This window comes from Cryptomeria japonica, chromosome 9 (genome assembly GCF_030272615.1).
Source record: "Cryptomeria japonica chromosome 9, Sugi_1.0, whole genome shotgun sequence".
Classification (NCBI taxonomy): domain Eukaryota; kingdom Viridiplantae; phylum Streptophyta; class Pinopsida; order Cupressales; family Cupressaceae; genus Cryptomeria; species Cryptomeria japonica.
In genome coordinates this window covers 363,223,919-363,800,634 of record NC_081413.1, presented here as the reverse complement: position 1 = coordinate 363,800,634, position 576,716 = coordinate 363,223,919, and the positions used below count along the sequence as shown (strand labels likewise).

The following is a 576,716-nucleotide window of genomic DNA, read 5'->3' as shown; positions in this document are numbered from 1 at the left end:
GAATAAAGTTTCTCTTTTGGTTCTTTGACAAGTCAAGAGGGAGGGTTTGGGAATCAGGACAATTATGTGCAGGGTAAAACAACTCTTCCACCAAGAATTCGTAATGCTCTTGATTTTCCTGTGTCTGCAATAGAAAAGCAAGTGTTGCCATGGCGTTTGTTGCTTTGTTGTCATTCCTTAGAATCTGCTGAAAATTTATTTCGACAAAGTATTTCTTGACATCATCAACCATCTTCTTATAAGGCATTAGTTTTTCATCCTTTGTTTGATAATCATCATTGATTTGATTGATGATGAGCCAAGAGTCTCCAAAGACCTATAGCTGTGTAATGTTCCACTCTATGGCCATTTTGATTCCTGTGACTAGAGCTTCATATTCTGCTATATTGTTGGTGCATGGGAAGCTTAATTTGTACACTTTTGGAATTGTATGACCGTGTGGTGTGATGAATAGTATACTTGCCCCTGATCCATGTTGTGTTCTATTATTGATGTCTGTTCCTGGACTGATATTCGGGTGATGTATTATAAGATCTGGATCCAAACCTGGAATGTCTACATATGACCATCTTTTGATTTGCCTCCTTTTGGATAGTTCCAAATATTTTTGTCTTGCTAGTTATGATAGAGAAGTTGTTGGATATGGATCAGTTGTGTCAATGTTAACTGCCTCTGTCAGTTCTATTAGGATAGATGGCCTCTCTTGATAAAATTCAGGTAAGGTGTCAAATCTCCCATCTTCCGGTGCCTTGAGGAGGTTTTCACTGTTAGATGTGTCCTTTCTTTTTACTTTTTCCAGGTCTAGTGTTGCCAATAAATGTTTTTTAGCAGTAGACCTAATATTGATTTTTTTATTTTCATTTTTGCGACTAGGAGATTTGGCACCCACGTGACTTGAAGATACGTTAGCGAAATCCTTGGTGGAATTTGTTGTGGGTTCGATTGCATTAAGATATAAGGATATGGCATGGTCATTAGGAAAGGTATCAATGGTGGTATGTATTTCATTTTCCCAGTCCATAAGTTTAGGACGGATTAAGGGAAAAGGATCCTCAAGATGAATTGTTTCAAAGATATTAGGGGTCATGATAGAGATGTCAGAGCTTTCAATATGCATTTCAATGTCTAGAACGATACTCTCGTCAGAATGACCTCACACAAGTAGCTCCTGATTGTCCTCGATTAAGTCCAAGTCAACCGAATGTGATCATGATTCAAGTGGGCTAGTTCCTAACATTTGTCCTGCATACGCATGAACTAGATCGACATCTACATCTACTTCTTCCCTTTCAATTTCAAGTTGCTCTTGTTTGTTTTTCCATGATAGTGAATATTCTCCATTCCCTCGATCTCTTAGTTGCATTTGTTTTTCCATGCTTGATAGAATTGAGGCAAATGATTGTTCCTTAGATTGTGTGCTTGAAGATGATGTCTCTCTGTTATGTGGAACAATAACCTCTTGAGCCGGTTTCAGATTACTACAACACTGTAATGGATTTGAGTCTGTTGAGATTGTGATTTCCTGCCCATTGTATGGAAACTTCAGGCATTGATGATATGCTGATGGAATAGTCTGTATGTCATGTATCCATGGTCTTCCCAAGAGTATGTTGTATGATAAATCCAAGTCTAGGACTTGGCATGCTATGTCTTTCTACAAAGATCCCACTCTGATGGGTAATATCACAATTCTTTTGTAGGAATGCTCTTCTTCATCATATGCTTTGAATGTGATCTCTTTCTAGGGATCAACTGCATCTTCTGAATAACCTAAAGCACAGCCAAGACTCAATGAGCAAATGTTTAAGCCATCTCCCCCATCTATTAGGACACGTTTAACGAGCGTTCTATGAATGAGGACTTCAATTTGCAAGGGAGCGTTATGGGGATGTTGTAAGGAATCAATGCTTAGATATGAAGGAGATGGGCTTTGAATAGGATCCTCTGAAATAGGTTTGATGGCCATTATGGATATCCCTTGGGGAACTTCATCCTTGAGTGTATTGTTTGGTGAGGATGCTATGGAAGGTTCTTGCAAGTTTTTAAGAGGTGTAGGAATAGATGCCTTTGGAGAGTCAATTTGCTTATGGGGGGATGAGCCATTGCTAGACATAGGTGCACGATTTTGATCTTCCTCAACAAAATCCTTTAGGGATCTCTTTAAGAGCTACATAAAAGAGCCACCTTTCTTTGGAGATGCATTTGAATCCTTGTGAGGTTTTGACATAGTTGGATATTTATTTTGGACTTGTTTGATTTCTTTGATATGCTGACCTGTAATGTCTTCTTCTTGTATTTTGCTTTGGTATTGCATGTTTCTATGCTCTTCAGCTATTTTGAATGTTTCTATTTATGTTTCTTCGATCTTACGCGTCTACGCTCTAGTTAAAACGGGCATACACATGTGTTGAATGTTGTGCAGGAATTCGATTGTCTAAAAGGTATTTCAATAAGTCACCAACTGTCAACATAGATATGATAGAGTGATATGACACGAAAAGATAATTCAAATATTTGTAGATTTGTAAGTTTTTCGATCTTAGTTTGTAGTGCAATGATGATGATTTTGATAAAACAAAGTCCAATAGGAACGATATATCCTACGATGTGGGACAAGATTATCCTGATCAAATGTTGCAGTTTCGTGATAGAGGATGATAGATCTTGATGAAAAACTATGTTTTGAGTGATCATTTTATCAAAGGTGTGATGTTGCACTTTGAGATGTTAGATCTTAAACTTGTTGGAGATGAATACTTGAGAACCTTAGTGTGTCTATCTTTGAATCTGTTTTAACAAAAGATAACCTGACCGAGTGATCCGAGAAAATGACCTAGTCTCTATGTTTGACTGTCTGAGAAATGGGTTGTTTTTTGTTTTTTGATTTTGGTGCAGTTTACCGGAAATGCTAACAAAATGACCAAAAATGCTGCTAAACTTACTGAGAATGCTACTATACTCACCATAAATGCTGCTATATGGACCAGAAACGCTGACAAACTAACAAAGAGCGCTTCTATACTGACTAGAAATGTTGTTATACTGACCAAAAACGTTGGCAAACTAACTAGAAACACTGCTATACTAACCGAAAACGCTGCTATATGGACCAAAAACGCTGACAATTTGACTAGAAATGCTGACAAACTGACTAAGAACGTTTCTATACTGACCAAAAACACTGACAAAACGACCAAGAACACTTAGGAACATACCAAAAATATTATTCTATAGTGCAGTGACTAAAGTTAAAAATAGTATTGTTTAGACTCAGCAAATTGGGTGTTTGAACTTAGGAGATTGTTGTTTTGACCTAAATTTTTTATTTTCAGACTCAGATAACTGAAATTTAAACCTAGCAAGTGCATACTAGGAGATCTAGTGTTGAAACATGAGCAATTTGGCATGCAACCCAAAAGAGCTGTTGTTTAGACCAAGAGAGATGACATTTAGACCAGAAGAGTTGACGTTTAGACCAAGAGAGCTGATGTTTAGACCAAGAGTGCCGACGTTTAGACCAAGAACTCTAAAGCTTAAACTATTGATGTTAGAACTTAGACAATGGTTATTTTGACTCCAAGAGTTGATGTGTAGATTGAGAAAATTGATGCTTATACCTAGCAAGCTCAACCTTGGAGAGTTAATGTTGAAATATGAGAAAGTTAACATTCATACCAAGAGAGATAACATTTGGACTGAAAGTGCGACTGTTTGGACCGAAAGAGCTAATGTTTGGATTGAAAGTGCGACTGTTTGGACCAAAAGAGCTACTGTTTGAACCGTGAGAGCTACTGTTTAGACTAAAAGTGCGACAATTTGGACTGTAAGTGTGACTGTTTGGATGGAAAGAGCTAATGTTTGGACTGAAAATGCAACTGTTTGGACTGTAAGTGCGACTGTTTGGACTGTAAGTGCGACTGTTTGGACCGAAAGAGCTACTGTTTGGACTGAAAGTGCGACTGTTTGGACCAAAAGAGCTACTGTTTGAACCGTGAGAGCTACTGTTTAGACTGAAAGTGTGAAAATTTGGACTGTAAGTGTGACTGTTTGGATGGAAAGAGCTAATGTTTGGACTGAAAATGCAACTATTTGGACTTTAAGTGCGACTGTTTGGACTGTAAGTGCAACTGTTTGGATCGAAAGAGCTACTATTTAGACTGAAAGAGCTAATCTATTGTGAAACTTGTAAATTTGACAATTTGAAGTTTGAGTTTGCAATTTTTGTTGTATTTGAATGGATGATATCTTGACTTGACTTACAAACACAAAATTCAGATTGTATTTTTGTCCCAAAGGACACATAAAGTGTATGTTTAAGAAGCTTTAAAGAAAGCCCAAGTTTTCATGGGTTTCGAACAATTGAAAACACATCATTCAATCTATCCTAAGGAGATTGGCTTCATTATTAGTTCTTAGCCCACACTTGGTACCCTATCAGCTCACACAGCCTTGTCACCCCCTAAGGGGCGCCTGTGTTTTTACCTTTGCGAGAGCTAGTGGAGTCCCATTGTGAGCCTAGCAATAAGGTCTCAAAAGGGGAGTTCGCACATACACTCAAGAGGGACATATGGTGAGTGTCTTAAGGAGAGATTCTTCCCCCTCCATGCACTAAGAGTTTAATATTGTTCGGAGATAAACCGGGTAGCTTCTAATTTTAATTGGAACTAGTAAGGGATTCGTTCGGTGCATCGAGGTAAAAACTCAATTAAGAGGTCTCCCAGCCTTGAAAACCAAGGTTTGATATACCAGAAGGTACAAAGGAGAGCTATTCCTGAGCACTGTTGTTGACTTGATTTTCATCAAATCACATTTATTTTATAGTGGGTTGGATTACTTGGCGTTAGCCGTTCCCACTTGAGTCGTTCCCCTCTCACCGATCTTAATGGCTTTGGCCTTATAGGCTCCTCGGGAGGGCAGAGCCGCTAAAGATATGTACTATTGAAAAAAAAAGACGAGTCTAGCTTTCTGATCACCTAAGAAAGGTGAGAATATATTCACCTATCATCAAAACACATAAAACATGTTTGTTCATTTCCATTGTAATTAGTCTATATGCCTAATTTAAGAAAAATAAGTGCAAAATCCTACGGTTGCAAACAAAGTTAGTAGTTTATATTGCATTCTTTGATGACGAAATGGTTTATGCCTTTGGTCTCTCATAGTGAAATGAGTACCTACAAAACCAACAATCTACAAATTAGGTTTAGGAAGATGACAGTCCAAAAGCAGAAATGAGAAATGCAAAATTCAACATTAGAAAAATCAATGAAAAAATGAAAACGCCATCAAAATGACCAAGAATGCCATCATATGTGCCAAGAACACTGCCAAATTGACCCAAAATGCTATTCCGAACACCAGAAATGTTGCATAATTGACTAGAAGCACTGCAAAATTGACTAGAAGCGCTGTAAAATTGAGCAGAAGTGCTGCAAAACAAACCAAAAGTGTTGCAAGATAGACCAGAAGCGCTGTAAGACAAACCAAAAATGCTAAAGTACAAAAAAACATAAAAACAGAGTTGAGAAATCTCCCAAAAATGCCATTTGAGGTGTTGTAACACTACAAAAGAGGCCAAGAACGTGAATCTGGAATCCGAGAGAGCTAATATGTGCACCGAAAGAGCTAATCAACTGTTAATGAGATTTCCTGCAAGAAAACTTGTTAAAGATCAAAGGGCCTAGGCCCCACAGTGGGTGCCAATTAATGTGATACTAAAAATGTGGTAAATAGAAAGGCATGCACACATAATGAGACAATAAAACATAATGGAAAGCTTAATTGAAAACTAAATTAAAGATGCAAACCATAAACCTTCCTTGAAATGTCCCATTTTCCTCTATTCTTGAAGACCTTAAAGGTGTTGGATGCCTAAATTGATATGAGATGGGATCCTTATTGCTCCAAAATGGGGGATATTTATAGGAATTCCAAGGCCAAAGCTGAGGTGGCAAGAATCGACGATCCAAATCTAATATGAAGATATCAAGGGCCAAGATTGAGAAAGTTGGAGAAGAGGTTGGAGGAAGGGACACTTGTCATCTCTATGGTGACAAGTGTCAAGGAGCCTTTCTCATGAGAGGGAAAGTGTCCAAGGGAGGAGACATGTGGCAAAAGTGCCATGTGTCTCAAGGGAAGAATATCCACACCATAGGAGGTTAGGATAATGAGGTTTGGATGTGCAAGATAGGATAGGGTTAGTTAGACCCAAGGATTAGATGGAATGGGTTAGGTTAGAGGGTGGTTAGGTTAGGTGGTTAGAAGTTAGGAGCCATGTGCTCATTTGAATTTAGAAATTCAAATAATTGGGAAAATGATTATTAATTTCAACAAATTTGAGTTTGTTAATTTTAATTAGGGATTAGAAGAATTGATTTATATGGGGGAATTAATTAATTTAGAATTAATTAATCAAATGGGGATATGAAATGAACTATGTAAATAAATCATGTAGATTTATTTACTATTACATGAATAGAGAAATTAATCAAATTGCTTGTGAATTCAATTAATTGAGAAGAGAGATTAATCAAATAATTGTGTATTTAATTAACTATCTTCGGACCATTTTTAAGTGTATACACATCTAATGTGTATGAAAATTGTATTTTAAACCATGTAATAATTTTTCAAAGATCAATATCTTGAATTGGTGGAAGATAATAGTTGTGAAAGAGGGTAAGTGCACCACGATAGTGAACAAAAATGGAGGCATAAGTGGCCACTTTTTTTTTTCTTTTTTCTTTTTTTTCTAAAAATAGGTGAAACCGAACTTCAAAGAGATATTTAAAGGTCATGCACTAAAAACTAGGAGTTGAGAAAAGAATAAGAATTGTAGTGCTTTGAATCTAGTTTCTAAACTACTAAAGTTTTTAAAAATTGGATAAGATTAAGAGGGTCAAACCTCTCACGCACGAAAAATTGTTCCTGATTTTTTTAGAAAAACATAACATAGTTGTTTTCGTGTGTTGCACAAATATATAGTTAGATTTAGTATTTTGCAAAACCCTTTGGTAGGATGATAAGTAAGAGTGAGATCTATAAGTTGTGTATTTTTTTGTAATTTTTCGTTGAGTATTTTTTTTAATGATTTTTTGAAGTGATCGCATCTTGAAAATTTGGTACATGTTCGTGTGTTGGGCATAACTTGCATCAAAATAATCGAAAATGCAAACTTCTTTTTTTTAAAGTGTATAGAATATAATATAGAACAATAATATGTAATTTATTTTGAATTTGGTCAAGTATATTAAAAGTTATTAAAAATGTGGTAGACGTATGTTTGTGAGGACTGTCAAGGCACTGGTAAAGAAAATTAAAGAATACTATGCTAATGTTGTCCAAAAATAGAAAAATTTAAATGGTCAAAAAACTGAGAAGACATGTGAGATTATGATGGTAATTTTAGAGATACCCACTTGATCATTTGTAAACCTGATGACGACAAAGTCAAGAAATCATCTTGGAAGATGAAAAAACGTGTAAAGGGACAAAAATGGGGGGAAAATGGGCTTCCAAGCCTCAGGGTCATTTTCCAACCCTCTTACCAAGCCAAAACCTGCACGAGTTTTGAAAAACAAAAAGTATTGTTCACAGTTCTCCATAACCGACATGGGTTTTGAAAAATAAAAAGTACTATTCATAGTTCTACATAACCTGTATGGGTTATGTAGAACTAAAACCATTATTTTGTGTTTCAAAAAACTCGTACGGTTTATGAAGATATAATAATGTATGATTGTAAACTTAGAATTTACTACACATGTGTATAGACATACATATATATATATATATATATATATTAGATACTTGGTTAATCCCAAAGACACTGAGAAGGGGGGGGGGTGAATCAGTGTCTGACCTGTAGATGAAAGATTTGAACTTATTTGAAATTCTGTAACTAAAATTAATATACCAGTAAACAAATAATAATGCAGTAAAGAGAAACAAAAGAATCAGTATCAATAAACACCATAACATAGATATTTTGGCGAGGAAACCCGGTAAGGGAAAAACCTCAGTGGGATTTGTGACCCACAACATGTACTCACTGGCCAATATGAATAAATATTACTTTGTACAAAAGGGGCCTGCACATGCAGGAAGGCCAACTGCCTAGAGCTCACTACTCAACAAAAAAGTGGAGTCTCACTTACTATAACATCACACTAACATAAACACAAGAATGAACTCTTACAACTTGCATCAAATGTTGGATGAGTTCTCTGTTATGCTCTATTTGATACCAGTTCTTCCTCTACCAAAAACCCTAGCTGGTATGATGTCAAATGATTCTTCTTACACATAATAGTATTCGCTCTTCTCCGCTTCTTATTCGCTCCAAAATAAACACATCAAAATGCATATACAACTATTCGCTATCATATCCTATCTTATCTCATATTTTCGCTTTCATACTCTTTTTTTATTACATACCAAATGACCTACAATAAATCATAAATATATGAGTCTTTACAATACAATATGTCGGCCATACAATTATAATTTATATTACAATTTATTTTGCATAAACAATACTATTGTCAAGTCGGCTTGGAATGTCGGTATAATCTGTTGCCACTGAATGTCGGTGTGAATAAGCCTTGTTGTAACTGCCAGTGCCGGTAGGTGAAGTCTATTATTGGTTGAACCTGTAAAACCTTGTTTAACCTTGTTTCCATCAATGATAGCATCTAACTTTCTCATTTGAGTGTATAATGTTAACAATCTCCCCCTTTGGCATTGATGACAACACTCATGATAAAAATCAAAAACCAAAAACTGAGAGTGCTCCCCCTGAGCAAATGATCTCCTTTTGTTCACTTTTCACCATGCCTTACTCTATACATTTTTCTCACTATACCACTCCCCCTTTGACATCAATGACAAAGGATGTCAAAAGTATAAAAAATTCAAAAATTACCTAGATACTTGAAGCCGGTTATGTACAATCTGAAAAATATCTGCAAGAACTAAGTTAAGACCCCGTAGGAACTTTGTACTGTCAGCAATTATTGCTTCAGTCTGCCTGATCATCTTGGTAAGATAGTGCATTTGTTGTTCTGGTGATCTGTCTCCTTGAATTGTTGCCTTGGATAGTTCATTCCGGTGAGTTAGTAGATTGTCCAATCTTGGACCAAACTTATTCTTCAACTCTCGGGTTTTCATTTTCAGTCTTGCCTTTTCTTTTTCAAGATTTTCAATCTTTTCCTCATAAATAGCCATCTCCTGATCTAAGACTGATGATAGTTCTGAAGAACCAATTATGTTATCTGCAATATCATCAATCTCCTTCTTAGTTTTCCTGATTTTATCATCAATATCTTTAGTTAAATGATGAGGTTTGCAATCTTCTCGGCATAATTCCTTATATTCCAAAATAGTGGAATTCAATGTCGTAGCAATGAATCAATCTGCTGAGTACAATACTTTATGTTTTTACCAAAGAATTCTTCCTTTTCTTTATTAACTCTTTCTTGAATAGTCTCTTCATTTATTTTGTCTAATGTCTGAATGTTAGTAGAAATGAATTTAGACAATGTGTCCAATTTACCTATTGAGCCAACAATGTGATTTACCTTGCACTCCGGTGCAATCATTTGCAAAATCGGTTGAGAGTCATCTATAGCCTTAAATGCTAAGGTATTACACTCTGTTATTTTCTTTATAGAATCCAAAAGTAATTCAGTAACAATTGGTTTGAAATCCACAGTGGAAGTACTGGGAGAAGTGCTAGGTTTTGCATTAAGTTTCTTCTCTTCTCCTGTTATTTGTTCAGCTACCTTAACCACTTCCTTATCCTCATTCTCACTCTTATTCTCTGTCGGTTCAGATGCTATCTATTCTTGTTCTTTTTCTGCCGGTATCTCAACATTCTGCTGAGTGTCAACTACCTTGACTAGTGAGTCGGAGATCTCAGCATTTACAGATTCAAATTTCTTCTCCTCAAAACTTTCTGAAATAGAGGTATTATCCATTATAATATTGATGTCCTGAGTTTCAACATTCATTGTAAATAGAATGTTTGACTCGGGATCAACATAATTTGTTTTTACTTCCTTTGATATCTTTTCTTTGGGCTGATTTTATACATCTGCCGGTGTCTCTGCTACTGCTGGTGGGGTGTCCTGAGCTGGTGGCGGTAAGTTATCTTTTATTGTGAAGTCACGAATACAGCCAACCTTATTCTTCCCTTTATCTCCCTTTTGATATACCTTAGTAAAATATTTATCAGCTTTTTATATTTCTTTTTCTTCTCTTTTCTCTTTCTCCACAAAGAAAATATCCCATTTATCTATTGTCTCGTCTGCTATTTCCTTTATTCCGTCGACCATTAGGCTTACTTGTCGGTGACCACTTACAAAAATAGTTTTGTTAGCTTCAGATATCGATTCATCAATTTCTTGTTTTGATTTAACTAGATGAACAACCAACATTGCTTCAACCTTCAATTTCTTATCCAATTCCATAATAGACATTCTTTTAGCTTCAAGTCTCAGATATAAGTCATTAGTGATAACATCAATGACTTCAATAAGAACTTTCTTATATATATATAAGTACAAAATTATGCTCTCTTCAATAGTGTCTTTATCTTAATCTTTAAAAGAATGACAAAACTTACTAACATTACTAAGATTTCCATCCTAAGTTATTTCATTAAAAAGCTCTTCCGGGGAAAGAGTAGCATATACCTTTTGTTTCGGTTCCTTCTGTGTAACCTTCTTCTTCGGACCACTAGGCTCTCTCAGCCTATTCTTTCTTTCTAAGTGTCCTTGTCTTCTTAGGTGATGGAGAAGGCGCAGGTGAGGATTTTCTCTTCTTCCTATCCACCATTTTAAATTTTGCAGCCTTGTCACTATCAGAGTCAGATGAGGTAAAAACAGGGGAAACATGTGTTATCGGTTGCTGTTCAGATTTTCTTTCTTTTGCAGCAACACCACTCATCAGATCAAGTTTCAAAAATCCCTTTTTAACATCTTCAACAAACTTCGAAGCATCTTTCAATATTTTCTCTTTTCTTCCTTTTCTTTTGAATAGCAACATCATTTTCTATGGTCTCAGCGGTGCCAAAGATCTTTTCACTAGGTTCCGGTGGTGCATCTAGAAGTATCTTGGCATAAGATTCCAAAATGTTTGAGTCCACTTCATATCCCATCCCAGTTACCCAAACAGTTCTAGGTTTAACTGCTTCCATCCATATTTCATCTCTCTTAATAACAAAGCATATATGTTTCTCATACTTATCAAGTATACTCTGAGGGATTATTTCCCTTTGCTTCATTTTAGCTTGAATTTTTTTGAAATATTCTTTTACTTGCTTGGTACCTTCTGAACCCATGCCGGTAATTGGCTCCTTAATCTGTTTTCCAGCAAAAATATCATAGGCAAAGTCTTTGTGGACTATACCAGGAATCTCCTTTGAGAAGTATAACATTAAACACAATCAAATTTCCAAATTTGAAGGTTCCCTTTTTATCACCTTTGAATTTGTCCAAATTTTCTATCAGTTCATCTATCAACCACTCACAAATGTCAATTTTAGCATTGATCTTATCATCTCATAAGCATTGTGAATGCGTAGAGTGGAAACAGAACTCAACCTATTTGTATGTGCAACCTTATATCCAATAACCATACTGGCATATTTAACATTGTTATCAGTTATGTCGTTAACCTTGAGTGATCTATTATCAGATGTAGCACCGGTTAAGTTCATAACCTCTTTGTTTGGAATTTTCTTCTTCTTCTTAGGCCTTGTGTCGGTAGAGGGTAAACCTGTAACAACCCTAATTGCTTCCTTAGTGATTTTGTAAACTGAGTCTAGCCATAAGAATTCACCGTGAACTCTACTAAGAACATATCAGACAGTTTCATCTTCAAATTTGGGCATATGAAAGATGTCTATGAACCCTAAATCTTCCACAATCTTATGTTCAAGTTTGATTATACCTTGTTTGTTTGTGATGACATTCATGAACATGTTCTTTATATCCTCAGACCCTAAATATTCAATATTACAGTGAATATATGCCCTAGGGTCTTCTGCAAATGCAACTCCCTTCGAAATTTTTGAAAATGCACCAATAGAGTCATCCATGTTAGCTATTTTAAGGATTATCTTAAAGATTGGTCTAGGAAGTTTGATATTCTCCACAACAGTAGGGTTTGCAATGAATTTAGGAACTGAAGATGAAGAATCCATGTCGTAAAATAAATACCTTTTTCTGTCGAATGCAAGTGAAAACCTTGGATGCCTTGAAAATCTTTGTTGCTTTGCTTTTGAATGTCAGTGCTCTACTTATGTGCTCTTCAAATACTTGAATTCTTTGTGAATCAAAATGAGAAATTTCAATGCTTTATAACCAAAAAGTTAATTGACAATCGCATTAAATGCTTCGCCGGTTATGTAACTCAACACATGTGCTAGTAAAGAAGAATTATGACTTCTTACCACCATCTAAGGGTAAAATGCATGATCTTCAATTAGTTTTCTTACCCCTAAGGATTATTCCTTAGTTAGATGAAGAATCTCCTGCCGGTGCAGGATTTCTCTGTCCTGTCAGTGCAGAGCCAGATTCATCATTTCTTTGATCTCTCTTCTTGACCCATTGTTTAGAGAATTCTTGCTTGATTTCATTCACCTTTTCCTTGCCTTTTTCATTAGATCTTCTATTGTTTGTCGGTACATTCTTGCTTCTACAAAATCTTGCAATATGCCCAATCTTGTTGCATGCATAACAAGTTACATTATTTCTTTGAATAGATTTTCCATAACCTTGCCCGGTTTGTGTTCTGCATTGATTAGATAGATGTCCAAATCTACCAAAAGCATAGAATTTCACATTCATTCTACAATTGTTTGAGTTATGACCATATTTATTGCATTTGGAACATTGACTGGTGGATGAGTTTGTATTCTGATTATTCCTATATCTACACTGATTTTCTCTATGACCAAATTTGTTGCAATTAAAACATTTGAAATTGAATTTATAAGCATTGGATTGCCTTACTGGTTTGTTGTGATCATGATTGTTTGTAGTTCTAGAACTTTCTCCATGTTCAAATCCAAGTCCAATTGTTTCTCCATCAGGTTTTTGACTTTTCAGCATATCATCAAGCTTGTCTAAACTCTTTTTGAATTTGTCCTTTTATTCATTTTCAGCGACCAACTCACCTTCCAGAGTGCTAACTTGTCTCATAAGTTCCTCTTTGTCATGTTGCATCTGAATCAACTCTGTCTTAAGCATATCATTTTCATAACTAAGCCTTGTAGATTCATCTGATCTTTCATTAAGTCGTCTGGTTAAATCTTCTTGATTCTTCTTTTTGTCTTCAATATCCTTACACAATCTCATGGTTAAATCTTGCATCTCATTCTTCATGTTACTGTTCTCTTGTCTCGGTTTCTCTGCAATATCTCTGAGAGTTTATTTCTCTTCATCATATTGTTTTTGCAGTTGTACATGTAATTCTTTCTCTTTATTTTGTGCCATGACTAGGTTATCTTGAAGTGCTTTGATGAATTCTCGAGCAGATCTGAGTTCTTCTTCTAGTTTGATATTCTTTAATTTTTCTGCATCAAAATCTTCAAGAGCCGCTTCCAACTGTTGTCTCAAACTTTCCATCGGTACCGGTTTCAGAATCTTCCTCAAGTTGTTAGGCTTCTATAAATAGAGGACCAAGCTCTAATACCAATTGTTAGATACTTGGTTAATCCCAAAGACACTGAGAGGGGGGGTGAATCAGTGTTTGACCGGTAGATGAAAGGTTTAAACTTATTCGCAACTCCGTAACTGAAATTAATGTACTGGTAAACAAATAATAATGCAGTAAAGAGAAACAAAAGAATCAGCATCAATGCACACTATAACACAAATATTTTAGCGAAGAAACTCGGTAAGGGAAAAACCTCGGTGGGATTTGTGACCCACAATATTTACTCACTGGCCAATATGAATAAATATTACTTAGTACAAAAGGGGCCTGCATATGCAGGAAGGCCAACTTCCTAGAGCTCACTGCTCAACAAAAAAGTGGATTCTCACTAACTACAACATCACATTGATGTAAACACAAGAATGAACTCTTACAACTTGCAACAAAATGTTGGATGAGTTCTCTATTATGCTCTGTTTGATACCAGTTTTGCCTCTGCCAAAAACCCTAGCCGATATGCTGTCAAATTATTCTACTTACACAAAATAGTATGCGCTCTTCTCTGCTTCTTATTTGCTCCAAAGTAAACACATCAAAATGCATATACAATTATTCGCTATCATATCCTATCTTATCTCATATTTTTGCTTTCATACTCTTTTTTTTTATTACATACCAAATGACCTAAAAGAACTCATAAATATCTTAGTCTTTACAATACAATATGTCGGCCATACAATTATAATTTACATTACAATTTATTTCGTATAAACAATACTATTATCAAGTCAGCTTGGAATGCCGATATAATTAGCTGCAGGTGTAAACTGGATGCCGGTGTGAATAAGCCTTGTTGTAACTATCGGTGCCGGTAGGTGAAGTCTATTGCCAGTTGAACCTATAGAACCTTGTTGCCATCAATGATAACATCCACCTTTCTCATCTGAGTGTATAATGCCAACAATATTTATATAGATATATGTATATATGTTTGTATACATGCATGTCTCTCTTATTTTCCTCTCTCTCTCATCTTCCTTCCCCCATCATTGTCTATGTCTATTATGAGCCCTAATTATCCTCGTTGAGTTCTATCTCATATTTCTGCCCCTCACACTTCTCTCTCTATCGTCTCTCACCCTTTTCTCCTTCTCGTTCTCTCTCTACCTCATCTCTCTCTCTCTCTCTCTCTCTCTCTCTCTCTCTCTTCCTTCTCTTTCTTTCCCTATCTCTCTTCATATCCCCTTCTCTCCCTGTCTCTAAATCTCTCTCCCTCCCCTTCTCCTTATCCTATTCTATCCCTCTTCCTACCCCCTACTCTCTCTCTCTCTCTATTCCTCTCCCTCTCTTAATCCTATTCTCACCCCCCTCTCTCTCTCTTCCCACTTACTATTTGGTTCCTATTTCTACATAATGGTGCGGGATCACCTACCTATGAAGGCATGAGCCAGGAACAAGATGATTTTCTATTAGTTAGAAGAAATGTAATAAGACCCTATGGGTCCTTTTTGTAATTCAATGTCCTAGGAGTGTGACAAGTTTGCCCATGTTTGGGTCAAATTGTCATCTAGGGTCTAGTAGAGAAAATTGAGTTAATAAGGGTCACAATGGTATAAATTGAGGGATCAAGTGCCCATGAGTCTATTTAATTTTGGGGGACTATGAAAGTATAGAGTCTAAGTTGGTTGAATTATGCAAAAGTTGTCATATTGTCAATTTATTGTCTTGACAAATTTACACTTTTTGTAAGTTGTGGTTTTCCAATGGTCAGTTCGGTTTGAAAAACACTTGGAGGAGTTTGTGGTCATTTGGGAAACACTTTTAAAGGACCCAAACACCTAAGAATGTATGTTGGCTGAGTTGGTTGATTTGGAAAGAAATTGAAGCATCAAGAACTGTTGAAAACTTGAAGAAACCATCTATTTTTTGTTGATTGCATACTGAAGGTGGATTGGTAAGAATTCCCATGGCATAGATCCTATAACTAGATTGGTTTAACTTTTTTTTTCTTTCATTGTGAAGTCTTGAAGTGATTGTTGTCCCATTCTACAAGCAAATCTCTACTGGGTAGCCTAAACCCTTAAACCCCTAGGGTTTGACTGTGATAATGGGTTTTGGCCTATCAATCCTTAACTGAACACTTTGTCATTACATGAGATGATAGGCCACTATATCTTATGTCAGTACCAAAATCCATTAAGCAGATACAATAGGGTGAAGAGGATTGAGAAATAACCCTAGGTCTGGCATCTCTATCTGACAGACCGGTTTGATGAGTACTGAAAGGCGTTCAGTCAAATAGGTCTAAAATCCCTATTAGGTTTGTTAGTACAACACTGGTTGGAATATCTACAAGTTGATCCTGTATCAGAAACTGATGTATTATTTAGAAATCCCAAAAGGGTATTTGAAAACAATTTTTTTTCTTAGAACCTCGGGGTGTCAAAATTTATCACCCGATTCCTTCAAACTGAGCCCTAATAGAAACCAGTTCAGGTTTGTGGGCGAATGAGTTAAAATTGAAGTTCTGGTGGAACAAAACTAGGAAATCCTATTTCATTTGTGTTAAGGTGTTGTGAGAACACCCCTCCAAGGACCATTGTGTTTAATTGGTCAAGTGAGCCATTCGAACCCTTAAGCCTAGTAGTAGCCCACTCATGTATGCAAGAGTGTGTGTAGTCATACAAGAACTTGAGAAGTGCTAGCTATTTGTAAGTGGACATAGTGGATCCTTTGGGTCTTCCAAGGTGTAATTTGGCATTGTTGAACCATTGTTTAATTTGGTGTTGTGTAAAGACCTTTGGAATCAGATATTACCGGTTGAGTCTGTGAACCTTAGAGATTGGCTGGTTCAAGGTTAACCTCCTTCCGATCTATTGCCTCCTCATCATATTAGTATCAGAGTAGGATTTTGAAGATCACTTGGGTGGTGTGGTCTTAGTGTATGTCAGAGGAAGCAATTGAAATAGGGGCTGACAAAATGCCTCCTAAGAGTATGTCACAAGATGTGGTGAAGAAGTTGATTGAAGAAATGCTCAAGCTTGAAGAATTGAAAAAGACTAAGGATAAGGAAGATGAAAGTGACACTGATGAAGAAGGGGATAAATAAGATGGGTAGAGGAGATACCTGCAGATCAAAGGGCATTTGTAGATGCCTTGAGGTCATTCAATAGGGACACCATTGATGGGTTTCCTATATATAGTGGAAGTATGGAAGCATAAGAGGTGATAGACTGTATTAAGGCATTGACTTGTCATTTTGAGTACAAAGAAATCCCTGAAGATAAGAGTGTTAAGTTGGAAAAATCAAGGTTGAATGGGTCTACTCTTACATGGTGCAACTATGTACAAGGGGAGAGAGTTAAGGAGAGAAAAAGTATGATAACCTCCTAGGAAACGATGAAGCACTAGTACATTCGGAGCTGATTTCCGATGGCCGTTTGTCGGATTTTCGACGAATTTTTGTCGGAGTGTCGACAAAATCTACCGTTAAAAACTCGACATCGGATTGGTTGATGATGCCATGCCCATCGGAAATTAAACAATCCAATGGACTCTGCCAATGGTCAAAGAAGTCGTTGGTCGAAAGCTTGGTATTCGTCGTAATTCCGACGATGATCATTTTTATAAAAAAAAATAAATATAAAAGAGCCATCGAAGGAAGGAAGTTCTTTCAATTTGTTTTAAATCCTAAGGGGTTCAGGGTTTAGGTTTTAAGTCGCTTCAATACCTGAGAAAATCCCTTTTGGTTTCTAATTTGGCGTTACTTTATTCACTTAAGCGATAGGTCCATTTATCATAAAAGTGTTCTCCCCTTGTCATTTACCTAGGCGGTCCCTTTAAATATTTTATTCTTGTTCGCTTTTAATCTGCCTTTTCTAATGTCCGTCGGGCCTTATAAGTATCATGCAATTTTCTGTTGATCTGACGGCCCACGTTGATTCTCAACCAAAAAGTGCTCAAAACTTAGTTTCCACGAAGTAGCGAAAGGCGAAGGTGGACCCGACATATAGGTTTGGACCAAAGCTAAACACCGATCAAGTTTTATCTGATCAGATGAACAACGTGGTTTTGTGAGATCAAGCTGAACGTGTTTTAACCTTCACAAAGTGGCGAAAGGGTTTGGCAGGTCCCAGAGATAAGTGGTCTTCTTTGGTTAAAGAGTGATCGGGTTGGAAAAAGATCAATGGCTTCTCATTGTTTCATGGCCGGGAGATGCACAAGCTATACCTTCAATGAAATAGAGAAAAGGTGGAGGGTCTCGCTAAGAGTGGTAGTAAATGTGGTAACCCCAGTTGGCGATGACATGGCAGTGACAAGGCACTCAGTTGGTGGTATGCAGTGGGTCCGGGAAAGGTTGTCATAAAAAGAGTAAACAACAAGCAAGTTCTTGAGATCTAACGGCTCGCGTGAATTCGCAAAGATAAGATGCTAGCAAGTTAGTCATTGCGAAGTAGCGAAAAGGCCGATGGGCCCAAGGGACAGGCATGGCATGAAGTTAAATGCAGATCGGGTCTGTTTTGATCTAACGGTTCTCGTGGTTTTGTGGCTACAAGCCAAACGAAGAATAATGTTTGTGAAGTCACGAAAGACAGGTGGAAATCACATAGAGGAGTGACGTAGCATAACAACTGCCACTTTTTATAGAGCTTGATAGTAATGTGTCAAGTGACACGTGGTTTAAAAAAGTGGTTGAGGGCCCGCCTAGGTGTAACCAGAAGTTATGTGGGAATAGTAAAAGGGAACACGTGGCGGATTAAGGGTGGAACCAAAAGGCGTTTCTAGGGCTAATGGCCGATTGCCATGTGGCATTTATTAACCGAATAACAAGTAGGGTAAGTAATTCCCGGATAAAGGGCCTACTTAAAAGGCATTCATCTCAAGATTGATCCAACGCTTCTCCTTGTTTCATGACCCAAAGATGCCCGCAACTTAACCTCAGCAAAATGGCGAAAACCGTTAGCTGTCAAGATGAGGCACGGTTAGTTAAAAGGATTGACGGTCCCTGTTGGAGTTAAAGGCCAGGCGATTTGAGTTTAATCTAATGCTTGCCACGGCCTCACGAAGGAAAAGTGCACGACTGTTAAACTTTGCGAAGTGACAAAAAGGAGGTAGGGCCCGACAGTAAAGAAAAGAGATTAAATGGAGATAAAGGCGATGTAAGTTCTTGAGATCCAACGACCAATGTTGTTTCGCGAAAGAAAAGAGCACGGGTTTTATGTTCTGTGAAGTAGCGAAAGAGCGAAACAGAGGAAAGACTTAGAGAAATTATGACCCGTTGGAGCCAGTTTTGAATTCGATTTGGCGAATTTAATTCTGAAAAGAAAGCCGAAGCATGCAGAGTTAATTTCTAAAAACTTAAATGCCAACTTGCCCTTTTCAGTCTGTTGGAACCCTAAAATTTGCAATTTTTAGAATTCCAAATTCCAAGACAAGGAGCAAGAAAAATTCTATATATATATATATATTGAATAGGTACAAGTAATATATTTTATATTTGTTGCACAATATGAAACCATAACATAAACACAATAATGGGCACAAAAAATGGAGTGTGAAGCACCAAAGGGGGTATTTACATCATTTAAAGACCATTTATCCATTATATACCCATAAAATAGCCTTAAAATACCTCTAATATGCCCAAACAACTTGTAAAGTGACAATTAATTACATAAACTAAGGCAATTTCGGGATTTGGAATTATTTTTATTTAAAAGAGGGGTGTCTTTTCACCCAAAGGGGTATGAAAACCATTCAAACACATATATATGTGTGATGTAAAATGTAAAGAGAAAAAAAAAGGAGAGAATAAAGATAGAAGAGGTGGAGGCAATTTTGTACTTTTAAACTTTTTATCAAAAATAACCAGTTGCATTTTCTTTGTCATATGTGTTGAGAGTTAACATATTTTTAGAAGGCAGTTGCTTATGATATTATCTAAAAGTGGATAAGGTTATTCGTGTTCTTCCAGTAAAATTTTGTGTTTTATATTGTAGATTTGGATAAAAATGATTTACTCGCGAATTGTAATTGTTCCTTGTATTTCTTTCTTGGACGGTCTCTTAAAAGTTAGGGTTAAATTCATTCAAGCAGTTTACAATATAGACATTGAAGTAGAGCTCATAAGAAACAATAACTGACAGACTCATCGAGAGGTGGTGGGATTAAAAACTGTCTCATAAGTTTACACAATAAGTCCTGAATAAATATAAGACTCTGTAGCACAAATAGGAGGAAAGGCACTGATCATTTGTAAACAAAACCTTTAACCATACCAGATACCCTTTACCTTTAAGCATTAGGATTAGTAGAGTAGGTATAGTAGGTAATTTAGCCAAAGTGTAACATATATACTTTTGTAAGATACATAGATCAATACACACATCTGAAATCAGTCTGTTTAAGAAACTTATGCCATTCTGAGACTAGGAGATATCAGATTAAGACACTAAATCTGGTATAAAAAACATTAGTTGAAGGAACAACTAGTGAGTAGGTATACTCGCCTAGGTCCTGCAGAACCTAAAGTGAGAGAGTTAGTAACCAATAGGTTCACTCTATAAGTTGGCCAAGTCAATTGGAGGGTTTGGTCATAGGAGTTGGCATTTCCTTATAACCTATCCAATCTGTTGATTTGAGACCCAACAGATTGGCGACTCTGCTGGGGAAGAATTATTAAGACTCTGCTATGGGAGAGAACTCAGAAGAAATAAATAACTTATGTCCTCTATGAAAGAGGTGGCGGCTCTATAAAAAGGAAAATTAAATGAAAAAGATCAGTAGCATTCAGTATGTTTCAATATCCATATTTTTATGGAGAAGCATCTTCAGAAAAATATGCACAGTGGCAACCACAGCCACAAAGAGACAGGAATATTCCAGGAAGATTTAAGCCATTGGATTTCAGTAACATCCTGGAGTATCCATATGCATTTCCTTGTGAGATGAAAGGGAATCACCAATTGGGCATCTAAAATCATTTTATTGGTTTATTGAGACCTTCAGAATCTACTTAGAAGAAATGATCATGAAATGGTTTGTGCTAACATTGGAGGATGTTGCAGAGCAGTCATTTAGCTTGTTACCCCCACAAAGTATCTCATCATGGGAAGAACTTGAGTGGTGGTTCATGGAAGAATTCTACGGTGTAATCAAGGACAACACTTTAGTCGCTAGCTCTTTAATTGGTTATCCATACCAAAATCAGATTCAATCGGACTATGATTGCGGCAATGCAATCTACAACATAAGAAGAAAGGAAGGTGAATCTATAGAAAAATTGATTGGCAGAATAATGGTGACTTATTTCCAAATGCTTGATAATACACAACTTAATTCAGCTATACTGGAGGAATTGATCGTGAGAGAATGTGGGTCTGACAGTTTGGAATCAGCATGTTCAATTCTTGAAGAATTGAATAAAAAAATACATGATTTGCGTGAGACGAGTAACATCAACATAAGAGATGCAAATGAAGATGATTATATAGAAGAATCAGTTATCCCTTTGGAAGTCCCATCTGATGAAGAAGCAATTGATGATGTTTGTGAGTACAAGTCAGAACCTGAAGAAATTGTTACTAACATTGATGAAGAATATTGTACTAGTCATGAGGAGAGTGAATCCATACCTAAGTACCTTGATGATACAATTGATAAAGAGGAGGTATGCAAATTTGAAAATGGCTTTCAAATATTTTCAAACCCATTATGTGATGAAGTGATAGAGGAAAATCATATTCCCTACTGCCATGGTATGTGTGAAAAGGATTTTCATGTATTCTCAAATCCTTTATATGATGAAGAAGAAAAAATTTCAAACAGTATGGACAATACAAACATGTGTGAAGACAACATGGGTAATGATATGACTAAGTCACTTGATAAAAGGACCACAAAAATAAGAGAGTTACAAAAGGAAGGTACATCACATAGAGATAAAATAAAAGGTGAAAAGAAGTACCAGTTAGATAATATGCAACATTCCAATAAAATAGAGATGAAGAATATGCGGATGCCACAAGAAGAAAACTTTTGTAAAAGTATAAATATCATTTCCTATGGAATAGGGGATAATGGTAATCCAGGTGAAATAAAGAATACTTATAAAATAAGGATGGATAATGCATCTTATGACAGGAATTGCCAATTAGGTGATATCACTAATTTCAAAGTTTTTATACTACTTCATGATGAGAATCAGATGTTTGATAGAGGAAAGAATTGGTTTTCCGTTTTTGGGCTTGAGGCCACCAAAATAGGTCAATGAATTAGGCACATGGTCTGCTCTACCAGAGATCTAAATTCTTTCTATGCCCACAAGGGGCATCCATCCCCAGATAGAGCCACTGTTGGAACCCTAAAATTTGCAATTTTTAGAATTCCAAATTCCAAGACAAGGAGCAAGAAAAATTCTAAATATATATATACATATATATATATATATATACATACATATATATATATATATATATATATATATGTTGAATAGGTACAAGTAATATATTTTATATTTGTTGCATAATATGATAACATAAACACAATAATGGGCATAAAAAATGGAGTGTGAAGCACCAAAGGGGGTATTTACATCATTTAAAGACCATTTATCCATTATATACCCATAAAATAGCCTTAAAATACCTCTAATATGCCTAAACAACTTGTAAAGTGACAATTAATTACATAAACTAAGGCAATTTCGGGATTTGGAATTATTTTTATTTAAAAGGGGGGTGTCTTTTCACCCAAAGGGGTATGAAAACCATTCAAACACATATATGTGTGATGTAAAATGTAAAGAGAGAAGAAAAACAGAGAATAGAGGTAGAAGAGGTGGAGGCAATTTTGTACTTTTAAACTTTTTATCAAAAATAACCAGTTGCATTTTCTTTCTCATATGTGTTGAGAGTTAACATATTTTTAGAAGGCAGTTGCTTATGATATTATCTAAAAGTGGATAAGGTTATTCGTGTTCTTCTAGTAAAATTTTGTGTTTTATATTGTAGATTTGGATCAAAAAGATTTACTCGCGAATTGTAATTGTTCCTTGTATTTCTTCCTTGGATGGTCTCTTAAAAGTTAGGGTTAATTTTAGTCAAGCAGTTTACAATATAGACATTGAAGTAGAGCTCATAAGAAACAGTAACTGATAGACTCATCGAGAGGTGGTGGGATTAAAAACTGTCTCATAAGTTTACACAATAAGTCCTGAAGAAATATAAGACTCTGTAGCCCAAATAAGAGGAAAGGCACTAGTCATTTGTAAACAAACCCTTTAACCATACCAATTACCCTTTACTTTTAAGCATTAGGATTAGTAGAGTAGGTATAGTAGGTAATTTAGCCAAAGTGTAACATATATACTTTTACAAGATACATAGATCAATACACACATCTGAAATCAGTCTGTTTAAGAAACTTATGCCATTCTGAGACTAGGAGATATCAGATTAAGACACTAAATCTGCTATAAAAAGCATTAGCTGAAGGAACAACTAGTGAGTAGGTATACCCGCCTAGGTCCTACAGAGCCTAAAGTGAGAAAGTTAGTAACCAAATAGGTTCACTCTATAAGCTGGCCAAGTCAATTGGAGTGTTTGATCATAGGAGTTGGCATTTCCTTAGAACCTATCCAATCTGTTGATTTGAGACCCAACAGATTGGCGACTCTGTTAGGGAAGAATTATTAAGACTCTGCTATGGGAGAGAACTCAGAAGAAATAAATAACTTATGTCCTCTAGGAAAGAGGTGGCGACTCTGTAAAAAGGAAAATTAAATGAAAAAGATCAATAGCATTCAGTATGCTTCAATATCCATATTTTTATGGAGAAGCATCTTCAAAAAAATATGCACAGTGGCAACCACAACCACAAAGAGACAGGAATATTCCAGGAAGATTTAAGCCATTGGATTTCGGTAACATCCTTGAGTATCCATATGCATTTCCCTGTGAGTTGAAGATCTGTATGCCGATGTTCCATGGAGATGAAAGGGAATCACCAATTGGGCATCTAAAATCATTTTATTGTTTTATTGAGACCTTCAGAGTCTACTCAGAAGAAACGATCATGAAATGGTTTGTGCTAACATTGGAGGATGTTGCAGAGCAGTCATTTAGCTTGTTACCCCCACAAAGTATCTCAGCATGGGAAGAACTTGAGTGGTGGTTCATGGAAGAATTCTATGGTGTAATAGAGGACAACACTTTAGCCGCTAGCCCTTCAATTGGTTCTCCATACCAACATCAGATTCAATCAGATTATGATTGTGGCAATGCAATCTAAAACATAAGAAGAAAGGAAGGTGAATCTATAGAAAAATTGATTGGCAGAATAATGGTGACTTATTTCCAAACGCTTGATAATATACAACTTAATTCAGCTATACTGGAGGAATTGATCGTGAGAGAATGTGGGTCTAACAGTTTGGAATCAGCATGTTCAATTCTTGAAGAATTGAATAAAAAAATACATGATTTGCATGAGATGAGTAGCATCAACATAAGAGATGCAAATGAAGATGATTATATAGAAGAATCAGTTATCCCTTTGGAAGTCCCATCTGATGAAGAAGCAATTGATGATGTTTGTGAGTACAAGTCAGAACCTGAAGAAATTGTTGCTAACATTGATGAAGAATATTGTACCAGTCATAAGGAGAGTGAATCCATACCTGAGTACCTTGATGATACAATTGATAAAGAGGAGGTATGCAAATTTGAAAATAGCTTTCAAATATTTTCAAACCCCTTATGCGATGAAGTGATAGAGGAAAATCATATTCCCTACTACTATGGTATGTGTGAAAAGGATTTTCATGTATTCTCAAATCCTTTATATGATGAAGAAGAAAAAATTTCAGATAGTATGGACAATACAAACATTTGTGAAGACAACATGGGTAATAATATGACTAAGTCACGTGATAAAAGGACCACAAAAATAAGAGAGTTACAAAAGGAAGGTACATCACATAGAGATAAAATAAAAGGTGAAAAGAAGTACCAATTAGATAATATGCAGCATTCCAATAAAATAGAGATGGAGAATATGCGGATGCCACAACAAGTAAACTTTTGTAAAAGTATAAATATCATTTCCTATGGAATAGGAGATAATGGTAATCCAGGTGAAATAAAGAATCCTTATAAAATAAGGATGGATAATGCATCTTATGACAGGAATTGCCAATCAGGTGATATCACTGATTTCAAAGCTTTTATACTACTTCATGATGAGAATCAGATGTTTGATAGAGGAAAGAATTGGTGTTCAGTTTTTGGGCTTGAGGCCACCAAAACAGGTCAATGAATTAGGCACATGGTCTGCTCTACCAGAGATCTGAATTCTTGCTATGCCCACAAGGGGCATCCATCCCTAGACAAAGCCACTGTTGGAACCCTAAAATTTGCAATTTTTAGAATTCCAAATTCCAAGACAAGGAGCAAGAAAAATTCTAAATATATATATATATATACATATATATATATATATATTGAATAGGTACAAGTAATATATTTTATATTTGTTGCACAATATGAAACCATAACATAAACACAATAATGGGCATAAAAATTGGAGTGTGAAGCACCAAAGGGGGTATTTACATCATTTAAAGACCATTTATCCATTATATACCCATAAAATAGCCTTAAAATGCCTCTAATATGCCTAAACAACTTGTAAAGTGACAATTAATTACATAAACTAAGGCAATTTCGGGATTTGGAATTATTTTTATTTAAAAGGGGGGTGTCTTTTCACCCAAAGGGGTATGAAAACCATTCAAACACATATATATGTGTGATGTAAAATGTAAAGAGAGAAAAAAGGAGAAAATAGAGATACAAGAGGTGGAGGCAATTTTGTACTTTTAAACTTTTTATCAAAAATAACCAGTTGCATTTTCTTTCTCATATGTGTTGAGAGTTAACATATTTTTAGAAGGCAGTTGCTTGTGATATTATCTAAAGGAGATAAGGTTATTTGTGTTCTTCTAGTGAAATTTTGTGTTTCATATTGTAGATTTGGATAAAAAAAGATTTACTTGTGAATTGTAATTGTTCCATGTATTTCTTCCTTGGATGGTCTCTTAAAGTTAGGGTTAAATTCATTCAAGCGGTTTACAATATAGACATTGAAGTAGAGCTCATAAGAAACAGTAACTGACAGACTCGCCAAGAATGGGTGAGTTTAAAAACTGTCTCATAAATTTACACAATAAGTCCTGACGAAATATAAGACTCTGTAGCCCAAATAAGAGGAAAGGCACTGATCATTTGTAAACAAACCCTTTAACCATACCAGTTACCCTTTAATTTTAAGCATTAGGATTAGTAGAGTAGGTACAATAGGTAATTTAGCCAAAGTGTAATATATATACTTTTGTAAGATACATAGATCAATACACACATCTAAAATCGGTCTGTTTAAGAAACTTATGCCATTCCGAGACTAGGAGATATCAGATTAAGACACTAAATCTGCTATAAAAAGCATTGGTTGAAGGAACAACGAGTGAGTAGGTATACCCGCCTAGGTCCTACAGAGTCTAAAGTGAGAGAGTTAGTAACCAAATAGGTTCACTCTATAAGTTGGCCAATTCAATTGGAGGGTTTGATCATAGGAGTTGGCATTTCCTTAGAACCTATTCAATTTGTTGATTTGAGACCCAACAGATTGGCGACTCTGCTGGGGAAGAATTATAAAAACTCTGTTGTCGGAGAGAACTCAAAAGAAAGAAATAACTTATGTCCTCTATGAAAGAGGTGGCGACTCTGTAAAAATAAAAATTAAATGAAAAAGATCAGTAGCATTCAGTATGTTTCAATATCCATATTTTTATGACGAAGCATCTTCAGAAAAGAAATATGCACAGTGGAAACCACAACCACAAAGAGATAGGAATATTCCAAGAAGATTTAAGCCATTGGATTTCGGTAACATCCCTGAGTATCCAAATGCATTTCCCTATGAGTTGAAGATCTATATGCCGAGGTTCCATGGAGATGAAAGAGAATCACCAATTGGGCATCTAAAATCATTTTATTGGTTTATTGAGACCTTCAGAATCTACTCAGAAGAAATGATCATGAAATGGTTTGTGCTAACATTGGAGGATGTTGCAGAGCAGTCATTTAGCTTGTTACCCCCACAAAGTATCTCATCATGGGAAGAACTTGAGTGGTGGTTCATGGAAGAATTCTTTGGTGTAATCGAGGACAACACTTCAGTCGCTAGCCCTTCAATTGGTTATCCATACCAAAATCAGATTTAATCAGATTATGATTGCGGCAATGCAATCTACAACATAAGAAGAAAGGAAGGTGAATCTATAGAAAAATTGATTCGCAGAATAATGGTGACTTATTTCCAAATGCTTGATAATACACAACTTAATTCAGCTATACTGGAGGAATTGATCGTGAGAGAATGTGGGTCTGACAGTTTGGAATCAGCATGTTCTATTCTTGAAGAATTGAATGAAAAAATACATGATTTGCGTGAGACGAGTAACATCAACATAAGAGATGCAAATGAAGATGATTATATAGAAGAATCAGTTATCCCTTTGGAAGTCCCATCTGATGAAGAAGCAATTGATGATGTTTGTGAGTACAAGTCAGAACTTGAAGAAATTGTTGCTAATATTGATGAAGAATATTGTACCAGTCATGAGGAAAGTGAATCCATACCTGAGTACCTTGATGATACAATTGATAAAGAGGAGGTATGCGAATTTGAAAATGGCTTTCAAATGTTTTCAAACCCCTTATGTGATGAAGTGATAGAGGAAAATCATATTCCCTACTACCATGGTATGTGTGAAAAGGATTTTCATGTATTCTCAAATCCTTTATATGATGAAGAAAAAATTTCAGACAGTATGGACAATACAAACATGTGTGAAGACAACATGGGTAATAATATGACTAAGTCACGTGATAAAAGGACCACAAAAGTAAGAGAGTTACAAAAGGAAGGTACATCACATAGAGATAAAATAAAAGGTGAAAAGAAGTACTAGTTAGATAATATGCAATATTCCAATAAAATAGAGATGAAGAATATGCGGATGCCACAAGAAGCAAACTTTTGTAAAAGTATAAATATCATTTCCTATGGAATAGGGGATAATGGTAATCCAGGTGAAATAAAGAATTCTTATAAAATAAGGATGGATAATGCATCTTATGACAGGAATTGCCAATCAGGTGATATCACTAATTTCAAAAATTTTATACTACTTCATGATGAGAATCAGATGTTTGATAGAGGAAAGAATTGGTGTTCAGTTTTTGGGCTTGAGGCCACCAAAACAGGTCAATGAATTAGGCACATGGTTTGCTCTACCAGAGATCTGAATTCTTGCTATGCCCACAAGGGGCATCCATCCCCAGACAGAGCCACTGTTGGAACCCTAAAATTTGCAATTTTTAGAATTCCAAATTCCAAGACAAGGAGCAAGAAAAATTCTAAATATATATATATGTATATATATATATATGTATACATATATATGTATGTATATATATATATATGTATACATATATATATATATATATATATATATGTATGTATACATATATATATATATATATATATACATATATATATATATATATATATATATATATATATATATATTGAATAGGTACAAGTAATATATTTTATATTTGTTGCACAATATGAAACCATAACATAAACACAATAATGGGCATAAAAAATGGAGTGTGAAGCACCAAAGGGGGTATTTACATCATTTAAAGACCATTTATCCATTATATACCCATAAAATAGCCTTAAAATACCTCTAATATGCCCAAACAACTTGTAAAGTGACAATTAATTACATAAACTAAGGCAATTTCGGGATTTGGAATTATTTTTATTTAAAAGGGGGGTGTCTTTTCACCCAAAGGGGTATGAAAACCATTCAAACACATATATATGTGTGATGTAAAATGTAAAGAGAAAAAAAAAGGAGAGAATAGAGATAGAAGAGGTGGAGGCAATTTTGTACTTTTAAACTTTTTATCAAAAATAACCAGTTGCATTTTCTTTCTCATATGTGTTGAGAGTTAACATATTTTTAGAAGGTAGTTGCTTATGATATTATCTAAAAGTGGATAAGGTTATTCGTGTTCTTCTAGTAAAATTTTGTGTTTTATATTGTAGATTTGGATCAAAAAGATTTACTCGCGAATTGTAATTGTTCCTTGTATTTCTTCCTTGGATGGTCTCTTAAAAGTTAGGGTTAAATTCATTCAAGCAGTTTACAATATAGACATTGAAGTAGAGCTCATAAGAAATAGTAACTGACAGACTCATCGAGAGGTGGTGGGATTAAAAACTGTCTCATAAGTTTACACAATAATTCCTGATGAAATATAAGACTCTGTAGCCCAAATAGGAGGAAATGCACTAATCATTTGTAAACAAACCCTTTAACCATACCAGATACCCTTTACCTTTAAGCATTAGGATTATTAGAGTAGGTATAGTAGGTAATTTAGCCAAAGTGTAACATATATACTTTTGTAAGATACATAGATCAATACACACATCTGAAATCAGTCTATTTAAGAAACTTATGCCATTCTGAGACTAGGATATATCAGATTAAGACACTAAATCTGCTATAAAAAGCATTAGTTGAAGGAACAACTAGTGAGTAGGTATACCCGCCTAGGTCCTGCAGAACCTAAAGTGAGAGAGTTAGTAACCAAATAGGTTCACTCTATAAGTTGGCCAAGTCAATTGGAGGGTTTAATCATAGGAGTTGGCATTTCCCTAGAACCTATCCAATCTGTTGATTTGAGACCCAACACAGTCCACATCAACTTGATTGCTAAGTATTGTTTCATCGAAGTTTGTTGCAGAGCGATTTTCTTCAAGTGAATAATCAGGTTTCTTGTGCTTTTCTTGGTAACTCTTGGTTTGTTCTCAAATACTGTTGTGTGAATTACTTCATTAGAGGTCTGTGCTAGCTTCTAGTGGTATAATTGTTTGACCAGAATGGCACCCAAAAGAGAATTTATAGGGAAAGTGAATTACCAGGACCGAAATATCTGTGATGATTTTTTAGAGCAATTAACCATGTCCACCAATGCTGGGGCTAAGGCCAAAGAGCTAGTACCTAAGAACCCTCATCTAAAAATTGGAGATGGCCTTTATGATAAGGGTAATTGGTTGAGGGACCCTGAAATAGAATTTCCAGGCTTAGGACTCTTCAAAGTCAATTTTGGGTAGAGGAATTCCCTAGCTCCTTTGAATGGCATATGGGAGCAGGATGTAGGAAAGCTTGTGGTCCCAGGTGTTTTTATGGATGTAGATCTATTAGCCTTGATTGCACAGAATTATGACTCTATGGCAAGATGCATCAGGAACATAAAGGGATCAGTCTTGATTGAGATAAATGAAGATGAATTCAGGAAAGTGTTTAAACTCAGTGAGTCCTCCAATTTGTTAGAACCTATTGACTTTGAGTCGTTAGCCCAGGTTTACAACACACAAAGGGATCATCTTAGAAGTGGCCCATTGAAAGAATTCTTTGTAAAGATAGGGGGGTTAAGAGTTGTAGGCCCCAACACAATGGAACCATTCTCTCTCAACCTATTCACTCTGAGAGCTAAGGGTATGTATTGGGCATTATGCCAAATTTTTGGAGAGGATGTTGAAAAGAATATGCCAACCCATTATATGTTAATGATTGCACAAATTCTAAACCCCTCCTTAGCAATAACATTTGATTATGCCTCATACCTTGCTGATGCAATTCATAAAGGGCTAGTAGGAATAAAAAATGGTAAGGTGGATAGGCCATTTGGATGGTACTCCATGTTAATGCATATGTTTCTATTCAAAGGGGCTGATTATTTTGGAAAGGAGATGGACCTGATTAAGGTCAAGGATAAAGAGGAGATGCCAGTGCAATTGTGGAGTACTGTTCTATCTTGGGATAGAGAAGATGCAAGTTATTTAAAGTTTGATATATGCTTTGCATCTAAAATTAGGATTCTTCTATGCAGAGAAAACCCTAGAATTCCTAAGGCTCTTTTGGAGTTTCTCAAACCAAAGGAGTTTGCAGAGGATATCAAGATTGTTCACAATTGGGGAGACATATATTTGTACCCTATGTCTACTATTTTTAGAGTGTTTGGATTTAGAGGCACCCCCTTTTTACTACCCTATCAGGTCCCATTGAAGATAGGGATTGCAAAAGTCCTGAGACAAATTGGGGGAGTACAAGAAGCAGAGCTAACCAATAGAGGTAAAGGGACTATTTTCCCAACTATTACCATGGCTCATCATTTTTTGATCACTAAGGGTGGATGGAGTTTTTTGAAGAATTATTTAAGCCATATAGGTTGTCTACTGCAGTGCCAAGATGTGCAGACCCCGAGGATTTTTTTAATGGCATGTTCAGAAAAAGAGCAGTGTGCAGAGGTAGGCCACATCAATTTCAGTTCCCAGAAGATCTGATTAGAAATGAATTCAACTTAGATGAGCAAGAACTGAGGAAGGAGAAGTGGGTGGCATATAAGAAAGCCCTTATTTTATCCATCAATTTGACACTGGCTATGACCCCCTTTCTAGCTTCAATCCATTTGAGGAGAAAATAAAATTCTTGATTCTTTATTTTGAAGATCTCATGTAGACCTTAAAAGAAAAGAGGGAGGCCATAATGCAAAATGAGCCTGATAGGCTAAGATGGTATTGGCTAAGCCTGCCTTGCTAGAGATATCCCACGTGGTGACTATGTAAAGCACAAAAGGTCAAAGTACACTATGATAATGCCAGTGACAGGTGAGCCTTCCACTTCAAAAGGGAAGAGGAATTGAAGATGTCATTGACATCCAGGATTCCCCTAAGAAGCAGAGAGTGGGAAAAGAAATTGAAACTGATGAGCCTCAATATTCTCCATCTCAGTCTCCTATCCACATTGGAGATGAACAAGTTGTGGCTGAACAATTATTGCAGTTAGGGAGTCTCGGTGAGATTGCCTATACCTATGAGGAGACCCAAGAGGGGATGCCCAAAGAGCCACCTAATGTTGAAATGGATTTGACTGATGGTGAGTTAAAGGGCCAAGAAATGGACCTTACTGTTAAGCAAGTTAGTGAAGAATTCCTAGCTGACAGTAATTTTGTCACATCAGGAGCTTTTATACAGTTTCTATGGAAGCAAAATATTGATCAATTCAAGACTAGATGTGAACAGAGGAAAAGTGAATAGCCTCTTAAAAACACAACTTAGGTAGAAGAAGAGGTTAAGCAAGAAATGATGGAGGAGTTCAAAGCAATCACCCCTGAGAAAGGAAGAGAAATGGTAGCAAAGGCTGGTGTGTTGATTCTCCCTGAATGGGATATAGCTGATGCCTTAGTGCTTGATGCAGTGAGGAAAGAAACAAAGCCTATGGAAGGAGTGACATTCAGCAAAGATAATGTTGCTCTTGTCATATGGTCTTTAAAGAAGGATGAAAACAAAAGAAGGAAGGATGCATCAGATTCTAGCCTCTTAGGAGGCATGATAGTTAAAAGAGTCCAAGACACAGGGGTAGTGGAAGATGCAAGCACAGTCCTAGAGACTGCAAAATTCAGTGTTGCGGTGGTAGAGAAAGAGGCACAAGAAAAGGATAATCTCCAATTGAATTTGGAGACTATTTTAAATGCTTACAATGATGCTAAAGAAGGAATAGCCAATAGAGACAGCATAATTGCTAGACTCCAGAGTCAACTGGCAGGTCAATATCATCCCAGTGAATCTTCTACACTCATGATAGCCTCCTCTCCAGCAAGACCCCCTCCTACTAGTCCCATCATTGAATATCCCCCCTTCTCCTATGCCTTCTAGTTCCCAATTACCTGAAAATGTCCAACATGAGTTGGAAAAATTGAAACAAGCTCAGACATTGTATGCAAACAAATATGAGGAGAAGGTGAAAGCCACCATCTTGAAGTTTGCTGACTCAGTCAAAACCTCCAATGTATACATAAATATGAAGAGGATTCTTGAGATTTTGATCAAATTGAGAGAAGAAGAAGCCACTTTGGAACCAATCTTGAATAAACGGGTGCCTAGAGGTAAAGAGTTAGAGCTCATGTGTTCTTCCCATGCAGATGCAGAAGAGAATGACAATCTAAGGTCTACATGTGAGTTTATAAAAGAGATGAATATTCTTTCAGTGGAAGGAGCAGGTATAAAAAGAAAAGCCCAACTTTATAGGAAAGAATATTCAAATCATAAATTTGAAATGTTTCTAGGAGGTTTCATTGGTCCTGTCCAGCTAAAGGAAGAGAAGACTTGGTTAAAGGAGGTGGACCAAAATTTGTCCCTAAGGATCAATCAGATTATTAGTACTGATGACACATCCTTATTTGTCCAAACAATTGAGGAAATTGAAAAAGTGAAATCTCATTATGGTTTCATAGAAGCAGAGATTGGGCATGTACGGGTCACTCGGAAGTGGCTAGAAGATATGAAACATAAGATTGCTAGTTTTACTTGGCTTAGTGATGATGTGTATTAGGAGTGGAAAGATAAGTATATGGGATAGAAAGAAGATGCTTAGGAGCAGTTACAGGAGGTTGAAATAGAACAACAAGCAGAGGAAGCCGCAGATGCTGAAAAGGACTTATAACCGCTTCTTGAAAATGACCAGTTGTTTGTAACAAACTTTCTTTTGAAGGGTCCAAAGCTTGTATGCATCCATACTATTATAAATGGATACCAGGACTCCTAAAAAAATGGTCGCAAGTAATTGTAAGAAAATGCTGTAGAAATTTATCTAAACTTTTTTCTAGTCTTATGGAGAATACTCTGAGTTTTGTAATATTTTCTCAAAATTAATATCAATATACAGACTAGAAATAGTGTATATACATAAATGTGCATAGCAGTCATAGGGCAACTCATGTCAAATGTGCAACTCAATACAATAAATAATCTTAGTTTGTAGCCCTATAGCATCATAATGTAGTCCTTGACCAAGTATGCATACAAGAAACATCTAGTTCTATTAAGGCACAAGCATCATAGTTAGAGGTTATGACAACTAGTGAAAAACATCAAGAACAAAAAGTTTAGTCTCAAGAATTAGGAGTTGTAATAAAAAAAACTTACAAGGATGAGGCATATTCATAACTTTTGCAGCCCCACCTTGGATATCAACACTAGAAGCAACTCATATTGTTCGTGTACAAACAAGATAATATGGGAGTTCATTATACCCAGCAACTTGTGGTGTTGTTGTTCGTGTTGGCTCTGTTGGACCCTGCAATTAAGATTCAATATACATTATTCAATAAGATTAACTGTGCAACATAATGAAATATTGAAAAGTGTGTTACCTTGTTGAGCTTCACTTGGTTTCGAGAATAGTTTAATATTCTCTACTTAATAGGTCCAACCACATGAAGGTGGAAGCTCATTTGGCCCCTCCCCCCCCCTAACATCACTCTAAATTCCCCGTTAAAATCTTATAACATTCATTCATTAATTCTTTCTACTCTTAATAAAATATAACATTCATTCATTAATATCACATAACGTTCATTAACACATAACATTGATTAACATTAATTAACACGTAACATTCGTCAATATTAATTAGCACATATCATCCATAACCATTAATTAGCACATAATTACATTCACTAACACATAAAAATCAGTCATTATCAAATAAGTTAGATTACAATCATTTCTTTCTTTGTTTTTTCTTTGAAGCTATGAAAAGACTAAGTGGAACATCAGTGTCTTCATCATTTCCCCCCTCTGCAGATGTTCCGCCAACTGCTCGTGATCTCAATGTATGCCTAGTCCTATACTAAGGATGAGGACATTGAAGCGAAGGGGGGTCCTCTGCAATAACAAAGAAATGGGTTAAATTCAAAAAAAATAAAAAATTATTGTTACAAGTATTTCATTAATTTAGAGAACATAATTGTTGTGCTCTTTACCTGATGGGGCCACATCATTTTGTGTAGCCTCAACCTCAACATGCTGAACACCATAGTCCTCTTCACCTGAGTGGGGAACATCACGTTCTTGAGGTTGTGTACCTAGATCATGCTCCACTTGCTCACCACCGACTACATGCTCTAAAATATTAACAAGAAAGGTTACATTAATTACTACTTTAATTACAAATTAAGATGTTTAATTGTATTAATAGCTAAATAAATAAATTTGAATAGCAAATGAATACCTCCACTACTGGGATGCACATCCGGACCTTCATGTGCAGGTGGTGTTTCACAATTAGCAGGTTGCATTCAAATGACATGCACATTGTTATCATTGCTTGCTTATTTAAAACAAATATAGTCACTTTATGTTGGAACTCAACATCAATTAGATTATTGGTAAAGTATTCAATTTGAAACAACTTCCATTTAGCATATTCACCTGTGTGACGGATGCACTCGAATGTTGTGTATGCCCACTCAATTCTCGTAGCTGATCAGCCACGACTGAATAGCCTTGCTGGTAGGCAATTCTCTTGTCATCTTCTGTGGGCACTCTATTGAATTCAGAGCCCTGCATTTTTGCTTGGTACCATGAATTTTGCTTGCATTGTTTGATAAAAAAAATGTTTGCAATTTATTAATATTTTGAGGCAATATGGGAGTTTACATGAGATACTTACAATTCGTGCAACAAGTTTCATGTAACCACCAGAGCCGAGTTTGTGTTGCCCATGCTTTTCTTGCCTTGTCTTGGTTGCCTTTGACGTGTCACTCAGTCTATACAAGTTTGAAATATGTTAGATTATATAAATTTAAAGAGTAATTAATTAGTACATAATTACATTCTTAATAGTATCCCGTACCTTCTTTTGGTGTCTACTAGTGTATTTCCTTTTTTCATTTCAATTCTCTCCTCGGCATCCAAAATCAAGTCCTTCCACTCTCTCTCTGGAATCATGGGGGGATGCTCGTACTTTAGGTTCCTCTCCAAATGGGTCCTATATTGGTCCCTCACATACTTTAGATATGTGCCAGCTTTTTCAAGGAGCTTGGTTTTGTCAAAGGTGTCATTTCCAAACCACTCAACCATTTGGTTTTTCAATTCATCTTTTAACCTTTTTTCTTGGTCATTCCACCTTTTAAAGCAAAAACAATCCTGTTAGATTCAGAAATGAACTGAAGCTACATTTATTACACTTCAAGAAATGGATCAAAGGAAAAGTATTCTAGCAATGATATGAAATCAAAAGTGGATAAGGGTTAGTTCACATATGATGTACCACCTTTTATGTATGGTGGGCCCAAATATCTACAATGCAATGTCACTAAGATGTTTATAGAAAATATCATTGCCTGCAAAAAAATCATGGGATCAATATTAGTCCAAAATGAGTGATCATAAAGTAAATTACAATTAGAGTATATATAATAATAATTTTAAAGTACCTGGAACCTTTTGTATCTTTAAGGGAAGAATTTCTTCGTCACTCACCATGAATGTGGCCTTCAATGTTCCTGTACTAGCAATACGAGAAGATCCAGGAAACGATGCTATGTTATCAGTAGTAGTCACCTGTGGCACATCCTCATGTGCATCTCCTCCTGCAAAAAATGAATCCACTATGAAATGGCATTAGAATTCAAGAAAGAACACTTGAAGGGAAATAAACACATGACAGAAGATAGAGAAAAAGAGGGATCTACCAACAGTGGGCGGGCCAATATGACGTGCACTAGAGGATGTCTGCATGCTATGTGTTGCCGATATTGCAGTCGGCAATACAGGTGAGGGTGACCTCTGATGAGGTGGCGTCAACATTTGCACAGTAACATTGACAACACCTAAATAATAATACATTAAATATATCAAACATTAAATATATGAAAAGTGCAAGAATTGTAAACAAGGATGAACCTTTATTTTGAAAATTGATAGTATCAAGTATGATGTGTTTTGGGTACTCAGAGTGATAAGCCAAGCAAGTGATAATACAAGAAAATTGTCATCACCTGATCCTGCAACACCCTGATCGTAGGAACGACTTTCATGAGGGCGGATAAATTGCTGTAAAAACAATACGTACATATTTTAGTTAATGACATAAAAAGAGAATAAAATATAAACCATTATTGAACTTTTGTTATAATTAAATCTTTCATTACTGCTTACTTGCAATTTTTCTATTGTCTTATACAATAATTCCACCCTCTGTCGTATCTCATCAGTGGTAGGATGCACGGCTACCAAAGCAACAATCTCTTTTCTAATTTTTATAAGAGGTATTTTAAAGAATTTCACAAGGTCTATGGGATCTTCAGGGTCATCATTGCTTAACCCTAATGATTCCACATCCATAGAAAGGTGCTCAAGTACTGCAACTCCCTTTCCCTTTCCCCAAACATCCGTCTGTGTCAAGAATATCATTAACAATTACAAAATTAGTATAAATCACTAAAAAATAGAACATAATAATGTAACAGTTTGCTTCTACCTAATTTGTACAATTACAATGAGGTTTACCTGCTCGGTAGAAGTGTCGCAAGGTACATCTCTATCTGCGATATGTGATGGATCCATGTCGGCCTGTGACAAAGAAAAAATATACAAAATGTTAGCGAAATTACATCATACACAACATGAACAACATGAACTTTGTAGACAAAAAGAGTATTAAATAATAAAAAGATGTTGTCATCAAAATAATTGTAAATTTTGCAACTCCTTACCTTTACTTTATGTAGACTATGCAGGATCCTCAACTAAATGGTCACATAAATAGTCACATAGCTAACAAACAATCCAATTTCCATAAATAAACACAGTTTAAAAATTGTCACATAAATAGTCACACCCCCTATCTCCATATCCATATTAAAAGGTGCATCATGAATTAATTATGTAATGGCATTAGAGTTCAAAACAGAATGAATTAATTATGTAAAAAATTCTATTAAGAAGTCAATATTCAATAGATAATATACTAATCACATTCCTCATACATTTCATTCCTCATCATCATGAACATCATCATCATCATCATCATCATCATCATCATCATCATCATCATCATCATCATCATCGTCGTCATCATCATCATCAACGTCTTCACCATCATCATCACCATCATCACCATCACCATCACCATCATCATCACCATCATCATCATCATCATCATCATCATCATCATCATCATCTTCTTCTTCTTCTTCTTCTTCTTCTTCTTCTTCTTCTTCTTCTTCTTCTTCTTCTTCTTCTTTGTGAAACTGTCGATCGTGATCATCATCCACTTCATCTTCTACTTCTTCGGTATCTTCTTCTTCCATCACATTATACTTTATCGGCCTTCCTCTTGGATCATGTCTAACAACAAATGACCAACCCGGTTTATGTGGAACCTCTGAGTAAAATACTTGCTCACATTGGCTTGGAAGAACATAGGGCTCATCCCCAACTGGTTCAAATGACCTTGTATTTATCATTCTAAAACCATTATCATGTTCAATAATAGTTCTATCAGGATCATTTTTATTCAATCGTAGCCTATACCATTTGACGACAAACAAAACTAATTTGAAGGAATTAAAGTCACACTCAAGTATATCATCCAAAATGCAATAGTATCGATTTTGAGACTATTGAGGATGAATGTCATTTCTCGATGAAATATTTGTCACCTCAAAGACTGCAGTGATGCCAAAATCATAATTTTTCTTTGCGTCATCCAGCTTTTTTATGCGAAATTTATGACCATTGCAGCACATAGCGTTGTGGTGTTTGACCTACGATATGTCAAACATGTAAAATTTATTGCATTGTGATTTGATAAACATATGGGTGATTAATAAATTTATATGTACCTGTTTATCTCTTAAACCATATGCTAAATCAATTTCCCTTTGCGTAACATTGGAATCTCCATTACAATGTGCTTCTTTAACCAATCAAGCCACACCTTCCCATGTTAACGTGTGTCCAAAATGTTGACAAAGTTCAATCCATACCGTCATCCAATCAAGACTGTTTGCAATATACAAATGTAGTGCATCCCACTCTCGACCAACTGTACAAAAAATAAATAGACGTCTTACAATCGATTTATTTTGAAGATTAAGAATTAATTAACTACAATAACATCTTATAATTACCTCTCACTTTCCTCAATCTACCTTTCCCCGTCATGTACTCCCCTTCGAATTTGTTAATGGTGTTGGGATCCCAAATGCGATCCACATGGATCTTTGCTACAAACTTAGGAAGATATTTAGAAATGTACACCATAGTCTGGTATACCATATATCCCTCCACCATAGAACCCTCAGGATGTGCTCTTTGTTGAACCAAAGCCTTCAAAAATTTCAAGTGCCTCTCAACCATCCACATTGACCTAGTGTGTATAGGTCCACACAATTCAATCTCCTCAACTTGGTGTATGAGGTAGTGTTCTTGTGCATTGAAAAAAGCTGGAGGCAGACACTTTTGCATTTCACACATTAAATGAGGAATTTTTCTCTTCCAATATTTTATATCGTCTTTATGGATTTCTTTACATGACAACCACCTACAAGGTATTCAAGATGCAAAAAAATATATTACATAAGAAGTAAAACAAATCACAAATATAATATCTATACAACGAACTAAACAAATATCACTACTTACCTCATGTATTTTCCAAGATCATATATGACTTGCTTGACATTATTGTCGAAGTCGTCTGGGAGAGATAGAGGTAGAGCATACTGCAACAATTATAAAATTATCTTTTCATTTTTTTGTAACATAATGAAAAGTACATGTACGCTCAGTACTTAAATACATACTAAAAACACAAGAACATGAATTACCTTAAATGAAGGTATGCCAATCATGCGTTTTCATCCCTGACTCAAATTCACTTTTCTTTGATATGAGATTGTTTATGTTCGCAGCAAATCCTGTGGGAAATTGAATTTTTCGTATTTCTTTTATAGCATTGCTTTGCTGGTCCACTAATAACCAAGGAAGCTCACTTATATTAATTTGGTCTTCATGTCTATTTGATTGAATGACATTTATCATTGCATGATTGGAATCCTGAATGTCACTACATATTTTGACAATTTTTTCTTTGTCACGCCTTCCATCCAATATTTTCCATAATGTCTTTGTTATATTCTTTCAAATATGCATACTATCAAACAAATGAACAATTTGTAACTGCTTGTAGTAGGGCAACCTACTAAATTGTCGGAGATAACTTTTTATTCCCTTAGGAAGGTGGTCATTTATGCCTTCACAACCTTCATGATCATCAATGACATCATCAGTAAACAAAACAAAATAGAAAAGTTGTTTTATGACAAACTAATAGATGGAATGGCATTACCTTGACGATTAATTCTATTATATTCCAACTTCCATAGGTGAGGTGTCATTCTTCGTGGCTTTGATGTATTCTCTTCTTTCCCATTGAAAAGATGTTTTTCAGTATTTCAATACTTATGATTTTTGTGGAGAAAGTGCCTATACTCATCAAACACCTGCTTTCCTAAACTTTTTGAATGACAAGATTTCATCTTTGGACCACAAACAGGACATGCAAATTTTCCCTTTGTTTGAAGACCTACAAGATAATGTATAATTGGATTAAATATGATAATTTTTTGAATTATAATGTTCATGCACAACTTAAACACTATAACATAACACAAAAATGTGTTAGCCCCGGGGCATCGTGTATTGTCTATAGAAGCATCACATGGAATTGCAATTGTCTTTGTCCTATTGGTCTAGAGACGTCATACATAATGACACCATTCCATAACTCCAACAACTCATCGATAAGAGGCTCGATATATACATTCATATCTTTAACTTGGTACTTACCTAATCGAATGAACAAAAACATTACATAATTATTATGACCATTTTATTGCAATATTTATAATTAAATTTAGACGACTATATTTAAATGATAAAATACCTGGAACAATCATTGCCAACATTATGTGCTCCCTCTTTATTGACATCCATGGAGGAATGTTATTGTTGATAACAAAAACAGGCCACACTGAGTAAACAGATCTCATCTCTCCAAATGGATTGACACCATCCGCTGCCAATGAAAGCCTGAGATTACGAGGTTCTTCTTTAAAGTGTGGCCACTTTTCCTCTACGTCCATAAATACTGAACCATCCATAGGCATTCGAATAATGTCATCTCGACTTCTATTGCATGCATGGTAATCCATAAATTGTGCCAAGCTAGTGCACTTGAATAATCGTTGCATACGTGGAATAATGGGAATATAGCGAAGAACCTTGCGAGGAATGCTTTTTGTTATTTGATCTGTTTGATATCTACTAATATGACATTCAGAGAATTCAGTTCAAAATTCATGTTGTTTGTGATATATAATATGATCATTGGGACAAGCATCTATTGCTTGATACTCCATTCTAATATCTTTCATAACGGCAGATAATTCTCGATATGAGCGAGGTAGAATATTTGATGGTGGTAACAAAAACTCACCTATCAATCTACAACAACAAAATATAATTTGTTATAATAAAGAATATTAATGGTACAACATGATTTACAGTTTATTATGACATATATGACATGCCTTAACATACGTGACATTGTTATGCTGGATAAACCATTCATAACCTTCAAGTTCACCAACAACAATACAACGGAGAGAAGAGTTGCCTGCGAGCCTTCACAAAGGGCCTCAGATGCCTTCTCAAGTAGAGGGACATCATGAACAACATCGAGGTCATCTTCATCATCATGATCAGCTACGTGAGTACTAAATGAGTCATGGATCAATGTATTTGTACCATCATCTTCAATTGTGTTTTCTGGCTCATGATCGTCATCTTCCATGGGATCATTATCTTCAGCTTCGATATTCACACCTCCATGTTCATCCACTTCGAAAACCATATTCTCAGGGTTGTGTTGATCCATACCATGTGCTCCGGGGTGCTCGACCTATATAAAATTGATATACATAAATAAACCGTGATCATGATCTCATCATCACGTGATTTATTATGTATATAAATTGTCAAAATGATATAATGAAAAACTTACCAATGGATGATTATCATGTCCACCTTCAATGTGACCATGCAGCCTACAATGTTTCTTTGTTGTTTTGATTAGAAGTCTTCTAGTCTTTAACCCCTTACAAATTTTGCACGGACAATAACATTTTCCATCACCTTTTCTTTTCAAGTTAGACCACAATCTAGCAATTGTCTCCTTATTTTGTTGTTCGTTGATATTGTCTGACATGGTCTTTCTTCACAGGCAAGAAAATAGAAATTATTGTCTGACATGGTCTTTCCCTCAGGAGCTAGCAGATCCTGCTTCCATACTTTAATTCTATTTTCTCAAAGGACAATCCTAAAAATCCATGCATTGCAAACAACTTTTTACACCTTTGTTGGTTGTGGTGGCCTCACAGAGAGTTTACATCAATAAATGAAGAACATGCCAATGCTTTTAATGTAGCAGTAGAAGTCTATCTCTTATTCAATATTTCTAGTGAAACCCCCATGATCTTTTGTTGGAGTAGAATTTGTTATATTCTAGAAAGGGTCTTGTCCTTTGTTGATGGGATATTCATCTACCTCAAGAAATAATTGTTCTTTTCTCCAGCAAGAAGTGGAACTAAATGAAGATCTAGCACCATGAAATTAATCCTCAAAAGGATTACTATAGTTAGTTTTGGTAGATAATGATCTGGGTAAAATACTAATGTGGCTTTACGAAACATTATGTACTAGCTTAGCATACTCTAACAACTTTGGTGCGACATGCTACATCCAATTAAGTCTCCATCGGTATCTTTATTGTGTTTATGGATTGAGATTCAATGTATTCTTTTTATACACAGATTTTACTTTCAACTGAGGAGGTTTGTATGTACTTACTTGTCTTTTGATTGTATCCCTATTTCAAGAATTTCTTCTAATAACAAATCATTTGTTGTAAGTTGTACAAGTGGAAGCTTGAACATGCCTTCCATGCTAGCCTTGTTGATACGTTCAACACCATCTTGTGCAACAAATCTTTAGAACTCCATTTTTCCGAATTGAAGAGTGAGTAGTAGGGACAATCTAGGACACTTATAGAGGTTTTGAAAAAGAGATAAATAGACCTAAATATTATGGCTTAATAATGACCAATAGGTAAATAGATAAGAAACTCTCAATATCAAAATGACTTTCTCAATTGTCTTTATTAGAAATGGATAGATCTACTAATAATGGCTTTATGACTGTATGTCAACTGTAGACTCAATCCAAGAAGAGCTATAACTAATATGCGATATCTAGATTTATGATCTCTATAATATAACAATCCCATAATTATGTTTCCACGCATCTATACCACAACACAAACATCATGCTAGTGTTCAGCCATAGCAATTGATATCCTAATTATAGAATGTGAAATATGAACATAACTATGAATAAAGATTAAGAAAAACAAAGAAAGATGCTTATTGCAAACATAAATGACTAATGGACAAGAATTGAATTCATTGTAGATAGTTTTGAATATCAAATTCATTTATTTGTGTGCATTTAGTAACTCATGTACTTGTGGCCAACCATTTATCTCCTTCATAAATTAAAAACTTATTAATAACATTAAATGGTTGAGTAATTATGTTTTAGTTGAAATTGAAAATAAAATATTTTATTTTAGGACAACTCACACTATTCCCTATCATATTTTAGACTCTCGGTTTTGTTAGTAGTGGTTTGATGTCTTTGGATCTGATCATTGCATTTCTTTAGTTATGTTTGCCAGCCTACTCCCAGCCTGTGCCAAAATGGGAGCTTTGGAACAGGTATGGACATCCATCAAAGCATAAAAGATAGAGGAATTTTGTCAGATGTAGTTGCAACTGCACAAAATGGATTTGTTGAGAAGGATTTAGAAACTTTCAAGCAAATGCAATCGGCAGGTGTAAAGCCAAATTCCATGACCATTGCTACTATCCTCCCTGCCTGTGCCAAAATGGGAGATTTGGAACAAGGTATGGACATTCATCGAAGCATAAAGGATAGAGAAATTTTGTTAGATGTTGTAGTTGTAACTGCCTTGATAGACATGTATGCAAAATATGGAAGCATAGACAAGGCACATGAACTATTTGATAGAATACCTGAAAGAAATGTTGTCTCGTGGACTGCAACGATTGCTGGATATGCACAAAATGGATTTGTCGAAAAGGCTTTAGACACTTTCAAGCAATTGAAATTGGAAGGCATAAAGCCAAATTCCACAACCTTTGCCAGCATCCTCCCTGCTTGTGCAAAAATGGGAGCTTTGGAATAGGGTATGGACATCCATCAAAGCATAATGGATAGAGGAATTTTGTTAGGTATTGTACTTGCAAATGCCCTACTTGACATGAATGCAAAATGTGGAAACATGGACAAGGCTCATGAATTGTTTGATACGATTCCGCAAAGAGATGTGATCTAATGTGAACAATCAACATGCGCGTATACGGGAGGAAGGGATTGTTGATACAAAATTGAATACTCACTCCTCAATCACAGTTCTATGGTTTTATAAGATTAAACTAGGACAATTAACCACCACATGTATATTTTTTGCAACATGAAATTAAAAACTAGGGCAATTTGAATCTACCTCCTGTGTGGGATTGCCTTCGATGCGGGTTTGATGTTCTTGGGGGTTGAAGTTGCCACGGACGCCTACGCGGGATTGCAATTCACAAATGAATTCCCCACCTCTTTTTTAAATTTTTTAATAGCCGCTATCGTCAGAATTATGATGAACTCAAGCACTTTTTTGAAAAAAAGAAAATTCTCATTGCTAATGCCTTCTTTGTCGAAACCAAATGGGTAATTTCCATCGGAATTACAATGAATGCGGGCATTTTTTCAAAAAAAAAACAAATTTGGCCACAATATACCTTCTCTGTTGGAAACCTTAGTCGAAAATCTAGTCCAAATGTATTAGTGAAGGCTAAAGTCAAGGCACAATTCATGCCCATTGACTATGAAGTGTAGATATATAGAAAATTGTAGAACCTCAGACAAAGAGACCTTGATGTGAATGCATATATGGAGGAGTTTCATAAACTCAGTCTCAGATCAAAGAGACAAGAAGAAGAGTCAGAGAAAGTGGCCAGATACTTGAATGACCTAAGGATGAATATCCAAGATAAGATCAACATCTTGGCACCAGAGACGGTGAACAAGTGATTTTAATTGGCCCTAAGGGTAGAAGAGAATATAAAGAGAAGAAGTGAGTAGAGTAATAGAGGTAAAGGAGGGATGGGTTTAAGAGGCAGAGGTAGTTTTGGAGGAAGAATTCCTAACCAAAGGTCTAGTGGTGATTCTAGCCAAGGAGAGAAAGTTGGGGACTCAAGTAGCAGACACAGCTACCATGGGAGAAGACCTAATGGAAGAGGTGGGACAAATGGATCAGGGAGAGGATCCAAGTTCTCCAATATGAGATGCTATAACTGCAATCAGATGGGGCACCCGACCTACAAGTGTCCAGAGAAGGCCTCAACTTCTCATGGTGGTGAGAGGAGAACCACCTTGACTAAAGAAGATGCAAGGAGTGTGACATCTCCTAAAGTGAATTTGACATCTGATATGGGAGAAAACCTAATGATCAAGTGGACATTGCTCAAGGAACCAGTGAAGACTGAACCACCCCAAAGAAAGGCTTTGTTTAGAATCAACTACAAGATTCAAGGTAAGGTTTGTAAAGTTGTCATAGATTCAGGATCTACTGATAACATTATATCTTTGGAAGCAGGAAACAAGTTGAACTTGGAGAGAATACCCCATAGTTGTCCATATAGAGTTAGTTGATTGAACAAAGGGAAACACATACTCATCAATGAACAAGCATGAGTAGAGTTCAGTATTGGGGGATAAAAGGATAAAATTTTGTGTGACATCCTTCCAATGGATGCTTGCCATCTTTTGCATGGTAGACCATGGCAGTTTGACAGAAAGGATCATCATGATGGAGAAAAATGTTGTAAATTGACACTCAATTTTTTGTTCCACTATGTTTTCATTGATGGCAACATGGTATCTTTTTCCAGCTTCATGTTTTGGTTCAGTTGTGTACCAACAGGCACTTCACAGACACTACATTGGCACCGGCAAGATAGAAAGATTTCTTTGGTTACAGACAATGCAGGCCAACATGGTTTAGAATAAGGTTATCGGTATTGGAGGCCGACATCTATTTGATCTGGCATCAACAATTGTTTTTGATATTCATATATTTATGTTATCTGGCTAGCCTATATATTGATATTGTAATTATCTTCGTAAGCCGACATAAGGCATTATAAGTTGTATAGGGTATATAGGTCAGTTGGATTAGATCATTTTGATATAGATATGGTAATGAAAATGTAATAGAAATGTGGATGTGATATGATGAGAAATATATCAGAGAGACTATGTATGTGAGGATATTTTTGTAAGGATTATTCCGGTAAAGGGTTTAGGGTTTCAGATTAGAACAGACAGAGCTTAACCAGAACTGTATCCTGACATAGAAGATGCTATCTTTTGGAGTGCAACACTTCTCTGGATTGTAGTTTGGATTTATATGTAGTTAGTGAGGCTCCTTTTATGATTGAGTAGTGTGCTCTAGGTTGTAAGCCTTCTTGCAAGTGCATGCCCCTTATATTTTGTAATATCTCTTCATATGGCCAGTGGATTGATATTGTGGGTCACAAATCCCACCGTGGTTTTTCCTCTTTGAGGTTTTCCACATATAATTTTATGTGTTATTATCATTAGCATATGATGAACTGGTATGTTGATATGATGATAATGTATGTTGTCATTGATGCCAATATGTGTAAGTGAACCGGTATGTAGATTGAAAGAAGTTGGTGAACCGATATGAAGTGGCATGAAGAGATGCAGTGAACCGATGTCAAGGTTTCACCTAGTGTGATTATCGGTTGGTAGTCTCAGCTCTATGGTTATCGGTTTGGTGATCCAACTTGTGCAATGCAATCGATAATACTCTGTGATGAGTTAGCTTAGAGATGTGAATGAGATTGAGGTGCCACGTCAGCCTTGTGCACATGAAGGATCTTGCATGAGAAGATTGATCATGTTTGAATTTTACCTCGAGAATGATCATTCCTTTTTAGTGGTATGAGAAGAAAGCATGATGGGTTATTGATTCTCATGTGCGGTGAAGAATGAATGATGCAGATTGTCTTGTGATTTGTTTGAAATTGTAATAGTCTATGCAATGTGTTTGGACGGTCAGGGTTGGACCGCATGTGTTGTAAACCTAAGATGTGTAGGGTTTAGGGTTTATGCTACCAACCTATCTATTGTCTATAAGGTCGATGATGTTTGTTATTGTAAAGTTGTTGGCAAATATTGCATGTATCTGAGTGATGAGATACTTGCCAGACCAGTAAGAGGAAAACTACAGAGTGTGATTACAGAGTAGAGGAAATGAAAAGGATTTGCCTTGGCATGTAGTGCTGTTATCAGATCAAATTTTTACCTGTTGTCTTCTAATCATTTCAATAGATGGAAAATCCTTTTACCGGGTAGCTTTAACAGGCTTATTGTAAAACTTGTAACCAGGTGACTCAAGATCATTGAGTTCTTTAAATCCTCTAGCGAGGTAACCTCTAACAGGGTTTCAACCTTTAACAGGGTATATAGCCATCCCAGAACTGGGTGATCTCTAATAGGATTGGTTCCTAGCAGAACCTTATTGTAAAGTCTTTAACCGGACTAGGCTCTTAATAGGGAGAGCTTCAAAAGAGTTCAAAAACAAGCTTGTGGGTATTCATCCCCACTGTGGTTTTTCCCATTTGGCTTTCCACGTGAAAAATCTGTGTGTTATGGGTTATGCATTTTTCATGTGATGATTATGTATTATTTGGTTGAAAGATTATGCATGCAGAGTTAATAGGATATGGTATTTCTAGTATACCACATGCATATGTTTATGGGTGAAGTTGATGTCAAGTATTGATTGTATTTGAAGTGTTCAGACTTATCAGTTTATGGTGTCTGGTGTCTTACTGTGTTTAACCGGTATTGCCATGGTTAAGTTCAGTAATGGTGATAACCAGTTGGTATTGCTTTAGCTAGATAAATTGTTGGTAGAGTTTTTATCTGTACTGATTCACCCCCCCTCTTAGTACCGATTGGGGTATCTGTTGTTCATCATTATTCATCAATTGGTATCAGAGCGCCTCCAAGTCCCTAGTGATATAAGCTTAACCACTTGAGGTAAAAGATCCTGTTGTAATGATGAAGAGGGAAGGTCCTAAGTTCAATAGAGATAACTTTAAGATATGGAAGGACAAGATGAAGATTTACATCAAGAGTATGGGTTCTCAACACTAGAGCTATGTTGAGAATGCCTATGTGACTCCCACTGGCACTCTGACTGATGATTAGAAGAGAGAGATCCAAGAAAATGGGCAGGTCATGGAAGCCCTTCTTAGCAGCTGTGTTAGATATTGAGTTTATTGATGTACAAGACAAGGACACACCTAAGGATGTATGGGATACACTGGAAAACATCTATGGTGGTGATGAGAATGTAAAGAAAGCTAAGGAAGAAAGCCTTTGAGGTAAATTTGAGGATATGAGGATGGTTGAAGGTGAGACCATTCAATAGTATGGCATTAGGATTAAGACTGTGGTTGGTGATATCAAAAGGGCTGGTGGAACTATTGATGATACCACTGTTGTTAGTAAAGTCCTTAGATCATTGTTACCAATCTATGCAATCAGAGTTGCTGCTATCCAGGAACTAAGGTCTATTGATAAAACCAAGGTATCCTTAGATTCTATTATTGTAAAGTTAACTGCATATGAGTTGAATAGCTATGATGGCAGTGTTTAGAAGACTAAGTCAGCCTTTAAAGCATCTACTATACCATCCAGAAAAGGAAAAGAAACTAGTACCAGTTATGAATCCAGACAATGCAAAGATATGGATGATGAAGAGATTCTAATGGAGTTTGAAGCTCTTCTTGCTAAAAGACTTCCGAAGGGAACTGGAAAATATAGAGGTAAAATTCCTTTGAAATATTTTTTCTGGAATAAGATAGGACATATAGTTGTTAATTGTCCTAACAATTATAATAAGGATAAACCAGAGAGGTTTAGAAAATATAAAGGAGGAAATAGAAGAAATTGTCTAGTTGTTGTGGATGAAGGTGTCATTGATGAAGAATCAGAAGATGAAGAAAATGAAGACATAGTGTTTGTAGCAGTAAAGGAAGAAGTGTCTAAAAAGAAAGCTCTTGTCTCTCGCATTGACAACTCTAATGAGTGGATAATTGATAGTGGTTGTTCTCACCACATGACTGGTGACTGGAGAAAGTTTCTATCTCTAGAGGAATATGATGGAGGTGTTGTCAGATTTGGCAACAATGCACCATGCTTGATGAAAGGTAAAGGATCCATCTCACTGAATGGAAAGAGCAGTGTAGATGATGTCTACTGGGTAGGAAGGTCTTAAGCATAACCTGTTGTGTTTCTCAGCTAAATGACAAAGGATTAGCTCTGGAATTCAAAGGTGGAATCTGCAGTATAATTGGGAAGAGTGGTGAACTTATTGCGACTGGTAAGCCAACCAAAGGTAACCTATTTCAGTTGAATGCCAAGATAAGTTGGTGTCTAATGGATAAGTTTGATGATAGTTGGATATGGCATAGGAGATTCTGTCATATGAACTTTGACAACATTGTTAAAGCCGGTAAGATCAAGGCGGTAAGAGGATTACCTTTACTAAACAAACCTGAGAATTCTTTGTGCAGAGAATGTCAACTTGGGAAGATGTTTTCCTCAACTTTTAAAGGTAAGTCTTTCTCAACAGAAAATTTACCTTCTATAGCCTTCTAGGAACTAGTTAAGAAAGAAACTTGTAAAGATCTCAATGTTCCTGTACTGATAGAAGTTGCAATGAGAGAAGAAGAAGAAGTTAGTGAAGAAGAAGAAAAGATAGCAGATCAGGCTAGAATCATTCCTAGATATGTGAAGCTGCATCATGATCCCAAGCAAATCATAGGAGATAAAGATACAGGGATACTCACTAGATGAAAAGTGAAGGAGAATTCTTGCATGATTTTTGAATTTGAACCCAAGATTTCCAGAGAAGCTCTTACAGATGAAGACTAGATTAAAGCAATGGAAGAGGAGCTAGACCAGATAGAAAAGAATGCGACATGGTCTTTGGTGCTTAGATCGGAACATAAAAATGTCATAGGTACCAAATGGGTCTTCAAGAATAAGTTGAATGAAGAAGGCACAATTATAAGGAACAAGGCTAGGCTTGTATGTAAGGGATATGCTCAGGAGGAGGGATAAGACTATGGAGAAACCTTTACTCTTGTGGCCAGATTAGAAGGTGTTTGAATGCTACTTGCATTTGAAGAATTTAAGGGATTTAAGGTTTATTAGATGGATGTGAAGTCTGCTTTTCTGAATGGAATCCTAGAAGAGAAAGTGTATATAGAGAAACCAAAAGGGTTTGCCTTATCAGAAGATAGTGACATGGTGTGCAGGTTACACAAAGCCCTATATGGACTGAAATAGGCAACTAGGGCGTGGTATGAAAGACTACACTCTCATCTTGTGAAAATTGGATTTCAGAGAACAAGTGAAGATAACAACATCTACTTGAAATCAAAAGGTGATCAGATTCTGATCTGTGAAGTGTTTATGGATGACATAATCTTTGGAGTAGATGATAAAATGAGTCATGCATTTGCAGATGAAATGAAGAAAGAGTTTGAGATGTCTTTGATAGGAGAAATAAAGTTCTTCATTGGTTTACAAATTCAGAAAATGAAAGAGGGTATTTTTATTACCCAGTCCAAGTATGTCAAAGAGGTATTGAAGACTTTTGGCATGGAGGAAAGCAAACCGGTTGGTACACCGATGGTGACTGGCTGTAAACTGACCAAGGAAGATGATTCAGCACTGGTTAATGAAAAAGAGTACCAATCAATGATCGGTAAGAAGCACTATGTGGTGCATAGCAGACTAGATATTGCTCATGCAGTGGGCATAGTAGCTCATTTTCAGAAATGTCCAAGAGAACCCCACTTGGTAGCTGTCAAAAGGATTCTTAGATATCTGAAAGGAACAGTTGATTATGTATTGTGGTATCCATATAATGGTGACTATAATCTCAAGGTATATACTGATGCCGATTAGGGAGGTAATGTGGATGACCGGAAGAGCACAACCGGTGGAGCGTTCTTTCTCGGAGGAAGATTAGTATCATGGATGAGTAAGAAGTAGAGATGTATTTCCCAATCTACAGCTGAAGAAAAATATGTGGCAGAATTTATGAATTGCACTCAAGCAATTTGGATGAAGCATATATTGGAAGGTTTCAAAGTTCCTGTATCTGAACCGGTGAATATATTATGTGATAACACAAGTGCAATAAATATTTCCAAGAATCCAGTATTGCATGCTAGAAGTAAGCACATTGAACTTAAATATCACTTCTTGAGAAAGAAAGTTTAAAATAAGGAGGGTGTACTACAACATGTTTCCAGTAAGGAGCAGCTAGCAGACATATTCACTAAGCCCTTATCGAAGACTACATTTACCTATTTGAGAGATGAATTAGGGGTTTTGTCCCTTCATGAAATCAATTAAAGATGTGTGCTTTGCATCTGTCAAGTGCTACAGTGACAAATTTTTTAGGATTGATGTGTTGAAGGATGCTACTCCTTAGGGGGAGCAGCATAGTAGATTTTGGAAGCTTGTGCCTCCACTTTGGAATTTTCGTCAAAGGGGGAGAAGATATCTGATGTATGGGGAGAAGATATTTGATAATGCAGATACACTAATCTATGAGGTTTTCAGTTGCAATGCTACACTGAGTATTGCCATCAATTCCAAAGGGGGAGATTCTTGGATATCATTCGCATATGATGAACTGATATGTTGATATGATGATAATGTATGTTGTCATTGATGTCAATAAGTGTAAGTGAACCAGCATGCAGATTGAAAGAAGTTGGTGAACCGGTATGAAGCGGCATGAAGAGATGCAATGAACCGATGTCAAGATTTCACCTAGTGTGACTATCGGTTGGTAGTCTCAGCTCTATGGTTATCGGTTTGGCGATCCAACTTGTGCGATGCAACCGATGATACTCTATGATGAGTTAGCTAAGAGATGTGAATGAGATTGAGGTGCCATGTCAGCCTTGTGCGCGTGAAGGATCTTGCATGAGAATATCGATCGCGTTTGAAGTCTACCTTGGGAATGATCATTCCTTTTTAGTGGTATGAGAAGAAAGCGTGATGGGTTACTGATTCCCATGTGTGGTGAAGAATGAATGATGTAGATTGTCTTGTGATCTGTTTGAAATTGTAATACTCTATGCAATGTGTTTGGACGGTCAGGGTTGGACCGCCTGTGTTATAAACCTAAGATGCTTAGGGTTTAGGGTTTATGCTGCCGACCTATCTATTGTCTATAAGGTCGATGATGTTTGTTATTGAAAAGTTGTTGGCAAATGTTGTGTGTATCCGAGTGATGAGATACTTGCCAGACCAGCAAGAGGAAAAATGCAGATTATGATTGCAGAGTAGAGGAAATGAAAAGGATCTGCCTTGGCATGTAGTGTTGTTATTAGATCAAAGTTTTGCCTATTATCTTCTAATCATTTCAACAGATGGAAAATCCCTTTACCGGGTAGCTTTAACAAGCTTATTGTAAAACCTATAACCAGGTGACTCAAGATCATTGAGTTCTTTAAATCCTCTAGTGAGGCAACCTTTGACAGGGTTTCAACCTTTAACAAGGTATTTAGCCATCCCTTAACCGGGTGATCTCTAACAGGATCGGTTCCTAGCAGAACCTTATTGTAAAGTCTTTAACCGGACTAGGCTCTTAATAGGGAGAGCTTCAAAAGAGTTCAAAAACAAGCTTGTGGGTATTCATCCCCACCGTGGTTTTTCCCATTTGGGTTTCCACGTGAAAAATTTGTGTGTTATGTGTTATGCATTTTTCATGTGATGATTATGTATTATTTGGTTGAAAGATTATGCATGCAGAGTTAATAGGTTATGGTATTTCTAGTATACCACATGCATATGTTTATGGGTGAAGTTGATGTCAAGTATTGATCGTATTTGAAGTGTTCAAACTTATCAGTTTATGGTCTGGTGTCTTACTGTGTTTAACCGGTATTGCCATGGTTAAGTTCAGTAATGGTGATAACCAGTTGGTATTACTTTAGTTTGATAAGTTGTTGGGAGAGTTTTTATCTGTACTGTTTCACCCCCCCTCTCAGTACTGGTTGGGGTATCTGTTGTTCATCATTATTCATCACTCTTCATATGGCCAGTGGATTGATATTGTGGGTCACAAATCTTATCGTGGTTTTTCCTCTTTGAGGTTTTCCATGTATAATTATGTGTTATGGTTCTCATTTTTGTGATTGGCTTATTGGTTGTTTTACCTCTTTCAATTATGTATGTATTAGTATACTGGTTGGTGTATGCTTGTTTTATTAAGGTTAAAATTGGACTTCCCGATATAACACTGATTCACCCCCCCTCTCAGTGTTATTGTATTCCAATAGTTGGTATCAGATTCTTGTGTCTCGAAGGAAGTTTAACAACTTGAGGAAGATTCTGAATCTGGAATCCATGGACATGGGCTTGGAGAAGAAACTTGACATGGCACTTGCAGATTATGATGTTGAAAGGATAAAGAAATTAAAGCTACAAGATGAATTGAATTCTACTAAGGAATTCATTCTTGTCCTATAGGAGAGGCTATCATCTGTTCAAGCTAGGAGGAAGGAACTTTTGCATAATCAAGATGATGAAGAGAAAGATGCACTCTAGGAACAATGTCAAAAATTGAGTCAGTTGAACATGGTTATGAGAAATGAAATGCAAGATATAACAATGAGAATGTCTAAGGAGATTGAAGACCAAAAGAAAAAGGAAGAAAATCTTGTTGTATCTCTGAAGAACAAATTTGAAGAATGTGGTAGGTTGGTTCATGAGAATGATATGTTGAGAACTGATTTAGTACAATCCCAAAGTAATGAACAAGATCTTGAGAGACAAATATTAATTTTGAGAGATGATCTAACTACTACAAGTGAGTACAAAGAGAAATTCAAGATTAGTTCAGCATAGCTAGATGATTTATTGAAGAGACAAAGGGAGATTGGAGATTCTAGTGGACTTGGATTTGAGCAAGGACAGAGTTTTGGTACTGCTAATGAAGATCAAAACCATAAGGCACCGGTAAGGCAATTTAATGCTTATAAATTTAATGGTAGATGTTTTGTTTGCAAAAGATTTGGTCAGATGGCTAGGCAATGTAAAAATAGAGCAAATCAGAATCATGATTCTTCTCTTGGTCAATTTTCTAAATTTAATAAGTATGATCATAACACAGAAGATTGCAGAATGAATGTTAAATGCTATGCATGTGGAAAATTTGGACATATGGCTAATCAGTGCAGGTCAAGAAATTATACCAGTTTTAGAAAAGCAATTCAAAAGAACAATGTTACATGTTATGTATGTAATAAGGTTGGACATATTGCTAAATTCTATAGAAGTAGAAATCTACTGATTGGTAATGGAGGATCAAATGAGAAGGGGAAAGAAAAGGTTAGTGAAATCTGGCAAGATCATACTCAGAGATGAGTCAGGAAGACTGAAGAACAATCAACAGATGGGAATGTACTGGTTACTTATCTGGCAGAGGAGGTTGCTCCTGCATCGATAGGTCGCTCATCTGGTAACTAAGGCAGATGCCCTACGGATAGGAAAAATTCATGAAGATATTGCATATGCCCCAGGAAGAGGTTCTAGAAGATGTTCCAGACATCTGAGATGCCTATTTGACATGGATATTTTTTTTTTGAGATCCGGTATCTTTTACTAGAAGTCATTGATGTCAATGAAAGATTAGGGGTTTTCTGGGAGGATAAATGGTTGAATTCACTTCATTTTGATCACCTTGCATCCAGAGTGATTCAGAGTGATTAAGAGTGAGTCAGAGTGATCAAAGGCTATTCTGTGCGATCAGATATCTTCTTGAGCGATTTCACTGGCAACTAGAAGAGTTTGTTAAGGGTTTCACCAGAAGTGATCATCGGGTAATTATCCTTAATCATGGAAGCGAGATCATCATCTATTCCTATCTTTGTTTCCAATCTGACTTTTGTAGAGGTCAAGGACCATCCTGGACCAATTTTCAAGTGGTATCCACATGTGGCTACCCTAGAAGATTTGGTTGGAGCATTTTCCCGTGTTTCAGAGGGAATTGTTTATGCTGAAGATGTTAGGACATACATACATTGTCACATTGAGGATTTGGGGACATCTAATATAAAGAACATGTACATGAGCGAGATTATGGGAGATTCTAGAAAGATCAAACCGGAATACAAGCACATTGAAGACTTAGGTTTATCGACATTTTGGACATTCCAAAATTCAAAGATGAAATCATTAGGTATGTTCTGAGTAGAGTACATGGAGAGTTTATCTAGTTGGATAGACCTTACAAGATCACCAAGGAAGCCATCAGGGCAATCACTGGTTTACCACAGGTTGGGCAACGACTAGACAAGAAGGTCTCTAATGATTATGTCAATAAAATCACTGGCGCAACATCTGACAGTAGATCTATGATAATAAGCACTATTACCGAAACAAACATCAAATTTGATAGCATGATCATCGGTTATAAGGTAACTCAGTCAAACCGACTGAATTCCATTTCTAGCTCCTGCATTTTCACAACTTACAAAATCATGAGAGAAAATGAGAAATTAGATCTATGTGGTTGGATGTTAGATGAATTACTGATAAACCTAGGAAAGATTAAAGGTGAAAAGAAAGGGACTTTCCAATATGGAAACTTAATCATCTACTTAATGTTATTTTTCATGAATGACAATCTCGATTTTGGGCATTTGATATCCCGATAGGGAGACAATTGAAACAGTCAATTGCTACTTTAGGCAGTCAAAAAGATGATAAAGTATGGGGATATTTTAAGGGATTCCAGAAGTCTATGAAATATAGGGAAAGGGTTCCTAAGCATATTGTTGAGAAATATTCAACTGACATATGTTTCATGGTAAAGAAGGATGAAACACTTATGGAAGCGGTCAAGCCTCAAAAGATTTGGATTGAGGAAATGGGCTATGAAGTTGAAGCATATATTTTAGAGGCTTATGCAAAAATATTGATTGATGCACCTATTGATGAGGCTGAGAAGCCTTGTGGTACTGCAAAATAGAAAACACAAGAGGTTGAAACAGAGTTCAACTGAAAGAAGAGAGAGAAGCAAGAAGGAAAGGCAAGCAAGTTTGTAGAGAAGGTTTCACAAGACATCAAAGCATTAATTGATGTTGTCCTGGAGAAAGGTAGGAAGAGGAAATAACCAGAAGTGTTCATTGAGTCTATCACAGCTGAGTCTGAATTTGAGGATGACACACCCCTTGCATTCAAAGAGTTGTAAGGAAGAAAACAAAGGAAACCAAGGTAGAGGCTAAAAAGCAACTGGTTAGGAAAGTTACATTCAAGTTACCGACACATAAGCAAACACCAAAAGCAACACCTTCAGCTCCATCCGGTACTGCAAAAAGGAAGAAGAAGAATGACATTGATATGGCTATTTAATTTGGTAATATAACTATCATTCCACCAAAAACTTGTGCAAAATTAGTTGATGAAATAACTAAGGATGGCATGTTAAAGAATGTAAAGTTTTATTATGAACATTTAGAGGATGATGAACAAAGAGAGGTAAAGGAAGCGGTATTGTTATGTTTGGATATTTATAAGAAAGCCTTGATAGAAATTGAAGATCAAATACCAGCAAAATTGTATGATATGTTAGATGCTAGGAGACTATCAGCAATGCAAGAAGACAAACACATTAATATTCAAGAATTGTTATCTATTTGTGTTTCTATTACTCCAGAGGAGATGTATAGGACACTTGAGGTGGTAGATAGAAAAATCTTTAACAAAAAACATAGAATAACTAGTCTAATGCTAGGAAGGGTAAATAAGATAATAAAGGAGACCCACAAGGCATGGGTTAAGTTCTTTGGAGAGAACCGAGGTTTCTTTACTTCACCGAAATCAAAGAAAAACACTACAGACACCCCGGTTGAAGGAAAAGGAAAGGGTATTATGGGTACTTCACCCCCAATTTTGAAAAAAAATTAAGATAGTGGAAATTAAGCCCCCGGTAGATACAAGTGTACAAACAAATGTTGAGATACCGGCCAATATAGAGAGTGAAAAGATTGATAATGTACATGATACTAATGTTGAGGATAACAATCCTCCAGATACAGATGTACAAGTTGAGGTTACAATTCCTACAGAGGAACCGACAGTTACAAAGACTGCACCAAGTAGAAAAGCCACCGATGCAAGTGAGGAAACTATAAAAGAAAAATCATTAGAGGAGAAGAATGGGGAATCCGGCAGGGAACCGGTAGTAGGTCCATCATTGTTGTCAATTGACACCTCACAGGTTGTAAAGAAAAACATAACCGAGATGAGTCCTACTGAACTCATGATGATGGATGCACAAAAATTAATGAAGGAGGGATCTATGGATAAAGAGATTATTGACCAGTCTATCATTGTTTTACACAGACTAGTCTTGGATTGCAAGATTGACAGGGAAGCGAGCCCATCTGGAAATCTTAAGATAATTACTGAGCACATTTCAAAGGATTTTCAATCCTTGCAGCAGATTTCAAACACACAAGCAGTGGAGAAGTTCACACAAGCTAAAAGAGATTCATTTGATCAGGTGATTGAGTCCGAGAAGAAGAAGATTGATGAAAAGTTGAAACTGATAGACAATTCTTTAAGCAATGTACAAATATATACAGAGTATGTTGTAACACAAATATCTTATAGTTAATGTGGATAAGAAGATAAAGGAATTTTAGGAGAAAATTGCAAGTATAGCTAATTCTTTTGATGGATTGACTTCATTGCCTACATCCATTGATGGTCAAATTTTGGTTTTGGAAGCACAATTCTTTGTTCTTGAGAAGGAAAAAGACAAAATCATAAGAAGAGCCAGAAGTCTAAGAGGCTTGGTGAGTCCCCGGTTGGATTGTGTACATAAGAAGGAGTATATGGATATGGTTGGAAAGCCCACACCGACAGAGATAAGTGAGAAAGAGTCATTTGCTCATATACTAAATGGACTTGTATCTATTTCTGACACTTTCAATTCTGGTTGGGATACTCATCTTGAGCTATTGGAGAAGGCATATCCAAAAAATTTCAAATTTTTTAAGCTCCGGTAAGATATTTTTGGGATATTCATTGTACAGTTTTTTGGATCTTTGACATTCTTTATGAAATTTTGATGGCATTGATGTCAAAGGGGGAGTGATATAAATGTGAAAAAGATAAAGGGAGTTGTATAGATTAGGGGGAGACATGGAGATATGGGAGTATGGAGAATATTCAGCTCAGGGGGAGCAGGTAGGATGAAACCGACAGATGAAACCATGACCATTTTTCACATGAGTGTTGCCATCAATGCCAAAGGGAGAGATTGTTGGCAATTGACACCCAATTGGTTGGTTTCACTATGTTGTCATTGATGGCAACATGGTATCTTGTTTTGGCTTCATGTTTTGGTTCAATTGTGTACTGATAGGTACTTCACAGACACTACACCGGCTCCGACAGGATAGAAGGATTTCTTTGGTTACCAACAATACAGGCCGACATGGTTTAGAATAAGGTTATTGGTATTGGAGGCCGACATCTCTTTGATCTGGCATCGACAATTTTCTTTGATATTCATGTATTTATGTTATCTAGCCGACGTGTATATTGATATTGTAATTATCTTTGTAAGCCGACATAAGGCATTATAAGTTGTATATGTTATATAGGTCGGTTGGATTAGATCACTTTGATATAGATATGGTAACGAAAATGTAATAGAAATGTGGATGTGATATGATATGAAATATATCAGAGAGACTATGTATGTGAGGATATTTTTGTAAGGGTTATTTTGGTAAAGGGTTTAGGGTTTCAGACCGGAACACCCAGAGCTTAACCGGAACTGTATCTTGGCATAGAAGATGCTATCTTTTGCAGCTCAACACTTCTTCGGATTATAGTCTGGATTTATATGTAGAAAGTGAGGCTCCTTTTGTGATTGAGCAGTGTGCTCTAGGCTGTAAGTCTTCTTACAAGTGAAGGCCCCTTATATTTTGTAATATCTCTTCATATGGCCAGTGGATTGATATTGCGGGTCACAAATCCCACCATGGTTTTTCCTCTTTGAGGTTTTCCATGTATAATTTTATGTGTTATGGTTCTCATTTTTGTGATTGGCTTATTAGTTTCTTTACTTCTTTCAATTTCGTATGTACCAGTATACCGATTGGTGTATGCATGTTTTATTAAGGTTAAAATTGGACTTCCCAGTATAACACTGATTCACCTCCCCCCCCTCTTAGTGTTATTGGATTCCAACAAAAATAATTATTACTCCTTCCAAAAGGATGGCATGATCTTTAGGATACAGTCAGTGGTAGAAGGAGATCCACAATATGTAGGATCTCATGTGATGATGATAGGGGAGAAAGAATTCCTTGATACACTAAAAGAGGAAGGTGGGGTAGGTTTTGCTCTGATTATGAATCCCAAGGAAGAAAGGAAGAAGGATGTAAGAGAGGTAGGACCTAAGGAGGTCAGGGAACTGCTAGACCAGTACAAAGGAGTGGTTTCAAAAGACATACCAGATTCCCTACCACCTATCAGAGATATTAGTCATCAGATTGACCTCATACCGAGAGAAAGAATTCCTAACAAGGAAACATATAAAATGACCCCACAATAGAATGAAGAGATAGCTAGGTAAATTGAAGAGCTCCTAGATAAAGGGTTGGTAAGAAAGAACCTTAGCCCATGTGCAGTACCTACTATTTTAGCCCCAAAGAAGGATGAGAGATGAGGCATTGTATTGATTCTAGGGAAATCAATAGGATAACCATCAGATATAGGTTTTCTATTCCAAGGATAGAGGACCTAATGTATTATTTAGGGGTACCTACCTATTTCTCCAAAATTGATCTCAAGAGTCGGTACCATCAAATTAGGATAAGAGAGGGGGATGAATGGAAGACTGCATTTAAAACCAATGAAGGGTTGTATGAATGGCTTGTGATTCCTTTTGATCTTTCAAATGCCCCTAGCACCTTTACAAGACTAATGAATGAAGTGTTACAGGAGTTTAAAGGGAAGTTTGTGGTAGTCTACCTTGATGATATATTGGTGTTCAACAAGAGTAAGGAGGAGCACTTGAAACACTTGGAGATAGTCTTGAAGCGGCTACAGGAGCAAAAGTTGATGATAAATTTAGAAAAGTGTGACTTCATAAAGTAGGAGTTTGTGTACTCAGGCTTTGTCATCTCTAAGGGTGACTTGAAGATGCATTCTTCTAAGGTAGAGGCTATTCTGAACTAGCCTACACCTAAGACAACTGGAGAGGTAAGAATTTTTCATGGTTTGGCAACATTTTATCGGAAATTCATGAGAAATTACAATGATATTTGTGCACCTATGTTAGAAACCATCAAGGGTGGTGGTAAGGTGAAGTTTGTGTGGACCACAGAAGTAGATAAGAGTTTTAAGTGTTTAAAATAGAAAGTTGCCAAGTACCCAATCCTATTATTACCTGATTTCAGTAAGGTCTTCACCATTGAATGTGATGCAAGTGGTTTGGCTATAGGAGAAGTATTGAGCCAAGAGGGGAGATTGGTGGCCTTTTTCAATGAAAAAATAAATGAAGCAAAGAGGAAGTATTTCGCATATGATTTAGAGTTGTACACCATGGTACAAGCTCTGAAAAAGTGGAGCCATTACTTGCTTCCTAAGGAATTTTATGTGTATACTGACAATCATGCTCCTAGTTTTTTGAATGGACAAGAGAAACTTAGTCATAGACATATGAAATGGGTTGAAATTCTTCAAGCATAAACCTTCATCATCAAGGACAAGAAAGGGGTAACCAATAAGGTTGTAGATGCTCTAAGTAGGAGGGTGTTGACAATGCAAGGAGTGCAGTTGCAGAGTATGGTGTTGAAGCACTCAAAGTATTGTATGAAAATGACTAATATTTCAAGGAAATATATAAGGTATGTTGTGAGTTTGCATATGCTTTTCATGGAGAGTTTTTTTACTATACCTTGTAGGATGGTATTTTGTTCAAAGGGTGTCAGTTATGTATCCGTAGATGTTAAATGAGGGATAATGTAGTAAAGGAGAAATATAGTGGTGGTTTAGGAGGTCACTTTGGGCTAAATAAGACTTTGGACCTAGTTAGGAGATTTTAATTTTGGCCTAAGATGGAGATAATATCAGAAAGTTTGTGGAGAGTTGTACTATGTGTCAGAGAGCAAAGGGACTCTCAACCAATGCAGGATTGTACCAACCTTTTCTTATACCGAGTAGACCATGAGAAAGTTTGAGTATGGATTTTGTGATGGGATTACCCAAGACAAAGATAGGTCGGGACAATGTGTTTGTTGTGGTAGACAGGTTTAGTAAGTTGGCTCACGTTATTCCTTGTAAAACCACAAATGATGCTAGCTATATTGTAGGATTTTTTTTCAAAGAAATTTTTAGAATCCATGGTTTTACTTTGAGTATTGTTTATGACCGTGACAAGAAGTTTGTAGGACATTTTTGGAGAACCTTGTGGAAAAGGTTGGGTACAAATTTGTCTTTTAGCTCAGTCTATCACCCTGAGACCGATGGCCAAACTGAAGTTGTGAATAGGTCATTGGGAAATCTTCTTAGGTGTTTGACAAAGGAGCATGGAAGTAGTTGGGATGTGGTGATACCTCAGGAAGAGTATGCATATAATGATTCAACAAATAGGAGTACATGTCTAAGTCCTTTTGTGATTGTGTATGGTAGTCATCAGAGAGGAGTCTTTGAATTGAGAAATGTCCATGGGTTGGAAAAGAGGAGTGGACATTCTGATGAATTTGTAGAGGCTATGAAAGAGGTGCATCAACAAGTCAGAGATACCCTACAAAAGAACAATCAAAAGGTTAAATCTAGAGTGGATCAGAGAAGGAGAGATGTGTAGTATCAAGTGGGTGACATGGTCATGATTCATCTCAGTAAGGATAGGTTGCCCAAGGGAAGCCATAGAAAGTTGATGATGAGAAGGATTGGACCTTGTAAAGTTTTGGCTAAATATGGTCCTAATGCTTACAAAATTGAACTCCCTATTGATATTTCTATTTCACCTATATTTAATGTTTCTGATCTAACATTGTGTAGGAGTCCTACTGTTGGATAATGTGCAAGTGAATCTGTTTAGGAAAGTGAGGAATGGATAAAACACTTACCACCTAAGGAACCGCCTAAAATTGAGTGCATTTTGGATAGCATGGAAGCCAAGAAAATAAGGAACAAGAACTATTTCAAACCGTTAGTTACATGGTAGGGCCTCCCTGACTCAAAAGCTACATGGATGCGGGAGGAAGATATAAAAAATTAGGGTGGTGATTTGTAGTAGTTAGTCTTTAAGAGGACTTGAGACAAATTTCACTCAGGGAGTATGGTGCAGGAGCACCTACCTATGAAGGCATGAGCCAGGAACAAGATGATTTTCTATTAGTTATAAGAAATTTAATAAGACCCTATGGGTCCTTTTTGTAATTCAATGTCCTAGGAGTGTGACAAGTTTGTCCATGTTTGGGTGAAACTGTCATCTAGGGTTTGGTAGAGAAAATTGAGTCAATAAGGGTCAAAATGGTCTAAATTGAGGGATCAAGTGACCACAAGTCTATTTAAGTCATTTTTGATGTTTCAAAATCAAAGGTAATCATTTTGGTAGACTATGACAATCTAGAGTGTAAGTTGGTCGAATTATGCAAAAGTTGTCATATTGTCAATTTGTTGTCTTAACAATTTTGTAGTTTTTGTAATTTGTGATTCTCCAACGGCCAGTTCAGTTTAAAAAATAGTTGGAGGAGGTTGTGATCATTTGGGAAACACCATTAAAGGCCCCAAACACCGAAGAATGTATGTTTGTTGATTTGGTTGATTTGGAAAGAAATTGAAACATCAAGAACTATTGGAAACTCGAAGAATCCATCTAATTTATGTTGATTGCATACTGAAGGTGGATTGGTAATAATTACCATGGCATAGATCATGTAACTAGATTTTTTTACCTTTATTTTTCTTTCAATGTGAATTCTTGAAGTAATCATTGCCCCATTCTACAAGCAAATCTCTATCGGGTAGCCTAAACCCTTAAACCCCTAGGGTTTGACTATAATAATGGGTTTTGGCCTATCAATCCTTAACTGAAAACTCTATCGTTATAGGAGATGATAGGCCACTATATCACATGTCAATACCAAAATCCATTAAGAGGATACAACAGGGTGAAGAGGATGTGGAACTAACCCTAGGTATGGCATCTCTATGTGACAGACCGGTTTGATGAGTATAGTGCGTGTGATTTGAGTGGTAGAGCACTAGAAAAGGGTTTGAATGTGGTTGAAGAGTACTTTGGAGGTTTACATGAAATTTTATGGTTAGTGATGGTCACCCATTAGGAGAACCAAACCAGTTTGTGAAAGGCGTTCAGTCAAATAGGTTTAAAATCCCTATTAGGTCTATTAGTGCAACACTGGTTGGAATATCTACAAGTTGATCTAGTACCAAAAACTAAGGTATTGTTTAGAACTCCCAAAAGGGTATCTGAAAACATAATTTTTTTCCCTAGAACCTTGGGGTGTCAAAATTTATCACTCGATGCCTTCAAACAGAGGCCTAATAGCAACCAGTTCAGGTTTGTGGGCGAATGAGTCAAAATTAAAGTTCTGGTGGAACTAAACTAGGAAATCTTATTTCATTTGTCTTAAGGTGTTGTGAGAATTGTTATGGTAACCAGTGAACAACTGAGAGGGGGGGTGAATCAGTTGTTAACAAATTATAACTTTTAATCCACAATACAACCTTAAACAAATCAAGTACCGGTAAAACACATACAGATACCAGTAAACAATACAAACTTAACAATTAACCAGATAATCAATGCAAAGCAACCATTACACATAATACCATGATTTGTATGTGGAAAACCCAGAAAGAGAAAAACCACTGTGTGAAGCCTACCCACAGTTAGATAATACTTCTGTAGAAAGTATGTGTTACAATGAGGGGCATGCACTTGCAGAAAGGCACACTTCCTAGAGCATACTACTCATTAAAAAAGAGTCTTACTGACTACAAAGAGGCTACAACCATCTCAAGATAAATGGACAACAATCCAATAGAGTGAACTACTTGAAATAACATCTACCATGCTTGATTATAGTCCTAGTTAAGCTCAGTGTCGGAGGACTAAATCCTCTTCCAAATCCAATTCGATCACCAGTGATCGACCAACTCCTCTGCCTGAATGATATTACAATATTCGCACATTACATTCCTTGACCATGACCTTTCCAATAACCATGATACTTTACAAAGAGTTTCTACCTCTTATTTATACAAACCCTAAGGCCTAAACCAATTAGGTTAGCCACCTTAAGATATTACAATAAGATCATTACATAATTCCATTTACAATGATATGCCATGTCGGCTTAAGACCAAAATAATAATAAAAAATCCATAAATAATCTTGAAACATCCCGGTAACGTGTAGAGTACATGTTAGCATGATATCGGTCCATAACCTAGATAGGTACTGGACCTATTCTGGGTCCACCACACCAAAGCAATGAATTTCCCTTGGAAAAATTTTCATAATTGAACTAAACATGATTCTAAAATTACATATAAATGTCTTGTGTCAAAGATGTATACCAATGATTGCAAAAATTTATATTTAACATATCTTTTTTGAAAATATGAATTAGTATGATTGGAAGATGATGAGTCTCATCTGGATTACACCCTCGAGTCTTGGTATGACAAGCATCCCATGGACTGTAAAAACTAGAGTGGTGGATTTCATGGGGAATGAGTGGTGTGGAGGGAGCACGAGTGCAACTCTGTATGGAAAAATGTAGATCATCAAGATTTTGGAGAGTTCCATGAAGATGGATTCCAAACTAAATGTTTGTGTTATCATAAATGTGATGAATACCACTTAGTTTATGTATTTCTTCTATGCTAAAAATTACAAAGCCAATAAAAGTATTAATCTTGTAAGCATGGTGACCAAATAATAATACAAGTTTATGTAAAACAAATAGCTTGTTCTTTATTTGTACTTATTGTGTGGATGTTGATTTTATTATGTGAATATTTATAATCAATGTACATGAAGAAACAACATGTTAATATTTAAATAATAATTAGAAATTTTTATTTAAATAATAATTAGAAATTTTAATTTAAATAATAATTAGAAATTTTAATTTAAATAATAATTAGAAATTTTAATTTAAATAATATATATAGTAAATTGATGGGACCCACTATAGCTATTGTTTTAATATATCTCAAAATACCATGTTGTAATCCAATATTTTCTTCTATAACAAGTGTTAAGATATTTCTCTCTTTTTTGTTATAGTTTATATGTGGTAAATAAATCATATTTTCACTATTGGAGTTGTAGTTCATTGGTTAATTTCTATCTTAAAATAAACCATTGTACTAAATATGTAATAATATAGATCTATGTTAACAAGGTAAAGTGAATAAGTTTCATATCATTACTTATATAAAAAGTATATTTCATTTCATTTTGTGCTTATAGCTTCTTATATTTTTTTAATTGAGTTCCCTATTATCTAGATTAAGAAATCAATAGTATTGTCATGCCCAAACTTCACACCTCAAGGCCAAACACAACTAATTTCTTTTTTAAAATAGCTCTATTAAACCTTATCACTCATACCTAGTTGTATTCACATATTAATCTTATCAAAGATAAGAGAAAATTTTAGAAGCACTTACTTGAGGTTTAATCAACTACCATCTCAAAAAGAGGGTTAAGATGATAAAGTCATTAAAATGAATGCCCTCTTAGTAGATGGTTTCTAATGGCTTGCACTAAGAAAAACACTACTTCCGCACAAGAAAAACAATCTCTCTCTCTCTCTCTCTCTCTCTCTCTCTCTCTCTCTCTCTCTCTCTCTCTCTCTCTCTCTCTCTCTCTCTCTCTCTCTCTCTCTCTCTCTCTCTCTCTCTCTCTCTCTCTCTCTCTCTCTCTCTCTCTCTCTCTCTCCCTCAAAATAGTTACAGAGCCTATAAAAAATGACAGTAACTACCAATGCGATAGTAATTTCAAGAAATCAACAGAACAATACAGTCCCTCAAACTTTCCTACCAAGCAAGATATAAATCTGTAATCTAAATAAATCGAATGAGAAACAACTGATCTCTGCATCTTATAAGCTTTACAACCCATATCTTGACTACATAAGCCAACTATTCTAATCATGCTTCCTTCTTAATGATTGTTGATATTCTCCTACTTTTTTATCTCCATCTCCATTGAATCAATGTTTCCTTTCCCACACAAAAAAATATTGAAATCTACTCTATGCACTTTGTTATGTCTGGCACCCCTTTGCCTAAATCCACTTCCCTCTATTTCTACCTAATTACACACACTAAAATTAATACACTTCTCCCCATCACTTGTTTGTTGAGCCTCTTTCCAAAAATAGATTTTATCTAAGTCCTCAAACCCCAAACAAAACCAATGATACATCTTTTTGTCCATTCCCACTTAACCAATAGTCCACCATTCTATTTCCAATGATCCTAACTGCTCATTGTAGACAATCACATTTCACTAATTAGTTTAATCAAATTTAAATCCCTTTGGTCACTTTACTAGTACATTCAGGGCTAATTTCCAATGGCCGATCGTCAAAATTGTGACTACTTTTCGTCAGACTGCTGACAAAAAAGTCATCGAAAACTCGTCATCAAAATTTCTGACAATGCCTTTGAATGTCGACATTACAATGACACCATGGACTCTACCGATGACGGGCATGATCGCTCTTCCAGACAAAAAATTAGTTGGACATACAACATCCTTGTTGGATGTTTGTTTAGATTGCGTCGGAATTTCGATGGACGTCTGAGACTTTGCACCAACGAGAATGTTGTTGGTCTGATGGTTTTGTTGTCAGTGCAGTAATATGCATCGACAACCATCCGACAAGGAAGTGCCATCGAATATACAACATCCTCATCGAATGTTTGTTTAGTTGGGGTCGGAATATCGACGGAAGCCTAAAACTTTGCATCGACGAGAATGTTGTTGGTACGACGATTCTATCATCGATGGAAAGTTTAGTCACCATCGTAATTCTGATGGAAATTTATTTAAATTTTTTTTTTATTATTATTATCTAGGCATAAAGCACACCTCATTGATATGTATAGTGAATGATATTCTATCCCCATCAGCTACCAATAGGGGGCATAGGTTTCAAGCTAATATGTTCAAGCGCACCATGGTTGAGATCGTCCAACTCCTAAGAGGACTGTGTGAACCACTGAGTACTGGTAAACCTAATAAAAATGGTGTTGATAGGGGATTAGCTAACCCAAATAGAAGAGCCTTTAAAGCCAATCAGGGAGATGAAATGACTTTATCTTCCTTATCTAAGCTATTTTTTGTTGGGAGCTACCAAAACATATTTACTATATATATACATGAAATGAATTTATCTACTATATATACACATATTTCTTATAAGTATATCCCAAACTGATAATCTCATATAAAGTGTCATCCTATGTCAATACATGGCATATACCTATTGAATGGCATGTATATATCTCATACTAAGTAGTCACTCGTTATTATATATTCAAAGACGATAATCATGCATTCCAGACTACATGAATATCCTCTTTAATAAAATAAATCACATGTACAAGGTTATTGGGTTGATCGAGTCCAATAGAAAAGTACAATAGGTAAAGATAGTACTAAAAATAATGTTACTAGCATCTTAAAAGAAAACAGAAATGCATTATGACCACCCACAAAACACTTGATATAAAATAGTTCCAACCTTTCTTTTGTTTAAGTAACTAGGGTATTTGAATTTAAATTTTGGTATAAAAAAAAATTTTGTAAGGTCATCTCTCCCCCTATATAGTTCAACATGCCCACATGTTTACTCCTAAAAAAATTCAACTCATTTATATATCTTATTTTCTAGTTATGAAATTGATCTTGGGACCTATGGGTTATGGGCCCATAATATACTTAAGTGAAGTTAGCATAAACCATATCAATTATTTTCAATTACATCAATCTCCACTTGGAGTGTTTAATATACATATCATCAATGATTACAATGCTTATTTCAATATACATTTGAATAACAACTTGCAAGAATAGATGAAAGAGAAAGAACATGTGTTGAGGGAGGTGGAAGTGCTCTCTGAGGTGATCAAGAATTGAGTCCATCAGTCCCCAATGGTGGTTTGCAATGCCACCTGACCATGTGGAACCCTTAGGTCCACCCCATCGTGCTTGTGGAGATAGTTCCAAATAGTCAATCAAAGTATACAAGGGGGATGATAGGCTCACACATGCCATACATGATGCATACATGACACAAGTAATGGAACAATACAGTGCAACATCAATAGAGAAGGATGATACCAAGTCATGAATCCACATAGGGTCACTACTTTAAAACTACACAAGGCATTAGATTATAGAGTGCAGTGGAGGAAGTGTCATTGTATGTGCTCATGGGGACGCACCATATGGAACCAGGCATTCTCTCATATGGATGAGAAGGACGATCATGCAATCCTTGTGCTACATGAGAAGGCATGTCTCTTCCGACAAGTCCCAACGCTCCATGTGCGGGCATGCCTTTCATCGTATGTGCTCATGGGGATGCACCATATGGAACCAAGCATTCTCTCATATAGACGAGAACAATGATCACATAATCCCTATGCTACATGAGTGGGCATGTCTCTTCGCACAAGTCCCAACATTGCATGTGCGAGCTTGCCTTTCATTGTATGTGCTCATGGGGACACACCATATGGAACCAAGCATTCTCTCATATGGATGATAATGATGATCACACAATCCCTATGCTACATGAGCGGGTATGTCTCTTTGCACAAGTCCCAACGCTCCATGTGCATGCATGCCTTTCATCGTATGTGCTCTTGGGGACAGACCATATGGAACCAACAATTCTGTCATGTGAATGAGAACAATGATCACATAATCCTTGTGTGAGTGGGCATGCCTCTTCGCACAAGTCCCAATGCTCCATTTGTGAGCATGCCTTCCCAAAACACCCTTGGTGTTGTGATAGCACTCAAGGCATGCTCAAGGAACCAATTATCTTGTTATTTGTTTTAACCCAATTCTATTGTTATGTTATCACTTGATTACAAAACTCCCCAAACACAAATGCCAAGTGTACCACTTTCAGACGAGGGACACGAGTGGGAGCCACTCCCTAGACTCACTCTAGGACTAATCTCATGCCATATCTAAATGCAAGACATCTCAAATACATCAAATTGTCTCAATTGAAAAATGCCATTTTCATACATAAGCAAGACATACTCAATTGGGCACAACACCAAGAGAACAGATCCCAATTTATCCCTTATCAAAATTCACATATATGTTATCATGATTCCATAATAGAATATCATCTCAAAATCATCAAATACCACTTTTCAATAATTCCCAAGTTTGGACCAAAAACTAGTCATGAGGCCAATTACCATTGATGAATGAATGAATGAAGGATTTTAATGACGTCCACGAGACTAAATAGTCTATGGGACCAAGACAAACACCCTTAACTGATGGACCTCAAAAACCTTGAAATTTCAAAGTGCATAAAATGAAAATGCAAGAATAGCCTTTTGATTCTAATCAACTCAACAATAAAATACTCCCTCGATTTGTCATTTCAACATCCCAAATAGAATTGAACAACATAACCTCATATATACTCGTAATTTCCAAATTTGGTTCATACAAATCATATAATCATCCAAATGGAGAGATTTAAATTGTAAGAATACTTTAATTCACTCAACAATTCATTTTCAACAAACTAAAATCAATTCAATTGAAAAGCAAAGGAGGAATTTGAGTTCCTACCTCAAACTTGACCAAATCTTCAAATTGACAATGTAATTGAACATAATTGAGATGAGACTTGAGTTTCTTAAGTGAGTTTCTTTTAGCATAAACCACAATGAATCTACACCTATAGTCCAAAGTAATCTAGTGAGGCATGCTATCTAAAATCCAAAATCATGAGTATTGGATCCAAGAGTACAGCACAAAAAATTGGTTATAGCAATCTGTTATACATAATATATCAAAGCAATTTGCAAAACTATCTATTTAAGAATGGTCATATAAACTCTTATCTTTATTTTTCTAGGTAAGCATTATCAGCTATAATGAATATATAATACTGTAAAGAAGTCTTTATTGTTCATTATATAAATGGGGAAATGTATAATATGGTATCGTTATATATATTTAATTGTAATAGATAAGATTTGAAAAATATGTTTTATGTTTATATGTATTTATTCAAATAACTGATCTTTTGTCATTGAAATATAAGGATATGTACCACTTTATTACTATTGAAAATTACTCACTGAGAATTAAAACAAAATAAATCTAGGATATGGAACAAAATTTTCTTAAGGTTTGACAATGGATGTATCCCTCAAATCAATCACAAAATTAACTATATAGATCAATATCTTAGTTGAAATCACATAGAGAAAACTTATTGATTGACTATGAACATGTTACCTTAGGATGAGCTTAGATATGAATTTGGAGTTATCAAATCAATGTTAACAACATGTATCGGACATCTGGGATAGCAAAATAGAGATAGTGGAATATAAGATAGGTGAGAGTGAAGTGACTTGGATGGAATGTTGGAAGAGATGTGTGAGACCCCTGCACACCCCATAGAAGCATTTAGAAGCCATAAAAAAGTGTCATAGACCAAATATTAATGACTATCCTAAGGGTACCAATTGTGACAATCACAAGTTTACAAGTGATACTGCCTACTCAAACAAGTTGTGTTTGGAACCCCACTAGGTGTGTATATGTAATGGTAATGAAATGTCCTAAGAGTAGCCCTTACACTAGTATGCACAAACCTTGGTGTCACAATGGTGTTGGTGTGGCCTTGGGCCAATGGTGGTTGACTATTACAATTAGGACAATGATCTCAAACATAATTTAGGGTGTTTATAACTCTAATGTCCCAATCTACTTGTATATATTTTCACAAAACAATTAACAACCCAACCATAGATATTAATAAGATTTCCCCATAAAATGCATGCAAAACATATCATCATTGATAGGATAACTGCCTTGCATTTAATAAGAGACCTCAATGAGTGGAGTTTCATGCTGAAAAGAGTACTTCCAATTAAGATATTGAAATCAACGAGACATTATGCATTCAAAAATTCACAAGGAAGATATAATATTTATGAATGAAATTGCAATTCAATCTAAGTTACATGTTTGATATCTTACTTATATCATGGCAACATAAAATGTATATATGCACTCAACATACCTCTTTGCTTGTTTATTTGAGAATGTTTCTAGGAATCAATAGGTGAATGATACATTTATCTACACATGAATCACTTGTACTTTCCCGATACTTTCATCCCTTGGTCAAGGCCGCGTACCCCCTAACACTTGAAGATTGTTTCCACCCTCATGACTACTTGAATTCCATGCTCAAATCACACTAAATGACAATAGTTCGTAGAAAATAGTGACCATAGCCAAGGAAGCCCAAATTTACTCATACTCAACATAATAAGAAATAACTAAATCATCTGGACCATTATTCATAACATAACCTCTTTTTCACATCATGGAAGGCCAAAATTACAAGGATCACGCTTCTTCAAAGGAGCCATTGTTCAGAGCCACCAAACTATCAACAAGAGTAGAAGCTATTAGGCTCATACAATTTTAGGACATATAAAGAGTTGAATCAGAAGCGAGAAAAAAAAAAAGAAAAATTGTTGAAATATAATCTTCACAATTCTGTCATCACGAGTGCAAACAATCCAGTGAGGAGGACAAAGCTGAATAATGTGATGAGGATCAGAGCCATCCAATCTAGAGGCATAATATGAGACTCTTTCTGAACCAATGCTAAGGGCTATTATGATTTTAAGCTTCTCTTAAATCCTCACATTTTGTTGTCACATAATGAGGTAGAAGAGGCAGATTCAAAGTCTTAGAATGAGGTCGATATATATATGGATGGTAATATATGAAAGGATATATGAAAGATATATGAAGGCCATGATAGAGGAGAATAATTACTTCACACTAAGTGAAGTTATGGAGGTAGTTGTCATGGATGTAAAGTGGGGAGTGTAAAGGAGTCTTTGGATTCATGAAGAACATTAAGGAGAAAAGGTTAGTTATATCAAGGAAAAATAAAGAAAAAGGGAAGTGACAAAGAAGGGAGGAAGAAAATAGGGAGGAAAGTGAAGAAATAAAGAGGGAGATCTAATTTATTTTGGTATGTAGCCTCTACTACTCTTTTTCTTGTTGAATGATTTTGCAATATTTTGAGAAGACTGCAAGGCATGAAGTAATGCTCATAAGGCATGAAGGAGCTATGTAAATCACAAACCATACATATGAATAGATGCAAGGCATGAATCATAAATGTAAACCATCAAGTAATACATAAATACACATAAGGTACATGCATATATGAGAAAGGTTCTCATGGAGTGGACATGCTGAAGACACATCAATCATGAAGCATACAATAGAGAGGTATTCATGGAATAGACATCTGAAAACATCTCATTCATGAAGTAACAAAATGCTAAAGAAAATTACAAGTAATAAAAAAACTTACAAGGATGAGGCATATTCATAACTTTTGCAGTCCCGCCATGGATATCAACACTAGAAGCAACTCATACTATTAGTGTACATACAAGACAATATGGGAGTTCTGTTCATGTTGGCTCTATTGGACCCTGTAACTAAGAATCAATATACATTATTCAATAAGATTAACTGTGCAACATAATGAAATATTGAAAAGTGTGTTATCTTGTTGATCTTCGTTTGGTTTGAGAATAGTTTAATATTATCTACTTAACAGGGCCAACCACGTGAAGGTGGAAGCTCATTTGGCCCCTCCCCCCCCAACATCACTCTAAATTCCCCATTAACATAACATTCATTCATTCATTCTTTCTACCATTAATAAAATATAACATTCATTCATTAATATCACATAATGTTCATTAACACATAACATTGATTAACATTAATTAACACGCAACATTCATCAATATTAATTAACACATATCATTCATAACCATTAATTAGCACATAATTACATTCATTAACACATAAAAATCAGTCATTATCAAATAAGGTAGATTACAATCATTTGTTTTTTTTGTTTTTTCTTTGAAGCTATGAAAAGACTAAGTGGAACATTGGTTTCTTCATCATTTCCCCCCTCTGCAGTTGTTCCACCCTCTGCTCATGATCTCGATGTATGCCTAGTCCTATACTGAGGACGAGGACACTGAAGCGAAGGGGGTTCCTCTGCAATAACAAAAAAATGGGTTAAATTCAAAACATTTTTTATTATTGTTACAAGAATTTTATTAATTTAGAGAACATAACTGTTGCGCTCTTTACTTAATGGGGCCACATCATTTTGTCTAGCCTCAACCTCAACATGTTGAACACCCTCTAGATCATCTGGAGTTGAAATACTAAAGGTTACATTAATGCTGAACACCAATTGCAATTATATTTGTTTAAAGGAATAATAGTGGTCCTCTTTACCTGATTGGAGAACATCACGTTCCTGATGTTGTGTACCCAGATCATGCTCCACTTGGTCACCACTGACTACATGCTCTAAAATATTTACAAAAAGGTTACATTAATTACTACTCTAATTACAAATTAAGATATTTAATTTTAGTCATATATACATAAATAAATTTGAATATCAAATGAATACCTCCACTACTGGGATGCACATCCGGACCTTCATGTGCAGGTGGTGTTTCATGATTAGTAGGCCGCATTCCAACATCATGCACATTGTTATCACTGCTTTCTTATTTAAAACAAATATAGTCACTTTATGTTGGAACTCAATCTCAATTAGATTATTGGTAAAGTATTCAATTTGAAATAATTTCCATTTAGCATATTTACCTGTCTGATGGATGCACTCGAATATTGTGTATGCCCACTCAATTCTCATATCCGATCAGCCACGGTTGTATAGCCTTGCTGGTAGGAAATTCTCTTCTCATCTTATGTGGACACTCTATTGAATTCAGAGCCCTGCATTTTTGCTTGGTATCGTGAATTTTGCTTGCATTGTTTGATAAAAAAAATCGTTTGCAATTTATTAATATTTTGATGCAATATTTCATTTACATGAGATACTTACAATTCGTGCAGCAAGTTTCATATAATCACTAGAGCCAAGTTTGTGTTGCTCGTGCTTTCCTTGTCTTGCCTTGGTTGCCTTTGACGTGTCACTTAATCTATAAAAAGTTTGAAATATGTTAGATTATATAAATATAAAGAGTAATTAACTAGTACATAATTACATTCTTAATAGTATCTCATACCTTCTTTTGGCATCTGGTGGTGTATTTCCTTTTTTCCTTTCAATTCTCTCATTGGCATCCAAAATCAAGTCCTTCCACTCCCTCTCTAGAATCATGAGGGGGATGCTCATACTTTAGGTTCCTCTCTAAATGGGTCATGTATTGGTCCCTCACATACTTTAGATATGTGCCATCTTTTTCAAGGATCTTGGTTTTGTCAAAGGTGTCATTTCCAAACCACTCAACCATTTGGTTTGTCAATTCATCTTTTAACCTTTTTTCTTGGTCATTCCACCTTTTAAAGAAAAAACAAACTTGTTAGATTCAGAAATGAACTGAAGCTACATTTATTATAGTTCAAGAAATGGATCAAAGGAAAACTATTCTAGCAATGATATGAAATCAAAATAGTGGGTTAGGGTTAGTTCACATATGATGTACCACCTTTTATGTATGGTGGGCCCAAATATCTGCAATGCAATGTCACTAAGATGTTTATATAAAATATCATTTCCTGCAAAAAATAATGGGATCATTAGTCCAAAATGAGTGATAATAAAGTAAATTACAATTAGATTATATATAATGATAATTTTAAAGTACCTGGAACCTTTTGTATCTTTAAGGGAATCATTTCTTCGTCGCTCACCATCAATGTTGCCTGCAACATTCCCGTACTAGCAATACAAGAAGATCCAGGAAATGATGGTATGTTATCAGCAGCAGTCACCTCTGGTGCATCCTCATGTGTATCTCCTCTTGCAAAAAATGAATCCACTATGAAATGCCCCCAAGAAATATCGCTTGAAGGGAAATAAACCCATAACAGAAGATAGAGCAAAAGAGGGATCTACCAACAGCGGGCGGGCCAATATGACGTGCAGTAGAGGATGTCTGCATGCTAAGTGTTGTCAACATTACAGTCGGCAATACAGGTGGGGCTAACCTCTGATGAGGCGGCGTTGGCATTTGCACAGGAACATTGACAGCACCTGAAGAATAATACATTAAATATATCAAACGTTAAATATATGAAAAGTGCAAGAATTGTAAACAAGGATGAGCCTTTATTATGAACATTGATAGTATCAGGCATGATGTGTTTTGGGTACTCAAAGTGATAAGCCAAGCAAGCGATAATCCAAGAAAATCGTCATCACCTGAAGTACCCGCAACACCCTGATCATGGCCACCACTTTCATGAGGGCACATAAATTGCTATAAAAACAACACGTACATATTTTAGTTAATGACATAAAAGAGAATAAAATATAAACCATTATTGAACTTTTTTTATAATTAAATCTTTCATTACTACTTACTTGCAAGTTTTCTTCTATCCGAATCAATACTTGCACCTCTCTCATATCTCATCAGTCATAGGATACAGGAATGCCAAACCAACAATCTCTTTACTAATTTTTCTAAGAGGATTTTTTATGAATTCCATAGGGTGTGTGGAATTTTCAGGGTCATCGTCACTTATTCTTGTTGATTCCACATCCCTAGAGAGGTTCTCAGGTATTGCAGCTCCCTTTCCCTTTCCCCAAACATCCATCTATGTCAAGAATATCATTAACAATTATAAAATTAGTCTAAATCACTCAAACAAAGAACATAATAATGTAACAATTTGCTTCTATCTAATTTGTACAATTACAATGAGGTTTACCTGCTCAGTAGTAGTGTCGTGACCTACATCCCTGTTTGCGCTATGTGATGGATCCATGTCGCCCTGTGACAAAGAAAAATATAAAAAACATTAGTGAAATTAAACCAATAGACTTAGAAAAAAAACTTCATAATAAAATGGTATATTGGATTCATTAATTGGAGGATGGTTAATTTAAATGGTATATAGTACGTACCACCCCCATGATATTAACTTTGTTTGTATCTATACAATTCAAACTATAATCGATTAGAAGCTCTTCGCCTGCACTTATTGATTTTATCGCACATACAAATACATGATTTCCCTTGCATGCCTCAAATATGCAATTGGGTTTTTTATTAGTTGACCCAGGTCACGTACTATTTATAAAACCTGCAATATTCCCTGTTGCTTTTGGCCAACCATCAATGTATATAGCCACTCATTTACTTTGATCATTATCTTTCTGTTGTATATAATTTGATGACAGTGCATACCTACGCATACTTTTTTTATATCAAACAATCTGCATCCATTATTATAATTGTAACAAGGTCCAACAAACTCCATGAATTCAACAACTTTGTTGTAACAAACCTTTATGTCGTCCATGGAAAATAGGCCGAAACCATGTAACAACGAAGGTGCTATGCGATATATCCTATCGTTAACACAAAAATCAGTGTTTATTGGAGGAAGTTCCTTGGGTACCCATTGTTTCTGTAGATGTTTTTACCTCAATGGCACCTCAATGTTGCCTTTGGCCTCATCATCATAAGAACATGACCCCCCTTGAGCAAGGAAAAATTTCATGCGTTTATTGAATTTTATTCTAGTCTTTTGACCTCTTGTTGATCTCCCTATTGTAGACCTACCACATGTCTCGCTTTCATTTTCTATTCCTGCATTTCCCTCACTTGAGGAAGACACATCTGACAAATACCTATTTGGGGGTACCTACACTCCATCAAATGAAAGAGTTAATTGGTAATGAGAGAGAAATTTTGCAAATGAGGGTAATGTTGATGAAGAAGTCAACCTAAAGTTGATGTTGGAATTAAAATTTGAATAAGTCCAACTAGGGCCTCAAGTGTTCATAACTGTATTAGATTTTCTGCTAATGTTGAGGTTTGAAAAACTGAGGAAGTTTGTTTTCCAAGTAATTCTTTTAAAAATAAACTGTTTCTATAGGGTGTATTGACTAGTTATACATGTCCATCCATGAGACTGTGTAGGATCCCCGTCAAAGGGGTTTAGGTTCCTGCACATGTAATTCAATTATCTTATGTTAGCTAAAAACTACATAGTACACAACATGAACAACATGAACTTTGTAGACAAAAAGAGTATTAAATAATAAAAATATATTGTCATCAAAATCATTGTAATTTTTTTAATTCCTTACCTTTACTTTATGTAGATTATGCAAGATCCTCAACTAAATGGTTGATGATGTCTGTAGTTAACGACCTGTTCCCACCAAGGGTGACAACATCAAATAGGGACTATACATGAAATCAACACCATCAATTGAGCATCCTAAGCATTACATTTGTAAGTTGATAAACAATAAATACATATGTATCATAAGCATCATAAGCATCACATGATGTATCATCATATATGTAATTGAGTATCATAATTAGCATCACATATGTGTCATCATAAACATGTAATCCATCACATATGTATCATAAATCATCATCCATCACATAGGTAATAAACAATCCACATTCTATAAATAAACACAAAGTTCAAAAAATGTCACATGTATCATCATAAACATGTAATCCATCACATATGTATTTTAAATCAACATCCATCACATAGCTAATAAACAATCCAAATTCCATAAATAAACACAAAGTTTAAAAAATGTCACATAAATAGTCACTCTCCCTATCTCCATCTCCATATTAAAAGGTGCATCATGAATTAATTATGTAATGGCATTAGAATTCAAAACATAATGAATTAATTATGTAACCATATAAGTCAAAAAATTTTCTATCAAGAAATCAATATTAAATAGATAATATACTAATAACATACCTCATACATTTCATTCATCATCATCATCATCATCATCATCATCATCATCATTACCACCACCACCACCATCATTGTCTTCATCATCACCATCACCATCACCATCACCATCACCATCACCATCACACTCAAGTATATCATCCAAAATGTCATAGTATCAATTTTGAGACTGTTTAGGATGTATGTCATTTATCAATGAAATATTTGTCACCTCAAAGACTACAGTGATGCCAGAATCACAAGTTTTCTTCGTGTCATCCAACTTTTTGATGTGAAATTTATGACCATTGTAGTACATAGCGTTGCAGTGTTTGACCTGTGATATGTCAAACATGTAAAATTTATTGTGAGTTGATAAACATATGGGTGATTAATAAATTTATACGTACCTATTTATCTCTTAAACCATATGCTAAATCAATTTCCCTTTGCGTAACATTGGAATCTCCATTACGATGTGATTCTTTAACCAATGAAGCCACACCTTCCCATGTTAATGTGTGACCAGAATTTTGACAACGTTCAATCCATACCTTCATCCAATCAATATTGTTTGCAATATACAAATGTAGTGCATCCCACTCTCGACCAAATGTACAAAAAAAAAAAAGATGTCTTACAACCGATTTATTTTAAAGATTAAGAATTAATTAACAACAATAACATCTTATAATTACCTCTCACTTTCCTCAATCTACCTTTCCCTGTCAAGTACTCCCCTTCGAATTTTTTAATGGGGTTGGGATCCCAAATGTGATTCACATGGATCTTTGTTGTAAACTTCAGAAGATATTCAGAAATGTACACCATAGTCTGGTATACCACATATCCCTCCACCATAGAACCCTTAGGATGTGCTCTTTGTCGAACCAAATCCTTCAAAAATTTCAAGTGCCTCTCAACCATCCACATTGACCTAGTGTGTACAGGTCCACACAATTCAATCCCCTCAACTTGGTGTATGAGGTAGTGTTCTTGTGCATTGAAAAAAACTGAAGGTAGACACTTTTGCATTTCACACATTAGATGAGGAATTTTTCTTTCCAAATATTTTATATCTTCTTTATGGATTTCTTTACACGACAACCACCTACAAGATATTCAAGATGCAAAAAAATATATTACATAACAAGTAAAACAAATCGCAAATATAATATCTATACAACGAACTGAACAAATATCACTACTTACCTCATGTATTTTCCAAGATCATAGATGACTTGCTTGACATTATTTTCGAAGTCGTCTGGGAGAGATAGAGGTAGAACGTACTGCAAAAATTATAAAATTATCTTTTCATTTTTTCTAACATAATACAATGAAAAGTACATGTACATTACTTAAATACATAGTAAAAACACAAGAACATGAATTACCTTAATGAAGGTATGCCAATCATGCATTTTCATCCTTGGCCCAAAGTCACCTTTCTTTGATATGAGATTGTTTATGTTCGCACCAAATCCTGTGGGAAATTGAATTTTTCGTATGACTTATTTTATAGCATTGCTGTGTTGGTCCGTTAATAACCAAGGAAGCTCACTTATATCAATCTGGTCTCCATGGCTATTTGATTGAATGACATTTATCATTGCATGATTGAAATCCCGAATGTCACTACATATTTTGACATTTTTTTCTTTGTCACACCTTCCATCCAATATTTTTCATAATGTCTCTGTTATATTCTTTCCAATATGCATAGTATCAAACAAATGCACAATTTGTAACTTCTCATAGTAGGGCAACCTACTAAATTGTCAGGGATAAATTTTTAGTTCCTTAGGAAGGTGGTCATTTATACCTTCACGATCATCAATCACATCATCAGTAAACAAAACACATTAGAAAAGATTTTTTATGACCTAAACCATTAGATGGAATGGCATTAACTTGATGATTAATTCTATTATATTCTAACTTCCACAAGTGAGGTGTCATTCTTCGTGGCTTTGATGTATTCTCTTCTTTCCCATTGCAAAGATGTTTTTCAGTATTTTGATACTTATGATTTTTGTGGAGAAAGTTCCTATACCCATCAAACACCTTCTTTCCTAAACTTTTTGAATGACGAGATTTCATCTTTGGACCACAAACTGGACATGAAAATTTTCCCTTTGTTTGAAGACCTACAAGATAATGTATAATTGGATTAAATATGTTAATTTTTTGAATTATAATGTTCATGCACAACTTAAACACTATAACATACCACAAAAATGTGTTAGCCCTGGGGCATCGTGTATTGTCCATAGAAGCATCACATGGAATTGAAATTGTCTTTTTCCTATTGGTCTAGAGACATCATACATAGTGACACCATTCCATAACTCGAGCAATTCGTTGATAAGAGGCTCGATATATACATTCATATCTTTAACTTGGTACTTACCTAATCGAATGAACAAAAACATTACATAATTATTATGACCATTTTACTGCAATATTTATAATTAAATGTAGACGACTATATTTAAATGATAAAATATCTGGAACAATCATTGCCAACATTATGTGCTCCCTCTTTATTGACATCCATGGAGGAATGTTATTGTTGATAACAAAAACAAGCCACACTAAGTAAACAGATCTCATCTCTCCAAATGGATTGACACCGTCTGCTGCCAATGAAAGCCTGAGATTATGAGGTTCTTCTTTAAAGTGTGGCCACTTTTCCTCTAAGTCCATAAATGTTGAACCATCCACAAGCATTCGAATAATGTCATCTTGAATTCTATTGTGTGCATGGTAATCCATAAATTGTGCCAAGCTAGTGCACTTGAATAATCGTTGCATACATGGAATAATGGGAATATAGTGAAGAAACTTGCGAGGAACCCTTTTTGTTATTTGATCTGTTCGATATCTACTTATATGACATTCAGGGAATTCAGTTTGAAATTTATATTGTTTGTGATATATAATGCGATCATTGGGACAAACATCTATTGCTTGATACTCCATTCCAATATCTTTCATAATGGCAGATAATTCTCGGTATGAGCGAGGTAGAATATTTGATGGTGGTAACAAAAAATCACCTATCAATCTACAACAAAAATTAATAATTTGTTAATATAAAGAATATTAATGGTACATCATGATTCACCATTTATTATGACATATATGATATACCTTAACATACGTGAGATTATTATGTTGGATAAACCATTCATAACCTTCAAGTTCACCAACAACAATACAATGAAGAGAAGAGTTGTCTGCGAGCCTTCGTAAAGGGCCTCAGATGCCTTCTCAAGTAGAGGGACATCGTGAACAACATCAAGGTCATATTCATCATCATGATCAGCTGCGTGGTACTAAATGTGTCATGGATCAATGTATTTGTACCATCATCTTCAATTGTGTTTTGTGGCTCACGATCGTCATCTTCTATGGGATCATTATCTTCAGCTTTGATATTCACACCTTCATGTTCATCCACTTCAAAAACCATATTCTCAGGGTTGTGTTGATCCATACCATGTGCTCTGGGGTGCTCGACCTATATAAAATTGAAAAACAAAAATAAATCATGATCATGATCTCATCATCATGTGATTTATTATGTATATAAATTGTTAAAACGATATAATGAAAAACTTACCAATGGATGATAATCATGTCCACCTTCAATGTGACCATGCAGCCTACAATGTTTATTCGTTGTTTTGATTAGAAGTCTTCTAGTCTTTAACCCCTTACAAATTTTTCACGGACAATAACATTTTCCATCACCTTTTCTTTTCAAGTTAGACCACAATCTATTGATTATCTCCTTATTTTGTTGTTCGTTGATATTGTCTGACATGGTCTTTCTTCACAGGCAAGAAAATTGGGCTATAGAACTAGTTATATAGAAGTTGAAATGTTAGTTATGAAATCACGTTTCAGTATAATATACCGAATCAAATTACTTGAAAATAGAAATTATCATCATTGAACCAAAACCATCTAACTCTTCTTTTTCATCTCAAAACATATCTAATGGCTTTGTGGTATGCAATCCTTGTATCATATCTTAAGTTGAATAATGTCTAATTGGGGTAATCCATGAGTGTCTAATGTGAATTCATTATCAATGTTGTGAAGTCATCGAGAGTATGGTGATAGTCATTCCTTATAGGATCCTCTCAATACTGTCCAAATTAGTCTAAAAGGAAAGCAACTATCCATTCCCATGCTCATGCATACTTACATGACTAATGTTTCCCTTGTGTATCCTAAACATTGCAGAGACCTTATCTGACTTGCCTAATCAATGTGGTTGCTATCCTAATATGAAATACTAAGTTCTACTCTTGCCTCTGCATCAAACTTCTCACATCATGTTTCTTCAACAAAACACACTAATATGAATTGCGCCAACACCATGAGGATAGGGTCAAGTATCATGGAAACTAATCATAATAGCAAAGACGGGGTTCACACATAAGTGTTGGCTCTCAACAATGCCACACTTCCAAAATTGTCAGTCTCAAGACTTCTCCTATTGCAGGGTCAACACTCATTGATGTCCACAAGGCCAAATCAATGTATCTAGGCTTCGAACTCCTTACTCTAGGCTTGGAGGACCCTACACAAGGTCTATGAACACTCACTTGGTATTACAATAGAAAGAGCCTTCCTCTAGAACTTTGTTTGCAACACACACATCATTGGTAATCATTGTTATGATGGATGGTCTATTAGGACGGTAAATAAAATGCTTATTCTTTTTCCACCCTTTGAAACTACAACAAGGTATTTGACTTGGCAGGGTCCCCACACATCACTTCAACAACAAAGATTAGGCAATTCAACCTTTTGCCTTCTCAATGCATTTTTTTTTCTTTCACTGGTTTTCTCAGTCTGATACATAGGGATATCGGACCTTTCATGGCATCATCATACGTGCCTTCCAATATGTAGTCCTTTCATCTTTTAGGTGCCTACACACTATGTTGTTGTTAAGTATTGTTGTAGTCTTAAGATATCTCATGACTCCATTACATGTCCACACTTGGGTTTACAAAAATGATATCACTTGTAAAACTATGATTGTGACAATCAATACCCTTAGGACAGTCATAGAAATTTAATCTATTTCATTTGGTTTTGATCCACAAACCCTTCTGAAGGTTGCATAGGGTCCCCTCACCCCTCTCTCTTCCATCAACCACTTAAAAATACCAATCTCTTGGTCTTCCCACCAAATTCTTCGCTCTTACTTCCTTTTAATGTCTGATACATAGAGATATCAGACTGTCCTCATGCCCAAACAGGTACCAAATCTAATTTGGAGCCCTGCACACAACATAATATGATACATAGCATGAAAAAATGTCTTCCCACACATTTGGGTGAATTTATATGCATGTGAGACCAAACTATACATTATTTACTCCTCTCAGCAAATACTAGGCAGGGTTTTGACATTTTTTGGAAAAACTATGACATCTTCTTTAAAACACTATGAAATTCAATGCCACAAAAAGACAAAATGAAGTTAACTCTATAAACTGCAATCTTGTATTTATTTTTAATTGATGCTTTCCTACATTGTTTGATATTCCATCTTGTTAGAAATCTCATCTCTATTATGCTTTGATGGATGTCGCATCCTATTACAAACCTCACATTTTGGCACTGGCAGAAAGGATTTTAGAAAAGGTTGTGGAATATGGCTTTTACATCTACCAATTGTCATTCCATCTTGTGCATATGGATTTTACATGTAGAAGAAATAAATTTTATAAATAGGCCATATGGTGGATGATAAGTGAAGGATGTAAGTACTAAAGGTGTGGCACTAGTGGCTTTGGTACCTGAAGGTGACTAGAGGTTGTGGAAGGAGAAATGGTGGAAGTTGGATCTATGGTAGAGGTGGGAGTAGATGTTATTTATGCATGAAAATGTTAAGCTAATACTCATAAAATAGCTAGGAATCCAACTTAAGGCATTCTATTTGTTAATAAATTTCTCTACCATTGAGCTACTGCCCCCTTTCTTACCATTCCATTGTTGGCTTGAGTGTAGATTATTTTCAACACCCATTATAAGACACATTATAGATTCTTGGGGCTCCTAACCTAACCTAGCTTTGATAACATTTTGAGCTACTACTCATGGACTAGTTAGGTTACCAAGATATGACCTTCTATTTGTTGTTAAAATGCGATCTAAGCATTAGAGGATCTTACTAACTTGGGTATCATGCTTTTATGTGTCTCTGACATGACTTCTAGTAACTATATAAGGATCTTACTAGTCCTAGATATATGCCTTGTGTTTTTGATATGGTTCCTAGTGAGAATATATGAATCTTACTAGTTCTAAATGTCATAACTTTGTGTTTTGCATGCTCCATGTGTGTTAACAATGTTACTCATATTACTCACTTTGTACTTCCCTTTTATCTCAATATTGTAGAATGACAATATCATAAGTCTTGGGAGCTACCACCTTTCCAAACTTGTAGTCATCTTGACTCTTCAATATCTTGGTGAAAGAATATTTGGTTTCTCCATATTTTCCCAAGAGTACATGAGCATAATTTCATACTCTTGCTAAGAGGGGGCTAAATACGGCATCATAAGTTGTATCTCTTTATAAATATACACTAGGTTTGGACTCACTTTAGTGGTTGTACCTTATTTATGCCTAATTGTACTTAGGTTTCAGAATGTTTCCATAAATTTGGTTCATTCCCTTATTCATGATGTTCCTCATGGCTCAATTTTATAGGACTAGGGTCTTGAAACCCTTATTCATAGAAATTGGGCATAAAATTTGAAAGATGAATGTTGGATTTGCAAATAGTAGGAATTTCCTCTCCAAATTTGGACTTTTCCAAAAGTTCAATTTGAAAAGGTGCAAACTGCATATAGATACAAGTCTATTTCTCATTTCAAACCCCTATAAACTCCAACCCACATCTACCAATTTTTTAATCAAGCAATTCAAATTAATTGAGCATAGATCTATCATCAAGGAACAAGGCATTCAAAGATACAACTTTGTTACATCAGTTATGATCAACTACATTATGTTTTTCCATGATGAAAGCATACACTAACATGTTCTAGAAACATTAAAGCATTTCAAAATTGAGGTATATTTGTCAATTTTTTATTTACATATATGTTTGGAACATATTAACACAAACTGTAATGTTATGAAGCTTCCTCTACTAGATACCTCCCTAGAACTAGTTCAAGATGACTCTCACGCACATTTGTAAATGTACAAGGAAACATAGATATGCCTAAGTTTGATAGCATAGTATAATTGTGGTATGTAGATGATAATGACAAGCCTTATGTATAGGTCTAAGGAAAAGAATTGTGAGAAAAACATCACGATGAAGCACACACTAAAAGAAGATATAGAAAGGAATAGCTACACCAACAAAATAGTGAATAAGAAGTAAAAAAAGCCAAGTTTCATTGAAAATATAGTAAAGATCTTCTAGGATAGTGTTAAGAGCAGACACAAAGCCTCCTAAAGAAGTCATGAGAAGATGATACACAATAAGAACCAAATACACATGGCAAAGTACAAGTGATAACAATCCTAGCCAAATTAATAATAGTGAGATCATGGGCAAAGATTTGAAATGTAAATCTCAATGACAACCCAACCAAAGAGAAAAAGTTAGGACAAAGCCTATAAAAAAGAGATAGCCACAAAATAGTAACAAGTAGTCTATACACAATAAGATAGATCAATTCATGGTATAAATTGTAGAACAACTAAAATCATGATCCTTAATACCATGAAGAGAAAACTCAAAAGTTGATTTTGATAGTGAGATAAGTCACGAAGAATCCTCAAGTAGAGAGACTATATATTTGGCTGGTAAGAGGGCAACATATAGGCAAACATAGTTAAAAAGGGCCATCACTAGCTACTGTGTTTGATAATATTTATTGTAGATTCAATGTTTCAAAAGAAATAAAAATGGCCCATCATTTTCATTGGAAACATAGTCAAAATGATAAAATCATTGTCAAATTATATACATAAAAGACTCAGACCAAATCTAAGAATAGAGATAAAGTAGTAAAACAGATGTTCACTATCAAACAGGAAAGAGAGTAGTCTCAAAACACCAAAACACTTTAGGATAATTGAACAGAAGACTTGGTCTCCAACTCTATCTTGTATTTTCAATGATGATGAAGGCTCTTGTAGAATTAATTGTGCACTATATTTCCATCTTTGTTCTAATCCTTAGCTTGCAAGATCACCATATTTTGGGTATGGGGTGATCATTGTTTTTTCTCTCACTACTGCTAAGGTGGTATCCTTACAATCAAAGTATGATAATTACCAATATTATGAAGAGAACTCACATGAATAGATCTAGTCACCTATGAAAACATTTTAGTCATCTTGTGACAGTCAAAGAGGGAAATAGTAATAAGTCTTCATGATGGAAGTCCATTAAATGTCGTAGTCAACATAGTGAAAAAGCCTAATCATGTTTAGAGCAATAGGCAACCCTAAGAACAAGAAAAAATAGTCATGTGATAATGCATAGGACAACCTTAATTCCCAAGTTTAGAGAGAATACAAGATGAATAATGATAGTCTACCATAAGGGATAAAGACAGGGGTAAGTTCAGTTTTAGGTACATATAAGCATGAATTTCCTAAGTTAGCATTAGAGTATATATCAGCCAGTATGATATACATATTTAAATTCAGATTTGTGCATCATTGAATATAAATTAAGATGTTCTTAATCAAGTCAATGACAGTTAATATCATATTAAGTTAAGAAGGTAAATTTTATCTATTTATTCAAACATCATTAAAATAACATAACGTTACGGCTAGACATAACATATAAATATATATATCTGCACATAATCTCAAGAATACATAATACAATCAGATTAAAGTTATGCAAATTATGGTAATACTGCAAATTCTTATAAGGAATAACAAACTGATTATAATGAAATGACAATAAGTGGTTAATGCTGATACAAAGTAACACTAACAGGAAACTTTGATGACAATCTAATACACATCACTGTTGAACTTACCCCTATCTCATATAACCCTATGTTGGCTAGGCCCCACCATAATTAGAAGATCCTAATTACTACTATCCTAAACCTTGCATTGACTGTCACAATTTAATAGTGAGTTGAGTTAGTCCATTAGCGAGATTGGGAAAGAGTTTGGTATTGAGTTTGGTGTTGGTGGAAGGTTTAAGGAGGTACACTACAACATGAAATGGCTCTTCTTGTCCCTCATGTGAATGTGCTCCTCTTGAAGCACTACGACATGGATGACACTTCCTTCCATTTCCTACACCCTATTTTCTAACCCACACCTCATAACCTTTACCTCACTTCCTATCATTATTACCTTCCATCTACCTTTCACATCCCCTCTCTTAACCTCCTTCACTTTCCTACATCCTATCCCAAACCTTAACCTCATAAAAATTTACTTTTACTTCACCTACCTAACCCCATTCCATCCTTCACATCCTTTTATCTCCCCCCATTCACTTTCCTACCCTCCAAACCCCTAACATATCCTAACTTACTCTTTCACCATTACATCCTTCATCACTTGCCTCCCTATCTTATCCTAACCCACACCTCATAACCTTATACCTCTCACTTTCCATTTTATACCACCTTCCTATCATGGTACGCTTATCCTCCCTTCCAAAACACCGACAAAAAATGGCACTCAATCACTACATAGAGATCTCACGGTCCTACAGCAGGGAGTTTCTATCAGACAACTTCCAACGGATGTCGGATACAAGAGTGGCACAATCTGTGGTTCTTCCCTATTTGATCACGTAGGTTTAGGTCATCATGCTCCTTAATTAGGGTTTTCCCTAAGAGGTTATGCCTATAAAGAGGATAATTAATCATTTCATTTGATCAACCATCCAAATCAATCTTATTTATCTCTTTTTCTACCAGACAATGAATATGAGCTAGGGAAAAAAAATTATGAGCAGGAAAATTCATTATAAGAAGGATAAAAATTGATCATCAACCAACACAAATGCAACCTCCTATGTAAAATTCAAACAATTTCAGCACTACATAAAGAAAATTCGACACATTGTCACAAACATAACGATTTTTTCTTCAAGAAAATATCCTGTGAATGAATTGGTTGATTACCCTACCTTTTTTCTTCAACTGGATCTTCGCGACACCGCAATCCAGAACTGTTTCCCTCCTTGTAATGCCTAATTTTTTTGTGAATATGGCAGAGGTTGACGAGACGAAGAGGCGGGATTAATGTTTATTAAATGAATTGGTCTTTTTTTTTTAAGTAATGCCCGCAGTCGTCGGAATTTCAATGAACACGGGCACTTTTTCAAAAAAAACACAAATTTCATTGCCAATTCCTTCTCTGTCAAAACCAATGTTGAATTATCGTCGGAATTCCGACGAATGCGAGCATTTTTTCAAAAAAAATCAAATTTGGTCACAATATACCTTATCCGTCGGAAACCTTCGTCAGAATTTTAGGCCAAATATATTAGTACTTGTATTAATTAAATAATTTATATTATTTAATTAAATATGGCACCCCCTTTCCCTTTGGCTAAATTAATTTAATTAATAACGCCATGTCCCTATCCTATTAATTGATTAACCTTGTTAATTAATTAATCCCCTTTTAAGACATTCTTCTATTAAATAAAATAATTTATTTTAAATTATTTAATTCATGTAGTACCCCTACCCTAATCAATCCCTTTTTGACCTCGTTGACCATGGTTGAATTTTCAATGGCTTATGTGGAAGGTTGATTCATTATAATTGTGATATGTTATTTCGGTATGATGCTTTGGAGTGTGATTTGGTAAATATGATTATGCATTATTTCTTATTGAGGAGTAGATGTTGATTAGGCACTATTTCTTTGAATGAGTAGACGTAAATTATACTTATGCATTGTATTTTATAAATGATGAAATGTTAAGTTTATTTATGTGTTACTAACAATGGACTAACACATTTAATTCATGTGTGAGTGCACTATGTATATGTTGCCATATATGTGTGGGTAGTGTATGGGGTGCGAGGAGATGATTTCCCATCACTCATTTCGGTAAGACACGGAAAGTCATGATTCTCCTTCACCGATGTGTTTTTACCATGTTTGTATATATATGTATGCGTGGTTTGGTGATGTAGGAATTGCAAGTACAAGGCACCGACTCCACCTGGCTCCACAGGTTTGAGCATACCTAATTAACCTGATGGAAGTGGAGGAGATAGTTCTAAGGCCCTAATATCACCCCTAGCCTTGCTTGATTGTGAGTGTCATCAGTATTTTGTCAACCCTGTCGGATCGCCAAGTAGGTCGCTATTCCGACATTGGTATGTGGGTCATGTCTCTGTTTTGTTTAAGTTGATTTTGCATGTAATGTGTTGTATGACTTTATTTATTCTTCGGGTGTTGTTTTATGTGAATCACGTTTATAAATTAAATAGGATTAAATTAATAAAGCAAGCATGCTAGGTTGATTGATTTAAATTATTGCTTTAAATTTATCATATGGTGGGCTTATTTTTGTGCCTTGTGTATTTATAAATAGTCAATTCTTACTTTTAGAAATTAAAATATTTTATGACTTTTGTGTTGAAAGAATAAAAGAATAAGAGAATGTTTTTTTAATATGTCATGTAAATGTTTTAAATAAAATTAGATTTTCAATTTTTATTAAAAAGTGAATTTGTGCCCTAAAATAGATTTTGGGGTGAAATGGCTTTATAATTTGGGGAAATTTTTCAAAAGGGGGATTTGGTTTTTCATTCTGGGAAATTTTTCCTCTTTGATGGTGATTGGGGTTCTGGGTGAAAGCTCTGGCATTTTGGGAGGATGGGGAGCTCTGCTCAATTTCTTTCTAGGAAAGCTATGGAAGGTTGGAGTTTTAAAACCTCTCCTTGTTTATTTGTGTTTGTTTGTCAGTTGTTTATTTTTCTGGTATTTGGGAAGAAAGAAGAGATGGAAAATCTGGTTTTCATGTTATATGATGTTCTTTCCTGTCTGCTTTTGTGTTGTGTTTTGGGAATTTGGAAATGGGGTTTTAGTTTTCCCAATTTTAGGGGCAGAAGAAATGGGGGTTTGTTGTTTTTCCAGCTTGTGTTGTGAGTTCATTTAAAAAAAAATAGAAATTGTGGTTCGAAAAGCTAGATAGAAAAACAATGAGTTTTTTTTTAAAACGATTAATAATAAAAAATTCTCAACCAAGGAATTTAAAAAATATATATAATTTTTTTTTTTTTTAATTATAAAAAAAAAGTGAAATTGTGGGGGGGGGGGGGGGGAGAGTGGAGCCCAAACCCCACAATGTGCGGAGAGGGCACCGCACCCATGGTTTCTCTCAACTCATAGTGGTGGGAAGAAGGCACCACTGTTGTGGTGTCCCCTCACCATAGCCGTGGGGGGTAGACTCTCCACGACATGTGGAGGCTCCTCACCCCACATAATGGGGGGAGCTCTCCACTATCATGGAGGCCCCTTCCTCCACGCTATGGAGAGAATGTGCAATGCATTTCATTTTGTTTTTTAATTCACCGATTAAAAATTATTCCAGCCATGTGCTTTTTGATATGTATTAAAATTTGATGTGTGTGTGTGTGTGTGTGTGTGTGTGTGAGAGAGAGAGAGAGAGAGATAATAAATAAACATATATATATATATATATATATATATCGATATGCCTGTGTGTGTGTAATATGTATTTTGAAATTAGCAATATGAAGTAAATGTTAAGATTGATTCGATACAATCACAATTTATTTAGTGAAAATAAAGGTTATATGAATAGTCATCAATTAAGTTTAGTTGATATGATTTTTAACTGAAAAGGTTTATTTTGATTTAAATAATGATTTTAGTTTCCAAAGGTATTTAATTGTTATTTTTATTAATTAGAAATTTCAAGGAAAATGTAAATTGTTTATAGCCAAATTGGCTTTAATTGAAATGATTTATATTTTCTTTAAATGATGGCTTATTTAGTCTACAATTTGCTTTTTATTCTTTTATAGGGTGTATGGTTTTTAAATCAAGTATTGTGCAAGTATGTTTGGGTATGTGTTTACTTAGAACCTTTTTATGCGTTATTCCCTATTGTGATTTTTCTTATCATGAAGGAGTTAGTTATTGAAAGAGATGCAATTAGAAAACATTAGTTTTTTATTATATTTTGAGTGATCATTATGATTCCTTAACGTGGGTGTGTTTAGAGTGCAAGTGTATCCTTCTGAGTATTTACTCGGATTGGGGGATTTTGATGTTGATTTGAAAGATTTATTCTCATGTTATGATGGTATGTTATTGAATGTGAGTCTATCATGCAAGTTAATTTGGTTAATTTTTGATTGTGATTGTACTTGCTTTATTTTGGTTGTGGTCTTGTCTTGTGAATAGACCAGTTGTTTGTTTCACACCTCCAGATGGTTTAACCTTGGTAGAAGGTTTGTATAATTAATTTGTTCTTCGGTTTTGTTTTTGAACTCCTTGTGTTAGTTGGATTTTGTGATTGTCTTGGGGTTCTTTGGAGGTTGTGTAGTATCATAAGAAAGAGTGGCTTCTAAGTGGGGGTTGGCACCCAAAGTGGCTGCTAGGATAACCCCTTGGAAGTTGAGTAATAAGTGATGACTTAATTAATAAGCTGGGGTTAGGTTTCAAACATTAATCGAGATTAATTGTGCCCCACTCATGGTTGAGTTCTAGTATAGACTCAGGATGTAGTGGGAAGGCCTTGAATGACAAACCAACTACCTTATCTTCATGAAAGGTTTGTTGGGTCCGCATGAGTTTGGATGGGGGTCGGGGGTTCGGGAGAGGCTACCAGGATAACCCAAGATGGGGGTCGAGGCCTATGGAGGCCTGCCAGGATAAGCCATACCAGCTATGCGATGACACTCTTCCCTTATGTTCACTAGTGTGTAGTCATGTGTTGGCGTTACTTGGAACACTCTTGTGGGAGTCTTATTTGTGTGCTTATACCTTGTGTGAGTACCTGTTGTACATGTTAGACCATGTGATGCTTTGTTGTGGCTTGCTTGAGGGCCTTATTACTATCTCCTAGCGTAGAGGGGTGGTTCCTTTTTGAACCACATGGTCGAGTGGTAGTGCCACTTTCCATTGGGTATTTTTTTCGTTCCTTCTTGTGAGGGATTAGCTTCATAGGTGCTCCAGATGTATCACTTGGTTTCATTTCATTCCATTGTACCAATTGGACCTTTCTTATTCTTCTGGGATCATATTTGTATCTCTCAGACCTTATGTGGTCAATTGTAACATATGCTATATGTATTCCTTCATGGTAGTTGTAATTTGGTGTAATCATTATGTATTATTATGAGAATTGATGTATTCAGTGAAAATATAATATTACACTATCCTTGGAATATAAAAATAATGTATAATGTTGAGATTTAGATGTTAGGATTTCTATCTTTAATTGAGTTCATTAATGCAATGTAATTGAATGTTTAATCATAAATGAAGTATGGAAATGTTATTATCATCTCATGTAAAGTATGAAACAATCATTGATTAGTGTAACTAAGTTCCTAATGGTTAAATATAATTCTTAAGTGGATTAATTGATATTAAGTTAAGATTAGTTTAATTGAGTAATTCGCATTGGGAAACCCTTTAGGAGTTTGAGTTAAGTCTTCCGGTTGTGCAACTTCTATTGCAATGTTATATTGTTTAAAAAAAATTATTTTGCACTCCTTTTGAGTGTTTGTAGTTGTATCCTTTAGGGTTTCTTGGCGGGGTATTACAAATCATATTCCCCTTTTCCTCTAGTTAATTAGTTAATTCTACAAATTAATTTGGTCACCTATCTCTTAACCTAAACCACCTTCTAACCCAACCCCTATCATATCCCATGGGTTCTAAAAAACCCTATCCATCTAACTGACCTTATCTTATCCATCCTAACCTCCCCCCTCACATGTGTGCACATTCCCTATTTTCCAAATATTGGAAAATATCTAATTTCAGGTGGCTATTGCCCAAAATGGACATGTGTCCTTAGGAACACATCATTCCCTTCCTAGACATGTGTTCCTCTTAGGGACACTTGTTGATTTTGGTTGAGCTACTTGTCCCCTTTGAGGATAAGTGTGGAATCTTATTCCACATGGCACTTTGAGGCTTGCCACTTGTCCTCTTTGAGGACAAGTGTCTCATTTTCAACCTCCCATCATCTCTCATCCATTTCTATTTAAACCCTCCATTTTCCAAGAAAATCATCCACTTTTTCACACTCCACCATCATAATGGAATAACCACTCACATTGCACGTCATTTCCATCAATCTCATCTTGCATTGAACATCATGGAGCAAAATTGAGCATCTGCAATGTAATGAGCACACATCAAATCATGGTATAATCAAATCAAGGAATTCAAATGTGGTTTGCATTTTATTTGTCATTTTGATAATTTAGCTATGTTTATTTTTCATATGATAGATATGGGTTCATTGAATGTTACACCAATATGCTTCAAATTTTTATTCATTCATAAAATCTAAGTGCATCATGAAGGTGATGCAATATATTTTGCTTCAGTTGTAGATAAAGAGATAGAACCCTAGTTCACATCTGCAACAATCTCCCCCTTTGTCTTTGATGGCGACATCCATCAACAAAAAAAACAAAAAAATCTCTACACTACTCAACTCAGCAACAATCTGAATCTCTCAAGATATCTCCCCCTTTTGACATCAAGGACAAAGGCAAGCACAACTCCCCCTGAGAAACTTACTCCTACTCCCCCTGAGAAACTTACTCCTACTCCCCCTATGAGGAAGAACCCAAGCATTAGTCTAGATATAAATATGCAAGTTGTTCACTGGACTAATTCACATCCATATGTAAATCAGTTCACATGATAAAGGGGTAATACCCCTAACTTCTGTCGGAGATACTCAAAAGTATCTTTACATAATGCCTTTGTGAATATATCTGCAATCTGCTCTTTTGTAGGTACATACACAAGCTTTACTTCATTATCATAACCTTTTCCCTCAAGAATTTCAATACCAAATGGATATGTTCTTTTTTCTAGAATGTTGTAGCCAATTCTTAGAAATGTATATTAAATTGGTGTTATCACACATGATAGAGATGGGTTCATTGAATGTTACATCAATATTATTCAAAGTCAACTTCATCCATAGAATTTGTGTGCAACATGAAGATATTGCAATATATTTTGCTTCAACTGTAGATAAAGAGACAAAATATTGCTTCTTACTTGACCAAGCCACTAACCGGGAGCTAGGAACGAATGCTCCACCACTTGTACTTTTCCTATCATCAATACTTCTGGCCCAATCTGCATTGAGTAGAAGTTGTTAGAGTGAAATCTGAACTTCTAGGGTAGCACAAACCAAGCTCCTCTTTTCCAGCTTTTAGATATCTAAAAATTCTTTTCTGGTTTTTGTTGAAATCTAGCTGACAAACTAACTGCATACATGATATCCAGTCTGGTAGTAGTCAAATATAATAGTCCTTCAATCATTGATTTGTACTAACTTGCATCTGTTTTAGGGAGCTCATCATATTTTGTCAGTTTGCATCTAGTGGTCATTGGTGTACACACCGGTTTGGAGTTTTGTAACCCAATCTTCTTCACCAATTCCTTAATGTGTTTATACTGAGAAATGAAAATTCCTTTATCATTTTGATTTACTTGTAGGCCAAGAAATAAATTCAACTCACCAATCATAGACATCTCAAATTCCTTCTGCATTTCATTAGTAAATTTTCTGCACATACCTTTATTTCCTCCAAAAATTATATCATCAACATACACTAAAATAATTAAAGATTATACTTGAATCAATTTTGAAATATCAATTGTTGTTAGTCAAACCCTTTTTGAAATCCTTGATCAATTAAATACTTATCTATCATTTCATACCAAGCTCTAGGTGCTTGTTTCAATCCATATAGGGCCTTCAATTTGAAAACAATGTTCGGATCATCTTCCAACTTGAATCCTTCTAGTTGTTCAATGTAAACCTCTTCTTTCAATTCTCCATTCAAAAATGTTGATTTCACGTCCATTTGATAGACTTCAAAATCTTTAAAAGTTGCAAAAGCCAAAAACATTCGGATTGCCTCCATTTCAGCAACCAAGGCATATGTCTCCACAAAATCAATACCTTCAATCTGAGTATAGTCCTTGCAAACCAACCTTGCTTTGTTTCTCACAACCTTTACATCTTCATCCAGCTTGTTCCAGAATACCCACTTAGTTCCAATCACATTCTTATCTACCAGTTCGTTAACTAATTCCCATGTCTGATTCTTCTCAATTTGATCCAACTCTTCTTTCATTACCTTCATCCAATTTTGATCTTTGCAATATTCTTTTACTGATTTTGGTTCAATATTTGAAAGCAAACATAACACGACTTGTTCTTGAGTTTCTTTGCTTCTTGTAATGATACCTTTGTTCTTATCTCCAAAAATTTGATCCACTTAATGATTCTTTTAAACATGTCTTGGTGTCTTAGATGTAGATGTGGAAGCTTCCCGAGCTTCCTTTTCTTCTTCTCCTTCTCTGATCTTTTCCTCCCTTTTTTCTGTCATCTAGTTCATTAGACTGATATCCTGCCAATCTGTCAAATTCTTTAGAATTATCTTCATCAACCTTAACATTTGCACTTTCAACAATTTTGTTCAGCCTTTTGTCGTAACATCAATATACCTTTCTTCTTGTAGAGTATGCTAAGAAAATTCCTTCATCAGCTCTGCTATTAAATTTTCTAAGATTATCCTCATCTCTTCAGATCTAGCACTTGCTTCCAAATACATTGAAATACTTCACTGTCAGAGTTCTACCATGTCATAGCTCATAAGATGTCTTTCCATGTCTTTTCTAGTATAGAATTTTGTTAAGAGTGTAGATTGCAGTATGTATTGCTTCTCTCTAATAGACTTCTAGGAGTTCTACTCCTTTGATCATTGTCTTAGCTTCCTCTTGAATTGTTCAGTTCATCCTATCCACTACACCTTTCAGTTGAGGTGTTCTCGAGGCACACAACTATCTTCTGATACCATGTTTCTCACAAAATTTGTTAAACTCATCAGAAGGAAATTCTCCTCCTCTGTTAGACCTCAAGAACTTGATCTTTCTATCAACTTCATTTTCAAATTTAGCCTTGAATATTTTTTAATTTCCCTAATGCTTTTGACTTCTCTCTAAAAAATTCAATCCATGATATTCTAGAATAATCATCAATTAACAAGCATAAAATGCTTCTCACCTTGTATGCTCCTTGTTCTCATCGGACCACATAGGTCAGTATGCACTAAATCCAACATTTCAATGGATGAATGCTCATTTCCTTTGTAAGTTCATTTCATCTACTTTCCAACTTGACATTCTCTACAAAATTTTTTATCTGGTTTGGTCAGTCTTGATAAATCTCTCACTACACTTGATGAACTAATCTTCACTAAGTTGTCAAAATTGATATGACATGTCCTCTGGTGTCAGAGTTAGCTATCATTGATCTGAGATAACAAACAGTACTTCGTAGCTCCTTATAAGAGATGCATGTTTCCACCAGTCCTTTTCCCTGTTGCAATTGTAGACACCTAAAATTAATATTTAATTAATTTAAGCTTGTCAACAAAAATAAATTGATTTAATTGTGTTATCCTTATTCTTCTTAGTGTTAATTAAATCTAATTTAATTAATCCTGTCACTATTGTCCAATAATTAATCTATCAAATAAATTAATTATTCCCCTATTCTTCTAAAGTCCCTCCAATAGTTATTTCCTCTAAACCCACTCAGTTAATTAATTTTCATTAATTAACCTAGTCATGTGATTCCTACAAATCAATTTTCCTAATCCCCACTTAGCCTAATTAATTCTTCTATAATCTCTCTTAATCCCACTTATTTTCATAATTTTATATTCCCCACTCATGTCACATCAACATTGAGCCTCTCAAAGAAATTCAAATTTCCTTGAATCCCTCCATGCATCCTTTAATTTGGAATTTTTAATTCCTCTCCACTTTCCTCAAGGAATTTTATATTCCTTTTTATTCTCCCAAGGTATCCTTGATCCATGCATGCCATTTAAAATCAATATCAACGCTCCATAACCAAATCAATCTTGGCCCTTCATTTTGGCCTCCTCCAATCTATAAATTGGAGCATCTTCTCCTTACAAATCATCCACTTCCTCTATAGCATTCTCATGCTGCTAATTTTCTCTTCTTTTATCATGTCCTCATAATCCTTCAATCTTCTAATCCAAATCTATCCAAATTCATCGTAATCCCAAACTCAAATCCATATCCAATCAATAACCTAATCTTGTTAAGAAAAGGAGAGCAATCCACATCCACATCAAGCAAGGAGAAAATCAAGTACAGCATCAAAAGGGCGCATCTTCCACTTCATCAAGCTCAATCTGAGGGAGAGGTGAAAGACAAGGTATAAATTTGGTTGTTTGCATTCGTATTGTGTCTTGTATGATTCATTTGCATCCTTCTAACCTCCTTTGTCCCTTCTCCATCTTTCCCCCCTCTTCATTCTGGCATGCTCGGTGGGACTCATGTCCCTTATTTAACATTTTGTTAAGTTTTTTGTGAGTTTTTAGTCACAGGTGTCAAAACAACACGAGGGACTACAAACTAGCATGACCACCACAGGATTAGCACAAGCGCTACCTACTTCAACGTGTGCGCATGCACTTTAGCGCAGGCAATTCAAATTTAAAAATTCCATCCTGCTTTTTTTGCAAGACTCCAGAACAACGCGAGCACTTCTGTAACAACACATCCGAATTTGATATTCTTTTGTTTTCTTTCTTATTGTTGTTTTTATATACATCGTGTTTTATTCCATAATTAGTAATTAAAAACACATAAAAAGGAAATAATCTAAAGAAATCACAAAAAAATAGTTAAATTCCTTATCTAGCCTTTTTATTTTCTAGACACACCACTTTAGTGTGAGCGCTCTGTGATTACCGCGAGCACTTTGAATGCATCCCGCTCGTTTTCAAAATTTGAATTTTTAGAATTCTATCTAATTGCTAACCTGCTTGTTTGTTTTGGCGTGAGTGCATGCGCTTCAGCGGGACTGTCGTTCGAGCAACACATCCAACCATATGTATAATCCGTCCTTTTTCAGAAATTTTTTCATTCTCTATATTTTCCTATTTTTGGGCTTTTGATCCCCTACAGCGCATACGCAGGCGTTTTAGCACCTACGCAGGTGCTTCAATGCGGATGTCTGCAGAATATCACAAGCACTGTTTCTGCAGAATTTTGTCTATTAATCAGATGTTTGAGTTTTACTGGTCCTATTCGAGCGGTCCAAGACATAATAAAAACTACTAATCTAATATTTTGCAGGTTACCTAAGGAAATCCAACCAAACATTGTGTCTTTTCAATAATTTTGTAGGCACTTAGATTTGATTAGGGGGTAAAAGAACAAAGTGCTTGTTTGTGTTTGGGGAAAATGTAGAGGTAGGAGAGTATGCTTTTGTCTATATAGACAATCATAAATCTAGACCCTCAAATATTTTCTAGTTTTTTGTGTGCATACCTTTAGCGGGTCTACCCTCCCAATTTGTCTGGCACATTCACACATGCATTGGTGAGAGGGGAATGCCCCAAGTGAGTACAACTAAAACCCAATAATTCCAACTCACTATAATAAATAGGCCTCTTGGGATGAAAATTATAGAGGACGGAGCTATTTGAGAGTTTACTCTCATATTGTGCATTTTGTAGGGCATTTAGGTCTCAATCATGCTTGTGTGACTACATCTTGCTTGGTACTTTGTATGGATATAGGCCTCAATCGTGCTTGCGCGACTATAAGGAGTAGTCTTCAAATGGAAATCCTAACTAAGAATAGGATTATATACCACATGGTTCACCACCGAAAGGTGGATAATATTTGTGTAAGGTAGATAGTAACTCCCCCAAGAGACTTGCCATTTCATGCCCCATTAGTGTTTCGAGTCGGATAATATGACGTTGACAATCCATTGAGTGAGACTCAGCGGTCCTATTCTAATTAGCTATTGGGTGTGTACCTGAGTCAGGAAGAAAAGGTTTTCCTCCTCATCCAACTTCCTAGGATAGCACATTGTGTTTGGATTCTCTATTACGTCAGTGGCCAACGTGTATTCATTCCTTGATATCTCTTACCAAGTCCATCCTTCCTCCGACCAATCAATCATCCCTCTTTCTAAATTCCATCTTTTCATCATCAAATCCCTAATCCATTTCTATCTATCCAAGTAATTCTCCAGTCCCCAATCCAATTTCATCCATTCAAACAATCATCCTTCCTCAACCAATTTTGCAGTTCAAATCATTCATCCGACTTTGGGTAGCCTTCCCCTTTCTCATTCCTATTATCTATCCATTCTTCCATAATCATTCTTCTTCTAATCCAATCAAACCTCCAAAATTCCAATCAATTCATCTTTTTAATCCAGTTATCTAATCCCTCATTAATCAATCATCCAATCCTTAAATCCAATCAAATCCAATCCATCATCAATTCCCTTCTAAGTCCTAATATAAAGGCTAAGGTGTCATCCTAATCCAAATCAATCTTGTCCTCAATCAAATCCAATCCAATTCAAATCCAATCCAGTTCAATCCTATTCAATCCAATCCTATTCAATCCAATCCAATTCAAATCCCATCCAATTCAAATCCAATCCAATCCAATCCAATCCAATTCATATCCAATCCAATTCAAATCAATCCAATTCAATCCAATTCAATTCAAATCCAATCCAATCCAATCCAATCCAATTCAAATCCAATCCTATTCAATCCAATCCAATTTAAATCCAATCCAATCCAATCCAATCAAGTCTTATTCCAAGGACCAATCCAATCCAATCAAGTCCTAATCCAAGTACCAATCCAATCCAATCAAGTCCTAATCCAAGTACCAATCCAATCAAATCAAGTCCAATCAAAATCAAATCCAATCCATCATCATTTGAAGCCAAGTCCTAATCCTCATCTTTATTTAACATCATCTTCATCATCTTTCTCCTCTAAAACATATTCATCCAGTTCCAATCTAATCCCTCATTCTCAACATGGCTACCCATAATTTCAAAGCTTGGTATGAGCATATGCTCATGGAAGTTCACGAACCACCTCAACCTGCCTACCATGTCAATCCCATAACATCCCATCCATCTATCATATCCCCATCCATTTCATATCAACACACTATATCCAATCCCAATCTATATCATATCTCTTACCCCTCCTCTACCTTTGACAAGGGAAATCCATCTTATTTCCCATCTATATCTCCATATTATCCCTCATCCACATATATACCTCCATCTCCCCTCCCATCCATCCCACAATCCGCATCCTTTTATAGCACATTCATCACCTCTACTCCTCATCCAAATCCTTTAGTCCATAATCCTCTAAGCATTAATCCTAATTCCCCAATCCATTATCCTAATCCTCCATCTAATCCCAATCCTCCATCTAATCCTAATCCTCCAAAATCTGTATTATCCACATCCTCCAAGTCCATCGTCCATTATCTTATCCAAGACATGCTAGCAAAGGAGACAAAATCCTCACCTCAAAATAAAGTTTCCAAATCTCCTCAAGTCCTCCATCCACCTCCATCACCTCTACCTCAAAATAAATCCCAATCCCCCGCACTTCATGATACCCCCATTCCTCTATCTACTCACATCAAAGCTTCTATATCCTCCTCCATCACACAATCCCCACAACTCTAAACATGCCAAAAGCTTGTTCCAAAGCATGCTAGCATAAAATTCTCTTCATCTAATGATATCATTCCATCCACCTCCTCTCATGATCATATGATCCCCACATCCAATCCTTGCCCACCATCGCATGATCATCTTCCATCTCATGATCAAATCACCCCTCTCACTCCATCTCATGATACCCTCCCTAGTCAAGATCAAAGCATCCCTTCATCTCCATTCCATGATCCCAATCCATCTAAAGATCCTAATCCTCCTTCCACATCCCATCCCCCACAAAATGGACTTTCATCTTGTTTCTGAAATAATAAAGGTCCTCAAGCTAATGCTCAAAATGTTGGTACATCCTCTATTCCACCTAAATCCAAAAATCCTTCATGCAAATCAAAATCCCATCATCCCTCATCTTCCACATCGATTTTGGGACCCTATATGCCAAAGCTAAATTCTCCATTCCTTCCATCCATTTTGGGTCCACACACCCCTCCATCCTCCACCCCATCGCCTCAAATAATCCTTAAGCAAGATCTACAAAGGCACACATCATTTAATGCCTCCCAACACTCTCCTTCCATCATCCCACCATCCATAAAATCCCTAAATCATCCATCCTCATGCACCCATACCATTTATATTGGAAGCAACTTAGATACAATCTAAAAAGCATAAAGCTCAAAATCCACAAAAATGAAAGGATCAACATGTCCCCTCAAAAAAACATGCTCAAAAGAAAAATATGATCTGAAATAAAGAAAAATAAAAAAGGCCACAAAGGCCTCAAAAGAAAATAAAAAACTATGAGGATTCCCAAACTACTTAAAGAAGCAGTGCATCTCGAAGTAAAATTAAAATTGGCATCCAAACTTGATAATCCAAAAGATACATCCATTCATAAGTCCTCCAATCCTCTGTCTAACACTCCTCCATCTTCAAAATCCATTTTGGGTCCTTATGTCCCAAAATCCACCATCCCAACTCCATCATCCCCTTCTTCTATTTTGGGTCTTCATGTCCCAAAATCCACACTTTATTCTCTATTTAATTCAAAACACTCTCCTCCACTACTCCACCACCCTTCAAGGTGTGTGCCAATGTTGATCTTCCACAAATTTTTCAAAACCCCATCCATTATCCACCATTCATTTTTCACAATCCCATTCCATTAGTCCAATCCTTTGCAAATTCTCATCTTCCATCCCCTATCCATTTCATCTCCCCAATTATTGTTACCAACATCTATGAGCATACCTCATGTTCAAAGAAATATTAAGGAATATCATCCATGGAGCTAGATGCTTGAGTCCTCCCTTCCTCCTGTTGGGTCTCAAATCAACAGATTGGATAGGTTCTAAGGAAATGCCAACTCCTATGATCAAACCCTCCAATTGACTTGGCCAACTTATAGAGTGAACCTATTTGGTTACTAACTCTCTCACTTTAGGCTCTGCAGGACCTAGGCGGGTATACCTACTCACTAGTTGTTCCTTTAGCTAATGCTTTTTATAGCAGATTTAGTGTCTTAATCTGATATCTCCTAGTCTTAGAATGGCATAAGTTTCTTAAACAGGTTGATTTCAGATGTGTGTATTGATCTATGTATCTTGTAAAAGTATATATGTTACACTTTGGCTAAATTACCTACTATACCTACTCTACTAATCCTAATGCTTAAAAGTAAAGGGTAATTGGTATGGTTAAAGGGTTTGTTTACAAATGACCAGTGCCTTTCCTCTTATTTGGGCTACAGAGTCTTATATTTCTTCAAGACTTATTGTGTAAACTTATGAGAAAATTTTTAAACCCACCCCTTTTGGTAAGTCTGTCAGTTACTGTTTCTTATGAGCTCTATTTTGATGTTTATATTGTAAACCGCTTGAATGAGTTTAACCCTAACTTTAAGAGACCATCCAAGGAAGAAATACATAGAACAATTACAATTCACAAGTAAATCTTTTTTTATCCAAATCTACAATATGAAACACAAAATTTCACTGGAAGAACACAAATAACCTTATCTCCTTTAGATAATATCACAAGCAACTGCCTTCTAAAAATATGTTAACTCTCAACACATATGAGAAAGAAAATGCAACTGGTTATTTCTGATAAAAAGTTTAAAAGTACAAAATTGCCTCCACCTCTTGTATCTCTATTCTCTGTTTTTCTTCTCTCTTTACATTTTACATCACACATATATATGTGTTTGAATGGTTTTCATACCCCTTTGAGTGAAAAGACACCCCCCTTTTAAATAAAAATAATTCCAAATCCCGAAATTGCCTTAGTTTATGTAATTAATTGTCACTTTACAAGTTGTTTAGGCATATTAGAGGTATTTTAAGGCTATTTTATGGGTATATAATGGATAAATGGTCTTTAAATGATGTAAATACCCCCTTTGGTGCTTCACACTCCATTTTTTATGCCCATTATTGTGTTTATGTTATGGTTTCATATTGTGCAACAAATATAAAATATATTACTTGTACCTATTCAATATATATATATTTAGAATTTTTCTTGCTCCTTGTCTTGGAATTTGGAATTCTAAAAATTGCAAATTTTAGGGTTCCAATACCTCCTTCATGCATCCACTATCTTCCATATCCACTCATCCTCATCCTTATACATCCAAACTATTCCAAAAAAAAATCCAAAAAATCCAAAAAAAGAAAAAGAAAAAGAAAGCTTTTTTTTAAAAAGTAAAGAAAAATCACTTCATCCAATGGTGAAAACAACTTCTTGTGGTGCCTTGGGTAAGTAACACAATGAAAACTTGTCAAACAAATGTCATCTATAATCCCCTCATCCTCTTGCACTCTACACTTGGGGGAAAGATTCATCTATGTGATTCTACCATCCACATTCCTTATCTTCTATCTATCTAAGTCCATCCTCCTTTCCTATTGTTGGTTAAAATATTTGTCCTTCTTAAATACCTTTTAAAAAACACTCCCAAATGCCCAAGTTGAAAGACAAAAACAAGAACCAACAGTTGAGTCACTTGCAATGGTGAGTGCAAGTGCTCTCTGAATTTTTATATGAAGGTACATCTCCCTTTGTTGGATAAAAAAGTATATTTTATGAATATGCTTTTAACCGGAAAGCAATAAAGGCAACTAACATCTTCTCATAGCCATGACACAGATGCGAATATCGGATTTATAATGAAGTGAATGAAGATAAGTAAAATACAGTTTAATTACCCACACCCAAGAAAATACCCTTTCCAATATAATCAAAATGCCTTGGACTCTGATCGAGTCTCTCTCATGCCTCAAAGGACAAGGGGAGTTAGAAAATCCAGGCAAAGAGCTAACAACATTTTTTTTTCCAAATACAAATTATTTCTTAAATCAAAGTTTCAAAATCAAATGCATATACATAGTTTGATGTAATAGAAAAGGAAATGAAAGGTAATTAAAATATAAACAAATCTCATTGTAATAAAAAAGGAAATATTGAAAAATGCATAGATCAACAAAATCTTCTTCACTCCATCAATGTGAAAATGTGAGCTCACAAACTCAACACTTCTGAAAAATAAAACTGTGTAGTCCAGAAAGCAATGTTGCCCCCTCTTTTTTTACAGCCAAAAGATTAAAAAAAAAAAAAAAGCCTTTCTCTTTTCTTTCATTACATATATATAGCCTCTCTATTTTTTTAAAGAGAATTTCAGTTATCAATAACTGATTCTTGAAAAGATTATTAATTAATCTTTTTTTTAATCTTTTATCTTCTTCCCAACAACTCTTCTTTTTTAGCTTCAAATCTTTTATCATCCATTCCTTTCTAAGAAATATTTGTAAAAAATTTAAATTAAACACATCTAATTATGTGTTGACAGGTGGACATATTTTTATATCTCCAGGATAAATTATTATCTGGATCTCTATTTCAAAAGAGTCCCCACCGTGAGCTTCTCATAATAATATTTTTCTCAAAAAAATTTATAGACCTGTACTCAGAGATCAATAAATTTTGAATGCAATAATATGTTTCCAATCTCTCTGGTGAGGATTTATAAAACTAGGTTTTCTAAAACATATAAAAAATTCAGCACGATCCAACGGTTCAATTGATAGTTATGCCCCCCACATAGAGACTGATTTTTCTATCTGAGAATAAAGAGTCAAAAAATTTGTGGTTATGGGCTGCATTGGAAAACTATCAACAATATACATGCCAATGTTATTGGATTATTAAACTTGTTGAATTTTGAACCCACACACTCTGAAGCTTCATCTGTTCAATCTGTTGAATCTCTGAATTCTAAATTCGAACCTCTGAAATTGAACCTGCGGACCTGAACCTTGAACCTTGAACCTTGAACCCAAACATTGAACCCGAACATTGAACCTTGAACCCGAACATTGAACCTTGAACCTTAAACCTGTGAGGTTCAATCAGAAGGTTCAAAAACACAAACTGCACTTATAATATGCTTCATTGATTGATTTGCCTTTCCATTGTCCCGCGCGTTGAACCTGCGAACCTTGAACCTTGAACCTTGAACTTTGAACCTGCAGGGTTCAATCAGAAGGTTAAAAATTATAGACTTTGCCCACAATATGCTTCATTTATCACTTTGTCTTTATATTTAGCTACGCATTGAACCTTTGAACCTTGAACCTTGAACCAAAGAAGGTTCAAATTTCAATGGCAAAAAAAATACAAAGACCTTACACTCATAAAACTAAAGCTATGATACAACCTGCTCCAGTTGAAATCGAACTTTGAACATGAACCTGAACTTTGAAATTGAACCCAAACTTTTAACTTGAACCCAAACTTTGAACTTTGTGAAAAGGTTCAATAGTTCAAGTTCAATGACAATTGTTCCTTTGGGATTCCATAGAAAAAATTGTATAACTTTTTACTAAGGGCTTTGTTTCTTGTGAAATTTTAACTGTAGAATAAACAAACCAAGTAGAGAATAACCCAAAAATCATTTTTTGCATGGGACACATAATAACTGAGATTTAATTGTTTGGGTATATGGGTAACCCAAAAATAAAACCATTAAAATCTCCCAGCCGACATGGAGTTTGGCCATAAAAATTGGTCATTTTAGAGAAAAGGAGGTTAAAATTATCTCTACAAAAGGATTTTGTGTCATCTTTCACATAATTTGAAAAAGAATGATTTTTTTTTGTGATTGGCAAGTAGGGAATGTTCGTGAGAGTCTTTGAAAGTTTGAACAAAGGTGACCTACACTTTCAACATTAAAACAATAGCAATAGTTGGTTTTTAGTTGATTATGAGGCTTTAGGCACGAACAAAAATATAGGGGTAACATTGGCTCTGATTGTGGACCAGGACTGTAAAGGATTAGGAGAATCTAGAATGTCTCTGTAAGAGAAGAAGAATAGTTCCTAGCCATTAGGTAATAGAGTCAAGACAAACAGAGCACAAGGAGATACTTGTAGATGAGTGGAGGGGAGAAAGGAAACAACTAAAAACTAACAAGACAAACCACTAAAGAATACGACAAACTAAAAAATTATTTGCAAGTATGTACATGGATGGGAAATCCCTTTACCTCAAAAAACTCTAGGCTGCTCATGCAAAATCGTTAACTGGCTGGGAAAAATATGAGCCCTTCCTCAACAATGGATTGTGGCCATGAAATGTAGCAAAGGATAATGACTCTCTGGTAACTGCTTCACTGTTAACTCTTAGATTAATTATGTGCAAGAAAAACCTGTATATATGCTCATCTTCAAAAAATCACCTTTCATCATAAATTTATGAATCTTCTTGAACTACGTGCATGGTACTATTCAACCATTTTTCTATTTTTGATTGCAAATAATAACATTCAGAGATTTCTGAAGGTGATTGCATCATCTTTAAAAAAATTATTATTAAAACCATCGCTCGTAAAAGGACTTTCAACATTTATATCGAGCTTGGAATAAAGAAAGACTTCATCAAGCATAGGATCTACACTAGCTGAAAAAACTTCATCTTTCTTTACCTCAATCAAATCTGAAAACTCCTTATCCATTGCCAAATCATGAAATGCATCAATACCTGAGCTTACTGTAGAAGAGTCTTCTCCTTCAATGGATGACAAAACTGACATATGATTTCCTCTTCATAGAAAGAAATGTCTTCAAAAACCTTCAGCAATCCTGGAAACTGCAATTCTTTTACAGCTTGACTGCTTTCTTGCTCTATAATCATTTTAAAATCTTCTTTTCCTTTCACATTTTCAGAATTCGAAAAATATTTGATAGAGCATGATCTTGATTTATTTCTAACACAAGCCTCACTAGATAAACCTTCAAATAACATCATTGTATCTTCAAAGTGAAATGACTCCAGAATAGATTCATTAAAATATTGCAAAGAATCACTCTTACCATCTTCTTCTATAAAATTGAAGGCTGCATATTTTGACTATGTGTTAATCTAAAAACTTTCATCTTTAAAACTTGCTAGGACAAACTGATTTTCAATAATTTCAAAACTGAAACTTTCTACTTCTAGAGAGGAAAAAAATGAATCTTTATCATTCAAGCTCACAAGTCCTCCAATGTTGTCTTGATCATATGTTAAATCTTCATGAGGCTGAATCATTACTCCTTGGATTTCTTGCTCACTCAAGATTGGAAAGTTGCAAGAATGAAAAGAAAATAGAATAGTTGGAGCATCCTCATCATCAAGTCTTAATTCCTCTTTAAGTTGTGATATTCTCTCTTCATGTGCATGCAAAAAATTTGTTCAAGGAAATCAACATTAGAGATGTTGGGAATCAGAGCTGCAGACATGGCAGAGCGAAAAGGTGCGGAGCGAAAAGGAGCGGGAATCCCAGATATAAAAACTAGGAATGGCGGACTTCCTAGGGAAGGCAGATTTCCTAAGGAAGGCAATTTTTCTGGGGTCGCATCTGGCAACCAGGCAAGAGGACAGGCATCTCAAGGGTCAGAAGAGGACAAGGAAATAGTCAAACCGAGGGAGGACAAAGATTCTACAATTGGGGTCCCACATGACAGAGGTAAAGGTAAAAAATGGTCTTCGCTCTTTGGAGTGAAGCCGCTGGCTAAATCAGGGCTCTTGGAAGTTACAAATATCTCAGATCCAGTTTCAGGGCTGGTTGTTATTTCTATTCCGGATAAACTCATAGATCTGACTGTTGCAGGTTTAACCATGACCTTAGTGGGATGATTTTCTGGCTTTAGGCCTAACATTGATATTGTTAGGAATTTCATAAGGAGGAAATGGATTTTACAAGGTCAAGTGGATGTGGCAGCGCTACCGAGGGGGTTTTTTTCCTTTGCTTTTAACTATGAAGAAGATATGAATAAGGCTCTATGTGAAGGCCCATGGATGTTCGGCAAGTCAACTTTGGCTCTTTAGAAATGGGTCCCAAACCTCACCCTTGATGATTCCTTCTTTGTTTCTGTGTCAGTCTGGACACGCCTCCCGGGTCTCCCACTGGAATTCTAGAATGAGGAAGTCTTCAAGGGTATTGCAAACTCTTTTGGAGAACTTCTTTCGATTGATCTGATGACGGTGGCTAAATCAAGGTTGGTCTTTGCTCACATTTGTATAAACGTAAATCAAATGACTGAAATGCCCCAATCTATAGATATCATTTCTAAACTAGGAAAATGGACCCAAGCTATTGAATATGAATCACTTCCATTTGCCTATTTCCATTGCAAGAAATAGAGTCATTGGGCAAAATCATGTCCTCTTAAGAAGACTAAGTAAAGCAAGACTGACATCAATGTCAGGTATAAAAAGACCTGGAAAATGATTGATAAAAAAGGAGACTCATCTGCTGAGTCTGATCAAAATAAGGATGTAACAGAACTAGTAAATGAAGTCAAGAAGGCTGAGAACAATAATAATGAAAAACAAGATTGTGTCTGCTCTAATAACCAAACAAATAGTTCTAAAGAAGGGGAGCAAGGTATAGAGTTTAACAACAAATATAACCCAGAGGACCAGGAGGTTGGATCCGTCAGTCAGGAGAAGGAAGAGGCAAGTCCCAATGAAGTTGTACCTGTTTCCACTTTCTCAAAATCAGTAAATGAAAACTTTAATGAAGCTCAAGAGTTTAACCCTTCTGATATTGAGTCCTTATTGCTTTTAACTAATGGAAGCCCAAAGCCTCCTCTTTGTAAAACTCCATCTCATAGTATGGTTGTGGATATCCTGGAAGGGAATCTCTATATTCTCGATTCGAAAGAAGGAAAAATGAATAAGGAGGATCTCAATGGAGGGATTTCAACTAGAAGTAGGAATAAGAAAAAGGCAGATGTTGGAAGCTAGAACAAAAAACAGGGAAAGCCATCTCTAAAACATCAAAGGGAACAGGAAAGCTGAAAGAACCGTGCTGATGGAACATAGTATTCCATCGAGTCAACCCTATCTCCAGTTAAAGTATGAAGATAATATCCTGGAATATCAGAGGGATGAATGCCCCTCATAACTAGGATGTGTTATGAAACATCATAAGATATCATAAACTAGATGTGGTTCTCATTCAGGAAACCAAGATGTCCAAGGAAAAAGTGGAAAAGATTAGAATTTTTAAGAATAATGGTGTCATAGGATCAAGCTCGGAGGCAGCTTCTGGAGGAACTACGATTTTTTTGGAACCAAAAAACCATCAAAGGTAAGGAATTTATCTCTGCTCTTAATAGGAACTCAGTGCAGCTTGAGCATATTAAGGATAACTTTGTGTGGGTGTTAACTAATGTCTATGCACCTAACACCAAAACCGAGAGAGTTAAATATTGGAGAAGCCTTGCCAATGATAGACTTAAGTTTGCTGATCAAAGTTGGATTATAATGGGAGATTTCAACACTCTGCTAAAAGAGGAAGAGAATATGGGAGGTCTCCCCTTGCAGCTTGATGGGAAACAAGACCTTATGGAGTTCATCAATGATCAAGCTCTTATGGATGTGGATCTTCAGAGCATTAACTACACATGGACTAAAAGAAGAATCGGAGCTGACCTAATCCAAGTTAAGTTAGATAGAACCTTAATTTCTCCTGAGTGGTTAACCAAGTATAGCTGCTCCCTTGATTCTATTATCAAAATTGGGTTAGACCATTATCCTATCTCTTTTACTGCAAACTCTTTTTCGGCTAAGAGAAACTTCCCTTTCAGATTTGAAAAAGTGTGGCTATCCCACCCCTCTTTGGAAGCTTGTATCGCTGAGTGGTGGAATTCTGAGGTTGAGGGTATGACTCTCTTTAGAATAGCTAAAAAGCTCAATATTTTAAAGGCTAAAATCAAAATCTAGAACAAAGAGATTTTTGGGGACATTTTCAAGACTAAAATTCAAATCAAAACTGAAATTAAAGATGTTCAGGATATAATCCAAGAGTTTGGGCTGTCTGAAGAACTCAGGGTGGTGGAAAATGTTCTTTTGTCTAAATACCACACCATTATTTTTAATGAAGAGACATTCTAGTGACAAGGATCAAGAGCCTTGTTCTTGAAGGAAGGTGATAAAAATACCCGATTCTTTCACTTAACTGCTCTTAAGCATAAGGCAGCTAACATGATTTCCAGATTATCCTATAATAAAGGGATCTTAATGGAGGATAATGATATTAGAAAGGAAGCTATGGAGTATTTCGGCACCCTGTTGGGAGAAGTGGATAACCTAGATATCAGTAATCAAAACATCCTCTTGCAAGCTATTCCTTCTACTCTAACTGTTGTTGATAATAACTTTTTATCCCGTATTCCCTCTAATCAGGAAATCAAAAAGGCGATGTTTTCTTTTCAGGAAGATAAATCCCTTGGACTGGATGGTTTTCCTATGTTTTTTTTCCAAAATTTTTGGCACATTGTGGAGGCAGACATCTGCAATGGTGTTAAAGAATTCTTTGGCTCTAGAAGGCTCCTAAAGGAACTGAATGCTACCTTCATTGTCCTTATTCTGAAGATTCTAGGTGCTAACTCTCTCAATAAGTTTAGACCCATTAGTTTGTGCAACTTTGTGTACAAGATTTTATCCAAGGTTCTGACTTCCAGGTTGCTAGAAACCCATCCAAGAATTATCTCCGTACAACAAAATGGCTTTGTCCCCAGTAGATAGATTCTGGATTCCATCATATTTGTTCATGAAAATATCCACTCCCTGAAAGTGGCGAATAAATAGGGTTTCTTCCTGAAGTTAGGCATGGCTAAAGCTTTTAATAGAGTGAACTAGTAGTTTCTCCTAAGGATCATGAAAGCGTTTGGTTTTGGTGAAAAAGTTATTCAGCTTTGCTTCTAACTTATGGAAACTTCCTCTTCTGCTATTATTGTCAATGGTTCCCCGTCTAGTTTCTTCAAAATCTCTAGAGGACTTAGACAGGGGGACTCCATATCACCTATCTTGTTTACTATTTTAGTTGAATGCCTGGGTAGATTTATTCTTAAAAATGTGGAAGATGGCAATCTTAAGTGTCTGAAACCATCTTCATCCAATGTCACTTGCTCCCATGAACAGTTTGTTGATGATTCTATTATAATGGGGGAAGCTTCCATCTTGGAGGCTAAAAACATGAAGAAGGTGTTGAATACTTATGAATTTGCCTCTGGTCAAAAAATTAATTGGGATAAAAGTTCTTTGTTCTTCATCAACACCCCTGTTCAAAGGCAACTAAGGATTGAAAGAATTCTTGGTTGCAAAATTTCTGAGCTTCCCTCTTCTTATTTGGGGCTTCCTCTATGTATTAAGCCTGAGGATTCTTTCTGGAATAAGCTGGTGGATAGATTTAACTCAAAACTTGCTGGTTGGAAAGGGGTTGTCCTTAGTCAAGCGGGAAAAGTTACTCTTCTTAAAGCCACTCTCCAAAACCTACCTGTTTATGCTCTCAGTTTGTTCAAAATCCCCAAAAAATTTACGGAAGCTATTGAAAGAATCCAAAAAAAGTTTCTTTGGTCGGGGGTGGAATTCAAAAAAAGAATTCCCCTTATTGCCTGGAATAAAATTTGTTCTCCTAAGGCCTTAGGTGGGTTGGGTTTAAGGAATATTAGTTCCATGAATAAGGCTTTATTAGCCAAATAGATTTGGAGAATGAAAGGGGAGGAAAGAGAATGAAACTCTATCTGGAAAAACAAATATCTTTATATGCAACTTTCTGAGGAAGAATTCTTAGATGATTCTTTTATTGTTGAAGGTTCGGCTATATGGAATGTTGTTCAATCTGTTAAAAGTTGGGCTGCTACTGGATGAATTTTGAACCTTGGGGATGGTAGGAGAATAAGATTTTCGGAAGATAGGTGGATATTGGACAAACCTCTGGAGGATGTTCCAATCATTAATTAATGGAAAGATTGGTTCAAAAGTAGGTTTGGGGAGTTGGTCAGAGACTACTGGAGAAATGGGAATTGGATTGATTTCAGCTAGCAAAGTCTGGGGCTTAAGTTCCTTCAGATTGCTCTCTACTAAAGTTCCTAGAGACAACAAAGATGACAGACTAATATGGAGGGAAACCCTAGATGAGAAATACTTTGTCTCCTCAGCTGTGGCTATCCATAATGAATATGTGGAAGAAATTCCTATTTGGGCTAAAGTCTGGAACAAGAAGTTAGTTCCTAACGTTAATATCTTTTTTTGGATTTTCATCCAAAACAAGATTTTAACCCTGGACAACCTTCAAAATAGAGGTTTTGTTTTTCCTAACAAGTGTTCTCTTTGTTGCAGGGAAGAAGAGACTACCTGCCATATTCTTAATCAGTCTACTTTTAGTCAGGAAATCTGGAAAATCATCTTAGTAGGTGGAACTTGAGCTGGGTTTTTCCAAACTCCCTAGGGGAAACCTGGCAGCAATGGCACTGCCCCAATTCTAATCCTAAGATTGTGGAGACTTGGAGACTTACTCTTCCGAATGTTATTTTGAATATTTGGAAAGAGTGCAACAATAGGATATTCAGGGATAAAAGTTCTACTCCTAAAGTGGTGGTAGATAAAATTTACAAGAGTATATTTGAATGTATCTATGGCACTGATTATGGACCAGTTGCTAAAGATGACTTCAACGATAGGTGGAACTTCTCTACTACTACCACTAGCAAGGAGAAGGGAAGAGAAGGTCTCTTTTGGTGTTTTCCTCCTCAGGGGTGGATTAAGGATAACTTTGATGGGGCCTCTAAGGGGAATCTGGGTAAAGCTGGATATGGGGGCGTTGTCAGGAATTTTGCTGGAAGTTGCTTAGTGGCGGTGGCTGGTCCTTTGGAGAGTCAAACAAGTCATTTTGTCAAAGCCTCTGCTGCCTTGAACACATTAATTATAGCCAAGAATCTTAATCATGATAAATTATGTCTCGAAGGAGACTCACTTAATATTATTGTCTAAAGGGGGAGTCAGAGCCATCATGGTCAATTGAAAATATTATCTTGCAAGCTAGGGAAATTATTGCTAGCTTTAAAGATATTATAATTCAACATGCCTTTAGAGAAAAAAATATGGTGGCAGATTGTCTGTCAAACCTAGGGGTTAATTTTGATTCCCAAATGATTTGGCATGGGGAAGATGTCAACATAAACATTAAAGAGCTCCTTAGAAAGGACAGATATATGGGAAGGGAAGGACCGCATAATTATGACAAAGCATATGAATAATTTATGCCTTCATGGAAAGGTAATTATTACCTAGCAAAGCATCCCCAACCATTTCTTATAATACGTTGCATGCTTTGTGGGTCACCCAGTTCAAAATCTTGAGTAACTACAAGAAAGAAGTGCTGAGTTTGCAGAGGAACAGAGCTGATAATCCGAATTCAAAGATGGGAGGAGATTTAAGGAGGGAGGAACCAGATAATATGTCAACATGGAAAGCGATGCCAAAGGTGTGGGCAAAGCTAGAAAAAGGATCCCTCACAAGCTTTATGGAGAAGCTAGTGGATTATGATAAAGGTAGGGTAAATCTCACCGTTACCAAAATTTTTGAAAATTGGTGTAATAGTTCCTTTAAAATCTATGGAGTTAAGTTCAAGTTGGATGCGTTCCTCATAGCTACTATGACTGGCATGCCCCATACTGGGCTTAATTTTTTTAGAGACCTTAAAGTCTCCAACAACGTGTTTAATCTGTTCCCACGGAAGGAAAAAGAGGGATAGAATTGGCAAAGCCACAGTGGGTTACTATGAAGCTGCTAATATCAAGAAAATCTGGGGCTGGGTTTTGAATGCTATAATGGAATATATCATGGTTGAGGGCCGATTCTCTAGGGCCCACACCTACCACTTTGTTCTTTTAAACCATTTCAAACATGACAAAAAGGTATCCCTACCCTACTACCTTTTCAAGTCCCTTTCCAGGTCCCTCAATAAACACAGTAAGAATCCCTCAAGTCCGGTTCTCCATTGTGGGCTCTTATTGTTTATCTATGATCATTGCAAAACCCTCACCCTACTGGAAAACAAGAGGTTATCCGCCTCTCCAGGGGAGAGAAAGATGGAGGGAGGCGATTCTGGCAAGGAGAAGGCATCTTCTAGCAAAAAAAGAAAGAGTGCCCTTGGGATGGAAATAGAGGAAATTGAAAAAGAAGCCAGTGAAATGGAGACGGATGATTCTGATGGTGAAGACAGCTAGAAAGATGAGGAGGTGGGTATTGAGGAAGAAAGCGATGATAATGAGTCTAAAAATGAAAGCCTTATCCATAGCGAATACCCTAGAAAGGACAATAGCCATCCTATGGAGGATGTGGATTACAAGGATAATGAGGAAATAGATACGAATTCCAAGAGGGAAAGGAACAAGGAACTGAGAAGAATATGACTAGGGATAGTTTAAGCAAGGACAAGGAAAGTGCGGATAATGGGTTATTCCTGGATAACCTCAAAAAACTTACTGAGGTGAGACTGGATTATGATAGATGGACCTATGAACTCTTGAAGAACCTCGAAAAAAGGGGAAAAATACGGATGAGAAGAAGGAGAATGACGACAGGGAGCAGATAAAATGGAAGCAGGATATGGAGGAGAAGGTTAAATCACTGGAAGAAGGGAGAGAGGCTATGAAAAATTTGCTGGGCATTATCCCGAATATCTTGTCAACTATCACTAAAAACTTGGAGGATATTGCTAAGGCCTTTGATCATACCATCTCTCCTAAACCAGTGGTGGAACTTGACATGGATGATGAGACTATCTAGATTGGCAGTGGTGAAGCTACTCCGATTGGTGGTGCTACTAAGAGGACTAGGGCGAGTGTCAAGAAAGTTGTGGCTGCTTCTGCTAAGGATCTCCCAAATCTTAGGGATAACATCAAAGATCTGCATGGGATTAGCAACACCCTGGCTAATGCCCTGAAAAATATCAATTAGTTTATCTTCTTGGGTCTGGCTGTTTTTGCTGGCTTTGTGGGGCTTTAGTTAGTTTTCTATGGTTTTTTGTTGGCTTTTCGTTGGCCTATTCCTTTTTGTCTCTTGTTTCTTTTTCTGTTAAGCTCGATTTGTAAAGGGTTTCAGGGCCCCTTCAAAACCTATTTTTTCCTTAATCAAAAACAAATTTGTTCTTTCTTCCAACTCTTTCAACTTGTGAAATCGAGTGCACAGGCTCATCCATAAGAGTGTAAATACATAGTCATCTTCAATACTTTTCTTTGTTTTTACAAATTCATTAATACTTTCTTTACAACGATCTCAAAAGTCGTGCAACACTTTATCATCCATCTCAATAATTTCCAAGATGGTGGGATTTGGTCTTTTCCCCATTCTTGCAACCTTTTGATTTTGCATGATGATTTAATAGAGTCACCAATCTTGCACACACAAAGATATTTAATAAAGCTGAGGAAAGATAGCACTGATATTTCATTTCCGAGTTTTCCTAGCAGAGTCGCCAAAAATCTATTGGTTAACAGATTTGTTCTTCTTAAATACCTTTTAAAAATGACTCCCAAATGCCCAAATTGAAAGACAAAAACAAGAACCAACAGTTGAGTCACTTGCAATGGTTAGTGCAAGTGCTCTCTGAATTTTTATATGAATGTATAGCTCCCTTCGTTGGATAAAAATGTATATTTTATGAATATGCTTTTAACCGGAAGGAAATAAAGACAACTAACATCTGCTCATAGCCATGACACATGTGAATAGCAGATTTATAATGAAGTGAATGAAGATAAGTAAAACATAGTTTAATTACCCACACCCAAGAAAATATCCTTTCCAATATAATCAAAATGCCTTTGACTTTGATTGAGTCTCTCTCATGCCTCAAAGGACAAGGGGGATCAGAAAACCCAGGCAAAGAGCTAACAACAAATTTCTTTCCAAATACAAATTATTTCTGAAATCAAAGTTTTAGAATCAAATGCATATACATAGTTTGATGTAACAGAAAAGGAAATGAAAGGTAATTAAAAGAGAAACAAAACTCATTGTAATCAAAATAAAATATTGACAAATGCATAGATCAACAAAATCTTTTTCATTCCATCAATGTCAAAATGTGAGCTCATAGACTCAACACTTCTGAAAAATAAAATTGTGGAGTCCAGAAATCAATGTTGCCCCCTCTATTTTTACAGCCAAACGATAAAAAAAAATAAGCCTTGCTATTTTCTTTCATTACATATATATAGGTTCTCTCTTTTTTTAAAGAGACTTTCAGTTATCAATAATTGATTTTTGAAAAGATTATTAATTAATCTTTTCTTTTATCTTTTATCTTCTTCCCGACAACTATTCTTTTTTAGCTTCAAATCTTTTATCCTCCACTCTTTTCTAAGAAATATTTGTAGAAAATTTGAATTAAACACATCTAATTATGTGTTGATAGGTGGACATATTTTTATATCTCTAGGATAAATTATTATCTGGATCTCTATTTCAAAAGAGTCCCCACCGTGAGCTTCTCATAATAATCTTTTTCTTAGAATTTTTTATACTTGTATTCAGAGATCAATAACTTTTGAACATGATAATATTTTTCCAATCTCTCTAGTGAGGATTTATAAAACTAGGTTTTCTAAAATATATCAAATATTTAGCGCAATCCAATGGTTCAATTGATAGTTATGACCCCCTTACAGAGACTAATTTTTTGTCTCAAAATAAAGACTCAGAAAATTTGTGGTTACAGGCTGGATTGAAAAACTATAAACAATATACATGCCAATGTTATTGGATTATTAAACTTGTTGAATTTTGAACCCACACACTCGGAACCTTCATATATTCAATCTGATGAATCTCTGAACTCTAAATTCGAACCTCTAAAATTGAACCTGCAAATCTGAACCTTGAACCTTGAACCCGAACCTTGAACTTTGAACCTTGAACATGCGAGGTTAAATCAGAAAGTTCAAAAACACAAACTACACTCACAATATGCTTCATTGATTGCTTTGCCTTTCAATTTTCCTGCGCGTTGAACCTATGAACTTTGAACCTTGAACTTGCGGGGTTCAATCAGAAGGTTCAAAATTACAGACTTTGTCCACAATATCCTTCATTTATCACTTTGTCTTCATATTTAGTTGCACGTTGAACCTTTGAACCTTGAACCTTGAACCAAAGAAGGTTCAAAGTTCAAGTTCAATGACAAAAAAAATACAAAGACCTTACACTCATAAAACTAAAACTATGATACAACCCGCTCCAGTTGAACTTGAACCCAAACTTTGAACTTTTTGAAAAGGTTCAATAGTTCAAGTTCAATGAAAATTGTTCGTTTGGGCTACCATAGAAAAACCTACATAACTTTTTACTGAGGGCTCCGTTTCTTTTGAAATTTTAACTATAGAATAAATAAGCCAAGTGGAGAATAACCCAGAAATAATTTGTTGCATAGGACACATAAGACTTGAGATTTATTGTTTGGGCATATGGGTAACCTAAAAATAAAAAGCATTAATATCTCTCAGTCGACATGGATTTTGGCCATAAAACTGGTCATTTTGGATAAAAAGAGGTTAAAATTATCTCTACAAAAGGATTTTGTGTCATATTTCTCATAATTTGAAAAATAATAATTTTTTTTTGTGACTGGCAAGTAGGGGATGTCCATGAGGGTCCTTGAAAGTTTGAACAAAGGTGACTTAAACTTTAAACATTAAAACATTAGCAATAACTGGTTTTTAGCTGATTATGAGGCTTTAGGAACGAACAAAAATATAGGGGTAACATTAGCTCTAATTGGGGACCAGGACTGTAAAGGATTAGGAGAATCTAGAATGTCTCTGGGAGAGAAGAAGAATAGTGCCTAGCCATTGGATAACAGACTCAAGACAAAAGAGCACAAGGAGCTGCTTGCAAACGAGTGGAGGGGAGCAAGGAAATAACTAAATACTAACAAGCCAAAACCACTATAGCCTATGGAAAACCAAAAGTTTATTTGCAAGTATGTACATGGGTGGGAAATCCCTTTACCTCAAGGAAACTCTGGGCTACTCATGCAAAACCATTAACTGGTTGGGAAAAACATGAGCCCTTCCTCAGCAATGGATTGTGGCCATGAAATGTAGCAAAGGATAATCACTCTCTGACAACTTCTTCACTGTTAATTCTCATATTAATGATGTGTTAGAAAAACCTGTATATATGCTCATCTTTTAAAAAACCTATATATATGCTCTTCTTGAACTGCCTACATGGTACTATTCAAGCATTTTTTTTCTGATTGAAAATAATAACAGTCAGAGATTTCTGAAGGAATGGTTGGATCATCTTTAAAAAAATTATTATTAAAACCATCTCTCTTAAAAGGACTTTCAGAATTTACATTGAGCTTGGAATAAAGAAAAACTTCATCAAGCATAAGATCTACACTAGTTGAAAAAACTTCATCTTTCTTTACTGCAATAAAATCTGAAAACTCCCTATCCATAGCCAAAGCATGAAATGCATCTGTAGACACCTAAATTGTCATGTCTAATTAAATAAATATCTTTATTTATGTAATTATTTAAGCCTAATTCTCCTATTAATTAAATAAATCTTTATTTATTTAATTAATTAATTTATCCTCTTCTAGCCTTATTTCTCATTTAAATAAATACTTTTATTTATTTAAATTATCCTTTTCCTAAATTAAATAAATATCTTATTTATTTAATTGATCCCACTTCTTCTATTAATTAAATAAATCTTTATTTTTTTAATTAATTCATTAACCTTTTCCTCCAATGACACATGTCATTCATCTCTTAATTCATACACTACTTACCCTTTCATTATTTTATTATTTCTTCTACCTACCCTTTAATCATAGCCGACCATTTATCTTTTACACCTCTCAATCTTATCCCTCCATTTTTTATGGTGTCTTCTATATAAGGAGATTCTTCCTTCATTATCAAACCCCAACTAACCAACTCAATTGCACACTCGACTACACTACGCTTTCGAACTTGCATATGTGATCCTACTTGCAACCACATTTCCATTCTTTGTTGAGCTCTTGTGCACATAAAATCTGAGAGCAACTATATCAAGCAAGATCAATGGAGACAGGAAGAATGGAGATCCAAACCCTATTGGACATGTTATGATATAATCTTTGTGATTTCATTTGATTGGCATTGTCTTAGGTAATCTTCCTATGTAATGGTGGATCTTTGTTGTTGTTAGGCTAGGGTTTTGTGGTTGAGTTCATTTAGTCTTTCAATATTGTTGTTATCCATTTTCACCGTACACATTTTGGCATGCCCGGTGGGACTCTTGTCCCTTTTGCATTTAACATCTTTTGTTGTAGATTTTGTGTTTTGAAATTGCAGATCTGACATTTCCGACAACATTTTGATATTTTTGTGTCTGCGTACTTTCGGATCGCGTTTCTGATTTTATGTCGCGTCTGCGACATCTAGAATCGCGTCTGCGTCCTCGATAGTATTTTATTTTTCTACAGATTTTGAAAGTTGCGTCTGTGGAATTTTCAGGCGCGTCTATGTCCAGGAGCCACGTCTGTGTTCTGGAACCGCATCTGTGTCGGCTTTAGGCGTGTCTGCAAAATTTTATAGCATTTGTGTTTCTGATAACCGCATCTGTGTGAATTTGTTACATTTTGGGTTTTCTTTGATTCGGTTTTTCATCATTCAGATTTTAGATTTGGTTTATTTTGAGCTAACATCTTCAGATCTAGCTAACAAAATTGGTTCAGCTTGTTTTGAAAGCAAAATCGTTTTGTTGAAGGCCCCTATTTTCACAAAGTTTTTTGGATCTAAAATTTACCTAACTTGTGTGCTTGCAGGAAGGGGTGATTATTTCAAACAATTCAAACTACTAATAGATCTTTGTTGCAGGACCTTGGCAAGGGTTTTTGATCTTTCATTGTGTGCCTTGTTTTCATATATTATCAAACACTTCAATTGTTGCACTAAAATTGAACCAGTGTCTTTTGTGTCTTGGGCAATAGGCTCTTTTTGTTTAATCTTTAGAGGGCTTGTCTCCCCGTGTGGTCATTAGAACTACTAGTGAGGAGAGAATGACCCAAGTGGTAGCAAAAGAAAAGCCATCTTCTTCCAAACCATTATAAATAACTATATCCATGGTGAAAACTATGGATAACGTGTGCTGATTAGTTCATACCGACACTATGTCTCCCCATAAACCTGTTTGATCAAATTTATTTGATCATTTGTAGGGCATAACCCCTACCGGCTGGGAGCCTTCTGTATTTACAGAGCTGAAAGTGCCGCATGTATGGCCACACGAGCGAATGCCCTTACTGGCACCTTTTTGTTTTAGAAGCCAAAATCCTTCTAGTTGTTGGGGTAGGAGGTCGGACCTCTGGTAGCGGCTCACACACATACGGTTCTTAGTAGAGATACAAAGTTCATCATGAGGAGTTTTCATGGGGACTGATGCTTGGCTGCCTAAGAAGTGAGTGCCAAGGGTGGAGCTAGTGGGGTCAAGCATCTAAGTATCCACTCTAAATAGCGTAGCCTCGGAGGAAACTCCATGTGGGATCAACAACTATTGTCTTGGCCAGCCATAAGAATTGTGCTTGACTTATTTTGAACAATCAAACATTCAAGACCAAACATCAAAACATAGTGTCTTTTGTGTCTTCAAGTGTATGCAAAACATTTTTACATCAAACAACACACTTTTCTTTGAGTCATTTTTGGGTCTAAATACTTGCAAACATTGAGTCTTCATCAACACTATTTCCTCTTGTCATGAAAAAAATTCAAACATTCAGATTTGGTTACAGCAAGCAATTTCATAGATTGGAGAAATTGCACAAAATTGACAAACCCGTGTTTGTGTCATATAACCGCGTCTCTGAAGGGCAAAAACACGTCTGTGTTCTCCTGAGCAACATTGCACTTACAACATCTCATAAATGCGTTTGTGTTAGACAGAAGAGTGTCTGTGTCATTTAAGCGTGTCTGTGTCTGACAGAATAGCGTTTGTGTCCTTTAAGTGCATCTATGAAGTATACAGGCACGTCTATGTTCACGATTGAAAACTTTCATAATTCAGCAAACAAGGAACAATCAATTTCAGACTTATTGATCTTCCTAGGTATCTCTCTGGGTTTTCATCTAGAATTCAACCTGTCTTTGGGTCTCACAAAGTCCATCATTGCTTTACATCTTACACTACATTCACATTTGTCTAAACTTGAGTCAAAAGGTCACTTGCTTGTCCTCATCATACTTTGTCAACACACTACATACAACAACATTTTGCTAAGTGGTCCCTCATCAAGGTCTATCACCTTTGGGTCTCATTTGGTCTTACTTAGAGTCAAGGTCAACTTACCTCATCAAGAGAAACTATCATCTCTTTGGAAGTCACACCTACTCTACTACATACATACTTGGTCTTACACTTTGGACATTGCAAGTACACCTCAAATTCATTTACATTCCATCCAACTCTTGGTCTTCCATACTCTTTCCATTTTCATCTAGTCTCACACATCTTGGTCAATACCTAGTTCATGGTTGAAACCCGTTCCCAAAAATCTAAGAGAGAAACTAAAGAGGCTCAAGAGTCCGCAAACATGAGCTCCTATGAATATGACAATGATATCTTTTTCAATACTGATCATACTACATTACCTGACATGGATGCCTATAGAAACATTCCAAATGTTGAGAACATGGACACTACAAACAACAATGATACACACAATGACAATATGGACAACTTTTCCGTACATTCAATAGAAGTGGAAGATACCATTATGAATTCCCATTTCAATCGATTGGTTGAGGAAATAATGAGGAGAGATAGACAATACTTTCTACAAGTGATGGCACAAAGTGGAGCCAAGATACCTCATGATTTTGACATGTCTCAAATAATGGAAAATCGACCTTTGCAACAACCTCACCTCAACATGGATCAAAGGAGGCCTAATAGTGGAGGCAATAGAGGACCACATATGGTACTTAAATCACCATCATCTTTGTTTCAAAAACCAGAGGTCCCATACACACATGGTCAAGCATATGATACTCACCTTCGCAGACCATTATAGAAGTCTTATGTAGAAAAATATGCTCAATCACATAACAATGCTAAGGATCAACCACCAAAGAAATTGGATATTCAAAGGCATGCTCAAAATTTGGACACAAGGAAACCTCGTGTCAAATTTGGGAGCAACACACTAGAACAAACTCATGACATTCCTATAGAGTATGGTATACATGGACAAAATAGATATGTCATTCCTCAACATGACTCTATACCAAGTGGTCCATATATGCAACAACATTATAGACCTCCTCCATATGAACATGTGTATGATCAATATCATCCATATATGCAACATGATCCTTCTCCAATTGGTGCCTCAAGCATGGGGTATGGTCCAAGAAGTCGGTCTCCACCTAAGAACAATTTGGAACAACAAATCAAGGATTTACATAAGAAAATTGTAATGCCCCGCCAGGAAACCCCGATTAATCTAGCCCATTAATCTTCACTGCACAAACACATATATAATCAAAATAATTACTAAGGAATAAATAATCGATTAACCAAACACACCAGGCATGCAAATCGAGAAAGCCAACCAACAGACGACTCGCAAACCCAAACAAGAAGGGGATTATCGACGACGACTGGCGATGCTCACTTGAGCACGACTAAGGCCGACTAGGGTCTTACGACCACCTAATCCAACTCTAAGGATTAAAAAGGTACACTCAAACCTGCACATCCAGGTGAAGACGAACCTCGCACTCATGCGGCATAATACCTGAAATTTCCTGCAACCAAGAGTCATACATGCATACATATATACAATTTAATGAAAGCGTTAGCTCAATATTAATACCACGAGATAGGTACACTAACAACTTGCATACGACTAGCGAGAAAACCACATCAATAGCTATGTGTAAAATCAACATCTGGCTATAACATAATATTACGATAAACTAATCAAGATTAAGCCAAGGTTAGAAATAGACTAGGGTAGGGGTACTACATTCTCCCCCCCTAGGTTCCGACTTACTCCTGGAAGTCGTAAGGCTAGATGAAGAACATGTCGTACGCATCAGCCCTGAAACTCATTCAACAAAGATCAAATTGCACATAGAAATCTTTCCATAATCAAATGAAATATTATTGCAAAATCTTTTACAAACGCCATTATCCATTGGCAAGATACATCTAAAACCATACATTCCTTAAAATATTCTAGGAATTATCCACAATCATAGCAAAGAAAACAGGAATTTTCTTCCATTCATTACACCAAATTAAAACATTACAAAGAGGTAAACAACAATTACCATAATCATCGACCAAAAATGACAATAAAACATGCCATCAAGGTCAATTTCCTTTACCAATCCATCTTTATCATAAGGTTTAATAACATAGAACTAGCTCAAAATATCAATTTCTACAGCCAAATTAGCTTTCATGAAATAAGAGCAACATAAATAACTCAATTGATTACACTTGCCAGGCATAAGAAAACCTTTCCAAAGACTATGTCCCATAACATAGTGACCAGCTAACACAATTTACTCCATGATACAAGCAATAACCATCCACAAAACTGGAATGCATAACAGAAAAGGCCACATGTGAGCATGTCTAATGCTCGGTCACAGATAACATGCACGATCAGCATCTCTATGCCTGATCTCAGAACAACAAAATGATCATAAGAATTCAATATCTCACTCAAAGGCTCGATGGTGCTAGGCACACCATAGCGGTGATACCTTCCATACAAGACCTCTGTGAATACAAGAGGTTACACTAATTACAATCCGGCCATCAAGGCGAAATACAAACAATATACAAGCGACCACATCGGTCAATCAATACATAAACGATCTCTGAAGAGAACAGGATCTAGCTGAACATAATCAAAGCTAAAACAAGAGGTCCATGAGAGCATCCATAAAACTGAGCCATCATCACCCAAGGTCTAACATGAAACCGACACTCACAAGGGCAGAGACAAAAGGATGACTCACAAGGCACTCCTAATAGGACAAAATGACAACACACTAGCGAACGTAGGGACAAGTGTCATCACACAACCTAGTATGGTTACCATGGCAAGTCTTCATAGGTCCCGGCCCCATACACTGGGTCACCCTGGCAACCTAATCCAAGCTTCCGGCCCATCCAAGCCTCATGTGGACCCACACATCCTCTCGTGAAGACAAGGAAGATGGTTTGCCATTTCAGGCCTTCTCACAGCATGTCGAATCTATGATAGCACTCGTCCCATGTGTGAGGCACATTATCTTATTTAGAGATTACATTCTAATCTACTTAAAGGTTATCACTTATTAGACTCACTTTCGATGGGTTACCCAGCAGCCACTTTGGGCGCGGCCCCCAATCGAAAGCCACTTTCCCATACGACACTAGACTATACTCAGACGAACTCAAAACCAAGGAATACACATGGTCAGACGAACGGAGTTCAAGAAGAGAGAAACAATCATCTGGTCAAACACGACTCAAAGATGAACACTTACTGACGGTACTCTAACTAGAGACCCGACCAACAACGGTCAACCACAATCATCATTCGACTCACACATAGAGGATATGACCAACTATGACAATATCACAATACAACAGTCAACTCCGAATCGAGGACTAAAACAGGCACCCCAAGTCAATCCATACGACAGGGTCCTACTAAACAAAGCAAAACATGCCATCTCATAATTAAAGGCGAATACAGAAATTAAACTCGCAAAGGCAATAATCAGAAAGGCAATATCTTCTCAAATTACAACATTAAAATCGATCAAGTTTCCAACATGATCTACATCAGATTACAGTTATCTACCTCCTCTAGGGATAAGTTGATCTTGGTTTTCTAACTCCTAAGGTTCAAGCATTGAACAGGCAAATAAGCCATAATGAGTTTTTTAAACCAAATTTATAATAATAAAACTCAGACAACCATTAATCTATTAAATAAGATATTTAATCTCCAACGAACATCATATACTGGTTCGAAATCAATCTCTACAGATTCATAATTTTCAATCCCAGATGTATAATACGGATCACGGAATATAAAAATATAGAAAGAGAATCTAAAAGGAGATAATCATTTCCAAACATATCGTTTCAATTTCTAACGATAAATATTTCGCTTACTTTTCAATTGCAAAAATTCACAGTTGTAGAACTTAATTTAGAAAGGGTACAAAAGTCGTGAAATGAAATTGGATAATCACTAACTTATAAACTCCATTATAGAATTAATTAATATCCAAATTTACATTTAGCAAGATATTGCCTCTTAATCATAATTAAGAGCAATCTAAACTTAGCATTAAAATTACATTTCATTAACATGATATAAAAATCATATGCATTTTTTTTTTTTAAATACTAAAAAAAAATACATTAAAAAAAAACTATATTAAAAACTTTGCTTTAAACAAAAAAACACATTCTAAAAACCCTAGGCGAGGGCGGGCTACCCTAGCCGCAGCGCCATGGAGAGCCTTCATGGGCGGCGCCACGGTGGTGCCCGCAGGTGCCGCGGCGCCCTGCGGCCACCGCGGCCCCTGCGACCACCGCCGTGGGCCGCAGCCACAGCCGCTGCGGGTACGAAGGAGGGAACGGGGAGAGCAAGCGGGGGACGCGCGGTGGAAGGGGGGAGGAGCGGGTGGAGCTCTGCTCCCCGCCTCCAAACCCCACCACTGGTTTTAAAAACCCAAACGCACGGCACTAAAAACAAATAAATATCCCCTTTGTTATTTTTTTAAAACACACAGGTATAAATTCAAACACAACGCACAGTTCTATAAAAAAAATAATGTTTTCAGTTCCTTTAAAACATAGTCCGAAATTAACACAAACGCCCAGCTTGGTTAAGATAAATTACACAGCGTTATTATACAATGCACAGTTCGGAACTGGTCACAAACGCCCAGTTCGATATAATCCATATTATTTTAAACACACAATTCGTTTTATTTTGCAAAAACCAGAATAACAATAAATGGGTTCGAATTCCATATTTCAATTCACATACCAGAAATCCATTTTCCTAAACTTGGAGATATGGGTTTTACAACATTTCCTCTTAGAACAGCAAACCCCATAAAAATTAAGAAAAACCAAATGGATAAACAAACCCTACCTGATCTCGCATTCCTGGCAAGATCTGACGAAGAATCCAAATCTCCAGCTCCCAAATCCTCCTTCTTCCTCCAAAATCCTCAAATTCTTTTCCAAAATCTCTCCCAAAATGTCCATTTTTTCAATTTTCCCCAAATTTGGGTTATATGGAAGAGTTGACCCAAAAATTCCATTTTTGGAATTAAAATTCTTATTTACCAATAATTCACAAAATTTAATTCTTATCTAGCTAGCAACAAATTAACTTGCTATTCAAATCAAAAAAATCGATTTCCTCATTAATTAAATTTAACCTTTCTAATTTTCAGAGGGGTCTTGCAGTTGAGCAGACCCGGAGATGTAGCCCTTTAGGGGTGAACTCCGAGATCATTATGGTGTTATGTGATGTATTCTCTTATGTTTCCTTTATTTAGCTTTATCATGTATGTTTAGCTTATGTTAAAATGGTTAAGTGGATAAATGGAATCATCTTTAAATGCTTATATTCAATTCCTTCGTGAATGCCATGTTGATCGAATGCATAAGTGGTTTAGATGAGATTTATCGTAGATGCTAGCATGCAATCATCTTTTAAAATGCAATAAGTTGGAATATGAATGAATGTAACTTAGAGTAATGAATTACACTCAGTTGTAGTTAAGGAATTTAAATATGCTTGGAGAGATCTCTTATGTTATGATGAAATCCTAGTGTATTAGAATGTTAGATGTATGGTTGTAATTTTAAATGAAAAGCTTGAATGAGGATTATGAATATATCTTAATGGGTGAATCTTTGTTGTGATTTATAATTCCCTCTTTGAAAGAAATTATCCTGAATAAGAATTATCTCATGATTAAGATAATCAGTCTATTGGCTTAATTGTGTGAGTTAAGTGAATTTTGATATTTAAGTAATCTCGTTGGGAAACTCTTTAGGAGTTAGTTGATGTCTTCCGCTATGTAATCTGAATCTTTGATATCTTGTTGCATCTTATGTGTTGTAACTTTTAAAAATAAAAAATAAAAAAATTTGCACTCTATTCTTGTTATTTTGGCTTATCCCTTCGGGGTTTCCTGGCGGGGCATTACAAAAATGGAGGACATAAATACACCAAAGCCAACTTACACAATGAGAGACATATGTCCTTATCCATTTGACAAGAGCATTTCAATGCCTGAATTTCCTACACACTTTGTGACACCTAAGTTTGATAAGTATAGAGGAAAAGGGGATCCTAAGGCACACATAAGATAGTTTTTCACAGCTTGCATTGAGGTAGCAGCAGAAGAGACATATTTGATGAGATTATTCCCATAGAGCTTAGGTGATCAAGCTATGGAATGGTTCTCCCAACTCCCACCTAGAATTAAGTCATGGGGTGATATAGCAGAGGCATTTATCCAACATTTCTCATACAACATAGAGACAGACATATCAGTCACCACTTTGTGCAACACCAAGCAAAAGGATGGAGAGTCTTTTTCATCGTTTTTACAAAGATGGAGAAATCTAGCCAGCAGATGCTCTTGTGAAATTCCACAAAAACAAATGGTAGAGATGTTCACCCAAAATGTTAACAAAGACATTGGTTATGACCTAAGAAAAGCTTATTTGTCCACTTTCAAGGACGTCATTGAAAAAGGCTTAGCAACAAAGAAGGTCCTAATTGAACAAGGAGTCATTAAGATATTCAAGGAAAACAAAGATGACTTTAAAGGAAAAGATAAGCCAAGATTTTGGAATAAAAACAAAAACACAGTCAATGATGGTGTTGTTGATGCTAATACAATACGACCCAAAATCATTTTTTCTGGATCAAGCTCTACAAACAATCAAGTGAATACTCAAACAACTTCAAAGTCATGAAGGAAGTACACTCCATTGGGAGAACCACTAGAGTCAGTTTTCAAAAAGCTAGTGGCAAACAAAATAATAACAATTTCAGATTTTCCTCCATATGAGCCAAAGGTTAAACCAAATTGGTGGAATGATGATGAGTATTGTGAATTTCATAAGACAAAGGGTCATAAGATAGGAAATTGCCATCAACTGAAGAACATCATACAAGATCTTATTGATAGAGGTGACATTGAGATAGAAGGACACTCATCCAATCAAGAACATGAGATGTTTAAGGAACCATTCCCAAAACATGACAAGGGAAAGTCTAAAGCCATAGATGACCAAACCAACTATACCAGAGCATATTGTAACTATGATTCAACTATCAATCATATCTCGATGGACAATTATGTCTCTACCATTATCATCAAGGACAAAACGCTTGAGAATTATACCCAAAGACCCAAGATTGTCCTAAAAGGCATTGGATCTTCTTCCGAACCTACCTCTGAATGTAATGTTACAACTCATCGAGGTAAATTCACTTTGCAAGGTGCTCCAACCAAAAACATAGCTTCCTCATCGACCAGGCCTGAGTATGACCTTGTAGAACAATTAGGGAAGACACTCGCACTCATCTCCATCCTTGAGCTCTTATGCATATCCCCCGCACATAAATCCATTCTTGATAAAATCTTGAGAGACACTACTATTCCTACTGATTTGAACGTGGACCAGTTTCAAGCCATGGTGGGATAACTTTCCATTCTACACTCCCTTGCATTCATAGAAGCTGACGATGCCTCCGTAAGTCAGCCACATAATGCACCTTTACACATTGAAGCCTTCATACACAAACATCGAATAAAACGAGTCCTGATAGATGGAGGAGCAGATCTCAACATTTGTACATTGAGCACTATTAAACAATTGGGATATTCTGATAAAGCTGTGAATTCTACAAAAAAAATTACCATCAAGGCATATGATGATGAGGAATGTTCATCCAAGGGCACAGTCACCTTACCTCTCAGAGTTGGGCCAGTTACGAAGGATGTGGTTTGTCAAGTCTTAGGCCTAGATCTCACATACATTATATTACTAGGACATCCTTGGATTCATGAAATGAGGGCAGTCCCATCTATATACCACCAATGCATTAAGTTTCCTCACAAAGGAATTGAGATAACAGTTAATGGTGAACCTAATCCATTCATATACTGCAATAACTTGAGACTGAAAACTGAAACGATCATCCCAAGTAATAGGGAAGTTGTTCCTTCTTCTGCATACATTGATCCTGAATCATTAAAACCTTCGACCTCAAAACAATGTGAGCTTAAAGGCAAATTCTAGGACAAGGGCATGGGTGAATACACTTTGAATCAAACCATGTACTTACAATGAGTCATGAGTTCACCAAAAGAATATGGAAGACCACATCCTAATAAGCAGGTATCTATCATTATACTCAAATGGGACCCTACTATCTTTCAAAGATGGGGTGAACTAGAAGAGGAAGACTTATACAAAATGCTTTACAAAGACCCTGAAAATGATACACAAGATCACATCAGCATACCATGTGAAAAGTATGGCAAAGGGTTCAAGATCCTACAAAAATTTGGGTATGATGGCAAAAGCCCTCTTGGCTTAAGAAAGGAAGGCATCATTAAACCTTTACAACCTGAATTGACATTAAAAAAGGAATGCTCGAAGGGACTTGGTTTCATGACTTCCAAGGTCCACACTCAAAGGATAGAAGAACCATTACAAATCAAAGCTGCCAAAATTCAACAAGAGAATTGCTATTCCATAGACTCCAATGAATGGGAATGGGGTTCAGACAAATCCGCCAGTGACTACGAGCTCATCGAGACATTCAGAGAGCCAGATGAACCCACAGAAGAAGAGGAATTTTATGAAAAATTCAAAGTTGGTCAAGAAACAACCCCAGAGGATCCCATACAGTCCTTGCCTCTAGGTCCTAGATTGAAATCACATAGAATGAGAACACCTGTCCCAAAATGCGCTACTAGTGATGATAATTTGGATTCGTTCACAATCGAGACTGATGAGGAGAGTGCCAACGATGACCTTGATAACTACCTCGACATACCTGAATATAACTACATCTTCACTCTTAGCCCTGCTAACTTTGAAGACATCAAAGGCCTTCCCCTTGTTCACCACCAACTTATTGACTGGGACGATGAAGGACCTACAGAGTTTGACACATTCCAAAATGATGAAGCTTTTATTGACTATCTTGGCATATGAGATGATCTTCCCCCTGGGGACCATAAAGTGAGATACACTATAGAAATCAATAGCGTGGCATATTTTGGTGAGGGTGTCGGGCCTTCTAGTCGCAAAAATATAAAATAAAAACAAACCAAGGGTCTTATGGCAAAAACCACATTGTGGTTCTCTCTGACCCCAAAAAAGTAAAAAGAAAGGACGTATCTGAGGGTGAAAACCTCTCTGAGGCACCCAAAGATGGAAAGCTCGACATTCTCCCAGCATCATATAAGGAAAAGTCATCCATGTTGGTAGAGGAGACTATCAAAACAAACATTGGCACAGACGAAGTTCCACACAACATATTCCTGGCTCAATCTTTGACAGAGTCAGAAAGGTTAAAATGCATAAGTTTCTTCACAGAATGACAAATCAACTTTGCATGGTCATACGCTGATATGCCTGGATTGGATCCGGATTTGGTAATGCATCCTTTGACAGTTAAACTGGGGGCAAAACCAGTGAAGCAAAAATTAAGAAAGATGCATCCACAAGTTGCATTATTAGTCAAAGCAGAGCTTGAGAAATTAATGGATGTCGGATTCATATGCCCAATTGATTATCCCGAATGGATCTCTAACTTAGTGCCTATCAGTAAACTAGATTGTAGTATCAGAATATGTATAGATTTCAAAGACATCAACAAAGCTTGTCCTAAGGATGATTTTCCATTACCAAATATTGATTTGATTGTCGATCTCACAGCAGGTCATGCGATGTTATCTTTGATGGATGGATTCTCTGGTTACAATCAAATAAAAATCACATCCGAGGACCAGCACAAAACAACATTCACTTGTCCTTGGGGAACTTTCTGTTGGAATGTCATACCCTTTGGGCTAAAAAATGCAGGCGTTACATATCAAAGAGCCATGACTACTATCTTTCATGATCTCATGCACGTGACTGTGGAAGATTATGTTGACGACCTCTTGGGTAAATCAATAGACAAAGATACACATTTGGACATACTTTCAGTCATCTTTGATTGGTTGGAAAAGTATAAAGTAAGATTAAACCCCAAGAAATGTGTCTTTGGAGTAACCTCTGGGAAGCTCCTAGGATTCATTGTATCAAAAAGAGGAATCGAAGCCGATCCAGCAAAAGTCAAGGCCATCCTAGAAATGCAACCACCAAGAAATATCAGTCAACTTCGATCTTTGCAAGGGAGACTCCAGTCCATACAAAGATTCATAGCACAACTTGCAGATAAGTGTAATCCTTTTCAGCACTTGCTACATAAAAACATCAAATTCAAATGGGATGATAATTGTCAACGAGGTTTCTAGACACTCAAAGATTATCTTCTGAATCCACTAGTTTTGATGCCACCAATTTCAGACCAACCTCTATTACTATACATATCAGCTACTTCAACAGCACTGGGGGCACTCTTAGCACAACAAGTTGCTGAGGGCAAAGAAAAGGCAGTATACTATATCAGTCGCACATTGGTGGGATATGAGCTAAACTACACACCAATTGAGCATGCATGTCTCGCTTTGGTCTTTGCTTCACAGAAATTATGACATTACATGCTAACTCATAAGACTAAGTTGGTTGCAAGGATCAATCCATTGAAATACCTTCTCAATAAAGCAACACTTACTGGGCAACTAGCCAAATGGGTGATGCTCCTGAGTGAATTTGACATCGAGTATGTGGACAGAAAAGAAATAAAAGGACAAGCTATTGCAAATCAGTTAGCAGATGCTCCCATGTTAGATGATATTCCTCTAATTTCAGAATTTCCAGATGAATCCATTTTAACAATGTCACATGCAAAGCCTTGGCAACTATACTTTGACGGCTCATACACACAGCATGGGGCAGGAGCTGGCATCCTCTTCATAACTCCTCAAGGGGATTTTGTACCAAAATCATATCAATTATCATTTCTCTACACTAATAACATAGTGGAATATGAGGCATTAACAACTGGATTACAGATTATAGTTCAGTGGAAGATCCAGGAACTTCGTGTTTTTGGGGACTCTCAACTTGTAATTCGTCAGGCAACTAATGACTACCAAACAAAGGATGATAAATTAATGCCTTACAAAAGAATGGTGGATGACCTGAAACAACATTTCACGAAGATAGACTTTGAGCAGATACTCAAAGAGAAGAATCAAGTTGCGGATGCCATGGCTACAATTGCTTCACTAATTGATCTACCACCGAATGAGACCCGCTATGAGTTCTTGGTGGATAACCTTTTGGTTCCCTCATATGAAATCACTCCTACTGAGATGATATGTGTTGTTGGTCCTGAGTCCCAATTATACGGTTCCATTTTCTCATACCTTCATGACAATACCCTACCTCCTGACCTATCCAATAACCAACAACGCACTTTCATTTGCCAATCTTCTCGATATATCATTTTAGCTGATATCCTATACCGTCAAGGTCTAGATGGCACTCTTCTTAGATGTTTAGAAAGCGACGAAGCTCAAATTGCGTTATGTGAAGTACATGAAGGAATATGTGGTCCACATTCTAGTGGTCCTACCTTAGCCAAGAAACTCATCAGGACTGGATATTAATGGCCCAATATGGAAAAAATTTCAAATCAATTTGTCAAGAAATGTAAGCAATGTCAACTTCATGGAGACCTCATCCATGCACCAGCACAAGAACTTCAACCAATTGCGACTCCTTGGCCCTTTTGTCAGTGGGGACTCGATCTCATAGGTAAGATTCACCCTCCATCTTCCAACGGTCATAAATTCATCATCACTGCCACAAAGTATTTCACAAAATGGATCGAAGTCGTGCCTCTCACACAAGTCACTGGAAAAAAAGTTGCTACATTCATTCTCAACTATATCATTTGTCGATACGGTATTCCTGTTTCCATCATCACTGATAACGGGCGTCCCTTCAAAAATCAGGATGTTCATGAACTCTGTGACCGCTTCCATATTACCCATCCTTTTTCTACACCTTATTATCCCCAAGGTAATGGTCAAGCTGAGGCGTCTAATAAAACAATCCTTAAAATCTTGAAAAAGACAGTCGACGATGTTGGTCGTAATTGGCATATCCAACTTAATCCTGCACTTTGGGCTTATTGCACAAGCATCCGCACACCTATAGGAGGTACACCCTAGTCACTTGTCTATGACACTTAAGATATCTTGCCTATTGAGGTTGAGTTACCCTCTTTACGAGTCTCTTTGCAAAACATTATCAAAGATGAAGACTACAGGGTCTCTCGCTTACAAGAACTTGAACTATTGGATGAACGAAGACAAACTGCTTTTAATCATCTCAAGGCTTATCAACAATGAATGAGTCACAGCTACAATCATAAAGTGAAGCCTCGCACATTTGAGGTAGGTGACTTGGTTCTCAGAGAAAATCCTAAAAATCAGCAAGACAGAGAGAAGAAGGGCAAGTTTGAACCGAACTGGCTTGGTCCCTACATTATCACAGCAGCCTATGGATCCGGTGCATATCAACTCTCAACTATAGAGGGTGAACCTTTGGAGGTTCCTATCAACAACATGCATCTTCGCTAGTTTTACACATAGTTCTGCAGAGTATCCTAATTCAAAAATACAAAAAAATCATAAAAAAGAAAAAAAGAAAAAAAAAATTAAAAAAGTAAAGAAAAACATTTTCGTCCAATGGTGAAAACCACTTCAATGGTGCCCTGGGCAAGTACCATGGTGAAAACTGGGTTACCAATGCCATGTGTAGAGACATTGCTCCTCCCTCCTTCAGGATTCACTTGCATCCTTTCACTTTGCACACACTCACAACCTATCCATCCATAATAAACTTACCCATTCCCATCATGGCTTGTTATTGATCTACCCAAGATTGGTTCACCATTCATAATAATCCCTCATTTTCACCTTTTTCCATCCATAATAAATCAGGTCCTATCTATGGCTAAGGCTAATCCTAAGTCTAGTAATGGGTGTGGAACTAAGCGCATCACACATTTTGAGGAGCACAGTTTCTTCCACTTTTCTTCAGTCTATCCGCGCACAATCCATAATAAAGCAGCACTTGCATCGCCAGTCCGTAATAAAGTTCCATCTTCTCCGCAATAAAGTATCAATTGCATGGATTTAGTTAGTTCCAAATGAGACACAACAACAACAATGGGCTTCAACAAATCAAATCTTTCAATAGACTCAACAACATTATGGTTCAGTGCTATCTATCTTTTTTGTGAAAGTAAACATTGTGACCACAATCAAATAAGACTTATACAAGTGACAAGAGACACTAAACTTGAGGACTACAGTGGATGTTGGTGTCGAGTCTTGATTTTCTTTTGATTTTAATTTTCTGGTGACATATCTTTTAGCTTTTCCAGGATGTCTCTAACTAGAGATTCTATCTCCAAGATGTCTTTGACTAGAAAAGCGAGGATGGGGTATCGTCACCTATTTTTCTTTACTGTCTATGGATTGTCTCTTAGTAATGCTATGACTTGTCCAAGGATATGAGGACACTGTGAGTCTAGTGTGAACTGGGGCATTCCTTGTTTGCGACTATCTTATCTCCATGCAAACAGGTACAATGACTTTCTGGGTCAAACATATGCCTGGATTATCATAACCTATTTTTTCATAATAAAGCTCAATGATGATAGTGCACAAGAAGCTCTTTCACTTTCATATCTTCTATCTTCCATCCCTCGTTCTTGATTAACTTCTATCATCCTTCTTGAGTCCATGTAGCCTGCTATCACATGACTGAGTATAATGACACACCAAAAATATTTGTATTTCATGTAGTTTGCACCTGCATTACCACATATTAAACATTTCATACATACATATAGATATCACAATTGCATCACATCCTGCACACAACACATGTTAGTACATTTTAAATTTTCATCATATAAATAGTCATTTGCATTATCATATTCATTGGCATTTTATACATTTGCATTCACATATGCATAACATATTAAAAACATAAAAGAACAAAAATATTGTATTTCATTATGTACATATTTGCATCCATATCATAACCATCACATAGAAACATACATCACATAGGTACACATGCATATAGCTGGCACAAGGATGAATCTCATATATATATATATATATATATATATATATATATATATATATATATATATATATATATATATATATATATATATATATATATATATATATATATATATATATATATATATATAAGTGTCATGATACAATGATGTTAAAATCATATGGCTACAATCACCCGAAGGTGTCTACATCATAATACAAAATGGTACAAAACTGATACATAGGGAGCCCTCTATGGCTATGATGAACTCCCTCCCTCAGAGCCACCTAGCCTCAATGGAGTCTAAGCCCTGGAAGGACCCGCCCCAGGATCATCTCTCCTGCCCCCTCTATCTGGTGGTGGTGGCGGACCCATAACCCCACCGCTGGATGCCTGTCTCCTCTGACTCCCTCTAGTAGTCGTCGTTGTCCGCGATGGTCTGCGGAAGCTCCTCGCTCGCTGCTCTAGTGGCACTGCTCCGTAGTATAGGTCTCGCCAATAACCTATCTCCTCCCCTGCCCGTAGAACATAGGCGTATCTAGCCCCTATGTCCTCTGCTGCCTACCTCCCAGCCCTCAGTGTTGTCTCAGCCTTAGTATAGTGCTGGATAACCTGATCCCACTCCCGCTCAGTATCCCTCAGCTATCTCCTGAGCCTAGTTGTCTCCTTCTCCAAATCCTAGATCTCATTTTCCTATCCCTAGCAAATATCCCTCAGCTCAAATATCTCATCCTCCTCCTCCTCGACCCCCTATGCCTGTGGCTTCCCCTGTACTGGTGGCTGTGCATGTGCCTCTGCCTCTGCCTGTACCTATACCTGCCTCTATCCCTATCCCTGTACCTATCTAGGACCCTGTGCTGCTGGCACCTGTAGTGGCAATCCACCGTGACCCTTCATCACCCGAGCTTGCCTCTCCTCTCCACCCTCTCTCCGTGGAGCCACCCTCCTCTCTCCAACTGCACCCCGCCTCCTCCGTCGCCCTCTCCCCCCACCATCTCTATCATCATCCTCATCTCCCCCACCATCTCCATCTATCTGCTCCCCTGGGTCTATCAGTCGTGGAAATGGATGCTCAGCCCAATATGCAGTGTACTTTGCATCCATACCTGCATCCTCAATCTCAAGCCACATATCCCATGGCATGGGCACCATCTCTACCAGCTGCATCATGGCCTAATCATATGATAACAGTGGTCCAAAGTGTGCCTGGTCTTGCACTGTCAGCGTATACATACCAGAACCCCATGGCATCCGCTGGATCCTGCCAAACTGCCTGCATACACTATCCACTAACTGCCTCTCCAGTACATAGGGCATCCACCCAATCAGATATTTGCTCCTAAAGGTATAGGTTAGATCCACTGTATCATCCTCCCACTGCTCGCACTCGCGATACGGCCTCCATATCACAGTGTCAATCTCATAGATCAATCGACGCCAGTGATCCAACCTACCAATCCGTGGCTATGAGGTAATCATATCATATAGATGAACAAAACTACGTCCATGACCCCGACCTCTAAAATGTATCGACCGTGTGACTGGCAGATGCTCATATGCCCAAACCTATAACAATGTAACTCCCCAGCCTAATCCTACGGATCCATGATGAACAAACTGATGAAGCTCATAGTACAAGTGTGCCAACACGCACGGTCCCCAAGCATATCTGGTATACTGTGTAACCAGTGTCTCCAAGGTGCTCCCCCAGCCCACAGCCAACCCCCGTGTCACCCTGTCTAGACACAGGAACCCACTGATCACTCCTCCTAGCACTGCTGGTAGTGTCAGTCCTGTCACTGTCATCGTGTCCCATGCCATGTGTCCAGCCCTCATCTCTAGTCCCAGTTCCCGAAACACTCATCTTAATGCCTCCCTGTCTCCATCTCGATCATAGGGTATCAACTCCCCATTGATCGGTATCTGCAGTATCCTGTACACATCCTCTAAGGTGACTGTCATCTCATCCATCGGCAAATGAAATGTGCATGTCTCAGAGTGCCATCTCTCAGCCAGCGCAGTCAGCAAACCCATGTTCGCCCAAAACTCAGGCACATACAAAATGTATCTCAGACCCATAACCTCAATGGCAGCCTTGTCCTCGAATGTCAGCTCTGGTCGTAACCTCTGAGTCGATGGGAATCTCTCCCATGACTCCAACATAGGCAAGTACTCATGCAGTCAAGCAAAGCAATCATGTCAGTCAAAGTGACACTCACTATTCATCACAAAGTGTTGCTATCTATCCTAGTGACACTCACTGTTCATCACAAAGTGTTGCTATTTATCCTAGTGGTACTCCCTGTTCATCACAATGTACTATGTGTTTTGCACTCCCTGTTCATCACAAAGTGCTGCTCATATTTGCACTCCCTGTTCATCACAAAGTGTTGCTCCTAGTGGTACTCCCTATTCATCACAAAGTACTACTTGTTTTGCACTCCCTGTTCATCACAAAGTGCTGCTCATATTTGCACTCTTGTTCATCACAAAGTGTTGCTCCTATTGGTACTCCATGTTCATCACAAAGTACTATGTCTTGGTACTCACTATTCATCACAAAGTGCCTCGATCTATCCTATCCTAGGGCCTCTACTTGAGTGTATCTTCTTGAGTAGTTTCATAATTGGCAACGTATGTTCTATCACAAAATTGTCAATCCTAGCCCTATCTGCTATCCTAGTCTTCCCTAGAGGACCTTCTTGAGTGTATCCTCTCAGCAACTTATCCAATCGATAGTGTATGTTCATCATAGAACTGTCGATTTGACCTTGAAGACATAAACACGCCTTCATGACATAAACGCGCTTACAGACTGCACAAACGCACCTACTCTGCATAGACGCACCTGAAATACATAGACATGCCTATGCTCTACACAGACGCGCCTGTCCTACATAGACGTGCCCACATTTCACAAACACGTCTGCACAACGCAAACACGCTCGCATCTGGCACAGACGCTTTTCCCAGCATAGACGCACCTAGCCAACATAGACGTGCCTGGCACCAACGCAGACGCGCCTACACATTTTTGACATTTTTTGACATTATCCTAAAGCACATTTATTGCACTACCTAGCATGCATTAATGACAACAATTAATGTGACAAAGTACAAGTAGGTTTTGTGGTACTTACTGGCTCTCCTGCATCTGCTGGCCTCTGATATCGGCGAACGCGATCGAATCTATGCACCAATGCCATCGCTGCTAACTACTGCTGCTCAATTCTCTCTCTGCACTCTGATTTCTTGGATGTGTAGATGACAATGAGGATGTGTTCCCCTCATGGTCTATTTTGTAGACTGCCCTAGCCCTAGCCCTAGCCCTCGCCCGAGTCATTCTTCATTATCTCGTGACTCTGTCACTCTATCCTATTCGGTCAGTCCATTCTAGCCTTCCTTTCTTATTGAGAGATTGTCTGTGATCTTTTCAGACATTTTCATCCAATCTCTCAAAGGGGCATATCATTCCCATCTTGGGGCAACTTTGTATCAATTCATCTTATCTTCTTTGAAACAACGCTACAAGCTGCATTGTCTCAAAGAGGGGCAAAATGTAGACACCTAAAATTGTCATGTCTAATTAAATAAATATCTTTATTTATTTAATTATTTAAGCCTAATTCTTCTATTAATTAAATAAATCTTTATTTATTTAATTAATTCATTTATCCTCTTCTAGCCTTATTTCTCATTTAAATAAATACTTTTATTTATTTAAATTATCCTTTTCCTAAATTAAATAAATATCTTATTTATTTAATTGATCTCACTTCTTCTATTAATTAAATAAATCTTTATTTTTTTAATTAATTCATTAACCTTTTCCTCCAATGACACATGTCATTCATCTCTTAATTCATACACTACCTACCCTTTCATTATTTTATTATTTCTTCTACCTACCCTTTAATCATAGCCGACCATTTATCTTTTACACCTCTCAATCTTATCCCTCCATTTTTTATGGTGTCTTCTATATAAGGAGATTATTCCTTCATTATCAAACCCCAACTAACCAACTCAATTGCGCACTCGACTACACTACGCTTTTGAACTTGCATATGCAATCCTACTTGCAACCACATTTCCCTTCTTTGTTGAGCTCTTGTGCACATAAAATCTGAGAGCAACTATATCAAGCAAGATCAATGGAGATAGGAAGAATGGAGATCCAAACCCTATTGGACATATGATGGTATAATCTTTGTGATTTCATTTGATTGGCATTGTCTTAGGTAATCTTCATATGTTATGGTGGATCTTTGTTGTTGTTAGGCTAGGGTTTTGTGGTTGAATTCATTTAGTCTTTCAATATTGTTGTTATCCATTTTCACCGTACACAACATCAATACCTGAGCTTACTATAGAAGAGCCTTCTCCTTCAATGGATGACAAAAAATGACATATGATTTCCTCTTCACAAAAAGAAATGTCTTCCAAAACCTTCAACAATTCTGGAAACTGCAATTCTTTTACAGCTTGACTGCTTTCTTGCTCTATATTTATTTTAAAATCTTCTTTTCCTTTCACATTTTTAAAATTCAAAAAATCTTTGATAGAGCGTGATCTTGATTTATTTCTAACACAAGCCTCACTAGATAAACCTTCAAATAACGTCATTGTATCTTCAAAGTTAAATGACTCCAAAATAGATTCATTAAAATATTGCAAAGAATCATTCTTACCATCTTCTTTTATAAAATTGAAGGCTACATATTTTGACTGTGTGTTAATCTGAACACTTTCATCTTTAAAACTTGTGGGGACAAGTTGATTTTCAATAATTTCAAAACTAAAACTTTCTACTTTTGGAGAGGAAAAAGATTTCAACGAATCTTCACCATTCAAGCTCACAAGTTCCCCAATGTTGTCTTGATCATATGTTAAATATTCATGAGGCTGAATCGTTACTCCTTAGATTTCTTGCTCACTCAAGATTGGAAAGTTGCAAGAATGAAAAGAAAATGGAATAGCTAGAGCATCCTCATCAGCAAATTTTAATTCCTCTTTAAGTTGTGATATTCTCTCTTCATGTGCATGCAATAAATTCTTTCTTTCTTCCAGATCTTTCAACTTGTGAAATCGAGCGCACAGGCTCATCCATAAGAGTGCAGATACATGGTAATCTTCCATAATTTTCTTTGTTTTTACAGCTTCAGTAATACTTTCTTTGCAGCGATCCCAAAATTCGTGCAGCACTTTATCATCCATCTCAATAATTTCCAAGATGGTAGGATTTGGTCTTTTCTCCATTCTCGCAACCTTTTGATTTTGCATGATGATTTGACAGAGTCACCAATCCTGCACACACAAAGATATTTAATAAAGTTGAGAAAAGAAAGCACTGATCTTTCATTTCTGAGTTTCCCCAGCAGAGTCACCAAAAATCTGTTGGTTAATAGATTTGTCCTTCTTAAGTACCTTTTAAAAATGACTCCCAAATGCCCAAATTGAAACACAAAAACAAGAACCAACAATTGAGTCACTTGCAATGGTGAATGCAAGTGCTCTATGAATTTTGATATGAAGGTACAACTCCCTTCATGTGATAAAAATATATATATTTTATAAATATGCTTTTAACCAGAAGGCAATTGAGGCAACTAACATCTTCTCATAGCCATGACACAGATGCGAATAGAAGATTTATAATGAAGTGAATGAAGATAAGTAAAATACAGTTTAATTACCCATGCCCAAGAAAATACTCTTTCCAATATAATGAAAATGCCTTGGACTCTGATCGAGTCTCTCTCATGCCTCAAATGATAAGGGGGATCAGAAAACCCAGGCAAAGAGCTAACAACATATTTCTTTCCAAATACTATTTATGAAATGAAAGTTTCGGAATCAAATGCATATACATAGTTTGATGTAACAGAAAAGGCAATGAAAGGTTACACAAGAAACAAAGCTCATTGTAATCAAAAGAAAATATTGACAAATGCATAGATCAACAAAATCTTCTTCATTCCATCAATGCCAAAATGTGAGCTCATAGACTCAACACTTCTGAAAAATAAAACTGTGTCGTCCAGAAAGCAATGTTGCCCCCTCTTTTTTTATAGCCAAAAGATAATAAAAAAAGAAGCCTTGCTCTTTTATTTCATTACATATATAGCCTCTCTCTTTTTTTAAAGAGACTTTCAGTTATGAATAACTGATTTTTGAAAAGATTATTAATTAATCTTTTCTTTTATCTTTTATCTTCTTCCCGACAAGTCTTTTTTTTTAGCTTCAAATCTTTTATCCTCCATTCCTTTAATAAATATTTGTAGAAAATTTAAATTAAACACATCTAATTGTGTGTTGATAGGTGGACATATTTTTATATTTCTAGGATAAATTATTATCTAGATCTCTATTTCAAAAGAGTCCCCACCATGAGCTTCTCATAATAATCTTTTTCTCAAAACTTTTTATACCCATACTCAGAGATCAATAACTTTTGAACGTGATAATATTTTTCCAATCTCTTCGGTGAGGATTTATAAAACTAGGTTTTATAAAATATATCAACAATACAACATGATCCAATGGTTGAATTGATAGTTATGCCCCCCGAACAGAGACTAATTTTTCTATCTTAGTATAAAGACTCAAAAAATTTATGGTTACAAGCTGCATTGAAAAACTATAAACAATATACATGCCAATGTTATTGGATTATTAAACTTGTTGAATTTTGAACCCACACACTCTGAACCTTCATCTGTTCAATCTGATGAATCTCTAAACTCTAAATTCGAACCTCTGAAACTGAACCTGCGAACCTAAACCTTGAACCTTGAACCTTGAACACGAACCTTGAACCTTGAACCTGCGAGGTTCAATCAGAAGGTTCAAAAACACACACTGTGCCCACAATATGCTTCATTGATTGCTTTTCCTTTCCATTTTCCTGTGTGATGAACCTGCGAACCTTGAACCTTGAACCTATGGGGTTCAATCAGAAGGTTCAAAATTATAGACTTTGCCCACAATATGCTTCATTTATCACTCTGTCTTCATATTTAGCTGCGCGTTGAAGCTTTGAACCCTGAACCAAAGAATGTGTGTGTGTGTGAAATACTGAAATAAGTCTGTAAGCTGCAAGATACAACACTTCAATTAAGTCATTACATGTATGGTTAGATAGATATAAGCATGAATATGAAAACCATAACAAATCGCCTAATTGCCTTCTAAAAGATGCAAGTCTAAGATTGCTCTCATACTTGTATAAGCAATACAAGTGACTAGACTACACCAAGATGAAGGATTTAATCTATATGATTATGAGATTAAGCTAAATGGATGCAAGATTATGCTAGATGGATGAATAGTAAGCTATATGAATTCAAGAAATCATGAAATATGCAAAAAAAATTAAACTAAGATGCAATAATCTCAAAAAACAAGCACAAAAATCTTCAATGACTCCTGAGCAAAAACTGTATAATAACAATAAATCTCTAGGGTGTTTTGAATGAGAGATGAAGGTTGAATTTATAGAGAATCACAAGAGAGATCAAGAAAAAGCACAAGTTAGGATAATTGAAATAATTGAGAAATCAGATTCGGTTAACTTTGAGATAAATTCCAATTATAGTTTAATTGAAATGCATTCAGAAAAGAAGTTTGAGTTTGCATTAGAGATATAATTCAATTAATTCCATGCACATGAGATAAAAAATAGGTAATTCTTTGATTTATTCAAGAAAAGAGTCTTATCAATACAATTGAACTTCTTTTCTCAAAAGCTTTGAGTTCCAATTTTAGAGAATGATTAAATTCATTCAATTGCTTTTCTGATTTCAAGTTCTCAATTTAGAAGAAAGAAATAATATCTCAAGTTTGATTTCTCTTTCAATTCAATTCTTTTATTTTATTTTCAATTTAACTCTTGCTTTGCATATTAATTCCTCTTTTGTGAAAAATTAATTCCTTTTTTTATTATTAAATGGCAAATTTATTAATTAATTAAATATGCAGGGATATTTAATAAATTAAATAGGATAATTGATCAAAATGATTTTGTGGAAAAGATTTAATTAATTAAATAAATATTTAATTAATATAGAATAATTCACTTGCCATGTGATATTTGATGATTGAAGAATTAATTAATTGTGTGCTCAAAGTTGATTTAATTTCCTTTGGTCAGGACCTTGGTGATGTTGTCGAAATTAGGGGCCCATGGTTTAGGTGACCAATTTTAGGGTATTACATTTGCCCCACTTTGAATTATTGTGCAAGGAGCGTGTTGGTTCAAAGAATATGTTGATGTCTAGGAGATACCAGTTTTGAACTTGATTGATCACAAACCAGATGAAGAGCGAGGTGTTTAGCTTGATTTGAAGCGATGAAGCTGAATAGAGTTGATTAAAGTGAAACCGATCCTGAACTTGATTGAACTAGGACCGATAGAGAGCAAAGATACCAAACTTGAACTTGATTGATCAAGAAGCGGATCTTACTGATCTAGAACTTGATTGAATTAGACACAGTGAGCGAAGATAAAATCGATCTTGAACTTGATGGATCAAGATACGATGAGCAAAGATAAATTGTCCAGCTTGATTTGATGCGATGAAACTGAACACCTACTTCGATTGAGCGTGTGATCAAAGATATTCTTTAAAATTTTGATTGAGTTTAAATGAATAATCATCTTGATGAAAAGTGATGATACTGATTAACGTTAAGAGACAGATTCAGATGAAGACAAATATTAGCTTGATTTGAAATGATGAAACTGATATGCCCCTAGCGATTGATTTGATTCAGATGATCGAGAGATCTCAACTTGATATGAAGTGATGAAGCTGAGATGCCCCCTAGCGATAAGAATTTGTTTGATTTTCTTTAGTTCAAAAGATTTTTTTGCTCGACTTTTATGAAGATTTGAAAAAAATTCTCGACTTTGAAGATGTGAGGTCATAAGGTCACGAGTATGCCCCCTTGGGAGTGAAATTGAAAGATAGTGAGGGTTCATTATTTTAGGCAATTGTTGGGGATGATAATTATTTGAGAACGAAGATTGAGTCAGAGGAATATGTGAAGATTTAGTGATGATTGATGAGAAATTGAGCACAAATTGGAGAAATAATGAAAATGTGATGAAAGCGCTAAGTGTTCACAATTGTATTGAAATTGACTAGAAGGATGATCTCAGATTTTAATTTCGATCCCGAAAATGGAATCAGGTGGGGCAAATTAGCTAAGGGTACAATTTTCATGTCCATCTGAGCAAGTTGAAAAATTAGGGTTTTGCTATATAAGGGGTCAAAGTGTCAATTTTCAATTCATTGTAACCTCTCCAAGTTTGAAATTTGAAAAGCCTTCTATGAATAAAAATGGTCATTCTGATCTGAGAGCACCAATTTGAGCGCCAGAGACATCATAATCGATTGCGGAATTATGAGCCAGCAGTGAGTGACTAATCTTAGACCTGTTTATGTCATCAATTTTGAATTTTTTTGTTGATTTTTTGAATTTTTAGTTTTGTTCAAGTCGATTGTTATCATTTTGTCATTTAAGTCCATTAGATTTGTCATTCATGCCTCCCCTTGTATCGTATGAATGCTTTATTAAGAGACCATTTTGTCATGCGAATGCTTGTTTTGTATTGTATTAGTCTTTTGTCGTCCTATACCTATTCCTGACTCGTACGAGTTTCTGCGTACTCTATGAAATGTCGTATGAAAAATAGTGAGCATTTTTAAGGGTGTGAACATGAAAATTTGATTTTGCAATTAATGTAGTTGGATTTACGTGATGTTAAGTTGTCTTATAGTGAATTTGAATGAGTTTCTGATGCTCTATTGTTTGATTCTTGCAGGTTCGATTACCACATGTTCTTTTCCGATGCGTCTATCCTCCGACTATGAGACTAGTGCGTGAGTTATTCGATATAGATGTGGCACATATTGACTTGTATGAGTTGACTCACCTTCTACAGATGCTAGATATCCATGTGAATCATAGGATGCTCACAATACTTGTGGAGAGATTCCACTCTGAGCATAACATGTTTCATTTACCAGTTGGGGAGATGACCATCACTCCTGAGGATGTTTACAAGATTCTTAGGATTTCATTCGTTGGAGATAAGGTTGATTACGATTCTACACAGCGACCTGGCTTACTAGCTTTGAGACAGGTATTTCACAATGAGGACATCCTTACGCGGGCTATCAGCTAGGATAAGATGATGACTAGGGACAGTAAGAAGTTTCCACTGGCTTGTGTCTTGGAAGGATTTATTGGTTGCTTCATTATGCCAGCCAGGGGACAACAAGGTTTCTTATGCAGCTGGGATAGGATGTTGCAGAGGCTTGTGGATCACCCTGAGAGATTAGGATGGGGTTCGTGTGTTTTAGCCCACGTGTATCATGAGATGCATGAGATTGTATACAGAGAGGGGAAGAGCATGGCTGCAGGGGTATTGATTTTACAGATATGGGCTTGGGAGCATATCGCAGTGTGCAGACCTATAGTGGATGACGCCAAAGATCCATAGCAGCCTATTGTTTATAGATATTCTGGATACATTACTCAGCCCCATTTGGGCAAGATAGAGTACTAGAGATGGTAGCTGGACGATTTGATAGTTGTCGTATGGAGACCATACAGGGGTTTGGAGCCTTGGGATGACTAGAGAGCTGTGCATAAAGATCTATTCGTGACTCATCCTCTTATGGGTAGATCAATGATAGTCATCGAGTGCTTTGTTGTTACTCAGGTGATGAGACAGTATGGTAGACCTTAGGGGATCTCATAGGAGTTTACTGCATATTCTTGTTATGCAGACGAGGAAAGATGAGGATGGGCCCCTAAGTTTTCCTATGCTTTGAGCATGTAGGCACTGATAGGGTTACAATGTCTTAGGTGGGATTACCTAGAGGACATTGCAGATGCGGGGGTATTTCCCCAGTATAGGGACTGGTTCTAGCAGCATCCATTCCCTGGAATTATGGATCCAGCGGAGTAGGTTCCTCTCATAGAGGAGATTGAGGATGATGCTCATGCACAGGCATAGGGACAGGGAAAGAGAGTAGAGGCTCCTAGGTGGGAAGGTGATGATCCTAGTGTGAGCAGCAACATGGTACCAGCTAAGGGGAGACAATAGTAGAGAGGAGAGGGCGGGTCTCTAGGAGCTATTGGTGTGAGGATGAGTGGTGTTAAGACAATAGAGGGTGGAGGAGAGGAGGAGCGAGTAGCTCCTAGACAAGTACGACATAGGAGGGATGAGCAGGGTGGAGCTGGAGGTGGAGATGTAGGCGGAGAGCCTATGAGGGATCAGGAAGCAACTGATGTAGCCCGAACAATAAGAGCACGATTAGCAGGTTTGCAGTCACAGTTGACAGTGGCTCAAACACAGCTTGCAAAGCGAGACCAATAGTTGGAGAACCTTAGAGCATAGAGAGATCATCAGTTAGATGAGGTCAAAGATGAGCGTGATCATCAAATGCTGGAGCTCAGGGCAGAGTGCGATCATCAAGTCACAGAGATGAGGGCAGAGCGAGACGCTCTTCAATGGGTGGTCTTACATTAGACTATTCGGGCAACATATTATGTTGTGGCTTATAGCGTAGCACTTCCTATAGCATAGTAGGTTGTCCCATATTCTTAGAATATGGCTCGATCTGAGGGAGCTCGAGCACCGAGATAGGATGTCGGTCAGCAGGCTCCACCACCTGGCGACGAGGGAGAGGCTGAGAGTTATATGTTTTGTAGCTCTTAGATTTTGTTAGATACCCCATTTTTTGTAGCCCATACAATTCTTGCTCCGATGGGAGATTGTATATGACAGTTATATCACTTGTACCCTGAGATATTGATGATTATATATATGAGATCATGATTGAATTCATTGTACTTGTGTCAATTTATTTATGAGATGCTTTCTTCGATATGCTTTGTTCTATATGTATGCATATCTATTCAGTATGGATGTATGTAATGCAAATGAATATGAATGTTTGTTTGTTTTTCTTTTCATATGCAAATAAATGATGAAAATGAATAATGAGTAATGCAATTTTTATTTTTTTCTATGCAATAATGTGAATGCAAATGAATGTGTAAATCTATATAAGATGCGTATGTATGCAGCTAATATCTCAATACACAAGTAATCGATCAGAGAAATGATGAAAAAGAGACCACTTAGCTTAGAAATGATGAAACTTCAAACTCTCATTCAAAAGATAAAGAGATTAATGTTATCATGCATAAATCACTCAAAATGCACAAAATGCTAAATGAATGAAACTTAAACTAGTCACTGGATTTGGAATGCTTAATATTCATCACTGAGCATTTACAAACATAGCAGGTAGATTAGAGTTCCTTCCTTTTCATGTGAAATATTAATTATCTTATCTGCAATGACCCTTTTTTCATTCATATCCTTGGACAGATTACGCATGGACCTAGATTGCACATTTAAAGAAATTCCCTCAAAACAGACAAAGAAATGATGCCAACCTCCCTGTAGCATACAAATAAGCGGAGTCAAGGTATGTGTGGTGATTTCACCTTGATGTGAAGGCTCTTATCACAGACACCCAGTTGATTAGATGTTTTCAGATCATCAAAATCATTCCTACAAGCAGAAAACAAAGAAAATATTATGCCCCCAATCCTTGCTTCTCTTAGTCAAGATAGACTTCCTCGAGTTACTCAGAGGGAATAATAATTGAAAACCAATATAAAGACAACACACAAAGAAAATTTCATGCATATCTCAAACTGTTTAGTGTTTCTTTTCAGTAATGTTGTTTTGCTTGTGTACTCGGTGATAAAACTCTTCAGTAGTTAGGAGACAGGTGACTGACTCAGATTGGATGACCGGGTATCATTGATAGAATGATGACTTGGTTGATACTGCTTAAGACACGTAAAGTGCTTAGTCGATTACCCTAAGACTAGGACATTGATTAGTTTCAAGCCATGAGGGTTCTCAAAGAACCAGGATGTCACAAAAGTGACTAAAATATATGTACAAGTGAAAGAAAAGATGCAGGAAAGCAGGAAATGCCAACATTGAGTTGATAGATGGAGTGTTTGAGTACAAGAGGTGCCTGTTTTCCAATTTTTCACCTACTTGGCAAACATTCTTTTTTTTTTTCAGGACTTTTTATGATTTTTAGATTTTTTTCAGGATATTTTTCAGCTGTACAGGTTGCTGGAGCAGAGAATACTAAGTGAAGAACTTTTTCAACTGGATGGTGTTAATCGATTCACAGAGTTATTCTACTTCTGATGTTGAGAGCTGATAGGAACCAGAGCCAAAGACTACAGTAACGATGTAGGGACCCATCTAGTTGGGTTCAAACTTCCCTTTATTGTCTCAAAACTATTGATTTTTAAGATTTTCTCTCAGAATAAGGTCACCAGCCTAAAATTATCATTGTCGAACCTTCTTGTTATATCCTTTAGACATTCTCTTTTGATACACTCTTAGATGATCAAACGCCACTTGCCAACGTTCCTCCAACAACTCGAGCTCTTGCAATCTAGATATTTTGTAATCTTCATCAGTAACAAGACCTTGCAAAGGAACTCTCGAAGATGGTATTTCCACTTCAATAGGTAATACTGCTTCAAACCCATACATCAAAGAAAAAGGTTTAGCCCCAGTAGGTGTTCTAATACTTGTTCTATAAGCCCATAGTGTAGGATTGAGCTATAGATGTCAATCCCTCCCAGATTTGTTCACTGCCTTGTGTAATATAGTCAACAAGTTTTTATTAGATGCTTTAGCTTGTCCATTTCCTTGAGGGTAATATACGAATGACCAGTGTTGTTTGATTTTGAATTTCTCACAGAGCTCGTCTAGATCTTTATTCTTGAATTGTCCTCCATTGTTAGTCACAATGGATGAAGGTATCCCATACCTATAGATGATATAGTTAAGGATGAAAAGAGCTACTTGTTTACAGGTTGCTTTGATGAGCGAAACAGCTTCTACCCACTTAGTGAAGTATCCAGTGGCAGTTATGATAAACTTGTGTCCGTTGGATGATGTCGGATATATTTGACCAATGAGATCAAAGGCCCATTGTTGAAAAGGACAATGTGTAATGAAGGGTATGAGATCCCTTGCTGGAGCATGTATGAGATTCCCATATAGTTGACACTTCTCACAAGTTTTAGAAAACTTTATAGCATCTTTCTCCATGTCTGGCTAGTAGTAGATAGCCTTTAGTAGTTTTCGAGCTAAAGTGAGACCATTCGAATGAGATCCACAAATACCTTCATGGACTTCCGATAATGCACGTTGGGACTCCTCAGTTTCTAGACACCTAAGAAAATTACTATCCAAACCTCTCCTAAATAGGTCATTAGAGATGATGACGTACCGTGAAGCATTTTGGATTAGGTTCATTTTCTCATTACAGGTAAGATTTTCTAGGACAATTTGGTCTTGTAGATAACAGTAAATATGGTTGTAATGAGATGAGTCATGTCTGATAATAGAACAGACCATCTGGGACTCAAGAGAATCATAGGAAGGGTAATGTAACTCTTCCACCAATAATTTAAAGAGAAAATCATATTCTTGTAACTCTGGTATAGATGCCAAGGTGGCCATAGCATCTGCTGCTCTGTTTGCAGATCTGGGAATCTGCTGGAATGACACAAAAGTAAAATATTTCTTGAGATCATCCACCATTCTCTTATAAGGCATCAGTTTCTCATCTCGAGTCTAATATGTATCATTGATTTGATTGATGATTAGCTGAGAATCTCCATAGATGTGTAATTCCAGAACCTTCCATTCGATAGTCAGCTTGATCCCGTTTACCAGAGCTTCATACTCTGCAATGTTGTTTGTGCAAGGGAAAAGAATCTTATAAGCCTTTAGGATCAAATACTTTTGAGGATTAATAAAAATTATTCCTGCATCGGAACCATGTTGCGTGGAAAAGACCCATCAAAAAACATGGTCTAATTGACTAAAGATGTCCTTATAGCTTGGACCTTCTCAGGATCAACCTCTTTATTAAGCGGTTGAGTGTCTTTAAGTGGAGCATCAACAAGTTGATCTGTAATTACCTACCCTTTGATAGCTTTGCATTCCACATATTCAATATCAAACTCTATAAGAACCATGACCCATTTAGCCAATCTTCCTATAAGTGTTGCTTTTTTGAGAAGATATTTGAGCGGATCAATCTTAGCTACTAGCTTGATGGAATGTTCTAACATGTTGTGTCTCAATTTTTGTGATGGAAATACTAATGTCAAGCATGCTTTTTATATTATAGTATAGTTCATTTCATAAGACACCAATGTTCTGCTGATGTAATATATAGCTCTCTCTTTTTTATTTTCATCTTGTTGTGCCAAAAGTGCCCCCAATGATGAATCAGTATTTGATATGTATAAGATTAATGGTTTACCCTGAATTGGTGGCATCAATATTGGTGGACTGGACAGGTACTCTTTGATTTGCTAAAGGTGTTGTTCACATTGTTGATCCTAGTTGTAGATTACCCCTTTCCTTAATACTTTTGTGAAAGGTTGAGCCTTATCTACTAGCTGAGAAATAAAGCGTCTAATTGACTAAAGATGTCATTATAGACTTCTCATTTGACTGATATTCTTTGGAGGTGGCATTTCCATTATAGCTTGGACCTTCTCAGGATCAACCTCAATTCCTTTCTTCGAAATAATATAAGCAAGTAGTTTACCAGATGTCACTCTGAATTCACTTTTTAGGATTTAGCCGAAGCTTGAATGTTTCCATTCTATCTAGTATAAGGCCTAGCTCTTGAATATGTGTGTATCTCTTCATAGTCTTCACTAAAGTGTCATCAACATAATCTTCCATATTCTTATGCATCATATCATGAAAGATAGTAGTTACTACTCTTTGGTAAGTTTCTCCTACGTTCTTTAGCTCAAATGGCATGACGTTCCACCAGAAGGTTTCCCATGCATAGGTGAAAGTTGTCTTTTCTTGATCTCTAGGATCTATTTTGATCTGATTATAACCAAAGAATCCATCCATTAGTGAGTACATCTCATATCCAGCAGTCATATCCACTATCATATCAATGTTAGGCAATGGAAAATCATCTTTTAGACATGCTTTATTGAGATCCCTGAAATCTGTGCAAACCCTAATAAACTTGTCTGCCTTTGACATAAGTACTATGTTTGATATCCATTTAGAATAGTCTATTGCTCTAATAAATCCAGCTTTTAGCAATTTTTCTTGCTCGACTTTGACTAAGAGTGCCACAGGAGGGTGCATCTTGCAGAGTTTTTGCTTGACTAGTTTAACTCCTAATATAATAGAAAGATGGTGCATGATGAGATCGGGATCTAGACCCGACATATCAGAGTATGTCCATGCAAAGTTGATCTTCTTTTCTAGGAAGAGATTAATGAAAATATTTCAACTCTTCTGCTGATAATGATTGAGCTAAGTGGATGATATGTGGTGTCTCTTGACTCCCAATATTTACTGGATAAGTTGGTTCAATCAATATAGAAGACCTTTCCTGAAAAATGACTTGGTAGTATATTAAGTATCTCACCTTCAAGTGCCTCAGAGAGTTTTTCACCCTTAGGTATGTCCTTTATTTTTTCTCTTTTTGATTCTAACACCGCCACAATGTGGTTTTCACCATCACATCTTTTATTTTTCTTTTTTTGATTTTTGCGACTAAGATACTTGATATATGTTTCAGTCATGTTCTCACTATGTTCGCTGGTGGAAGAGTCCATTGGTTCAACTGCATTAAGGTAGTAGGCTAACGTATAGTCATTAGCAAAGATAGGTACATTCATAGGTTGGTTTTGGAGAGTACAGTCAATTAGTTCAAGATGTACCAAAGATAAAGTTTGGATAGGTTTGAGAGAGTTCACGGTATTATCATCATAATTGTGGACCGACAAGTTGAGTTTTAGAAGACTATCTTGCGTAAAAGTCTCACGACCAAGAATAGTTACAACATGATTATCGAAGTACACGTTAATATTTAGTTGACCAAATCCAATAGACCTACTCGTAGCACCATTTTCTATGCCAAACTGGACTACATGTTGTGGTTCGACAGTAACAAGATTAGTAGACAGATTCCCGACATCCGTGACAGAGGAGTCAAATTTTGATGTTGAATAGGTATTATCATCCATAGGACTATTGTTGGAGTCATTAGAATCATAAGAGGAAGTTTCTGACTCTTCTTCAAGTGATTGAGTGAATTTATGTATAGTATCAATACCTAAATCTTTGATGCTACAAGTTCCTCCGTGATTTGGTTCATTTATCACTTATATCTGACATACCTATTGACATAACCTTGATGGCTCTATGAATTTGTCTTCTACTCCATTCAGCTTCTTCTAGACTAATGACTAGTTCTATTTATGTAGCTTCCAATTCTTCTTGTGTAGTGCCATACTTGATTTGTTATGTCCTATTAGAGGGAGACATAGTAGGTAAAGAATTTTCTTGTGTCTTTCCTCCTTTCAGCTTTCATTCATAGTTTGCGTGTCTTTTTAATTTGTTTTCTTCTATCTCTATTTGTAGCTTTAAGAGTATCAATTCTTGAGTTTCATCTGTAATATCATTGGAGTCTTCTGGAGTTTTTGTACTAGATTTTTCTGAGAGATTATCTGGACCCCATTCATACTCGTTCAAGTCTGCTTCTGAATCATGTACTTGTTGTCTACCAGTGTATGTGACAGGAATTTTCCATGGTGAAAACAATTCCCTGATTCTTTCTACCTCTTCTCTCATATCCTCTGGGACTTCTACTCCTTGTAATGTTGTAGTTGATACCATTGGAACTTGATCATTGGCTCTTTCCTCTCTCTTGATTTCTATTTCTTCTTGTTCTTTTTTATACTCTTCTTGAGTCCGTTGAGTGTTTACTCTGTGTGTTAGTGAAGGCAGTGTATTTTTCTTCCACTTAGACTTAGAAGCATATTTTTGGTCTAATGCTTTTCCTGGATTGTATCCCAGTTGAGCTTTGTCATTCATAAACTTTGTTTTTAGATGAATGGGTTCAATAATACCTTCTTGATTTTTTCCCAGAGGACTAGTACCTGAATATCCCATACGTTGAGTCACTTTATATTTTGGACCATACTGTGTCGGAGAAATCTCGCAATGTCTTACTTCTTTGTTTTCACTATCTTCTTTGAAAAGCCATTTGAGAATAGCATCCTCTTCTATTTCATCTACAAGGGAAGTAGAGGATTGTACAAAGAGAGCGTCATATATGACATTTGGAGTGGAAGTTTGTGGCTTCATAAGCTCTGATGGTTTTCTTGATTGTCTGGGTGATGGAGGAAGAGAAATGAGTGAAAGTACTAGTTCTACCTTGTATCCATCCATGCCAGTATCTGTGATTTTTAATTTCTTTTCTAAGTCCTTCGTCAAGGTTTCTGAACTTTCAGTTGTAGAAGTTGCTCTATTATGAGGCACAGAGATATTAGCACTCTTTGTTAATGTATTACAGGGGGAGTTTGTATCAGAAAGAATAGTGACTTCAACCCCATTATAAGGAAATTTTAAGTACTGGTGATATGTAGATGGAACTACCTTGATTTCATGAATCCATGGCCTACCCAGTAAGATGTTGTATGACAAAGGAAGATCGAGTACCTGGAAAATAACATCCCTTTCTACAGGTCCTACTTTGATTGGTAATAGTACCAGACCTTTAGAGGTTCTTTCTTCTTCATCATAAGCTTTGATTGTTATTTTCTTGGCCGAATCAATGACATTTTTAGAAAAGCCTAGTTGTGTAAGCAGATTATAGGTACAAATATTCAACCCAGCACCTCCATCTATCAAAACATGTTTAACTCAATGTTTATGGATCATAGCTTCAATGTGCAATGGCTGGTTATGTAGGTGGTTCAACGAGTTGTCATCTTCTTCAGAGAAAGTAAGATAATAAGGCAAAGTCAGCTGACCCACCATAGATTGAAACCGGTCAATATCTAAATCTTTTGGGACACTAGTTGTGAGCAACGCTTTGTCCATGATCTCTTTATGAGCAAAAGAGATTTTGAGCAATTCAAAGATGGAGATTTGAGCATTCGTTCTTTTCAGTTGTTCAATAATGCTATATCCAGAGGATGATGATGAAGTTAGCTGTTTAAATTTATCAAATGTTGTATCTTTTTGTTTGTTTGCCGAGGTTGGTAGGTTTAACATTGTTTGAGAAGGAGTTGAATAACTAGCTCCTTGGAGAGTGACTTTCTATTGAGCGCGGGTCACAACATTTGCATTTCATGATTCATTTTGTTTATCTTTGATTATAAAAACATTACAATATTCAGGTTGGGAAGACTCAATCATGTTGATCACATTGTCATTATTGGTATAAGTGTAATAAACTTTGGCACCTCCTTTTGACATTGAGGAATCACCTTGTTCATAAATAGATAAGGGATTTTTGAAAGCTTTGTGATCAGCATTAGCTGTGTGATTTCTGTAATACCCTAAAATTGGTCATCAAAACCATGGGCCCCTAATCTCAACAACATCACCAACTTCCTAACCAAAGGCAATTAAATCAATCCTGAGCACATTAATTAATTCTTTAATCATCAAATGTTACATGGCAAATCAAATACTCAATATTAATTAAATATTTATTTAATTAATTGAATCATTCCAAGAAAATCATTTTGATCAATTATCCTATTTAATTTATTAAATATCCTAGCATATTTAATTAATTAATAAATTTGCCATTTAATCATAAAAAAGGAATTAATTTATCACAAAAGAGGAATTAATCATAAAGCAAGAGTTAAATTGAAAATAAAATAAAAGAATCCAATTGAGAGAGAAATCAAACTTGAGATATTAATTCTTTCTTCTAAATTGAGATTAACTTGAAATCAGAAAAACAATTAAAAGGAATTTAATCATTCTCTAAAATTGAAACTCAAAGCTTTTGAGAAAAAGAAGTTCAGTTGCATTGAAAAAGACTCTTTTCTTGAATAAATCAAAGAATTGCCTATTTTTATCACAAATACATGGAATTAATTAATTCTTATTTCTAATGCAAACTCAAACTTCTAATTTGAATGCATTTCAAATAAATGATAATTAGAATCTATCTCAAGGTTAACTAAATCTGATTTCTCAATTATTTCAGTTAATCCTAAATTGTGCTTTTTCTTTATCTCTCTTGTAATTCTCTATAAATTCAGCCTTCAGCTCTCATTCAAAACACCCTGGAGATTTGTTATTATACACTTTTCGCTCTGGAGTCATTGAAGATTTTTGTGCTTGCTTTTTGAGATTATTTTCATCTTAGTTTAGCTTTTTGCATATTTAGTTTATTCATGATTGCTTGAATCCATATTGCTTGAATTCATTATTGCTTGAATCTTTCATCCATCTTGCATCCATTTAGCTTAATCTCATGCTCATATAGATTAAATCCTTCATCTTGGTGTAGTCTAGTTACTAGTATTGCTTATACTAATCTGAGAGCAATCTTATACTCGCATCTTTTAGAAGGCAATTAGTCGATTTGTTATGGTTTTATTATTCATGCTTATATCTGTCTAACCATACATGTAATGACTTAATTAAAGTGTTGTGTCTTGCAGTTTATAGACTTATTTCACTTTTTCACACACACATCTTTGGCGCCCACTATGGGGCAAAAGACTACTTTTTTTCGGTCTCCAAGACTAACTATTTTTTTTTGTTTTTTATTCACATTTTTCACTTTTCGGATTTTTTTCGTACAGTTTCTGCATAATATCGTATGACATTTCCTATATGCCAGAACAGTAAATTGTAGGTGTCGTATGATCTGGTACGGTTTATTGTACAACTAGGTGAGAATTGTTGTACGATTCTGTATTTTTTCATTAAAAAGCAAGTTTTATTCTTCAGGTTTTCTGTTCAATTTTGATTACATTGATGTTGACCCTGGCTAATTATCTGTTTATCTAAAGAATTTTCACAACCTAATCATTTTTTGTAGAATGCTTATCGCACAAAGACAATATAACTATTGATTCGTTGTCTTTGCAGGTTGCCTGAGGAGATTCGAGCAAACATTATGTATTCATTAAATTCATTTTTTTTAGGCACCTAACTTTCTATCTAGTTAAACAACAAATCTTTTTTTTGTGTTTTAAGAAAATTTTGAGAGGTAGGAGAGTATGCTCTTGTCTGTATAGACAATCAGAAATCCAAACCCTTGAGGCATTTTCTTTAAGTTTGAGATTTGTATATCTTTAGTGGGCCTGCCCTCCCGAGGAGCTAATAACTCTATAGCCATTACGGTTGGTGAGAGGGGAATGACCCAAGTAGGAAAGACTAAATGCCAAGTACTCCAACCCACTATAAAAAAAATGTGATTTGATGAAAATCAAGTCAACGACAGTGCTTGGGAATAGCTCTCCTATGTACCCTCGGGTATATTAAACCTTGGTTTTCAAGGCTGGGAGACCTTTTAATTGAGTTTATACCTCGACGTGCCAAATGGATCCCTTACTAGTTCCAATTAAAATTAGAAGCTAATTGGTTCACCTCCGAAAGGGGGGAATCTTTGTGCAAGAGAGATAGTAACTCTCCCAAGATACTTGTCATTTCGTGCCCCCATTAGTGTTTGGAGTCAGCTAATATAGTGTTGAGAATCCATTGTGTGAGACTCAACAACCGTATTCTGATTAGCTATTGGGTGTGTACTTGAGTCTACAAGCAAAGGTTTTCTTCTCTCACCAATTTCCATAGGGTTTGCATGTTGTGATTGGAGTTATTATTCATATTACGTGTTTTCTGTGTTTTCATCCCTAAAACTGAAACTGGAATACCAAAACTAGAGAAAATAAGAAACAACTCAGTGATCAAAAAATCGTTGTCCGTGTCAAAACTAAGTCTATCCTAGTCAAAAATTTGTCCAAAAAACAAGTCTGTCCTCGTCGAAACTCTCTCCAAAAAACAAGTCTATCCTAGTCAAAACTGTCCAAAACTAAGTCTATCCTAGTCAAAACTTTGTCCAAAAAATAATTCTATCCTAGTCGAAACTCTGTCCAAAACTATGTCTATCCTAGTCGAAACTATGTCCGTGTCAAAAACTAATCTAGCTTAGCTATCAAAAACTCAGTCCACCTCTAAACTGCTCATCGTCAGTCAGCGATCAAAACTCGGTCCATCTCAAATCTAGTCATACTCAGTCATTGAAAACTCAGAATTTTGCCCCTATCCAATAAACAGTCATACGAGTCTTTTGATTTATCATCCTAGTTCATATTCTATGTCGTATGAAATTCCATCAGTCCTAATAGTCTAACGTTTGAGCCTTTATCCTGTGTCATACGAGTCATGATTGTCTATCGTCTGTTTTTGAGAATTGTCATTTTATCCTGAATCATGTATAATATGATAAACTTTTGCATTGATCAGTTTGTCATTCTAGACATACCCATTTGTCATATGGTACTAGGCAGCAACTCGTACAAAACACTATTGTCATTGTCCTGAAGCTATCATACTGTCGTCTGGTCTTGTAAAACCTATCGTACGGATCTCTAATTTTGTTAGTCCCAAACAGTCAAACTTGCCTAAAATAGTCTACAGTGAGCATTAAACTAGTTATCATCATCCTGAGCATAAAATAGATCAAGACAGTGTACCTCTGCCACTTTTGTTGCATGATTTTTCAATCATCTTTCAGCTAGTTCAATCAACTACTTATCAAACTTAAGTCACTTAGATAACGTCTTATACAGGATATATCATTCCTGAAACAAGACTGAGTCTTAGTCACTTCTCTTGAATCAACTTAGATAAACATCTTACCATATCAGAGAACTTTGTGCTTTATGTATGGATTTAATGCATGACCAAACGTATCTCATGCACCTTTTTCCGAGGAGTTTGGGAGGACAAGCTATGGAATGGTTCTCAAATCTACCTAAGGGAATAAAAACTTTTGAAGAACTAATCCAACTATTTTTACAACAATAATCCTATAACATTCGACATCCTGTTACTATGATCAAACTTTGCAATACCAAATAGAAAACAGGGGAGCCTTTTCTCAGTTTCCTCCAAAGTTGGAGAAAGATGTTATCTAGCTATTCACGACCTATTCTAGATTTTGAGAAAATGGATATATTCATCAACAATCTGATCCATGAATTGAAATATAGTTTCCAAATGCAAGTGTACCCATCATTTAACAAAATGGTAGATAATGTTATCTGAATGGAAGATGTGCTTATAAAGAAAGGAGATATCTCACCTTGGAAAGAAACACAACTAGGATCTAGCTCTAAAGAGAAGAACAAGTATTGGAAGTATGACAAAGACAACAACAAGAATGTTGTTAATGATGGAGTGGTAGACACTATTAAAACCAACTCAAAGCCCACAATATTGAACTTGGCTAGTGGCACTCAAAGCAGCTGAAACCGCGGTAGAAAATCCTCCGAAGAAAGTAAAAGAGTGGTTCAAAGAGAAACCATGGCTTTCAAAACCTAGATGTGAATTCACTCCTTTGGAAGAATCATACGAATCTACTTTCAAAAATTTATTAGCAAACAACCTGATAAAGTTACCAGATAATTCTAGGCCATATGATCCGAAAGTCAAACCAAAATGGTGGAGAGAAAATGAATATTGCGACTACCATCGAAATAAAGATCATAACACAAATAACTGCATGAAGCTCAAGCATGAGATTCAAGATCTCATAGACGCTGGTAAAATTGTTGTCGGGAATCACCTGACAAATGCTGATCACAAAGCATTTAAAGATCCCTTACCTATCTACGAACAAGGTGATTCCTCAAAAACAAAAGGAGGTGCCAAAGTAAATTATGCTTATACCGGCAATGACAATGTGATCAACATGATTGAGTCTTCCCAATCAGAATATTGCAATGTGATTATAATCAAAGACAAACAACATGAATCACGACATGCAAATGTTATGACCCATTCTAAAAAAAAGTAACTCTCCAAGGAGCTAGTTCTTAAACTTCGGCTCAAACACCATCAAACCTATAAATTTCATCAAACAAACAAAAAGAATCAATATTTGATAAATTTAAACAACTAACTTCATCATCATCCTCCAGATATAGCATTGTTGACCAACTAAAGAGGACAAATGCTCAAATATCCATCTTTGAATTGATTAAAATCTCTTCTTCTCACAAAGAGATCCTGGACAAAGCATTGCTCACCACTAATGTTCCAAAAGATTTAGATATTGATTGGTTTCAATCTATGGTGGGTCATTTAACTTCACCTTACTATTTGACCTTCTCTGAAGAAGATGACAACTCGCTAAATCATCCACATAACCAGCCATTGCATATTGAAGCCATGATCCATAAACACAGAGTTAAACATGTTTTGATAGATGGAGGCGTGGGGTTGAATATCTGTACTTACAGTCTGCTTACACAACTAGGATTTTCTGCAAATGTCATTGATCCGGCCAAGAAAATAATAATTAAAGCCTATGTTGAAGAAGAAAGGACCTCTAAAGGTCTGGTATCATTACCAATCAGGGTGGGACCTGTAGAAACAAATGTCATTTTCTAGGTACTTGATCTTCCTCTGTCATACAATATCTTACTGGGCAGGTTGTGGATTCATGAAATGAAGGCAGTTCCATCTACATATATACCATCAATGCTTAAAATTTCCTTATAGTGAAGTGGAAGTCAGTATTTTTGCTGATACAAATATCACCTATAATGCATTGACAAAAGCTACTGATACCTTTGTGCCTCATAATAGGGCAGCCTCTACAAATGAAAGTCCAAAAGCTCTAATGAAGGACTTAGAAAAGAAATTGAAGATTACAAATACTGGCATGGATGGATACAAGATAGAACCAGTACTTTCATTAGTCTCTCTTCCTCCATCACCGAAACAGTTGGGCAAACTATTAGAATCTATGATAATGCATAATTTAACTCTGAATATCATATATGATGGTCTTTTTGTACAGTCTTCTACTTCACTAGCAAATGAAATAGAAGATGTTCTTAAGTGGCTATTCAAGAAAGATAGTCAAAACGAGGAAGTACGACATTGTGAGCTTTCCCCAACCCAATATGGTCTCGGCTAAAAAATGATCCAACACATGGGATATTCAGGCACTGGTCCCCTGGGCAAATATCAAGAGGGTATATTGAACCAATTTAACTACAAACAAAATCTACAAATGATAAGGTTGGACTGGGGTACAATCCAAAAAAGACATCAGACCAAAAACATGCTTCTAAGTCTAAGTGGAAGAAAAGGATACCGCCTTCAACATCACAAGAGGTCAACGCTCAACAAACTCAAGCAGAGTGTGGAAAAGAACAAGAGTAACTACCAATCAAGAGAGAAGAAACACTCAGTACTCAAGTTCTGATGGTGTCAGCTACAACAATACAAGGAGTTGAAGTTCCAAAAGATATGAGAGACGAAGTAGAAAGAATCAAAGAATTGTTTGCATCCCTGAAAGTTCTAGTCACATACACTAGTAGGCAATAAGTAGATGATTCAAAAACTGACTCAAACGAGTATGAATGGGGTTCAAACCACATCTCTGATACATCCATTATAGAAACTCCAGAAGAGTCCGGCGATATCACATATGAAACTCGAGAGATGATGCGCTTAAAGCTAGAAAAGGAGATACAGGAAATCAAACTAAAAAGACAACAAGACTATGAACAAGGGCTGAAAGAAGGAAGAATACTAGAAAAAAAATCATCTATTATATACCCCTCTAAAAAGACAGAACAAATCAGGTATGGGACTACACAAGAAGAATTGGAAGCTATAGAAGAAAAACCAGTCATTAGTCCAAAGGAAGCTGAATGGAGTAGACGACAGGGAGTCACAGAACCATCAAGGTTGTGTCAACAAGTATGTCAGATACAATAAGCCAAATCTTGAAGGAACTTGCAGCATTAAAGATGTAGGTGTTGATACCATACATACATTCACTCAACCACTTGAAGAAGACTCATAAACTTCATCCGATGACTCTGATGACTCTGACAATAGTCCTGCTTACGACAATATCTACTCAGCATCAAACTCTGAATCCTTTGATGTGAATGATGAGAATCTGTCTACTGATCTTGTTACTGTCAAACCATGATATGAATTCCAGTCTGTGAGAATGGTGCTACAAATAGGTCTATTGGATTAGGTCAACTAAATATTAATGTGCACTTAAATAATCATATTCTGATTCTTCCTGGTCTCGAGACATTTATGCAAGGTAGTCTTCTAGAACTCGACTTTTCAATTCATAGTTATGATGACAATATCGTGAACTCCCTTGAACCTATCCACACTCTATCCTTGGTACATTCTGAATTAATTGACTGTAGTCTACAAGACCAACCCATGAATGTACCTATTTTTGCCAATGACTTTACGCTAGCCTATTACCTCAAAAAAATGAACCCATGTACTCTTCCACCAGCGAACAGAGTGAAAACATGACTGAAACAGATATCAAGTATCTTAGTCACAAAAATAAAAAAAATAAAAATAAAAAATCTAATGGCTTAAACCACATTGTGGTGGTGTGAGAATCTAAAAAAGACAAAATAAAGGACATACCTAAGGGTGAAAACCTCTCTGAGGCTGAGATACTTGATATACTGCCAAGTCATTTCCAGGAGAGGTCTTCTATATTGATCAAGCCAACTCAGCCAGTGAACATTGGGAGTCAAGAGACACCACACATCATTCATGTAGCTCAATCACTATCAAAAGAAGAATTGAAAGATTTCACTCATCTCTTTTCAGAAAAGAAGATCAATTTTGCATGGAAATACTCTGATATGCTAGGCCTGGATCCTGATCTTATCATGCACCATCTTTAGATCACACCAGGAGTTAAACCAGTTAAGAAAAAACTCCGTAAGATGCACCCTCATGTGGCACTGCTAGTCAAGGTTGAGCTAGAAAAACTGCTAAAATTTGGATTTATCAGAGCTATAGACTATGCGGAATGGATTTAAAACATAGTACCTGTGTCAAAGGAAGACAAATCTATTAGGGTTTGCACAGACTTCAGAGATCTCAACAAAGCTTGTCTGAAAGATGACTTTCCATTGCCAAACATTGATATGATAGTCAATATGACTATTGGATATGAGATTTACTCACTAATGGATGGATTCTCCGACTATAATCAGATCAAAATAGCTTCTGGGGATCAAGAAAAGACATCTTTCACCTGAGCATGGGGAACCTTTTGCTAGAATGTCATGCCATTTGGGCTGAAGAACGTAGGAGCAACTTACCAAAGAGCGGTAACTACTATCTTTCATGATATGATGCATAAGAATATGGAAGATTAGGTTGATGACACTTTAGTAAAGACTATGAAGAGATCCACGCATATTCAAGAGCTAGGCCCTATACTAGATAGAATGGAAAAATTCAAACTCCGGATAAATCCAAAAAAGTGTGCATTCGAAGTGACATCTGGTAAACTACTTGGCTACATCAATTCAAAGAAGGGAATCGAGGTTGATCCTAAGAAGGTCCAAGCTATAATGGAAATGTCACCTCCAAAGAACATCAGTCAAATGAGAAGTTTGTAGGGACATCTCCAATCAATCAGACACTTTATTTCTTAGCTAGCAGACAAAGCTCAACCTTTCACAAAAGTATTGAGGGAAGGAGTAATATACAACTGGGATTGAGAATGCGAACAACACCTTTAGAAAATCAAAGAGTACCTTTCCAATCCACCAATATTGATGCCGCCAATTCAGGGTAAACCATTGATCTTATACATATCATCTACTGATTCATCATTGGGGGTACTTCTAGTGCAACAAGATGAAATTTTTAAAAAAAGAGCTATATATTACATCAGCAGAACATTGGTGTCTTATGAAATGAACTACACTATAATAGAAAAAGCACGCTTGGCATTAGTCTTTGTATCACAAAAATTGAGACATTATATGTTGGCACATTCCATCAAGCTAGTAGCTAAGATTGATCTGCTCAAGTATCTTCTCAACAAAGAAACACTCACCGAAAGATTGGCTAAATGGGTCATGGTTCTTAAAGAGTTTGATATTGAATATGTGGAATGCAAAGCCATCAAAGGACAGGTGATTGCAAATCAACTTGTTGAGGCTCCACTTAAAGACACTCAACCACTGCATATAGAATTTCTAGATGAATCAATAATGCACCTTACTCAACAATCTTGGAAGATGTTCTTTTGATGGGTCTTTCACTCAAAATGGTTTCGGTGTTGGAACAATTTTTATTACTCCTCAAAAGTATTCAATCCTGAAGGCTTACAAGATTTTTTTCCCTTGTACAAACAACATTTCAAAGTATGAAGCTTTGGTAAATGGGATCAAGCTGGCTATTGAATGGAAGGTTGTTGAATTACACATGTATGGAGACTCTCAGCTAATCATCAATCAAATAAATGATACATATCAAACTCGAGATGAGAAACTGATGCCTTATAAGTGAATGGTTGATGATCTCAAGAAGTATTTTACTTTTGTATCATTCTAGCAGGTTCCCAGATCAGCAAATAGAGTAGCAGATGCTATGGCCACCTTGGCATCGATATCAGAGTTACAAGAGTCTAATTTTTGCTTTGAATTCCTGGTGGAAGAGTTACATTACCCTTCCTATGATTCTCCTGAGTCCCAGATGGTTTCTTCTATTATTGGACATGACTCATCCTGCTATAGCGACATCTACTCTTATCTGCGTGACCAAATTATCTCAGAAAATCTTACCCATAATGAGAAAAGGAACCTAACCTGAAATGCTTCACAGTACATCATCATTTCTAACGATTTGTTTAGGTGAGGTTTGGATGGTACTTTTCTTAGGTGTCTAGAAACCAAATAGTCTAAACATGCATTATCGGAAGTCCGTGAAGGTATTTATGGGTCTCATTCAAATGATCTTAATTTATCTCGGAAACTACTAAGGGTTGGCTACTACTAGCCAGACATGGAGAAGAACACTATAAAGTTTTCTAAAAATTGTGAGAAGTGTTAGCTACATGGAAATCTCATACATGCTCCAGCAAGGGATCTCATACCCTTCATTACACATTGGCCTTTTCAGCAATGGGCCTTTGATCTCATTGGTCATATATATCCTACATCATCCAATGGACACAAGTTTATCATAACTGCCACTGAGTACTTCACTAAGTGGGTAGAAGCGGTTCCACTCATCAAAGCAACCGGTAAACAAGTAGCTCTATTCATCCTAAACCATATCATCTATAGGTATAGGATACCTTCGTCCATCGTGACTGACAATGGAGGACAATTCAAGAATAAAGATCTAGACAAGCTGTGTGAGAAATTCAAAATTAAACAACACTGGTCATCTGTATATTACCCTCAAGGTAATGGACAAGCTGAGGCATCTAACAAAAACCTGTTGACTATCTAACATAGAACAATGAAAAAATCCTACACTATAGGCTTATAGAACAAGTATCAGAACACCTATTGGGGCTACACCTTTTTCTTTGGTGTATGGGTCCGAAGCAGTATTACCTATTGAAGTGGAAATACCATCTCTAAGAATTTCTTTGCAAGGTCTTGTTACTGATGAAGACTACAGAATAGCTAGATTGCAAGAGCTCAAATTACTGGATGAATGTTGGCAAGTGGCGTTTGATCATCTAAGAGTTTATCAAAAGAGAATGTCCAAAGGATATAACAAGAAGGTTCAACAACAAGATTTTCAGGTTGGTGACCTAGTCTTGGAGAAAATCCTAAAAATCAATAGTTTCGAGATAACAAAGGGAAGTTTGAACCCAACTGTTTGTGTCCCTACATCGTTACTGCAGTCTTTGGCTCTGGCACCTACCAGCTTTCAACATCGGAAGGAGAATAGCTTGGTGAACCGATTAACACCATCCATTTGAAGAAATTATTTACTTAGGATTCTTTGCTCCAGCAAACTATACAACTGAAAAAATATCCTAAACAAAAAATCTAAAAATTATAAAATGTCCTGAAAAAAAGAAAAAAAAAGAGAAAAAGAAAGAAAAAAAAAAAGAAAAAGAAAATAAAAACAAGAGAAAATGCCATGGTGAAAACCTGGTAAACAAGCACCTTGGTAAAAATAAAATGAATCTCTGCCAAGCAGGTGAAAACCTGGCAAACACGTGCCTCTTGTACTGAAGCACTCCATCTATCAATGCAACGTTGGTATTTCTCACTTTCATGCATATTTGCTTTCGCTTGTACATATATTTCAGTCACTTTTGTGACATCCTGGTTCGTTAGAACCCTCATGGCTTGAAACTGAGTAATGTCCTAGTCTTAGGTTAATCGATAGAGCACATTACATGTCGTAAGTAGTATCAACCAAGTCAACTTTACGTCAATGAAACCTGGTCATCCAATCCGAGTCAATCACCTATCTCCTGACTACAGAAGAGTTTTATCACTAAGTACACAAGCAAAACAACATAACTAAAAACAATAACTAAACAGTTTGAGCTATGAATGGAAATTTTCTTTGTGTGTTGTCTTTTATATTGGTTTTCAATTATTATCCCTCTAAGTAACTCAAGGAAGTCTATCTTGACTGAGAGGAGCAAGGATTGGGGCATAATATTTTCTTTATTTTTGCTTGTAGGAATGATTTCGATGATCTAGAAACATCTAATAAGTTGGGTGTCTATGATAAGAGCCTTCACATTAAGGTGAAATCGCCACACATACCTTGACTCTTCTTATTTGTATGCTACAGGGAGGTTCACATCATTTCTTTGTCTATTTTAAGGTAATTTCTTTATCATGCAATCCAAGTCCCTGGGAAATCTGTCCAAGGATATGAACAAAAAAGGGTCATTGCGAACAAGATGATTAATATTGCACATGAAAAGAAAGGAACTCTAATCTGCCTGCTATGTTTGTTAATGCTCAGTGATGAAATTAAGCATTTCAAATCCAGTAACTAGGTTTAGGTTGCATCTCATTTTGCATTTCATTTTGCATTTTGTGAATTTAGAGTGATTTCAGTATGATAACAATGATCTCTTTATCTTCTGAATGAGAGTTGGAAGCATCTTCATTTCTTAGCTAAGTGGTCTCTTTTTCATCATTTCTCTAATCGAGTACTTGTGTATTGAGATGTTAGTTGCATACATAAGCATTTTATATAGATTCATACATTCATTATCACTCATTTTCATTTATCTAATTGCATAGAAAAAAAATAAAAAATTCATTTACTACTCATTACTCATTTTCATTCATTTTATTTACATATGAAAAGAAACAAAAATAAACATCCATATTCATTTGCATTACATCCATACTAAAAAGATATGCATACATATAGAATAAAGCATATAGAAAGACATCTCATAAATCAATCGACACAAGTACAATGAAGTCAAATCAAGATCTTGTATATATAATGATAAAGTCTCAGGGTACAAAATAATGTCAACTGACATATACAAACTCCCATCAGAGCAAGAATCATAAGGGGTACAAAAAATGGGTGTGTCTACAAAAAAATCTAAGGGCTACACAAAAAAATCTAGCTCTCTGCCTCTCCCTCATAGTCGGGTGGTGGAGGAGGTGGAGCCTACTGAATCGGATCCTGCCTAGGTGCCCGAGTTCCCTCTGATTGAACCATATACTAAGAATAAGATACAACCTACTACGCTAATGGAACTACTATGCTATAAGCTGCAACATAATAGCCTGCCTGACTAGTCTGATGGAGAACCTCTTGCTACATAGCGTCTCACTCTGCCCTCATATCTACGACCTAATGATCGCGCTATGCTCTAAGCTCAGTTAACTGATGATCTCTCTCTAATCTAAGCTCTGATAGTTGTCATTCTCACTCCACCATCTAAGTCTGTGCCACTGTCAGTTGTGATTGTAAACCTGCTAGGCATGCTCTCATCGACCACACTATGTCGGCCCACTGATCCCTTGCAAGCTCTCTGCCTCCATCGTCGCCTCCATCTCCACCTCCAGCTCCACCTTGCTCATCTCTCCTATGTATCACCTATCTGGGAGCTACTCTCTCCTCCTCTCCTCCACCCTCTATCACCCTAGCTCTGCTAAGTCTCACCCCAACAGTCCCTAGGGATCCACCCTCTCCTCTTTACTGTTGCCTACCACCAACTGGCACCCTGGTGCTGCTAGTTCCAAGATCACCACCTGTCCGCCTTGGAGCCTCGGCTCTTGGTACTTGCCTTTGTCCCTATCCCTATGCCTGTGTGGGGGAATCATCCTCAACCTCCTCTATAAGAGGTTCCTGCTCTGCTGGATTAGTAAATCTTGGGAAAGGATGTTGAAACCAATCCCTATACTTGGGCAATACCCCCACATCTGCAATATCATCTAGGTAATCCCATCTTAGCCATTGTAACCCAATCAGCTCTATCATGCCTAAGGCATATGATAGACTAGGTGCCCATCCCTGCCTCTCCTCATCTGCATAACACACATATGCAGTAAACTCCTGCGAGATCCCCTGAGGTCTACCTTACTACCTCATCACTCGAGTAACAACAAACTGCTCGACCACTATCTATGATCTTTCTATGAGAGGTCATGTCATAAATAGGTCTCTACGAATAGCTCTCCAATCATCCCAAGGCTCCAGACCCCTATACGGTCTCCATATCATGACTATCAAGTCGTCTAGCTGTCTTCTTCAATAATCTGTCTTGCCCAGATGGGGCTGCGTAATATATCTAGAATATCAGGAAATAATAGGCTATTATGGATTTATAGTGTCATCCATGATCAGTCTGCATACTAGGAGGTTCTCCCAAGCCTATATCTATAGAATCAAAACCCCTGCAGCCACACTCTTCCCATCCCTATATAAAATCTCATGCATCTCATGATACATGTGTGCCAATATACATGAACCCCGGCCTAACCTCTGGGGCTGCTCCACAAGTCTCTCCAACTTCCTACCCCATCCACATAAAAACCCCTACTATCCCTTGTTTGGAATAAGAAAGCAACCAATGAAACCTGCCAAGATGCAAACCAATGGAAAGTCCTCACTGTACCTAGTCATCATCATGTCCCAAATAATAGAATGTGTCAGAATGTCTGCATCCCTAAATACCTATCTCACAACTAGTAGCCCAGGACATTGTGTTGCATCATAATCTACCTTATCCCCAGCAAAAGGGATACCGAGAATCTTGTATAGGTCCTCAGGAGTGATCATCATCTCCCCAACTAGTAAATGAAATGTATTATGCTCTGAATGAAACCTCTCAACTAATGCAGTGAGCATACCGTGATTCACACGGATATCAGGCAACTCAAGAAGATGAGTCAATCTGCACAAATCTATATGAGCCAGGTCTACATCAGATAACTGACGAACTAATGTCATGGTCGATGGATATACACATCTGAACAACACATGGGGCAATCGAACTTGCAAAAATCAAACAACGGTGCATCAGAAAATATTTCAAATTAGCCTATAAGAAAAGAAAAACATCATGCAAATCCAACTACATCAATTGCAAAATTTAAATTTCAAGTTTACACCTTCAAAAAGGCTTACTGTTTTTCAAACGACAAAACATCACAGATACAATAACTCGTACGAGTCAGGAATTGGTCTCGTACAACAAAATAGTCTGATATGACACAGGACTACCCCTAGAATGACAAAATGGGCTCTTGTGAAGGTATTTGTACGACAGAAGGGTAGTTGCAGTACGACAAAACTAATGACCTTAAATGATAAAACAAACTTAATTAGTTTGTCATACGAGACAGGATCCTGTCTCGCACGAAAAAACAATAATGCCTGACTTCTACATACCAAAAAATTGAAAAATTCAACAACAAAAAATTCAAAATTGAAATGCTTAACAGACTTAAGATCGATCACTTACCGCTGGCTCATAGTTCTGAGGTCGATTATGTCATCGTTGGCACTCAAATCGATGCTCCTGTGTGGGAACCACCATTTTTCTTCATAGAAGGATTTTTCAATTTTCAAACTTGGAGGGTTAAATGAATTGAAAATAACACTTTTACCCCATATATAGCCAAAAACCTAATTTTTCAACTTGCTCCGATGGACATGAAAATTGTACCCTTAACTAATTTGCCCATCCTGATTCCATTTTTGGGATCGAAATCAAAATTCGAGATCATTTGCTAGTCAATTTCCAAAATTTGGACCACTTAGCGCTTTTTAGCAAAAGCTCAATCTTTCTTCAAATTGCGCTCAATTTCTTAGTAATCAATGCTAAATCTCAATTTTATTCTACAAATCAATTTTCCACTCAATTTCTCTTATCAATCATCACCAAATTTTCAAATATTCCTTCGAATCATTTGTGCTCAAATAACTTATCATCGCCAACAATTGCCTATAATCTTTTGATTTCTCTCTCGAGGGGGCATACTGATGACCTCATGACCTCACATCTTCAAAGTCGAGAAAAATTTCAAATCTTCATCAAAAGATGAGAAAAAAAACTTTTTCAACTAAAGAAAATCAAATTATTATTGCTAAGGGGCATCTCAACTTCATTGCTTCATATCAAGTTGAGCTCTCTCAATCATCTGAATCGAATCAATCGCCAGGGGCATATCAGTTTCAACGCTTCAAATCAAACTGATATTTGTCTTCATCTGAATCGGTCTCTTAACGTTAATCAGTTTAATCGCTTTTCATCAAGTTGATTATTCATTTAAACTCAATCAAAAGTTTAAAGAGTATCTTTGATCACACGCTCAATCTAAGCAGGTGTTCAGTTTCATCACTTCAAATCAAGCTGGACAGTTTATCTTTGCTCATCGTGTCTTGATCCATCAAGTTCAAGACCGATTTTATCTTCGCTCACTGTGTCTAGTTCAATCAAGTTCTAGATCAGTAAGATCCGCTTCTTGATCAATCAAGTTCAAGTTTGGTATCTTTGCTCTTTATCATTCCTAGTTCAATCAAGTTCGGGATCGGTATCGCTTTAATCAACTTTGTTCAGCTTCATCGCTTCAAACCAAGCTAAACACCTCGTTCTTCATCTCGTTCGTGATCAATCAAGTTCAGAACCGGTATCTCCTAGACATCAACTATTATTTGAACCAACGCATTGCTCGCACATTAATCCAAAGAGTAATACCCTAAAATTTATCATCTAAACCATGGGCCCCTAATCTCGACAACATCACCAGGGTCCTAACCAAAGGCAATTAAATCAATCTTGAGCACATTAATTAATTCTTTAATCATCAAATGTTACATGGCAAATCAAATACTCAATATTAATTAAATATTTATTTAATTAATTGAATCATTCCAAGAAATCATTTTTATCAATTATCCTATTGAGTTTATTAAATATCCTAGCATATTTAATTAATTAATAAATTTACCATTTAATCATAAAAAATGAATTAATTTATCACAAAAGAGGAATTAATCATAAAGCAAGAGTTAAATTGAAAATAAAATAAAAGAATTGAATTGAGAGAGAAATCAAACTTGAGATATTATTTATTTCTTCTAAATTGAGATTAACTTGAAATCAGAAAAGCAATTAAAAGGAATTTAATCATTCTCTAAAATTGGAACTCAAAGCTTTTGAGAAAAAGAAGTTCAGTTGCATTGAAAAGACTCTTTTATTGAATAAATCAAAGAATCATTCTCTAAAATTGGAACTCAAAGCTTTTGAGAAAAAGAAGTTCAATTGCATTGAAAAGACTCTTTTATTGAATAAATCAAAGAATTACCTATTTTTATCACAAATGCATGGAATTAATTAATTCTTATTTCTAATGCAAACTCAAACTTCTAATTTGAATGCATTTCAATTAAACTATAATTGGAATCTATCTCAAGGTTAACTAAATCTGATTTCTCAATTATTTCAATTAATCCTAAATTGTGCTTTTTCTTGATCTCTCTTGTAATTCTCTATAAATTCAGCCTTCAGCTCTCATTCAAAACACCCTGGAGATTTGTTATTATACACTTTTCGCTCTGAAGTCATTGAAGATTTTTGTGCTTGTTTTTTGAGATTATTTGCATCTTAGTTTAGCTTTTTGCATATTTAGTCTATTCATGATTGCTTGAATCCATATTTCTTGAATTCATTATTGCTTGAATCTTTCATTCATCTTGCATCCATTTAGCTTAATCTCATGCTCATATAGATTAAATCCTTCATCTTGGTGTAGTCTAGTCACTGGTATTGCTTATACTAATCTGAGAGCAATCTTATAATCGCATCGTTTAGAAGGCAATTAATCAATTTGTTATGGTTTTATCATTCATGCTTATATCTATCTAACCATACATGTAATGACTTAATTCAAGTGTTGTGTCTTGCAGCAACCTGACTTATTTCACTTTTTCACACACACAATTTCCAACAACAATTTTGCCAGCATCAATGAGATCTTGAATCTCATGTGTAAGCTTCATGTAATTGTTTGTGTTATGACCTTTGTTTTGATGGTAGTCATAGTATTCATTTTCTCTCCACCATTTTGGTTTAACTTCCAGATCATATGGCCTAGAATTGTCTGGTAAGGATATCATATCATTTGAAAATAAAGTTTTGAAAGTGGATTCGTATGATTCCTCTAGAGGAATGAAGTGGCATTTAGGTTTCAAAAGCCAAGGTTTCTCTTTAAACCATTCTTTTACTTTCTTCAGAGGATTTTCTGTTGCGGTTTCAGCTGCTTTGAGTGCTTGCGTGCCACTAGCCAAGTTAAATATCATGGATTTTGATTTTGCTTTAACAGTGTCTACCACTCCATCATTAACAACGTTTTTGTTGTTGTCTTTGTCATATTTCCAATATTTGTTCTTTTCTTTGGAGCTAGAATCTTGTTGTGTTTCTTTCCAAAGTGAGATATCTCCTTTCTTTATAAGCACATCTTCCATCCTGAGGGCATTATCTACCATTTTGTTGAATGAAGGATGCACTTGCATTTGGATACTATATTTTAATTCAGGGATTAAGTTGTTGATGAAGATATCCATCTTCTCAGAATCTGGAATAGGCAGTGAATATCTAGAGAACAACTTTCTCCATCGTTGGAGAAAAGTGAGAAAGGGCTCTCCTATTTTATGTTTGGTATTGCAAAACTCTATCATAGTGACTAGGTGACGAATGTTATAGGAGTATTATTGTAGAAATAGTTGGATTAATTCTTCAAAAAAAATTATTCCCATAGGTAGGCTTGAGAACCATTCCATAGCTTGTCCTCCTAAACTTCTCAGGAAAAGGCGCATGAGATACGTTGGGTCGTGCATGAACTACATACATAAAGCACAAAATTCTCTGATATGGTCTTGGGGATCTGAGTTACCATCATATTGATGAATACTAAGAGGGGGGGGGTGAATTAGTATGCCAAAAATCTATGTACTTAAACACTTAAACAGTCTGAAGATAAATTGGTAAAATAGTTTAACAGACAGACCGGTTATCACACATGCAAACCAAAATGCAAATAAAGCATTCACCCACAAAAGCAATACAACCATAACATAAGATATTTGACATGGAAACCCAAATGGGAAAAAACCATGGTGAGATGGAACTCACAAGTCACTATCTGCAGAATAGAAACCAGACCGGTTAAGGTCTTACAATGTTCTTCACTAGAATAAATCCTGTTAGGAATCTCAATCTCTGTTAGGAGATAAGTCCGATTAAAGACTACCTTGCTAGAGGATTTTAGATTCACAAAAGTGAACCACCTTGTTAGAGGATTTTACAAAAGGCTTTTGGGCCTACCTAGTTAAGGGCTACAGACTTGTCAAAGATGTGAGTAATCAACAAGTGTTTGATCTATCTAATAACACAAACTACTTGGTTAGATCCAGTATAGCTCACTGCTAATGCATTCCAGCATTACTTCAGTCTTCTCTATCTCTCTCTTAGTTACAACTTGATCTTCTTAGATAAGATCGCTCTTACAACAACTCAATAACCACCTTAAACCCTAGTCACAATATAAACCCTTTCAGCAACAACCTAAAACCCTAGACATGATGTCCTTTTAAAGGAATCTAATTTCATGTCAGTCCAATAGGATTACATTACAATTTCCTAGGTTCAATGAATCTACACATACTCAGTAACATGACACAAAAAGCACCGTTAGTGTGTTGGCACCGTCAAACAATCGGTGGATTGGTAACTCATCACAGAGTATTACCGGTTCATACAAAATACCGATTGCCAGTTTGACAAAAATGAAGACTGGTAAAAATGTGTTATGTCGCTTTGTTCCCTCATACCGCTTGAGATCTATGAACCGCTTGGGGTCAACATGCTGCTTTAGACTGGGAAACACATTCTACAAAATCACTAATAGGCTAAAGACTAGGATACAACATACCAATTGGAACAAATACCGGTTGAGCTCTAGCTCATACATATAAAGGGGATCTCAATACAAGTGTGTGTCCATCAATGACAATCACAACATAAACATCAAAAATGCCAACAATCTCCCCCTTTGGCATTAATGGCAACACTTAGGAAAATAAAATTTTGACATCTAAGTGTTTTACAACAAAAATATGCCATTAACAAAATTGCTCCCCCTAAGCATATACACTATCCCTTAATCAATACAATGTATAGCAATTTTGCATACAGAGCATAAACATTGAGATATCAGAGCATATAGCATATATCAAAACATTGAGATACTTCTCCCTATTCTTCTCCAAAATAGATAGAGTACTTCTCCCCCTTTGCCAACAATGACAAAGTACCACTAAACAACCCTCTTGCCATTTGATATTCAAATAATAAAATTTTATGACAACAATGAATAATACTTGTCAAAAACCGATTTATAGTCTAGGACTCAAGTAGGGAGGTGGCCACTTCTTTCTTTGTTTGCATCTGGGATACCTGTTCCTCCATGGCATCCACTGTGCTTAGCTCCTACGTAACTATCAAGGCATACAGGTTCAGATAACACTTCTGAAGAATTTGCAGACGTGGAAGTAAAACCAGTTGTAGCTTCTGCAAATCTCTAGACCGTGTATTGATCTCTTGCTCCATTTTGGCTGACTGGATTTGGAACCGGTGAACGGTTTGCCAATAAGTTGCAAAGGAATCATAGGTGGCTTAAATGTGCTCAAGTAGGATTGTAAGTCCGTTTGAAGCTTTTGCTTCTGAGCTAGCACATCATCACAGAATAGATGGGGTTGATAGATTTTGCTTAGTAGCAAGTTTCCCTCATCCAAAGCGTCCCTTATATCCTTTTGGTCTTTCAGAAGTTCAGACCAGAGTTCATTCAACTTTTTCACCAGAGCAATGTTAAGAGCCTTTTGATGCTCTTTCTTGACATTTGCCTCAGCTGCTTCTTCCAAGCTCTGCACCTGATCATCCACTATAGTACATAGTAGTTTAAGTTGTGCTAGTGATGATTCAGTGTTAGGAAGATTGGTACTGGGGATCAAACCGGTAAGGGTGTCTACAATCGCTTGAATTATGTCTTTCTCCTTTTTCCTTCGAATGATTTCAAGGTGCTCTTGAGCAACCTTGATGCTCTGCATTAGCTCTGACTCACTTGCAGACTGGAGATCAATAGGACTAGAGATATCAGCCGGTTTGGCTTGACTCTCGGTTGCCTTCGGAGTCTCCATTTGTGTGCTCTTCATCACTTCTGCTGCCTTGTCTGCTTCTTCCTTCTTCTTTTTCTCTACTTCCTTCTTCTTTTCTTGTTCCTTGTCTTCTGCTTCTTTATTTTTCCTCTCTGCTTCCTTCCTCTCCTCTTCTTTCTTTTCTTCCTCTTCCTTTCCCTTCTTCTCTTCTTCCTTCCTCTTCCTTCTTCTTCTTTTCTTCCTCTTCCTTCTTCTTCTTTTCTTCCTTATCCTCTTCTTCTTTCTTCTTCCTATCATCTTCTTGCTTCTTCTTCTCTTCATCTTTTTGTTTTTTCTCTTCCTCTTTTCTCTTCTCTTCCTCTTTTCTCTTTTTCTCATCTTCATCCCTCTTCTTTTTCTCTTCCTATTCCTTAGTCACTTTCTATCTATCCTCGCCTTTCTCACTACCCTGTTCAGCTTGTTGCACCTGTTCTGTTCCCTCAGAAGGTATGTCCTGAGTGACATCTTCTATGTCCAGTGCATCGACATCAATAGTGTCAATTGGTTCTTCAACCGGGTTTCCTTCTTCATCAAAAACTTCATCTGGTTTGGATACAATTGATTCTTTTTCCGCTTGCAGGTTGGCCATACGTGCTTTGTGAGAATTGATAGCATAATCCATATGCTAATGAGTGTCTTTTTCAACATCATCAATTCTCCCCTCTAACAGCCAGAGTCATCTTCTCCTTGTGAAGAAGAGTCCTTTATTCTGATCCAAAACATCAAATAATTCTGAATTTGAGAGGTCGGAAAAGTATTGTGCAAAGACTTTCTCCCTAATCTCTTGTTCTTTTTCAATGGCAATGCACCATTTGTTATCTAATGCTTTATATAAATAATCCAGTGTCTAAGATTTAATCTCTGATGGCAACCGATCATTTTTACACAAATAAATAATAATCTCCTGCAGTACTTCATCTTTCTCCTCACCATTAAAATCATCATAATAATCTACTAAAAATCATGCAATAATTTTCTCCTAATATTTTTTATTGTCCTTTGATAATGTGTTAAAGGTTTGATGAGGAGATATCAATATTTACCGATGTGGATGTTGTCGGTTCATTCTTCTTCATTTTCTTTGTCTGTCTGGCCTTCTTTGGCTTTTCATCAGACTCGGTCTCTTTAGAGTCCGGTTCATTTGACTTAGTCTTTCTTTTTCTTTCAAAGACTTTTGTCAGTGCCACTTCTGGTTTCTTCTTTGCAGGTGACCGCTTGGTCACTCTTGGAGTTGCAGTAGTAGCCGGTGACGATGCTGCAGGCCCTGCCTTTGCTTTCTTTGCAGCCGATTCTTTTCCTTTCTTAACAGAGGGTTCCTTGGCTGGTGTAATCCTCTCTAGATAGGTTTCGATCCTCTTAGCCTTTGGATCAAGAGGCGAGGAAATAAGGGTTGAGGCATACCCTTCCAACAAATCATACACCACCTCATAGCCCATCGACTCCACTTCTTCCATTCTAGGCTCAACAGCCTCCATTAAGCATTTGTCCACCTGAATAGTGAAACAGATGTCATCTTCATATTTCTTAACGATATCACCTGAGATCCTCATTCTTTGACTCATCTTCCTTCTGAACTCATCAAAATACTTGTTCAGCACATCAGGGTAACCAGTTCCAATGGCTTGTATGCTTTCCTTGATCTGCTTGGTTACCGGTTGGTTAGGAGACCACTGGACATCTCCTACTCCAGGAAAGTAGCCTTGTAAATAGAAGAACAACCCAACCAATAGTTGTCTAAACTTGAATCTCAGTGCATTATCCTATTTAATCGACTTCAGATTAGACAGGAGTTGCCTCTGCATACGGGTGCATAGGTCAAATGATGCATCCTCTTTAATCATCCAGTATGCAGCATTTACTGCTGCAGCAGATACAAAATTAATCCTGCTGGCTGAGAATGTTCTGTAGCCTATCACCATGCAGGCGTACTTCACCAGATCATCCTTGATAGGATTAACTGTCATACCTCGTGAGTCGCTTGTTGAACCAGTGAGCTTGGCCATTTCTGTTTTGCTTACCGTTCTTAGGGCTGGCACTTCCCCTGTGTTGTAGAAACCGGTGACTGCATGAATTGCTTGTGGCATGATATCATGCGTCCTTTCTAGGTACATCTTGTCACCATGGACTCTACTCAAAATGATCCTAATATGATCCTCTATAACATCTTCCAAAAAGTATACTACATTATGGAGTTTCTTCTTCTCTAAGATACTAAATTACAGTTTGATTTTCTTGTCCTTGCCACAAAATAAACCTAACTGGGTGTGAATAGCTAAAGACCCTAGGTCTTCTATTTTGCAATCAATATAGTCTGAAATTCCCTCTTCACCTATGACTCTAGTAAGAACTAGTGATAAGGTATTATATTTGGACTTCCTTTCAATGAAACTTTCCGACTCAATGGATGTACTAGAACTGGTATGAGATGTGGAAGCCATTGTAAAGTATTTCAAGAACACGAAAAATACCTTTAAAACACAAATTTAGGGCTTCCTAATTCTACTTCACTCCAATCTTCGTCGGTTGCCAAATCACCACTTTGTGTTTTCCACGACTATTTGCAAACTAAATTTGAATCTCCTTCAAGACTTGTCAATTTCTTAAAATCTTAGCTCAAATCGCCTTTTCTTCGCTCTGCACTTTGAAAAACTTTTCTTTGCTCGAAAACAGATAGTGAGAAATGATTTGAAATATATTTTTATACATGTCTCTCTCCTACCGCCATTAATGCTCCTCTATTAGGGCGTAAACCCTAATTTGCCTCTTTTGCCATTTCCGATCTTCTGCCAAGCGACAGGTATCACATACCGGTTAAGGTCTTTTACCGGTGTAACTGGGGGTTCACAAACATTTTGTCGTTTGCCCCCCCTAAGCCTCTTTGGAGCTTAGTTTGCCAATTCCGATATTTCCACACTCGGTGCAGAAACCGGTTCCTCTTCCAACATTGTTGGTTTCTTCCTCCAGGTTTTGTTCATGTCTGCTTGAACTATTTCAACATCAATTTCTCCTTCCTGAGTGATCGGTATATCATCAGATATACTCTTTCTATTTCTACAGAATCTTGCAATGTGACCCAGTTTGTTGCACTGATAGCAAACCAATCCAGGTGCTCTCCAAGGTCCATTGTTCATGTTTCCATTCTTCCTTCTGCATGTAGCAGTAGTGTGACCATGTCCATGACAAATCCAATAGTTTTCTCTCCATCCAGTTGCCGATTGATAACCATTGTTGCCTGACTGATAATTGTAAGCATTAAACCGGTTAGGGTTCCAGTTCACAAAAGATTCCGGACCAACTCCTTGGGTCCTCTGAGGATATCTTCTGGTATTGTTCATGACAGACCTGCATTCATATGCTCTATGCCCAAACTTGTTGCATGCATAACAATGACCATTGAACTTATTGGATCTAGGTACATTGTTAATAAAGTAAGGAAAATTATTGTAGGCTTTGCTCCTACATACATTGGTAGTGTGTCCTTCTTTAAGACAATTAAAGCAAACAGGTTTGAATTTTTGCTTACCTTTTCCTTTGAGTGTCGGTTGCTTCTTTGATGCTTCAGCATTTGTTCCTAAGGATTCTCCTTCCTCATGTCCAGAGAAACCAAGTCCATTGGTATTCTTCACCGGTCTAGATGACTCAAGCTTTTGCTCTAGCTTGACAGTACTTTTGCCAAACTTAGCAAGTATTTCCTTTGACTCAGAGAGTTCTTTGGAAATAGCAGTATTTATCTCCATTAGGCTTGCATTTTTAGATATGGCTATGTTCAGTTCATCTTGTACTCCTTCTTTTTCCATTCTTCTCTCATGTAGGTGAGCAGTCAGTGCACTAATCTCTTGTTTCAACTTGGAGATCTCATGATCTCTGTCCTTTACCAGATCTTCAACTTTCCTTTGGTTCTCAAGCTCTTGACTAAATCGGATAGTCAGTCCTTCCAACTCCTTTCTCAGATTGGAGTTTGAATCATTCAGCTTATTTACTTCTCCAATCATGGCTTCCATATTTGCTTCATCTTCAGAACTATTTTTAGATAGCTCCATCAGCTTCTCTGCATGTTCTCTCCTTTTTGCTTGAGATGCCTTGTATTTGACCATAAGATCATCATAGGCTTTCTCAGACTGAGTGAGCCATTGAGTAAGTTCCCTCAAGGTGTATTCTCCCATATCTCTTTCCAAGTGGTTAAACTTATAGAAAGGTAGGCTCTAATATCAATTGATGAATACTAAGAGGGGGAGGTGAATTAGTATGCCAAAAATATCTGTACTTAAACACTTAAACAGTCTGAAGATAAACTGAAAAAATAGTTTAACAGACAGACCGGTTATCACACATGCAAACCAAAATGAAAATAAAGCATTCACCCACAAAAGCAATACAACCATAACACAGGATATTTGACGTGGAAACCCAAATGGGAAAAAACCACGATGAGATGGAACTCACAAGTCACTATCTGCAGAATAGAAACCAGACTAGTTAAGGTCAAACCGGTTAAGGTCTTACAATGTTCTTCACCAGAATAGATCCTGTTAGGAATCTCAATCTCTGTTAGGAGATAAGTCCAATTAAAGACTACCTTGCTAGAGGATTTTAGATTCACAGAAGTGAACCACCTTTTTAGAGGATTTTACAAAAGGCTTTTGGGCCTACCCAGTTAAGGGCTATAGACTTGTCAAAGATGTGAGTAATCAACAAGTGTTTGATCTATCTAATAGCACAAACTGCTTGGTTAGATCCAATATAGCTCACTGCTAATGCATTCTAGCATTACTTCAGTCTTCTCTATCTCTCTCTTAGTTACAACTCGATCTTCTCAGATAAGATCACTCTTACAACAACTCAACAACCACCTTAAACCCTTGTCACAACATAAATCCTTTCAGCAACAACCTAAAACCCTAGACATGATGTCCTTTTAAAGGAATCTGATTTCATGTCGGTCCAATAGGATTACATTACAATTTCCTAGGTTCAATGAATCTAGACATACTCAATAACACGACACAAAAAGCACCATCAGTGTGTTGGCACCATCAAACAATCGGTGGATTGTTAGCTCATCACAAAATGTCAGTTGGTAACTCATCACAGAGTATTACCGGTTCATACAAAATACCAGTTGTCAATTTGACAAAAATGAAGACTGGTAAGAATGTGTTATGCCGCTTTGTTCCCTCGTACCGCTTGAGATCTATGAACCGCTTGGGGTCGACATGCCGCTTCAGACCGGGAAACACATTCTGCAAAATCACCAATAGTCTAAAGACTAGAATACAACATACCGGTTGGAACAAATACTGGTTGAGCTCTAGCTCATACATATAAAGGGGATCTCAATACAAGTGTGTGTCCATCAATGACAATCACAACATAAACATGAAAAATGCCAACACATATTTGTCAAATTTTGGGATCTCCACTCATGAAGGAAATGGAGGCATGTCCTTTGCCCTCGGCAGCCTTCTTACGATAACTTCTGGTTTGAATAGGCATTTTTATTGACTGATGTAACCTAAATTTGTTTGTGATGCAAAAGTCAACATCAAATTTAAAGCTAGTTGTTTGTTTAACGTATCGATTGAGAGAAGCAACTAAGATTTAGTCTGGTTTCAGGAAAGATCTATCCTGTGTAAGATGTTTATCTAAGTTACCTAGTTTGATTTAAGAGAAGTGACTAAGACTCGGTCTGGTTTCAGGAATGATCTATCCGGTGTAAGACGTTATCTAAGTGACTCAAGTTTGATAAATGGTTGATTGAACTAGCTGAAAGATGATCTAGAAAATCATCCAACACTACGACAGAAGTGCACTATTCAGATTTGTTTATGCTCAGAATGATGATAACCAGTTTTATGCTCGTTGTAGACTATTTTAAGCAAGTTTGACTATTCTAGATTGACAAAATCAGAGATTCGTACGATGGGTTTTACAAGACCAGAAGATAGTTTAATAGCTCTAAGACGATATTAGTAGTATTTCATATGAGTTGTTGTCTAGGCTCGTACGACAGATGGGTATGCCTCAGACGACAAACTAATGAATGCAATGGTATTTTGTATGACACAGAATCAGAGACTAGATGATAATTCCCTAAGCAGGATGAAAATTTATCAGGTTTCGTACGACACAGAACTGAGGCTCAGACGACAAACTGTTAGGCCTGATGAAATTTTGTATGACAAAAGGTATGTAACGAGATGATAAATCAGAAGACTCGTATGACAGTTTACTGGACAGAGACAAAAATTTTGACAGATCGAGTTTTTAATGGCTAACGATGACTAGTTTTGAGATGGACTGAGTTTTTGGACAACTGAGATAGACTAGTTTGTGACACTAACAAAGTTTTGACTAGGATAGACTAGTTTTGATACGGACAGAGTTTTAAATACTAAGTTGTTTATTGTTTTTTCCAATTTTGGTATTTCAAATTCAGTTTCAAGGATGAAAACATAGTAAACACACAATATGTATAACGACTCCAATCACAACATGCTAACCCTATGGAAATTGGTGAGAGAAGAAAACCTTTGCTTGCAAACTCAAGTACACACCCAATAGCTAATCAGAATACGATCGTTGAGTCTCACGCAATGGAATCTCAACATCGTATTAGCCAACTCCAAACACTAATGGGGGCATGAAATGGCAAGTATCTTGGGAGAGTTACTATCTCTCTTGCACAAAGATTATCCCCCCTTTCGGAGGTGAACCGGGTAGCTTCTAATCTTAATTGAAACTAGTAAGGGATCCATTCAGCACGTCGAGGTATAAATTCAATTAAGAGGTCTCCCGGCCTTGAAAACCAAGGTTTGATATACCCGAAGGTGCAAAGGAGAGTTATTCTCAAGCATTGTCGTTGACTTGATTTTCATCAAATCACGTTTATTTTATAGTGGGTTGGAGTACTTGGCATTTACTCGTTCCTACTTGGGTCGTTCCCCTCTCACTGACCCTAATGGGTTTGGCCTTATAGGCTCCTCGGGAGGGCAGGCCCGCTAAAGTTATACAAATCTCAAACCTAGAAAAAGCCTCAAGGGTCTAGATTTCTGATTGTCTATAAAGACAAGAGCATACTCTCCTACGTCTCAGAATTTTATTAAAACATGAAAGACAGATTTGTTCATTAACCAGATAGCAAGTTAGGTGCCTAAAAAAAATTAATTTAATGAATACACAATGTTTGCTCGAATCTCCTCAGGCAACCTATGAAGACAACGAATCAGTAGTCATATTGTCTTTGTTTGACAAGCATATTCTTCGAAAAACATTCTACAAAAACTGATTAGGCTGTGAAAATTTCTCAGACAGATGAACAACAAGCCAAGGTTAGTGTTAGTATGATAAAAATTGAATAAGAAAACCTGAAGAATGAAATTTTCTTTTAACCCAGAAATGATTCTCACCGAGTCGTATGATAATTCATATGAGATCGCACGATATTTGCAGTTTGTCATTCGGTAGAGAGGGAAAACTCATACGATATTTCACAACAACTGTATAGACGAAAAATCCAAAAAAAATCAAAATCTGAAAAATAAGAAAAAGTTATTCTTGGAGGCCGAAAGATGTAGTCTTCTGCCCCACTGTGAGCACCAGAAATGTGTGTGTGAAAAAGTGAAATAAGTCTATAAGCTGCAAGACACAACACTTCAATTAATTCATTGCATGTATGGTTAGATAGATATAAGCATGAATATGAAAACCATAACAAATCGACTAATTGCCTTCTAAAACATGCAAGTATAAGATTGCTCTCAGATCTGTATAAGCAATACCAGTGACTAGACTACACCAAGACGAAGGATTTAATCTATATGAATATGAGATTAAGCTAAATGGATGCAAGATTATGCTAGATGGATGAATAGTAAGCTATATGAATTCAAGCAATCATGAAATATGCAAAAAGAAATTAAACTAAGATGCAATAATCTCAAAAAGCAAGCACACAAATCTTCAATGACTCCAGAGCAAAAACTGTATAATAATAATAAATCTCCAAGGTGTTTTGAATGAGAGATGAAGGTTGAATTTATAGAGAATTACAAGAGAGATCAAGAAAAAGCACAGTTTAGGATAATTGAAATAATTGAGAAATCAGATTCAGTTAACTTTGAGATAAATTCCAATTATAGTTTAATTGAAATGCATTCATAAAAGAAGTTTGAGTTTGCATTAGAGATATAATTCAATTAATTCCATGCACTTGAGATAAAAATAGGTAATTCTTTGATTTATTCAAGAAAAGAGTCTTTTCAATGCAACTGAACTTCTTTTCTCAAAAGCTTTGAGTTCCAATTTTAGAGAATGATTAAATTCATTTAATTGCTTTTCTAATTTCAAGTTCTCAATTTAGAAGAAAGAAATAATATCTCAAGTTTGATTTCTCTTTCAATTCAATACTTTTATTTTATTTTCAATTTAACTCTTGCTTTGCATATTAATTCCTCTTTTGTGATAAATTAATTCCTTTTGTTATGATTAAATGGAAAATTTATTAACTAATTAAATATGCAAGGATATTTAATAAATTAAATAGGATAATTGATCAAAATGATTTTCTAGAAATAATTTAATTAATATAGAATAATTCACTTCCCATGTGATATTTGATGATTGAATAATTAATTAATTGTGTGCTCAAAGTTGATTTAATTGCCTTTGGTTAGGACCTTGGTGATGTTGTTGAAATTAGGGGCCCATGGTTTAGGGACCAATTTTAGAGTCTTACAAAAGGTACAAAGTTCAAGTTCAATAACCAAAATAATACAAAGACCTTACCCTCATAAAACTAAAGCTATGATACAACCCGCTCCAGTTGAACTCAAACTTTGAACTTGAACCTAAACTTTGAACTTTTTGAAAAGGTTCAATAGTTCAAGTTCAATGACAATTGTTCCTTTGGACTGCCATAGAAAAACCTGCATAACCTTTTACTGAGGGCTCTGTTTCTTGTGAAATTTTAACTTAAGAATAAATAAGCCAAGTAGAGAATAACCCAAAAATCATTTTTTTCATAGGACACATAAGACTTGGGATTTAATTGTTTGGGCATATGGGTAACCCAAAAATAAAAGCATTAAAATCTCTTAGCCAACATGGAGTTTGGCCATAAAAACTGGTCATTTTGGAGAAAAGGAGGTTAAAATTATCTCTACAAAAGGATTTTGTGACATCTTTCACATAATTTTAAAAATAATGATTTTATTTTCTGACTGGCAAGTAGGGGATGTCCATGAGGGTCATTAAAATTTTGAACAAAGGTGACCTACACTTTCAACATTAAAACATTAGTAATAGCTAGTTTTTGGTTGATTATGAGGCTTTAGGCACGAGCAAAATATAGGGGTAACACCTATCTTTGATCTTGACTATCCTATTCATATACTCCATCTTATATCCCTCATCCTATCCAAATTAAATCATCCATTTTCATGTTTGGCCTTAATTATGTTAAGAGGCAAAATAATGTATATGTATGCATGCTTTTGAAACACACAAGCCTTAAATCCTCTATCATCCATGTCCATTACACATTATATTTCCATCTCATACATATTTATCCACCATCATTGCATCCTTAATTCCACTACCTCTAGTGTGGGGCATTGCACTCCTTTGCAGCATAGTCCTTGGGTCTCCACCACCCTACCCTCCATTCCTCCATATCCATCTACTCAATCCATCTGTCTCCTATCCAAACAATATCTCCCTCCTTCCAATCATCCATTCTCTTACCAATCCTTTGTTCTTCCTCGTCATTGGTTCCAGTCAATCAAATCCTATCCACCAATCCACCCAATCCTATCCAATTTATAATCCAATCCTATCTCATCCAATCATATTCTCCATCTCTTACAATTTAATCATTAATCACATCCCCAATCCAATCCTACTCAGTCATCCATCCCCCTTTTTCTCATCCTATATAATCATTTATCCTTCTTCCAATCCTGTCTAATCCATCAAATTGAGATTTTCCCATCTACCTGAGATTATACTCACTTGTGCCTAATCCAAGCACCTATACTAATCAAATCCAAGTGGCAATCCTCTCATCCGTAGACCTTGCACATCCAACTTGCCTTTTGCCAATCATCAACCTTATCCAAATCCATCACTTGCCCATCGGGATGCATCCTTCCTTAGTCCAACAATTTATTCAAATCCTTGCCCTAATCTTGGCAACAGATGTCATTCGATCATGTGCATGTTGTTTGCATTCTTGAGCTTTTCTCTTTTATTTTCATCTTGTGTCCTGAGACGATACTTGTTTAGGACTGCCTTGATCATCTTATATCTTGGTATGTCTTAGATGGTGTATAATGGGGCATAGTTTTCATGGTATGGTGTGTTTGAAGGTTTTCCTTGTACAAATTGGCAACCCTAAGTTATTGTTTATCAACACTTTCATGGTTGTGTACAAGAGATTCTTATTTATCTGAGAGTCAGACCACGCCTCAAATCTTCATATCATCCTGGTTCTTATAATCAGTGGTGTAGACTATCCATGGAAATATCAAACCTAGGTTTTCTCTTTATATTTGTTCAATAATAAATCCCATCCATTTATCATTTCTTAATCTCATTTCATTCACAAGACTCCAATTCATTTTTTCCCTCTTTCATCATCTTCATCCTTTCATCACCTAGTATTCTAATCCATTTCAAGAGCACACCCATGTTCTTCAAACCCACATGTCCTCTCGAGGGGTCATACAACTACTTCCTCGTCATCCTTCCTCCTCATCTTATGACTGGGGCATCATGCTACTAGTCCTTATCCTTTTCTTCCACTATGTTTTATTCTTCTTTGATATAACATCATTTCACGATGCTATATCAAAAAGGGGCAAAATGTAGACACCTAAAATTAATATTTAATTAATTTAAGCATGTCAACATAATTAATTGATTTAATTGTGTTATCCTTATTCTTCTCATTGTTAATTAAATATAATTTAATTAATCCTGACACTATTGTTCAATAATTAATTTATCAAATAAATTAATTATTCCCCTACTCTTCTAAAGTCCCTCCAGTAGTTATTTCCTCTAAACCCACTCCGTTAATTAATTTTAATTAATTAACCTAGTCATGTGATTCCTACAAATCACTTTTCCTAATCCCCACCTAGCCAAATTAATTCTTCTATAATCTCTCTTAATCCCACTTATCATTATTTCACAATTTTATATTCCCCACTCATGTCACATCAACATTGAGCCTCTCAAAGAAATTAAAATTTCTTTGAATCCCTCCATGCATCCTTTATTTTGAATTTTTTAATTCCTCTCCCCTTTCCCCAAGGAATTTTATATTCCTTTTTATTCTCCCAAGGCATCCTTGATCCATGCACACCATTTCAAATCAATCTCAACCCTCCATAATAAGATCAATCTTGGCCCTTCATTTTGGCCTCCTCCAATCTATAAATTTGAGCCTCTTCTCCTCACAAATCATCCACTTCCTCTATAGAATTCTCATGTTGCTGATTTTCTCTTCTTCTATCATATCCTTATCATGTCCTTATAATCCTTCAATATTCTAATCCAAATCTATCCAAATCTATCCAGATCCATCATAATTCCAAACTCAAATCCATATCCAATCAATAGCCCAATCTTGTTGAGAGAAGGAGAGAAATCCACATCCACATCAAGCAAAGGAGCAAATCAAGTGGAGCATCAAAGGGGCGCATCTTCCACTTCATCAAGCTCAATCTGAGGGAGAGGTGAAATACAAGGTATAAATTTGGTTGTTTGCATTCATATTGTGTCTTGTTTGATTTATTTGCATCCTTCTAACCTCCTTTGTCCCTTCTCCATCTTTTTCCCCTTTTCAACAATTAGAATTTTGGATCCTTTCTGGATCTCACAAACATCATCCTAAAAGACAAAATTGTAACCATTTCTGCACATCTATCCAACACTCAAAAGTTTATGATGCAAACCCTTCACATAGTAAACATTATTAGTATTATGCTTTGCATCAAAATAAATAAAACCAATTCACACAATTTGTGTTGTCTGGTCATTTCTAGACCTAACAGAACCACCATCATACTTATCGAGTTTCACAAACTTACTTTTATCACTAGTCATATGATTTGAAAATCCATTATCAATCAGCCATTAATTTCTATCTCTTCTAGCATGTAAAGCAGTAGAAACAATCTTGGCAATATCAATCTTAGGTATATCTTTTTCTAGCAAGAACAAACAATCACCATCTTCATAATTTGATTCATCATCTGAAATTCCAACATCATCTTTGACATAATAGGCTATCTTATTAAATTTTCCTTTACCTTCTTTATATTTTTGTATTGAACCCTTTTCCAGACATCTAGTAGCAATATGACCAATTTTTCCACATATAAGACATTTAAGAGGTAACATACCTTTTTATTTGTTGGTACCTTTCTTTAATCTCCTTACAAAGTTTGCTTCCATCTCATCTAAAATTTTATCTTCTAGATCTTCCTTAAAGTCTTTAAATGCAAACTCAATCTTAACTTTGTCTTTTCCAAACTTCCTTATCACAAATGTTGATAGAGTACCATAAAGTTGTTCTTTGTTGAACTTCAAATCATAGGTCTCTTCAATAGCTGAGATCTTGTCACTGTAAATTTTCAGTAGGACATCAATATTTTCTCAAATATATCTTCATCTATCAAGGTTCCGCCAAGCTCTCTGATTTCATTTACCACACTATCAACCTTTTGAAAGTAGCTAGTCATGTCCTCTTCTTCTTCTATTTTCAAGTTCTCATATATGCATTTAGTTGTTAGCTATTTAGTCTTAGGTAAAAGCAATAAAGATAGGATACCTTGCCTTTTCATTCTCTTCAGCTTGAATCTCATCAAGAGCAGTAAGACCATTTTCCGGTTGAACATACTTATTTTCCACTATTTTCCAAGTTTTGTACTCCTAAGATATCATGTAGCCAGTCATCTTCACTTTATAGAAACTACAATTAGATCCTTGAAAGATAGGAATAGTCATCTTATGCGTCATTGGATCAGGATCTACCTCAAGTGGTAAAGCTCTTCTCCAAGAACAAAAGATCTGATACCAATTGTTGAATACCTGAGCAACTAAGAGGGGGGTGAATCAATCGATAGCTTAAAACAATCTCTTTAATTCTTTTCACATCCGGATCCAAACCAACATAATTAATTAATGTAGATATAACATGAAAAGCATAAACATACAATAGATCACACAATGAACACCAAATATGATGTGGAAAACCCAAAAAGGGAAAAACCACGGAGAATATTAGTTCTCAATATAAAACACCAATTAAGGTAATTTTTACAAAGGGTGGGTCACTGCCCAGAAAAAGGCTCATTATTGAAGAGAGAAAGAAAGAAAGAAAGAATCTACCATTGAAATACAATTTGCAAAAACCGAACTGTTTTCGATGCCTCAACACCAACTCACTCTCACATATCACTAACAGTCAGTTTTTCCATTCCAATCTCGCATATCTTCAAAACAATTTTACACTTTTTCATGCCAAACACAATCAAATCATTCTTTTATATATATATACACACACACACACACACACACACATATGTGCACATGTGTGTGTGTGTATATATATATATGTATGTATACATATGTGTGTGTGTGTATGTATATGTATATGTATATGTATATGTATATGCTTCAATTCCCAATTGTCCTTCTCATCCTTCCAGGTTCAAGATAGCATTCTTTTGGTGAAGGATTACAAATGTTTGGCATCTGCAGCTCTAGAAGCAACTCCTAGATCAATTTTCTTAACAACAAAATCTTTTTCAATGGAATTCTCTGGGTCTTTATCTGAGATAGGCTTTGCCACTTCTACTACCCAATGCCCTGTGTCATCATCAACCTCCATCATAGCCTCTATTTTAAGCTTTTTGGGTTTGGATATTTTTCCAAGACACTTACTAACCATATCTTTCATGGAAATGGTAATAGGAACCACACTGCATTTCTTGCCAATAGAAGCTTCAATCCATCGAAAAACACTGGAAGATTCTTTGGGTGGAGGTGTCTAATAATCTAGTAGATCAACAACAATCATGGTGCTCATTGAGTCTGGGTTTCCTTCAGATTATTTCTCTCTATCCGCATCTTGAACTCAAGGTTTATTTGACACTTTCTCATCCATGGGCACCTGGGTTTCCTCACTTGAATCTAGGTCCACAACAATATGGTCCATTGTTTGTTCCTTGTTTCTCCTTCTGCTTCTACAACGGGTGACTCAAACCACTGAAGAGCTCAATGGGGATTTCTTTGACCTCTTGGTTTGACTTTCTCCAACTTTCGGCCTTCTGGCACCTGCAATATCAACAATTACCTTAGAGGAGGAACTAGGAATTTGTGTTGTAGCATGAAGTGGACCAACTGTTGTCTCCATAGGAGTAATGATTGGCTCCTTTCTAAATTTGCGGTCCCTTAACCACTTCTTCGTTCTCTTTATAACATTGAAGGACTTGGCCTTGATACTTTCTTCTTCTCTCCTATCCCAATCAATTCCAGGGATGGGTTTCCCTTGAACCTTTATATTAAATTCAGGGTATAACACGTCTTCCCCCTCTTCTTCTTGTATTAATGCCACATTTATTGACAATCTTATTGTAACAATCTACTACAAAGTGAACTGTGACCACAATCTCCTTCTAACTTCAAATTCATCACAACAATTTTTCAAATAGTATTCTAATTGGGGTTCATGAAATAAATTTGCATCAACATTTAAGTGTTCCACAACATAGCCTCTACTATCAAACTTATATCAGGCAATGTAGGGCTGTAAATTCAATTTCTTGAACTCTAATTCTAGGTTCAAAGCATCAGAAATAGATTTGTAACTATAATAACCAAGTTCAATTGGGAAGGCTACTCCAGATTTACTCTTCTCCCCTAGCTTTTTATCAATATGGGCAAGTTGTTTGCAAAATTCAATAAGCATATAGCTATCAGGGGCATACTTGGGCAATTTGAACGGTTCACCTTCAAATCCCCCTACTCTAATGTAGGTAAATCTGGGAAATTAAATAAAATAGCTTCCATATATACTGAATAGCTCCATAGATTCAGATGACATTCTTTTGCTTGTCTCCCTACAGTTCAAAGACAAGTCTACCTACGAAAACATCAATTCCATCTTGTAACATTTTCGGCATATCTCTATTGTTGCAGGTGTGGATAATAATTGTAAACCTTCATGCCATCCACCCAAGGCTCATGATGTAACCCTTTCCACTCTCTGGTACAAGCTAGAATATAAAATAGATATGAAGACATGTAAAAACTAGACATTCCAACAAAATTACTCAAACCCTGATGAAGCCTTTCAACAATAACCTATGCCCAGTCAAGATATTTTTCACCAACCAACAATATGTGAATGTAAAAATACATCGAGTCCTCCCAGTAGAAAGAATGTGAATTCCCTTTGATTCTGTTTAACAAAATCACAATATCCCGCACCTCAGTTATGAAATGCTCTCTTGTAAGAGGTTTGGGTAATGGGGAACCCCCTTTTTGGACTTTCAGGAGCCAATTCCTAGCAATGACGCTCTTGTAGGTGCTTTTCTTCTTAGATAAGAATGCATATGAAGTACCAATAGACCAATCTTCATATGGATCCTTATGAGGAATACCAATTGTGGCTATCACTATTTCCCTATTGATTTCTACTAACAATTCACCACTGTTGGTCCTAATGCACCTGTTACCAGCATCGTACCTATTCATACATGCTATCACCAATTCTGGGCAAGGGGTGGTAGTTGGGAATGCAAAAGCTTCAATCAAGCCACTTTTAACAATTCTTTCCATCATTGCGTTAGCCTCAGGGTTTCTAGCTCTTTCCAAAAAATCTCCTAAGTCAGCTTCAGATAAAGAAGTGTCACCCAGTTCTGGAAGTGCATTGACTAAGCATGATGTGTGGCCAAGCTTTGGAAGAGTCAGCCTCATGATGGCCGGTTTTGCATTCATCAAACAATTTATAGAAAGGATAGAATTCTATTCCAAAATAAAGAATTTTACTATGCTGACTTTCTAAGCTAGTAACACAATAGAGAAGAAATTATCAAAACTCGCCTATTGCTACCTTCAAATCTGTGTAGCACTCGGAAGTATGGAGCTAAAATTACCTTTGGTGCCCTTCGCTTCTCCAATCATAATAGCTACTAATTTCACAATTTAAAAACTTACATACTAAGAGGCAGAAAAAATGAATAATACCTACACACACCTCATAACAATTCATTCAAGCATGTGAGATAACCCATGATTCAATGGGATTTGACAACTTTATTTATTATATATCAACTCCACACAAATGGCTTGAGTTTTCATGATTTCTTTCCATGACTATAATTTTAAAACACGATATGCTCAGAATATTCCATTTGCCGCACCACCTTTGCTTTATTAATTTATTTGGAGCCAACTTGAAATGAACTTTTGAACCGTGAACCATTTAACAAGAAGTTCAATGGTTCAAGTTCAACATGAGAGAACAAAAAGACTACCACCTTGTGGCTCAACACAACTAAACTAGGAACAAGCAAAGACTTTAGACAAACATAAAGGAGGACCTTGAACTTTGAACCTTGAACCACATTAAGAATGGTTCAAAGGTTCAAGTTAAAAGTCGACTTAACACATTGACGCTCGCACTCTTAACAACAAAACAAAGTCGGGACACACAAAGGTATTGGTTGAACCTTGCACCTTGAACTGAGACACAAGTTCAACATACGGGTTCATTGGGATAGAAAAATGAATCACAAAGAAAAAGGTACGTAGCCAAGGACGGATCAAGCCAAATGGGGAAGGCAACATTAGTGACACTATTTTTTTCAACACAAAGACTTTAACCATCAACAAAATAAGGGGCAACATCGGCTTTGATTGGGGATCGAGACTAAGAAGGACTAGGAATGGAACCTAGAATCTCTGGTTACACACACAAGCAGGGAAGGACAAAGATCCAACCACAACAAACCATGCAACAAGAAAACAAACAGCACACCAAAAACCTATGTACAAAGTAGGAAGAGACCTGCTTATAGCTGATACAACTTTAAATCTGCCCATTGTAGGACAAGGGCAGTGAAATTCCATTAGGGTATTCAAGTTTAAATGAGTTAGGGCCTAATACATGTTTAATCGTGAATGCTCATTTCCATAGAGAATCAAATTTCCCATGAACTCCTTTTGGTTCCCTGTGTTTGTCCCAGAGCAAGACTTGATCTCCCAACATAAACTATCATGGTCTAGGTCTGTGATCAAAAAATTTCTTTACCCTGGCCTGATGTGCAGTGATGTGATCCACCAACTCTTGCCTCTCTTCCTCAATTTTTGAAAGGTACATAATTCTCTTTTCCAGATCACTTTAGAAGAATTCATCTTCTATCACTTTCTGCAACCTAGCAGCTGATAACTCCAGGGGTAAGGACAATTGAGCTTCTACTCCATATACCAATTCAAATGGTGTCATACCTATGGCCCTTTTAGGTGAGGTCATGTCTACCCGCGGTGCTTCATATAGTCTTTTATGCCAATCCTTTGCATTCTCAACCACCAAATTTTGCATTATAGATCAGATTCTTATTGCTAGATTCAACCTAACCATTTCCTTGCAGATAATAATCTGAAGAATGAGATAAGAGGATGTTGTGATCATAAAAAAATATGTTGAGTTCTTCAAAAGAGAAATTTGGGGTATTATCGGTCACGATCTTTCGGGGTACACCAAACCTAGTCAAGATGTTCTCTTTCAAGAAGTTACATTTTTGAAGTAGTCTTCTTGATGAGGATTGCTTCTACCCACTTCGTAAAATAATTTGTAGCTATGAGGATATGAGTATGATTAGCACTTGATGGGGGATTCAATGGACCAACAAAATCCAAACCCCATTGTTTAAAGGGTTCATCTATGATCACCGACCTTAATGGTAATGCAACTAATTCGGGTCTTCCTAAGAACATCTTACATTTTTGGCAACCTGCAACCCACTTATATGCATCTTTAAACATACCAGGCCAATAGTAACAACCCTTGAGGATTTTGAAAGCTATTATGATAGATGAATAGTGTCCTTCACACACCTCATTATGAAAAGCTTGTAAAAGATTCTCCTATTGCTCCTTGTCAACACACGTTAAAAATGACCCATCCAAGCCTTATTTATATAATATATCATCCACAATCACATATTTAACTACTTTCAATCTGATATTTCTCTTTTCTTTTGCACTTAAGTTCTCATAACATTCTCCATATGTCAGGTAATGAGCCACATCAGTGAACCATTCATCTTGCAAGCTGACAAATAAAGCTAGTGGCAGTTTGTTTTCTTCCTCCTTGTTTTCAGCTATTAAACAACATAATCCTTGCCCTTGGACTAAATTGGTTGGTCTTATATCCAGTTCAAATTCCTAAACCTTTGAAACCTAGGTCACTCTATTATTCATTCCCACCTCCTGTTGAGTTAAGATAATTTTCACAGTGGGGTTAGGCACAAAGACAATTGAATGGGAATGTAGTATATAATACCTGAAATCGTTGACAACTTTAACATCCACAAAGGTTTGATTCTTGACTAATGATTAATTCAATTCATGCTTTTTGAGCGGAATGCTCATGAATGCAATAGGGACTTCTTCATTCAATTCATTATTTTGTAGAAGAATACCAGAAATTGTGTGTTCTGAAGCATAGCAATACATGATAAAATCTCTCTTAAAATTGGGATTTATTAGTGTTGGAGCATGAGAAATTGCTTCCTTTACCTCTTCAGAGGCTCTTTTTGCTTCTTCCTTCCATTTGAAAATCTACTTTTCACTCATCATCCCTACAATGTGTTTGGTAATTTCAGCAAAGTCTGGCACAAACCTCCTGAGAAAACTTACTTGCCCAAAGAATGATTTGACACCACTTATGTGTGATGAAAAACTTAACTATTGAATAGCTTTTACTGAATCAGTGTCAATTTTGATACCATCTTGTGAAACTATATGCTCTAATAGCTTTCCCTCTGTGACACAAAAAACAAACTTCTTTGGGTTGAGGGAAATACCATGATCTCTGCATCTTTGTAGCACAGTCTCCAAATCTCTTAGGTGATTTCTCCTTCTTTTAGAGAAAACTATCAAATAATCTAGATAGATAACTACGATCTTACCAATGAGATGACCGAATGAGAGATTCATCGCCCTTTGGAAAGTTGCTCCCGCATTTATTAGGCCAAATGGCATACGATTGTAGGTGAAAGTTCCCCAAGGTGTTGTAAAGGTCATTTTGTGTTGGTCCTCTTCTACTTCACTTATCTAGTTATAACCAGAGAAACCATCAAGCATCGACATCATTTCTGATCCAGTAATAGTTTGGAGAATATGATCCATCACTGGCAATAGGTAGTTATCTTTCAAACTGGCCTGATTCAAGTTTTGAAAATCCACACAGATCCTTCTTTCTCCATTTTTCTTATGAACCAGAACAATATTGGCCACCCATGTAGAATGGTGAATAGGATAGATAATCCTTGCCTGAAGCATCTTGTCTATTTCATTGAAAATAGCATCTACAACCTTATGATTGTAATTTCTCAATTTCTATCTAAAAGGAACCACTCTGGGCTTGAGAGGAATATGATGTTGAAACTGACCATTTCTAAAGTCTTTCAAATCTTCATAAGACCAGGTAAAACATCCAAAAACTTTTGTAATAGTTTAATAAACAAATGTCTTTCTTTAGGGGTAAAACACTTTCCTAGATTGACCATCTTTGGGTTATTTTTGTCACCAGTATTAACCTTTTCATATTCTCCTGATATATTAGCATTTTGAGTAGTATTCTCTTTGACATACTTGTCATTACGATCAAAGAGGTATTCTAAGGATACCAGGGCTTTTGGAATTCGATTTCCCTTCAACTAAAAAACTTCCTTTTTAGAACCTCCCCCTATATCTGGACAAAACTCATTACATTCATTCTCAGACCCTTCCAATAAAGGAGAGGCAAACATTTCATTATTTTGCAAGAAACTATTGATGTGTTTATCATTTCCAAACACTTGCCAAAAATTTGAATTATCAGGTACATTAGGGCGATATAATACTTAAATCCTGTAAACATCTGCACCAAAATCTAGATGTGGGAGTAATAAAGACATGGACACTGCCAAAGAATCTGCACATAAATTTTGATCTCTAGGAATGGCTTCAATTGAGAAAGCATCAAAATATTCAATCTCATCCTAGAATTTGTTTCTATAATGTCTAAGCCTTTCATTCTTTATCGAGAAGAGCTTTCATACCTGATTAACAATCAATTTTGCATCGCCTTTGGTGCTCAACAATTTGATTCCTCTTTTCCTAGCCTGCTCAATTCCTAACAACAATGCCTCATATTCTACAGTGTTATTAGTGTTTTTAAATTCTAATTTGAATGAATAAGGAATTTTTTTAGCTTGTGGAGAAATGAGCACCACTCCAGCACCAGATCCAACTGATGCACAGCTCCCATCAAACTCCATTACCCAAAAACCTGCAGTAGGATCTACTACATCTTCTAGTGTCCCTTTCTTATCATCAGAGAAGAGCAAATAATTGCCAAAATCACATTCTTGATACAATATTTGATATTTTGGGTCATCGGAGGGAAAAACTATATATTTGGACTTTGGTTCAGGTTGAAGAGCAATTTTTTGCTTACCAATGGGAATAATTGCCTCAAACCAATCCATTTTGATCTCTCCTCCCAAATCCTTACAAAAAGTCTTGCTTAGCAACATTCCATAACTTGTGAGAATATCAACAACCAAAATAGTCAACTTCACTCTTTTGTTAGGATGTACTGCCAGAGCAACTTGTGCATCTTTGATTTGACCTAGCAAAGGAATTTTCTTTGATTCCATTGAATAACATTTACCAAATTCTTTAGTGAGTGAAAGACCTAATGCTTTAGCAACTGCAATAGGTATAATATTATCGGAGGCTCCCGAATCAATGATGTAATTATTAAGTTTATATTCATATATAAATAAAGCCACAAAAAATGGCTCAGGCCTTTGATCAAGTACTAATGGTGGTTCAATTGGTTCATTAACGAATGCCTTTAGAGTAGTACTAGACAACTCCACAGATTTGGTATCCTTTTCATCCTATGAGGACTCAAGATTAACGAATGGTATCTTGGTGAACTGCAACTGGGAAATTTCCCCCTGTACATATTTAATTAACCTTTCTAACTCTTTCGGATTCAACCTAAGGTATTCAGCAGGAGAAATTTGAATTTTAGATGCCTTACAAAATTCAACAATATCAAAAGAAGTATCAAGGTCAGAAGGCTTCAACATCTGAACTTCTTGAACCATTCTCTGAATTTTGGTTCACAAGTTCTTTACCTTTAGCTACAGTTTTGAGAAAAGTGGTGGTACCTTTATTTTTGGATTGATGATGATTTCTAGTGAGGATGGCACAAGAAGGGTCTCCAAGGGTCACCAATATATCATCTCCTCTATTTGAATCCAATTCGTACTCTAGGAAGTTTATTCCAGAGTCGCTAGGTTGCCCATGGACTTCTTCTTCTAGACCAAGTTCACTTACGACTAATCTTGTATTTATCATTTGTGCATGTCACACCATCTCTAGACAAGAACTACCATCATGATCATCAGTCAAATGGAAAACACACATATTTCCCTTAGGCGGTCGAGCTTCAATTGCTAGTCTTTGTTGAGCCAGAGGCAATTGTAAAGCTTTATTCTTAGTTCCCATAGGCTGATTAGTAATCCTCCTTTATATGTCTTGATAAGGTTGTGGGTAAGATGTACTAGCCTTAGGTAACTATCTTCTGAGTGTTATGACATCATTCATCAACCTTTGATTTATAGGGCCTGAAGAGGTAGAGGGTAGCACATTAGCCACTTGCACTTTCCTTTTCCATTTTCCAATAATAGTTAATTCATCTTCTAACTCAATAGTAAGTGTTTTGACATCATTCAGAGTTGCAACTCTTTGCCTGTGAATCAAGAAAATTATCTCTGAGGGCATAGTTTATGAAGAAACCTTTCAAGTTATCATCTGAAAGTTTCTGATTCGCAAGAATTTTATGGACAATTTTATCAAATCTGGCCACAAAATCTCTCATAGATTCAGGGATCTCTTTTTTTAATTGAGCTAACTAGGCCAAAAGGGAATGTTCATCTTCTGTAACCTTAAACCTAGCCTCAAACCTAGTTTTCAAATCTTGTCATTAAATGCAACATGCAACATTAAATGCATTTAAATGTTCATTGGTTGTGACCTTCCCATCGCCACTAAACTTAGGAGAATGATCCCTCACTCCTTTGGGTAAAGTATTCAAATGTAGACCAAGATTTAATGGGCCTACTGCAGGTCCCCAAGGATTGTTGGCTACCATTGAAAGAGTGATATTAAGGGGTGTTTGATTGATTACAGTGGGTAAGGTAACATCATACAAGGTTAGGGCTTGACAAACTAAAGATATAAGAAATGAAAGGGAAGGGGACGAAGGTCTACTTGTTGCTCATCTCTTGGGTGTAAAAGAAGGTTGAAAGTTTAGATTTTGCAATTCCTAAAAGACTAAGTCAAATATCCCCTCACGCCTCTGCTACCTAGTGTATCTACTTGCCTCCAGTCTGTTCACAATTCACAGTTTCAATAAAACTGGACAAACTTTAAATAGCTCACAAGACAGTCCTATATATCATGTGAATAGGCGACCTATCTTGTTGTTCGACTCCTCAGTCGAGTCACCAAAAATCTGTTCGTTAACAGATTTGCCTTTCTCTAATTTTTTTATAATGACTCATGCATACCCCTACTGAAAAGAAAAAGAAACCAACAGTTGGGTGAACTAGTTATTGGTTTACCCTCTGCATAAGGGTGCAACTCCCTGTATGATATTCAATGAATTTTTATGCAAAGTAATCACAAAAAATGCACTTTTAACCAGAAAGAGAGAAAGTCTTTTCACATCCATTTGTCAACACAATATGAATGCTACAAAACAATTATTCATAATATAAAGCCCACAGACTTGAACTTCAAATATTTCACTCTTATAAAACTAACTTTACAAAGTGTGGTCAATGTATTATGGACTCTGATCGAGACTCACTCATGCCTCAAAGGACAAGGGGGATCAGAACATCCAAACAAACAAAAAACAACTAATTTTATTTATCGAATGAATTCACAAACATATAATAAGCGGATAATCAAAGAAGTAAAATATTCTGCACACAAACATATATCCCAATAGAGATTTGTTCTTTCATTCAAACACACAAATTTGAAGGTTGTGCAAAATATATCATTTCATTCACTGATAAAATGTCTTCACTAAAAATTCTAAAAGAAAACTAAATCTTCTAATCCAATTCAAAAAAATTTGGGCCTTCACAAAGTTTGCTTAATTACATAAATAGCCTCCAGGCTCATAGTTTTTTGAAATAACCAAAGTTATTTTTTGAACTCTATCCTAGAGTTAAAGAAATTGTCTTGTTTAAAACTGAATAAAACTGAAATGGCCAAGAGCCATGGATAGAATGACAACTCATTGATAACCCGATCAATATTCCAACGTGGTAGAGGAAACGACTGGTTTATCTTGTTTTGTCGCAGTGCCATGTACATTATGCCACTCCAAGTATGTTGTTGACAAGTTGAGGATGACTTGATAATGCGGGAGCCCAATATGTAGAATGAGTTGTTTCCAAACTTCTTTCTCCATGTTTCCTTGCATGACTTTTATTTTATATGCTTCCAGATGATCAAAGCAAACTGCTAGCATTGACTCAATCCTAGCCATCTTGGAGAAGTCATCCGTAGTTAGAGATTTTTCTTCTTTAACGAGCTTCACTCTCTCTTTAAAATTTTTGACCATGTCTATTGCATACTCGATTGTCTATCCATCATCTTTCAGGAGTTGTATATTGATGCATTTCAAATCTTTCTGCATCATATTGATGGTCTCTTTCAATCCTTTTAATAATTTGATGGATTCTTTGTGACCCTATTTGATGATTGGATTTCTCCATTCAACTTTTTTCCTTGATACATACAATACATTATCATCCAAGTTATCCACAGGCTTCTTGGCAAGAAATTTCATGATTCCAATATTTGTACATCCTTAATTTGTTATAGCTTCTAACTCCAGTTGTTTACTCATGGCTATAGCATTATCATACACCTTGTTTAAGATAGCAATTTAATATTTGCCTTGCTGCGCTATGGAGTCAAGCCATTCATCAAAAATCTCAGCTATTATACGACTTCTTTGAACATGATCCAATAGCTTCTGGTTTACTAGTGATTTAGGATCAAAAGACAATGACATCTACAACAGAGGCTGAGGACTCACGTGATGTATGGTATTGATATATTCTGTCATTTGTGTAACAACTTGTTTCAATTCTTGCTTGTCCTTCTCATCCTTCCAGATTCTGGATAGAATTCTTTTGGTGGAGGATTCCAAATGTTTGGCATCCGCAGCTCTAGAAGCAACTCCTAGATCAATTTTATCAACAACAAAATCTTTTTCAATAGCATTCTCTAGGTCTTTATGTGAGATAGGCTTTGCCACTTCTACTACCCAGTGCCATGTGTCATCATCAACCTCCATCTTAGCCTTTGTTTTAAGCTTTTTGGGTTTGGATGTTTTTCCAAGACACTTACTAACCATATCTTCCATGGGAATGGTAATAGGAACCACACTACATTTCTTGCCAATAGAAGCTCCAAGCCATCGAAAAACACTGGAAGATTCTTTGCGTGGAGGTGTCTGATAATTTGGTAGTTCAACAACAGTCATGGTGCTCATTGGGGTTGGGTTTCTTTAGATTCTTTCTCTCTATCTACATCCTGAAATGAAGGATTATTTGACACTTGTTCATCCATGGCCACCTGGCTTTCCTCACTCGAATCTAGGTCCACAACAATCTGGTCTAATGTTGGTTCCTTGTTTCTCCTTCTGCTTCTAGAATGGGTGACTTGAACTGTTGAAGAGATCAATGGGGATTTCTTTGACCTCTTGGTTTTAACTTCTCCAACTTTCGGCCTTGTGCAACGTGTAATATCAACAATTACATTGAAGGAGGAAGTGGGGATTTTTGCTGCAACATGAAGTGGACCAACTGTTATCTCCTTAGGAGTAACGATTGGCTCCTTTCTAAATCTGTGGTCCCTTAACCACTTCTTCGTTCTCCTTATAACATTGAATGTCTTGGCCTAGATACTTTCTTCGTCTCCCATGTCCCAATCAATTTCAGGGATGGGTTTCCCTTGAACCTTTACATTAAATTTAGGGTCTAACATATCTTCCCCCTCTTTTCTTGTATTCCTACCATATTTATTGAAAATCGCATTGTAACAATCTATTGCAAAGTGAATCATGACCACAATCTCCTTCTAACTTCAAATTCATCACAAAATTTTTACCAACAGTCTTCTAATTGGGGTTCATGAAAGTTGCATCAACATTTAAATGTTCCACAACATATTCTCTACTATCAAACTTACGTTGGGCAATGTAGGGTCGTAAATTCAATTTATTGAACTCTAATTCTAGGTTCAAAGCATCATAAATAGATTTACAACTATAATATCCAAGTTCAATTGGGAAGGCTACTCCAGATTTACTCTTCGCCCCTAAATTTTTATCAATGTGGGCAATCTATCTGCAAAGTTCAATAAGCATATAGCTATCGAGGGCATACATGGGAATTTGAATGGTTCACCTTTAAAGTGATGATATGATAAAAGAATAAGTATCTGGTAGAATACTAAGAGTGGGGTTGAATCAGTATACTCAAAAATTGATACAAACTCCCAAACTCAAAATAAATTTATCAACAAAATAGTTCTTTCAAAATAATATCTCAAAGATTACCAACATCAACCGATTTGACAATTATACCAACTTAACAGTAAACAACTTCAATCTTGTAAACATCAACAATTCTTAATAAAATATCAACAAATAAGATCATAACCACAAAATCATTCACCACTTGACACAAATATTTATACATGGAAAACCCAAATAGGTAAAAACCACGATGTGATGAGACTCACAAGGATAGCTATCTTAACTCTTCTGAAGTTATCCCTGTTAGGAGCCAAACCTATTAAAACTTTTACAATAAGTTCTATTAAGAACTGATTTTGTTAGGAATCACCTGGTTAGGGGATTTTACAAATATGCCTCGATAAAAAGCACAATAGCTTGTTAGGAGTAACCTCGGTAGAGGGTTTGAGAATCCAAACTCATGGACCACCTTGTTAGAGGATATAATAAGTAACCAAGCTTGTTAGAGCTTACCCTGTTAGGGGATTTTAATTTCTGTTGTGATTGTTAAAAAGTAACTGATTTTCTTGATCTGTCTGAATAGCACTACATCTACTTGATCAGATCCTTCTTAAGCTTCAATTTGCTTCTACACAAACTGCAGATCCATCCTCCTGGTTAGGCAACCTCACACTCAACTAATTGATGCCAACTTTGCCAGCACTTTTACAAACAACTTCATCGACCTTAAATACAAATCAAATAGGTCGGTAACACAGCAAAAACCTAATTGTCATCATCGAGATTACAAACAAGTCAATACAATCTTGACCATAAGAAATCATAACAATCTCTTCATATTTAACAAGAAAATTCCAACCGCTCCATGATCACCGCTTCATCAGACTTTGTAACTCATAACGCGCTATGCATTTGATGCAAGCCACTTTTATCCTTTTCCAGACAATCAAACGAACAAACAAACAAATGTGCCAAAACAATCTGAACTTATCTTCATACAATGACCACATGTGTCACTATCATTACTGCTCAACAACAAATCTTAAACCAACAAACTTGATCAGTTAGGGTTTCACAAAAACAACCGGTAGGGTTTACCGGTTTACAAAACAAAGAAAGGTTTAACCTTATACACTGATTCAACTTACAAAATACCATATACCGGTTTACATCTTCCACAAAGTTTATCATACCAGTTACAATACAAAAGCAATAACAACAATAACATCAACAAAATCATGAATACCATTCACCGGTTCAATTGACATCAATGACAACATATCATTAATGCAATCTAAAATGCCAACAATCTAAAAATACCAACAATCTCCCCCTTTGACATTGATGGTGTGTCGACTTGAATTTCATCCTCAGAATGCTACCTGCATCAAGTTAGTTTCACAAAATACAAATGGAAATGCTACAGGAAATCCAAACTCAACCAATGAAACTACATGAAATACATATGAAATAAAAATACTAATATTAACTTCATGGTTTATGTCTCATTGTGTCCTAACTCCACTGTTCTTGGTTGTAGATGGTGTGCTCTCAGATAATGCATCGATAGCTTCCAAGATGGCATATGAAGAATGGACTAATAATTGGTAGTTAACTGATGCTATGATATGCAATAATACATGATTATGCTATATGATAATTGCTATTTGCTTTAAGATTAAAACTCATGGATGCATAAGTTTTATAAATGATTTGCTTGAAAATACACTGGAAGTTTATTGAGGTCTCTTGAAGTTTCTTGAAGTCTAATTCTCTCTCAATTGAAGCTATTGATTTTATAGACCTTGAGAGGATGAGATGATGTGGCTTAGATCAACAGTCATGATCAGATCTGCATATTTGGATGGTTGTGAGCAAAGGTGAAGGTTGAGAAAAAGGGGGAAAGAGAAGACAAGTGTCACTCATCTCACCATGACTAGGTTGCTAATTGAGGGAATCTAGGGATGGTTGGAGAAGATTTAGGCATGATAGGACAAGTGAACTCAAGTCCTTCCTAAGATGTAGGGGGTGTTGGAGAGAATATAGAAGATGGTTATGAAATATGTGTACGTACACCATATTCATTAAATTTGGTGGTTGAAGATAAATGATGAATTAATATTTAAGAAATATTAATTTCCTTAGCCACATGATGGATGAGCTGGCAAAGGGAAGATGAAGTGGAGATGGAAGGTGAGTTGGAAGAGGAGGATTAAATAATTTAAGAAATTATTTAATATTTGAGACTATAGGATAGGAGAATAACTATTAAATATTAGATATTTAATTGATTGAAGGAGATAATTAAATATTAGATATTTAATTAACTTGGCTAGAGGAATAATTAAATATTAGATATTTAATTATTTTAGAGGAATAGAATAGATGAATTAATTAATAAAATATTAATTAATAGAAAGACACGAAATGAATTAAATAAATTAATCTTTTCAAATTAACTATTTAATAGAAGAATAAACATTAAATAAATATATAATATTTATTTAATCACTCATAGCCAATTTTATGTGTATACATTTTGCCCCTCTTTGAAATGATGTCGAGACAACATTGTTTCAAAGATTAAATCAAGTCTTGATAGTGCGCCTGGCGAAAATTAAAAATCCTAATTGTGTGCCCCCTCAGGAGATTGATCGTGAAATTGTTGAAAACTTTGGTTTGAACGATTGATCTCATGATCCCATCAATTAAATTCATTTGTAAAAAACAAAATAAATTGCCCCATTGAATAGCATTAATCACTCTTCAAATAATAAATATAAAATTAACCAAGGCTAATTTTAATTTCATTGTTATCCTTGTCAGCTTGTGAAGAAAATTTTCTTGGTGAGGTGGTGAAATGGTGATTCCTATGGAGAACCATCGATTTGAGCGTGTTTGACGTTATCAACGACCTCCCGAGTATGGGTATCCAACATGTATCTTATCCCGAGCTTTGTTTTCAACTTATCGTGCAACTTTTCATGTTTTAAGCGCGTTTTGTTTTTTTTTGAATTTTTTTGCGATTTTCGGTATTAAATTAGTGCTTTTGCATTCTGATTTAACACATATGCAATTAGGTTTAGTGCATATGCATAGATTAGTGCTTATGCTCTTTTTGGTAATGCATATGCCAAGGATGTTAGCGCATTTTCATAGTATAACGCTTTTGAATTGTTTGTTTGCACTATTGCAGCTGAAGTTAGCGTTTTTGCATAGGATAGCGCATATGCTCAAAATTGATGTTTTGCATAAATGCAAAAGCTAAAAAAAACATTTTGATGATCAGATTTAACGTGTTTGATGCACATGTATGATGAATAGGGACTTGATTGATTGATTGCTTGATTGATTGATTGATTGATTGATTGATTGATTGATTTGATTGATTAGCTCTAAGAAACCGATTTAGTTTCTAATGCAAGAGCTTAGCAGAGTTTTGAATAAACTCGGTGATTGATAGAAAACCATGTTGATAGATTTTTAAAATGATTTTGATAGCTTAATTTGCTTCAATTTGATTTGATAGATAGATAGCGTAGGTTGCTTCAGTTTGATTTGATAGATAGATAGTGTAGGTTGCTTCAATTTGATTTGATAGATAGATAGGGTAGGTTGCTTCAGTTTGATTTGATAGATAGATAGCGTAGTTTTCTTCAGTTTGATTTGATAGATAGATAGTGTAGGTTTCTTCAGTTTGATTTGATAGATAGATAGTTAATGATTGATTGAATTCTCTTGATAAATAGGAGAAACTTGATGTTCTCCAGTGCCGGGAGAAATTACCGCCAGTACGCCATTTAGTGCCAGAGTTGACGTAGGCTGAGGTTAGACATATAGATGCCTGTGGTTTATGCCATCTATTGTATATGCCTGAGATTACGCATAATAGAGGATTGTTGACGATGTTAGCCGAGAGATGGCATAGTGACATAACACTTTTCACTTGCCCATGGGTGAGATTAGTGTGACGCTCAAGGATGTGTATAGGATTCTGCACATCCCAGTGACTGGTGAGTTAGTGCAGTATGATTTTCAGGATCATGTTGGGATAGAGGCTTGCAGAGCTGTGTTTGTTGATGATAGCATCTCTAGAGGAGAGATCCGATGGGAGGATATGGTGATGTATTATGAGACTCTCCCTGTGATTCTTGCTAGTTTGATTGGAGGATTTATTTATCCTGATAGGTGATCATGAGGTTTTGTTGTTGGATGGGGTGAGATTCTCTTGAGTATGATGCAGCATCATACTCGATATGCTTGGGGTGTTTGTATGCTTGCACATTTATATCATGATCTTCATTAGGTGGTGTATGATGAGAGTGCTAGTTTGTCTACATGATGCACTTTATTGCAGATCTAGTGTTGGCAGCACATTGTTGTGACTCGGCCTATCCTTCACAAAGTTTGTGGAGAGAGGTAGCCATATGTGTATTTTTATGTAGGTATCCTTACTCAGCATAAGCTAGGTAAGATGGAGTATTAGCGTTGGGTTCTTGATTCATTGGATAGCATTACTTGGAGACCATATGTTGATTGTGAGCCATGGATGGATGATGCATGGACATTACCATTTATCATGCAGAGTAGATATCTCATTGGTCAAACTCCTTACATTGTTGAGCAATAGTTGATTAGTCACATTCTTAGATAGTTTGGTATGATCCAGCCTATGCCTACTGGTGTGGCGATATATGCTTGGCAGTACAGAGATAGATGAGATTGGGGACCTTCCTTGTCATTTGAGATTGCTCACGTAGAGTTTCTTGCTACTTTGAGAGTGGCTTATGATATGAGATTACACATTCTTGATCCTGGTGTTACTGCAGATTATGCTCAGTACATAATAGCACATCCATTTCCTTGTATTACTGATCTAGCAGATCCTCCTCCCAACTCATGAGATGAGTATGATGATCCAGCTTTTAGGAGACAGAGACGGAGATGAGAGCTCAGAGCTGCTCAGGAGGTCGGGGGAGGTGGAGATGATGGTGGGGATGGAGGTGGTGGTAGTAGGAGACCTGGACGGAGGGGAGGTTGATTGAGAGTCCATGGAGGACCGTTTGGACCAGTTGGTAGGATTGGGAGACCACATCCTATGGGTGGGAGGGATGTTGGATGGATTCGGAGGGAGCATGGTAGGGCAGGTATGAGATCATTGAGAGGGTTGCCATTGATAGGAGGAGGCAAGGTGACTGGACTAGATAGGGGTTGCAGGAGAGGCATTGATTTTGGATAGATTCAGCTAGACCCTAGGGTTATTGCAGCTCATGGTGGAGATGATGAGGATCCTGAGGATCATGTTCCCCTTATTAGATGATGGGTTGCGAGAGCTACTCAGACAAAGATTTTAGCAGTTAGAAAGACTGGTGGTGAGGAGGGGATTGGGGTGCATGCACCACAGCAAGATTTGCCAAAGAAGGATACACCAGTGCATGATATGGTAGAGCAAGATGCACCAGAGTAGGAGACCATTGATAGTCTTAGAGCACATATTGATCAGCTTTGATCACAGGTGCAGACTCTCATGGCTGAGAGGGATAGAGTTGTTAGGAGATAGCAGGATACTTAGGGCCTTCTTGATTATATTCAGTAGGTTGGATCAGGTACTCTCTCAACTGACACTATTAGAGAATTAGTTTGGGCCAGGAAGGAGACTTTCCACTGGCGATGACGATATGAGGAGGAGTTGCAGAGAGCCAGAGAGAAGGTAGTTATCATACCACCATGTTGATAGATACTAGTAGTGGTGGGGTCATGGGACCTCCTTCGAGGAGTGGTGATCATGGGAGACAGGTATCTAGAGGATATTCTCACCCACAACCATAGAGATGGACAGAGTCAGGTGGTAGTGGTACAAGACAACCGTGACTTGATTTGGAGGCACTTGTATTGTTTATCTGATATCATTGTATACTTAAACTTTTTATTGTTTTATGATGATTCTATATGAAAATATGGACTTTATATGATGATGATCTTTATTATGCATGTTACTCTATTTTATGATGATGATCTATATGCATTGATTATATGGATGCAGTGATTAGATGGATGATGATATGATGATGATGCTTTATATGATGATGCAATGATAAATGCTTTTGTTGATTTTCAATTTTGATGATCTTGGATGCAAATGAAAATGATTACTAACTTTAATGATATGTAAATGATGCAAATGCAATGATCTATATGGAAATGCAAATGAATGATTGCTTTAATGCTTATGATGATGTAAATACAAATGATCTACATGAAATGTTTTTGATTTTATATGTAATGTTCATGAATCTAAGTGTAAAGATGCAACTAAATGTTCGTTAATGGAATGATAATGCAAATAATAATGATGATACATTACATGATGAATGAAATGCACTTAATTGAATGCAAATTAATGCAATGATGTATATACAACTAAATGAAATAGATGATGATTAAAATGATTCTAAAAATGAATGCACCTACAATGATTAAATGCAAATTGTTTTTGTTTGTCCAAGTATACTCAATCTTTATTTATGACCGTTGATCTGTTAATGAAATGATATTCTTATAATGCAACTGACCATGAATGCTTATAATGCAGATGAATAATGAGCTAATCCAAAATCATCTAACGAAAAATTGCACTGCCATTCTTCATATGCTATCTTGTAATAGTGCTTGATTTCATCATTGAGCTTGAAAAATGTTGTAAGAAAATACAAGAAACTTGACATAATGATTCAAGATGACTTGAGTATTCCTTACATGGATTTTGATATAGCAAGTTAATACAAGCAACTTGATATAATGGATCAAGTTGACCTGAGTATTGCTTGCAGAACAAACAAGGATTATCCCCTTTCATGCATGACTTGGAATGTCCTCCTTGATCTTTTACCAATCATATCCTGAGACAAGTACATACCATAGTAAGAGATAAACCACAGATAGCAATCAAAGAAAATAAACATGCCCCATCATAGCTTCTCTAGTCATGGACATCCTTGAGTTGCATAGAGTACATGACTAACAATAAAATAAAGATATAAGCACTAAATCTTGCATGTCATTCACATGTTCTTATGGTCATTAACTGATATAATCATCTGTGATGAATGATCTTTAATAATCTCGTATTACTTGCTGGTTGACTCTTCATTTTCTGAGTTTCACGATTCAGTTGTTGATGAAATGCCTTGATTTTTGTTGCTTTGTTGCTCGTTATCTGAGTCAAAACCCTAGGTGTTTTTGGTTTTTCTAAATTTTTTGAATGTTTTGGGTTTTCAAAGATTCAAAAGATCACCTTAGCAAAAAGGAATTAGGATTTTACCCCCAGTGGAAACAAAAATTATTATGAATGTATGAATTGATCAAGATCCAAATCATGGCAGGATACAAATGCAGATTGATTGATTCTGATAAGATCCAAGACAGTGACTACAACAAGTATGTCAAAGATTGATAATTGTTGGTAAGCTGCATATTTCTTGCTAAATGGTTTAGAGAAATGGATGCGAAAGATATAATGGATAAGCTAGGATATGATGGAAGTGATAGATGTGATAGGATGGAGTGGATAGGTGTGCAAAGCGATCTCATAGATGGAGGAACTTACTTTTTAGATAGCGCCTGTTTACCAGGTTTTCACCATCTAAATTTATTGCACTTTTCTCTCTCTTTTTCTCTTTTTTTTAATGCTTTTTAGGGATTTTCTACTTTTCAGATGTTTACTGATTTTTTTTTAGGACTTTATATGCTTTTTATTGATTTTTATTTTTTTAATTTTTTTTTCTTTCAGGACTTTATATCTCAAGCATAGAATTTCTTGAGATGGATAGAATCGATAGGTTCATCAAACCAATCACCTTCAGGGGTAGATAACTTGTATGCTCCTGATCCATATGCTGCTACTATGACAAAAGGTCCTAGCCAATTTGGTTCAAATTTTCCCTTCTTTTCTCGATCTTGTTGATTTCTTGGATTCTCCCTTAGAACTATATCTCCAATCTAAAAAATGCGTGGCTTGACTCTGTGGTTATAGCTTCTTGCCATTATTTATTGATATACTTTCAAATGATCTATTACATTTTGCCAACGTTCCTGAATTAGTTCTAGTTCCTGGAGTCGAGAGACTCGTTGTTCTTCTTCTGGTATAAGACCTTGCAAGGATACTCATAGAGAAGGTATCTCTACTTCTATAGGTAATATGGCTTCTGATCCATAGACCAAACAATATGGAGTTGCCCTTGTTGGAGTGTGGATACTAGTTTGGTATGCCCAAAGAGTAGGATTTAGCTGAATGTGCCAGTCTTTTCCAGCTTCATTGACTATTTTCTTCAAGATTTTTAAGATAGTTTTGTTTGATGCCTCAGCTTGACCATTTCCATGTGCATAATATGGAGTAGAAAACCTATCTTGGATATGAAATTGTTCACATAGCTCCTTCACATCTTGATTTTTGAATGGTCTTCCATTATCAGTGATAATGGTCATAGGAACTCCATAGCAACAGATTATATAATTCAAAATAAATGATGATATTTTTTTTCCTGTCACTATTGTTAAAGGCACTGCTTCAATCCATTTAGTAAAATATTCAATAGCTATCAAAATAAACTTATGTCCATTAGAAGATGAGGGATTTATCATTCCTACCAAATCAAGGCCCCATTGTGAAAATGGCCATGATCCTGTCATAGGATATAACTCTTGTGCTGGTGCATGAATGATATTCCCATGGATCTGACATTGTTTGCATTTTCTAGCATATGTGAATGAATCTCTCTCCATAGTAGGCCAAAAGTAACCCATACGAAGAAGTTTCTTAGCCAATGTTAAACCACTTGAGTGTGTGCCACAAATACCTGCATCAATGTTGTTAAGAACTTTCTCAGATTCTTCTTGTTCAAGACATCTCAACAAAGTACCATCTAGACCACGCCTACATAGGATTCAGCAATAATAGTATAGCGAGAAGACTAACGGATAAAATTCCTTCTCTGATTGTGAGATAAGTCAAGAGGAAGGATATGTTCTTTTAAATACTGATAAGTTTGACCATATGAGGATTGATTGGTTCCTGATATATGGCAAATTCGGTAGGTATGTTGGGATTGAATGGTAGGGGTTAAGATATCTTCTACAAGAAATTTGTAATGTTGTTGATTCTCCTTATTTTGCAAGAGAGATGCTATTGCAGCCATTGCATCTGTTGCTTTATTCTCATTTCTTGGAATCTGGGTGAATGATATTTATTTAAAGTGTTCTTTAAACTCCTCCACCAGTTGTTTGTATGGCATAACCTTATCATCCTTAGTTTGATATTCATCATTTACTTGGTTGATGATAAGTTGTGAATCACCATAGACATGTAGTTATTTGACATTCCATTCAATGGCCATTTTAAGCCCAATAGCTAATGCTTCATACTCTGCAGTATTATTAGTGCATGGAAACTGCAGTCTATATGATTTGGGAATTGTGTGTCCTTGAGGTGTGATGAAAAAATTCTTGTGCATGATCCATATTATGTATAAGAACCATCAAAGTACAATTCCCAAAAGTTTGTACTTACTGTCAAGATATCTGCATCAGGAAATTCGATGTGCAAAGGCATGTCATTTTGTAAAGGTGCATCAGCCAATTGATCAGCGGTAACTTGTCCCTTGATATCTTTCCCATCCACATACTCTATATCAAATTCACTCAGTATCATAACCCATTTGGCTAGTCTCCCTGTCAATGTTGACTTGCTCAACAAATATTTGAGAGGATCTATCTTTGCTATTAGTTTCACATAATGAATCAACATATAATGTTGTAGCTTCTGAGTTGCAAATACAACTACTAGACATGTCTTTTCTATTGAGGAATAATTTAATTCATAGCCAACAAGCGTTCTACTGATATAATAAACTGCTCTTTTTTTTCCTTCATCAGCATGTTGAGCTAGGAGGGCTCCTAATGATACATTTGTTGTTGAGATATAGAGAAACAATGGTTTCCCTTTGGTTGGTGATATCAACACTGGAGGACTCATAAGATATTATTTTATTTTCAAAAAAGCTTCTTCACATTTTAGATCCCATTTGAATGGAATATTTTTATGTAGAAGATGGGTGAATGGAAGACATCTATCTGCTAACTGAGAAACAAATCTTCTGATTGATTGCAATCTTCCTTGTAAAGATCGCAATTGACTTTTGTTCCTAGGTGATTCCATCTCCATGATAGCTTTGACTTTTTCAAGATCTACTTAAATTCCACGAGCTGATATAATGTACCCAAGGAGCTTTCCAGAGGTTACCCCAAATGCAAATTTCTTTGGATTTAATCTCAATTGATATCTTTCCAACCTGTCAAAAATCTTGCTTACAATGTTCAAATGTTCTTTTCTTGTATGAGATTTTGCAAGTATGTCATCGACATAATCTTCCATAAATGTATGCATCATATCATGGAAAATTATTGTCATAGCCCTTTGATAAGTTGCTCCTGCATTCTTAAGCCCAAATGGCATAACATTCCAGCAATATGTTCCCAGTGCACAGGTGAAAGTTGTATTTTCTTGATCTTTAGGTGTGATTCTTATTTGATTATATCCTGAGAAGCCATCCATTAATGAAAACATCTCATGCCCTATTGACAAGTCCACTATGATATCAATGTTTAGTAGCGGGAAATAATCTTTTGGACATGCTTTATTCAAATCTCTGAAATCTGTACAGACCCTTATGCTTTTATCTAGTTTTGACATTGCTACAATACTTGAAACCCATTCTGGATAAGAAACAGGTCTTATAAAACCCACTTCTAATAGTTTCTTTAGCTCAGTTTTTACAAGAAGAGCAATGTGCGGATGCATCTTTCTTAGCTTCTGCTTAACTGGTTTTGCTTTTAAATCCACATTAAGATGATGTATGATAAGATCTAGATTAAGTCCTAGCATATCTGCATAAGACCAAGAAAAATTTATTTGTCTTTGTTTAAAGAATTCCATGTATTTTTTCCTCTCTTTTTCTGATAATAAGGCAGCATAATGAAGTATTTTAGGATCCTTTGATGTACCAATGTTTATTGCTTCTATTGGTTCTATCGGGATAGCAGATCTCTCTTGAAAATATGCAAAAAGAATGTCAAACTTTCCATCATCTGGCTCCTCAAAGAGGTTTTCACCATTAGATTCGTCCTTTATTTTCCCTTTTGATTGATCTAGTGTTGCCATGAAATGGTTTTCAACAATAGGTCTCTTTCCTTGTTTTATTTCACTTTTGTGACTGGAAAGTTTGGCATTCTCCTGACTACAAGAAACATTACTTGATTCTACAATGGAATATATCTTCGGTGGGATGGGTTCAACAGCGTTAAGGTACATGGCTAAGTCATGATCATTGGAAAAGACATTCAGTTCGGGGTTGTCTAAATTATCCCAATCAATTAGTTCAGGATGAAGAAGGGTTAAATCATAATCACTGTCATCATTATATGTTTCAACATTCATGATATAATGATCAAAACTTTGCATAGAATAGGTACTGTCATAGATTAAATGTTTTTGAGAATTGTCTCTCTCAAGCGTCTCCAAATTAGTTCTAACAAAATCAATATTAGCATTTTGTAGTTCACACTCAAGTGGTTCTTCAATTGGCATTTGTCCCTTAAATGAATGGATTATATCGACACACACATCTTTAATACTGCAAATTCCTTCTTGATTGACCTCATTTGCATTTTGGAGTTGACATACTTGTGTACATGATAAAGAGGATTCTTTTGCTAGATTTTGTCTCCTTTCAAACTCAACTTAATCTAGAATAATAGTCAATCCAACTTGACTATCTCTTAATTCTTCTATGGTTCTGCCACATCTGGATACATCTTGTTCCTCTTTTGATGAAAATCTTGTATTTCCATTTGCTTGATATATCCTTGTTTTCACTTCTTGTGGCATTACTTCTTTGTCTTTATCATTCCCTTTCCTTTTGCATCTGCCTCTTTTCTCTAAATTCTAATTTTTTCTTGCCTTCTTTCTAACTCCATCTTTTGTTTTGTAATAGACAAGTCTTCTTTTGTGATCTCTTCTTGGTCTTCATTGTGTTCTTTACTTGATGTAGTAGGTAAGACATCTAGACCCCATTCATACTCATTTGAATCTGTCTCTGAATCCTGATCTAGGATTACCCCACTATACCATACTGGAATGTTGCATGGTGCAAAAAGTTCTCAGATTTCTGCCATCTCTATTTTTACTGCTTCTGGAATATCTTGTTCAGATTTTGCATTTTTTTGTATTTTCAGAACTTGTTGATAAGATTTTCCTTTACCTTTGATGGTAATCTCATCTTCTTTCTTTTCATGTTCCTCTTGCTTCTTTTGTTTATTGGTTACTGTTTCGGCTGCTTGATGTAGCTTTTCTTGCCAATTTTCTTCTTTAGAAACTGATTTCTTTCTCCACTTTTGTTGTTGATGATTATGTTGCCTTTGATTGGATATTAGATATCCAAGCCCAGATTTATCTTCTTTGGATTACGAGTGTGGACAAATAGGTTCTGAAATACCTTGATGCCGCTTACCAATTGGTCCTTTTCCTTCATATCCCATTTTTTGCATGATTTCATAACCTTTTCCATATTGTTTTATGGGAATATTGACTTTTGCTGCTATTTCTATAGTTTTATCTTCATCCTTGTACAACCAACCAAGAATGTCTTTGTCTTCATTTTCTTCTTCAAGAGTTCCAGCACTAACAAATGTCCCTTTAAACACATGTTTTGATCTTTCTGATGTCTTTGATTGAATATCTGTAGGCTTTCCATATGACTTAGGGAAAAGTGGAAAATTATGCAAAGAATATTTTCCCATTCCTTCATCATTTAATTTGAGCTTTTCCTCAAAAGTTTCCCATAACTTTGCTTGAATTTCTTTGGTAGGATATACTAATTTTCTGTTATGTGGAACTCTTGTATCTTGTGTTGGCTTCAAATTATTGCAATATTGACTAGAATATGCAATTATAGTGATCTCTTATCCTTCATGAGGAAATTTCACACATTGATGATATGTAGAAGGAACTGCTTGCATCTTGTGAATCCATGATAGTCCTAGAATAATGTTGTAAGATAGGTTCAAATCTAAAACCTGACACAATGTATCCCTTTCCACAGGTCCTATTTTTATTGGTAGCACAACAGTTCCTTTAGAAGAACGTTCTACTTCATCATAAGCCTTGATGGTTATTTTCTTTTTCGGGTCTACTACATTTTTTGAATATCCCAAAGCTTTTAACAAACTTAATGCATAAATGTTTAAGCCAGTTCCTCCATCTATGAGTACACATTTTACACGAGTTTTATTAAAGGAGACTTCAACATGTAAGGGAGCATTGTGAGGATGTTGTAAGGATGCGTGATCATTTTCAGAAAATGATTAAGCAATGAGGAGCTATAAGGTGCCCTACCATGTTTTGGAACTGATCTACATCCAAATATTTTGAAGCTGTTGTTTCCACTAAAGATTTCTCCAAAATTTCCTTATGCATAGGTGAAACCTTGAGAAGTTCCAGAATTAATATTTGAGCGGGTATTCTTTGTAATTGCTCTACTAAATTGTATTGTTGTGATGTGGATGTTGGGTCTTTTTCTATACCTGGAAAGGTAACCTTTACTTTGCTTCTCGTAATAACATTGATTGGCTCTGAAGATGGATTATCTTTAACAATGATTACATTTACCACATCATCATATGTATAAGTGTAATTCACTTTGTCTTTTCCTTTGTCATCTTTTAATTGGGATGGTTCACCTTTGTCATAATTCAGAAGTGGAGTTTCTAGGTGTGATTCATTTGTCTTATGGCTATCCACTGTGATGGTTCCATTATTGATTAGATCTTGGATAAGGTGTTTCAATCTCTGACAATCATTTGTCAAGTGTCCTTTATTCCAATGGTAATTGCAAAAATGATTGTCATTCCACTAATTTGGCTTGACTGGTGGTTCATAACTTCTTGCTTTTGGTAAAACAATCAATTTGCTGGCAAGAAGAGTTTTTAGAGCTGATTCCAAAGGTTCTCCAATGTTTGTGAATTTCCTCTGAGGATTGGAGAAAAAGGACTTGTCTTTATTGTTTTCCAGATTGTTATTGCTTGGGATTTGACTTGATAGATTAAAAATTGGTTGTTGTTGTTTTGTAGTACTAGTATCATCATTTCCTTCATTGCTGACATTCCTATTCTTTGACCAGAACTTGGGTTTGTTGTTGTTTTTGTTGTTGTTGTTGTTGTTGTTGTTGTTGTTGTTGTTGTTGTTGTATGAATTATTGTAAAGTTTTAGCTCTCCTTTCTTTACCATTGCGTTCTCTATTTTCAGACCATTCTCGATCATTTTGGCAAAAGACGGAGGACATTGCATTCTTAGTCGATAACTCATTTCACTAATAAGATTATCAATGAATATGTCCATTTTTTCTTGATCGGTACATCTCGGGGATACCTATTAAACATGTGTTCCCATTGTTGTAAGAAGATCATAAAAGATTCACCATTCTTTTGTTTAACATTGCAGAGATCTAGCATCGTTATCTCATTCCTTATATTGTAGGAGTATTGTGAAATAAATCTATTCATAAGTTCTTCAAAAGATTTGATTCCAGATGGTAATATTAAAAACCACTCCATTGATTGTCCATTTAAACTCATAGGAAAAAGACGCATAAGGTAAGTTTCATCATGAGAAAATTCCATGCTCATAGTACAAAACTCCCTAATGTGATCCTAAGGATCGGATTTTCCATCATATTTATCATATTTAGGAATCTCGCAATGTTGCAGAAATGGTATCATGTTCAAATTTTTATCGAAAGGATATGGGCATATATCTTCTAATGAATACTTCTTGGAGCTTGTTCCATTTTGCATGTCTTGTATCTATTGTTGTAGAGTTTGCATTTGTTGAGTAAGGTTTGATAATGGATTATCCACATAGTTTCTTCTTGTTTCTTCGTGAGTTCTTTTATCACTATGCTCTTTTCTTGTGTCATCCCTTTCTTTTCTTGTTTCTTCACGACTTTCTTTGTTCACATCTTCATTATTTGGATCATCTGTGTTTCGGGTGTTACTTTCCTCCACATCTTGTTTCAAGATTTCTATGTTAAAGTCTTGTGGTAGTTTAGCTCCAGATTTTGCCAACATCAAAAGATATTTCTCTTTTTGCTTTGTCAACAATTTTTCCATTAGCCTATCAAATTTTAAATCTTGCTCAAGGTCTCTAATGGTGCTATTGATTGCTTCTTCGTCAACAGCGGTAAATCCAAAAGTTTGAAATACAGGATTATCTTCTTCCTCCATTTGTTGTTGTTTTCTAAGTTGTTCGTATTGAGCTCTAGTCCAAACTGGCATGTGATTATTTCAAAATTGTTGAAATTTCCAAAGGACAAAGTCAATAGGTGATTATTGGTTTAGGAAGATAAGCTTTGTTGATTTTACCACTATTGTTTGTTCATTGTGATAAAGCGTCTCTTTGTTGAAAAGCACGTCTTTGCAAAATTTTACCATCAAACTTTGTACCACAGCCACGTAAGTAGTGATGAAAACGGTGTAGGAATATCCTATGTTTTAATAAGATCTTGCGATTGATATACAAGAAGCTTATTCTTTTCTAAGTAGCTTTATAATTGGGTTTTCTTTTCTTAAGGTGATACTTAAAAGTCATATAAGCATTTGAAAATTTACAAGTTTGTTTGATTCCAATTTTGGTGCAATTCAGATTTTGATATAACCTAGGTTCAAAATAGAAAAGATATATCCAAGATTATGAACCTAGTATAGATTGACCAAGCTTCGAGATAGAGGATTTGATTATCCTGATGAGAGACTTGACAATGATGTTGATTTTTTTTTTGCACTTAAGATGTTTGAATCAATAGCTTGTTGAATGTTGATGTTTATAGAACTTCTTGGGAATAACCTGTGGGATTAGTGACCTAGTTGTTTGAGCTAGTTTGACAATATGTGATGGTTTAGAGACAAACCTACTTCAAGAATTATTTTGATACTGACGTTTTGACACTTTGGTTTTGATCTGGTGTTTCATGTGTTGGAAAGCTTTTGTATTACCCTTTTGATAAAAAAAATTCAGCAATTTGTTGGATTTTTGCTCACACGTAGATGATAACTTTCTTCAATTTTTGACCATTTGTAACATATAATAGACATAGAAGACACAATGTCTAATAAACAAAATGCACAAAAAAGTACAAATCTTATGTCAGGCTGAGACAATAGTTGTTGAATCTCACATGGGGTTTCTCTCGAGGCTATGCTATTCAAAGCGGATATTTAGATGCTTGACCCCACTAGCTCCACCCTCGGCAGTCACTTCTTCGGGGCAGCCAAGCACCCATTTCCATGAAAACTCCCCATGGAAAACTTTATATCTCTACTAGGAACCGTATTTGTGTGAGTCGCTTCAGAGGTCTGACCTCCTACGCCAACAACTAGAAGGATTTTGGCAACTAGTACAAGTGGTTTATAGTAAAGGCTTCCAGTCATGTGGCCATACATGCGACACTTTTAGCTCTATAAATACAAAAGGTTCCCAGCCTATAGAGGTTACGCTCCATAGGGTTTATGGGGAAACATAGTGTCGGTATGAACTTATCAGCACATGTTGTTTGGGACTTTCGTCACAAACATGATTTATTTATAGTGGATTGGAAGGACTCGGTATTAGCCCATTTCCACTTTAGGTCGCTCCCCTCTCACTAGCCCCCTCAAGGTAGCTCGGGAAGGCAGGCCCTCTAAAGGATTTAATTGCTTGAAAGTAAAGAAAGTATAAAAAAGTGGGTTTGGCTTTTTGGTCATCCAATTAAGGGGAGAGCATATACCTACCACTTTCGAGACATGGAATATAAGTGTTCTTTTTAACCTTTTCAAAGAAATTGTTGGCTAAGTCCTATTTGGAGATGTTGCTCCAACAAGCATGGTGTTTATTTTAGCCTTTTTAAAAGTCTACGTGCAACTATTTTAGAGAAGTTACTAAAAATGCAAGTTGCATGTTGTCAATTTATCCTCTTAGTTAGACTAAATGAACAAGACATGATATATTACTTCCCAAAATAAGGCCTTTAATTATCTAGATGAGGAAATGCATAAAATTTGCCTTAAACACCATCCTGCACATGCATGTTAGTAGTTTGAAAAATCTAATTTCTTGGACATTCGGACCTACAAGAAAAATTTGTTAATTGGAAACAAAAGCGCTATTGTAACATATGCGCTATCTTTCTCCTCAAATGCACTAATCTTTAGAGAAAAAGCGCTAACCTAGACTACAAAAGCACTGCTCTGTGGATACAAAAGCATGATTTCTTTAATAAATGAGCTAATCTAGAGGAAAAAAGCATTAACCTAGAAGACAAAAGTGCTAATCGACAATACTAATGCGCATACTTTCAGACAAAAGCGCTAACCTGCATGGCATATGCACTAACCTGTGATGAAAATGCGCTAAACTATCGAACAAAAGGGCTGACAGAATTCACACATGCGTGAATTTGCATTACAAATGCATTAATTTTACTTTTTGCGATATTTTTAAATTTATATGCGAGGTCCATGAGCCCCACGGTGGGCGCCAAAATGTGTCAACTTGAATTTCATCCTCAGAATGCTACCTGCAACAAGTTAGTTTCACAAAATACCAATGGAAATGCTATAGGAAATCCAAACTCAACCAATGAAACTACATGAAATACATATGAAATAAAAATACTAATATTACCTTCATGGTTTATGTCTCATTGTGTCCTAACTCCACTGTTCCTGGTTGCAGATGGTGTGCTCTCAAACAATGCACTGATAGCTTCCAAGATGGCATATGAAGAATGGACTGATAACTGGTAGTTAACTGATGCTATGATATGCAATAATACATGATTATGCTAAAATTATTATGCTATATGATAATTGCTATTTTCTTCAAGATTAAAACTCACGGATGCATAAGTTTTACAAATGATTTGCTTGAAAATAGACTTGAAGTCTATCGAGGTCTATTGAAGTCTCTTGAAGTCTAACTCTCTCTCAACTAAAGCTCTTGATTTTATAGACCTTGAGAGGATGAGATGATGTGGCTTAGATCAACGGTCATGAATAGATCTATAGATTTGGATGGTTGTGAGCAAAGGTGAAGGTTGAGAAAAAGGGGGACGGAGAAGACAAGTGTCACTCATCTCACCTTGACTGGGTTGCTGACTGAGGGAATCTAGGGATGGTTGGAGAATATTTAGGCATGATAGGACAAGTGGACTCAAGTCCTTCCTAAGATGTAGGGGGTGTTGGAGAGAATATAGAAGATGGTTATGAAATATGTGTACCTACACCATATTCATTAAATTTGGTGGTTGAAGATAAATGATGAATTAATATTTAAGAAATATTTATATCCTTAGCCACTTGATGGATGAGTTGGCAAAGGGAAGATGAAGTGGAGATGGAAGGTGAGTTGAAAGAGGGGGATTAAATAATTTAAGAAATTATTTAATATTTGAGACTATAGGATAGGAGAATAACTATTAAATATTAGATATTTAATTGATTGAAGGAGATAATTAAATATTAGATATTTAATTAACTTGGTTAGAGGAATAATTAAATATTAGATATTTAATTATTTTAGAGGAATAGAATAGATGAATTAATTAATAAAATATTAATTAATAGAAAGACACGAAATGAATTAAATAAATTAATCTTTTCAAATTAACTATTTAAAAGAAGAATAAACATTAAATAAATATATATAATATTTATTTAATCACTCATAGCCAATTTTATGTGTATACAGATGGCAATACAAATATCAACGCCTCTGATTTGTTGTTGTGATTGGTGAATAGGAATCCTAATTTACATTACCAAGTATTCACCATGCTCTGTCTGTCATCAGCCTGTCACTGGTTTCCCTTTTCTAGTCACATAATTCTTCTCCTCCTTTGACATCAATGCCAAATGGTAAGTAAAATATGTAATATCAAAATCTCACTGTGTATCAACAAACTATAACTTGATGCTCCCCCTGTGGAATACATCCACTTCTTCATCAATCCATGTAAAATTTTGCAAGTAGTTCAGGGACTAATGCAATTAGCATCATATTCAACTGACTTCATGAAGAGGGACAACCCCCAATTGACTTCTAAGATACTCAAAAGTGGTCTTAGGCAGAGGTTTGGTAAAGATATCTACAAGCTGCTCCTGGGCAGAAACATGCTCTAAGAGAACATCTTTACTTTGAACTTCTCCCTCAAAAAGTGATACTTCAATTCAATGTGCTTAGTCCTTGCGTGCAAAACAAGATTCTTAGATATATTAATTGTACTCGTATTATAACATAAAATCTTGATAGGTTCTAAGATCTTCATCGTAAAACCTTCCAAAATGTGTCTCATCCAAATAGCTTGTGTGCAATTCATATAAGTTGCAACATACTCAGCTTCAGTAGTAGATTGTGAAGTACAACTTTTCTTTATACTACTCCATGAAACCAACCTTCCTCCTAGAAAGAATGCTCCATCGGTAGTACTTTTTCATTCATCAACATTTCCTGCCCAATCCGTATTTGTGTACACCTTCAAATCAAAATTTCCTCCATATGGATAGCATAACCCATAATAAACTGTACCTTTCATATATCTAAAAATTATCTTGGTTTCTATCAGATGTGCTTCCTTTGGATTCTTCTAGAATATAGCAACTATACCAATGCATGGGTGATATCTGATCTGTTGTGAACAACATAATGCAATTTTCCAATCATTGACCTGTATTCTTTCTCATCTACAGACTTAGATGCATCTTACTTGGACAATTTACAACCTGTAACCATTGGAGTTCCAACTGGTTTACAGTCACTCATGCCAAAAGTCTTCAAAACTTCTTTCACATACTTGGATTGAGTAATGAAAATACCATTCTTCATCTGATGTATCTGCAAGCCTATGAAAAAAATTATTTCCCTTACTAATGACATCTCAAACTCATTCGTCATTTCATCTTCAAAACTATTGCTCATGACATCATTACCTCCAAATATAATATCATCAACAAATACTTCACTAACCAATATTTTATCTCCTTCGAACTTGAGATAAATGTTGATGTCATCACTGGTTCTTTCAAAGCCTATCTTCATCAGATGTGTATGAAGCCTTTCATACCATGCTTTGGGTGCCTGCTTTAATCCATACAAAGCTTTATGCAATTTGCATACCATGTCTTCTTTGTCTTTCAATGCATAACCATCAAGCTACTCTATGTATACGTCTTCTTCCAATATCTCATTCAAAAATGTAGACTTAACATCCATCTAGTATACCTTGAACTTCTTATGAGTTGCGAATGCAAGTAATGTTCTTACTCCTTCCAGCCTTGCTACTGGTGCAAAATTTTATCCATAATCCTCTCCTTCTTCTTGCGCATAACCTTTGCAAACTAATCTTTCCTTATTGTGAACAACAACACCATCCTCATTTAACTTGTTTCTGAACACCCATTTAGTACCTATGACATTCTTGTTTACCAGTCGAGGTACCAGGGTCCAAGCGTTGTTTTTCTCAATCTGATCCAATTCTTATTTCATTGCCTTAACCCAATGATCATCACCAAATGCCTCCTTAGCACTTCTTGGTTCAAAGGTGGGGATCATGCAAGAGTTCTCTCTAACTCTTCTTCTAGTAAGTACTCCAACATTCTTATCCCCAATAATCTACTCAGGACTGTGATTCAGTCTCACATATCTAGGAATAACATGATCATTCTCCTTAGGTTCAGCTTCTTCTTCATCTTCTTCTTCTAAAATTATTTGTTCTGGTTGAACAAGTACACCAGGATTTGCCTTACCAATTTCAGATTTAATTGTTTCAGGTTCTAAAAGCAAAATGCAAGGATCTTCATCCTTTTTCTCTGAACTAGTTCCTTCTAAAATTTTAGGAAATTCATCTACGTGAACATCAACACTCTCAACAATTATCTGAGTCTGATTATTGAAACATTTATAGGCCTTACTCTTGGTGGAATAGCCAAGAAATATGCCTTCATCACTCTTCGCTTCAAACTTGCTAATGTAATCACCTCTTTTAATATAACATTTACTACCAAAGATCTTAAAATAACTAACATCAGGTGACCTTCCATACCAATACTCATAAGGTGTCTTGTCCTTACCTTTTTTCACCAGAACCCGGTTCATTGTATAGATCATTGTACTTGCAGCTTCTCTCCAAAAAAAATTTGCCACACCTCCTTATATCAACATAGTTCTAGCAGCTTCAACCACTAACTGGTTGTTTCTCTCTACTATACCATTATGTTGTGGTGCCCTTGGTGCAGAAAGTTGTGGCTTGATACCATTCTCATCACAATACTTTGTGAACTCCTCAGAAGTGAATTCACTTCCTTGATCTGTTCTCAAACATTTAATCTTTTTGCCACTCTCTTTCTCTATTAAGGCCTTGAATGCCTTGAATTTACCAAAAGCTTCATTCTTATCTTTCAAGAATGTGACCCACATCATCCTTGGACAGTCATCAGTGGAGATCATGAAATATCTATCACCTAAAATGATTCTAGTTCTTATTGGTCCACATAGATCTGTATGAACCGAATCTAACAAGTACTCTGTTGAGAATGACTTTATCTTGAAAGTTCAAGAAGTCATCTTCCCTAACTGACATTCTTTACAAAGAGCATTAACTGGTTTGTCTATCTGAGGTAGAACTCTTACTGTCTTAGACTTACTCACTTTAACAATATTGTCAAAATTTATATGACAAAATTTTTTATGCCAAATCTAGCTATCATCTATCTTTGCAATCAAACAATTGCTAACTTTAGGATTGAGATGGAATATATTACCTCTGGTCTGTTTATCACTTATAATCAATTCACCTTTGTTGTCAAATATTTTGCACATGTCATTTCTAAATTCTAGTAGGTATCCTTTGTCATTCAATGATGCCACACTCAGAAGATTATGCTTAAGACCTTCAACCCAATAAACATTGTCAGGACTTATCTTCCCATTAAGAGAAATAACTCCCTTACCTTTAACCATACAAGGTGATTCATTTCCAAATCTTACAACACCAGCATCAAACTCTTTCAAGGAAATAAATTTGCTCCGATCACCAGTCATGTGATGTGAATGACCACTATTAATGATCCAATCATCAAAGTTATCTATCTTGGACACTAGAGCCTTCTGGTCAGATGTCTCTTCCTTAATAGCCACAAACACAATATGTTCAGTAGCATCATCGTCGGATTCATCATTAGTAATACCACTGTCAATAGCTACAAGACAATCTCTCTTGCCTTTACCCTTATACTTCTTAAATTTGTCTCTCTTGTGTTCATTTTCACTATTAGGGCAATTAGCTGCTATATGACCAATCTTATTGCAAGCAAAACATTTCAACAGTAGCTTACCTCTGTATTTACTAGTGCCTCTAGGCATTTGTTTTGCTAACAATGCTTCAAGCTCCACTAAATTATCTTCATCATCAGCATCTCTGCTGGATCTGGATTCATAGCTATGGCTGATATCTCTACTTCTTCTCACATATGGGTTAGAGATAGAAGCTCTGAATGCAAATTCTGATTTTTGTACACTACCATCATAGCCATTTAACTCAAATTGTAAGTTTGCCAATAATAGAGTCAAGAGTTACCTTTGTCTTGTCAAATGGATTTCAGCTCCTAAATAGCTGCAACTCGAATAGCATAGACCAGTAGCAGGGTTCTTAGTACCTTACTGATCACTGTGGCATCTTCCACTTTTCCTCCTGAACTCTATATTTCACCAACTATTTCTTTAATCCTTTGACCATACTGCTAGATATTTTCGCCTTCAAAAATTCTCATGTCATCAAACTTTCCTCTTAAACTCTTCTCTTTAGCAATCTTAACATGTTCATCACCACTATAAATCTCTTCAAGTTTTTTCCAAACTTCATATGTAGTTTCAAGACCATGAACATCTACATATATAGCATCAGACAGGGAACTGATAATAGCCTCTAATGCTTGATGATTCTCTTGTTGTTCTTTCTTCTGATCATCAATCAGAATACCAGTAGGTGCAACATATTGAGTTTCTATATGCTCCCAATATTGACTACCAAGACTTTTGATATAAATCTTCATTCTGTCACTCCAGATTCTATAGTTATCTTTGTTGAACTTAGGACCTTCTTTCTTCATCACAATCTACAAGATCTTTTCCTCAAGTTGTTAGGCTTAGAGAACTAAGAGTACTTGAGTAGCTCTAATATGAATTGATGATATGATGAAAGAATAAGTATCTGGTAGAATACTGAGAGGGGGGTGAATCAGTATACTCAAAAACTGATACAAACTCCCAAACTCAAACTAAACTTATCAACAAAATAGTTCTATCAAAATAATATCTCAAAGATTACCAACATCAATCGGTTTGACTATTATACCAACTTAACAATAAACAACTTCAATCGTGTAAACATCAACAATGCTTAATCAAATATCAACAAATAAGATCATAACCACAAAAGCATTCACCACTTGACACAAATATTTATACGTGGAAAACCCAAATAGGTAAAAACCACAGTGAGATGAGACTCACAAGGATAGACATCTTAACTCTTCTCAAGTTCGCCCTGTTAGGAGCCAAGCCTGTTAAAGATTTTACAATAAGTTTTGTTAAGAACTAATTCTGTTAGGAATCACCTGGTTAGGGGATTTTAAAAATATGCCTTGATAAAAATCACAATACCCTGTTAGGAGTAACCTCGGTAGAGGGTTTGAGAATACAAACTAATGGACCACCTTGTTAGAGGATTTAATAAGTAACCAAGCTTGTTAGAGCTTACCCTGTTAGGGGATTTTAATTTTTGCTCTAATTGTTAGAAAACAACAGGTTTTCTTGATTTGTCTGAATAGCACTACATCTACTTGATCCGATCCTTCTTAAGCTTCAATTTTCTTCTACACAACCTGCAGATCCATCCTCCTGGTTAGGCAACCTCACACTCAACTAATTTCTACCAACTTTGCCAACACTTTTACAAACAACTTCATCGACCTTAAATACAAATCAAATAGGTCGGTAACACAACAAAAACCTAATTCTCATCATCAAGATTACAAACAAGTCGATACAATCTTGACCGTTAGAAATCATAACAATCTCTTCACATTTAACAAGAAAATTCCAACCACTCCATGATCACCGCTTCATCGGACTTTGTAACTCATCACGCATTATGCATTTGATGCAATCCACTTTGCTCCTTTTCAACACAATCAAACAAACAAAAAAACAAACACGCCAAAACAATTTGAACGTATCTTCATACAATGACCACACGTGTCACTATCATTACCGCTCAACATCAAATCTTAAACCAACAAACTTGATCGGTTAGGGTTTAACAAAAACAACTGGTAGGGTTTATCGATTTACAAAACAAAGAAAGGTTTAACCTTATACACCGGTTCAACTTACAAACTACCATATACCGGTTTACAACATCTTCCACAAAGTTTATCATATTGGTTATAGTACAAAAGCAATAACAACAATAACATCAACAAAATCATGAATACCATTCACCAGTTCAATTGACATCAATGACAACATATCATTAATGCAATCTAAAATACCAACAATCTAAAAATACCAACACAAAGCCCCCTACTCTGATGTAGGTAAATCTAGGAAATTGAATAAAATAGATTCCATATATGCTGAATAGCTCCATAGCTTCGAATGACATTCTTTTGTTTGTGTCTCCCCGTAGTTCAAAGACAATTTTGCTTGCAAAAACGTCATTACATCTTGTAATATTTTTGGCATATCTTTGTTGTTGCAAGTGTGGATAATAATCGTAAACCTTCATGACATCCACCCAAGGCTCATGATGTAACCCTTGCCAATCCCTAGTACAAGCCAGAATATAAAATAGATATGAAGACATTTAAAAACTAGACATTCCAACGAAATTACTCAAACCCTCATGAAGCCTTTCAGCAATAACCTGTGCCCAGTCAAGACATTTTTCACCAGCCAACAATAACTGAATGTAAAAATACATCTAGTCCTCCCAGTAGAAAGCATGTGAATTTCCTTTGAGTCTATTTAACAAAATCACAATATCCTGAACCTTCGTTATGAAATGCTCTCTTGTAAGAGGTTTGGGTAATCAAGAACCCCCTTTCTAAACTTTTAGGAGTCAATTCTTGGCAATGACACTCTTGTAGGTACTTTTCTTCTCAAATAAGAATGTGTATGAATTACCAATGGACCAATCTTCATATGGCTCTTTATGAGGAATTCCAATTGCGGCTATCATTGTTTCCCTGTTGATTTCTACTAACAATTCACCAATACTGGTCCTAATGGACCTGTTACTGACATCGTACATGTTCATACATGCTATCACCAATTCTGGGCAAAGGGCGGAAGTTGGGAATGCAGTAGCTTCAATAAAGCCATTTTTAACAATTCTTTCCATCATTGAGTTAGCCTCAAGGTTTCTAGCTCTTTCCAAAAAATCTCCTAAGTCAGGTTGGGCTAAAGAAGTGTTACCCAGTTTTGGAAGTGCACTAACTAAGCATGATGTGCAGCCAAGCTTTGGAAGAGTCGGCCTCATGATGGCTTCTTTTTCATTCATCAAACATTTTCTATAAAGGATATAATTCTATTCCAAAACAAAAAAATTTACTATACTGACTTTCTGAACTAGTAACACAGCGGAGAAGAAATTATCAAAACTCACCTGTTGCCATCTTCAAATCTATGTAACCCTTTGAAGTATGGAGCTAAAATTACCTTCAGCGCCCTTCGCTTCTCCAACAATAAAAACTACTAATTTCCTAATATGAAAACATACATATTAAGAGGCAGAAAAACTGAATAATACCTATGCATGCCTCATAACAATTCATTCAAGCATGTGAGATAACCCATGATTTGATGGGACTCTGACAACTTTCTATATTACATATCAACTCCACACAAATAGCTTGAGTTTTCATGATTTCTTTTCATGATTAGAATTTTAAAACATGATATGCTCAGAATATTCTTTTTACCGCGCCACCTTTGCTTTATTAATATCTTTGAAGCCAACTTTAAATGAACTTTTGAACCGTAAACCATTTAACAAGAAGTTCAATGGTTCAAGTTCAACATGAGAGAACAAAAGGACTACCACCTTGCAGCTCAACACAACTAAAGTGGGAATGAGCGAAGACTTTATACAAACATAAAGGAGGACCTTGAACTTTGAACCTTGAACCACATTAAGAATGGTTCAAGTTCAAAGTCAACTTAACACATTGACACTCACCTGCTTAACAACAAAACAAAGCCACAACACACAAAGGCACCGACTGAACCTTGAACCTTGAACTAAGATGCAGGTTCAACATATCGGTTCATTAGGACAGAAAAAGTGAATCGCAAAGAAAAAGGTACATAGCCAAGGACGGATCAAGCCGAATAGGAAGGCAATATTAATAACACTTTATTTTGCTCAAGACAAAGACTTTAACTATTGACAAAATAATGGGGTAACAATATATATATATATATATATATATATATATATATATATATATATATATATATATATATATATATATATATATATATATATATATATATATATATATATATATATATATATATATATATTATCTTTCGAGATGCATAATCTTCCAATTTAGCCAAGACAAAGATCTAAAATAGGTTAAAACTTATCATTCTGATTATGGGAAGGATTGAGAAGTACACATACCACAACACACATCAATGGTCAGTTCAATACATTACAAAAATTACAAATTCCAGACCCAAAACATGAATCACACACTACACCAAAAGCTACTACAAATCCTCAAATTTTGGAGATAATTTGGACCCGAAAACTCATTGCCTAATACACCAAAGATAAGAATGAAACCTCAATATGCATGAATGCCATTGATCAACACCATATCCAATAACCAAAGATATTTGAATCACTATCAACACATGATCTACAAACACATCTTACGGAGCACCAAAGATTTTGAGAACACGTATTCCAGATCACCAATACAAAGAACAACAATGACAACCATTACATTGACATCAATGATAGCCACTCAACATCATCACCATCACATCTGCAACATAGTGATTCAACAGGTAAATGATGATTATCAAACTAAGGAAGACAAGCTCCTACCATACAAAAGAATGGTTGATGACCTTAAGCAAAAAAAATAAGTATCATATTTGATCAGATCCATAGATCTCAAAACAAGGCAACGAATGCAATGGCTAATATCAACTCTCTCCTGCATATTAAATCAAATAGTTCAAGGTATGAGTTTTTAGTGGAACAACTTCTATAGCCAGTTTTTGAAACATCCCACATGGAAATGGTGTGCAACATTATTCGACCCCAATCACCCTGGTACCTACACATCCATTCATACCTCAAAGACAATACCCTTCTACCCCACATATCCTATAATGAACATTGTAACCTTATTTGTTATTGTGCACAATTTACTCTTATAGGAGACAATCTATATCATTGCGGCTATCATGACATCCTCACTAGATGTTTAGATTTGGATGAAGCTAATCTTGAAATGAAAGAAGTTGACGGCTAACACTTGTGGTGCTCACATGAGTGGATATGTTCTTTCCAAACAACTCTTAAGAGTGGGATACTACTGGCCCACCATGGAACATGACTATTGGGAATTTGTTAAGAAATGTGTGCCTTGTCAGTAGCACAGAGACTTGATTCATGTTTCAGCTCAGGATTTGCATCCAATAACAACACCATGGCCTTTTTATACATGGGGCCTCGACCTTGTTGGTAAGATCAACCCTCCATTAAATGGACACAAGTTTATCATTGTAGCTACTGAATATTTCACCAAGTGGGTTGAAGCAATTCCCCTCACCCTCACTACTGGTGTCCAAGTGTCCAAGTTTATCCTATACCATATCATTTGCCACTATGGGATTCCTTTCACCATCATTACTGACAATGGAACCTCATTCAAATACAAGCATATGTGTGATGTTTTCTCCACATTCCATATTCAACATCTTTTGTCTACCCCATATAACCCCCAAGGGAATGACCAAGCTGAGGCAACCAATAAAACCCTTCTCCATATCCTCAAAAAGGTTGTCAATTAAATTGGTTGTGTCTGGCATCTCCAACTGAATCCCACTTGGTGGGCCTATCACACTAGAATCCAAACTCCCACTGGAGCCACCCCATATTCCCTAGTTTATGGTCCAAAAGTGGTCTTACCAATTGAGGTCGAATTGCCATCTTTGCGCATATCCTTAAAAGAATTTTTTTCTGATCAAGATTATAGAGTAGCAAGGCTGGCTTAGTTAGATCTTTTGGATGAACAATTTCAAAAGGCATATGATCATCTACGAATATATCATATCAGATTAAAAAGGCAATATCAGAAGAGGGTTCACTCCCATGAGTTTGAAGTAGGTGATCTATTCCTCTAAGAAAATCCACAAAATTAGTAGGATTGAGAGAAGAAAGGAAAATTTGAAGCTAACTGGTTAGGTCCCTATGTGATAACAACAAAGTATGGTTTCGGGGCATATCAGCTATCAACTCCAGAAGGGGAGCCTCTCAATGACCCCCTCAATATCCAACACCTTAAAAGATTCTATGCCTAGTCTGTGGTATTGTACCACATGTTCAAAATTGGAAAATACAAGAAAATCAAAAAAACCATAAAATAAAATAAAGAGAAAAAATAGTAAAGAGAAATAATTTCGTCCTTTACTGAAAAACACTTCTCGTGGTGCCTTGGGCATGTACACATGGTGAAAACCTAGCAACATGCACTATGTGTAAAGAGTAGTCCCATTATCCTTTGTTCCTCACATCCTTCTTTTCGTGGTGTGGTATCCTTTGATACCCACCCCCATCTACATCTCCATCACATTCACCCCATTCAGTGCGGTATTCCATGTTATCTGCATCCCCTCATCTATTGATCACATCCATTTTCTCTACCTCACACCTTTTTTGTGCCTATCTACCTATAAATAGCTGCAATGCTTAGTCTTTTGTGTATAGTATCTCACTTGTCCTCCATCTTATCATCTCCTTTTACTTGGTCAGGATGTCAGTTGTACATAGTGGGCTTTATATAGGTGTTTTTGTTCATCTGCATACGTCAATCCTATCCTTTGAGATTATATCATGTTCTTCTAATTCTTCAAAAATTATTGTTTAGCATCTTTGTCATCATGATCCTATTAGGTCCATTTTTGTCAGTCAGTCCCATCGATTCTTCATCCCATCACCAGTCTGCATAGGATGTATCCTTCCTCTAGTCAGACAACATCATCGATCCCCATTTGTTACTCATCATTGACAAAAGATACATGAGACGCTTGTATTGGCTTTTTATTCTTTTTTATCTTTGTTCATCTTTTTCAGCACTCCTTGGGTTTGTTTCCTCTTGGTTTCCATGATCTTTTATATCATGGTGCACTCAAAATAACAAGGCTTGGGATGTGATCTTGTTATTTTCTTGGTTTTTCTTTGTGGGCCTTTTTGATATTCTCCTTTTTTTACCCTATTGAGGTCTCGACTATCTCATGTTAAACTGGGGCATGTCTTCTGCTTGTGGTTCTTCTGGCCTCGTTGCCTGCAACATTCCCTATAACTCTATGTGGTGTTGGATCAACCTTGTGTGTCTGTTTATATGTGTGTTAGTTCATGCATTGATTATGAACTTCCACCTTGGTTCTTTATACCTTGGTGACTCACAATAAATTATAAATCAAAATAAGTTCTCATTACATGTCATCCCATTTTTTGTGGTTGCTCATGCTCCATGGTATCTTCATTTTCATTGCACTGCATTCACTGGGTTCTTTCCCTCTTCTAATCCTTTTGGGAATGTGTGCACATCACTTAGTTCTTCTATCCATTTTACCATTCTTTCTTTGTGTCCCTGGAGCATGACACATCGCATTCTACATCACATATGGGTTAGAACTTAATCCATCTAATGCATACATATTCCATGTGCATCACATCCATTGCATACATTCTTGTAGTCACATCCCATGCATGTCATATGGTCATAATCTCATAAATCACATCACAAATCACATCGCGTGTCACATATCAATTAGTACATAATCCATCCACTGCATATCATATAACATCATGTCATAAATCATCTCATAAACCACATCATATAGAGAAATTATACATCCATACATCACATCGTGCATCACAATTATGTTAGTATCGCATAATCATGTGCATCCATACATGATACATCATACATACATCATAAACACATCAAAATACCATATATATGGATCAAAATGAGGTATTTGTCATATATATCATTGTATAAATGTATGTCATGAGTATATATACATATGTACATCATCTAGTACATCTAATCTCAAAGAATAAAGTACATACAATGAATCAATGAATGTTGATCATCTCGCATGATCATAAAAAAATGCATGGGGTGTCAAGAATCAATACAATGATTCCCATCTCTAAATCCTATATGTGGTACACTAAAATAATCATCTACATGGAACTCTGCATCAAGCTGTCACAAAATTCTCTTAGGTGGCTAGGTAGGTCCCTATCCTTGATCTGGTCCTCGGGATCCTTGTGTGGATCTTGATGCCAAGCCTGTTCTCCCCTCTATGCGGTTCATCTTACTACTAGATCCATTGGTGGTCCGACTAGATCTCCATATCACCCCACTAGATCCTCCACTACATGAGGAGCTAGCTACCTTGGCCCTGGGTGGTGGTATGTATGCCTCTCATTGATCTTCTAGCACAACTCTCTCATATTGAGCCTCTATCTCTACCATTTATCTCTCAACCATCCCCACCAATATCTCCCCTCCTCCCCCTCCCCCTTCCTATTGTCAGGCCTCATCCCTCTCTCACTGGTATTTGGCCACGATCTCCTTTGTTTGCCATTGAGAATTCTCTACTACATCCCTCTCCTAGAGGATCCTATCCTTGTCCATCTGCAACTGTGTCCTAGCCTACTTTTCTAAGTCTCACTCCTATCACAGGCTATCCCTCTTTGTAGTCACTATTTGTAATCTTTGGTCTGCTTTCCTGGCTGCCTCCTCAAGGGCGTGGATCCATGTTGTTGGATATGGTGGTTTTGTTGATCTCTCTTCCCTCTTGTGTTGTCAAGGTTATATTAGTTGTAGGGATTTCCAACCCTAGCTCTATCCCTCCCCTATCCCTGTGTAGGTGGATCCACCTCCATAGCCTCTACTCCATCCTCCTCATCTCCTCCATTTCTCTTGGCCCCTCTGGCTCCTCCCTCTCCTCCATCTCCCCCTCCCTGTCCCTACCTCTTGGTAGCTGATTTGGTCCTAGTCCAGAATATTGCCTCTGCATCCCTCTCTTTTTGTCACCTAACTAGCTCATACTAATCAACCCTACCTAAGTCTATACCCACCTGGCACTAAGGGGCACTAGTCCTGCCCTGCCTACAAACCTTGACTTCTACTCCTCCCACCAAGTCTTGTATGTTGATGTGGTCCCTGTGTTTTCTAGTCCACCTCGTGGGTCTCATGATCTACTCATCTATTACCTTTCATTCCTGATGATACTTTCCCTCACTTCTTGAATGGTGTCGAATTCTATGCATCCACTAGGTCAAAAATATGTAGTTAGTTTGGAATATCATAATAACTCTAACATATTCAAACATGATAAAAAATCATACAAACATAATGCTTTAAACAAAATCATTTATATGTACATTGTGAATCACTATTCAACAATATGAAGCAACATGTATCAGTGCATCTAAATATTATCAAAATATTAGGGCACAAGAGGGATGTAATACTAATCTTCCCTTTCAACCCCTTTCTTCATCCTTCTCTCTTCTTCCTATTTCTCCTCTACCACTTCAACTCCTTTCTCTCCATCCTTCATCTTCATTTCCATTTGGACACCCTGCTACCTCTGTCATCATCTCTACACTTTTATCATCGACATCTTCCATGTCACTATGTCCTCTTGCACCATTGCTATTTCTGGCCTCACTTGACTCTGACTTCATTTTCTTCCATGCCATCATCTTCAAAATCCACTACCAGTCACCTTGGTAACTCCAACACTATCTCCAATCATCGCTTCTACCGTTGATCAATGTAGCCACCCCATTTGCACTTCCTCCATCTATCGTCTATACTTTGTTGCATCTGTATCCACTACTACTGCCACTAGCCAAGGCATGCCCTTCATCCTTACTCTGATTATGTCATCATCCAACCTACAACTACCAAACAAGGGTCTTGGCGATATTTGAACTAGTGAAGCAATATTTATACTACCTTGCAACAATGTATTACGGGGACAACCCATTTGAAGATATATTTGTTATTTACATTTAATATATTTATTTATTATTATATACAAAATTTAAACTTAACATAATATAAGTTATTAAATATATATATTTTAATATAATTATATATGTATATGGTGAAAAGTGATGATGAAAATAATAATATTGAAAGACTAACAAAAGATCCAACCATAAAAACCCTAGCCTAACAATGAAAAGCATCCACCATACACAAATGAAGATACCTAAGATCATGCAAATAAACAATAACAAAACAAGATATACCATTAACATGTCAAGTAGGGTTTCAATATCCATTGTCTCCTATCTCCATTGATCTTGTTTGATATTATTTCTCTCATATTTTATGTGTGCACAAGAGCTCAACAAAGAACGGATTGTGGTTAATAGCTTGATCGCAAGAAGGCTTGATTGCAGATTGATTAGGTCATTAGGGTTGATAATGAAGGAACATATCCTCTTATATAGAACACACTGTAGGAAATGGAGGGATTAGATTGAGAGATGTAAAGGTAAATGGTTGGCTAGGATTAAAGGGTAGGTAGAGAAAATTGGAAAATAATGAGAGGGTAGGTGGTGTAGGAATTAAAAGATAAATGAGAAGTGTCCTGAATTAGAAAAGGCTAATGAATTAATTAAATAAATAAAGATTTTTTTAATTAATAGAAGAAAGGAGATGATTAAATAAATAAAAATATTTATTTAATTAGGAAGGGATAATTTAAATAAATAACAACATTTATTTAAATGAGAAAAGGCTAGAAAGGGCTAAAGTGACTTAATTAAATAAATAAAGATTTATTTAATTAATAGAAGAATTAGGATCAAATAATTAAATAAATAAAAATATTTGTTTAATTAAACAGGACAATTTTAGGTGTTTACATTTTGCCCCTCTTTGAGACAATGCAGCTTGTCACGTTGGCTCAAAGAAGATAAGATAACCGATTCATGTCCCAAGATGGGAATGATACGCCCCCTCGAGAGATTGGATGGAAAACTAAAAGGGTTACAGACAATCTCTTGAAAAGAGAAAAAATGATAGAAAGGACCGACGGGATAGGGTGACAAGGTCATGCAGGAAAAAGAGACTGACATGGAAGACTAGGGTTAAGTAACCTATATGATAGGGCAGAAGGCATCCACAAACCTAAGACATCAGGGTGCAAAGAAAAATATTAGAGTAGTCAGAGCAACCAACAACAACGGATAGAGTTCACGAGTTCGATAGAGTCCAGCTATATCATAGACTATATGACATGGGCGAGCCATTAAATACCTCGAAGCTTCTTTGTATGTTTATGCATTTATTGTTGTCATTAATGTACTTTAGGCTAGATAAACAAAAATGAGAAATCGGTACAAGGTCATTTGAACACGTCTAGGTCAATGTCGAATGCATTTGTGTAGGATAGGTGCATCTATGTTTGGTATGGTCACATATACATATGTAATCGTGTCTAGGTATATGTTGTGATACGTCTAAGTTAGAAAGGCACATATGTGTCAAGGGGGCATGTTTGTGAAAGACAAGTACATCTGCATAGAACAACACCATGTTTGTGATGTACAGTTGTGTCTAGGACAAGAAACCACGTATAGGTTGGTTAAAACCACATCTATGTTGCAAAAACGCATCTATATCTAAGTAGGTTAGAATTGGCAGTTCTATGATGAACATGCATTGTCGATTAGATAAACTGCTTAGAGGATACACTCAAGTAGGGCCTCTAGGAAGACAAACTGAGAGATAGGATAAAATTGATAATTTTATGATAAACATGCGTTGTCAATTGGATAAGTTGTTGAGAGGATACACTCAAGCAGGGCCTCTAAATAGGATCAAGTGAATATGATGAACATATACACTAGGATAGAAATAGCACTATGTGATAAACATGAGTACCACTAGGATTGAAGTAGAACTATGTGATGAACATGAGTATCACAAGGATTGACATGATAAGTTTAATTGGTTGTAGGAGTACTTGCCCCAGATTGAGTCTGTGTGTGTTAGCACACTTGTTTCATGAGCTTCACCAGTTCCTGTATCTCAGTGGTTGCGGGCTAGGTTGTTGGGTTACTTTGCTACGAGTATGGTCATATGAGCACATACCGGTGACTAGGATAGTGCACTTTAAAGGGAGAGTGCATGGATATTCTTATGCATATTTGTATAGTATGATAACTTCCCTACCATGGATTGGGAAGGTGGACTATTGGACACGGGTGATCGATAACATAGATAGTGTCATATGGAGACCCTATCTTGACTGTGAGGAGTGGGAGGAGGTTGTTATAGAGCTACCTTATGTCTTCAGTATTACTACTTATCAAGTTTCCATTAGTTTTATATTCAAATTCATACTATATACTCTAGCCGGTTAACACTACCGAATCATGCAGTCGGTATACACAGAGAAGTCGGTATGCACAGTCTAGTCGGTTACAGAGGAAAGAAGTCACATAACGCAGTATACACCGAGCTGTCTACCAAGTATCTTTTTATGTCTACTCAGCAGCAAAGATGACAGACCGAGTTGATATACACTGAGTGAAATGTGTTACCAGATTCATTGAACCTGGACATGCATATGAAAACATGTTACAAGATCGAGGCACATTTAACCGTTATCACATTGAAAATTGCACTAGAAGATTGTGTATGATTTCGAGATCAATCTAACGAATGAAATATTTTGTATAGTTATTCATTCAAGGAATCATGTTTGTAAGATCGAAGAAATGAATTGGATCACCGTCTTAAGAGATCTATTTATATAGCATGAGTTAAGGGTGTGTGCATGAGGGTAAGAAGACTGTTACAAAGACACAGAGGTTGCCAAGAAGGTTTTCAGAGAACAATCAAAGAACAGAGTAAACAGAAGGGTTTACCGAGTTACTATATGGGTTACCGAGGTATGATATAAGCAAGGTAATCTATTCTGAGCACATAGAATCTGCTATAACATTTTAGATGTAAAATTGTAGATATTTGTAATGATTTTATTGTAATATTGTGAAGTTGTAAGAGAAACCTTTAACAAGGTAAAAGACTCTAATCAAGTCTATAAATTGTAAAGCCTCTAACCAGGTGCAGCATTTAGATTAAGTGTTGTAAAATCCTTTAGAAAGGTAGATCTAACAGATCTTGTTACTCCTAACAGGGTAAGCTATTAGAAATAGCTAATATGTAGCTCTAACCGAGAACTCTTTATTATTGCAGTAGTGAAGTTGTGGGTGCCATCCCCACCGCAGTTTTTCTCTCTAACCAAGAGTTTCTGCATAACCAAAATATATGTGTTATGGAGTGAATCATGTATGATTGTTATATATTTATTTTAGCTTTATTTTATGATACTGCACTATTCTGTTTATGCATAACAGTAAAGTTATTATTCAAGAAAAGTTTTGGAGTACTGATTCACCCCTCCCCTCTCAGTACATTAGCTTTCCATATTGGGCCTAACAGTTGGTATCAGAGCTTTAATCTTGGAAAAGGGTTTAACTGTCTAAAGAGAAATATCTTATCAATGGAAGGCAACAAACAGTCTCAGAGGATTGTGTATCTACAAGAAGAGATGGATCATGCTAATCAAGTGATTGCAGACATGCAAAGGCAAATGCAAAAATCTTTGAAAGTAAGAAGAAGATTATCTAACGATTTGCAAGACTCTCAAGAATTAGTCGAACAAATTAAGACATCATCTGAGAATAGTGTATCTAAAGAGACTGAAGAAATGATTGAATTATTGAAAGAAAAGAACAAAGCACTGGTTGATCAACTAAAAGCAATGAAAAGAGAACATGAACATTTCAGCACACAAATGACTGAAAAGTTGGATGCATTAAGGACAGCTAAGGATAAAGCAAGAGATCTAGAAAGAGAGAAACAACAACTTGAATTCTTAGTATCTAATAAAAATGATGAAATCATAAGGTTGACTGGGATTCAACAAAATATGACAGATCAACTAGGTTATGCACATCATGAAGCAATTCTGAAGAATGATGAAAATCAAGCATTGAAACTTGAAGTATCAAGGTTGACCAATGAACTTGAAACAGAGAAGAAATCCAAAGAAACACTGAAGAAGAGTTATGAAGCATCAAAGATGTTTGATGAGCAACTAAATACAAGAAGACCCAACAAAGATGCAGGACTCGGTTACAAAGGAAAAGACTCTACCGAGAAAGGAATTCATACTACCGAGAGAGGAGAATCATCAAAGCAAGCTGGAAACAGGAATAACATCAAAAGAAAGAAGCCTATTTGCAACTACTATGGAAATCAAGGTCACACTGCCAACATGTGACAAATCAGAAAAGGTAAGCAACCGAATATCACTAAGTCGAATGGTTATTGTTGCAATTGCAATAAATATGGTCATACATCTAATCAATGTAGGACAAAGTTTGTTAACAACTATCAGAAGGCAAAATTCAAAGGGTTTTGTAGAAACTGCAATAGATATGGACATAGTACTAAGAAGTGCTAGCTTAAGCAAAAGAACTACATGTGGTCTGCACACCGAGCAAACACTAGAGGTTACCGAACTTACACAGATCCTTACCGACAATATGCAGCAGTACCATGGGATTACAATACAAGGATATGGTGTGAATGTTGTGGAAGACATGGACATATTAGTGCTAACTGTCTTATAAGATTTGGAATGAACAACCGAAGATCATGGAGAAATCCTAGTATGGCATGTTTTCATTGTCACAAAGTTGGACACTTGACTGGAGATTGCAGAGATCAACCTAGAAAAGACACTGAAGAAATAAAACGCAAATTACAGATGATTTGGAAAAAGAAGGAAATTGTGTCAAATGAAGAATGCACCTTACCTACCGAGTTAGATGCACCTATTCCAAATTAATCAGTAAAGGTATTAAGGGACTGCATTCTCTGAAGGTTAAAATCATAACAGTTCCTATTCTATTATGTACTAAATTCAAAATCTGCATAGTTAAGATTCATTATTAAGTGTGAAATTCTATCAAAGTCTTTTGAAGCACTTTACAGGAAACCTGTCAAGTCAGTGAATACAGGAAGCCTGTCAAGCCGGTAAATGAAGGAAGTTTGGTTACTCAATTAAAATAAAAAGGAGAGTAAATCGGTTAAAGAGGAATCGAGTGCATTTAATGTTTTTGACCTAACCCGCACGGAGCCCGATAAGGTATTTTGTGTACTTAAAAGCATTTTCACGGTCATTTTCATTCACCAAGTTTTCGAAAGAGCAAAGTAGAGTGATTCCAAGGCGATCAAAACCTCATTCAAACCAAACTCAAGGTATTTACATCAAATCTCATTGCAGTGTTAAACTAGCTTACCGATCTTATCAAATTGTTATTATCTGCTGAGTGTGAAGCGTCTGTCGTTTGAAATTCTGAAACCCTAAGGACTCTTTACTAGTTTTATACCTGAAATCTTAAATGGCGCCCAAGATCCAAGATCCCATTGTTGTTAAGAATGTAGAGAAGCCCTCACTGAAATACTCTTTGACTCCTAAAGTCGCCTTCAAACCGGATTACAAAACTGCCTTTTCACTCATCCCGGATCGAGTCTTGTTAGTCGAAGATGTGAGATTCTTCACCAAATGTCGTGTTGAAGAACTCGGCCATGTTGAAATAAGAGACACCTATGATGAACTATTTATCGATGGTGTATTAAACAGCAAGTATGAACACATCAAAATCAAAGGATTGACTGAAGCCCTAACCTATCCTCGTGTGTTCAAGCCCCAGTGGGTCAAGTTTGTTTTGAGCAGAGTTCATGATGATTTCATGTGGCTAGAAGAGCAACCATTTAAAATCACCAAGGAAATCATTCATGTGATCACCGGTTACCCTATCTATGATCATGCATGAGCTCAAAAGATGATATCACAAAAGGAATTGATCAGTTTAATCGAAGTAGAATCTGATTACAGAGGACTGAAACTGAACAATGTCACTGATGCAGAACTTAAGTTTTCCATTAGAGTAATCGGTTACTGTTTCTTCCAATCAGCAAAGGAAAACAGTGTACCCTGTGCAGCAGTTGACATAGCTTATAAAATTGTGAAAAAGGGAATGAAAGTTGACTTATGTGAAGTGTTACTGAAGAACTTGTTTGAGAATCTGAACACAATAAGGAAGCTGAAGAAGAACAACTCGGCAAATACTCTAAAGTTTGGGTCACTTCTTGTATGCATGTTTTTCTACTTTGAAAAATTCTTTCCATCAGTCGGTAAAGTAGTTTGGGAGCTACACCAACCAATCACCCATCAGATTAATGACTTCATCAAGAAGTTAGGAGATAATTTCAATGACATAATGGATGATTATTTCAGTAAATTTTAGGAGGAGATGCACAACAGGTACCGAATTCCACCCCAGCTAGTGGAGAAATATAAAGATGATATATGCTTTGAGGTAGGCACTGACTACTGTTATGTGAATACTATGGAACCAAGAACTCAATCTTTGCCACCTATGGGTTATGAGATTGACTTTGACATCACACAATAGCAAATTGATGCATTTCTTACATTACCAAGGCATGCTACCGAGATGAGGTATGGAGCCTATGAAGAAGTGAAGGGAAAAGTAAAAATGAGCATTGTAGTACCCAAAGCTACAAGAAAAGCAACAAAGATGATAAAGGTTTTAATGGAGAAATTCAGAGAATATTCTTCCTCCACACCTATCAAAGGCACTCTTGTCATCATCGAAAAGGAATCAGAAGCTCAAGAGGCAGCTATAACACTGAGCACCGAATTGCCTAAGGGTAAAGTGTTAAAAAGAAAGAAATAGGACACTTCAAAGGCCCTACCGACTCCTCCAACAAAGAGACCTAACACTAGAGCATCAGCTGCATCACCAAGTAAGAAACAAAAGAGTGTTACTACTACCAAGGTAACCAAGACCTACAAGAAATCTACTCGGAGACTCATTTTGGCAAAAGAGTGTAGTGATATAGAATCTGAAGATGCAAACAAATTCTAGATTATCAAGAGCAAGAAGGTAAATATACATAGTGTTGACAACTTTTGTGCTAATCTGAAAGAATATGGCAGATTTGGTTCATTTAGATATGTCAAGTATGAAACTAGAAATAATGATGAGAAGAGACAAATTGAAGAAGCTGTCATTTGCACACTTCTAAAGTTCTGGTTAACTCCATTGGAACTAGTAAAGTCACTTCCAAATGAACTTTACTTGCATATTGATAATAGGTGGAAGTATGCAATGGACTCAGAGAAACAAATCAGAGAAAGAAATCTAGTCCATCTATTTCCTGATATGTCAGTAGAAAAAATAAAGAAACATTTGACAACCTACAATTCAAAATTTCTTGTCAAACAAAGAGCCTTAAAACTGATGAATGGGCTATATATTGACGTAGAGAATGAGACAAAAGCAAAATGGCAGGAAATCTTCAAAATCAAGGATGTCGGTGAACAATCTATAGTTGAAATCGTTGATGTCACCGAGCATGATCCTAATGTCACTGAGCAAGGTCCTGATGTTACCAAACAAGACCCGGCTGACACTATTCAAATAGATGAAGATGTCATGGATACAGAGGAACCAGAGCAGGAAATGATAGAAGGCACTACATATGCAAAACTTATATCTAGTGAATCCGTATTAGAACAAGTTCAGGCTTATCCACCGATCACTCAACCTGTCTCTACCGAAGCTCCTCAGGATACAACACAAGTCACCGAAGGTCACAAGTCTACAACAGGAGAAGATACTACTCTAGAACAGACCTCTCAAGTACCTTCGAGCACCGAAAATGTAGCAGTTGAGACACCCAGTACCGAGACACCAAAAGACACCATAGCGACTACAAGAACCGGCCAAAGTGTTGCCTCTACCGAGCAACCTACCGAGGGTCAGCAAGCCTCTCAAGCTATTGTCTTGGTCCAACCGACCAAAGGTAAAGAGAAGAAGGTGAAAAAGCATAGTTTCAAAGTTGATTTATCTAAACCAATAGTGTTGCCCAATGTGGATATATCAAAATTAAAGGGGCAAGCACTCATTGATTTTAGTGAACTATGCAAAGAAAAGGCTGAACAAGAAAAATAGATGGCCATACAAAAGAAGAATAAAGTACTTCAGAAGGTGAAGACACTGCTATCAGATATGCTACCTACAACTACAGTGTCAATCGATGCAGCCATCCATATTCAACTGGATGAACTCCTTAATCAAATAGAAACATCTGGAGTTGATGCATCTGAGTATTTGAGCAAGCTAAAAGACAAGGATCTTACTGCAAAAATGATAGAAGAGGTGCAAAAAGCTTTAGCTATTGGCAAAGTCAAACTTGTCAAATTCATTGCTAAGTTGTCCCCTCAACTCAAGCACATTCTTTATTTATTTTAGAAACTCTGTACATTTTCTATATTCATTAAAGACATTAAAAATAAAACTGACGCAATTAAGAAAGAGATCACCGATCTCTCAAATAAATTGACCCCAGAGCCCAATTTAGTTCAGAATTTTTATACCAAGCTTCAACAGCTCATGGCTCAACAATTGGAACTAAGAATGAAGAACATAAGATCAGGACGGATATAATGACACTCCAGACATTATTCCTTCCTCATCTTTCATCAGTTCAAGAATAGATTAACCAAGCCACGCGCCTATCTACTACACAAGAGGGAAGCACTCTTCATGGCTTAATATCACTATTGGCTGATATTCAAGCACAAAATTCTTTAATGGAAAGTGTAAAAGATGCACTCTCTGTCGCTCTCACCGATGCTCAGAAAAAGTACAAATCCATTTTTGACCAGTTACCACCCCCGGATGGAAATTAAAGTTTTTTTGATGTTTGTCAAAAAGGGGGAGTGATACTATATATTTGGGGTGTGATACAGTTTTGATCGGTATTGAGAATGATAGAGTATTTGGAGTATTGTATACAGGGGGAGTATACCGAGCAGAGTATGCAGAGTATCCAAGGACAGTAAGTAGAGCACACAAGCACAGAACTGAGCATGCAAAATCAGAGTTATGTACAATATAATGATAAGGGGAGTATATCTGAATATACTATTTCATTGACTATTGTATATACTGTCAAGTATAGTCATTTTGCAAAGTATATAGATTTTTGAGTTATGACTTTGAAAGTAGTTTTTGTCAAACATCTCAACTAATGTCAAAAGGGGAGATTGTTACTACTTATCAAGTTGCCATTAGTTTTATATTCAAAGTCATACTATATACTCTAGTTGGTTAACACTACCAAATCATGTAGTCGGTATACACAGAGAAGTCGGTATGCACAGTCTAGTCGGTTACAGAGGAAAGTAGTCACAGAATGCAGTATACATGGAGCTGTCTACCGAGTATCTTTTTATGTCTACCGAGTAGCAAAGATGACACACCGAGTTGATATACACCGAGTGAAACGTGTTACCAAATTCATTGAACCTGGACATGCATATGAAAATGTGTTACAAGATCGAGGCACATTTAACCGTTATCACATTGGAAATTGCACTAGAAGATTGTGTATGATTTTGAGATCAATCTAACCAATGAAATATTTTGTATAGTTATTCATTCGAGGAATCATGTTTGTAAGATCGAAGCAATGAATTGCATCACCGTCTTAAGAGATCTATTTATACAACATGAGTTAAGGGTGTGTGCATGAGTGTAAGAAGACTGTTACAGAGACACAGAGGTCACCGAGAAGGTTTTTAGAGAACAGTCGAAGAACAGAGTAAACAGAAGGGTTTACTGAGTTACTATATGGGTTACTGAGGTATGATATAAGCAAGGTAATCTATTCTGAGCACATAGAATCTTCTATAACATTTTAGATGTAAAGTTTCAAATATTTGTAATGATTTTATTGTAATATTGTGAAGTTGTAAGAGAAACCTTTAACAGGGTAAAAGACTCTAATCAAGTCTATAAATTGTAAAGCCTCTAACCATGTGCAACATTTAGATTAAGTGTTGTAAAATCCTTTAGCAAGGTAGATCTAACAGATCTTGTTACTCCTAACAGGGTAAGCTATCAGAAATAGCTAATATGTAGCTCTAACCGAGCACTCTTTATTATTGTAGTAGTGAAGTTGTGGGTGTCATTCCCACCGCAGTTTTTCTCTCTAACCAAGAGTTTCTGTGTAACCAAAATATATGTGTTATGGAGTGAATCATGTATGATTGTTATCTATTTGTTTTAGCTTTATTTTATGTTACTGTACTATTTTTTTTATGCATAACAGTAAAGTTATTATTCAAGAAAAGTTTTGGAGTACTGATTCACCCCTCCCCTCTCAGTACATTAGCTTTCCATATTGGGCCTAACATTCAAGAGAAGGTATCTGATTGGGCAGACACCATATATACTAGATAGACATCTGATTGACAAGGTATGCAGGCAGTTTGGGCGACATCAGAGGATGCCTCAAGGATCTAGAGAATTTGAACAGACAGTACAGGAGCAGGCTTTTTGGGGGTTGATTTTATCTTATGATGTTGTTGTTACATAACTTGAGAAGTTAGTTCCTATGCCTTGGGACCTACAGATAGATGTGATTGATGCAGGCACAAATGCAGGGTATGCAACCTACTTTGCGACACATCCAGTACCTAGACTGACAGACCCAGATGAGCTTCTGGTAGTCAAGGATGATGATGATGACAATGATGAGGACAAGGGTGGGGGGAGATGGAGGAGGCGAAGGAGAGGATAGTGAGGAGGGTGGTGAGGTGTAGGGGTGGACAGAGAGATTCTAGAGAGAGAGTTGAGGGAGGACAGGATCCATAGGGAGGTAGACCACTTAGGGGGAGAGAAGGACAACTCGTATAGGTTGGGGGATAGGTACAGGTGTAGGTACAAGGGAGAGGGGCATATGTATAGGGACAGGAGGCACCTAAGCAAGATAGATAGGAGGAGGGTGCCCAAGATAGAGACAAGGAGAAGGATGAGCTTCTATCATTGTGGGAGATTGCAGTGAGATAGGCCGATGCGATCGAGGATCTCGAGAGAGACGTGACTCGGTTGAGGCGACAGTGGTAGAGATGCAGAGGGAGATAGATCAAGCCATTCAGTGATATTCAGTTGCAAAGGAGGCACTTAGGATGGAGAGAGCAGTAGGTGAGGGGGATCATGCTACATGTTATACATACATCCTTCAACTAGGGGAGGAGATTGGGTACTGGAGAGACCTATACTATGCAGAAATTCATCCAAAGCTTAGGATAGAGAGCTATAGGAGAGCCTCTCGGACTACAACCACTAGGAGAGATAGGAGGCGAGCATCCAGTGGCAAGGTCATGGGTCTACCCGCACCACCAAGAGGAGGGGACAAACAGGTGATCCTGGAGCAAGGAATTCGAGAGTTAAAATTCCTTTGAGGTCAGCCAGCTCTGAGGGAGGGAGTTCATCATATCTCTCTTGGATCCCATTTTGTATTAGTTTGTGTATGATGATGTAGACACCTTCAGGTGATTTTGTAGCCATATGATATTTTGACATCATTTTATCATGAGACTTATATATTATATATATATATATGAAATGATCTATCCTTGCAGAAGCTATATGCATGTGTACTATGCTTTTGTGATTCTATATGATGATGTGGTTTATGTATGCATGTTCTTATAATAATTCTATGATGCTTATGATGATGATTATGATATGGATGCAAAATATGTATATGATGAGATGCATTATTTTTTTGTTCTTTTATGTTTTATATGCCATGCATGATGCAAATGTGAATGTACTATATTTAGATGGATGTATGACATGCTATGATTATTTTCATGATGAGAATGCAAATGTATATATGATATGCTAATCAGTGGTGTGTGCATGATGTGATACAATTATGATTTCTATATGTATGCATATAATGAAAATTACTAACATGTGGTGATGCAAGTGAATAAAAAGCAAATATTTTTGGCATGTCATTATACTCAGTCATGTGATAGTGGGCTAGACGGACTCAGGAAGGGATGATGGAAGACAATAACAAAAGAGGGGTGGAAGATAGAAGATATGAGGGTGAAAAGAACTTCTTGCTCTATTATCATCATTGAGCTTTATTATGGAAAATAGGTTATGACAATCTAGATATGTGTTCAACCTAGAAAGTCATTGTACTCATTTGCATGGAGATCAAATAGTCACAAACAAGGATTGCCCTAGTTCATACTTGACTCACAACGTCCTCATATCCTTGGACAAGCCATAGCAATACTAAGAGACAATCCACAAACAACAAAACAATAGGTGAACATATCCCATCCTTTCCTTTCTAGTTAAAAACATCTTAGAGATATAATATCTGGTCAGAGACATCCCAGAAAAGCTAAAAGACATGTCACCTTAAAAGATGAAATCAAGAGAAAACCAAGACTTGACACGAAAATACAATGAAATCCTCAAGTTATTTGTGTTTCTTGCCACATATGCTAACATGTTTGAATTGGTCACAATGTTATCATTCTGATAAAGGATAGATAATGATGAAACCCATGTTGTTGCCAATGTTTGCTAAAAGATTTGATTTGTTGAAAGCCCATTGTTGCTTGTGTCTCATCTAAAACTGACTGAATCCATGAAACTGATACATTTATTGCAAAGAAGAATGGATTTTTATTGTGGATTGGTGATGCAAATGACTTCTTATTGCAGATTGTGCGCGAACATAAAAAGGAAGATGAAAAGACAAAGCCCCTCAAAATATGTGATTTTCAAGGGTCCATGCTCGTCATTAGACTTAGGATTTGCCCCACTTACAGATAGGACCTTATTTGAGAAATGGAAAGGAAGGGGAAGGTGTATGAAAGGGAAACAATCTTAGGTAGATCAATAAACAACCATGATGGGATTGGATAAGTTTATTATGGAGTAGTAGGTTGTGAGTGTGTGTAAGGTGAAAGGATAAGATTGAATCTTGAAGGGGGGAGGAGCAATATCTCTACACATGGCGCCGGTAACCCGGTTTTCTCCATGGTACTTGCCTAGGGCACCACTGAAGTGGTTTTCATCATTGGATGAAGTTTTTATTGCAATTTTATTATTTCTTTGTTTTTTGTGTCACAAGGCACCTATTTGCCAGGTTTTCACCATTAGTGACAATTTTTATGTTTTTCATTTTTTTTGTATTTTTGATATTTTTTTATTTTTTTGTATTTTTAATATATTTTGATTTTTTTTGTATTTTTGATATATTTTGATTTTTTTGTATTTTTAAATATTGGGATATTCTAAAGAACTGTGTAAAACATGCGAAGATGCATGCTAGTTATAGGATTTTCCAAACGTTCTCCATCTTGTGTTGAGAGTTAATATGCACCTGATCCATAGACTAATGTGATGAAGTAAGGACCAAGCCAATTTGCTTCGAACTTTCCCTTCTTCTCTCTGTCTTGCTGATTCTTAGGATTTTCTCTGAGAACTAAGTCACCCACCTCAAATGTGTGAGGATTTACCTTATGATTGTAGCTTTGATGTTCCTTGATTGAATGATGTGTTTCTCCCTTGATTGTCTTCCTTGATGAAGGAACTAAGGTAGAATTACTAGTGTGTGGAGAACGTAGGCCCATATGCATGTCACCTAAAGAGGTTTGGGCATCCCTGATAACAAAGTCCTTCGAGGAACTTCCATTAAAGGTTCGCATATGTGATGTATCACCAAAAGGGAATGGATGCGTGGAACAAGTGGATGAGTTATTAAGGCTTATGATTACGAAAAAGAAATGAGAGTATCATGGCATGATGGAGACTTGGGATCAACACATATATCTTTTGACTTGAAGTATTAGAACTTTTGCCCCCAGTTATTTTGATATTAGCGAAGATCTACTCTTGTTCTTTTTTCTTCACAGGATTTTTATCCTTGACTTTGATTTTTGTGTAGTCCAATAGATTTTGATTTTGATTTGGACTAAAGGACTTTTCTTTATTTTTGAATTTTAGATTTTTCTTTTCAAGGCTTGATTTTTGATCCCCAATAAGTAAGGGCTTTTGTAATTCTTGTTGATCCAAGTATAGAAGTGGAATGGAAATGGAATGAGTAGATAATATGGTAAGGCTATATGATTTCTCAAGAGGGTTGGTGATATATTCAATATATTCTTTGTTGGAACCACTCTGAGGACTATTGATATCAAGAGCTACTTGCACCACTAGAGGAGATTTGCATTCAGACTTAGTAGCCACAACACTAGGTGGTTCATACCCAATTCCTTGGCATTGCAAATTGTTTGTAGGTTGTTCTTGTTGACTAAATGTCTTAGGAGATAGTGGGAGTTGATCAACATGAAAGATATACTCACCACATCCCATGTCTTTAACCTTGAATTTTTCTTATAGGTCTACTTGTTTTGATGCAAAAGCTTTCAGTGATTTCAAATTCACATATGTTGATGAAGGAATAGCCTCTCGATTGCCTGGAACTATTATTTCTGGTCTCGATTGTAGGTTATTACAATATATAAATGGATTTGGATCACCTTTAATTGTTACTTCAACTCCATTGTGAGGGAACTTGATACATCTATGATACATTAATGGTACTTCTCTCATCTCATGAATCCACGAATGTCCCAAAAGTATGTTGTATGTGAGATCTAAATCAAGGACTTGACAAACCACATCACTCATGACTAGACCAATTCTTAAAGGTAAGGTGACTTTTCCCTTGGATGAGTGTTCTTCATCATCATATGTATTAATGGTGATCTTGTTCTTTGAATTCATAGTTTGTTCAAAATATCCCAATTGTTTAATAGTGTTCAATGTACAAATATTCAACATGCTCCTCCATCTATCAAGATTCATTTGATATGTTTTTTTTGGAGAAAGGCCTCAATGTAGAGGGGTGCATTATGTGCTTAGCATATGGAGACATCATCAACTTATGTGAATGTAAGGCAATGTGGAGTGCAAAGGTATCCCACAAGGCTTGAAACTGGTCCATGTTCAGATCAGTGGGTATGAAGGTTTCTCTCAATGTTTTGTCAAGAATGGCCTTATGTGAAGGGGATATGCATAAGAGCTCAAGAATGGAAATGAGGGTGGGTGTCTTCCCTAACTGATCTACAAGGTCATACTCATTTTTGGTAGATAATGAGGTTGTGGTCTTGGGTAGAATGCCTTGCAAAGTGACTTTACCTCGATGAGTTGTGACATTGCATTCACGGGTTGACAAAGAGGATGAAGGTCCAACGCCTTTTAAAACAACTTTACACTTTCAGGTAGAACCCTCAGGATCTTTGTCCTTTAAGATGATGGTTGAAACATGAATATCCATTGAAATGTGATTAATAGTAGAATCATAGTTATAGGACATCTTAGTATAATTAGCTTGATTATCTGTAGTTTTGGTTTTTCCCTTGTCATGTTTAGGAAATGGCTCCTTGAACATCGCATGCTCTTCATTGGAGGTGTGACCATCAACTGCTCTATGTCACCTTTGTCAATGAGATCATGTATGATATTATTCAATCTGTGACAATTGCTAGTTAAATGCCCTTTACTTTTATGATATTCACAATATTCATCTTAATTCCACCAATTTGGTTTTACCTTAGGCTCATATGGTGGATTATCTAGAATTGTTATAAGCTTGTTTGACACTAATTTCTTGAATGTCGTTTCAATCGGTTCTCCCAACGGAGTGTATTTTCTTTGAGGCTTTGATGGCCTTTGAGTGTTCACTTGATTGTTCGTATTGGCTGAGCTTGTGTCGAGGAAAGTCATTTTTGGTTTTACAAAATTTGCATCTACTACCCCGTCATTGACTGTGTTCTTATTCTTGTTCCAGAAGTGGGGTTTGTCTTTCCCATTTGATTTCTCTTTATTCTCTTTGAATAGCTTTATGACACCTTGTTACATAAGGAATTTTTTTGTTGCCATTCCTTTCTCAATGATGTCTTTAAAGGTAGACAAACAAGATTTTCTTAGCTCATATCCAATATCCTTGTTGACGTTTTGAGTGAACATTTCTACCATTTGTTTTTGTGGGATATCACAAGAGAATCAACTAGAAATATCTCTCCATCATTGTAAGAATGAAGCAAAAGATTCCCCATTTTTCTGCTTAGTATTTCACAAGGTAGCTACCGACACATCTTTTTCAATGTTGTATGAGAAGTGTTGTATGAAATCTTATGCTAGATCACTCCATGACTGAATTCCAGGTGGGACTTGGGAGAACCATTCCATAGCTTGTCCACCTAGACTTTGTGGGAACAATCTCATCAAGTATGTTTCTTCTCCTACTAGCTCAATGCAATCTATGAAAAATTCTCTTATATGTGTCGTAGGATTGCCTTTCGCTCTATACTTATCAAATTTTGGTGTCACAAAATGTGGAGGAAATGGAGGCATTCGAATGCTTCTATCAAATGGGTAAGGACATATATATTTCATTGTGTATTGTTTCTTTGGTGTATTCATGTCCACCATTTTCTTTTGTAAATCCTTGATTTGTTGTTGCAAGTCATTCTTGGGTGGTATCTTTTCTCTTTGAGCTAGTCTCGTTTCTGAGCCAACAAGCAGAGGAGGAGGGATATAATGCATCTATGAATGGTATTGATCATAGATGTGTTAATATGGAGGAGGGGCATAGTTGTAGTTTACATATGGACCACTTGGTATGGTATTGTAGTGATGAGCACTAGGTCTAGGGCGATACATGTTATGACTATAAGAATAGGAGGTATCATAAGAGTGATCTTGAGTATTGCCCCCAAATCTGACGCGGGGTCTCCTCGTGTCATGATTTTGAATGTTTGCTTGGGTGTAATTGTATGTATTGGTATGATCTTGGGTATCATCATGAGCATGTGTAGTGGTAGTTCTTCTTCATGGGAAAGGATGACTACGGGGTTGTTCATGAGAGTTCCTAGTAAAATTGGCATGAGAATAGGTATTGGGAAGTTCTGGTATTTGAAAGAAGGATGAAGGTGACTCCGACACAAAATGTGCTCTCCTATTACCACCATTATGTCCTCTAGGATTTGCATTTGTTGGATTCCCTTGATTTGGGTCCTCTTCTATAATTTGTGATACATAAAAATCATGAGGTAGCTTCATTCCAATTTGTGCCATGACTTGAAAGAATTATTGTCTATCTCTTCTCATGATTTCCTCAACCAATCTATTGAAACTTGGATCTATGATATTCTCTTCAATGTTTGCGGAAGTGATAGATTCATTTTCATTATCATTGTTGTTCTCATTGTCATTATCTGGTATATTATTGTGATTGTCAAGTGGGTTGTAAAAGTTGTCTCCATCTAACTCATAAGTACTCATGTTAAGAGATATTAGAGCTTCTTCGACTTCTCTTCTAGACATTTGAGAATGGGTTTCAACCATGAACTTACCTCAAATGAGGAATGGAAGAAAATGTGAAGACTATGCAATAATAAGAAAGGATATAAGATGATAAGAATCTAGGGTTGTCTTGCAATGTCCAAAAGTGTAGGTTCAAGATATGTGTGATTTAAAGCAAGGTGTGACTTCCAAAGAGATGATAAATCTCTAGATGAGGTAAGTTGACCTTGAATAAACATGACCAAATGAGACCCTAAGATGATATATATGAGGCAGGAACCACTTAGTGATATGTTGTAGTAAGTTTGCAAGATATGATGAGGACAACAAAGAAACCTTTTGACCCTAGTTTAGAAAATGTGTATGAGGGATTGCAAATGAAGGAAAATGATTTATGTGACCAAGACTGGTTGATTGAAAATGATGAATCCCTATAGGAAATGCCCTAGAATCTCTTTACATCTCAAAACTTAAGCACGTTTTCTCTTGACAAATCTTTTGCAATTTCTTAGTTCTGAACATAGACGCAGTTTAAGTAAACCCAGACATGATTTTGAAAATGTTTTGCAATTCTGTCTAATTTTGAAGCTGTTAAATGTGACCAAATATTAATATTGAGTGTTTTTGTGGAAAGAAGACACAACAAACAATGAAGACACAATGTCTGAAAGTGTGTTTGTCTGATTTGAAATAAAAACATGCAAGCACAAATCCTAATGCTAGCCAGGACAATAGTTGTTGGATCTCACAGTTTGGTTTCCCAACTACGCTTATTCAAAGTGGATAGTTAGATGCTTAACCCCACTGGATCCACTCCATGACACTCACTTCTTTGGGGTATCCAAGCACCAGTCCCCATGAAAAATCCCCATGGTGAACTTTGTATATCTACTAAAAATCGTAAGAATGTGAGATGGTATCAAAGGTCCGACCTCGTGTACCAACAACTAGAAGGTTTTTGGCTTCTAAAAAAGGGGGTTTTTAGTAAGGGCATCCATTCGAGTGGCCATAATTAGCAGTGTGCTATGCCGTTAAGGAAGGCCTCCCATTCTTGTAGAGGTTACGCTCCACAATTTTTTATGTGTCACACAGACACTGAGAGAGTCATAACACCATTGTGGCAGCATGTAACACTTGTTGCTTGCAACTTTCATCACAAACACTTTTATTTATAGTGATTTAGAAGAGCTTGGGTTTAGCCTGTTACCAATTGGGTAGTACCATCTCACTTAGCCTTATGGGCTACTCAGGATGCAAGCCCTCTAAAAGATAAAACAAAAAGTGCCTATTGGTCAAGACACAAAAGACACTTGTTAATTTTAGAGTACCAATTGAAGTGTATGTTAGACTAAAGAAGACAAAAAAAGCAATTTCAAAATAAAATATTTGCCAAAGGTCTTGCACCAAACTTGTTAGTAGTTGTGAAATGATACCCCTCCTGCAAGCAGACAAGTTAGGTAAATTTTTAGAAATCCCAAATGACTTTGTGAAATAGGGGCCTTCAACAAAACATTTTTTTCTCCTTTTTAAATAGTTGCACCACTTCGTTAGTCCGTACAAAAGAGGTTAGGGTAAAATAAAAATATGAAAACCTTAAAATGAAGTGAAATGAGAACTGAAAACACAAACACGACTATACTAGACCCAAACACAGAAAGATGACGCAGACGTAGAAACAGAGCACCAAGATGCACTTTTAGGAACCCAAACCTGCAAAACAAACAGAAAACTGCAAACACCAAAAAAGCTTACGTAGATGCAATTTCTAAAAAAGGACGCGAAAAAAAACTCCACAGACGTGATTTCTAAAAAACCTAGCCTGCAAAACATAAAAAACAACCCTGCAAAACAAAAGTGCAAAAATATGAAACCTAGATGCGGAAATACATCAAAAACGTGACAATAAAAAACCCAGACACAATTTCTAGATCTGAGATTTGCAAAGCAAAAAGACAAATCAGAAATGCAACCAAAATCGTCATAGAGGTGAAGATCGAGCAAAAACGTTGTAAGATCAGTCATAGATGCAAAATAAAAGAGAATCGTCATAAAATCCAACCTACAACTTTTCAAAAACACAAATCTACAAACAAGATGTCAAAATAAAAGGGACAAGAGTCCCATTGGGCGTGCCAAAATGTATACAGTGAAAAGTGATGATGAAAATAATAATATTGAAAGGCTAACAAAGATCCAACCACAAAAACCCTAGCCTAACAATGAAAAGCATCCACCATACACAAATGAAGATACCTAAGATCATGCAAATAAACAATAACAAAACAAGATATATCATTCACATGTCAAGTAGGCTTTCAATCTCCATTCTCTCCTATCTCCATTGATCTTGTTTGATATTATTGCTCTCAAAGTTTATGTGTGCACAAGTGCTCAACAAAGAACGGATTGTGGTTGATAGCTTGATCACAAGAAGGCTTGATTGCATAAGATTGATTAGGTCATCAGGGTTTATAATGAAGGAGAGTATCCTCTTATATAGAAGACGTTGTAGAAAATTGAGGGATAAGATTGAGAGGTGTAAAGGTAAATGGTCGGCTAGAATTAAAGGGTAGGTAGAGGAAATTGGAAAATAATGAGAGGGTAGGTGGTGTAGGAATTAAGAGATAAATGAGAAGTGTCGTGGATTAGAAAAGGCTAATGAATTAATTAAATAAATAAAGATTTATTTAATTAATAGAAGAAAGGAGATGATTAAATAAATAAAAATATTTATTTAATTAGGAAGGGATAATTTAAATAAATAATAATATTTATTTAAATGAGAAAAGGCTAGAAAGGGTTAAAGTGAATTAATCAAATAAATAAAAAATTATTTAATTAATAGAAGGATTGGGATCAAATAATTAAATAAATAAAAATATTTGTTTAATTAAACAAGACAATTTTAGGTGTCCACAAGTTATAAAATTATTTCTTTATAAATTACATTAACTATGCTTTCTTCAACATTTTATTTATTAATAGTGACACTGAGTTTACCTTTCTATTAATATTAATATTTCTTTATATTAATTATACTTTTTATACATATTTTTTATATATTTAAATTCTAATAAACTAAAAAATGTTATTTTTATTTAATTATTTTTTAAATTAATAAATGCTAAGGTTATTGTTATTTATTATTAATTTTCTTTATTTTCAATAATTTTTTATTAACATAATTTAAATTATATATTTTTTGACCTTGCATTTTACGATTCTATTTAAGTTTTAAATTTATATTGAAATTTGAAATTAGTTCAACAATTTATGTTATTTTATGAAATTGAAATAAAAATAAAATCTATTAGAAGTTGTTCGATTTGTAATTATTTTTGTTCTATTAAAATTTGAACGTTGTAGAATAATCATATTTTTATTTTTTATCTTTATTTATACAATATTTATTTTATTTTTGACATTTTATCATTTTAACTATATTGAGTATTTATGTTCTTATGTTTCTTACAAGATTTTTACTATGTTTTTATTGATCATTTTATATAGAAATATTATTTATTTTAGTTAATAATTTAAGTTGTAAATAATGTAGAGATGGAGAGTCAAACCTAATTTTGAGTCTATCTTTATCTCTACATCTCTCTCATTGGGACACACACACACTCTCTTTTTTCTCTCCCCATCTCTATCTCTCTATGTCCCTCTCACACACACACAAACACTCCTTGTTTCTCCTTCCTATCTCTATTTATATCTCTCTATCTCTCCTTATAATACTTATCTATCACCTCCTCTCCTCTAGATACTTCCTATAAAATTCTCTCTCTCTCTCTCTCTCTCTCTCTCTCTCTCTCCTCTCTCCTCTCTCTCTCTCTCTCCCTCGTCTCTCTCTCTCTCTCTCCCTCTCTCTCTCTCTCTCTCTCTCCTCCTCTCTCTCTCTCTCTCTCTCCTCTTTCCACCTATCTATCTCTCACCTATCTATTAATCCCCATCTTTGTCCTATTGTTCAATCCCTATTTCCCTATCTATCTCTTTATCTCTACCTTTCTCTCCCTTTATCTTCCCATACATCTTTATATTTCTCTTTCTGATCACATATATCGCTATCTCTTTATCTCTATTTGTTTATCTCTTCTATTTATTTTCCTCTCTTTATCTCTTTGTCTCTATCTCACTCTCCCTCTCTCTACATCTCCTTATATATCTATCTTTATATCACTATGTCCTACTATCTATATCTCTCTCTATCTCTCCCTATCCTTCATCTATATCTCTCTCTTCCTCTCTATCTCCTCATTTTTCTCTACCCCTCTTTTTTTCTTTATAGACATTTCTCTCTCTTTCCATCTCTCTTCATATTCATCTCTACTTCTATCTTTATACATGTGTGTATATCTCTTCAAATGCATGTCTATATCTATCTCTCTATGTTTTTTTCTTTCATCTCTCACTCTCTCTCTACTCCCATATTTCTCCTTCTCTCTACCTCTCTATACATCACTTCCTATCTCTATATTTATCTTTCTATATCTCCCAATATCTCTCTCTCTCTCTCCTCTCTCTCTCTCTCATCTCTCATCTCTTCTCTCTCCTCTCTCCTCTCTCTCTCTCATCTCTCTCCTCTCTCTCTCTCTCTCTCTCTCTCTCTCTCTCTCCTCTCCTCTCTCTCTATATATATATATATATATATATATATATATATATATATATATATATATATTGAAAACTTAACAAGATCATATTGGTAATGTAGCTTGATTATCTTCCTAATTAAAAGGTTTTCCTTTAAGCATGTTTGGATATATGCAAGTGGATGCATTGTTGAATGTAAGATATCACTTCTCCATGGAGACCTTTTTTGCACAAACAATATCATTTTCTAAATGGCCTACTTATTGAATTCATGTACTACATAAATGCATGCAAAAAAAAAGGACTATATATCTCTAGACATGTCTTCATCTATCCATCTCTCTCTCTCTCTCTCTCTCTCTCTCTCTCTCTCTCTCCATACCCCTCTCTTCTCTCTCTCTCTCTCTCTCTCTCTCTCTCTCTCTCTCCTCTCTCTCTCTCTCTCATCTCTCTCTCTCTCCTCTCTCTCTCTCTCTCTCTCTCTCTCCTCTCTCTCTCTCTCTCTCTCTCTCTCTCTCTCTCTCTCTCTCTCTCTCTCTCTCTCTCTCTCTCTCTCTCTCTCTCTCTCTCCATACCCCTCTCTTCTCCATATCCATCTCTATCTCTATTTCCTTACACCTCCCTATCTCTCTCTTTCACTCTTGCCCCTCTATTTCACCCTCTCTATGCACCTATACCTTTTTTTCCCTCTCTCTCCCTTTCTCCCTATTACAAACATAACACAAGCATATTGGTAATGGAGCTTGATTATCTTAATAATTCAAAGGTTTTTCTTCAATCATGTTTGGATCCATGCAAATGGATGCATATTAGGTTACACAAACAACATCATTTTCTAAATGACCTACCTATTGAAATCATGCACTACACAAATTCATGCAAAAAATAGACAATTATTTTCTTAATTGACCTTTCACACCTCTTTGACATACCCATTGCACACCAAGATGCAATTGCTAGTTATCTTACTAATTCAAAGGTTTTTCTTCAATCATGTTTGGATCCATGTAAATGGATGCATATTAGGTTACACAAACAACATCATTTTCTAAATGACCTACCTATTGAAATCATGCACTACACAAATTCATGCAAAAAATAGACAATTATTTTCTTAATTGACCTTTCACACCTCTTTGACATGCCCATTGCACACCAAGGTGCAATTGCTAGTAACTATTCTTATTCACCATCATCTCAACCAACTATCCTTATTTGTTAATTAATGCTAGCTTATCATCATGTACTCGAAGATAGCGATGTAAACCACCAAATTACATTTATAAATATAACTATAATGTAATGCAATTGCTACTCACTCTTTTGTGACATCTATAAGATGCCCTAAAGCTCATATGATTAATTTTGATTAACATAAATTTATGTCTCCCTTTTCTTGCTCCCTTGTTTCCTTGAATATGATAAAATGCCTTAATGTGGTCGCATAGATTACCATGATTGCAGCATAAGAAAGGTTGAATGGGACGAGGATGCAAAATGTGAAAGCAAGAGAAGGGACTAATTTTTTTTTGAAAAAACATCCCCCCAAAGAAATATGATCTCATGAATTCCTTGATTGCACATTAATATTTTGTAGAACAAGCTAGATCTTACCCATCGTTGTAGTTGGCAAGTGTAACGCCTATTTCCTCTGTCTTGAAAAATAATTCCAAACTCTTCAAACTATTCATTGAAAATGCCTTGATTCGCAATTTTTTAGGTGTGTTAAAAAATTAGACTATTATGTTATGTTATGTTCTATTAATTGGAAATGCCTCGATTCACAAGTTTCCAAAATATGGGCACAACAGTCTCTTTGCACGAATGGGAAAATAGGAACTAAGGTAGGGGTCCCATGGAGGGGGATTAAGCTCTATTTTTAAGGAAGACGTATTTCCATGAAGAAATTATTTTTCTGCTAGGAGATTATTTAGAATTTTTCCAAAAAAATAGGAGCCCCTACCTTTTAGGCATGGAATTTTAAGCATGTGAAAATGGGGTGGGGCTAGAAATTGCCCCACCAACTTAGGAATGTATTATGCCACTTGTCAATCATTTGAATTTTAGAGAGAAAACTAAATTTATTTACAACCAACTTGCTTAATTTTTTAAGAGTTTAAACTTAAGATGACACTGTCAACATCCTTAAATTTAGGAGCTTAATTTTTAAGTTGAAGTGCAATATAAAATTCATGGGACTGCCAACATTAAAATATTCCTAAAAAATCTCAGCAGCTCCAACTCTATTTTTTAGGAAGCCCCCCTCCATGGGACCTCAGCCTAAGGGGTAATGTGATACACATGGCTGCACAATTCCATATTTAATTTATAATATAAAAAATTAAAGATAAAATGTATGGAGATTGATATTCAAGGATACACAAGCCCTCTTACTATTTTTTTATCGATCTTCACAACTTTTGAATTCAATAAAGTATAAATTTGTATACATTAATACATGTTTGTTGGGATTGATAGTAAAATTGGAAAGTAATTGTTGTAGTGTGTAAATACGTAGTTCTATGATTTATTAATAGATTATTTTTTTAGGAGATTATGAAGTATAATAGTAGGTGGTATTTAATTACATAATAAAGAAATAGTTGTATTTAGAGAAGATATTGGAATATTTCATTTTTTTTGTATTAAAAATAAATGCTTTCAACAAATGCAAATCTTGGATATTATGTGACTAGTTTGTTTTGGTCGAATTTGACAATTTGGGTCAAGATGTATTTTGGTTCCAAACTAGGCTCTTTACAAGTGTGTAGTTTGTTTCTTTGTTTGGCTAATAGATATATTTCCACTCTACTCCTATTGTTGATCTAAGAGCTAATGGTTTTTAAAATATCCACCTAGGTTGGTCTAAAAATATGTACTAGAGTTTGAAGATAATACGAAGGTTCTCTAGAACAAAATATGAATATTTTTACTCATTTCTGCACTAGATCAAAATGTATTTCTATATATTTCTTATTTAATTATCTAGATTGAGAGGATTTAAATTATTTATTTATGATTCCTTAGTATCTCTAAATACTAGCACATAATGATAAATTATGCAAAGCACTAACTTGGTCAACTCAAGAGAGTACAATGAATGTTGTGAATCAACCAAATTTAATTGTAAACTTTAAAAAGGGTGATTCAAATCCTTGAGTATAAGGTTAACTCCATGACTATAAAAGTGAAATGGTTGATGGAATGGTCAAATCAAGATGGATATTAAATATAATGTAGTGGGTGTATGGATGAGTATGATAAATGCCTAAGTAGGATGAATACATATGAATGCATGTGTAGGGATAAAGTAGAGGCTAAGCATATGAGGATAAGGATGTACTATGGAAATGTGCCCATTTTACACATGATTATGTTGTTTATTGATATGAAAATATATCAAGACATCATAAAAAATGAATATAAAGCAAAATGAAAATGACTTAACTATATAAACTCACCATTATATTTTTTCCCTCACTTTGAGGTCCATATAAACTCTAAAGCTATTGGACACATCAAAGTATATCTATCACTAAAAATCACACATGCAAAGTAAATATATAGACATCAAAAGGTACAAAGGTTGTCCATATAAAGTCATAAACGATATCAAGAGTCATCATGCAAGTGTTCTCTTTGGAATGCATTCTTTCCATAATAACCTTCACTTTTGACAATGCCACTATTCACAACTAGGGAGTAAGATACACGTAGCTATATCCATTTGTATTGTGAAAATTATAAGTCTATGTTCACTATGTACATTACCACCACATACTAGAAAATTCTTGGATACATAATAGAGAGTTGACTAAGTGTCGTTACTGCTAGATGGCCTTACATATTCTCCCCTTAAATAGGCTTCTTCTTGGAAGTCATTGAGGGAAGAGAGTAGACACCAGTTTCTTCATAACCATAAGTCTAAAAAATAAGGGATACATATTTCAACACGTCATGCAATGATGAAAAAAATAGTATAAGGATATAAATTTATTTATCAAGCTACTAATTATATATTAGAGATGTAATATGATTCCATATTGATTTCTACTATGCTACCCAAAAAACTTGTGGCTACATCTTTTGTACTTGGAGTGAAACAATATTAATTTAAAAATATTTAACTATTTGATAAGGAGAAGAATCAAATTATATATGTGTATATGCATACACATGCACATGTGTTTAAATACATATGTGGTATTGTAAATTGCATACCTTTGTAATTTATATTTCATGATGTCCACCCTTTAGCCCATGATATAAAATTTTCCAATTTAAAATGTTAAAATAAGAATTTCATTTTTCTATCGACTTTGGTTTTATAGTTCTAAATTTTGTAGATGGGATTGGTTTGCATGATGCATTAACATTTCCCAAAAAATCATAATTTAAGTGGCTCATGAAGCATTACTTTCCTATGAATATTTCAAAGGGAACACCTCTGCATGCAATCACATTGAACAAAACTAATTCAATTCCATTTTGAGGAACTTGATTTTTGGAAGCAATCTCTATCTCATGCTTAAACATCAAACTCTACAACTTTTTGAAGATTTTTTTATCATTTTTTAATACATGTAACAAGTTTTTGGTCCATTGCATGTTATTTTTTTGAAGTGGGATTGAGAGGGATAGCAACAAAAAAGTTACATAATTCCCTTTGGAGGTTTTTCACAACTTCTAGGTGATTTTAGTTCTTTTTTTTTTTTTTTTGATCGATAAAAGGTCGAGGCCAAAGAATTTTATTAATTTAAAAAATAGATAGATTTACATTTACACCTCCATTCGGTGTGGGCACTGGTAGGAAAGAATGGAGGGAAGAAAACCTCCGGTCTAGCCCAAATCCCTCAAGGATCAGAAAAATTAAGAATGCAATACAAAATGGAGGTACAAGATCACAAAGGGAACTTGTCCAAAATAATGAAGATTGTATGTAGAAATCCTCTGTGTAAAGTTGAGCAGCAGATTGCCCATCTCTTGGGGTGATGCTACCATTTGTGGGTGATAGTTCTTGCTATTCCTGAAACACAGGGTTAAGCATGCTCTGCTCCTTATGCTGCACAAAATCTTGAGAAAATCTTTCACTAGAATGTTAGGAAAAAGAAAAATGAACAAGTCAACTTATACAATATATCATACCTGCCTGGATGGTCACCCTGTTAGGATACACAACTCAAAATATTAGTCTCAAAAAATCTCCAAAAACAAAATGCGAGAGAGATTACCCATCGAAGAGCATAAACTCAATAAATATTAACGAGGTAAATTCCATAAATATTTCTGCAGAGAGATCGATGGGAGCTACCATCCTAAAGAAAATGGTTCGAGAGCCTTCAAGGCCCTAATAGAGTGTCATGGGAAAGCTTTAAGTAAATCAAGCATGCCCTTAAGAGTTTTGGTAGAACCCTTGAAACTTCCACCGACATTAGAATCCTAAAAGTTATCACCCAAACCAAAGCCATCGGATGTACACACTAACCTCTCACCGAAATGTCTAGTTTTACCGAAATGGTACACCTATTGAGTCGAAGAAACCTATTGATGTTTCATCGATAAGATGATTTATTGATTAGACTTTGGCCTCGATGAAAATCATAAGGGAATTATCAAAAGCGTTATTTTTCATCGATAGAAGGTATATCGAAGAAACCAAAGGACGTTCCGTCGATGAAGCAAGGCTATCGAAGAAACTACGGTATCGATAGGACATGTAATGAATTCACTGAAGAAGATAGTTCTACCGAAATGATGAGATCAAAGAAACTAGGGAAGGTTTCATCGATAGGACTATTCGGGAGAAGAAGGGTGTCGAAGAGATACTAAATTTATTGGCCGACGGTGACAGTTTCATCGAAAGATAAAAGGTCGATAAAACATAAGAGAGTTTCATCGATATAAAAAGGGTATCGAAGGAAAGGGAAAACCGATGAACCTAAGAGGGACTCATCGAAAGCATTGATTCCACCAAAAGAGGATATCGAAGAAAACAAAGATGGTTTTCATCGACGGGAAAAGGCTACCGAGGAAATAATACCATTGGTGCAACATGAAGGAAACTTACTGAAAGAAGCGTTCTTATCGAAAGAATGATCTCGATCAAACAGAAGGAAGCTACATCGATAAAATATATCGATAAGAATATGAGTTTCGAGGAGGCTAAAAGGCATGTTACTGATGTGTGTGGTTTTACCGATGCAACTTTATCGAGGAATATTACTAATGAGCTCATCGATGAAAGATGAAAGTGGAAGCAAATCATCAAAAGAAAGATGGCCTCGATAAAACAATAGACCCATTCATTGAAGGAGTGTAGTGATGTCGATAGAAAAAGTGTATCGATGGAAGGATAAAGGAAGTTACCAAAGCCCAAGGTTTCTTCGACATGAGACCCAACGATGTCTCATCGAAAAAAGGGTATTGAAAGAAAGGAAATGCTGATGAACTACATAAAGGACACATCAAAGATAATAATTCCATCGATAAAATATATCGAGGAAAGTGGAGATGGTTTTCATCGACGAGAAAAGGTCTTCGAGGAGATAATACCATCGGTGCAAAGGGACTCACCGAAAGAAATGTTCTCATCAAAAGAATAAAGTCGATCAGTCAAAAGGCAGATACATCGATGAGGAGATAGGTTTTGAGGAGGCTAAAAGGCATGTCTCTGATATGCGTTGTTTCGTCGATACAACTTTATTGGTGGAAGACGACAAGAGAGGATAAAGAAAGGCTTCGGTGAGACAATAGATCATTCATCGATAGGCCATAGTGATATCGATGGAAGAAGTATTTCGGTGGAAAAATAAAGGAGGTCACCGATTTCATTGACATAAAAACCTGATGGATATCAGATAGGAAGCGGTGAGGAGACAGCCCTAGCGACCGAAAATAGTATATCGATGAATGAAGGAAATACTTGGTCGAAGTGATATTCAAAACAAAAGGGTTAGTAAACGGTTATATGTTGAGAAGCCAATATTTAAACTGAATGTTTGTCTGAGTATCTATATGAAAATACAGGGGAAAGGAAGAGGAATAAATAAGGAGGTTAAAACAGAGTCTGGGCAAGAGAAACATAAGGGGAAGAAAGGAGGAACATGCTAACGACCACTTAGGAAACGGAATCAAAAGAGGGGGTTGCCTTAAGGTGGCACAGACAGGAGATTGATGCCATCGGCTCCCAAGTTGGCCAACACATCCGCTCTTTTATTGCCTTCCCTGTAAATATGATTGATTGTGAACTTATCAAGATCTCTGCATAAGTCAAGAGCTTTTGACAGCAAAGTATTTAGTCTCCAATTAGGCATACTGCCTTTCCTCAGAGAATTGACAATTATAGCCGAATCTCCTTCAATTTCCAAGTTCTTAACTCCTAGTTCCTGCATAAATGCAGACCCTCCACCAGGGCCATAAGTTTCGCCCAATTGTTGGTGTTGATGCCAACCGGAGAGGCAAGGGTTGCTAGTTCCTTTCCTTCCCAATTATGAACAACACATCCTACCCCTGCTTGCCCTAGGTTGCCATAGGATGTCCCATCAAAGTTTAGCTTCATCCAACCTTTGCCTGGGGGCTGCCATCTGCATGCCTCCCTTGATCGAAGGCTAGCAATAGGACCATCTCCTACAAAGGGGGGAAAGGATAAGCCTTCCCAACATTTTATCATCTTTTCATCCCAATAAGTGATAGAGGCATTCTTCAATGTGCCTGATGAAAGTCGATTGTTCATGAGCTCAATGATAGTTGACTCTATCCTGTTAATGATTCTGGGAACCTCTAGTTTTTCATTCTTAAAGAGACGTCTATTTCTCTCCTTCCATGTTCCCACATAATGGAAGAAGGAAGAGTTGTCCATAAACCTTCAAAGAGACAGCCACACCTGAGGAGAGGCCATGCCTTGAGCATTCCAAAGATGGTGTGGGGAAAGGCCGCAGACCATTCAAGTTTGTTGGTGAACCAGATCCAACATTTGTGAGAAAAGGGGCAGTTAAGGAGGATATGATTGGTGTCTTCCTCGTCAGCCTCGCAAAGAGGACATCTACTATGGTCCTTATACCCCATTCTTCTAAATTTGTTTGCAATTGGAGCTTGTTCTGAACCACAAGCCAGGAGAAGATACTTGCCTTAGGCAGACAGTATTTATCCCAGCAAAGTTTCAAGGGAAGCTCAGTCATAGGTCTTATAAATGATTTGGAGATGAGAGAGAACCCATCCTTGGAATTGTATTCTCCTCTTAGGGAGCCATCCCAGATGAGCTTGTCCTCAACCTGACCTAAGGCAATGTTCCTTGATTTAAGAATTGCCATAAGTTTTTGTTTATCCCTTACCGGGATAGCCTCATCTTCCTTCTCGATCCACTGCCAACCAGCCCCATCCTCTGAAGGGGAGATATAGTTGTTTAACAGAGGTCCTCTATGAGATTCAAGAAGGATCCGAGTAGCACCAAAGTCATGGATATTATCAATAGCCTTATATCCACCCCATGAATCCGACCAGAAAAGAGCTTTATCCCTAGACACTAGGTTCCAAGTAAGTCTGTCAGAGATAATCCTCCTACAGTCTAACATAAAATTCCATAGGCAGGACCCTTTGGGAGGGTTGGTTTCTCTGAAGATTTGGATAGGATTCCCTCCATTAAGGTATTTGTGGTGCAGCAAGCGAGCCCATTTGAGGTGGGGGGTTCTGAACATCCTCTAGACCAACTTGGCACCCAAGGCTTTGCCCTGATCACGAAGGTTTTTAATGCCAACACCTCCTTCTTCTTTAGGTTTGCATATCTTGTCCCAAGATATGAGTGATATTTTGCGATTGTCATTAGCACCTTACCAAAAGAAAGTCCTGAGATGCTTGTTGAGTTCTGCAAGTTTAGAAGAAGATAAATGTTGACAGGAGAGCTGGTAAATGGGCATAGCTGACAAGGCCGATCTAACCAAGGTTACTCTACCTGCAGATGAGAGTCATTTTCCTTTCCAAGTGTTAATCTTGGACTTGATTTTATCCACCAAGTTGTCCCATAATTTTGAGGGTCTTCTACCCTTGTCAAGGGGAATGCCTAGGTATTTGCAAGGAAGAGTTCCTTCACTAATCTCCAGGACATTCCTGATCACTTTTCCTAAGGAGGGGTCTATGTTGAACATAAAAACTGCAGACTTGGCCAGATTCACCTCTTGACCCGAGGCTAGCATATAGGAATTAAGGATGCCTTTGAAGGCGCTCGCTTCCCTTACACTTCCCTGCCCAAAAAGCATCGTGTCATCGACAAATTGCTGGTGCGTAAAGGGAGGGAGGCCGCTAGTAATGAGGATTCCTTGGATCCCACCTTCCTCTTTGGCCTTAGAGATAGATCTACCTAGGGCTTCAGCCATGATGATGAAGAGGAAGGGGGACATAGGATCTCCATGCCTGAGCCCTCTTGAGCTGCTGAAGAAACCTTCCGGGGAACCATTAACCAAGACCAAGAATTTGAGGGTGGATATACATTCAAAGATAAGGTTGATCCAGGATTTGGAAAATCCAAAGGCCTCCAAGCATTTGCATAGGAAGCACTAATCAACTTTGTCGTAAGCTTTGCTTATGTCTAATTTGACTAGCTTACTTGGGGTCCTATTGAGCTAGACTGAATGAATGGCCTCTTGGGCTATAATAACCCCATCATAGATTGATCTATCTGCTACGAAGCTAGTTTGTTCTTCACTAATGATAATGGGGAGAAGATTTTGGAGTCTAGCTGCTAGGGTTTTGGTTAAGAGTTTGTACAGAGTGTTGCAGAGGGCTATTGGTCTGAAGTCATTAAAGCTTTCAAGACTCTCTTTTTTGGGGATGAGAGATAAGAAGGTATTGTTGATTTCTTTGAGAATCTTACCAGAGTTCCTAATACCTTCTAAGACATCTGTGATCTCTGTCCCCATAAAACCCCAACATTTTTGGAAAAAGCTAGTGGGGAAGTCGTATGGGCCCGAGGCCTTGTCGGGATTCATCTTCATAAGGACAGATTTAACCTCCTCCTTAGAGAATTTCTTTGACAGGATTTTGTTGTGGTCATCATTAATGAGTTTTGGAAGATTCTTGACAATATTGAGTTGGCCGCTGAGGTTGGAGCCTTCAAAATTGTTTAAGATTTTATCAAAAAACCTTGCTACCTCGGAGGCAACATCATTCAGTTCAGACATGATGGAATCCTGGCAATTGTTAATTTTAGAAATTTGATTGACCCATCTCCTTTGCTTAGGACTATTGTGAAAAAACTTAGTATTACGGTCCCCATCACTCAACCAAGTCTCCCTCAATTTTTGTTTCCAAAAGATCTCTTCATTTGAGAGTATCTTTTCATATTCAGAGAGTAAAGCCTTTTCTTTGAGGAAGAGATGCTCATCCATCCCCTTCTCAAGAACCTCAATGTTAACATTCTTAAGATTATTTTCTATTAGGATTTTTTTATCGAAAATATTTCCAAAATTAGTCTTGTTCCATTCTAAGAGCTTCCTTTTGATAAGCTTTAACTTGCTTGTGATAATAAACATCTTCAAACCAGAGAAAATAGAGCTTCTCCACCAGTTCTCAATTAAGTTTAAAAAGTTATCATCTCTGAACCACATGCTCTCAAATTTGAAGGGACATTTTTTAGGGGAGTGGTCAGATAATAAGATTAGTTAGAGTGGGAAATAGTCAGATCCTGCAAAAGTGAGGGGTTCTGCATTCAGGGTAAAGTTAAGCTCTGAGAGCCCTCCATGGATAAAGAACCTATCTAGTTTATCAACAATGTTATAGAAACCAAGCCTTCTATTGTTCCAGGTGAAGGCATTATCTGCCGTCTGGATTTCCAACAGGGAGTTCCTATTGATCCAATGATTGAAATCTACAACCACTGGAGGAAGTTTTTTTGCTACCTCCTCTTTTGTCTGCTACCATAGTGATAGCATTGAAATCTCCCCCAATGATGTATACATCATTTGGGAAACTTCTGAGGGAAGACTCCAGTTCCACCCACGCCCTAGCCTTATCCCTATTTTGGATAGGACCGTAAACGTTAATCAATTTGAATCTTACGCTATTTTTATAACTTACTACTTCTCCTCCCATCCAATTTTTCTTAATCTCTAAAGGTGTAAACAAGATGAATCTAGAGTCCCAAATGATGGCTAAGCCCCAAGAGGCCCCTGTAGCAGGGGAGTGCTTTAGCTGTCTAACACCTAGTTTTTTCTCGAAAAGGGCTATCTCAGAGGAGTTCATTTTGGTTTCTTGGATTAACATTATATCTGGTTTAGAATTAGAGATGCAATGCTTTAAGATGCATTGTTTGTTAGGGGCATTCAGACCCCTAACATTCAATGTTATGATTTTCATGGCTCTGTGGGGAGGAACTACCCCTCCCCTGCATTAAAATGAGTAGTTATTTTAGACTGACCCTTGGCATCTCCATCCTTTGATCTTAGTTCAGCAAGGGATCTCCTACCTCTTCTCTTACTGTGTTTAGCACAGTCAGGAGAGTCCTTACTTCTATCAGAGCTAAGAATGCCTAGAGAATTTGGGTTATCATTTTCTAAGTTATCTAATGCTATAAATAATTCATCTATTTCTAGGTCGACTTTGGTAAAATCCACTAGATTTTTTATTAAGAGATCCCTTTATCTTTCCAACTCCTCATCATCACAAATTTTAGCAACCAATTGATCCATGAGGTCCTTAACTACTTCTTCCCCTACAAAATTGGCAATGATGTTAACTTCCCTAGCCACTCGATCACTCTCAGATTCTACAATTGAATCATAAATAGCCTTCAAAGGAGGAGGGCGAGTCTGTGCCTCCTCAAAGCCCTCCAATCTTGAGGCTAGAGAGATTGGATGATCCTGCAAGGATACCATTCCTGGGTCCGAGGAAAGCCTATCCATTACTTCTGATTGCTCAGGGGTAATTAGTTTCATTAAAGGGGGAAACCCCAAGGGACTCAGCTTCTTTGGAGGGATGAGAGAGCTAGATGATGACATATTTGTCAGACCGAGCTGCTCTTTCTAAGGGATAACCTCATTGATTTGACCTTCTTCTAGATCTTGATCCTTGAGAAGAGAGTCAGCTGTAGGTGAATTTATAGTAAGCAGTGAAGGAAGAGGGGAACGAGAGGGCTTAACAGGGGAGATATGAGGATATCGGTTTGTGGTAAGATGATTAGGGTTAATATCAATCTTATAGCCCTCTAGGGTGAAACCCCCTCCTTCCACGAATTTGAATGGTGCACCATTAAACTTAAGCAACGATTTAGGGAAGGGTTTCTCGAAGGGGATCTTCCTTGGCTTAGAATCTTCAAAGGGACCATTATAAAAGTGTAATTCTAGGGTTAAACAAGATTTATCAAATTTTAGAGTTATAGGCTCTAAAGATTTAATGTTAATATTCATATTAACGATTAAGAGTTGGTTAAAGAAGCTTAGAGCTGATTTTTTGACTTCTACAAATTTACCTATTTTGTTGCCTATTATTCTTAAAAAGTCATTATTTCGCAATTCTACAGGAAATTTATCAAGTGAAATTGCTCTATTGACCATGCAAGAATTGAATCGAGATGGGAGAAAGAGAGGTTGTCAATCCCAGCAATCAAACCCTAGACCCTTAAATGATAATATATCCCCATTTAGCAATGAATTTATCAGACTCTTATTACCACATTCAATAGCTAAGAAATTATCAGGAAGGATGTCAATTTTTACCAGGCTATTGAAGGAGGATGACACCTAGTTGGCAATTTGTTCAGATGGGATCCCCCAACCTTTCCACCGAGCAAAGACCATTCTATCACTACAATGCATTTAATACCTGGCCTGGGTATGATTATCAATTTCAATGACCAATTCGTTAGGGGTAGCTGGGGAATTTGAAGGTAGATCTGACATTGGGTGCTCGACTTCCTTAGAATTGTGACAGCCAGGGGTTTCCATATCCTCTGATAATTTACCCAGAGATTTTCATGGAGGGATAGTATGGTAAGTAGAGGATCTCTCTGACTGGTTAGGTTTTACAAAACCCTCCTCCCTACAATTATTGGAAATCTGTTTGTGGCTGTTTGGTTGCCTTAAAGCCCTTTTATTTCTATGGCTCACCAAATGCCAGTCCCGATCCCAACCCTTGTAAAGAGGAGGGGGAGCCCTAACCTCATTAACCAAAGAGTATTTTGTTTTTGCAAAGAAGGCCTCCTGATCGCAGGTCCGCAAAATGACCCTACCAAGATCCTCAATCCCAGAGTTATTAGCCAAAACAAGAAATCGATTTGTAGAGCCTTTGTAATTTCCCCGCGGTGGATAAGAATGCTCTAAAAAGGATGGCGATGCATTGCATCGCTTTTTTGCACACAGAGGCATTTTTGCACGAAGAGGCATTTTTGCATGCAGACATTCAATGTTGTTTGGTTTTATAGTTGATTTTAGTTCATTTTGTTGTCTTCTTCTTGCTTTATGTAATTTTTTATGCTAGCATTTTGATATAAAAGTGTTAGCATAGTGCAATCAAATAGTTTTATATAATTGAAACCACATCTCCAATTTGAAACAATCATCTTTCTATCTCTTTTATATATTATAATAAATCTTGGCTATCTATGGAGCTGAGGCAAGCCCCTAAATGACCAAACCAAAATATTTCCTCATCTTTGTTGGAATCAATGAACACTGAGAGGGGGGGTTGTGAATTAGTGTTTTGCAATTCATAAATTTATTAAACTAATTCTTAAACCACTAGATGCATAAGAATGAAAGTAAAGTGTAGAAACATAAACCAATCAACCACAATACCATAACACCAAAAATTTTACATGAAAACCCGGAAAGGGAAAAACCACAATGGGATTTGAACCCACAATATTATTATACTTTGATTAGGAGTATGATAACATTACAAAACTGGAATGCACTTGCATTCAGGAACACTGCCTAGAGCTCACTGTTCAAATACAAAAGAGAGCTACAACCCTGAGGAAGAATCACTGCCTTACAGAGATTACAAATGATTGCAAGTATGACTGAACTGAATAATAGCATCGACTAATGCCAAAAACCAGTTCCAGTTAAGCACAATCTGACTGTCTTCCTATATTTTGCTTATCTACTCTATTATGCTGCATAGTCATATACCAGAGCACCAAATCTACTAACTGATGTTCATTCTCTCATCACATATAAACATTCACACATTTACCATACATCTACCATGCCAAAATGATCATACAAGTCAATCTTATATATCCGCACCACCAAAATAGATCTCCAATATGTCGGCTTCCAAAAAAACCACATAACACACAACATGAAATGTGTACCAAAAAGTAGGCTTAACTCATCCACAAATCCATATGTGAACCTAAACAAGATGATAACAAGCTTCTCACATGTTGGCACAATTACCTAAAACTCGAAACCAATCACCAAAATCATCCCAAAGATTCTGCATAACACATTACATCAAAATAGCTTTGTTCTTCCTGAAATACCAGTTACCGGACCTTCAATCATTCATGAATCAACACCAAATACTTTGAATTATCTACTTCTATTGCCGCAACCAAAATCAAGATCTACACACTATACTCATACTTTCTCGGATACTGTATTCCACCTTCCAAACTTATGCCTAATGAATAATATAACTTCCGATAAATCAAATCTAAGTATGTCAGATATGATTTCTGAATTGAGTTGGCATCAATGACAACTCCTAAACATCTCTCATGCATCAATCTTCACCGAAACAATGTCTATTGCCAACAATCTCCCCCTTTGGCATTGGTGGCAGCACAATGAAAAATGACACTATACACTCAAAACTGCAAAATTCCAAAACTCAAAAATCTCCAAGATTCAACAAGCTCCCCTTGAGAATATACATCATTTTTCACTTTTCTCTCTCCCCCTTTGACATCAATTCCAAAGATAGAAATCCACCAAAATTTATATAAAGGGATATTTACAGTGGCTTAGAAAAATTTGAAAATATCTAGAAAAATTGTCTTCAAGTATTTCAGGTGCCTATCCCAACCTTCCTTCAAATTCTCCAAAATGATGATTAGAGCATTGAAAAGATAGGTGTGCATCTTTTCTCCTCTATGATTTGTCAAAACACTATTATTCAGAGCATTCATTGCATGTTGCTTAGTACTGATCAATGTATCTATCCGGGGAGTGATAAGGCTTCTTAATTCTCCCACTCTGCCTAAAATTATATTCTCTTGATTTACTCTCTTAATCTTATCAAGTATACCCTTAACTTGAGCTTCAAAATTTCTAGCAAAAACTGATTGAGGTGCATAGGATTGAGATATGCTAGCTAATTGCTCTTCACACTCTTTTATTTTCTTGTCAATGCCAATAGTAAACTTTGGAAAAATTAGACACAACTTATATAGTTGATCGCCTCCATCTAATGCAACTTGTATGCTCTTCATAGTAGTTATCAAACTAAACCTATCTCCTTCAATCATCTTCAAAATTATCCTCAATCTCATAGCATTAAATTGAGTCAAAAGTTTATCATCTACCACTCTCTCCAAAGACACAAAATGAGAATCTACTGCATTAAGCATGCTTCTAATCTTATCGGAGGGAGTATCACTTGAATCATGCTTAAAGGATGGCAACATTTTCTCCAATACATTTGTGGCCAACATTATCAACTCTTTGTCTTCAATGTGAGACTTGAGTAACTCTTCACTTGCTTTTGCTTGAGAAAGAGTTGCTAGCTTCAGTGCTTGGATGGGTGATCTATAGGTCCTTGACTAAAATCATCTGAGTCAATGGCAATCTGTTTACCCTTGACTGCTATAGTGTCTCTTGCCACTATCATCGGATCATGTTCATCCTTCTCTTCTCCTATCCCCTTCTCTGCCACCTCTGCACTTACATTTTTCATAGCATCTTTACGCTTCTTAGAATCAACCTCTCCCTCCCTTTTCAGAGTCAACATTTATCATTGAAGGATTCTTATCAGCTTACTGAAGTCATCAAACTTAGTAGTATCAATAGTATCATTTGCAACTGCATCATGATCAATTGTCTGCACATCAGGATTGGAGGGATCATCTTGTACATGAACTTCCAGAGGGGTGTCAACTTTTGCTAGATTTACCTCATATCCGTTCTCTTCAAAAAATTATTTTATAATTGTTTCGATCTCTTTAGCTACTTCATATATCTTTTCGAACATGATCTTATTTACTCTCTTTTTGCTTCTGAATCTGTCATTTGCAATCTTTAGCAATCTATCAACTTCAGCCTTAGAAATGATAGAACACAAATTAACTAATACATATTATTTTATTCTTTCATCTTCTAAAGTAGTCGTATGCCTCCTGGCATCCAAAATATCATACAAACCCTAAAGGCTTCCTGGATACTCTACTTCCCAGAATTCATCATTGGATTCTTAGATAGGCATGTAATCTTCTAGATATCAACTACACAGCTAATCTCAATCATCTGCAACCTTTTGCAACATGTTATAGATCTTAAGAGGGGGTTTTAAGGATTTGCATTAAAATCTTCCCCTTAAGGCCCAAATGCTTTAGTTACTGGATGAGGTTCCAACACCAGAATCAGGTATGGAGCCATTCTATGCATTTGAATCTTCCTTCTTAACCCACATCTTCTTATGTTGCTCTCTAACCTCTTCAACCTTCTCTTTTCTCTTTGTCTTGTCGCATTCTTGTTCACATTCTTGCTTCTGCAATATTTCACAATGTGGCCGAATTTGTTATATGCATGCAAACAACATTTCCTTGCATAGGCCTGAAATTCATCTGATTTGGTCTCATCTTGCATTGGTTAGAAATGTATCTAAACATTCCACAAGCATGGCATCTCTTATTTTTAAAATTATTTCATCACTGCTTTGCACATGTTTGACTTATGACCAAAGTTGTTGTATTTGAAACATTGACCGGTAAAGGTACGACCATTGTTCATCATCCCAATCCTACATTAACTTGCCATATGACTGAATTTATTGCAAACAAAATGTTTGCCATTGAATTTATAAGCATTAGGTTATCTTACTGAATATCTCTTATTCTTCTGATGATTTCTTTGTCCAGAACCAGAGGATTCTCCTTTCTCATATCCAAGTCCTCGCATGTCTTTTCCACTTCTCTGACTTTCTAGCATCTCATCTAGCCTAGGTGAGGTAGCTTTGAATTTGTCTTTGTACTCATTAGTAGTAGGAAGTTCATCTCTTAGAATTATGATCTGCCTTTCACGTTCTTTCCCATCATTCTTGGATTCCACCAATTCAAGTTTCAACTGATCATTCTCATAGTTTAATCTGCAACATTCATCATACCTATCCTTTAGTGACTGAGTTAGACTTTCCTCATTCTTCTTCCTGTCTTCAATCTCCTTTGTCAACTTCATCACAATGGATTGCATCTCTTTCTTCAGGGTTGCATTATCTCTAGCAAGATTCTCACATTCATTTGTCTTGTCTTATAAGACTTAATTATCAATTATTTGTTCTTCTTTCTCCTTTAGTTTATCCATCTGTTCCTTTCTCTTCTCTCTGGATGTGTTCACTTGTTCTTTCAAAGATTCAATGAAATTTTCAGCAGCATCCAGACTTCTCAAATTACTTTTTTCTTTCATCGTTGCATCAAGATCTTCAAGTGCCATAGTAAGTTGCTTTTGAAAATTGAAGTCCATTGATTAAATCTTTCGGATCTTCCTCAAGTTGTTAGGCTTCTTCGGAGGAACTAGGCTCTGATAGGAATTTTTGGAATCAATGAACACTGAGAGGGGGGGTGAATCGATGTTCTACAATTCACAAATTTATTAAACTGATTCTTAAACCATTGGATGCATAAAAATGAAAGTAAAGTGTAGAAATATAAACCAATCAACCACAATACCATAACACTAGAATTTTTACGTGGAAACCCAGAAAGGGAAAAACCACGGTGGGATTTGAACCCACAATATTATTATACTTTGATCAGGAGTATGATAATATTATAAAAGGGGAATGCACTTGCATTCAGGAACACTGCTTATAGCTTACTACTCAAATACAAAAAAGGGCTACAACCCTGAGGAAGACTCCCTGCCTTATAAAGATTACAAAGGATTACAAGTATGACTGAACCAAATAATTGAATCTACTAATGCCAAAAAGTAGTTCCAATTAAGCACCATCTGAATGTCTGCCTCTGTTTTTCTTATCTGCTTTGTTATGCTGCACAGTCATATACCAGAGCACCAAATCTGCTAACTGATGCTCATTTTCTCATCACACATTAACACTCACACATTTAGCATACATATACCATACCAAAATGATCATACAATTTGATCTTATATATCTGCACCGCCAAAATAGATCTCCAATATGTCAGCTTCCAAAAAAAATCGCATAACACGCAACATGAAATGTGTACCAACAAGTCAGCTCAAATCGTACACAAATCCATATGCAGACCTAAAAAAGATGATAACAAGATTCTCACGTGTCGACACAATTACCTCAAACTCGAAACCAATCACCAAAATCATCCCAAAGATTCCATATAACATGTTACACCAAAATAGCTCTGTTCTTTCTGAAATACCTGTTACCAGACCTTCAATATCGCTCATGAATCAACACTAGATAATAGGATTACAAAGTACATTGCCTCAAACTTCAAATCATCTGCCTCTATTACCGCAACCAAATTTATGCAACCAAAATCAAGATCTTCACACTGCACTTATACTCTGTTGGATATTGTATTCCACCTTCCAAACTTATGCCTAATGAATAATATAACTTCTGGTAAATCAAATCTACGTATGCCAGATATGATTTTGTAACTGAGTTTCCATCAATGACAACTCCTAAACATCTCCCATGCATCAATCTTCACCAGAACAATGTCTCTTGCCAACACTCTCTTCTTGTATGCATGTTTCAAGCTAGAAGAAAACAACCGCATTGGTGATATCTTCTGAATCGAGTGTTTTGTTTATTTTTTGTCTATAGATTTTCTAGTAAATCTTTGCATTCTTTTGTCAATTTAAATATCCTTTTTATATAGTGAACTCGTGATACTTTTTTCTATATGTGCAAGAATCTAACACACACACATAATCTACTTTAATGTAAGTGGACATAAAAATAATATATGATAGATTGATTCTTGATGTTCAACTCATATGATATATAATGATAATTTGTTAATAAATTTAGATGAGAAATATATCAACACAATTGTTTTGGGAGACAATCAATCTCATAAAATCAAATGAAGGGATATTATAATAGTTAGAACTAAAAATGTTTATGTAAAACATATCCATGAAACAATATTAGTTCCAACACTAAAATAAATATTATTTGTTGTAGAAATGTTAGAACAAAATTATGAAGTGACTTTTGATGAAGATAAATGCATAATTGTAGATAATAAAAGAGTAATGTACAATTGTTTTAAAAATAGATATGACATGTAATAGAATGGTTTCTCTCTATTTCACTCAAGGAAACCAAGCATTAAATACTAGTGAAATAAATGAGAGTAGAATCTATCACCAAAGCTATTGGCATCTTAGTTTTAGTAGTTTAATTTTACTCAGTAGAATGAGAGTGGTTAAACGAGTGCCTTTCATTGAAGATAAAAAGGTGTATGAAGTGAGTGCAGTTCACAACCAACATAAATCTATCTTTTCAATTGTTAAATATTGAAGAGCTAAATAATCTATTGAGATAATTCATTTTATTTTATGTTGTCCCATGAAAACACCTTCTTTGAACAAGTTAATTGTTTTTAAACTTTATTGATAATCACTCAAGAAAAAATTGGGTATATTATTTGGTTGCAATATCACAAATATTTAAAAGGTTTGTAAATTTTAAGAGGTTCATGTTGAAAAGCATAGTGGAAAATCTACATCAAATCAATAGAGTATATAATGGAGGTGAGTACAAATCAAATCAGTGTAAAATCGTGAAATGAAGAGAGATTTCTACTTCCTACACTATACAATAAAATAGAATTGTTGAAAGAAAGAATGAGATCATTGTCATGGTGAGAAGTGTGATTAAAGAAAATAATTTGCATACAAGTCTTTGGGTAAATGCAATTGCATAGCAATATATGCTTTAAAATGGGGCTCATGCTCTAAAATAGGAACCCTACAAAAAAATGTTAAGGAATGGCTTTAAAACTAATATGGTCTAGATATAAGCCAAAATTTGATCATTTAGTTATGCGTGCATATGTTTCTTGCATATATATACCAAAATGCAAAATGGTCTAAGTTGGATGATAAAACTCTAAATATAATTTCTTTGGATATAGTTCTTGCAAATATATAACAAAATAAAAAAATAAAAAATGGTCTGGAAGTTGGATGATAGAACTCTAAATATACTTTGTTTGGATATAAATAAAAAAATAAAGCATATAGGTTGCATGACCTTATAATAAAGAGGATTGTGATAAGTAAAACTATGATATTTAAAGAAGAAGCAGTTAATGCAAATGAAAATAAAATGGTAATCGATGTAGTTGCATACTAATAAGAACGTAAATCCTTGTGGGAATATAAAAAGTATCAACAATATGAAAGGAGAATAGAAAAAAAAATCATCCATTAGATTTTATGTTAAATTCAAATTCTGAGAAAATAATAAGGCCATAAGCAAAATAGTGAACAATATTTGATGACTCAAATGATAGAAAATAGAAAGCCACAAACCTTTGGATAAGATCAAGAAGAAGAAGAATGAGTTGAAACAATAAATCTAGTCTAGTTACCCCTTGGTAAGGAAGCTGTTTGTAGAAGGCAGGTGTACAAATCTAGTTGAAAATTTAATTGACGCATTGATAATCATAAAGAATAATTGGTAGCCAAAGGATATAGTTAATAGGAATGGATTGATTACATTGAAATATTTTTACTTATATATCACAAATATACACCATCAAATTGGTATTGGCTTTGATTGATTTGTCAAGGTTGAATAATTTATTTAGATGGACGTTAAGAGTGCATGATTATTATTGATGAAGAGGTTTATGTGACACAGTCTAAATAATTTTAAATATTTTATAAATAAAGCCTTGTATGGTCTTAAGTGTGCACTAAGAGCATGCTATTCTAGAAATTACTCAAACCTACAATAGAATGGTTTTTGTAATAAGTCTCTCAAATCTCAATCTTTATATTATAAACTTATATAGTGATATCCTTTTATTAATTGTCTATATGGATGATCTTATTTAAATTAAAACAATACAATTTTATTTATAGTTTTGAGAGAAACTATGATTATAGAATTTGAGATAACACATTTAGGGCATCCACACTATTTTCTTGGTATAGAAGTATGGTAGAATGAAGATGGAATATCCATATCTAAAAAATGCTTTAGATGTCCTATAGATATTTTAAAGGATCGATTACAAATTAGCTGTGATACCTATTAAATTTGTACTTAATTTGTTAAATTTAGGCGAGTCAAATATAATAAATCCCTTTTTATAGATAACTGATTATCAACTTGATTTACTTGACTACTACTTGGCTATATATTACATATGCAACAAAATTACAATTGAAGTATATTTCAAAATTTAAGAAGAAACATGAGAATGTAACCAAGAGGATTATTAGTCATGCCAACAAGGCATTGCATTGTGGTCTCCAATTTCAACATTCAAAAGACTTAAACCTAGTTGGCTATTCATATTTAGATTGGACAAGTTATATAGATGACTGTAAGTATTCTTTTTGTTATAATTTTAGTTTTATTTTTGTAGCATTTTCTTGGAACTCTACAAAATAACCTATTGTATCATTTTCTATAATTGTAGTATATTATAATGTTGCACATTTGTAACTTGCCAATTGGTATGGTTGAGAAGATTGTTAGAGAATATGTATCAACGAAAAAGGACCTAACTTGTTCTATTGTGATTTAACCAAAGTACTATATCTGTTGGAACCCAATAACACTGAGAGGGGGGCTGAATCAATGTTCTGTCGGTAAGATAAATTTTAACCTTATTAACAAAGTGTTTCAGTAACCGGTAACCATAAAAGAATATAATAGGAAGTACAAATAATGCCACCACAAGAATATACACCATAACACATAGATTTATACATGGAAAACCTCAAAGAGGAAAAACCACGACGGGATTGGTGACCCACAATATCTACCCACTGGCCAAATGAATAAATATTACAATAGGGGCTTGCACATGTAGGAAGGCGAACAACCTAGAGCACACTACTCATCACAAAAGAAGCCTCACTAACTACAAACACCAAATACTGGTTTACAAACAAAATTTTGAGCTCAGAGAATGCATCTGCTATGCTGGATGAGTTCTAGTTCAAGTACTAACTATACACGTATCCACTGTGTCCTCCTTTACCGGTAACTTGCTCAGCATCCCAAACCTTAAAACCAAAAACCAAGATTGACTATAGAATATTATATTCACATACAGTCGATCAATATTGTTCGCACTATATCACTATATCTCACATCATATGTATATCTCTCAATATCATCATATCCAAAATATCCTAATCAGACTAACTTAAATACCCTTCCCAAACATAAACATAAATGCCTTATGTCTGCTTACAAATGATATTATAATTTATTTACATGTTGGCCTAAACAAAAATAAATACATTAAAATTCATGACCGATGTCGCTGATTGCTACTATGTAGACCTGCCAGATCAATCTCTTATGTCGACCTCATGTACCAGTTCCTAGTTTGCCGATTTTCCTGAATGTCAGGTGTCGAATCATGAATACCGGTGAGTACCAATTAAGTGTCCAACCCAAAATGATATGTGTTGCCATCAATGACAACACAACTAAACCGGATGAGTGTCAATTGCCAAGAATCTCTCCCTTTGGCATTGATGGCAACACTCATGTGAAAAATGAATCGTTGAAGTGTTGTCCCAGTTCTTCCCAAAAACTGATGACCAAAACTGACCCTGCTCCCCCTGAGTTGTACATTACTTCTTATTTCCCTTCACATTTTTCACAACAACCACTCCCCCTTTGGCATCAATGACAAAGGCGAGACAAAATAATGAAAGAATTAAATCAAAATGTGTTTATTGGATCTAGATGTACTTGAATATATCTGGGTAAGCACCCTTCAAAAATCCTATGTAGTATCCCAACTAGTTTTCAAAGTTCCCAAAATAGTTACAAACCCATTAAGAATGTATGCATGTAGTTCTTCTTCTATTAGATCCGTCGATGTGGGTTTATTCATCAATTCTAGACTTTCCCTCTTATGGAGTAATAAAGTGTTCAATCAGGGACTTACCAATCTTCTCAATTCCCTAGCTCGCTAGATTAATCTATCCATATCTTTCTCCAAGGCTGATATCTCATATTTTGTAACCAAAATTTGACCATCAATGGTGCTGGTCAATGACTGAGTACCATCAAAACTGTTAGCCAAATGTTCCAACCGGGCCTTTTCCACTTTTGTTTTCACCTCCAAGTTAGTTGTAAGTTCATCGGTGTTAGTACAAGACATATATATACAACTACACTGATTAAGAGCCTCATCAATCTTTGTAAGTTGCTCTGTCATCTTGACCTTGTCTGATATGAGCATATTGTCACAGGTGACGTTCCTATCTCCATTGTATCTCTCTATCAATTGTCGGTTTGATATATGTTGAAGAGTTTGAAACTCTTTTGCAATATGTTCAGTCAAACTCTTAAGCTTATCAGAGGGGCTAGCTACCAAACTAGAGTATCTTGGAACTAGCTGCTGCAAAATCAGAATGGCCTACTCAATGAACTGCTTGTCTTTTGATCCTTCCTTCCTCAACTTCTGAGCTGCAACACACATTAATTCAAAACTGCTCAACTACTCAATGTTCTTCTGCCCAAAACCAACTTGACCAGATGAACCATGTTCCAACAATGAATGACTGGACTATACAACCTGTTGACTAGCACCGGTGGCTTCGCCACTTGGTGCAGTAACCATCTCAACCTTAGCATCTTTAGTATGTACATTTTTTGTTGGAGGTTCAACATCCTCAACCTATTTATTATTTGTATCCACATCAATAACCTCTACATTCAAAATGTTTTGTTCCGGTGTATCCTACTTATCATGCACAACTTCAAAGTTATCTACCAATTTCTCTACATTATGTACAGGTGATACTGCCAAAGGAATATCCTCTGTTAGTTTCTATCCCAAAATCGGCGAATCCATACCCAATATACCTCCCTTACCATCAACAAACATGTCTTCAATACTAGATAGGTGAAAATACCGGTGTAGTAAAAAAATCTGGTTTGTCTACAAAGAATTTTACCCATGCCTCGTGGGTCTCCTTAACTATTTCATTTACTCTACCTACCATGAGACTCACATGTCGATGTCTGGTCCGAAAAATTGTTCTATTAGCATATTCAAGACACTGCTGCAACTCCTCACCAGTTATTGCACCACAAATAGTTAATAACTCCTAAAACTTTATATTTTTATCCTCTTCAACTACAGATAATATCCCAGCATCTAGCTTATTGTACAAGTCTCCTGGTATTTGATTTTCAATCTCAAGTAATACATTCTTATATATATCTAAATACAACAAAACTGCTTCCTCAATCTCCATTTGATCCTTATCACCCATATGTTCATAATAATGTTGGATATTACTCAAAATTCCATCTTTAGTTATTTGATCTATTAATTTAGCAACCAAGAGAGGAGGAGTGACCTCAATACTCTTACCGGATTCGAGAGCTATATCTAATTCTGATTTCTTCTTCTTGTCGGGAGTAGATGTAGATTCTTTAATCAGTTTCCTCTTCTCTGTTGGTTTCCTCTCCTTCAAAATTTTCTTAGGGGTTGTCGAAGTAGTGACCTTCACTTTCTGTACCTTTCCTTCCACAAGCTTCTTCCTCTATACCCTGATGTATGTCTGAGGAATCTTTGGGGGCACAACATCAGTATCAGAACTAGATTCAACAGGGGCATTATAAGTTTCCGGTTCCTTCCTCTTCAGTATACCCTTGCCAGTTGTTGCTACCGAAGATGACCCTTCTACCAATCCAATGATCTACTTGATTTCAGAGGCCATCTTCTCCATAGATTCCCCAACCTTCTTGATTTTTCCTTCCCTTTTCTTCTAACTGAAACCTATCTGAACTTCAAATTCCTTTTGCTTTGTTGTCCCAAAGGTTTTCTTAGTTTCATCAACCGAGGCATCAATCAGAGTCTTGGCATATAAGTCCAAGATCTCAGCTTCAACCTCATAACCCATCTTAGTGATCCAGATCTTCTGTGGTTGCACTGCTTCCATTAATGTTTCATCCTTCTTAACCATAAAGCATATTTCAGTAGATTACTTATCAACAATATGTTTCGAAACTCTCTCTCTTTTCTTCATAGCCTTCTGAAATGATTTGAAATAACCCTATAGAATGGAGTCTCTCTCCTTGTCCTGTCCTAAACCTCTTATAGAATTCTTTATTTTCTTTCCTACCAGCATATCAAATGCCCATTGAGTTTTAATGGATGTTGGTAATTCATTAAAAAATAGAAGCATCAAGTAAACAACAAGATTGCCATATCAGAAAACACCTTTCTTTTTACCCTTAATCTTCCCTAGGTTTAAAACAAGCTCTTCACGCATCCATTGATAGAGATCATACCTATCATTTCCTTTGACCATCTGGTGAGCACATTAAATGCATGAACTAGAAATAAAGTTCAATTGGTTTGATTGGGTTACCTTGTAACCGATGATCATGCTTGCAAATTGAACACCTTTTTCTCTAATAGTGCTTATCCTCATTGACTGGTGGTCAAAAGTTGCACCAGTTAACTTCTCAACCTCATTGTTAGGTATTTTCTTCCTTCCGGGAGTCTAACCAGTTTGGGGCAAACCGATGATTGCACAAATAGCCTCCTTGGTGATTTTGTAGGGTTGGTCCAACAATATTAATTCCCCGTGGACACGACTCAGTATATACCAGATCATTTCATTTTTAAATATTGGCATCTCCAAAATGTTTGTGAAACCCTAATCCTTCAGAATTTGAAATTCCAGTTTCATTAATTCCCTCCTATCCAATAGATTTGTCATGTACATTGTTTTGATCTCAGTTGAGCCTAAATCCTCTAGAGTGCAGTGGATATATGCAATAACATCTTCAACATACATAACTCCATCTAGAACACTAGAAAATGCGTCGACTGAATCATCAACCTTCGCAATCTGAGGGCATTGTGTGAAAATCAGGCGTGGACGATCCTTGATGTCAACAAAAATAGGGGTAGCCACACCTACCAGAGCGGGAGTAGATCCAGAAACCATTGTAAACAAAATATAGTTCGGAAACTGATAAAATACCTCACAACCTTCGCCAGTGAAAGTTCTTGAAAATCTGCACCAAATGCACTAGAATTTACTTGAAAATGCTTTTGATCACCTTGAATCACCTTAAACTCGCTCTACTTTGCTTTGAATGCTGTGTGATCATAAATGAGCCAACATTTCTCTTTTATTCTGCGAAAACCCTAATTTCTCATTGACGTAAATGCGTGACCTTTAGACTAACTTCTCCAAGATCTAAAACAAGATTTCAAACCACTACTAGGGGTAATGCAAGATCTATCATTAATTTGCCTCCCCCTAAGGCTAATGCCTTAGTTACCAGATGAGTCTTCTCCTAGTGCAGGAACATTTTGCTCTGCCGATTGAGTAACCGAGTTGATTGTCTTTGTCAGTTCATCTTCAGATTTCCTAATCCATTTCCTCTCATACTCCTTCCAGATATCATCAACTTTCTGTTTTCTTTTTTTATCATTTCCTACCGAATTGTTCTTGCTTCTGCAGAATTTAGCAACCTATTTTGTTGCATGCATAGCAAGTGACATTATTTTTCTGAATTGCCTTACTGTATCCTTGATCATTCCTTGACCTGCATTGATTAGCCATATGTCCAAAATTTCCACATGCATGACATCTCACATTCGCTCTACAATCTTCTTTCCTATGACCATACTTCTTACAATTTGAACATTGACAGAGAACTGCATTATTATCCTGATTTGCTCTATTTCTACAATGTCTTGCCATATGACCAATTTTATTGCAAACAAAACATCTAACATTGAATTTATGTGCATTGGGTTGCCTTACCGATGATTTTTGGTTGACAGGTGGATTCTCCTTCTGACCGGTTGTTTCAACTTCATTTGCAGTACCGAAGCTTTCTCCTTGCTCAAATCCAAGACCTATAGTGTCTCCCTTGCATCTTTGATTCTTCAGTAGTTCATCAAGCTTTGCAGAACTGTCCTTGAACTTGTCTCTGTATTCATTTGCAGTATCCAGATCTTCTCTTAGGATTGTTATCAATCTTTCCAACTCCAACACATTATTCTGGGATTAAACCAGTTCAGTTCTCAACATATCATTCTCATGTGCCAGCCTAATGCATTCCTCAGATCTGTCTTTCAGAGATCTACCAAGATTTTCTTCATTCTTTTTCTGGTCTTCAATATCCTTGGACATCCTCATAGTTAGGTCTTGCATTTCATTCTTCATGACAGTATTCTCATGACTCACCTTCTGACATTGCTCTTTAAGGGCATTCTTCTCTTCATCATCCCAATTTTGTAAAAGTTCCTTCTTCTAGCTTGAGCAGATGACAGCCTCTCCCGTAGGATAAGAATGAATTCCTTTGCAGAGTTCAACTCATCTTGTAATTTTAAAATTTTCTTCCTCTCAGCATCATAGTCTTCAAGAGCTACTTGAAGTTGTTTCTCCATACTCATCTCCATGGATTTCGGATCTTCCTTAAGTTGTTAGATTTACTCCAAGGCACTAGGCTCTGATACCGATTGTTGGAACCCAAGAACACTGAGAGGGGGGGGGGGTGACTCAGTGTTCTGTCGGTAAGATAAATTTTAACCTTATTAAGAAAGTGTTTCAGTAATCGGTAACCATAAAAGAATATAACAGGAAGTACAAATAATGCCACCACAAGAATATACACCATAACACAAAGATTTATATGTGGAAAACCTCAAAGAGGAAAAACCACAGTGGGATTGGTGACTTACAATATCTATCCACTGTCCAAATGAATAAATATTACAATAGGGGCATGCACATGCAGGAAGGCCAACAACCTAGAGCACACTGCTCATCACAAAAGGAGCCTCATTGACTACAAACACCAAATACTGGTTTAAAGACAAAACTCTGAACTCAGAGAATGCATCTGCTATGCTAGATGAGTTCCGGTTCAAGTACTGATTGTACTGGTTTCCATTGTGTCCTCCTTTATCGGTAACTTGCTCTACATCCCAAACCTTAAAACCAATAACCAAGACCAACCACAAAATATTATATTCGCATACAGTCGATCAATATTGTTCACACTATATCACTATATCTCGCATCATATGTATATCTCTCGATATCATCATATCCAAAATATCCTAACCAGATTGACTTAAATACCCTTCCCAAACATAAACATAAATGCCTTATGTCGGCTTACAAATGATATTACAATTTATTTACATGTCGGCCTAGACAAAATTATATACATTAAACTTCATGACTGATGTCATTGATTGCTACAGTGTAGACCTACCAGATCAATCTCCTATGTCAGCCTCATGTACCGGTTCCTAGTTTGCCAGTTTCCCTGAATGTCGGTTGTCGAATCATGAATACCGGTTAAGTGTCCAACCCAAAATGATATGTGTTGTCATCAATGACAACACAACTAAATCGCATGAGTGTCAATTGCCAACAATATCAATAATGAAGAATCTAGTGTTTTATGGTAGGACTAAGCATATTGAGATTCAACATCACTACATTAGAGAGTTGGTTGAACAAGAGCTAGTTGAGATTTTACCACACTTTACTCACAAAGCCCTTAGCTCATTACACATTTTAATTTTTTTAAGATATTCTAAGTTCTTACCAATGGTCATTATGGGGAAGAATGAAATAATGATGTCTATTGAGTGTGCATGTTGCTCTTTTGTTAAGTTTAGTTAGTAGATTACATTTTCTAGTTCATGGAGTTTTCATTCTAATTTGTCAAAAAATGACATGATTATGATTTAGACTAAATTTCCTTTTAAGCTTCAAGTTAAAATGTTCCTAAATGAATGTTCCTTGTTTTAGACATTCTCTCTTTTTTTTGTGTATATTGATTACACATATTCTCTTATTCTGTGTATATTGTGTTGAAGTTGATGATACAACCACGAGAGCCAAGATTTATCTGCAAGAAAAACACCTATCACACAAAAGAGATCAAGTAACCAAAGAATTTTGTATTATTGCACACACAATTGATGGGGATACAATTACAATGAATGAATGGATCCTTATAAAGGATGATTGAAACTCTAGGTGCAAAAAGATAATGCTAAAATTAGGAGTACTAAATAAATGAAAAGTAGGAGCTAAATTAAGCTCAATTATAGATACAAAAGCAAACTCTAGAACCAAAAAGGCACCTAAGTTTAGCTTAAGTGAAAAAGTAATAAAGGACCTAATTAAAGATAAAGTTTCCTAATTAATCCAACACCCCTCTTTAAGATTAACTTAGGGAGTAAGCTAAAGAGTTATTATGAATGCATGCATGAATGAGTGGTGCAGGAGCACCTAGTTGAGTAAAAACTCTCCTTTTTGAGGCTTTCATGCTTTCATGTTTGTAATGTCTTGTGTTGGGTTTATGATGTTGTTTTAGGTTTTTGTGTGTCTTTTCAAATGGTTTTGATCTCATTTTGTGCTCAAGAGGTCAAGTTTTGTCTTTCAGGATGTGAGTTGACAATTTTGGGTTTCTAAGCCAAAAAAGGGCAAAAATGTGAAAAATTGCCTGAAAGGTCTAGAAATTATTTTCAAAGAATTGAAACATGTTTGATAAGTGTTTTTAATCATGTCTAAGGTGTTTAGATAATTTGATGAGGTTAGGTTGTCAAAAATGTCTTTTGGAGCAAGAAATGTTGTCATTTGGGCTTGTAAAAGTTGTAAAAGTTGTCATTTTTTTTACTTTCCTAGCAAAATGAAGTTGTGGAAGCCTCATGTCCGTACTAGGGCTTGATAACCAATTGGAAAAACTATAAAATGCCTCCCTTTTCCTTGGAAAGGGTTGGTGATTGTATTAGCAAAAGATTCCTAATAGAAAAGCATGAAATTCTGGTTTTTTTACTGTTTTTTCCTTCCTTGGAGTAATAGTCTGTACTGTAGCATATTGGTCCATACTGTACCTTCTCATAAGTGTTAATTTTTATTATCCAATGCTCTCCAAGTGATCTTTGGATTGGTTTCCCATTTGCAAGTTGATTTAACAAATTCTTTTAGTTTGGTGTGCTCACTGCCCTGTCAAGGGTTTGGGGTTACAAAATGCAGCAACTTGACTAATCCAGGCCTGGGCTCCCACCAAACGGATTTTGTCAAGTTGGTTTATGCATGTAAAGTTTAAATATGTTTCTTTTTGAGCCAGAACTATGCTTGGAGGATGGATTTGAGTGAATACTAGGCAAGTATAGATTACTCGGCTAGTATCATGAACAAGAACTCAAAATTTTGCACCCAAAGACAATTGGAGTGAACAAATGTGTGAGACAAAGGTTTGAAAATGTTTCCATGGGTGTTGAGAGCCACATTGGTTTGTTAGATCAGGTTGTTTCCTATTAAACATTCTCAGTTTTGATTGTATGACAATGAATTCACTGTTTTCTTTAATGACAGTATGTGCAAAAGTACTTCAAGAGCTTATTCAAGATTTGAGAACACACGTCAAGTATTTTCTATAGGAACTTCACAAGTGTTTGGATATTCATTAATTCCATGGAAGATCTTGGAATGAACTTCTGACAATTAGAATGCAGTAATAACAGTGAGGTTGCTATGACTGGGTTTTTGTGACAATCACTTACATGTTTGGTTTTCAGTTTGTATACCATGTGTTTGGACTAATGCCTGCATGACAGTCATAAAGGAAGGCCCCACATGATATGGCAAAAGGTTTATTTCAGTTTAGAAGCTTGATGTGTGGAGTTGTAAAGACTTCCCAATGTGGTTTGGGTCTAAACCCTACCTAACCCTACATTTAAGCCCAAAATTGAGGAAAGTCACTAAACCCAATTGAAGGAGCCTAAGAGCTAAAAAATCCTTGAGATTAGACCTCTAAATTATCATCCAAGACAAGTTTGTGGAAGGATTTGGCCATCGTTGAAAAAAATGGGCAAAAAAGTGACAATTAGCCCTCCACGGGCTACAAGCCTTTTTGACTGCTAAAATGCCTTTTTCAAGAACCCAATCACCTTGAACTCATTCAGTTTCGAGAGATCTTTGTAAGACAGTCCAAGACAGTGAATTAACTTTGAGAAACCTCCATGACATCCTTGTGAAGCGTTTTTGGGTTTTTGAGACCTAAGGAGTTGGTTTGAGCAAGTGAATCTAAGAAGTCAAAACAAGAAAATGAAAACAAGCTTTTTGAACAAAACCTTCATCTAGTCCCCTAAACCAATTGGAGGTGCTTGTGAGGACAAAGAATAGTTAGAATCATGCCTAAAGGGACAAAGGAGTGTGTTGGAAGAAATATAATGGTTTGGCATAACCAATAGGGGATGAGTAAGGGAATGAGCTCACTCAAAAGGGAAGTTTGTTAGGGAAGTGATGCATGAGTTGCTTAGCATGAAGACCTCAAGAATTATTTGCAAACATATACAACAACCACAAGTAAGTCTTTTGGAAACAAATTGAACCATTAGACTTAAACCTCCTTATTAAGCACTTTTTAGCAAACTCCCTATCAATGAGTCCTGATAATTAGGCCTGATTAGGTACTCATGTACAAACCGGTGCAAATAAATATGATTCACACCAATGCAACTCTCACAAATGGAGAAAAGGAGAAAGTAGATGTGACAAGCATGAAGGAATCAAGATGTCCCCCCAAGTACTATATCGGTCACATAAGTACAATCAAGATTCCCCCATAGAAAAGAAAATAAGAGACAATATATTCTCCCCATATTGTATAATATCCTATAGAAATGGTGAGTGCTTGAAGACAAAACATAGTATGGATGTATACAAACAACATTTCTCTCATTGGGAAGAAGATAAACCAAGTACAAATGCAGAAATGCTTCTCATTCTAGATTAGAATTGATAGGAAGAAAAATCCAAATGTAGGATGATGATGTCTCTGAAATTTGCTCATGTGACTTGGAATCCTTGTGTTTTTGTTTTTTGTCTTTTCCATGTGAAGCATTCTAATCTATGGTGCCTTGAGAAGCAACACGAGCCTGTGATTTAGAAGATTTCAATTGACCCATTTGAACCAACTTGGTTTTCTCTCATGTGAGTTGAGAAAAAAACTCCTTAAGTGAAGGAATGATGTAACGATTACCGAGGGCAACTCTCATACCATATAGAAGTTGATGATACAACCATAGGAGTCAAGATTTATTAGAAAGCAAAAAACTTATCACACAAAAGAGATCAAGCAAAGATAATATGCTTTATAATAACTAGAGAATTTTATATTATTGCATGCACAATTGATGGAGATATAATTACAATGAATGAATAGAGCCTTGTAAAGGATGAATGAAACCCTAGGTGCAAACCCTAATGCTAAAATTAGGAGTACTAAAGCAACACAAAGTAGGAGCTAAACTAAGGTCAATTATAGCTAAAGTAATAAAAGACCTAATTAATAAATAATTATATAAAGTGTCCTAATTACTCCAACATATTGATTACACAAATAAATATCTTTAAATACCAAAATATGATCGTTTATTTTATAAACATACACTAAAATTACTAGTGAAAAGGGACTGGATATTTAGAATTTAGGGTAAATTGTGCTACTTGAGATTGAGTCAAGACAAAAATAAATGTAGAAATCTTGAAGCTAAGAATATGTATATAAAAACGTGTACAAATAAATATAAATAAATTATTAATAAATAACAAATATTTTAAACTCTTAATGGCTGTTTTGTAATTGGGTCTAGGCTCTCTTGTGTTCATCTAATCAAAACAAATAAAAAGAAAAAAATAAGGTAAAAACAATCAGATACATGAGACTAAAGATAGTTTATGGGATAGTAGACTTTGTCATTTTTATTTTTAAAGTGTTGATCTCCTATTATTCAATTTGATAATGACTTCCATTTTCTCAACCATATCCTCACTAAATAGATTTTTATATTAGTTGTTGTCGAAGTGCTTGTGAACTTGCAAAAGACACTCTCTCTCACTCTTGTTGATGATTAGAATGAAGTTAAATTCCTTGATGTAATATTTTTCTTTCTCTCTAATGTCTTTGCACACAAACTTGTACAATTTATCTACAACAAATATATTTTATTTTTTATTAAAAAACAAACATTTGAATAAAAATATCATTTATTCATCAATTTCATTTTCCTACTCAAGACATCTATAAAGACAATATTTAAATCTAACAATTTACCTCCACTCTTTCGATTCCTATATAACTTACATAGCATAACAATAGCTTCAATCAGAACTATACCAATTATTAAATTGTTCGACCAAAATGGTCCCAAAATTAAATGGAATTTGGCATGGATTTCAGCATTACACTAGGTAATAATTCGAATTAATTAAAAAAAGAGGAGACGAAATTGAACGTATAGGGAAGACGAAGTTTAAACCAGCTCCTCTCATTGCCACAAGTTTTGATCCTTTATCCCCTACAATTAGCACGTCAATGGTATGGTTGGGTTGCTTTGCTCCTGATTGTTGTGAGAGTACCTAACGAACGAGTAGCGATGGTGCACCAACTCTCATGCTCTCTCCCCTCCTCTGTCTGCCACCCACATCAATTTTCTTCACCAAAGCAATGGAAACAACTGCCACGTGGGCGCTGCTTCATCCGCTCAACAAGATCAAGGCCAACTCCCTTAATTATTCTGCAGGCCACGGATCAGAAGCAGGAGCAAGGTCGCATTCTTTTTCCCCTTAATTAATTTCAAATTCGAATTCTATACTTTCTTTAGTTCTTTCCATCCTCTAGACTGCCAAATGAATATCGTTCCTGTACACAACCAGAGAAACACGCCACTCGCAAGGGGGCAACAATTCTGTAATTTTGCACTCTGTGTTTTATAGACCAAATGCATTGATCTAGTACAAGAAATAATGCAATATGGCCCGGATTTTAGACTCATTTGACTTAATATAAAGACAGAGTATATCCCATCTGGATAAATATTTATTGCTCGATGCTTTAAGAAACACAAACAAATTTTTATGCCTGGACTGCACGTCATGAACGCCCTTAAGCTTAGATACCATGTCTAACAAGTATTTGTTCTGCCCAACTTGTATGGGATTGTAATTGGCTTCATCATTCTGTTTAACATGTCATTTGAGTGCTGTGGATAGAAACCAGAATAAAAGCCTGTTAGTTGACATGAAAAATTATCAAATTCCCTGGTGAAACAAGGCCAATTGATCATGCTAGAAAAAATAAGTCTTACATGAATGGTTAATGAAGTAGCTATATGGATTTTGGTCTAAATTCAAGAAATCCAACTTGCTGTATACTAGAGCTCTTATTGTAAAGGACTATAAACAAATATCTTCCTAGTTGTGAAACTTGAGTTGTTGATTTAAGATTAGAAGTGGCCTATTCGAGTGATCAATATTGGGCATATTGATACAGTGACACTTATGGATTTATTTGGTTCATGCATCTCAGAACTGAGGTGTTTGACTTTTCAATATAGGGCAGCAAGGTAAAATTGCCGCTCTATGCTAGATTTGTGACTACTGTGGTATGGAAAAGCTGGATGGATCTATTGTAGTGTTTTGTCATTGTCTGGTGAACATTTCCTTTCTGTTCCATCTTCTCGCTCCACGCCTCCTACTAAATCTTCCATGTCTTCATCTAAAATTTCTAACTTCAAAATTTCACCATATTAAAGAACAAAATCTTTTTCCTACGCACATATTAGCAAAAGCAGATTTTCTGTTTCCAAAAGTTGTGGAGTTATTTAGTTATTATAGGTCTGATGCCGTCTTCTTCTCCAGGTCAGCCACTTCTAATAAAATGGGAAAATTTTTAGTGTCCAATCAGTTTTACAACATGGGTTAACTGTGTGTGTGTGTTTTCACCAACAATGTTCTGCTCCTCACAGCCCCAGCTTGACTTTGTAAACTCAAACTTCACTTTACAACTGTCTGAGTATCTCGTTAAAGGTATTATTATTTCGAACTAATATTATTTTTATATATCAAAGTGATTTCTAAAAACATGGAAGTTATAGACGATAGCTTTCACTTTGTTTTGTGGCATAGAAAGTGGTTTTCTGCTAAACAGAAATACTAATATGCAGGTCAGGCCAAGAAAGAGGAGATCGTAGACGACAAAATCTTACCATACTGCAGCATAAATAAGAAAGAAGAGAAACGGACATTAGGAGAGCTTGAGCAAGACTTTCTTGAAGCACTACAGGCAATGCAAAGTTTCTAGACATACCTTCATAAAACTAAAAATATTTTATTTTCAATTATTTGATAATGTCAATGGATCATTTTGAGTTTTGAAAATGTATTTCATATCAACAATCTTTGTTCACGTACATTGTTATTTGTTTTATTGATATGACCTAGTTTTTTTTTATCGCAGTCCTTCTATTTTGAAAATAAACCAATTATGACCAACGAGGAATTTGATAATCTGAAGGAGGAATTGATGTGGGAGGGGAGCAGCGTTGTTATGCTGAGTAGGCTTTTCATTCCGATGGTTACCCTTCTTAAAACATACAAAAATAATTTGAAAATGAATTCTTTGTTGTCTAAGATTGTTTCAGAATTCCTTGTAAAGTGCAGGATAAAATGTATTTTTCAGTTTATATGAGACTCTTAGTTGACTATTTTCAGAAAGTGGCAGATTGCATTAATGAAATTGGGTGGCACAACCAGGTAAAGATGAGCAGAAGTTTATGGAAGCTTCCCTTGCATACAACGCAGGCAAGCCAATCATGACAGATGCTCAATACGATGAACTGAAACTCAACCTTAAGGTGAGTTTATTTGTTGTTTTGATTAAAATGCTAAAGCAGCGTGGAATGAATGATGGTTGTTTCAAATAAACTGTACAAATTTTAATACACGATCAGCAGGAAATTCAACATAGGGACAATGCACATGGATGACTTTTTGTTTGAAAATTTATGCGAGGAAGTGCTTTACAGGTTACCAAACATAAATACCCATCAGATTTTTAGACTATCCTTTGCACCTCCTAGTTAACTCGTCTAATTCAGAAGATGGAAGAGGTAATCAATTTGTATATACATTTTTTCAAGTATAATTAAACTTGTCTTTTTCTCTTATTGACCACAGTATAATTAAAATTTTCTAAAATGCACAGGACATGATTGCCCTTCGACTTGTTAAATAAAATATACCATCCATTAAGCTTCCAGTTTCCACTTTCAGTCTTCATTACTCAGAGAATGTATGAAAGTTTGCATTTAGTTCTGCAACCTATGTCTGTTTAGCTTGGAGGACCTTCTATATGATCCCTTTAGAAATGTTTCCTCGACATTGAGGCATGAGTGCCCAATTCAAGTGATGATCAATATCACGGGTCATCAGATGGCAACCTTATCGTGTGGAGTTTTGTGCAATGATATTAATGATAGGATGAAGACAGTGTTGCCATAGGGTACAAGTCTAATGTGGCACACCGAATAGACAATGAAATGTGTGAGGCATCCGATTGATGTGGACGAGTAAGCAGGAAAAATGACACCGAAACTGTATCTTTTCAGGTCACAAAGAGCTCGTAGATGGTGTTCAATGTCTCCAAAAACGTTAGAGATCATTTAGGTGTACAAAGTAGTTGGGCATGGGTAGTAAGAAAATGGTCATCTTGGAGGCAACAATCTATGCTTGACATTCACCAACCCAAGTTAAGCATGTGCTCTTTGTCTCCTAAAATCTTTATTTCCAATCTGGCAGCCTGATTCCAAAAATCGCCCATCTTACGAAATGTAGAAAAGATAGACATTCTTAGGTAACAAGGGAAGAGATAAAGCTGCGAATACATATTACAGAAAGAGCATGAGTACTCATTGTGCCAACCTACCTTGTTCATGATGTTGGATTATAATTGTTCCACGGGGACGCGTCCCCCACCTTTTTGGGCACGTCCCCCCATCAGGGACGTCTCGGGGACGGGGGGACGGGGACGCGACGTCCCCCGCCGTCCCGCCACCGCCACCCAATCGCCGCCGGGACGTGGAGACGTCTCTGTGTCTCCTCGGAGACGCTTGGGCGTATCCCCGTCCTTCGAGAGACGCCCAGTCTCCTCGGAGACGTCTGGGCGTCTCCTTGGGAGACGCCTGGGCGTCTCCTGCGTTCCCACGCCTAAACAAACCGAAAAAGCCATATTTTAAAAAACATGTGCCTTTTGGGGGGCGTCTCTCGAGGGACGGGGAGACGCCCATGCGTCTCCCGCGTTCCCACGCCTAAACAAACCGAAAAAGCCATATTTTAAAAAACATGTGCCTTTTGGGGGGCGTCTCTCGAGGGACGGGGAGACGCCCAAGCGTCTCCCGCATGCCCACGCCTAAACAAACTGAAAAATCCATATTTTAAAAAACATGTGCCTTTTGGGGGGATTAAGGGGTAACCCTAATTGGACGTGGGCCCCACCCAACCCCCCAAAACAACACAAAAACATGTTTCTTTTAGATTTAACTCTCATTTTGGTAAACTGATTTTTTTTTCCAGCAAGCTAAAGAGGAGGAAAAACTTGAAGAAGACTGATTGAAGGGGTGAGAAAAGCTGATTGCAAGCGTGATAGGAGCTAGAAGAAGCAAGAAGAAGAGGAAGAAGAAGATTCTTCTACATTTTGGAGAGATTTTTCAAGCACAAGGTAGGGTTTTTCAACTTTTTCTTGTTTTTTTTTTGTTTTATTTTCTGATTTTCATTGTTCTATGTCATTTTTGGATTTTTTTTCCCTATTCATCTCAAGACTCAAAATGAGATTTGATGTTGAATCATTTTGCCCTCAAGATTCAACTTCAAATCTCATTTTGAGATGAATAGGAAAAAAATTTAAAAATATATTGTTAAACTAGGTTGATTTTATTTTTATTTTTATTTTGTGAAATGCAGTGTCAATTTCACAATGAGCTCCCAAGGCATGAGTGAAGATGACATGGAAATCCATTCTCATAGTGAGAATGATTCAGAATATGAACCCGAAAATGAGGGGGGTGACCATGGGGCTGATCCTGGAGCCCAATCTAGTTCTATGGCAAGTGCACCAGCTAGTACAGGTTGCCCTTCAGAGTTGTTGGCACCATATGCTAGGGGTCATTTTGATCCTAAGTCTCCTCTAAAACAGTTTGCTTCACGAATATCAGTACAAGGCACTGCATCACATTCAAGTGGGGGAACAAGGAAGTGGAAGTGCAATATTTGTCACACAGAATGGTTCGGTAGCATTAGTAGGGTGAATGCACACTTTCTGTTTTGGAGAGGAAAAGGCGTGAAACATTGTAAGTTTTTGGAGGAAGCCAAAAATATGTAGTACAAAATTGAGTTTAACAGGCTTTGGGGGGTTCTAGATGACACAAATATTTCAATGCCTACTACTTTGTTTGCTAGGGCAGCACTTCAGGGCAACCAGAATGTGCCACATACTTCTCATGCTTCGCAGACAAGAGGAATGATGTTTGGATCTCCATCCACTTCCACTTCTGCCGCCAGGGCTGGGAAACGTAAGTTGCAGACACCACAGAGCAACCCCATTGCTGATATGTTTAATGTGCAGCTGAGAGATGAGATAGATGAATCCATTGGTGGCCAAAGGCCAACTCATGCTAGCGTTTGAATTGGAGATCATTGGAGACAACTTTGGTGATAAGAATCTTCAACAACTTGGCAACATAAGAAGCTGATTACATCTCAGAATTCTGAGTTTATTATCAGACATTTTTAGTCATATATTGGGTTTGCCATGGGTATCGACTAGACCTATCAAACCCCACATTTTTATTCATAACTTTTGATTGAAGACTTAGAATTTTGTGGGTATTGGTGCATTGGATTCGTATTTCCGAGACAATTATTTCCATCACTCATTTGGCACTGAAGGTTGACGGAGAGAAAGCAAAATGGTGCCAACAGTATGGGGGTCGCTACATTGACGACCAATATAAGGGGGTGGGACCCGCTCCGTTAGTTGACAAGATATGGGACTTGTAATACGTAGGGACATGTTGTGCACAAGAATGTTATAGGAGACTCCCACACGTTTGTATGTGGTTGCACGATTTGGAGATAAAAATGAAGACTCAGAACGATCCCTCAGGAATGAAGAGGAACAATAGTGGGGATGAGGACGCCGACGAGGGATCAAACAAAAAATGCAAGGGAGACAAGACATGTGACAAGGGAAGAGCGAAGAAGAAGTATAGCACACGACCAACAAAGAGAAAACGAAGGGGGCGGAAAGATCATTCAGCAACAGCGGTAGAAACAAAAAATTGGCCAGTGGACCCCAAAAGGCCATCTAAATGGCACAACCTGACCAAGGGATAACTTGGTAAACTGAAGGTACGGGGAATTACATTTAAAAAGCGTTGTCAAATAAAGGAAGTAAAACAACTGTTAAGAAAGGGGGTATTAAAAGTTATGGAAGGGAGATATATGGAGAGGAGAAAAAGGTCAGGGTCAGCAAGTATTTGAAAAATTAAAATGCCAAGCAAAAATAAGGGAAATAAGTAAGGAAAAAATACGACTAATAAAAAGGCATTTATTTTATATTAAATTAATAAAGCATTTATGCCTAACCCTAACCCTGACAAAAGCAAGTAATTATAAAGACCCCCAAGAGGCCCATTTGGATACAAAGCAGAGAAGAAAGTGAAGCAAACCCGGTAACAAGGCAAAATTGAGAGGGCGAAGACAGGTACATGTACAACCGGGCATAGGAGGGGAATTAAGTCCGTACATCGTACAGATCGATCATATGGACGTGGATGCGTGTGAAGAAGCATTGGCAAATCCGTACGACGTACGGATTGCACGAACTGGGAAGTAAGAGAGTCAAACGCCTAAACCGTACGGCGTAGGGACGTGACATAAGAAAACAAAGGGCAACTGAATAACCCGTACGGTGTACGGTGTACAAAAAGCATAGCACATGAAAGTGTGCGGCGTACGGTAGTCATATCTGACCCATACGTTTGGCACCGAATTCGACAAAGTACTCCGTACGTACGACAATCTCAACATCATATTTTGTATGGAGTTCAGTGCAGATTGTAAGGTAAGCTAAGAAGGCGGTGCAACAGTGTACGACTGCCGACGCAGGGAAGGAGGAAGTCGTACGGGCATGGAAACAAATACCGTACGGTACCGTACGAAGACTAGCACGCAATAGTCCGTACACGCAAGCAACAGGCAGGTATAAGAAGTAAGAGGGTCGTTTGGCAAATCAAACTACGAAATCTGTACGGTGGGAAGGCAGTGGATAGTGCAATGGGCCGTACAAATTGGTGAAGCACACTTTCCGACGGTTATAATAACGATCAAGTATGGGACAAAGGAAGGAGAACAGAGCAAGGCAGTTACAGTGCAAGCATGACTGCCACAGAGCTAGCCAGCAACAAGAAAGCCAGGATCAAGCCAAAGGTACAAAAGGATTCAGAGGGAATCACGGCGGAGAATGTAGCATTTGAGAGTGTGACCGACAACGAATGTCGTACTTTGTGGGAAGAAACTCCTCCGGACCATGTGATAAAGGACTCCCTCAAGAAGGCTCAAGTAGACCATGCCATCCAAATGCCCACGTTCAGCATCAAGGATTTTGAGCCAGTACTGCGGACTATGGTGTCCGGATATAACCCGCAGGAACGAGCCTCCATCATTTAGTTTCAGGGATGCACGGTGCGAGTTTCTTTTAAACCGAAGGATTTCAGGAGGGCGTTTGGTATACCCGAGAAGGGGGCATCTGCGACCAAACCAACCAAAAAGCTCACCAAGGAAAAAAAGAAATGGTTGATGGATTTGGTATGCAGGGACGACTTGACAGAGGAACAGTAGAAGAGTGCTTGGTTTGACGGCAGGGGGGTGAAGCGTGCATTTATTGCACCAGGAGAATGGAGAATGCTAATGGACTTGGTAAAAAGTCGCCTTACAGGAGCCAACCGCGCATTCGACATAGCTGTTTGGATGATAGGGTTAATGAACGAGATTAAGTGTGGGAAAGTATACAACTGGGGGCAACTCCTGGCGGAAAGAATCCATGATTTTCTCAAACTGGAACATAAGACATTCTACATGTGCCATCATGCCATCAGCCTATTCCTGGACGCCGTACGCCTGCAAGTACCACCAGAAATGTGGGGAACCTTCGAACCGCGCGGACGGGTGGAACCAAATAAACCTACCATGTACTACTATACCCACCTAAACACACTAGGTGACACCGCGCAGCCAACCAAAAAGAGAAGAAAGTTGGACGCATCCATAGAGGTCAAAGATGTCAGCAACGCAGAGGATTCTGAGGAGGAAGTAGAAGAGACTAAGGAGCATGAAAGTGGTGATGAGGGGTTCCATATGGCAGGACACGCAGCTGCAGAGGATGAAGGGGAAGCAGAGTCGCAACAAGAAGAAGAGGAGAAAGAGGAGCAACACGGAGGGTTACGGGCACAATGGAAGAGTACGAGGTTAAAGTTCACACCTCCGAAATTATCTTCGGCACACTTGGTACTGCAGGAAGTGCTTACGATGGCTAGGCCTGTGGGAGACGTATGACTAGTAGGGGTGTTGTTCCGAAAAATCAACGAAGGGGAACCACCAACACAGTGGCGGGTATCATTGCCACAAATCAGCTTGGCTGTACTTGCAACAGAAGCCACAGAGGGTACTAGTACGGTAGACAAGACAGTGGCAGGGGAGGCCGTACCAGGGAAAGACATAACGATCGAGCATGGAATTGGTACGGCAGATTCAGGTTCTGGTACGACAGACATTGGTACGGTACCAAGAGGTACTAGTACAACATCAACAAGTACTGGTATGGTTCCAATAGGTACTAGTACGGTACCAACATGTACGAGTATAGTGTCAGCAAGTACTGGTACGGTTCCAGCAGGTACTGGTACGGTTCCAACAGGTACTGGTATGACTTCAACAGGTACTGGTACGGCTTTAGCCGGTATGGTTCCAGCAGGTGCTGGTACGGTTCCAGCAGGGAAGGAGGAGGCAGGGAATATATCGGTGACTGGGGATGGCCTGGAGGCGTTGGCAGCACTAGAGACACTCACAGATGAAGATGTAGATGCCTCGTTGGGGCAGTTCGCACTCACTCCGCACCTTCCCCCCTCCCCCGCACCACACAGCATGGCCATTGGGGCGCACCTGACACCAGACATAACTATTACTATCACAGACTAGGACGTGGGGATGTCTGTTGACCGAGAGCATCAGGCCCCAGGAAGTGGCGGGCTGGACCAAAAGAGCAGCTATGATGGGGAAAGCGGGCTAGAAGGATCACTGGCAGGGCTCTACCTCACTCCACCAGATCCGAGTGATCGAGCAGGATCACTCCAGCGATTCCTTGGAGAGCTACAGGGGCTCTCCGATGTTGCACGGGGAATGGCACAGTTGACTAGGCAGATGGAGGCTGGCAACTCCGCTGACACTACGCAACTGTGTCACTTCATGACTACGGGATGTGCAGATGAGTTTGCACGCCACTTCGAGCAGCAAGGGTAGCCGGACCGTAGTACGCCAGAGATGGTTCAGGAATGGACTCACAGGCACCTAGTGGGAGGCAGAGGCACTTTGGGCACCACCTTCCGCAACATGGAGGGGGCCTTTCGGGATGTGTACTTGCGGATGCGGCGGCACCAGATAGAGCAGGAGGCCCAACGATTGTATATAACAAAACTGGAGAAGGAAGGGGAGAAGCATGCACAGTTAGCTGCAGTAGAAAGGAACCTGCGGAATGAGTTGGAAATGAAGATGACCACCTATGAGGCCCGTTGCAGCATGCAGAAGGAGGTGCAAGTACTGGCAGCCAAGGTGGTAGAGCTCACCTCACAGATAGAGCAAAAAGATAAGAAACTATTGGAAGCTGCCCACATGGTAAAGAAGGCACGGGAACGACAGCTGCTGGCAGAAAAGAACCTAAGACTTCACACCGGACAACAACCTTCTTCTCCGGCCACTACAGGGATGCCTCCTCCCTCTTCTCGGTCCTAGTTTATGTTTTGTATTTCAGCTCCTATTGTCTTTGTCGTTTGGAAGACGACTACTTTTTTGGGGGGGTTAATGTTAGGGGTAAATAACTTATGTTAGTAGGAATGATAGTTATATTTGTGTTTATGTTGTGTTTATGGTTATGTTGCGTTGCCGAGAGGTTCCCGTCGGGTAGTTGGGAGTTGGTGACGGTTGGCAACTTGGCCAACCGTTGGGTCTATATATTGTTTGGATGGAACCTCGTTAGGGGAGATTATGTATGGATATATTCTGGATAATTCAATAAAGATATAACTCTTCGGTCTAGTTGTTTATCATTACTACTTATGCTGTGATATGTGAATGTTTTGTTACATGAATAACTGGTACGTGTGGAAAACGCTGTGTTATCTGTGAGTGTTACCAACCTTACATTAAGGACAAAACACTTTCAAATGAATTGAGGAGGCTCAGTGCACATTCAACCAACTTAAGAAAGTAATAGCACTTGTCTAGTTTCGGCATTACCTGATTTCTCTTAGCCTTTTTTTTTTGGAGTGTGATGCATTAAGTGAGGGGATTGGAGCAATATTTATGCAGAATTGGCATCCCATTGCTTATGAGAGTAGGAACCTTCATTATGTAGAGAGATTATAATTTATATTCCATCTATGATAAGGAGATTCTTGCCATCATCATGCATTGGCAAAATTCAAGCAGTATTTGGTAGGTGGAAATTTTGTTGTTAGAACATACCATAACAGTTGGAAATACTTCTTGGAGCATAAGGAACTGCATGAACAACAATAGGCTTGGGTTAGCAAAACTCAAGCATATGATTTTAGCATCGAGTATGTGAAAGGGAAGAGGAATATTGTAAGAAATGCTCTTTCCAGGAAACCCACTATATGTTCCTTGACAAAGGTTTTAGTTGATTGGAAGGCTCACCTTTTAGTTGAGTATTATAAAAACACTTTTGCATGTGAGCTAATGGATGGAAAGATTCAGGATGATAGGTAGAGGATGATAGATGAGGTCATTGACTATAAGAACAAAATTTATTTGGTTTGTGATCGAAGTTGGAGAAATTCTGAGGGTTGTTCATGGCGCACCCCTTGTAGGACATCCAAATTACTTCAAAATATATTGGTAGATAAGAGAGAGTTCCACATGGAAGGGTCTCAAAGATGATGTCTTTCATCATGTTGGTGAGTGTATGAATTGGCAGTAGAAAAAGACAGAGCATACTTTCCCAGCAGGTTTATTGCAACCTTCACCCATGTTTGAGCAGAAGTAGGAGAGTATATCTATGGATTTTATCACAGGTCTTCCTAGAGTGTAGGGCGAAGATTGCATCTATGTGGTAGATTTTTTTGCCATATCTTTTGAATAAGATATTCAAATTAGTTGGCACAGTGTTGACCTTGAGCACCGGTTACCACTTGAGATAGATGGACAAACAAAGATTGTTATGAAATGGGTGGAGGGATACTTGTGGAATTATGTTGCAGGGAAGTAGAAGGCTTGGATTGGGTGGTTACAATAGGGTGAACATTGCTGCAATACCACCTACCATATGTCAATTGGGGTGACAATTTTCTGGGCATTGTACAAATATGATGTTGTCTTTCATAGACTTAGCTTATGGAGATACCAAGGCTCCTAAGGAGAAGGATTGGATTCAAGAGAGTTAGGACATCCTTAAGTTACTTAAGGATAACCTTCAAAGTAAACAGGAATCAGTAGAAGATTTATGCAGATAGGCATTGAGTTGAGAGAAGTTTTGAGGTGGGATATTTAGTTTTCTTGCACCTACAACCTTACAAACAACTTTCTTTGAAGAAGAGTGGTGCTGAAAAGTTGAAGCCTCATTTCTATGTCACTTTCAGGATTGCATGTAGGGTTGGTGAAATAACTTATGAATTGGGATTGCCTAAAATTAGAAAAGTTCATAATGTGTTTCATGTTTCTTGCCTTAAAAAGGTTCTTGAGCAGAACGGTACTTCATCACCAGAGCTTCCACCATTGGATGAGGAGGACAAATTGGTTTTTTGTAAAGTTGACCTCTGATTTGTTTTGAATCTTGTTTGCTAATTTATAAGTGGTAGTTTGTAATGAAGGTCTCATTTCTTATTGTTGAAATAGGTTTCAGACTTCATTCATGTTACTTATTTTCAAAGACATTTGCAAGATACATTGCATTGTTTATTGATAAAGCAATGTGCATAGAGCTACCAAATATATCATTGTTCAATCAAATTCACAATACATAATACATAAATGAATTGATTTCAGCCATGACAGATCTGTGATATGCTGGTTACTAACGATGACAGTCCATTCAATTCTGAAATCAACTTCTCTTACTTTTTGCAAGACCAACAAGGAAAGTGGTCAGATTATTGGCCTACCAACTACATCCAATACTCTTATCATTTCCTGGACTGGTAAATTTGCACTCCAAAGACAATGATAATTCATCAAATGACTGAAATACTTGCTCAGGAAAGTCTGCAACAGCAAACTGCGCAATTGAAATCACAAGGTCAACTAGATTTCATAATATTCTTAGCACCCTTACAATGGGTCATTTAAGGTCTGCCACCAACTGGTAAGAGTTTGAAATATCAACGGCATCCAAGGCTTTCATATGATAGTCACTTCACACAGGGGTCTGGAAACTCCATAAAATCACTTCCACAAGACATCAAATTGCCACCTAAAGAGCTATAACACTGAAACCACTAGTATAGGCTTGCAATTAAAGGGTTGAGAGCTTCCCCACATCCCTTTTAACTCCTTCAGACATGGTGAAGGCATTTCCAAAACAATTAAAGGGTTGAGAGCTTCCCCACATCCCTTTTAACTCCTTCAGACATGGTGAAGGCATTTCCAAAACAATTAAAGGGTTGAGAGCTTCCCCACATCCCTTTTAACTCCTTCAGACATGGTAAAGGCATTTCCAAAACACTCAGATCAGAAATTATCACAATTTTCAGCAAGACACTCCAATGTCTGAAAACCACTCAGAACTTCTGTACCAGCAAATTATTGAAGAAAACAGTCAACTTATAATCAGAAATCACCTTTGAATGGAATTTGGCAAGATATAAAATGGTTATTACTATTCCACGTCACTGTAGCTGGGAGCCACTATTCACATCACTGTAGCACACCCAGCAATGTCCAATACTTTGATACAAGTATGGTGACCAAACACCTTCACAATGTTTGTCAATTATAATCCAAACTCTTGTAGACTGCATTGATATTACCATACAAAATCTCAAACTAAATGCACTGTGAAATACCTGATTGATATCTCTAACAAACATCAACTAAGGTTGATCTTTCAGAACAATCTTCTCCAAGAGGGATTTCATCCTCAAGAAGGCTGAGTTGAACCAAGTCCAGCTCTAGAAACCACACAATGTTTTCTTCTCTTAGAGAGAAATATCAGAAATGATAAACTCTAGCATATCCAGAATGAAGACAAAACTCCAAATATATAGAAATTCAATGAAAAATTAGGGCAACACAAAGATAAAAAAATAATATTATTTTCCCCTTTAAAATATTTCTTTTTTTCACCCCAAGTGGACATCCACTTTTGCTCATAAAATATTGCTTTTAAATCTTTTATTTTTCTCCCTCAAATCCCACGTCTACTTTTTCCTTTTAATATTCACTTAAAACAAACTTAGTTGTCAATGTATAGGCGTGGCCCAAGGGGGTCTTTTGAACACTTTATTTCACTTATATCATAAAGTCACTTTATAAAATATTTAAGTGAAATAATAGGATAATATTTCCTAGCCTTAGTAAAATCACCAAGTCTCAAACTAAAGCCTTTGCACACTAAAGCTGAGGGAAGGTTGAGACTGAGACTAGTTACCAAAAATAGCAATTACTATAAATAGTAATATGCTAAAAATATAAATGTTCCCCAAAACTCCTGAAATTGAAGATGTTGCACACTAAAGCTGAGAGGTGACTGAAGCTATGATCAGTTGCTTTAAATAGAACTTACTATAAATAGTAATATGCTAAAAATCGAAAATCAACCAAAACCCCCAATTGACCTAATCATGTCCAAAATGACACTTACTAAAAATAGTATGGACAAGTTTGAAATTGCTCCAGAAAGTGTCATTCATCTGCAATTCCTGTCTGAACCTAGCTTACTGGGTTTGCCCCTTGGCACCCCTGGTACTGGTCCGGTCTGGTCCGGGTCCGGTTTGACCTTGGTTTGACTAGGGTTAGCAAAAAATCAGAGGTGGTTCGACCTGGCTTGAACTCGGGCAGACCAAGATCGAACCTAGGCAGACCTAGGTCGAACCCGGACAGTTGGGCAGCCCAAAAAGTCATATTTTATGCAAAATTTAAATTTTTTTTTAGAATCCGCCATGTAAAAAGTGAATTTTATACCCTAAAAGTGACTTCTAAAACATAATCTTGGCTCATTTCTCCTCATTTGTGTTGCAAACAAAAGTTTTTTTGACAGCAGGTTGAAGAAAGGGTGAACAAAGTTTGGCTTCCAAGATCAAATAGGAGTTGAAGACTGATTTTTGAAGCTTCAACAAGTGTTGCAGCATCATTTCCATACATTTGCAAGCTCCCATTGGCTACAAGAGGTAGGTTTTTTAACATTTTTTTCCAACTATTTTTATTTCACAAATTGTCAAACATGAAACATTAATTGTTTTTCATTTTTTTTTTTTTGTTTTTGAATATGTTTATGTTATTTCTTGCCATAGGAACTAGAATGGCATCTACCTCTTTCTCCATTGACAATGAACAAACAATTACAAAACAATGAAATGATCCAAATTCTCCCTTATGGAAGTATGTTGACATTTTAAACCACTTCCAGGAGGTGGGGGATTCCGTTGGAGATGCCAAGGATGTGGTATTGAACTTAATAGTTCATATTATCAGGTGGTAGGCCATTTGTATGGAATAAAAGGAAGAGGCATCAATAAATGCCCTAGAAAAGATGGTAAACCTATACCAAATGAGATAGTGATGAAATATATTAGGGAGCATGAGGAGGCAGAAGAGAGAGAAGCCCGTAGATTGAATCAAACCGCACCAAAGAAAACAAGGGGAATGCAAGCCCCATCTAATCTCGATGTTGTAGTAGAAGACCACCCCTTCTTTTCCACAAATGAACTTGAAAGTGAACGAACCTTGACATGCAAAAGAACAAAGGGGCCTTTAGAAACCGCATGTCAAAGGGGCCTTTAGAAACCGCATGTCAAAATGAGAGTAGAGACATTGCTGACCAAGATGTAGAAAGGTGCATTTGTGCAAATGGGTTGGCTTTCAATGTTGTTTGCTCGCCATATTGGAAGCAAATGATAAAAAGGTGTTAATGAAGCTCCAAGTGGGTATAAGGGCCCAGGTTATGAGAAGGTACGTGGAACATTATTGGACAAAGAGGTGAAGAGGGTTGAAGATGCATTGAAACCCATAAGGGATTCATGGGTTGAGATAGGGGTAACAATTGTTTCAGATGGGTGGAAAGATGCTAAAAATCGTCCCTTGATCAATGTCTTAGCGGTGTCCCTTAAAGGGGCAATGTTTTTGAAAGCTATGGATTGTGAGGGCCAAGTAAAAGATGGCCAATTTATTGCAAAAATTCTCATCTCCGCCATTGAGTCAATGGGACTCCGCAATGTTGTCCAAGTCATAACGGACAATGCAAGAAATTGTAGAGCTGCTGGTTTGTTGGTTGAGGAACGCTATGATCACATCTTTTGGACACCTTGTGCGGCCCATTCACTCAATCTTATGCTACAAAGGATTGGGACTAAAATAAAATGGATCAGAGATGTGTATGCAGAGGTTGAGGACATCCAGATGTCCATCACAAACCACCACATGTCTCAAGGGATTTTTAGATCCTTTTCGAATTTGGAGCTATTGAAGGTAATTGAAATAGTAATTTAATTTTACATTTTCTGAATTTTTTAATTTCAATGTTCATAATATCATTGTGTAAGCTACATTGTGTATTCTTCTTTGAAGTTTGGCTTTATTTTTTAATCATTTTGGCATTAATTTGTGTTATAGTTTGCTCAGACCCGTTTTGCATCAAACATAATCGTCTTAAGACGACTTGTGAAAGTTAGAGTGGCACTATGCAATATGGTGATCAACAACAATTGGACTGTATGGAAGCAAAGTAGCAATGAGAGGGTAGGAAAAATTAGGGAAAGAATATTGAATGAGAAATGGTGGGATCTTGTTACATATCTCCTAAGTATCATTGAGCTCATTATGAGCATGATTCGCTATACCGACATGGATAGGCCTTGCATTGGTGAGATTTATGATGGCATTGACTCAATGCTTGAAAAAATAAAGTTCACTATAAATGCAAAAGAGAATGACCCTAAAGAGAAATTCTTCAAAGAATTCAAAGAAGTGAAAGCAATTATTGTAGATAGGTGGAATAAGATGACCACTCCTTTGCATCTTCTTGCCTATGCCTTGACACCAAAGTACTATAGCAATCAGTTTCTTGATAAACCAGGAAGGATTCCACCATGGAGAGATCTAGAAGTATCTGATGGGTACAAGGCAGCATTTCTTAGACTATATCTTGATGATGATTTGCGAGATATTGTTACAAATGAGTTCATAGAATTCTCAAATGGGAATGGTCTAAGTGTTGATGCACTTCGTCATAGATCCAAGAAGGATGCTCATAGCTGGTGGTACTTCCATGGTGCATGCTTCCAACACCTACAACCCCTCGCTATAAAAGTTTTATCACGAGTAAGTTTAATTAATTAAAATTTATCACAAGTTTATTTATAGTTTACTTTGTCTTCATAGGTTGCTAGTAATTTTAAATTTTAATTTTATTAACGTATAACTTTAATTGTTTACTATGTCTTCATAGGTTGCTAGTTCATCTGCTTCAGAAAGAAACTGGAGCACATACTCTTTCATCCACTCAGTAAAGCCCAATAGGTTGCTATCAAAAAGAGTGAAGAATTTAGTATATGTGCATTCCAACCTACGTCTTCTTTCACACAAACAATGTGACTACACACAAGGTGAAACGAAGATGTGGGATATAGAGCCAGAGGATACTGATTTGGATGCTCCCGCTTCTCAGCTTCTTGCATTGACACTTGATGACTCGGAGAGCGAGAAAACTTATAGTGCAAGTGCAAGTGGCATTGGCTCATGTAATGTCAATGTCAATGATGAGGAGGATGAGGAGGAGGAGGATGATGATGAATTAGCTGATCCATTTGATGATTAAACTTTATATTGTTGAAAGTTGAAACAATGATACTTGAATATTTTGTCATTTTGATATTAAACTTGATGTATATGATGCTATTATGGTATGATCATGATGCTATGATTACAAGTTTATGTTTGTTTTGTTGTTTATATGATGCTATGTGACATGCTAATCTTAATTCATGCTTATAGGATGCACAAATATATATATATATATATATATATATATATATATGTTTTTGTTTTTGTACTAACGAACCCAAACGAACCCAAACCCCTTTTCAAATTTTTGCCGTACCGGTTCTTCGAACCCGAACCCAAACTGGCAAGCTAGGTCTGAACATATTGGCAACATTGAAATATTCCTCTGTTCATGCTGACACCAACCTAGAAAGCCAGTACTAGTTGCACTACAAGAGAACTTGAAAATGGGGACATACATTTTTGTCGATGATGTTATTTTGGGTGTTAGAGAGAGGAGGTTGAGGAGTAGAGTGCGTAAGGAGTATCTCATCAGATGGAAGGACTTGCTTTTAGAGGATGCTACTTGGGTAGGTGAACAGATTTTGCAGCATCCGAATCTTCGATATCTTGAGGACAAGCAATCTCGAAAAGGGAGGTTTGAAATGTCCTATTCCATGGAGTAGTCGGAGATGATCCATTTTGCCTATTTAATTCTTGTAGGCTTTTTTTAGGCTATATCAAGGAATAAATTAATTAATTAAATAAAGTTGTCCAATAAAGAAAATTTTATGGATGCCTTGAATTAATTTTATAAAGTTACTTAATTCAATTAAAAGGGAAATATTAAATATTACTTTATAAAGATGCTTTAATGAAATATTTTAAGCGGATAATTAAAAGATTCCTCCAGGATTGTTCCTTGGAAAAATATAAAAAGAGGATTTGAGAGTTTGTTTAGGCATGCTTGTTTATTTTTCTTTCTTGTGGAATTTGAGCTCCTTGTTGGAGCAAAACACTAGGACAAAAACACTATGGGAATCAGTTTTGGTAGTGAGATATGTACTCTAGTTGATTACAGGTGGAATTAGATAGGTTTCATGAAAGGATTTAGCAGTTGGAGATTTAACTTGTGAATTCTTGTAGGCAAGACATATTATTTGAATTTTCAAGGATGGAAAGAGTTGCAAGGAACTGAATGTGGACGCCTAGGTTTGGAGTATGGAATTTAAGGGGTGATGGATTGTTGACTGATTTCGAGCAATTTATGTGCTTTAACTTGCTCCATTGCTAATGAAGTTGGGTGTGTGATTGAGGGGCAGGTCGAGGGTTTTGATTAGTCATATTGTGCTTTGCTGTCTGCATATTCCTAACAGGTGGATGTTGGCATTGCAAGGAACGAATGACACATTTGGCTGGGTGTTTGATGTATAAAGGTGGCATGAGCTTATAGTAGGCTGGGGTGAAGGTTCTGGCAGCTATTATTGACTCTTGGTGTGAGAATTTGTGCTAAAATACCTCAAGTGCAGACCTGATGCAGTTAACTATTCATCCAATGATAAAATGTTGATATTAAATGTTGTTTCTAGCTTCTTCAAGAGGGTGAATCTTACTGATCTTTGAGGTCAGAATTTCATATATGTTTATCTCTGTAATCTGCTCATGTTACAACAACCTATTGCATCAAAATATTGTTGTTATCCACTATTCCAACTATTGCAACTATTTCTTATTTGTTTATGAATGTCAAGTTTGGTTATGAATGTTAATGTGAGATCATTGTACTATAAATCCACAAACCAAGCATCCTATAAATCTGCAAGCCAAAAAACTACACATTAGGATGCACACAAACTGTTTGACAAAATGCTCAGCTATTAAACATTGGGAAAAGTGCAAATTTCTGGTCTAGAAATTGGTCCACGTCTTTACATCTTTAGAACATGGTTGTTGTTAGTTTCCCTCTCTTTACTCGTCAATGGTCATAATGATGACTAGAAGCTTTGCCTAAAGTCTATTGCTATTCGTAATTTATATGTTAGTAAGGATGAATGAAAATTGGTTTTTCATCAGCCCTCTTCCATCTGCTTTTTTTCTCTATCTACTGCCATACTCTAGAAAGGCCGATATTAGGTGTTTTGGGAAAGTGAATAAAGATGATATTTTAAACATGGACAAAGATGATGGAATGGAGGTATGATAGGGGGTTTATAATTAATTCAAGAACATAATAAAAGTGGGAGTGTACTGCTCCCTTTTTAATTAATTTAAATTTGCAGACCTTAAGCCAATTTCCATATTTCTTGTGGGTTAAGAGGGAATTGCTTGGGAAATATTTATTAATTCTTGGTCTCAAATTAATTAATATTTCTCAAATTCAATAATAAGGGGCCAAGTAATTAATAAAATATTGTGATTTTTGAGTAATTTCCCAAGAATAGGCTTGAGAATTCTTCGAGAAGGGCTAATGTAACTCCCAAATCAATTGCAATCTTCATTATGATTGGTTTATGACAGTTTTTATAGCAGCCTATTATTGGGGAGTTATAAATTGGATTTTATGACGAAGTGGGAGCTATTTTTGTGGGGGGAATTTTTATGACAAGAAACTAGTGGGGGAGTTACAAATTGGTTGTGGAAGAGCATATTCAAAATTATTTATGACAAGTTTGATGACTAATTTTAGTGCATGTAAGAAGAGCATATTTGACTAGCTAAATATAGCCAGGTGCAAGAGGAATTTATGACAAATCATTTAGTGGGCCTAATGTGGATGGAAACATTGAAATATTTTATTACTTTTTTATTTGCAGGCATAATGGGCTGTTGGAATTTGGGCCCATAAGTTGGTTCTATCATTTGCTATTTATAAAAGCATACTTCAACTTAATCTTTTGCCAATTTATCATTTTTTCTTCACTGCTTGAGCACTTGAGTTCAACTATAGGATTTGAGGATGAAGACATATGGATTCTTGGAAATCAGAGGATGAAACCCTTTTGATTTATCAAGGGCAATCTCATATAGAGTTTGTAAATGTACTTCAAAGATTGTTTTGGATTTCCAACATATTTTTAGTAGTTTGTATTTGCAGGATTGTGAAGAAGGAAACACTAATATACAGAAAATTATTTCAGATTTATTCATAATTTTAATTGCTATAATATGTGTTCTATTTCAGTATTTAGGTGCACATTTGATTAATAAGAATCAGATCTTGCATATTGTGAACTTTCTATTACATGTGCACATATTTGTCTATCTTTTTGGCATAGTTTTTGTGAGCGATTCAACATTGTTAAATTGAATATTTCACAATATATGCTCTCACCTCACCCTAATGGGACCTTGGCGATTAGAAAGTGACAAATATCTAATTTAAATGGTTTGTTTTAGTATTCATAAGGGTTTCAATTCAGATTCTAGAAAAATCAGTTATTCTATGTCATAGTAGTGCATGTCTAGTTTTTGGGAGAATATGAGTACAAATATTTGTTAATTTCTATGAGTATTTCAGATATAAGTATATTTTATATTCATTTTTGGTTAGTTGAAAGTGATAGTTGGCAGATTTGGTGAGTACTTGCCAGATTTTTTGTCGAGTTTTTGGCAAATTTTTTTGAAAAACACGGTGAGTTTGTGACGCTAACTTAGTGAAGCCTTGCCTAAACAAAAGAAATCATTTTCTTAAAACACAATTATAAACAAAAAATTGCCAAATACCTAATTTCTCCCTTAAGTGGTAAAATTGTGAAAATAGTGTGTGGCATGAAGTTTTGTGTGGTTTCAAGGCCTTAAGTTGGGATTGGTGGTAGGATCTCTACCCCTAAACCTCGTGAGGGGTGCTACCACTAAACTTTGTTGAGGTTGTTTCCCCCAATCCCCTACAAGGGGTACTACCCCTTGACTCTACTAGGGGCATTGCCCCAGACCCCCACTAGTTATTGGGATCTCTTCTCATATAAGTAATTTGATTACAACTAGGGGGTTTGGGAATGGATAATATAATTAACAACTTAGACAGTTATCTTTATCACTATCATAATATCATTGATCAATGATGAAATATCATACTATCAATATCAAAGATTTAGATGTCATTATTATTATAACACAATACAAACTTCAAATTTGCACAAGAAAGGTGTTGGCATATTGGCATAACTGATAGAGATGATGATGTACTGGTAAAGGACCGTTGGTGATGATATATTGATGGATTGTTGGTGATGATATACTTATGATCAGTTATTTGTGTTGTCATTGATGGCAACCATGTTTGTTTATGTTTGGTATATCATCTAAGTTATCTAAATTATCTAAGCCTAACTGGTAATGGAATGTTTGCTAAGTTGACAGTGAACTGGTAAGCAAGAACAACGAAGGAAATGGTTGCGGTAGAGATCCGTATTGAGTTGAGTGTTGTGGTTTGCAATGTATGCTTATGAGATTGTAATGAGTCTATGACTTGAACTGCATCATGTTTGGAGAACCAGAAGTCATGTTTGTAACTGACTATTGTTTATTCAGTGCAGGGTTTAAGAACCAGTAACAAGATCTTTGACCAGTGATGTTTTATGGTTTGGCGGCGAATCTTATCATGTTCATCAGTTAGTGATGATGTGTCAAAAACCATGTGTGATGATAAGATTGCATTTAAGCACGTACAAGGATCAAATTTCTTGGGAAATAGTGAAGTGCTTAGCAAATTGTGTTAAAGGGTTTGACAGCTTATTAGATCAATGTGCGGTGTTGTCTTATGATCATTCAACGGCTGTAATTGCCTTGAAATTTGTTGTAATGATTTGTAGTGATTTGTATTGATCTATGATGTAAATTCAATATATTTTGAATGTTGCTAGGGTTTTGAACTGACCTAATTGTAAAGTGTATTTAGGTTGAGGTTGAGAAGGTTTAGTGTGTCGGTGATCAAAGAAGGAGAGTGTGCCGAACCAGATTGAGATGTCTTCATGTGTGAATAAGATTTGAGCTTAAATGGATCTGTACTAGCAAGCAGAGAGTGCATTGATCAGATCATTTACCTGTTGTTTCCTAACAATTGCAACAATATTAAAATCCCTTAACCGGGTAGGTCCTAACAGGCCTGATGTTATAAATCCCTTCACCGGGTGGCTCATTAACTTGGGTTTAAATCCTTTAGCAAGGTTACTCCTGATTGGGTAGAGCTCTTAATAGAGATGAGGTTAAAATCCTTTCACCCGGTTACTCCTAACAGGGTTTGCTCTTAACCGGGCATTATTGTAAAGCTCCTAACTGGGCTAGGCCTTTAATAGGGTGCATTCCGAAAGAGTGCAAATATTTTGTGGGTACCAATTCCCACTGTGGTTTTTCCCATTTGGGTTTCCACGTGAAAAATCTCTGTGTTCACATTGTGGCTGGATTGTTCATTTGATGTCTTTATTGTATTTGTTTAATGATGAACACTTAAGTTGCTATCGGTAATGTTTTGGTAAATCTGATTCGAAGACTGTTTGATTAGCTACTGGTATTGGTTATGAACTGTTTTTGAGAAGTATTTTCAGATTGGTAAAGATTTCAGTTTATTGCTTATTAATGATTCACCCCCCTTTGAGTAGTAACTGGATCCTCACAATAACAAAAGGTAGATGAAAAATAAGAGAGGTCATTGATTTGATCTAGTTAGAGCCACAAGCACAACCTTCAATGCCGAGCAAGGAGCTGCAATAGAGTGCAAGGTTTAGAACCTCTCCCCAAGTTTTCACTAGATCAAGGAAGAGGAAGATGTAAAATGTTCTATGTTCCACCAAGTTTACAAGATGTGAACCACAACGGACATGGTAATGCTTTTTGAGGAGGATTTTTTTGAAGCCATTTCAGAGGACGACAAAGGGGATGCCTACAAAAATAGGGAAATATCAAGTATTCATATGATAATATTGATAAGGCATTCATCAAAACATTATAGATCTTAATGCACTTCATTAGAGTTGAGTAGAGAGTTCACATGAGAGTTGAACAAGTTTGATCAACATTCATTTTCTTTCTTTTGTTCTTTTTTAAATCTTCAATTTGATTAAGGTCCAAGCACTTTGAAATCTACTTCGTTATTCTGATATTCTTATATTTGATAGTTGTTTGCTTTCAATTCCAATGAATTTCAAAATAAATCTATTTGGATGTGGTTTGTATAGATGTAGGTTGACACGGATTCAAGCATAATCTAAGATTTGTGGAATTTTAGTTAAATTGGAGGAAGCAGTGTATTTCAATTTCTGAGCCCATATTTTTCAATGCGCGTTCCTACTAATATTTGTTGAGAAGTGGTAGTTTGATGAATATTGGAACCTGTAATGTTGCCAACATTGGCCTAGAAAAACAACAAACAATAAACAGTTGTGTGATCAAGGGTGGCAGCCTTGATGACAATCTTTAAGTAGTTAAGAGTTAGAAAGTAATAAGTGTACATAGTACCAATAGCAGGTTGTATATTTATATCAACTGCAGAATGGAAAACATTGAGAACATCACCCTATTCCAATAAATTATTAAGATAAAGACAAATAAGGAATTGATATATGAGCCATCTGTCGAGGCATAAAGACTTGCAAGCATCCAAGGTGTTCGAAGTTGATCTTCCTTCAAAGAGGTTTTCAAGAATATGTAACACACCGAGCGACAAGATGTCAAGCATAATGACCTCAATACATCTTACACATATGGTCACAATTCTATCATTATGCATATTGATCAAATAGGACAACATATGCAATAATAGGATCGATCAGACGCTCATAAGATGATTTAACATCATCATCAAGACAACATGAAGGTGGTACACAGTGAAATAACAAAGGATAACGCTAATCAGATATATATGTCCAATGTCCATTATTCCCCCCAACAGTTTTAATAACTAATATGATCAAACGGAAACCTAAAGAACTCAGAAATAGTCTGCATTTGATCTGAATGAATATAACAAGAAGTCAACCATCATGATGTTAATCGGGCTAAAGATACAATGTCTTTATCACTGTAGCATCATTAGAATCGGTGATAAAGGAATCAAGCACGAAATAAGAATGTAGATCTGTGTAATTGTCATGTCCCCTCCTTGATCATTATATATATATATATATATATTAAATGAAACAATTATTATTAATTAATAATTAACAACAAATGATGATTTGAATTAAATATTGTTTAATAAATATTTATTACTAATATTCTTGAAAGATTCAAATAAAGAAATAAATTAATGTAATATGATAAACATAATTTATATATATTATAAATATAATTTACATATTTGTAAACACAATTTATATATGAGAAATAGGCCATTGTTAAAGGAACATATCTAACTACTATCAAAGTATCGCTACTCAGCAAAGAGAATTGACTTGAGGTACAAGTCGACTAATTAAATAATTAGTCATAACTATTAATAAGACAGCAACCTATTGGTAACAATGATGAAGATTGATGCTAGCGTTTATACAAGTAGACTAATTATTATCATTTGCATAACAATACCGATTTGCTATGCTTAAAAGAGACCCGATCTGTAAGAGATATGTCTCTTCAATATTCAAGGGGTGCAATCCCTTCAATATTGCAAGGTACATAAGAAGTTGAAACTATTCCATGAAGGGATATAGAGGGGGTAGTTTTATTTTCCTTCATTCTGATCTTTATTGGATAATCGTAGTAGAGCTTTGTCCAAAAGACAAGAATCAGGTCGCTTATATATACTTTGTAGACCTAAGGAAACGGGGTCCACTATGATTAAATAACCATATAGCCTGAGTATAAAGATTCGATTAGAATAGCAAATATAATAATCACATAGACAATAAGGAAAATATTGGAAGTTAAAATAGTACGTTCCAGCTTAGGCCATTGTGTTCATCATAAAGGATAGTGTTCCAGGCATTTGAACGAAGAACAATTAGGACAGGCAGTAAAAATCCTTGCTCTTGGTGATGGCTTAATGTCTATGCTTAATATACGAAGTCTGATAATATTTTTTATGCAGAATTTAATATTACTATAGACTGCAATATGTATGACAGTCATTCCTAATATCATATGTAGTGGCAGACCAGATCTGATGCATGTCAGATCTGTCTGCCCTTACAACCATTAAAAATAATTAATACCTTTAGGCAATAAGGTTTTAATAATTTATATAATAGAACTGAATATGATATAAGAAAGAGAATTATATGAAGACAGTGGAATAAATCAGATAATATATATATAAAATCTATACACCAGACTGAAGACTAACCTATAAGAAGATCATATGTAGCGAGAGTTTATAACATTGAGACATGTATGTCAAGAATTAAAATCAAGGGAAGTTATCAAGATAGGTTCTATCTTCCAAACTAGTCTTAAAAATCTTAAGTTTAATATTAAAATGAATAGTACTCAGTTTTGATAAAATTATATTTATTGATATTTATAACGCTCACATTAAGTTAGAATTGTTATCCCAAGACCAAATTAGGTAAATCCCAAAAAGGGACATTACAAGTGGTATCAGAGCATGATCCTGCCATCCTGTAGGGTAAAAGATGAATCATTGAATCATACTAATTGACAAAGAGGAATAAGGATAGCATGAAATAAATATTGTGGTCAAATTGGATCAGAGGATCGGGCATTGGCAACTAATTGGTATATGGATATACTATTAAAGGTATGACTGCAATAGGAGTTTACATATTAATTAAGCAATGAACTTACTAATGATCAAATTTACTACCTTAATAATTCACGTAACAGATAATTAAGTACTAAGTGAATAGTTGACAATTTAATTTAGATAATACCATATCAAATCTTATGCTAACCCATAGATTACAGTGACCTCATTCTTCTTTCTCTAATACTTGCAAAGATAGGGAGTGTATGGGGGAAAGGCAGAGTAAATTGGTCACATGGCGAAATGTCCCAAGATAGGTAGAAATCCTTGTGGGAGCCGCATGTAGACTGTGTCATGTGCCCTTGGCACAGTAAATCTACCATCTTGTAAGGTTAAGCAGAATAGGGAAGAGGAGTCTCATGTATCTATGGGAAGTAAATCATTGTGGTTCTACTTTTGGCTGATCTAGAATAGTTCCAAAGATATGAATTGATTGGAAAACGTGAATCAATCCAATGTTCTTTAAACTACATGCTTACTCTAAGTGTACTCTTCGTATGTGTACTTGTGTTTGCCTCACACTTGTTTACTCCATGAAAACATTTCTTATGTATGCTCAATGCCTTCTGGCATGTATTCGAGTGTATTGTTTCATGCTTTACGTGCTTGATGTTTATTCATGTACTTCATGCCTTATGTGCATTTATGATTCATGACTTGCAGCTATTCAATGAGCATTTGTTTCATATGCTTTAAAAAAATACTTGTATGCCTTGAAAGAATGCTCATCTATTTGTATGCATGCTCCATGTCCTAAATGCTTTATGTGTATTCATATGGGTGATTCACACCTTATGTGTATTCATATGTATGACTATGTCATAAGTGTTTTTATGTGTATGACTCAGATCATGTGTATATTCATGCCTTGCAATGTATATGTTTCATGTTCTACCATGTGTATGAATGCCTGCGTATATGCCTAATGCCTTTCTCATATCTATGCACATATATAATTTATACTTCATGTGTTTCATGTGAATGCCACTTTATATTTTATGTGTGTACTTATTGCCTTAAGTGTATACTTCATGCTTTAAGTATATTCATGTACATTATGTATATGTTTCGTGTATATTTGTGGATGATTATGTGTTTTCTAGATTATTAATCATTATTCCATAGATTGTAGGGATTCAATTCTTCTTCTTTCTCTAATACTTACAGAGATAGGGAGTGTTTGGAGTGGAGAGGCAGAGTAAATCAGTCACATGACGATAATTTCCCAGATAGGTAGAAAACCTTGTGGGAGCCGCATGTAGACTGTGTCATGCGCCTTTGGCACAATAAATCTACCATCTTGTAAGGTAGAGGAGAATGAGGAAGAGGAAACTCATGCAATCTATGAGAGCTAAGCAAACATTAGATTAACAACTATTCACCGTATTTGACAATATTTTAACATTTCATATGTATGTTTTGTATGAATGTTTATGAGATTGTTAAATGCTGTCATGTTTTTCAGCATGATTACATCATGCACCTTTCTAATGTACGTTCCTTGTATTCTTGGTATATATATATACTACTTGTATTCATAGATTGCTTCATGTCTATTGTGTTTTTCAACATGTATACCTTGTGTCTTTATGTGTTGCTTCATGACTGATATGTTTTCAGCATGTATGCTTCAAGTACTCTTTGTTTATATACTATGCATATTCGTGTGTTTGCTTCATGTCTGATATGCTTTCAGCATGTATGCCTTGCATCTTTATGTATGCCTTATGACTGATGTTTCTTTAGAGTTTTCACTGCATGAGTGCCTTTCTTATACATACTTGGTACTTGTGTGCATTGCTTCAAGTCTTATTTGTCTTCTGTGCATGCTTGTGCCTCAGTATATTGGTATATTACTTTTTATTTTACATGAGTGCTGCATCTATGCTCCATGCCTTATGTATATTACCTTATGTTTACATGTGTGCTTCATGTATATACTTATGGATTTGTGCTACATGTCTGATATGTATTGTTTCATGCTTTAAGTGTATTTGCATGCCTTATGTATTTTTCTCTCAAAAGTATATATACTTCATAATTTGTGGATATTTATATGTTTACTGTGTTGGTCCCATTGTATATTTTATATGTGTACAAGCATACTTGTATAACTATGCGTTGCTCCATGTTTGTCACATTTTTTTTTAGCATGACTGTGTCACCCACACCTTCCTAATGTATGCTTTATGTCTTGAATATGCTTTGCATTATGATTGATATGTTTTCAATGTGTTATTCCATGTGCATTTTATATGCCTTTCTGGAATGCTTCCGGATTGATGTGTTTTCAGAATGCTGACCCCATGTGCATTCTCTAAGTGTATGTATCATGTATGCTTTACATCCGATCTAGTGTATGCTTGTTCTACAAAAGTGTCTCTCATAACCACATACACTCACATATATGCTTCGTGACTTAAGAGAATTTATGTGCATGCTTCATGTGCTTCACAACTTAAGTGTACTCATGCTTATGCACTATATGATTCATGCATTACATGTATTTCGCTTATATGTTGCATGCCTTTGTTGTATTCACTTATATTACACATAAGTTTCACGCCTTGTGTATATCCATGTGTATTATCACACCTTGCGTATATTCATGTATACTCCATGTTTTATGTAGATGCTTCTTGCCTTATATGTTTTGGATTTACACCTTATGTATTCGTGTATGCTTGATGTATTGGGTTTGTGCATAGAGTGTTTACTCTGTATATGTTTCATATACATGCTTTACGCTTCAGATATTATATTTATTTGTGAATACTGCTACATGCATTACTTATGTTTATGCTTCAAGACTTCCATATATGCTTCAAGCCTTGCTTGTCTCTACCAGACTTCGTATTACTTCATACCCTATGTAGATGCTTCATGTCATTATATAATATATATACATATGTATATGACTCAGTTTGAGAAAGAAAAAAAAAATGTCAATTGCTTGAGGACAAGCAATTTCGGGAAGGGCGGACTGTCATGTCCCCTCCTTGATCATTATATATATATATATATATATATATATATATATATATATATATATATATATATATATATATATATATATATATATATATATATATATATATATATATATTAAATGAAACAATTATTATTAATTAATAATTAACAACAATTGATGATTTGAATTAAATATTGTTTAATAAATATTTATTGCTAATATTCTTGAAAGATTCAAATAAAGAAATAAATTAATGCAATATGATAAACATAATTTATATATATTATAAATATAATTTACATATTTGTAAACACAATTTATATATGAGAATTAGGCCATCGTTAAAGGAACATATCTAACTACTATCAAAGTATCGCTACTCAGCAAAGAGAATTGACTAGAGGTACAAGTCGACTAATTAAATAATTAGTCATAACTATTAATAAGACAGCAACCTATTGGTAACAATGATGAAGATTGATGCTAGCGTTTATACAAGTAGACTAATTATTACCATTTGTATAACAATACCGATTCGCTATGCTTAAAAGAGACCCGATCTGTAAGAGATATGTCTCTTCAATATTCAAGGGGTGCAATCCCTTCGATATTGCAAGGTACATAAGGAGTTGAAACTATTCCATGAAGGGATATAGAGGGGGTAGTTTTATTTTCCTTCATTCTGATCTTTATTGGATAATCGTAGTAGAGCTTTGTCCAAAAGACAAGAATCAGATCGCTTATATATACTTTGTAGACCTAAGGAAACGGGGTCCACTTTGATTAAATAACCATATAGCCTGAGTATAAAGATTCGATTAGAATAGCAAATATAATAATCACATAGACACTAAGGAAAATATCGGAAGTTAAAATAGTACGTTCCAGCTTAGGCCATCGTGTTCATCATAAAGGATAGTGTTCCAGGCGTTCGAACGAAGAACAGTTAGGACAGGCAGTAAAAATCTTTGCTCTTGGTGATGGCTTAATGTCTATGCTTAATATACGAAGTCTGATAATATTTTTTATGCAGAATTTAATATTACTATAGACTGCAATATGTATGACAGTCATTCCTAATATCACATGTAGTGGCATACCAGATCTGATGCATGTCAGATAGGTCTGCCCTTACAACCATTAAAAATAATTAATACCTTTAGGCAATAAGGTTTTAATAATTTATATAATAGAACTGAATATGATATAAGAAAGAGAATTATATGAAGACAGTGGAATAAATCAGATAATATATATATAAAAAATCTATACACCAGACTGAAGACTAACCTATAAGAAGATCATATGTAGCGAGAATTTATAACATTGAGACATGTATGTCAAGAATTAAAATCAAGGGAAGTTATCAAGATAGGTTCTATCTTCCAAACTAGTCTTAAGAATCTTAAGTTTAATATTATAATGAATAGTACTCAGTTTTGATAAAATTATATTTATTGATATTTATAACTCTCACATTAAGTTAGAATTGTTATCCCAAGACCAAATTAGGTAAATCCCAAAAAGGGACATTACAGTAATGAACCATAATTGATTGGGGAAGAATAAGGATTGGATGGAATCTCAATCAAGCCAATTATCAGATTGGACCATTAATAATAAACTTCCATAAGGATATCGATCAAGCATAGGAAGAGTGATTGGTAGTGAGTATTGAGTTTAATCATGAAGCAGCAAACAACTTGTTATCCCTTAACTAATCTCCATTCATGAAAGGGATGCGATTATGCTTTATAATGTGAAGATGAATGATTAAGGTTAATAAGGGGCAGCGATTAGGAAGAGACAAGAGACGTGTCTATGAAGACACCTCATCTCCATCATATAAGAAGACAATCCCAATCATTTCTAAGGGCATCGATTCAGTTTATCTTTTATTCTTTTATCCACTTTGGATCGATCTTCTAAGAGCAGTTGCCTTTGGCATTTCAATTGCACAAGGAACACAGTCATAAATCAGAGATAGCACCATCTTAAGTTGCAAGCACATAAGTCTACATCAGGAGCAGCAACGTATCACCATAGAGTGATACTAAATCTAATATCTACTATCTGCATATTATTATCAGTAGATCAGACATAGCAGCCTTTTCAAGTAGGAACATTGCATGATCATCATCAGCATATCAGAAAGAGCAAGGCAATTCATGCATTCAAAGTACTAAATCAGACACAACATTATCTAGATATTGCAGATTGCCATCTATATATATACTTAAACATTGAAGATTCCTTTGCTTATTTATACATATTTACGTCTGATACAGCAAGTAATCTATATATTCTAATTACCAAGTACATGTGCATGTTGATAATTGTATATCAGAAATAGCATAAATACCAGCATATTTCATAATTCATATTATTTGCAAAGTAACATCAGCATCTAGTTAAGATCATCAAAGTAAGAAATCCTTCGCAGTTAGATAATTGTCCCTATCTCATAAGTAACCAAATAACGGGACATTACAGAACCACACTTGAAAGATTGTTTGTCGGGTTGAAATTTTGGGTTGTCTCTTTATGAAAACCCTAGATTTAACGAGATTAAGATTCATGAGAGTATATTCTCTCTTTCCTACTTGGGTGCAAATATGGCAATGAAGTGTGCTTGTTCATCATCAGAGTTTAGGCTATTCTTGTTGGCTTACACTTGTCTTGAACCCATGTTTTCAATGTTCTAGGTTCTAGAAAAGAACTCATGCACTATCAAATCAACGCCTTTTCATTTACTAGCCAAATCCTATATTCCATTTCTTGGACGGTAAAGGTGAATTTATAGGGATTGGTTATTTTGAAAAAGCAGCCCTTTTCTTTCTACACAGGGAAGATAGGTTAGCTTATGCTCCATTTTGCACAGTATTGGACGAAGTCTTTAAGGTTTGAGCAACTTGCTTTTGTTTGTTTTGAAGCTATTTTATTTTTATGACTATTGCTGCATACGATATTGGTAAATAGTCAAAGCCAAAGCCTCCACTAGTATGAGAATGAATAGATCAACAGTTTGCATTTATTAATTGTTTAGAAGGTGTGATTCATCTTTTCCATAGTCTAGATTTTTCTCTCGTTTTGTGATAGTTGTTTGATTGCAGGTGATTTTCAAGAGCTATGGGGTTGAGACTAACTCCAACAGAAGGAAAGCGTGTATATGAAAGAATTATGGTTCAACAAATGAGAGGAGCGTTGGACCATGGTTTTTCTAATTTGTTAGCATTTTAATTTTTCTTTTGCAAGACAAAATCGAAGGGAACAATGTGTATGGTAGAGCAACTCTTTAAATTCGGATGACACATTCCTTGAGATTTAAACCAAACTATGATTAAGCTAAACTGAACTTTGACTAGGCCTATTAAAAGGATATACAAATATGAACACTTAAAATATTCTTTGAGGGACATTTGCATAAATGAAATAACTATGTCTATATTTTTTGCTTTAGACAAAAGCACCATATTGTTAACAGCCATGCCTTTTAAATAGGATTTTTAGATATTAAAAGAAAGAAAAAACTAATCTAGACACACAAATGGCACCTTTCAATTGGCAAAAACAATGACTAGCAACTCAGTGCAAACAAGATTTTGAAAGGAATAACTATTAGGGGTTAATAACACTTGTAGTTTATAGTTGTTTGGGGTGTTTATGTTTTGTTATGTATGGGTTGCCGAGATGTTCCCGTGGGGTTGTTGGTAGTTGATAGGTTGTAACGGTTGGTAGCCTGGCCAACTGTTGGGTCTATATAGCGTATGGATGGAACCTCAACAAGCTAGCATTGTACTGGCATATTTGGAATGAAATAAAATAAAGACACCATAATTCTACCATATCTGTGTTTCCTATAATTGTTATTTATGCTTTAATATACATGAATGTTCCTGTTACATATGTTGTTGGTACATGTTGAATACTTCTATTTATTCGTGAGTTTACCAACCTCACTGTAGGGACTAAACATTTTGGCGCCATTGCCGATTTGAATTCCGGAGATCAATATGGCGGTAGACAGTAACCACTTTTTGGGCCAACCATTTCAACAACAGTTAATAGTCATTGAAGGTGATACATACGAGGAGCCCACGCAGGAAGAAGCCAAAGAGGATCAACTGACGGGGGATTTGGTGGAACTGTGGGACATTTTCATCACCCAGTATGTGTAGAGGGAAGCTCGGGAGAGAGCGGTCCCTGAAGGCACGATTTGTGAGGCACTCATAGTAAATTCTACCGTGTTTGATCTTTTGGGGAGCCCTCCTAGACTGCTGGCACGAAACCTCATTGAACGGAAAGAGCAGAGAGAAGAAACTAGTTGGGAACGTCATCGACAATAAATCCTGCAGCAGTACGAAGAGAGGAGCCGTAGGGAAGAAGAAGAGAGGGATACGAGTAGACGTTGTACCCCCCACAATTAATGCCCCTACGTCCCAACAAGGACCGACGACGTACTGGTGTCAATGGAGAAGCAGGTGAGGGGTTCGTACGGAGATCCCTACAGATCAAAGAACAAAACGAATGAAGACGTCGACTGCAAGAGATTGCCGAAGGGCGGGAGAGTTTGGAAAGGCGAAGCAAGAGTCGGAGTGTGAATTGGAGGTGTAGTCGGGAGAGACAAAAACCGTGTACGTTGAACGAGTTGGTAGGGGTTGCTAGGACCCTATCACTGCCGGACGTAGCAGAGGACGATCTCGCCGACCAAGCCACTCACTCGACATCAAGTGAAGAATCCAGAACTCAATCTAAGAGCAATCCGTCAGAGCACTTCGACCGCGACAAAAAGGGTTGCATGGGACTTGCAGGGTGAGGTCGCCGAACTCTTTGAGAATAACCTGTACAGAATTGGAAACCTGTCGCTCGGAGAAGATTTAAAAATAGGAGGATCAGACCCAGAAACCCCAAGAAGGAGGGACTATAGGAGTGAGGGTGACCAAAGCGCGGAGGACGCGTAGAAGGCTCGTGGACGGAGCAATACGGTCCGATCCGGTTAAACGTGTACGGTACCTTCCAGGCATATAATAACTTCTAGGCACTACATAAAACCCTCTAGACGAAGACAATGGTACACACCCCAGAGAAACAAAAGCTTCCAAAGTTCATGGGAGACAGGTCGGAGGACCCCGTACGACATTGCAAGACATGCGTAACCGACTAGGAGGCAAACGACCAAGACGACAAGGATTACTGGTTGAAGGCATTTCCGGCCACCCTTCGAGGAATAGCAATTGGCTGGTATACGGACCTTGATGCCCAACATAAAACATCATGGAACAATTTGAAGAAGGCCTTCCAGGAGCAATTCAAACTCCTATGTGATGACAATGAAATTGTGGTGGAGATTTCCAATACCAAGTAGGGAAAAAGTGAAAGTGTGCGGGCTTACAACCGAAGGCTGAAGGAACTACTGAACAAAATGGAGAACCAACCGGCTAATGGGCTAAAGAAGAGATGGTTTGTCAAAGGGCTGGTATCGTCCCTCAGACGGAAGATGAAGGTGGTCCCTTCGCCGTCATATGACGAAGCATACAACCGTGCGATGGATATTGAAAGTGAATGTAAGACATCCCAAGGGAAGCGCCAGGTGAGTGATGGTGATAGTACAGATGAAGACAACGACGGGGAGTCTAAGACTGTACAAGCACTCCGAAGGGATATGATGAGAATAATGAAAGAACTGAAGGTTGACAAAGAAAATGGCAAGGAGGGGAGGGAACTATGGTGCACCGACTGTAAGACGGAAGGGCACACTAAGGGGAGCTGCCCTCGAAAAGCCTTTTTTGACATCTGCCAAGTAATGGGACATTCTATCAAGGAATGCCCATACAACCTGAAAGCACGGAGCACCCAAGTGCTCTTCACCCAGCCCGACCAAGTCACACTGCTAGAGACACCTCCGAAGTCGGCAGCAAACTCAGATGCATCTCCTGGAGGGCACCATAACAATCGGTGAGGTAACATCCGGTCTAACAATAATACGCCAAGGAGTAAAATTCAGTACGACGCCAAAGGATGGCCCATGATCCAATGCTGGAAATGCAACAAATGGGATCACTTTGCGCGGGAATGTCAAAGTGGAAACAACACGGAGAGTTTGCTGTGCAAGTAGTGCGGTCCAAGGAATCACGAGGATATCGAGTGTCCAGACTCCAAAGCAAAAAGGGGTGAATATGTTGGAGGTAAAGGAACCGAAGGAAGATGTACTGGCAATCACAAGATTGCAAAGTAAGAAAGCCACGTACCCTTACCCTCGCACGGAGAAGGAAAGACTCCGGGAGGCCAGGACAGACATTGAATGCGTGATGGCAGAATAGCGGAGGGCCTCGCACCAGGCTACCAGTACTCCACTTCGGTCGGGACTGGAAAAAACTATCATCAAGCAGATGTTACAGACCACTATACCTGTGCGGGTATCCGACCTCCTACAAACCATGCCACAGTTGAGGATGGCCTTGACAAATGCAGTCGATGACACCATTGCCGACCAGGAACACCGAACGACAACAAAACCATCTTGTACAGTTCCAGTGATGGAACCCAGTAGGGATGTGTAGGATTTTGCCAAGATCAAGGGCACAATGAAAAGAATAAAAGAGACAATATAATGACAAGAGCAAACTGTATTCTCATCAATATGCAAATTGATCAACTGGATTAACCAATACAATGAATATAGGCCTGCTTATATAGGCAAGGCCATATGGATGTATGAGCACACAAATATGACATGTGGCTCAATGAGAAACAAGGGTAGGTAAGAAATACTAGGGGTAGGTAGGAGAAATAATATAATATTCCACAAGAGGTGGATGACCCACTGAATGTGGAGTGTAACAGCAAAATAAGACCACAAAAGGTGGAATTTCTCCTACGAGCTCTATCCCTATGTGCACACTTCCCTAGGTGTCTCAAATCCAAACTACGAAGAGATGCATTATCCTAAGTTAACTTAAGTGTAATAATATCCAAAATGAATATTTATTTACACCAACACCCCCCCTTAAGTGCAACTTAGGGGAATGAAGACTCAAGTCAACAATGCAAGATGGGTCCCGGCTACTAGGCCATGATAGGTACCCATGTACAATATGCAAATGCAAGCAAAACTATGCAATGCAATCTCTCACAAACGGAGAAAGGGAGAAAACCCAGTGGGAAAAAACTCCCCCCCAAAAGAGAGATGAATGTACAAAAGACTTTCAAAGAAGAAGGACAAAACCTCAAAGAGGAAAAAGTCCCCCCCATAAGAGAGGAAGAAGAAGTCAGCTGACCCCCCCTAATGACACATCCCGCACCCCCAAGAGAGCTCGCAACTGCTGGAACTTACTCTCGGTGAAAGGTTTGGTGAATATGTCAGCAACCTGCTCTTCTGTAGGACAATACTGCAAGTCAATGACCTGCTCCTGAATGAGCTCTCGGATATAGTGCATATGAATCTCGATGGGTTTGGTCCGCTGGTGCTGGACTGGGTTCTTCGAGATTGCAATAGCACTCTGATTGTCGCAATGTAGAACTGTCGGCCGTGGAGTGGTGAATCCAAACTCTGTGAGAATCTGTTGGAGCCAAATGGTCTTAGTCGCTATGTTAACAGCGCCTCGATACTCAGCCTCAGTCGAAGAGAGAGCAATAGCATGTTGCTTCTTGCTCTGCCAACAAATGGGGCCCGAACCAAGGTGAAACTGTAACCAGAAGTAGACTTACGATCATCAAGATCGCCAGCCCAATCGGAGTTTGTGTAACCAACCAAGCGAAGTCCTGTGCCTGCTGCATAGTGAATCCCATAGTGATGTGTACCTTGGATGTAATGAAGGATGCGTTTGGCGGCTTTCCAATGAAGCTCATGTGGTTCCTGCATGAAGCGGGAAACCATGCCAACTGCAAATGAAATATCAGGGCGTGTATGGGTCAAGTAGATGAGACTACCCACAAGCTGACGATACAAAGTGGCATCAACTGGTGGAGAAGAACAATGAGCCTCAAGCTTGACTCCTGAAAGAAAGGGAGTCGGGGCAGGCTTACAATCAGCCATATGAAAGCGTGCAAGTAGATCAAGAGCATACTTGGGCTGCGATAGTGTAATCCTGGAAGGTGACTGTGAAATCTCGATCCCGAGAAAGTAGTGCAAAAGACCCAAGTCAGTCATAGAAAATCTGTCATGCAAAGCAGATTTGACCCTGCTAATGATGGATGAAGTACTCCCTGTAATGATCAAGTCATCAACATAGAGCACAAGTATCAAGTGAGAGTCATCCTGTCGCAAAATGTAGACATTCGGATCGGAATGACACCTGGTGAAACCTGCGGAGAGAAGAAAGGAATCCATCTTGGCATACCAAGCCCTAGGGGCCTGCTTAAGGCCATAGAGAGATTTCCTTAGTCTGCAAACCAAGGAAGTATCCTGGATGAAACCCTGTGGCTGCTCCATATAAATCTCCTCATCAAGATCACCATGAAGAAAAGCACTCTTCACATCCATCTGATGTACAACCCAACCATGAGCTGCAGCAATAGCAAGTGTCAAACGAATGGAGTTCATCTTGGCTACGGGTGCAAAGGTCTCAGTATAGTCAACACCTGCAACCTGAGAAAAACCTTTTGCAACAAGCCGAGCCTTATACTTATCCACACTACCATCCGCTGCAAACTTGGTCCGATAGATCCACTTACATCGAACCATCTTTCTCCCCTTAGGGAGATGGACTAAATCCCATGTGTTGTTCCTCATCAAGGAACTGTACTCTTCCTCCATAGCTTGGTCCCACTCAGGAACCCCTGATGCTTCCCTAAATGTCTGTGGATTGGAAGCGGTAGCAATGAATGCATGTGGAAGATCCTGATGTTGTGATCGAGTTCTCCGTGTATCTGAAGGATCCCCAACAAGAGAACCTGCAGACTCAAGTGTTTGTCGAGCCCAACGAGGTCTAGGTGGAGGTGGAGAACGAGGCTCCTCAACTGCAAGTGGACCCTGCGGAGGTGTAACCCTGCGAGTCGGAGTTGAGGGAGTCTCATCATCTCAATCACTAACATCACTATCCACAATGGAGGAAGGTGGAGGAGGTAGAGAGGCTAAGCTAGGAGAGCTTTCCTCAAAGTGAACACTCCTCTCAATGAACACCTCATGTGTCTCTGGATCCATCAATCTGTATGCCTTAACACCCTCAGGATATCCAACAAATATGCAAGGCCGACTCTGAGGTTCCAATGCCTTGCGTTTCTGTGGAGGTATGCGAGCCCATGCTGGACACCCAAAGACTCTGAAATGTCTTACAATCGGTTTCCTACCAGCCCAAGCTTCAAAAGGAGTAATACCTTGCAAAGCTTTGTGAGGAACCCGATTCTGGATGTGTGTGGCACAACTGATAGCCTCTGCCCAAAAAGCGGGATCAAGAGAACGTGCATGTATCATACAACTAGCCATTTCTTTGAGAGTTCTATTCTTGCGTTCTGCAACCTTGTTCTGCTGTGGAGTGTATGCTACAAAATGCTGAAGATCAATCCCCTCAAATGTACAAAAATCCTCAAGTCTTTTGTTCACATATTCCCTTCCATTATCTGTGCGAAGAATCTTGACCACTTTCTCTGATTGCTTCTCCACACGAGTCTTGAAGTCCTGAAATCTGTCAAATACTTCACTCTTATGAATGAGAAAGTAGACCCAAGTGAAGCAGGAGTAGTTATCAATGAAGGTGAGAACATAGCGGGCCTTACTAATTGAAGGTGCTGGAAATGGACCTGCTACATCGCTGTGAACAAGTTGAAGAACTTCCAAAGCTCTCCAAGTTTTCCCTTTATCAAACTTCTCTTCGGGATGCTTGCCCATGGAACAACCTGAACATACACCCTCTGAAAAACTGATTCGAGGTAGACCTATGACCATGTCTTTAGTGCTTAGCTGCTGAAGATAGCGGTAGTTGAGGTGACCAAACCGCTCATGCCATAGCTTACTTTCTGAATTTGAATGAGTAAGCAAGGCCCTAGAAGGTGAACTTGGCACAAAATGGGAGAATGAATAAAGCCTTGAGTTGTCATTGACTTGTCCCACTGCTACCAAGGCATCATCATCAAGTTCCTTTACCACAACTGAATCTGGTGTAAACTCAACTTTTTTCCCATTCCCATAGTGAGTGATTTGGTAGATGGAGAAAAGGTTGGTAGACAAGTTAGGAACATAGAGAACATTCTCAAATGTTCCATCATCCATGTCAACTGAACCTTTCCCTTCAACCTCTACCTGTGTATCATCACCTATGTAAATGTGAGGTACCTTAGATGGCTCCAATGAAGAAAACTGCTCCTTTGTAGAACCCATGTGATATGAGGCACCCGAGTCAAGTATCCATTGCTGTGAAGAACTTGTTGTAGCCACAAATGCTTGCCCTTTTCCCTTAGACTGTGAGGAAGAGGAAGGAGATGAATCCTTCTTTGTGTAGGCGGATGGCAAGTTGATGTTGTCTTTCTTGAGAAGATTGGTTAACTCATCAACTTGCTTTGCGTGGCATCGATGCTCATCATGACCATACTTCTTGCAATATACACAAGTTGGTTTATCCTTCTTAGGTGGTGTCCCCTTCTTGGAAGAGGATGAAAAATCGCCTTGTGATGGAGAGGATGATTGTCCTTTTTCCTGGTGTGGCTTAGACTTAGATTGCTTCTTCTTCTTGTTGGAATCTTTGCCTTGACTTCCTTGATTCCCTTGATTGGCCACCAAAGCCTTGGACTTTGAAGACTTGAGAAACCCCATGTTCAACAACTTAGATTGTTCCAATATTAACATTTTTGTGAAAGCATCAAATGAAGGCATAACATAAGAACTCCCCACTGTCAAACGATGAGTTTGGAAGCTAGATACAAATGCTGCATATTCTGGTGCAAGCTTGTCCAACAAGTTGAATATCAACTGAGCATCCTTTTTGTCAATTCCACAATCCTTAAGCTTTGCTCTTAGCTCATTTGCTTTGGTGACATAATCTTGGATTGTATCAAAACTCTTGGGATCCAAGTTGGTGAGCTCATTGTCAATCTGATAGCCTCTTATTTCATCAACTTGTCCATACAATTTCTGAAACATATCCCAAGCCTCTTTGATTGTTTTACACTTCTCAATGTGAAAAATGAGGTCATCTGATACATACTTGCGCAAGGTTCCAAGAGCCATGCAATTCTTTGTGAGCCATTCTAATTGAGCATTTGGATCAGCCTTAGGATCTGGTGGTGCTATTATTGTTCCATCTATGTAATGTGTGAGACCCTTTTCCATTAATTTACTCCATACTTTAATTTTCCATGATGCATAATTATGTCGAGTTAAAGGTAGAAATTTATTAGGACTCATTGCAACAAAAATGGAAAGAGCACAAAGAGAGGCACAATCACACAAGACACCCCCCCAAATTCACTCAATCAAAGAACCCCCCCCAAAAGTGATGATTTGGCACTTTATAATTAGTGCGTATACAATGGGCCACTTGCAAAAAATGGCAAAGTGGACTTCTGATTTACAATTTTACAACTGCCTCAATAAGGCCAAAAGAGTCTCAAACTGATAATGCAAGAGATCTAACTAAGATCCAAGCAATTTACAAGTACCTAATAGGCCAAATAAGACCAATATCTGAAAGTACAATTTCCACTCAAAATCTCTGAAATCTGATCATAGATTATGAAAGTAGACGAAAAAATAAGCACTTTCAAAAAAAACGGCACCTGAAAAGGAGGTCGTATGAGCTCAAACAAGGCCTTTGAAGTTGCAGAATTGAGGATTGGACAGGTACAACTGAGAGAATCCGAAAATTCCGAAAAACCTGTGCACCAAAATCAAAAAATAACCACACCATTGCGAAGATCACGAAATTTTAGCCCATTTCAAAAAAAAATTGCACCAAAAAAGGAGCAAAAATGAGCAAGATATGGCCTTTCAAAGTTGGATTGCAAAACTGAAAAGCCCAATGGAGAGGGGTCAAAATTTTTTCAAAAAATGTTGATGTGGCGCTAACATTAGCAATTCACTGTGTTAAATTTGACGGCCGTATGACCATCGCGAAAACTTCGCCTCCCTGTTGATTGGGCGTTCGTACTGTATGAGCTGCTGACTGGGCAGGTGACTATGCAGGCCGTACGGATGACGTGGCGCGGTGACTGTGTGTACGGGGGTTGACCGCGGGCCAGTGGCCGCCTGCCACGTGGTGGACGCGGGGCCGTCAATTTTGGTGGTCGTCGGAGAGTAGGGAGTGGCCGGAGCCGAGGGGGTCGGCGGCGGTGGCTGGGTCTCGGTCGGTGGGAGGTAGACGACCGGAGGCGGTGTGGATAGGTGCCGTTGGCGGCCTGCGGAAGGCCGAGACTGGCGGCGGCACGGGCGACGTGGACCTGCGGTGGCGCAGGTCCGACCTGCAGATGATAGAGTACGGCCCTGCAACGCAGCACACGCGGGTACGGGGGGTTCTGTGTACCCCCAAAACACAGCAAAAAAACCTCCTTTTTTTTTGATTTTTTTTTTTTTTTTTTTAAATTTTTTTTTTTTGATTTTTCGAAATTTTTTTCCGAAAAATAAATAAAAAAATTTCGAAATCCGTACGATAATAACCAAAATGGGGAAAAAAATTTTCTCACCAAAATAGGTCGACTTAATAGTTGAAATTTATGGAAACGGCCTCCCGGATTCAATGGTGATGTCCAAATCGCTGTATGATGCCCCCAAAAAATGAAGATCCCCAAATCCTAAAATAGAAGCCTTCCACGATGTCTCCAAAAAACTGATCAATGAAGCCCCAATAGCTCTGATACCATGTAGGATTTTGCCAAGATCAAGGGCACAATGAAAAGCATAAAAGAGACAATAGAATGACAAGAACAAACTGTATTCTCATCAATATGCAAAATGATCAACTGGATTAACCAATACAATGAATATAGGCCTGCTTATATAAGCAAGGCCATATGGATGTATGAGCACACAAATATGACATGTGGCTCAATGAGAAACAAGGGTAGGTAAGAAATACTAGGGGTAGGTAGGAGAAATAATATAATATTCCACAAGAGTGGATGACCCACCGAATGTGGAGTGTAACAGCAAAATAAGAACACAAAAGGTGGAATTTCTCCTACAAGCTCTATCCCTATGTGCACACTTCCCTAAGTGTCTCAAATCCAAACTACGAAGAGATGCATTATCCTAAGTTAACTTAAGTAAGTGTAATAATATCCAAAATGAATATTTATTTACACCAATAGGATGCCATCGACCTTGTGCTGCTCACAGTAAGTATTGGATGAAAACTTGTCGTGGTGGAAATGGAGATAATGGGGCAGAAGCTCACAAACACCATTGTGGATGGCTGGTCTGGCGTCAACGTACTACCAGAAGAAACTTGGAGGGGTCTTGGCAAGCCTACCCTTCGGCCACCAACATTCCACCTTGTCGGTGCGGATCAACACGACATCAAACCCCTCGGGACTCTCATGGCACAGAAAGTGGTGATTGGTATGCAACAATTCTTTTTGGACTTCGTGGTCATTCCACTGGAAAGGAAAGCGTACGACGCCCTCCTTGGAAGGGGATGGCTGATCATGGCCAAAGCCAATCATAATTGGAAAAAGAATACGCTCGATTGAGAGTGAGGGCCATAAGTATGTGATTGACCTGAGGAACCAGGTCGTCAGTGAAGAGCTTGCATCGTCTGACTCCGATTCGGATGACTCAAACAGATGGGAGTGGGGTTCCGAAGGAGGCATCATCAGTGAAGAGCTTACATTGTCCGACTCTGATTCGGATGACTCAAACAGATGGGAGTGGGGTTTCGAAGGAGGCAGAGGAGGGATGAAACCCAACGAGGAAGGAGTGCTAGAATTGGATGGATGCTCTGAAGATGAAACTAGTCCATTGGCTGGACTCTTCCATTGGCAGATGGAGGACTATGAGGTATTCCATCCAGAGTGCCACATGTTGCAGATATGCAAGATTGGGGAATCAAGCGACGGTACGGAAGAGCTGTCATTCCCTCCGGAGTACGGTAGGCACCAAGAAGGGGTGGCACGGGTGGATGACACACCGGCCCACCGGTTTAAACGGGATAAAACTATCAAGTACGAGGAAACCAATGTGAAAAAAGTCAATCTAGGCAAGGACGAGGACCCGAAGGTGATACTCCCAGGGGATGATTGGAACTCTGTATTGAAGGCAGCGGCTTTTAGGATATTCCTTGAGTACAAGGACGTCTTTGCTTGGACGTACAAGGACCTGAAGGGGATACCTCCAAAATTGTGCGTACATCGCATACCCCTTGTACCAGGAGCACAACTTGTATGAAGGAGGCCGTACAGGATGAACAAGAACTACGTTGCCAAAGTGAATGAGGAAATCAACAAAATGCTGAAGGCTGGGATCATATTCAAGGTAGAGATAAGTGACTGGGTCTCCCCAATCGTTATTTCCCTCAAGAAGGAGGCCAACCAGATAAGGATATGTGTGGATTTCAGGTGTCTTAACGCAATGACAATCAAAGATCCCTTTTCAATCCTGTTCACGGACAACATCTTGGAAGAAGTAGCTGGGCATGAGATATACACGTTTCTGGATGGGTTCTCTGGGTACAACCAGAAAAGTATTGCTGAGGAAGATAAGCTAAAGACAACCTTTGTGGTGGAAGATGGAGTGTACGCCTACAATCGCATGCCCTTCGGGTTGTGTAATGCACCGGCAACCTTCTAGAGAATAATTTTACACATCTTTGACAAAATGTCAGTAGGGAATTTCAAGGCGTTCTTGGATGACTAGTCTATTTTCAGTGACCAGGATACTCATCTGAAGGCACTCGAAGAGTGTATGGAGAGGTGCCAGAGAGCCAGGCTAGCTCTCAACTCGAAGAAGTGTAGGTTCATGGTGCTGCAAGGAAAGCTCCTCGGCCACATTGTTTGCAAGTAAGGACTAAAGACAAACTCGGACAAGGAAGGGGTGATTATCAATATGGAGAGTCTGATGGATGTAACAGGGGTGAAGTCATTCCTAGGCCATGTTGGCTACTACTGGAGATTCATCAAGGGCTTTGCACAAGTTTCCTGTCCCCTAGACAAGCTGAAAAGGAAGGGGGAGCCATTCGTATGGGGTACGGAGTAGGAAGGAGCCTCGAGGGAACTGAAGGATAGGTTGGTGAGTGCACCGATCGTGGTGTACCTAGATTGGAATAAAGAGTTTCACGTACACGTGGATGCCTCCAACTTCTCCATTGGTGCCACCCTCACACAGGTGGGGATGTAGGGACTGGATCATCCCATCTTCACCAGCCGACTTTTGTCAAGCGCTGAACGAAACTACAGTACAATGGAGAGGGAGGCACTGGGAATGGTGTATGCCGTACTAAAGTTTCACCACTACCTGTTGGCTACCCCGTTCACATTCTACGTGGACCATCATGCATTGATGTACTTGGTAAATAAACCGATCATCCAGAGTCGAGTAAGTAGATGGTTGCTGCTCTTGCAAGAATTCACCTTCACCAGTATTGTGTGGCCAGGGAAGTCTCATGTGATAGCCAATCAATTATCACGGATCAGCTCAGGGGAGCCGTCCGAAGGGGTGAATGAGGACTTTCCGGATGTACACTCGTTCTAGATTGCAGTATTACCATCGTGGTACGAGAAGATCGGCCAATACCTCTCTACTTACACATTTCCGCAGGAGATGTCGCCGAGGGAATGGCAGAAATTGGCACTGAAGAGTAAGACCTTCCAACTGATCAATGGTCTTGTGTTCAAAATGGGACCTGATCAAATATTGAGGAGATGTGTTATGGAGGAGGAAATCCCCAGTGTCTTGAAGGAAGCACATGATAGATTAGCAGGGGGACACATGGGACCAGATGCAACCGCACGGAAAGTACTTCTGGCCGGTCTGTGGTGGCCAACTCTACACATTGATGCTTGAGAGTGGGTGGTTGGGTGTGACACTTGCCAACGTGTAGGGAAACCACTCAATTGGGACTTCATGCCCCTCTTTCCCTCCTAGCCGCAGGAGCTATTTGAAAGGGGGGGTCTGGATTTTGTGGGACCCTTGAAGCCAAGCAGTATGCATAGGTGCAAATACATTGTGGTGGCTACAGAGTACCTAACCAAGTGGGCAGAAGCAAGAGCCCTACCAGATAACATTGCTCCTAGTACAATACAGTTCTTGTACGAACAAATTGTCACCAGGTACGAGATATCCCTTCAAATCACAAGTGATCGGGGAGTGCATTTCGTCAACCAAGTAATCCGTACCATGACCGTTGAGTTTAAACTTTTCCACAATCTCTCTAGCCTGTACTACCCCCGAGCAAACGGACAAGCAGAGGTGACCAACAAGGTGTTGGTGTCAATAATCTATAAGTCGTGTGGGGTGGAGCAGAAGGATTGGGAAGAAAGGTTGCCGATAGTATTGTGGGCTTATCGCACGACATACAAAGTCACTACGGGACATACTCCGTTCCAGCTCATGTACGAGCATGAGGCTGTGGTACTTGTCGAGTACATCGTACCAAGTTTGCGGGTGGCGGTGGACAATAAACTTGGTGATGAAGAGAGTCTGAATGCAAGGCTTGAAAGCTTGGTGAAATTGGATGAACGAAGGATAATGGCACAGTGGGCAATGGAGGTAGCGCAACGGCGGCAGAAGTTCTGGCATGACAAGCACATACGGTGGGTGAACTTCCGACCTAGGCAGTTGGCTTTGAAGTATAACGACCATAACGAATTGCGACCAAGTTCAAAGTTCGATGGCTCGGACCCTATAAGATCAGGGAGGTCGGGAAGAACGGAGCAGTAAAGCTATCTACCTTGGACGACAACCCAATCAGAGGCCCGGTGAATGGTTCTAAACTGAAAGTTTAGATAGAATGAAACAAACCTGTGATAGCGATCAACATGCTTAGATATGCCACAAGAGGAGATTGGACAATCGGGTAGAGTAGAGAAGTCGAAGAAGACCCGGTGGTGAAAGCAGAGTCCTATCGTCGGGATGAAGATTGGGCCAAACCGCTCACAGTCATGGAAGAACGACTTGTGCTGAAGCGGGTGGAAGGTGTTGTGGTTCTAAGGATCCATAAACACCTGACAAATTCGTACTTTGGGGACCCGACTGTGTGGGTACGAATTTCAGGTCATTGGAGGAAGAGGGCTCCATATGAAGGCCTTCGAGAGGGGTATGTAGCATATGATATCGCTGAAGAAGCCGAAGCCAAGAGGAAAGCCGATAATGCAAATAAGGAAGGAGAACCTGCAGACCTGGAGGAAGATATTGACCTAGAGGAATACGGGGCAACACTAGATCCTTGTTTGAAGATGGTACTGAAAACCGAAGACTTGATCATCATAGCCTCCCAGCCAGGAGAACTAGAGACCGGACCAAATTCATTGTACCAGGTGATACCTAACCCCGCAGGACCCCCGGAGGTGAATGGGGAAAGGGTAATGTGGTACCAGTAGTACGAAGGTCGGTACATCGACGGACGGTATAAGGGAGTGGGACCCGCTCCGTTGGTGGATAAGATATGGGATCTAGAGTACGTGGGGATGTGTTGTGCAAAAGAATGCTACAGGAGGTTGCCACATGTATGTATGTGGTTGCATGATTCGGAGATTAAGTTAAGGTCTCAGGACGATCCTTCAGGAGTGAAAAGGAACACAGAGGACGAGGATGCCAACAAAGGACCAAATAAAAGATGGAAGGAAATCAAAATGAATGACAAGGGAAAAGCAAAGAAAAAATCAAGTATCCGTATGTCGAAGAGGAAGCCAAGGGAGCAAAAATGTTTTGTAGAAGTGCCAGAAGAGCAGATAAGCTATTCTGAAGATCAAAAAGGGAGAGCAGAACGACAAAAACGGGCCCTTGGATACTGTAGTAAGTTGAAGGTACAAAAAATTGAATTCAAAAAACATTGTCGAGGGAAGATTTAAAAAAATTATCTAAGGAAGGGCGCATTAAAAATTGAAAAAGAAAAGCATATGGAAAAAATAAAAGGGACAGGGTTAGAAAATATTAGGAAATTAAAAGATAAGGCAAAAATGATGGAATTAAATAAAGGAAAGATACATCTAATAAAAAATTAATAAAGTATTTATGCCTAACCCCAACCTTGGAAAGTGCAAATGATTATAAAAATCCCCAAAGAGCCCATTTTTACACATTACACAGGAGGAATTGAATTTGCAAAGGAAGGAAATCGAGTGAAGGCAAAAGTCGAAGTACATGATCGTACGGATCCGTACATTGTAAAGCAGCCTGAGCAAAGATTGTACGGTCGACAGACTCATCAGTATGAACCAATTCGAAGCTCGTACGGTCAACACGTACGGACAGGGTAAGAGAAGTAGTACGTGAAGTGCATCAGTTTAATCCATATGGTGTACGACCAACAAACCAGGAAGTCCGTACACCGCACACGTACGAATTCGTGGGGGTTGTATCATAGGAAAAAACATTTGTCAGACATGGCATAGAGCAAAGCGATCCGTACGATAGCGCACGGATACTAGCAGGAGAACATGAAAGACTGTACGACCAACAGAAGGGAGCGTGTACCTCGTACGGTCAACAACTGTACAATCAATTCAGCATTGGCATCTGTACACGCAGGAGCAATTGTAGAAAAGAATCGAAGGCATCTGTGTAGGAATTAGAGCCATCTGTATGGAGTTGTGGGCAGATTTCGTACAAGTTGAAGAAGTCGTACGGTCTGGAAGTATCACGTTCAGGCATTACAATAGGCTTTGCAGGGAATTTGGTATGATGGTCCGTACTAGCTGGGGGGACCCTAGGTGTGCAACAATTTCGGACAGTTATAATAACCGCCAAGGAACAGAAAGTGATAAAGGGAAAAATCAGCATGGAGGGCGAAGCAACCATAGTGCCACCATGACAGCTACGGAGCTTGGCAGTAGCAGCAAGAAGGTGAAGATCAGGCCAAAAATACAGAAGGACTGGAAGGAATACTGCAAAAGGTGTGACTTTGAGAGTGTGACCGGTAGTGAATGTTGTACTTGGTGGGAGGAAAACCCTTCAGACCATGTGATAAAATATTCTCTTCGGAAAGCATAGGTGGACCACGCCATCCATATGCCGACATTTAATATTAAGGATTTTGAACCTGTGCTTTGTACTGTGGTGTTCGGATACAACGGCCACGAGAGAGCCTCCATTATTCAGTTCCAGGGCTGCACAATAAGGATTTCTTTCAAAGTCGAGGACTTCAAGAGGGTATTTGGTATACCCGATAAGGGAGCATCTACAGTGAAACCGGTCAAGAAGCTCACTAGGTAGAAAAAGAAATGGTTGCTGGAGTTGGTGTGTAGGGATGATTTGACGGAAGAACAGTGGGGGAGTGTTTGGTCTGCAAATAATAGTAGAGGACTGAAGCGTGCTTTCATTGCACCTGGGGAGTGGAGGATGTTGATGGATTTGGTGAAAAGCAGAGTCACAGGAGCCAGTCGAGCATCTGACATAGCCATCTGGATGATAGGACTGATGAATGACATCAAGTGTGGTAAGGTCTATAATTGGGCGCAGCTCTTATCTGAGAGGATTCATGATTTCCTCAACCTAGAGCATAAAATATTCTATATGTGCCACCATGCCATTAGTTTGTTTTTGGATTTAGTACGTACACAGGTACCCTCAGAAATGTGGGGTACTTTTGAGCCATGTGGTAGGGTGGAACCCAACAAACCCTCCATGTACTATTATGTTCACCTGGACACCCTTGGAGATGCCATGCAACCAACGAAGAGGAGGAAGTTGGACGTAGCAGTAGAGGTGGAAGAAGATAGCGGCATGGAAGACTCAGATGAGGAAGCAGAGGAAACAAAGGAACAGGAGAGTGGGGATGAGGGATTCCGCATGGCACCGCACAATGCCGGAGGAGAGGAAGAAGAAGAAGAAGAGTCACAACAACAGGAAGGGGAGGAAGGAGAGCAACTAGAGCATGGAGGGTTGCGAGTACGGTGGACAAGCACTCGGGTGAAATTTACACCCCCGAAATTGCCTCCTTTCGTGCACTTGGTATCCAAGGAAGCACTCACAGTGGCTAGCCCGGTAGGCGACGTGAGACCAGTAGGAGTGTTGTACAGGGAAGTTGATGAAGGGGCGCCTCCAACACAAAGGCGGGTGTGTTGCCGCAGATAGGCCTGGCCATACTATAATCACAAGCCGTACCAGCAGCAGATCGTACTAGTGGACCAACAGATCGTACGAGTGGAGACTTAGGCGACACAGTAGTGGTGGACCGTACGGTGGCAGGGATGGACGTGCAACATGCCAGGGAAGCTGACACCATGCAGAATGATGAGAGCCAGGAGGTAGCCATACAAAAGGTAGCCATACAGGAGGTAGGTACTAGTACGGAGGAGGTGACTGTAGCAATTGAGGGCAGTACGACACCCCCCAGAGGGAATGAGTTCATGGACGTACTAATGGCAAACATGGAAGGAGGGGATGGCCAGGAGGAGTTGGCAGTGTTGGGTGCACTAATTGATGATGTTATAGATGCATCCTTGGACAAGTGGCTCGGGCAGTTTGCACTTGCACCTCACCTTCCCACTTCGCCTTCACCACACGACATGGCAGTTGGCCAAGGCGAGACACAACACAGGGCCGCTCCTATCATACATCAGGTTTAGGTTGAGATGATGTCCACAGAGGAGCAGGACATGGAGACTAGGGGAAGTAGACATGACCAAAAAATCGTTGATGTAGAGGATAGCGGGCCTGGAGGATCAATTGTAGGTCTACACATCACACCGCTAGACCCTAGAGATCCAACAGGCTCCCTCCAACGGTTCCTTGGGGAGTTACAGGGGATATCGGACATAGCCTGAGGTATGGCATAGTTGGCTGGACAGGTGGATGCCAGCAACTTAGCTGACGCTGAGAAGCTCTTGCACTTAATGGCTTCGAGGTGTGAGGAGGAGTTTGCATGCCATTTCGAGCAGCAGGGGTGGCTAGACAGTGGTATGCCGGAGATGGCGTAGGAGTGGAAGCACATGCGATTGGTGGAGGGAGTTGGCACCTTGGGAACCACCTTGCGCAGTTTTGATGTGTCTAAAATCGCATTGCTATGACTCTATTTGGCCAACGCAGAATAGAATGTTCTCGCTGAGTATCCTATCCTCTCTTGTATAAGGAAGCCCTAATGCTACCTTTAATCGATCAAAGGGGACAACCTCAAGGTTCCAAATGTCAGTTCTTGACTGCGGGATAACTCAACAGTCGATGTGTTTTGTTGGGAGCACAAGGGGACTTACGTTTTGCAACAAGCTGGTCTGCATCTGATTCTCAAACTACGAAATAAAAGAAAAAGGGAAGGGTTTAGGAAACCTAAAATTAACCAGGCTAGTATGCGGGTAGACGGATTCGACATAACAAATCCTTGCGTGGCCCGAATAACTCACAACCTCGCAGGAACGGTGCAATCTTCAAGGGGACTTGGAAGATTTTCAGACTGCAAATGCATGGCTAAGCACCCAATTCTGGCGTAGCTCAGACAAACACCTGCAATTGAACTAAACACGATTTAAAGGCTCAGGCTAACCAATCACAAGGATACACAATCAGCATATCCTCATTGGTATGAGCCCGAATCCATCAGATACCTGCACACCAAAAGATCTATCTAAATTGCTGAAGAAAACCATGCAAACAGAAGAAAAACAAGATAACAAACACCATTCTTCAATGTTTATATATTGATTTTGACTGCCTTTTTACAACAATTTTTGCAACATTTCTATGCTACTCCTAAAATTTAACCTTCTACAATCTAACCTATTCTAACTGCCTAAAAATCTAACCCTTTACAAAAGAAAGGCCTCTGCCTTTTATAGATTTTACATACTGAATTAGAGGCCAGGATGGGCTGCATCCAAGGGCCCTGATCTGCCTTCCAGAAGCATGGCATCTTTAACCCATGCCTACTCAATTGTCATTTATCCCTTCAACCACCTTCTCAACTGCCTACCACTATTTGGCTTCAATTTAGTCAATTTGGCAGTTAGAGATAATTGACCTATGTTCCACTTTGTTTTAAAATATCTTGAGCGGGACCCACAGGCAGTTTTTTACAATAAACAATTTTAGTTTTCAAAAAACTGAATTTCTAGAATTAAATCCAGTAGTGTATTTATGAGAATGCACATTTTTGCATTTTGAGTGTTCTTTGTCTTTGGTCTTGAGGGTGGATTTCATCTTGTGGTCTGGTGATGGTGCGCTTCCCCATGCTCGGTTTTGATCCTCTGCAATGTGCTCTTACATCTTTGCTGGCTTTCATTGATCGGGATCGCGTCCTTGATTCACGCTTCAGGCCTTCGTCAATCTGCAAACAGTGAATTCCACTTTTAATAATCATTTTGAAAAATTAAATAAATTAATTTTAACAATCATATTAAATTTTAGGCAATGGCGACTCAGGCAATGGGTAAAAAGTCCGCGATTTTAGTTATTTTCGACCATTTTCGGCTTATTAGCACAATTTTGTGCGAGTTGGTTTGTATCTTATAAATGCGGAAAAATGGCCGAGTTTGGTTCACGCCCTCTTGGCATCCGATGAATTCGCGATTTGGTCTTGAAGGCACTTTAAAACACATCTCCATTTAAAAATTCGGCCTTTTGAATTGAAATGAGAGTTTCATTTTAACGCCCTCCACTAGAGAAATTCAGGTTTTAAAAAGAAATGGGAGAACTTTACTTTGTCACAAAACCTAAATAAAGTCTGAGCCGCTTTAAATATGATGAAATTCCTGAATTTGTTTTGCAATTGTGATAAATTCGTCAAATTTATAAAATGCCCCCTTTGTTAGAAAAAAAATTCGGGCCCTTTGGTAAGAATGCACGACTTTATGTTTGACATCTTTCAAGAGGTGAAACTCGGCACTTTGCACCAAAATGTGCGATTTTCCTTTTGATTTCAAGTGCCCCCTTAAGTGAAATTTGGGCCTTCGATTAAAAATGTGCCAATTTCACGTTTTGCTTCATTCAGCTTCAAACGCCCCCCCCCTCTATGGTCTAAAACTCAGGAGTTTAATGAGAATGTGCGAATGCCCTTTAAGTTTGGAAGAAATTTCGGCCATTCCAACCATAATGGGCGAATTTGGTCTTTAGACTAAAACGCCTAACTTGACTTGCAAATGCGATTTTGTTTTTAGCCAATTTCAGCCTGGAAGCCGATTTTGCAAGGCATTGTTTATTTCGGCCTTTATGGCCAAAATGCGCGACTTTTGTTTTTTTTTCGGGCCATTTAGGCCTTTTTGCACGATTTTCCTTTCATTTTCGACCTTTATCCTCTCCCTTGCGAGTTTCACGATTTTCTACTTTTGTTATTTTCGGCTTAGAGGCTGATTTTGGAGAGCTTCGTCGAACTTCTATTTCGGCCTTTGAAGAAGACAATTTGAGAGTCTTTTATCATTTTCGGCTCAGGAGCCAAAATTGTGAATTTAGCGCTTTAGCTTGGTTAAATGAAGTTAAAATGCTAACTTAACTCCTCTTTTGTTTTCGACCTTTGAAGAAGATGCGTGATTTGAAGACGGGTTGCAGAGTCATTTTGGAAGGTCGGGGTTTTGGGATGAAATGAAAACTCGCCTTCATTTAGCCACTTGACCAAACTCGGCTGCTTAGGATAAAATGTTAACTCGGCCTCTGGGAAGAAAATGTAAATCCCACCCTCTTGGCCAAACTCGGCCTCTTGAAGAAAAAATGAAACTCTTTCCTCCTTGGAAAAAAAATAAAAAATCGGGCCTCTAGATCAATTTGCAAGCCAAGGAGAAACTCGACCTTTTAAGCCAATTGCAAGACTTGGTTCATTCGGCTTATCTGAAGGTGGCTTGCATAGACCCCTCTCTTTGTCACTTTCAAACGAGTAGACAACAAAAATGGGGGTCCCCTGTGAAGCAAAGGGGTTTGTGTGCAATGCGCACAACACAGTATGGAGGGGTTGTTTCGAGATGTCTACTTGCAGATGAGACGAAGTAAGATGGAGCAATAGGAACAACAACTGTATGTCGAGAGATTGGAGAAGGAGGTGGAACAATGCACGCATTTGGCCACGGTGGAGAAGAACTTGAGGGTCGAGTTGGAGGAGAAGGTGGCCACTTATCACGCTTGTTGCAGTAGGCAGGAGGCAGAGTCGAAGGCACTTGTAGCGAAGGTGGCTGACTTGACTCTGCAGGTGGAGTAGAAGGACAAGAAATTATTGGAGGCTGCACACATGGTCAAGAAGGCACGTGAGTGACAACTGACTGCTGAGAAGAACCTCCGGCTCCACACGGAACGATAGCCTTCTTCGGCCACGACAGGGACTCCTCCTCCCCCTCATAAATCTTAGTGTCTTTTGTTCTGTAGTTCCAGCTCCTGTTTGTTCTAGTCGTCTGGAAGACGACTACTTTTTGGGGGGGCTGATGTTAGGGGCTAATAACATTTGTAGTTTATAGTTGTTTGGGGTGTTTATGTTTTGTTATGTATGGGTTGCCAAGAGTTTCCTGTGGGGTAGTTGGTAGTTGATAGGTTGTGATGGTTGGCAGCTTGGCCAACCGTCGGGTCTATATAGTGTATGGATGGAACCTCGACAAGCTAGAATTGTACTCGCATATTTGGAATGAAATAAAGATACCATAATTCTGCCATATCTGTGTTTCCTGTATTTATATTTATGCTTTTATATACATGAATGTTCTTGTTACATATGTTGTTGGTATGTGTTGAATACTTCTGTTTATCCGTGAGTTTACCAACCTCATTGTAGGGACTAAACAATAACAATCATAGGTGACACAATTCCATGAATTAAATAGTTATGTCATATAAGCCACAACCAAAGTAGATACATAACCTCAATACAAATCTATATTGTAAAATCAACTCTCAATTCAATTAATGGATTTACAAACACATGGTTAACAATAGCTTTAGCTTGAACTCCAATTTTTGTAGCATAAGCATAGTATCCACTATCCCCTAGAGTTGATGTGCTCAAATTACTTATTTATATGTTGCAAATGCCCAGTATTTGGGACTTCAAAATAATTTTATTTTATAACAACATATGAGCTTTAAAGAAAAATTGCAATAACTACCTTGCATTTAAACCAATTTTTTTTTTGCAATTTTTCCTACAAGCAGCATTTCATCAAACTCTTGACATCAACTCAACATAAATGTTGCTGATTTGTTTGCTTGGAAATATCATAATCAATCAAGCAACTGCGATATATCTATCAACTTGACAAATTTCACAATGCTAGCTCAATGTCATTTCATTAATCTATCGTCAAACTGCTGGTTTGTGTTGTTATAACTGATTTTGAAAAGGCATTTTAAATAGACTTCATGTCATCAAATTTTAAAAGCCAAATATTGAATATACAAGATTATTGCATATTATAATACACAAATGTTTTTTTATGATTCTGAGAATGGCTGACTTGCTTAAGGTGCTTGACCTATTTGAGGTGCTTGTGCTTCTTGAGCTGTCAGCAAGTGTGCTATTGACTAGTCAAACATGCACTTCTGTAGTTTTCAGATTTGCTGATATATTTAATTATTATTACAACACCTCCTTATGCCTCGCTCAACATGTACGTTAGTCTTAATCTATCAAGAATAAGGCCTTGTATAGTATGGCAGCCCAAATGAGTAATTTTCCAAATTAATATTTAATCGCTAGCTTGGAACAAACAACTCTTCTTAACACTTTAAATCTCCTGATGTAGCTGTATGGCAACATACAAGAAAGGTACGACTTATATATGAATTGTATGACAATTTCTTATGAGGGGCGATAACTTTTTTTAAGCTACGCTAGGCTTATAGAATTCTGTTGAGGGTGTGTTGACTCCTTTGAAAGCCTTTCTCGAACTTGAATCACTTTCCAATAGTACCATACCATGCTCTATGGTTTTCTAATATGTGATATGGCTCCCCTTAATATGTACAACACCATCAAAGAAGCCTTGACACCTTTTTTAAGTGTTGCATTGGCTTAGTAGTTTCCCAATAAACTGCGACAGATTTGTACTAAGGCTAAAGGCCACCAATATATAATATCAACCTCTTGGGAAGTTGTACGACTCCTTTAGGGCAAAGATAAAATGGCTGGGATAATCTCAGCAAACAAAATATTTTTTATTTTTTATTTTTTAATTTTTATTTTTTTTAAACATACAACACCTACGGCAAAAAAATCCTAGTGTAGTCCCATATTTGCAAAAACAATACCACAACCTTGCAAATCTTCAATGAGTGAAACCTGAGTGATTCCACTTGCAAATTAGCTAAGGCACATCTCTCACTACTGAAACCAAACTTCTTTGTAGGGTTTCCGTCCTAGGGATAAAAAGTTGAACAACTACTCAAACTCCCACAAAGGGTTTCATCAAAACAAACAACCACAGATGACTCAAATGGGACTCTTCATCTCTTTTGTAATCTTTTGGGGAATTTTCCATAAATTAGATTTTAAAATCACTTTAAAATAAAAATCCCTTTTTGCTCCAAAAAGTTAATTTGATTTTAACTTTTTTGGTACTTTAGTCTCTTATAATTCAACCTATTAAATATTCAAAATAAGTTGTCTTTTAGTTTTTCTTTTTTCGTCAAGTTAACATTTAATTATTTAATTACTAAATTTTTTTCACACATCCAACTAAATTGCAGAAAATACAAAAAATGATCGAAGGTGAATTCACAACACCAACATACTCAGAAGCTCTCTGGAGATCTTAATAAAATTTGACACTTTTATTCTTCCAAGAAGTTTGGAATGCACTCAAAATGGCAAGACTGCCCTTGGAAACCATCAATACACTCGTCTTGACCCCCTAGACACAATGCCAATAAATGAGCTCCATTTTAAAAAGGCTGGTGCTCTCCAAGAAAGCTGGAACTAACCAAGACGTTGGAATGATTGAAATGGGAACATTACAAAAATGTTTGAGGGCTATTGCAAAGTTAGCAAGAAAATTTAATGCAAATCTGATTCCAAAGAAATAACATCTAATTAAAAGGATCTACAAACAGGCCCTCCTCCATTGTCTAGAATAAAAACATTGGAAATAGCCGCTTCCAAAAATAACAAATGCATGCATGACCACCCTTTAAGATTTTGAAAACACTTTTTGCTTTGCAACGTAGAAATCCTTGGAGAAACTCCAAAACCTTAGTCATTAATCTGCTGTTAACTTTCCCAAACCATCTAGTGACTCAAATATATGGTTTTGGAAAGCCTAAAAATTTTGAAACCCTAGTCATGATTGCAAGTCAGCATTTATCAATCAAAAACTGTAATGTCCCCTTCTCACTGATGACCTTCCAGTGGTCCATTAGCCTATTCCTGAGACCCGTAGGCTAGGTGGAATGAAGAATGAGGGTCCAGCATTGATGAAACAAGGACTTCTATTTTTAGTAAGTTAGGGAATGGCCATTCTGGTGTTACTGTCCTACTGAGCTCTCCATGTTTTGCCTCTGGACGCGATGATCATGCTTTTCTGAGCATTAGTTCTTGACTTACTATTTTTAGTAAGTGGCAGTGTGACACAATTCTATTTTTGGCCGTAGACAGGGTTCTGATTCTGCAGCAGTTCTATGGTCGTCCTGGCTCAGTTTCATCCTAGTGGTGTTAATAATCAGTACGGGAGTCATATGTGACATAATTGAATATTAATTCCTTATCCTAAGGTTTAATATTTAATTAATCTGATTATTTGCGACTGATTTATTAAAATTGGGATTAATGCCTATTTTTCCTAAGTTCTTGACGAATTTCATGTTTATTAAAGAGATGTCGAAATATTGAGAAAGATATTATTTTTTTATGACTTATCTCTAATATTCGCCAAAGTGTAACGTGGGTCCTTGCCTTAGGCATGAGGTTTGACTTGTGGGAACTGGCACCACACTTGGGGTCCACACGTAGTGGAATGAAATGCAAATGCAAGGCGTTGAATTTGGAGGAATTGCATTTGGATTTGAGGAGTGAAGTTATAAATATGAGACTTGGGCTCCCATTTGCATCATCATTGAAAATTGCATCGTTATGCTGCCGGTTTGGCTACTGAAAATTTGAGCTTCGAAATATGGCTTCCTAGCTAAGTCTCAATTTCGTACTTGCAAGATAGTACCTAGCTGTGTCCTTGTATTCCCATTGCCGTTGGTGAATGAGTTGCAGATTGTGGAGTGTTCTATGTGGGATTTGAGTGTTTCTGGTTTGCTGGTCGTGGGACTGCTGAAAGTATATTTTGCTCACACCTCTTAACCAGGCGACTCCATCATTCTGGGTACCGGCTCATCCTTCCTTCCTAGCCATGGCGATACATTGTGTAAGCTTTTAGCAAGTTTAATTGAGCATTGATTTTTCTAGACAAAATCGAAATTCCTAGGTATGGCGTGGGTTTTTGATATTGCATTGGGATGCGTGCAAATTAAATAAGGGTTGTTTGGGGTGGTAGTTTGGATTGGATGTTGTTGTTAGTGTTATATTGGGGGATTGGGATTGATTTGAGTTGATTCGGGTGAAAAATGAGGGAGTTATGAGTATTTTGATGTTTCCATAGGCTGCTGAATTGTACTTTCAGCCTGCAGATTAGTTGTAACAGAAAATTATAGTCTTGTTGTAGAAATCTGCAATTACTCTTCTCATCTCATCTCTATTTTGTAAGGTTGTTTCAGTAGTATTGATCATCCCTTCTTTCTGCTCTTATTTGTAATTTCCACTGTATAAGTGGAAGCGGCTGGCTTGCCGCCTTCTAAGTTTTGTAATTCAGTTTTTGTACTCAGTCCTCCCACTAAATAAGTGGTCGAGTGATAAGTTCAATACAATGGTCCTCTCGCTGAAATATGCGGTAGAGTGATAGCTTAATGCAATGTCCTCCCGCTGAAATACGTGGTAGAGTGATTGCATTTCAGTTTCTTGTCATTTTCCCTTGGCCGGTTTGCCGCCAAGAGTTTGGTTTCTATCCTGCTGGATAAGCAGAAGGGGCTGGCTTGCTGCCCAGGCATTATAATTTCAGTTTGATTATTGTTGCTAACGATCCCCGGAACACCGTATGCTCTCACCCTCCCAGACTGTGCTCTCGGTGAACAAAAGGTAGAAGGGTTCCCTTTCAGCAGTTTGGATTATTTCTCTAACCTTGACGGGTTGTGGTGATTGCGTTATCTCTTATAGTTAAAAAAAAATAAAAAAAATTATTGGGATATTACAAAAACCTTGAACGGCTTGTTAAGGAATTTAGATCAGAGATAGAGAATACAATAGTCTGGTAATATGTAGTGAGGATATACTTTAATAAGATCACTGCAATGAATATGTTTTACCTCCGATGTGTGTATACATATATAACTCTAACTATTAATCTTCTATGATAATATCGACAACTTACTGGTTCGTGAAACTGCCACAGTTATTGGTTTCCGGTTCACAGCAAGTGTCGATGCCTATAAATAAAAGGATGAAGAGTCATGTCCACGTAGGGGCATGACTTCTTGCCACGTAGAGTCATGACCCTACAGGGACATGACCCTTCATTCAATGTCGTTATATATTACTTGCTTCAATCCGAATGAAGCTATATCCTTAACACTCCCTCTTAGCAAAAGAGGATTGAATTTCATAATTAAGTTTTAAGGAACAACATTCTAGATATACACATTCATTTGACATGATCATTCACTTAGTAACACTTACTAGTGAAATACTTCATATCTCAGAGAGATATGGATTATCTGATATCCAGCACTCTGGGACAAAAACTACTTGAAGTCTTATCAGATTACAACCTTGATTCTAGTGACAATTGTAACATTGTCATTATCACAGGTGAAATAATTTCAGTATCATGATGTCCGGCACATTCCGGGACAGCAAATTAATATAGTCAATCATGATATGATTGTTATCATAATTTCCGACATATTTTGGAACAATCATTTAATGATAACAATTCAATAACTCATCATAGCAAATTTAGTATCAAGATTTCCGGCACATTCCGGGACAGCAACTTAATGTAGTCAATCTTGATAACAAATCAGGCTATTGTGAAAGTCGTCACCTTACAATAGTGATCTTACACTTACATCACATGAAAGATCGTCACATTCCATGACATAACACATACATGCAATTTTGCATTCAAGATATTCATGAATATATCAATTACATATGATTAAGATTAATAGCAAAAATTTCCATTATAATTTAGTCATATGAAGTTTACCTCTAAAGTACTCCACTTTCAACTTTGCAAGAGGTTTGGTGAATATGTCGACACTTTGCTCTTCAGTGCTGATGTAGGTCAATTTGATGACATCTCTGTCTACCATATCTCTTATGTAATGGTATGGGATTTCTATATGCTTGGATCAAAATTATGAAAACCTGGATTTACGGAAGGTTTGATGCAGCTTTGATTATCACAGTGAACCACAGTGGGGTTTAGGGGCTTCCCAAATAGTCCAACTAGCAATTTCCTTAACCATACTGCCTCACATGCTTCCATGGAGGCAGCCATATATTCAGCTTCAGTGGAACTCTGAGCAACTGTTGACTGTTTTTTGCTAAACCAGGATATCATAGCTGGTCCAAGACTAAAGCAACACCCCGTTGTACTTTTACGATCAATGGAACTTCTTGCCCAGTTGGAATCAGAATACCCTTGGAATTGTATCTCAACATTTTTATACTTCAGGCCAAGTCCAATAGTGCCACACAAGTATCTCAGAATATGCTTAGTAGCCATTAGGTGAATCTTCTTAGGTTCGCACATGAAATGACTTAACACATTGGTAGCGTAACAAATATCAGGGCGAGTGTTTACCAGGTACATAAGAGATCCAATAATTTGTCTATAGTATGTAGGATCTGTAGGTTCTGAATCTACTGCTTCACTTTTGAGCTTATGAAGATTTGTTTCCATTGGAATGGATAGAGGCTTACAATCTATCATAGCAAATCTGGTCAGGATTTAGTGGTGTATTTTCCTTGATTTAGGAAAATATAATTTTCTTTTTGCCATACTTCTAGGCCCAAAAAATAGTGCAGTAGACCTAGATCCTTCATATCAAATTCAGCCACAAGATCTTGTTTCCATTTTGCAATGAGGTGATCTTCTCTTGTTATCAATAAGTCATCAACATAGAGAACAAGTATTAACATGTCACCATCTGAAATTTTGAAGTATATGTTAGAGTCTGCTTCATTTTTGAAATATCCTAGTTTGGAGAGATAACTATGTATCCTTCCGTACCATGTCCTGGGAGCTTGCTTAAGGCCGTAGAGAGCTTTTTTTAGTCTACACACATAGAGATTTCTATCATGTGTAGCAAAGCCTTCAGGTTGTTCTATATATGCTTCTTCCTCAATAACACCATTCAAAAATGCAGTCTTCACGTCCATTTGGTGTATCTTCCACCCTTTGGAAGCTGCAATGGCAATGATGGTTCTTACAGAAGTATATCGGGCAACTGGAGCAAATGTCTCTTCGTAATCAATTCCAGCCTTTTGAGAGAACCCCCTGGCAACGAATCTGGCTTTGTGTTTTTCAATACTACCATCCGGTGCATATTTGATTTTGAATAACCACTTTGATGAGACAACTGATTTGTCTTTTGGTCTAGGTACAATGTCCCAGACATCATTTTTTAAGATAGATTGGTATTCCTCAATCATTGCATCTTTCCAAGCTTGACATGTTAAAGCCTCTTCAACATTTGATGGTTCAGATTTTGTAAGTTCGGTCATGAGGGCAACATAGCATGATTGACTTCTTGTTTTCTTATTCTCTTTGAAGATTTCATCGGGTTCCACATTATTTTCTTCAATCATCTTTCTTGCCCATAGTGGTCCTTTCTTGTTGTTAGGATTTTCAGCATTCTCGAAATTAGGTGATTGAAGTTCATGATTTTCTATGCTATTCTTCCTCTGATTTTCAATTGTAGGATTTTCATCTGACTCTGCGGTTAGATCATCTTCTGCACTTAGAGATAGTTTATAAGCAGCATCTTCTTCAAATTTGACATCTCTACTGATTTCAATGGATCTTCGTCCTGGAATATAGACTCTGTATCCTTTAGTGTATTTGAGGCTTCAGCCCAAAATGAGATATGTAGATTTTGATCATGCATCATGGCTTTAGCAGCTTCGATAATGGTTCTGTTTTTTCTTTCTGCAACTCCATTTTGTTGAGGATTATAAGGTACAGTACACTCCCTCTTAATCCCAACAGAAATGCAGAATTCTTTAAAATTTTTCAGAGATATATTCACCCCCATTATCTGATCTTAGAGTTTTTATTTTCTTTCCAGTTTGATTTTCCACTAGGGCCTTAAATTCTTTAAATTTCAATAACACTTCATTTGATTCTTTGAGTTTTATGAAATAGATCCAAGTTTTCCTAGAGTAATCATCAACAAATATCACGTAATACAAGAATCCCCCTAGTGATGGTAATGACATTGGACCACACAAATCAGTGTGGACAAGTTTGTAATGTCCCTACTAGTTAGGGATCACCGTCCTGCAAAACAAATTGTTAGAATATAACATATATATCAACTTCTAACTAAATCAACTTGCAATTTTACTTTAAAATACTTAATTAACACTAATCACAATTCTCATCTATGAAAAGGATACGAATGCCATACAAAGGTATGTCCTTAGGCGGCTGTGAAGCTCGCCTTCTTGGAACCCCTCTTGGTTCCAAGCCATCTAGGAAACCAAGGTTTAATTTGATTCCTGTCTTGAGTGTAATTTCTTACACCCAAGCCATCCAGGAAATCGAAGGTTAATTCGATCCCTGTCTTAAGTGTAATTTCTTACACCCAAGCCATCCAAGGAAGACCATAAGTCAATTCCTTGCCTTGGGTGATGTATCTCATCACCCAAGTCCATTAGAGGGGACCGGCCAGATCCGTCTCTTCTTGGATGAACTTGTCAACCAAGCCATTCATATATGCATATAGACCATCAGTATATATATATATATATATATATATATATATATATATATATATATATATATATATATATATATATATATATATATATATATATATATATATATATATTGCCAACCAGGGATTCGCGTATCCCTCCATTAGGCTAAGGGAGTTTCCTCCCTATGGCCTCCATTATTTAATCATATTTATATTGCATTTGACAATTTTATTATTATTTTCCATTTCATAATCTACATTATTAACATATATTCTTAACTATTCGTTAACATATATATATCAAGTATGCCTTACTATCGTTACATTGTCATTAATTTCATAAATTAAGTCTACATTTTATATATATCTTCATTCCCATTATTAGTCCTACATACATATGAATATACTGCATATATACAACATCATAATCATGCTATATTTCCATAATATACATAACATAATAATACATTACATCTATATGTGTGTGTAATGTCCCCTACTAGGTTTAGACAACAGTAATAGGGATTATACATGTAAACATATTCTTCTTACCATTTATTATCCTATGAGCTTTTCACAGTTACAATCTAATATTGGTACTTGTCTGATTAAAGACATTATGTATACATTTATATATATGGATATGTATATATATGTATTAGTATATGTGTATACATATACATATGTCACCTTATTGATATTACATCATTGTTATATATATATATATATATATTCTGATTTGAACATAAATAAACAAATAAAATAATTATATTACATTATAAATCATTTAATTATTTATTAGTTACCTATTTATTAATTACCTATTATTTAAATTATCAGTACCATCACTTCTTAACAACATTAATTATATTTAATAACTATAAGAACAGACAGATCTGACATGCGTCAGATCTGGTCTGCCATTATATATTAAATTAAGAGTGGCTGTCATGTGTATTGCAGTTTATATTAATGTTACCCTTCAATTTTGCATAAAACATTATCGGATTCTATATTAAGCTTACGTATTAAGCATGTTCCCATGCATACTACCAAACAAGGATGTTACTACCTGTAACTTAATAGTTCTCATCTGATCGGTGGCTATCCCATCATAGTTTTCCCCCCACGCTGTGGACGATTTTAGTAACTTATTATATCTTGCTAGAGAAACGGTTGCATCGTTCCAAACCGATCGCATCTCCCTAAAATATAAACAAATCACATCCTCTACAAAATGATTTGGGTTTAATAATATGGTTTTTCTTTCCTAAGGGGAGTCTTATTTGGATCGGAATATACGTGATGCCTAAATAGGCTTCTTATTAGTCATTGTCTATTCTATTGTAAATAGTATTGTTATTATTTATTATCGATTGTGTAAATTATGTGTATTATTTTAAATAAATAAATGTTGTTTACAATTAAGAATATGTAAACTATGTTTATGATTTATAATATATAAATATTTTTATGATATAATATTAATTTATTTTATTTGAATATTTTAAGATTTTATTAGTAATAAATATTAATTAAATACTAATATTTAATATATAAATAAATATCAAATAATCATTCTTTGGTAATTATTATATTAATTTATAATTGTTTTATTTATATATAACGGTCAAGCAGGGGGACATGACAAAGTTCTAGTACAATTTTTGATTTGTGTTCACTTGAGAGAAAGGACCCTTTTGAGTTCTTCCCTAGAGCACATCCTTTACAAGTTCCAACATGATCAAATTTTAGATTGGGTAATCCTGTGGTAATTTTTCCTATAGAAGGTAGGGCACTAAATCGAAGATGTTCTAATCTTCTATGCCAAATTTCATTAGAGTTTGATACTTCATGATTTAGTGCTTGTTTTTTACTATTACATAATTTGTATAAACTACCATCTCTAGATCCTATAGGAATAGCATTCTTTATGTTAGAGTTTTTAGGCCAGAGTAGAACTTTATCTTCATGGAAGGTGACATGATATCCTTGATCAGCTAGTTTTGAAACAGAGACCAAATTCCTTTTGATACCTGGTACAAAGAGAACATCTTTCAATTGTAATGTAACTCCTGTTCTTAATTGAATTGAGTAGGTCCCAATTCCTTTCATTGGATAGGTAGAATTGTCTCCTATTGTAACTTCTTCAGTTGAGTGGCCTTCAAAGGTTTCGAATTGATCTCTAAAACCGGTTATGTGTCGAGATGCTCCACATATGTTTGTTTGAGTTTAGTTCGCTTGATAAGGCTAAGAAAAATAGAGGATTTTCTACTTCCTTGACTTCAACTATGGTTGCTTGAGCTTTCTTTCTTTCTGGGTATAACCTGTGAGTGTGTCCAAATTTATCACACTTGTAGCATTGAATCTTGGAGAAGTCTTGCTTTTGTGATTATATCCTCTCTTCTGTTTGAACTTCCTTTTCTTCCCTTTGTTGCTTGTGTTAGCATGTAGTGCTCGAATTTCTCCCCCTTTGTTTGGACCCAATCCTCTTGTGATTAGTCGAGATTCTTCTTGAGTACAATCATTCTTGAGTTGATCGAATTTTGGTAGTGTCGGACGAGCACTAATGCCTTGAATAAAGGATTCCCAACTGGATGGTAATCCCTTAAGTGCTATTAGAGATAGCTCCATATCATCTATATATTCCCAATAGTTGACAATTGGTCTTTTAATTCTGAAATCCTCATGAAATAGGATGTGATTGTTTCTTCTTTGTTCACATAGATATGCATTAATTGCTGTTTTAAAGTGAGCAATCTGCTTGCATTATTTATTTCATATGAGTTTTGAATGGTCTTGAACATATCATAAACTGTAGTTAGTTTTGAGATGGTTGGGAGAATGTGATCTTTAACAACATCAATTATGATTTTCTTAGCCTTGTTGTTGTGTCTTTTCCAGGTTGTTTTCTCTGGCTCGTCTTGGGGCATCTTAGTATCTTCTTCTATGTATGCATCTAGTTCGAGTTCTTGAAGAATTGCTGTTATTCGATTTCTCCATGAGACGAAGTTGGATGCACCTTCGAGTCTATCCTCCACTCTAACACTGTTCACCATGATTGATTTTCGTTTGATTCTGAGTGCAAGTCTGAATTTTTTTTAGAAAAGAGGTGTCACTATTTTATTATTTCTCTACCAACGTGGCTCTGATACCATGTTAAGGAATTTAGATCAGAGATAGAGAATACAATAGTCTGGTAATATGTAGTGAGGATAGACTTTAATAAGATCGCTGCAATGAATATGTTTTACCTCCGATGTGTGTATATATATATAACTCTAACTATTAATCTTCTATGATAATATCGACAGCTTGCTGGTTCGTGAAACTGCCACAGTTATTGGTTTCCGGTTCACAACAAGTGTTGATGCCTATAAATAAAAGGATGAAGAGTCATGTCCACGTAGGGGCATGACTTCTACGTGGCTTATGCCACGTAGAGTCATGACCCTACGGGGACATGACCCTTCATTCAATGTCGTTATATATTACTTGCTTCAATCCGAATGAAGCTATATCCTTAACACGGCTATGGTTGTTTTCCTTAGTGAAATAGTAGCACCAAATCCTTGAAGAAGCAGCAGCTCTATATTTGAATATAGGTTTCACATCAGCTAAAACCCAACTAATAACACTTAGCCAAGAATAGGATAAATTATACTTGAAATGTTATTCATTATTTTCTGATTTATTTTCATATAACTAGTGATATATGCTTGGAGGCAGGGATGAAATGAAATATTCAAGCCTTTAACATCTGCTGCTATACATGAACAAAACCCTTTAATGGCATTGGAAAATATTCCTAACCTTGTCCATGAGAAAATGGCCAACTTATATGAGTGGTGTGTCTCTAGAAGAATCCATGGTTGTGTTATTTTGCAAACATACATGCCCCATTGCAAATGGGGATCCCCCACTTCCTTCACTTTTAGCTAGGTGTCTTACGTTTAGTCGTTTTGGCTTGGCAGTAGTTGTGGTCATTAACCTTCGCTTGTGAGAGGAATTATGTGTTTTAAATGTCAAGATTGAGAATTAGGGATTGATGGAAAATGTTGTCAAGTTGCTGAATGTTGTCAAACTTGTCAAGGAAGGTTGTCACGAGGATTGATGTTTGAATGATACTAATTGTTGAGAGTGATGAGGTCTAAGGATGAGATGTTTTGACAAGGAGAATTTCTTGTCAAGTTCAGATTTTCCAACCTTGACATGATGGAAATAAGGGTAAAGTCTTTGTCTAAGTATGAAATTTTGAAATTTGAATTCAAGTCCTTGACTTCATAGGGAATGCACCCAAGATCATTCAATAATCTGTCCTTGTCTAGCATTAGGGTGTGTCACCTTGTCCTTGGACAACTCCTTGATGCACTTGCATTTTTGTCCTTCTCCCTAAGTACCCTCTCAAACCCACCTTGCATATTTGTCCTTGTCCATGCGTACCTCTCAATCCCGCCTTGCATATTTGTCCTTGTCCCTTGTTGCATCCAAAATCCGCTTGGGATTTAATCCCTTTGCACCTCAAATACCCGCCCTTGCACTTGTTGCTTTGTCCTTGGGACATGAGGAATTGTGCCTACATCAGTCCTAGTCCCTACCACCCTCCCATTTCCACCTTCAGCTTTGTCTTCACTCCATAAGGGATTGTTCGTCCTTATCCATATCTCATTTGTGCCTTCCACTTATCCTTGTCCTTAGGACTATCTCAATCCTGCCCTGCTGATTTGCCCATGACACCTTCCTGAATGTGCTCATAAAATCAATTAAAAAAAAAAATGAAAATCAGATCTTTAAAAGATGAGGATCAAGTACAAATGAGAGTCACATCTAGAAAATTGCAAATCAGACCTTGAAAAATCAGTCAAAACAAAATCCTAAAATCAGATGCTCATCCTAACTCATAGACCAGAACTGAGGCAGAGCAAACCTAATTAAATCTTACGGTAAGTGATGAATTATGAGCTCTCCCATCCTTATTTATACCTGGCAGAAGGTGTAAAAATAACCCCAGCTGACCTGATCAGAGAGAGCAAAATTAAATCGATTCCTTAGGCAGCCGACTTGTGTCCCAATGCACATGAAATCAACGTTCAATGTTGTCCTTGAAGGGGCCCTAAGTGTGCTTTATTTTGTCCTTTTTAACCCTTATCAAAACCTGCTTTGCAAGAGGGAGTATTCAGGTCGGCCCTACTTGAGGGGGAAATCAAAAATATTAATGGACAAAACAAGGGACTACTAAGGCATCCGACGTATTGAAGATTCAAATAAGTTTTATTTCAAACATCAAAATGCAAATCGGCCAGATGGAGTAGAAATGAATTCAAGAGGTAGAAAAGCATATAAAGCAAAGATTCAATCTTCCAAATGCGCTCCAATTCAACCGAATTGTAACCAGTAGAGGAGCAGACCTGCGAGTGAGGAGAAGGGTGAATTTCATCAGCATATAGGGCAAAATTAATAGTCAGAGATAGTGTGAATTTGTCAAGACCAGTTTTGGTGTAATTTTGGGACATTTTCACCACTTTTACAAGACCTGATTTGGAGGACATTTTACGTATGTTACCCCAAGTTTTTGGGATGGGGGGACGGGGAAACAGGTTTCTGGGATGTTTTTTTTTTCTCAGAGCAGGGGACGGCTATATATATATGTATATGGAAATCTGAAATTTATATAACATTGTAACACAGTAAATATTCATCATAGCAACATAATAACATTTATAAATCAGAATCTAGATTCTAAATCTAAAATCATTTAATCAATGATCATTCATTGAATCATCATAGAACTAAGAGCATAGAATCAAACGAATCAAATTGAATCATCCTAGAATAAGATTAAGAATATAGGATAGCATCATGATCAAATGAATCAAATGAGAGTTCAAATTTCAATTTCATACATTCATAGATATAATTCATTTAAAAAATGAAAAGTATCACTATCAAGTATCATATCATATATCAAAATATTTAAATAAGCAAAGGCTGCAAGTTTCAACAAAAGGAAAAGTTAAAGACTTAAAGTATCATATCATATATCAAGATTCAATTATCATTGTATCAATGTATCATATAATGTTAGGAGACTCAAAGTCTCAAACTTCAAAGTCAAAATGAAAACAAAAATAGTATGTTGCTGCCCCTAATCTTGATCCCCATCAAAGTCACTGTTAGCTCGGGCCTCAAAGGTTGCATCATCCAACAGAATGCCAAGCAATCCCTGCGGTGTGTTGTCCTCATCAACTTGGGTGGCGTCTTCGGGATTAATATTCCACCGTAAAGCTAGATTTTGTCGATACTTTGGAGTTTTATAATCTGCAAGTCGCAGAGCACTTTGCACAACCACTAACTTCCTCGCTCGTTTAGAGGTAGGCCTATTCCTCTTTATGCAGTGGATAAAGCTATATGTAGACCAATTCCTCTCTGCAGCAGAGGAACTAGCAACCTATGAGAGGAGACGAATGGCAAGTGATCTCAACTCTGGTGCATCTGACCCATGCCATTGCCACCATCCAACGGGGCTTTTCTGTGCCATTGTTGCTCTATTTATCTTGGCCTCTAGTGTGCTAAAGTTTGGACCATCAAGGTTTGTGAAGGCAACCCATTGCTCACAAAGTCTACCAGATTTCTTAGTTATATACATATTTGAAGGGTCTTTATAATCCCATGTCTCACCTTGGCATCCTCACAAGGAGTGCGCCTTCCAGGCCTAGGCTCATACAATTCTGGGTTTAGTGCAAAGGCTGCCATATGAAGTGGAGTGTTCATAGCATTCCACCTCTACATGAGAATTGGCTGAATGCACTCATATAAGTCCAACGACTTATCGTGAGACAAAATTATCTTCTTCACCTTTTGAATCATGCTGTCAATAGTCTCATATCTCTCTCCAAGGTTACGAGAGTCTGTATCGGCATATCTAATGACATCTACAATAGGAGAGATGATGGAGCAAACATATCCGCAATAAGAATAAGAACAAAATGTCAAAATCAGAATTTTTTTAATTAAATGACTGAAAATCAGAATTTCTTTAATTAAAATCAGAAATTAAAAATTTGAAAATTGAAAGAAATTTTTTATTTTTAATTAAATATGACAATCAACATGTCTTCCTTACAATGGACCACCAATTGTCATCAAGGATCCGCTGTTTTATGGCTTTTCCTTCAGGAGTGTTTGCATTAGGTCATCTATTCCACTCTAAATTCACTACCATCACTTGTAGAGCATCATGCACCTCAACCATCCTCTCTAACAAAATGTAGTAACTGGCATATCTTGTCTCTACAAGTTTGAGAAATTCCTTCTTTGAAAATTACCTGAAGAGAGAAAGTGAGGTGTGGTGGTTGCAAATGAACATTTGAGTATCTCTACCTTGTGTCACCACTTCCTTTACCCAATCCAATTTCCCCATGTCCTTCAATGCATTGTTCACAACATGGAGTCCAAAAAATGTGCTTGTAAGCACCCTCCACCATCAAACCAGCCAATTTGCACACACTTGTTGAATCAGTGATCACCTGGACAACATTTGAGGGCCCACCCTCCTCTATGGCCTCTCTTAGAATGCTAAACTGAAATTCTGCATCCTTGCGTTTCCCTAAACAATCAACGGCTCTAAGAAAATAAGAGCTAGTTGTGCATGTGACCATGATGTTGATGAGTGGCCGATGACTAATATTGGTCTGCCCATCCATCACAATGGAACAACCACTCTTCATCCAAGTACGCCTCATATCCTCCATCACCAAACTCACCTTCGAATATGCTTTGTCAAGGAGGGTAGTGTGTAATTTATGATCTCTAGGAGGTACAAAAGAGGGACCAATATTACTTGCGTCTTTCATCATTTTCTTGAAGAACGGGCCACATGAAATGGGATGGCATGGGCATAAAAGAAATCAGCAATGAAACTCTCTGCCAATTCCCATGCTTGCACATTGAACAAATTTGTAATTGACATTGGTTGCTCACTATCACAAGCTTTCCTCTTTCCTTTTTCCTTTTTTTTTTTTTTGGCTCCCACACTATGAATGGCACTACCACTAGATGACATAGGGTGAACACTATGAGTAGATGACTGTGAGGGCTCAGGCATTACGAAGGGCAGGCCTTTAGACTTGCATTCAACCTCCATGTGTAATCTATAACACTTTAACTTTGCATCCTCCTTTAGATTTTTACAATATTCAACTCCTTTGCTCGTAACACCCAAGAAATGAAACCACACCCTTGTGTAGCTCCCTCTAATTTCACCTTCGCATACATAACACTTATACACCCTACTTCCACCCGAATTTTTCTTTTTGGCATCTGTGGGATGAACAAGGCAAAGTAGAGGTTTTTTAGGGTTAAAAGGGCCTTCTACAAATGGTTTTAAGACAAATGAAGGGATTTCAAATTTGTTAGGTTCATGTGTTGATTCACCTCCAACACTTCCACTACTACTCCCAATTGCAACTTCTTCCCCTTGCCATTCTTCATCACTACCATCACTCCTACTGCTGTCACTCATGGTTAATGAGTGAGTCTACTGTATAATGCAAGCTCAAAATTCTGAAATATAAGGAGAAAAAAATAAAATCAGACTTTTTTTCTTGAAACTATGAAATTTAAAAAAAAAATGTAAAACAAAACCATTATGATTATCATTAAACCAAATATGGAAGCATGGACTTACCTTTAATGCTCCAAATCTGAAATTTAAACCCTCCAAATGGCAAATCCAAATAGTCTTGTTGTTGCCTCCTAAATTTTCTCCTTTTTTCAAACCCTAGGCGATAAACTTCACACTTCATAGTCTTGAGGCTGTGCTTGAGCGATAAAATTCACACTTCATAGTCTTCTTTTTCCTTGCTCGGATGAAAAAACCTATTCACACTTCACCAATTCACATCGTTCTCTTCCCTTGCTCAGACGGAAAACTATTTTGTAGCGCTGCCATGAGTAAAAGCTCGTTTGATAATAAAATCACAAGGTTCTTTTTTTCTTTTAAAACTTGGCTTTGATATATGATATGATATCAATGTAATATTGATATTATATCGATATGGTATATTATGATATCAATATAATATCAATATTATATCGATATCATATGATATGATATCAATATAACATCGATACATCGATATCATATTTCATATGCTATCGATGTTAAAAAATTTTAATCGCTTTCTTCATATGATATCAATATTAAAAATAATTTTTTTTAATCGCTTTCCTTAAATTTTAAAAAATATCACAGCAATATGATATGATATCATATTTCATAAGATATCGATGTTAAAATTTTTTAATTGCTTTCCTTAAATTGAAAAAAATATCACAGCGATATTTCATATTTGATATTATTGTTTCTTTATTGCAGCGATATTTATTCTATCGCTTTCTTTAAAATAATAAATATTGCTGGAATTAAAAATAAATTTTATAAAAAAATAAATTGTTTTTTAAATGTGTCTACCGCCGGAAACGACCGTTTGTCCTCGGGATGGTTGAGGGATGGCTTGGGCATCCCCAGCTGTCCGAGGATGTTCAATGGTCCCCGACGAAAAAGGACCGTTTCCGAAATTTTTGCTAGATCGGGGATGGCTTGGGAATGTTTCTGGCTGTCCCCCCATCTCCGAAACCGTTTCTGTTTTCGGAACGTGTGCCTTTAGGGTAGAAATGCGTTTCCGGGCAACCTAATTTTGGAGCAGATTTTAGGTGCAAAAAACATACTTGAATGAGGCAAGATTTGACTTGATTTCAAACAATCTCCATGCATCAAAGTGCATTTCTAGACTTCCAAGTCAGACCTAGGGGAATAGTTCTTTAAATGTTGCATTTTTCAGAGGTTTTTGTGATCATTTCCAGACTAGAAAGATTGTAAAATTCTATGCTTAGTAGTGTATCATTGTTCCCTTTCATTTATTTCTTAATGTTTTGATATAAAATTATTGTCTTTTCAAGCTTAGTGCAATTGTAATGTCCCTACTAGTTAGAGATCATTGCCCTGCAAAATAGATTGTTAGAATACAACAAATATATATATAACTAATCTAATTTGCAATTAAACTTCAATTACTTAATTAACACTAATCTCAATTCTTATTTAATAAAAAAGATACGAGTGCAGTACTGGGACATGTCCTTAGGCGGCTGTGAAACTCGCCTTCTTGGAACCCATCTTGGTTCCAAGCCATACCAGGAAATCGAAGGTTAATTCGATTCCTGTCTTGGATGTTATTTCTTACACCCAAGCCATACTAGGAAATCGAAGGTTAATTCGATTCCTGTCTTGGATGTAATTTCTTACACCCAAGCCATACCAGGAAATCAAAGGTTAATTCGATTCCTGTCTTGGATGTAATTTCTTACACCCAAGCCATACCAAGGAAGACCATTATATATGATCAATCTCTTGCCTTGGATGATGCATCTCATCATCCAAGTCTACCAGAGAGGACCGGCCAGATCCGTCTCTTCTTGGATGAACTTTGTCAACCAAGCCATAACATATATGCATATAGATTCTCAGTATATACTACCTACCAGGGATTATCATAACCCCTGCATTAGACTAAGAGAATTTCTTCCCAATAGCCTCCATCATATAGCCACATCATTCATACTACATTCTACAATTCATTATCATTTTCATTCCATAATCTACATTTACACATTCCTATATTAACATGTATTCGGTAACATATATTCAGAAAATATTCATTAACATGTTCTCAGGAAAATTCATTAACATATAAAAAATATTCATTAACATATTGTAATGGCCCTAAATGGGATCTTCTAAGATTGTATCCTAGAATCACAGATTTAATATATAGTGATTACAATAGAGGGACACTATAGTTATAGGAAAGCATTTATTAAACTATCATTATGACATTATTGTATTATATTTCATTAACAACATTGTATTATGTTATCTTTATTATGTAATAACATTATTGTATTATATAATTTATATTATATTACAGTTTTATATTATATTACCAGCATTATGTTATATGGACATCATTATATTATATAATATAATATATTATAGTATTATGTTATGTAACTTCCTTGTCATATTAATAGTATTGAATTGTGTCATACCATATTAGTATTACTTTATGTTAACAACATCATACTATATTATGATAATAGTATTATATTCTCAGACTCATACCCAATGTGATTCCCAGACAATATAATAACAGAGGCCTTTATCTTTTCTTATTTCCTTATCCATTACTTCTCTTCAATCTATCGAACTTCTCACAATTCCGTCATAAATTCTTTATATAAATCTGAAACAAGTTCTTTACTTAGTCTACACTCCATTCTTTATTTACCGATTTTTGGTGGATTAGTATTACGTATCCTCCCCCCACCCCTTCTTTAATTCCAATTCCTTTCTACAAATATATATTATCATATTAAAGAGAGACACCCTTTCGAATGAGTGATGTCCTACCTCTTCACTTAAACTATTTAAACTTCATTACTTAATCGTACCATTCCATTACTAATTCATTGCTCACATGGCCTCTTCGTAATATTGTGCCACTCTGTGAAGGTAATCATTCTTTCCTTAATTTAATAAGACAATGGTAATTTCTGTTTATGCCACTTCTCATAAATCACACCTATTGGGAATCATTCTTACCTTTTACTAATTACTTCATGAAGCCTTTAATCCACAACGTTGTCTTTAATTTCTTCAATATAATTGATTCTGAAATTTAAAATAATCACCGAGGTATGTATATTATATTATAGAATTATATTCATTAATTAAATTATATTCTAAATGCTAATACTATGACTATCAACAAGATAAAAGCAACATATTAAACTGGTCATAGACAACAATCATCGATTAATATGTAAATTTAATATTAATGAATGTTTAGTATTAATGAGAATATTAATGAATAGTTAAATAATTTTAATATTGATGTATATGTAATATTAATAAGAATATTATGAATATTTGATATTAATGAATATTTAATATCAATAAGAATATTAATATGTGATGTGTACATTTAATGAATATGTAATATGAACGTGTATAATTTATATATACTTTATGTTTATAATATAATATTAATTTATTTTTTTATTTGAATATTTCAAGAATATTATTAGTAATAAATATTAATTGAAATAATAATATTTAATAAATAAATAAATTTCAAATAATCATTCGTTGTTAATTATTATATTAATTAATAATAATAATTACTTCATTTAGGATATATACATATATAACGATCGAGGAGGGGACATGACATCAACCAATTGGGTTCATGGAGCATGGAACAAAGGAAGATCAATCACTTCAAGACAAGGATCGCACTACAAGTGAATGAATCAAGTTTCAATGATGGAATGAAAGGTCAACGTTCCAACATTATAAGTGCAACAGACAATGTCAAGATTTTCAAGACATCAGAGAGAAATTCAAGATTGAAAGCTTAACATGTGAATTCACGTCAAGGAAATCATGGATCCTCAAAGAGGATATGGAGAAGACTTTACTAGGATGGTGAAAATTGGGCAACATGCGCTACAACGTTAAGGAAATCAATCACATCAAAGGGATATTCCACATTCAAGAGCTACACCAAGGAAAGGTGAATTTGTGTCATGATAAGGATGAATGCGAGATAGGTACAACACAAGGAGGATTCCCTAACATGAAGATGAAATCCAAAGCATCATAGGGAATTCCAAACTTTATGAAGAATGTCCAAGGGAGGAGTCAATGCGTCCAAGGATCAATGCAAGGTTCAAACTAAAGTTCATCACACAAAGAAGAGAATTTCCAAGTGATTGGAAGAGCAAACATGCTCAAGAAGAGATAGTTTGAGAAGAGTTGAGAAAAGTTAGAGGCTTGTTCATGATGATACAATTTGGGAATATGACCCATCATCATCACACCGGGATTGGATAATGTTGAGTATCAATAGATATTGCTCAATCACAAACACTTTGTGATGATCTACATGAGGAGCAAGATGAGGTGGCATCCAATCATCATCAACCTAATCAAGTCATGACAAGTCAACACGTCCAAGTTCGATGTACCTGACTCATCTAAATTGCACATGTGAAGGCACAAAGTTCCATGTACCTAACCTATTTTCTCATTGGTCCGCATTAAAAGAGGGACATGTGTCCTAAATGATGTAATTTTGTCATTGGTCAAATGGAGTTAGTTGTAACTAACCCTAGTTAGGGTTTTATTGTTAAATCTAGGCCATTGATCTCAAATCAATTTAAGCCTTTGAATTGTAAAGTTACCTCTATATAAGGCTTAGTTCTCACATTTGTAAAGGTTAATAGAGAAATAGTTAATAGTTAGTGAATAGATAGTTAGTAGTAGTTAGAGTTAGCAGTAGAGTAGGAGGAAAGGAGATTGTTGCCAAGGCTTGTTGTAATAAACAAACTATTTTCATTGAAGAGATAGTGGAATTTATGTGCTATTTCAACTTTTTGCATGGTCTCTACTTCTTATAGCTTAGATGTGTTAGATGAATGGAAGATTTTATTGTTGATGAATGGTGAAGCCTAATGCTCATACCACTTGGAATTTGTTAATTGCAAGTTGCAATGTGCGGTTAGATTGAACTTTATTAAAAGCTTAACTTCAATTGCTATATGCTCATGTTCATGTTGTTGGTGTGCATAAGTTATATAAAAATCATTCGCTTACTCTTACGAGATTGCATCATATTTGTGTAGTTGTTTCCTCAGGGCAAAGCAAAGCTTGGTTTGGCGTCATCAAGTCAACAATCATCTCTTACATTCCTAGGTGTTGGATTAGATCTCTTATCCCTTTATCCTTTTGTCCTTTGTTTTCCAAGTTAGTTAAGTAAGATTCCACATTCCAGCTGTGTTCATAATCGTAAGTCCCTTTGTGATTAACAGCATATTACATCAAACGCACTGAGTCTATCCACCATATAAAGTCGATTGTTTGCATTGTAAACCTTGGAGTTGTCTCATTTGATCATATTATTTAGCATATGAGGCTTCTTTGTTCAAGAGACGATAGAATACTTGGTATTTTATTCTGTGTTCAAGGTGTCCTAAAAAACACATCAATGGGTTGCTAAGAAAGTTTGGCACCATCGTCTAGTCTCTTTACTGTGCCACAAGGACAAGAGTGTGTACCTCTTCTCCATTTTCTGGGTTGATGCAACAAAAGATTGCACCGCAATAATTTTTTCCACCCTTAATGACCAAGGTAAATTGTGATGGTTTAGCCAAGTGGAAAGCATGTTTGTGTAGAAGAATTATACCATGTCACTTTACAGCTAGGCAGAGTTTTCATAAATCAGGCGGAGTTTTTAAGTGCCATGCCATTTTTCCCTTGCATTTTAGGCGAAATTTTAAGACACATAAACTGGATAGAGATAATAGACTCTAAAGCCATATTTTCTAATTGAACATAGCTCATGTTTACTCAAAGCAGGCAGAGATCTTGTTCACTTATGCCACATTTATCTTTGGGGCAGAACATTTAGATGTTCTCCAACCCTTTTACATTGCCAAACGGAATTTACATTCAATTATGCCACTTTTCTAAGTTGGTCTCCACTTATGCCAGGCAGAGTTTTCACCCTATGTTGCTAGTTTCCATGACTTAAGTGGAACTTTGAGCTATCCATGCAATGGTGGAAATCTCAAAGTACTTTTGCAATCTTTATGATAATACCAGGTAGAACATTAACCCACTTAAACTAAGGTTTAAAATGTTGGGAAGAAACTATAGAAGTCCAAGCCATCATTGGTGCACACGAAGCTCTCCTTAGCCACTTTATATACCTGGTAGAAGATTCAAAGTGGCTTTTCCACCTAAAAAGTGCACTCATTTACAAGTAGAAAGATAAACTTTAGGGAGGTAATGCTAGGTGGAGTTTTCCAATGTAATTGCTGCTTCATCAGGCAGTCATGTGGCTTTGTCATCTTACATTTTGGCAGACCTCAAATTTATTCTTGCTAAATTTGGATTGAAGTGAAGGAAAAGACATAACTCAGCTCTTTCCACTTCTTCTTCCTCAACAAGTTTTGTATATACCCTATTCAAATCTTGCCCTTGTTTGACAATGAACAACTACAGATTTTAGGATCTTGTGACAATTGTTAATTTGAAGGGTAACACTTTGACACAAACAACCTTGCAAGTTGATTGGGAAAACCACAAGTCAAATTTGGCTCAATGACAAACAAAAAAAGTAATTATGAACATTGAGTTTTGTAAGGGTGCAACAATTGGCTCTTTCTAGGGACTATGAAACATACTTGGATCATGGGAGAAATTTGGATCTCTAGTAGAACATTTTGATTAGTGTTGTATCCATGTGCAATGGAGTCAATTCTATTTTTAAACACCTATGCAAAACCTAAACAATACAAACACATTATGAGAAAGGAAAACACATTACCAAAAGATGAATATAGAAAAATATCACATACTTATGGATGAACATGAGGGAAAGTAGCTTGATGAAACCATTTACAGCTTGGAAAAGTATCAACTTCACTGTTTGAGCTCGAAGTCAGACCATGGTAGCTCGCATCATTGAAGTTAGGTGAATAGGATAGATAAACCTGATTGGTAAAATATTAAGAAATAATTTGTAAAACTTGTAATTTATTTTTTTTAAATAAATCTGAAAACTTATAAATTTAAGTTAAATCATAGAATTGATAAATTGTTAATTGTGAGTTTTTATTTTTATAGTTTTAAACTTAAAAATTTATAATTTTACATTTAACTTAAATTTAATAAGTTTAATTTTTATGGTATTACATGGATGGTTTTAAGGCAAGTGATTGTGAATAAAGTTCTAATTTTTAAGCCATACTCGGTTCAAATAGATTTATATTGGAAAGAGATTATTCATTTGAATTTGAAATATTTGCTAATTTGCAAATATTTAATAAAATCCACACTTTTGTTTGATATACACATTTCACAGGTTATTAATCCCTTTTGTGCTCAATAAGTTAAAAGTAACCATTCTCTAGGTATGCACATTTGACAACTTAATGGGAGCATTCAATTGCAAGACATTTTAATCTTATTAGATTTAATAACTTTTTATTTGACATTCGATAGATTCAATTAGAGGTTATAGAATTTAATAAGCTTAAATTTAATAACTTATGTGACATTTTACAACTACTCGAGTTGTTGCTAACAGAGATTGAAAAAAATAAATAGGCATTGTCGCTTTGAGATTTGTTTGTTGTATTTGCTGTCTCTTTGGATATCTATTTGTTTTCCACTTTAGAGATTTCTTGCAACCCTTCATATTCAAAGATTTCAATGATGAAGTATATTGTAAATACAATTGCTAATGATGATTAATTTATAACATTTTTTAGAGTTTTTTGTCTCTCTTTTAACATTTTTCTTTGTGTTGAGGCTTATGTTTTTAAGAAATGTGTGGAGATGTAGGTATATCCTATATCAGGAGACGTCTCTAAATTACTGGAAATGTCTCCCAAACCTTGAGAGGCATTCTAGGATATGAAAGATGCATCTCCTTGCAACACTAGGAATACTTTGTTGAAAATTGTCTCTTCATGTTTGTTATGTCACTCACTTGTCTTTGCAAGAGAGAATTTTCCGAACTTTAAATCATCTCAATCAAATAGTCTTTTTTTGAGTTTTCCAATAGTAATCATGTCATCTTTCAGCTAAATCACTCTCTTGAGCTTCTCCTAGCTCATCCATCCAATTGGATTTTATCATAAAGGCAGTTTTTGATGGAAATGTGTTGATAAAACAACTCAAGAGAGTCTTTGGAGAAGGCTTCAAAGTTGCACAAAAGTCTTTGGAGAAGGCTTTCAAAGTAGCACTGATTTTATCAAAAAGGCTATTAAAGCATGGGTTTGTTGCTAACCTTATTTGCATTGGATAGTTGGACAAACCATCGAGTAACTCTAATCTAGGATTTGGAAAGCCTAAAATAATTAAGATGAAACCTTATGCATGATCACAAACTGGTGTTTATCCATCAAAAACTTTGAATAGCAACGTATGCTTGTTTGCCTTGGTCTATTCCTAGTGCCAAATCATTGAAGAAGCTGCAGATCTAATTTTGAATATAGGTATTGATCAGCTAAATCTCAACCAAGACCAGTTCACCAAGAATTAGAAAATAACATCCTTCATTCTTTACTATTTTATTTGCTCATAACTAGTGTTATATTCTTGAAGTTGGGGATAAGATGAAAAACTCGTACCTTAATTGCATATTTCTTTTCATGAACAAGACCCTTTAGTGGTGTTGGAAACTACTAAACTTTTTAAAAGAGAAAATGGCCAACTTATTCTGAGTAGCATGCCTCTAGAAGGCATCCATAGCTACTAAGAAAGATTGGCACCACCTTTTAGTCTCTTTGTCAAGCCAAGAGGACAGAAGTGTGCGCCTCTACTCCATTTGCTTGATTTATACAACAAAAGCATGTGCGTTAATGCTCTTTTCCACCCTTAATGACCAAGGCAGAATTTTGAATGTGATTATAACTAATTTAAGTTTTTAACTGACATCTCATACACATTATAGCAAGCATTTACAGTTTGCAACTCAAAGGGACACATGATGCTCCAATATCTTTTAGAACTTGTCGCTTTTGAAGTTTAATATCTGCAAGAGCTAGTATTTTTCTGTCCACTGGTTGTGCATGGATATCCTGTTAGCGGTTATTACTGATTATCACTGGTATAGAAACATTTTTCAGAAGTATTATTTTGTTTTTATTTACAACTTAGGTTCAATATCTAGCTGGAGATGTGGGGGTATGTTTACTGATATGGGGATGAGAATGCTAATCAAATTAGGGAACACAACTACGTGAATGAAGCTATTGGTATATTATATATAAATATAATCACTGTAGACTGTGGTTATGTGGATGGGGACAGGGACATGGTTCAGTTTTCTATAATGGAGTTTCCTGCAACAATGGTTCAGTCTATTCTGCCTTTTGTTTTTTCTGTTTTATATTTATTATGTAGATTTATACTTTTTAAATATCAACAGATTTATAATCAAAGAAGCTTAAAACAGTTATATTCATTTGTACTTTCTTTATAGAATGGGATATCTATTTAACAGTCTTTAGCTGCAATGACAAAAGCACAACTACTTTTCCAGGAGTCTTGCCAGAGATATGCCTCTGTCAAATATAAACAGATTTATCATTCTAGCTAATAGGGTTTGACTCTTGAGTTCTTAGTATTTTCTATTTAAGAAAAATGAGCTGAAAAATCAAAGAGCGCAGAAGCATGAGTAAAGATATATGAAAACCGACATATGAATACTTCGCAGGTGGCCTTAATGTTGATTGGAATTTGCAAAAGAAAATATTAGAGGATGCACTTTTTACTACCTACACAATTCTTTAATGGAGTGGAGTCTTGTCTTATTCATTTCTTTTGACTAGTTAATGTTTTTCAATGTGTTTTAAAACTCATATTTTGACAAACTATGTAGGAAGTAATATCTTTTATCAAATGCACTTAATATATAAAGAGTTAGATGCCCAAGGATTTGCCTTGTGAATTAGTTGTCCTACTTATGATTATGTTTATCCTTTATGTGCTCAAATTGTATGCAATATTAAACAATTTCAATATTCTCATTGAAAAATTTCTCAAATATATGTTGATGCTAGTGTAATTCTCTACATTGCAGTGTCATGCATTGTTATTTTTTGCAGAAAGCAGGCAGCAACGTAGCAATAGAGGGTCCCAGATGCAGTCTCCGAAGTAGAAATGTAAGTTTTTGGTCCTTAAAATGCTGTTTACTAGTTTAGTATTCAATTCTATTACTGTAGAATACCAGTTTGGTCAAAATCTATTTATTTCTTTTCTGACACGAAAAATTTGATGTTTTGAAATTTGTTTTCTAATAAATTGTGAAATTGAACTGTTTGAAGAGAATTTTTGTAGTATGACGTACAATAATTTCAATTGATAATGCTTATTGCATATCTGTGTAGGTTTACAGCGACTTGACCGTGGACTATTTTAAAATGTTCTTGCTGAATGTGCCTGCTGCCATTGTCGCTCTGACTTTGTAAGTTTCAGCCTGATACTCAAGATTATTCAATCATTTTTGAGTCACCAGAAAACTTTTACCAAAAATGAAAATGGCATGACATCTTGCTTAGTGATTTTCTTTAACCAACTCGAGATATTTAGATCTAAATAGTTTTGCATTTAGCTTGCAGATAAATCCTGAACATATTGTGCATTCTGTATTTAGCAACCTACATGTCTGATCTTTGTTGATATGGAACATTAATATATTTCTCTTGCTTAGTATATTTTACTTGGTGTCAACTATCACTTATTGCTATATTAATTTATAACCTTCTAACCTTATGCATCACTAAGCAATGATGCTATATGCACATGACAACATAGGACAATGGTCTTCATATCATAAGAAGGTCTGCTTGGTTCATTTCTACACAAAATTTTATCCTATAATGGATCCCAAAACTTTCTTTCCTTCCTGAATGTGAAGGTTTGCTATATAACTTATTTCTTGGTCAGATACAATTAATCTCTTTGCAAGGGGCTGGGGGCCTAGCTTGATTGGTGAGAGATTCCAGTGGTGAAGCATGAGGTCACAAGGTCTAGTCTCCCCCCAGCCGACGTGGTACCGGAGGACGTATCGTGCCAGCATCACCGGTCACGTTAAAAAGTTTACTCGATGCACTGCAGTTTATAGGGGGTGCTGTACCCGATTCCTGCAGTCAATAAAAAAAATAAAAATTAATCTCTTTGCAAGCATGCACTTGAGGATATTATTTTGTGGCGATTTCAAACTATAATTACCTTGTCAAATGAGTTAGAAGTAAGGTGTTCATCCATGTGCAAGGAACAAATATACAGAAGAAAAGCTATTTGGACAAGTTTTGAAAGCTCTGCTTTACTTGGCCTCTATGGTTGATGTCACAGTGTTCCAATCTCTCTTTACACAACACCTTGCTTAAGGGATTTTCTTGCTGAATGTGACCTGCTGCTCTTGATGCTAGTTTGAGTGTGGCCATTGATAGCTTTGTAGATTTCTAACCTAAGTTTTGGGTATTTCATTCTAGACTCAGTCCATGAATCACACAGGTTATTGGGAAATATTTGCTATTTTTCTGCAAATCTTTTAGCAAAATACTCCACTTGCTTCCAACTAGTTTGTGATCTGTATTTTGGATTTTGTGTCCTGTACAAGACTTGGACTCACCCCAGGCGTGGCAAGCTGATTTTTGACCCCGACTTAGACTTGGTGCCCATACTTGGTGTAGACTCGACAAATTCGAAAACCCATGAAACTTAGAGAATTTTTGGGTTTTAAAACTTGTTTCATGCACCGTATAATAAATGAACCTTGAAAACACAATAAAATCATCAAATAGAAGTTGCTTTGATCGCATACACAAGTATACATTGGTCACATAAGTATAAACACAAAAATGTGCTGAAGGAAATAACACATCTAGATATATAAATATTGTCAAATGCTTACAAAACTCATAAAATATGAAATAAGGCATGAAAAGTTCAGAACAAATATCAAAACAAAAAATATAATTATATAAATCAAAGTAGCTTGTATCACTTGACCCAATATTATGGCAATTCGTGCATAGGCATCTAAGATAGGTAGGTATTGGATGATGATGCAGCCATGATATCTGCCTCTGTCCGAGTGACACTCACACCTACATCTATGGTTTTTACTCATGCTCTATCCTTGCCCTTTGCCATGGCTACTGCTTTTGCCTCTCTATTCGCCTGGTCAATCCAATCAAATTCCTCATCACTAAAGACAATTTTCTCAACCTTAGTAATCCAATCTGATAGTGGATCAACCTCCTTTGGGGTGATGGATGATAAGTCATTGTCCAAAATCTGTTTGTGGCAAGGGCAAAGGTTGTAATATACATAAATTAGATCAATCAACCTATACATTGACAATTTATTGCTCTTCTTGGAGTGATGTGCTCAAACATACTCTAGTTGTGCTCAAAACCTGAAGCATTGTATGGTTGGCTCAAGGCTTGAACTGTAATCCTTTGAAGATTTGGTACCTTAGCACCAAATATTTCCCACATGCATTTGAAATGAGAGAAAGGAAAACTCAATCTCATTGTCCAACTTTATGTTTCAATTTTAATAATAATGTAAGAAAAGGAAAAGGTTTAATTTTAAATTAAAATTATGCCCTTACTATATTTTCACTTGGTTGCCCTTGCATATATGTTGTGCTAAGAGATCTCCTAGTGTAAGTCTAAAGATCTCAATCTTGGTGACTATATGTGCTCCATGAAGAGAATTAGGCACCATCCTCTCTATGACTATGTAGAGTCCACTCAAAACCTCCTCATTTGCCTTGAAATTAGGGTGGCAATGAAATCCCAGAATAAGGAAATAACCAACTGCGTGTAAGGGCTTGTGAAGTTGGAGGTGCTATTGTCTATTAGTGATTTCCCAAATTGGGCGGTACTTATCCTCAACTCCCGCATAAGTGGATCTAACGGCATCCTTGGCCCTATCCATACCCCCATATATGTAGCCCATTGTGGGCTTCTCCCCATCAACAACTTGCAACAAAACCACTAAAGGTTGTGTATTGCAATTTTGTGAAGCATTAACATAATTAAGTGCGAACAAAATAAAAATATGAATAAAAATATAACGTAGATTTACCTCTAAGATCTTCACAGTTGGTACCCAAAAGCTTTGCTCATAAAAAATATAGTTAGCCACATCAACCCCTACATTGGTCATAGCATATGATGAGAAAGTCCACTCACTAACAAACATGTGCCTCAAAGCTCCCTTTTCTTTAAGCAAGGATTGTAATGTGATAAAATTCGTTGCAAACCAGGTTATTCTAGGATGAGTCAACTCCTTCCCTGTGAAATGCCTCGTTGGGTTGAGGACTCAATTATGATTGTAAATGTATTTACAAATATTTTTGGCTACCTCCATACATGCTTTGTGTTAGGGCTCTAAAAAATTGCTTCCGGTTTTGTAACCTGAGTGGTCTGCATTTTGGCTGTCAATTTCTATTGTCCAATGGGGAGATTTTATTTTTAATTATATCTAGGCTGAAACAAAGGGTTTTCATTTTTATGGTCTTATGTTTCTGTTAGGATTCCCTTTGTTTATTTCTTAATAGTCACGACCCTTTGACCCCATAATTTAAGTGGCACATGGTCATTTTAATGTTTCAAGTTTTCTTATCCCGCTTTCTTGCAAGTTGTTTGTGTTCTTCATTTCAAAACCCGTGGGCATGCGGGTTGTATTTTGGGTAAGCTGCAGTCGCTCCCGCACCCCCGTGCGTTATTAATCCTTGATTGAAATTGTTTAGTGGGCTTGCGGGTGTTGGTTTATAAGGAACCCGTGTTCCCGCAGGTTTATTTCCATGAAGGAGTTGTTCCTCGCGGGCACGTGGATTGCATATTAATGGATTTGCTACCCTCCCGTGAGGTATCTATCGTGGTCAAGCTAAAGACCACGGGTTCGCGGGACATGTTAAGAATTCCAAGGTGTGTTAAGTCACCACCAGTCTCGTGGCCCCGCGTGCATGTTTTGTTGGCATCGAAGGTAATTGGCGGGCCTACGGGTATTGACAAAGGCAGCGACTGTGTGCCCTGTGATTCCGCGTGATGGTTTCGTGAAGATTAGGAAAGGATGTAGACATGCGAGAGAGTCCTTGTGAATTTTCAAAGTCAGACATGGTGTCCCGAACACGTGGTAGACGTTTGCGTGGATTTCAGAATTGTTTTAGCCGTCTGATCAAAGTTGATTTAGTAGCATTGATGGTTGAGGTTTGAAATTGTAAACTTGGCGCCTGGTATGGGAGATGGTGAAGTGTTTGTGATCCCGAGTAAAAGGACGCGGTTTCTTGATTTTCAAGCAGTCGTCATATAGGCAGGTAGGCATGAAGGATAAATGTCTAGTCAAGTGCAGGCCCTGACCAAAAGAGATGTGAATTCAGTGGGAGAGTACAACAAGATCATGGCCGGATTGCTTGTTTAGGATAAGACTGAATAAGATAGATGAGAGATCTTTTAGTAGTACGCATGTAGACTTCAAAACGGTGGCGAAGGGAATTGCATGCGTATGAATTTTCTGGAGTTTACAGTTGGTAAAAGGAAGTGGGATTTCAAAGCAAAGAGCATAAAGGATAGTTTGCATGAAAAGACAATGCATGGCTATTTTTAGAATTCCTAGTGTCTCTATAAAATCATCAGATTTTTATTTCGATAGGAAGAGACAATGGAAGCTGTTGTGTGGATGAGTTTGGTGACTATGCAAAGTGTGAAGTAGCAGGATTGTGCGTTCATTACATGTAGATTTTGTGACACTGGTTGGATAACATGCTACTGAGTTGATGTATGGCCAGGGGGGTCTTGAAAAGGAGTCAGATGACCATGGGGGTCTTGAAAGGCATTTTTAGTCACAAGGAACCTTTCAAGGGTTATCCGTTTTTTCCCCTACAGCACTGGATGATTTAGAGGAAATGGAAGAGGAGTGTAAAAAAGTAGCCGGGGAAGGTGAATGGTTTAGATGTATGATGCTGTAGGATTATGGAAGTTGCGACCCCTTCTCAGTTAACAAGATTCGTGTGAAAGCTCCTGTTTCCACTTTCATTGTTGCCAGTCTAGGGATATGAGCTCCTCCTCTAGTTTCGTGGATGCTCAACTTCTTTTCCAGTGGGACACTTCTTCAAGGCTGTTGGATTCTTCTGCTGGATGGAGTGGTGTAATTCATGACTCCATTTGGAAGCATCTGCAGCGCAATGGTGGCATGGCTCAAGGATGGTTAAGCTGCTTCTGGATGCACATGTTTGTTTTTTGCCTTATGGAAGATTCTATTTTTGTTATAGGTATAATGATGAGTCATGAAGAAAATTGCCAGATGTAAACAGCCTGTAGTTTGTGCATTCCTTGTTTTTCATTTGAAAGGAATACCATGACTGTAAAATGGGTTCTGAAATTTTTACTTTTGTCAGGGTCAAGTAGTTGCAGTCCTGTGTTATTTTGGGTTTTAGGAGTCCACTTACATAAGGGAAGATACGGCTTCCATGTAAAAAATCAATTAGTAATGAAAGAAATATTTTCAGAATGGCATATTCTGTCTCCTTGTTTATTCCCAAAATTCACTTAGACTGATATGTTTAGGATATATTGGTTTATCTTGGTATGTTTATATTAACGTGTGATCATGCTTGTGGGTTTCTCTCCAGGAGGGAATTAAATTCTATATGCAAATTACAATGCTTATGGGAAATACTCATAGGATTAACAAGAATGGTTGACTGCAATAGCTAGGTGGCATTGTGTTAATGTCAAGCATTAACATTGAGGAAATTCCCTAATTCGAGCTATTTTGCAAAATTGGGTTCTATTTTCTATTAAAAGGTGTGACTCTGTTCTTGTGGATAGGCACTGGATGTATTCCTTGCTTCGGAAGTGTTTTAGAAATTTCTAATTAAGTTTTGTTCTCCCTTTTCTTTTCTTTTATTTGGAGTGAACAGGGGTTTTATTTTAATTGCATGCTAGATGTTCCCCTGCATCTTTTAGCATTGCATGTGTATTATTTTTTCAGTCAGGTATCAAAATGTTACGGGATCAGGGATGTGGGTATGTTGGAATACATGCAGGATCCCCTATTTTACCTGAGGAAATCTACTAATAAGTAAGTCTGTATATCTACGAGGATTTCAAGTAATATTTTGATATATTGATCAAAGTAGGAATACCCTCCTGAGTGTGGTATAGCTTGAAGTGAAGAAGGCTTGTTCAAGCTTGGTTATTGTTGGGATTTCATGTCCTTAATCTGTTGATAGCATCTGAAGTCATGTTATAGATTTTATCCCTGACGTCAACTATGACGAGTTTCTTAAGAATGAGGGTTGCAGGAAAAACACCAACAAAAATGGCAACTCTTCTTGGGAGTTCTTGCTAAATCCATTGAAAGAAAGTCAAGAAAAGTTGAAGAATCTAGAATTTATTTCAGATCTGGAGTTTTTAGATTTGGAAAAGTTTTGTTGTAGCATGTATAACTGATAAATGAAGTGACTTTGCTGTGGGAGAAGCCCGAAATATTCAAAAATTCTATTTCCTCTTGACAGAGGTGGTGACTCTGAGTGAAGAACTTGCTGTACATGTGAAGAAATCACTAGATCTACAAGGTCGTATTGCCACTACAACAGTTCCAGGTATTCTCCAAAGGGTTTTAAGTGAATGTTTTCAAATTTGAAAAGTACTTTTGAGCAGAATAGTCTCCCTACTAAGTGAAATCAGCATGACTAAAAAGGGAAATGATAGGAAATACCTTTGTATACTATTCTGTGTAAATTTCAGTTCATATGTTGTTGTTGTTGTCCTCATTTTTGTTTCCAAAAATGAAGGACCACTACATGAAATTTTTGTGAAAAAATGAAAATTTTTACTCTATGGCATGCTTCCCGAGGCAGAATATTGACTAATTCTTGGACTGGCTTAACCCTCAGTCCATCCTCGAACTGAGTTTCGAATTTCGTCAAATTTTGGGTTCGTTTGCTATGTCTTTCCTTCAATTTCGGGTTTTAAAATCTCGATTGCAGGTGGAGAATTTTCTTCATTGTTTTGGTTGTTGTAGGGGAATTTTTAGCTTATTACATGTGCATTTTTATTAAAAGATGTTACTTGCAATTTGTTTTAAATTTCCCTTTCTTGTTTTTGTCTTTTTTATTGTTTTTTGGTCTTGTGTAGTTAAAATAGGGATTTTTTGGCTCAACTACAAGTAAACTTGCAGTTTGGTCAAAAAACCCCTACTTTAATGGTTTTTGCATGTAATAGGGATTTTAAATCCCCATTACATATGTGCAAGTCTTTCTTACTTGTTGTAGGGATTTTATTTCCCTTTTACAAGTAATTAAAACTTGTAGTCCTCTCCAAAAAACCCGATTTTGGCTTGGTAAGCTGAAAAAGTAAAATTAAAACTTGCAGTTTGCTCCAAAAACCCCGATTTTGCCTTGCAAGTGGAAAAAGTAAATTTTAAACTTGTTTGTCTAAAAAATCCCGATTTTGGCTTGTAAGTTGAAAAAGTGAAATTCAACTTGTTATTTCCTCCCCAAAACCCGATTTTCATTGTTTCATGGCAATTCGAACTTGTTGTTTGTCTCCCAAAACCCGATTTGCAAGAAAAACGGATTTGTTGAAGATGTCAAAGCGATTTTTTGTGGAGATTTGTTGGAGATGCAAGGCGTTTAGGATTCTATCCTATTTTCATGCATTTACAAACACATTTTATGCCATTTAGGGTTTATTGTTACTGGTTTATTGAGCTAAATCAGCTAACACATGGTTCCTTCAATCCACAAATCTGCATTCTCCTAAATCGTTTTCCCTTCTCTCACCTAGGCGTGGAGTTTGGGATAAGATTTAAGCTATTTAATGATCCATCAATGATGCATTGAATACCACGTTTTTCCTCCACGTGATTCCTTTGGCTGCAAATTGGAAGGGTTTAATGCCACGAATCTTTGACAAGATAAATCGTTTTTGCTTTCCATGCTAAGGCGTTGGGATTTGAGGAAGATTTGACCTCTTCTTGGGCCTCCAAGTTTGCATTTTGCTGCCACGTTTTCCATATAAGACATTCTTGCAAAAACGTGATAAGGGTTTGGCATTACGGATTGCTTCTATTGATTGATTTTGCTTCTTCATTCCAAGAATTGTTGCATTATTGGAGAAGCATTTTGCATTTTCAAGAAATGTATGTTCTCTTTCCTTTCTTTTCTTCATTTTGTTATTTTCTTGTTTTCTTGTTTTTCTTTCTTAGTTGCTTTTTTAATTATGTGTTGTTCTTCCCCCAAAAATCGGTTTTTGTCAGAGGATTCTTCCCTTGGTATGCAATTTTTGAATTGCATTGTTCTTCCCTAAAAAATTCCCTTTTTACTTGTATTTGGGATTTTTAATCTCGATAACAAGTTCGCAGGAACTTCTTGTTCTTCCCCTACGGTTAAGGAATTTAACCATTTTTGGTTAAAATTCCAAGTTAAAAAGTGTGAAATACCCCTCCCTTGCAAATTCGGGTTTTAAAAACCGGATTACATGTTGAAGAGTTCTTCCCATTTTCATGAAAATGACTTTCCCGGATTTTCCCATTTCTATCCATTCATGTTCCCCATATCCGTACTTTCCGTTTCCATCATTTCCCGCAAGTCAAAATCTCATTTTTCGTCCATTTCTCCATTTTCGAATTTACAAGTGTACTTGTATTCGAGTTTTAAAACCCCGATTGCATGTATGTCCTTTCCAACTTGTATACTTGCGAAAATTCTGCCAAGATCCGAAATTGGTCAAAGTCAAGATTTTCCCATTTCTACATATTTCCCCTCTTCCTCTCACAAAATCGTGAAATTCAAGAATCAAAGTTTTACCCATTTGGAGAAGGAAGAATGATATTTGCAGTTGACTATGATGTTGCCTTAACTCTCTTAAGTCTTCATCACAGCATTCCAGGTTCACAATCAATGTCAGATTTGCTGGCATCTCCAACTCCAAAGAAAATGAAATACAAATATGACAAATATCAGAATGAGGTTGTACCTTCCCAAGTTTCTTCTCTTTTGGATCGCATCAGAGACACGGAGATAGGGCATGTTGATATGGCAGAATTTGTCAATAGGGTAGAAGATCCACAGGATAATAACTTGCAGCGGCTGTTGGACAGCCATATCCATCATGCATCTTCCTTCCCGGTGGCTGCCCTAGAACCTGAGTTCGTTCTTGCATGCACCCATCATTTTGACAAGGAATCAAGAGTCATAAAAAATGATGATGGTGAAGCTATAATTCGTCTCGATGCGGATACAATCGAGAAGGTCTTCAGAATACCTCCTGCACCTGTTTATATGGAAATCACCAAAGAAAGTGCAGCGAAATATTACGTGAAGAGGGAAAAAGATTGCAAGTGGCATATCAATAGGTGGATCCAAGAGCCACGACCTTCCTTCTCAAGGTGGGCAAAGCTGTACCGTTGTGATTCCAAATGGGAGATAGGAAACACCATCACTCTTCTCAGCAGGATGATGAGCCTTGAACATTCCAATGTCTTTGAGCCATGGATGTATCAGTTCATTATGTTCATACAGCAGTCACATCACATTTCATGGGGGGAAATCATCAGCGATGCCTTGTGCGAACAACTTGCAGCAGTTCCTACCACCATGGCCTTCTTCATGAATTCTTATTTGGTATATTTAGTAGCATCACTTAGACACTTTCCAGGTCTTTCTACCAAGGGTGATCGCTCGCTTATACCAGTTTGGGAATATTATGACCAGTTACCATTGAGACCCAGCAGACTGCATTTTAGAAGGGTCCAAGATGCATTCTTCGGATATTTCATGTATCAGTTTGACAGAAATCTCAGGAACAAGAGAGTATCAAATGAGGCATGGGTCAAGGTGTCTGAGTATGGGTGTTTGTTTCTGCAATTTCCCACCTTCACCTATATGAGGATAGGATGCTATGATGGTCAGCCATTCATACTTCCGAGATACCCAACCGATAAGATAATCCTTATGGAGTTGGGAAGACAGATCATGGTTGTTCACACTTTTCAGTGTGCTAGACACAAGGTTGGAATGGGGATCTCTACCACAAACCCATTGAAAATTGGCCGATACTGCCTTGTCACATCTGTAAAGGCTAAGGCCATGGAGGCTGAATTGCAGGAAATAAAGCTTAAAAGGTTTAATCCTAGAGCTGATTTTGATTATAGAGGTATGAAGGAGAAAATCAATAGATCCTTTGTGCATGTTCATCGCATTGAAGACATCTGGGTAGATCTCCGCACAGAAGCCGAAGTCCTCAAGATGGATTACTGCAGGCTCACTGTTGAGCAAATTGTTGATTTGAACTTGGTAGATATCCCACAAGGGATGATTGATGACGGGCATATACTTGATTCTGAATACACTTCACGGAGGGTTGAGGAAGCTCCACTTCCTTTGATCCAATGGTCGCACAAGGAGTGCATATCCATCCTTGACAGATTTCAGCCTATCTTGGCCAACACGAACTCATGGCTGAAAAGTAATGTTGTTAGACTTATCAAAATCAAGGTTGGTAAAGAAGATGATTCTACAGGGCCTCTTGGACGGAAATCTGAGATTCAGATTGACAACAAGGAGGGTGCTTCATCTTCGGGCACAAGGATCAAGTTACGAGTCAGTCGTGCAGTAGTGCTTCCTCTTGAGGAGATGACTGTTCGTGGGAAGGAAAAATCACGATTCTATGTTCAGGTGATCGATTTGGATAATCCAGAAGAGGGGCAGCAATCTGATGATGCTCCTAAGTCTCCAGTTTCAGACTCGCCTCATGAGGTCATTCCTCCAGTTTCCATTGAGACGCCTCTTTCTCCTCCTGATTTGCTCATAGAGGAGTCTCCTCAGAATGCAATTCCCATTTCAGCATACGAGCCATCTCCTGATCATCAACAAGAAAGTGTGTTGAATGTTCCTGAGGATATTCCTACTTGCATCCAGTTATCAGAAATTGATACTTCCACTTTTGGTTTTGAAGAATTCATGAGGCAATCTTCATGCCCATTGGTAACTGAGCAAACCGTGGTCACTGTCCAAACAAATATTCCTCCAAGGATGACTACGGTGATTCAAACAGAAACTGCTTCTCCTTTGCCTACAAGTGCTACTGAAGGGGAGTTAATGACTTTGCTTCCATGGCTTAGCTCTTTTACTCCAAAAAGGAAGAAGCAAGAAATCTCACTTGATGCCTTTGATTATCAACAACTTAAACAGTCTAGATCCAAGGTTGCTAAGAAGGCCAAGACTATCTCCAGAGTAACTGTTGACAGTAACAAGATGAAGGTAGCTGAAATTGTTGAACCCATTGCAGATAAGCCACTTGAAGAAATGTCAGCTGCTGATTACAAGGTTATGAGGATAGAATTGGGTAAACAAACGCATGAGGTGATTAAACATGATGCTCATTTTTCTGTAGCTTCGCTGGTACAACAATGTGATGGACATCTAGCAAAGAAAGACAAGCTAGAAGAGGAAAACCGACAGCTTATGGCAGCCATTCATAAAATCACAAAACCTGCTGCTGAAGGGAGTAACTCCATAGGTTCTTCTGTTCCCAAGAATCGATTCGTGGAGTGGAAAGGGCTGCTCAAAAGGTACAAGCACTGGATTCCTGGGTTGATCAACTTCATGATCAATGTGTACAAGTAATAAAAGACATTTTTCAAATAATGTCTAAACTAGAGACCATTGAGGAGAAACTGGATCAGACTTCTAACACTTTCAAAAGAATCTGGAAAGTGTTGAGAAAAGTCTGACAATCTGGCGTACCATGCCCAAACAACAGCTGAGTATTTTATAGGAGCATGCCATCATCTCTTCCAGAGCCATGTACTTGGAATTTGAAGAACTCCAGGAAAACAAGACCCTTGTTCTTAAATCCCTCATTGAGGAGATCGGTGATGCAAGGAGATTCCGGGGTGAAGTTTATCGAGATATTGTCTCACATTGTGAAAGGGCCTCTTGCAACATAGTAAGTCAGGATGGAGAGCTGATTCCAGAAGAAGAAGTTCTTGATGATTTACAGATGAGGATTCATAATGAATGGAGGAGTGAACAATTCTCGGCAACTTCGATTCAAGCATTGATGAAACACCAAGCCTTTCTGCATGAAATCCAGTCTATCTTGGATAAAAAAAATTCTGCGCTCCTCCGCTGTCACGACACTATTGTGAAGACTATGGTTGTTGCCAAGAACACCCATGAACCGAATCCCGAGGAACTACAAGCGAGCATCTGGAAATTTCAAGGATTTGTGTCTTCACAAAATGCAACTTAAGTGTTTTTCAACACTTAGTTGAATTTTCCTTCTTTTGTAATCTTTAGTTGTATTTTAGTTTTGGCAAGCTACATGTAAAAGTATTTTTTGTAAAATGCAAGTTACACATTACTTGCACTTTTGTAATTACATGTAAGGCAACTACAAGTTGTGTCCGATTAGGACTGTAGTTGGAATAAGTCTTAGTTAGTTGGAGTAACTCTTAGTTAGTTAATGAAGTCTTAGTTAGTTATTGAATGAATCTTGGTGGTTGAGAGAATCTCTCAAGTTAGTTAGGTTCCTCCCACCTTTTTCTCAAGGCTCCTCTTCTATAAATACTGGAGGGCTCTATTGTAATTATCATCTTTTGGAAAGCAAGCAAAAACTCTGCCAAATTTACAGCAAGAAGTCTTTGAGCTTATGTATGTGGATTGAAAGTTTTTGAAGAATAATAAAGAAGGATTACTCAAGTTTTGAGTCTTTGAGCTACATGTTTGAGTTTGAATCTTTTATTTCTTCTCTGCCAAGTGTTTCTAAAGGAGCTTAGTTCAATTTGATTTGAAGTCTTTGAGCTGCAAGTAGAGAAGATTAATTAAAATAGGAAACTCTCTTGAAGGAGCAACAAATCTTTGAGCTTGCATCTATTCTTGAGGAAAAAATACTATTTGATAAGAAATAGCAGCAAGTCTTTGAGCTTGCATTAGTTCTTGTCTTTGTGTTGAAAGAATAGATTATTCCAGTTTTTGAGCTGTTATCTTTTATTCGTTGTAAAATTTAGTATAGCAAAGGGTAGATAGGACTTCTAATAGCCAAGTCTTTGAGCTTGATATCGCTGTCCCGTCCCGAAGGAAGTGACAAAAGTCTTTGCGCTTTCAGGAAACTTCATTTCCTTTTTCTTATTTCACTTTAAAGTGGTTACTGCTGTTATTCAATCGCTATCCTTTTCTGTGAAGAGAAAAGGATATTGTCTTTCTTGAAAAAAGAAGAAAGATTGCTGTCCCATCCTATTTTATTTTCCAAGTTGTAGTTAGATAGGGGGAGCCTTCCCTTAATTAGGAGAGTTTTTACTCATGTGCTGTGGTTGAAACCACAATTTTGTATATTTCCCCAAGTGTACAAAATTTTCAACCAACAGTTGTGACACAGTGTGCAAAATTTCTGAAAAGATTCATACAAATGTGTCAAGTGTAGTCTGGTTTTCATATCAATAGGTGCTTAAATTCATGTTTGTAATTTAGTAAATGCAAGGTTGACTGTAAAGTGCTCATCCTTGCATAGTTTCAAATGTAATCATGCAAACTGAGTTGTCATAGTCATGTCGTAGAAGGGTTTTCAACACGGAAAGGTATAGAGCCTTTAATTTTGGTGGAATTAATGGTTACCCAAACCTTATTCCACTTGGGATCAGAGAAAAACTATCAAAATTCAATGGTGTGAAGGGTGAATCAGCTAAAAAACATTTGTAGAGATTTAATGACTTAATAGATGATTATGAGGTTGATCATGAAGATGTGATTATTAGATTATTTGTGCAGTCCTTAAAGGATGATGTTGGGGAATGGTTTTCAAGTTTGTCAACAAAGTCAATTGGCTCTTGGAAAGAAAATTAGTTAGCTTTCAGTGCACAATTTGGTGAGAAAATTTGGGTGTCTACAGTGTTAGATGATCTCATGAGTAATCATATTCAGGAAGGGGAGCTGGTTCGTGAATTCAATCTCAGGTTCTTGAAAGCATTGAAGAAAGTTCCTGATAATTGTAGGCCTTCGGATGCATTGGCACTAGCTATTTACTTGGGTGCACTTGGTAAGAAAATAAGCTACAGGTTAAGAAACAAAGAGCCTCAAAGTTTATACCATGCACTTCAAATGGCGATGGACACAGAAGGGATGATGAAGTTTGGATTGGTAAAGTTTCATAACCCTGACACTATGAGTTTTCATAGGGATGCATATGGAGTTGCACCTAGGAGTACAAAAGTTACAATGAATTCTCAGAATTGTAATGAGCCTGTTGTCCAAAATTTAGTTCCATGTCAAAGTGCCAACAATACCTTTCCAAATGTATTAAGTGAGGCAAGCATCAATGACTCAACGGTGATTCAGAATGCAATTATATCTCTTGCACATATGTTAAAGGAAAATGATTGGTTAATGAGTAGTTTGAAAGTGTTTGAAACAACTACCTGTTGATGTGTCTGAAATCGCATTGCTGCAGACTCCATACGGCCAAAGCAAAATAGAATAACCAGTTGAGTATCCTATCCTCTCTTGAGATAAGGAAGTCCCTAATGCTGCTTTTTGGTCTGATCAAAGGGGACGACCTCAAGGTTTCTTTCGTCAGGTCTTGACTGCGGGATTTCTCAGTGGTCTGATGTGTTTATGCTGGAAACACAAGGGGGACTTACGTTGGATGGGTAATTTATAGATAGGTTCCCCGAAACTTTCATAATCTTTCTATCAAATGATTTCGGTTAAGTTGATACTGTTTTGGTGGGACTGCAGATTTTCTGGATAAAAAAGGGGAAAAAGGAGGGAAGGATAGAGAGAGAGAGAGATGAAATGTAAATTCTAACTAAGATAGCAAATTCAGTCAAGCAGACAGACACCTCCAAGAAACTAGATTAAACATCACCAGCTACTCAAGCACAATGTTTGCATAAATCCAGTGCAATCTTCAAAGGAGAAATAGGATTTTCATGTTATCAAGTACAGTATTAGAACTTTTACATTCATAGTATGTGTTTGATAACCGAACTAAGCATGAAAGGTCCAGATTAACCATGCAGAAAGAAAGACAATCAGCCGTTCCATGATGGTGTGGATTGCAAGGATTCTATCAGATGCTTGCTTGTAAATGCTATGCAAAAGAAATAAACATAATTGAAAGATTTCTAAATTAAGTGAAGAAGGAGACCATGCACTCACAAGGAAACTTGAAAACAGTCTTAATCTTTTGGATTAATTCCTGTAAAATTTCGCCAGAGCTTTGCAACAATCCAAGAACTTCTTACAAAAATGAGGGAAAACCAATCCCTTAAATAGACTTCAAAAAGGATGAATGGCCTAGATTTAATCTAAACAAGTGGACCAGATTCATCCATAAAGCATGGCTGCCCATACCCATAAATGGGATGCAAATATCAACAACCACCCCAAAATGGGCAATAACTACCCAAAAAGGGATAATTACAACAATTTGAAATAATCCCAAAAGGTGCATCAATAAAGTTTTACATTTGTTGACCAAAAGTCAAATGTCACTTTTTGGTGCAAAATTGCACTTTTAAGATTTAGAGGGAAAAAAACACTTTTGAGAAATTACTTTCTCTATTTCAGTCTCACACTCCTTTTCTAGAAATTGATCTTCGCCATGCAAATATTCCCGCCATAAATCACGACCAGCAGCCCGTTCCTCGCGAACGTATTCTTGGAACCTAATACATAACTGGAAGAGCAGACTGAATGGAGGCATGGGAGGATGGCGAATTTTGTATTGCATGCCTTCGAGATACTGGTCCACGTGCTTTAAACCGTCCTTCCAGCTGGAGCGATTACGCTCAAAGCATAATATGTCTGAATGGAACTGACTAGCAAAACTCAAGTCCTTAGTGGAATAGGTAATCCTATCCGTTCCCAATCTTTCTTCCCAGTCCGACTGGATTGCATTATCGGACAAGTCATTTATCCATCCCGAAACCATTGATCGGAGGATGGTCTTACCTAGTTCTTGCATGTTTCCAGGATCACTTCACATGCGTCACTCTCCTTGTCAATAATTTCTTTGGTGTTGTTCTTCATGGTGATAGTCCAGTACCATTCCTTAAGAACACTGATGCTATGAGGATCTATGATTGCGGACAATGTAGGAATATGTGCGTGTCCAGAAAAGAGCTCTCATGAGGGGAAGGGTAGTGGTAGCCACTTCGTGCATGTGAAGGGATTCCCTCTTTACCTCTAATAACTTGACTAGAGTGAGCTCTCGATGGAGGGCCATTTCTTTTACTTCCTTAAGGATTCGCTCTCCCCTTTTCTTGATGTCTTGTATCCATTCCCTGAAGGCCTTTGCGGTGTCCCGTACTCCTTCAAATTCTGTTGTGGTCCTTTGTGCCAATGCCGTCGGGGGAATATGGGATTCGGAGGCATTGTGTAGTGGCCTTAGGAGCTGATCGATGTATTCCTCGGCTTGCTCAGCACGAGCTCGATACATGTCCTTTTCAGCTGTTATCTCTTCGAGCTGCCTGAGTATATTCTGCACTGAATCCTTAAATTCTTCTTTTTCTTGCTCTTTAGTGGCTTGTCCGATGGGGATAGTTGTGATGCTATAATCTGCCAGTGTAATCTGATCTGCTGGCTTGTCTACAGGCGGGGTGGCAATGTGGAGAGTGCGGTTCCTTTGCTCGTCTTTGGTCACTCTGGAATATGCCTTGGGCTTTTTCTTCCCCTTAGCTTTTGCTTGGTCCATGCGCGAGAAGATATCCTCTGGATCAATAGGCGGTTTGGTGGCGGCCTTACGTTGGGCTCTGGCAAGCAACCATTCTTGAGGCACTGTCTGGGCTGATAATAAGGTTAAGTCTGCATTCTGTTCTTTGACGTTCTCAGCCGACTCACCACAGATTCGCAGCTGTTCTGCTACCGGAGGAGTGAAAGAGGTGTGAAGTTCTTTGCTTGCAGCTGAATTCTCCCCTATTTTGCTGAACAACTACCTGACATCTTCATGTGATGGTTGTTCTTCAGTTCTTTCGAGCTCATGAGTCTCATCTATCGTTTGCTCTCCTTCGACAGTGGAGTCATCTTTGGCTGTATTGTGGAGCAGCAATTCGTGGCGGCTCTGTTGAGTAGGTTCATGCACTTTGACCCCCTGGGTGGATGGAATCTCTCCTTCCTCTATTTGGTTGCCCAGTTCGGTCAATTCGAGGGCTCTTAGTTCAGTGTCTAGCACATCGGGCGCAGGAGGATCATTGGCTTCAAATGCATCGATGTCGCTCTGGGAAGGCGGAGCAGGTATACAATCCAATTCTTCTACATCGTCGGACGAGCTGGGGTCCTTTGAAGATGAAGTGACCTCTAGCCTCTTTATAGGAATCTTTTCCCTTCTTGTTCTTTTGGACGTCTGAGTCCCTCTGCAAGCCTTAGCCTTCTTTCTTTTCTCTGGTTTCTCAGTTTCTTCTCGGGGTGTGTTGATGTGTATTTTGTACATGACTAAACACAAAATAAAATACCTAAAGGTACCTTATCCTCTCCTGAGCAAAGTTTCTCGACTGTTGAAGATCTCGCCGAAGGATCAGTCGAGGCAACTCCAAGGTTCTTGTATGTAGGTTCTCTACTCGTGGATAAGCTCTTTGTGGTATGATGTGATTTTGCTGGAATCACAAGGGGACTTACACTTGATGACTAAACGTCTGATTTGCTTTGAATATTGCTGGAACACGGGATTTCACTAGCCTAGATTTTTTGAAAAAAAGGAAAAAAGGATGAGGGCGAGGGAAGGATCTAATTCTGACACTAAGAATGTAGGAGCAATGATTGATCTTTGATGAAATTCTAACTAAGTCTTGCTTTGTGATGGTTGTTCTTCAGTTCTTTCGAGCTCATGAGTCTCATCTATCCTTTGCTCTCCTTCAACGGTGGAGTCATCTTTGGCTGTATTGTGGAGCAGCAATTCGTGGCAGCTCTGTTGAGTAGGTTCATGCACTTTGACCCCCTGGGTGGATGGAATCTCTCCTTCCTCTATTTGGTTGCCCAGTTCGGTCAATTCGAGGGCTCTTAGTTCAGTGTCTAGCACATCGGGCGCAGGAGGATCATTGGCTTCAAATGCATCGATGTCGCTCTGGGAAGGCGGAGCAGGTATACAATCCAATTTTTCTACATCGTCGGACGAGTTGGGGTCCTTTGAAGATGAAGTGACCTCTGGCCTCTTTATAGGAATCTTTTCCCTTCTTGTTCTTTTGGACGTCTGAGTCCCTCTGCAAGCCTTAGCCTTCTTTCTTTTCTCTGGTTTCTTAGTTTCTTCTCAGGGTGTGTTGATGTGTATTTTGTACACGACTAAACACAAAATAAAATACCTAAAGGTACCTTATCCTCTCCTGAGCAAAGTTTCTCGACTGCTGAAGATCTCGCCGAAGGATCAGTTGAGGCAACTTCAAGGTTCTTGTATGTAGGTTCTCTACTCATGGATAAGCTCTTTGTGGTATGATGTGATTTTGCTGGAATCACAAGGGGACTTACACTTGATGACTAAACGTCTGATTTGCTTTGAATATTGCTGGAACACGGGATTTCACTAGCCTAGATTTTTTGAAAAAAAGGAAAAAAGGATGAGGGCGAGGGAAGGATCTAATTCTGACACTAAGAATGTAGGAGCAATGACTGAACTTTGATGAAATTCTAACTAAGTCTTGTTTTGACATCCTAGGACCATCTCCACAAGGTTAGTGTGATCTTCGGAGGAAAGCTTTATGATGTTCAAATCATCACTACAAGCATAGACACCATCAGGCTGATGCATGTCAATGAAGAAGCGACAATTGAAGTTAAGCTCAAGCTAAATGATTCCAGTTGACTACACAAAGCAAGTCTGCAATCAACAAATTGCTAGTAGTATGGATATACAAATTTCACCATCAATCAAACACATTTCTTCCACTCATCTAATAACATGAAATCGAATCTGAGAAGTATAGAGACCATGCAAATTGTTGAATCGACCCATAGATTTCACCATTTCTTCAATGAAGTGTACAAGTCTTTTACAACAACATCTTGGAAACAATCCTTGCCTTCTCTTTCTATTCTACTCTAATTGCTATTCTATCAACTGACTATTCACTATTAGCTAACTATTCACCTTCTAACTACTGACTAACTATTATTTATTAGCTAACCACTGACTAACTATTAGCCTTTACAAATGAGGAGCCAGGGCTTATATAGCGCCCTCAATACAATTCAATGGCTCAGATCAATTTGAGATCAATGGCCAAGATTTTACAATGAAAACCCTAATTAGGGTTTGTTAGAACCAACTCAATTTTGGCCAATGAAATAATTGCATTATTTGGACACATGTCTTCTCTGGAATATTCAACCAATGGAGAACCGGGGTAGGTACATCGAAGTTCGTGTCATCTTTGATGAGTCGGGTACATTGAATCTGGACACGCTGAGGTGGATCAACCCAACATGGAGGAGTGATGACTGGGACGCCACCTTGCCTGACACTCGGAACTTGGCTGATGTTCAATTTGATGATTTTGCGAAGCTAGCTTCAATTAACTCTTCTAAAACTATCTGCTTCTTCAACGAACCCTTGCTTTATCTTCCTTTGTCTTTGATGTGCAGGATGGATGATGTACCTTGGACTGGAAGATGTTGTCCTTGATGATGCTAGACCGAAAAGGTCGTCCCTGTTGATGCTGGACTGGAGAAGGTCGTCCTTGATGATGCTGGACTGGAGAAGGTCGTCCTTGTTATGGTCTTGTTTCCTCTGCAAAACAAATCAAGAGATGATTAAGGACACATAATAAATTCATTTCAACATAGCATTTCCTACCTTAAATCATCAACAAGAAGATATCAAAATGAAGTTTGCTTAAAATTCTTTCCAAGGACAGGCTCCATAAAAATTTCGCTCTGGACCCTTTGGAAGGGTCAGGAGCGAAATTCTTGCTTGTAGTTCACTTCTTCATCATTTCAACTTCAATCCACCTCACAAGGCAAGGAAATACTTCTCTTCTTTCATCCAACCCAAGATTAACTTGATTTTGCAAGGCAAAATAGGTGATTGAAGGATTTTCGCCTTGGACCCTTTGGAAGGGTCAGGAGCGATTTTCCTCCTCTGACCTAAAATCATCATTTCTGGAGAAAACCATCAACTCAAGGGCAATCACAAGGGCATCTTTTACCTTGGTCTAGGCATAGCTTGGCAAAAATTTGAATGGAATAGGTAGATTTTGGGATTTTCACTCAGGACCCTTTAGAAGGGTCAGGAGCAAAAATCTTGTTTTAGGGCTATTTCTCCATCCTTTCAACTTCAAATTACCTCCAAGACTTAGAACACCTTGCCTCACTCCTCTCTAGGTCATAAAATCAAAATCTTGACTTGATTTGCAAGGAAAAAAGGGTGATCCTAGGAATTTCGCTATGGACCCTTTGGAAGGGTCAGGAGCGAATTTCTCATTTGGCTTCAAAATTTGCATTCTTGGCGACCAAAATCCACTCTAAGGCAATCCAAATGACTTCTCTCACCCTTGTCCAAGTTTGACTTTGCTCAAATTTTGGAAGAAAAGATGGTTTTTAGGATTTTCGCTCTGGACCCTTTGGAAGGGTCAGGAGCGAAAATCACTTTTAGGCTCAATTCCTTCGTCTTTCATGGTTTCTAGCAACTTAAAGTCACTCTCAAGGGCAACTTCTCCTTGATTTTACCTTATCCCACGCTTGATCTAGCAAAAAATTGATAGCAAAGAGAGGTTTTGAGAAAATTCGCTCTGGACCCTTTGGAAGGGTCAGGAGCGAAATTCTCATTCTTGACCAAAAATCATCATTTTTTCAACTTGAAACTTCTTTGCAAGGTAGAATTTCATCTTTCATTTCCCTAGGAACAAGGTTTCATGTCCAAGAAAGGTCAAAAAGTAGGCTTATAAGGAATTTCGCTCTGGACCCTTTGGAAGGTTCAGGAGCAAAATTTCCTTTCCTGGCTAAAATCCTTCATTTTCATAACTTCCAAGCATCCCCAAGGATTCCAACATGTCAATTCTCTCCTTCAACATGCCTTGGTCATCAAGATTTTGCCAAACAAGGAAAGAAATGCCTCTTAGAGAGATTTTCGCTCTGGACCCTTTGGAAGGGTCAGGAGCGAAAATCTTGACTTGGGCTAGATTCTTCATTTTTTCAATTCAAAACATCTTCAAGAGGCAAAGACAGGCTATCTCCCTTCCATTCAATTCATAAAAGATCAAGAACTTGACCTTCTTCAATGCAAAAATAAGAGTTTTTAGGAATTTCGCTCTGGACCCTTTGGAAGGGTCAGGAGCGAAAATCTCATTCTTGACTTGATCCTTCTTCTTTTCAACTCCAATCTTCTCTGGAAGGTAACAAAACATCATTCTTCACCCAGGAGACAAGGTTTGTGGTCTAAGCAAGGTCAAAAAAATAGGCTTGCAAGGAATTTCGCTCTAGACCCTTTGGAAGGGTCAGGAGCGAAATTCACCTTCTTGGCTAGAATCCTTTATTTTTTCAAAGCTTTCAAACATTTCCAACGTCCAAACATGTCTACTCTTCCCTTCAAAATGCCTTGCAAATCAAAATTTGGTCAAATAAGGCAAGAAATGAGTCTTAGGTTGATTTTCGCTCTGGACCCTTTGGAAGGGTCAGGAGCGAAAATCTTGATTTAGGCTTTAATTGCTCATTTTTCAAACTTCAATCTTCTCTTGGAGGCAAATATAGATTGTTTTCCACTTGAGGAACTAGGTTTTAAGCCCATTCAAGGTAGCAAATGAGGATTATAGTGAATTTTGCTCTGGACCCTTTGGAAGGGTCAGGAGCGAAATTCCTAATCTTGGCCAAAATCCTTCACATTTCTACGTTCCATCACCTCAAAAGGCAGAGACATGTTATTTCCTTCCCAAATTCGCCCATGGAACAAGGTTGGTATCCAAAACAAGGGAGCAAATGAGGCTTAAGAAGAATTTCGCTCTGGACCCTTTGGAAGGGTCAGGAGCGAAATTCCTATTTTTGGACAAGATCCTCACTTTTCAAAACACTTCTCAAGGCAAGAACACATCAAGACTCACACACAATGCCTAATAAACCAACGCCCATCGAAAACAAGGAAGGAAAATGAGGGTTATAAGGATTTTCGCTCTGGACCCTTTGGAAGGGTCAGGAGCGAAATTCCTCTCTCAGGCTAGAATCCATAATCCCAAGGTCTAAAATTTCCTCTCCAAGGCAAAGTTGCATCAAACCTTCTCAATTATCCCTCAAAAGTCTACAAACTTGGTCAAGCTAAGGAGAAAAATAGAGGAAAAATGAATTTCTCTCTGGACCCTTTGGAAGGGTCAGGAGCGAAATTCACCTTAGGCCATGATCCTAACATCATTTTTTCGCATTTCTTCATTCAAACAAGTGCTTTTGCCTTCATTCAAGCCTAGGAATGCATTAGTTCTAGGTTTTGGTCAAAGTAGAATGTCCTATGGAGAATTTCGCTCTGGACCCTTTGGAATGGTCAGGAGCGAAATTCGCTTTGGACCCTTTGGAAGGGTCAGGAGCGGAATTTGACATTTTGGACTCTCCGTCAGGATCATTTTATGAAATATAACATTTAAGTATTATACTTTAAGTTATATTCCATATATACTTCCAGGATGTTTGAGAGTGGTTTCAGACCTCCAGGAGTTATATTGCAAAATCTAGTTTTTGGAGGATTCTTCAGTTTTCCAGACTTAGTCAAATTTCAGGATCAGGACATTCCAGACTTAGCCAAATTTCAAGATCAGGGCATTCCAGACTTAGCCAAATTTCAGGGCATTTGAAGATCAAGATGACATTCCAGACTTCATCACTCACCAACTTGACCTAGCTCGGACCTTCAAGAATGATACCCACTCACAAAGCAAGACACACTTAGCAACAAGAGCAAAACCAGGCCCTAAGGAAGACTCTCAAAGAAACCCTAACCTGGAGCACCTGCTGACTCCCCTGGCTCAAGCAAAGCCTACCATCCTATTGATCCCCTGGCGACACTCAAAATGCAAAGGCTAATAGACAAACCCTAAACACCCAGAAAGCAAACCCCAGAAAGCAAAAAAAAAGCAAAAAAAAGTAGGGGTCCCCATTTGCAATGGGGCGATGTGTGAATACGTCACAACAGGGTGCACTAGACGTTCCTTCATCTTCTGAAGACTGAGAATCGAGGTTGCCCATTAAGTGGTAAGTGAACTGGACTCCCTCATGGATTAGCCTTTCAATCTGCTAATGTAACCATTGGTCTGTGTACCTTGCTGGGGCTGCCATGACTGCCTCAAAATCAGTGATCGGGTCCTGGGACCAATCGACGCCTGGCAAGAGATGCCTTACTGCTTCAAATTCTCGGACCTGGAGGCAATTCCCTGAATCTGTGAGTTGATCTAGGACCCGACGGTATTCAAAGAGTCGTATTTGCTGCACACTTAGTCTAGAATATTCCCACCTCCTGACCTCGTAGTCATCAGAGCAATTCTTCCAATAGTCTTCAACTGATTCCTTTGCTCTGTACCGCCTACCATAGGCTCTCTTCGCCAGATTATCATGATTGAAATATTTTCTTGGAAAATGGTCCTGTAGGCCATAAGAGGCCAGCTCTGCAAGGGATTCCTCTGCTAGGGTAGGGGTCTTCAAGTGGACATCATGGTTGCCTATGATCATGGGGAATGTGAATCCAGCCTGCTTGCTTTCTCAGAGTAAGATGCCGGCCGGGCGTGACTGCCTTGCGACCTCCATAAGAACTACTTTGTCGGTTGGGTACCGTGGAAGTCGGAGAGGGGCACCATCAAAGCTCGCTATTCGGATATAGGAGAACCTTGGGAACTGAATGAACCAAGCTCCATACCTCTGTACTAGAGTAGTAGCTTGCTCTGAGAGCCTTATGTGTAATCCTCCCTGCATTAGCCTGACCAGGCACATTGTGAAGGCGTCATTGATGTGCTCATACTGGCCAACTGCATAAGCTGGGCTGCTCTTTTCCCTCTGAGCTATATCTTGGTAGTGCAGTTGCAGGTAACAATCATAGACCTTCACTTGACCAGGCCCATTACCGATTTCACCTTTCATTATCAACCCTGGCAGTGGCTGGTTCTTGGCGAACATATAGACCAAATAAGAGGTCATGGTGAAGTACTTCTTCGTTTCGAGCTCAATCAGCTGAGTGTGGATGTTGTCGCTTATGATCTGAGCCCAGTCAAACTTAGACTTCCCAGCGAAGACCTGCTCTGTAAAATAGAACATCCACTCTTCAAAGTAGTTGGACTTAGGAAGTTCGATGACTCGGTTGAGTAATGTGATCATATCCCCATGCTCATTATAAAAATCACTTCGTGGGGTCTTCTTCCCAATTCTGGCACTCGAAAGCCTCTTCTCTTTGTACCATTCTTCGTTGATCAGTGCTTTGCATCGGGCCGGATTCATATCATATGCCCCTTGTGCTTCATCTATGGTTGTAGTTGTGGGATTGTTTGGAAAGGGGATGTCAAATGCATCGCCAATGGCCTCGAGAGTGAAGTTGGCGATGGTCATGTTCTCAAGGAGCACCAGTCTGGAATTTGGCTCATAATGCCGGGCAGCCTCTACCACTAATTCATAGTTTTGTACCGTTGGAGGAAATCCCACTGCTTGGGCAATGCCACTTTCCACCATCTGCCTAGGCTTGCCATATGCGTTAGGTGAGAAGACCCGATTCCTGAAGTCTTGAATGTCAATATGGCCAAGGTCGGTATCACCGACATTGTCCCAGACGCTCTGCACTTTTGACTCCCTCAATCCTCCCCTCTGATATTGATACTTCATCCTTTCTACCTTGTGTGGGATATCTGATTTGGATGCTCGCGATGTCTCGGCTGCAGCGGGCATTTTTGATGATTCTACCTCCGATTTAGGCATTCATCCTACACAGCCGGATGTGGATTATGAGGTGATACAAAAGAAGTAAGGCAGGTTAGATAGAAAATATTCCAGCATGCCAGGATTAATTTAAAATTTAGATTGGACATGGAGTGACCTTTCTAGCTAAAAGGGCTTGATCAATTTTAACCACAGCATTCATGAAGATTTTTGATTGCGAATTTATACTTAACGCTTTTTGGATTTTGAATTAATTTTCAACAGAGACAAAGCATGAAAAGTTCTCCTAAGTTTGAAAATGCAATTTTTGGTTAAACCTTAGGAGTGAATTCTAAATTTTGACTACTTTGAACAACGTTTTACAAGCGAAAGAGATGCAGATTTCAAAAATTCAAGCATTTTGATCAAATTTCACGCATTTGTCTATTCGATTTATAAGTATTTCAGATGATCATGCAAGACAAAGCGTACCTACCTGATGAGAGTGGATGGCGGGAGTTTGCCCAACTTTGCCGCGTGAAGACGAATGGACGATTCTGCAAAGTTTTGAATTCCAACAGTTATCTCTTTGATTTAAATTTTTCGCGGTTGTTGGACGAAGGAGAATTTATCATTTTAAATGGTTTTTTACCTTGGGCAATTGGCAATCTGAATTTGAATGATTTGGAAAAGTTAATGCAGCGTTTTACCTTGAAGCGATTTACGCGAAATTGGCTCTGTCTCCCTTTCAAATCTGACGTGATCTTTCTTTACATGAAATGCAGCAGCATGGAGGGGGTTTTACAAATTTTGAATTTCCAAATCTGGGCCTGTGCACAGCGATTTCGGAGAAGTGGAGGACTTTTAAAATTTCAAATGATTTCACCTTTCAACTTCGGACCTTTGGCGAAGGCGGAGGCCCTTCGAAATTTAATTTTGGCTTTTATTCAATCTCAAGGGCAAACTTCGGACCCAATAACGTCTCTTGCAAATTTCGCGCTTCTGCGTTTTGGTGAACTGGAGGGATCTTCGAACCATGCATCGCCTTTATCATTTCGCGATTTTTAGGCTTCTGGCGAATTTCAGAGCACTTGCGTTTTCGGCGAACTGAAGATTTTCGGAGCACTCACACTATTTGCAAGTAAAAACTTCAGACCCTTAACGCTATTTTGCAACCTTTCCAAACATCTTCGGAGCTTAAGCACGCTTTGCAAATTTCGGAGTTTTTCGGATGTTTTGCAACCTTGGAGATATTTTAGGACTTTAACGATTTCGTAAAAACTTCGGACCCTAAACGCGCTTTGGCAAATTCACACTAACTTCGGACCTCATAACCTCTTTTGCAAATTTGATATGTTTTGAAATTTCAAAGCTAGGGTCCGAAATTGAGGACTTAAGGCAAATTTCGGAGCTAGAGGAGCTTTTCGCAACTTTGGAGACTTTTCACATTTTCGCCCCAGGGTCTAAAAATGGACACTTTAAGTGATTTCGGAGCTTATAACATATTTTGCAAAATTTCGCATTTTTTAATTTCGCCCCCAGGGTTCGAAAATGGACGCTTAAGTGATTTCGGACCTGGAGCCACCTTTTACAAATTTCGGAGCTCTTAGCACCTTTTGCGATTTGTCATTATTTTGAAATTTTGGAGCTAAGGTCTGAATTTGGGGTTTCAAAGCAAATTTCGGACCTGGAGGAGCTTTTTGCAACTTTCACCTTATTTCACGTTGTCCAGTTTTCGCCCTAGGGTCCGAAAATGGACATTTTAAGTGATTTTCGGACCTGGAGCCACCTTTTGCAACATTTAGAAGCATTTTAAATTATTTTCGGACCAAATGGGAAACATCGAATTTTGAAATTTTCGCCCCAGGGTCCGAAATTCGGCCCCGTGGGCGATTTTAGCAACTTTTAACTTTGCGAAATTTTGACCTCTTGGCCTCTGTGTCCGAAATTCGGCCCATAAGGCAATTTTGAAAACTTACGTAAAAAATTCGGACTTCAGACCAGTTTTCGCCAGATTCTACAAATTTGGATCTTGGAGGGTTCGGAATTCTAAGGCATTTGGGCAAGTTTCGCAACTCCGACACTTTGGCCAGAAAATTAGCTCCTTCACCAGTAGGCGAAAATCATCCCTCATTTAAATCCTACAAACATTCGCGGGGGATAAACCTGATGCAATCTGCTTCGTAGCTCTTGTGCGAAAAACGACGACTTTGGTCCTCGTGCGACCTTTAGATGCACTGCTCTTGCTTGGCAGGCCTCGCCAATTTCTACCACCTTATGCCTATCCAAGGCGATTTTCAAAACTTCGAACAAACTCTTGGCACCGTGCCCAAGGGCTAGACTAGCCGGATGGATTCATCGACTCTTTTCCTTGACATCATCACTTTACGGACCAGTTGCGGACTTGCTCGAAAAGACGCGAGACACTCTGCGCGAAACTCAGCAGGGCAAAGACGAAAGGCTCAAAAACAGGAAAGGGGACCCTGTCGCCGACAGGGAGCGTGTGCAACGCACAACACTACCTCAAGTGAATATCCGCTTGATGACCATAATCAAATAGGATCTATTGATGCAAGTCAGATTAAGTCTCAGGCTCTTAATCAGCAGTGTGAAGTTCTTGCTAATTCCATAGCATATGTTCAATCATTCATTGATGATGAAACAAAAGGGCTTGCTAAGAATGAAGACATTACATTTGCAAAGATTCAAGGACAACTTGTATTGATATAGATGTAAAGGAGATGTTAAAGGGTATTGATGCTGATAAAATTATGCATTCATTTGAATGTGGACAGCAGTTCGATAATGATGATTTTGTAAATATTAACCTTAGTGTTTATGATTTTCCTTGTGTGCCTTCATTTCATGAGTTGGATCAAGATTTATGTTGTCCTCTTGTTCACTGTTATATGTATAAATCTGATTTGGAATCGTTTGTGACACATGAAGATGCAAGTGATTTGCAATGTACTAGTGATGAATGGGAAGATCAGCAATCTATCACATTATTTATGGGATATCCCAGTGACCTTAAGAGATTTTCAGATCCTGAATATTCAGATTTGTATGAGCCAGCATGGTGCAGGAGCACCTAAGGTCTAGTCAATTGGTTTTGAGTCTTAGGAGTTAGGGTTAGGTCTATTTTGATTCAATAAGGTCTGCTGAGACCATTTGTAATGTTATTTCATGTTTTTGGGTCTGTTTGTCAAACTTGGAGTCATGATGTTCAAATTTGTAAAGTTACTAAGTGCTGTCATTTCTATTATCGGGATAAGTTATACTGATAAGATGTCATTGGGGTAAAAATTGTCATTACTGTTATCGGGATAGGTTAAACCGATAAGGGTATCATTGTGGTTATTGGGATAGTTTATACTATCGGTTTTACAAAATTCGGTTCGGCCAACTTCGAATAGTTATTCTGATAAGGTGTCAATATTGGCATCGAGATAGTTAACCCGATAAGCATCATTGTGGTGGAAAGTTGTCATCGGAATAGCCAATCCAATAAGGTTGTCATCGGGATAATTTACACTATCGAGATTGCAAAATATTGCTTAGCCGATTTCGATGAGTTACTTTGATAGGCATCCACATGTCTCGATCGGTATAGCTATACCGAAATCAGTGACATCGGGATAGGTTTCTTCTATCGGGATGACTTAAAATTGTTGTTCCGCCTTAATGTCTTATTCCGATGGGGGATCAAAGGTCGTGATCGGAGTTGTTATTCCAATATCAGTACCCAGTGTTGGTCTATCAGCTCGGCATTGCTATTTCGACACCTGTGTTCAACAACGATTTATCAAATGTGGAATTTGAACAGTCATGCAGTCCAACGGTCACGACGGGAAAATTCAAATTTGGTATAAATTTTATGAGCAACGGATAGAGAATCAGACTGAGAGGCAGAGAGGGGGAGAACTGGGAGAGTTCTGCTATGTAATTCTGTAACTGCTTTTTTTCAAATTTGAAGACGTTGGCACCAATTTTGCAAGTTTGTTTCCACTCTGTTTCTGTAGTTTGCCTTTTTTACTGTATTTGCATATTATTGTATGAATTCAAACGTGCAGTGTGTTACCGACTGTCGTCGATGCAGCTCTAACAAAAAATTGACTGTTTCTCCCTGACTCGGTTGTACAACTTCTTGTGTTGCTAATTTGATGAGCCAATAAGTTTGTTTTTTTGAAATCTAACTGTTTACCTTCTAACAGAGAGTCTTTGAAAGGGGTTCCTGTGTTTTGAAAGTTTTGAGTTTGTTGAAAGGAGTTTTTGTAGTGCATCTCAGCATACAAAAATTTTCAGGAAGAAATATCTTACAAGCTGGAAAGGGAGCTTAATTGTACGTTGGAGCCTCAGATGGAAATTCTTAGGTATGATGTAAACGACGCTTGTAAGGCTGTTTATAGCAGTGACTCACATCAAGAAAAATACCATGAAGAAGATATTTGTGAGGGGTTACCATCATATTTGTTTTAGGTATCATATGAACTCATGAATGTGGTAATAAGTCATGATGAGAAGGATGAGTCAGATCTTGACAGCAAACCAGAGATGCAAATATTTTTGCAACAATGTGATGTTGAAGATTCATTGTGTGGTTTACAAATTGATGATTATCAAAGTCCCATAAGTTGTGTGCAGAATTGTCAAGGAATCGAATGTGATGATGCCACCTTTACGGTAAGGAATGAGTGTTTTAGTTTTCCACCCCAGCTGGATGAGATATTTACGAGGCATGACAGTGATGGTAGTAATGGAGGGCATCACATTGGGTATGAGTATGGAATATTCTGTCATTCTGGAATTTATATCTCAGAGCATGATATGCTTCAGGTTGTTCATAATTTCTTATTCATAAGTTTTGAAGGTACTGATAATGTTAAATGTAGTAAATGGATGGAGGGAGTCAATAGTAATATCCTTGGTTGCACTATGCTTAGTGACATTCTTAGATGGATCATATTGTTGTGTGATGAGAATCAAACATATGATAAAGGAAAATTCCGATTCTATCTTTTTGGTGGCTCAGGTCCACCAAGTAAAGTTTGGGCTTGATTTTTGAGAAAAATGTATGTAGTGGCTCTAAACCCAATGAATGAGGCATATGGTCTGCTTTACCAGAGATCTGGATCCTCATCTTGCTGGTTTCTCCCAAGTGTCCCAACAAGAGCCACTGTTAGGGCTCTAAAAAATTGCTTCCGCTTTTGTAACCTGAGTGGTTTGTATTTTGGCTGTCAATTTCTATCCTCCAATGGGGAGATTTCATTATTTATTATGTCTAGGCTGAAACAAAGGGTTTTCCTTTTTATGGTCTTATGTTTTTGTTAGGTTTCCCTTTGTTTATTTCTTAATAGTCATGACCCTTTGATGTAATATCCCCCTTAATTTTTCCCAAGTTTTTTTCCACAATTACATTCAACACAACACTTGTTATGGTTAGGAAATGAAAACCAAATGTTGCTGAAAGTAACCCTCCACTTTCTGATCACCGAGAGCCCAATCTGGGAGGGTGAGAGCATACAGTGTTGAGGGGATCGTTAGATACCAATAAATGAAAATGATTACAATCTTCGGACGGCAAGCCAACCCCTCCCGCTTATACAACGAGATAATGAAAACAATGCAATCTTTGGCGGTAAACCAGCCAAGGACAAGCTAAAGAACTGAAGAATGCAATCACTCAATTGCTTGTTCAGCGGGAGGACTAGAAATGAAATTCAAATCAACTCTACCGCTTATGCAGCGGGAGGACAGTATTACAATATCCAAAATAGGCGGCAAAACCAGCCTCTGCCACTTATGCAGTGGGACTTAAAGCAATAATCCATTAAGATGGCTGTTAGTACTACTAACCAACTTACAATGCAATCTATTCCAAGATAGGCGGCATGGCCAACCTCTTCCACTTATGCAGTGGGACAAGAAAGAACAATATCAGCATTACAATATGAATCATAGAAGCAAGAATTGAGAACCAACAGTTGCAAATGATAACCAAGTTCCTTCTTTCCACACCAATGAACTTACTGTTGATGTGTATTTTGTACACGACCAAACACAGAATAAAATACCTAAAGGTACCTTATCCTCTCTTGAACAAAGTTCCCGATTGCTGAAGATCTCGCCGAAGGATCAGCCAAAGTAACTCCAAGGTTCTGTTATGTAGGATCTCTACGTGTGGATAAGCTCTCTGTGGTATGATGTGATTTTGCTGGAATCACAAGGGGACTTACACTTGATGACTTGAACGTTTGATTTGCTAGAATCACAAGTCCTATTTACTAACTGGAAGACAAACAAATGGCAAAAGATGCAAGGTTCAGGAAGTCTACTCTACTACCTAGAATGCGAGAAGATGGATGAACGACTAGGTGGAGTCCTACTGGGCTGGGTCTCGCCATCAGGCTTGAACAATCTGACACCAACTCAGTGCGATCTTCTAAGGGATGCTTCCAATACGTTCAAATCGTACGCCATCGGACACCGATCACCATTCAAGATAATGCATGAACAATAGATGTGTACAACTTAAGATTAAGCTCATTTTTATGCCAGTTGACCACGCAGGGTGCACTTACAATCAGTAAGAGGCTAGTGGTATGGACTAGACGGATTCCACACAGGTGCATTCAACAACTTCTTTCACTCAATTTAATTATCTATCATCTAAAATGAAGATTCAACAAGAGACCATGCATATTGCAATGAAACAACACACTTCACCATAACTTCAATGAAAATGGAGTTTGTTTACAATTGCTGGCAACAATTTCTTACCTTGTCCTCCTAATTTACTCTAATTGCTATTCTTTTAGCTGACTATTCACTATTTCTAACTATTCACCCCACTACTGACTATTGACTAACTATTCTCTATTAGCTAACCATTAGCCTTTACAAATGAGGAGCTAGGGCTTATATAGTGCCCTCAATACAATTCAATGGCTCAGATCAACTTGAGATCAATGGCTGAGATTCTACAATGAAAACCCTAATTAGGGTTTGTTACAACAACTCAATTCTGGCCAATGAAATAATTGCATTATTTGGACACATGTCTTCTCTGGAATATTCGACCAATGGATAACTGAGGTAGGTACATCGAAGTTTTTGCCATCTCCAATGAGTCAGGTACATTGAATCTGGACACGCTGAGGTGGACCAATCCGACTGGAGGAGTGATGACTGGGATGCCACCTTGTTTGACACTTGTAACTTGGTAGATGCTCAATTTGATGATATTGAGAAGCTAACTCTAATTAACTCTTCTGAACTTGTCTGCTTCTTCAACGAACCCTTGCTTTAACCTCCTTTGTCTTTGATGTGCAGGATGGATGGTGTACCTTTCCTTCAAATGCTGGACTGGAAGAGGTCGTCCCTGATGATACTGGACTAGAGAAGGCCATCCTTGTTGATGCTGGATTCGAGAAGGTCATCCTTGTCTTGGCCTGGTCTTCTTTTAACTGCAAGACAAACCAAAAGATGATTAAGGACACATAATAAATTTATTTCAACATAGCATTTTCTACCTTAAATCATCAACAAGAAGATGTTAAAATGAAGCTTGCTCAATATTCTCCCCAGGGACAGGCCCTATAAGGATTTCGCCCTGGACCCTTTGGAAGGGTTAGGAGCGAATTTTGCATTCTTGGCCAATTTAGACCTCTTTTCAACATTACCTCACAATTAGCTCCTCGCCTGGCCCAAACAAGGTGAAAAATAGTAGTTTGAAAGGATTTCGCCCTGGACCCTCTGGAAGGGTCAGGAGCGAATTTTGCATCTTTGGACAAATTCCATCATGTCTCTACTCCAAAATGCCTTCCAAGGCAAGCATACGGTATCCTTCTCCTCACCAAAGGCTGGGAATCCACAACTTGACCTTCCTCATGGGCAAACTAGGTGATTTTGGGAATTTCGCTTTGGACCCTCTGGAAGGTTCAGGAGCAAAATTCCTTCTTTAGGCTTCATTTTACACTTCCTTCACCTCAATTCATCTTGCAAGGCTTAAATAACATCATTTCAACCTCAACTACACCTTAGGACTCCTAGTCTTGACTTGACACAAGGAGGAAATAGGTAGATGAAGAATTTCGCTCTGGACCCTTTGGAAGGGTCAGGAGCGAAATTCACCTTTTAGCTCAAAATTCACACTTTTGAAGGTCAAACATCTTTCCAAGGCATTCCAAATAGCTTTTCTCACCCTAGTCTAGGCCTGACTTAGCACAAAATCTGGAGGATAAGATGGTTTTTAGGATTTTCGCTCTGGACCCCTTGGAAGGGTCAGGAGCAAAAATCTTATTTTAGGCTTATTTCGTCATCTTTTCAACTCCAATCCACCTCCAAGACCAAGGACACGTCGCCTCACTCCTATCTAGGCCATAAAAACCAAAAACTTGACTTGATTTGCAAGGAAAAAAGGGTGATCCTAGGAATTTCGCTCTGGACCCTTTGGAAGGGTCAGGAGCGAAATTCTCATTTTGGCTTCAAAATTTGCATTCTTGGTGACTAAAATCCACTCTAAGGCAATCCAAATGACTTCTCTCACCCTTGTCTAGGTTTGACTTTGCACAAATTTTGGAGAAAATGATGGGTTTTAGGATTTTCGCTCTGGACCCTTTGGAAGGGTCAGGAGCTAAAATCTTGTTTTAGGCTCACTCCTCCATCATTTCAACTTGAATCCACCTTAAAAGGCAAGAAAACACTTCTCCTCTCACATCCAAGTTATAGAAACCCAAGTTTGACTTGATCTTGCTAAGAAAATAAAGGTTTTTAGGAATTTCGCTCTGGACCCTTTGGAAGGGTCAGGAGCGAAATTCACTTTTTAGACCAAAATCATCATTCTTTCAAACCCAATCTTCATTGCAAGGTAAAATCTTATCTCTCTTCGCCCTAGGAACAAGGTTTTAAGCTCAAGCAAGGTAAAAAATATAGGCTTGTAAGGAATTTCGCTCTGGACCCTTTGGAAGGGTCAGGAGCGAAATTTCCTTCCTTGGCTAAAACACTCATTCCTCAACTCTTTCAAACGTCCTCAAGGGTTTCAATATGCCCATTCTCTCTTTCAACATACCTTGGACATCAAAATTTGGCCAAATAAGGAAAGAAATGAGGTCTAGGAGGATTTTCGCTCTGGACCCTTTGGAAGGGTTAGGAGCGAAAATCTCATTCTTGACTTGATCCTTCATCTTTTCAACTCCAATCTTCTCTGGAAGGTAACAAAACATCATTCTTCACCCAAGAAACAAGGTTTGTAGTCTAAGCAAGGTCAAAAAATAGGCTTGCAAGGAATTTCGCTCTAGACCCTTTGGAAGGGTCAGGAGCGAAATTCACCTTCTTGGCTAGAATCCTTCATTTTTTCAAAGCTTTCAAACATTTCCAATGTCCAAACATGTCCACTCTTCCCTTCAAGATGCCTTACAAATCAAAATTTGGTCAAACAAGGCAAGAAATGAGTCTTAGGTTGATTTTCGCTCTGGACCCTTTGGAAGGGTCAGGAGCGAAAATCACCACTTGGGCTTGATTGTTCATTTTTCAAACTTTAATTTTTTCCTGGAGGCAAAGATAGATCGTTTTCCATCTAAGGAGCAAGGTTTCAAGCTAAAACAAGGGAGCAAATGAAGTTTATAGGGAATTTCGCTCTGGACCCTTTGGAAGGGTCAGGAGCGAAATTCTCCTTTTGAGCTAAAATCTTGATTCTTCAAAGCTTCTAACTCCCTCTCAAGGCAAAAACATACCCATTCAACCTCCATCAAGCCAACGCCTAGCCAAAATAAGAAAAAAAAACAAGGGTTATAAGGATTTTTGCTCTAGACCCTTTGGAAGGGTCAGGAGCGAAAATCACGTTTTGACCTTGATTCTTGATTTTTCAAACTCTAATCTTCCTTGGGAGGCAAACATAGATACTTCCTCATGCATCTCCATCTTGATCCTAACTTTGGCTAAGGGAGAAATTAGTGTTTTCAAGAATTTCGCTCTGGACCCTTTGGAAGGGTTAGGAGCGAAATTTGACATTTTGGTCTCTCCGTTAGGATCATTTTGTGGAATATAACATTTAAATATAAGTGACATTTCTTATACTTTAAGTTATATTCCATATATACTGTCAGGATGTTTGAGAGTGGTTTCGGACCTCCAGGAGTTATATTGCAAAATCTAGTTTTTGGAGGATTCTTCAGTTTTCTAGACTGTCAAATTTCAGGATCAGGACATTCCAGACTTAGCCAAATTTCAGGATCAGGACATTTCAGACTTAGCCAAATTTCAGGGCATTTGAAGATTAGGATGACATTCCAGACTTCATCACTCACCAACTTGACCTAGCTCGGAGCTTCAAGAATGATACTCACTCACCAAGCAAGACACAATAAGCAACAAGAGCAAAACCAGGCCCTAAGGAAGACTTTCAAAGAAACCCTAATTCTAGGGCCCCAAAGACTCAGCTCGGCTCAAGCAGAGCCTGTCGTCCTAGTGATCCCCCTGGCGACACTCAAAAAGCAAAGGCTAACAGACAAAACCCTAGAAACCCAGAAAAACAAACCCTAGAAAGCAAAAAGAAGGGGTCCTCATTTGCAATGGGGCGATGTGTGAATACGTCACAACACTTACACACCCCAAAATCAACTCCCAACACCAAAAGCTCAAGGCACACCAAGAAAGCTCTTCACACAACCAACTTCAAATTTTGAAATTAACAATAACACTAAAAATACGCAGACCAGCAAGCTAAGGACACACTAAAATGCTCACAACTTCCCCAAATCAACTCCGAATTGCACCAAATCAAAAGCAAATGAGAGATATAATATAGAAAACACAAATAGAACCTCACACCTGCACCATGAACACCACAAACAATCAAAACGCAACCCGAGGCAGCCAAGGAAAGGGGACGACTCTGGTGGGAAGTTTGACTTGCTACATAAAATCCAAATCAGCTTTTTAAGATCGCAAAATGGTGAACTTAATCGCCCAAGGCATAGGAAGAGATGGATCCGATACCCAGAACCACACGTCAAGCACACAGGGAGCCATGAGCAAAAAACACCTTCAGCACACACCGCAACCAACAACATGAACACTCAAGAAAACACACCAAAACATCTGAAACTGACACAAATATTCTGCAACATTGTTCTTCAATCCACTCCTTTGAATGAAGAGCAGTCCCTGGCTCGATTAGTTGCTGTATTGCAAGCAAGAAATCAACCTATGACTAGGAGGTAAGCGTTCCCCGAAGCTTTCACTCTGCATTTCGGCAACATTTCATTATAAAAAATTCTTAGATACCCCCAAATGAAGGCCAAGGCACATATTTATAACTTCCTCCGCAAGTCGAACTTCTTTTCCCTCCAATATGGGATTAAACAACCACATTCCAATTTCCTTAATTTGCATTTCATTTCATTTCTCCAAAATCACCCATTAATTGGTGGCAAATACACTTTATAAAAAAATACATTGATAAAGTGTATTATGGCGTTTAAAGAATAAAGCGTATTATATCATAAAATTGTCTTATTTTTCCTCCTAAGATGTCCATCTTGCCTTAACAATAATTCACTTATAAAATATTTTCCTCAACCAAAAATTGCCCACATATAATTAAGGAAATAATCAATATAACTTAAGCAATCCCTTCTAAATAAATCGTCCAACCTTTGCCTTAAGTTATAATTTAATTTAAAACACCATTTTTTCATCAAATACTGAACTTGCCAAAACAAGCTCCAAGGATATGGGGAAACAAGCTGAGAGAATTACCCTACCAGAAATAGTCACTGAACTGAGATGAAGAACCTTTGCCAAGAATAGCACCAAAAAATGCTGGAAGACCAACTACTCAAACTGACCTACCGGAAATAGCAATCTGAAAAGGCCTATTGACATCCTGCTTAAAATAGAATTGCTAAAAATAGTACTTACTAGAAATAGCATATTGCTAAAAATCGTAAGTGTTATTTTTATAAACACTTACTGTTTTTAGTAGTATGCTATTTATAGTAAGTTCTATTTCTGACAGTGTTATTTTTGAAAGGTTGCAATGGTTCTGTTCAGAAGCTATTTTAGGTAGTGCAGTTTTCAGGGTCTGTTTGAGCAGTTTGTCTTCCAGAATTTTTGGAGCTTCTTTTGGGGTGATTTATACTTGAGGAAAGATATTTTACAATTGAATTATTTATAAGGCATGATGGATGCCTTGGAAAGAAATATGTTAATTCTATGAAATAATTCACTTAATTTCCTTGGATGCCATAACTCACTTTATGAATATTTCATAAAGTATATTTTTGCTACCTTGAGGGGGTCGATTTGATGAATTAAGAATTATTTTTAACTTAAGTGGACGACCCTTTGGGAGGAAACAGATGATTAAAATAAAGGCAAATATTATTTTTGCTTGGGCGTCCAAAGTGGATGTAATTTCATTTCATTTCATGGCATTTTGGAGGGAGTTGAATTTGAATTTGGAGCTTTAAAAAGTTATAAATAAGTGTTGGGCTCTTGTTTTGGTTATCCAAGAATTTGTATAATGAAATGGTGCCGAAATGCAGAGTGAAGGCTTCGGGGAATGCTTACCTCTTAGGCATAGCTTGATTTCTTGCTTGCAATACAACAACTAGTCGAGCCAGAGACTGCTCTTCATTTAGAGGAGTGGATTGAAGATGATGTTGCAGATTTATGTATTAGTTTTCTGATTCTGGAGTGCTTTGTGTGGATTTTCAGTTTCCTGGTTTAGGTATGGCTGTAGCATATTTTCATTAGTATCTCTCTGCCTGTGCATCTATTCATTTTGGGTATTGGTTCATTCTTCCTTTATGCCATGGGCAAATATATTGGTAAGTTTTTAGTGCCTAACTCTGATTATTGAATTTTTAAATGCACATCGAACTTTCTGCCTGGCCGTACCTGTTGGACATTGTTGCTGCTAGGATATGTTGTTGTCGTTGATGTCAACATATTCCTATGATTTATTGCTCCGGTGGTTGCAGACTGGTTTATTGGGATCATGGTTCGGTGTATTGAGTATTTCTAGTATCATTATATCTTTCTGTATTGGTTTCAGTGATCCGAAAGCTTAATTGATCATATCATATGATCCGGTTTGCAGTTTGGGTTTTCTGATTAGTGCTTTGCAAAGTTTGGTATTTCCTCTAGTATATTCCGGTGTGATCAGATCTTAAGTTGAGTTTTTGGGAGATTGTTTGTGAATGTTCTTGTGTATCTTCATTTTAGATGCATCGCAATTTGGTGCTCCGCAAGTTATCTTTCCTTGTGACAGTTGCTGCTGTTTGAGTGTTCTTGAGTTTCAGATGTTGATCGATGAAGATTTGATAAGTGGTGTTGGTGCAGTTGTTACAGATGATTCTACCATGCTTGTTAGTATATCCTAATTGTGTCATATTTGTTTTGATGGTCCGCATTGATTGTTGTGCAAGTTTTTGGTGATTTTGTTGAACCAATGATATTCTTCGTGTTATGTGGTATTCTTGGTGGTGTAGCGTGTTGCGGTGGATCTTGGCGTGATATACTGTGGTGTTACGTGTTTGAGCATTTGGTTTAGGTCCATGTTATATCATGTATATCCATTATATTGGTTCAGTGGTTGATCTTTGTATCGTGTGATGTAATTTTGTAATTGCAAGTTGGGGTTTTGGCCGACCTTGTAATCAAGGTTGATGAATTGTATAAATAGCTGATAAAGTCATGTAAACTAGTGATCCGTGGTGTGTTTGCATTATTAGAGAGTAGTGTATGTGCGAATAAAAGAATTCATCTTTCGGTGTGGTGTATAGAGCAGAGATTGGTGTAGAGCAGACAAATGTGCTTAATCGAAACTCTCATCAAGGATTAGTAGATGCTATTATTACATTTCATTTTTTCCGGATTGTAGTTCGAATCTTGTTGTAAGTCAGTGAGACTTCCCTGAGGGTTGTAGCCTGTTGGGTTATTGTATCTTGAGTAGTGAGCTCTAGGCATTGAGCTTGAATGTAGGTGCATTCCCCATTGAAATTATTTTCACATACTACTACAGAGTATCATCTTATTGTTGGTAGGTTCCCACCGTGGTTTTTCCCTTAAGCGGGTTTTTCACATCAAAATCTTGGTGTTGTGTGTTGTGCTATCAATTTGCTTATCTTTGTTGTTACTGCAGCTAATCAGATTTGTATTGATGGTCAAGTTTGATAATCCAGTGAAAACTGATTCAACCCCCCTCTCAGTTTTCCTTTATTGTTGTTGCCAACAATTGGTATCAGAGCTAGATCCTTCGAAAGAAGTTTGATCGCTTGAGTAGGTCCGGGATGGCAATTGGAGGTGTTATCTTTAATAAGGAGAGTCCGAGATTTGATGGAAGTAACCATGTTATATGGAAGAACCAGATGAAGGTGCACTTGAGATGTCTTGGAGAAGATTACTGGAAGATTACAAAGGATGCCTATTCTGTTCCTTAGAATGGACCAGTTACTGCTGTTGAGATCAAGGATGCTGACAATAACATTGGAACTAAGGAAGCATTGCTGGGTGCCCTGTCTGATTCTGAGATGACTAATGTAATGGTACTTCAGGCTGCACATGAGATATGGGAGAAGTTTGAGACCCTGTATGAAGGAGATAAACAAGTCAAAGTTGCTAAGTTGTTGAGTTTGAGAGGGAAGTATGAGATGCTAAAGATGGGAGAAGATGAGAACATAAACTCCTTTATGGCTAAGGTGAGTGAGCTTGTCCTAGGTATTAGATGTGCTGGTGGAACTCTTGAAAAATATGAAATTGTTGCTAAGGTGTTGAGATCAATGCCTCTTGCTTATGAACATAAGGTAGCCGCTATTGATGAGATCCAAAGTGTGACTACTGTGACAAGAGATATGCTGGTTGGAAAGATTGCTGCATTTGAACTGAGTGAATTTGGTGAATCACATGGAAAGTCTGAGATTGCATTTAGAGCATCTGTATTCGGAAAGCAGAAGTAAGATCTTGATGAATGCATAGTATCTAGATATGAGAGAGAGAGAGAAGAGAGATAGAAGAGCAAGGAAGAGAATTGGATGAGCTTGAAAATTGATTGCCTAAGGGAGCTGGTAAGTATGATGGAAAATTGCCTCTGAAATGTTTCTCTTGCAATAAGATAGGACATTTTGCTTCTAGATGTCCAGAGAGAATGTCTAAGGGAGCTGGTAAGTATGATGGAAAATTGCCTCTGAAATGTTTCTCTTGCAATAAGATAGGACATTTTGCTTCTAGATGTCTAAATATGATAGGCATGACAAATTTGATAAGCATAATAAGTATGATAGATATGAGAAGCATGAGAAGTATGATAAGCCTTACAAGTCTAACCAAAAGTATAAGCATCAGAAGAACTGTTATTATGCTTCTGATGAATGTGTTATAGATGAAGAATCAGAAGGAGATGAAATTGTGTTTATTGCTATCAAAGAAGATGGACTGGTACCTGTTGATTCCACAAGCTGCACTATTAAGGAGAAAGCTTTAGCTGCTAAAGTTGAAGAGAAAGATGAATGGGTGATTGACATCGGTTGTTCACATCATATGACCGGTGATAAAAGAAAATTTGTGAGTATGGAGAGATATGATGGTGGAATAGTAAGATTTGGAGATGACAAAGCCTGTGTGATCCGTAGTAGAGATTTTATTTCCTTTGATGGTAAGCATAACACTGATGATGTCTTGTATGTTGAAGGTTTGAAGCATAATCTCTTAAGTGTTGGACAGATGGTTGATAAATGCTATGATTTACAATTCAAGAATGGAAAATGCAAGATCCTAACTCTGGTATAGAGATTGCATTAGGATTTAAGACCAAAGGTAATACCTTTCATTTGAATGCTGGTGAGAAAAGTTGTTTGATTGCTCAAATTGATGAAAGTTGGTTGTGGCATAAGAGAACGTGTCATGTTAATTTTGATTCAATGATTAAGATCAGTTCCACTCAAGTTGTTAGAGATTTGCCTAACATTGTTAAGACTGCTAATCCGGTATGTAAGGAATGTCAAATGGGTAAGCAAACAAGAATTTCTTTGAAGAGTAAGCAATATACATTTGATGGATTGCTAGATCTCGTGCATATTGACCTATGTGGACCTACAAGTATTGTGCAGGGTGACAAGTATTTCATGTTACTAATTGATTATTCCAGGATGATGTGGGTTACCTTTTTGAGAGAAATATCAGAAGCATTGGACAAATTCAAGATATTCAAAGCAAAGGTTGAGACTGAGATAGAATTGAAGGTGAAATGTTTGAAATTTGATAGAGGAAGAGAATTTTGTTCCAATGAGTTTGATTCATTCTGTGAGAAACATGGAATTAGAAGACAATTATCTGCTCCTAGAACCCCACAACAAAATGGAGTTGTTGAAAGGAAGAACAAAACTATCTTGGATGTTGCAAGGACTATGCTGATTGAAGGGAATGTTCCAAAGATATATTGGAGAGAAGTTGTTAGCATTGCTATTTACACATTCAACTGAGTACATATAAAAGTTGACACCAGTAAGACTCCTTATGAGCTATGGTTTGGTCATGTTCCTACTGTGAGATATTTCAGAATTTTTGGAAGCAAGTGTTATATCAAGAGAGATGAGGATATAGGAAAGTTTGATGCGAGAAGTGATGAAGGAATTTTCTTGGGTTATTCAACAAAGAGCCAGTGCTACAATAAGAGACTGAGAAAGATAGTGGAAAGTGCAAATGTGAAAGTTGATGAGAAGTTTGGAAAAGAAATTAGAGCATGCAGATATGATGATGATCAGAATATTGTTTTAACACAAATTCAGACCAAAGAATTGAAGCAGAATGATCTGGTAGAGACTGTTAATCTACAGGAACCTGTAAATCAGAATAATCAGAAGCCTTTGAGGTATGTAAGATTGAATCATTCTAAAAATCAGATCATTGGTGATATAAATAAAGGCGTGATGACTAGAAGAAGGCTAGCTGTTGAAGAGGTATGTTTGACTTCCAAAATGGAACCTAAAGATGTTGTTGAGGCTTGCAAAGATGAAATTTAGGTGAAGGCTACGAAAGAAGAATTGAATCAGATTGAAAAGAATAACACATGGGAACTTGTGCCTAGACCTAAAGACAAGAATGTGATTGGTACTAAATGGGTATTAAGGAACAAATTGAATGAAGTTGGTGAAGTTGTCAGAATAAGAAAGATTGGTATGCAAAGGATATTCACAAAAGGAAGGGATTGATTATGAGGATACGTTTGCTTCAGTAGCTAGACTTGAAGTTGTTAGACTATTGCTTGCATATGCTGCTTACAAGGATTTCAAGGTATATCAGATGGATGTCAAGTTAGCCTTTTTGAATGGTGATCTTGAGGAAGAAGTCTACATTGAGCAACCTGATGGATTTTCATTATCAGATGATGGAGACATGGTATGCAAACTAAATGGTGTAGGGGCACCTAGCACAAGATGGCCACCTTGAGGCCAATTTGGTAATAGATTGAGATTTTTCAGTTTTTGTCATGAATAAGGTCTTATAAGACCATATTTGATGTAATAAAGGTCATTAAGACCATTAGATGGTGTATTGAGTCCTAGTGGGAGTCATGATGGTCAATATTGTCAAAATTGCCCTAATTTGGAAAATGTGTGTCAATGGGGGTTCAATATGGTGTTCAATGTTGTATTAAGGTCTTTTAGGCCTATTTGGACCTATTTTTATCATTTTTGAGTCATTAAGGTCTTAGGTTGGGTTTATGTCCTATTCTAGGCAAAAATTGTCAAAGCAACTTTTGCATTTGTGAGGGTAATTAGGTGTTGTTTGTTGAAACAAGTTCAAAAAGTGGTTGTAACTGTTGGAAGGCCTTGGAGGCATTCAAATAGATCCTTCCCATGGCCAAACAAGGGTTGGATGCAATATTTGTATGAAGAAGAGAGAAATTAATAAGATAAGCATTGAGTTTCTGCATTTTCTGAACATAGCAGTCTGTTCCTGAGCGTTTTTCTCTATCAAAACTCCTTCATTTGCCTTGGGAACCAATTGGGTCTTGTGTGGGCATGAATCTAGTTTGATTTTCCTTTTGTCTCATCTGTTTTCATTGGGTTTTTGAAAAGTTATAGCAATTTTTGTAAAAACTACTCAAAACCCTTCCAGGGCTGGCAGTGAGCATATAAAATGTAACTTTATTTTGTATCCATTGTGGAACCCCCAAAATGGGTGGAAAACTGTATTATATTATTTTCTTTCATGTAAATGCTTTTGCAAGGCTCCCTACTAGTTTTGGCATGTGCTAAGGGTGACACAAAATCTGATTTTTGTGTCTCTGTCTGAAAAATGGCAGCAAATTAGTGACGTGTGGGTTGATATACATGCAAGATTGGGCTCCCAGAGGTGTTAGGGGTTAGTGCAGACCCTGATAAAGTGTTTGTGGCCCTTGATTGGCCAAAATACTCACCATAATGACTGTCCTAAACACTTTATCTCGGTGAGAGGATTTGACTCAAATTATAATGACTGTCCTAAACAAGTTGTGATTGTCCGAAACATACTTGGCTGCCATAAAAGACAGTGTTGCAGCAGTAGGGTACTTCATAACCTCTTGGGTGGTTGGGGGGTAAAGAGTCATGGTTGTATATATTGAGAAGTCCTTGTAAGTGTGTCAAGGAGTACATGGGTTTGGGAGTGTCTATTACATGTTGTGAGTTGAGTCTTGGTGGAGATTGGAAGTCCTACAAGGGGAATGATCTTGAGTGAGTGGTCTCAAAAGGGTGTTGGTAGTGATAAGTGTTGGAAAGTTGGGATTGGGGTCTAATCTTGTTGTATTGCCCTAGTTGAGTGTATGTCAAGGGTTGGAGGTGTGTTGATAAGCATGGGTGTGTTGTTGGGGTATGAAATCCTTGTGAGTGCTCAATAACCTTGTGAGGGGTTTTGTGAGTGGGTGAAGAGTTATCACCCAATTCAATAGGTGAGTTGGGAGAAAGATCTCTCCTATTTGGTTGAGTGTGTGGATGCTCTACATCATTGGAGAAAGCTCTTTATGGATTGAAACAAGCCCCTAGAGCCTGGTATGCTAGATTGGATAAGTATTTGTTGAAATTATGATTTAATAAAGCAACTGTTGATAGTAATCTATATTTCAAGATTGAGAATGATAACATCTTAATTGTTGAAGTTTTTGTTGATGACATTATCTTTAGACAAGATGATAACTTGAGTATGAAGTTTGCCGGTGATATGCAAAAAGAATTTGAGATGTCTATGATAGGAGAGATGAAATTTTTCATAGCTTTGCAGATTTCACTGACTGGAAAAGGTATTTTTATATCTCAAACTAAATATGTGAAGGAATTACTGAAGAAATTTGGGTTAGAAGATTCTAAACCGGTTGGAACTCCTATGGTGAGTGGCTGCAAATTATCTAAAAATGATGAATCTTCGAAAGCTAATAAGACTTTGTACAAATTTATGGCTGGTGGATTGCTATACTTGACTCAGACTAGACCTGACATTATGCATGCTGTGTGCATGGCTGCTAGATATCAAGCTGATCCAAAAGAGAGTCATGTCATTGTTGTAAAGAGGATATTCAGATACTTGAAAGGAACTGTGGACTATGGTTTGTGGTATCCGAGGAATGATGATTTCATGTTATGTTGTTACACTGATGTTGATTGGGCTAGTGATGTTGATGACTGGAAGAGTACCTCCGGAGGTGCATTCTTTTTGGGTAAGAAAGTGGTTTCATGGGCTAGTAAGAAACAATATTCAGTTTCCTTATCTACTGCTGAAGTTGAATACATTGCTGCTGCTAGTAACTGCACTCAAGTAGTTTGGATGAAACAAATGTTGAAGGATATCAGAGTTTATTTATGATGAGCCTACTGTCATATATTGTGATAACTCCAGTGCTATTAATATACCAAGGAACCTGGTGCAACATTTAAAGACTAAATATGTATCAATCAAGTATCATTTCTTGAGAGAAAAAGTCAGTGAAGAGGAAGTGAAGCTAGAGTATGTGTCTATAAAGGAACAAATTGCTGATATCTTCACTAAGCCTTTGCCTGGAGATACATTTGTCTATTTGAGAGACAAATTAGTGGTATCCACCCCTTCCTGATGGGAACTAGATGCATTGAGTTGCATCAATCCAGTGGACCTCATAGTCTTATCTTCTTGTCCGGATTGATGAGTTTATGTTACTCCTCTAGTGGAGTAGTCTGTTTGTGATTCCGTTGAGCTGATTTATTTATCTAAGGGAGAGAGTTTGGTTTTCTGTTTTGAGAATCTTTGTTATTGAAGTCAAAGGGGGAGAGACACATGTGAAAAACTGCTTTATCTGCTTGATCTTAGGGGAATTTGTTGGAGATTTTTTCTTTCTTTGCATTGATTGTTTTTCACAATCCATATGTTACCATCAATGCCAAAGGGGGAGATTGTTGGACATTGTTGCTCCTAGGATATGTTGTTATCATTGATGTCAACATATTCCTGTGATTTATTGCTCCGGTGGTTGTAGATTGGTTTATTGGGATCATGGTTTGGTGTATGGATTATTTCTAGTATCATTATATCTTTTTGTATTGGTTTCAGTGGTCCAGAAGCTTAATTGATCATATCATATGATCCGTTTTGCAGTTTGGTTAATTTGATCAGTGCTTTGCAGAGTTCGGTATTTCCTCCGGTATATTCCAGTGTGATCAGATCTTGAGTTGAGTTTTTGGGAGATTGTTTGGAATGTTCTTGTGTATCTTCATTTCAGATGGATCGTGATTTGGTACTCCGCAAGTTATCTTTCCATGTGATTGTTGTTGCTATTTGAGTGTTCTTGAGTTTCAAATGTTGATCGATGAAGATTTGATAAGTGGTGTTGGTGCAGCTGTTACAGATGATTCTAACGTGCTTGCTGGTGTTTCCTAATTGTGTCCTATTTGTTTTGATGGTCTGCATTGATCGTTGTGCAAGTTTTTGGTGGTTTTGTTGAATTGGTGATATTCTTCGTGTTATGCGGTATTCTTGGGGTAGTGTGTTGCGATGGATCTTGGCGTGATTTCCGATGGTGTTGCGTGTTTGAGCATTTGGTTTAGGTCCATGTTATATCATGCATATCATTATATTGGTCTAGTGGTCGATCTTTGTATCGTGTGATGTAATTTTGTAATTGCGAGTTGAGGGTTTGGCTGACCTTGTAGTCAAGGTTGATGAATTGTATAAATAGGTGATAAAGTCATGTAAACTGGTGATCGGTGGTGTGTTTGCATTATCAGAGAGTAGTGTGTGCAAATCAAGGAATTCATCTTTTGGTGGTGTATTGAGCAAAGATTGGTGTAGAGCAGACAAATGTGCTTAACTGGAACTGTCATTAGGCATTAGCAGATGCTATTATTGCAGTTCATTCCTTCCGGATTGTAGTCTGAATCTAGTTGTAAGTTAGTGAGACTTCCCTGAGAGTTGTAGCCTTCCAGGTTATCGTATCTTGAGCAGTGAGCTCTAGGAAGTGAGCCTGAATGCAGGTGCATTCTCCATTGTAATTATTTTCACATACTACTGTAGAGTATCATCTTATTGTGGGTAGGTTCCCAGCGTGATTTTTCCCTTAACCAAGTTTTCCACATCAAAATCTTGGTGTTGTGTGTTGTGCTATCAATTTGCTTATCTTTGTTGTTATTGCAGTTAATCAGATTTGTATTTGTTGTCCTTATTTTTGTTTTCAACAATGAAGGACCATTACATAAATTTTTTGTGAAAAAATGAAAATTTTTACTCTATGGCACGCTTCCCGATGTATAACGATGTATAATTTCGACTAATCCTTGGACTGACTTAATCCTCAGTCCATCCTTGAACTGCGTTTCGAATTTCATCGCATTCTGGATTCGTTTGCTATGTCTTTCCTTCAATTTCAGGTTTTTTCTCCCTGACTACAGGTGGAGAATTTTCCTTGAACTGTAATAGGGTAATGATTTCCATTGTTTTGGGTCTTCGTAGGGAAATTTTTACCTTATTACATGTGCACTTAATTGAAAAATAAAAACTTGTAATTTGATTTTTATTTCCCCTTTGTTGTTTTTGTTATTTTTTGACTTTTTCAGTTAAAATAGGGATTTTTTGGTTAAGTTACAAGTAAACTTGTAATTCTTTCCAAAAAGCCCTACTTTAATGGTTTTTACATGTAATAGGGATTTTAAACCCCTATTACATGTCTGCAAGTAAATTATAACTTGTTGTGGGGATTTTATTTCCCCTTTGCGAGTGATTTTAAACTTGCATCTCTCTTAAAATCCCGATTTTGCCTTGTAAATGATAAAGTGCATTTTTGACAATTTTAAACTTGTTATTTGTTCCAAAAAACCCGATTTTGCTTATAAAGTGCATTTTTAACATTTTAAACTTGCTATTTGGTCAAAAAATCTCGATTTTTGCCTTATAGTTGAAAAAGTGAAATTTTAAACTTGAAATTTCCTCTAAAAAACCCAATTTTCATTGTTTCATGCAATTCGAACTTGCTATTTGTTCCCAAAAACCCGATTTGCAAGGAAAAAACGTTTTTTGAGGATTTTTAGCAAATTTCTGTGGAGAATTTGTTGGAGAAGGAAGGTGTTTAGGATTCCTTCCTACTTTCATGCATTTGTAGACACTTTTCATGCCACATGGAGGTTAAGTTTGCTGGTTTCTTGCTTTATAACAGCAAACACGTTTTTACCAAAAACCACGTTTTTTGCCATTAAAGATGCCATGAATCAACAAACTTATGAATCGTTCTGGCTTGGTATGCTAAGGCGTTGAGGGTAGAAGGAGATTCAAACATCTTTCACGCCATTTCCCTTGCATTTGCTGCCACGTTTTTATACATAAGGTGTTTTTGCAAAAACGTGGCTAGGGTTTGGCATTGTGGATTGTCTCTATTTATTGGATTATCTTCTTCATTCCAAGATTGATTGCATTTTTTGGAGAGGCATTTTCAGATTTATGCAAGGTATGTTTCCCTTTCTTTCTTTCATTTTTTTTATTTTCTTGTTTTCTTAGTTTTCCTTTCTAGTTGTAATTTTGTAAATATGTTGTTCTTCCCCCAAAAATCGGTTTTTGTGAGAGAGATTTTCCCCTTGATATGCAATTCCTGAATTGCAATGTTCTTCCCCATTTTCCCTCTTTACTTGTATTCGGGTTTTAAATCCCGATTACAAGTTGGATGAAAATCATTGTTCTTCCCTTACGGTTAAAAGAATTTAACCTTTTTTGGTTAAAATTCCAAGTTGAAAAGATGTGAAATACCCTCCCTTTCGAAATCGGGTTTTAAAAACCGAATTACATGTTGAAAAGTTCTTCCCATTTTCATGAAAATGACATTCCCGGATTCCGCCCTTTCTATTCATTCATGTTTCCCATATCCGTACTTTCCATTTTCGTCATTTTCCGCAAGTCTAATTCTCATTTTCCATCCATTTCTCCATTTGCAAATTTACAAGTTTACTTGCATTCGGGTTTTAAAAATCCGATTTCATGTATGTTCTTTCCAACTTGTATACTTGCAAAAATTTCCCCAAGATCCGAAATTGGTCAAAGTCAAGATTTTCCCATTTCCATTTATTTCCCCTCCTCTCACAAAATCGTGAAGTTTAGAGTCGAAGTTTCTCCCATTTGAAGAAGGAAGAATGTTACTTGCAGCTGAATATGATGTTGCCTTAACACTTTTAAGTCTGCATCACAGTATTCCAGGTTTTCTATCAATGTCAGACTTGCCATTATCTCCAATTCCAAAAAAGATGAAGTACAAATATGACAAGTATCAGAACGAAGTTGCACCTTTCCAAGTTTCTTCCCCTTTGGATCGTATCAGAGATACAGAAATAGGGCATGTGGATATGTCAAAGTTTGTCAAGAGGGTGGAAGATCCACAAGATAACAATATGCAGCGGCTGTTGGACAGCCATATCCATCATGCATCTTCTTTCTCGGTGGCTGCCCTAGAATCTGAATTTGTTCTCGCTTGTGCCCATCATTTGGACAAGAAGACAAGAGTCATAAAAAATGATGATGGTGAAGCAATAATCCGCCTTGATGCAGACACAATCAAGAAGGTCTTCAGAATACCTCCCGCACCTGTTTACATGGAAATCTCCAAAGAAAGTGTAGCTAAGTATTACGCGAAGAGAGAAAAAGATTGTAAACGACATATCAACAGGTGGATCCAAGAGCCACGAGCCTCCTTCTCAAGGTAGGCTAAGTTGTACCGTTGTGATTTCAAATGGGAGATAGGAGACACCATAACCCTTCTCAGTAGGATGATGGGCCTTGAACATTCTAATGTTTTTGAGCCCTGGATGTACTAGTTCATCATGTTCATAAGGCAGTCTCATCATATATCATGGGGAGAAGTCATCAACGATGCCTTGTGTGAACAACTTGTAGCAGTCCCTTCCACCATGAATTTCTACATGAACTGATACTTGGTATACTTGGCAGCATCACTTAGACACTTTCCAGGTCTCTCTACCAAGGGTGATCGCTCACTTATACCAGTTTGGGAATATTATGATCAGTTGCCTTTGAGACCCAGTAGACTGCATTTCAGAAGAGTCCAAGATGCATTCTTCGGTTACTTCATGTGTCAGTTTGACAGAACTCTGAAGAACAAAAGGGTATCAGATGAGGCATGGGAAAGGGTGAGCGAGTATGGATGCTTGTTTCTACAGGTCCCCACCTTTACCTATATGAGAATCGGATGCTATAGTGGTCAACCATATATGCTTCCTAGATACCCAACTGATAGGATCATTCTTATGGAGTTGGGAAGACAGATCATGGCTGTCCACACTCATCAGTTTGCTAGACAAAAGGTTGGAATGGGGATCTCTACAACAAACCCATTAAAAATTGGCCGGTATTCTCTTGTCACATCTGTTAAAGCTAAGGCCATGGAGACTGAAATGCAGGAAATAAAGCTCAAAAGGTTTAAATCTAGAGCTGATTTTGATTACCGGGGTATGAAGGAGAAGACCAAGAAATCCTTTGTGCACATGCATCGCATTGAAGACATCTGGGTAGATCTCCCCACAGAGGTCGAGGTTCTAAAGATGGATTATTGCAGGCTCACTGTTGAGCAAATTGTTGATTTGAACTTGGTGGATATCCCACAAGGGATGATTGACAATGTGCACGTACTTGATCCTAATATATTTCCCGAAGGGTTGAGGAAGCTCCACTTCCTTTGATCCAATGGTCACACAAAGAGTGCATATCCATTCTTGAGAGATTTCAGCCTATCCTAGCTAATGCCAATACATGGCTGAAAGGTAATGCTGTTAGACTCATAAAAATGAAGATTGGAAAAGAAGATGATTCTATGGGGCCTCTTGGACGTAAGTCTGAGATTTAGGCTGACAACAAGGAAGGTGCATCATCTTCGGGCACAAGGATCAAGTTGCGAGTTAGTCAGACAGTAGTGCTTCCTCTTGAGGAAACGATAGTTCGTGGGAAGGAAAATTCACGATTTCATGTTTAGGTGGTTGATCTAGATAATCTAGAAGAAGGTCAGCAATCTGATGATGCTCCTAAGTCTCGAGTTTCAAACTCGCCTCATGAGATCATTCTCCCAGTTTCCATTAAGATGCCTCTTTCTCCTCCTGATTTGCTTGTGGATGAATCTCCTCAAAATGCTATTCCCATTTCAGCATACGAGCCACCTCCTGATCATCAACAAAAGAGTGTGTTGGAAGTTCCCGAGGATATTCTTACTTGCATCCAGTTGTCAGAAATTGATACTTCCACTTCTGATTTTGAAGAGTTTATGAGGCAATCTTCATGCCCATTGGTAACTGAGCAAACCGTGGTCGCTGTCCAAACAAATATTCCTCCAAGGATGACCACGGTGATTCAAACAGAAACTGCTTCTCCTTTGCCTACAAGTGCTACTGAAGGGGAGTTAATGACTTTGCTTCCATGGCTTAGCTCTTTTACTCCAAAAAGGAAGAAGCAAGAAATCTCACTTGATGCCTTTGATTATCAACAACTTAAACAGTCTAGATCCAAGGTTGTTAAGAAGGCCAAGACTATCTCCAGAGTAACTGTTGACAGTAACAAGATGAAGGTAGCTGAAATTGTTGAACCCATTGCAGATAAGCCACTTGAAGAAATGTCAGTTGCTGATTACAAGGTTACGAGGATAGAATTGGGTAAAGAAACGCATGAGGTGATTAAACATGATGCTCATTTTTCTGTAGCTTCGCTGGTACAACAATGTGATGGACATCTAGCAAAGAAAGACAAGCTAGAAGAGGAAAACCGACAACTTATGGCAGCTGTTCATAAAATCACAAAACCTGCTGCTGAAGGGAGTAACTCCATAGGTTCTTCCGGTTCCCAAGAATCAATTCGTGGAGTGGAAAGGGCTGCTCAGAAGGTACAAGCATTGGATTCCTGGGTTGATCAGCTTCATGATCTATGTGCACAGGTGATGAAAGACATTTTTCAGATGATGTCTAAGTTGGAAACCATTGAGGAGAAACTGGATCAGACTTCCGATACTTTCAAAATGAATCTGGAAAGTGTTGAAAGTAGTTTGACAATCTGGCGTACCATGCCTCAACAACAGTTGAGTGTTCTACAGGAGCATGCCATCATCTCTTCCAGGGTCATGTACTTGGAATTTGAAGAGCTTTTGGAAAACAAGGCCCTTGTTCTTAAATCCCTCATTGAGGAGATCGGTGATGCAACGATATTCCGGGGTGAAGTTTTTCGAGATATTGTCTGACATTGTGAAAGGGCCTTCTGCAACATATTAAGTCAGGATGGAGAGCTGATTCCAGAAGAAGAGGTTCTTGCTGATTTACATATGAGGATTCATAATGAATGGAGGAGCGAACAATTCTTGCTCGCTTCAATTCAAATGTTGACGAAACACCAAGTCGTTTTGCATGAAATCCAGTCCATCCTGGATAAAAACAGCTTTGCGCTCCTCCGATGTCATGATATTATTGTGAAGACCGTGGTTGTTGCCAAAAACACCCATGAACCGGATCCCGATGAACTACAAATGATCATCTAGAAGTTTAAAGGATTCGTGTCTTCACGTGCTACAACTTAAGTGTTTTTCAACACTTAGTTGTATTTTTCCATATTTGTAATCTTTAGTTGTAGTTTTTCTTTTGACAAGTTACATGTAAAAGTCTTTTTGTAAAATGCAAGTTAACTCATTACTTGCACTTTTGTAATTACATGTAAGGCAACTACAGGTTGTGTTCAATTAGGACTGTAGTTGGAATAAGTCTTTGTTAGTTATTGAAGTCTTAGTTAGTTATTGAATAAGTCTTGGTGGTTGAGAGAATCTCTCAAGTTAGTTAGGATCCTCCCACCTTTTTCTCAAGGCTTCTCTTTTATAAATACTTGAGGGGTCTATTGTAATTCTTATCTTTCGAAAAGCGAGCAAAAACTCTGCCAAATTTACAGCAAAGAAGTCTTTGAGCTTTCATGTGTAAATTCAAGAATTGAAAGGAATAGAAGAAAATTGCTCAAGCTTTGAGTCTTTGTGCTACATACTTGAGTTTGTGTTCTATATTATTGTTACCTATTTTTCGCTCCTGGCTGAAAAATAGGTTGAGAGATGCTAAGCATGAACAAAAGAAAGCTAGTGTATACTCTTTCTCTATTTTGTGTTTTAAAAATGATGTTTCTAAGTACTTTATTCTGTAACAGCAAAGAAAAAAACATCTCATTTGCAAAAGAGAAGTATTTTTTATTCATTTTCAAAATGCGTCCCACACAGGAGCCGTGGGACTAGCTACGTATATTCAATGCAGAAGAGAAATATACACATATGTATGCAAGTACAAAGAAAAATAAGGCATGTCAGAAGTGGAACCAGTCATTGCCTGAATGACTGGAACAGTTGGAGATGCTCGTCGTAGCCTTTGTCTTGTTGCTCCCCCCCGGTCCGTTGATGTTTTCCTTCTGATCTGCAAAAAAGGTTGAAACAAACAATGCGTTAGAACTTTTGTTCTAAGCAATAGCTGGCTGCATTTCTGACATATGTACTAATGCACGCATATGTATATATGATCCCTACATACATCGAATGCATATAGCTCGCAAGTACAAAGGAATCTCCAAAAAGGCAAAATCAGATCAAAGGAAAGCCACCATAAATATGCAATTTTGCTAACAGGTTTGTTTCATGTGCAGGAAAAGGAAAAAGAACAGCTTGCTGTTTATGAAATTCGCTAGCATGAGTGGAGATGAATGCGGCTCCCACGAGGGTTGAGCCTAGCTCATGTGGAGAATGGCAAGGTTTCATACAATCAGATCAACAAGACGACATTTTATGCATCAGGCCTAAAAGATTTTTATGATAAGCTGGAAAAGGCGTGACTGATCAGACATTCCAACAAATTCAGGGTGTTGAGCCTGCAACAACCTACGGGAATTTAGGATTACCTCCTGATCGGTACAGTGTTTTGGAATGGGTGTATCCAACATGGGCAAGAAAGCATGCTCTCGACAGAGGTGAAACTGTTAGTCATTTGAAAGGTGCAATTGTTACAGCAGATAGATTTCTGACTGTTAGTGAGGGGTATGCTTGGGAAATAACAAACGAGTGAAGATGGAGGGAGTCATGAAGTAGAGCTCTCAAAGAAATCAATCCCACTTGATATGCAGAACAATGAAGCTGTTTTTCATAAACACTTGCTGAACAGAAGTGATAAATGTATGTATATGGAGGAAAAAACAGAACAGTTTGAAATAGAGGATGCCAATGGCACTGCACCTAAACTAGAAGACTATAATCTAATACAGATAAGTGATCCTGAAAGCCCAATATTTGCAGCTATGGGAGATGACAACAAATTTAATCAGAAATGCAACACCATCTGTATTGAAGAAGCTAGTACTGAAAATCATATGGAGAAAGCAAGTGCAATGGCATCACATATTGATATATCTTTAATGGTAGATAGAGATACAGCTTCATTGATTTCTGTAAATTCAGAAGAACCAAACAAAGAGAATAAATGTCGAAGGAGTTCACAATTATCTCAGGAGGCATGTAAATACAAGATCATCGCCAGGAGGTAATACTGATGTACAGAAGATTGAAAGATTAGTTATAGTTGATGACACTGAAGTTCGCATTGCAATCATGTCTGAACCAGAAAATACTAAGTGCCGTGGAAAGGTACCTGGTTGGCATCATGCCAAATGTTTTCTAGAAGTGTGTATCTGGACTGGTCCAATGGACAAAATGCCTGGCTGGGACGGTCTTACTGCGGAGGATGAAGAAGCTGTTCAAAATATTGCAAAACCATACATTCAAGATTCAAAAAAGGAAGTGGTTGTGAAGCATGGTGATCAATGGGGTCAAACCATGCAAGCGTCATGTGCACTTTCCTTTCTTGATCAGCTATTGCAGCAGGATTTTAGTAAGAGCTCAAACCAGATATTGCAGCAAGAGTATAGTACGAATCTGCAGTGGAATAGTTCAAAGTCTCCTGATTCAGTATTACCCAAGCAGCCAGAATGGTCTTCATTCTGTGAGGTCGACCCCAAAACAGAGATTCTTGAGAAATGCAATTTCATAGACAAGAAAGTGTTGATGTCAAAAGGGCTGAAAGAAGGCTCAGGTAATGGAAGGGGAGAGAATTTGGAACAACAGAAAATACAAACAGAGCAATAGCAACAAGAGAGAGAGACATTAGTGACGATCTGGTGAAACAAGAAAAATCAAGGAAAAATGATAGTGTACCTTTCAATGAATGTCAAATATCATTGAAATCAAACCAATTAGCAGCTGAAGAATGTCTCACATAAAATAAGGTATTCAAGTCTCAGAAAGATTTTGAATCGCATCTTGCTGGCAGAAAATCATGCCAAGCAGTTGTCGCAAATAATATGTGTTCAAGCTTTATCATAAGTCAGAGATGGTAGTAAGAAATGTGAAAATGCCGGTGAGAAGAAATTGATAAGTATTGACTCTAGACTACTGGTCAAGGATAATGTGGAGAAAAGTTCTGAAAACAAACCTGTTTGGAAGGCCAAATATGATGAGGATTTGGGTGCTAAAATTAATGAGGTTGATATGAAGGAAACTGTATCATTTCTTTCCTTTTGCTGTAAGTAAATTGAACCCAGAAACTAGTCTAATACATGGAGAATTCAACAGCTGTGAGCAAAATCAATATCCCAAGTTTGACAGTATCAAGCATAATCTTTTGTGCAGTGAAGTGAAATATTTATATGTTGTTATTACCCGTTCAAAACAAAGAGTTCTCATCAAAAGCTTCATACAGTGCCCGAAAATGGAAAAAGCACAGTTTTTTCGAACTGTTTTTCTAATATTTTTGATAGAAAGGGAAAAATAATCCTGTATACCAAGGAATGAAGTTTTTCAGAAAAAACAACAGATCACAAGTCAATTTTTACAGATGCAAGCAGACATAGAATGTTTTCTACAGTGGGGTTTATATTTTTAATGGAGATGTTGTATACAGCCCAGGGAAAATAGTTTCCAGAAAATACAGCAAAAGACATGAATGAATTTTTGCAAAAATGCAAGCAAATGCCGAACAGGTTCAAATACTTGAAAATTTTCAAAAAAAAAACGTAGAGAAGAAAGCCAACATGTTACATTAAAAAGCTTTTCTTTCTTTCCAGAATCAAAAAAAAAAATGGCGGACCTGTGCATTTTTCCTTCCTGAGTCGATAAAAAATGGCGGACCTGTGCAGAATAATGGATGCAAAAGCGATAAGACCGCGCCCAGCAAGGAGGCCGAGCTCCAAACACCCAGGAAGTATTCAGAAATGCAAAATGTCTTCCACAACGGCTCCAAAATGAGCCCGAAACCAGCAAATACCAAGAAAGAAGAGCCGGCCGTAGCAAAAACAGGGCCCAGCGCTCAAAGATGCGCCCAGAAATGAAGGATGCATGACTTTTTTCCCTTCGAACCCTAAGCGACGCCCAGTGCAGAGCCGTTTCCAGAATCATCGAGAGAAAAAGTAAAGAGGCGAATGAAAGTTTTTAGGGTTATGTTTCCCTAAAAACGTCTTCATTTAAAAAATCATTTCTTTCCTTCATATGCCACGCGATATGCATAGTGGCAAGGTTCGCATGTATTGCTAAGTGATTTTTATCACCTTAAAAAAGCCTTGTAATCTCCTTGCTTCCTAAGTGATTTCTATCACTTTGTCCCCCTTTTAATATTTCATATGCCAAATGTCTAAAAATCAAGAGATGCGCCCTATGGAGTGCTTGTTAACAATGTCTTTTTAAAGTTTTCTTTTATTAAAAAAATTTATTATTTTTTGATTAAAAATTTGTTTAATATTATTCTTATTTAATATTTAAAAAATAATAAATTATAATAAAATTTTTTTATTTATTAAAGTGTTAAATAAAACACTTTTATTAAATATGTTTTTTTTATTACACCTTATTATTATTTAATAAATAAAATTAATAAAATTGTATTATTTAAAGTGATTTATTTATTTTATCGCTTTAAATAAAACAATTTTATTACTTTTATATTATTAAAACTTTTAAATATAAATAAAAATAAAATCAAACGAATGTTTGACCAAATAGTAATAAATCCTTTTTTTAAAAATCACTTTATTAGATATTTTTTTGGGCAGAAGGAGGGATATTTTTTGCATTTATGAGGGCTTGCAGGCTTGTCAGAGGCATTTCAGAAGCATTTATGTTGCATTTATGAGGTTTTATGTTTGCAGAATGGATGACTTAGCCTTTTGGCTCAAGTTTATCCCTTTTGAGATATTTTTGAGGCTAAAAAGTTAGGGTTTTTGAGTTTGCTCGACCAAAAAGGAGGAGGTGGAGTCTTCTTGATATGTTTGAAAACAAACATATATACGGACAGCCTTCCTTTTTGTAAGGGTTCTGATTCATTCATCTTGGAGCAGACTGTAATTTTTTGGTTCTCTCTGCAAGAATGGATGTCTTTGTAACACATTTTCAGGATTTATGAAGCTTGGTGATACCTGTTTGGCAAGGATAATAGCTTGTTTTTCTGCTCTACTTCTCATCCTTCTTTGTTACTGCATCTTCAGGGTTAGTCAGTTCTTTGGTGGTTGGCTTTTGCCCCCCTTAAAATTTACATCTCCTTTTGATGCCTTATGCAGAAATACATGTACTACTTGCAGGTCATAAGCTGTGTTTTAATGATTAATGGTCTTAGGTTGTGAAAAAAGGATTTTTTCCCTCTTAGGACTGTGATTATCCAGCCTGTTTATGAAGCATTGATGCAAGGGTTATGAGTTGTTGGTCAGTGTGAAAAAGGGTTCATTATCATTGTTGTACTGTGTGTCTTATGCTTAGATAGAGTCCAAAAAGAATACCATCTGGTGCAATCACCTTATTTTCAGGTTTTAGTTTTTGTATTATCTCCTCCTCACTCTTTTCCCTGAAGAAATTGTTAGTTTAGGTGCAGAATCTGAAAAGAACCAGCTTACTCTGGAGGTTCACTCCATTTTTTAGGCAACCCACAGGCCTAGGAGGGTTCCCATGTGTCACAGGCCTGCTGAGTTGATAGCTTAGCAAACAGGGGTGCAGGTCCAAGTGATAACAATTATCTTTCTTGCAAGTGTTCCTTAAAGAGCTTAATCACATCTGATTTGCAGTCTTTGTGCTGCAAGTAGTTGAGGTTAATATAGATTAAAACAAATATTTTGTTGAGAAAAGTTGCAAGTCTTTGTGCTTTCACTTGTTCTTTGGAGAATTTAGGAGCAGATTTTGTGAGAAATAGTTGTAAGTCTTTGAGCTTATACTACTTCCCATTCTTTTAAGTAGAAAAGAATAAGATTTTTCAGTCTTTGAGTTGTTATAATTTTTTCTTTATAGCATTAGTATAGAAAATGGTAGATAGGACTTCACATAATCAAGTCATTGAGCTTGATATTGCTGTCCTATCCCGAAGGAAGTGACGGAAGTCATTGTGCTTTCAGGAAACTTCATTTCCTTTCTGTCATTTCATTTTGAAAGTGGTTACTATTGTTTATATCAAATCACTATCCTTTTTCTGTGAAGAGAAAAGGATATTGTCTTTCTTGAAGGAAGAAGAAAGATTGTTGTCCCATCCTATTTTATTTTCAAAGTTGTAGTTAGATAGGGGGAGCCTTCCTTTAATTAGGAGAGTTTTACTCACACGCTGTGGTTGAAACCACAATTTTGTATATTTCCCCAAGTGTACAAAATTTTCAACCAACAGTTTTTTGTCGACTCTACTGGGGACACGAATGCATTCGGAAGCCTCACGCTTTCGTTTGAAGACAAGTGTCTTGTTGATTTTAAAAAAAGAAAAAAAAAAAAAAAAAAGGAATAACTTTTCTTGGGTTTCCTGCTGAAAAGAGATTTGAAATACTTTGTTAATTCTGTCTTAGAATCTTTGGTATAAATTTGTTTGGCCCATCTAAGTCACCAACAGTTTTTTGGCGACTCTGCTGGGGACATGCACGCATTCGAAAGCCTCACGCTTTCGTTTGAAGACTAGTGTCTTGCTGATTTTAAAGAAGAAATAAATTTTCTTAGGATTTTTTATTGATAAGAGCTTGGAATATTTTGATTTCTTTAAGTTGGAAGGTTTGCGTGTTTACGTTCGTCGGAGAGGTGAACATCCTGAAGAAACATCTCCTACTGAACAAGGTAGATTCCATTTGCTCACTAGTACATCCTCCCTTTCACGAACCACAAGTTACCCTCCTTCAAGGAAAAAAAGTCTATCCCAAGTGAAAATTCCTCTTTCTTTTTCAAACCACTGATATCTTCATTATCTAGTATGGCTAATCCACCTCCAACCTCCTCCTCTTGGTCCGTGGGGAGTAGCTTTTGGTCCTTTGGCTTTAACCCCACCTTTTCATCCACTTCCACAAGGTTCTCGTAAAAATCTTCCCAAGTTCTATGGAGATGGAAAGCAGCATCCCGATGAACATGTCAAGTCTTTCTATATGGCATGTGGTGTTCTTGGAGTTTAACATCAAGATGTTGCTGTTCGTTTGTTCATAGAGACTCTTCAAGGTATTGCAGTCGATTGGTTTTTCAATCTTGCTGCTGGTTCGATTGTTTCTTGGAACTCGTTGAGAGACAAGTTCGAGGAACGTTTCAAGCCTGCGGAAGATGAACATGCCTTGCTGGCCCAGTTGACCCAAATGAAGAAGGATACCCATGAAGGCATGCGTGAATTTATTGCTAAATTCAATAAATTAGCAAATAGAATTCCTATCAATTCTAAACCTACTCCTGAGAATCTCAAGTGTTTTTTTATTAATACTCAGCTGCCCAAGGTTAGTTTCTTCTTAAGGCGAGCATCTCCCGTTGACTTAGAAGTTGCTCAATCAATGGCTACTGAAATTGAAGATGATTTGATCCTAGCTGGTAAAATCAAAAAGGATTCTAATCGGTCCAAAGGAGGTTCACATATGGAGAGTTCGTTTTCTGGTTCTACCGATCTAATGGTGCAGAAATTAGCAAATGAACTTCTTGCTTTAAAGAAGCAAATTTCTCAGAATTCCTATCCTACACCATACAAGGATATCCCAAGATGAACGTATCCTAATGTTGCTGCCAGTTATGCTGCTAAGAATCAACCCAAGTTACCTCCTCCTCTCGAGAGCTTGCGCTTGAACCACCTCCTTCAAAGGCAGCAGTTGGCTATTATGAGACAGATCAAAATGAGTCTTCTTATTTTGATTATCAGTCTGATGAAGTTGCTTTTCCTCAAGAAGAAGAAGAAGATGTAATTGGCGACTCTACTATACGCTATATGCACTATGATGATTCTAATGTTGCTGAAAGGACACATAGTCAAGCATTTGCCGCGATGACAAGATCCCAGTCTCGGTTGGCCCAACAAGAAGAAGCTGCAAAAGTTGCAAGTGATTTACAAACACCTGTTACTATTGCTAAAAGAGGAACGCCGCTGCCCTACATTCCAAAGGATGCAGCAAAAATTCAAGTAAGTAACAAAAATCCTCCTTTTGCTTCATCTATTGATTCCAAGCCCAGTATGCCTAACCCCCAACCACAATTGGACAATGTTAATCCCTCTCTAGCTGGCTCATTTCAAGCTTTCGATATTATTGACCATGCTAGGAAGACTAAGATTCAAATGTTCGAAGTCGAATATTTACAAGCTAATCCTGATCAATTTGATAGGTTAGCTGACTTTGTTAAAAGTAAGGAAACTCGTCCTATACTTGAAAATACTACCCCTCAAGAACCCAAGAATTTGCCCAATCATTTGGTGACCATTCCATCTACCACCCAAGGAAAGATAGATCCTTTTTACATTTCTCTGTTGATCAATGGTTTTCAATTGAGCAATTGTGTCTTGGATTCTGGTTCTTCTGATAACGTCATGCCCGCAAAAGTTGCTCATGCTTTGGGGCTGACCTTGGCCAAAACTTTTGGTCATTGTTATTCCATGGAAAACAAACAAGTGCCTCTTATTGGGCAAATCAAAGATGCTCAATTTGCATTTGCAGCTTTTCCGGATAATAAAATAAAGATAACTGTTTTGGTAGTTGACGTTCCTGCGTCATATGGAATGTTACTTGGCCGTAATTTTTGCAAGGATGTTGGGGTTGAACTCAACATGGATATGACGAAAGCAAGAATACCTGTCAAAGGTGTTGCGCAGAAGTTAATTCCTGAAAGAGAAACCAAGTACACGGTTGTCAAGTCTAATGATCCCCATGCTCAGATTCTTTTTGAATCTTCGGGTTTCGGGAATTATTATCTTCATATAGATGAAATCTTAGAATTTGCTGAAGATTATCCTTCTAGCAGCTCCGACATTTCACTACTTTCAGCAAATGAAAAATCTGTTGATATTGATCAAGACCAGGCATCGGAAGATGGGTCTTCCAGTTCATATGTTATGGTTGAAGAAGTCTCATCTCTTGTTGCTGATGAAAGTATTCCATTACCTTCTCAACAAGAAGTGTTTCACTCTTCCCCTACACAAGAGTCTTCATCTTCTCCTATGGAAGAAGATGACAATTTTTCTTTTGATAATGCATCCGTTTTGGATGAAGGCAACACTAATCAATTCAATGAGAACGACAGTTCGAATGATGTGTGGACTCTTGAGTTTGATGGTAGCTGTGCTACAAATGGATCTAGAGCCGGCGTAGTTTTCATATCTCCTAAGGGAGAGATCTTCCCTTATTCCTTCAAATTGCAATTCGCTAATACTAACAATACGGCTGAATATGAGTCGCTTTTGTTAGGAATGAGCGTTGCTTTGAAAAGAGGAATCAAAAATCTTCACGCCCAGGGTGATGCAGAATTAGTAGTTTGTCAAGTAAGGAGTATATATCAGACTAGAAATGACAGACTCAGGCATTACTATAATTTGGTATGGGAAAATATTGAAGATATTGATGCTTTTAGCATCTCAGTTGTGCCTCGTGAATACAATGATAGGGCTGATTCCCTTGCTATTTCGGCTACTTCATTGATTCCCCATCTTGACTTTGGTCAAGATAAATATATTATTGAGTTAATCTGCAGACCTAGTGTGCCTGACAACTGGGATCATTGGCAGATCTTCAATGATGATAAACAGATTAATAATTTCCTGCAAGCAGAGGATGGTTTTAACAACCTATACTTCGAAGGAAGTAATTCTCCTGCTTCTTCGTCATCAGATTCAATGTCTGAAACATCATCCGAGTCGGATGAAAATATTCTTCAACTGAAAGGAAATACGATTCCCAAGGGGTTGGTTTCTCTTGGAAAACTTTTCGATCAACATGATCGTTATATCAAAAGACGACAACAAGAAAGTGTTGATTCTCCTATGGGATATGAGAAATATAATATTGGCTCAGATGAAGATCTCAAATTTGTCAATATTGGCAATAATTGCACTTCAGATGAAAGAGATCAATTTATTCAGCTTTTGCGCCAATACTGTGATGTCTTGGCATATTCATACGATGATCTAAAATCCTTTCAACCCAAGGAAGTGCAACACGACATTCCCCTCAATCTTGGTGCAGAACCTTTCAGACAGAAGCAGCGCCAGTACAATCCAAAAATTTTAGGTACTATTCTTTCTGAAATTCAAAAAATGCTTGATGCTCGGATTATCTTTCCCATCCATCATTCAACATGGTTGGCAAATATAGTGCTGGTGCGTAAGAAGAATGGAGAAATATGTATCTGTGTTGATTTCAGAAATCTTAATCAAATGTCACTCAAGGACAATTATCCATTGCCAATCATGGATCAAGTTTTGCAAATGGTGACAGGTTCCGAGATGCTGTCTATGCTAGATGGATTTTCAGGATACAATCAGATTGAGGTTAGTGAACCTGATCAACATAAGACTACATTAACTACTCCATGGGGTACATTTTCCTACCGCAGAATTCCTTTCGAGTTGATCAATGCAGGGGCTACTTTCCAACGAGCTATGGACTTGGCTTTCCACGGTACTATGGGAAGGTATATTGTAGTGTATCTTGATGATCTTACTGTTTTTTCTAAAGATCGTGAGAATCACCTTTTTCACTTACAAGATGTTCTTGAAAGATGTCGCAAACATGGCATCTCCCTTAATCCCAAGAAGTCAATATTTGGGGTAACTGAGGGAAAACTTCTTGGTCATATTGTTTCCAAGGAGGGGATAAAAATTGATCCTGAGAGGGTTAAATCTATTCAGAATCTCCCTTTGTCGTCCAATAAGACTGTTGTTCATTCCTTCTTTGGTAAGGTAAATTTTCTGCAGAGATTCATTCCCGACTTTGTAGAAAAGACTCGTCATATTGTGGATATGATGAAAGGAAAGACTGCTTTCCATTGGAATTCAGAAGGCAAAGCTGCATTCAATGATATCAAAGATGCCATTGCTCATGCACCTGTGTTGGTATGTCCCAACTACACCAAGGAGTTCATCATGTATAGTTATGCTTCCGAGCATACTATGTCGGCTATTTTGATGCAGAAGAACTCAGAAGAGATTGAATCTCCTATTGCTTTCATGAGTTGTCCTTTAAAGTCTCATGAACTCAAGTATTCCTCTATTGAGAAGAATGCCTATGCGGTTGTTAAAGCAGTCAAGAACTTCCGTTTTTACATCTTGAATTCTCATACCATTGTGTTAGTTCCTGATACATCAATCAAGTCTATCTTAACACAACAGGAGTTTGCACAAAAAGAGGGAATTGGATTGCTAAAATCCAAGAGTATGATTTGGAGATTAAGCCTACCAAGCTTGTTCGAGGAAGAGGACTCTATCAGCTGATGGCAAAAGGTTATCCAGAGGAGCGAGGATTGGATGATTCTGAAGATCTTCCCAAGGTGTTGTTTGTCAGTACTACTGATGAATGGTACTCTAATATAACATTTTTCTTGACTTATGGTGAATGTCCATAACATTTGTCATTCAAGGAAAAAAGAAGTATCAAGTTGAAAGATGCGAACTTTGTATTATGGGATACTGGTTTGTACAAAAGAGCAATTGATGGTACTTTTCTCTGTTGTGTTGACAAAGCACAACAAACCAAATTGCTAGAATCTTTCTATGACAAGGCTTGTGGTGGTCATTTTTCTACACTAGTGACTGATCACAAAATTTTGAGAGCTAAGTATTATTGGCCTACTCTCTTTCAAGATGCTTTTAGATGGGTGCGTAAATGTATACATTGTCAGCATTTTGTAGACAAACAAAAGCTTGCAGTGTTACCATTGAAGCCGATTATTGTTGAAGAACCTTTCCGTCAATGGGGCATTGATTTCATTGGTGTGATCAATCCTTCTTCAAGTGCAGGTCATTCGTATGTCCTTACTGCTACAGATTATTTTACCAAGTGGGTGGAAGCAATACTAGTAAAGAACGCTACTTCTGAGATAGTATGTAGATTCCTCAAGGAGAATATTATTTCTAGATTTGGTGTTCCATTCAAAATCGTGACTGATAATGCAGCACTATGATAGATTAACTGCAAGGAGATGTAAATTCTTTTGGTTCCTCACTAAATGAGTCTAGTATTTTTTCATCACCTTCACCTTGTCTTGGCAAGAAGTCAAAACATAGTTTGGGATTTGTTGAGTATGATGATGTTCACCAATTAGCTAAAAATGATGATGAGACAAGCTTTGAAGAGGAGGTACATTAGACTTGGGGCAGCCATGGAATTGCTGTTGAAAGGTATGATGAAGATTTTGATTTTGGTATTAATCATAGCAGTAGTTCACTTTCTTTGGAAAATCAGTTTTTGGTTTCCAATGATAACCCACTGTTTGAGATGGGTATAGTGAAAACATATGACAATCCACTTTTTGAGTGGGAAGATGGAACATCACTTGGTTCTAGCATTGCACTTGGTGAAAATAACAATGTGTGGAAACCAAGAGAAGATTCAAGATCCAAGTTGGATGATACTTGGAGCTATGGTGAGCACTTTTTAACTGAGCAAAGTAATCAGCCTTTTAGTATTTTGGATCTAGGTGTGAATGTAGGTAAGGAGGAGGAGGAGACCGCGTGGGATGAATTTCCCTTTGATCTTGATGAGGCTTAAAAAACTGATTGTGTTATAGAGTTAGAGGACCATATGGTTCTTGATGATGGAAAGTTTAAAGAGGTTCAGATATACAAATCTGATTTACCTATTCATGAAGTTGGTGGTAAACAAAAACTTGAAGGTTTAGTAGAATCTGATCCTCTTAATGATATTGAGCAATTGCAGCTAGTGGGTGGTGAAGAAAAGGAGTCTTGGAGCAACTTTGAGGGTAGTGAAGACAAGAAACAAAGTTCTGATTTTCAGTTACAGCCAATCACCAGTGCACCACCTTTGCATGTTCACGAGTGGATGGATAGATTCATGAGGTCCTTTGAGAATGAAATGCAAGCTCTATCCCAATTTGATCACACACATAGTTTGATTGAAGAACTCTATTGGAAGGCTCAAATGGATGAGAGATAGAAAGGGGTTAAGGATGATTGATCACAGTTCGTGATTGTGCCATCGAATCTGCAAAGAAGATCCTTAGTGCTCTCCAAGGAAAAGAGAGGAAAGTTGAAGAGCTTACTCTTGAGCTTGAGTCAACAAAGGACATGTTAGAAAATACTCAATTGGCTCTAATGGAGGCAGAAGATCAGTTTGCTGATTTCATACTTTTCAGGGAGCAAGAGAATGCACAAAGAGCTAAAGAAATCGAGCAAGTAATTGGTGAGCTTGATAGTCTTCGAGTAGAGTTTGATCTTGAGAATTTGACAATAAAAACAAAAGTTGCTTGTGCAAATTCGGATCAGCAAGATGGAAGTGAGCAAGCGGAAAGGGATGGCTTCCAGGTTCTTGATAATCCTCTCTTTGAAGTGGGTATCGAGGAAAGTTATGAAAACCCTCTTCATGATGGATGATAAAACATGTGGTGAAGTGATCGAACATGAGACTGAGTATGGTTTCTAGTGTATGGATGATGTGATGTCAAACCATGAGGATGTGCCACGTTTTGTGAATAGTAATCTTTCGACGATGCTTGATATTGAATGCATAAGTGGGGTTGAGAATGAAGACTCCACTTGGGAAGTGTTGAATTAGGATGATTTCAACATCTTTGGCATCAAGGTGTTGTCTAAACACAAGTTAGTAGCCATCCAAGGTTTCATTGCAGCAATAAGGAGTGAAGATTTCAGACTTGTTCCTCATGAAGTAGGGGAGAAAGGACCAAAACGTGGTGATTACATTCTTGATAACCTATTCCTTGGGTTGAATAATAATAAGGCTCATACTAGTTCATTTTGGGAATTGGACTTGAGGACAACATTTGTTCCATACTCCAATGTTGAAACTTTCATGGTTAGGCTTAAAGGGTTCTCTAGAGGAGACATCAATTTCTTAAGTATGCACTTGGTCCTTGCTAGCACGTGGGGATGCATTGAGCTTTCTTTTCAGTTTGTTGAAAATCACTTTCGGTTGGGTATCCAGGCTCGAGATCGTCAACATGATCTGATGGAGCTTATTACATGTGGAAAGAAGGATCTTTGGAGGGATAAGGAAGAAATTTTCAGTCGTGATAGTGTTGTTCCCTTCTGTTAGAACATAATGTTATTAGGGATCACATCCTTATAACATTTATATATAATGTTCTAATATAAGGTTATAAAACCTTATATGTTATATGCTTTATAAGCATATCCCATTTGAAATAATTATAATCTAATAACTATTAGATTATTAATTATTTATGAGTGGGGGTTATTGAAAAGGTGTGACTAGTGAAGTCACCCTTCCTCCTATATTTAAGGAGGTTCTCTCTCATTTGAGAGGTGTGTGAATTTGGAGCTTTATTGTGAGTTGTATCACTATGCATATGAGGTATTATTGGCCATGTGGAAGTATTGGAGGAGTGTCCCCAAGTTCATGTTTATTTTATTATAGACTATATTTGTAAGTGTTTTAATTAAATGATGCTTTATGGGGTTTTTTACCCGAAAGGGTTTTCCCCATGTATATCTTGTGTACTGTGTACATTTTGCATGTCTGTTTCATATTTCATTTACTTTATAATCTTGTTTATAATGATTAGTATCCTAAGATCCTAATTTCTAACATGGTATCAGAGTAGGTTAGGCTATACTAATCATTTTTACAGGTTATATTAAAAAAAATAAGTTGAACTGGATGAAAAATCTTTATGAAAATTCCTAGAATCCATGTGGCAAATATGAGTAAGTGACATAATTGTTCATTTCTATTTTTTTTGAGGATTAGATGCATCATATATTGTATTAGTTCCGTGGCATGATTATAAGGAGATTTTTTCCAAAAAACAAAAAGGGGGTTAGCATGTTTAGGATTGCACTTCAAGAGGTAAATATTTTTTTTCCAAGAATTTTTTTTTTATTTGAGACTATTAGACAAATGTTTTATTTAAATTATTACTTTCCTCCATCAATTTTGGAAATGTTGAATTATTTTTTGAATTACATGTATCATCATATTAATTTAACATATACTTTTAAAGAGTTGTGAAAGGTGCATATTCATTTGAACTATTAGAATGCATTTTTTTTTCACCTTATTAGGTACTTAAATGATATTAGTTAATTATAATTATTTTTTAACAAGACTAGAGGATCTCAAGTGCATATATACAATTCAATAATGTGTCTAACTATATCTCCATGATAAAAATTCTAATAACCTTAGAAAAATCCATCCCATAATTTCTTCTCTTATTAAAATATATTTACATGATTGATTTTTGACATTAAATCAATTAAGAAAATTCTCATACAATGAATTACACCATCTGGAAATAAATACATAAATACAACCATTATTGAATTTACCATATATCGATTTTTTTTTTCAAACGTATCAATCAATCTTATTGATTTTATACTTTTTTAAGAAATGTGTTCTCTTTAATAGATCAAAACTCTATACAAAATCTAAATGATGTGTCTTTTGTGAAAGGGTAACTATTCTTTAATATTGATAGTGCATTGTTATGGGCCAACCACAATGATCAATTAATATTGAACTAGTTATCATAAAAAGCATTGATGCAGAGCATCTATCACAAACCATAAAACCTTCATTCAAGGGTAGACTTTAAACTTGAATCAAGAGGCATATAAAAAGATAAAAAATTCTTCTCAACTCCAAACCAATTTCAAAGGTTATATTACATCCCTAAAAACCTTCATTAAATATTTCAGATCATAATATTCACCATAACATGAGAGAACAAATTCTTTATTGCCATGGAGTACCCTAGTTAAGGGTTTCATCCTTTAAAAACTATTTTCAACAAAATAACCACACAAAATTCAATTCTTAACCAAATTAAGTAAGACAAAAATAAATGGAAAGAAGATTAAAAGACCTTTCCAAAACATATAGTCTTTCTTCATTACTATTCCTCATGTGACCACACCAAATGTTGCAACCGGACTGTTGTTGCCTTCACCAATCTGCCTTTCACCATGAACTGTAACAACAGTCATCAATAACGTTTACAATATTGATCTTAAATACAATCGCTTCGGTCATAATTTATAATACTAAGTTACACAATTCCTCTCAAAATTTGAGCCAGATCCAACGGTTAAATCGAAAGTTATGATCATTTTCCCAAAACCGGGTAACCCTTGGTACGGTTTTTACAATTATTGTAAAGATAAACATATCTTGCCAAATACTCCACAAAAATGCATAAGAAATGATTCATCTGAAATATATTTCATTAATCTATCATTAAATAACTTCTACATATAAAAATTACACCAAATGAGATCCTCCATGGACCTATGATAGCCACAGACTCCTTAAAAACTCATGACAGATTGAGGGTTTGATGGATAATCTTTGTCAAATCCCCTCCAAACTGATCTACCCTCTTGATTTCGACCAAACATGGTTTTATAAACCATTTCCAACTCCTTTATAACTACTCTAACCACCTCATGACCAATGGATTTCATTTTTACACTTTTGTTGCACTTTTTGGTAATGTTGCAACTTTACAATTTTTACAATTTTTGTATTTTTGTATTTTTGACATAAATGACTCTAACCCTTACATGGACACTTTTAACACTTCAAGATGGACCAAATATGATATCTTTGAAAAAATGACTCACTTGGAAGGAAAGAGATGTAACTCTTAATGTGCCATGTGAAAGCACGATCTTTTTATCTCTAAGTTAGACACGTCATAGAGAGTCATATGTACTTTATGAATAAACATGTAAAAGCTTTTTATGGAAATGCTTCATTAGTGCAAACATTAAATCTACATTTTATTTTATTTTTCAAAATGCACAAGGGAAGTGAACTGTTTGAAAGAATTCAAGTCAAATAGATTAAGACTACAATGATAGCTGGATATGCACAAAATAAATAATTTGATTTCATGGAAGATTAGGTATATATATGAAGAATAGTCTTAATGGGGTTTGTTTCACAATGTTATAAGAGATGGTGTAGACTTGTCCTTTCCTAGATCATCCATTATAAGTGTTGATATTTCATAATTCCCTTATAACTCTTCCTTATAATATCTTTGATAGTCATTTAGTATGAGTGGATGTAGTAATGTCTCTTTTGTCATTTTATGCTATCTTTTATAAATAACTTGTTAGTGAGACATGATCAAATAAACAAGCACTTCATAACTAATGGTGTTGATCCTTCCATATGAATTTTTAATACAGTTGATTCTTCTAGTCTTAGTTCATATTTTCATTTGACCCTCCCAAAGTACCTGTTATTATTTATATTAGTCCTTTAAGTGTGCATCACAAAAAGTCACATGTGAACTAGTAGGAATAAAGGAAGGAACATCATGATTTATCTCAAATTTAATTTTTATAGGTATTTGATGGAGGCTATGACTTATGTTAACATTAAGAATATTCTTGATTATAGTATGTTTGATAAGCAAATTCCTTGATATCAAATTATCACAATGATAAACAGGAAATCATCTATCTATCTATAAATGTAGGGTAAAATATTTTTTTATGCAATGTACAAGCTAGTAAATATGCATAAGTAAATTTAAAAATTTCTCATTAGCATCATTTTTTGGAGATCCAAGTGATTTGTTATTCTATTCTATATTTGATCCATTTTTTTCAATCATACTATTTATAATGGGTGACTATCGCCCTTATAAACTGTTTGGGGAGCAAACCTAGAAAGGATAGCTCACCCGTTGCCTAATTTTTTTATGGATCATTACTATATGTAGTAGCATGTCTATTTTTGTATTTTAAACAAGACAAAAAATTATTATTCCTATTCCCATGAAAATATATGTTGATCTCCTTTCTACCAATCATTGGACTGTATTTTATATTTATAAGGAATATTATATGATCTTTGGCAAATGACAAAAAAATAATATTATGTTCTTTCTTTGCACCAAAAATGAAGTTGATTACTAAGTTACTAACTATATTGTTTCTTCTATGGCGAGGTTATGCCTTCAAAACATATGGTGCAAGTGCTATTACATGGATGGTGCAATACTTTAATAAGAAGACTATCTTCTATGTGTCTTTGAATCAAATGGACAAAATATGAATGTAGCTCTTGAAGAATCAATATGGCCTTGAAGATTTATTGAAGAATTCCATTTGGATACATATGAAAGTACCATATTACTTGAAGTTACTTTACTCTTTCTAGAGAATATCATTTCTAAAGATCAAAATGAACATTGAAGATCATGGGCACCTCACTCAAGTGAAAGCATTCTATAATAAAGGCACCTTGAAGATCATGAGCACCTCACTCAAGTGAAATCATTCTATAATAAAGACACTTTGAAGATCATGGGCACATACTCTATATTATAATTTTAGCCATCACTTTTAAATCCTCTATGTAGTGATTGGCTTTGAGGTGATGCCATTAAGGGGGAGTGTACATGACACCACCTAGTGGCTAAATCCTAGATTTAAGACCTAACAGGCATAAGACCTTTAGACATTATATGCTCCAAATTCAAATAATGCTTGGCCTTAGGTGATGCCATTGAGGGGGAGTGTGCATGTCAATGACACCACCTAGTGGCTAAATCCTTTATTTTTTAAGTCCTACGGGGCACAGTATCGTAAGACCTATTGGCAGATTTTTTTTTAAGTCCTATGGGCATAGTATCGTAAGACCTATGGGCAGATTTTTTTTAAGTCCTACGAGCACAGTATCGTAAGACCTACGGGCAGATTTTTTTAAAGTCCTACGGGCACAGTATCGTAAGACCTACGGGCAGATTTTTTTAAGTCCTACGGGCATATTGTAAATTCTTCTCCTTGTAAAACTTCCACTTGTAAAAGCATTGTATTAAGACCTACGGGCACTATGTAATGAACCTGGGGAGAGGCTAATTTGAGGAGACCGCGGCTCCAATATAATTTTTAAGACCTCACAGCATCATTTTTAAAACACTAGGATTATAAATTATGACAAGATGACTTTCATGTAGTCTGGAATGCATGATCTTCATGTTGGCATATATTTGTGTCCCTGTTTATCACTGTCAAAGAAGACCTACGTTACTGGGGTGCTTCATTTTTTCTTCTATGGAAATTGACATGTGATCCCCTATTAACATTAAGGGGGAGTGTTAGAACATAATGTTAATAGGGATCACATCCTTATAACATTTACATATAATGTTCTAATATAAGGTTATAAAACCTTATATATATTATATGCTTTATAAGCATATCCCATTTGAAATAATTATAATCTAATAACTATTAGATTATTAATTATTTATGAGTGGGGGTTATTGAAAAGGTGTGACTAGTGAAGTCACCCTTCCTCCTATATTTAAGGAGGTTCTCTCTCATTTGAGAGGTGTGTGAATTTGGAGCTTTATTGTGAGTTGTATCACTATGCATATGAGGTATTATTGGCCATGTGGAAGCATTGGAGGAGTGTCCCCAGGTTCATGTCTATTTTATTATAGACTATATTTGTAAGTGTTTTAATTAAATGATGCTTTATGGGGTTTTTTACCCGAAAGGGTTTTCCCCATGTATATCTTGTGTACTGTGTACATTTTGCATGTCTGTTTCATATTTCATTTACTTTATAATCTTGTTTATAATGATTAGTATCCTAAGATCCTAATTTCTAACACCTTCTTTAGCAGTCATTTGATGGTTCCTTTTGCTCATCAACTAGTGGATTGGGAAGATAATCTGAGAAAATGATGGTTCTATGTGAAGTTGGAGTCAGTAGAGAGGATATTTCTAGCCTTGGACGTGAGCAGATGTGTTGTTTTGGATGACGATTTTCTATGTTGCAGTAACTGTTCATCTTCTTGGATGTTGATTTTTCTAAAATCAGATCTCAAGTCAATCATTTCAGACTTGGTGGGCTACTGGTGTACTCTTTGTCAGACTTCACATTCTCCTGGTAGGGCAGGTTTATGGTCTCAGATGAGAGGTATGGCGAGTTGGGGCAATCAGTATCCGTGTATGTGAAGTGTTCAACCTCTAACTAGTGGTTATCCTTATGCCCTCTCTTCTACTTATGATTGGGACAATGAACCTTTGTTTTCTTTGGCTCTTCATTCTGAGGTTCTTGGAGTGGGAATTGTAAGAGTTTTTAGAAGTCTCCATGGTTTTGTTAGAATAATTCTGGGGAAGCATAGTAGATTCATGTGCAGATATGAGTATGAGTTTGTTGAGCTCTTGCAAAGGAATGCTTTCCTCTTTGGAAGAAGATTTGGAGATGTCACATTGGCAGTCGTGGCTCTGTTAGATACCATATGGAAATGTGCTAAGGAGTTTGATTTTGAGTTGAGTAGACTATCTTTCCTATTGCCTAGGATTGTGATAGACAGTGGCATTGTTGATATTGTTGACTCAGAGCTATATGGGCATGAGATGTTGCATGATATTGATTTCAGTCCTTCAAGATTTTTCAGTTTGAGTATCATGGATGGTAACATTTTGGAGTTACAAGGGAGGTTAGTGCAGTTTTGGCATGATGTTTTTACTAATGTGATTAGAGTGGTGCAGCATCGGCATGGTGGGTCCTTCCCGAGACAGACATGGGACCTTGGGATCCTACTTGGTTTGATGTGGATCAGTCTAGATTTTCGGGAGTTGTGGTGGCATTGCTTGAGGACAAGCAATTTTTGGAAGGGCGGATTGTAATGTCCCCATTTTTAGCGCTACGCTTTCCAGTGACTGTTAGCCTATCCTCGGATGCTCGTAGGCCAGTCAAATACAGAATTAGGGTTTCCTATTATCTAGGAGGATTCTTTGGTGTTTTCAGGGGTGTATATGTTGGAGTTTTATAGTTTTGATTCTAGATTCATTTTGGGTTTTCAGAGAGCTTCAATATGGTTCGACATGCATCTGCAACGAGTGACTTTTTCCGAACTTACTATTTTTAGTAAGTACGACTGCTGCTCAGAATGTGGTGAAAATCACTTTGGAAACACTTACTATTTTTAGTAGTATGCTATTTATAGTAAGTACTATTTTTGGCAGTGTTATTTTTGGCAGGTTGTTGTGGTCCTGTTCAGAAGCTATTTCAAGCAGTGCAGTTTTCAGGGTCAGTTTGAGCAGTTTGTCTTCCAGCATTTTTGGAGCTTCTTTTGGGGTGATTTATACTTGAGGAAAAATATTTTACAAATGAATTATTTATAAGGCATGATGGATGCCTTGGAAAGAAATATGCTAATTTTATGAAATAATTCACTTAATTTCCTTGGATGCCATAACTCACTTTATGAATATTTCATGAAGTATATTTTTGCTACCTTGAGGGGGTCGATTTGATGAATTAAGAATTATTTTGAACTTAACTTAAGTGGGCGTCCCTTTTGGAGGAAATACATGATTAAAATAAAGGCAAATATTATTTTTGCTTGGGCATCCAAAGTGGATTTCATTTCATGCCATTTTGGAGGGAGTTGAATTTGAATTTGGAGCTTCAAAAAGTTATAAATGAGAGTGTTGGGCTCTTGTATTGGTTATCTAAGAATTTTTTTAATGAAATGCTGCCGAAATGTAGAGTGAATGTTTCGAGGAACACTTACCTCTTAGCCATAGTTTGCTTTCTTGCTTGCAATATAGAAACTAGTCGAGCCAAAGACTTCTCTTCATTAGAGGAGTGGATTGAAGATAATGTTGCAGATTTTTTTATTAGTTTTTTGATTTTAGAGTGCCTTGTGTGGATTTTCAGTTCGCTGGTTTGGGTATGGTTGTAGCATATTTTCATTCGTATCTCTCTGCCTGTGCATCTGTTCATTCTGGGTATTGGCTCATTCTTCCTTTATGCCATGGGCAAATATATTTGTAAGTTTTTAGTGCCTAACTCTGATTATTGAATTTTTAAATGCAAATCGAACTTCCTGCCTGGTTATACCTTGTTGTAAGCGCCTTGGTTTGCGTGCATTATTTGTTTGGATGTTGTTTGGTGTGTTCTCTCAGTTATGGCTTCATTGCCTAGCTTTTAGCCTTCATTTGCATCTATTTTGGGGTCTTTTCGTTGAGTGTGCAAGGAGTTATGTGCATTTTGGTGAGTTTTTGGGTTGCTGGTCTGTGTTTTCTAGCAAGTGGGTTGCATATTAAAATCTGAAAATTAATAGTGTGGTTTGTGTTCTTGGTGAGGATTGTTCGTGGGCTTTGGGAGTGCATAATTTCAGTTTGCAGAGTTGGACAGTGTTCTTTATCTTTATCTTATGCTCTTATTTGTATAGCTGTTTAGTAGTACTAATAGCTACTTCTAGATTGTAAAGGGAAAAAAACAGATCCACTGAATAACTGGAAGAGGTTGGCTTGCCACCTATATCTGAAATTTGTAATGTTGTCCTCCTGCTGCATAAGCGGTAGAGTTGATTGTTAATTTTATTCCCAGTCGTCCCACTGGATAAGCGGTTAAGGGATTGTTATTTCAGTTTCTTGGCTGGTTTACTGCCAAGTGATTTTCAGTATTTCTATCAACTGTTGTATAAGCGGAAGGGGTTGGCTTGCCGCTCAAACATTGTAATATTTCCTGTTATTTGAAGCTAACAATCCCCTCAACACTGTATGCTCTCACCTTCCCATATTGGGCACTTGGTGATCTGAAAGTGGAATGGTTAGAATTTCAGCATTATTGTATTTCGATTTCCTAACCTTAACTAGTTCTTGTTGTGTTGTAACTAGAAATTAATTGAAAAAAATTGTGGGGATACTACAGTTTATATCAATGTGTGATCATGCTTGTGGGTTTTGTCCATAGGAGGGAATTAAATTTTATATGCAGATTATAGTGATTCTGGGAAATACTCATAGGCTTAACAACAATGGATGACTGCAATAGCTAAGTGGAATTGTGTTAATGTCAGGCATTAACATTGAGGAAATTCCCTAATTCGAACTATTTTCCAAAATGGGGTTCTATTTTCTATTAATAGGCGTGACTCTGTCCCCGTGGATAGGCACTAGATGTATTCCTTACTTTGGAAGTGTTTCAAAAATTTCTAGTAATGTTCTCCCTTTTCTTTTATTTTATTTTGAGTGAACAGGGGTTTTATTTGAAATGTATGCTAGATGTTTCCCTCCATCTTTTAGCATTGCATGTGTATTATTTTCTCTGTCAGGTATCAAAATGTTACGGGATTAGGGATGTGAGTATGTTGGAATACATGCAGGATCCCCTGTTTTACTTGAGGAAATCTACCAATAAGTAAGTCCGTATATCCATGAGGATTTCAAGTAATATTTTGATATATTGATCAAAGAAGGAATACCCCCGTGAGTGTACCAGGTAGAGCTCGAAGTGAAGAAGGCCTGTTCAAGCCTTGTTATTGTTGGGATTTCCTGTCCTTAATCTGTTGATAGCATTTGACATGTTATAGGTTTTATCCTTGACCTCAACTGTGAGGAGTTTTAGGGTTGTAGGAAAAAACACCATCACTTTGATACATGGAATCTGAACAAGAACCTTTAATATGAGGTTAAGGCAAAGCAGTACAAGGAGTTCAAAATAATGATGGGTGCCTATCCATGAGTTGTCTATTTGTAGAAACATATTTTCTTTCATTATCTGTGACTATTTGTCACCATATTCTACTCACCTCTGCAATGATTCCGTCCAAAGTTTCACAAAGACATTCAACATTTTTTGTGTTCCTTGAAGCATGAAGAGATGTACTATCCCCTTTTGTGGAGTAGCTGGAAGTGACCCATTTAGCCTATTTAATTTTTGTAGGCTAAGTTTGAGCTATATTGGGAAATAAATTAATGAATTAAATAAAGTTGTCCACTAAAGCAAATTTTACGGATGACTTTAATTAATTTTATAAATTGACAAGTGAATTGAAAGGGGAATATTAAACATCCCTCTATAGAGGTTCTTTAATGAAATATTTTAAACGGGAAATTAAAAATGTCCTTTTGGGAATGTTTCTTGGGAAAAATAAAAACAGGATTTGAGAGCTCATTTGCTTGTGCTTGTTTATTTTTCTTTATTGTGGAGTTTGAGCTTCTTGTTGGAGCAAACTTTAGGATGAAAAACCTAAGAGAATCAGTTTTGCTAGTGAGATATCTACCTGTTAGGGTTTCAAGCAGATCCGAAGCAAATATGAACTAACAATTATATGCAGATTTAAATACAAAAGATAAAGAAATAAAATAGGACACAGATAACACAGAGATTTAACGTGGTTCACCCAGAACGGGTTACGTCCACCATACACAGCCGTCCAATCTTTCTTATTATCCAGCAAAAACAGTACATCAACCTTCCATGCCTTAAGCATCCCAGCCGCTTATAACATGCGTTTTTAGGGCAACAAACAAAGTCGGCCTTTTTAGGGTTTTATTACAATGTCGGTTTTCATCAACAAAAACAGCAAAAAGAGGGTACAGTACGTGCTGAGTGTACAGTACTTTGCTGATTAGTCGCCACATTTCAACAATCTCCCACTTGGAGACTGATCAGGCTCCACACCGAACAATCTCCCACTTGGAGACTGATACTACATGACACCACTGTACATGCAACATTCGCTGGATAAAACACTAGGACTTGACTGGTATAAATTTCACAATTATCAATCAAGAAGACCAACAGAAACTGATGAAGAAATCAGCTTCTCTTGTGGAACTGCCTTTGTGAACATATCGGCAGGATTCTCACTTGTGTGAATCTTCTCAAGCCGTAACTGACCCTCCTCCAAAATAGTCCGGATGAAGTGGTACCTGAGCTGAATGTGCTTTGTCCTTGAATGAAAAGCAGAGTTCTTCGCAAGATGAATGGCACTCTGGCTATCAGTATACAATGGGCTATCCTCTTGTGTCTGACCCAATTCCTTCAGAAAACATTGCAACCAAATCATCTCTTTGCTGGCTTCTGTAGCAGCAACATACTCAGCTTCAGTGGTTGAAAGTGCAACAACCTTTTGCAGCCTAGAAATCCAACTGACTGCAGTTCCCCCTATAGTAAAAACATACCCTGTAGTACTCCTCCGTGAATCAATATCACCTGCCAGATCAGAGTCAACAAATCCGCTTAGAGCAGCATTAGATCCTTTGAAACATAATGCCTTCGTAGTAGTTCCTTTCAAATACCGAAGAATCCATTTCACAGCATTCCAATGTTCCATACCCGGATTACTCATAAACCTGCTCACAACTCCCACTGCATGTGCAATATCTGGCCTTGTGCATACCATTGCATACATCAGACTGCTAACAGCTGATGAATACGGGATGTTAGACATTTTATTAACCTCTTCCTGTGCCTTTGGGCACATCTCCTTAGTCAATTTGAAATGACTAGCCAAAGGTGTACTAACTGCTTTTGCATCTTGCATGTTAAATCTTTTCAACACCTTCTTTATATACTCACTTTGGGACAAATTCAAGGTTCTATTTTTCCTGTCCCGTGTAATCCTCATACCGAGAATTTGCTTAGCTGCACCCAAATCCTTCATAGCAAATGACCTGGCTAATTTCTGTTTAAGATCATTTATATGTTGCATGTTAGACCCAACAACAAGCATGTCATCAACATAAAGCAACAAGATAATATAACTGCCATTATCAAATCTCTTAAAATATACACAATGATCAGAATGACATCTATGATAACCGTGTTCAGCCATGAAACTATCAAATTTTAAATACCATTGTCGGGGTGCTTGCTTTAGGCCATATAGACTTTTCTTCAACCTGCACACCAAGTTCTCCTTACCTTTGACCTCATATCCCTGTGGTTGCAACATGTAAATTTCCTCCAAATCTCCATGGAGAAAAGTTGTTTTGACATCTAATTGTTCAAGATGTAAATCATCTACAGCCACAAGACTAAGTACAGTTCTAATTGAAGTCATTTTTACAACTGGAGAAAATATTTCATCATAATCTATACCCTTTTTTTGTGCAAAACCTTTTACGACAAGTCTGGCCTTATATCTTTTCTGACCTCCTTCCTCCTCCTTCAGTCGATAAACCCATTTGTTAGGCAAGACTCTTTTTTCTGCAGGTAAAGGAACTAAGTCCCAAGTCTTATTTTTCATTAGGGAGTCCATCTCCTCTTTCATGCCTAGCTGCCACTGTTGTTTAGCATCCACCTGCATTGCTTCTTCATATTCTTCTGGTTCACCAGAATCTGTTAATAAAATAGAATACAAAGAAGGAGAAAATCTTTCAAGGGGTCTACTTGTCCTCGTAGAACGTCTAACACTTGCAGGAGTTTGTGGGACAATCTGTTGTTGCTGAGCATCAGGTACCTGTGGCATTTCATTTTCAGGAATCTCATCCAACACCACATATTCTTGTTTGTCCTGTTCATGCTTCTTTTCCTGCATCTGTTCTTTATACATAACCTTCTCATTGAATATAACATCTCTACTTCTAATTATTTTCTTATTTTCAAAATCCCATAACCGATAGCCATATTCATCTATCCCATATCCAATGAAGGTACATTTCTGAGATTTAGCATCAAGCTTGGTTCTGTTTTCTTTATCAACATGGACAAAAGCTTCGCAACCAAAAGTTTTTAGAAAAGAATAATTTACCTTTTTACCAGTCCATGCCTCCTCTGGAATACCACCATCCAAAGGGGTTGAAGGTCCTCTATTTATCAAATAGACAGCAGTATGTACAGCATCTGCCCAAAAATGTAAGGGCAATCCAGCATGCAATCTCATGCTCCTCGCACGTTCCATGATGGTCCTATTCATTCTCTCTGACACACCATTTTCCTGTGGAGTTCCTGGAACTGTCTTCTGCTTTCGAATCCCATTTAAGGAACAGTAATCTTCAAATGCTTTGCTGCAATACTCACCTCCATTATCCGATCTGAGACACTTCAACTTTTTTCCTGTCTCATTCTCAACCAAAGCTTTCCATTTCTTAAAAGTTTCAAAAACATCTGATTTTTGTTTTAGGAAATATACCCATGTTTTTCTGGTTGAGTCATCAATAAAAATAACATAATAACAAGAGCCACCAAGAGATGATACCTGAGCTGGTCCCCATACATCTGAATGTACAAGCTCTAACTTCTCACTCTTCTTCTCTTTCCCAACCTTGAGAAATCTGACTCTTTTCTGTTTACCATAAACACAGTTTTCACAGAACTCTAAATCAATCTTCTTTAGTCCTGGCAATGGATTTTTGGAGTGAAGGATTTTCATCCCTTTCTCACTCATGTGCCCAAGCCTATGGTGCCACATTATCGAATCTGTTCTTGCAACATTTATTGTTGTTGTCCCTGCAGTAACTTTATCTGTAGCAGCTAAGGTAGAGTAAGTGTTACCAGTACACAGATATAATGTGCCTACCTTCTCACCTTTAGCTACTACTAATGATCCTTTAGTGACCTTCCACATACTCTCTGAGAAGGTAACTATGCAACCTTCACTACCTAGTTGCCCTGCAGAAATTAAATTTCTTCTTAAATTAGGAACATGTCTTACCTCTTGCAGAAACCAGTCATTACCATTCTGCAACTTGATCTTTATCTTTCCTTTTCCAACAATTTGACAGGGCTCATCATCACCCAAATATACCTGTCCAAAATCACCTTGAACATAATCTAGAAAATATTTTATATGGGGTGTAGCATGAAATGAAGCCCCAGAATCTATTACCCAGGAATCATTAACATTATCCAAACATAAGATTAAAGCATCTTGTAAAGTATTATTTGCAATATTAGCTTCCTTACTGTCATTTTCATTTTTGTCTCCTTCTTTGTTTTTCCGAGACCAACAGTCTTTCTTTAGATGACCAGGCTTTCCGCAGTACCAGCAATCTTTCTTTCCTCTAGATTGAGAGCGTCCTTTCTTTGACTTCCCTCGTGACTTCTCATTCCCAGGGCCTTTTCCTCTTTCCTTTGATCTTCCTCTGTTCTCCACATTCAAAACACTACCCGATGATGTTGGAGTCTCACCTGTGCTTTTCCTTCGCATTTCCTCGCTTAGGATAACACCAACAATATCATCAAATACCAAAGTATTTTTACCAGAGATAGAGTTACTTACAGCCATAACCAAGCTATTCCAGCTTTCTGGCAAAGAACATAAAATCAAGAGAGCCCTAACCTCTTCTGCAAAGGTAATTTTTACCGAAGACAATTGACTGATAATTGTATTAAATTCATTTAAGTGCTCCGTTACAGATCCTCCCTCACTCATTTTCAAATTAAACAAACGCTTCATAAGAAATACCTTATTCGAAGCTGAGGGTTTCTCATACAGCTTAGCCAATGTTGCCATCAAATCTACAGTCGTTTTTGCTTCTGTTATATTGAATGCTACAGACGCCGCAAGGCACAATCGAATGGATCCCAGTGCCTTTCTATCTAAAATGTCCCACTCTTCATCTGATATTGTGGTCGATTTCTTTGCCTTTCCTTCCAATGGACGCCACAAATCCTTTTGATACAGGTAATCCTCCATCTGCATTTTCCATAACTGATAATTCTGGCCGTTAAACTTTTCGACCTTGAATTTGGAATCCTCCATTGCTCCCACTCAAATCTGAAAGTCCTGCCAATTTACAGAAAACCTCGCTCTGATACCAATTGTTAGGGTTTCAAGCAGATCCGAAGCAAATATGAACTAACAATTATATGCAGATTTAAATACAAAAGATAAAGAAATAAAATAGGACACAGATAACACAGAGATTTAACGTGGTTCACCCAGAACGGGTTACGTCCACCATACACAGCCGTCCAATCTTTCTTATTATCCAGCAAAAACAGTACATCAACCTTCCAATGCCTTAAGCATCCCAGCCGCTTATAACATGCGTTTTTAGGGCAACAAACAAAGTCGGCCTTTTTAAGGTTTTATTACAATGTCGGTTTTCATCAACAAAAACGGCAAAAAGAGGGTACAGTACGTGCTGAGTGTACAGTACTTTGCTGATTAGTCACCACATTTCAACACTACCCTCTCTGATTCTAGGTGGAATCACATAGGTTTCACGTTGTAATGCCCCCTTCTCCGCAGTGATTAGTTATGTTGGCCGTTAGCCTAGTTCGGAGGCCCATAGGCTAGTCGGGGGCAGAAATTAGGGTTTCCTATTTTCTAGGAGGATTCTTTGGTGTTTTCAAGGGCTATATGTGGGAGTTTGACAGTTTGGATTCTGGATTGCTTCTGGGTTTTCAGAGAGCTTCATGATGGTTCGACATGCATCTGCATCAGGTGACTTTTACAAGACTTACTATTTTTAGTAAGTGCGACGACTGCTCAGAATGTGGTTAAAATCACTTTGGAAACACTTACTATTTTTAGCAGTTCTATTTTTAGTAGGATGTCAGCAGGCTTGTTCAGATGGCTATTTCCGGCAGGTCAGTTTGAGCAGTTGGTCTTCCCTCATTTTTTGGTGCTTTTCTTGGCAAGGGTTCCTCAGCTCAGTTCAGTGACTATTTCTGGTAGGGCAATTCTCTCAGCTTGTTTCCCCATATCCTTGGAGCTTGTTTTGGCAGGTTCAGTATTTGATGAAAAATGGTGTTTTAAATTAAATTATAACTTAAGGCAAAGGTTGGACGATTTATTTAAAAGGGGTTGCTTAAGTTATATTGATATATAAGTCTTTTCCTTAATTATATATTGGGTGATTTATTGTTGAGGAAAAATACTTTATAAAGTGAAATATTAATATGGCAAGATGGACGCCTTATGGAGAAATAAGTTAATTTTATAATATATTTCACTTATCTACCTTGGATGCCACATTATGATTTTATTGTCATTTTTATAAAGAATATTTGCTCCTATGAGAAGGTCGATTTGGAGAAAGGAGAAATGAAATGTAATTTCAAAATAATGTGAAGTGAACGTGCATTTGGATTTGGCGTTCATTTGGAGGGAATGTGAATTTGAATTTGAGCCCTCAAAATCTATAAATGAGAGTGTTGGGTTTCTCATTTGGTATCTCAGACAATTTACACTGTTATGCTGTCGGATTGACTCCAGACAATCTTCGAGGGTGAATACCTCCTAGGGCTCTTGATAGACTTCGAGTGTGAGACATCACTCCTAGCTGTGATTGGATCTTCTGAATGTGTGGTTTGATTTTAGTGTGCATTTTCAGATTTCCAGTGGTGTGGATTTCAATGTTGCTGGTTTTTGGTGTGGCTGTAGCACGTTTTAGCTCATAACTCTCAGTTCGTGTGTCAGATCATTCTGGGTAGTGGCTCGTTCTCTTCCTATGCCACAGGTGATCAAGTTTGTAAGTTTGTAGAGCTTAATGTTGAGTACTTATTTTTTAAATGCAAATCGTAGTTCTTTCCTAGTCATACTATGCTGGGCTGCCTGGGAATGCGTGCATAAATTCATTTGGGGGTTTTGGGTGCAGTTTGTTGGTTCTAATCTCATCGCCTGTCTTGTATCTCTCATTTGCATCCGTTTGGGGGTAATTTCGTTGAGTGTGAATAGAGTTACGAGCATTTTTGTGAGTTTCTAAGCTGCTGGTTTGTGTGTTTCCAGCGCATGGGTTGCATATCAAAATCTGAAAAATTGTTAGTTTGGAGTGTTTCCTTGTGTGGAGTTGGTTTTAGAGTGTGTGGGTTCTTTGGAGTGTGTTTAGAGATAAGTTGAGTGTGTGGGGAGTGATTTAGAAGTGTTTGTGAGGATTTTAATGTTGTTGGTCTGTATTTCCAGCCTGTTGTTCATTCATATCAGATTTAGTTTTGGGGGGTTGAAGCTGGTTTTCAGGGGTGTGAGTCTATGGGTGTGGTGTGAAGAGTCTTGGTAATAAGTTGCAGTTGTTAGTTTGGGTTTTGACATTTGAATATCCATGATGAATCATATTGTAATGCTTGTTAGTAGTACTAACAACAATTTATTAGAACTCTCTTAGTCCCACTGCATAAGTGGAAGAGGCTGGCCTTGCCGCCTAGTTTGGACAATGATTCTAGTAATTTTGTAATCCATGTTTGTATTGTAAAGCTGATTAGTACTATATACTTGGATTGTTGTTCTTTGGCCCATTGCATAAGTGGAAGAGGCTGGCTTGCCGCCTTCTTATCTATTGTAATTCAGTCCTCCCGCTGAATAAGCGGTTGAGTTGATTGTAATCTCATTTTCAGTCCTCCTGCTGAATAAGCGGTGGAGTTGATTGCTATTTCATTTCTAGTCCTCCCGCTGCATAAGTGGTAGAGTGATTGTTCTACAGTTCTTGCATCATCCTTGGCTGGTTTACCGCCAAGTGATTTTTAATATTCTCCATATCCCGCTGAAAAGTGGAAGGGGCTGGCTTGCCGCCCAAGCATTGTATTATTTTCAGTTATTTGAAGCTAACGATCCCCTCAACACCGTATGCTCTCACCTTCCCATATTGGGCACTTGGTGATCAGAAAGTGGAAGAGTTACAGTTTCAGCATTATTGTATCTTCATTTACTAACCTTAACAGGTTCTTGTTGTGATTGTAACTGGAAATAAATTGAAAAAAATTGTGGGGATATTACACACGCAAGGATTTAATGACTGAAGATTTAATAATTTGTGAAGTCTTGCAAGCAAGACAAATTATTGGAATATTTGCAAGGGTCTACAAGAAAGACATAATAATAAGACACCATGCTTGAAGAATTTGAAGGAAATCACATAACACCTATTGTTGGGCAATAGAATTTGCTTGGTTTTGGACAATTGAGGTTTAATCATTGGCTGCTACCATGCTTTGGGCATGGGATATCCTTTTGGTGGAACAACTACAACTCCATTTGTAGCCGTCATTCACTTACAAAGTTGGACGTGGGCATTTGGTGTAGGTCGTGGGGTTTTACGCACTCAAAGCTCAATTTTAAGGTGGCATTTGGGTGTTTTCTTGCTGGTTTCTTACATCTAGTAGGTGGACGTGAGGAGTTATTTGGTTTAAAATTGGAGTTGGGAGTTGCAAAGATTTTGGAAATCATTTTGTTAGGCTTGTGCAGACCTATGATAGTTCCATTTGCTAATTGCATGCATTTTCAGTTTGGAAAGATGAGTACTGGATCTACTAGGAGTTGATGTGGAGCATACCATTGCAGATCAGCAAAGTTGGGCAATATTAGGGGTGGACATTGACGTTTTAGACTGCAAGATATAGCTGATTGAAAGAGGTTAGACTTGTTGCTGTTATATTTGTATTCTACCACTCAAAATTGTATGTTTTCTTAATTTTTAGAACAAATATTAACGTTGCTATGTATGTTTCCTTACCTTCATCATTGGTGTATGTTTTGTGGTTCTTCTCTCATATATATTGTGTTAAATTTATTTCTAAGTGTGACTTGTGGGGAACCTTCTCCCCTCTTGACATTCAGTGAATTCTAACCTCCATACATGCATTGGGGTCACTCATACAACTGAAGTTTGTGCATCTCTTGGGTGTTTCAGTTGATTCTTTGTGTCATTTCGAGTAGGGAGAGAAACAATCTCTTCTTGGTGCATCACCTCTTTTTATTTTAAGCAATTCTCTTTTCCCTTTACTTCTGCAAGTTGTTAGGATAGGCTTAGGAGTAAGTTTTGAAGTGTTGAGTTGGTTCAACACCTACACCCGGATTGAGAAGGAAGCCAACCTTCTCCGGAGATTCAATCCCCTTGCGCAAGGTCCCACACTTCGGGGTTGTTTCCATGTTTCACAAGGTAACTTAGCAAGGGTGCAAGCTTTTGTGATAACAGTTTTTGGCGCGCCCAGTGGGACTTACTTTCGATTTTCATGCTAAGGATTCAGTGTTGTTCTTAGTATTCTAGCCTTTAGAGGTGACACCTTTCAAGCACTTGGCGACTCTGCTCAAAGTCCAGTTCTCGTTCATACGAAGTTCATAACTCTGGGACCCCGGAACCCCCAGGTTCCCAAGTCATCGCAACTCTCACAACTCCGGAAGTCCGGAACCCCCAGGTTCCGAAGTTCGCTACTTCAGAGGTCCGGAACCCTGAGGTTCCGAAGTCTCTTCTCAACAAGTCCACTGCCTTTCATGACTTGTTGCTGATTTCATGCCCTGAATTCATACAAGGCCGTCTTCTAGAGGTAGTTTCCAGTTTGAAGAGCTCTCATCTTTAGGCACTAGATGGCGTAGAGGTAGACCTTCATTATCACCAGTTACGGAAGTCAGGGTTGTAAACACTCCATCTCCCAAGTCTCATTCTACCCCTCCATTTACAAGACCATTATTGTCAAGGGCTCCAACCACTCATATCAATAGACCATTGTTTCACATGGCAAGAAATCAGGTTTTTGTAACTTTCAATGGGGGGAGTCCCCTTATTTTGACTCATGGAATGACATACCAGTGGCTACGTTGAAGAGTATACCATACTCACTGGTGAAACAGCTACTACGCCCATTGAGCACATTCAAGACATTGCAAACATCCGCTCCGTCCATAATATCACTCAGGATGATGTTGCTTTTAGACTCTTAGCCACATCTTTGAAAGGCAAAGCCTTGCAGTGGTATAGAGGGTTGTCGTCTAGCTCAATTCACAATTGGGATGAGTTGGGGGAGAGGTTGTGCAACCATTTCGAAGACAAAAGTGATCACCTATCACTTGTGGAGCAGTTGACTATGATCAAGAGGGCACTCTACGATTTCATGGGAGATTTCAATTTCAGATTCCATAAGACATGGAATAGAATTCTTGTTCTAGTGAAGCCATCTCCAAATCATACCTTCTTGTATTATCTTAGAGCTCTCAACAACGATATAGCTGTCATGGTACAATCAATGGGTGGAGCCTCTTTACCGAGTGCATATGACAGCCATCAGGGCAGAAAATTGTTTGATTCAGGTTGGGAAGATAGCTCCAAGGCCTCCAATGCCTCTCTTCCCAGAAGCTCCTACTCAACAACCCACCTTGGCTCCTATCCCCATGGCATCTGTAAGTCAACCATCCACGCCCTCTACATCCTCAAATGAGCTCCATGAGGTCAAGGCTCTATTACAAAACTTCAGCAATGAGTTGGTGACACTAAAGAGGCAACACGCCCAGCATATCAGACCTTATCAGGCACAAAATCAGAACTATCAGCAGAATAGGCCACCCTTTCAAGGGCAAAACCAATGGAGCAACGCCAGGCCTTTGAATAGTGTGAACCCCATAGCTGCAAGCAACTCAAAAGCGATAGTTCCAATGCAAAATAGCCTCGCCCAAGAGCAGGATTGGTGTCAACCATGCAATTAGCCACACAACCAAGGTGCATGCCAAAATGGAGGGTTTGTCCAAGCCTTAGTGGTGCAGGATAAGCTGACCACTTCTAGCCAGCAATATGACCCAAATCAGCCTAGTGTTAGCACTCAGGCTCACTTGCAAGGCGATTCTACCTTTGTCAATTGGCAGGTGGCATAATTGTGGTTTGAACCAAACAAATGGCGAGTCTATACTGCAATATACAAGGTCAAAGAAGAGAGCCATGGAGGCTGCCTAACCTTCAACATCAGCCCAAGCTCCAACACCCAATGTAGCCGCCCATGATACAAGCCAAAGTACCATGCAAGGGAGCAAGAGGCCCAAGTCGTCCAAAGTGCAAAAGTAGACCTTGTAGCCTCAAAAGGGCCTCTAAAATCAGCTGGTGCTCCTTTCAACATAGTTGATCAGATGAAGAAGGCCAACCTCAACGTCACTATGTGGGAGGCCCTTTACATCCCATCTCAAAAGGATTTGCTTAAAGAGGCACTGAAGGACGCCGATCAATCAGGTGATGAGGCAGCAGTCAGCAAAAAGGTAGTCTCCACCAGTTTGGTGAAACCCAAGGAGGAAGAAGATTCAAGCAAGATCAGCAAGCCTTCCCCCCTTCTATCTCTCCTTAATCATAGGAGATAGCTTGGTTCACAACTGCATGATAGATTCAGGAGCTAGTAGCTCAGTCATGCCGAAGAAGGTAGCTGATCTTCTTGGTATAGAATATGAACCTGTGACTAAAGGGGTGGTCCAATTGGATGGCACTTCTATTAAGACAGTTGGGGTTGTAAAAAATTTTAAGTTAACCTTGCATGCATGCCCTGGTTGCACTATCTTGCAAGACATATCAATCATCAACCTCCCTGCCTTCTTTGCCATTTGCCTGTCTAGAGACTTCACCGCCAAGATAGGTGGGTACTTGTCTTCTGATTGGTCCGACATGCTATTTCGAACTAGGTATGGTACCAAGGTTACCATAAGGGCAGAGCCCATTGCCCAAACCCACATTGATCCCTACACTCCCATCCCTATAAGCATGAATTGCACTTTGCATGAAGAGGGGGAGGAGTGTACTGTCCGTGAGCCTGCTACTCTTTTGCAAGAGGTCCTTGATTGCTTGTTGGACAAATGGGCCAATGCTTTTCAGTTTGATCCATTAGCCGAGACTGAATAGACTGAGCTTGGCACCTATTGTATTCATGAAGAGGATACTCCTATCCCTAACCTCATCAAGACACGAGACTCAGAGGGGTTATGGAGCATGTTTTTTGATGGTTCAAGAAACAAGAATGGTGCAGGTGCCGGTGTGATGCTTGTTTCTCCTGAGCAGGAGAAATATTTCTTCTCTTTTAGGCTTCAATTTGGTTGCACCAACAATGTCGCTGAGTATGAAGCCTTAATCCAAGGTCTCCAACTTGCACAAAGCAGAAATATCAGATCTTTGCAAGTATTTGGAGATAGTGAGTTGGTTGTTAATCACATCCGAGCTCAAAGTGTAACAAAGAACAACCTACTCAAATCATACAAACACAGGGTTTGGGATTTGATTGAAGGATTTGAGGCCTTCAATATCCGGAGCATTCCTAGAAGTCAGACCAAGCATGTTGATAGGCTTGCAGTGGTTGGTGCTCAATTCGACATACCAACGCATGTTGCAAGTGAGAAGGAGCAACACATCAGGCTTTTTGTGAGGCCTGGTGTCCCAGACAATTAGGTAAATTGGCAAGTGTTCGAAAGAGATCAACAGATCGTCAACATCTTGCAAAATGAATCAGAACTTTCTTCTAAAAATCAGTCTAAGCTGCAAGACCAGTATGGAGATCAAATCATGCAGCTCAACTCCAACAAGTTGCCTAAAGGTCTAGTTACCTTGGAAGGCATTTTCAACTTGGATGATTAGTTGAAGAGGAAGATGAACTTGGCTGCAAAGAGGGGTGATTACAAGCCAGTTGTTGTCGTCGAAGGTAGGTCTCTAAACTTGGGCAAGGTGTGTTCCTCAACCGAAAAAGAGGCCTTTGTTGAACTTTGCCAAAAATACGATGACATAGTTGCTTGGACCTATGAAGACTTGAAGGGTTTTGACCCTAGCTTAGCCCAGCATACTATAGAGCTAAACCTGGATGCAAAGCCAGTTATTCAAAAGCAAAGGCCAATAAACCCCAAGATTGAGCCACTAGTGAGGAAGGAGTTGACCAAGCTCATAGAATCCAATATCATCTTCCCTATCAAGCACTCCTGCTGGGTGGCCAACCTTGTCCCTATAAGAAAGAAGAATGGGGAAATCAAACTATGTGTAGACTTTAGGGATCTCAGTAGAGCCTCCCTCAAGGATCACTATCCCCTTCCCTCTATGGAGCAGATTCTCCAAAAGGTCAGTGGCTCGGAAAGATTTTCATTCTTGGATGGGCATTCGGGCTACAATCAAATCTTGGTCCAAGAATCTGACCAATACAAGACTGCATTTACTACTAAGTGGGGTACCTATGCTTATTGTAAAATGCCCTTTGGGCTAACCAATCCAGGTGCCACGTTCCAAAGAGCAATGGACATGGCTTTCAAGGGGGTATTAGCAGAGTTTGTGCTTGTATACCTTGATGACATAACTGTTTATTCAAAGCATGTAGCTGACCATCTTGGTCATCTTGAGTAGGTGTTCATAAAATGCAGGGAGTATGGTGTGTCCTTGAACCCCAGCAAGTGTGTATTTTCTACTGATCAAGGAAGATTGCTAGGACACATCGTATCCAAGGAGGGCTTGACCATTGATCCAGAGCGAGTGGAGGCTATTCTTTCTCTTCCACTCCCCACTCACAAGAAAGGATTGCAAAGTTTCCTTGGTAGGATCAACTTTGTGAGGAGGTTCATTCCCAACCTTGCCACCATGGTAAAACCCCTCACTTCCATGTTAAAGAAAAACTTGGCTTTCAGTTGGACCAGGGAGGGAAGGGCCGGTTTCGAAGAAATCAAACAAACAATTGCTCAGGCCCCTACCCTCGTCAATCCTAACTATGAAAGGGATTTTATCCTCTATACCTTCGGAGGAGAATCCAACATCTTAGTTGTCCTAACACAGCTGAGCGATGATAATTTGGAGCAACCTATTGCTTTCTTTAGTGAGGGGCTAAAGAACTATGAGCTTAAGTATAGCTATGTAGAGGAGTAGGTCCTCACTGTTGTAAGGGCATTAAAAAAGTTCAGACACATGTTGTCCAACAACAGGATCCAGCTCTTAGTTCCACATGCAAGTGTCAAGGATTTCCTTCTAAACAAGGACATCAGTGAGAAGAGGGCTGGTTGGATAACCAAGGTCATGGAGTATGACATCAATATCAAGATCACCAAGCTTGTAAGAGGCAGGGGACTGTGTTAACAGCTTGTCTCATCTTCTGAGACTACTTCAGAGGTCGCCCTTGTGTTACAAGAGGATCAACCAATTGGCAACAACACTCAATTCAGTTGGGTAAGTGACATGACCACCTTCTTAATGGAAGGTAGATACCCCCAAGGTCTAGACAGGACCAAAAAAAGGCATTTCAGGTTGCAGTCCATTCCCTATGTCGCAATGAATGGCATTCTTTTTCAAAGAGACTCTAATGGAGTCTTACTGAGATGTATCGAGCAAAAGCAAGTCAGCAGATTGTTAGAGGAATTTCATGATGGCTCTTCAAGGGGCCACTTCTTTGCAAGGACTACGACTATCAAAATAATGAGGGCTGGTTATTATTGGCCATCCTTATTCAGTGACTCACATAGATGGGTGAAGAATTGCAAGAAATGTGCTCTCTTCTCTGGGAAGCAAAGACTAGCTGCCCTACCTCTTCACCCCATCCAAGCAGATCAACCATTTGCACAATGGGGTTTAGACTTCCTTGGCATGATAAATCCACCTTCTAGTGCTAGCCATAAGTGGATCTTGGCTGCAACAGATTACTTTACTAGGTGGATAGAGGCAGTTGCATTGAGGGATGCCACTGAGGCCTCAGTGTTGGAATTCGTTGATGGAATTGTGACAAGATTCGGTGTCCCCTCCACCATCATATCATACAATGCTAGGGCATTTGTTGGAACCCAAATCAGTTCGTGGGCAGTTAAGCATGGTGTATACTTGAAGACATCATCCAACTATCACCCTTAGGGTAATGGCTTAGTTGAATCTTCCAACAAGAACCTCATCAGGATAATTAAAAGAACAATTGAAGACAACCTTATGGGCTGATAGGATCACACCCAAGAGGGCGATCAGCAACTCCCCTTTCATGCTAGTATATGGGAAGGAAGCAAGACTCCCAACTTCCCTGGAGTTACCCTCTCTTGAACTAGCACATCAGCTAGAATTAACAGAGAATGATGCCATGATAGTAAGGATGGCTGAGCTGATGGAGCTGGAGGAGGTTGGAAGTCAGGCTATGCATACACTTGAGACTCATCAAGAGCAGGTCAAGAAAGTTTTTGACAAAAAGGCGACTAATAGGGTCTTCAAAGAGGGAGATCTAGTTCTCAAGTGGGATTTAGACAGAGCCAAAGCTGGGCGACACTCCAAATTTGATGCTATTTGGAATGGTCCATATGTTATCACTAGTTGCAAGGAGGCCATTGCATTTCATCTCGCCAGGCTTGATGGCGAAGTTCTTCCAATCCCAGTAAATGGGATTCATCTCAAGCCCTACTTCTGAAGAGGGTGTTGATGACTATGCCAATATTAAACGAGAAGTTGTGTTGTTCTCATAAGTGCTTGTGCACCTGTTGCATTCTCCTTAAGAGGGTGTGTGCTCTAGTTCGAGTTTTCCTCCAAGTGACGGTGCACAAATGTTTTGGGTCTTTCAATGACTCAGTGCCCAATGGATGCTTAAGGCTTCTGGACTTCATATTGAGCAGGCAAGCATCCCACAAAAATCGCCAAAAATGTTGTCATTTTATGACACCCTTGGTCCATCAATAAGAACCGATCAGAGATACGATCCATGGACCAGCATTGCCCTAGTTGATCAAGGAGAAAGCAGAAGAATGATGAAGTGTGAGGAGTTGCCTTGTCCGGAGGAAGTTCCTCCCTTGGCCTTGTCTTCCTTTCTTTCTTTAGAACTCTGGAACCCCCAGGTTCCGAAGTTCCTTCTCTTTGTCTTCTCTTGTTTTCCTTCTCCGGAACTCTGGAACCCCGAGGTTTCGAAGTTCCCTCTTCGTTTTCTTCCCTTCCCCGGAACTTCGGAACCTCGAGGTTCCTAAGTTCCTTCCCTTTGCTACCTCTCCTTTCTTTTCCAGGAACTCCGGAAACTAGAGTTTCCAAAGTTGCTCCCTTTCTTCCCCTCCTCTTCTGTTCCCCGGAACTTCGGAACCCCAGTTCCTTTCTTTTCTTCTTCCCTTCCCCGAAACCCCGAAGTTCCGAGGTTCCTTTGCTAAGTCCCGCCTTTTCCTTGGCTCCTTCTCAGTTCCCCGGAACTCTGGAATCCCAAGGTTCCAAAGTTCCTTTCCTTTGCCTTCTCCGAAACTCTAGAACCCCGAGGTTCTGAAGTTCCCTCCTAGCCTTTCTTCCTTTCTTTCTCTGGAACTCCGGAACCGCGAGGTTCCGAAGTTCCTTCCTAAGCCCTTTTTTCAATTCCCCGGAACTCCTGAACCTCGAGGTTCCAAAGTTCCCTGCTGGTCTCCTTTCTCCTTCCCGGAACCCCAAGGTTCTGAGGTTCTTTCCTTGTCTTCCCCACTTCGGGAACCCGAGTTTCCGAAGTCCTCGAACTTCTTTCCGATTGACAACACTTCCAGATGGCATGATCAACACTCAAAGTCATAAATGCTCCGATGACTTTTGTGACTTGTGCACCTTATTTTGTGGAGCCACAGGGATGCATTTAATGTTTTTGGTAGGATTTCCATCAAGAGAGGTACGTGGCCATGCTTGTTGTGGTGACTTATGTCATGTCTGCATACTCTGACTTTGGAAGGTCAGTCAATCCACCCTTCTCAGGGTTGCCTTTTTTAAGGTATAGCTAGGTTGCTTACATGTATAGAAGTCAAGTGCATGCACTTCCCTTCACTCCCAGACTGACATTTCCATGCACACACAGGGGTCATGATCACTCTTGTAACTAATTTTCTATATAAAGGCTGTTAAGCCTCATTGTAAAAGGTTCTCTCCCTTTTGGCTTGCGCATTTCTATGCTCTCTCACTTCTCTGTATTATTCTGTATTTTGCTACTGTAAGCTGGCCATCGGCCTTATAATCAATTGAAATCGCCATTCTTGCCTTCTTTCAACTTATGTATGTTGTGTATGTTTCCTTACCTTCATCATAGGTGTATGTTTTGTGGTTCTTCTCTCATATATGTTGTGTTAAATTTATTTCTGAGTGTGACTTGTGGGAAACCTTCTCCCCTCTTGACATTCAGCGAATTCTAACCTCCATACATGCATGCATTGGGGTCGCTCATACAACTGAAGTTTGTGCATCTCCTGGGTGTTTCAGTTGATTCTTTGTGTCATTTCGGGTAGGGAGACAAACAATCTCTTCTTGGTGCATCACCTCTTTTTATTTTAAGCAATTCTCTCTTCCCTTTACGTCTGTGTTGTCCTCATTTTGGAAACAAAAATGAAGGACCACTACATGAAATTTTTGTGAAAAAATGAAAATTTTTACTCTATGGCATGCTTCCCGAGGCAGAATTTTGACTAATCCTTGGACTGGCTTAATCCTCAGTCCATCCTCGAACTACGTTTAGAATTTCATCAAATTCTGGGTTCGTTTGCTATGTCTTTCTTTCAATTTCGGGTTTTAAAATCCCGACTGCAGGTGGAGAATTTTCTTCGAACTGCAAGTTTTAATGATATTCATTGTTTTGGTTGTTGTAGGGGAATTTTTAGCTTATTACATGTGCACTTTTATTAAAAGATGTTACTTGTAATTTGTTTTAAATTTCCCTTTTATTGTATTTATCTTTTTTATTGTTTTTTGGTCTTGTTTAGTTAAAATAGGGATTTTTTGGCTCAATTACAAGTAAACTTGCAGTTTGGTCTAAAAACCCCCACTTTAATGGTTTTTCACACATTTAATAGGGATTTAAATCCCCATTACATATGTGCAAGCCTTTCTAACTTTTTGTAGGGATTTTATTTCCCTTTTACAAGTAATTAAAACTTGTATCTCTCTCCAAAAAACCTAATTTTATGCATAAAGTGCATTTTTGACATTTTTAAAACTTGCTATTTGGTTCAAAAAACCTGAATTTGCCTTGTAAGTAAAAAAGTCAAAAATAAAACTTGTTTTTTGGCTCAAAAAACCCGATTTTGGCCTAGTGAGTGAAAAAGTGAATTTTAGAACTTGTCATTTGTTCTAAAAAACCCGATTTTCATTCCCTTATGCATTTCGAACTTGTTCTTCTCTCCAAAAAACCCGATTTTCAGTTGGAAGTGAATTTGTTGAAGTTTTCAATCGATTTTTGTGGAGATCTTCAAGGAAGGAGAGGCGTTTTGGTTTCTACCCTATTCTTGTGCATTTGAAACCACTTGTCACGCCATTTGGGGGTTGTATTGACTGGTTTTTCGCCCTAAATCAGCAATCACTTTTTTCTTTAATGCCAGATTTTGGTTGATCAAACCTCCAACAAGCTGCAATCTCCTAAATCGATTTGACCTCTCTCACCTAGGCGTGGAGTTTGGGAGGAGTTTCGAGCTATTTAATGATGCCATTGAAGATGCTTTTGGTGGCCACGTTTTTCTCCACGTGTTTCCTTTGGTTGCGTTTTGCAAGGATTTAACACCATTTCTTCTTCTCCTCCTTTGGTGTTTTGCTATAACTCTCTTAGGTATGCTCTCTCATTGGCATTTTGGCCCTTCAAATTTGGGATTGCTGCGACGTTTTTCAGTTTGGACCATTTTTGCAAAAACGTGATAAGGGTGGCATTACGGATTGCTTCTATTTATTGGTTTTTCTTCTTCTTTCCAAAGATTGTTGCATATTTGGAGAAGCTTTTTCAGTTTCAAGAAAGGTATGTTCTCTTTCCTTTCTTTCCTTCATTTTGTTATTTTCTTGCTTTCTTAGTTTTCTTTCTTAGTTGCATTTTTTGATATGTGTTGTTCTTCCCCCAAAAATCGGTTTTTGTGAGAGAAATCTTCTCTTAGTATGCAATTTTCGAATTGCATTGTTCTTCCCAAAATTCCCTCTTTACTTGTATTCGGGATTTTTAATCCCGATTACAAGTTCGTTGGAAATTTTCGTTCTTCCCCTACGGTTAAGGAATTTAACCATATTTGGTTAAAATTCCAAGTTGAAAAGTGTGAAATACCCCTCTCTATCAAATTCGGGTTTTAAAAATCGGATTACATGTTGAAGAGTTCTTCCCATTTTCATGAAAATGACTTTCTTGGATTTTCCCATTTTTATCCATTCATGTTCCCCATATCCGTACTTTCCATCTCCGTCATTTTCCGCAAGTCAAAATCTCATTTTCCATCCATTTCTCCATTTGCAATTTTACAAGTGTACTTGCATTTGGGTTTTAAAACCCCGATTGCATGTATGTTCATTCCAACTTGTATACTTGCGAAAATTTCCCCAAGATCCGAAATTGGTCAAAGTCAAGATTTTCTCATGTATTTCCCTTCTTCCTCTCACAAAATCGTGAAATTCAAGAAACAAAGCTTTTCCCATTTAGAGAAGGAAGAATGATATTTGCAGCTGACTATGATGTTGTCTTAACTCTTTTAAATCTTCATCACAGTATTTCAGGTTCACAATCAATGTCAGATTTGTCGGCATCTCCAGCTCCAAAAAAGATGAAATACAGATATGACAAATATCAGAACGAGGTTGCACCTTCCCAGGTTTCTTCTCCTTTGGATCACATCAGAGACACGGAAATAGGGCACGTTGATATGTCAGAATTCGTCAAAAGGGTAGAAGATCCACAGGATAATAACTTGCAGCGGCTGTTGGACAGCCATATCCATCATGCATCTTCTTTCCCGGTGGCTGCCCTAGAACATGAGTTCGTTCTTGCCTACGCCCATCATTTTGACAAAGAGTCAAGAGTCATCAAAAATGATGATGGCGAAGCTATAATTCGTCTCGATGCAGATACAATCGAGAAGGTCTTTAGAATACCTCTTGCACTTGTTTATATGGAAATCTCCAAAGAAAGTGCAGCGGAGTATTATGTGAAGAGGGAAAAAGATTGCAAGCGACACATCAATAGGTGGATCCAAGAGCCACGAGCCTCCTTCTCAAGGTGGGCGAAGTTGTACCGCTGCGATTTCAAATGGGAGATTGGAGACACCATAACCCTCCTCAGCAGAATGATGGGCCTTGAGCATTCCAATGTCTTTCAGCCATGGATGTACCAGTTCATCATGTTCATACGATAGTCTCATCACATTTCATGGGGAGAAGTCATCAGCGATGCCTTGTGCGAACAACTTGCAACAGTTCCTACCACCATGACCTTCTTCATGATTTCATATTTGGTATACTTAGCAGCATCACTTAGACACTTTCCAGGTCTTTCTACCAAGGGTGATCGCTCACTTATACCAGTTTGGGAATATTATGACCAGTTGCCACTGAGACCCAGCAGACTGCATTTCAGAAGAGTTCAAGATGCATTCTTCGGATATTTCATGTGTCAGTTTGAGAGAAATCTCAAGAACAAGAGAGTATAGATGAGGCATGGGATAAGGTGTGCGAGTATGGATGTTTGTTTCTACAGTTTCCCACCTTCACCTATATGAGGATCTGATGCTATGATGGTCAGCCATATATGCTTCCTAGATACCCAACTGATAAGATCATTCTTATGGAGTTGGGAAGACAGATCATGGCTGTTCACACTTTTCAGTCTGCTAGGCACAAGGTTGGAATGGGGATCTCTACCACAAACCCATTGAAAATTGTCCGGTATTCCCTTGTCACATCTGTGAAGGTTAAGGCCATGGAGACTGAATTGCAGGAAATTAAGCTCAAAAGGTTTAAACCTAGAGCCGATTTTGATCATAAGGGTACGAAGGAGAAGATCAAGAAATCTTTTGTGCATGTACATCGCATTGAAGACATCTGGGTAGATCTCCGCACGGAAGCCAAAGTTTTGAAGATGGATTACTGCAGGCTCGCTATTGAGCAAATTGTTGATTTGAACTTGGTGGATATCCCACAAGGGATGATTGATGATGGGCACATACTTGATCCTAAATACATTTCACGGAGGGTTGAGGAAGCTCCACTTCCTTTGATCCAATGGTCGCACAAAGAGTGCATATCCATCCTTGACAGATTTCAGCCTATCTTGGCCAACACCAACGCATGGTTGAAAAGTAATGCAGTTAGACTTATTAAAATCAAGGTTGGTAAAGAAGATGATTCTACGGGGCCTCTTGGACGGAAGTCTGAGATTCAGGTTGACAACAAGGAGGGTGCTTCATCTTCGGGCACAAGGATCAAGTTGCGAGTTAGTCGTGCAGTAGTGCTTCTTCCTGAGGAGACGACAGTTCGTGGGAAGGAAAAATCACAATTCCATGTTCAGGTAATTGATCTGGATAATCCAGATGAGGGGCAGCAATCTGATGATGCTCCCAAATCTCTAGTTTCAGAATCGCCTCATGAGATCATTCCACCAGTTTCCATTGAGACGCCTCTTTCTCCTCTTGATTTGCTTGTGGATGAATCTCCTCAGAATGCAATTCCCATTTCAGCATACGAGCCATCTCTTGATCATCAACAAGAGAGTGTGTTGAAAGTTCCGGAGAATATTCCTACTTGCATCCAGTTATCAGAAATTGATACTTCTACTTCTAGTTTTGAGGAATTCATGAGGCAATCTTCATGCCCATTGGTAACTGAGCAAACCGTGGTCGTTGTCCAAACAAATATTCCTCCCAGGATGACCATGGTGATTCAAACAGAAACTGCTTCTCCTTTGCCTACAGCTGCTACTGGAGGGGAGTTGATGACTTTGCCTCCATGGCTTAGTTCTTTTACCCCAAAAAGGAAGAAGCAAGAAATCTCACCTGATGGCTTTGATTATCAGCAACTCAAACAGTCCAGATCCAAAAGTTGCTAAGAAGGCCAAGACTATCTCCAGAGTAACTGTTGACAGAAACAAGATGAAGGTAGCTGAAGTTGTTGAACCTATTGCAGATAAGCCACTTGAAGAAATGTCAACGGCCGATTATAAGGTTACAAGGATAGAGTTGGGAAAACAGACGCATGAGGTCATTAAACATGATGCTTAGTTTTTTGTTGCTTCATTGGTACAAAGGTGTGATGATCTTCTAGCAAAGAAAGACAAGCTAGAAGAGGAAAACCGATAGCTTATGGCAGCCATTCATAAAATCACAAAACCTATTGCTGAAGGGAGTAACTCCATAGGTTCTTCTGGTTCCCAAGAGTCAATTCGTGGAGTGGAAAGGGCTGCTCAGAAGGTACAAGCACTGGATTCCTGGGTTGATCAGCTTCATGATCTATGTGCACAAGTAATGAAAGACATTTTTCAGATGATGTCTAAGTTAGAGACCATTGAGGAGAAACTAGATCAAACTTCTAATACTTTCAAAAAGAATCTGGGAAGTGTTGAAGAAAGTTTGACAATCTGGCGTACCATGCCCCAACACAACTGAGTGTTCTGCAGGAGCATGTCATCATCTCTTCTAGGATCATGCACTTGGAATTTGAAGAACTCCTGGAAAACAAGGCCCTTGTTCTTAAATCCCTCATTGAGGAGATCGGTGATGCAAAGAGATTTCGAGGCGAAGTTTACCGAGATATTGTCTCACATTGTGAAAGGGCCTCTTGTAACATAGTAAGTCAGGATGGAGAGCTGATTCCAGAAGAAGAAGTTCTTGCTGATTTACAAATGAGGATTCATAATGAATGGAGGAGCGAACAATTCACGGCTGCTTCAATTTAGACATTGATGAAACACTAAGCCTTTCTGCATGAAATCCAGTCTATCCTGGATAAAAACAATTCTGTGCTCCTCTGCTGTCACGACACTATTGTGAAGACCATGGTTGTTGTCAAGAACACCCATGAACCGAATCCCGAAGAACTACAAACGAGCATCCAAAAATTTCAAGGATTTGTCTCTTCACAAAATGCAACTTAAGTGTTTTTAAACACTTAGTTGAATTTTCCCTCTTTTGTAATCTTTAGTTGTAATTTAGTTTTGACAAGTTACATGTGAAAGTATTATTTGTAAAAAGCAAGTTACACATTACTTGCACTTTTGTAATTACATGTAAGACAACTACAAGTTGTGTCCAATTAGGACTGTAGCTGGAATAACTCTTAGTTAGTTAATGAAGTCTTAGTTAGTTATTGAATAAGTCTTGGTGGTTGAGAGAATCTCTCAAGTTACTTAGGATCCTCCCACCATTTTCTTAAGGCTCCTCTTCTATAAATACTTGAGAGGTCTATTGTAATTATCATCTTTTGGGAAAGCAAGCAAAAACTCTGCCAAATTTACAGCAAGAAGTCTTTAAGCTTATGTATGTGAATTGAAGGTTTTGAAGAATAATAAAGAAGGATCACTCAAGTTTTGAGTGTTTGAGCTACATGTTTGAGTTTGAATCTTTTTTATTTCTTCTATGCAAAGTATTTCTAAAGGAGCTTAGTCCAATCTGATTTGAAGTCTTTGAGCTGCAAGTAGAGAAGATTAATTAAAATAGGAAAATCTCTAGAAGGAGCAGCAAGTCTTTGAGCTTGCGTCTATTCTTGAGGAAAAATTATTGTTTGATAAGAAATAGCAACAAGTCTTTGAGCTTGCATTAGTTCTTGTTTTTGTGTTGAAAGAATAGATTATTCCAGTCTTTGAGTTGTTGTCTTTTATTCGTCATAAAAATTAGTATAGCAAAGGGTAGATAGGACTTCCAATAATCAAGTCTTTGAATTTGATATTGCTGTCCCGTCCCGAAGGAAGTGATGGGAGTCTTTGAGCTTTCAGGAAACTTCATTTCCTTTCTCTCATTTCACTTGAAAGTAGTTACTGTTGTTCATATTCAATCGCTATCCGTTTCTATGAAGAGAAAATGATATTGTCTTTCTTGAAAAAAAGAAGAAAGATTGCTGTCCCATCCTATTTTATTTTCAAAGTTGTAGTTAGATAGGGGGAGCCTTCTCTTAATTAGGAGAGTTTTTACTCGTGTGCTATGGTTGAAACCACAATTTTTTATATTTCCCCAAGTGTACAAAATTTTCAACCAACAGTCTGCAAGTTGTTAGGATAGGCTTAGTAGTAATTTTTGAAGTGTTGAGTTGGCTCAACAGCTGCACTTGGATTGAGAAGGAAGTCGGCCTTTTTGGGAGATTCAACCCCCTTGTGCAAGGTCCCACACTTCGGGGTTGTTTCCATGTTTCACAAGGTTGCTGAGTTGATAGCTCAACAAGGGTGCAAGCTTTTGTGATAACACCTATCATTAGTCCTATTGGTAGTCACATGGTTTTAGTTTTAAGTTTTAGTGGATAGGATTTTGAAATAAAAATTGCATATCATGTAAGTGTTAGTAGCTAGAGTTGAAATTTAGTTGTTTTTGTTTATTTTCATGCACTGCTTTGTAAAACTTATAAATAAGTGTCCAAGGGGTTGAACTTAATTGGTTGAAGCATTGAGTTATCAATGTGGAGACCCTAGTTCAAATCTGAAAGGACATCTAATGTATATTTCTAAGTTGTGATTCTTGGTCTTCCATAGTTGGCTTCTAATATGGAGTTGTTTTCTAAATAAGTGGATTTCTAAGTTGTGCTTCTTGGTCTTCCATAGGTGGTTTCTAGTGTGGTTGCTCAGAAGAAGCTGATATTAGTCTCATGGTTGTTCTCACAAGAGCTTGTATTGGTCTCATGTTGATGCACGTATGAGTAGAATATCCGTTAACGACTATAAATATATAAATAAAATTTGTAAACAAGTGCCATTTGCACTTAATCTCATGCCGTTTTTTTGATAAAATTGTTGTCAGTGAATCGTTAATCTAGAATTTGTAGATGTATGGATGGTGGCATTTCACATATGATCCTTTACCATCTTCAAGAAAATATTGGATCAGTATCTTGGCCTCTTCATACATTGGTAAAGATGTGTAAAGAATGATAGATACGTAAAACATATCTTCTTAGTACAGTTGCTGATTGATGTTAATTCATGCTATATTTGTTTACATTGTGTTTTGTTTTGCTGTTAGTTTTTCTGTCACCTTTCTTTTGGGCATAGTTATGGAAACCCAAACTATATGCATTTAAGGAGATTTCTGTTGAGTGCCAATTTTGTCGGCATAAAGTATAATTTTTCTTTTTCTATGTTACAATCAGGTTGTAACTTTGCATCAATTATACATAAACATTCTCATTTTTATATCTTCTGTACTGAATCTTTGGGTCTAGTTTAAATATCAAAATGTGGCAACTTACTGATGTCCATTCCTCATGATTACAGGGTTTTTTTCTTGGATGACCTTACAGGATTTGAAATTACATACCTACTAGAGGTAAGTAATTACAAAGCCCCCTGGGAGCATCTTCTTTTGTGAGCATTTGTTCTGTATATAGAAGGGTGTCTAGCTTTGATGCTATACATGCTTTACATAGGTTTTGTTGATGATTTTATTTATATTCAAATATATTTTCTAATTTATCGACTTGCATTGTTTCTGAAAACTACAAATCTAAAATATAAAAAAATCAAAGAGTTTATTTTAAACTATTGACTAATTCCTTCTATCACCAGGGTTAAAGTTAATGAAGCATCCTATTTGGTAGTGTTCATAGCTCATTTTATTTTGTTTTTCTATGTTATTGATAACCATACTGAGCATTGAAAGGTAAGTGTTCGTCATCTTAGATGTTCATAAAGTCAAATCTTTTCTGGATAAGAGTTTAATGTGTTGATTGAAGCATTTAATGTTATGTATATTATACTTGGGTTTCATGGAATGCTTTTCTTGGGCTTTGTAGAGTAATCTGTTTATACTCAAATGTAGACTCTAATTTATTAACTTGTATTCTACAATCTTGTATAAAGAAATATGAAGACAACCTTTTTGTCTATGGACTAAATTCTTTGTTACTTAAGGTAAACATAATGAAGCATTGTTTTTCGTAATGTTGACAGCTCAATTACTTGCGTTTTTCTATGTTGGTAGTTACGGCATGACAATATGGTAATGTTTTCATGTTAGATGTAGATGATACCAAATCTTAGCTTTCGGAAAAAGCATGATGGAATGGTTGGAAACTTATGTGGAATGCTATTTGTATAATGGGTCTGGTTTCTTAATTCACTGTCTTAATTGCTAGTTACAAAAACATTCTTCTCACCTCATAAATATGTGTGAGTGTATTGGTTGGAAAGGATGCATTAATATTCAAGGGCTGAATGTGTGCAATGGTCTAGTTACATTATAGGATAGCCCCCTAAATCCCACACCATTTGCTATGATGATCTCAAACATAGTATATATGCATCACTCTTGCATTTTGTAACTTCCATATGGATAGTATTACAATCTTAATTACTAAGTTCTCCTAGATATCATCATTTTTCCATTTAGTCATAGACATGGTACATACACGTGGCATCTGACATTCGAGATGAGAGTTTGTACGGGAACTTGTGTTTTGGATGTACAGTTTACATTTGGTGCCTAATAAGGACAAAAGAAGATATCAATTAAAATAGTACTATCTAAATCTGGAGAGTGTATTGAGATATTATGATATATAGCATAGTTGCAAAAATTGACAATAAATTGTGAAAAAATTAGGACTTGGTCCCAATGTGGATTTTTTAGCCTAAAAGCTAGTGGTTTTTCCAATGAATTGGACCAAATTGCAGTTTTTCATGATTTATCATGTTGTCATTGCTTTGTTTGTACAAATGAATTTGTCTTTAGAATGGTTCCCTGTCGTAACTTGGCACTATCTATACAACTGAATTTATCATCTCAACTTTGTATAGCTGTCAATGAAATTGATTATTTTACTTTCCTATCATTCTTTACGAAGTTTTTGCAATCCTAAACACAAGGCATCATGCACTTCTTAGATGATTAGCCAGATGATTCATGGGGAAGACATTGTTTTGTATTCTACAACTATCAACAATAGATTCCACTTTTGAGCAATTTTGTCTTTCCAACTCCAATTGAACCATTTTCTTTGATTCAAAATAAATTTCTGCAAATGGATGATGAACTTAGTATTGATCAAAGTTTGACGACTCGGACTTGGCATAGACTCGGCAGCCCAAAATTTGGACTTGGACTTGGGACTTGACAAAAACTTGGCTAGGACTTTTAAAAAAAACAACTATAGTTTTACAAAAAAAAAGTCAAATTAATGCATTTTGAGAACATAAATGCCTAATTTGACTATCAATTTGTCATAATTCAAACATTACACATGTTATATGATCTTCAAACACTCTGTTTAAAATTTCATAATTTATACTCATAGTCTCAAACTTTCAAATGTATAATAGCATCATAAGTTTATAAATTTTTACATATAATGATAAGTCAAAATGAAAAAAACAACCAAATACAATCGACATTTTCCTCAAGGTAACTCAATTTATCAGGCCTCAAGGTTAAAGGTGCTACAATATCAAAATGATGATGAATTGTTTCTTCAACATTGTCTTTCTGGATCTCAAATGCTCTTCTCCTCTCCTTCCTTTCTATTTTGCTGTTCAGACCTCTTTTGGACAATATGGGACAAAAAAAGTGAAGAAAAAGTCACTTTTTAATGCTTTTTTAACTCCCTAGCTGCGCCCAAGCGGACCCAAGAGTCTGCACCCAAAACATGGGAGTCTGAGTCTGGGACCCAGAGAGTCTTGGGGCAAGACTCGAACAAGTACTCCCCATATTTCTTTCAGACTTTCTGCAGGAGTCAGTGGCGAGTGGACTCAGCCAAAGATAGGACTTGGGAGTTTGAAGAGTTCTGAAGAGTACTTGTAGAGTCCTCAAACTATGTTATTGATCATTGTTGTCCTCAATGTACAATATGTTTGACCTTAAGAAATTTTCATCACAACTCCAAGGTGGCATTTTTGTAGCTTCAATCTTCGTATTTTCTCTTCTTGCTTGATTTCTTGTCAAAGGTTGTAACAGCCCATCGTACTTTTATTTTTTTTCAATATAGTAATGCAAATGCAATGTCTCCACACTTTTTGATCACCCAAATCCCAAAGTGGGCAGGTGAGAACATATAGTGCTTCAACCACATACCAGCTATGATGTATCCAAGAAGATAAATGATGGAAAGTCTCCTAGAATATGAACCAATCTAATCAACATCTTCGATGGACTGCGTGAATCCAATGCAATTCATTGGCAGAATGTAAGCTTGACTTAGACCAAAATGGTCGATAATACTAGCTTGTTCAATGCCAAAATGGGTTGTATGATAAGGCTATAATAATTGGCTAAGTTACTGGGTTTGGCTATATAGGCCCTTGTATTGTCTAAATACGGTTTGAGTATGGGGTTCGTATTTGATACGACATTGGGTTCACTTAGGGTCCGCCTTCAACTCCAGATCCTCTGTCTACTTCTACTACATGTCTTCAATGTCAAAACTTCTGCTCAGATATTGTTTCAAACAACTCTATAGTGGTATATTTGGAATTGATGCAGCTCTTGGTGTATATTATTATATAGTATATATATTTATAATATATTATATAATAGAGATATAATATATATTATTATATAATAGTTTATATTATAAATTTATATCATTTTTGTATTAACAAAACCAAACTCCTTTTCATAATTTTGCCAAACCGGCGAACCTGGTTCTTGAATCCAAACCAGTGCCCAAACTCAAATTGGCAACTTAGATAATTTGTGATAAAAAAGTATACAAATGATAATCCTTCGATTGTGATACCATTTGAATTTTACAAAGTAGTTAGGAAATGCATTACAATATGACAAACATAAGAAACTATTGTAATCAACTATTTCAGGTCTGATCATAAATAACATTGCCACAACACAAAGAATAAGTTCATAAAACCATATAACAAGGGAATATAAGCTCACAATGGTCAATGAACTTGCAATGCCAAACGAAGATGAATATATACTTATTAGAACACTACTATAATGAAAATCATATTGATACACTACTAGTATTGATACACACTAGAAATACCACCCACACAATTATAGCCACTACTCGGATGCACATCAACACAACCAAACTGAAAAATTGCTGAAAACATTCTTATTTAGTCCAATGAATCAATGTACATTAGAGTAATAAGTCATAATATACTTCCGCGAGTCTGGAATAGAGATTAATGTTCCTGGTACAACAAGTGCAACCCACAAAAACCTCAAACATCCTCCTAAAACATTTGAATTAAATTTCCTCAAACCAAATGGCAGTTTGTTTAGCTTTAGAAAGAATAACTTCAACTCTCCAATTTTGAATTGTTCCTCCTTTCATAGCCCCAATAACTAGGTGTGATGTCCCCACTCTAGTCAGTCTTTGCGACTGATGGGTTAGCTTATTTTTTTTGGACTCTCGTATGCTAACATTCTAGATAGAGAGTCTCAGTGGAAGTTCCACTTCTTTAGTTCAGTCTTGGGTTCAGTTCTAGGGCCTTAGTAGTTGGTGTGTGGGCTTAGTTGAGAGACTTACTATTTTTAGTAAGTCAATCTGGCAGTTGTGCTATTTTCAGTCAGGGCAGCTGGACACATGGAGGTTCTTCATTGTTGACTCTAGCTTCTGACAGCATGTCAAATGACTGAATAATGAAGAAGATATGAATATTCTAGTGGTTAAGTTATTTAATTAACTTACATGATTATTATAAAGTCATAAAGTGACTTTATTATATTAAAAGGCCACTTAATATTATAAAGTGATTTTAATTAAATCACTTAAGTGAAATATAGCGCCCAAGTAACTTTTGAACTATGCAAAAGTGATTAAATACATTTAAAATGTATCTAAAAGCATTTAGGCGTACTTGTGGAAAATCGTGCCATTTAGGGGTTATAAGGGAATTGAAGGCAATTCAAACTCATTATTGATTATTTGACATTGCTTGATAATTTCTCAGTGGATTGTCTAAGACAAGGGTTTCAGAGGGTTTTCTATTGAAGAACGTTCATTCTTCATGAATCTGTGATTCTAAGGCTGTGAAAGATCGGCTGAATTATTGCAAACGGAGAGGGCTTCACACAGAAGTCTTCATGTGCTTCATCAGAGGTTATTTGTGTTAGTTATTTGCAGATTTTGAATAAGGAAGGAGGCAATACAGGTTAGGTGCCTCAATAGCAGCATTGTACCAGTTCAATAACCAGTCGTACAAGATTCCTTGCTGGCCGTACCAATCAGCTTTGGCACTTGGGCTCCAGAGAGAGGGCGTTTTGCCTGGGAGGCTGAAATGCCTACTCAAAGTGCATTTTGAGTGCACATTTCCGAATGCCTAGTCTTTTCAAGCTATTCCATCAACTTTCTAGCTTAGAGAATCACATTCTGGAATTGTACAACCATTTTGGTCAATTTCCCAGTTTTCGCTAGCAAACACCAAATTTCTTCATTTAAAATAAGCTAAGGACCCACGGGTATGCAATTAGCAGTAGGATTTTTTGTAGCAATTATCTTATTCATAATATAGTTGCAATTGCTCTCAATTTTATTTACATTTGGTTTTATGTGCAATTCTTAACTGGCACGTGTTATTTTTTGCTTTGAAATTGTTCAAAAACCTTGAAAATCCAAAAACACAACAGCAATAGTATTTCAGGAGAGTTAGAACCAGCAGGTTGGAGGCTCCTTCCACCCACAATTTCCTCCATCCTTTATCTTTGGCAATCATCATTCCCCACAACATGGGTCTAGCTTTAGTCATATTATTTGTGTCTACCTTGCAATCAGATGTAAAAAGGCTAATGAATGGCTATTTGAGTCCCTAAAAGTACCACCACCCCCAACCTTACTAGGGATGCCTTTTGTAGTGCCATCAAAACTGAAGTTTACCCGGGGAAACCTACATAAGATGTCCTATCCATCTATATTGAGGCTCAACTTCATCCCATCTAGCGAATTCTCAAAAATATGCCAACATTTTCAGCAAGGTCCCAATTCTATCCATCAATATTTTTGTTTTACCTAAAAATTTCTCCTGTTGTGTTCAAGTCATATATTCTAGACTACTAGAGTTGGGGAATTGTTCCATAAAAGGTTCAAATCTAGGCTTTTGATCTTCAATGACCAACCCTCTAAGAGGCTAGGAATATTAGGGGGGTAACCCAAGCTAGACCTCTTTTGTCAAGGATATGATGACATGAACTCAAAGCCATATCACGATGAATAAATAAATAGTCATTATCCTGACTTTAAGCTATGTACATAACAAACTGGGATGGATCCATCTTACCAAGAAGTTGCAATCTATTCCAAGTCAAAGCATGTCATTTCCAAGAAATCAAAATAACTTTTTTCTTACCTTAGGTATACCTTTAGAATTCGATATCTTCAATCCAAAAATTGGGATACTACCATTGGGTTTATTGAAAAAATGATGGAAGGTAGAGTTGAAAATAATTCTACCACTTCCATTACCTCCCCACACCATGAAATCTTCATTGTATGACAAAAAGATAAGCCATTTTTTATCAATCCAGGATTTGATCCATTCCATAAATGGATAGATACCAATGAACTTTGCGATAAAAACATTCTTCTTCAATTTCTCCAACTTCAAATTTAGGAAATTATTTGGAATTCAGATTCAGGGATTTTCCCCAGACACCTCCATGTTAACATTGCCTATAGATATTCAATTAGATGTCTTTCTTTCCCCCTTACGGTGCTTATCCTTTTCCAAAACCTAAACATTTTTAATGAATAAGCTACCAATAATTTGAGATTCATCCTTAATTTTAGAATGTTCCATGGCCTTCCTCCTTTACAATGCCTAATCTTGCTTTGCCACCTTCACCAAAATTGCTGATTTTTTATCCTTCGCTCATTTTTTAGGCAACATATATCTAATGTAATTCATAAATTTTCTAATATTAAAAAACACTTACTTAAATATTGCATTGGCCTTATAATAATAATTAAGTTGCCCATTGGAAAATAGAGTGACTAGGGCCAACTTAAAATATTATTAATTCTTTTAGTTTTAGAAAGGGGACATGACAATTGAAGGGTTACAAGAATTATAAGTGAACTAGAAAATGAAGCGTTTAGGTTTTCCCTAAGGATATTTGGTAGAGACTATCATCCCTATACAACTATTCTTTTGATCATAGATGATTGGAGACAAGAAGCAAAATCATGTTAGTTCTAAAAGGAAAGTAACTTAGGGTCTCCGATCATGCCAAAATGGACTTGAAATGCAAAGGGGTCTGGTGGTGCACTGATCAAGATCTTCAATGATAAATGCATTGAGTAGTGGTGTACCATCTGGTTTTACAATATCTTAAACATGAAATGCATAACTCTAGCAATACTACCTTCTAGAGTTACAATAATAAGACAATGGAATTCACTAAATAAAACTAACAATGGTATTGATAAGAGAAGCTAGCTGCACACACTAATAATGTTATTCAAAATAACAAACACATTGCTGTCTTATAAATAAGTTAGTCCATAAAATCATAGGTTGATGTTATAACATTCATTTGGACTGAATAAACTGAAGTGCACTACCAAAGAGGGTTGAAGAATGATGTAGAACGCTGATTGTAGACCTCCAAAATCACCGTACATTAATTAGATATGTCATATGAGACTGTTTTGGTCTTAAAAATAACTTCAATCTACCATACTTAATACCCTAGACCATTGTATAATTGGCATTGAACTGTAGGATAATGACACTTCTGTATGACCCAATATGAAGAGGAAATCTCCTTGAAATGAATGTTCATTATTGTTGTAGAAAAAATATAGCACGAAATAAGGAAGTACATGTTGAATACACCACAAGATTGACAGGGTGTGTGAATCAATCCAGGCTTCAAAACACTTTACTTGTACTTAATTATACTTCAAACCACAATTAACTTATTATTGCAATTATGAAACATGAAAACACAAAGCCCAACACACACATGAATACTAGATTAACATGGCAAACCCTAAATAGGGAAAAATTACGGTAAGAATCACACTCACAATATGAATAACTAATTACAATGTTTAGGCTCAAGGCCAATGAGCTCACTGCCCCTGAAAGGACTTGCAAGATTATGGCGCACAACCTTAGGGCAAGATACAAATGTGCACAAACTGTCAAAAGGAACACACCTTCCGGTAGGTGTTGAGGATCAAATGAACTGAAATGAATAAGATCTCCTGATCATGAAATTGTCCTTGAACTATTGTGCCAAGCGACCAATGTCATGGCAAACACATATGACTTCAAACTCTATCTCAATGCTCTTCACAATTGTCTTTCTCACTTCTGCTATACCAAATTTGCTTGCGCACCATTCTAATCCACTTCACATGAATTCACATACATCCCATACCCAACGCATACATCCACACTCATATATATACAAGATAATTCATTGAAACCCTAAACTGGGTGGGCGATAGACAAAATATACAAAATCACATAAATTCGGCCACTTGGACCTATAACATCCATTTTGGTCCAGTCCAGGAGATAGAGTGGACCAAAACACATCACAACACATCCTTTTCAAATGATTCCAATGAACCGCACACTCTAACACATCCTCCAGGGTCAACATCAAATGAAATTTGTAAATGAACAATGTAGCACGCCAACTAGTTAGCCCAAAACAATCTTCCCATGCTAATGTAGATCTTCACACACCACGATGAGACCCATGTCAACATCCACACACGGCCACCAAAGCATATTCAAACCAAAAGATACACCACCTCGGTCAACAGGAAACCAACCTAGCTGACAGCACAAAACTCATAACACCATAACTTCACTTTCCAATCAAACGAACACCAAAAAATGAACTGGAACACAACACAAACCAAATAAACTTGTCCTCCAAGCCGCAACACTTCAAACCTCAAATTAGAGAACCACAAAGCATCTTTCGAACTAGTTTTGACAGACCGCCACTGTCAGAGACATCAACAACTCCATCATCTTAGCAATGAGGACTTGTAAACTTGATAGTACAACATACAAAGATCATGAACATTATATCCAGAACTGCACTCCATACTCTTCGCATACCGGAGGAATGCAAAACGGTCTTCCACTGTGACATTAAAAACTCTTTCCTGCATAAATACTATTTCCTACACATTGAAATTTCCACTACACCAACCTTTTGGAAACACCTCAATATCACTACCAAACCACAAAACAACATCAGGAACATACATTTTGAGACCATTCGTAACACAGTGACATCAATTGCAACACAAGACAGGTTCACATCAATGACAACACAACTCAACAACTGAAGTTTCCAACATTCTCTTTATCATTGATGGCAACACCACCAACAAAAAAAAACTGAACTAACAACTGGACTCTCCCAATCTGTATCTCTCTCCCCCTTTGACATCATGGACAAAGGGCATTGTGCTAAACTTTCTCTCCCTCCAACTGATAAGATCCTAATAACTGCACCACTCACCCCATGAGAGTAGCCACCGCATCAATCCAAGAGAAAAAAGTGGACTTTAGAACTCCCCCTAGACAAATGCATCACCTGAATGCATCTAGTTTAAAGGAGGGGCAATAACCCCCAAATTTTGTTGGAGATACTCAAAGGTATCGTTCACAAAAGCCTTAGGAAAGATATCTACAATCTGTTCTTTAGTAGGAACATAGTCTAATCTGGCTTCCTTCTTTGCAACCTTCTCCCTTAAGAAATGATACTAGATTGCAATCTGTTTAGTCCTTGAATGCATTACCGAATTCTTTGAAATGTTAATAGCACTTGTATTATCACACATAATGGGAATTGTTTCATCATATTTCATCTTAATACTACTAAGAGTTTGTTTCATGCACATAACCTGAGTATAGTAGGATGCTACTGCAACGTATTTTGCCTCTACAGTAGATAATGACACTGAATCTTGTTTCTTATTTAAACAAGGGACCGATCTATCTCCCAAGAAAAATGCATCATCACTTGTATTTCTCCTGTCATCAGCACATCCGGCCCAATCAGCATTTATATATGCTTTCATAATGAAATCATCATCTTTCTTGTACCATAATCTATAATCCGAGGTCACTTTCAAATATTTGGATATCCTCTTTACTGCTTGATCATGAGATTGCTTAGGATAAGGTTGATATCTAGCAACCAAACAGACATCCTGCATAATATCCGGTCCTGAAGTAGTCGAATACAAGAATCCTTCAATAATAGATCTATACTTTTTCTAATCAACATCCAGAGATCTATCATCCTTGCTTAACTTACAACCAGTAGCCGTAGGGGTTGCAAGCAGTTTAGAATTCTCCATCTCAAACTTCTTCATCATCTCCTTGATATACTTGGTTTGAGAAATAAAAATGCCTTTTTCTGATTGAGTAACTTAGAGACTAGGGAAGAATGATAGCTCACTTATCATAGATATCTCAAATTGCTTCTACATCTCTTTTGCAAACTTCCTACATACATCATCTTCCCCTCCAAATATGATATCATCAACATACACAACAACAATCAACAATTTATCACCTTCAACTTTGAAATAGAGATTACTATTTGTAGCACATTTCTTGAAGTTTTGTTGCAACAAATACCTATCCAACCTTGCATACCAAGCTCTAAGAGCTTGCTTGAATCCACAAAGTGTCTTCTTCAGTTTGCAAACCATATCTGGACCTTCTAATAGCTTGAATCCATCCGATTGTTCAATGTATACTTTTTCAACTTCTCCATTCAAAAATGTTGACTTGACATTTATCTGATATACTTTAAAGTTCTTGTAAGCAACAAATGCAAGAAAAATCCTTATAGCTTCTGTTTTTACAATTGAAGCAAATTTCTCTTCAAAGTCTTTACCTTCAACTTGTGAATAACCCTTGCACGCCAATCTTTTCTTGTTCCTTGTAACTTTTCCATCTTCATTCAGCTTGTTTCAAATTACCCACTTGGTTCCTATCGTATTCTTATCCACCGATCTAGGTACCAATTTCCATGTTTGATTCTTCTCTATTTGATTCAACTGCTCTTCCGCAGCCTTAATCCAACTTTCATCCTTGCTAGCTTCTGCATAGTTCTTTGGTTCCACCTGAGATGAGAAGCAATCGTTTGCTTGTTCAATAGTTTTTGCAAGTCTTTTTCTTGTCTAAACACCTTTATTCTTGATAGACATTAAGTTTCCACAATCCATGAGATAATAATCTGTTGTTTCCGGATTAGATTGTGTGAGAATTTTTGCATCGACCTTTATTCTTGTCTCTAGTAATCTGTTTCTCTAAATGAATCTTCCTCACATGCTTTGTTGGTGTCTTAGGAGTTTGTTTAGGTTCCTTTTCTTCTATGCTTGTCTGTTCTTTATCTTTTGGAGCAGCCTTCTTCGTTTCAACAACCGGAACAAATTCTATCTCAGTCTCAAATTCAAGTACTGAGTCTCAGTCTAATTCCATTCTACACTAACTCTGACATTTGCACTCTCCACAATGTTGGCATTGTGTTGTCATTGATATCAACCGGTATAGGATGACAACCGGTATGGGAGATTGATAAGCAGTGTTGTCATTGATGCATACCGGAAATGGTGTCATTGATGTCAGCTAGCATAGTAGGTCACCGGTAAGGAAGAGAATGTCATCCAGCATAATGGTCATTGGAGTCACCGGTACACAAGTTAGTGTTGACTTGTGTTGAAGACATGTATTGGAAACCGGTATGGTATAACAACTGGTAAGTGGTATGTTGGTAGTGCATTGTTGCCAACCAGCAAGTGTGCAAGCAGAGTGAGCTAATGCAGAAGAGCCAACCAGTATGTTGTTAGATGTTTGGTTGTGAAACAACAAGACTCTCACCAGATAAAGATGCAGTCACCAATTGATGAGAAGACTCTCAGAGAGTATGCCCAACCGGATTATATGTGCCTGTTTGAAAATATGCCAGCTCAAACAGGGAAGCCATATTGGTGCAATGCCTGATGTAGATGACAAGGATCCACTCCCACCGGTAAGTGGAGCTTATCTCCTATTATGCATGAAATGCATCGTAGTCCTCCGAGATAAGACAAAAGAGTAGAAGGCTGGTGATTGAAGGCTCACACCAGATGAATCAATGAAACACTAAGTTGCCTCAGGTGCATGAAATCAGAGTTGTGCACCAGATCAGCAAGGGCAGACATGATGGGTTGCCGGTACAGAGAAGGAAGGATAGGTTTGTCACTTTGACAAACCAGTTGATAGGAGAACCAATCTATTGATGAAGAAGGTAAAGTTGAAGCAGTTGCAGACAGAGAGTGCAACTAGATGGAAGATGGAGAAAGGTGTTGCCACAGATGCAGATAGATGGAGATTATTGAAGGTTGATGACATGGTGTCATCAAGGTGGTTACCGGTAAGCATGTCCACCGATGAGCAAGACAAAGTGACAAGTGAAGAGCTCTTGTCTGATGAAGTTGAGTATGCTGTGGTTTGGCGTGTGTGATGACCGGTAAAGGTGTCCCACCAGCAGAGCAACAAAGTGCTAGTTTGAAGGCAGACTAGTTAGGGTATAACCGGTAGGGTAAAAGAACCGGTAGATGAACCTGGTTGTGTGGTTGGTCGGTGATCTTGTCTGGACCGATACAACGGATTAAGCTGAGGTGGATATGACAAAGGTGCCACGTGGAGTCGAGGTGGCGGACATGCATGCTAAGGTAGATGGAGTGTGCACCGACGAGGTAGTTACAGAGTCGGTCGTCATTAAATGCAGACCCCGTAAATCATGGGATGTGTTGCAGAGGTGTGCGGCTCGAGGAAGGTCGAACAGAGGTGATCGATGGGATGCATCGATCGATGCAGAATGTCCAGGTGTTGAATGAGGATGGTGGTGCAATCTGCTGAACCATTTATGGTGATTGACGAAGTGCCATGCCGACGGACTGTCCATGTTTGCTAAGTATAGCAAACGTGCCTTGGAAGAAAGAAGAGATGGTAGGTGATGCCTGATTACTTGTAGGTTGCTTATCTTCGTGCAAAACGAGATCTGATTGGATCTGATACTCCTCGTGATCAGTGGAAGAAACCCTAGCGTGCCAACAGTTTGAAGTTGTGTTTTGGAGGGAAAGCTCTGCTATATAAGAATGAAGGTAGAAGACCGGATTGATTGATGCTGGTTGGCGGAGAAGAGTGATCCTGAGCAAAGTAGAGAGCAGATAAGACAAAGAAGAGTCAAGGAACTCAGCATCTGAAGCAGAGAGCCAACAAGGAAGATAAAACCAGTATTAGGGGTTAACTAGGGTTCAACCGGTAAAGCTTGAGTAACTGGATAGCTGTTAGAATGACTCAATCAAGTGAACCTGTAGTGAGAACCGACAATAGAGAGTGAGGTGATCCTGCTGACCAGGTACAGAGAAGGAGGGGATACAAAGAGAACAAACAACCGGTAATAAGTTGCAGAGTTGTTTAACCGGTGGGGTCAAAACCGGTATGTTAGCAACAGGGACAAAAGGAGGCAGCAGAGAATGAAACAGGGTGTGAACCAACAGAGAGGAGGCAGAGTGCAAGATAGAGGATACTACCTGTTACCCCATTGTTTGTCTTGAACAAAATAATGTCTATTCAATTTTGTTTCCCTCATTCGGTTTGATCCGTCCTTAGTTGCGTACCTTTTGTTACTTTATGTTTCACCTTTTCTGTCGCAATGAACCCATTGGTTGAACCTACGTATTGGTTCAAGGTTCAAAGTTCAACCGGTGCTTTTGTGTGAGTCACGACTTTGTTATGTTGTTAAGTGAGCGAGCCTGAATGTGTTAAGTCGGTCTTGAACTTGAACTTTGAACCATTTTTTAAGCGGTTCAAGGTTCAAAGTCTTTCTTTATGTTTGTTAAAACTCTCTCTCTCTCTCTCTCTCTCTCTCTCTCTCTCTCTCTCTCTATCTTTCCCTCCTTTTTCCCCTTTTTTATTCAGAAAATCTACAGTCTCATTAAAACGGTATCAAATTAACCGAAATCATCTGATAGAATGACTATGAAAGTTCCAGGGAACTTATCTATAAATTACCCATTCAACGTAAGTCCCCCTTGTGTTTCTAACATAAACACATCAAGCCACTGAAAATCCCGCAGTCAAGACCTGACAAAAGAAACCTTGAGGTTGTCTCCTTTGATCAAACTTAGAAAACAGCATTAGAGACTTCCTTATCTCAAGAGAGTAGGATAATCAGTTGGCTATTCTATTCTGCGTTGGCCATATGGAGTTTGCAGCAATGCGATTTCAGACACATCAGCAGGAAGGTGCCTCCCCCAAGAGGACGTGCAGAAGCTATTAAGATATTTCCCCAGAAATGGACTTTTAAAAATGCTTTCAAATTAGTTTTGTTTCTCTTATGTACTGAATGGAAAGAACAATTCTATTGTTATTCTGGGGGTTAAACTTTAGATAAGAACTGGGTTCTTACTGTTCTCTCATGTGGTCCCTGCATATATTTACCATTCTAATAGATCGGTTTTAAGCATTTATTGAATAATATCATTTATTTTTTTCTTTTTGTGATTTCAAATTTATTTTCCATCAAGTACATTCTCATATCAAAAGGTTAATTAGTTATGATTAAACCGATTTTGACCCTTCTGCTTTAGTTTTCTTTGTGAAAATGTGTTTCTCATTCTTTATATATTGATGCTTCTATTCTATCTAAGTATAGCAAATAATTAAGAAATACTGCTTTGATGGACACTGGGAATCCATTTCAAGATGTTTGGACATTAAATAGTGTGATGCCTTTATTGCAGCTGCCTGAACCATACAGTTTTATTGTTACTTGGTTTTTAGTTCTACCAGCAACATATTTGATAGCTCAGACAATCACCAATGTCATTTTGAAAGACTTCCTTATTTTAAAGGTACGACTGTACAATTCATTCTTGATAGATTGGCTGCAAATTCTGTCAAATTATGCAACAGCTAAATATTACTGATAATCATCATGTGATTTTTTTCGTTACAATATATATTTTGACAGATTGGCTGCATTTTTTGTTTTGCATAATTTAGTTCTATGCATATGTAGGAACAAATTAGATAAAAATGTTATTAATGATCCTCTTGTGATTATTTACTCAGGGGGCATGTCCAAACTGTGCCAGAGAAAATGTCTCCTTTTATGGCACCATATTGACTGTGCCTAGTGGTGGTCCTGTGAACCAGGTTAAATGTGAGAAGTAAGATTTCAAACTATAATACTCTTCAATCTATGTATTCAGGAAACTGCCAGTCTGTTTTGGTTCCTTAAAGATGTGTACGTTCTTGATCATGAATAGAGATTGGCATTTCATTTTTGGTATCTATAATGTTTGTATGTTGTAATGCATCTTATGCTGTGTTTGTTAAAATTTCAGACTTCTGTCATATGGTCTTCAAGATGTTTTGTTTGGTTTTGATTCAGATATGAATGTTCATGCCAGTTAAAGATTTAATACCACAGGGATCATGCATATGGATTCGATCATCCATACATTCCAACAAAGACATTTAAAGATTTTGTTTCTAATATCGTTAATGTCTAATTATTTCTTGTTGTTATGTCAGTTGTGGCAAAATGCTGTTGTATAGCTCAGAAACTCGCTTGATAACACTGGCCCCAAACAAGCAAGAAGGTTCCAAGGTATGTTCTAGATATGGTGGTTTCATTGTCAATAGTATCACAATATGGGGGAAAAAATGAAATGAAAAATACAATTGCACTCTCATTTTATATTTTTCTAATAATTTTGGATGAAAACTAGCATGGGGTTTGTACTTGAATGGGTCCTTAAAATGGTCTAGAAAGGTTTACTGCATTTGAATTTTTCCTCTTCTTTTTTGCTTGTCATCTCTGTCAAATATGAAGAGCAAAGCCTGTATTATTTTATATAAAAGCAATGTCATAATGCTTTTAGATGGGACCTCCTAGGTGGATATGCTTTATCATACTTTTAGTTTGATTTAGCATTTTCTTGAGAACTCATATGATTGATAATTATTCCTTTTATTTTTATTTTTTTAAATAATGAAAATTGTCTTTCGTTGAAGGAGGCATATTTCTTTATTTAATTTTTTGGTGGTTCTTGCTCACAGTCTTGAGGTTAAATGGTTGGGCTGGTTTGTTGCCCATGTCAGGTTTTTTGGTTAATGCCTGGCTCCTAGCCTTGGTCGGATATGTTTTGTCGTTAGGTCAGTCTGTATTTATCCAAACTCTGGTTTTTGTTTCTGAACTGCTACTGTAAGTCCTGGTTATCCAGGTTTATTAGAAAAAAAAAGGCATACTTCAATTACGGAAGAATCATTTCTTTCCAAAAACTGAATTCCAAAAGCAGATCAAAGTTATAAGTCCAATAAGTGAAGGAGGGAGTAGTCAAAACCAAAACTTTACCTATACAATTTTTTCCCACTTGAAACATCTTATTCTATTTCTTTTGAATTTTGCCAAGGAGTACTCTCAGGACAGATTGTTCTTCTTGCGAAGGAAGGTTATCTCTATATTGTCAGAACATTTCTTAGTGTTTCTCTGAGTTTCTAGGATGGGGGGAAATTGGGATGGAGAACAGCTTTTGGGGACTGCAAATTTATTTCCAATTTTGGGGCAACGCCACAAGGGGAGGGCTATTTAAATAATATATAAAAAACTGATATTTAAAAAATTAATATGAAAAACTGTAAAAGAAATAACAACTTGTCATTTTTGTAAACAGTGAGTAAAAAAAGCTGAAATTTATACAAAGTTGTATTGTTGTATGAAATTTTGCATCATAGACATATAACTTCATCCCTTTATTCAGCATCTTGAGACACAATTGTGCATTGACCAAGACTTCATAGTTAAAATTTGTAGAATCATCTTTTGTAGTATTTGATGCATAGTTTAACTACCTGTCAAGTACTCACAAGTTTTTATGAATCTAAGTTTTTTCAAGGTTTACTTGCCAAATTTGTAGATTAAATTTTTGGTGAATTTTGTCCTTTGATGTGTATGAATACTTGGTGAGTTTGAGGGAAAAACTCATGCTACACCAAATTGGGGAATCAAACACAAAAAAATGTATTTTGGACATTGAAAATACATGGCCTTTTGCATGTAGATTATGCCCAAAGGGAAAGATCAACCTAGCATTTGAGCATTCTTGAGTGAGTTAGAGCAAGTTGATGGTGGATTTGAAGATTAAATTCAAGGAATTTCAGATTTCTAGGTTACTTTTTTATTTCCTTTTTTATTAGCATGTAAATTCTTTCTAGCATGTTATGTTCTCTTTTTAGGCTCAGTAAACAACCATGGGGTTGCTCCCTTTGTATTAAACTTAAGATTGAAAATTTGCAGAGTTCTTACATTGGGTTGCAAAAAATTGAACTACGCCTATTCAAACACAAGGTCATAAACAAAATCTTGGCTAAAGACTATAATCTATTATATTAACTGTTCCTAATAGCCTAAAGACAAAAGCAGAAAACACACACTGTTATATTACTGAGGAGAAACCAGTTAACCTTCAGAATAGCCTTGAAAAAATTCCACCATTCATTTCACTCCATTTGATGCCACCAATCCTAGGATTCCCTGTGTTCCAAGAGTTTGTGAAAATTTGAGGGAAGTGGAACACGTGTGCCATTCCCACAACATTTAGATTTCTAAAAACTATTTTATCAGTATCGAGGACATGCTCTCCATTGTGTCCTTTATCTCCCCTAAGTCTAGAAGTGAAGCCACAAACATTGATGAAATATAGATATTAACTCTATATCTCTATTCCATGCCCAAGAAATCATCACCCAAAACCCATTGAATTGCAAACAAGATGAGTCCATGATAGGTTTTAAAGACATTGTAAATGTTTCTTTGAGATAACTCCCAAGAAACCCATATGGCATTGAGAGCATACCATATGTATGGGGGTATCCATGGTGCCAAGACGACGAGGAATAACAAACCATCAAGAATGCAAATACATTGTTGTCCCAAATTAAAATAGATGAAGCATCAAAGGAAGCACACAAACAAAGGGTCTGGGGAGTTAATTTCATGAATGTTGCATAATGAAATGTTAGACCTTCTAACACCTTACCCAAGATATCCTTGCTACCATGACAAATTAATCATTAACTGTTGTGTCCTTGCAGATGTCCTTCAAATTCCCCACACTCTTCGATGACATTGATGATTCCACAACCAATTCCTCATCCCTATCAATAGCCAAGTTGGCAAGTTTGTCCACATCATCAATCTTCCCTATATAGATGATTTGTGATATAGTCTTCCATGTTTGAGAGAAGAGAAAGCACCAAGTTAAGAAAATAATTAAGTTTCCAACCTTGTGAGTTTCTAGATGTTACTACATTGATTATTAAGGTGGAGTCACCTTCAATCTCCACCTTGGACATCTTGAATTTAGAATAGGCTGGATAGCAAGGAGAGCGTGAAGTTCAACTTCATTATTAGCTCCAAGTTTGAGATGATTTGATACCTTAGATACAATTTATCTTAGGCAATCACAAATGATGTATACAACCCTAGACTTCCTAGGATTCCCTTTAGAAGCAATGCTAGAATTCAGTTTGTAGCACCCCATTTGAGGTGGTTGCCATTTTGCCTTCCTTTGGTTCTTCCTAGACTCAACTCCCCCAGTGGGGACCTTAAGTGTAACCATCTTCTAGACATCATATTGTCCTAAATTGAGACTTTGTTCATTTGAGAGACATTTCAGTTAACTTTGTTGTTCACCAGTTCCACAATTTCCATTTCCACCTTATTCAAAAAGGATGGTAAAGGAAGCTTCTTATCTTGAAAAATTCTCCTGTACCGCTCCTTCCAGATTATCCACGTGAGAATAGAAGGGCAGATAATCCAAAGGCAAGCAAAGATTGTGTTCTTGAAAAGTATGAGCCAAGCTTTGAACATGCTTACAATGTCATAAGGAAAAACACCAATCAACCCATATTTAGCACATAACCATTTCCAACACTCTTGTGAGAACCAAAACTAAAAAAAGAGATGATCTAAAGTTTCCCAAGAAGCCTTAAGTAGTGGACAATGAGAAGGTCCATGGAAACCGATCTTCCTAAATTTGTTAGCCATAAGAATTCTCTTTTGTAATTCTGCCTACACAAAAAGCCAATCTTGGGGAGACACACTTTGTTCCAACAAAGATGGATGAGAATATCTATTTTCTCAATGTTGCAGATGTAGTGTTGTAATTGGTGTCAACCCAGAATATGATTGTTGATATAGTGCAGTGTGTTGTCCTTGATGATATGAGTGTTGCAGATATGGAGCAGTGTGTTATTGAATGTTCTTGTTTGGATGTCCAAGGGGGGATATTGTTGCAGTTGTGGTGACAATGTGTTGAGATTATATGCTTCTGATGTTCATGGTTGGATGTCAAAATGTTCCTTATTGATAGATTGTTGTAATGAAATAGCTCAAGTATGTTGTGCTAGTTTTGGTGTCTTTGGCTCAGGTGATTGTACCACATTTTTCTACATTTGAAGATATGTTTTAGCAGTTTGGAAGTAACATAAAGTAGGATGTGTTATTTGTATGTCTCTCATTTTAGGTCACAAATGTCAACATAGTTATTTCTAGGGTATACAAAGTTAAGACAGTTTTGTTGCTTATTAGGATGGATCAAAGGAATGGTCTGCACTTCTCTGCACCTCATATTTGGCTCTCGTAGTTCAAAGAACTTGTTCATATTGTCTGTATATGTCTTCTCCTCAAATTTTAGGTGTTTAGATGTACCACAAGTGTAAACCTAATTGTTATATCTGAAGATTATGTTGGTTGAAAATTTTGTACACTCGTGAAAGCAAACAAAATTATGGCTTCAACCACAGTGTGTGAGCATGAAACTCTCCTAATTAAGGGAAGGCTCCCCCTATCTATCTAAAACTGAAATAAAAACAGGATGGGACAGCAGTCTTCCTTCTTTCTTCAAGGAAACCTATATCCTTTTCTCTCCTTAGAAAAGTGATAGCAAGAAAATGTATAATAATGGTAACAACTTCAAATGAAAACGAAAGAAAGGAAATGAAGTTTCTTGAAAGCTCAAAGACTCCCGTCACTTCCTTCGGGACGGGACAGCAATATCAAGCTCAAAGACTTGACTATTGGAAGTCCTATCTACCCTTTGCTATACTAAATTTTACAATGAATAAAAGACAACAGCTCAAAGACTGGAAGAATCTATTCTTTCAACACAAAGACAAGAACTAATGCAAGCTCAAAGATTTGCTGCTATTTCTTATCAAACAATAATTTTTCCTCAAGAATAGACGCAAGCTCAAAGACTTGCAGCTCCTTCTAGAGATTTTCCTATTTTAATTAATCTTCTCTACTTGCAGCTCAAAGACTTCAAATCAGATTAGACTAACCTCCTTTAGAAACACTTTGCATGGAAGAAATAAAAAGATTCAAACTCAAACATGTAGCTCAAAGACTCAAAATTTGAGTAATCCTTCTTTATTATTCTTCAAAACTTTCAATTCACATACATAAGCTCAAAGACTTCTTGCTGTAAATTTGGCAGAGTTATTGCTTGCTTTCCAAAAGATAAATATTACAATAGACTCCTCCAGTATTTATAGAAGAGGAGCCTTGAGAAAAACGTGGGAGGATCCTAACTAACTTGAGAGATTCTCTCAACCACCAAGACTTATTCAATAACTAACTAAGAATTATTCCAACTACAGTCCTAATTGGACACAACTTGTAGTTGCCTTACATGTAATTACAAAAGTGCAAGTAATGAGTAACTTGCATTTTACAAAAAATACTTTTACATGTAACTTGTCAAAACAAAATTACAAATGCATAACTAAAACTATTCCATGTGTCTAAAGACACGACTCTAACTGCATCATCCTTTGTTTGTGATGATCTTCATGTCGCTTCAGGATGCTAGAACTTGAAGTATTCTGGATTAGTACAGACATCTTCAACCGAAACGGGAACTTGCATCCTTGTCTTCTTGCTTGGGGTAGTACTATCTTTTCAGGAGGGAAAGGGTAGCCTTCCTCTTTTCATGTCATGACCATCTTTGTCTTTAAAGCATTCTATGCTCTCAACCATGAATTGTTGTTGTATCTTTTCTTTGTATCATCCTTCATTCTTGAAATTTGCTTGCAAAATAAGGCCCATGCCTTAATCCATTGATTTGGTAGATCGTGTGTGCAAACCAAACTGACAAGGGAAGAGGGAAATTGATGCAAAAATGGGCTCCCAAGTGAATTTCGAGTTTTGGAAGTTGCATTACATGTGGGAAAAACAAGAGCATTAACTTGCAATTGTGGAGAACAAACTTGCAACTTTATATGTGTAATGGGTAAACACAAGTTTGCACTTGTAATTGGACCTTTAGAACTCATTTTCAAGTGTTTTTTGAGTGCATTTTGGACCAATTTCGGGTTCTGGATGGCTGACTGTAGGTAGACTTTAAATGGGGAAAATGAATGAAGGTGTGAAACAGTGTTCCACGGATTTTGGGGACAGGGAGATGGGGGGACGCGGGGACGGGCTTCAGGGACGGGGGGACAAAGGGAAAAAGTTTCGGGGACGGGTTTCGGGGATAGGGGGACTTGGGCCTGGGAGGGGGAAACGTGTTTCCGTGGAACACTGTTGTGAAATGAGTGGATGAAATGGTATGTACGGATGATGGAAATGAATATGAAAAGATTTTGGGAAGATCATCTTCAAGAAAATTTTAAGAACTTTCAACATGTAATCCGGTTCTAAAAACCCGATTTTGAAAGGATGGGTATTTCTCATCTTTGCAACTTGGAATTTCAACAAAAGATGGTTAAATCTTTTATCCATAAGGGAAGAACAATTATTTTCATCCAACTTGTAATCGGGATTTAAAATCTCGAATACAAGTAAAGAGGGAAAATGGGGAAGAACAATGCAATTTTAAAATTGCTTATCAAGGGGGAAAATCTCTCTCACAAAACCGATTTTTGGGGAAGAACCAACATATTTGAAAACAAGAAAAATGAAACAAGAAAAATGAAACAAGAAGAAAAGAAATCTTACTTTGCTCCAATCTGAAAATGCTTCTTCAACAAGATGATTAATCTTTGAAAGAAGGAAGGAGAACTCTTAAAAAGAAATTAACCGCATTCCAAAACCCTAGCCACGTTTTTGAAAAAATGCCCAAAACTGAAAAACGTGGCAGCAAATGCATTAGAAATGGCATGGAAAATGGCCAAGACTCTTTCTAACCTCAATGCCTTAGCATACCAAGACAAAACGATTCATAACATTGTTGATTCATGGCATTCCAAATGGCAAAAAAACGTGGTTTTTTGAAAAAACGTGGCTGCTGTTATAAAGCTAAAAACCAGCAATCTTAACCTCCATGTGTCGTGAAAGGTGTTTGAAAATGCATAAAAATAGGGAGGAATCCAAAACTCCTTCTATCTCCTAAAAAATCTCCACAAAAATTTGCTTAAAATCCTCAAAAAAAACGTTTTTCCTTGCAATTTGGGTTTTTTGGAACAAATAGCAAGTTTTAATTGCATTGAAACAATGAAAATCGGGTTTTTTGGAGGAAATAACAAGTTTAAAATTTCACTTTTTCAACATGTTAGGCAAAATCGGGATTTTTTGGCCAAATAGCAAGTTTAAAATGTCAAAAATGCACTTTATAAGCAAAATCGGGTTTTTTGGACCAAATAGCAAGTTTAAAATTGTCACTTTATTTCATTTCTAGGCAAAATCGGGTTTTGGAGAGAGATGTGCAAGTTTTAATTACTTGTAAAGGGAAAATAAAATCCCTACAACAAGTTTTAATAACTTGCACATATGTAATAGGGGTTTAAAATCCTTTTTACATGTAAAAACCATTAAAATAGGGGCTTTTAGACCAAACTGCAAGTTTACTTGTAATTTAGCCAAAAAATCCCTATTTTAACTAAAAAAGACCAAAAAACAATAAAAATGATAAAAACAACAAAGGAGAAATTTAAAACAAATTACAAGTAACATCTTTTAAATAAAAGTGCACATGTAATAAGCCAAAAATTCCCCTACAAAGACCAAAACAATGAATATCATTAAAACTTGCAGTTTGAAGAAAATTCTCTACCTGCAGTTGGGATTTTAAAACCCGAAATTGAAGGAAAGACATAGCAAACGAACCCATAATTCGACGAAATTCGAAACGTAGTTCGAGGATGGACTGAGGATTAAGCCAATCCAAGGATTAGTCGAAATTCTGCCTCAAGAAGCGTGCCATAGAGTAAAATCTTCAACTTGTAGTGACTGTTCTGAAACCTGAAATTGCACAGAAAGCTAGGAAAAGGAAGACCAAAACTCACCAAAACTTAGACAATGATGGCAAAGACACCCCCCAATGAGTTGACACTGTCAAATGTGAGTTTTGTACCTCATAAAACGTGCCTTGGAGACAAAAATGACACTTTTTTAGGCAAAAATTTGTAGGGGTTGTCACATTTTTGAGAATCCAAAAAAGAGGACAACAGATTATGTTGCCTGGCATGCCATGCATGTGGTTATTAGTTTCAATATCTATTGGTTTGCACAAGCTTAATCAAACATATTAGTGTGAAAGAAGGGTACAGGAATGTTGTCGAAAATCATTTATGTTGTTATGATTTTTGTATTGTGATTCTTGATCTTTCTTGAACTGTTTGTTGATTGGAGTGGATGTTTTTAAGGTTAAATAGTTGTCTGGCCAACCTGAGACATTTGCACCAATTGTTTTCCAACATGGAGTGTGTGATAAGGTGATTTTGGTTCAGTTTATCTCCTACCTCAGTCTTCATTTACTTACCTTTCATCACGGAAGTGTTTGGGGCTAACCTCCTTGGGGGATGCACGTTTCATGCCTACATGTTTCATCTCGGCCAACTTGGAGTTTGTGTGCCACCTTTTCAATGTTCTTGCAACCATGGAGATGTGTTCTATAGTTGAATTAGGTCTTGTTTATCCTTTGGATTGGACCATAGTACTCTTCTCTCCATGGATGTTTTTTGGGCGGACCTCTTTGGCTGATGCATGTTTCATGTTCATATGCATTATCTTGGCCGACTTGGAGAGTTTGTTGATGCTTTTGGAGGATATAAATGGAATATTAAATCATTGCAAAGTGTGTGGTTGTGTGGCAATTGTGAAGAAAGTGCAGAAAAGCTTAATATATATTGGAAGTAGTGAGATAAAGCTATCTATAATCAAATGAGTCCAGAAGTGTTCTAGAGGTAGTGACCCAAAGATAGTTGATGGTACAGAAGTGTTATAGTGGGAATTCATCAATTATTTATGATATTTTGAGGTTGTAGCCTCTTTTGTAAGTGTTGTATTTGTCAGGGAGTAGTGAACTTCCTTTGGTTGTAGCCATAAAGTTGTGATTCAAAGAGTTGCATCTTCCTTAGGTTGTAGCCCTAAAATAAAGTTGTAATCTTGTTTAATTATTGTGAGGCTAGATTTGGATAGTAGCTCCAAGCAACTTGCTCACCATGGTTTTTCCCTTGTTGGGTTTTCCACTTAAATCTAGTGTCATCATATGCAATGGTGTTTAAGGTTTTGTTCTTTCTATGTTTCATTGTTGTTGATATACTTTAAGAGATTTTTAGTTTCTGGTGGTGCTAAGGGTTTGAGATTTGATTGAATAATGATTCAACAACCCCCCCCCATACCCCCCTCTCAATATACTAGTGTGTCTAACAGTTTGTATCAGAGCCAAGTTCCTTGTAAGAATCCTAACAGTTTGAGGAAGATCCGAGATGGCAAAAAAAGGATCTCACAAGGCACCTTGGTTTGATGGAGAAAACTACACTTTCTGGTGGGTAAGGGTGGAGTCATATCTAACCTCTTTAGGGTTTGGTGTTTAGCAATCTATTCATAATGGTTATACCGCTCCTACTCTTCCGATTGATCCGGCTGAGATCAAGGCATAAGAAAACAATGCTAAAGCAAAGAATGCTATCTTGAGTGGATTAGTTAATGCTGAACTTATAAAGGATGCATTGTTGCACTACTAGGGATGTCTTGGGGAAGCTTAGTGATATTTATGAAGGAGATACTAAAGTCAAGCAATCTGAGCTGCAGAGCTACAAAGGTAAATTTGAAAACCTAAGAATGTCAGAAGATGAGGATATCGCTAGCTATTTTCTCCGAGTTGATGAATTTGACAGTGCAATTTGAGGTCTTGGAGATGAATTGAATGAATTGGTTGTGGTACAAAAGGTACTTAGATCTCTTCCTAAAGCTTATAGTCCTAAAGTGTCTTCTATTGAAGAAGCTAGAGATTTGAAAAACTTTTCAATGGATTAATTGTTTGGTGCTCTCACTACATTTGAAATGAGAGAGTTTGACAAGGAAGCTCCTAAAAGAGAAGCAAATTTTAAGGTCAGAAAGAAGGAGAAGAATGAAGCATCTGATTAGACCAACAACTCTGATGAAGAAGCAAACTATGTTATAAAGTTGAAAAAGGGCACTAGCAAATACATAGCTAAATTACCTTTCAAATGTTTTAACTGTGGCAAAGTTGGTCATTATGCTTCTAAATGTCCTTTAAGGAATCAAAATGTAGCAACAAGAATTCTAAAAGAGTCTCTATTCCAAAGAAAATTATTACTCTTCAAGTTATGAGGAATTCAGTGCTATTGATGATGATATAGAAGAAACTCTTTTCATGGCCCTAAATTTTGATAATGTGTAATGTCCCATTTTAGGACAACTTATGAATTTTAACCAATGCTCAATTTTTCAGAATCTTTCTTCTAAGCAATTAACATAAACTGAGATAGATGATAGAAATGCTCATGTATAATGATAATGATATGTTTGATCTGCTATACGAATTGATATCTTAAACAATATGTGATCTGCAACTATTGTTCTTCATTGTCGCTGATGTGATAGTTCGAGCTTGTAGTAAAACGAGCTTTGTTTAATAAACAATTGGTTATGATATGCTACAATGTCTAGCCTTTGGCCATATATGCTTCACGATAATTGTGAAGGTGTAGATAAGAAAAGATGCTGTTTCTGATTTTAATGAAATGCTTGCATTCAATGTGTGCCTTCTCGGATTTAAACTGTATTCTTCTGCAATTGGTTCTGGACTTGAAGTCCTTGCTTAGATCCTGCTATCCCATGGTATACACATAAAAATAAATAATAACATATACGATGATTTGAAAATAGATTGGATGATCATTATATATGTTGAAGTAGGGGCCCCAAGGGACATGTCTCTTGTCTCTTGAAATCATTTATCTTTTCCTTCCATTAATCGTGCCTTGTCAATAGGTGACTAATCACACATTTTAATTATTGGTTTTGCTTGCTAATAACTTAATCAGATTATTAAGTGTATTGGTCTCCCATCGATGGAAGGTAGTTATCATTGTGCCACTTTATTGATGACACATTTTTGCTAGTTTATCATTAAGCGGAATACTGGAAATGACTTGTCAAATCTGAAAGATTATGAATCGGATCTCCAGGCTCTTCATCCCTTGACTGATATGGCTATGATTGACACCCATGATTATCTGGTAATGTTATGCTGATGTATTTCGGATTTGATTATTATACATGCGGCTTGATATGCTGATTATTAAGCTGACAACTTGTGATCTTGCTTATTCAGTTCGGATGTAGATGTATAACTCTGAGCTTCATCCTTGAAGATCAGTAAGTCTGACTTACTGATCTTCCTGGTTACTTCATGAACAGATACATGTATACCTTCTAATGTTGTGCATCATTGTTGTCTTGATGATTGGTTTGGAACAGCTCCTTGAAGTTATGCATCTAGCATTGGTTAAGTTGATCAAGGGTCATGGTTTCGTATGTTTATTCCTTTTTAATAATAAGTTTTAAATCTTTAATTTAAACTTACTTAATCCTAATCTTTCAAATTCTGGATTGGGGACATTACATGCTGATCTTGGTAAATGTGAGAAGACTATTCTCAAAGATTCCATTCCTACTAAGGTGTCTTGCACTCTAGAAGATGATATTAATGCTAAAAAGTCTATGATTGTGTGGACTGCCTTTCATGGAAAAGAAGAGACAAATTCTTGGGTGATTGACAGTGGTTGTTCCAACCACATGATAGGTGATAGAAGTAAGTTCATCAATCTCAAGAAATGGAATGGAGCATCAAGCAACTTTGAGGATGATTCATTTGCAAAGATTTGTGGAAAAGACACAAAAAGTATCGATGGAAAGAACAAGATAGAAGATGTCCTCTATTTTAAAGGTCTCAAACACAATCTACTTAGTGTAAGTCAAATGTGCAGCAAAGGTTACAATCTCACTTTTTATGATAAGGGACGTGAAATTAGGAAGGCAAGATCCGGAAGACCGGTGGCAGAAGGAACTAGGACTGAAGGCAATGTATATAACCTAAGGGAAGTCAATGGAAGAAACTGCCTACTAGGACAAACAAGTGAATGCTAGCTATGGCACAAAAGAATAGAACACATTAGCTTTGTGAATCTTGTGAAGATCAGATCCACACTTGCAATCAGAGAGATGCCAAAGATTGGCAAGCCTACAAACACCTTATGCAAAGAATGTCAGATTGGGAAGTAGACAAGGACGAATTCAAGAACAAGGAATTCTCTTGTACAAAACCCTTGGACCTGATCCATACTAACTTGTGCGGACTAACTAGAACAAAGAGTCTTCAAGGTGAAAGGTACTTCATGTTACTCATTGGTGATTTCTCTAGAATGACTTGGGTTACATTCTTGAAAGAAAAATCAGAAGCTATTAGTATGTTTACTATTTTCAATTCAATGATTGAAAATGAAATGAATAATAGAATCAAGTGTCTAATATTAGATAGAGGAGGTGAATTCATGTCAAATGAGTTTTGAGAAATTTTGTGAAGAACATGGAATAAAAAGTCTTTTATCTGCTTCCAGAACTCCTCGGCAAAATGGAGTAGTGGAAAGAAAAATAGGATTGTTCAAGAGATGGCAACAACAATGTTGAAAGAAGCAAATTTGTTTGATATGTATTGGAAAAAAGCAATTCATATTACAGTCTATATTCTTAATAGAGGACAGGGTGAACAATGGCAAGACTCCTTATGAGCTATGGCATGGAAGATCAGCAACTATCAAGTAATTTAGAGTCTTTGGGAGAAAACGCTACATTAACAAAGATGAAGAAGATTTGGGGAAGATTGATTCCAGATCGGATGAAGGAATATTTATTTGATACTCAACCAGGAGCAGGGTGTATAGGTGCTATAATAAAAGACTAAGAAAGATAGTTGAAAATCCAAATGTCAAAGTAGATGAAGACTTACATCAAAACACATGTGAACAAGAAGGTTATGAATAAGATGAACCTCCAAGCATAGAAGAAGAAGAGACACGTGAAGAAAAGAAAGAAACACCTGAGAAGTATCCTAAAACTCCTACCAAATATGTTCAGAAGAATCATTCAAAAGATCAAAATATTGGGGACAAAAATGAAGGTGTGTAGACTAGGAGAAAAGTTGCAAAGAGAAATGAACAAGTGAAATTTTGTTTACAATCCAAGATGGGACCAAGAATTGTCAAAGATGCCAACAAGGATCAAGGTTGGATACAAGTAATGGAAGAACAACTAAATCAGATTGAGAAGAATTAGATGTGGGAATTGGTTCCAGGGCCTGTTGACAAAAAAGTGATAAGAACAAAATGTGTGTTCAGGAACAAACTAAATGAAGATGGACAAGTTGTGAGAAACAAAGCAAGGTTGGTGTGTAAAGGTTATTTTCAAGTGGAAGGAATTGATTTTGAAGAAACTTTTTCTCCGATGGGCATAAAGGAAGTGATTAGAATTTTTCTTGCTTTTATTGTACACAAGAACTTCAAGTGTCAAATCTACATTTTTGAATGGTGACTTAGAAGAAGTCTACATTGACCAATCTGATGGATTTCGGTTATTTGGAGACACAAACATGGTGTGTAGACTTAAGAAGGCATTATATGGTCTCAAACAAGCTCCTAGGGCTTGGTATGCAAGACTAGACAAGTACTTACACCAATGGGGATTCAAGAAAGGTACAACAAATAGCAATATTTATATAAAAAATTAGGATGATAGAATTCTTATTGTTGTATATGTTGATGATGTAATATTTGGTGGAAATGATGCAATGTGTAAGAGGTTTATTGAAGAGATGCAGAAAGAATTTGAGGTGTCGATGCTATGAGTTATCGTTCTTTCTTGGACTCCAAATTTCTTAGCTAAATGATCGTATCTTTATCTCTCAAGCTAAATATGTTAAGGAGATGTTGAAAATGTTTGGTATGGAAGATTGCAAACCGGTGAGTATTCCTATGGCAACAAGTTGTCACTCAAGAAATGATGATGAGTCACCTCTAGCTGATCAGACTTAGTATAGATCTATGATTGGGGGGCTACTATATTTGACTGCATCCAGGCCTGACATCATGCATTCAATACGTTTGGTTGCAAGAATTCAAGCTAATCCAAGAGAATCTCACGTGAAGGCAGTCGAAAGAATCTTTAGATATATGAAGAGTACTCCTGACTATGGATTGTGTAAACCAAAGTGTAATAACTTTGACTTCAATTCTTATATAGATGTTGATTGGGCCGGTAGTTTTGATGATAGAAGAAGCACGAGCGGTGGAGCCTTCTTGTTGGGAAACAAATTAGTCTCACTATTCAGTAAGAAGTAGGATTCAGTGTCCTTGTCAATAGCAGAAGCATAATATATAGCAGCAACATCTTGCTACACTCAAGTGCTACGGTTGAAGAAAACCTTGAAGGAAATCAAGGTAACATATGATGAGCCCATTCCTATTTTGTGTGATAATACAAGTGCAATTTTTTATTTCAAGGAATCATGTCATGCACTCTAGAACCAAGCATATGTTGAAAACCCTCGGAGACTAAGTGGGGTGAACCAGTCTTCCCAAAATTTCTTTCACTTCTAATTAATTATTCATTCGACATGTATGATTAACAAAAAGGAAAGAGAGAAACCAAAACACATAACCATAACACCAAATTTACATGGAAAACCCCATAAGGGAAAAACCACGGTGAGAAAAGCTACTTGGATCTACTGTCCAAATCTAGCCTCACAATAAGATAAACAAGAGTACAACATTGTTTTAGGGCTAAAACCCAAGGAAGCAACAACTCCTTGAGTTACAATATGTAAAAGACAAAATGATTGTTTTTGATGGCTTTACTCCACTGATCATTCAATACTGATTCCTTTTTGCATTATTAACTACTTTCATCTTAATGCCTTCACCATCTGCACATTATTTCTTACATTCACACATTTTCAAATAATTTGTTCTTCTATATATATCGTCTACAACATCTCAAATCCACAACTAGATCAACTCCAAGATAGTTTATATAAAAGGTATGAATTACATTACCAATCGGCCTCAAACACATCTATCATGAAGTGCAATGAGTTGCAAATCAACCCAAATCATAACCAGTACTAAAGACATCCCCAAGAATTCTCTAAAGCACATACGAATGAGCAGGACCAGACCGGAAGTAAATGAAATAAGTCTTGTCAGCCCACCAACAACAAGTCATCAAAACTACCAACTTCAATTCCTTTGCTCTACCTGAGAGAGACAAAGATTCCATGTGGATCAAGATAAGAGAATTGTAGACCTTGCAAAGCATCCCTACACTCTTCTTTTGCAGTATCTGATAGTTATTTGCTAGCGCAAGTAGAGAGGCAACTTGTATTGATGTAAACAAAGTATAACAGACCGATTGTATACATTGGTGCAATGAAATTGATCCTGCAGTACCTCAAAACATGTTGAACATGAATAGTACATGCCTTATACTTCTCCAATAATGAATAAAACCATGTGACTGCTTGACCATTAAGATTGTTGGAAACACTCTAACAAGTAATTGATCCTCATGAAAATAAATAAAGTGCAAAGTTTGGAAAGTCCTTAGAGGATCACACCTTTACCATCATACTTTGTTAATCAAGGTGCCACAAATACTTTGTTCAATAGGTGTATAAGAATGTACTCAACAATTACTCCAAGTACATCATTAGAAAGCGTGAGACAATGTGAAGGGGGGTCTCCATCAAAAAGTGGTATAAATCCATGGAATCCACTAAAGAAGGACCACTAGAAGGGAAAGAATGAGAATCTTGAGTAAAACATGGTCTAGGGCCAATTGTAAATTAAATTTTAATCTATGCAAGTACATGACAAAGCATGGAAATATGTATAATAAGTATGACAAAAATTATGCCGTTATTTATCTCTATCAACCAATGTATAACCAAATGCATGCATCAAAGTACTATCATCATGTATATAAGCATGATACAAAGACAAGAATGAATGAACATGTAACTTTGCATCTCCATTACCACTAAATGGCTCTTTCTTAATTGCACTCAAAGAATGTAATAACAAGTCATCAACTTCACTATGGGAAGATAAAGAAATATTAGTAAACTTATCATTTACAAACCATGAGCCATAAGGTAGAGAAGAATGGACAAGATTCTCTTGTGAATGTGAAACATGTATATCTATATCACTACTACCTAGGATCCTCAAGGTAAGATGAAGCTAGAGAGGGTAATCCAAAACAAAAGGATAAGTAAGAGAAAACTCTATGGAGAGACCAAAAACATGATGAGACAACACCTCCATAGAAGACTGTAATTACCAGTGTTCCACAGAGCTTCCTGACAGGGGGACACGGGGATGGGGGGACTAACAACCTAAGTTTGGGGACAGCGGGAGGAGGGTGGTAGGTGGGTGGCACAAATACATATAATACTTGAAAAATTAGTTATAAAAAGATGTGCAAGGAATAAGCATAAGAATTGTAAATGAAACTTTTCCACACTATGTAAAGTTTATGCTAATAAACATCAAAAACATGAAAATGATTGCATTGAAAATTTGAAATTTGATCATTAACTATGGTGGGCAGAGTTTTGGAACCTTGGGAGCAAAGTACAAACCAAGAATAAGTATTAAGAATTGCAAATGAAATTTTGGCATACTAAGTGAAGTTTAATTCTTTAAACTAATAATTAAAAAAGTTGAAAACATAAAAAAGTGTGGAAATGACTCCATAAACAATAAGAATGGTGGGTGGAGGTTTGGGGTCAAGGGGTAGTGCCCCTTGTAGGGGTCTTGATTATGGAGTTGATTGAGAACATGTAGAGGTTTGCAACCAAGGGATATGTATTATGTAGATTTTTATGATCATGATTCATCATTGGCTTATTACTTGCTTAGATTTATAGTTTCATGGGGGTTTGGGGGCAACACCAAAACGAGGTTGAGGGTAGCACTCCTTGTGGGGGCCAAGGGCTAAGAAAGAGGGATGTAGATGTTAGAAATACATGTCTTAATCGTCATTGATGTCAAACCCAGTGATCCGAATTGGTTTGGATATGTTGTAGAATAGTGGAAGATAGGTATGTATGTATGTTGTAGAACAATAGAAGATAGGTATGTATGATACAGATTACAAATCCTAGTTGTTGTTGATGTATTGCAGACATGTTTATTGCTTTGGAAATATGTATTGTCAGTATGAGGATGTGTTTATCTTGATATGAGATATTTGGTGTTAGTTGTGGCAATTGGTTTCGTGCTCCAGTCATTCATGCAATCTGACAGTATGCAGTTGACTTACTTCTATGGTGCAGTCCTCCGCATTTGTGTCTTGATGCAGATATGGTAGTGCATTTTTTTATATGCTTTTTGTCATCGACTGACATTGTTGTATTCATAGTTTTTGGTGCTCCAAAAGTCGTGCTCCAAATGTTGTGCTCTAGAAATATATTCGGTTATGTAGTGTTGAGTAGCTCTATGTGCTCCAGTTTCCTCCAATTTTTTTATTTTTGATGATTCATTGTTCATGTCTTTAACCTCGTAATGCTGAGTTGGATCATGTTCTTTGTGCTCCGGTAGCGTGTTATTGTGGAAATTCGAGGATATGCTCATTACGGGACAGGCCGACCTTGAAAGATTATGTTGTTGTTTTGCTCCAGTGATTGTAGCGTGTGATTTGACCATTGAAATATCATTTGGGAAAATGTTATTATGGCCGACTTGATGTATATTCCTATTGACACACATATATATATGATCACATTATGCTTGATGTATGAGATGGATGATTTGCGATGAAGTGAAGAGTAAGTTGGTAAACGATAAAGCGAGGAAGTTGATGTTGAATGAGTAAAGGAGAAGGACAGATCTACTACAGTAGTATTTTTGGAGCAGGCTGATAGCGAAGTGATTTGCAGAGTTCCTTAACCGAATCTACTGCAAACAATTGGTGTGTTGTTTGAGCCTAACAAGAACTGATCCCATGCATACGTAGATGAAATTTTCTCAGTTCATTTCTTTATTTTTTGGCTGTGAGTCTTTCCGGCAGTGGGCCGTTGTAATATGGGCAGGGGCCCTCCGACAGTGAGCCTCTTTTGTAATCCCATATAACTAGTTATATTATCTTGAGAGTTAACCCTCTCTATGGTTTCTCCCATTTGGGTTTTCCATGTATAAAAATATGGTGTCTCTTTTATGGTTGTGTATGTTGTGCATTTCGTTTCTATTGCATATAAGGATTTTGGGAATACCGATTCACCGCCCCCCCCCCCTCTCAGTATTCTGGTTTGTTCAACAATTGGTATCAGAGTTTGGACCCTTGTTGCTAGCTAACCGCTTGAGGGAGATCTTGATTTGAACAGATGGCTCCTATGGATATGGATTAAGAATTGAAGACAGCCCTTGAAGATCTTGAGAGTGTGGAATCTTAGAATGAAGACTTGAAAGAAAATGTAAAGGTAGCAAACAAATGTGTGAAGAAGCTAAGAGATCAAATTCGGAAGTTCAAAGCAAGGCATAGAGAAGTTAACAAGGAATTGAAGCAAGCGAATGAAACTATTGTGAATCTGAAGTTGCAGATTGAAGAAAGCAGGAAAGTTGAAGAAAGCTTGAAGGATACAATCAATCTAAAGACAGAAGAAAATGGGAAGTTGGAACAAGAATTATTGAAGCTGAAGTCATAAGCAAAAGTTAGTGAAAGCAGTGCATTATTGGACAAACTATTATCCATGCAAAAATTTCACAAGGATAAGGAAGGATTAGGCTTTTCTTGTGAATGTTCAGATGACAAAAGTAAAGGGAAATAAAAAATGGAAGTTGAGAAGAAACCTGAAGATTCAAACAAAGTTAGAAATCCTGGACCTGCTGAAAACAGACCTCCGGTTCGGCAACCTAATGCTCAAAGGTACTCATCATTTAATGGCTATTGATTTCAATGCAATTACTTTGGACATAAAGTTGTAGATTGTAGGCGCAATGTAAATTAGAATATTCAATGCTTTACATGTAGAAGTTTTGGACACAAGGCTAATAATTGCAGTAATCAAGTCATGAATAGAAGCTATAGACAGTTTGTGAATGGATTAAATGGATCACTCATGAATAAGCCCTTTCAAGGTTATTGTCACATATGCATAGAGCTAATCAGTGTAGATCTAGAACAAATTCGGTGAATTCAAGATAAAGGAATGTAAAATGTTACAATTGCAACAAGTATGGACATTTTGCTAACAAATGAAGGAATGTGAATGCTCGAGTGAAATCTAGTGAACTCAAGAAGAAGAATTCTATGGTATGAAGAAAGAAAGAAACGACTGAGTCTGCTGCACCTAAGTTTGGTGTTGGTGCTTCTTTCTCCGGAAATTGATCTAGTAGCTTTAGCTTAGGAGGAGTTTCAAAGAAAGATCTATTTGTCGCCCCCTTCATGTAAGAGATGCATGTGGTAGCTTGTGTTGTTGATATTGTTGTTGGTACATGCTATGGTGGATTGTGTATGCTGAAGTACAAAGTTCGGTTGACTTCACTATGATAAGACATTTTTTGGTGGTGAAACCCTAGGTACATCGAATAAGTTAAATATGTGATTTTTGATCATTTTGCATCGTGCATTGAAGAATTTGAAGAGCAGAGCAGTTGGAAAGCAGAAGGAGATTTAGAGAAAAGTTTACATAAAAGGTATTTTTCACATCTTTTCTCTATGGATTCTAAAAAGTCAGTTGCAGGTGAATCTAGCAATAAGAATGTCGGAGAATTGAAAAAGTGCAATTAGAGGAATATAATCATGAGAAAATCATAAATTTGGGAAGTTCTTTGTCAAGTGAAGGATTGCAGGAAATCAGAGATTTAGGGCATAAGGGTTTGGATGTTTGGAGCAAATTTTTGTGGTTTGCAGTTGAGGACACGATTAAATTTGTATTGTTGATGATCATATGATGTTGGATAAGCCTTATCAAATTTTGAAGCAAGCAATACTTGTTGTTTCTAGTCTGTGTGATAATAGACTCATTCTGGTGAAAAAATCAATCAAGAACAAAGAAGTCAAAACCCTAACTAGTGTCACTGGTGATCAACGAGCATTAATAATTGATATTATCATTGACCCTGTTGTGAGGTATGTTGCATATGGAATTTCTTGCAAAATCTATTTCAGAAACAGAGAAGGATCTAATTTGGCAATTGCAATGTACATTGCTCATCAAATAGTGAAAGAAGCTAAAAACCTTGGTTTGTGTGAGTTGTTGCAGACACAATTAGCAAAAAGTATTAACATGACAAAAGATCAAGGATATTCATTTCGGTTTGGTTCTTTGATTGTATGCTTAATGTTTTATTTCACAAGATCTTTACCCTTGAAGGAGAATATAGTATGGAAATCAAATGCCCCTATTGGCAAACAAATTTACAAATATCTAGCTTGTTTGGCTAATAAATATCAGGCATGTAAGAATCACTTCATAAATCTTCTTAAGAAGTTGTACTTTGGTCTAATTCCTAGCATTATCAGTGCTCCTGAGGAGAGTCCCTCCTCCGGTAGTAGAAGTTCAAAAAGAAGATATGTTGTGTCTTCTCTGGAACCGATGAAGAAGATGAAAGGTGAAGAAGAAAAAGAGATTATTTTCCTAGATGATTTGGAACCACCTACAGTGGCTAAGGGAAAATTGGCTTTAGTTGAAGACAGTAAAGAGGAAGATGACCCCTGCAGTGTTGAGAACATTTTGAGTATGCTTAAGGAAGCTGATGGAATGAAGAAGATTGGACATTTGTCAGTTGAGCGACCTTCGTAGGCTCAAGATTAGATTGAAGAAGTTCTAGTTTACTACTTGGTCTGGAACAATATTTCTCAGTATTCTAGTCTGTTCAACAATATGGAGATAGTTCTAGATCTAGGGAGAGAGAGAAGAGAGTGAGATAGAGAGAGGTAGAGAGAGTGAATAGAGGAAGAGTGATAGGTCTAGAGTTCAAGGAAGATAAAGAGAGAGATAGAGAGAGAGAGAGAGAGAGAGAGAAAGAATGTTGATAGGAGCTTGCTAATTATTGAAATTTGATTAAGTCTGAAAATTTATAAATCTTCTAACTAAAATTTGCATTGTAATTCCTAGAGATCTAAAACCTCTCTCAAACATCCTACCAATATATACATGAAATATAATTTAAAGTCTAAGACTTTATATTTAAACGTTATATCTCATGTATATATTTTGATGAAGAGAATGAGTCTGACTTGAAGACAAGGATTCCATTCTCACAAAATTTTCACCATTTTTTGCTTAGAGATCGAGTTTCAAAGTGGGGGCTATGGGAGACTCCTAGGCATCCCCAAGATATCTAGGGGACTCGGGCGTCCCTGACATTCCTAGCAAGTCTTCGACATCCCGAGGGCAGTGGAGGGATGGCGAGGGAATGTCCCATCCCCACCTCGGAAACACGAGGTTTGGGGAGGGGGGAATGCATCCTCGTGGTCTTCTCTTCCAATATCCCTTTTATAACCTCTTTTGGAACTTTTAAAAATTATAATTTAAAGTCACCTTTTAGTAGTAAGCTATGTTACCCGAGGATGCGTCCCCGGGCTAAAATCCTTTGTCCCTGTACTAGGGATGTTTTGGGGACTTGGGGACAGCCAGGGGACATCACCCCATCCCCAATATGGTTGGGGGAAGCTTTCCAGCACATTAAAAAAAAAGATTGAAATGCTCAAAACAACATTTTTGAATTTTATTAAAGGTCTGTAAAACTGGATTTTCACTAATATGACAAGTAAACATGTCTAAATCACTTCCAAAAGCACTTAAAAATAATGAGCAGAAGCTTGGTAATAAATTTCACAAACACTTAGTGTCCTGCTGAAATTAGGGTCAATTGTATTAAACATGCACATAGATGAGATAACAATAAGAACTAGGAAGCACAAATTGAAAACTAAATAGAATATGCAAACCAATGGCCTCCTTTAGATATCCCATCTTCCTCTATTTTTGAGGACCTTGAAGGTCTTGGATTGTTGGCTCTCAATAGAGCAATGACCTCCAAAGTGACAACTCAAAAGTTGAGTAGCTACTTGATCATGATTGATTGTGCAAATGATATGAAATGCATGATCTAGCTAGAATGATCTATTCAAGCTACATGATTTGATAAAAAGGAAACTAGATTAAGATGCTATGATTAATCCAAATTAACAATTATGCTAGATGATATGAATTCAAATGCCTATAATAACAATACAAAAACTATGAATGCAAGGGATCTTTATTGCTCCAAAATGAGGGGTAATTATAGGAATTCCAAGGCCAAAGCTGAGGTGGCATGAATTGACGGTCCAGATTCGATCTGAAGATATCAAGGGCTAAGATTGAGGAAGTTGGAGAAGAGGTTGGAGGAAGGGACACATGTCATCTTTGTGGTGACAAGTGTCAAGGAACCTTTCTCATGAGAGGACAAGTGTCCACGAGAGAAGACATGTGGCAAAAGTGCCATGTGTCTCAAGGAGGGGATATCCAACCCACAAGAGGTTAGAATAAAAGAGTTTAGGATGTGCAAGATAGGATAGGGTTAGTTAAACCTAGGATTAGATGGAATGGGTTAGGTTAGGGGGTGGTTAGGCTAGGTGATTAGAAGTTAGGAGCCATGTGCTCATATTTGAATTTAGAAATTCAAATATTAGAAAAATGGTAATTAATCTCAACAAATTAAAAATTTGTTAATCTTAATTAGGAATTAGAAGAATTGATTAAAATGGGGGGAATTATTTAATTTAGAATTAATTAATCAAAGGGGGAATATTGAATGAACTATATGAATAAATCCTTAGATTTAATCACAAGTAGAAGAATGTAGGGAAATTAATCAAATTATTTGTGAATTCAATTAATTGGGAAGGGGGAATTAATTAAATAACCGTGTATTCAATTAATTATCTTCAGACCATTTTTAGGTATATACATTTTGCCCCTCTTTGAAGCGATGTGTGACAACGCATTGATTCAAAGAAAATTCGATTCGATGATGTTGTTGATATGATTTGATAGGATGCGGATTCGATCTTGATTTCGATGCGGATTCGATTCGATATGATGCGGTTTCGATTTGAGATGATAATTATCGATATGATGCCCTAGACGTTGACAGATAGATTACGATGCGAGGATGCCCCCTCGGGAGATGAATTGAATAGTTTTTCAATATTTTTTATTTTATTGCGATTTTTTGTTTTGTTTTGTTTTTTGATATTTTTTAAATTTTCACGATTTTTAGATTTTTAATGATTTTACGATTTTTAAATATTTTCAAAGTTGATCCAATTCATTTTTCGATAAGAAATTTGAAAATACAATCCTTCTAGGTTGATTAATTGATTGGTTGATGAAAAATAAGCGGTATAAAAATCCCACTGAGTTTAAAAAGTAAAAATCACTTTTACCACTCCTCATTTGTGCAATTGAGTTGTTGAAAACTTGCTCTGGAGAAGCAAATGGCCATCCCGTATCACTAGCACAGGTTTGAGCGAGACGTCACAAGCATCCTCCGACCTACGGTCCATTGGTACGTACCTCGAGAAAATCCATCTTCAATAAATTTCAGTTTGATTTTTGAAAAACTTATCCAGTTTTTGTTGTTTTTGTGAAGTGGGTTTTAAAAAATTTCACATTTTTATACTAGGTTTTCAGCTGGCTGAAATGGGTTTTGGCAGTTTTTTTTAATTTTTTATTTTTCGCAATTTAAAAAAAAAATTAATGTCGATTTTTGCATTGGGCGGCAATGCCGCCGGCACCACGGGAAGCACAAATTAAAAACTAAATAGAATATGCAAACCAATGGCCTCCTTTAAAATATCCCATCTTCCTCTATTTTAGGGGACCTTGAAGTTGTTGGATTGTTGACTCTCAGTGGAGCAATGACCTCCAAAGTGACAACTCAAAAGTTGAGTAGCTACTTGATCATGATTGATTGTGCAAATGATATGAAATGCATGATCTAGCTAGAATGATCTATTCAGGCTACATGATTTGATAAAAAGGAAACTAGATTAAGATGCTGTGATTAATCTAAATTAACAATTATGCTAGATGATATGAATTCAAATGCCTATAATAACAATGCAAAAACTATGAATGCAAAGGATCTTTATTGCTCCAAAATGAGGGGTATTTATAGGAATTCCAAAACCAAAGCTGAGGTGGTAGAAATCGACGGTCCAGATTCAATCTGAAGATATCAAGGGCTAAGATTGAGGAAGTTGGAGAAGAGGTTGGAGGAAGGGACACATGTCATCTCTGTGGTGACAAGTGTCAAGGAACCTTTCTCATGAGAGGAGAAGTGTCCAAGGGAGAAGACATGTGGCAAAAGTGCCATATGTCTCAAGGAGGGGATATCCAACCCACAGGAGGTTAGAATAAATGAGGTTAGGATGTGCAAGATAGGATAGGGTTAGTTTAGAGTTAGTTAAACCCAGGATTAGATGGAATGGGTTAGGTTAGGGGGTGGTTAGGCTAGGTAATTAGAAGTTAGGAGCCATGTGCTCATATTTGAATTTAGAAATTCAAATATTAGAAAAATGGTAATTAATCTCAACAAATTAAGAATTTGTTAATCTTTATTAGGAATTAGAAGAATTGATTAAAATGGGGGGAATTAATTAATTAATTAATCAAAGGCGGAATATTGAATGAACTATATGAATAAATCCTTAGATTTAATCACAAGTAGAGAAATGTAGGGAAATTAATCAAATTATTTGCGAATTCAATTAATTGGGAAGGGGAATTAATTAAATAACTGTGTATTCAATTAATTATCTTCAAACCATTTTTAGGTGTATACACTTAGAACTTGGTAGTGCATAAAATAGTGGTTGCAGGTCTACAATGTTGGACTTTTCACTAATATGAAAGGTACACAAGTCTGAATCATAGCCAAAAGCACTCAGAAACATGAATAACAGCTTGGTATAGAATTTCACAAACCCCCAAAATTTTGTAGTGCATAAAGAAGCGGTTATCGGTCATAATAGAAATGGGAAGACTATCAAAATATCCTCCAACCAAAAAGAAACAATGCACTACATGCAAACAAGTGCTGGCATATTGGCAATGTATTTTCAATTATGAATGCCTATTGAGTATTGGCAATGAATTATGAATTATGAATGCATATTGAGTATTGATAATGAATTTTGAACACAAATGTAGTATGTTAAGGTTTTATAGTGTACATATACTTGCTTCATTCATGTTTTCATATGAATATAATGTATATATACATGTTTTATCTATTTTTCACATGAACATTTAAAATTTCCCTATATATTTTAAATTTTCCCTATATTTTATATAGCCATCCAAAAAAATTTGCCGTCCTGGAAACTCGTCCTACCGTCCCTTGTCGTCCCCATCTCGAAAACTCGGGGTAACATAGGTAGTAAGCCTTCAACTCCATAAAAGTGATTGTATTTTATTATTTTCTTTTGAGCATTGAATTCACTTTAAAAATCACTTTTATTAATTAGTATAAGTTGTCTTTAAATTCATTCTTTTGACCAAAGTTGAACTACTCGCCACTCAACAAAACTCGCCAAGCCCCTGGGAAAAAAACTTGGCAAAAACTCAAAAAAACTTAGCAACTTAAAAACACGCTTAAATTTAATAAAAAATTCATTTTTTTTGCAAAATTTAATGAGAAGATGCATCCAATGAGTCAATAAATGACAACACAAAAGAATCAAGTTGATTCTAGATATATTTAAATGCAAAGTGTCTACAAAAGCGCATCCTCATGAGGAATGCCTGTTAGCTGGAAGTCTGAAAGCAATATAGTAAATAGTTTTTGTAAAACCAAAAGTAAATACATCATTACAAATTGCAATTACAACTTCCTCTTCCCAGGTCTAGCAAAACATTTGGAAGAGGTAGATCTAGAGGGTCCAGTCCTAGAAGTCTGCAGTGGGCGTATGAGTGTCTGTGCCTCCTCACTTGGTATGGCTGGCTCTTCCTCCATCATGGTTGAAGCTATGTCTCCACCTTCTTGTGGCACTGGCAATGACTCCTCATCCTCTTCCTCCTCAATGTCATCCAGTGTGAAACCAAATCCACCCCCCTCCTCCTCCATAGCCTGCCTCTCCAAATCAGTGATCTCACCCTCGGAAAACAATGGAGGCTGCTCCTGTGATGTCCAATCATTGTAAGGATCTATATCATCCAAGTCAATTGGACCACCTTCTACTTCCTCTACCTTCCTTACGCGCAATCGAAGGTTATATTGCACGAAGACAAGGTCATTGAGGCGTTTATGTGCTAACTTTCTCCTCTTCTTCGTGTGGATTGCTTCAAACAAGCTCCAATTGTGCTCACAATTGGATGAGCTGCAAAGCTGACATAAGACTCAGAGGGCAAATTATTTGAGATGGGGGGTGTTTCCACCCCAATTTTGCCACCAAGCATCTGCAAAATAAAAGAAATTGAAAAGTTAGAAAGCAAAGAGAAAAGAGAAAACATAATTTATCAGTTTATCAATCACTTTAGATCCCAAAATCCAAATGGCAAATGTTATACCTGGGGTTTGAGTGTTTCTTCATCTCCTAGCCAACTCTGAAGAGAATAGCTTACCCCTTCCTTCCTCATAATTTTGGAGCTCACTCACAATGAGGTCTCTCTCCTGAACATCGGGTACCATCCTCTCAATGCATGTACTGACGCCCTCCATGACCTCTCCATTCGGATCTGAGTAAGAACCCCTGAACCTAAAACAAGGGTTGAGGAAGTACCCTGCTGCATGAATGGGTTGGTGGAGCTTATTGTTCCACCTCCTATCAACAATTTCCCAAATGGGATCAAATTTGAGTCTATCCCCCTTGTAGTAGTTTTTGATAGACTCCTTGGCCCTATCCATGGTCTCATAAAGATATCCCATTGGGGTTTTATCCCCATCCACCAAGTGGAGAACTCGAACCAAGGGCTCTGACACCTACAATTGAAAAATAGAAATTACAAAAAGATTAATTAATGAAATTACAAATTAGTAATGAGAGACTTGAATCAAGAATAAGTAAAAATTAAAGTTTTGAAGTCACCTTCACAATCTCTGCAGCCCTTTGTGCAAATTGGTTGTCGAACACTATGAATTCCACAACCTCTCCTTTAGGCTTCTTTGAATAAGGTGAGTTAAGCCATTCTCCACTCACAAACATTTGTTTCAAAGAAGTCAATGCAGGAAGAACACTTTGCAATGTCAAGAAAATCGTTGTAGACCTTGTGACACCAGCTCTCACCAAATCTCTCCCTTGGGTGTGTTGTCTCATCAAATTTAGAACCCAAGGGTGATTGTAAATATATTTGGTGATCCTCCTTGCATTTTCCACAATTGGAGTCACCCACTCAAGTTTGCCTATGTCCTCCAAAAGAAGGTCAAGGACATGTGTTGCACAAGGTGTCCAAAAAAGAGTGGGGTGCCTCTCTTGGAGGATTCTTCCTACAAAAGAAGTTATTCTTAAGAAAGATGCAACCAAGTAAAACAAAGCCACAAGTACAACAAATGAAAATATTGGTAATGCCTACAGGTGATAATTCAAAAGGATTCTACCTGCTGACACATATGTTGTTGCATTATCTGTGATGATTTGCACCACATTCTCTACCCCCACCTCCATCACAACCTACTCCAACATTCCAGCCAATGTTTTTGCATTTGTCACCTTGCTAAAGGCATCGATCGACTTCAAGAACATTACATTGTCCTTGCAAGCAACCAAAAAAATTATAATGGTGCGGTTCTTGCCATCTATCCACCCATCAGAAAGAATGGTGCAGCCATATTTTGCCCATTCATTTTTTTGTTCCTTTACCACTTCCTTTGCCCTACCAACAACATTTGTGAGAAACCTACAAGAACAAAGTGAAATTAGTTCTTAGTACACAATTTTGATTTAATAAACAAGAAATCTACAAAATAATTAAAAATGAAATCAAGTTGACTATTTAGTAATTTACTAACCTCTCACTCAACTCCTTGCGAGTAGGGGCCTTGTACCCCTTTCCTACAACTGTCATTGCGGTCACCAAATTCAACCGATAAGGATTTTCCGCCACATTGAATGGAATGTTGTTGAAGTACCAAAAATCAGCACATGCAATGTGGCATTTCTCATGTGCCTCCCTATTCCATCCAGTGGCCTCTAATGATGGTTGTGCTCCAGGTGTGTTCGTGGGCACAAAATAGTCACCTATGGACCCTGATCGTGATGCAACAGTGGCATTGGCACTGCTAGAGCCAGGTACTCTACTAGAGGAACCAGATGCAATAGGCGAGGTGGTGGTGGGTTTGTGGATACGTGGGCCACGCCGAGAGCCCACTATGTTCTGAAGTGCTTCTTGTTCCTCTTCAATATCAATAGAAGCACCTTGAGATTCAGCTATGGCTGATCTCATGGCTAGCTTTACCCTCTCCCTCTGCAATTTCTTCTCTTCCCCAGCTGCAAGTAGGGCATTCATTTCTCTTTTTATTTCAGGAGTGGTCCCTATGCATTCTCTAGCATCATGTTTGTATATGCCAGCAAGGTGGTATTTGAGGCGGTGGATGCCTCCATGAAGTACTCTTTCACACTTTATGCAAATAACTTCCCCAAGTTCGGGTCCCCCATATGCATACCTCCAAACCCTATCTCTAGCACCTCTAGGACGGGTGCCTATATAACCGGATGGGCATGGTTCTAGTGGCCAATCATGACTTGCCATATTTAATGCTTAGTTAACCTACACATACAAATTGAAAAAAAAAAGTTAACATTTTAGTTAAACAATTTAGCAAACTATCTAAATTAGTTGAAAAACATTTAGACATCATTTAAAGTTTAAAAAGAAAAAAAAACTATTAGGGTTTGATTTTGTTTTGAAAACTAGATATTCTTCAAAAAAACTAGTGAAAAAATCTACAAAACTTGTCAAAACTAGTGTTAAATCTTGTTCAAATAAGTTAAAAAGATTTTAGACTACTTAGGAATGATTTCTAACTCATCTAAATTCAACAAAAAATAAACAAAATATTTTTAAAAAACATAAGAAAAAAATAAAAAAACTAACCTGGGAATCTGATTTTTCTTGAAAATCCCCTTCAAATCCACTTGGAATCACTCAAAAATCACTCCAAATCACCTTGCAAGTCACTCCAAGTCAACCTTCACCCTTCTCAGCCCAAAACCCAATCAAAAAACACAAAATGAATAACCTTTCTGCTGTTTTGCGTTTTCAAGCACAAGCGGTCAAGTTTTTGACTCGGACTCGCCGAGTTTTGGCCAAAAAATTGCCGAAAACTTGGAGTTTTTGGCCAAAACTCGACGAGCTATCCGGCGAGTAAATGTCGTTATTACTCGCCGGATACAAAAACTCAGCGAGTTTTTGGCGAGTAATTCAACTATGCTTTTGACAACTTAATTATTAATTATTTAATATTTTAATAATTTTTCCCATTCACCCAAAATTGTGGAAAATATTTAAAAACAGCTCAAAAACAAATTTTGATTTCAATATCAAGTCATCATTATAGGGAGGAATCTTAGGAGAAGAAGGAAAGAATTGAGCGCATTGCAAAAATCTAGTTTCTTTGGGACGAGGTCGTCCCCTATTTTGGGAGGCCTGCCTCTCATTCTTTTCTTGCAGAGTAGGGTTGTCATGGAGCTGAGGAGTTTATGGGCCCGCCTAGCTCAGAAGAAAGGATCGCAGAAGCATCTAGGGCACATGCGACGGTCGCTCGAGGAGAGGTTGGCAAGGAGGGCAAATCGTTCAAGCAAGCCCTTACCAATGGATTCAAACCGCCAGACGGAGCCAAATTCCTCAGAATCTCACTCGAGCCAGCAAAGACCACTGCAAAAGACCAGAATGGAGGTAAGATTCCCTCGAACTAGGCTATCATTGTTAAACCTAACTTCCAAATGTCGATTGCTATAGAGGCGGAAAATAATAGATTGAAAGAGTTTGCAATTTTTCTTGCTTCTCAAGATCCCTCCAAACTTCCATCTAGGGCATATTTGAATGAATGGTTGCATAACATTTGGGGTAAAAAATTTGGGTTTTTGTTTACGTACTTTCGTATATTACAAAAAGGTATTTTTTAATCTTCTTTGCAAGCCCTAACTCTCAGAAAGTGGTCATTCGTAGACAATTTTGGAGAATTGGTTCCTGCAATTTTAGGGCTTTATCTTGGTCTCCCAATGCGATTCAAAATGAAATACTGGCCTTGTCCTCCTTGAGATGGATTACAGTGGGTAATGTTCCTTTATTTCTGTGGAATTTGATTCCTCAAGCTCTTGAACCCATTGGCTCTGTGATTAGAATGGATTCTACGGACTCACCGTTACCCCACATCGATGCTAGAGTTTTGATGTCTTTGTCTCCTGGACTGGATATCCCTAATGAGATTCGATTTGTGTTTGATGGTCATGAGTTTTCTTGTCCTATTTATTTTCTAGGCAGAATCAACGCCTGCTTCCTCTGTAGAAGGGAAGGCCACATGAGAAGAGCATGCCCTATCCTCAAAAAGAAGCCCCCCCCAAAAGAGCAAGCTCAAGATACTCCTGTTTTTCCCTCCCCCTTTGGCTCTGACAAACCAGACTCCTCCATTAAAGCTTCAAATAGACAGATGACCCTCAATGTTGAACCTCCCACTGCCTCCAAAGAACTTGCAGCCACTCTAGATTCGCTCAAAGAAGCTTTCAGTAAGAATGAACTCCCTCCTTCTTTGCAAGGCAAAGATGTTATGGCTGACCTTGACAAATTGCCTAAAACTGACTCTATTGACTTTGGTCTGGATTCTCCTTGACCCAAGATTAGGCATAGGACCAAGAATGCTCAGCAGTTAGCCCTAGAAAGAATCAGGATGAGTCCTGAAGCAAAGTAATCTTGTGCTTCTTCTGGTTCCAAAATTGATAGAGCCGGCAGATTGGATGGCAGAGACTCTGACATTTCCAACTCAGAGAGGACTGTCCCATCCACTCCCATGGGCATGGATGAAGACATGAGGGGTAGTTACCGTCCTTGTGGGTGAGGATGTAGTCACTGTGGATACTATCGTGGATGACATGGAGTCAGATAGCTTGGACTCCCTTAGGAAAGCCTATGATGAGGACAGGCTTAGCAATTACTCTCTGGTTGTGATTCTTGCTCCCCCTCCCTTGCCTCCCCCCCCAAGGTCCATCCTGATACTCCCGCCAGGGAAACTGCTACCCCTCATGTGGGTATCCCTTCAGATGGGATTGGAGGAGATGCTAGGGCTATTGATGGTGATGCAGATTGTAAGTTGGAAAATGGAGAACAAATGGAGAAAGATGGCACTTCTAAGAAATCTCCTTCGGAGGGTAATAACAACTTTATTTTTAATGCTCAAAAGGTTGTTGTCCCTCCTAAGAGGAAAAGGGGAAGGTCCCTCCTAAGAGGAGAAGGGGAAGGCCCCCTAATGCTCTTAATTTCATAAGACCTGCTAAGAAGCCTAGGCTTCACCCCCCCAAGTGCTTCAAAGGCTTTATGGCCCCAATGGAAACTGATTCCCAAAGTTGATCATGGACATAAAATGTGCAAGCTGGAATGTCAAGGGATTGGAGTCCTCGGACAGGAAATATATAATCAAGAGGTTTAAACTCATGAATAGGGGCATTGACATCCTTTTGTTGCAAGAACTTAAAGCAGTCGGTTTCACACTAGATATAAATCTAAGATGCATTTGGAAAGATGCCACACCGTTTGTAACTAAACATCAGAAGGGTAGAGGGGGTGCAGCTATCCTAATTGGTCCCAAGTGGAACAAACATGTTACTGGATGGGGATGCTCACCATGTAATAGGGCAGTTTGGGTCACCATTAAGTGGAACGATCAAGAATTTGGGTTATGTACTATGTATGCATCTAATGACCACCGAGAGAGAATTGAACTGTGGAAATGGCTTTTTCAACTTAGGAATATCCTGTGGATAATGGGGGGGACTTCAACTTGATTGAAGGTCCACAAGATAAGACTGGGGGAAATAAATTTGAATGGAAAGGTACTGAGAAATTCTTTTGGTCTAAAATGATCCAAAGACATAAGCTAATGGACCCTCTAAAAGATAATAAAGAAGGGCATAATGGTATATGGTTTACTTGGTCTAACTATTAGAAATGGAGTAGAAAAATCTATAGTAGACTTGATAGATTCTATGTTAACAAAGAATTCTTTGGTTGCAAACCCGGATCTAAAGGGGTTAGTGTGGAGGTCATGCCCTACACATTATCAGATCATCGCCCCATTATTGCAGTTTTTTTCCCTGTAATGGCTAAGAAAAACATAAAGAGAAAGACAGATGGCTTTGCCCTAAATGTTAACCTGTTAGATGATGAGGATATCATAACAGCCATTGACATTGTAAGTTGGTATAATAAAGGCATTGTTCCTCATTGCAATGCCATTGATAGAGGGGTTCAATGTACCTCTAGTTGGAAAGCTTTGTTCCAAACTGTTGGTAAGAAGAGGGCCAAGGACAAGAGAAAACTAGAAGATGAGATGCAAAATACACTCTGTGAAGCTAAAAGGACTCTTCAAAGGAACCTTGAGAACATCAAAGCAACTACAAATGTTATATTGCCCAGAAATACCTTAAGAAGACTCCATAACTTTAAGATCCAAGGAGCCAAGACAAGGGCCAAAGTGCAGTGGGTTAGCCATGGGGACAAAGGTTCTAAGTATTTTTTTCAGATCTTGAAGCACAAAGAGGCTAAGGAAAGGATTGAAGCCCTATGTGAAGAAGGAAATATTATCACTAATCAAGAAGAGATTATGAATTCTTTTGCAACTTACTATGCTAAACTCTTCTCCTTTGAAGAAATAGGTTCAGGGATGGAAAGTGCCAGGGAGAAGATTAGTAGTATTATTCCAAACAGGCTCTCAAAGGCTAATAGCCTTCCTAGGCTCTCCTATCTCATTGGATGAAATCAAAAAGGCTATTTAGAGTATGAGTAATGATAAGGCACCTGGACCTGATGGGCTACCCATTGAGTTTTATAAGAGAAATATAGTTTGGGTAAGTGAGGACTTGCTGCAAGTGTATAGTGAAGCCATAGAAAGGAAATCTTTGGGTAAAGAAATTAATTCAGGTCTGATCAAAGTTATTCCTAAAGAGGGAGACAAGACTCAGATTAAGAACTGGAGACCCCTTAAATTGGTGAATGTATCTTACAAGATTTTGGCCAAGATTTTAGCTTTGAGAGTGGCAGATGTTCTGCCTAGAGTCATTAATCCCACTCAAACAAGATTTGTGAAAGGGAGATACATTCTTGAGAATTTAATTACTTGTTGGGAAGCAATGGAGTGGGTAAAAGATTCCAATCAACAAGTATGCATGCTTTCTACTAGACTATGAGAAAGCCTATGACAGGGTTGAGTGGAAATTCATCCTGATGCTGTAGTCTCTGGGATTTCCCCCCTTCTTCTGCCAAATGATCAATACTCTGATGAATGAGGCATGTGCAGCTGTTGAGGTTAATGGTATTAGATCTTCCCCATTTCAACCGACCAGATCTATTAGGCAAGGTTGCCCATTGGCCCCAGCCCTCTTTGTGATAGCAGTTGATGCACTGGTTTTGTTAGACACAATGCACCACTGAGAGGGGGGCGAATCAATGGTTCTCAATTTCTTTCCCTTTAACAATCTACCTATGCGTACCAGTTATGGGATCTAACACAATGCAGACTTACCGATTAGTGGGGAGACCAACAAAAATACAATCACACACAAAGGGCATCTCATAACACCAGCATATACAAGGAAAATCCAAGATGGGAAAAACCTCGGTGAGCAATGCTGCTGGAGTCTACTGCTCCAATCTAGCCTCACAATCAAAACTATGTTACAATGTTTAGGGCACCAACCCAAGGAGCACCAACCCCTAACTTGTTTATGGGCTACAACCCCTGCACCGAGCTACAACTCAGTGATCAAAATGAAAACATCAATTACAAAAGTAGTTATCTTGTTACAAGTGAATCTTGCAACCATTTCATATACCTTACTCTATCAGTGAGATACCTTCTCTGCTACATCGGTGCACTTCCCCTGTTGCTCTCATTTGCTGCTTCACCACCGATAAACTCTACCGGTTCACCCCTACTCTCCTTCTGCTCTGTTGGATCTCCTCCTCATTGCTCTGCTCTTCACCGGTACTACACTCTGTCGGTCCACTGTCTACCTTCTCTGCAGCTTCCTTCACTTCTGCTCTGCCGGTATGGACACTACCGGTTCTGCACTACTACCGGTTGAACACTTCAACTTGGTTCTCCCTCACACTCAGTCTCTTCTCAAATATTCGTTGAGCACTTGACTGATTTGCTCTCACATGCAGAAGTAACACTTAATCACTTCGCAGCAGCACTGTCTTCTTCTCTACAGCAGCCCTACTCTCTCATCCAGTGGCAACCATCTCTGATTTTGGCTTGCATATTTATAGCCTCGTTTTCCCGCCAAAGGCCAATTCAAAAACATGGGCGGTTAGGGTTTCCTCATCAACCTCGAGGCAAACCAAATCCAATCAGATCCTATCTGATCTGATCACCCAGACAGTTGTTTCCTCATCACCCCCATTGTCTTGCCTTCTTGATCACGCCTTTTATCTTTGGCAATCTGCTTTTTACCCTGTCAGCTGATTTCTTGGTAAAACACCAAGATCGGTCTTGTGGTTTCCTTCATCTGTCTCGGTCTCCTCAATCACTCTTAGCTATCTCTCAGTTGTCCTCCAGACCTCGAGCCGCAAACCTCTGCAACATGTCTCGTGATTTGTGGGATTTGCCATTAATGTTGACCAACACTGCAACTACTCCGTCGGTGCACATTTTGTCTACTACTGCATGCGAGTCTGCCACCATGACTCCATTGTGGTATCCATGTCGACCAACTGCTAGCTTGGATCGGTGTGTCGGTTCAAGAATCACCGACCAAACACACAACCGGTTCTTCTCTTCTACCGGTTTACTAACCCTGCCGATTAAACCCTCGAACTGGTCTGTCATCAACCTTACATTTTGCTTCTCTTCCGGTGGACTACGCAATTTGTCAGCACTCTTGCTAACTTGCCTTATGCACATCTTCATCAGATGGAAAGTCTTCTTCATCTACACCTTGTCCATATTACCGGTGGAGTTGCATACCGGTAAACTCTCTAGATGACACTATGTCATCAACCTGCCACAGACTTCATCTTCAATCCTGCCACTTGCATCTACTCAGCCTTGCCTTCTCCCTGATCAGCTCAAACCATGTCTCAACTGGTTTGTCAAAGTGACAAACCCATCACTCTTCATCGGTGGAGTGATACCTTGTCTTCTGCATCCTACAGTGTACACATGTGACTTCCCTGTTTGTGCAACATATCTTCAAACAAGCACATGTGATCCGGTGTTGGCACTTTCACTGTCAGTCATCTCTTCCCATAGTGACTACATCTTCATCCAATGGGAGTCCTGCTAATCGGCAACCTCATAGCATACCGGTGACCTGTTCATTCTTCTCTTCCGATGTTGATGTGATTTAGGTAATATTTTGCCTCTTCATCACAAACAACATCCAAGCATCTTTCCCATTGTCAACACTTCACTTATTAGTTGACATACTCTCCTTACCGGGGATACACTGTACCGGTACCGATCACCTTACCATTCCATCCACACAAGTCAGGCACCAACTTGTGTACCGGTGACTCCTGGGGTCATCTTCCTTACCTTACCGATGTCCTGCAACCCAAGATGACACTAAAGATATCTCAACCTGTACTCCTCCTTGACAGTGTTGCACATACATCACTCATACCAGTAGTCATTCCATACCCGTTTGACATCAATGACAACACAATGCCAACAATTTTATCTTCTAAGAGATGATTCCCTGTCACCTAAAGTCTTAGGAGTAACCCTTCCTAATGAGGAGCAACTTTCTAATGTGCAATTTGTTGATGATATAGCTATCATGTTTGAGATGAGTGAAGGTAATGTTGTTAATTTGATGAGTAAGTTGGACCTCTTTTGTGTGGCATCTGGGAGCAAAATTGCACTTCCCAAATCCATTATTCTGGGATGGAAGGAAGAGCCATCCCCCGTGGTGTTCTAAGTTTGACTTGGCATGGGGTGGTCCTAGTCACATTGTGAGATACTTAGGGATTCCTTTCTCAATTAATCCTAATCTTAAGGAAATGTGGGAGTGGATCAGAAACAAGAGTGATAATAAGTTTAGCAAATGGAATAAGCAATACCTCTCTTTAGCAAGAAGGTTCCAGGTGTGTCAAAAAATTATGTCCTATAGCATCTATTATGCTTCTTCTTGGTTATTCTCTCAAGCCCAATTCGGTATGATTCAGAAACAGATTGGAGACTTCTTATGATCGGATGGAAAGGGAGGCAAAAAGAGGCATGGAGTCAACTGGAAGTGGTGCAGTATGAATAGAGATCTTGGTGGACTTGGGCTTAAAGATCTTAGGCTGCAAGGAGTATCCTTGGTTGTTAAGTGGGTAGCTAAAGCCTTGGAAGGAGAGGAACCATGGAAGATCCTGATCAGGAATAATATTGCTCAGGCTTCTCCCAGGAAAGCTCCTTACTGGAAAGGGTTACATCTTAATGACCTTGTTACAGGAAAACTGGATTTGAAAGTTGCAAGATCTAGTGTTTTTAAAGCCATCTGGAAAGCTTGGAATTTTGTCTCTCAATTCATTGAGGGGGATTGTCTTATTGATAAGGATGATAAACTTTGTGGGGAAAGGAGCATATGGTGGAACCTTTTCCACTAAGGAAAACCATTAGCTCTAATTCAAGGATGTTCAGCAAAATTTTGGGCCAATAGAGGAATTAGAACCTTGGAGGACATCATTGTTAAAGACTGCCTCATCAATTGGGATGCACTAGCAACCAAATTTAATCTCCCCCATTCGCATTAGAGGACCTTTTCTTTGATCAGAGAAGCATATTCCCCCCTCAAACTTCCTAAACTCTGTTCCAAGCCTGACACTAGAGCCCTCCTCCTGGAATGGCCTGACTCTTCCCCTATCCCTGTTGTTAAATCAAAGACCATCTACCGGCTGCTTTCAGATAACCTGGGAGTCATTATGCATGTCAATCAAGCTTGGAACCTTGATTTTGACCCCCCCACTTGGTCCTCACGCTTTAAGTCCCTGTGGCACATTTCTGTGGAGCCTAAGATCAATTGTTTTCTGTGGCAGCCCCTTCTATGTAGGTTGCCTATTAAGAAGCCTAATAGAGAATTCAATATTTGTAAGATTTGCAAGTGTTGTGAAACCATTCCTCATATTCTGTTTGAGTGCTTTTTTGCCAAAGAGGTTTGGAGGATTTTTGTGTTGGAAGTAAACTGTAATTCTGATTATGTGAATATGCTTACTGGAAAATGTGGTGGGCACAAGAAATACTCGTCAGGCTTTTGGTCTATTTTATCTGCTTCTATTTTATGGTACATTTGGAAAGCTCGTAACAATGATATCTTTGATGGTAGAGGTAGGAGTCTTTCTGAGTCTCTCTGGAGGCTCATTTTTCATAACATTGCTATGCAGGTCAATATAAATATGAAGATTGATGAAGACAAGTTCTAGGAACTTCTCACCAAAGGCTCTGCTAAGATGTTTAAGGCAAAGATTGCTTATGGATTTACAGTGAACAGGCCAGTGCAAGAGAAAGATGATTTCAACACCAAACTGAAGAAGATCTTGGAGGAGAGTCAGAAGATGAAAGAGAAGCTGAAGAGGAAATTGGATGAACTTGCAGAGAAGATGGATAGGCAGACCGAGACTTCACCTCCAATTGATGTCACCCCTCTTGCAGCTGTTCTAGATCTTGAGGAAGAAGAGGAAGAAGTTCAGGAGCTGTCACGGGAACCTCCTCCTATTCCACCTGCTGATGTGTTACATGACCCAGATGCAGTTCTTAAGTTTGATGACAAGATTCTAAATTGGATTGATTGTCCTTTGGGCTGGGTTACTTGGGTTGATCCTAGGAATTGATGCTTAGACTGGGGCAGTTTGATATATATATTTTGTCCACACTTCGATTGTGTATACTCTCGAGCTACCTTGATGCTGTGATCCATATTTTGAATTTGTATGGTCGATAGAGGCGTTGTTCTGATACTGTGATCCTTTTTTTGTAAGTTGTTCATATTATATTTAATACAAAAAAAAAATCTGATTGTGCCAACATACTTTGATGTTCATTAAAAATTCATTTGGATGAAAATTAATACTTTTAAAAAAATAGAATACTTATCCAAGAAGTGTGGAAAGCACCTAGAATATTGAAACTGCTCAACCAATGGATTCAACTTGATCTCCTTAACACAATGCCACTCTCTAAAATTCTTTTCAAAAAGGTTGGCACTCTCTAAAAATGCTGGAGCCTCCAAAGCTGTTGGAAATCCTATAAAAAGAGGACATTACAAAGTTACAACCCCCTCCACAAGATAAAACACATGAAAGCACCAATTATGAGGGGATCAAATAAAACAAAAATTTAGGAATGCCTCAAAATTGGTATGACATGCATGAATAGATACTAAAGGCAATGGACTATGGGAATCCATTATAAAGGATGTATCAGTGATGCACAAACATGGGTAGGTAGGTTGCGATGAAAGAAAGATCAAACAATAAAAGGCCAAAACCTAATAAAAATAAATCAATGATAGACAAAAAAGGTGGATCCAAACCCTAATCAGATCAAAAGAAAGATATAACAATCACAAAAATTAGACTTGAAACCCTAATGTAGGAGTAAACTCTAAGGCGGTACAAGAATGTTAGGTTTATTGAATATGTAAACAAAATAGATGATTTACATGATTTGTCTAGGCCAATTAAATATATGCAACCAAATAAGAATTATTTAACCTAAATAACAAAGTTTGGACTTAACATTGAGAATTATAGAAAAGTAAATGTGATACTTACCTTGTACTCGATTGATGAAGCGTTGCGACAAGTGTCAAAAATTGATTCACTATTGCTCTAGAACTTTAGGGTTGACTTAGATAAAGATATCAAATATGTGAAATTGATTGTTGTTTAGATAAGGTAGAATGTGAACTATTGGAACTCGCTTGCATTGATTTTTTATATATGAACTTGCACAAGGATTCATAGTGTTTATAAACACCTTTGGGGAGCTAAATTTTTAGGCTCAAATTCTTCTCTCTTAGATTTCCTTTATGGATGGAGTGAAAGACCAAAGATAGCAAGAAAGTGTGCAATGGCCCTAGGACGATGTCACGAGTGAACAAATACAAAATAGGTTATCCATTTAAATCTTTAATTAAGATATTTTTCCACATTCCATCAGTATTCAAATGAGTGAATGTGTGTTTAAAAACAACCACCATGCACACACAATCAACAATAACATGTGCTAGGTCAGTTCACAATGGCTAGTGAGAATGTTGACAAGGTGTAAATTTGAATTATGAATTATAAAAGTTAAGGTTCAAATCTATGAGTGCAGAAATGACCTGGGTTGGGTCCACACTTGCGATCTTATTCAAGGTGATGAATGATAGGTCTAGGGATAACAAATAAATATTTGGGCATTTGTGATAAAAGGGACTGGGATATGTGTTGTAATGAGCCAAATTAACACAAGAATATGCCACTTGTAAGCTAGTTATTGCATTTAAGATACTCTAATTGAAGCAAGCCCAAAACATAAAAGAAATGGCATGAGTATCCAATTTTCACCATTACAAAAATATAGAATCTCGATTGTCCATTGTATTTTTTTCTAAGAAGTTGTAATAGTTTGGCATTGTGAGAGGTGTATTCATTACTCCATCCATCTACATCATGGTTCATCTGTCTTCCAAGCAAACTATTTAATACTTGCATTAGTATTCATGCCCACCTACTTTTTGTGGGCTTCAACAATGATTAATGATAAACTCCCATGAATTTTATTTTAAATCCTTATTTATCCTCTTGATTTATTATTTACATAACTAGTGCTTTTGTTATGCATTTTGAAGCCATCGTTCGTTAAATATGATCATTGTAACATGTACTAAGAATAAATTTAAATATGATCATTGTAACATGTACTAAGAATAAATTTAAATTTCATATTACTATTCCATTGGAAAAAGGGAACGACTCTTTGTTGAATCCCTGCCCCTAAAGTTTTGCAATTTTTCTCATAAACTTATAATGTCTGGCTTTTCACATGTATATTTTTGATATGGAAGAAATATTGTTCTATAGCAGCCTGTGATCCTAAATGTAGTTTGATTATAGGCATTTTCATTGATGTGGTCAGTGATCACATGATCATCTAGGTTTCTGTGCACATCCATGCTGAAAATTAGCATTTAAAAAAAAAAATTATGCTTTTATTGCCTGTCTAACTTTATTATTATGGTTGTTTGAATGGTCAATAGACTTCGAAGACTAAGAGTACAACAACAAGTGCTTCAACATCCTGAAAAGACATTTTCTCAAATATAATGGCACACATTTTATTTGCTAGTATTATGTCCTGGAAGAAAAGGGAGAGTGGAAATTACTAAAAATATCCCCCAGTTTTCTGTGTATTGTAATGGCATGTAAATCAATGTTATATGAACTTATTGATGCATACTAATCTGTAATGTATTCAAATCTCTGAATGAGAATGTACAGATGTAAAATAAGATTAATTTTTAGTATGCTCATAATGCAACCAATTGCACTTTTATCACTCAAATTTTGATGCACCCATCTACAATCAGATTATGCATAATAGAACCTGTAAATCTCTTGGAATAATGATTAATGTCGTATTCAATAATAGAGAAAAAGACTTGCTCGTCATCATGTGAAATTTCAAGCTTTGCAGATGAACCAGTGAACACTAGTAGTTCCATCCTGTTGATAACTGGCGCTGTATATGTGTCATCATCTGATCGGACACTTAATTATTTTCAAAGGTACAATTTTTTTCTGTTCAAGGGGATTATTTAGTTTTTGTGCAATCAAATTTGAGACTGATAATGGAATTAACTGAGAAAATTTCTGAGTGATGAAAGTAATTTGACTGAAATAGTAATCTACCTTTGTCTGATTATTATATAAAGGTTTAACTCAGAAAAGTATAGTTTAACCTGATTCTTGTAGAACTTACCAAAATCCCTAGTATAGAATAGCTTAAGACATACTCTGATAGGTTTCAGGATATGATACAATTAAACAGCACGTTAATTTGCTAGTAGAAGCTTCCGTCTCCTTGCTTAAGGTTTCAAATTGGATAAGCATTTCTTTTAGCGTGATTCTTGTAGTGTTCCCAAAATCTTATTTCGTATAGTTTATTACCATTGTGCATACTCTACGTATAAGTATCAAAATCCCAGCAATAGGATCAATGGAAATGAAAGAAAAAGTTCAAACAAGTTTAGAAATGCTTTGTGGAGGTGAAAATTATTTTTCATCACTTGTTTTCTATTAAGGGCAATTTTTCATGTCCTATTAAGCCTTACTAAATATGTATTATGATAATGTTATCAGGATTCAACTATGTAGTTTTTGAGTGGGTCAATGAGTTTGACTCGAAAACTACACGGTTGAATCCTGATAGCAATATCATAATTTGACTTGCTGTGGAAAATATCTCCTACTTAAAAATGCATTTCTAAGTAGAAGGCTGGATTTCTAAAAATGACTATAATATCTCTAAATTCTGAAACATAAATAAGCCTAATCCCAAGCAGCAACACTAGAAAGTGGCATGGGATGGTCATCATGCTGAAGCACCACCCATGGGGAGCTCTCATTGGGCAGATCTGGAGCCTGCCACATTTTGGCATAGCTTGTGCCCTATTGAAATTATGCATTAGTTCTTGGTTTTGGGTATAGTTTCCATGTATCTCATCTCCAAGTTGCAAAATTCACCTCTACTAATGTTGCAATACTAGTTTCTGTTGGCAAAAATTATTATGCATTTCCTCTGTTTCTCCTTACCAAAGGTTGCACATGGTCGGCTCTATTATTTTGTGTAGAGATAAGTGGTGGCTTAGTTCACAGTATCAATATCTTTGCAATGTCTGCCTTTTTTCGATCCTTTAGATGTTACATTGGTGTGATGACTTGGCATGATTAGTGAGTGAGTGTTTTCTTATTGGCTATGAAGGTAGCTCTGTGTGTGTGGGGCATGATATCTTTGGGCTCCTCTGTGTTGATCTGGCACCTTCCCCTTGGCATTAGAATACTAATGGATCGTTGTGTTTAAACCTTTCTGATCTATAGACCTCATGTAAAGTTAATGCATTCATAATGCCCTCTTTAATATAGGTAACATGGCACATGTGATAGGTTTTCTATGCCCCTTGTAGTGGACATGGTTCATTTTTGTAGATATTATTAAATGGTCCTATGGAAAAAGTGGTGGCATGTAATAACCACCTTAGAATTTTATTTTTTTTGAACTTTTGCCAATATGAAAGCATCAACAAACATGCCGACAATGTTTATAAACAGTTTTGGTTAAGCAAAGGGACTTTTGAGATATATATATAGGTACAGACTGTAATTCGCCAAGTTATTTATTTTTATCTTTCTATTCTATTTTAAGAATGGTTCTAATAATATTAATATTATTTTGGACGGCCGTTTTACGGGTTCCGATAAAGTAAATGGGAAAATGATTTTCTTCTAGTTTTTTAAAAAGTTTTGCATGTGTGTGTAATTGAAAATCACATATTAATGTTTTTTTCCTTGTTCCTCGGATTTAGGTTTTGGTTTTTTTAAACTTTTGCCAATATGAAAGCATCAACAAACATGCCAACAATGTTGACAAATGTTATAAAATGCCAAGGCAAGTTTACAACACTGAATACAAATTCAATTATAACAATGGCACTTACAACTTCAAATAGCATGAATAGACATCAAACTGAATACAACTTCAAATTACCTTGAAAATATGAGTCTGGAATAACATTATATGCTGCTAAAATCAAGTGAAAGATCTTTTATGGCTGGATAATGAGTTTTAGGTCTGTTATGAACAAAGAATACAATGCTACAAGCAAAACAATGAGTGCAAATTTCCTGGCAATCCTCCAAACTTGATAACAACCACCCCCAAAGGTTTGAAATAGATTCCATGCAAAATATATCAACTACAACACACTCAAACTCAATGAAATGATAGTAAACAAGTCTGATATGTTTGTCTAGGCTATGACAGGTTTGAAAACTTTGGTTGCAGGTCTGATGCAGGGCTGTTGCAAGTCACACAGCCACCTAAATCAACATAAACAACCTCCTAGCAGGCAGAATTACATCTCCTAAAATTGATCATCAGCCTTAAATACACTCAGCAACACAAAACAGCTTGAAAGGAAAGGAAAATACCAACTTGCAGGTCTGATATGATAGAAGGCATTGTAATAGGTCTGCTATATTGTAGTTGCATGTCATAACAACTATGAAAAAACTTTCAAACCCATTCCAAATAGTAAACCACACCTTTGCAAGGTTTCCAAACAACCTCATACATGCTGAGCTTCACTAAACACCCTCAGAATGCAAGGAAATGGGCAGCTACAAGTCTGATGCACTTTCCAATCACACCCAACACTAGCAATGGTGTAAACAAGGGTGGCCAGAAACAAAATTCAAAAAATCTTAACATGTTTTAGTTTGTTCAGTGCGTACAGGTCTAAAAATGGTAGCAATGATCAAGGTGACACAAAAAATGGAGAGAAAACATCAATGAACTAGGTGTTTCATGTCTAAAAACTCTCACGCTAGCCTTGCATGAAATCTGTATGGCAGAAATGGGATGTGGTATGGCCTCCCAATCTGAAACCTTGCACAAATCTGATTTGTATGGTCTGCAATAGCAAGGGAATGACGCTGACAATAATAAATGATGAACTTAAAAGACCCTTATACCTGCAAGAATGGTACAACCAAGCTTGGAAAGGAATGGTACAACCAACAAATCATCTTTTTAAACAACACGAGCATCAAACAATCTGTGCAAATAACTTGAAACTTCAATATAAAATGTCAACAAAATCAGAACACATCAAACTCTTTCATTTTGAGACCCCAAAATTGAATTTCTGTGAAAAAAATGGTGATTCCTGAGTGGACCCACTCAAACTACCTAGGGATATCTTTCAAATTTGAAACTAGCAATCAATTGAGGGTTTTCACCCTCAAACGATTTTGGAAGAACTCATAGGTTCAATCATTTTGATATGTGTAATCTTCAACATATCAACAAATGAGCCCCCAACACCTCCTTTTATAGCTTTTTCGAGAGAATCTGCAATTCTAATTTAAAATAATTTATTTTCCCTCAAAAATGATCTTGTTGAAATAATAATAACATTTCATGTGCAATCCTATCAATACTACAGTAATTTTTTTCGTGCTTTGCAAATTTTGAATTCTTAAGTCTTTTGAGGGTTTGAAGTCAATGGATTTCATGAAGAACCCCTGCGAGTTCTAACTCTGCCAAATCACTAATTTGCTATACAAAGGATATACTTGTTTGAAGTTTTGATAATATTTGAAATTCTTTGAGTTTTCACCATTTGATGTGAGGCAAGAAAGATAATACAAGTAATATAATAAACTAAAATAGATTGGAAATGCAAGAGAGCTGCAAAAGGTTCTTATTCACTTAAAAATATATACAATGCTCAAACATTCACAAGGCATACCCGAGATAGCTAGCTGGTTGTAAACATTAAGTTCTGGAAATTACCAGCAACATATAAATCTGGAAATGTAATCGATCTGCAGCTATAAATAATTTGTACACTCAAAAATGTATGCAAAATGCCTTGACTTTGCTGAGCACTCACAATGGATGAAATAGCAACCAATGAATGAAGGCGTTTCAACCTCTATGAAACACGTTTTGGCTGTATAGATAGCACGTGGCCCTGTAGATGCTTGCGCAGTCTGTATATTGTTGCTAAGAACAATGCTAATTGCAGCCACAAGTCTTTCTCTGAATATCCCTTCAATCAAGTGTGAAACCCTTGTGTTAATTTCACCAAATTGCCAAAGTACTGTAGCGTTTACCGTTCACGCCACTGTAGCAGCCAGCATAAATTTGAATTGCAAATGATTAACTCTTAATCTTCCACAATATTCTGATCTACAAACATATAATCTTGAAACCCTTGAATAATCTTTGTATATCTTCACCAATATGCTCAAATATGACCACTCTATGTAGCCAACCCTTAAAGCAATCTTCAGCTGATATTACACAACCTCAGTATGTTGACAATGAAGAGTACAGTGAAAAATGCTCAATAATCATCATATTTCCTCTTGGCAGCTTATATATTTCTTCATGAAGTAGACCCTCTCCCAAAAAGCCATTTTAAATCAAATTGCTTGAATTCATATTAATTGCACTTTATAATCATTAAAAATAATGCTTAGGAGTTGGCGCCCAATAAATTAATTATAAATTGGCCCCCTTTTAATGATAAATTGACCCCTCAACTTAAAGTGCAAATATAACATTATTTTATAATGTCTTTAATGATTATTTATTAATAAAGTATTACTTTATTAATAATTAGAATAACATAACTCCAAAAATACTCATGATTTCTTGATTCTATCTGAACCAGGGAGTCGACCACTGAATATCCATCTGCCTTACTAAAAATAGTAAGGCTCCCTCTCAATCATCCACTAACTTACTATATATAGTAAGTGTGTGAAACTAAATCAAACAAAGGCCAATTCTAAACCAAACTAAGTTCCAGAGAAGAGAACGCTCTACCAACTGTGCACTAGGACCCTCTAACCATCTACTTTAGCCTACGAGGGCCAAAATAATAGGCTAAACCATAAAAAATAGGAACGAGCTAAGAGGGGGCATTACAAATTTGTAAGTAGGGGGACCCCACAGGATGCCCCATACAAAATGGCTTCTTATGTGGTCTCTTTGGCAGGATCAAAGAAAAACAAGGTGTCAACTTCTTTGGTGGCAGAAGGTTGGGAAGTAGAATTGGCTCATGTTTCCCCACCCTACAGTCTTAATTCATTTTCTAGGGAAGATTATAGTCTTGACTCCTTTTCTAAGGAGGATCCAATGTCTTATGTTGATAAGTTGGTGGGGGCAAGATCTCCAAATATGGGCAGAGCTAGGGTTTTGGATGCTCCTTCAAAGGTTTCTTGTATAGAGAATGGTTTGGTGATGTTGGTCCGCGATGATCTGTTGGATGAAGTGATTGTAGGGATAACAATTGTCTCTTGTTGGTAAGTTCTTGTTTTTCAACCCAATATTGACCAAGTGAGGAAATGGGTAGGTGTTGTTTGCAAGTTAAAAGGTAGTGGTAATATCAACACTATGGCTAATGACCTTTTCTTATTTAGATTTGTGGTTCAAGAAGACTTGATTAAGGTGTTAACTAGAGGTCCTTGGGCCTTTGATAAAAAAATATAAGACTTTCCTCTATGTAAATGGAAGCTAAGGTTTGATCCATTAGTTGATCTTGGGCCAGTGGCTCCAACTTGGGTTCCCCTTTCAGAATTTCCTATGGAGTCTTTGAATTACCAATTTTTTTAGGGTATTGCAAACTTTTTTGGTCATTTAGTAGTTGTGGATAAAGTCACCCATCAGAAATCTAGGTTGGTTTTTGCTAGGATTCTTGTAAATGTGGCTATCAACATAGTTTTGCTAACTAGAATAACCCTAAAATCCCATTTTGGTTTATGGAATCAAACTATTAAGTATGAAAATGCAAGGGTTTTTGGTCAAATTTGTAAACAGATGGTCATTTGAGTGATAATTGCAAGAAATAGCTTAAGTTGAGAAACAAAAAGGCCAATGGTCAACAGATTCCAGATGTTGTCCATAAAGCTCTTGCTTTAGCAATGGATATGTTTAAACAAGCCAAGAATATGGAGGAGAATGGCCTATTTTTGGATCCACTTTTTTAATTCAAGAGAGAGTGAGGAGAAAGTAATGGAGAAATCTTCTAATGACTCCACTAAGGTGCAAGACAATGTTGAATTCTAGGGTAATCCACAGGAATTGCCCCACCATGGTTCCCTATCACTACAGGATGTGGGTAAGGAAGAAGTTTTTTTTTTTGAATTTCATATCGATTAGAAATAACTTGCTCATTTGAGCATTAACATGAGATGGAAGAAATTCCACTTTTAGATGTTCCTTTAGAGAATTGAACTTGAGTCTCTAAGAATGATAACCCAAAATTTCAACCAATTAAGCTTAACCCCTTGGACATAAGGAAGAAGTTTTAATAAAGGTATCTAAAGTTTTAAGTAAAGATCAAGAGAATGTCAAACATAGGAAAGATTTTCCAAAGAATACTCATTGCTACTCTCAGCTTGAAAAGGAAATAGTTATCATTGGTGAGGGTATAATTTCTCTTCTTTCCCCAAGTAGAGGAAATTTCTTGGAACATGGAAAAATCAAAATTGAAATCAAAGAAGTACAAAAAGTTGGAGATATATCTACTCTTCTTAATCTAGGTATCACAATTAAGATTAATAAATTGGAAAATATTGATCCTTTGTCTGATTCTCTAGAGGGTTTGAATGGATAACTTTAGGAATATCTCTTTGCTTGGGTTTGGGGCTCATGTTATTTGAACCACTCCTTTGAAGCTTGTGGATAGAAATTCGAAATAGGAATAGACTCAAGTTAATGGTAAAACTAAAAAGAAAAAAGTAGATGTTGGGAGGGGAAAGCAAACAAGGTAGACCTTTTTAGAGGGAAACCTAAGCTCGAGATGTACTTGTAATGTTGCCTTTGGAAAGAAAAAAACCCTGGATAGCCTCTTGGGGTCAAAATAAATACAAAAATAGATGTTTATGGGAAGGGATTTTGCCCCAACTGTTGTCAATAATTGGGTTGTACCAACTATTCTTTAATTCTTTCTGGTTTTTTTTTAATGGAGATCCCTTCATGGAATATTAGAGGATTGAATAGTTTTTTTAAACATCTTGTTAAGAGTTCTATTGTGGAGTTGAAAGCTGACATTCTCCTTATTCAAGAAACTAAGCTGTAGGATTCAACCTCTGCTCAACTATAAGAATATTTGGCCCTTAGCTAATTATTATGTTTACTCAGCTAAGGGGGCTTCTAGAGCTATTGCTACTCTATGGATCTTGCTATATTTAAGGTTGTTAAAGAGTCTCGCTACAAGAATAGTTTGATAGTTTCCCTTGAAGATATGAATAACTCTGTCAAATGGAATTCGGTTAATATTCATGCCTCTAATTCAAGAGCTACGAGAACATCTATGATATTCCTTGTCTTCTTTGATTTCTGTAAGACAAATGGAAAAATGAATGTTTGGATGATTTATTAGACAATATGGTTGATTTTGTTGATTTCCTTTCTTCAATCAGTCTTATAGATATTTAATTGTAAGGATCTATGCTCACTTGGTCTAATAGAAGACAAGGAACTAATCACATTCAAGTTTAGCTTGATAGGTTCCTAATTTCCCATGGTTAGAATATTCCTCCTAAACTTTCTTTGTTAGGGTTTCCTAGGATTGGCTCTTATCATAATGCTTCTTTACTCAAGTGGGATGGTGTTGCTCCTAATGATCCTTTTCCTTTTAGGTATGAAATTATATGTGGACCTGTCACCCTGAGTTCAAAGATCTTGTTAAAAGGTGGTGGAGCTTACCTTGCCATGGTACTCCATGTATTGTTTAGCTGAGAAGTTAATTGTTGTTAAAGAGAAAGTTTAAGGATAGAATAGAGTAAATTTTTGGAATGTCTTTCAATAAAAATAAGTCACTTTCAAAGATCTAAAAAAGATTCAAGGGAGAGTGGAGGAAGGGTGGATTGATATGAGAACTTGTGCAAAAGAGGGACTTGTGTGCTAAGTGTTGGGATTAAGGTTTCTCAACCTTAGAGTCCAAACATGTTTATCTAATTATTTATTTTATTTTACACCCACTTTGAAAGTCCTAAAGTTTAGGTGACTAGTGGTATAGGTTGCTATATTGGAACTATGACAAATTTCTATTACTATGGTGATGACTACTTTGGTTGAAGAGTCATGGGGAGTTAATTTTTGGTAGTTGGCATTTATGTTTTGAGTTCACTTTTGACAAGTGGTGTGAAGTAAGGAAGGTATATATCCATGGTCATGCTAATTTCTATGTTGTACTTACATTGTATTTGGCAAGGTGACCCTTATGGAAGAGATATGCATGTTGCATTGGAAGTTGCTATGTGCAACGGGTCATGGGTTTAGCAAGATGTTGTTTATGACACAACTTACCTCTTAAGCATTCAAGATGGTTTTGGAAACCATGGGCACATACCTTTAGTGTGGAGCTCTCTATATATGTTCATGCCTAAGTTGGTTTTGAGAGAGAGGTTGATTATTTTCTAAGGTGTTGTTATGTTGTCAGAATTTCTCTAGAATTCTCTGTTGATTGTAGCTACTTTTGAAGACCATTGACTCTATAGTGAACCTATCTTTCGTTTTTTTCTTAAAAAGGTTTTTCGACTATATTTAGTGTTGTAGTTTATTTGTTTAAATCCGAAATTTGTATGTGTTTATCTATTTGGTAACAGTTAAATGGTTTGTGAGAAATTTTTGCATCATCTCTCTCGTTAGATTTAGCATTTATAAGTGTTATTCCTCACTTTGCTTCCTTTCAATTGGTATCAGAGCTTGGCCAACTTTTTTTTTTATATTAAACAAAAACAAAACAAGGGTGTTGACCCTATACAAAGATAGGCCAAAAAGGCTCCTTACAATTGGTCAAGAATAGACCATTGACAACAAAGGCTAGAACGGACCACTTACAACACACTAGCAAAATAGCTCGCAACCCACATCAAGGGTAGGTAGAAAAATCACCCATAACTTGAGGAAGAGTTTGGGAAGAGGAGGAAGAACAATCTTTCCTCTATAGATGAACAATAATCTAGGCAATACTATCGTCTAGAACACCATCACAAAGGGGAGCAAGAGGGGAAGTCCCCTTAGTGAGATTGTCAGCACAAGGAGGAGAATGCTAACCAAGTAACATGTGATCCACCAAAGGCTGGAGAAAAACAAGAGCTACAAGTGGAGTATGGTCCACAAGGCTAGAGGGGGCCATACTAGTAGCAAGAAGAAAAGTAGAATCCATATGGCTAGAAGAGGCCACACCAATAGCAGAAGGAAAAACAACAACCTGGGAGGAATCATTAGCAACTTGTGAAGAGTCATCAAAGGAAGAATTGAAAGCCAGGACAATCAAGTGATCACGATTAATGTCCTTCCACAAAGTGGTAGTGCCTTTACAACATTAGAGAACAATTTGTGGCCAAGTGACTAGTAGAGAAGCAATGATGACATTCAAAGGGGAGGCCCTCATGATCCAATGATTGAGTCCATGGCCTCTCCCCAACCATGAGAACCACATCCCCAAGAAGAGGTATGGAGATTTCATTATCGATTAGAATGCGTGCAAAGGTAAAAAGACCCATGGAGGAGGTGGTATAATCAACCTTCAAAAAATGACTGATAGATTTGTCAATGGACTCAAAACAAGAGGGTGTGTTCAAGAAGTTGAGTCCACTTTTTGGCCAAAAAGTGGAAGTGTTTTTCTTGATTTTAAGAATTCATCACATTTGACCTAAAAATTTGAAACACTTAAAGATAAAATCTTGAAAAATAAGTCAGTAATGCAAAATGTAGTACATGAAGTCTACTTTCCATATATGTAATTTATTTAAATACCCAGATGATACAAATTGATTTTCAATAGGCGTGTCTAAAAAACACTATTTAAAAGTTAGTTTTTCAAGACCATACCATGCATGTGTATAACAATCATATTTTGACCTAAATAAAAGTATTTTTTGAATCCTCTTGGAAAAAGATCTATAAGACATTGAAGATTGGCAGATTTTCAGTAATATTGAACTACTGATGCTAGATGAGACAAAGTCACAAATGGAAACCAGTCCACCAATTCCATGTGTTTCAAGACTCTAGGAAAGTTTTACGGCTGTGGAACAGATGTTCCATTCCCGCGATAGTCAAATTTTCCAAAAAATATTTTTTGATTAGTATCGAAGACATGTTCTTCTTTGTATCCTTTAGCTCCCCTAAGTCTAGAAGTGATGCCACAAACATTGACAAAATATAAATATTAACCTATATCTCTATTCCATGCCCAAGAAATCATCACCCAAAACCCATTGAATTGCAAACAAGATAAGGCCATGATAGGTTTTAAAGGCATTGTAAATGTTTCTTTGAGATAATTCCCAAGAAAGCCATGTGGCATTAAGAGCATACCACATGTCTGGGGGTATCCATGGTGCCAAGACAACAAAACATAATAAGTCATACAAGAATGCAAATACATTGTTGTCCCAAAATGAATAGATGAAGTATCAAAGGAAGCACACAAAGGGTGTGTGGAGTTAATTTCAGGAATGTTGTATAATGAAATGTTAGACCTTCATCAAGTTAGTCCATGTCATCAATCTTCAATATATAGATGATTTCTGATATAGCCTTTCATGTTTGAGAGAAGAGAAAGCGTTGAATTAAGAAAAGAATTAAATTTCCAACCTTGTAAGTTTCTAGACTTTACTACATTGATTACTAATGTGGAGTCACCTTCAATCTCCACCTTGGATAACTTGAATTTAGAATAGGTTGCATAGCAAGGAGAGCTTGAAGTTCAACTTCATTATTAGTTCCAAGTTTAAGATGATTTGATGCATTAGATACAATTTCCCTTGAGCAATCATAGATGATGCATACAACCCTAAATTTCCTAGATTCCATTTAGAATCAATGTTAGAATTTAGTTTGTAGCACCCTATCTAAGGTGGTTGTCATTTTAACTTCCTTCGATTCTTCTTAGACTCAACTTCCCCAACCCCATTGTCTGGTGGGCCTTAAGCCCAACCATCTTCTAGACATAATATTGTCTCAAATCGAGACTTTGTTCTTTTGAGAGGCATTTCAATTAACTTTGTTGTTCACCAATTACACAATTTCCATTTCCACCTTGTTCAAAAAGGATAGTAACGGAAGCTTCTTATCTTGAAAAATTCTCATGTTGCTTGTTCCAGATTATCCACATGAGAATAGAAGGGCAAATAATCCGAAGGCAAGAAAATATTGTGTTCTTAAAAGGTATTTGCCAAGCTTTGAACATGCTTAGATTGTTATAAGGAAACATACCAATTAGCTCATATTTAGCACATAGTCATTCCAACACTCTTGTGAGAATCAAAACTGCAAAAAGAAATGATCAAAAGTCTCCTCGCAAGCCTTAAGTAGTGGACAACGGGAAGGTCCATGGAAACTGATCTTCCTAAATCTATCAACCATAAGAATTCTCTTATGTAATGCTACCTACACAAAAATAAAATCTTGGGGAGACACATTTTGTTCTAACAAAGATGGATGTGAATATCCATTTTTTCAATGTTGCAAGTGTAGTGTTGTAATTGATGTCAATCCAAGATATGACTGTTGATATAGTGCAATGTGTTGTCATTGATGATATGTGTTGTAGATATGGAGCATTAATGGAGAAATGTGTTGTGTTGTAGATATGGAGTAGTGTGTTATTGAATGTTCTTTCTTGGATGTCCAAAGGGGGAGATTGTTGCGATTGTGTAACAATGTGTTTAGATGATATGCTTCTAATGTTCATGCTTGGAAATCAAAATGTTCCTTATTGATAAATTGTTGTAATGAAATAGCTCAAGTATGTTGTGCCAGTTTTGGTGTCTTCTGCATTTGAAGATATGTTTTTGTGGTTTGTATGTCTCTCATTTTATGTCACAAATGTCAACACAATTATTTCTAGGGCATATAGAGTTAAGATAGTTTTGTTGCTTATTGGAATGGATCAAAGGAATGCTCCACACTTCTCTATATCTCAAATTTGGCTCTTGCAGTTCGGAAAACTTGCTCATATTATCTGTATATGTCTTCTCAAGTTTTAGATGTTTAGGTGTACCAAAACTTGTATATGTTGTTTGACATGCATGAAGTGATTAGTTTCAATATCTTTAGGTTTGCACTTGCTCAATTGAATGTATTAGTGTGAAAGAAGGGTACATGACTGATGTTGAAAATCATATCATGTTGTTATGAGCTCCACATTGTGGTTCTTAATCTTTCCTGAAGTATTTGTTGATTGGAGCGAATGTTTGTTGTTGGGTAATTAAGCATTAAGGTAAATTGTGTTAGCATCGGCAGTTAACCCATCGGTTGTCAGCAGTTGGCACCGGGTAACTGACCAGACTCCTTTATATTGTATATGTTTCCAATCTTTGGACATGCTATTGTAGTCGAACATATTGCTATCATTGTATGTACTAGCTTATTATGAATCAATAGAACACTTGTGAGTTCCATATATTCTGTGTACTTCTGTCATGTATGCAATGTCTTAACCTGACACCCTACGAGGAAAACATTTGGCATCATTGCCTAAGTAAAAACCTGGGAGTAACGGGGAAAAGGACGTACTACATGGAACACGGATAATGGGACAACCATTACCAGAAGGAACGAGTGACCCTGACAGAGAACCCAAAGAATTGTTCGAGGAGGAAAAGACACTCACGAAGGATTTCTCCTGCATCCTATAGGTGGCAATCGAAACACACGTACAGAGGGAAGCCACCGCCAAAGATGTCCCAGAAGATGTTGTGTGGAGTTCTCTTGGAGTAAGCCCCGTTGTGAATCAGTTGATGAGTGAACTGCCTAACCTTTTGGCACAAGGATTTTTGGCTCTCCAGAACCGATGGGAAGACATCTACCGAGAGAACCGACGATAGCAAATTCTACGGGAATTTAGGGAGCGCCAAGAAGATGAGCACAATACATGAACTCTGACGGTTAGAGAGAATAAATAAGAACACCCCCATTGTAATGAGTATGTCAGTGACATACATTATGTACGAGGGATGAAGTAATAAATTTTTTTTTTGTTTTGTGTACATGGTGTGTGCTTGCTATGTACGGAAGTGATTTATACCCAATATACTAAATAAGGACAAAAATAAAAAGATACAAAGTGACGAAGGGGAAGTGGCACAAAGAGCATTGAATCTTAGACAACAGATAGAACGAAGGCGTAGGCTAAGGCAGCTTGCCGACGGACGACCGGTCGAGGGGTTGCTCGAAGGGAACCCAGGAGGTGTCACGGAGGTTACGGAGGCAGAGATAGACGAAGAGAATTACACTATCGTAGGGTTGCCCGAAGGGAACCTAGAAGAAGTCACAGAGGGTGTCGAAGGAGAACTCTACAGTTTGCCAGAATACCACCGTAGGGTAAGAAGTTGTGAAGAGTTGGTGGAACAAACAAGGTGAAGTCTAAACCTGATCAACGCTACCAGAGACCTACTAAAGAACTTGTCCATTTCGGAGGACAACTGGAGGGAGACAACCAACCGGAGGGAGACGACCGAAGGTGACGGTATGGCCAAAAGTGTCGGGGGAGCACAAGGGTATCGTACGGGAGGCAATTTGTTCAGTTTGGGGTCAGCAACCTTCTCTGGAGGACCCACGAGTGGAGGGTCAGGTGCAGGAGGCAGAGGCGACGGATCACCAAGTACAAGCACACAAGGCATCGGAGGAGCGAGACCCAACGGTGGGATGGCAAGTAAACAAAAATTGCCAAAGTTCACAGGGGACGACAAGGAAGACCCCGTACGACACTGTCGTACATGTGAAACTATTTGGTCTGCCAACCGCCAATGGAGTGACGAACGAGGATGACTGGCTACAACAGTTCCCAACCACGTTATGCAGAGTTGTCGTAGATTGGTACTCTGATGTTGACAAGCAAAAAGTGGCCACATGGGCCAATCTACAGAAGGAATTCAAGGAGGAGTTTCAGTTGCTCTGTGATGACAATGAAATCGTAGCCGAGATATACAATACCAAACAAGGTACCAAGGAGGTAGTACGGGCATACATTCGGAGGCTGAAAGAATTGCTCGGTAAAATGGAAAGCCAACCGGCAGATGGATTGAAGAAACGATGGTCCATTGAAGGGTTGAAATCCTCCCTATGGAAGAAGATGAAAATTGTACCCCCGACATCATATGATGACGCCTATAAGAGGGCGATGGACCTGGAGAGCGAACACAAAACATCATAGAAGAAGAAAAGTAATAAATCCTCGTCCGACGATGATGAAGACTCTGTCGGGGAAAGCAACAGCGGTGGTGAATCGAGTAAAAAGGTGCACGCGCTCCAAAAGGATATGGAGCGAATGTTGAAGGAATTCAAAGCCATGAAGGGGAATACAAGTAAGATTGAAGAAAATGACGTGTGGTGTACAGAGTGTAGGAGTGACAGACACACCAAGGGGTCCTGCCCCAAGAAGGCTTTCTGCGACATTTGTCAGATTGTCGGGCATTTGACAAAGGAATGTCCCTACAATATGAAAACCAAGAGCCAACAAGTTCTCTTCACACAAGAGCAGCCGGTCGCAAACCGCCAACAATAATGCATCATCTAGCGGATACCAGACCAACCGACGAGGGGGGAAGACCAATAATAACAATAATAATAGGAGCCGGATCCAATATGATGCGAAGGGACGGTCAATGATCCAGTGTCAAGCCTGCAATCAATGGGGCCACTTTACCAGGGAATGCACCTCAGAAGAAATTCCACAAAAACTATGCAAATGGTGTGGCCCTGGAGACCACGATGATGGAACTTGCCCAAAGTCTGGAGTGAACCTGCTCAACATTGACAAGATGGAGGAATGGGTATTGGCAATCACACGATCACAGGAAAAGAAGGCCACATACCCGGACCCTCGCATGGAGAAGCAGCAGGCGTTGGAGGCGAAGGCTGAAGTGGCGAAGGAAATGTTGGCACAAGGGAACACTCAAGAAGCGGCAAGTACTTCCTGCTCTGAGGTTGAGGAAAATATCTTGAATCAAATGTTGCAGATTGAAGTACCTGTGAAGATGAAGGACCTCCTGGAAACGATGTTGCAATTACGTCCGACACTCCTACGTATGGTGCAAGTAACTCCACAGAGTCGGATGACCCGAAATATGGATGTTCTTGGTGGAACACCAACAGATCCATTGGTTCTAACACTATACAGTGGTCGGAACCCAACGGTGGTAGAAATGGGAATCCTTGGCACCATTTTGACTGACACCATTGTCGACAGCGGGTTGGGAGTGAATGTGCTTCCGGAAGAAACCTGGAAGAAGCTTGGCAAGCCGACATTGTGGTCGTCAACCTTCAACTTGCTGAGAGCGGATCAACATGGTATCAAACCTCTTGGAACGCTCATGGCACAACAAGTGACCATTGGGACACAACCATTTATCCTCAACTTCGTGGTGATTCTGCTCGCAAAGAAAGGATACAATGCCATTCTCGGCAGAGGGTGGTTGGTGGCAGCCATAGCAAATCACAACTAGAAGCGTAACACGCTGTCCATGGAGAAAGTCAAGCGAAAATTCATTATCGACCTGAAAACACAACTCGTGAGTGAAGAACTCGAGTCAGAATCGGAATCAAACGGCGAGGGCGGAGTTGACGAAGGAAAGTACAGAAGGAAACCAAATGAGGAAGGCGTCTTGGGAATCCAAGGATGTTCGGAAGATGAGACCGATTCCCTTAATGGGCTCTTCCATTGGCAAATGGAAGACTACGAGTTGCTGTATGGGTGCAACATGTTGCAGGTTGACGAGGAGTCAGACGAAAATGAATTTCCGCCAGCGTACGGGGAATACACGGAAGGGGATGCTCCTGTCAATGAGGCACCAGCACATAGGTTTGACATGATGAAACCAATCCGGTATGAAGAGTCCATAAAACCTACAAACCTCGGCACGGAAGCAGAGTCAAGGAACATCTTGGTTGGCAACGACTGGAATACAGTCCTGAAAGCCACCACGTTTAAAATATTCATGGAATACAAGGATGTATTCGCCTAGACATACAATGACCTCAAAGGGGTGCCGCCAGAACTGTGCGTACACCAAATTCCACTCGTACCTGGGGTCATACCTGTACGGAAGAGGCTATATAGAATGAGTAAAAACTACGCTACGAGAGTGAATGATGAAATCGAGCGTATGATCGAAGCCAGGATTATTTTTAAAGTACAGACCAGCAAGTGGGTGTCATCCATAGTGATATCCCTTAAAAAGGAGGCAAACCAGATCCGAATCTGTGTGGATTTCAGATGCCTTAACGTGGTCACCATAAAGGACCCGTTTCCAATACCATTTATGGATAGCATCTTGGAGGAAGTGGCCGATCATGAAATTTATTCATTTATGGATGGATTTTTTGGGTATAACCAGATATCCATTGCCGACGAGGACAAATTAAAAATGACCTTCGTAGTGGAAGATGACGTGTACGCGTATAACCAAATTTCGTTCGGGTTATGCAACGCGCCAATGACATTCCAGTCGATAATCCTTCACATATTTGACAAGATGTCAGTAGGGAACTTCAAGGCGTTCCTTGATGACTGGTCCATCTACAGTAACCAGGATGCACATCTGGCCGCACTTGGCGAATGCATGGAGAGATGCAGGCAAGCTGACCTAGCACTCAATCCCAAAAAATGCAGATTCATGGTGCCTCAAGGGAAGTTGTTAGGACACATAGCGTGTAAGGCTGGACTCAAGACTAACCCGAACAAGGTTCAGGTGATAGTGGAAATGGAAGCATCGACAGATGTCACGGGAGTCAAATCCTTCCTAGGACACATAGGGTATTACAAGCGGTTTATAAAAAAAATTTGCTCAAGTATCCTGCCCAATGGACAAGCTGACGAGGAGAGGTGAATGATACGCATGGGGGACGGCTCAGGAAGAAGCCTTCCAAGAACTGAAGTCACGGTTGGTAGGTGCACCAATCCTGACATATCCGAATTGGGACAAAGAGTTCCACGTACACCTCGACGCATCAAATTTTGCCATAGGGGCCACACTGCCGCAGGTTGGCGATCACGAGCTAGATCACCTAGTATACTTCACGAGTAGACTCCTATCAAAGGCAGAAAAAAACTATAGTACGACAGAGAGGGAAGCCCTGGGGATGGTGTACTTCGTCCAGAAGTTTAGACATTACTTACTGGCCACGTCGTTCACATTCTATGTGGACCACCAGGCGTTAATGTACTTGGTGAATATGCCAATCATTTAGGGGCGAATCAATCGATGGTTGCTGCTGCTGCAGGAGTTTACATTCAACATTATTGTATAACCTAGGAAAAGCCATGTGATAGCCGACCAACTATCTAGAATCAAGTCAGGGGAACCAACGGAGGGAGTAAATGAAGACTTCCCAGATGCCCACTTATTTCACATTGTCATTCTTCCTGCCTGGTACACAAGCATCGGGGAATATCTGTCAATGTCACAATTCCCTAGAGAGATGCCACCAAGGGAGCGAAGGAAGCTTGTACTAAGGAGTAAGACGTTTCAACTCATTAATGGCCTTTTGTATAAAATGGGACCTGACTAGGTCCTACGACAATGTGTCCTGGAGGAAGAAATTCAAGGTGTTTTACGGGAAGCACATGAAGGCTCAGCAAGAGGGCACATGGGGCCCAACACCACGGCCTGAAAAGTTCTATTGGCAGGGCTATGGTGGTCAACACTGCACAATGACGCCCGGGAGTGGGTGACAAGTTGTGACAAGTGCCAACGGGCGGGGAGGCCGCTGAAGAGAGATTTTATGCCCCTCAACCCGTCCAATGCCCAGGAACTGTTTGAACAATGGGGGTTATATTTCATCGGACCTTTGAAGGCAATTCGAACCCGACAGTGCAGATACATCATGGTGGCCACAGTTTACTTGACCAAGTGGGTCGAGGCACAGGCTCTGCCAGACAATTCAGTTGTCAGTACGGCAAGGTTTATCTATGAACAAATCATTACACGGTATGGGATTCCAATCCAATTGACGAGTGACTGGGGAGGACATTTTGTCAATCACATAATCTGGTTGCTCACGACGGAGTTCAAGATATTCCAATCCTTATCAAGCCCCTACTATCCTCGGGCGAACAGGCAAGCCGAGGCGACAAACAAAATAATCGTCTCTGTGATTTACAAGTCTTGCAGAGTGGAGAAGGAAGATTGGGAGGAACGCTTACCATTGGTATTGTGGGCATACTAGACGACGTATAACGTCACCACAAGACAGACCCCCTTCTAGTTAATGTTCGGATAGGAAGCGGTGGTGCTAGTGGAATTCATGGTGTCGAGTCTTCGAATCGCCATTGACAACAAACTAGGTGATATGGAGAGTCTCCGAAACCAGTTGTACACCTTGAACAAATTGGATGAGCAACGAATGATGGCTCAGTGGGCGACAGAGACGACACAACAGAGGTGGAAAATGTGGCACAACAAACACCTGCAAAGAATGCAGTTTACTCCCGGACAGCTTGTGCTGAAGTTTAATGGATGCAATGAAATAAAGCCTGGCAAGTTCAAGGTAAAGTGGTTGGGTCCATTTAAGGTTTGTGAAGTTGGTGCGAACGGAGCCATTAAACTGTGGACGCTTGACGACAAGGAAATACCTGATGCAGTCAATGGCTCGAAATTAAAGGTGTACTAGGAGCGACGGGAACGCCCAGACCGTGGAAATTGAAAAAATTTGAATAAAAAACAAAACGTTTTTGATATTTCTTTTACAAGCAATGTTTTTAATTTTGGAAAATATTAAAATGGGACTTATTCAGTGGAGACATGAAGGAAAATAAAATGCGGCATACATTAGAAATGACAAAATAACAGTCTTAATTCCGTACGGACTAGGGCTAGTGAGAAGGAAATTTCCGTACAGAAAGCATTGCCAAGTCGACGGAAAGCATTGCCAAGTCGACGGAAAGCATTGCCAAGTCGACGGAAAGCATTGCCAGGTCGATGGAATTCCTTATTTTTGTACGGTGATCCTTAGTATGGAATCACTTGTTAGTACGAAATTACTAGTTTTAGTACAGAATTACTTGTTAGTACAGAACAATTCCGTACGAAGTTGCAGAAGGACACTGTACAGACTCAGGCATTTTAGTACAGAACAATTCCCTACAGTTCCATATGGACACAAGCACCGGGAAAGAGAAAAAGTCATACAATTTCGTACGGTCATTGGTGTCAAAAGAAGGCAAAAGGGCAAATTAGTCGATCCACAGGGAAAGAGAAAGGTCCGTACGGTTTTGAATTGATAGATGTTTTGATTACCAGGTGCATATTTCGTACACCATTTCATCCAGCACTATACATGAGGAGCGGAATCGACCATAGTACGTGAGCATAATCAAGGAAAGAAGTTGAAACATCCTAAAACTATACAAGAGAAAAATGTGCCACATTGTACACACTAAGGCAGTCGTACAACCATACCGGAATTGGCGAAAAAGACAGTTAGGACACTGGGAATAGTTAGCATTTGAACCCCATCCAGGAAACAAAATTCAGTCGATGGAGTAGGCAACTAGGAGGTTGAAGAAATTAGATTGGCGAAGGAGGCTACAGGAATCCTAGAGAGGACAACACAGAAAGGATTCAATGGGTGACCAACAGGATGCGAGTTGTGGGAAGGTCGTGGTGCAGGATGCACGCACGCACAAAGTCACACCAGACACTGTGACGTATGAGGGACTAACTGGCAGTACATGTAGACAATGGTGGGAAATGGCCCTAACCCCAGCCGACATTGAGGTCAAAGTAGCCCTTGCCAAAGCACGCGTCCATGACGCAATACAAATGCCCATCTTTTCTATTAAGGAATTTGAACCATGTTTGCACACTATGATCAAAACCTATGATCCAGAGTTGCATACGTCATCATTTAAGTTTCAACATACAGATATCATAGTTTCTTTCAATCCAGATGATTTTGAGAGGGTTTTTGGCATCCCAGATAAAGGGAGAAAGATTGACAAAAATGCAATTGTTAAAAGAAATGTGTCGGGATGACTTGACGACAGCCGACTGGGCAAGGATTCTAGCACGGTAGGGCAAAGGGTTAAAGAAAACAATCCTGAAACCTGGCATCTGGCAGTGATTGCTCTATTTGATGCAGAGTCGATTAACTGGCGCACATAGAGCGTCGAATGCAGCGGTACCTATGATTGCACTGATGCAGGGCCTGAAGAAAGGTACGGTATATGATTGGGTGAGTTTGTTATCGGATAGAGCCCACGATATCCTAATGTTGAAGCAAAAAAAATTCTACATGTCGTACCATGCCATCGAGTTGTTTTTGGACTCCGTATGAGTACAGGTACCAGCCAAACTGAGAGGGTGGCGACCACGAGACTACATTGATTCCTTACAACCAGCTATTTTCTATTGGACAGAGTTGGATGCACTCATGGCTGGTGGAGAGGGTCAGACCAGCAAGAAGAGAAGAAGGCAGGTCCTGGTGGTGGTGTCGGCCAGTGACACTGATTCAGGCCAAGCAGAGAGTAGTGCAGATGAGAGTGTGGAGTCCGAGGAGACATCGAGGTGTTCCGGAGGGGATAGTACTTTCCGACTCTCGAAGTTGGCCGAAGTAGAGGTGGAGACAGGGACCCCTGGTACAGAAGAGGGCGACTGTGCAGTGTCTTTTGGCTAGGTACCACGTGGAACCTGCGGGCTGCTAGCAGGGGGTGTGGCATGACCTCCAGGAGAGGGGGTTCGGGCAGCGCAGTTGTTATTCACACCAACATTCCTGCACGTGGATGGGGAATTGACACCACTTTCCTCGTCTAGGGTGACGACGAGAGTCCTTCCTGGGATGGCCATTCTAGCATTTGGGCAGATGCATCCTTGTCCTATAATGCAAACACCTGCAGTGACCACCACTCCTTGTATTCCAGTGTGCTCACCTATCATGGAACAAGAAATAGGGACGAAAGGCATGGGGCAGGCAAAGGACAGTGGGGAAGCAGTGGAGGACACAGACACATGGTTGGACTGGTATGCCGCCCCACCCATAGTTCTGATAGGGCCACCACCTGCTACACCTTGGCATCCTACACAGGTAGAGGTAGTCAAGCTGGTGGAGCATCCTGCAGAGTTGGTTTTGCCCACTAATGGCAAGGAGGAGATACCTTCACAAATGGGCCTTCAGGACGAAGGTGTAGGGAGGACCCAGCCTACTGCCGTACCACAATGTTTTGTTAAAATGGAGGGGGCAGTTCAGCAGTTGGTAGCCTCCACAGTTGAGGAATCCATGGTTCAGCCAGCCTTGGAGAGCCTACATAAGTTTGCTACTATGGGGGTAGGAGAGGCATTCCAGAGGTGCTTTGAGGCACGGGGATGGCCGACCATAGACCTACCTGAGATGAGAGCAGAGTGGCAGTGTTAGGAGGTGGTCGAAGAGAGTCGGGTGCAAACTTTGGTGAGACAGATTGAGCAGGTTGTGCAGGATGGCTATTACCGACTTCGAGAGGCTTAGATCCAGGCAGATAGAGCTGCGGAGATGGCCGCTCGCATCCCATCGTTGGAGACGGAGTTGGCCCAACAACAGGCCCGAGCCAGCCGTGCAAAGGAGGTTCTGGACACGATGAAGAGAGAATTGAGCTCTGTGAGAGTAGCACTGGCGGCTGAGTTAGAGATGAGGACCATAGCAGAGACCCGCGTTACCAGCCTTGTGGCAGAGTTGGAGGCGAAGCAAAAGGAGCTCATGGAGGCTATATTCAGGGTGATGCGATCACGGGAGCACCAGTTGGTGGCCGAGCGAGACCTTGCTTATCGAACTGATCAGGTGATGCAGTTGCAGGCGCAGTTGGCTTCGACATTAGCGACCCCTTCTTCTTTAGGGACGCCCTCTTGCCCTCCCCAGTGATTTATTGTTTTGGGTTTCAATTTTGCTTGTACATCATTCCCATTTTGGTTGTTTGTCGTCCAGAGATGATATTTCTTTTTAGGGGGGATGATGTTGTTGGGTAATTAAGCATTAAGATAAATTGTGTTAGCATCGACAGTTAACCCGTCGGTTGTCGGCAATTGGCACCGGGTAACTAACCATACTCCTTTATATTGTATCTATTTTCAGTCTTTGGACATGCTATTGTAGTCGAACATATTGCTATCATTGTATGTACTGGCTTATTATGAATCAATAGAACACTTGTGAGTTCCATATATTCTATGTATTTTTGTCATGTATGCAATGTCTTAACCTGACACCCTACAGGGAAAACAATGTTTTGAAGGATAAATAGTTGTTTGGCTAACCTAAGTTATTTTTGCCAATGCTTTTGTGGTTTGTTCCAACATGGAGTGTGTGATAAGGTGATTTTTGTTTGGTTTATCTTATTCCTTGGTCTTCATTTACTTCCCTTCCATCACAAAAGTGTTTGGGGTCAACCTTCTTGGGGGATGCATATTTCATACTTGCACGTTTCATCTCAAATGACTTGGAGTATGTGCACCACCTTTTCAATGTTCTTCCAAGCATTGAGGTGTGTTCTAAAGTTGAATTAGGTCTTGTTTATCCTTCGGATTTGGCCATAGTACTCTTCTTTGCATGGATGTTTTTGGGTTGACCTCTTTGGTCGATGTACATTTCATTTTCATATGCTTCATCTTGCCCAACTTGGAGATTTTTTTTATGCTTATAGAGGATATAAATGGAAGATCAAATCATTGCAAAGTGTGTGTTTGCATGTGGCAATTGTGAAAAATGTGCAAAAAAGCTTAATGCATATTGAAAGTAGTGAGCTAAAGGTATCTACATTCACATAAGTCCAAAAGTATGCTGGAGGTAATAAGTCGAAGATAGTTGATGGTACAAAAGTGTTACGATGGAAATTCATCAATCATTTATGATATTTTGAGGTTGTAGGATCTTTTGTAAGTGTTTTATTTCTCAATGAGTAGTGAACTTCCTTTGGTTGTAGTCATAAAACGACGATTTAGGGAGTTGTAGCTTCCTTGAGTTGTAGCCCTAAAAAAAATTTGTAATCTTGTTTTATTATTGTGAGGCTAGATTTGGACAATAGCTCCAAGCACATTGCTCAATGTGGCTTTTCACTTGTTGGGTTTTCCACATAAATCTAGTGTCTTCATGTGTAATGGTGTTAAATGTTTTGTTCATTTTATTTTTCATTGTAGTTGATCTAATTTAAGAAGTATTTAGTTTTCAGTGGTGTTGAAGGGTTTGAGATTTGATTGAATATTGATTCAACCCCCCACTCTCTTAGTATTTCGACGTGTCTAACAATTGGTATCAAAGACAAGTTCCTTGAAAGAATCCTAATAGCTTGAGGAAGATCTGAGATGGCACAAAAAAGATCTCATAAGGCACCTTTATTTGATAAACAAACTACACTTTCTGGCAAGTAAGGATGTGTAATGCCCCTCCAGTGTGCTCTTTTGCATTCTTCCTTCTTGATGTAGATTCAACCATGTGTGTATGATTGTGCCATTTGGATTTTGGATGTAAATATCTCTATGGTGTTTTGATCTTATTTTGGATGCTTCATTTGTTGTAGTGTATGACATTGAGTGCAGATCTTTTGCTTGGTTTGATAAATGATTTGTAATTGTTTTGGACCTGTGATGTGTTGGATTGCCTTACGATGATTTGTGATTATGTAGTTGCATTGAGATGTGTGATGATCTATTGTGTCTTTGATGATCGTGATGGACTAATGTAGTTATTTATAACTATCATATGAGAGATGTCAGTATTATTGATGATTTGACTAATGATTGGAATGAAGTGATGTTAATTTGGTTGGTTGATTTAAAAAGTAACAAATCATAAACATTAAATCCTTATTGATATAATTGATGATATTCATGTTAGATTTAGTTGGTTCTTATGATGATGACGATGTTACAATGATGACCCCATTCGAGGAATGGTAATATGTTTATCGATGCAATGGAAGAATATTGATGTTGTTTAATAATATATATAGATGAGATTATTATCATTGATGTTTAATTGATGACTAGATGTGAAATGGATGATATTGCATCATTTGAATTATTAGAATGCATGCAATGTTAAAATCTTCTTCCAATTATTTTAATTACTTTGATTATATACGTGTGTATGTGTGTGCGTGTGAGAGAGAGAAGGTACACTTTATGTGTGATTTTTTTAGTGGCTACAAGTACAAGGCATCAACTCCACCTGACTACACAGGTCTGATCGTGCTCATATCCTTGACGATGGTTATAGGAGATAGCACATTAGCCATCAATGTCTCCATATCATTGAATGATTTTATATTTGGGGATCTTTTGGGAATCAATTGGCTTTATTTGTCCAATTTGATTTTTTATATTTTTTATATTCTTGCTTAAAAAAGTAAGTTTATATTTGCATTTTGGAGTTAATTTTTAGCACTTAGTCTATTTTTCATGATTTTTGTTTCCAAACCCTACATGTGAAAATCAGATTTTTGATTGTGGGAGATTGGAATTTTGTGGGTAGAAGCTCATTTGTCATGTTGATGAACTCTTTGGGCCATCCAATTTTTGTGGCATCTCTTGGTGTGTTTGGCTTTCATTTTTATTTTGAAAATTTCATCAAGTTGAAGGCATGTTTCTTGTTATTTACCATTTACTCTCAATTTGAATGTTTGATTCTTGTTGCAATTAGTTTATAAATGTATTTAAAATAATTATACATTTTGATTTGGCATTTTAATAGGTTATTTAAATTTATTGTTTAAATCTTGAACACTACGGTTGATATGGGGAAACTCTGCCCAAATTTTTATGGATGGATGAAATGTGATTTTTATTGCATTTTTGGAGTGTTCTTTAATTATAGATCACTAGGTTTTCTCAAATTTTTGACTGGTTGAGTTTGAATTTTCAAGCTCTTTGGAGGTCCATCAATTGTGAATGACTTCCATGAATGGTTTTAGTCCAAAATGCGATTTTATAAAAATTGGAATTTGTGGTTTTAAATAAGATTTTATTTTGTAGAGTTATAATATTATTTTATTTTATTTTATTATTGGATTGATTCGGATTTGTTCTCTTGGCATTATGGCCATTTGAGTATATTGTGAATTCTATGAATATGGCAATGTAAATATGATAATTTGATGTGCATTGAGAATTGTTGCACTCAATTGATGAAGTAATTGTCTTGTATATTGGTATATACATCATTTGGTTCATGTTTTGGATTTCTTGAGCCTAAGGTAAGTAATAGGGCCAATGATGAAAGTGGTGTCCAATGGAGGCCGAGACACAAAGGGGCCACCAAGGTAACTTGTTCAACATTTTGGTAAGCAAGTGAAAACATTAATTAAAACTTGGGTTAGGATACAAATTAAATAAGATTATATGGATGCCCCTCTCATTCCTTGTGTGCTTGTATAGATTACGAATGAGTTGGAAAGGCTTGGTTGTCTGTGGACCATTGATCTAGCAAGATCAAGTCTCCTCGTCTGTATGAGAGGACTACTTGATTCTGTGTGAGCAATCCCTTCAAGATACATGATAACACACCCTGCTCTTTTTATCTATGTATCTAGCCTTGTAGATGTGATTAGAGTCATATGGAATTATTATTACCGAGCAATTGGGTTATCTTGTTATGATATATGCCTTATGGCAAGTTTGATGTTGAGCTTGATGGTGCCTTCTTGACTTCATTGTTGCCGATTGAGGATTCTTTCTCTCCTTTCATATTACTTATTGTTTCTCAGACACCTATTCTTATTTGATTGTTTCTCTATGTTGCAAGTGATGTATTTTTAGTGTTTCAATCTTGTTGTGGCATTATGACTCTTACATTTTTTATATGCTTCATGTTGAGTGTTGCTCAATGTTTGCCTATATGAGCTTATTTCTCCCCATTGCATATGTGTATTGTTCTTTAGGTTGTGTGACTATTTCCATGAACACTATGAGGTGGACCTAAGGGTTCCACACGATCAGGTGGCATTGCCAACCAACATTGGAGATTGGAGGAATTGGATTGTGAGTGTCTTGAAGAGTTCTTCCTCCTTCCTTAACACTGGTTCTTCTCTTTCTTTCATTCTTGCAAAGTTGTAATCATGGTATTATTGTATCAAACATTTTAGTCATTGATGATATGTATATGGAACACTCCATGAGGAGATTGATGTAATTGGATGTAATGAATTGTTGTATCTTTATGTGGACCAGTGTTGGAATTGGCCACAAGCATGATCTTGTATGTTTATCATTCATGTTATACAATGTGGTTATCATAGGAACATTTCCATTGATGCTTTAAAATTAACATAGATGCATCTCTCATAGTGTTGGAGGTTGTTTTAGTCATCTCTTAGTTGATGTCAAGTTTCTTGGCTAGTTTTAGATGTGTTGCTAAGGTAGCGATGTAAGGGAACCTTAGAGGCAACTTGAGTAACCCGTTGAAGTTTGAGAGTTTGGTCTATTAAACACACTATAGGACTGAGAAGGGGGGTGAATCAGTCCAAGACTTTAAACACTTAAATACTAATCTTCAAACTTTAGACCACAAGCATATAATCTTAGCAATAACAAATTATGAAAGTGTAATGTCCGCCAAAATACCCTGGAGAAATAATCTAAAATCTACTAGTAAATGGAGATACATTTTTTTTAAACATCCATTACTTCTATGCTATCACTAATCATACATTAATACAACATTATCTATTTACAAGATCACATATACCAACATGAACATATCCATAGAACTATATTACGCAAGCGTAATAATTCAATTAAATCATCAACACATCTCCAAGTAAACTCTTACAAACATAACCATTCTGTAGGGTATCTCAACGTCACTACTTAACATAATTCTAACATATCACTTATCCGTCTAGAACATCATATCTTATTATTCAACTAGTCACTTACTTTCCATACAACCAAGATAAATGTTAACACATATGCATACTCCTTTACATTATATTTTCTTAGATTCATTTTAACATACCAACCAAATGTTCCTAATATCCATCTTGATTCGTTAATAACTTAATGCATCATGAATCTAAATGCATTTATCCTTCTCCTACATATGGAACTAGATGATCTCCTTAAGCACAACCATTACACAACTCTTCAATAATTCTAACCATATTCATATGCAAGATTATAATAGCAAGAACTTATTTACTTCCAAATAGGATACCATGCTACTAAACAATTTCAAGAATCATATTTATTACTATAAACAAAATCTAATCATTCAATCCCCTAAATCAAAATAGTGTCTCAATCCCAACATATTGAACATTTCTTTGACATGAACCAAATAATAATACATCATCTTATTACAAGGTCAAAGTTTCTACATCTTTAAGGCCTAACACACAAGAGTACATAGAATAAGCACATAGTCTCTATTGCTACATCACATCCTAATGCTTAATATTATAAGTTATGTAAGTACATAATCTTACTTTCTTTTATCATAATGCATCATAGATCTATTTAACAATTTCACCTAGATAATTCCTATTTACTTAGATAAGAATTATAACAACAATTACTATTCTTTCCATCTTTCATTCCATAGGATTACACATCACAAATCCATTTCACAAATTCAAATTTAACACAAATACATATATGCTAGCTCATTTCTTTTTCCACATAGAACTCATAATATCATATTACAGAATGAATATCCAATACAACAAGAATAATCAATGAACTCTTCTCCTAATCCACCACATCATATCCTATCTCAATTTCATCTAGAATACATGAAGATACATAATACAAAGATACATAATCTCCTTTAAATATACAAATCATCTTGATACAATGTTTCCTTATTCCAAGTACATAGAAATCAACTCCAAGAGAAAATCCACATAATGAAGAATCCAAGAATCCAATTCATACACGCTTGCATCCAAGAAGAACATCCCAATAGAAGAAGGCATTCAACCACCTGACCATGTGGAACCAAATAGGAACCACCCCCCATGGTAGGAGATGACGTGGGGTTCCAACTCACATTCAAGACCTAGGCTGACACCTGACTACCAAGGGACTCAACTTGACATCCACATGACAACATCAAGAATCAAAGATCAAATCACAACACGAGGCTGAAACATTAAACAATAAACCCCCAGAGGCATAGGTAACAACAACGAAGGCATATGGATAATGGATATATGTAGGAAGAGTGTCATCACATGCTATCCTCACAAAAGAAGGGGCCAAGCCTCACCCTAATAGACATGTGGAACCTTCTCAACTTTGGATTCATTCAAGGGAGATAGGTTTACCGCTCCAATGGTATTCCCGAGAAATGCTCAAGGGCAATGAGGTGGGGCACCAAAATCAAGTATTATCTTGTTTAGTGAATTCCTAGCTACCCAAACCCACTAATTAATTATTAAGATTATCACTTGCAATTACAAGAAAATTGTTCACATGGTTCCAACAAGTCTATGTCCCCTCCTAGAGGCTTAATGCTCAAGACTTTGGTCCACACATGCAAGAGACCACTCTCCCAATCATGGACCATAACCATAGGGTAAAACAAACATCCAAGGAACATAATAAAACATCATGAAGGCTTCACAATGATACAAAAACAATCATAACATACTGAGAACAACTGATCACAAAAGAGTACATAAAGTCATTAACATGATAGGAGCCTTCACCAAATCAATACAAAGAAAGAGCCAATCATGAATACAATCCAAGGATGAAACCAAATCCTCTACAGTGAGGCAAAACATATCCCACTGGAGTCATATAATCAATCCTCAACAACAAGGAATTCTCCCTCTCACCAAAGCAACACATCGTATATGAAACACCTCAACGGTAAGGCATGAATCCTCTTACTGGAGCACAAGAAAAATCATGAATGATCAAGATACATCACAGAAAACTCTGAGAATGTCAATACAATATGCACATGCCTATGGAGAAATCACAAAACCCAAAAGGACGCTTAAACAAGCTAAAAACACTTTGTAGGACCTCTGAAACAGTCTAGCACTTTTGGTTTGCGGAGTAGCACCCCTGGTATGTAGGGTAGTGTTTTTGGTATGTACCATGGAATTTTTGGACCCTTCCATAGCGTTCTGGGTGCATTTGACAACGTTTTGGGTGCATTGGTTAGCTTCCTCAGTTTAGGACTTAGCTTTCTCAGTTTAGGGTCCATCCCTCTAGGAGCATGCCCCAGCTCTCTTGGAGAATTCCCTATAGCTTCTGGTTCATTCCCCAACATTCCTACTCCATTTGATAGCATTCTAGGATGATACTATGGTGTTTTTGGAAAGAGAGCCAAAAATCAAGCAAAATGAACACATAAGGCTAAGGTACTTGCTCAAGACTGCTCAGGCATCATTTCTAGCACACAAATTCAACTCAAAGGGATTTGAATACTCAAAATTAGAAGAGGGAACTCACAAACACAATCTTAGACTCTTTGACAGAAAACTGCATATGAAAAACTCTCTCTCACAGTGCTCTATATAACACTTAGAAGGCATAGTATCTAGGGGAGATGAAATAACACTACAATAACCACACTAAGACAATACAAAAAGCTTACAAGAATTTAAAGTAGATTCAAAACTCTGCTTTTGCACTCCAAATGTGAAATCACAGAGAGTTGTAGTAACTCTCGACAACAACAGAGAGATCAAATCTCAAAATTTGACTTTGAAACAAAGGGGATTCAAGAAATGCAACACAAGGAAATGTATAACTCCAGAAACCAATTCAATATCTTTCCAAATCACAAGAAAATGAAAACACAACATTCACAGGAAGGAGACAGGAAAACACTTCCAACAAGAGCTTTTCAAAACTTGAAATTTTCAACTGTGAATTCCTTTTCCCAAATTCCTTTTTAAATCAAATCAAATTCCTTCAATTCCCAAATCCAAATTTCCCCAAAAAAATTCAATAAGACACATCAAACAATCTGTGTACATTCACAGAGAAAACATTTGCATTTTTTTCAAAATTAAAATTTGCTATAAAAGAAGGACCAACTTGCAAACACAATCCAAACAAGGTTGAAATTTGATGAAGAGCAATCCACAAGAAAATCTAATCCTTCAAGCAATTCCTCAATCCAATTCAAAAACCACTTCCAAAATTTGCCAGATGATTAACCCGACAACATTCACAAGAAAAGCTAATTAAATAAAATTTAAAACTCAAAACTTTAGAAATATTTGAACAATCAGAAAATTCCAAGAAACAATATATTTTACCTAACATGTATAGTTTCGAGGAGTATATTATTGATTAATATAATTTACTTACCTATTCAAAAATAGTCAATCACATAAAAGGGTTGGTAAACTTTATAACATATTCAATTACTGATAAATAATAATTGTACAAACATATTAAATAATAAATCATCACCCAATAATCATCAAATAAAGGAAATAAATGAATAAAGCTATATAAATAGGAATTCTCAAATAAAATATAAAATCAATAAATCAAAACTCAATTAAGGGTGCATGAGTAGCCGAGTTGGTGTGAAGGCGAGTCATGAGGCGTAGTGTTAGGCTAATGATCCTAGTGCTACGCATCAACTTCGGTTCGATTCACCCTGGTTACCATAAACCCTTTGAAAAAACGTGATGTCGCTTTGAGTTGCTCCGTGGGCTAGGGTTTCTTCTTCCCTTGGTCGAGAGGCGCGAAGATGGGCGTCTATAGCGAAGGGGGGTAGGTTTCAATCCTGTCTGGGTGTGGAGTCAGCAGGCAGATCTATAGTGGCTCTAAACCAAGATCGATTCGCTTCTCGAGATGAAGGTTTTCGTCAGGATTATGGTTTTCATTCCCATGCTCGGCTCATTCCAAAGAGTGCTCGATGGGTGGGGGGAAGTGTTAGGTGAGTGTTGGTTCAGAGGGATTATTGTCAACCGTCGGGAGGTGTGTCTCACAGCACAGGTAACCTGACCCTTGCTACTACGTCTTTGGTCCCCATGGCCAAATCTGCTTCCGTTATTCTGTCGGAGGAGGTTGAGAAGGAATTTGTGCATAATGAAGTGGTTTTTTCAGAGTTAGGGCTTATTGGGCGCTTTATCGGCAGATGGTCGAGTCTTGGTGAGTTGCACAAATGGATCTCAGATAATTGGGAACCCTTGGTGGAGGATTATGTGCAGATTTACCCTCATGCTCGTGGCTTTTTTGTTGTGGTTTCCCAAAGTGTGGCAGATAGAAACAAAGTCTGCGGTGGTGGTCAATGGAGTTGGGAGGACAAACACATGTTGATGCTAAAACCGTGGCATCCGACCTTCAACCCTAAATCAAAGTCCTTCGATCAGACTCCTCTTTGGATCAGACTTCCAAACCTTCCAATGCAATATTAGTTTGACTCCTATTTTGAAGTTGTCAGGAACTCCTTAGGTACATTTTTAATGGTCGATGATGACTCTTTAAAGTTGTTGCATACTACTTTTGCTCATTTGTTGGTTGTGGTGGATGTTTCCATGGGCCTCCCTTCTGAAATTTATATTACACCCTCCAAAGGGAGCTAGCTTCAGTCTATGGATTATGAAGGGATTCCTTTCAGATGTAGGAGATGTTTTAAGACTGGACATAATGTTGATTCTTGCACTAGGCTTAGAGTAAGGCGAACAACGTCTTGGTGGAAAGAGGTTACTCCACATTTTTATACGGTGGATAAGCAGGTAGGAGATCCATCTCCCCCCAAATTGTGGGGGATCTTTCTAGGGATAAGGGCTTGGACCCAACTAATATTATGCAAAGGGCAGGCAGTGGTTTGAGTTGTGCAAAAAATGGAGGCTCTCATTTGGGTGGCACCTCTTCATAGGTTGGTTGTGTGTCTAGTCAGAAGTTGGTGGGCGTGGTTGTGTTTGAACAGAGCATGGAGGGTGGGTCTAGTTCTCTAGAAGATCGTGTTGTAGGTTTTGGGGATGAGTACCATGCGACTCAGAAAGTGGATTATGTTGGGGTACAAAATTTTAAGTTACCGGAGAATGCCCAAGCGGACGGTTGGATTGAGGTGAAACGGAAGAAAGGTAAGAAGGGTTTGGCTGGGAGTGTCTGTATTGCCCCTTCGTTGGAGGGTGGAGGTGTTTCTGGGGAGGTGGCTCCCTAATTGTAGCCACCACTGGTTCGGGCCAGTTTCAATCCTGGATCTATTAATAAAATAATCTTATTATCGACCAAAAAAAAAAAACTCAATTAATAAATCATCAATTAAATAAAACAAAGCAACAATAAATAAATAAATCATTCAATAATAAATCAATCATAAATTAATAATAATAAATAATAAAGAAATCATTAAATAAATACTAAATAAACCATTAAACAATATATCAATAGTTAATTAAATAATTAAATAAATAGATAATCAATAAATCATAAATAAATAATAATTAAATCAATTAAATTAATCTCAATTGAATAAATACAACTCTCATCAATAAATAAAATAATCAAATAAATAACCAATAATCATACTATACGATAATTAATCCAAACCTTAATTAATAACAAAATTCCATAAATTAAATAGGAATCTTACGCTCACACACTCAAGCTACTCAACAAGGGAAACATCAACGTAAAACTCTACCACTGACTTGCATCATGACGCAAACTAACAAGGTGAACATCTAAGCCTCAAGTGAGTGAAAGAAACACGTGCCATCTCCAACAACTTGCCATTAGGATAAAGACACACTCAGACCTATGAGACCAGGTATATATCTGTATATACATATATATATATGTATGTATACATGTATATATATGTATGTGTGTATATGTATGTATGTATGTATGTATATATATATGTGTGTGTGTGTGTGTGTGTGTATGTATGTATATGTATGTATATATATGTATGTATATATATGTATATGTATGTAAATGTATATGTATGTATATGTATGTATGTATGTATATATATATGTATACATATATATATGTATATATATATATATACATATATATATATATATACATATATATATATATATATACATATATATATATATACATATATATATATATATATATATATATATATATATATATATATATATATATATGCAACACATATACATCATAGATGGTCAAGCAAGTGATAGAGTATCGTAACATCATATTGTGCTCACAATGAGTGATATGACATCATCTCTAATCATGAAGACACTAGAAAACAATCACAACATTATTGCATCAACTTAGTCATCATAGTCAAAGAGTAGGGTTAGCGTAATCATAATGTTATCAAAATCCCATAAGCAATATGATCTATCATCAATAATGAACACAAATAAACCATCAAATATAGATCCATCATCATACATTACAATCATGGAATAGGGTTAGTACATAACACGATGTCGTCGAATCATCATAAAGTAGACTAGGCTTGATCAATACAATCCTTTGGTGCACAAAATACAAGTTGAATCAAAGAGTCGCACTACATAAAGTATGAAGCACAACAAACACAAGAACACTAGATTTACATGGAAAAAACAATTAGGAAAAATCACAGTGAAAATCAAACTCACAATATAAATATAATATGTTACAATGTTGCCTTTAGAACACCCTGTTCCTAAAAGGACTTGCAAAAATAAGATGCACAACCTTAGGGCAAGATACAAATGACTTGCAAGGTTGAAACTCGTTGTTTTAGGGCTAGATATAGAAAGCTACAAAGAGACTCAATATTTTTTGGTAGAGAAACAAATAGTTGAATTGGAATGAACATGATCTCCTAATCATGAAATTGATCTTGAGCCACTATGTCAAGTGATCAATATCATAGAAAACTCTTCTACTTCCAAAACATAATCTTTGAACTCTATCACATTGAGAATATCATTATCAAAGCTCTTCACAATAGTGTTTTGCACATCTCCAATACCAAATCTACTTGTAGGTCTTTCACACCTTCAACAAATCAATTCACACCCATTCTACACTCACTAATACATCTGCACTCTTTTTTATACAAGATTAATCATCAAAGTCCTTAACTAGGTCAACCACAGATAGAACATACACTATTACATAAATTCGGCCATCCATACCTAAAATATCAAATGCAGTCCACTCCAGAAGATAAAAAAGACCCAAAAATACTAGTATACAACATTTCTAAATGATTCCAACAAACCAAACACACTAGCACACCCTCCAAGGTTGATATCAAATGAAATGTGTAGATGAACAATGAAGCATGCCAACCAGATGACCTAAAAACATTCTCCAATGCATGAAACTCGATATAGATATACGCACACCACAATGAAACTCAAGACATTAGCCATACACTTCCTCTAAAGAAAACACATACCAAAATAATATGGTTCAAGTAGACTACAACATCACAATCAATCAAAGACCAAAATAGATGACACCCAGAACTAAGAACATCATAACTTTACTTGTTGATCAAGCTGCCACCTAAAAACTGAAGTGGAACACTACAAATATCACATGAATAAATCCTCCAAAATGTAGCACTTGGATCCACATATTCGAAAGCCAACATTGCGTCCTTCGAACTTGTTATGATAGATAGCCTTATTGTTAAAAGGAACAACAACCAACTCTACCAACAAAGCATTAGAGGACCTACAAAGCATATAGTGCAATGTACACAGAGCATAAACATCATATGTAGAAGCATGGCATATAATCTTCACATGTCAGAGGAATGCAACGCATTCTTCCACTGAGATATTAATTATTGTTTCTTGCATATTGATATTTCTACTATACCCTTTAGGAAATATATCCACATCCACGCTAGATAATTCAATAGTACCAAAATACATGAATAGTCTTTCCTACATATTAAAAATTTCATTACATCATCCTTCAATATTTATGACAACTTAAGACAGGTTGACACCAATGATAACACAACACCACAACTCAAGTTTTCAACATCCCCCCCCCCTTTGTCATTGATGGCAACATGTGTACCACCAATAGAAAAGACAATTGAAATCAACCTATATATCTCTCCCCCTTTGACATCAAGGACAACAAAAATAGATTTGAATAGTTCTACCTATAATTGAAACTCTTTCTTCCAATAAGTATGACACATCATAAATGTAGGGTGAACCCACAATAGTGGGTTACATTTTTTTGCCAACTTTGACACTGCAATATTCATTTTTAGAAAAAAAAAATAAAAATTTAGATTTAGACACCTATTACTTCTAAACCGTAAGGAATTTGTAGATCATCATGAACTAGTGATTTGTGTCATTTTGTATGTAGATTCTAAAAATATTTTTTTGATAATTTTTGGAATCAATTTGCTTCCATTTTTCTATCTCCCTCAAAAACTAGTTTTTTTCAAAAACCAACATTTTTAAAGAGTGATACTCACTTTGTATAGCATAAATTTTTTTCTATAATAGATATGAACATGATTATTTTGAATTTAGTTTTGTAACATCCATATCTAGTGTTTGCAATTGGTTTTTTAACATTATCTTTAATATTTTATATTTTATTAATATTTGAAGTTGAGTTAACTGTAATTTTGGCATATGTCCATTTGATATTACATAACTTGTTGTATATGTAACCAAAATATTTTTTTGTTTTTTTGTTGGAAAGAGGACTTCAATACCTAGTGCATACATTTTTTTAGAATTTTTTGGGTGACGTTTACTATTTTTCCATAAGCATTGAACAAAGAAGTTCATATTTAGTGAAAACCCTACATTCATAAAAATAAAATTAAAATATATTAAAAATTATACTATTTGGAAAGGTTATAATAAGGGATAAATACTTAAAAAAACAAAACTTCTAAATGAATTCATTTGACCTCCCAAAAGCTAATATAAAATTGGTTTTTTATCAGCATTTGATAGATACAAAGGTGACTCCATTGCAAGTATGATTTAGAAGTAGAGAGGTTCTATCCAATAAATTTTGATCTAAGAGCCTTTGATCCAGCTCTCTTCAATTAATTACTTCAAATGGGACCTCTTAAAGCTTAAATCATTATATTTTCTAAAAAATGTATGATTTCAGCAAAAATCAGGATGTACAAAAAAGTGGAAACCAACATTGTGAGTTCACCCTATAGCAAGAGACAACATTAATCCCCCTTACAAGGATATCCAAAAATTCTCATCCTTTTTTTCCCCCAAAAGAGAAAGAACAACACCAATCCAAAAAACAAAAGCAGAGCCAGATGGCTCTCCCTGGAAAGATACACCTTCCCTTTCTATCATAAATTTTTTTGAATCATTATATTTAGTCATTTATTCCTTTGTCATGCCTATAATATTAGAAATAGCTTTCGAACCAGCATCAACACAACAATTTCCAAGAGCCCAACTATCAACAAGTTCCTCATCTATATGTATGACCCATCCTTTGCATACTTCTAGATCCTCACCGGTGATGAGGTAGACACCAAAATCTCTTCCATGGTGAAAACATTTTCAGTACCAATCTACACGAGGAGACATCTTAAGATCTTTATTTCACTCTCCCCCTTAGAAAACTCATATTGTCTAATTACTGGAAGAAGAGTCAGGAGCACTAGAGGGTGCATACCCATCCTCAACATTTCTCTTCCATATTAACATTTGATTCCTCACCCACATCTTTTTCATCTTCTTCTTTTCTATATTGATATCAATTTTCTTTACCAAACCATTCTTCCCATTTCTTCCTTTTTAGAATTTGGCAATGTGTCCAAGTCTAGTATAGTTGTAACATACTTGAATTTTTTGATAAGAACTTCTATTTGTTCTAAAATTTCTATCTCTTTTGATGCTTCCACTTCTTTTGATAACTCTTTTGCACTCAATAGCTTTATGACCCAGATTGTTAAAAGTATAACAATGTCCTTTGAAAGTATGAACATTGAACTACTATTTGAATTCCTCATCATTCCACTTCTGCACTTATTATCCTGATGACCAACTTTGTTACAAATGTAACCAATCATTAAATAGTTGATATTTGATTTGATTTTTGCATTCACTATCTCTATGTCCAAGCATATTGCATGAAAAACAATTACCATTGAAAGTTGATGAGTACCTTATTTGATTATGAGACCTCCTGGAAACATCTTTGTTATGGATCTGAGGGGAAATTTTTGTCTATGATTCCTTTCTTCTTTGATAATATTTTCTCTATTAGCTTCATTCTATTTGAACTCCTATGTATCTTCTACTAGATTATTGTCAATAGGGCTAGGAATTGATTTCGTTGTCCTGCTTTCCTATATCTGATTCAGTTCTTCTTTTACCATCTTTGCACAAATTTTATATTTTGAGATATTCATATTTATTATGGTAGTAGGAATAGTCACAGCCATAGCTACATCCTTGATATAATTACATATTTGTGCTAGCAAACAATTACCTCCATTATTGTCCTTTACATAGTAAACATTGCCATTTGTTCTTGCACCTTCTATAATCGATCTTCCAAAGCTTCCCTTTCTAATTTCACATCTAGCCCCATGAAATATGACCTTATACCCTTTTCTACACATTTGACTCACACTTTATAGGTTATCTCTCAAACATTTAACATAATAAACATCATTGGGCCTAGATGGGATGATTCATCCCTAGGATCTACAAACTCGCATCTCAATTGTAAATGGACACCACTGAAAGAAGGGTGGATCAAGGCTAATTTTGATGGAGTGTTAAAAGGAAATTTAGGAGAATCTGGCGCAGGGGTGGTGTTCTGGGATTGGAAGGGTAGCCTTGTTGGATGGGGTGCCAAACGTTTGGAGAGGGGCATGAATAATGAGGCTGAGGTGCAAGCAACACTCTTGGTGGTTGAGTGGGGATTAAATTTTTTTTTCAAAATATTACACTTGGAAGGTGATTCATTGATCATAGTAAATGAAATTATTAAAGGGAAAATACAGGCTTGGCTTCTAAATAAGTATGTTTAGAAAATTAAAAGTGACTTAAATTATTTTAATGACTTCAAAGTCACTCATGTGTGCAGAGTGGGGAATAATGTGGCTAATGTTTTATTCAAATGGGCCATTTCATTTTAAGTAGTACAAGAATATCAATTGGAAGATATCCGCAATTTTTCAAAGGATGACATGGGGGAAGTTATGATGTCTATGGCAACCTCGCGAATGTTGGAAGAAAAAAATAATGGATGACAGCCAAGGTTATTGGCACAACTTAGAGGTGGATTTAATGCCAAACCGTATGGGCAGAATGGAAGACAAATCTCAGACAGTGTATTTACGACAGTGTATTGATGATCTTGGTTAATGGTGGTGATGGAGGATGTTGGTGTTGGGCATAGTGTAAGGAGTTTTGAATGATATATTGAGTTCTAGTGGCTCTGCATTTTCATTTTGACATCTCCTTTTCCCTAAGAGTGAATTGTAAAGAGTGGAGAACACACTCCCAAAGGTGACATCACTGTAGTAGGGAGAATATGGAAGCAAGTTTCACCTTTAAAACAATGAAGAAATTAGTGCCTTTTATGGGCAAAGTGTCGAATAGGCGAATACAGGTCTTTTTTCTCTAAAAGGATGAAAATATTGTGCATATTAGTCATAAATATAGGACTAATATGGAGATTTACTCTTTAATTATTGCTTGGAGCTTAGAATTTGAAGATATTGTGGAAAAGGTAAAGCAGGTGTTGAATGAGTTAATTACAAAAGAATTTTTGGGAAACATCAACTCGATCTTTGAATGGGTTGTCCCGCGTGTTGGAATTGACATTTCAGAAGGGATGGAGGAACCTGTGAATCTCCTTCCCTTTGTTCGCTGGCAAGAGTATGAGTTGAAAGCAAGGTGTAGGGCTTCGACATGGGGAGGCATTCAATACTTTTGTAGAGTTAATGCACGTTGAAGAGGCTCTCAGAGTGGCGCGTGAAGTGGCGAGGGTGGAGATGGGTCGTGAATTGAGACCGAGGGCGCACATAGAGGAAGTGATGAAATTATTGGCCAGGTTCATCGAAGAGCATGAAAATAATAGTTTGAAGCTTAGTTTAAAATTGCATTTGTTTTGTTTAGTAGTTTTAAGGACCATGATATAGATTTTTTTTACACTGTATTTTGATTACTGCTGGGCTGAAAATGTGCCCACTACATTGTTTCATATCATACTTTCTTATTTTGTAGTGGTTACAGGGTAGTTATAAGGGTTTTTATTTGTGCCAAATTTAGTGGGTGGTATGTTGTGTAGATGTTTGGGATGGAGGATTTTTGATATGTGTACTTTTTTGATGACATATCAATAAAAAACTTTACTACCGACCAAAAAAAAAAACATAATAAACATCAACAATTTTATGCTTACCATGAATAGAGATGCTTCATTTTCCACAAATCGGTGCAACTTCCTCTCCTACAAACCTGACTGATCCACCATCATATTTTTCAAGGTTAATAAACTTGTCTTTATTACTAATCATATGATTTGAACATCCATAGTCAATGATCTATGTCTTTGGTTCCACTTTAGCATGTAGAGAAAATTTGTCTTCTAAATTTTTGGACCATCCATTCTTTTCTTCTAAAGCCAAGAATAAGTATTATTCGTTCAAGTCCTCTTCTTCTTTAGATTCCTTTCCTTTGTTACCATTATTAGGTCTTCTACCATAATCTTCCTTATACATACATCTAGAAGCGTCATGTCTTATTTTTTCACAATTGAAACATTTAAAGAGTAACTTAATTTTGTACTTTCCAGTTCCTCTCCTCAATCTTATTACAAAGTTTTCTTCAATCTCATCCAAGTCTTCATCATCTTCTAGTTATTCTTCAAACTTCTTTGTGGCTTTGAATGTCACTTCCTTTCATTCTCGATGCCATCTAATTTTCCAATCTCAAAGGCAACAAGTGATCCAAGAAGCTAATTCATAGTGTATTTATTCATGTCATGACTTTCCTCAATGGCTTCCTTCTCCAGATATAGCTTTTAGGTAATGTTGTCATTATCTTCCTTACAACTTCACTTTTTTCTATTGATCCACCAACACTTCTAAGAGTGTTTACTATTTCATTCACTCAATGAATGTAGCCTTCAATTTTTTCATCACCACACATTCTCACATTCTCAAACTTGTGATTTACATATGTAATCTTGGCTTGCCTTATCTTATCATCTCATTCAAATACATTCTTTGACTTGTCCCAAATTTCTTTAGCTAACTTATCCCTTGTAATTTTGCTGAACACTACATCATTCAAGCAAGTAACAATTGCATTTGTAGCCTTTACATTACTCTCATATACTTTGATTTCATTCAGTGTTGTAGGACCATTTTGTGGAGTAGTATAACCTTTCTTCATGTTTTCCCAAATCTCAACCAACATAGTAGCCAAATGATACTCCATACATTCTCTCCAATAAGAATAATTTATGTCATCCTACATCTTACTTAAGAGGTTAAGCTTAAAAATAGGAACCTTAAACTGATACCAATTGTTGAACACACCAGAAGACTAAGAGCAAGGGGAGGGGGGTGAATTAGTTTGGACCTTCAAACACTTAAATACCAATCTTCAAACTTTAGATCACACACATTTAATCTCAGCAATAACAAATTATGAAAGTATGAAGCACAACAAACACATGAACACTAGATTTACATGGAATTCCCAATTAGGAAAAAATCATGGTGAAATTGAACTCGCAATATAAATATAATTTATTACAAAGTTACCTTCAAAACACCCTGCTCTTGAGAGGACTTGCAAAACTAAGGGGCACAACCTTAGTGCAAGATACAAATGACTTGCAAGATTGGAACTCATTATTTAAGGGAAAGATATGGACATTTGCCAAGAGAATCACTTTCTTCCGACAGAGAAAAAAATAGTTGAATTGGAATGAAAAAGATCTTTTGATCATGAAATTGATCTTGAACGACTGTGTCAAGTAATACATATCATAGAAAACTCTTCTTCTTCCAAAACACAATCTCTAAACTTTGTCACACTGAGAATAACATCATCAAAGCTCTTCATAGTAGTCTTTTGCACATCTCCAATACTAGATCTGCTTGTAGATCTTTCACACATTTGAAAAATTAATTCACACCCATTCCACACACTCACTAATACATCCACACTCCTTTATATACAAAATTAATCATCAAAACCCTTAACTAGGTCGACCGTATCTAGAATATATATTATTACATAAATTTGGCCACCCAAAACTAAAATATCAATTGCAGTCCACTCTAAGAGATGGAGAGGACCCAAAAATATTACAATACAATATTTCCAAATTATTCCAACAAACCACACACACTAGCACATCCTCCAAGGTCGGTATCAAATAAAATGTGTAGATGAACAATGAAGCATGCCAACTAGTCGACCTAAAAACATTCTCTAGTAAATGAAACTCAATGTGGATTTGCACAAGCTGCGGTGAGACCCAAAAAATTATCCATACATCCTCCAAATAAAATTTGGACTGAAAAAATATAATCCAAGTAGAATACAACATCATAGTCACCCGGAGGCCAAAATAGATGACACCTAGAACTCATTTTATCATAACTTTCACTTGCCAATCAAGTTGCCAACTAAAAACTAAACTAGAACACTGCAAAGATCACATGAACAAATCCTCCAAAACATAGAACTTGAATCCACATATCTAAAAGCCACTAGACATACTCCAGACCTATTTTGATAGACAACCTTACTATCAGAAGCAACAACAACCAACTCTGCCAATAGAGTAGTAGATGACCTTCTAAACAAATAGTGCAATGTACATAGAGCATAGACATCATTTGTATAACTATAGGATATAATATTCACATTTCATAGGAATTAAATACATTCTTCCACTAACATATTAAATTTTGTTTCCTGCATATTAAGGCTTCTACTATACAACCTTCTGAAAATGCATCAACATCTACATTGATAATTCAATGGTACCAGAACACATGAATAGTCTTTCTTGCATATTGAAACTTCCATTACATCATCCTTACTTCTACATCTATGAAAACTTAAGACAGGTTGAAATTAATGACAACACAAGATAGATTGACATTAATGACAACACAACACCACAAATCAAGTTTCCAACATAGTCTTTCAGATATGCATAGTTGGTTGAAAATTAGTTGACTTTATCTTGAGTTTGAGCATTTCACTTATGTGTTATGCATGATGACACCTAACTACTTTAAAAAAAATAATTCCATCCATTTTAGGTGTAATTTTCTCTTATCCTCTAGGATTATTTGGTGAGGCATTACATGATGGAATCATATCTAACCTCTTTAGTGTTTGGTGTTTGGAAATCTGTTGAGAATAGTTATACATCTCCTTCTGCTCCTCCAATAGATCCGGTTAAGAACAAGGCATATGAAAACAATGCTAAAGAAAAGAATGCTATATTAAATTGATTAGTTGATATTAGCTAAGCTTATAAAGTTGATACACCATTGTACTAGTAGAGGTTTCTAGGAGAATCCTAGTGGTATTTATGAAGGGGATACCAAAGTCAAGCAAGCTAAGTTGTAGATGTACAAAGATAATTTTGCAAATCTAAGAATGCCAAATTATGAGGTTATTAATAACTGTATGCGAGAATTAGTGTAATCAATACATCAAAATTTTAACTAGAAACTAACATACCAATGAAACTTTTGAATATAAAGACTAACTAATCTTAAACTGATTTAAACAAGTTAATCCCCCAAGATGTGTCTCATTATTCTCCATCTCACAGAATTCATCAAGTCAGTGGTTGCTCTCAGATCATTGAGCAACTGACTTTTGGAATACCAACTCCAAGAATGAGTGATAGTGGATGATAATGATCTATATGCAATACATTATAAACCTACATGAGTTATTATGAGCTAGCTAACATATGATATTATGCTATGATAAATAACTAACAAGATATGCTAACATGATTCATGGTTAAAATGCTATGTTAAGATGCTCCTAAATGATTAAAATGCTAATTATCAAAGAGAGGCAAATGCTTGATAAAATTAGACTATAATGTAGATTCATGAAAACTTGGATATGAATAATGACATAAATGAGGCCTATTTATAGAAGATGTAATTCCTTGCCATGAAACCCTAAAGGATCACACTAAAGCATAGGACTAAAAGCGGAAATAATTTTATTTTTTTAAAATATAACATATCTTTAAGATGCATTAAGTTATAACATTGCACTAATTAATTACACAAGAGAAAGACTTAACCATATTCCTAAAGGGTTTCCAACGAAGATTACTTTAAAAGGAAACTGAAAGCATAAGGGTCACTAATCCACTTAAGATGCATGTTAACTATCCCTAATACATTGCAATGATATTCATTTAAAGAACTAAATTAGACATGCTTAAAATTACATACTTGCATTTGATTTCATTACATACATCAAGTTAACTACAATAATTCATTCAATAATCCCATATTTACCATTACAAAATTTATCAACTTATAATATCTCAAATACATTGCATTTAAATTATAGGATAACATATGAACAGAATAAAGATCATATAATGAATTACATAGTTTACAACATGTCAAGAAGGCATAATAATACAAATGATACAACTGAACTCAAAAGGTTCAAATAGGTAGAATAATGAATCCAAGGAGTACAAAGGGAATCCAACTAGAACAAGAAGATGATCAAGACCAAAGAGCATCTGGAACACCTGCAAAGACAACCCTCGCAAGAAGGAAGCAAACATGATACCAATGGAAAGTAACACTACCACCTAACCATGTGGCTCAAAAACAACCACCGCTCCATGCTAGGAGATAGCACTAAGACCCACTAGAAAACAAGGAAATAATACATGGTCTCATAAAACATTGGATCAACTCACAAACAATATACTTGCATAACATGACTCCACAAAAAAATAGGGAAAATCAACAAGACTATACACTGGTGACCATAAGGGAAGAGTGTCATCACATAGCTTGGTATGGTTATTCTGGTAGGCCTCCATAGGTCCCGACCCCCATCATGGGTTATCTTGGTAACCTCTCTTGGACCCTCGGCCCCATCCAAGTCTCATGTGGACCCAACAATCCTTTCGTAAGGACAAGGTTGTTGGTTTGCCATTTCAGGCCTTCTCGCTGCATCCTAAGTCTGTACTAGCACTCAACCATGAGCGAGGCATAATTATCTTATTTAATTGTTCATCTACCAAGCCCCTAAATATTATTAAGTTACCACTTAAACAAACTTTCGATGGGTTACCCAGCTAACCACTTTGGGCACGACCCCCAATCGAAAGCCACTCTCCCATGTCACACTTAACCAAAATCACATGAACTCCCAAGACCAAGGTATACACATGAAATAGTACACAAAGTTCAATAAAGTAGAAAACCACTTGGCCGAAATCAACCCTCCCATAAGGTTAACCAATTGACAAAACATTGACACGAGAAATGCACAACCATGAAAACCACCATATGACCACATTTAATAAACTTACCAAAGACTTGCAGTTTTGAAAACAAATACGAATACATTAATTAAACACACACATCTATTTTCCAATTTCGTTTAAAAATGCCAATCGACCAAGATTTTCTAATTCCTCTATTTTTCCAAAATACCACATTTAAAAAATCACCAGCTCATGATAAATTAAAACCCAAAATTTTCATTTATATAAATATGCACATTTGATATACATATATAAAAAAAATTAACTTATTTATTTATTAATCTATTATTTATATTTTCCAAAATAGAATAATCATTTCCATTTAAAAAAAAAAAATCTCAATTCTAATTTTCCTTATATATATATATATATTTTATCATAATAAAAATAATTTAAAACTAACATGAAATTATATATATATATATATATAATTATTTATATTAATTATAATTTAATTTAAATAAAAAAATAAAAAAAAATTTAATTAACAACCAACGTGGCTTTTCACAACCACGTGGGCCCCCCTTCCAAAGGGGTGAGGCGCTTGTGTAGTGCTGCTCACATATGTGAGGCAACGTTGTGTCACATATGTGAGCAGTGCTCCTCATAGAGCACCCCCTTATCATGAGGATGGGGTTGAGCCCTGCCTACCCCATCTTAGGCGAATATTTATATATATTTTTAAAAATTTGTATTAATAATTTTGGTAAAATTAAATTTTATTTTTTTTAACAAAAATAAACAATATTCCCCAGAAACTAATGAGACCCAGGAAAAATACACTCGAAAATTTTCTGAGTCCAAATACTAACAACATAATTAAATTTTTCTCTATCATTTATTTTTAAAACATCCCCAATACCAGTATGCTCAGAATAAATTTCTGAGTCAATTAAACAGAGGATAATCTAAAAAAAACAAAGCTCATTTCCACTCCTAGCAACTAAATCTGGCAAAATTTTGCCAACATAACCCCACACAAGGGTAAAATTGAACAAATTTATACATCAAAAGCAAAAGAAGCAACTAAATTTTACATTTAAACTCCAAATAGAAATATTTAAATATGAATTTCTTTCTAGTTTTCAACACACAGGAAAGATACACAAAACTATTCTGAAACCAATTCTTTTCACAAACAAGAAATAGATTTGGGAAATAACTAAATCTGATTTAAAATCATACTAATTTCTCATTTCAAAAACTAAATGAATGTTTCCAATAAATTTTGAAATTAAAACTTTTCACACAGGAAAAAATCACAAACCTGTTTATTAAATCATTTTTTTTCCCACAAACAAGAAATTGATTTGAAACCACACACAAAATGATTCAATGCCAAATTTAAACACTCCTTTCCTTTTTAACATAAATTGAAGAGTTTTCAAATAGAGCATGCAACCACACACACAGAGGGATTGTCTCAAAACAATTAAATTTCAAAACAGAGGTAAATAACAAGAACCCAACCTCAATAAGCAATTTGGGTAGTGTTTGTAAGAAGAGATACACCTGCAATTGAATAATTCCTTCCAACAGGGATGAGCAAAATTTTCCTCCAAAACTTGTCCTTTCCCATTCTCGTGAAAGATTATGGTTTTATAAAGAAAAAATTTAACCTAAAATTATTTTGGGTTGAAATTCTTTTTGACCAATCATATCCTTTTCATAAATGCAAAAAGATTTTTCTCTCCAAAATTCAATTTTCTTCCTTTATTTAAAACTCCAATTTACATTTTTAAAATGAGGAAGAAAATATTCTATCTATTTATTTTTACTTTCAAATAAACTTTCCCAATGAAAAACACATTTAATTTACAATTTGGAAATGATCATTTAATCCAACTTGCTAAGTTAATAAATTAAACAAATCGTTTTAACAACTAATCACAAAAAGGGGTACTATTTAATTTAATCTCTTTTATTTGCCAATGCATAAAAGCATATTTAATCTAATTAAATACTTTAAGATTTAATAATCAATTTTACCAAATGCATAATACGCAACTAAAATAACTCAAATAAACACACAACTCGCATACTAAACAACATGGAAACTGACGAACGATTGATGATGCTCACTTTGAGCACGACTAGGGTAAAATGTAGGTCTTAGGACTATCTCCTCCACTTCAATCGGATCAATAAGGTACGCTCAAACCTGTGAAGCCAAGTGGAGACAATACCCCATACCTACATGGTACTAGTACTTGCAATTCCCTACATCAACGAACCACACATGCGTATATATACAACCACAATAAACACACCAATGAAGGAAAATCATGATGTTCTCTGTCTCACCGAAGTGAATGAAGGAAAATCATCTCCTCGCACCCCATACACTTACAAACATGAAACATATATATAACTCATCGTACGTATAAAATGAATGTGTCAGTCCATGTCAGTAATCCAATAAAATCCCATTTGAACATCAATAAGAAAATACTATATGAACAACATACACTGCAACTCAAATTAAAGCATATCACAACATCACATAATGTCTAAGTAAAATATTACAATATAATGTATCCACTGAAAAAGTCAACTGAAGTCAACATGTGTCTAAAAAGTCTGATCAAGGAAGGGGTACTACATTCTCCCCCCCAAAACTAGGCTTACTCCTAGAAGCCTAAAACAGATAAGGATAAAGCTCTCTCATCTTTGATGCATCCTCCCATGTCGTTGAGGTCTCATCATTTGGGTCCCATAGGACCCTTACCTGATTGATGGTACAACCCTTGAGGGTAAAACCCTAACGTTGCAGAATGCACATGGGCTCCATAGAAAGTTGTCTGTCCTCGACCTGCGATGCGTTCCAATCAAGAACGTGGGTCACATTAGGATGATAAAGTCTAAGAACTGAAACATGAAAAACATCATGGATGCAGGATAGGCTCGGTGGTAAGGCAAGCCGGTAGGCAACGGGTCCTATCCTCTCAAGGATCTCAAAAGGGCCAACAAAATGAGGTGCCAACTTAGAACCCTTTCCATAATGAATCAGACTCTTTTGCGGATGCACTCTCAAGAACACATGGTCACCAACAAAAACTGATGATCCACTCTATGAGCATCAACATACTTCTTCTGCCTATCCTAAGAAGCTACCAAATGCCCACGAATCTGCTCAACTTGTTGCTCCATCTCTCGAAGCATATCTGGTCCTATACGCACCCTATCCTCTAACTGATCCCAACTCAAAGGAGTACGGAAAGGACAACCATACAATGCCTAGAAGGGAGACATACCTATGGAGCTATGATATCCATTGGTATAAGAAAACTCCACAAGGTATAGATATTCCCCCCAGTGCGACTGTTGGTCCATAACATATATGCGAAGCATGTCCTCCAAGACCTAATTCACACGCCCAGTTTGACCATCGGTCTTTGGGTGATAAGTTGAACTAAAGTTCAACTGAGTCCCCAAAGCATGTTGAAGTGAGGTCCACAATGCTGAAGTAAAGATAAGATCTCTATCAGAAGTGATCCGCCTAGGAATCCCATGAAGCCTCACCACATCTTCCATGAAAACTCATGCCACCACTGTTGTTGTATAGGAAGATCGAATAGGAACAAAATGAGCAACCTTGGTCAATCTATCAACAATGACCATGATGGCATCATGACGATGTGAAGATACAGGAAAACCAACTATGAAATCCAAGAAATGATGTCCCATTTCCAATTCGGTACCAGATTAGGTTGTAAAAGCCTTGCATGGTGCTGATGCTCCACCTTTACCCGCTGACATTCTAAACACTTCGACACAAAATCAGCAATATCATGTTTCATACAAGCCCAATGATATATCTATCTAAGATCTACGTTCATCTTCTTGACACCAGGATGTGCCGAATAAGGTGCATGATGGGCCTCAATCATGATCAAAATACGAAGTCCATCCAAAGGAGGTATGTAGATTCGCCCAAGATGTTGAAGAAGACCATCTGCCTCAAGGCTATATCCAAAATATCTACCCTCTAATGGCCTTCTAGTCTCAATCACGACTCTAACATTCTGATACTAGGTGTCCTGAGGAAGAATCCCAAGAATTCTCTCTCTCAAATCCATCCCAAGGAACAATGTAGCAACCTCATGTCACCTACAACTCAAAGCATCTGCCACTGCATTTTCTTTCCCCTGAATATATCAAACCTCAAAATCATACTCGCAGAGGAATTCCATCCATCTTTGTTGTTGAGCATTCAAGTTCGGTTGCATGAAAATGTAATGCAGACTACGGTGATCACTGTGCAACTCAAACCGACGCCCCAATAGAAAACGTCGCCATCTGACTAAAGGATGAACTACAAATACCAACTCTAAGTCATGAACTAGATAGTTTATCTCATGGTCCTTGAGTTTGCAAGACTCAAAGGCTACCACACGACCATCCTGCATAAGCACTGCTCCTATGCCTTCTAAAGAGACATCTCTGCAAACCATAAAATCTCTGGATGGATCAAGAACTTCCAAAATCAGAGCACTAACAAGGAGTTCCTTCAAGGTACGAAAAATTATCTCACACTATTCTGACCAAACAAACTTCTTCCCTTTCCTCGGAAGAGAAGTGATCGGGTGACCTATCCAAGAGAAACTCTAAACAAAGCGATGGTAATATCCGACCAAACCCATAAAAATATGAACCTCAAAAACATTAGTCAGTGCTGGCCAATCTACAATGCTTGGATCTTAGAAGGGTCCATGGATACACCTCCTGAAATTACATGGCCAAGATAGTTCACCTCTGATTGGAAGAAATATCACTTTGCCAAGTTGGCATAAAGCTGATTCTCCCTCAAGCACTGCAATACCTATCGCAAGTGGCCCTCATTCTCTTCCATAGATCTAGAATAGATCATAATATCATCCAAGAACACAAGGACAAAATGATCAAGGTAGGTGCGAAAAAACCCATTCATGAGGCTCATGAAAACCAAAGGCATGTTTGTCAACCCAAATGGCACCACTTTGAACTCATAGTGACTATAACGGGTACGGAAAGTTGTTCTATGAATATCTGCATCATGAATACACAATTGATGATACTCAAATTTCAGATCAATCTTATAGAACACCTTGGCTCCCTTTACTTGATAAAAAAGATAATCTATTCGAGGCAATGGATATCAATTCCTGATGGTTACCTTATTCAACTGTCGGTAATCAATGCATAACCAAAGAGAACCATCCTTCTTCTTAATGAAGATAATTGGCACACCCCAAGGAGAAACACTATGATGAATGAACCCCTTGGCCAACAGTTCCTCCATTTGCAACTTCAACTCACTCAACTCTTGAGTGGTCATCCGATATGGTGCTCTCAAAATAGGTTTTTCTCTAGGAACTAAGTCAATGTGAAAGTCAATATCTCGCTTTGGAGACATACTAGGAATATCAATAGGGAACACATCGACATACTCTTGAAGAATAGGGTGACTATCAAGAGCAATTTCTCAACTCTCTTCCTCATCCACATCCTCAAGAGAAATGCAAAAATCTGACACCCTTGATGCATACACCTCTTAAGATGCATAGCGGAGATCATATGAAGGGAAATAGGTCTAGGAATACCAACCATCACAACTTTCTTGCCATGGTCATCTAGACACTCCACTATCTTCTAATGACAGTCTACATGAGTACTATGAGATGCTAACCAATCCATCCCCAACACAACTCCATAAGACCCCAAAGGAATGACTCGAAGGTCAACTATGGTAGCAAAGGGTCCTAGGTCCAACTCACATATAGGAATGAAGGAATCTATGGCAACATGCAAACCAGTAGCCAACTCTACTTGCCACCTATCTGCCTATCTAGCACACATGAGCCCACATCGCTCCACAATGGAGGAAGATATAAAAGAATCAGAATCACCAAATTCAAGTAGTACTGAGATAGAAATACCACCTAACACACCTGAAGTCTTGATCACTATACTCTGGTGCTCAACTTGGCAGTCATCAACCACCGTGAAAACTCTATGGGATCTACCTGCATCCCCCACTATAGGCTCCAATGCTACTGGTCTCTGACTACTTGTTTGATGAGAATGTTGAGGACACTGAGCAACTATGTGGCCATACTGACCACAGGAGAAACAAGCTCCCCTACCAGGTCCTCTACCTCTAGACAGTCCACTGGACTGTTGGAAACTTCCTCTACTAAGGGCTTGTGAAGCACTCTGAGAGGACTGTCCTGGGAAACTCTACCAATTCCTATTCTTCCTAGGCTAAGAGTTGCCCCCCTACTGGCCCTAAAACTATTTCGGCCTCAACTAAAAAATCTATTACTGCTGCCCACCCTTAGCTAGTGCCTAAAAAATCCTATAAGGTGTAGCAGTCTGGGACTTATTCCCTCTAGATCTAGAACCACTATAAGGAACAATCCCAATCTGTACTCCAGACTAACCACCATGAGCACGGGCAAGATTCTTCTCTACTAGCCTAGCTTTTGCCACAACTAACTCTACTGATGCAGGATAAAATACTCTCACACCTCCACTGATGCAGTCATTAAGACCTCTCAAGAAGTGTTGGACCAACATAGCCTTGTCGTTCCCAATACTAGCATATTGTTTGAGCTCATAAAACTTGTGCTCATACTGATCAACAGTCATGCCAAATTGGTGTAACGCATGAAACTCATCTACCCGACACTGTCTCCACTGAGTTGAGAGAAAGCATTCTCTAAATCTCTCCCGGAAAATCTCCCAAGTCACTGTGCTAATGTGTAAATTGATCCTTTCCTCCTCCAACTGCCACCAAATAGAAGCAAACTTTTGGAGATCCATGATGGCATACCTCGCCTTGGTGTTACTACCATATGAATGTATGGCGAAACACCTATCCAAGCCAATCAACCAAGTCTCTGCCTCAAGTCCAGTACTTGAATCATCAAAGGAAGGAGGACAAGATC

The 576,716-nt window shown here is 37.1% G+C and overlaps 3 protein-coding genes across 8 annotated transcripts; 2 read left to right on the top strand and 1 right to left on the bottom strand.

Moving 5' to 3' along the window:
- Positions 1–289,067: 289,067 nt before the first annotated feature.
- LOC131029680 (PGR5-like protein 1B, chloroplastic) lies at positions 289,068–551,391 on the top strand. 6 transcript variants are annotated; one of them, XR_009358888.1, is made up of 12 exons: positions 289,068–289,352; positions 290,750–290,868; positions 291,043–291,139; positions 291,339–291,439; positions 369,204–369,260; positions 369,486–369,562; positions 469,400–469,451; positions 483,862–483,972; positions 484,193–484,290; positions 484,658–484,733; positions 525,263–525,398; positions 551,262–551,391. XR_009358888.1 is itself a non-coding variant. In XM_057960267.2 (11 exons), the coding sequence occupies exons 1-11, from the start codon at positions 289,181–289,183 to the stop codon at positions 525,317–525,319; spliced, it is 1,017 nt and encodes a 338-aa protein (XP_057816250.1). In that variant the 5' UTR covers positions 289,068–289,180; the 3' UTR covers positions 525,320–525,414. The 6 variants fall into 6 exon arrangements, 4 of the variants coding, with proteins under 4 accessions (XP_057816250.1, XP_059067036.1, XP_057816252.1 ...); XR_009102808.2 differs by having other exon boundaries at positions 289,069–289,352; positions 525,308–525,398; positions 551,262–551,389; XM_057960267.2 differs by lacking the exon at positions 551,262–551,391 and having other exon boundaries at positions 525,263–525,414.
- LOC131858089 (uncharacterized) lies at positions 421,633–425,004 on the bottom strand. The gene is made up of 2 exons (XM_059211054.1): positions 424,558–425,004; positions 421,633–421,842 (listed from the first exon to the last, which is right to left on the bottom strand). The coding sequence occupies exons 1-2, from the start codon at positions 424,863–424,865 to the stop codon at positions 421,752–421,754; spliced, it is 399 nt and encodes a 132-aa protein (XP_059067037.1). The 5' UTR covers positions 424,866–425,004; the 3' UTR covers positions 421,633–421,751.
- On the top strand, positions 543,668–544,033 carry LOC131858397 (uncharacterized). Its single transcript, XM_059211629.1, has one exon. The coding sequence runs from the start codon at positions 543,668–543,670 to the stop codon at positions 544,031–544,033; it is 366 nt and encodes a 121-aa protein (XP_059067612.1).
- Positions 551,392–576,716: the final 25,325 nt, after the last annotated feature.

Coding starts and splice junctions, on each gene's coding strand:
- LOC131858397 (XM_059211629.1), top strand. CDS start 543,668: ATGGTGTCGAGTCTTCGAATCGCCATTGACAACAAACTAGGTGATATG.
- LOC131029680 (XM_057960267.2), top strand. CDS start 289,181: ATGGTGCACCAACTCTCATGCTCTCTCCCCTCCTCTGTCTGCCACCCA. Junction 369,261..369,485: donor GCAGTCTCCGAAGTAGAAAT/GTAAGTTTTTGG, acceptor ATATCTGTGTAG/GTTTACAGCGACTTGACCGT. Junction 484,291..484,657: donor AACCAGGTTAAATGTGAGAA/GTAAGATTTCAA, acceptor TTGTTATGTCAG/TTGTGGCAAAATGCTGTTGT.
- LOC131858089 (XM_059211054.1), bottom strand. CDS start 424,865: ATGATTCTGGAAACGGCTCTGCACTGGGCGTCGCTTAGGGTTCGAAGG. Junction 421,843..424,557: donor CAGGAAGGAAAAATGCACAG/GTCCGCCATTTT, acceptor CCTTTTTTGCAG/ATCAGAAGGAAAACATCAAC.